This window comes from Saccopteryx leptura, chromosome 1 (genome assembly GCF_036850995.1).
Source record: "Saccopteryx leptura isolate mSacLep1 chromosome 1, mSacLep1_pri_phased_curated, whole genome shotgun sequence".
NCBI lineage: Eukaryota > Metazoa > Chordata > Mammalia > Chiroptera > Emballonuridae > Saccopteryx > Saccopteryx leptura.
The window spans coordinates 240923706-241462347 of NC_089503.1; the positions used below are offsets into that span (position 1 = coordinate 240923706).

At 41.0% G+C, this 538642-nt stretch overlaps 3 protein-coding genes and 2 pseudogenes across 16 annotated transcripts in view; 2 read left to right on the plus strand and 3 right to left on the minus strand.

Annotated features, from left to right (window-relative positions):
* Positions 1-1993: 1993 nt before the first annotated feature.
* On the minus strand, positions 1994-252716 carry HMBOX1 (homeobox containing 1). 10 transcript variants are annotated; one of them, XM_066388290.1, is made up of 12 exons: positions 252441-252716; positions 163550-163629; positions 150477-150590; positions 147311-147787; positions 135383-135468; positions 97830-97940; positions 77089-77242; positions 19984-20066; positions 17824-17919; positions 16890-16978; positions 16592-16663; positions 6160-15076 (listed from the first exon to the last, which is right to left on the minus strand). In XM_066388290.1, exons 3-12 carry the CDS (start codon positions 150506-150508, stop codon positions 14939-14941), a joined length of 1338 nt encoding a protein of 445 aa, XP_066244387.1. In that variant the 5' UTR covers positions 150509-150590; positions 163550-163629; positions 252441-252716; the 3' UTR covers positions 6160-14938. The 10 variants fall into 10 exon arrangements, with proteins under 10 accessions (XP_066244448.1, XP_066244387.1, XP_066244377.1 ...); XM_066388280.1 differs by having other exon boundaries at positions 16890-16981; XM_066388270.1 differs by having other exon boundaries at positions 16890-16984.
* A 252-nt stretch (positions 252717-252968) lies between these two features.
* On the plus strand, positions 252969-354555 carry INTS9 (integrator complex subunit 9). The gene is made up of 17 exons (XM_066388364.1): positions 252969-253242; positions 287782-287909; positions 295334-295394; positions 299839-299901; positions 304318-304457; positions 307099-307185; positions 323267-323387; positions 324079-324213; positions 331960-332071; positions 335184-335364; positions 337412-337472; positions 341145-341316; positions 343714-343838; positions 346126-346293; positions 349930-350028; positions 351073-351210; positions 353689-354555. The coding sequence occupies exons 1-17, from the start codon at positions 253234-253236 to the stop codon at positions 353863-353865; spliced, it is 1977 nt and encodes a 658-aa protein (XP_066244461.1). The 5' UTR covers positions 252969-253233; the 3' UTR covers positions 353866-354555.
* A 9430-nt stretch (positions 354556-363985) lies between these two features.
* Positions 363986-538642, minus strand: part of EXTL3 (exostosin like glycosyltransferase 3) — a 498145-nt gene continuing 323488 nt past the window's right edge. The window contains exons 1-6 of one of the 5 annotated variants that reach the window (XM_066388388.1): positions 449520-449660; positions 415305-417933; positions 391311-391438; positions 379321-379465; positions 373926-374054; positions 363986-367059 (exon numbers count right to left, since the gene is read on the minus strand). In XM_066388388.1, coding sequence (XP_066244485.1) covers positions 366850-367059; positions 373926-374054; positions 379321-379465; positions 391311-391438; positions 415305-417452 — 2760 coding nt within the window. In that variant the 5' untranslated portion in view covers positions 417453-417933; positions 449520-449660 and the 3' untranslated portion in view covers positions 363986-366849. Of the gene's footprint in view, positions 367060-373925; positions 374055-379320; positions 379466-391310; positions 391439-415304; positions 417934-425046; positions 425254-449451; positions 449661-538642 lie in introns of those variants that run through there. The other 4 variants (XM_066388377.1, XM_066388397.1, XM_066388406.1 and 1 more) reach the window with 4 other exon arrangements.
* Positions 382373-382546, minus strand: LOC136390082 (U2 spliceosomal RNA; annotated as a pseudogene).
* On the plus strand, positions 476795-478294 carry LOC136389176 (methylosome subunit pICln pseudogene; annotated as a pseudogene).

A 538642-nucleotide genomic window follows, 5' to 3' on the forward strand; every position in this document is an offset into this window, starting at 1 on the left:
CTGAGTGGGGGCGGGGAGGCTTTTCAAGATGGAGCCTACGACAGGGATTTTGGGGCAGCCACAGGTCCCTGGCCCACCTCCCCAGCCCCAGAGCTCTTTGCCATTTGGACTTAAGAACCAGGAAGGCCTAGTTGGTTCTATGAACAGTCTTATACCCCTAAGTTGAGATTTCTTACAGGAGCCAAGAACCAATATAGACTTTCTGGTGGCCTTAGACCCAAGGTAATTGGATCTTGTGGGCTAACTGGGGGTGGAGTGGTGGGGACAGGCCACTTCTTGGGAGTAGGAATGTCCCAGCTCTCAGGACACGGCTCCACCACCTGCCTTCTTTATAGAGACGGCCCCATGCCAGACTCTCCCACCCAGGGAGCAGAGATGACTTTTCATTGCTACGCAGGTGGGTTGACCCTGGAAGGTTCTGTCGTAGGGTGTTGGGGAAGAGGAAGATGTTGGCTGTGGCCGCCGTTGGACTGGGTCTCCTCCCGGCAGGCTGTGGAACCTGGTGTTAGGGGTTGGACCAACTTGCTCTTGAGTTCAACAGCCGTGAGTCACGGCACCTAGCCGTAGCCCAGCGCGGGTTCCCTCTGAGAGGGAAGGTGAGCAGGCCTCCTCGGAGATCACCTGCAGGGCCTACCTGTGGTCGCAGGCACGGCCCAGCACCAGCGAAGGACATGGTTGGCCTGTGCACTGCTTGCACAAGGGCATGACTCGCTGGTGGCCCTGCACAAAGCTGTCGCCTGTGTCAGTGACTCACTCGGCCTTTGTCTGATAGACAATGTGCTCGCAGACGTAGGGCTGCGGCCACTGGGTAGGCTGGCTGGAGGTAGGTGGCTGTCGGAGCTCATCTCTGCAGGACTTGTTTATATTCGTAAGTGTCCACGAGTTGTCCTCGGAGATAAGCACTGCCAAATAATGACAGTAATTTGGCCGCCTGGAGCTGCCCTGCTCTGACGCAGGAGTCTGGATGTAGAATTGATCTAGCTCCTAGGATAAATTTTATTTTTCAAGCGGTTACTTACTCTTTTGCAAGTCAATGAGCTTTTTGTCTGCATAAGGCTGTGGGGTTTTACGGCTGCTCAGATCCCTAAACGGGCTCCAGGGGATTGTCACGTTTGTATCGCTTACCCACCCCTCACTCAGTGGACACTGCATGCCTGCCCTGCACCTGGTCTGTGCACAGCAGGTGAATTAGTTCATCCTGTAGTGTGCAGTCGGGGAGGTGAGGGTACAGGGGTCAGCATGGGGGGAAGACTTCTGGGGGTGGGCATCAGGACAGAACCAGAACGAGCAGTTCTGACCCAGAGCATGGGGTGGGGTTGGTCCTCAGCACTGCCCCTCCCTTACCTCGCTTGGCAGTTTTGACAGGGTTTGGTGGCAGTTTAAAATTTTGCAGTCTCTTATTGTGTATAATGAGGGAGACAGCCTGTTTACTTCAGGTTTTCTCTGAGAAGGGGGAAAATAAATCGGTCTATAGGATGAGGGGAGTTTGGGCACTTTGCCCTTCAGTCCTGCTTTAAAATTTGATCTCAACAATTGAACACCTTTAAATAAAGGAAAATGACAAAGCTTCACCTCTGTTTCACTTCATTCTTTCCTGCTCAGGGGGAAGCTGGCTATAGGAAAAACGAGGTGCTCAGGCCCAGGCGGCAGTGGGCAGACGATGTGTGCCCTCACTGCTCAGCACAACCAGCGGACAGTGGAGAAGCCACTGGGACCCTGTAGTGGCCGAGCGTGGGCACTGGGCTCTGGGCCGGGCTGGAGGCAGAGGCAGATGGATTCAGGAGCTCTGAGCGCCTGCATTCCTTCAACAGGTCATGTTTGTCACCTTAGCCCTTTCACATGTCCTTGGGTCTTAGGGGGCACCAATCCTTTTTTAAAGCACAAGAGACTGATGTGCAAAACAGAAGCACCCCACCACCACCACCAACATTTTTACTGGGCACTTCCCAAGTGCTTGTTCTTCCCAAAGAAATCCCAGCCAGTCTTTGTTCAGTTATACGTTTTATTCTCTAATAGGTACAATACTAAAATAAACACAAATTAAAAAAAAGTTTTATTAAAACAAAACTGTACAAAAAAGCAGTATATACTACATTTTAATTACAGAACAGTCTACTGTCCAAAAGGCACTAATCCAGAATAGGAGATACAATGATACAGGACTCATTGGAACTATTTTAATCAATACAATAGGGCACTTGTTTCTTTGACCATTTACATCTAGAAACAAGGGCTTTTTGCTACAGCCATTACACACTGTTATAAATATGAGTCCCTCGGATGAAGATGCAGTATCGCTCTCCCTAGAGAAGGTTCACGTCAAGAGGAACGGTGGTGGAGCTGAGAGGTGGGTGGGCAGCAGGGGGTCGGGCCCAGGGCCGCTAGGCACACGGAGCTTGTCTTCCAGCCTGGCCCCTCAGCTGGCGGCTTCTGCCTGTCACCAGCAGCCACTGCACCCCCACCCCCCACCCCGTGTGTTAGCACCGGGAAGGCGGGTTCTGAGACACTCAGGGAACAGGCTGCTGGAGGGCTGGGTGGTGCAGCGCCAGCCACGCAGCCAAGCGGAGGCATTTTGGTTAACTTGTTCTGAAAAAGGCAGCAACTACTCAGGGACAGGGAGCCCCGGATGGCCGGTAAGTGGGCACTGCAGCCAGGCAGAGCCTCCTCTGCTTTCTGGGCAAACCTATGGCCCAGAGATAAAGAGGGCCGGGCCTCCGTTCAGGGAGGCCTTGCGTCCCCTCCCAGTGAGCCCGGTGGAGAGTCTCCGGCAGAGAAATCTGACAATCACTTGTTTTGGAAGCTGATTTCTATAAGCGGGATGTTGCTTCCCAGAGGCCTGCCCTCCTGGGTCCTGTCTCAGGACCTTGGGCGGCTCCTGGGCAGTGCAGGGCCGAGCTCTGTCCGCTCTCCGAGCCGGGTGGCCTGGATGACCCTCTAAACACCTGGTTTCGTTCTCTTATAGACTCTGGACCTAAGGAAGAGCGATACTGCAGCTTTCCAAACAGTGTTGTACACACAGAGACGAAGACAGGCATCTGATGTTAACAAAAATAAGTAACAAAGAAATAGGATTAAACCAAATCTCTTCTCACAGCTTCCTATACTACATCCTCCTTCTGCTTAGCAGAAAATTGTACGTACACAAAAATACAAATACACAATTTTGTAGAACAGTCTGATTTTAATATATTTATATATATTTATATTTATATGAGTGGCAGGTTAGTCATTATATAGAGCTTTTTGCACTTTTGGCTCATATGCAACAAGGCTTATAAATTCAGCTTTAGCTTTCATTCAGGTTTTATAGCTTTTGAACAATTGTTTTCACATTTAAAGCAGCATCCAATTTGCACTAGGAGTTTGTGGTGATCACAGGGAAGACGGGGTTGGGCGGTTCCGGACGGGAGGCAGGGCCGGGGCGCGTGTACATTCCAGTGTGTGTGGTGACGCTGGGAGGACTGCTAGGGGACAGAGGTGACCATGATGACCCCTTGAGGTAGACTGAACACCTTACAGCAGACTCAGACACAGGTGCAACTCCCCTCAGGGACACATGGTGCACAGGTGGGGACAAGCAGACACCAGAGAGAAACACGAAGACTAGGATACACGGCGGCCGGGGCCGGGGCGGGAGCGCTCGCCCCTCGGTACTCGGTATCTGGCGGATGCTACAGACTCTCGGGCGGCCCCAAGGCATCTGGTCCGTGGTGTCTGATCAGATTGCGACAGTCAAGCTCGCTGTCTGCTAACTTGCTGTGCCAGCTAGCTGCCCCTGCAGTGCCAGTAAGAGCTGCACACCGTCCGCAGTGGAAGCACTCCCCAGCACTGGGCTCGCGGAGAGTTCAAGTCCAGGTAAGAAAACAGAAACCGGGCCTCTCTCCCTGCCGCTACCTGCCCTGCCCGAGTTTCTGCAGCGCCGCACTCCCTGCATTCCTGCTCAGTGACAGCCTGGCAATCCACGAGCACTCGGTAGAACCTGTAGAAACAGCATCTGAACTGAGTGACAGTGACAGCTGAGTCCAGGTCGCTGACACTCCAGAAAAACCAACTTCCATGATCACCACGGCAACCTCCCTATCTGATCAGCCCGCCTCCCTGCTCTACCCCACTCTGAGACTTCCTCTGGCGAACGCCCCCCCCCCCCCCCCCCCCCCCGTGTTCAACATGAACACCCAGCGTTTGGGTTATTACATTGTCTGAACAAAAATGCTGGGTTATTAATGAAAATAAAGTGCTTGGCTATGGATTGTTCCTTTTCCAAAACCTTCTAACGCACCGAGCGATCTGAGCGTTGCCTGGTGCCGTGATGTGAACAGCGAGCAGTCATGAACCATCGTTAAGTGTGTCCACCACGGAATAAAGGCCCTGGGTTTAGGTCAGACTAAAATTACTTTAAAAATGAAGCAAACAATCTCACACTCATTTTCAAAGACGCACTTCTGATCTTGCTTCACCCCTGCTGGTGACGGCCTTTTGAGCCCTTGTGAGCAGACAGCCTACACCACAAACCCAGGGAGAGAGGAGACAGGGCGGTGACCAGGGCTCTGGGCGCTGACAGCGGCAAGCGCATCACTGTGTTCCAACTGCCGACACTGACTCTGCCCTGCGGGACCTGGGTGCGCTGGCAGCTGCTCCTCCTTCCTCACTCAGTAGCTAGGGACTCACTAAGCAGGCTTTTACACTCTGACCAAGACCACAACTCTATCAACAGAAACACCCCTAAAAGAGAAGCCCAGGGGAGAGCGACAGAGCCAGCCCTGCGGGGTAGTGACGCCGTGCCTGCCCTTGCTCTGCCTGCAGAACACTGGGACTGGCATGGGGGCGCCCCTGCCCTCCCCTGAGGGCTAAGTGCAGGGTGGGGAGGGGAAGGGGACAGGGCACCGCAACTCTGGCAGGTTCCAGAGGTCTGTAACTTGCTTAGGCACTTAACATAAATAGAAATTGACCCTTGGGAGGTACTGCACACCCAGGGGCATGGCCGTGGAAGCAGGGAGCCCGCGGGGGGTCAGAGAAGGCTGTGGGCTCTTCCAGGGGAGGCAGCTAGGATGCTCTTGGCGTGTTCTGGCAGAGACAGCGGCCCACCTTGTGGCCCGGGTGAGTCAGGACACGGGGGGGGGGGGGGGTCAGGGGAGGGAAGGCTGGCGCCTGCTCTAGACACACGGCCACAGGGCTGAGGGTGACATGCGGGCTGCACAGACTTGCTTTCTGTTCTCAGGATGAGAAAGATTACTAGGAAAAGAAGAGGCCTTCGAGAGGAGTGTTCTGACAAAACCAGCGATCAGTAGGGAAGCACTGGGAAGAGCAGCTCCCCTGCCGCCCCCAGCAACTTTGGCTTTGGTTTCGCAGTGCCCGTGACCAGAGCTGCATCGTCACGGGTTCACTGACACAAACGGACTGAGATGCGGTTTTCAAGGCCAACAACCAACACTCTCGAAAGGAGCCCACAGCTGAGCTCTCACCCTCGTTCAATCCGCTCTAATGTATGTGCTGCCCACCCCACCACGAATCTGGCATAAAAACAAGAGTTCAATGTAATATCACTAGAGTGGCTGCTGTTTACATTAATACAGCACTAATGTCGTTTTGTTTCCAGTTTAATAGCTTCAGTGAATGATGAAGTGGAAAAATGACCCTTGCAAGTTTATGCTGGGCTCTTAGTTCCAGTAAAGCGAACAGAATGGAGAGGGTTCTGTGCTCGCAGGAAGTCAGAAAATGAGACCAAGATTGAAACCTGACCTGGAAGTGACAGGAAGCTGAAAGAGCCCTCAGGGAAGCATGGTTTTGTGACCGTCCCTGGGTGTGTATTGGCTGGTGAGGGCCACGTGTCCCTTCTGAGGGACGGGTTAGTGTCTCCATCCCACACGCCACCAGGGGTGCCAAGTATGGACCAGTACTAAATGGGAGGCACAGATACCTTCTTCCCCTAAGAGTAATAACAGGGTAGGTTTTCCTGGTGAGGAAAGTTAAGTAGAAACCTGTTAGTTAGCAAATGAAACAAGATGCCTAATTATAGGGACTACCAGTACCAGTCAGCTGAGCTGGTAGGCCACTCACAGGGTCACTCCAAATGGGGCCTTGCTCCTGGGGTGGTACTCACTCTCTCGGGTTTCATGGATGCCCAGGGCAGAGCAGAACCACTCATTTTTGAGAGAGAGAGTGGGGTGACCATGAAATTTTAGTCAAGTCTCTGGTCTGCTTGGACTCCCATGTCCCTAAACAGTCACCGTGCCACCAAACGAACCCCTTTGCTGCATGTGGCTATTTTGAGCCCAAACCTGAATCTCTCCATGTACCTGCTGCTTCTGGCCACAGCGACTCCTGAGCAGCCCCAGGGAGCCCAGAGCAGGGCAGACTCAGAGACAAAATAGACATTCTAGGGCCTCCAGCCTCCACAAGTACTGGCCCAGCCACACTGCCTCTCCTGACTGTGACGGGAGGGACAGCAGAATGAGCTGGAATGGCTTTTGCCAAACATTGTGAAACTAGCAGGATGCCTGAAGGTGACAGGTACTGAGAACACGCTAGAGAGGCTGAACAGAAAGAAAACAGGAAGCAGATCCTGCAATGTTCTCTGCCTCAACTAACCAGAACCCACACCAGCGCCAGGGAATCCCACCCCCAGAGCTCAGACTGTGAAGCCTTTCTCCCCAGGAGAGTGCACGCCCTGCACGAGAGGCTCGCTGTGCTCCTGTGGCCCTCACTGAGGACAAAGGCCAGGGGAGGGGTGATCAGTGTTTAGATTGTCCTGGTGACACTGGTGTCAGAGGGAATCGAGCACAGAGGGTGACGGCAGTGTGCTGGTGGGGTGCATCCAGCACCATCCCACAAAGTGAAATGGGTAAAATGCGGTGGTTTCCCTCCGAGCAGCGCCGGGCAGACTGCAGTCTCCTCCGTTAACATCCTCCTGCTGGAAGAAACCATGAGGGCGGTGCGTCGGCTCAGGGCCTGTGCCTCTTCCAGAATCAGCGAGGCAGTAGCAGCTCCCTCACGGCGCACGGCGCCCACGACGTACGTGCTCAATGTCAGGCTGTACTGGGAGCTCAGATTTTCTGGGAGGTCTGCATGTTTGCCTTGTGTAGCATTATGATCTAACATGACAGCCTCTTTAGTTTCTTGTAAGAACAGTTTACTGTCTTTTCTCCTAAAAATACATATTTCCTGGGTAAGCACTACCTATATTTTCACTAATTTTGGTGAGATGGTTTCATTTATTTTTTTCTCTTTTAGTGAGGGATGCTGATGGTAAAGGACTCTGGGCAGGGCGCTCTGAATGACGGAAGTGGCCTGAGACATCTGGGAAGGGAAATGTCTTCCCAACTTGTTCTTCCTAAGTAGCACTCATTAGGCAGCACAGTTAGTACTCTGATCCCTAAAATAGATTGTGTTAAGAGGTTTTAACTGCAATGATAATTCTGTTTTCTCTGAATGTGAGCAGAGTGTCAGAACGTTCTGCTGCTGTCCGAGCATGTCTCAGCACTGCCGCCATCGGCTAGTCGTCTCAGAACTGCTCTTCAGATAGGTTTTCAGTTCTGATGGAGAGTTGTCTTTTAGCAGCTGGGCAACTGAGAAAATGGATGGGGTACTCTTTGGGGTCATAAATCCATACTCTTCCCAACTGTCAGAAGACGGATGGGAGCCCCCTGCAAAATTTTCATGACTTCGCATGTGCTGTGTGGGGCGGGGGGGCTGGCAGGTGCTTTCAGATCTCACAGGAAGAGAAGCAGTAACAACCTTTCATGGCATTACTGTTCCTGGTCTGACCGAACTGGACATTGGACTATAGTACTTCGAGGGGAACAGTTTTGAAAACTCCAAGGCAGAACCTTTTTCCAATTCTGTGTGTTTGGGGGTTGGGGGAGCAGCCTACCTCAGCATGTTCATACACTGGAGTTTAGCTAGCATCTGGGTTAGGGTTCCTTCCGGTATGTGCACAGCGGAGGAGCCGTATGAAGATGAGCAGGAAACTATGAACAAAAGCAGGAGCTGTATTTGCTTTGGTGCCTCCTAACCGGCCCCAGGGCGTCCAGGCCTCACCAGCTCGTGCATGCTTGTGCAGACACGCCTGACCACGCACCTGAGGGGAGAGCCCAAACGCAGCTGTTCCAGAGAAAGGCTAGAGGACAAGCCCCAGGGTGAGAACAGTGGGCCTACTGGGCGGGGGCCTGGGCGTGGCCGAGACCACACACAGTGCTGGACACTAGAGTGGAGGGAAGAGGAGGGAAGCAATTGGGAGGGAGACACAGGCCTGGGCCTGTGCTGGGCAGACAGGCCTGCTGACCACAGCGCCGCACTTGTCTGTGACAGGGTGTGAGAAGGCCGGGTGGGCCTTGCGCATCCTTCTCCGTAACATTCAGACATAAACGTCTGGGCTCTGTTTCCACCTCGCAGCGGTTTAGAGCTCACGTGTGCTTATGTATGTTTGTGTCCTATGATCCATGAGGAAAACCCTATTTAACTCACATGTGAGCACCTACTTGATAAATACTTTCAGATAGTGAAGGCAATGCAAATGTCACGTAACCAAGGAAACATGTAAACTTCTAAGGGACTTGTTAAGCAGCAAATGGCCTCAAGTCCAGCCAACGCAATACATAAGCTGGTTAGCAAGCTGGACAGAGGAACCAGGAGGTCTGTCCGTGGCTGACTCAGTTTGGGATTCTGACTATAATTTCTGCCAAATGTGAAGCGGTGTGTGAGAGAGGCTTCAAACACTTTAGAAGTCAAGTAGGGAGCCATAATCAAAGGCTTCCATTTTGGAGCTGAAATAACTCCAAATCCTCCTCTGCCACTTAGGAGAGGACACAGACACCATGCCATTATTTTGGTTTACTGAGCTGCTGTTCCCAATGTTCCTGGGAGCATTCGTGCTAAAAGGGAACAGGGAATGGGAGAGCTGCCATTTCTAGTCACATAAAGGACAGAAATCCTTTTAATTATGACCATGCCAATCTACATCTTGCTAAAACAGCTAATTACATGTCAGGAGGACACTCAGTCATTCAGAACAATTGTCATTAGATTTTTTATATACTTATTCTATGCCACCCCCTCAATTACCATGGTTACAATTTGAAAGGATTCAGGCAACCTTCACTTGATCACAGCACAGCAATGTGCATCCGAGAGTTAATTATGGCTGTATGGAGCCACTTTTATTTTAAAGAGAGAAGCTGAAAATGCAGCCAGCATCCTGGGATGCCTGAAGTGAGAGCCGGGTCGTGTGCACACGCCCTGCCCGGTCGGCGTGTGGTGGCCCTGCGAGGCTCAGACACCACCAACGGGGGGACAGCACTGGGGCAAACTGAACTGAAAACCTGCTGAGTAAAAGGGACATTGGGAGAGGAAGGCCAAGCCCCCGCAGAAGGAGCCAGCTCCCTGAGAGCACGGAAGGCTCACGAGGTGATGCTGTGACAGGTGTGGTGAGCTGTCAGGGCATAAAAATGCCAGTGAGCTTTCACCTGAATGGATCTAGTTCTGCTCACTGCCTGGTCCCAAGTGTCAGAGAATAATGACAAAAAAAGGAGTTCAGGGACATGCACGGCTATAATCCAAGGCCTCCTGACACCCTCGGGCTCCAGGGCTGGGAGGAGAAGGGAGATCCGCAGGGCGGCGAAACTCCGCCTCTCTTCCCGGCTGGTTCTTCTGTCTGGGTTACAACAGCACCCCAGTGCTGCAGAAACTGGGTTTCCCAGATCATTAGCTTTCTGTTTGCTGCTATTTCTCATCTCCACCAAGAAAGAAGGATGCTAAGAATGGAAACTTCTCAATTTATAAACTAGCTTTTCAATGTCCACAGACATGAACAAAGTTGTGCCTCAGAGATGAGTGAGTCCACCGTCGGCCCTCTAAGACAGCGAGAGCAGTGGCGTGTCCCTTTCAGGTGTCAAGGGTTAAAAACAGCTTCTCCGAACATAACGTGTCTGTGAGAGGAGTTTCTGTATTGGGCAAAGGACTCTGAGACGTGATGTAGTGACAGGCCCTCCTCACCACCTCAGTATGGCAGCTCAGAGCGGTGAGGACATCCCTCCTTTTTGGAGCAGCCGTCTCTTGAAAAGGAGACCACAGTACAGAAAAGAAAGGGTCTCTGCCTGTCAGCATGCCACCATCAGAGACCCCAAAAACCTTCTGTTCTCATTCTGGTGCAGTGCCTTTCAAATGGATAACTTAGCTATCACTAGGTCAAGAAAATTAGACATGGAAATTGAAGAAAACAGTAAGAGGGTTTTCAGGGCATGCAGCTCAGTTTGCCAAATTCACTATGGCTGACAAAAGATCCCCAAGTCCTGAGAACGCATCCTTGCTATTTAGAGAGCATACAAAAAGGAATGTATTATATGGTAATTCCCACCCCGCCTCAGTCCCAAAGCACCCCCACCCCCACTCCACAAAGATATCACCAGCAGGAGGTGGGCAATGTGCCCACCTTTCACTCGGGAAATCCTGACAAACAAATCCGGCTCAGTAAAGCTATCAACGGACTTGGCTGGTCTCAGTATAGCCCCAATGAATGCAGTAGTAAAACATCACTAATAATCACAACAAAATGACAAAACCCATCATCACGCTGACATAAGATTGAAATCACAGACAGAGATAACACAGAAAACCAACCCACAATGCTGAGGGTTAGGACTAGTTGCAGAGTGCTGCTGACCACAGGGTCATCAACAAGAAAAATTATTGCCTAACAATCTGTGGAGGCTCATTGGGGAAGAATACTCTGGTGGTTCTCTGAACAACAAAAAAAGGCGGAGTCATGAGTTAAAGGGGAAGACTGCTTCTAACCAAACCCTTCTTAAGACCAAAGAGAGTAAGGACGAAGTTCACATTTTGAGGACAGGTTAGGAGATCACTTATGAATAAGGGACTATTTCCACTGTTATGGGCAGAGAAAATGTAGCTAGCTGGTCAGTGGAATATGTAGGTGGTCAAAACATTGGGCTGCAAGACAGGAAGGTGTGTTTGTGTGCAGAGAGGGCCATGCTGTGGGAATAAACTGCAGCCAAGAAGCCAGCTCCAGACAAGGCCTTCGTGCCAGGGCCCAGAGGGAAACGGGGGAGCTGTTCACAGACGGAGAGGGTGGGGCCGAGGTTTCTGATGAAACAAGCAAGTCTCCCTACACTTGGTACCTGACAGTAGAATCCAGAAGGGAAGGTTACAGAGACAAAGGCCACACAGGGAGAAAGGAACAACTGTATTTGTGAACTCAACTAGTTCCTTCGAGGTAAAAATTATCTGGAAATCTGGCCCCACAGAGCTGCTGCTGACTGGACAGCCGCCGTCAGAACCCGGGAACTGGAGTAGGGGTCTGTGTTCAGTGTTTATGCGCTTCTTCCTCATTCATCTTTTTAGGTGGTACCTTCACTGAGCTGAAGTAACAGGTGCCCTGAAGGGGTCTTCCTGTTTGGAAATGTAGGGGCAGGGCTGTCCCGCCCAGTGACAGCGTGGGCAGTGTGCAGATTCCCCAAGGAGGTAGAAGGCAACCACACTGACCCACCCCCCTTAAAGGAGAGATTGTAAAGCAAATTGCCTTAGGGGCATGCCAGCACTCCGACTGCTGTAACAGCCAGCATGTCTGTCTGGCGCTCGCTGGCTGTGGAAGGGCTCGGGTAGAAGAGTGCTCTGGCCTCCATCGAGGGTTCGAGTCTTCGATAGGCAGACATTTTATTAGATGGTCCATCTTTAGAAGGTCCCTTTGTAAGGCTGTGTTTAAGAAGGGTAGGAAGGAAGAGTACCCATGTGACCCTATTAGTAATTTAATGAAGTCTTACAAAAAAAAAAAGCCAGTTACATGAACTGCTGGCAAGCCCCCCCCCCCCCCCCGTTAGTCTCCCTCACCCAGGAAGCAGCAACCCCGGAAGGAAGTTCATCACAAACTGAGAGAGAAGAGGCAGGAACAGCCGAAGAGCACAGCGTCGGGTTAAGAGCCCAGCTACTTCCCCTTCAGTAAGAGACTAGTTTAGAGTTTCTATTTTAATATCACCTCGCAAACCTAACAAAGCTTAAGAAAAAAAATTACTAACAAAGATACTACAAATTAGTGGCAACACCATATGCCTTTATAATAACTACAGTAACCTGGACGAGACAGTGGAACTGAACTTGGTAGCAAACAAAAAACCATGGCAGATTTAAGTGTAGGCCCCAAAGAACTAGATGTTTTACTCTTGGTGAAAAAGCAAAAGTTGTATGTAAGGCAGTGAGTCTTAAAATCAAGCCAGCAGTCTTCTTTAATGAAAGAATTCTGGGTGCAAGATCCCCTCCTCCTCTGGCTCCTGCTAACACCGATAGATGCTCTCCCTGCAGCAGACACACCCTGTCCCTTTCCCCAGACTGCCAGATAGGGTCTGGGACTGCCTTCACGGTCATTCACTCTTTATTCTCTGTCTCTCCCCTTGCTCCTTCCTTAAAGGTCTTAAAACAATTAAACCTTTTAGCTCTCCTCTGGCAATCAACTGTGGTTCTTTAGAAACTGCAGCTGTCTCAATAGTTTGAGTTCGTTTCTTTAAAAAGACCAGCAAGAACAAATGATACTAGCAATCCCATCATAAAGAAGCTATCAATTATAATGATCGCCTTACAATAATAAATCATGGATGTGGCTTGTCAGACAGTGTATTTTTCTCTCTCCTTCTCCTTCTGATTCAGCCTAGAATAAGCCCACAAAATTCCACTGAAATGGAAAGATACAATGTTATATTTCTTCTAAGTAATATAAAAGGACAGAAAGATAACACAATCTCCTAATTGAAATAAAGTCAAACACACCAGGAAAGAAAATGAGCAGGTGGATCATTCCTGAGAATAACAAATGCTACTCTTGAATTGGTTGGTTCAAGTAATACAGTAAAACAGAAAAGGTTACTCCGTTCTACTTCAATTCTTGGAAGATGAAAAACTATATACACCCCCCCCCCCCAACCCAGATCCATGGGTAACAGGAGGCCAGACCCTGCCGATAGCTCTTTAAAGTCACAGACCCAAACAAAGTGGCATTTTCATGTCCCTCAAAGGCTTCCTCACACCGACATGAGCAGGACTTAGCACATGAGCAGGGTTAGCAGACACAGAGCTGGTCTCATCAGCATGTGCCTTCAGTGGACTCAGACCAGCTAAGAACTGGTGGCTATGCAGTATCTCACTAACGAGAAAGAAAAAGGAAGGTCAGGAAGTCTCACTCTCAGTGGTTTTAAGTTGACTACATTTGATGGGGGAGGAGGTAAGGAAATGGCACCTTCTTTCTATCTTAGAAATCGTTTCCAGGTACGGACAAAAGACCAAAGCCCTGCTTAACAGCCAGCCCCCCGAGTCCCCTGTAAACAAGGTTTCGCTGTACACAGACAGGAGAGATGGGATGAGGCAGGCACACCCTGTGCTGACACACTGTGACAATGTGGCAGTAATCGGGATGCCGAGACTGTGTTCATACAAGGCCAGCTGATGTAATTTTCTTTGATGCATGAATACTTCATCATTTTGCTACCAGATGACAAGGTGATCACAGGGTGACTTTATAACGCAAGTTCACTGTTTGGTATTTTGAGTTCTCAAAATGAAAAAAAGATTTATCAAATATAAATATCTCTAAAAAGTAACAAAAGTGCTACATATGTGACCAAGGAAAAAAATTCCATTAGTTACTGCTGCTTAAAGTAGATTAAACTTTACAAACATTACCACATCCATTATCAATATGGCTTCCAATTATTAAATAAATTGCCTTAGCAACACAGCTTTTCACACCTCTACAAGGCTAAAGAGAACACCAAAGCAGTCCGTCTGGTCCCACCTCACAGACCCACCCCTCATGTGGCAGACGTCCCGTTTTCTCTGCACCCATTTAGAAAGTGTTTGCATTTGTGACAGCCAGTCAGCAAATCCCCCTACAAAGTTCTCTACCAACCTCTGACATTGGGGGGCTTCAGTTAATGGATACAAGACTGAAAGCTCATCCACTCACTTTTCACCTTAGCTTCATCCTTGAAAGACCTGTTTTGGCAGCAGGGAAAGGGAGCAGATAGGAGGCAAAGCACTTCCAGGATGACCTCCAGCGCTCCTCCAGGTAGGCGCACACTGGAGCTACTTCTAACGTACAGTGGTTCTGAGAACTGGACTCAGTGTCCATCATACATTCAGCTCATGATTTTTCCAATGCCTCTCAAGCTGGGTTATTTTTTTAATGACTTCTATTTTTGTCTTTTTTGTTTTGATCATGGTCCCAAAGGTGGAAGGCAGTATTTTATCTACTAAGTTACACAGCTGATGAGAGGAATGGATGTCTGTGTCAGGCATGTTAACATCAACCACAATCTGAGATCAAGTTTTCCCATTGACACTCTTAGCACAGCACCCAAAGAAGTAGAATCTAGCCACAGTGTGACTATTATGAGGCACGGCTTATTGCAGCTGGAAATCAATTCTCCCCTCTCCGAGGTGGGGGTTCCAGTGTCCCTTTTAGTCTGCGGACACTCCCCACGCAGTGTCTGTCAGTCCTGGCCGCACTACCTCAGCTTGCATCCTGTCAGTCTCGAGGAAAGAAGGGGTACAGACGAGTGTTAAGGAATCTAAAGGTGCCCAAGGTTTTACACAGAGCTAACATCTGAGAACTGAGGTCTATCTATCAATAAATACCTGGAAGCACTTTCTTGGAATGCTAAGACAGAGCAGCAAGGTTTTCAAGCCTCGGGGGCTGGGAGAGGGAGGTTTGGTTGGTTGGTTGCTTGCTTATTATTTACTGGGAGTTAATACTGAGAGAGTAAGTATATGCAAAGGCTGAGGGCACCATGCCATCTTCACAGAACAAGAAGACCCTAACGGCTAACTGACATACAAGAAACTGCAAGTTATACTGTAAGAACACGTGTTAAGGACCGAGGAAAGTCTGCTAAGGTGCTACGTCTAAACTAAGTTAACTTCTGTGTTCACCCCTCCCTGATCAGTCGTCATCCAGGGCCTCTGTCTTGATTTCGTTGGCTCCTTGTCGGGCCAATGCCAAGATAGTGTGGTTGACTGCTGCCATTTCCACAGCTAATGAGATGGGGTCTTGGTGGTCACTATGGCTAGTGCTGTCATCCTAGATGTGCAGAAATAAGAAACAAGTGTTATTAGTGGACTGGTAAAATTCTCTAGCTCATAGAAAGGCATGCTGGGGGCACAGGAGGCAGAACATCTGGGGGAGGGCACAGTGGGGGAGGGGCTTGTGGTAGCGTGGAGGTGAAATCTATTTATGTAGACACTGAATGGATATAGATTCAGAGACTTCCGGTTTACAGTTTTATGATTCAACAAATAAGCACAAAAATATTTTCTCTTGCTCAGGACTGTATTCCTTCTTTCAGGAAGTTGCTGGTGATGATCAACAAACCTGGCTCATTACAGTTTTGTGAAAAATAGATCGCTAGTCATTGAAGGCCAGACTATCGGACTCTGCACTGGGACTCTTACAAACACTGTAGGTTATTAGAATCCATGGTATCTCTCTCTACTGAACTGAGAAGACTAGACAAAAAGCTAAACAGACACCAACATCTTACAGAGAAAAACACATTTTTGTTTTAAAAAAATCTCAATTACAACAGGACAGGATGTAGAACAGGTGTAAGGCAGCTCCCCTGCGGTGAGGCTCTCCCCGACACAGCCGGAGGGTCACACTCAGAGCTGAGAGCACCGGGCGGTGCAGGCGGTGCACAGGCCCAGAGCAGTGTTACAGATAGGGGCAAGTCTCCCACCTGTCACATCTTCAGGGGAACTCTGAGTATCAAAAAGCTCTGGAGAAAGAGTAAGACCCTGGGGGGAGGGAGGATGTGGTGCCCTAGGGCATCTGGATAAAAAGATGGAAATGATGGGCCTACACTGGCAGGTTGAAAATAACAGCAACGTTTCCAGATGGACTTATAGAACATTCTCTTGAGTAAAATGTGGAGCTTCAACTTGGAGCCCTAAAGAGAAAAAGGGCACTTGGGGAAACAGGTCCACGGTCCATTCCCACTGTCCAGGACTGGCCGCAGGGCTTCAGAGAGGGTCGTGTGGAACCGCGTGCGCACACACACGGCCTGGCAAGCAGGCTGCAGTGTGGGAGGCAGAGGGAGAACACCGTGGGCCATATTCCAGGGCCAGCTGAGGAGCACGGCGAGGGAGTCTTACACAGCAGTTTCCTTTCTGGGTTCAGGAGAAGAGACCATATTCCAAATGGAAATGAATTTTAAATCCTATAAAATTTTTAATGAAATCTGTGAACAGATATGTGGGGGAAAATTTCCCTCATTCTTAGTTACTGAATTTTTCCATCCAGTGGCTACAGTTAAATATATTTCCCCCCGAACGATGAAGACTAAGTAGGGTGAGGCGAGAAGACATGCATTCATGAGAGAATGTGAGTGTCACTGTGCCAGACTCTGGAGAGAGCCACTCATCGCAGCACGAGGGCCGCGCTGTGGCAGGTGCGAGGGCGGGGCCTCCACTGTGCACTGCGTGTGAAGGCTTGGGTTTCGGCTACTCGGCAGCCCCTAGTGGCTCTCAAAGATCGAGTGTGTGTGTGGTGAATAGTGGAACTTGCTTGTTTGGGTCAGATCTTCCTCTCTTCTTCTACCTTCTCTGCTTCTCTGCCTCCCTCTGAACTTCTTCCCTCCTCCTCCTCCCCATTGCGTACTTGCCAAGTGTCCTGTTGTATGACAATAAATCCATGTGGGTGAATAGCGATAATTCAACAGGACAACTGAATCTTATCACATTCCTTTCTTATTACATGAAACTCTAGACATACGAGTACAGTGGAGGAACATTAGATCGTCTCCTCTCCCCCACCCCATTCCAAACGCACCCACAGAACTAAGTTGTCATATTGTCCCGCCCACTCTGCACCCGAGAACCTCGGCTCAGCCACTCACCTGCTCTGAGTAGTCATTTCCATCAACGTCATCACTGTTGGAGTGGCCTCCTGGACTCTGGACATCTATCCCATGACTCTCCAGGATTGCTGCTTCTTCGAAAAAAGCAAATAGATCCCTAAATTTTCTGTTATATCATCATAATGGTCTAAACGCTGAATTACTTTTTTGTGTTGAGGAATTCGAGTTCCCTATGTCTTGTTTCTTTTGAATTGCAGACAGGTGGGATCAGCTACGCAGGGCGAGGGAAGGGCCCTCTGCCATCCTGGGGTCCTGGGGCCCCTGCTGCCGCATGCTACGTGTGAATGGCTGACTTTTAGGTGCTTTCTACACTTACCAACTAATGAGACAGACCTCTTGTCTGGTGGTTCTATGAAGCGTTTGAGATTTCTAACGATGAAGATGAGTAAGTTTATAAATGAGATATAATTTTAAAAGCTCAAAACCAATCGCCCGCCTTGATTTCATCAATTCGCATCAATTTAAACTTTCTCTTTTATTTAAATCTCTGTCTTTTGCTATGTTCTCTAATAAGATTTCTTCATTCTAATTCTAATAATCAGATGTTTCTTAGTGTAGAAGTCATAGCCCAAGAATAACAAAGAAGCTTACGAATCGAATCGTACTCCCTCTCTCAAGAGCTTACAAGTACCTTTCATGTGCACCACAGGAGTAACTGAGACCGTGTCTAATTCTAGATCCCAGGACATTAAGAACAATGACTTTTAGGAAAAATAATATAACAAAGAGTTTAAATAATACTAACTTTGGGTTATTAAAAATACAAAGAAGAAAAACATAAGGGCAATTCTTAGTAGGTTTAGAATTTAGGGTAGGTAACTCAGCGCTGCAGTTCTAAACTGCAGTCACTCCCAACAAGCCCGCCGTCCGTCCGCCGCTGCGGTGAAGGAGAGCAGCCTCTAGGGTACATTACCGATGTTGGCTCGCCTCTTGATCTCCTTCCGCCTGTTGGCAAACCAATTATATACTTTCAGGGAGGTAACTCGTTCCAGGTCTGACAGTTTCTTGCCTGTAAATGCATGCAATGAAATTCATATAATCTGTATCCGAGACTAGTTTTAAGGACTAATACTTTCCTTTTTTAAAAGTTCTTTTTATTGCAGGAATAACAGATACAGGGAGTTTTTTCCTTTTTGCATCACCTAATAAAATGTTCACACACTGTATTAAAAAGGTATAAGATGCACCCTTTTTCGAAAACTTTGGGGTCTAAAAACTGGATGTCTTATACAGTAGTTACAGATTTTTTTACTTGCATTTTCTGTTTGTTTTTTGACAGTGATGAGCTGTATTAATTTTATGATGAATAGAACTTGAGCTGGATAACTTTATGTAATACATTTTTTTTCAAATTTCAGGCCCCCAAATTAAGGTGTGTCTTATACATGGGCACGTCTTACACATGGGGAAATACGGTAAATACAAAAATAGCAATGAGTAACATAAAATGCTTGTATTTAGAAAGCTACATAATATTAAAGTATTCCAATATTAAATACAATCTTAAAGACTTCCACAAAATCAGTCTGCTTGGGTTTAAAGTTCACATCATAGTACAGAGAGACTTCATTTAATTAGCATAATTCTAAATGAACATGCTATTCTTTAGCATGTTTCCAGGTAGCTGAAGTTTACTTACATCTTTAAGACCTTATGTTAACTAGTTTCCTGCTTTTTTAGGACAGAGGACATTGTTCCCATTTTCTTGGAGACTAAAGGTTGCTCTCACCGTTCTTACTGTAGCTCTGCTGGGGCCCAGCACTGTTAGGCTGCACTTGAGACTCACTGTCATTGCTGTCATTGTGACTTCTCCTAGATAGCACCATGCTGACCAGCAAGGACCCACCAGCACCTTCCCTTCCCTCCCTTCCCTCCACTGTCCTTTTCTGTTTCAGTTTTGAATCCACAGTGGGTGGAGACACCAGGAAACAGGTTGGAGCCTTGCTGATCTAGGGGTAACGTGTTCTCCAGAAAAAGTTTGAGTTCTTACAGTTCTAGGGCTGGGAATTTGCTTGAGTGAAATAAGGGTTTAGGTGCTACAGGAGCTGAATTTGTAGGCTCTGGACTGCTAGCAGTCTGGCTTCCAGCTGAGGAAGAATACATTACTATTTAATTATTATAAAGCATTTATATTTTCATTTATAGCTTTTAAGCCAATCAAATTAACCAGCCAAATGGAGCTCAGCTGGGTCATCTTAACTGAGAATAATTTCTGGTAACAAAAACTGTACAATGTGGAATATCTTAGCACATAGAAGAAAAGACGTGAGTGTTTAAGTGGCCCTGGTGACTTGCATGAGAATAGGACTTCAGGATGGAACTGTCCTACGTTCTCCTAAGCTAAGCAGAAACCATCCCAGTATGGGAAGGAGACAGAAGTCAACTCCGAAAAGAATTCTTTCTTCAGGTAGAAATAGAGAATTACATAATTTACAACAATTAAAAAAATATCTTGGCCCTGGCTGGTCGGCTCAGCGGTAGAGTGTCGACCTGGTGTGTGGATGTCCTGGGTTCGATTCCCAGTCAGGGCACACAGGAGGGGTGACCATCTGCTTCTCCACCTCACCTCCCACTCTTCCTTTCTTGCAGCCATGGCTCAATTGATTCGAGCATATCAGCCCCGAGTCCTGAGAATGGCTCTGTGGACCCTCTGCCTCAGGCACTAAAAATAACTCAGTTGTGAGTATGGCCCCAGACGGGGGTGGCCAGGTGGATCCCAGTCGGGTGCTTGTGGGAGTCTGTCTCTCTATCTCCCCTCCTTTCACTTAAAAAAAAAAAATCTACCTCAATCTTTTCATTAACAACCTTGCTTAAATATTTAAAATGATTTTGGAATTGATATTTTTAAGATAGATTTAAAGTGATAGTCTTTAAAAAATAGTTTTAAGATCTCAGGGACACTCCCTGGAAACTCCCACGTGGACACATCTGGTGTGGAGTATGGTCCTCCCATCCCTCAGTAGGGTTTGACCGGGTCAGGCATGACTCCACAGAGGAGCTGAGAGCTCCTTGCTGGACTTAGGGAGAGGAGACCTGGCGTCCTAAACACAGACCCAAGGCCGAGCTGCCTTACCTGGCTTCTGTATAACAGCATTGCAAGCGTTTGCGATTTCTTCTCTCTTTGCTTCATCTGGGTATTGGTTCTCATTGAAGTAACTACAGAGGCAACCAATTAAAACAGATTGTCACCTTTTAAAATGTGATCACATTACAACACTAGTGCACTGAAAAGTATTTTCTTTCTTAAAGCTGTGACATTAGAGCGTCTAACTCAGGCTGTGCAGTGCAGTCTCCTCTGCGGGTGGAGACGCCTGTCCTGTGCTGTCTCCTCTGCGGGTGGAGACGCCTGTCCTGTGCTGTCTCCTCTGCGGGTGGAGACGCCTGTCCTGTGCTGTCTCCTCTGCGGGTGGAGACGCCTGTCCTGCGCTGTCTCCTCTGCGGGTGGAGACGCCTGTCCTGTGCAGTCTCCTCTGCGGGTGGAGACGCCTGTCCTGCGCTGTCTCCTCTGCGGGTGGAGACGCCTGTCCTGTGCTGTCTCCTCTGCGGGTGGAGACGCCTGTCCTGTGCAGTCTCCTCTGCGGGTGGAGACGCCTGTCCTGTGCTGTCTCCTCTGCGGGTGGAGACGCCTGTCCTGTGCTGTCTCCTCTGCGGGTGGAGACGCCTGTCCTGTGCTGTCTCCTCTGCGGGTGGAGACGCCTGTCCTGTGCTGTCTCCTCTGCGGGTGGAGACGCCTGTCCTGTGCTGTCTCCTCTGCGGGTGGAGACGCCTGTCCTGTGCTGTCTCCTCTGCGGGTGGAGACGCCTGTCCTGTGCTGTCTCCTCTGCGGGTGGAGACACCTGTCCTGTGCTGTCTACGATGCAGCCACTGCTCTCACGTGGCCGCTGCACTCTTGAAGTGAGGCTGATATGACTGAGAAGTGAACTTTTGATTTAAGTTAGAAAATTTAAACAGCTACATACGACCAGTGGCTACTACACTGGACAGCACAGGCCTAGCCAATGGGATGCTTCATTTAAAAATGCCTTTGATATAAAATTTACCTGTGATGCGTGTGGCTGGCTAAAACCACAGAGTTCTGTTACTGAGGCACTGGTAATAATGGGACTTTTTTTGTGTCACATTGTTTGTAGTAGCCAAAACTGGAAATTACCAATTTTTCATCAATGGGAGAATGGCAGAACAAATTGTGGGACATCTATATTTATACACAGCTATTTAAAAATGTCTAGAAAAAAAATGAGAGCTCTATCCATTGACCTGGAGGGATGTTTATGACATATTCCTAAGTGAGAAAAACAGTCTGCAGAATAATGTGCATGCAAAAATACCATTATTGAATTTGAAAAATTCCTGTCTCAGTGCACATAAATTTGCATGGATAAAAGCTACAAGAGTACACATCAGGCTGTAAATATTGATTAGTTCATTGTGGGGGAAGGGGATTAGTGGGAGGATGCAAATGTCCCTTTCTTTTTGCCTTTCCTCTGTGTCAAACAGCACAGCCGTACTTCCTGCACCTTCTGTACAGTAGCACGTAAAAGAAATTGGGTTGACTGAAGCCATCCTTAGCATTATCAGACCTGTGAGACTATATGTGAGAACAGAATGCTTATTAGTGCTAGTTTTTCTGTCATTTGTGAGTTTAAAAAAAGAAAAAGCATTTTGGTACTTTGAATCTGGAAACTTAAGATCAGGAAGTGATCCTTTGTCAAATTATAGTGCCATTTCTTCAGGGGTTCCCCTCCCCCCACTCTCCTATCTGCATTGTTGGAAATGCCATTCTACTAGGAATAAACTCTGGAGGCCCCTACCCCTTCTTGTGAACCCCAAAGCTGACTTCTGACACCACCCCCTCTCCCCAGGGAGTTCCTCCCGAGTCCCCAGACAGCACTAACAGCACCACACCACCCCTCCTTTGCTAAAACCTCATGTCATAGAACTACATCATCCCAGTCTTTTCAACTACCCTCCTCACTATGGTTTCCTGCTTCATTCCATGATTTAAACATCTCTTCTCACATGACTTTGTGCTATTGTTTTTAGGACTCCAGTGTTCATATTGAGGCTTACTGAGGCTTTTTCAAGTCTCTGTCCCCATAACTGCTCCACTTCCACATTCCTACTGAACTTGACTACACTTAAAACATCGTTTACTTGGACAAAGGTACATGGGACGAGTCCATAAGCCAGCAGCACTGGCATCAGCTGGGGGCTTGTTAGAAAGGCAGACTCTCAGACTAACCCAGAAATCTGAATTTTGACATGACCTCTGGGTGACCTGAGTGCACACTAGCATTTGTGAAGCACCAGATTAATTCATTTATTTAAAATTCAACAGCAACAACAACAAAAGCAGATATTAGACACCTGTTATGTGCTTGCACTATACTACAGGTAAAGAAGATAATTAGATAGGTTCTGACTTCAAGGAGTTTACCGTCTACTGAACAGAGAGACATACAGATCAGCACACTTGTGGTAAAAGTCCACAGGTGGCCCGAAGGGAGCTCTGCGGGAATGAACATGAGGATGTGCTCAGTGTTCTGTGCAGGCGCCTGGAGAGACTTGGCAGAGGAAGTGCCACTGAGTTAGATCTTGAAGACAGGCAGGGGTTAGCAAGGCAGAGAAGAGGAGAAACAGCATTTCATGCAAGGGGAATAGCACATGTGAAGGCACAGTACAAAAGAGCCTTCAGGATACTGTGCACAGCTTTGATGAGCCTTGTCTGTTATTTAAGTAGTAAAGACTTCATACCCTGAAACAGAAGTTTTCAAGCCACATGAGAGATGTTCCTATATGTTTTGAAAGATAACGTGTTTTCCAGAATCAACCCTCAGAATTCTACCTCCACAATCTTAAATTCTGAAATCTCCCAATCATCTTTCTGTTTACCTTCTTCTCAATAATTTATTCTTCACCTTCTGTATAACTTTAAATCCCTAATCCCCACATGCCAATTTAAAAAAACATCTGTTCATAGACTACTGATCTCCTGGTCTCACCTCACATTTCTTAGCCTGCACTCCAGGGTGGGCCAGATCAACAGTATGCTGAAAGAGATTCTTCGCCTGTCCCATCCCTCCACCACTCCTATCCGCCGACCTCCAGCCCTGCAAAAGCGCCTTCCACTTGTTCTAGCCTTCTCTCAGGGTACCAGGTGTTCCTGGCCAGAGTCATTAAATAAAACTAATTGGTTTCCTTAAAAGTCCATACTTTCAACCTTAATTGGATTTCTCATTTCTGATAAGAAAACTTTTAGTCTTTTTAATTAAAAAAATTTTTTCAAGTACAGTGGCACACAATATTATATTAGTTTCAGGTGTACACCATAATGATTAAATGTCTATATAACTTACAAAGTGATCAGCCTAGTAAGTCTAGTCCTCAGCTGAAATCATATATGAGGATTCATTATTGATTATATTCCCTATGCTGTACTTTATAAACCCATAACTATTTTTATAACTGGAAATTTGTACTAATTCTTAATCCCTTCACCATTTCACTCATTCCCCCAACCTCTCTCTCATCTGACAACCATCAATTTGTTCTCTGTATGAGTTTGTTTATTCATTTATTTTGTTTTTAGATTCCATATGCAAAGTGAAATCATATAGTACTTGTCTTTGTCTTATTTCACTTAGGATCATACCTTCTAGTTCAACCATGTTGTCAGAATTGGCAAGAATTCATTCCTTTTTATGGCCAACTAATATTCCATTGTATGTATGTACCACATCTTTATCCATCTATCAAAGGACACTTAGGTTACTTCCATATCTTGGCTGTTACAAATAATGCCAGTGAACATACAGGTGCACATATGTTTCTGAACTAGTGTTTTGAATTTCTTTGGACAAATCTCCAGAAGTGGAATTGCTGGCTTATTTGGTAGTTCTATGTTTAATTTTTTTAGGAACTTCCAAACTGGCTGCACCAATTTACAATCCTACCAATGTGCACAAATTCTCTTTGCGTCCTCACCAATACTTGCTGTTTTTGATTTGTTAATAATAGCCATTCTCTACCAGGTCTGAGGTGATATCTCACTATGGTTTTAATATGAACTTCTCTGATAGTGATGTTGAGCAACTTTTCATAAGTCTATTGGCCATCTATATGTCCTCTTTGGAGAGATATCTATTCAGGTCCTCTGCCCATTTTATTTGCTTTTTTGGTGTTAATTTGTATGAGTTCCTTGTGTATTTTGGATATTAACCGCTTATAGGATGCATCTGGCAAATATCTTCTTCCATTCAGTAGACTTTTTGTTTTCTTGATGGTTTCCTTCATTGTGCAAAAATTCTTAAGTATGATGAGTCCCATTTGTTTATTTTTTGTTTCCCATGCACAGGAGACATATCCAAAAAAACAACACCGCTTAGAACAATTCAAAGAGTTTACTGTCTGCCTGACCAGTGGTGATGCAGTGGATCAAGTGTTGGCCTGGACGCTGAGTTCTCAGGTCCAAAACCTCAAGGTCACTGGCTTGAGCGCGGGGTCACCAGCTTCAGTGCGGGATCATCGACATGATCCCAAGATTGCTGGCCTGGCTTCACCATTCCCCCCGGTCAAGGCACATATGAGAAGCAATGAACAAACAAGTAACTAAACTGCTGCAACTATGAGTTGATGCTTCTCATCTTTCTCTATCCCCCCCCACCAAAAGTTTACTGCCTGTGTTTTCATCTAAGAGTTTTATGATTTCAGGTCTTACATTGAAGTCTTTAATCCATTTTAAATTTACTCTTGTATGTGCTGTAAGAAAGTAGTGTAGTTTCATTATTTTTTTTTTGTATGTACCTCCCAATTTTCCCCACTACCATGTATTGAAGAGACTGTTTTTACCCCATTGAATATTATTGCCTCCTTTGTCATAGATTAATTGACCATATAGGTATGGGTTTATTTCTGGGCTCTCTATTCATTTCCATTGATCTATGTGTCTGTTTTTATGCCAGTACTATTGTGTTGATTACTATGGCTTTGTAGTATAGTTTGATATCAGGTGGTGTGACACCTAAAACTTTGTCCTACTTTTTCAACATTGCTTTGGCTATACAGGGTGTTTTTTGTGGTTCCATATACAGTTTTGGATTATTCTAGTTCTGTGAAAAATGCCATTGTTATTGCCTGACCATGCGGTGGCGCACTGGGTGGAGCATCGGACTGGGATGCGGAGGACCCAGGTTCGAGACCCTGAGGTCACCAGCTTGAGTGCGGGCTCATCTGGTTTGAGCAAAGCTCACCAGCTTGGACCCAAGGTCACTGGCTTGAGCAAGGGGTTACTTGGTCTGCTGAAGGCCTACGGTCAAGGCACATATGAGAAAGCAATCAATGAACAACTAAGATGTCACAATGAAAAACTGATGATTGATGCTTCTCATCTCGCTCCGTTCCTGTCTGTCTGTCCCTATCTATCCCTCTCTCTGACTCTCTCTCTCTGTCTCTGAAAAAAAAAAAGATGAAAAAAAATGCCATTGTTATTTTGACAGGGATTACGTTGAATCTGTAGATTTCTTTGGGTAGTATGGACACTGTTAACAATGTTTATTCTTCCAATCCATGAGCATGGTATATCTTTCCATTTATTTGTATCATCTTCAATTTCTTTCTTCGGTGTCTTATACTTTTTCAAGTACAGGTCTTTTACCTCTTTGGTTAAATTTATTCCTAGGTATTTAATTATTATTTTATTTATTTATTTATTTATTTATTTATTTATTTTTTACAGAGACAGAGAGTAAGTCAGAGAGAGGGATAGATAAGGGCACACAGGAACAAAGAGAGATGAGAAGCATCAATCATTAGTTTTTCATTGCGCATTTCGACACCTTAGTTGTTTATTGATTGCTTTCTCATATGTGCCTTGACCGTGGGCCTTCAGCAGACCAAGTAACCCCTTGCTCGAGCCAGCGACCTTGCTGGTGGGCTTTTGCTCAAACCAGATGAGCCCACGCTCCAAGCTGGCGACCTCTGGGTCTCGAACCTGGGTCCTCTGCATCCCAGTCTGACGCTCTATCCACTGCATCACCGCCTGGTCAGGCTATTTAATTATTTTTGATGCACTTATAAATGGGACTGTTTTATTAATTTCTTTTTCATAATTCATTATTGGTGTATAAAAAGGCAACCAATTTCTGAATATTTTGTATCCTACTACTTTACTGAATCATTTATTAGTTCCAGTATTTTTTTAGTGGAATCTTCAAGGTTCTTTCTATATTGTATCATGTAATCTACAAGTAATAACAGTTTTACTTCCTTTCTAACTCGATGCCTTTTCTTTTTTTGTCTGATTGCTGTGGCTAGGACTTCCAATACTATGTTGAATAGAAATGTTGAAAGTGGACATCTTTGTCTTGTTACTGATGTTTAAGACAAAGCTCTCAGCTTTTCACTTTTGAGTATGACATTAGCTATAGTATGGGTTTATATATGTATGGCCTTTATTAAATTGAGGTATGTTCCCTCTATCCCCATTTTGCTGAGAGTTTTATCATAAATGGCTATTGGGTTTTGTCACATGCTTTTTCCGTATTTATTGCTATGATCATTAGAGTTTTACCTCTCAATTTGTTTGTGGTGTATCACTTTAATTTGTGAATATTGTACCAACCTTGCACCATGAGAATAAATTCCACTTCATCATGGTATATGATTTTTTTTTTAATGTATTGCTGGATCCAGTTTACTATTATTTTGTTGACAATTTTTGCATCTGTGTTCATCAGGGATATTGGCCTATAATTTTTTGTTGTGGTGCCTTGTCTGCTTATGATATTACTCGTTTTTTTTTTGTATTTTTCTGAAGTGAGAAGTGGAGAGGCAGAGAAACAGACTCCCTCAAGTGCCCCACTGGGATCCACTATGGGGCGATGCTCTGCCCATCTGGGGCATTGCTCCATTGCAACCAGAGCCATTCTAGCACCTGAGGTGGAGGCCATGGAGCCATTCTCAGCACCCGGGCCAACTTTGCTCCAATAGAACCTTGGTTGTGGAAGGGGAAGAGAGAAAGAGAAAGGAGAAGTGGAAGGGTGGAGAAGCAGATGGGCGTTTCTCCTGTGTGTCTGGGCTGGAAATCAAACCCGGGACTTCCACATGCTGGGCCGATGCTCTACCAATGAGCCAATCAGCCATGGCTTGATATCAGGATCTTTAAGTCCTTTCTAACCAGCTCTCTTTAGTTCTCTTTCATGCCCCACTTACCTACAACCTCTTCAGTTTTGTGTGTGTGTGTGTGTGACAGAGACAGAGAGACATGAAGGGAGAGAGATGAGAAGCATCAATTCTTCACTGTGGCTCCATAGTCTCCTTAGTTGTTCATTGATTGCTTTCTCATATGTGCCTTGACCACGGGGCTGCAGCAGAGCAAGTGACCCCTTGCTCACGCCAGTGACCTTGGGCTCAAGCCAGCAACCTTTGGGTTCAATCCAGCAACCATGGGGTCATGTCTATGATTCCACGCTCAAGCCAGCGACCCTACGCTCAAGCTGGATGAGCCCACACTCAAGCCAGATGAGCCTGTGCTCATGTTGGTGACCTTGGGGTTTTGAACCTGGGTCCTTCACGTCCCAGTCTGACTGACGTTCTATCCACTGCACCACTACCTGGTCAAGCGAAACCTCTTCACTCTTAAGTCCCAAGACCTCAAACCCCCTACTGTCCTTTTTTATGCAGCTGACCTTGGCTCCTCTCTTACCAAGATGGAGATTATTTAATATGAGTTTAATGTTTTTAGCTTCTCATCTTCTAAACTTCCGAGTCACTGCTCCTTCATTTCTTCATCCCACAGCAGAGGAAGATGTATTCTTCCCCTCTTTGAGGTCTACTTCTCTGCTTGTGTCTTTGTTCTCACACCTCCCCCTTTTCTCAACTCTCCCCTTACTTACATGTATATGCCATCCTTTCCTTACCCATGCAATTACTCTATTTCATTGAATTTATGATGTTCATTTCTTCATTATTATAATCTAAAATTAGGATATATCCTATGATTGGTGATATCTGAAAACTAGCAGTGTCACCCTGCCTCACTAGTATATAAGAGAACGATGTGTCTTATAATCAGTTTTCTTTTAGATTTGATGGCAGCTGCTAAGACCTACAGGTTCTATATTTCAGTAGCAGCTGTATGCTCACTATACCTCATTATGGTAACTCTTCTTCCAAATTACTGCGAAGTCTGTGACATACAATACCCCCTCTAATGTTTGATTAATATTCGTTATGCACATCTCTAGTCATGCCACTATTCTGTTAAAAACTTTCTAAAGACTTCTTATAGGGGTGCTCAGTGTTCTCTCCCAAACTACCTTCACATCTTTTTCTGCTGTACTCTCACATATGCATACTACAGTCTAGGAAAGTGAAATAACCCTGTAAATCACCTGCATCTCTGTGCCTTTCTCCTGCCAGTATATCTGCTTTTGCCTCCCCCCCAAACCCAAATCTCGTCTTTCAGGATACAGCTCCTATATATTTTTTCTTTTATTCTTTTTTTTTTTTAAATCATTTCTACTTATTAAGAAAGAGGAAAGAGAGAGAGAGAAAGGGAGGTAGGGAGGAACAGGAAGCATCAATTCGTAATAGTTGCTTCTCATATGTGCTTTGACAGGGCAAGCCCAGGGTTTTGAAACGGTGACCTCAGCATTCCAGGTTGACGCTTTACCCACTGCGCCACCTCAGGTCAGTCAGGATACAGCTCCAATATCACCTCTTATGTAATAATCAAAGGCAAATATTCTCCTCACCCCATGAATCCCACAGCACCTCATATGTTCCTCTCGCACATCTTCTTCATCTTATATTATAGTTAGCACTGTACAAATCTCTTTCCTACTACACTGAAAGCCACCTGCAGCCAGGATGCAAGTTTGTGCAAGTCTGACCCATCCTTATACAAACTCCTCACTGACGAAGAATTGACAAGTCAATAAAGATGAACAAAGTCACCACAAACTCAGTGCAGGGACCTCCAAAAACATGGCTACCACTGTAAATAAACGAATGACAATCAGTGGTGTAGAGTTAGTGAACCAGGGTCTTGGAGGCTACATGCTAAGCTGCTACAAATGCCAGGGGCAGGTGGAAGACAGGTGCAATTAGAACCAATTTTCACTTTCTGTTTTATATACTTTAAATTTCTAAAATGAACATATGCTATTATTATAATTTTTTTAAATAAAAGAACTTTGAAAAAATTAGAAATTAGTTTAATGATTAATGCAAGTCCATAAACAATTTGGGAAGTGTATATGGATCAGTATTTTTGGAAGCGAAATTAGTATTTGTAATTATTCATGGCATATACTATTTGAGTTAAAATGTTTTAAAAATCATTTATTTTTATTTTATTTTATTTTTTATTTTTTATAGTCAGAGAGAAGGTTAGACAGGGATGGACAGACAGGAACGGAGAGAGATGAGAAGCATCAATTATTAGTTTTTCGTTGTGACACCTTAGTTGTTCAATGATTGCTTTCTCATATGTGCTTTGACCGTGGGGCTACAGCAGACCGAGTAACCCCTTACTTGATACAGTGACCTTGGGTCCAATCTGGTGAGCTTTGCTGAAACCAGATGAGCCCACACTCAAGCTGGCGACCTTGGGGTCTCGAACCTGGGTCCTCCGCATCCCAGTCCGACGCTCTATCCACTGTGCCACCGCCTGGTCAGGCTTAAAAATCATTTTTAATCTGTATTTTTAGGATCTAACTACATGAAATGAAGATCAGAGTAAAAATAAATCAGTAATTTCTTCGACATCAAAGGCTCAAGAATATACGAATTCATTCACTGCAGTACTAAGTCTCTAGGCCTGGCAATTAATCCTTTCTTCTTTGCTAAAGACCTATTTTTTATAATTAACAATTGTAAACCTGTTGAAACATTAATTTTCATCCAAATGTGCTACTACATAGTAGGTATGTACACTGGATTATACATATAACTTTCACCTTGAAAGTAATGTTCAGTAATGTTTAAAATACTATTACACGATATAGACAGTATAATCTAAACCAGGGGTAGTCAACCTTTTTATACCTACAGCCCACTTTTGTATCTCTGTTGGTAGTAAAATTTTCTAACCGCCCACCAGTTCCACAGTAATGGTGATTTATAAAGTAGGGAAGTAACTTTACTTTATTAAATTTATAAAGCAGAGTTACAGCAAGTTAAAGCATATAATAATAATTACTTACCAAGTACTTTATGTCGGATTTTCGCTAAGTTTGGCAGAATAAATCTTTTTTTTTATTTTATTTACAGGGACAGAGAGAGAGAGTCAGAGAGAGGGATAGATAGGGACAGACAGACAGGAAAGGAGAGAGATGAGAAGCATCAATCATCAGTTTTTCGTTGCGACACCTTAGTTGTTCATTGATTGCTTTCTCATATGTGCCTTGACCACGGGCCTTCAGCAGACCAAGTAACCCCTTGCTTGAGCAAGTAACCTTGGGTCTAAGCTGGTGAGCATTTTTTATTTTGCTCAAGCCAGATGAGCCCGTGCTCAAGCTGGCGACCTCAGGGTCTCGAACCTGGGTCCTTGGCATCCCAGTCCAACGCTCTATTCACTGCACCACTGCCTGGTCAGGCCAGAATAAATCTTTATAAAACAACTTACTTTAAATCTTTTTATTTATACTTTGGTTGCTCTGCTACTGCATACCATGAAAGCTGGAACGCCCACTAGTGGGTGGTAGGGACCAGGTTGACTACCACTGGTCTAAACCAACAAAAATCATTATTTTACAATATCTCCTAGGACCCTGGTTGGCAAACTGCGGCTCGCAAGCCACATGCAGCACTTTGGGCCCTTGAATGTAGCTCTTCCACAAAATACCACGTGCAGGCGCTACCTCAATAAGGAATGTACCTATCTATATAGTTTAAGTTTAAAAACTTTGGCTCTCAAGATAAATTTCAATCGTTGTACTGTTGATATTTGGCTCTGCTGACTAATAAGTTTGCCAACCACTGTCCTAGAAAATATTTTAAGTAAAAATGTAATCAAAATTTGTCATTGCAAAGTTCTGAAAGCTTTTAAGGGGGTGGGGGGGAGACACATGATGTTGCTATAAAGTGGAAGAGTGTTTAGAAAAGACAAAGGTAGGCCAGGAGCCTGAATAGGTGGTGGCGCAGTGGATAGAGTGTTGGCCTGAGACACAGAGGACCCAGGTTTGAAACACCGAGGGGGCCAGCTTGGCTTGAGTGTGGGATCATAGATATGACCCTGTTGTCACTGGCTTGAGCAAGGAGTCACTGGCTCAGCTATTGCCCCCCACCCTACCCCAGTCAAGGCACATATGAGAAAGCAATCAATGAACAACTAAGGTCCCGCAACAAAGAATTGATGCTTTTCATCTCTCTCCCATCCTATCTGTCCCTCTCTCTCACTAAAAAAAAAAAAAAAAAAAAAAAAAAAAAAAGTGGTAGGCCAGGAAATACTCAACAAACAGATAAACAGATATGTGTTACATGAGTACAAACAAGACCCCGTACTAGAGGAGTAGGTGGAAATTCAAAATGAGACCTTGATCTAAAGATCATATGGCTCAGCTGAGGAGGAAGATATGAAAAAGTTAAACAACAGAAGGAGTCAAAACAGTAATATATATAATTATGACAAACCAGAATAAATCTAGTTGCTAATTAACTATATAAATATATATAGCCCTGGCCGGTTGGCTCAGCGGTAGAGCGTCGGCCTGGCGTGCGGGGGACCCGGGTTTGATTCCCGGCCAGGGCACACAGGAGAAGCGCCCATTTGCTTCTCCACCCCCCCCCCCCTCCTTCCTCTCTGTCTCTCTCTTCCCCTCCCGCAGCCAAGGCTCCATTGGAGCAAAGATGGCCCGGGCGCTGGGGATGGCTCCTTGGCCTCTGCCCCAGGCGCTGGAGTGGCTCTGGTCGCGGCAGAGCGACGCCCTGGAGGGGCAGAGCATCGCCCCCTGGTGGGCAGAGCGTCTGCCCCTGGTGGGCGTGCCGGGTGGATCCCAGTCGGGCGCATGTGGGAGTCTGTCTGACTGTCTCTCCCCGTTTCCAGCTTCAGAAAGATACAAAAATAAATAAATAAATAAATAAAAAATAAATATATAAATGATATGCTAAATAAACTCAGGGTAGAGAGCTATCTGTATGAACTAGGCTGACCAAGGAAAGCTTACTGAGTTGGGCGGCCTTCCGGGGGATGCACAGCCTCCAGGCATTGGAGAGAAAAGGGTTAACAACAGACACAGCTACAAAGGCAGAAAAACCTAGTAGGTGCTTGGAAAACAAAAGGCAACTAGTAATGCAATCTGATTGGACTACAGGTTATTGTAGGGTGGTGATACATCTTGATTTGCCTGATTTAGTGTTACTGTCCTGGATTATTAAAAAATTCCCTCTCACTCACCCAAACTGTCCCATTGTTGGACAGATAAAATATATTATGCTTACTTTGTTAAAGACGGCGCTGCCCATGTGGAGGCCGACGCCTAGGTGATATTAATGTGTGTTGGGGGTGGGCTGTGGGCAGGCAGGATCCTTGTAGCCTGGGGCTTGGTTTTAGGATTAAGCCTTTCCCACCCTTTTTTTTTTTTCCTGAAGCTAGAAACGGGAAGAGACAGTCAGACAGACTCCCGCATGCGCCCCACCGGGATCCACCCGGCACGCCCACCAGGGGGAGATGCTCTGCCCCTCCGGGGCATCGCTCTGTTGTGACCAGAGCCACTCTAGTGCCTGGGGCAGAGGCCAAGGAGCCATCCCCAGCGCCCGGGCCATCTTTGCTCCAATGGAGCCTCAGCTGCGGGAGGGGAAGAGAGAGACAGAGAGGAAGAAGAGGGGGAGGGGTGGAGAAGCAGATGGGCGCTTCTCCTGTGTGCCCTGGCCAGGAGTTGAACCCAGGACTCCTGCACGCCAGGCCGACGCTCTACCACTGAGCCAACCGGCCAGGGCCCCACCCTTTTTGATGTGGGGTGGTGCAATCCCATCATGCCTCAGAGAAGTGACTTTGTATTAGAGACTTCCCTATTTTGTATATTGGATTAAAGGTTATGAATCTACACTATAAAATGGGGGCAGAATGGGAGCTTGCTCTCTTAGTTCCTGAGATTATCATTAGAGGAGAGAGCAGAGAGGAGAGCAGAGAAAGGCCACATGGAGGAGGCCAGGAGAAGCAGCCAAGATGGCAGAGTGTTGAGTGAGAAGCCAGTTTGTGCAGAGTTTGTGCAGGGAGAAGGAAGGAGATGGGGAACAGAGGTGAATAAATCTGGTGAGCTAGAAACTTTTGATTCTAGGAAACTCGGATAAGTCAGTAGCTTTGTGAGCACTGAATGTGAGTGGGTTTTGGAGCCCAGTGTGTGTTTTTACTTGCCCGCCGGGTGCAAGCTAGGATTAAAGATGATGGCCCACCCGTTTTTGGCTCCGTTGTTTCTTTACCGACTGTCTGAATCCAATGCGAATCTGCATGGGCCAGGTGGCTGTGATAGTGGCCGCGGCCACTGGCTTTACACCATTTTAGACGATGAATGATATGGTCACCCTAGGACCCCATCACATTATTGACTTATCTGAATTTAATGTCAACAAAGGTAAAATAAAAAATTAAAAATTCCCCTAAGTCTTTTTCATATGTGCTCTGTGAAAGAGAATATGTTAATTACTCAGGAAAAAGGAAACAATAAAGACAACAATAATGACAGTTTCTATCTAGTTACTCACAAGAGGAGCTTTCTAAGCCCAAGGAATGCGCTTGGTTGTAACAGATATTCAATAAGTAACTATTTCATCAATAGATGTTTGAATAAATGAATACATGAAGGAATAAATGAATGAGAGAAGGAAACAAAGGTAAAAACAGTGGTTTCAGTTAAGGCTTTTGGTGAAACCAGTAATCTCTCTTTTAGGATATAGCCCGTTGGGATTTCACCGTATTGTACACTATCTTCTCTAGGTACATTCAGGGATTTTAGACTAAGATCAAGCTGAATAGATTAGTATGGTGCTTATTTTTTTTTTATTCATTTTTAGAGAAGAGAGAGAGAGGGAGAGAGAGAGAGACAGAGAGAGAGAGAAGGGGGGAGGAGCTGGAAGCATCAACTCTCATATGTGCCTTGACCAGGTAAGCCCAGGGTTTCAAACCGGCGACCTCAGCATTTCCAGGTCGACGCTTTATCCACTGCGTCACCACAGGTCAGGCTAGTGCTTATTTTTGAACAGTATATAACCAGTCACTATCAATGAAGTTGGGAAATAGGTTTAATGATTTTGAATTTGGACATAATCACTATTCTAGCCACCCCAAAACGTGGACTATGTCCTAGTTTATCCCTGGCAAGTGGCTAAGTGGTTGCAAAATAGAACCTGACACAGCTTCCCAGTGCAGTCACCAGGGGATGTATTTAAGTAACAAAACACATTGTAAAGTATTGTAAAGTGGACTATATTAGTGGTATGAGTATAATACACAGGAGCAGAGATGAATCGACATTTGTGCAGGGTCCTAAAGAAATAAAGGGAAATAGATGAGGCAGAGGAAGCAACCTGTATAAAAAAGGGGGGCATGAACGAGCTTAACATGTTCTGAGGTGGGAAGGAGTTTGGTGTGGCTGAACTATATTTTAGTACATGAAATCAAAATGAAGAAAATTACTGGGTCCAGATTTTAAAGGTTATGATAGAGCTCATCATTAACTGGGAGCAAAGGATTTTAAGCAGGGGTAGTATATGATCAAACTTATTTTTGTAGGGCAGTATCCCTGGCGACACTGGAGGCAGAAGCCAGGCAGTGGTGGCAGGAGCTGAGGAGAGGTCTGAGGTACGGTGAGGCATGGAAGTGGAGAGAGGTGACAGCCACTCCAGACAGCCTCAGGGCTTAGGCACCTGCCCGCCTGCAAAGATAGCCTTAGGAATAGTACTCACTAGTTATTATTCACCTTCAAGCACTTTAACTTTTATTTAAAGGAATAAATAGTTCTTCTGTTACCAGGTGAATAAACTGTAGAGCTTGGCTCCAAAACTACTGTTTCTGAACCAGAACTCTAGAGTTCAAAATATACATCTGGCCATATAAGAATGTCTATAGCCCTAAACATTTTCTAAGAAAAAAATGAAAAAATATAAAACAGAAACCTGCAGGTGACAATAAAAAGGTGATAAAATAAATCTACAGGGTGTACACTTTTTTAGACAAAGGACATTGTCAGCTGAATAATCAGTGAATATCTTCAGAGATAAACGAAATGATCGTTTTGCCAGACAATGACAGCAAAGAATTAAAATGAAAAGTGGCAAAATAATTTACATGAGATGAGAAACCATAAGCTGGTAACAAATGGAAATGTCCTTGAGGCACTTTCATTTCAATAACAGAGAAGTCTATAAAACTTGCAGCCAGAAAATTCCTCCTTTTGTGTCTTATGAGCATGTAGAAAAGATAGAGACTGGCTCTCTAAGCAAGGGGTAATGCCCTGTAATCCCTTTGCCTATCTATGCCTTTAGGTGAAGTCTCTCCTGAAGAGAAATTTTAACTTCATCATCCCAGTAATTCAAAGATTTCAGGGAGCAGCCCCACCCACTCTCTGCAATCAGAGTGCATTTCTTCACCACTTAGTAAAATTACTGGGCAGAAAAGAGAATAATAACATTAAACTAAAACACTTTGGAACCTAATTGCCCATCTCCTATTTGAGTTTCTATGTGTTAAATGATCTTCAGAAACAAACTAATTTAAAATGTTCTTCTCTCTCCTCTTTTTGTTTTTGAACAACAGTGTGAAGGCAGATATAAAAGGAATGAGAAAACTCTGAACCGAAGGTATTCCTTAGACCTGCATGGATTAATAAAAAACAGTTGCTGTACTTGAGTTTTCTCATTCCTTTTATTCCTTACAGACCAGGAGAGTGACATTCTATATTTTATCCAAAGATGTTCAAGTCCTTCTGATACTGGTCATGCCTTACAATACGCCACAGAAACAATCGGGCTGAAGAGAAGAGAGGTGGAGCTAGAAATAATCAGCTCTGCAACTGACTCTTCATCATTTAACATGGACTTCAGGACAATTAGGAATCTTGAAAGATTATTCACTGATAAATCTCTACTTTTGAGAAATAGAACAATGACAAGCTTCCCCAAAGTTATAGAGCTGGCTAGGATCAGAGCCAAGCCTTGTGAGTTCCAGGTTCATGCTTCCTCAACCACCACTTGCTAAGGAAGCTGCTGGGTGTCGTGGCTGAATAGTATCATTTAAGAATCGAGGTCCACCCAGAATTTCAGAAAGTGATCTTATTTGGAAATAGGATCTCTGCATATGTACTTATGGTAAGGCTAAGATGAAGTCACACTGGGCCCTAAAGCCTATGAGAGTGTCCATAATTACAAGAAAAAGAAAACACAAACACAGAAAAGACAGCTTCCACGTGAAAATGGAAGCAGGCGTTGGCGTGATGCATCTGCAAGTCAAGAATGCCAAGGAGTGATGGCAACTGCCAGCAGCCAGGAGAGGCATGCAGGGCTCCTGCAGAGCCTCCAGAAGGAATCGCCTTGCCAACGCCCTCCTCGCAGACTTTGGCCTCCAGAGCTGGAGAGAGCATGCTTCTGTTCTTTTCAGCCACCCGGTTTGTGGGAATTTATTAAGGCAGCGCTAGGAAGCTAATACACTGGGTAAACAGAGTCAGCACAAAAGGGACCGGGATGGTCTAGAGATAATGTCATCAATGTCATGCCATGTGGGCTCTGTTTCACTGTAGGCACACACCTGGCCAACAAACTGAAGTAAGCAGCTGTTTCTTAGAGTAAGTAGTCTGCTAGATGAATAAGGCAATTTCTTCTCTAGAAAGTCTGGTCAAATACTGAAAAATTCTAACTTGATTCTTTTTCCTTCTGTAAGCTAAGTTGGGCTGCTAGCCTTTTTAAAAAATGGTTAACACTGCCTGACCTGAGTGGTGCAGTGGATAAAGCATCAACCTGGAACGCTGAGGTTGCCACCAGTTCAAAACCCTGGGCTTGCCCAGCCAGGCACATATGGGGTTGATGCTTCCTGCTCCTCCCCTCTTCTCTCTCTCTCTCTCTCTCTCTCTCTCTCAAATGAATAAAATCTTATAATAAAAATGGTTAACACTGTCTTTTATTGAGCAGTGTTCATAATAACTTCCCATTTCAAAGCTTTCTGGAAATTTTTTAGAGTGGCTACTTTTTGGTAATAAATGGCTAAGAGACTGCGGTACTCATCTGTAGCTCCAGCAATTAGTGCAGTATTGATTTTTTAAAATCTTGGAACACTAAGTACAGATAAATATTTCTGGGATACAACACAAAGATTATTGATATTGGTATGAGTCAACAAAAAAACCTATTCAGAGATAATGTAATAAAGCAAGTGTAGCAGGGGCTTCTGGTCAGGATGGCTGTGTTCACGCCCTCCCATGACCATGTCCAAGTTATAGCTACAGACAAGCCATCACTGAGAACTAGTTGAGAACTACTTAAAGAACAGAAGTCCTATAACTAAGGACATAAAAAAGCCATGGCTGACCTGGAATGAGCAGGCCCCACACCCATGGGAGGCACTTAAGAACAAGGAGGGAGACCCCAGCTGCAGAGGTACCCCTGAGAAGCAACGGCTCCAGCCTGAAGCACCAGTGCTGGGAAAAGGGGGTCCCCACACCAGTTGGCTGTGAAAATCAACAGGGACTCAGTCTGGGTGAGACTGGCTACTTGTTGACCTAGGCGTCCTCTTAAAGAACCTGAGCACACAAGCACCTGCTCACAGACACTCGCTCTAACCTCCAGCAAAGAAACAGCAGCTCGAAAAGCGCCAGGGACACACAGGGAGGAACTAAAATGACTAGCAGCAGGGAAAGGCTGGAGGAGATGGAGTTGGGATCGTTCATTCTGGGGACTGAAGTGCTGGCTAGCATCACTGTTCCTTTGCTGACCCCTTCCACAACTCAGTCAGCCCAACGCAAGGTGCCAAATCTGAGCTCTCCATTAACCCGGCTAACTAACACTGCTCACCGCCCTGGTGGTTCTGTGATACCCACCCAGCTATCACAGGAAGAACCTATTCAGTGGTTCCTTCACACAAAGAGCCTGTCTCAGACTTTCCTAAAATCTCTCAAAGGTGCACAAACCCCAAACAAGCAGCAGCTGGACTTGGTGTGCCCTGTCCCTCTTGCTAAGCTACTCCAGGGCCTGGCAAAACCAGTGACCAGCCTCAACCTGCACAGTAACTCCCATCAGGTAGCCCCAAGCCTGGCATAAGCAATGACCAGTCTTGTCTTAGAGAGTAGCCTGAATTAAGTGGCCATAAATTAAGCACAAGTGGCAACTGGCCTCAGTTCACACTCTGGTGCCCAACAAAAGATGCCAAGCCCGACAGCAGTGGGAAGATCACTTTGAAAGTTATATAAATGTCTAATCCAGCGGTTCTCAACCTGTGTATACAATACATTTTTAAATAAAATATGTATTTTCCGATGGCTTTAGGTGACCCCTGTGTTTTGGTCGTTCGACCCCCGCCAGGGTCGCGACCCACAGGTTGAGAACCACTGGTCTAATCGCTATGTTGCACACCCGAAACTAATACATTACATAGCAATAGTAATTGAAAAATTAAACACAAGTATAGTAAAATATTAATTATAGAATCTAGGTAGAACTGTAAAAGTCTTTTAGCTTTGCTGTGTGTTTGAAAATTTCACAAAATATTGGGAAAAGAGTAACTGGTAATATTGATAATAAAATAATAAAATTCTAGCAGAATCCCTATTCAATCAGAAACAAGGCAAAAGAGCCTAGTATCTCCAATACAACTTTTTCTCTTGCTACACTTTAATATATTTCTGAAAGTGTTAGTACACTAAGACATGAAACAAGAAACAAATTGGAAAGGAGGGCCACAAAACCATCATTTGCATACTATACTATATATAAAAAAAGAGATAAATTAAAAATACCTCAGAAATAATCAGTGGTTGGGTACTATATGTATAAATATCAAAATTTCCCATGTATAACCAGTTTGACTATAGAAAAAAGGTATATATTCATGAGAGAGGGGAAAAAAATACCTAACAAGGAATATATATAAACTATGTAAAAACTAAAAAGATTTTTACTCACGTTGCTGATAGGTATAAAAACTACGTATATATATATAAGAAATGAAGAGGCACCTGACACATTCTTAGGTAAGAGTAAATAATATGACAATTTCATTTCTCACCAGATAAATTTTTAGGTTTAATGTACTTCATTTTTCTAGTGGGAGTGGATATGAGTCAATAATATAATTTTAAAGTTCATTTGGAAAACCAAATAAAAATGGATAAGAACATTTTGAAAATAAATAGTATTAATGGGCCCCATCTTGTCAAATACATCAAAATTTAAAAAAAAAAGTTATAATCATCAAAACTGTGGTTTAAGAACTGATAAGATCAATGGAACCAACAAATAAAATAACTACATACAAGAAAGAATCTTAAAGCTAAGGAGGAAGGGAAAATCGGCTATCTGAAAAATAAGACCAATTAGATTCTAACCTTACGAACCCAATATATCAGGGTTAAGTGTAAAAGTGAGATTATTAAACAAAGAAAACATTTGAATGAGGAAAGCATAAACGATGGAGGCTGTCATGAGAACAGAGCACTGGGTTAATCTACATTTAATTGAAAAATAAAAGTAAATTGCAAATAAATGCAAACGCATAGCAGAAAGAGTCAATGGCCTCATTCTATAAGAAGTTAATATATACATCAATAAGAAAATGTCAATATGAAAATACAATGAAAAAATGGTAAGGGAAAAAACCAAACACCAGAAGATAAAGTGTGAATGGTTAATAAATGTGTAAAAATGTTTAGCCTCACTTAGAATCAGAGAAGTTTATATGTGGACAAAAATAAAAGAGTGCCTTTGGCCTACACAAAGCTGATGTTCCCTCACTAAAAAAGATGATTGCAGTGGCCTGGAGGGCAGGATCTGGTGACAGGAGCAGTGTATGTGCAAGGCCACTGTAAGCAATGTGGATAAATTCAGCTCTTTTGGAGGGAAGTGGTAACCTGGCAAATGAATCATTATTCTTTTGTTTGTTTGTTTGTTTGTTTTTGTTTTTTTTTGTATTTTTCTGAAGCTGGAAACGGGGAGAGACAGTCAGACAGACTCCTGCATGAGCCCGACAGGATCCACCCGGCACGCCCACCAGGGGCTACGCTCTGCCCACCAGGGGGCGATGCTCTGCCCCTCCGGGGCATCGCTCTGCCACGACCAGAGCCACTCTAGCGCCTGGGGCAGAGGCCAAGGAGCCATCCCCAGCGCCTGGGCCATCTTTGCTCCAATGGAGCCTTGGCTGCGGGAGGGGAAGAGAGAGACAGAAAGGAAGGGGGGGGGGTGGAGAAGCAAATGGGCGCTTCTCCTATGTGCCCTGGCCGGGAATCGAACCCAGGTCCCCTGCACGCCAGGCCGACGCTCTACTGCTGAGCCAACCGGCCAGGGCCTTGTTTGTTTTTACAGAGAGTCAGAGAGAGGGATAGACAGGGACACAGACAGGAATGGAGAGATGAGAAGCATCAATCATTAGTTTTTCGTTGCGCATTGCAACCTTAGTTGTTCATTGATTGCTTTTTCATATGTGCCTTGACCATGGGCCTTCAGCAGACCGAGTAACCCCTTGCTTGAGCCAGCAGCCTTGGGTCCAAGCTGGTGAGCTTTGCTCAAGCCAGATGAGCCCGTGCTCAAGCTGACAACCTCAGAGTCTCGAACCTGGGTCCTCGGCATCCCAGTCCAACACCCTATCCACTGCGCCACCACCTGGTCAGGCTGAATCATTATTCTTAAGAAAACTGGTGGCGTTCAAGTCAGTTCTTAATAGGGCAAAATGGGACAAATTTAAATGTCTAATAAAAGCAATAATGGTCATTTGAAGAAAGGAGTCATTAAAAATCATCTTTTCAAAGAGCATCTAAAGACTTGAGAAAATCACGAGTTGTTCTAATTGTTTAAAATATATAAATGTATAGATGGTAACAACTTAAGTGTACCAACATATTTCAGTCGTTATTTATCAGTGGAAATATTTTCTTCTTTATAGACTACATTTTCTAAATAGTTTATAATGTGTTAACCATTAATTTTCTAATAAAATGTTACCCAAAATAAAACTAAATTGGGTTGTATAATATTACAAAAACCTACCTCTGATTAATTTTATAATGGCCTTTCGTAATACATTTCTCTCTTTCACTATCCCTGTATCTGTCTACAAACAGTCAACATAATGTTACGTAGTTCAGACCCGAAGTAAATCCAGTTGTCAATCTAAATGCCCAACTGCAGGGCACTGAGTAATTGACTACAGTTATATACTTAAAGTGGAGTTTGTCATTAAAAATCATGTTTTCAAAGAGCATAGAAATAATATTAAATACAAAACTACATACCTGGTATAACCTTCTTTTGTTTAAAAAGATATATGGATATGTACATTTACAAAAAAAAGATTGATTCCTGATGAATTTAGATGTTAAAATCCTCAACAAAATATTAGCAAACTGGATCCAGCAATATATGAAAAAAATCATACATCATGATCAAGTGAGATTTATTTTGGGGAGGCAAGGCTGGTACAATATTTGCAAATCAATCAATGTGATTCATCACGTAAACAAAAGGAAGGAGAAAAACCACATGATAATTTCAATAGATGCAGAAAAAGCACTTGATAAAATCCAGCACCCATTCATGATCAAAACTCTCAGCAAAGTGGGAATACAGGGAACATACCTCAACATGATAAAGGCCATCTATGACAAACCCACAGCCAACATCATACTCAATGGGCAAAAATTAAAAGCAATCCCCTTAAGATCAGGAACAAGGCAGGGTGCCCCCTTTCACCACTCTTATTAAACATAGTTCTGGAAGTCCTAGCCACAGCAATTAGACAAGAAGAAGAAATACAAGGCATCCAAATTGGAAAAGAAGAAGTGAAACTATCATTATTTGCAGATGATACAATACCGTATATAGAAAACCCTAAAGTCCCAGTCAAAAAACTACTGGACCTGCCTGACCTGTGGTGGCGCAGTGGATAAAGTGTAAACCTGGAGATGCTGAGGTCGCCGGTTCGAAACCCTGGGCTTACCTGGTCAAGGCATATATGGGAGTTGATGCTTCCAGCTCCTCCCCCCTTCTCTGTCTCTGTCTCTCTCCCGCTCCCTCTCTCTCTCTCCTCTCTAAAAATGAATAAAGAAAAAAAAAGATTAAAAAAAAACCCCAAAAAACTACTGGACCTGATAAATGACTTTAGCAAGGTGGCAGGATATAAAATTAATACTCAGAAATCAGAGGCATTTTTATATACCAACAGTGAACTTTCAGAAAGAAAAATTAAGGAAACAATCCCCTTCACTATTGCAACAAAAAAAATAAAGTACCTAGGAGTAAATTTAACCAAGGAGATTAAAGACTTGTACTCGGAAAATTATAAAATATTGATAAAAAAAATCAAGTGGAAGTATATACCGTGCTCATGGTTAGGAAGAATAAACATCATTAAAGTATCTATATTACCCAAAGCAATCTATAAATTCATAATGCAATACCAATTAAAATACCAATGACATACTTCAAAGATATAGCTCACATATTCCAAAAATTTATATGGAACCAAAAAAGAACACAAATAGCCTCAGCAATCTTAAAAAAGAAGAATAAAGTGGGAGGTATCACACTTCCGGATATCAAGTTATACTATAAGGCCATTATACTCAAAACAGCTTGGTACTGGCATAAGAACAGGCATATAGATCAATGGAACAGAGAACCCAGAAATAAACCCACACCTTTATGGACAACTGATATTTGACAAAGGAGGTAAGAGCCTACAATGGAGTAAAGACAGCCTCTTTAACAAATGGTGTTGGGAAAATTGGACATCTACAAGCAAAAAAATGAAACTAGACCACCAACTTAAACCATTCACAAAAATAAACTCAAAATGGATAAAAGACTTAAATGTAAGCCATGAAACCATAAGCATCTTAGAAGAAAATATAGGCAGTAAGCTCTCCAACATCTCTTGGAGCAATATATCATATTTGCCGATTTATCTTCAGGGGCAAGTAAAATAAAAGACAGGATAAACAAATGGGACTATATCAAACTAAAAAGCTTTTGCACAGCTAAAGAAAATAACAGAATAAAAAGACAAACTACACAATGGGAGAACATATAGGATTATATGTCTAATAAGGGGTTAATAACCAAAATTTATAAAGCACTTGTAAAACTCAACACAAGGAAGACAAACAATCCAATCAAAAAATGGGCAAAAGAAATGAATAGACACCTCTCCAAAGAGGACATACAGATGGCCAATAGGCATATGAAAAAATGCTCAACATTACTAATCATTAGAGAAATGCAAATTAAAACCACAATGAGATATCACCTCACACCAGTCAGAATGGCGATCAACAAAACAACACAGAATAAGTGCTGGCGAGGATGTGGAGAAAAGGGAACCCTCCTGCACTGCTGGTGGGAATGCAGACTGGTGCAGCCACTATGGAAAACAGTATGGAGATTCCTCAAAAAATTAAAAATCGAGCCTGACCAGGCAGTGGCGCAGTGGATAGAGCATCGGACTGGGATGCAGAGGAAACAGGTTCGAGACCCCAAGGTTGCCAGCTTGAGCGCGGGCTCATCTGGTTTGAGCAAAAAAAAGGTCACCAGCTTGGACCCAAGGTCGTTGGCTCAAGTAAGAGCAAGGGGTTACTCGGTTGGCTGAAGGCCCGATGGTCAAGGCACATATGAGAAAGCAATCAATGAACAACTAAGGTGTCTCAACGAAAAAAACTGATGATTGATGCTGCTCATCTCTCTCCGTTCCTGTCTGTCCCTATCTATCCCTCTCTCTGACTCTCTCTCTGTCCCTGTAAAAAAATAAAAATGAAAATCGAACTGCCTTTTGACCCAGCTATCCCACTTTTAGGAATATACCCCAAGAACACCATAGCACTGTTTCAAAAGAAGAAATGCACCCCCATGTTTATGGCAGCATTGTTCACAATAGTAAAGATCTGAAACAGCCCAAGTGTCCGTCAGTGGACGAGTGCATTAAAAAGCTTTGGTACATAAATACTATGGAATACTACTCAGCCATAAGAAATGATGACATCGGATCATTTACAATAACATGGATGAACCTTGATAACATTATACGGAGTGAAATAAGTAAATCAGAAAAAACTAAGAACTATATGATTCCATACATAGGTGGGACATAAAAATGAGACTCAGAGACATGGACAAGAGTGTGGTGGTTGGGGGGTGGGGGGGGTTGGGAGAGGGGAGGGGCACAAAGAAAACCAGTTAGAAGGTGACGGAAGACAATTGGACTTTGGGTGAGGGACTTTGATTTGCAGCATAATCAAATGTCAAAATAACCTGGAGATGTTTTCTCTGAACATATTTACCCTGATTTATCAATGTCACCACATTAAAATAAAATAAAATAAAAAGACTGAAATGAAATACACCAAAGGTGAATGATTATTTCTAAAGGATGGTGTAAAGGAGTATCTGAATTTTCTTCACTTTTTTTTTGTCTTTTGCCATATTTTACGTAAGTACCTGTTAACGTTGTAATTTAAAATAGCATTATTTGAAAATACCCTTTGCAGTCTCAAAGCGTGAGCAAAATAGAATTGCATAAAATTAAATTATTTTTTTAAAGATTTTATTCATTGATCCCAGAGAGAGAAGTGTGAGAGAGAGAAAGGCAGTAGAAGAGAAGTGGGAAATATCAACTCATAATCGTTACTTCTCTATGTGTCTTAACAGGCAAGCCCAGGGTTTCAAACCGGCAACTCAGCACTCCAGGTCAATGCTCTATCCACTGTGTCACCACAGGTCAGATGAATTTTCTTTTTTTTTTTTTTTTTACAGAGACAGAGAGAGAGTCAGAGAGAGGGATAGATAGGGACAGACAGGAATGGAGAGAGATGAGAAGCATCAATCATCAGTTTTTCATTGCGACACCTTAGTTGTTCATCGATTGCTTTCTCGTATGTGCCTTGACTGTGGGACTTCAGCAGACTGAGTAACCCCTTGCTCAAGCCAGCGACCTTGGGTCCAAGCTGGTGAGCTTTGCTCAAACCAGATGAGCCCGCGCTCAAGCTGGTGACCTCAGGGTCTCGAACCTGGGTCCTCCGCATCCCAGTCCGATGCTCTATCCACTGCGCCACCGCCTGGTCAGGCAATTTTCTTTTTTATCTTAACGCCTTTTGCCAACAAATTTATACTTTAAGAATTCATTTTTAATTCTATAGACAGAAATGATGGCTCTCTCCAAGTCAGCTTTTTGGAAGGGTCACATAACTATAAAAAAAAAGCCAAAATATAAATAAATGTGTTCTATTATAAAATTAAAAGCTGTAAGTTTTCATGGCTTTGCAGCTTCTTCAAAGTTTTAGAATAGAAAAACCAAGAGAAGACAGAGAGAGTCAGAGAGAGGGACAGATAGGGAAAGACAGGAAGGGAGAGAGATGAGAAACATCAATTCTTTTTTTTTTTTTTTTTTTTTTTGTATTTTTCTGAAGCTGGAAACGGAGAGAGACAGACAGACTCGCGCATGTGCCTGACCGGGATCCACCCGGCACGCCCACCAGGGGAGAAGCTCTGCCCACCAGGGGGCGATGCTCTGCCCCTCCGGGGCGTCACTCTGCCACAACCAGAGCCACTCTAGCGCCTGGGGCAGAGGCCAAGGAGCCATCCCCAGCGCCCGGGCCATCTTTGCTCCAATGGAGCCTTGGCTGCGGGAGGGGAAGAGAGAGACAGAGAGGAAGGAGGGGGGGGGGTGGAGAAGCGAATGGGCACTTCTCCTATGTGCCCTGGCCGGGAATCAAACCCGGGTCCCCTGCACGCCTGGCCGACGCTCTACTGCTGAGCCAACCGGCCAGGGCCAACATCAATTCTTTATTGCGGTTCCTTAGTTGTTCATTGATTGATTTCTCATATGTGCCTTGACTGGGGGGCTACAGCTGCCAGTGACCCCTTGCTTGAGCCAGCGACCTTGGGTTCAAGCTGGTGAGCCTTGCTCAAACCGGATGAGCCTGCACTCAAGCTGGCGACCTCAGGGTCTTGAACTTGAACCTGATTCCTATACATCCCAGTCAGATGCTCTATGTACTGTGCCACCGCCTGGTCGGAAGAGAAGACTTTTAAGTGGAAAATTAGTAATGGCCTATGCAGAGATAAAAGAATCAGATATGAGAAGCTGAATTTTGGAATTCTAAATCATAAATGCAATGGAATCCCGTAACATAGCTCATTACAAATGGATTTAGATAAACCAGAGTAGATCCTGACAAAGGATCAATGAACTTTAACTGGAAGGAAACATTACCAAGTCAGACTCTTCATTTTGCAGAGGAGGACATGAATGTTTCAGTCAAAGGGCCAGAGAGGAGATTTGCCTCGTTCAAGGTCACACCATGGAGAAGTCCGGTTTCCTGACTCGGTTCATTGGCTCAAAGGCCTCACAGGAACAGCCATTATTTTGCTAAGAACCGAAATTGTTGCAGACTTCCTTTAAGATACAAATCTCTGTAGCAATGAATTATTTAAATCAAACTCTGGTAAATTTCACAAAAGCTTCTGAAAACAAAGATGGGAGAGCATCAGTAGGAAACAGGTGACAGTCCCTGAACCACAGCTACATCTCTAGGGGCTTTTTCCTCCTGGGAAAGGAACCCTACTCTGGAGACAACCATACACTGACTGACACTTCTTCCCAGGGCACAAGAGAAGGAAAAAAACCCCAGGGCTTCTCCCTCCAAACACATCAGTGCAAGCCTAAAATAAAATCTATGGATACAGTGTAGTTAACCTATTGTACAAAAGTTAGTAGTGCTCCTCAGACACTAACACTGAAAAATAAAAAGGCTTCCAAATTCTTATCGGGATGGTAAGATGCCTGTCTTCATCCATTTAAAAAAAAAACCCACACATCAGAATTATGGATACCATGAATGAAATGTGCCCTAACATGAAATTTTTGTCTCCCAAGGTCGTTTTTTGTTTGTTTGTTTTTTTACAGAGACAGAAGGGAGTCAGAGAGAGTGATAGATAGGGACAGACAGATAGGAACAGAGAGAGATGAAAAGCATCAATCATCAGTTTTTCATTGCAACACCTTAGTTGTTCATTGATTGCTTTCTCATATGTGCCTTGACCGTGGGCCTTCAGCTTAAGCCAGTGACCCTGGGTCCAAGCTGGTGAGCTTTGCTCAAACCAGATGAGCCCGCGCTCAAGCTGGCGACCTCAGGGTCTCGAACCTGGGTCCTCCGCATCCCAGTCCGATGCTCTATCCACTGAGCCACCACCTGGTCAGGTCCAAGGTCCTTCATTGCAATGAATCTATGTTTAAATAATTTATTTACGTACAGCACTAGACCCTTCCAGCTATTTGCTCACCAAGTTTCAAGTAACACTGAGATTTTAAGCACACTTTAGAAAACAACACAGGCCTGACCTGAGGTGGTGCAGTGGATAGAGAGCATTGACCTGGAGTGCTGAGGTTGCCGGTTCAAAATCCTGGGCTCGCCGGGTCAAGGCACATACAAGAAGTAACTACTACGAGTTGATGATTCCCACTGCTCCTCCCCTTTCTCTCTCACCTCTCTCTAAAATCAATAAATAAAATCTTAAAAAAAAATAAAAGAAACAACATAGGCTTATTACCCCTTGTCCAGTAACAAGCAGCCCGAAATGAAGCCCAACCTTTAGTAGAGCTTTGGTGAGTTTTATTCCTACTTGACAACTGTAGGGCAAGTTTCCTTCTAATATGTATCCTACCTTTTAGTCTTAGTCTTTCTATGAAGACCTTGACAAGAATATAGACAATTTTCTGGAGTTGTCAGGCAAAAAAAAAAAAAAAAAAAAAAAAATTAAACTGACAAATTCTAAGCACCTCAAAGAAAAACAACTGAGAAACAGCATTTCTTTTGAAACATGTCTCTTGATTACATACCACCAAATTCATTAAATGTTTGTTCAACCTTTCACTTTATTTTATTAAGGAAGGAAAAGAACACACACAAGAGCGCAGTGTTTAGTTTTGCTGGTCCATGGACTTCCCATTTCCTACTGAAACCACCAAATGTGAGTGATGATTAAGTGAAGTTCATGCCAGTGGAAAGAAATGGTGGTACTTTGGAGAGTGAACTGTATCCCCCACCACGGCCCTGAAGCTGAGGTGTGCCCATTGCCGCACCTGCTTCACTTCTGGCTGGGAAGCAGCTATAGCTTCCTATTTTTGTCAGCCTCTGCTGGTAGCAAGTAGGTTTCTAAAAGATTTGTAAGGCGATCCAGAATTGTTAAGTTTCTTATACTTAGTGTAGAAGCTGTCCTGAGGCAGGGAGCCTATTTTTAAATAAAAAGTGCCAAATTATAGACTGGCCACTTACCAATCTGACACTACAGACCAAAAGTTTAATGTGAAAATCAACAGAACAGGTTTGATAAAAATCAACCTGTTATCTCCCATATGGTTTTTCTTAAGATCAATACTATACTTTTGAAAAATGAGTACATCTTGCTAAAAGGACATATAGTCTGTATCTAAAATGAGATAACTTAACTGACCTGGCCAGTTGGCTCAGTGGTAGTGTAGGCCTGGTGTGTGGATGTCCCGGGTTTGATTCCCAGCCAGGGCACACAGGAGAAGTGTCCATCTGCTTCTCAAACCCTACTCCTCTTGCTTCTCTCTCTCTCTCTTCTCCTCCTGCAGCCATGCCTGGACTGGAGCAAGTTGGCCGGGCACTGAGGATGGCTCCATGGCCTCCGCCTCAGGCGCTAGAATGGCTCCAGTTGCAACTGAGCAACGCCCCAGATGGGCAGAGCATCACCCCTTAGTGGGCATGCCTACAAGTTCACATTCTACTAAATAGAGATCTTCAAACATAAAACATATGCAAATCTCAGTAGATGCTGTGATTATTTAGTCCATTACTAATCGTCTCCTAATGCACTATTCTAAGAACCACATGTCTGTCAACTGTATCCTGCAGTAAGTGGTACAGAGTAGAAGCACACTACATATTCTGTGTGAGTTTAAAAAAGAAGAGCTTACTAATTTTCTGTGAAGGTTTTATAGCTAAGCCTATAATTGGTCTCCATCAGTATTAATGTTTATAATATGATGCTTATAATTCTGTTTCTGGGGTAAATCATGTCCTCATTGGTGAGTCATTACATACAAAACCAATACCAAACTGTACTTCATTTCTTGGTAAACTCTGGCCACAGAACAGTATGAGGAGCATGGGGTCTTCAGTCCTGTTTAACTGGCTTGGGACTATATGAATGAGGGGCCTGTTGTTTGTAAAAATGAAACTACTGACAGGTCCTCTATAAGAGAGGATGGGGAGAATTTTAAATCTTCCTCAAAAACAATGTGATAATTTCTCTTTTGGCTATTTCTGTTTGACCAAAAAGGAACCAGGAAGTATAATTTGCCAATTTAAAAATGCATTTAAGGACAGTTCATCTTCTTACTGGCTATGAGAAATGGATTAGGATAACTTTACCTGTCAATAAGTGGGAAAGTTTTGTTGTTTTATTCCTCAAATAGTCTAATGGACTGAAATGAGGTCATGTCCAGGCTCCTGCTGTCTTATATAAATGTTAAGAACTTCCTTCTATTTGCAGAGATATAAGAGGAGGGTTCATTATGTTCTACCCGAGACATTCCATAAGGAGTATGAAAGAAGATAAACTCTTTAAAATTCAACTTCCAGCGTCCATTAATTCCAAATTTTATAGTGTATTCTTTCAGCATTTTCTATCCTAAAACAGCAATGACATCATTAGAGAGGGAAGGAAGACCAGCTTGCCAGGGGCTACAGTGACAGCAAGACAACCTAAGGTAGGCAGGACACATATACTGTAGGTCATGGTTTGTTACAGACCAGGACAAACACCAACTTGACGCCCACAACGTGGTTTTTGTGGAAGGGAAATGGTACAATGTCCGGGCTAAGGAAAAATAACACCGAGGCATTTGAAAGTCATTTTTCTACTGTTATTGAGTCATTTTTACTGGATCATTTTAAATCACCAAATTATTTATCATTGAATTGAAGGCCTTACAAATTCAACAAAATTATAAAATACTGCATTACTCTATCCCCCAGCTGAAGTCTAATATGTCTGGGAAGATGAGGTATAGCATTTTCTAATGTTGTTAAAGTTGCAGTCTTCTTAAATATTCAGTTTGCTCCAGCGCAAGCAATACTCACTGATGTCAGACTTATGTATTGCACTGCACTAGCCTACAGGCCACCTGAGTATAACCAAACCTCCACCTGCAGGAGCATATAAATTACACCACTGAAATACCAGGTAAATTTACTGAACAGATGGTAAAATATTCCATTCTGGTAAAGATATGACTCAATCTTTCTTCCAACAATGCACCACTTAAAAGTCAGTAGAAAATTGGATTTTATAATAACCCACCTTTATAATACAAGACAGCAGGGAAAAAAATAGAAGATTTTTTTCTAATTGAAAGCAGTTGAAATTTCAACATATTTCCCTGAACACATAGAAAAGGTAATATAATATAGGCTTTTATCTTCAAAAAGAAAGACTGGAGCCCTGGATGGTTTGCTCAGTGGTAGAGCATTGGCCCAGCATGTGAATGTGCTGGGTTCAATTACCGGTCAGGGCACATAGGAGAAGTGACCATCTGTTTCTCTACCCCTCCCTCTTCCCCTGCTCGCTCACTCTTTCTCTCTCTTTCTTCTCCTCCCACAGCCATGGCTTGGTTGGAGCAAGTTGGCCCCGGGTGCTGAGGATGGCTCCATTGCCTCACCTCAGATGCTAAAATAGTTTGGTTGCTGAGCAACAGCCCCAAATGAGCAGAGCATCGCCCCATAGGGAGCTTGTTTGGTGGGTCTTGGTCTGGGCACATGCAGGAGTCTGTCTCTCTGCCTCCCCACTTCTCACCTAAGAAAAAAAAAGGCTGAGAAAATTTTCAAAAACTTTAAATTTTTTAATTCCTAGGAAGTCACACAAAATCCATCCTCAAAATAATTTGAGTCCCTGTCACAAAAGGGTTATTATTAATGAGTTATACATAGGAAGAAAGTGGCACAAACAACGGAAAAAGAGATTAAGAATTTTTTTTTCCAATTATTAGAACAACCATAGTCCGGCATGGATGGTTTGAACCATGAAAGGTTTGAGAAAGACAAATGTAATGGTAGCGATACAAGGGTTTTCTATAATCTGAGTATAACCTACTTCCCAGCCTCATTTCCTGCCTTACTGAGCATACACTCAAGTTATCTAATTTTTCATGCCTCTGTGCTTTCAATATACCACTTCCACTGCCAAGAACACCTTTCTTCTTCTTCCCAGCTCATCAAAATCATCCCTGTCTGCAGGACCAGCTCGAATGTCACCTCAGTGTTGCTGCCCTTCTTCACACTTTCCTCTGTGTCCTACTGCACAGGGCACCTCTGAGGAGTTTTCAACCGGACTCCTTGGACACACTGAGACCTAATGGGCAAAGCCCATACTTTAAATATGCTTCAGCACTGGTGATGAATGACTTTGTTTTGAGTTTAAAAAAACAAAACAAACAAACAAACAAAAACTAAGTAAACTAAGTGGACTTTTATTGGCAGAGGCTTAGGAATACAGAAAATAACTCTTCAGAAAATTCCATTTGAAGTAATCCAGCATTCTTTTTGAAAGTTCTTATTTAATATTTCTGTACTGACTGTAGTAGGAGGAATATATTTATTTATTAAATACCTACTATGTAGTATCTTTGCACGACTGTCATTTAGTATTAAATCATAGCACTTCTTTATAACAAAAACACAGCACATAATTTTCCTAAGGATATATAGCTTTTAAGAGAGTTGATACTGAAACCCCAGATCTTTTAACTCAAGTCTTTTGTTCTTAACAACTATATAAGAAAGAAACAAAAAGACATAAAGTAACATAAAAATGTACTAAGTATTAAACATTTATGGTGAATCATTTATTTATTTATTTATTATTATTATTTTTTACAGAGACAGAGAGAGGGACAGACAGGAACGGAGAGAGAAGAGAAGCATCAATCATTAGCCTTTCGCTGTGCATTGCACCACCTTAGTTGTTCACTGATTGCTCTCTCATATGTGCCTTGACCGCAGGTCTTCAGCAGACCGAGCAACCCCTTGCTCAAGCCAGTGACCTTGGGTCCAAGCTGGTGAGCTTTGCTCAAACCAGATGAGCCCGCACTCAAGCTGGGGACCTCAGGTGTCTCGAACCTGGGTCCTTGGCATCCCAGTCCGACGCTCCATCCACTGCGCCACCACCTGGTCAGGCTGAATCATTTATTTAAAAATTTTATTACCTCTCCCAATCTTTACCTTTGTATGTTTATGGCTTTTTATATTATTGTAATAATGCAATTTTTCTTCTATTGCTTAACACTATTTCATTCACATTTTTCTTCAACTTGACACAGGTCACATCTGTCATTTTACCATGACATTCCACTTAACAGAATCATCATCATTGACCTATCTCCTTGCTAAAAAGCTATCATGGTGAAATGTAAAGAAATCGGAAAAACATTCACTGTATTTCCTATCCAAACAAAATAACTATCCTGGTCAGCAGATACATGGTTCCTTTGACCTGAGAAAAAGATATTTTTTTCAGCTGCTCTACTCAATTCAGCAGCAACATAACAAAGAAGAGAATAAGATTTAAGTTTCTTTTCAACTGTAAAGTACTAGAGAAAGTTTTACTCTTAGAAATAAAATGAAAAATAAGAAAATTTCTTCTAAGCATTGAGTTTTTAGTTTTCCCATATTCTAAGGAAGAAGGAAATCATTCTCACTACATAAAGGTAGGTGGACAATGATTTCTTTGCATTTTCAGTATTTCATTATTATATATGTACATTAACATAGAAACTGAGGGATCAGAATACAAGCCAACTGCCAAACAAGGTACTGAGACAGATTATATGTATATACATACAGCCCTGGTTAACGGTAACTGGTATTCTCATAGAACTTAGTTAACATGGAGTTGATTTTGTTCTTTGAATGTACTCTATTCATGCTGTTATGCTAAGCACCAATTACTTTTGAAAGATTTAATTCTAGGGTGGGAAGGGAAGTATTTTTCTATCAAAAGTCTAAGGTAACAAAGGCTCCACACAAACAAGAACTATGAGTCATCAGAATCATAGCACAATACAATTTTGAGAACTTGAAAGACCCTTGGAAATTATGTAACATTTACTAATTCTTACAAATATTTATGTTAACCAATTTGCTTTTCAAATAAAATGGGAGCATAATACTTTATTCCTAAGAATAAGGAATACTAAAGAATATAATTCAGTTTACATTATGATCAACTAAACAGGAACTTAGAAGATCAGAGGTGGCAGAGCAGGAGGTGTGCTTAAAAGGAAAGTGTGAAGAGAAGATACAGAAAGGAGTTCAGGAGGGAAAGAGAAAGACCAAGAGGTTTGAAAAAAGTAAGAGATGAATAAGGAAACACAGGCAAGAAGAAATTCAGTTAAATACAATAAGGACTTCTGTCTTCATCTTTGAATCCCAGTTCTCAGCATACAGCCTAACACACAGCAGATGTCAATAAATGTTTACCAATAAAAATTAAAGAACATAAAGAGAAAGGGCTGAGAAGTTCAATGAATACACTTTCAAAAAAAATTATATTCTGTGGATCACATGGCCGTGGATTAAAAATAAGCAACTTAATCTTATTTCTTCAGTGAGTTTAGCCAAGTTAATTAACCTCCTGGGTATAGGCTCTCGGCCTAAAAAACAAACTGAACTGGATGATCTCTACGGTCGCTCTTATTCTCTGCAGAAATGGGATCCAAATATAAGTAAATGAAACCAAAGGGAGATTCTTAACTCAAATGCTAATTAACCTTGAATCAGTTGTCAGCAGATGCAATTTACGTATTTTTGTACAAGGAAGCAAATCAGTCCTTTTATTGTTCACGATACAAGCTGTCATTCAAAGAAACATCTGGATAGGTCTCAATCTCTCAAAGGAAAGCATTTATAAAGCATTTCTGCTCTAATTTTTTTTTTCTGGTTAGGGGTAACCTTACTGAAACGAGCAGGATCTTTTACTTCATAGAGTTCTGTTTACTATGAATGCCACCAAATGAATATTCGGACACTACACAAAACAATACACAAGAATACTGCTAAGAAAGAAAAAGGTGCTTATGTTTCCATTTTACAAAGTAACAGGATTCTCTTCAAGAGACAGTGTTTTTACTTAAACGGGGGGGGGGGGGGATCTTACTAGGAGAACAAGCAGTTATTTCTCCATTTTTATAGTAATTAAGAAAGTAAAGCAAAACATGAAGGAGAAATCATTAAAAGAAAATGTAACCTCACAAAATAGGAGCTGAAGTGGAGAAGACTTCTTGTGTAAAAATTTTTAAATTGCATTGTAATAATTAAAGGTAATAAAAGAATTATGGGAAGCAGCACTGTAAAAGTAGGGCAGGTTAATATCATTTGGAGATTACAGAAGAACACAAAAACAGATCTTGCAGAGCCACTTCAACTTTGAACTAGTTTTTTTAAAATCTACTTATATATTTTAGAGAAAGGAATGAGGGGGGAAGGAATATGTGTGTGTGTGTGTGTGTGTGTGTATATATATATATATATATATATAGAGAGAGAGAGAGAGAGAGAGAGATTGATTTGTTGTTCCTTATTTATGCATTCATTGGCTGATTCTTGTATATTCCCTGACAGAGGATCAAAACCGCAACCTTGCCCTGGCTGGTTGGCCAATGGTAGAGCATCAGCCTAGCGTGTGGAAGTAGTGGTTCAATTCCCGGTCAGGGCACACAGGAGAAGTGACAATCTGCTTCTTTACCCCTCCTCTTTCTTTCTCTCTCTCTCTCTCTTCCCATCCTGCAGCCATGGCTCCAATGGTTCAAGAAAACTGGCCCCAGGCACTGAGGTTGGCACCCTGGCCTCGCCTCAGGTGCTAAAATAGCTTGGCTGTGGAGCAGTGGAGCAAGGACCTCAGATGGGCAGAACATCGCCCTAGTAGGGTACTGTCTAGTAGATCCCGCTTGCGGGTGCATGTAGGTATCTGTCTCTCTGTCTCCCTGCCTCTTACTTAAAAACAACAACAACAACCCTGCAACCTTGGTGTATCAGGACGATACTCTAACCAACTGAACTACCCCAGCCTGGGCGAACCTATGCAACTCTTCTGTCTTTATTTATACCTATATATCTATATCTATATCTATATCTATCTATATATATATCTCCTATATCGTCGTATCATCATAATTCAGCATATTTGAGTCAGAAGACTAGGAAAAGAAATGTTCCCTGCAGGTCAGGGTTTTGATGACTGGCAAAACACTAGCAAGCTTGCAATGCAGTTGTCTGAACCACACCCAGTCTGCAGTTAAATATAGAATTTAGTTTCTGGAACTATTGGTTTTCTTAACCTTCACAGTCTAAGTATTCACTGAAAAAAATGAAAAGTAAAAAGGAGAAAGGAAAGAGACTGAAACCAAAATCCAAGTATTAATAAACTGTCCTGGGAAGAATTCCAAAATGCAGAAAATACCAAGAGAATTAAATTACAGAAACCTCAAGCAACATTCTAGAAACACACTCTACAGACTGATTTGTCTCTTCTGTGTTGATTCTCCCAGGATGTATAACACACTTACATAAAATGCATTTGTGCACTAGACCCATGTCTCTAATTCAGATTACATATTCAGACTGTATAACATGTCAGGTTAATGGCAGTGATACCAAACAGAGCTATGATTTAATTTTGGTTTGTTATAATATTGTGGTTGCGATGCTATTTTTCTTCACGAAGAGGCACTTTTATCCTAAGAGACTATTTTTAGATGCTTAAATTTTGAGGGGAAGAGACACTCTCAAGCTAAAATTTTTAATGCTGATTCTTTGCTGCAGGAGGTAAGAGGAGAATATTTTGGGTTAATTTTTAAAGTTATTTTGGAGATTGACTAAGGTTAAAAAAACAGAAACTGTTTTCCTTATAATTTCCTGGTGTTTGGGGCATTAGTAGTGATTTTGTTTTATATTGCTCACTGAAGATGAGCATGAAAAAAAAACCTAAGAGGAACAAAAATATATTACAGGTGTAACAGTCCATAAAAAAAAAATGCAATAGTTTTAATTATAAACACACACGAAGGTATTCATTTTGCCTTCATTTTCCTGATCACACCCAGATACAGACTCATCATTCAGTTACTTTGATGAAAAATAAGAACAATGAATTTCCTATACACACAAATCTGGCTCCGAAGCTGGTACTCTGACCCATTACACCCTGTTGCCCCTGCGTGTCACAGGTAGGCACTCTTACATTTTCTCCTGTATCTAGTGAAAGCTCTTTCCCAGTTGCTGCTTCTCTATCTTGCTTAACTGTAAGTGAAAACCTGTATAAAGAGATCTGAAGGGTTTTTTTTTTATCTTTCTGTTTTGAGACCAGAACAGATACAATAGCCAGATCTCAGTCTTTTGTGTCCCAGTCATATATCCAATACTCCAGAGACACACCAGTTTCCAAAGCCAAAGGCTCTCCAGCCCCAAATACTAAAGGGTTGAGAAGAAAAGAGCACACTGGAAGATGGACCTTGAGAATATTATGCTAAGCGAAATAAGTCAGTCAGAAAAAGCTAAGAACCATAGAATTTCACTTATACGTGGGACACAAAACGGAAACTTGCAGAGAGAGTGTGGTGGTTACCAGAGGGAAGAGGGTGAGGAATTAATAGGGTTAAATATATGATGACAGAATATGATTTGACTTTGGGTAGTGGGCACACAATGCAATATATTGATCATGTATCACAGAAATGTACACTTGAAGCCTATATAATCTTATTAATCAATGTCACCCCAATAAATTTAATAATAATAATAATAATAATAATAATAATAATAATAATGATAAAAGAAGCTTTGCTCTGAGGCCACAAAGCCTCCGTAACTTCTGACCATACACTCTAAAGACTTTCCAGGCCTCCGAGGCTCATCATCCCTCACTCCTTCCACTCTAAAGTACACACCCCCATCCCTAGCACATAGCCTCATACCTAGTAAGTGCATTGTTATATGAATGGATAAAGGGGCAGTTAGGTGTGCTGAATAAAATCACATTCAAGTCTTGCATTATTTGCACATGCATATATTTCACATATACAATATAGATGCTTTTTATCCTCCTGTGACTATGTAAACTACTTGATATAAGCTCAGTTCAGTGCTAGTACATAGCAGATGCTCTATAAAGAAATGACTGAATTAATATTAGTCAATTACTAAGTCTATTTTATTCATTAAAATCTAGTCAGGTCCTCTTTAAACAATGACAACAAAAACCTTTCTATGGGAAATTTCAAGCCTTCAAAGTACAGTAAACCCACGAGCCCCCATTAATTATTCAGCTTCAACAATTATGTTGTTTTGCTATTCATGTTTCACCTTTCCCCCATTACAATTTCCATATGTTCTTAAGCAGACAGAAGGCTGCAACATACGATAATCTAATGTTATCGGACTTCAGAGTTAACAAAGGCCAAGTACATATATTAAAAAACCCACCTAACCAGGCAGTGGTGCACTGATAAAGCATCAACCTGGGATGCTGAAATCTAGGTTTGAAACCCCAGGGTCTTCAGGTTGAGCGTGGGATCATAGATATGACCCCATGGTCGCTGGCTTGAGCAAGGGGTCAGTGGCTCAGCTGAAGCCTCCCAGTCAAGGCACATATGAGAAAGTAATCAAACAACTAAATGCTGCACCAACAAATTGATGCTTAACTCTTTCCCTTCCTGTTCCTCTGTATCTCTCACTAAAAAAATAAAAATAAAAAACAACCAGCATACACCTAAATAAAAAGAACACTGTGTGTGTGTGTGTGTGTGTGTGTGAGAGAGAGAGAGAGAGAGAGAGAGAGAGACAGGCCGATAGGGACAGACAGACCTTGGGCTCAAGCTGGTGAGCTTTGCTCAAACCAGATGAGCCCGTGCTCAAGCTGGTGACCTCAGGGTCTCGAACCCGGGTCCTCCATGTCCCAGTCCAGCGCTCTATCCACTGCGCCACCGCCTGGTCAGGCAAGAACACTCTTCTTAATTAATAAGCAGAACTCAAATCTATGGTTAGTAGTGTCTAAACATGTGGCTGGGCCACTTATTATCAGGTTTGCAGCACTGGAAATTTATACAGCCAAGAAAAGCCCTGATCGCTATTAGAAAAAAGAGAAACCAGACTGCAGTGAGGTTATAAGCGATGGATAAATACAGAGTAGGGCAAAAGTAGGTTTACAGTTGTGAGTACATGAAAGTTTATTCTTATTATTTATTATTGTATTATTTTCCATACACACAATTGCAAACTTACCTTGCCTCAACCTGTATATGTGATGCTCCTAACAGTGCACTGACTAAATGTTTCTTTTTAAAAACTTCAGTGAGATATAATTCACATACCAAAAAATTCACTGGTTTAAAGTGTACAAAAGCTTTTAGTATATTCACAGAGTTGTATATCACCACAATGAATTTTGGAAATTTTCATCCCCACAAAAAGAAACCTACATTCCTTGGCCTTTACCACCCACACATGAAGTCTCTATCCTCCAGCCCTAGGCGAACACATATCTACTTTCTGTCTCTGTGGATTTGCCTATTCTGGATACTTCAAATAAATGCAATCATATCATATTGTCCTTTGTGACAATAAATATTTCTACAACTAGATGTTTTAATTTTTCTTTTACTGACAGAGAGAGGGAGAGAGGGAGAGAGAAAGAGAAAGGAACAGATAGGACAGACAGGCAAGAAGGGAGAGAGATGAGAAGCATCAATTCTTTGTTGCGGCACCACAGTTGTTCACTGATTGCTTTCTCGTCATGTGCCTTGACGGGGGGGGGGGGCGGGAAGGGGAGAGCTGTAGCAGAGCGAGTGACCCCTTTCTCAAGCCAGCAAGCTTGGGTTCAAGCCAGCAACTTTGGGCTTCAAGCCAGTGACCATGGGGTCATGTCTATGATCCCATGCTCAAGCCAACAACCTCGAGGTTTTAAACTTGGGTTCTCTGCATCCCAGTCCTACACTCTATCCACTGCATCACCACCTGGTTAGGCTGCAACTAGATGTTTTAAAAGTCAAATATGTGGTATACATAATGCAATGAGGTCAGAGAAGTGAAAAAGGTCCAAAGGTGGGGGGGACATATATATATAATGGGTATCCACTGTAAGCCAGGCACTAAGATTTGTGGTGGGGCACTTTTTTCATGGTGGAGACTATCACCAAAGTGCTTGAGGGATGGTAAGAGGCAGGAACACAGAGTACGTGTGTGTTACATGCCAGCTAGAATTTTTCTCCCAGCGCTTCACTTTCCTCATTTAAACAGGAAGTAAAGTCATCATGAGAACAAATGTGGGATGGATGCAACAGAGCGACGCCCGAGAAGGGCAGAGCATCGCCCCCTGGTGGGCGTGCCGGGTGGATCCCGGTTGGGCACACGCGGGAGTCTGTCTGACTGCCTCCCCGTTTCCAACTTCGGAAAAATGAAAAAAAAAAAAAAAAAAAAAAAAAGAATACCGAGAGAACAAAATGTAAAATAATTGTTTAGGAGAGTGAGAAAGAATGAACCAGGACAGTAGAGTATGATTGTCTGGAAGAATTAAAGATCCACTTGAGGTTCATGGTCATGAATTTAAATGATACCAATCAACAGGGTTTTAAGTTTTTCCTTCAGCCATATTTAGCTGCAAAAATGCAGAAACAATATTAAAAAAACGCACTGGACTAAACAAGGGTTCATTCATAGTCATGACTTTAATTATTCCTAATATATTGATGACTCCTCAACCCATTTCTAGTGCCACTGAAATCTCCTAACACAGGAATCTTGAGGTAACTTCACAGTCCAAGTTCTTAAACAGAAGGAACTGAGATGGAAAAGAACATTGTTCAACACTGATGTTATGAGGAAGACATTCTACTATGTGCTTTACATGTATTATCTCGTATAAATCTGTCTTCTCATAATAACCATTTCCATTTATAGAAAATCAAAGTGCCTAAAGACTACCAAAAGGCAAAGCTGAGGCTAAATGGTAAGTCTGTGACTCTGAAGCCCATCTACTATTTACTATATCGTAATACTTAACTTCTTTTTATAAATATGGCAACTGGGGTTAAAAGATCTTGAATAGTTTGCACAAAGTCAAACTATTTTTTTTTTACAGGGACAGAGAGAGAGTCAGAGAGAGGGATAGATAGGGACAGACAGGAACAGAGAGAGATGAGAAGCATCAATCATCAGTTTTTCGTTGCGACACCTTAGTTGTTCATTGATTGCTTTCTCATATGTGCCTTGACCGTGGGCCTTCAGCAGACCGAGTAACCCCTTGCTCAAGCCAGCGACCTTGGGTCCAAGCTGGTGAGCTTTTGCTCAAACTAGGTGAACCCGCACTCAAGCTGGTGACCTCAGGGTCTCGAACCTGGGTCCTCTGCATCACAGTCCGACGCTCTATCCACTGCGCCACCACCTGGTCAGGCAAACTATTTCTTAATAGTACAGACATTGTTTCCTAGATGAAGTTCTTTGAGCATCATCGTTGTCAAGCTCTCCTTTCCTCTTCCTGCTCTGTCATCTCTATGTCCAATCTGTAACTGGCTTAAGTTCCTCTTTATCTTCAAATTTTTTCTGATATCTATTACCATCTATTCATTTCTATCCCTTTGCTTTGATAAGATAATGGGGGTTCTCATCACACACGCTTGCATTACTCTAACAGCAGTCTCCCAGCCTTGATCTATCCCTCCTCCAGATAGGCCAGTCACTTCCTTTCTCTGCAGTTCTTACAAATAAACTGTAATAAAACTGTAATTTTGAAAATTAAATAAGACCAATCAGCATATGAAATAATTACCAATAAGACCAATAACTATACACAAACTGTAAAATCTTATCCAAATGTAAGTTATTACTGCCTTAAGATAGGGAAGATCATACAACTTCTATTTATTTACATTTACCTCCTCTTCACTCTAGGCATCTGGTATATGCTCAAACGTACTTGATTGGCTGATTTCTTGCCCATCTTCCATACTCCCACTAATATTATCCAATAGTCCAATTTGATCAGGTATAAGCTCCTTAACGATGAAGTCTGAAAACCAAAGCTGTGGTAATTAAACATGGTACTTATTTAATTATAGTATGCAGAGTGTGACAAAGCCCTGAATAATCATAGTAGAGATGTTCCTAACGAAAAACCCTATGTTCTTCCACAAAGAACTTCCTGATAATCTCCTAACATTATCATTTCTCTGATTCTCTAACTGGTGAAGTCCTACCTGTCATCCATTAAAATGCAACAAAGATATCACTACTTTGGTAAAATCTTCTTGACTCTTTCTTCTGCCTGTATGCATCTCATGATCCCACAAACTTATTACCTATCTTCATAATAGCATTTATTGCTCAGCTCTATAACTGCTTATATCCTAGTGTCCCCCAAGTTTGTAAGGTAATATAGTTTCTAGGTAACTAAAGAGAAAAAGTTCTGTATAGAATTCTAGCTGATCAATGCAAAAAAGAAAAAAAGAACACAACCATTTTGCAACCCCTTATGAAGTAAATGACTAGGAAAAAAAATCATTAATAGATGACAAACCAGTGTCTTCCACTCCTGGCCGGACTCTAGAACCACTTGGGAACTTTTCAAATATACCTCTGCCTAGGCCTCACACCCAGAAATTAAGATTCAGTTGGTCAGAAGTAAATTCTCACTGGAACTTTTAAAAGCTCCCAGTGATCCTCATATGCAGCCAAGATTAAGAAATGTTGCTCTAAAATTATTTGGTAGATGGGGAACATTATAATAAGTGGATCAGGATGATAGCACTGATCTACTAATTAATTTTAGAGTTACTAAAAATGGGATACCCACACTTTATGTGCCTCCTTATATGATGTAATAGGAAGAACAAAGCACCAATTATGTGCCAAAAGAACTGAACCAGAATCTAATTAAGACTCTAGATCTAACACTTGTGTACAGATAATAAGAGGTCATGTTAAGAGACACTACAAGGATGTAACTGGCCTAATCTAAAATTTGGATATTTTTTATCTCTTCAACAAATTAAACGCATGAGAAAAACTCAGTGTGTGTGTGTGTGTGTGTGTGTGTGTGTGTGTGTGTGTGTGTGTGTGTGTAAGGAACTGTTACAAATTAAGACACTCAACATATCTACCAAATGCAGTTTATAAAAATACATGCTTGAGAAACAGTTGAATGAATGAATGAATTGAATGCTAGAGAGAAAAGATCAATTATGATAAATGATGAATTATTAAATCTTGTACTTTGAAAAGCAGAGCTAGATATGAAAAGAATGCAGAAGCCTACTCATTTTGATATGTGACTTAGTGAAATATCTGTTTCTGTCATGGTCACAGAAAATTTTCTAAAATATTTCAGTGGACTTAATGTTTGGTTTTAAATTTATATTTGGCCTGACCTGTGGTGGTGCAGTGGATAAAGCATCAACCTAGAACACTGAGGTTGCCGGTTCAAATCCCTGGGCTTGCCTGGTCAAGGTTCATACAGGATACAACTACTGTGAGTAGATGCTTCCTGCTTCTCTACCCTCTTTCTCTCGCTCCCTCTCTCCAAAAATTAATAAATAAATTCTAAAAAAAAGGAAAAAAATCATATTTACATTTCCCTTAAGATTTTGAATAAAGAGGAAAACAAATAAATTATTACAGGGCAAATATATCTTTATCTTCTTTCTGCTGGGGATAAGATATAGATGCTATGTTTCAGAGTTAGCCAATAAACTTTTCTGCGATGATAGAAATGTGCCATATCTGTGCTATCAGTAGCCAATATGACTTGAAATGTCCTACTGTGACTGAGAAACTGAATTATAAATTTTAATTTTAAAGAACTTAAATTTAAGTAGAGCACTTTGACTATAGCTCTTTCTACCTACAAAATTTTCTCCTTTACTTTCACCTAATTAACTCTCAGCAGATTCCCTATTATAAGATCTGCCAGCACCAAGGACCTTTCCTCTCATACAGTTGCAATGCTATCTTTATTTGGATGACATAGGATTGTCTGTCTATTTGATTGTAAACTCCAAGAGGGCAGGAACAATTTATGTTCACGCCTGTATTATTAGGACCTACTATAATGATACTCAAGTATTTAAGTAAATGTTATTATTTGATAACACTGTATAATTGAGTTTTTATAGGATAAAAAGTCTTTTCATTTCTCATAGTTCTATGTGATCTGAGCTAAAATTTAGATTCTCCGTTAACACACATATTATATACATAAATAAATAAAATAAACAGAGAGAAAAAGAGAGTGAACTGTACCATGAACCCCCAAGTAAACATCACCAAACTATAAAAATCATCAATTTACTGATCCTACTCTTGTTTTATCCACACCCTTGCCCGTCTTTCCACCTTGTTCTGCCTTGTTATTTATTTATTTATTTTTGTATTTTTCTGAAGTTGGAACCGGGGAGGCAGTCAGACAGACTCCCGCATGCACCTGACCGGGATCCACCCGGCATGCCCACCAGGGGGCGATGCTCTGCCCATCTGGGGTGTTGCTCTGTTGCAACCAGAGCCATTCTAGTGCCTGAGGCAGAAGCCACAGAGCCATCCTCAGCACCTGGGCCAACTTTGCTCCAATGCGGGAGGGGAAGAGAGAGACAGAGAGGAAGGAGAGGGGGAGGGGTGGAGAAGCAGATGGGTGCTTCTCTTGTGTGCCTTGGCCGGGAATCAAACCCGGGACTTCTGCACACTAGGCCGACGCTCTACCACTGAGCCAACTGGCCAGGGCTGCCTTGTTATTTTTAAGTAAATCCCAGATATCATAACATTTTATCATATCATTATATATTTCAGTACACAGTTCTAAAAGACAAGAACTCTTATTTTATAAACATAGCACCATTTACATATAAGCAGTCATTATCATAACTGACAGAAGAATTCTCATTTACTCAGCCATTGTTCAAAAGATTTCTTTCATTCTTAGGGTCTCTCATATCACTGATTTTGTTTATTTGAACCCCCTTAGTATTGTGTAACAGAATTTTGTTCCATATTTTGTATAACTTTGGAGCTAAGTCTAAAAGCTTGATTTGATTCAAATTTGTTGGAAAGAATATTCTATTGGGGTGTTGTATACATGCTCCAAGAGGTACATAATGCCTGTTTGACTAACTTTTGGGGATGTTAGCAGCTATTAATGATCACTGTCAGATCTATTAATTCATTAGGAGTTTAGGAGTTTGCAAAATAATAATATTCTAATTACTCCTTTTTTCATTTATTAGCTTTTTTCATTTATCCATCAAAGAAAAACTTTTTGGTTAATTGAAAATAAAGTTCATATCTGAAAGGCAGGTTAAATACTCGGTTCTTTACTTTTACCACTTTTATTTTTTAATTTTTTCATTGAATTGAGAAAAGATGAATGGGGAAAAGGAGAGAGAGAGAGAAAGAGAGAGAGGCATCAACTCGTTTCACTTAGTTGTTCCATTTAGTTGTGCACTAAATGATTACTTCTCATAAATGCCCTGACTGGGGATCAAACCTGTGACCTCGACATCCCAGGAAACTTTATTCACTGAGCCACCTGGCCAGACTACTTTTACCCCTTTTATTTATTTATTTATTTATTTATTTATTTATTTATTTATTTATTTATTTATTTTACAGAGACAGAGAGAGAGTCAAAGAGAGGGATAGCTAGGGACAGACAGACAGGAACGAAGAGAGATGAGAAGCTTCAATCATCAGGGTTTTTTTGTGACACTCTAGTTGTTCATTGATTGCTTTCTCATATGTGCCTTGACCCTGGGCCTTCAGCAGACTGAGTAACCCCTTCTCAAGCCAGTGATCTTGGGTCTGAGCTGGTGAGCTTTGCTCAAACTAGATGAGCCCATGCTCAAGCTGGCGACCTCGGGGTCTCGAACCTGAGTCCTCCGCATCCCAGTCCGATGCTCTATCCACTGCGCCACTGCCTGGTCAGGCTACTTTTACCCCTTTTAAATATTTAGTTGATTTTCTAACATCCTTTAGGTATAACCAATAATTTTTTAGTATCATTAAAATACATGAATTCTTAATAAGTTTGATGTGCTTCAATCTATTAGAATTGGTATCATTACTGGTATTCAAATTGTCCTCTTCTTTAGATACTGAGAGACTATTTAAGTTAGCACTGTAGTCCTTTTGATATCACTCATCTGTATTGGTCCTGCTGTAACCTATTCAGTATCATCATGCATACTTCCTGCCCTAGGCCCAGAATCAGACATTTCTTCAAGGAGTGCTAATGGTACTTAGGATCAAAATATGGGTGGTAGGCATGCTAATTTCTACTAGGTCGATCACTGTCTATAGGCCTTTTGAGTAGGAAGAGCTAAAAAGTTTCCATACCCCTTTCAAAAAAAATATAATCAAAATTATAGCTGGCTTTATAGCAGAAACTGACAAGCTGACCCTAAAACTCATATGAAAATGCCAAGGAAACCCAGAATAGCTAAAACAATCCTAAATAATGAAGGAAGTAAAGAATTCATACTTCTGGATTTCAAAATTTATTACAATCGACAATAATCATGACAGTGTAGGATGCTATAAAGATAGACATATAGATGCCTGACCAGGTAGTGATGCAGTGGATAGAGCATTGGCCTGGGATGCAGGGGACCCAAGTTCGAAACCTCAAGGTTGATGGCTTGAGCCCAAAGGTCGCTGCTGGCTTGAAGCCCAAGGTCATTGGCTCGACTGTAGCTCCCCAGTCAAGGCACGTATGAGAAAGCAATGAACAACTAAGGTGCTGCAACTATAAGTTGATGCTTCTCATCCCTCTCCCTTCCTGTCTGTATCTCTTGCTTAAAAAAAAAAAAAGACATACAGATCAACAGAAGAGCCAAGAAATGTAATCTCATAGTTATAGTCAATTGATTTTTGACAAGGATGCCAATACTAATCAATGTAAAAAGAATAGTTTTTCAACAGTGCCAGAACAGCTAGATATTCAAATGCAAAATAACAACATTGGGTTCAAAAATTAACTCAAAATGCATTAAAGACCTAAGTGGAAGAGTACAAAATTCTTGGAAAAAGAAAAAATCTTGATGACATTGATTTAGGCAAAGCCTTCTTAGATAAGACAATAAAGACACAAACAACAGATAAAAAAAAATGGACTTCATCAAAATTAAAAACTTGTGTGCTCCAAAGGTCATCATCAAGCATGTGAAAATAAATACCACCCACAGAAGGGGAGAAAATATTTGCAAACTGTGTATCTGATAAGGGACTTTTACCTAGAATACCTAAGAAAATCTTACAATTCAATATAAAAAGACAAGTAACCCAATTTTTAAAATGGTATAAAGGATCTGAACAGATATTTCTCCAAAGAAAAGATACAAAAAACCAATAAGCATATGAAAAAATGCTTAACATAATTAGGGAAATGCAAGTCAAATGAAATTCTACTTCACACATACTAGGAAAGTATAACCAATAAGACAGATAATAGCAAGTGTTGGTGAGAAACTAGAACCGATCATGCTGGGTGAAATATAAAATGGTGCATCTGTTTTGGAAAATAGCTGCTTCTGGCAGCCTCTTAAATGGTTGAACCCAGAGTTACTATATGACCAAGCACTTCCACTAGGACACAAATTCTGTTAATTGGCAGCATTACTCTTAATAGCTAAAAAGTGGAGCCTGATCTGTGGTGGTGCTGAGGATAAAGCGTCAACCTGCCATACTGAGGTTTCGGGTTGGAAACCCAGGGCTTGCCGAGTCAAGGCACAAATGAAAAGCAATTACTACAAGTTGATGCTTCCCACTCCTCCTCCACCACCTCTCTGTCTCTCTCTCTCTCAATTCAATAAATAAAATCTTAAAAAAGAAATAATAGCTAAAAAAGTAGAAACAACCCCAAACTCCATCAACTGATGAGTACATACATAAAATATAGCATATCCACATAATGGATTATCTGGCAGTAAAAAGGAGTGAAATACCACTATATGTTACAACATGGACAGAACTTGAAAACATTATGCTATATGAAAATGAATCACAAAAGGCCACATCTTACATGAGTCCATTCATATGCAACGTCCAAAACAGGCAAATCTATATATATAGAAAGTAGATTAAGGGTTACATAGGTTTGGAGAAGGACAGGGGAAAAAAGGAGTAACTACTACTGGGTACAAGGAAGTTTTGGGGGAGCGGTAAAGACAATTGTGGTAATAGTTATATAACTGTAAATATACTTAAAAGCACTGTATTGTACACTTTTAAATAGGTAAACTGTACTGCAATAAGCCTGTTATTAAAATAATAAATTTGAGATAAATGTCCATGTTTATGCAGACATGTACACAAGATTACAGTCTTTAATTCTTTTGATTTTATGTTTGTATCTCTTATATGGAAAATCTTGGTTCCTAATAACATTAATTGCTTGTTTTACCTGTATCTACATCTATGTCTACACAAATAAAAATAGTACCTGAGTAACAATATTTACAAAATTAGTGAAAACAGTATTTTTTTTTTGCAGTTCTTTTTATTCCTAAACTGGGAAGCATAGTCAAAATACCGTATTGTAAAGTTATTTGATACAATTTCTCAAAGTTTAAGTCAATAACTTATACACAATATTTTTCATCTTAGTTATTTTTTAGTTATCAACATACCCCTAATATTTCAATTTAATTTTGTTTTATAATTACATATAAAAATTACATGAATATGATGTCAAATCAGTGATAGAGAAGTCTAGCTTCTATCCTTGTCCCCCAATCTGTTTTTTTCTCCTTTGTTGGTAACCTCTTTCTTTTATAGTCTTTTCTTTCATTTTTTTTAAATTTTTTTATTATTTTTTTATTTTTATTTTATTTCTTCTTTACAAGGACAGAGAGAGGGATAGATAGGGACAGACAGACAGGAACGGAGAGAGATGAGAAGCACCAATCATCAGTTTTTCGTTGTGGCTCCTTAGTTCATTGATTGCTCTCATATGTGCCCTGACCGCGGGCCTTCAGCAGACCGAGTAACCCCCTGCTTGAGCCAGCAACCTTGGGTCCAAGCTGGTGAGCATTTTTTTTATTTTTTGCTCAAGCCAGATGAGCCTGCGCTCAAGCCGGCAATCTTGGGGTCTCGAACCTGGGTCCTCAGCATCCCAGTCCAACGCTCTACCACTGCGCCACCGCCTGGTCAGGCTCTTTTCTTTCATTTTAAAACAGATTATAAGTATATGCACAAATATATAAATGATAGCTTACTATATACAATTGACATTGTCTTTTAAAAAAGAACATTATATTATGGAGATCACTGTATATAGAGAATTATTCATCCCTAAAGTTGCAAAAATAAAAACAAAACCTTTCAAAATATTTAATACAGCAATAGTACAGAAGGTCACGGTATTATTTTCAGTTTATGAAAAGAACAATTCATTCCATTTTTTCAGTTGCACAGGACTCCATTATGTGAGCCTCGATGTCCAGCATATGAATGTACGATAGTTTATTCACCCAGTCCACTATCAAGAGACATATAGGTTGAATTCATTATTTTTATATTAATACAAACAGAGCTGTTGCCTTTTCATATTTTTGCCAGTGTATCTTTGGGATAATTTTCTAGATGTGAAATGCTGAGTCGAGGGCAAGCCCACGGGTAATACTCTGGTATTGTCACACTACTCTCCACGAAGTTGTGCCATTTTGCATTTTCACAAGCAGTGTATATGACAGTGCCCATTTCTCTGCAGCTGAACCAAAAGAAAATGTTGTGGGACTTCAGGGTTTTTACCAATGTGATAGGAAAAGAATGCCATCTCAATATAATTTTAATCTGAATTTCTCTTACCATGAGTTAGATTGAATATCCTTTCATATGTTTAAGGACCACTTGCATTTGTTTTCCTGCTATTATCTTTAGTCCATTTTTCCATTTTAAAAGGGAGAGTTTTAGGTCTTCTCTCCCTTTCTTAAAAATTTTTCTTCAGCTACTTTAAAAATCTTTCATATCACCCTCTCCAAATGGAAAACCAGAAAGCAATAGCCCAGTACCAAAATACACAACTGGAAGACATCAACTAGATCTGCAACGACCACACGTCTCCACATATTAGACGCATATTTCCCCGAAAGATCTGGGGTCTCAAAACTGGGCGCGCCTTATACAGTTGTAGATTTTTTTACTTGCAGTTCCTGCTTTTTCACGCTTGTTTTCATGCTCATTGTTGAAGACGGTGATTCATCATCGGACACAGATGAGGACAAGCTAATGAATGGAAGTTTAAAATTTTTTTTTTTTCATTTTTCCGAAGCTGGAAACGGGGAGGCAGTCAGACAGACTCCCACATGCACCCGACCAGGATCCACCCGGCACGCCCACCAGGGGGCGATGTTCTGCCCCTCTAGGGCGTCACTCTGTTGCATCCAGAGCCACTCTAGCACCTGAGGCAGAGGCCACAGAGCCATCCCCAGATCTTTGCTCCAATGGAGCCTTGGCTGCGGGAGGGGAAGAGAGAGACAGAGAGGAAGGAGGGGGGCGGTGGAGAAGCAGATGGGCGCTTCTCCTGTGTGCCCTGGCCGGGAATCGAACCCGGGACTCCTGCATGCCAGGCCGACGCTCTACCTCTGAGCCAACCGGCCAGGGCCGGATGGGAGTTTTGACAGTGATGAGGAGTTGTATGAATTTTATGATGAATAAAACTTGAGTTCAGTAACTTGATGTAATCCTTTTTTTTTTTATATAATTACAGGCCCCAAAATTAAGGTGAGTCTTACCATGGAAGCATCTTATACATGGGGAAATATGTTAAATCATGTCCAGTATTCTGAAAAATAAAAGCATATTAAGACAAAGAGCTAAACCAGGGATTTTATCACCTGGAAGAACTCTTCCAAACAACACAGGGCAGGCCACTGTGGAAAACTGGGCCAGTGAACCTGGAGTTGGGCTGTGCATATTCAGAAAAATTTCTATGATTAACATTACTCCTGATTAAAAAAAACCCATTATACTAATATAAATTTTCTCCCCCTTTTGAAAGTTTTTATATATCAGGGAAATTAAAAGTGGTAAATAGTTTTGCAATTTTTCTTATTTTAAAAATTTGCTCACGTTTCCCCCTAACCCCCACCAAAATTTTTCTTTGAATTTATACAATGAAACTTATCAACCGTTTCTCTTATTGCTTTTGTCTTTTTGAGTCATGGTTAGAAATACTTTCTCCATTTTCAGGATATGGAGGAATCACCAATGTTTTCTTCTTTTTATACGGATTCACTTTTTGATTCATTTGAAATTTATCTTGGTACACAGTGTGAACAATAATGTTTGACTTATACTAATATATATAAGGCTAGTACTTTGCTGGCTTTGCAGCCTGTGTGTATATTTTTATTCACCCATTCAATTTAGAAAAAATATCATGCATTGCTCTGAGGCTAAGGAATTTATGTTCCATGTTAGAAAAAAAAAGTTCCACTTTCAGTTAAAAATCATACTGTGACCTTCTCTACTATTGCTACTAAATACTTTGAGAGGCTTTTGCAATTTTACAACTTTTGGAATAAACCACATACTTTCCTGGCTGTGCTAAGATAAAATTAAACCAAAGATAACCAATTCTCAGATTAAATATATTTATTAAAATTAAGGTTAAAAAGTAAAAATCAAGATTAAATGAAAGCCTTACTCAGAGAAAGTACTTAATATCTCTTTAACTGAAATTTAATCACTGTGGTACTGTGGCTAGTTCTTGTTGCCTTAAAAAAATAAAGATAAAAACAACTGCAAAGCCTTCAACATTCAATTCTGAAAATGCATTAGAAATATCACAGATCATGATTAATGTTATCAAATTTTAAATTAATCCTTCCTCCTTACACTGACATTATGTGATAAATATATATTGGTATGTTCACAAAAAATTAAATAAATGAGTCAGTAGTACAATTACAACTTATTTACCAACTAGAAACTAATACAAAAGCTTCTTTTTTTACACAGAGAAAAATGTACAACAATACAAATCAGATATTATTTAAATTCACATCTGTTATGTGGTAAGTTCTGAAGAAAACAAAAGAATCTAGATTTCTTGAGAAAAATTAGATTGTGAATTTCAGGTATCTAGGACAATACTTCTCATTCTTTTTTTCTCTCTTTAAAGATTTTATTTACGGATTTATTTATTTATTTTGCGAAAGAGAGAGGGAGAGAGACAGGGAAGCAAGGGGAGAGATGAGAAGTATCAACTCATGGTTGTGGCACGTTAGTTGTTCACTGATTGCCTTCTCATATGTGCCTTGACTGGGGGGCTCCGGCTGAACCAGTGACCTTGGGCTCAAGCCAGTGACCTTTGGGCTCAAGCCAGTAACCATGGGGTCATGTCTATGATCCCACACTCAAGCCGAGGACCCCGTGCTCAAGCTGGTGACCTCGAGATTTCAAACCTGGGTCTTCAGTGTCCAAGGCCGACACTCTATCCACTGCACCACCACCTGGTCAGGCGATTTATTGACTTTTGAAGAGAGAAGAGAGAGAGAGAAAGGTGGGGGAGAGGAATGGGAATCAACTTATAGTTGCTTCTTGCACGACCTTGACAGGGCAAGCTGGGGTTTCAAACTGGCAAGCTCAGCATTCCAGGTCAACACTTTATATCTGTGCCACCACAGGTCAGGCTCATTCTTTCACTTTAATCCAGCATATAAGGGTTCATTTTATTCAATAAAAGGCTTCCAATCTTATCCATAATAAAAGGAGGAAAAAAACAGATGAAAGAAACATCAGTGATAGCCTATAGTCTCACTTTGGCTCCTGGATCCAACCTTTTCCTTAGGCAAACTTTCAATTTCAAATTGACCACAAAAACAGAAACACAGCCTAAACTCCAGCCATTAAAATCTCCCTCTCTTTCAGGTAGCAACGTTAATGAGCTGGAAAATAATCAGGAAACAGGAAGGAAGAAAGATGGTCAAATGACATATAATTTGCTATTGGCTACTGAAAAACTTCATTTTATAGATGAGAAAGCTACAGCTCAGAGTTTGTAACCTGCACAAAGTTACACAGCTGGGTTAACAGCAAAGCCAACCCAGATTTCAGGTCTTCTGAGTCAAATGCTCTTTCCTGCATGTCATTAGACTGGTCAGATTAGACCAGTGGGAAAGAACGAGTGAAACTGTATCAATGTAAATATGTATTCTGGCCCTGGCTTGTTGGCTCAGTGGAAGAACATTCGCCTGGGTTCGATTCCTGGTCAGGGCACACAGAAGGAGTGCCCATCTGCTTCTGCACCCCCTTCCCCTCCCCCTTTCTCTCTCTCTTCCCATTGTGGAGCCATGGTTCGATTGGGTCAAGCGTGGTCCCTGGTGCTGAAGATGGCTCTGTGGAGCCTCTGCCTCAGGCACTAAAAATAGCTCATTTGTGAGCATAGTCCAAGATGCACACAGCATCATCCCCAGACAGGGTTTGTCGGGTGGATCCCTGTCAGGGTGCATGTAGGGAGTCTATTGCCCCTCCTCTCAGTTGGGAAAAGAAGGAAAAATAAATATGTATGCTATATCAGCTTAGACATTAAACATAGCATTCAATTTCATTCTTTTTTTTATTACTGAAATTACTTAAAAAGCTCAATACAAAAATTCATTTGTTATTACCTCTGCTTAGTATTATTCTTCTCCTCTTCATTTAATCTTAGGAAGGAAATATTCTTCTAATGGAAAATCATTACCTTATTGCACATAAAAATTTCCATCAAAACAAAATCCCATAAATATTTACTTATAAAGTAGGAGACTAAAAGGATAATTCTACTACAGACCCACCCTAAATATATCAACCACTTTATAATTATTTAATTAATTTATTCCTTTTCATATGTGAAAATAAATCCAAGGTCAATCCAACTTTAAAAGTACTGAATAGCCCTGGCCGGTTGGCTCAGTGGTAGAGCGTCGGCCTGGCGTGCAAGGGGTCCCGGGTTCGGTTCCCGGCCAGGGCACACAGGAGAGGCGCCCATCTGCTTCTCCACCCCTCCCCCTCTCCTTCCTCTCTGTCTCTCTCTTCCCCTCCCGCAGCGAGGCTCCATTGGAGCAAAGATGGCCCGGGCGCTGGGGATGGCTCCTTGGTCTCTGCCCCAGGTGCTAGAGTGGCTCTGGTCGCAACAGAGCGACGCCTCAGAGGGGCAGAGCATCGCCCCCTGGAGGGCGTGCCGGGTGGATCCCGGTCGGGCGCATGCAGGAGTCTGTCTGACTGTCTCTCCCCGTTTCCAGCTTCGGAAAAAAAAAAAAAAAAAAAAAAAAAAAAAAGTACTGAATACCTACTATACATCAGGTCCTGGTTCTTTAGACAAAGGATTAATTACCAAGTCAAAGTAAAAAAAAAAAACAAAAAACAAGCACAGGGTCCTCAGGTTACAACAGTTTTGATATACGACATTTTGAGTTTACGACGCTCACTGCCATAAAAGTTTTTAAAAATTGAGACGTGTTTTGGCTTACTCATTTTTTGTCATTTTTCCTGTTACTACAGTACAATGCACAGGGCAGTATATTTATGTCCTTTTCCTCTTTCTGTGGCTTCGTTGTGTTTTTATGTTTTAGATTATGATTTTATAACTGTGTTAGGATCAGTAAGTGACTTACTTAGGCTAGGGTGTGTTTCAACTTACATCGAAATTTGGGTTACGTCACAGTTGTAGGAATGGAACTGTATAATAACCCGAGGACCTCCCTGTATTTCTAATCTTTGGGGCTAAGCACGTGTAGGCCATTCTCCTTATCAAAGAAAGTTAAATCTCAGTGGCTTCCCAGTATTACTCTGAGACTAAACCCAGACAAAGAAACTACAAAAAAATAAATTATAGGCCAATATCCTTAATGAGCATAGATGCAAAAATCTTCACAAAAATATTAGCACAATGAATACAGCAATACATTAAAAAGATCAAATACCATGATTAAGTAGGATTTATTCCTGGGATGCAAAGTTGGTTCTATATCCACAAATCAATTAATGTGACACACCACATAAACAAAATGAAAGATAAAGTCATATGTTATCAATAAATGCAGAAAAGCATTTGACAAAATCCAATATCCATTCATGATTAAAAACTCAGCAAAGTGGGGACAGAGAAAACATACCTCAACATAATAAAGGCCACATATGACAAACCTACAGCTAAAATACCTAATAATAAAAAGCTTCAAGTTTTTTTGTTTACATCAGGAAGAAGAAGACAAGGATGTATACTTTCAATACTTTTATTCAACATAGTATTAGAAGTTTTAGCCATAGCAATCAGAGCAAAATAAGAAAACTTTTAAATTGGAAAGGAAGAAGTCAAACTGTCCTTATTTGCAGATTATATGACACTGTATTTATAGGACCCTAAAGATTTTATCAAAATAATTTAGAACTGATAAATTCAGTAAAAAAAAATACTATATATGCAAAAAAATGAAACTGGGTCACTTTTTTATTATTAATTTTTGTTATATGTTAGCTTAGGTAGGTTTTGTCTTGAATATTGAATTCACTGGTTGCTGCTCTTTTGTTTATTTATTTATTTATTTATTTATTTATTTTTTACAGAGACAGAGAGTGAGTCAGAGAGAGGGACAGACAGACAGGAACGAAGAGAGATGAGAAGCATCGATCATTAGTTTTTCATTGTGCATTGCAACACCTTAGTTGTTCATTGATTGCTTTCTCATATATGCCTTGACCGCGGGCCTTCAGCAGACCGAGTAACCCCTTGCTGGAGCCAGTGACCTTGAGTCCAAGCTGGTGAGCTTTTGCTCAAACCAGATGAGCCCACGCTCAAGCTGGTGACTTCGGGGTCTCAAACCTAGGTCCTGGGCATCCCAGTCTGACGCTCTATCCACTGCGCCACCGCCTGGTCAGGCTGGGTCACTTTCTTAAACTCAAAAAGGATTTAAGACTTAAATGTAAGACCTGAAATCATAGAACTTCTAAAAAAAAAAAGGCAGTAAACTCTTTGATATTAAACAATGGGCTACATCAAACTCAAGAGTTTTTACACAATGAGGGATACCATCAACAAAACAAAAAGACAACTTACTGACAGGAAGAAGACACTCAACCAATGACACATCCAATACAGGGTTAATATCCAAAATTCATAAGAGACTCATACAACTTAATACCAAAAAACAAACAATGCAATTTTATTTATTTATAAAATATTTTATTTATTGATTTTACATAGAGGGGAGCTGAGGGGGAACGCAAAGTTATTGCTTCACTCTTAGCTGTTCATTGGTTGCTTGTGGTATATGCCTTGACTGGGCAAGCCCAGGGTTTCAAATCGGCGACCTCCACTTTCCAGGTCAACACTTTATCCACTGCGCTACCACAGGGCAAGCAAAACAAGTTTAAAAATGGGCATAAGACCTGAACAGACATTTCTCCAAGGAGGACATATAGATGTTCACCATCACTAATCATCACAGAAATGCAAATTAAAACCACAAAGATATACCATCTCACACCTGTCAGAATGGCTATCAACAATAAATCAATAAACAATAAGTGTTGTCAAGAAGTGTAGAAAATAAGGAACCCCTGTGCACTGTTGGTAGGAATGCAGATTGGTATAGCCACAGTGGAAAACAGTATGGAAGTTCCTCAAAAAATTAAAAACAGAACTAATAACACAGCAATTTCACTTTTAGGCATTTACCTAAAGAAAACCAAAATACTAATTCGAAAAGCTATACACACCCCTATATCCATGGCAGCATTATTTATAATAGCCAAAACAAAGAAGGAAACTAAGTGTCCATCAATATTTGAATGGAAAAAAGAGAAGTGGCCATATACAAAATGGAGTATTACCCAGCCATAAAACAGAATGAAATCTTGCCCTTTGTGACAATATGGATGGATCTAGAACAGGGGTCGGGAACCTTTTTGGCTGAGAGAGCCACAAATGCCACATATTTTAAAATGTAATTCCGTGAGAGTCATACGACGACCCATGTATGTTAAGCATTATCCAATAAAAATTTGGTGTTGTCCTGGAGGACAGCTGTGATTGGCTCCAGCCACCCACAACCATGAACATGAGCGGTAGGAAATGAATGGATTGTAATACATGAGAATGTTTTATATTTTTAACATTATTTTTTTTATTAAAGATTTGTCTGCGAGCCAGATGCAGCCATCAAAAGAGCCACATCTGGCTCACGAGTCATAGGTTCCCGACCCCTGATCTAGAAGGTATTATGCTTAGTGCAATAAGTAGACAGAGAAAGACAATTACCACATGATTTCATGTACCATAGGATCTTAAAAACAAAATAATCAAAGCAGAAACAAACCCACAGATTCAGAGAACAAACTGGTGGTTGCCAGAAGAGAAAGGGGTCAGGTAGATGAGTGAAAAAGGTGAAGGGATTAAGAAGTACAAATTGCAGTTATAAAATCAGTCACAGGGATGTAAACTACAGTACAGGGAATAATGTCAATAACACTGTAATAACTGCGGATGGTGTCAGGTATGAGTACTAGACTTACGCAGGAGATCACTATGTAAGTTATATAAATGTCTAATCAGTATATTATACACCTGAAACTAACATAATGTTGTTTGACAACTGTAATTGAAAATTTAATTAAAAACAATTCTCAGTGGCCTCCTATAACAATTATTTTGTTGAAAATAAGCCATCAGAATTTTCCCAAATATAAAGATCTAAATTTTAAAAAATTCTTCTACTAAAGTTTCTTAAATTACTTACATCACTATTAAATTATATTGATAGATGTTACCTCCAGTTTTATGAATTCTCAATGGTAAGAACATCTTATTTCAATAATACAGCATTTAAAATACCCCAAAATACTTTTAGAGGTGGAACCTAGATCCCAAATTACTTGTTTGAAAGGAAAGTTGTCCAAATCTATCCAAAGTGGCTTTGTTTGGAAGACTGCTTATAGGAAGAAGAGACAGGTACCTTTCCATGACAGCCAGGCACTCCTTTCTCCAGGTAAAGCGACTCCCTCGTCGTATTCGGAAGGTGCCTGAGGTAGCAGACACTGGGGGAGGTGTTTGTCTCCACTCGGGGTCTTCTATTGGAATGGGGGCCGGTCTCATACTTAGTGTAGCCCCTGAAATAAACAACGCAGTGTTAGCAAATATCTGTAATTTCTTAAAACCAATATGCTAAATATATCATGAAATCAACAAGAATAAACTTTTGCCCCTCTACTGACACTTGCAGGCCCAAGACTTTAGTATTTATATTAAAAAATAAAAAAATAAAAAGCCTGACCAGGCGGTGGTGCAGTGGATAGAGCATCGGACTAGGACGCAGAGAACCCAGGTTTGAAACTCCAAGGTCTCTAGCTTGAGCACAGGCTCACCAGCTTGAGCATGGGATCATAGACATGACTCCATGATCTCTGGCTGTAGCCCAAAGGTCGCTGGTTTGAAGCCCAAGGACACTGGTTTGAGCAAGGGATCACTTGGTCTGCTGTAATCCCCCCCCTCGTCAAGGCACATAGAGAAAGCAATCAATGAACAACTAAGATGCCACAACAAAGAACTGATGCTTCTCATTTCTCTCCCTTCGTATCTGTCTGTCCCTATCTGTCCCTCTCTCTGTCTGTCACACACAAACACACACACACACACACACACACACAAAGTACTTGACCAAAATAAAAATCCAAAGAACAAAAACTGTGCCTTAAAAAGTGATCATGGAGACCTAGAAACAACACAAGTGAAAACTGGAGGCAGACAACACCAAGCCTAGACTCAACCAGCTCTACAAAGAAAACACCCAAATACACAGACACAATGAGAAGACAAAGAAGTGCAATCCAAATGAAACCACAAGAGAAACCTTCAGGAGATGAACTGAGTGATATGGAAATAATCAAACTTCCAGATGCGGACTTTAAAATAATGATTGTAAGGATGCTTAAGGATCTTAGAACAACAATGGATGGTCATCACAAACACCTAAATAAAGAAATAGCAAGTATAAAAAAGGATATTGAAATATTAAAAAAGAATCAGTCAGAGATGACAAATACAATATCAGAAATGAAGACCACAATGGAGGGAATTAAAAACAGGATGGATAGAGCTGTGGATCGAATCAGCGAGTTGGAGGACAACTGGAATGAAGGCAAGAAAGCAGAGAAGAAAAAAGAAAAGAGACTCAAAAAGTCTGAGAAAACTCTTAGAGAGCTCTGTGACAACATGAAGAGAAATAACATCCGCATCATAGGGGTTCCTGAAGAAGAAGAGAAAGAACAAGGGATAGAGGCTTTGTTCAATCATATCATAGCTGAAAACTTCCCTAAATTAATGCAGGAGAAACTCTCACAAGTTCAAGAAGCACAGAGGACTCCATTAAAGAGAAACCCAAAGAAACCTACACCAAGAGACATCATAATTAAAATACCAAAGCTAAGTGATAAAGAGAAAATATTAAAAGCTGTTAGAGAAAAAAAGGCTATCACCTACAAAGGAGCCCCCCATAAGGATGACATCATACTTCTCAACAGAAACACTTGAAGCCAGAAGGGAATGGCAAGAAATATTCAAAGTAATGCAGAACAAGAACCTACAACCAAGACTACTTTATCCAGCAAGGCTATCATTTAAAATTGAAGGAGAAATAAAACTTTTCCAGACAAAAAAAAAACTCAAGGAATTCATTACAACCAAACCAATGCTGCAGGAAATGTTAAGGGGCCTGTTGTAAACAGATCAAAGTGGAAAAAGAATAAAGTAAAAGAGGAATACAGCTTTAAAGAATAAAATGGCAATGAACAACTACATATCAATAATAACCTTAAATGTAAATGGATTAAATGATCCAATCAAAAGACATAGGGTAGCTACATGGATAAGAAAACAGGACCCGTACATATGGTGTCTACAAGAGACACACCTTAAAACAAAAGATGCAATAGGTTGAAGGTAAAAGGTTGGAAAAAACATTTCATTCAAATGGAAATGAAAAAAAAGCTGGGTTATCAATACTTATATCAGAAAAAATGGACTTTAAAACAAAGAATATAGTAAGAGATAAAGAAGGCCACTACATAATGATAAAGGGAGTAATCCAACAGGAAGATATAACTACTATAAATATCTACGCACCTAATATAGAAGCACCTAAATATATAAAGCAGACTTTGATGGATTTAAAGAGCGAGATCAACAGCAACATTATAATAGTAGGGGATTTTAATACCCCACTAACATCACTAGATAGATCCTCAAAAAAGATAATTAACAAAGAAACAGCAGACTTAAAGGACACACTAGATCAACTCGATTTAATAGGTATCTTCAGAACCTTTCACCCTAAAGCAGCAGAATATACATTCTTTTCAAGTGCTCATGGTACATTCTCTAAGATAGACCACATGTTAGGGCACAAAAGTGGTCTCAACAAATTTAAGAAGATTTAAATCATATCAAGCACTTTCTCTGATCACAATGGCATGAAACTAGAAATCAACCACAACAGAAAAGCTCAAAAATTCTCAAACACATGGAAACTAAATAGCAGGTTTTTAAATAACGAATGGATTAAGAATGAGATCAAAGAAGAAATAAAAAAATTCCTAGAAACGAATGATAATGAGCATACAACAACTTAAAATTTATGGGACACAACAAAAGCACTATTGAGAGGGAAGTTCATAGCACTACAGGCACACTTTGAGAAGCTAGAAAAAGCTCAAATAAACAACTTAACCCTGCATCTAAAAGAACTAGAAAAAGAACAGCAAGTAAAGCCCAAATGTAGTAGAAGGAAGGAAATAATAAAGATCAGAGCAGAAATAAATGACATAGAGACTAAAGAAACAATACAGAGGATCAATGAAACTAGGAGCTGGTTTTTTGAAAAGGTAAACAAGATTGATGAACCTTTAATCAGTCTCACCAAGAAAAAAAGAGAGAGGACTCAAATAAATAAAATTAGAAATGAGAGTGAAGAAATAACAACTGACACAATAGAAATACAAAATATTGTAAGAAAATACTATGAAGACCTGTACTCCAAAAAACTAGACAACCTAGATGAAATGGACAAATTCCTTGAAACATATAATCTTCCAAAAATCAATCTGGAAGGATCAGAAAACCTAAACAGACCGATTACACCAAATGAGATCAAAACAGTTATCAAAAAACTCCCAAAAAAGAAAAGTCCTGGGCCAGATGGCTTCACAAGTGAATTCTACCAAATATTCAAAGAAGAACTAACTCCTATCCTCCTCAAGCTATTTCAAAAAATTCAAGAGGAAGGAAGACTTCCAAGCTCCTTTTATGAGGCGAGTATAATTCTGATTCCAAAACCAGGCAAGGACAACACAAAGAAAGGAAATTATAGGCCAATATCCCTGATAAATATAGATGCTAAAATTCTCAACAAAATATTAGCAAACCAGATCCAACAATATATGGAAAAAATCATACACCATGATCAAGTGGGATTTATTTTGGGGAGGCAAGGCTGGTACAATATTCTCAAATCTATCAATGTGATTCATCACATAAACAAAAGGAAGGAGAAAAACCACATGATAATTTCAATAGATGCAGAAAAAGCATTTGATAAAATCCAGCACCCATTCATGATCAAAACTCTCAACAAAGTGGGAATACAGGAAATATACCGCAACATGATAAAAGCCATCTATGACAAACCCACAGCCAACATCATACTCAATGGGCAAAAATTAAAAGAAATCCCCTTAAAATCAGGTACAAGGCAGGGGTGCCCCCTTTCACCACTCTTACTCAACATAGTCCTGGAAGTCCTAGCCACAGCAATGAGACAAGAAGAAATAAAAGGCATTCAAGTTGGAAAAGAAGAAGTAAAGCTATCATTATTTGCAGATGATATGATATTGTATATAGAAAATCCTAAAGTCTCAGTCAAAAAACTACTGGATCTGATAAATGAATTCAGCAAGGTGGCAGGATATAAAATTAATACTCAGAAATCAGAGGCATTTTTATACATCAACAATGAACTGTGAGAAAGAGAAATTAAGGAAACAATCCCCTTCACTATTACAACTAAAAAAATAAAGTACCTAGGAGTACATTTAACGAAGGAGACTAAGGACTTGTACTCGGAAAATTATAAAACATTGATAAAAGAAATCAAGGAAGATACAAACAAGTGGAAGCATATACCATGCTCATGGTTAGGAAGAATAAACATCATTAAAATGTCTATATTACCCAAAGCAATTTATAAATTCATAATGCAATACCAATTAAAATACCAATGACATACTTTAAAGATATAGATCACATATTCCAAAAATTTATATGGAACAAAAAAAGAACACAAATAGCCTCAGCAATCTTAAAAAAGAAGAATAAAGTGGGAGGTATCACACTTCCTGATATCAAGCTATACTACAAGGCCATTGTACTCAAACAGCTTGGTACTGGCATAAGAGCAGGCACATAGATCAATGGAACAGAACAGAGAATTCAGAAATAAACCCACAGCTCTATGGACAACTGATATTTGACAAAGGAGGTAAGGGCATACAATGGAGTAAAGACAGCCTCTTCAACAAATGGTGTTGGGAAAATTGGACAGCAACCTGCAAAAAAATGAAACTAGACCACCAACTTACACCATTCACAAAAATAAACTCAAATTGGATAAAAGACTTAAATGTAAGGTGTGAAACCATAAGCATCTTAGAAGAAAACATAGGCAGTAAGCTCTCCGACATCTCTTGCAGCGATATACTTACTGATTTATCTCACGGGCAAGGGAAATAAAAGACAGGATAAACAAATGGGACTATATCAAACTAAAAAGCTTTTGCAGAGCCAAAGACAATAAGAACAGAATAAAAAGACAAACTACACAATGGGAGAACATATTTGACAATACATCTGATAAGGGGTTAATAACCAAAATTTATAAAGAGCTTGTAAATCTCAACACCAGAAAGACAAACAATCCAATCAAAAAATGGGCAAAAGAGATGAATAGACACTTCTCCAAAGAGGACATACAGATGGCCAATAGGCATATGAAAAAATGCTCAGCATCACTAATCATTAGAGAAATGCAAATTAAAACCACAATGAGATATCACCTCACACTAGTCAGAATGGCGCTCATCAACAAAACACCACAGAATAAGTGCTGGCGAGGATATGGAGAAAAGGGAACCCTCCTACACTGCTAGTGGGAATGCAGACTGGTGCAGCCTCTGTGGAAAACAGTATGGAGATTCCTCAAAAACTTGAAAATCGAACCGCCTTTTGACCCAGCCATCCCACTTTTAGGTATATACCCTAAGAACACCATAGAATGGTTCCAGAAGGAGAAATGCACCCCCATGTTTATAGCAGCATTGTTCACAATAGCGAAGATCTGGAAACAGCCAAAGTGTCCGTCAGAGGACGACGAGTGGATTAAAAAGCTTTGGTACATATATACTATGGAATACTACTCAGCCATAAGAAATGATGACATCGGATCATTTACAATAACATGAATGGACCTTGATAACATTATACGGAGTGAAATAAGTAAATCAGAAAAAAACTAAGAACTATATGAACCCATGCATAGATAGGACATAAAAATGAGACTCAGAGACATGGACAAGAATGTGATGGTAACAGGGAGTGGGGTGGAGGGGTGGGAAGGGGGTGAGGAAGGAGAGGGAGGGGGTAGGGGGAGGGTAGGGGCACAAAGAAAACCAGATAGAAGGTGACAGAAGACAATTTGACTTTGGGTGAGGGGTATGCAGCATAATCAAATGTCAAAATAATCTAGAGATGTTTTCTCTGAACATATGTACCCTGATTTATCAATGTCACTGCATTAAAATTAATAAAAATAAGATTAAAAAAAAGGGATCATGCCTGACCAGGTGGTAGCGCAGTGGATAGAGTGTTGGACTGGGATGCGGAGGACCCAGGTTCAAGACCTCGAGGTCGCCAGCTTGAGCGTGGGCTCATCTGGTTTGAGCAAAGCTCACCAGCTCGGACCCAAGCTTTCTAGCTCAAGCAAGGGGTTACTTGGTCTGCTGGAGGCCCATGGTCAAGGCACATATGAGAAAGCAATCAATGAACAACTAAGGTGTCGCAACGAAAAACTGATGATTGATGCTTCTCATCTCCTTTCCTGTCTGTCCCTATCTATCCCTCTCTATCTCTGTAAGAAGAAAAAAAAAAGTGATCATTATTTTAAGATGGCTTCTTTTTTATTTATTTGTCTTTTATCTTTGTGTCATTTTTTTAAAACAAAGGTCAAAATCTATCTCTTTTGGGGAATAAGAAATATGATCTTTTCCCCAGTGGCAATCAGACTGTCTTCCTTTGGGGGGGAAAAATCTCTCTTGAAATTCCTATTTGATTTTTTAAACTTAAATTGAAGTTTTAAATTTTTCTAACAGTATTTCCTATCTACGTTCAAAAACTTTCTTTACCACTCAAAAATCTTGTTATTGAGAAAATGGAGCCCTTTTAAAGTACGTATGCAGTGAGGGGGTGAATTTAAAACAACCCTAATAATCATTGCCTGACCTGTGGTGGCGCAGTGGATAAAGCGTCAACCTGGAAACGCTGAAGTTGCCGGTTCAAAACCCTGGGCTTGCCTGGTCAAGGCACATATGGGAGTTGATGCTTCCTGCTCCTCCCCCCCCCCCCCTCTCTTCCCTCTCTATAATGAATAAATTTAAAAAAAAAATCTTAAAACTACCCTAATTGCTATAAACTCTTTTTAAAAAGTCACATATAACATCCAAGAAAGTAAGATGATATTTGATATGCTTTTAGTGTACTAACCCAATCAGATCTCCACAGGTCTACTACCTGTTAATGCTACATACCATTTTCTGTTACTTGTTACATAATAAAACAAATAAAACATTTATAATTGAGATATTGCACTAATTCAGACTAGCCTTTTCTCAAAAAACCTGAACTGGTGATGATGCATGTAATTATTCATTTACTATTTACCAAACCCTTTTTACATGGCTTGTTCTAGGCTAGAAGCTGAATAAAATAAAGAAAGCAACAGTGTCCCTGATCTCCACAGACTTCATTTAAAGATTTTAAATGTAGCTTGGTTGCTTCACTTTCAGAGTTCATTCCCTGGCTCTCCCACAGTTCTTTCTTTCATTCAAAAAAAAAAAAAAAAGACTTTTTTCAATTATAGTTCACATTAAGTATTATTCTATATTAATTTCAGGTGTGCAGCATTAATATGCTGTATTATATCACATATAACATACCAGTATATAACATACTGAGGATTATATATCTATTCTTATAAGTTTATATCTTACATCCTTTTTTCTTTTGAGTTATTAATCTTAGTGGTGTGTAGAAACCCTACCAATTGCTAGTCATACTGTATATTTTTTTCCAGTTTGTCATTCATCATTTATCTTTGTTAATGGGATGCTTTGTGGTCTTAATTTTTTTAGGTGAGAGGAGGGGAAATAGTGAGACAGACTCCCGCATGCAACCCAACTGGGATCCACCTGGCAACCTGTCTAGGGACCAATGCTTAAATCAACCGAGTCAGTTTTTACACCCGAGACTGACACGCTCATACCAACACCAAGCTATCCTCAGCACCCAGGTACACCGGTCGAACCAATCGAGCCACTGGCTGCAAGAGGGGGAGTGGGAGAGAAGGGGAAGAGAACAAATGGTCACTTCTCATGGGTGTCCTGACTGAGAATCAAACCTGGGACCAATCGAACGCCGGGCCAATTCTCTATCTACTGATACAACTGTTCAGGGCCTGATCTTAATTTTAATATAGTCAAACAATATTTTTACAGTTTTAATTTTTGTATAAACCCTGATATATGATGTTGTGTGTGATGCAAATATTTAATTTCTTCCTCAAATGGACAGTGTGTTATCATACAATGATTTAGAGATTCATGGCTTAAAATGTATGGCAAACTGAGCTGTGTTGCCATTGTTTAAATAAAGGTTTACTTGAACACAGCCATACTCATTCATGTACCTATTGTTTTTTTGTTTTTTGCACTACAGTGGCAGCTGAGTAACCGTGACAGAAACCACATAACCTTCAAAGCGTACAATATTTACTATCTGGTGTTTTACATGAAGAGTTTGCCTCTGACCCCTGGTTTAAAAAATTCCGGGCCTACATACTATGGAACTCTAAATTGAAACAGTTCAAGAAAATGTTCCATTCTACCAAGATAACTTGGCAATTAGGTTTGGGCCAGTTCAAAGTTAACAAAGTTTAGGCATAAGAAGGAACTATGGAGATGGAGGGTTTAAGAATCTTTGTTTTGGTACTTTTCTGAATGCAAACAGGAATTACAGTCTGATGAGGGCACTGGAATCTGGAATCTAAGTACTCTATAATTTTGTTCTACAATAACGATAAAAAGTCCAAATCAGAGCCAGGCTGCTATCATGGCTGATAAAGACAGCGGTAGAAGCAGAGTAGGTAAAGCAATGGGTCCTCTCATCCAAGTCCCAGCTCTGATAAACAAATAGAGATATGCCCGGCTTCAGTGGGTACAAGATGGAATATGGCAGTGAACTCCACATAGTGGGTCACATCTAAGTTTATGCTTTCTTAGTTAAGTAGAGTGATAAATGGATACAAATAAAACAAAGACTACACAGAATCTTAACTCAATCATGAAGTTGAAGGAAATAAGCCAACTGATAATAAATGTTCTTTCTTGGTATTGGGGTTTATTAGTAATATAACTATGCTTCTTTACAGTATGATGTCCCTGTTTTTTATTAAAAATATTTAGATGAAATAAAATTGGTCAGGAAGGAAATGAAAGGGGGAGATAAGCAAGGAGGGGGCAAAAAAGAAGAGGATGAAGTTTTGGCCTGGTAAAGAAATCAAGGCAATTTATGCACGGAAGGTGGAAATTCTGAATAATTTCAAACTTGTAAACATACTTCATTTGAAACATAATATCACTTTACTTTGGACTGAGGTTTTTTTTCTTGCTCCTTTTTCCTTTTTCTATGTAGCGGTATTTTAAAATAGCACCAGAAGCACTCTGGAAACACTCCAATAAACAGATTTGTTCCAAAAAACTTGGTTCATCTTGCTTTGGTCAAAATGTATAGAGCAATGAATAACTCAAGAATAAGTTCAAAATTATTAACTTTGACAGAAAAATACAAAGATCACAGAATGCAGGAACAATGTATATAAGCCTTTAAACCCCTCTGAAATAAAATATAGGAGTTCTGGGTTTTTTAAACAACCCACTTTTTTTCTCTTAGAGGAAATGTGTTACCTATTTTCTTTACAGAAACATTTTTTTCACATTATTTCTGGGCTCCAAGTAGGGCAAAATTTTATACATTTATCTAGCAAATCTAATCCTAAAAGTAAAAAGAAACCTCTTCCTAATTTGCTGATAGATTTTAAAATTTTGATAAATGTTTCCTTGGTAGATATAATTTTCTTTTTTTTTAATTTTTTTTTTTTTTTAGATTTTATTTATTCATTTTAGAGAGGAGAGAGGGGGGGGGGAGGAGCAGGAAGCATCAACTCCCACATGTGCCTTGACCAGGGAAACCAGGGTTTTGAACAGGCGACCTCAGAATTCCAGGTCGACGCTTTATCCACTGCGCCACTACAGGTCAGGCCATAATTTTCTTATCAGGGTTATTTCTAGGTGAGCCTTATCATTCTGGGTGAGCCTTCACCAATCAGCTAATAAAAAAATGACTACGGCTCTGGCCAGTTGGCTCAGTGGTAGAGCGTTGGCACCTCCCAGGTTCGATTCCCGGGGCACACAGGAGAAGCGTCCATCTGCTTCTCCACCCCTCCCCCTCTCCTTCCTCTCTGTCTCTCTCTTCCCCACCCGCAACCAAGGCTCCATTGGAGCAAGGTTTGCCCGGGCGCTGAGGATGGCTCTGTGGCCTCTGCCTCAGGCGCTAGAATGGCTCTAATTGCGGCAGAGCGACGCCTCAAGATGGGCAGAGCATCGCCCCCTGGTGGGCATGCCGGGTGGATCTCGATCGGGCACATGCCGGAGTCTGTCTGACTGCCTACCCGTTTCCAGCTTTGGAAAAATGCAAAAAAAATAAAAATAAAAAATAAATGACTACATGCATGTCAACATAGTCTGTACATAGAAACTAGCTTCTCCAAAAGTAATTTCTCATCTTCCTCATGTGACATACATGATTTCCTGAGGCTCTGACACTCTACTGCAGTGAAGGGAGGAAATATTACTACTCCTGTTCTCCAAATTTACTTCCATTGCTTACTGCATAAGCCTCTTGGCAAACTATTTAATTGTTCAGTTTAGAAATATGCAGAATCTGTGCCATGAGCCAAGAGGAACTCAGCAAATCCTGTCTGCTATTATGATGTTTAAATTAGACAAGGGAAAAGACTGTTGAGCTTAATCTGATTAAATAAAGGGGCTTCTGATGTCAACCATGCTGAATTTAGTACTCACTCATTTTAAAAAATAGGCATTTTCTTGTACATGTTTTCATGAGAAACAAGATAAAATGTTTTTGATCAGTTTCCATTACACTATTCTATTCATATGCCTTGGCAGGCTTTGGGGTTTGCTGGGAAATTCTGATGATGGTTCTGTTTATTGGAGAACTACACTTTATCTTTTTTTTTTTTTGGTGACAGAGACAGAGATAGACAGAGAGAGGGACAGCTAGGGACAGATAGGAAGGGCGAGACATGAGAAGCATCAATTCTTCCTTGCGGCACCTTTACATTATATCTTTATGTATTGGATTATCAATAAAAACAACCTAAATATCCATCCTATTACTTTTCTTGCTTAGTCCACTTAACAAGAGACCCCCTTCTACAAAGAAAACAAAAACAAACAAAAAACAAAACAAAAAAAAACAAAAACACCATGACCAAAAACAAAAAACCCTTATCTAAATGGGTCCAGAGTAGAGAGGTTGAAAAAGAGAAGTTCTGAGTCCAGGATTAAAGGATGCACAGTTTTTTGTTTGTGAAATGCTTAAATTTCTTTTTCTTTGGCGAAATGCTTAAATTTACATAAAAAAAACAAAGTACTTTTTTTCCATTTTGTAATTTTTCCTGAATTTTGAATTTTTTCTCAGATTTACATGCAAAGGGATGGTAACTGTTACATTTCTTTTGATGAGCTGTCTATCCTGAAAAGAGGAAAATCTATGAAATACAAAAACTACATACCAGTAAAAATCAGTGACATCTTACTTTTTTACCTAACAGCCTCTCAAAAGCAGGTCTGGGATATGTGAACCTAGGTTCTTGGTTTTTATATCTTGAAAGTTGGTAACAAGGCAAATTAATTTCTTTTCGCCTCCCTCCCTCTTTACCTTTCCTCCTCCTTCCTTTTCATTATACCTTATTTTAGTTTCTTTAAAAATTTTATTTAGAAAATTAAATTTAGCAGGGTGACATTGATCAAGAAGAGTACACAGGTTTCAGGTGAACATCTCTCTAGCATTTGAACTGTTCGTTATGTTGTGTACCCATTACACAAAGTCAAATCATTTTCTATCATCATATTATTTGTCCCTCTTTACTCCCCTCACCCATTATTTATTTTTTGAATATATAGTTCAAGTACATGATAAAAAATTTAGAAAGACACAAAAGGTTGTATAGTTAAGAGTCTCTCAGATTCCTTCCACAGAGTCATTCTTATCAATCCTAATAAGGCTGTCCAGAGATGTTCAGTGTTTAAGTATGTGCGCGCAAGTGCGTGTGCATATCCCCCGTATAAATAGCAACATGCTATACTGTTTTGTATCCTTATTCACTTATGAATTTAATATTATTACATATAAATCCAAGTCATATAAAGCCACCTTTTAAAAAAGTAGCTATACAGCCTCCACAGTGTTTCACTGTAAAGATATACCATAATTTATTTAGTTCTTGAGTAGGGACACTTAGGTGGATTCCATCATCTCTGCGATAACATGCAGAGAAGATTCTTTTTTAATTCAGTGAGAGGAGGGGAGGCAGACATAGACTCCCTCAGGTGCCCCAACAGGGATCCACCCGGCAAGCCCACTAGGGGAGGATGCTGTCCATCTGGGGCATTGCGCCATTGCTCAGCAACTGAGCTCTTCTTAGCGCCTGAGGTAGAGGTCATGGGAGACATCCTCAGCACCTGGGGCCAACTCACTCTAATCAAGCCATGGCTGCAGGAGAAGAAGAGAGAGAGAAAGAGAAAGAGAAGCGAGAGGGAGAGGAGTGGAGAAGCAGATGGGCACCTCTCCTGTGTGCCCTGACTGGGAATCAAATCCAGGACATCCATGTGCCAAGCCAACACTCTACCACTGAGCCAACTGGCCAGAGATGAAAAGATTCTAACGTATTATAAGCAACTATTAACTAGACTAAGGATAAGCTATTCTTAGATGCTAACATTACTTTAGTTCATCTTATCAAAGAAACTTGTCCCAAATGAAAGAACAGAACAAAACTACAGAAAAAGAACAAAACAGAGACAAGCAATCTACTAGATGCAAAGTGCAAATAGTGGTTATAAGGATGCTCAAGAAACTTAGGGGAAGACTATATAAACTTAGAGAAAACCTCAACAGCATAAAAAGAACATGGAAATCATAAAAGTGAACCAGTCAGAAATGAAGGATACACTAAATAAAATGAAGTATAATTTACAGGGAATAAATAGCAGAGTAGATGAAGATGAAAATCAAAACAGTGATTTAGAATATAAGGAAGCAAAAAAACATCCAATCAGAATAGCAAGAAGAAAAAAGAATAAAAAAATAAAAGAAATGAGGATACCGTAAAGGAGCCCCTGGAACAACTTCAAGCGTACCAACAATCACATCATGGGGGTGCCAGAAGGAGAAGATAGCAATAAATTGGAACCTATTTAAAAAAAATAATGATGGAAAAGTTCCCTAAGCTGATGAAGAAAAACAGACATTCAAGTCTGGGAATGCAGAGAGTTTCAAATAAGCTGAACCCAAACAAGCCCACATCATAACTAAAACTCCAAAGGTTAAATAAGAAAGAATCTTAAAAACAGCAAGAGAAGAGCAGTTAGTTACCTACAAGGGAGCTTCCATAAGACTGTCAGCTGATTTCTCAACTGAAACTTAGCAGGTCAGAAGAGACTGGCAAGAAATATTCAAAGCCTGACCAGTGTTGGTGCAGTGGACAGAGAGCTGACCTGGGATGCTGAGGACTCAGGATGAAAACCCCATGGTCACCAGCTTGAAGCCCAAAGTTGCTGGCTTGAGCAAGGGGTCACTGGCTTGGCTGGAGTCCCCCAGTCAAGGCACATATGAGAAGCAATCAATGAACAACTAAAGAGCCATAAGTACAAGTTGATGCTTCTCATCTCTCTCCCTTCCTGTCTCTTTCTTGCCAATAAAAAGAAAAAGAAATATTCAAAGTGATGAAAAGCAAGGACCTACAACAAGATTATTCTACCCAGCAAAACTATCATTTAGAATCAAAGGCCATATAAAGAGCTTCCCAGACAAGAAAAAGCTAAAGGAGCTCATCACCACCAAACCAGTATTACATGAAATGTTAAAGAAAATTTTGTAAAAAGAAAAAAAATAGTTTAAAAATATAAACAATAAAATAGTAATAAATACATATCTATCAACAATTGAATCTAAAAACCAAACAAACAAGCAGAACAGAAACAGATTTATACATACAGAGAACATTTTAAGGGTTGTCAGATGGGAGGGGGCAAGAGGGGTGAGTGAAAAAGATGAAGAGATTAAGAAGTATAAATTGGGCCTGACCAGACGGTGGCATAGTGGATAGAGAGTGGACTGGGATGCAGAGGACCCGGCCTCAGAACCCCAAGGTTGCCAGCTTGAGCGTGGGGTCACTGGCTTGAGCATGGGATCATAGATATGACCCCATGGTCACTGGCTTGAAGCCCAAGGTTGCTGGCTTGAACAAGGGGTCCGTCGCTCTGCTGTACCCCCCCCCCCGTCAAAGCACATATGATAAAGCAGTCAATGAACAAGAAATCAACAAACAACTAAGATGCCACAACAAAGAACTAATGCTTCTCATCTCTCTCCCTTCCTGTCTGTCTGTCTCTATCTGTTGCTCTCTATGACTGTCTCTGTCAAATTAAAAAAAAAAGTATAAATTGATTGTTATAGAATAGTCAAAAAGCGTAGGGAATATAGTAATAATATTATAATAACTATGCATGGTGTCAGATGGGTATGAGATATATTAGGCTGTTCACTTAGTAAGTATAATGTCTAGTCGAGGGGTCGGGAACCTTTTTGGCTGAGAGAGCCATGAACGCCACATATTTTAAAATGTATTCCATGAGAGCCATACAACAACCCGTGTATGTTACACATTATCCAATAAAAATTTGGTGTTGTCCCGGAGGACAGCTGTGATTGGATCCAGCCACCCGCAACCATGAACATGAGCGGTAGGAAATGAATGGATTGTAATACATGAGAATGTTTTATATTTCTAACATTATTATTTTTTTATTTTATTATTATTTTTTTATTTATTTCTTTATAGAGGGAAGAGAGTGAGAGAGAGAAAGAGAAAGAGAAAGGGGGGAGGAACAGAAAGCATCAACTCCCACATGTGCCTTGACTAGGCAAGCCCAAGGTTTTGAACCAGCGACCTCAGCATTCCAAGTTGATGCTTTATCCACTGCGCCACCACAGGTCAGGCTTGTTATTTTTTTATTAAAGATTTGTCTGCGAGCCAGATGCAGCCATCAAAAGAGCCACATCTGGCTCGCGAGCCATAGGTTCCCGACCCCTGGTCTAGTCATTAGGGTGTACACCTGAAACTAATAAAATATTGTATGTCAATTGTAAATGAAAAATAAAAAAATGTTTTAAAAGAGTTGAAGTCTACAAAATAAAACTGCACTTATCTAGAAAGAATTCTACATAGCTCTTAATAGTAAAGGTTGAAATGCAAAGAAAAGTTTTAAAAAGTCAAATTTCAATTGCTAACATCCAATTACTGTTGATGCAATGAAAACTAGCAACTGAATTATAAACTTATCCTTTAAATTATGTCTTACAGAAAACTTCACTGGAGAGAACTCAGATCCATATGGATTTAATTTTCAAATTAAAAAAATAAGGGGGGGTTGGTAATGCAACTTTTTTTCTTTTCTTTTTTTTAAAGATTTTATTTATTCATTTGAGAGAGGAGAGAAATAGAAAGAGAGAGAGAGAAGGGAGACACAAAGGGAGAGGAGCAGGAAGCATCAACTTTCATATGTGCCTTGACCAGGTAAGCCCAGGGTTTTGAACCAGCTATCTCAGCTTTCCAGGTCGACACTTTATCCTCTGTGCCACCACAGGTCAGACTGGTAAAGCAACTTTATTGAACAGCAAATTTGTAAGATAAGGGGAATTTATTTCTAAAAGGAGGCACTATCTCTATAAAGAAAACAGCTCCTAATCAACAGCTGGATGAATGAATGATATTAGTCCTTTCCCATTTTTCCTGTTTCAATGCCTTACTTTCACTTTTCTCCAATGATGATGGGTGGACTTAGCTCTGGTTCCAAGATAAATTGAAATAGGAAATAAGATTAAAAAGAAAACACAGGGCCTGACCAGCTGGTGGCGCAGTGGATAAAGCGTCGGACTGGGATGCAGAAGGACCCAGGTTCAAGACCCCGAGGTCGCCAGCTTGAGCGCGGGTTCATCTGGCTTGAGCAAAGAGCTCACCAGCTTAGACCCAAGGTCGCTGGCTCCAGCAGGGGGTTGCTCGGTCTGCTGAAGGCCCACAGTCAAGGCACATGTGAGAAAGCAATCAATGAACAACTAAGAAGTCGCAACGTGCAACGAGAAACTGATGATTGATGCTTTTCATCTCTCTCCGTTCCTGTCCGTCTGTCCCTGTCTATCTCTGCCTCTGTAAAAAAAAAAAAAAAAGAAAGAAAACACAGGTACAAAACTTATGAACCTTGGCTATAGAGAACATTTTATAAATTTGACCCTAAAGGCAAGGAAAGTAAAGGCAAGAATAAATGAATGGGACTATATTACATTAAAAAGCTTCTGCACAACAAAAGAAACCAACAACAAAACAAAAAGCCAACCAAATGGGTGATATTTACAAACAACAGCTCCAATAAGGGGTTAATATCCAGAATATATAAAGAACTCACAGGCCTGGGCTGGCTGGCTCAGTGGATAGTGCGCCAGCCTGGTGTATGGAACATCCCAAGTTCAATTCCTGGTCAGGGCATATAGAGAAACAAAAATTTGCTTCTCTCCCCCTCTTTTCCCCCTTTCTCTTTCTCTTCCCCTCCCACAGCCAGTGGCTTGACTGGTTCAAGCACTGGTCCTGGACGCTGATGATAGCTTAGTTGGTCCAAACACGTCAGCCTCAGGCACTAAAAATAGCTCAACTGATTCTAGCATCGGCCCCAGACGTGCATTGCCAGTTAGATCCCATTGGTATGCAAAGACACATGCACCCTCATGTTCACTGCAGCATTATTTATGGTGCCCAAGACATGGAAACAAGCAAAGTGTTCCTTAATAGAGGATTGGATAAAGAAGATGTGATACATATATATAATGGAATACTGCACAGCCATAAGAAATAATTACATATTGCGATTTATGACAACATGGATGGACCTTGAGAACATTGCACCAAGTAAAATCAGAAAAAACTAAGAAATACATGATTTCACATATAGGTGGGATATAAAACTGAGATACATGGATATAGTCAAAAGTGAAGTGGTTACCAAGGGGAGGGGTTGTGGGAGGGAATATATAGGAACAAATATACAGTGACAAAAAAATGATTTGACTTTGGGTGATGGGCACACAATGTAATCAACAGTCCAAAAGCTATAAAAATGTTTACCTGAAACTATGTATTCTTATTGATCAAAGTCACCCCATTATATTTAATTCCTAAATAAAAAGAAAAAACAGAAAATAGAATAGCTTAAAAAAAAAAAACTAAAACAACATTAAAAAAACAGCTTCAGAAGAACACAGTATCACCCCAGTGGTAACCGAATTCCAATTAGTATTCTGCAGTGGACAGTGCTATCAGATCAGCCACAAAAATGCAGCAACTTGGTCCCCCTTTCTGTTTCCAGTGAGTTCATTTTCCTGGTATTGGCATCCCTGCTTAGGACTGGAGCCCAGCCCTGAAATTACAGTGTGGGAATTTAGCCCCAACTGTGATAAGATTATATGTTAGACATTGTTCTAAGTGCCAAATACAAGTGACAAAAATCACATCTCTTATGGAGGCTGACTGCCTGGCACAGATGTCTAGTGTTTGCCTCCAAATTCTTCATTTTGGAACATCCTGACAATCTCTCTGGTGCTCTCCCGGTAACCCATTTTTGGAATGTGACCAGGCTCATGGAACCCCTAAGCACAGTTACTTATTTACCTAGCTGAACCCTTGCTATCAGCCAGCCTAAGCTGCTCCATTAAAAAAACAAGTGCCAAGTTTTTGTCTCTCCATGTTACTTGCTCTGCTCTGAATCACTGAGAAGTGATGTCTTTGAGAAGACTGCTTTGAGCTGAGTTTGAACCATTGCTTCAACTGTGATATATCTTAAGACTGTGCTGTCCTATATGGTAGACACTAGCCACATGTGACTAATCAATATTTGAAATGTGGCTGATTAGAATATGTACTTTAAGTGTAAAATACATATTGTATTTCAAAGAATCAGTACAGAGAAGATGAAATGTTTAATAATAATACTTGTTAAAATATATTAGTAAGTTTAGCTATTTCTTTTCACCTTTTAAAATGTGGTTACTAGGTAATTTAAAATTGAACATGCTAACTGTATTATATTTCTACTGAACTGTTTAATAGCATCAAGTCATTATTTTGAGGTTTGTACATCTAAATATCATTATGAAAATATTTAAAAATGAAACTCCTTTGCAAAAAATACTGCGAGCTAATACATGCTGAAGGATGTTAGGTTAGAAGAGCACCATTTTGCAATCTCCACAGGAACAACTGGTATAGAGGAGCATGGTCAATGAACGCTAAAACCACTGGTAAACGGTTAAAGAGGACATTCATCCAGAGGCAGAATTACACCCTGTAGATTATTTACAAACTGCAAAGCCAAGACCTGGTAGTCATTATTTTAACAAATGATCAAACTTAGCATATGACTAATACTACAACTTGTCATTATATGCCTCTTCATATGTGATAAATTGAAGTAAAGAGCCACAAAGCATTATGCCCCAATATTTTCTTGTGAAAATTTCAAACATATAGAATGAAAGAATTTATGGTAAAATTTGTATTCATACTAATATTTTACCATACAGTACTAACTTTCACACATCTTTCCATTTCCCTATCCATTTTACTTTGATACATTTCAAAGTAAATTGTAGCCATTTAGTGCATGCCCTCCCTAAATAATGTATGAAGTATTTTTTCCAAAAAATGTTTAACCTGAATCTAATCAAGCCTGTAATCCTACTTCCAGTTTACGGGAAATATAGGGCTATAAAAAAATTAAGAGGAAATAAAAAATCCACAATATTGAACATTCTGTAATATTAAATGGGTTAAAAAGTTTGTCATGACCTGACCAGGCAGTGGCACAGTGGACAGAATATCAGACTGGGACGCAGGGGATCCAGGTTTGAAACCCCAAGGACAACATCTTGAGCATAGGCTCACCAGCTTGAGCACAGGGTCGCTGGCTTGAGCCCAAAGGTTGTTGGCTTGAGCACAAGGTTACTGGTTTGAGCAAGGGGTCACTGGCTCAGCTGTAGCCCCCCCCTCCGTCAAGGCACATATGAGAAAGCAATCAATGAACTAAGGTGCCGCAATGAAGAATTGATGCTTCTCATCTCTCTCCCTTTCTGCCTGTCCCTATCTATCCCTCCTTCTCTCTCTCTCTGTGTGTGTGTGTGTGTATCTCTCTCGCTAAAAAAAAGTGTCATAAAAAAAGTATGGATGACTAGATTTAAGTCTTAAACGACCTAACAAATTCTAACTTGTCAACCTGAATCAGATACTACTCAATTTTTAAAAAGCTACAAGACATTCTTATAACAACTAGAACAATGTGAATATGGGCTGGATATTAGATGATATTAAGGAATTATCACTAATTTTCTTAGATGTGATAATAGGTACTGTGGTATATAGGCAGTTACCTGCTTTTGGGGATGAATGCTGAAGACAGTTGTGTGTTTACAAGTGCACAAATACATATATGTAAAGTTTTAATGTATTCATTTATTTTATAGAAATAAAGCATAATAGTAAAATGTTATCATCTTTAATAAGTAAACGGTGAAGATAATGTTCACTGTGTTGGTCTTTCAACTTTTCTGTACACAGAAACATTTCATACTACAAACTGGGGGTGGGGAGACAAAAAATTTATTGCAGAGGTTAATATGGTTTCTTCTGTTTCTGCCTGTCTGGGCTTTTCAGGTCAAGAATATGATCTTTGAAAAAATATCTTACCATAGACACACACAAAATTATGTGTCTAAAACATTCTTTATTTCTACCCAGAGCCAATGCTATTATTAGCTAAGAGCCTTCAATATGCAGTATTGCAATTGGCAATTTAGTCCGTAAGCAAAAGCTTTCATGCTGCAGTATTACAGAGCACACAGCTCAATCACAAGGTTAACCTGAGCTCAGTTCACTACCACCAGCCTGTGTTTCATGTAGACTGAGGCAGTCTGTCACACAGCCTCAGATTTTACTTTATATACCGCTTGTTAAAAAAGTATCCTGCAATAGAATTTGCCTACTCCTGGAAACCGCAGACACAAAGTTTTCTGTGATCTTTTTCCTTAAGATTTTATTTTACTTTCCACCTGACCAGGTGGTGGTGCAGTGGATAGAGCGTCGGACTGGGCTGTGGAGGAACCAGGTTCGAGACCCTGAGGTCGCCAGCTTGAGCGTGGGCTCATCTGGTTTGAGCAAAGCTCACTAGCTTGAACCCAAGGTCACTGGCTCGAGCAAGGGGTTACTCGGTCTGCTATACCCCCCCCCCCCAGGTCAAAGCAATCAATGAATAACAAAGGTGTTGCAACAAAAAACTAATGATTGATGCTTCTCATCTCTCTCTGTTTCTGTCTGTCTGTCCCTGTCTATCCCTCTCTCTGACTCTCTGTCTCTGTAAAAAAAAAAAAGAAAAGATTTTACTCTATACTTTCCAATCCATTGCCGCCCTTGAAGTCATTAGAACTGCTTCACCCCTAAGTCCAAAGACACACTTATCACCCAGTTAATTAGAATTAGAAACACAAAATCATTAGCAGAGATCATTGGATATGGTATAGCATGAACTAAATAAAAGTGTAAATTTATACTACTAACTAAAACAAGATTTAAAAAACACTAGAGAAAGAATCATATGTGGGTAACCATAGTTGAGGAAAAGAGAATCGCCCAGACAACCATGACCTTTCTTTTAAACTTTGGTTAGAAAGATAACATAACCTGGAAACAAAGAGGGGACTTGGAGGTAAGAGTGAGAAGACTAATAATATTACACATTAAAGTAAAAACTGATACAATTAGGGCTTAGGTTTTACAGTTAAGAGTGTTCTTTCGCCTAAAGGAACAGGAAAGTCTGAAACTACCTCTGTGAAGATGAGGCAGCACACGGATTCAATGAAGTAACTAATTATGTATGTCCTATTTCACATGCAATGAAAAAAGAAAATGATACTTACCGGGGTTTGTCTTCTCAAGCTGATACCATCGGTAAAATGCCCTTTTCTTCTGTTCGCTCAGATCTGATCCCTGTTGCAAGAGCCAGTGAGAGATCCGGCTCTGACTGATACCTATGTAGAAAGAGAAATTACAGGCATGTTAAGGAGGGTTCTGCTGGTTCTAGGTTACTAGGTTCTGTATTCTCTCCTCTATAAGGAAGCTGCAACTTAAACTCTTGCACATTGGGATTCTTTGTAAAGGCTGATTACACAAACTAGGATATATTCAGAATTATCTACTAGAGGTCACAGCATTTTATTAACCAAGATTCGAAAGTGGCTTCTAAGTCAATCTCTAACCCTGGTCCATAAATATTTGAGATACAGGAAGAGATTCCTAAGGGGTACCAGAAGTTGATTAGATTTGTGATCCTTCAACCACCACCACCTACACCCTAATCCAGGTTTAGAATATTAGAAATTTTACTAGACATCGAGAAGAATAAAAAAAAGAATCAAGCCAGCAAGAGTTGCTACTCATTACCGATACTGATAAAAACAGAGGCGAGGAAAGAACTCATTGGAAATACTCTTGGCCCTGGCCTGGTGGCTCAGTCGATAGAGCATCAGCCCAGCACACAGAGGTCACAATCAATGAGTGCACAACTAAGTGGAACAACTAAGTGGAACATGAATTGATGCTTCTCTCTCTCCTTCCCTCACTCTACTCTTCTTTCCTCTCGAATCAATGGGGAAAAAAAGAAGAAAAAAGAGAAAATAAGGTTTCTCTTCAATAAAGTTTCTGGCTTATTTGTTCATTCATTTCACCATTTGAGATTCATTACCATAAGTCAAGTTCTGCTGTAATGTGACCTCTTAAGAAATCTCAAGAGGTAAAGACAGTCTTCAAACACAGACTTAAAAAAAAATACAAAGCATTAGTTTTCAGCTATCACTAGAAGTTCTTGACAGCAATTAAATAGAAATTTGAAAATAAAAAAAGCATGTCTAAAACTTACTAGCATGAGAATCACATGCTGCTTCTGGTCAGTATAGCTACTCCGAAAAATAATTTAACATACAACTGGCAAAAGCAAAGAATAATAGAAAAAATGAAACTGTCTTATATATCCATAAGGCACTTTCTAAAGGACCAGTCAGCAATCAGAGTTAACAGTATCTAAACTCTCCAAAGGAATTACTTATGGTAACTGGATAGTGCTGAATACCACCTGTGCCAACACCTGTTTAAAGCTATAATGCACAACAGGAAGAGTGGTTATCATGAAGTAATCACACCCCCTAACATGTGAAGAAACAGGAGGCCTGGTGATCACATTTAACTCATTAAAAGCAAGCCCCTAGAAGTTCATACTTTTAAAAACCTATGTTAAAAATGAATTTGGAGAGGAAAGGAGAGAATTTTGTTAAAAGACAAGTTGGGCTGTGAACAAAGATAGGTTCTCTAATTGGAAACAGCTTCTACTTTCAACAGGTGAAATTCAGTCTTCCAAAACCTAAGTGATTACATTCTCAAATAATTCACACAGCGGTTTTCCAATGGATTAAAGATCATGTGATGCAGGTGCTGGCAGCTAGCACTGCATGCTTGTTCTAAGAGAATGCAAATTATTTAAAATTGGCTATGTTTTGCGATGCCTTCACCACAAGTCTAGATTCAGACACTACACTACTTTTATTTATTTATTTTTTTGTATTTTTCTGAAGTTGGAAACGGGGAGGCAGTCAGACAGACTCCCGCATGCGCCCGACCGGGATACACCCGGCATGCCCACCAAGGGGTGATGCTCTGTCCCTCTGGCGCATTGTTCTGTTGCCACCAGAGCCACTCTAGCGCCTGAGGCAGAGGCCATGGAGCCATCCTCAGCGACCGGGCTAACTTTGCTCCAATGGAGCCTTGGCTGTGGGAGGAGAAGAGAGAGACAGAGAGGAAGGAGAGGGGGAGGGGTGGAGAAGCAGATGGGCACTTCTCCTGTGTGCCCTGGCCGGGAATCGAACCCGGGACTCCTGCATGCCAGGCTGACGCTCTACCACTGAGCCAACCAGCCAGGGCCTACACTACTTTTAAACAAGAGTGAAGAAAACAACCACTTTCCACCATGAAATTAATGTTAGATTTTCATGTCAACAAAATAAAACATTTTATAAGCTCTGTTACTTCCAGTATTAATTCTTCCTCACACAGTCAGATCACACAGAACAAATACCGAGCCCAGTAAATATTAGCAACATCCAGGTTCTGGCTGTGCTTTAGTGGAGGTTTAGGGCAAGAGCCCATCAGAAGATCAGTTAAATCATGGTATGCTCACATAATAAAACACTGGGCAGACTTTTAAAAGTAATGTTCTAAATCAGCCACCAAGAACAAACAATAACCAAAAAAACAGAACCAATTTAACAAAAAGCCATCAATACCAAGTGTTGACAAGGACATGGAGTATACGGAACTCTCCTACAGCTGATGGAAGAGTGAATGTCAGGGCCACTTTGGGAAACAACTGGTCAGAATCTACTAAAGCTGAACATATGTACCACATGACCTAGCAGTTTCTTGCCTTAGTATGTAGCACATAGAAATGTGTATGTGCTCAATAGCAATGTGTTCAAAGACATGTACCAAAAGGCTTATATGAGCATTATCCATAATAGTCTTCTTAAAACAACTCAAACACCCATCAACAGGAGAATGCATAAATTGTGATACTTAGCATTCTACTATAGACTACTTCATCAAATGGAAAAAGAGCAAAGTACTGCTACATGCAACCACATGGATAAATCTCACAAAAACAATGTCGACCAAAAAAAGTCAGACACATAAAAAAGCCACACACAGCATATGAGTCAGTTTATACAAAACTAAGGAACAGATACAATTATCTATATGAATGGCAATCAGAACAGTGGTTCCCTCCCTATGGCTAGGAGGAAACAGGTGAATTATGGAGATGCAGTGTGAGGAAGGCTAACACAGTGATCAGCACCATTCTTGATTCTTGTCTGGACAGTGGCTATATGTATGTCTTCATTTTTGTAAAAGTCATTAAGCTAGACACTTTTCTCTGTATATTTTTTCAATTAAAAGAAAGTTTTCAAAATTCTATATAGTATTATAAAAAATAAAGTCCATGAATATGTATCAATATGGAAAGATGTCCATGATATAAATGAAAAAGTATATAGTTTTATAAACATTTGCATAATCCACATTCTGTTTTGTAGAGTAACAAAAACTTACATATTGCCAAAGATAGTAAAGTGGCAGACTTCCTTTACTGGATACCTCTATATTGTTTTCTTAATCATTCTACAAATATGTATTAATTTATTTTATATTTAGCCTTCCCTTATAAACACTACATACTTTACTGGCTGTTTTATAAACACTGCAATTAAGTTAAACAACAAAAGATGTACAAAAAAAAGAAGTTAATTTCAGCTTTCCCTCTGCAATACCACCCTGAGGTAAACATGTTGCCCCTCAATTTTCTCTATGTGTAATTATTAATGTAATAAAACAAAGGGAGAGAAGGTAATGAAGAATATCCTTCTGTCTAGTCTTTTGTGTAAGAGGAAATAAAAAAGAACTTCTTCTCTGTAAATTTAATCTGTTTTCATACAATAAATATAGAAAATGAAGTAATAAAGCAGGTAGTTTTCCCAGAAGCAGAACTATAAAAATTATACAATAATACATTTTTTTCAATGATTTTTCTCAGCAGCTTCCTGACGGGGGGAGTTCTTCAACTCATCCTTCTGGGATGCTCATGCCTTTGGGACTTGGGGTGAGCTTGTTGTCAAAAGGCCCTGCAGCTTCTCTTTTCTGTTCTTCTCCTTGGGAAAAAAATTTCTTCTCTTCTCTTCACACAGCTGGGGGAAAAAAAACTATTCTCCTCAAGTTCTAGCTCTTTGAAGCCTCTTTTCTACCTTTCACAGGGGGGGAAGAAAAGAAAAATTTACATATAACCTTCATACATTGAGAAACTAGAACTAAACCGATTAATTTCATTCCAATAAGAAAGGGATCACATTGTGTTTAAAGGACAAAAAAAAAGGCCTCTTTGCCAGCTTTGTTCACATTCTTTTCTGAGCTTCAGCTCTGTCAGGCTTCTTCCAGTTTCTCAGATGCCACGCTCCCTTCCACTAGAGGGCTCTCCACCACTACCCATTCTTGTCAGTCTCTAACAGTACACATTTAAATGTGTCCTCTTCCTTCCACTTCCTGTGGAATGTGAAGATGATCTGACCACTCAGATCACTTTCATCCCTGGAGTGTTGGAGACAGCTCTCCGATGCAACTTCAGGAATTGCTTTGCTAGCACCTTACGTGTTAGTGTCCCTAGGCTTACATCTTTAAGCATCTTCTCTTGCTCTATCCACTCTTCCTTGGTCATCTCAATTATCAACAATCATGATTTAAAATATCATCTAAATGCCAGAGCACCAGACTTGTTTTTTTTTTCAAACCATTGCTAGTTAACTTCATGAGAATTTCCCATAGGTCATTAAAACATTAAACTTAATTCATTATCCTCTTCCTTTTAATCTGCTCTTCTAGTGTCCTCCATTTCAATTTTACCTTCTACTATACTCTTTTCCCCAACCCTTGTATGCTTACTAAATCCAAACTTTCTCTTCCTAATATTCTCTTCATGTTCTTTCTAACCCTCATTTTTTCAGTTTGGAAGCTCAGCTTCCTTTGTCTGGATGACTGAAATAACTGATTAAAAGAACAAGCCATCTATGACCCCAAATTCTCATGATCAGATCCTTTTTAATTTGAAGATCACTTCACAGTTGAAAAAGTGAAACATCCTTCTTCAAGCAATTTTCTGCTTGAGAACTGCAGTCATCTCTACAATTCACTTTCCACAATTTTAAAGTAAAACACATGCATGCATTCTCCACAAAAATAACTCAAAACCATGTAGACAAGGAAGTTCTTCACCGTAACCCTTCTCTTATTCCCTATCCTAAAAGTACACTTGTTTTTTTAATGTGACTCCTTCCAAACACTTCCCTGTGTATTTAATACATAAACATGTACACACACACACACAAACGCACACACACAAATGCACACACACACCTACTTGTCTTTTTTAAATACACATTTGGAGTTATTCTATACATAATAAGTAACTTGCATTTCTTCAATCATGTGTTGGAATTTTCTCATGTAGTACATAATGAATCTTCATCATTCTAGTGGCTACAAGGTATTCTGTACAATAACTCATCTAAATATTATCGAACATTTCAGTTGTTGCTCATGTTTTACTAATATAAATGATGATGCAATGAACATTCTATGCATACCTACCTTTGTACATATAAATACTTTAGAGTCGACTCACAGGAATGAACATTTTAACTCATATCGTAAGTTTGTTACAGATACTACCAGACTATTCCCCAAAGGCTGTATACAATTTTATACTCTAACCAATAGTAGTAAGACAGTCTTACCATAACCATATTTTATAAAACTTATTTTGAAAATCTAACTTATCTTTAAACATAATATATGCTCATTATAAAAAGGAATTCTAAGCAAATCAAAGTAGAAAATTACAGAGTAAAGCTAATAAAAAAAATTCAAAATCTTAGTACTCAGAAAGAACTACACCCATTAGAAAATCATTCCAAGCATAAAGGTAAATAGAAGAGGGAGAAATAATTACTAAACTGAGATTATACTATAGACAGAACTTTAAAATTAAAAACAAATTTAGTTTGATCTGATTTTAACTCAAGAAAATATTTTTAAAATAAATGAGTGAAATGAAAAATCTACCTGAGTTTAGTAAATGCTTCTGTATGGGAAATGAGGTTATTAAAAAGAGCATACTAAAGCAAGGAAAAAGAATTATATAAAAGCATTAGGAGGTTGGAAGCGTTGTTTTATAACTTGTGAGCAGTATCTAAAGATTCTTGGCTAAAAGAAAAAAGGGAAATCAGCAGATTGTGGTAGCCAGCCTCCAAGATGACCCCTAATAACCTATTAGTCTTTCTACCTTTGTGCAAGCTTTAGGGTGGTCTCTACAACCAGTAGAATGTGGTAGAAATGATCGTCTCCGACTTCTGAGGCTGAGTCATGAAAAACATTTCAACTTCTGCCTTGCTCTCTCCAAGATAGTTAATTCTGAGGGAAGCTGGCTGCCATCCTGTGAGATCACCCAACCAAACCAATGGAGAAATCCATGTGGCAAAGAACCGAGGGATTCTAACAGCTATGCAGGTAGCCATCTTGGAAGTGAGTTCCCTAGCCTTAGTTAAGATGACTGCAACCTCCTGAGATACCCTGAATCACCTGTCTAGCAGTTCTGGATTCCTGACCCATAGAAACTGAGTGAGATAATAAAGATTTAGGTTTCAAGTTACTATGGTCTAATGTAAATGTTTATGTAGCAAAAGATAACTAATACATATACATAGACAATACTTTCCCCCTCCTTTCCCATCCTTCACACATAACTCCCCATTGTTAGAAGATATTTTTACATGATCAACATTTACTTTCTGTTCTGGATTCGTAATTCCCATAGTTGTTATTCAATTCTAGATTTAAATGAATTCAAGATTTACCATACAGTTTCATTTCCCATTCCTAAGTTCCGTATTTTTGTTTTTAACTGAGGACTATTTTACATATATTGAAATACACTACTCTTAAGTGTATCTAGTTTAACAAGTTTTGATGTATGTATACATATGTGTCTGTTGCTCAAGTAAAGATATAAATTATTTTCATGCTCCCTAAAGGTTCTTCTTGTCCCCTTTTTAGTTAACTCCTAAATTCTACATTTTTAATTTCTGATTAGTAGATTTATTCATCCAGCAGTTTTTATCAGTACGGCTATGTACCACATAATAATGTTTCAATGACAGGTTGCATAGACGACTGTGGTACACCATATAGTATAGATGTGTAGTAGACTATACCATGTAGTTTTGTGTAAGTACATTCTATGATGTTTGTACAATGATGAAATCACCTAATGATGTATTTCCCAACGCATTCCCATCATTAAGCGATGTATTACTGTACACGTTTATTGATGCTGTATTCCCCAGTTATTGTATGCTATGTTCGTCTTCCATATTTATACTCTAAGAACAACTCTAGAGGGGAAATATTTTTGGGTTAACACTTTCCTTCAAAATTTATTCAGTTGGAATAATGTCAGTGAAAACAGCAAAGTAAGGAGCTCTGAAAAAGACAGTCCTCCATAAAAGCAATGAGAACAACTGCTCTACCATAGAAGTGCAGGCAAAAATTATCATAATCAGCTTTTCTCTAACTCTGAAAATTGACCAAAGGCTTGTATCAATCCAAGGAGTGCTTTAAAAAAAAAAAAAAAAAAAAAAAAAAAGCTAAATTCTACTAAAAACAGCTTAATGACATTCTGAACTTGACCCTACACCCATTCCCATCATCCCAGTAGATATGAAAACCAACATTCCTGCAAACACACTGAAAAACAGGAGTGTCTTCATAGCTAATAGAGGGAGTATAACAGGTTTGGAGTTCCCCAAAACACCATTCTAAAAGAACTGTCATTATTTTACCTTTCTCGGGATTCCCTGAAAACTCCCATTTACAAGGTCTGCCCTTATTTGACCTGATCCAGACCTCATTCAGTGTAAATAGTATTTTCCCTGGGAAAAGGGAAGGAAGGGAGGTGATCTGTTAAAAACAATCAGTGGCAATTATTTAACACAGTAGGTGCCTGAGATGATGATAGCAATCACGGCAAATAAGGAGCTAACCAAAATAATTTAAAAGCCAATGAATGAGATTAGTCTATGAGAGTCTTCAAAAAGCTTTGACACATCGTTATTTCCCTATATATAAGATGCACCCTTTTTCAAAAAAAAAAATTGGGGTCGATGCTGAAGGAAGATGGCAGCAGAGTAGGCAGATGCACAGACTCCCAGCTCACACCACCAAACTGGATTACAAATTAATTTAGGAACAATCAGCATGAAAAACCAACTCTGGAGGACAAGAACAGCTCTCAAAAACCAAGGAGCAAAGAAGAAGCCACACTAAGCCTGGTGGGGAGTGCTGAGGAGCAGTGAGTCCCCCTGCTTATAGGAACAAAGGGGGTGTGAGGCTGAGAGCCCAAAACGGCTCTCATTCCAAGGAAAAGAGTAGTAAATATCGCTCACAGCCACTTGCCTGGGGACCTGGTAACAAGGTGTTTTGAAAGGGCTGGCTTGTCTTTGAAAAGGAAAGGGGGGAGAGAGAGACAGATGGTGACTGGCAGAGGAATGCATGGGAGGACCTGAGAAGCTGACTCATCCAGTGCTGGAGGTAACCATAGCTGGGGGAGGGGTTGATCCTTCCACATAACACAAGAATAAAGTGCTTCCGGATCATACATCTCCAGACATTTCTCCAGCTCCAATCAGCGCAACAAGACACAGCTGAAAACAAGAAGTGGGGAGGAGGGGTAGTAACTCAGGTCTCCATGGAGATCTAAGATACACCTCCCCCTACTGAAAAGGAGAAAGCACCTCGCCCCCAGAGAGAGTAACTGGCAGATCAGGCCTTCAGAGTCTAAGGTTACAACTATGTCATTCCTGGACACAGTTTCAAATAAACCCCCTGCTGAGATCAGTAAACAAGACTACAACTGAGAAGAAAACAAACAAATCAAGACTTCAAAGCAGCCCATATCCGAAAGTGGATTACAAATAACAGCTGATGCCAACCCAAGAAGACCTAGAAATAACACAACTAAAAATTGGAGGCAGGCCCTGGCTGGTTGGCTCAGTGGTAGAGCGTCGGCCTGGTGTGCAGGAGTCCCGGGTTCGATTCCCAGCCAGGGCACACAAGAGAAGCGCCCATCTGCTTCTCCACCCCTGCCCCTCTCCTTCCTCTCTGTCTCTCTCTTCCCCTCCCGCAGCCAAGGCTCCATTGGAGCAAAAGTTTGCCCAGGCGCTGAGGATGGCTCTGTGGCCTCTGCCTCAGGCACTAGAATGGCTCTGATTGTGGCAGAGCGACGCTCCGGAGGGGCAGAGCATCACCCCCTGGTGGTCATGCCGGGTGGATCCCTGTTGGGCGCATGCGGGAATCTGTCTGACTGCCTCCCTGTTTCAAACATGAGAAAAATACCCCCCCCCCAAAAAAAGAAAAAAAAATTGGAGGCAGACACCAAACCTAGACTCAACCAGCCCTACAAACAACACAACCAAACAGACATAATGAGAAGACAGAGAAGTGCAATCCAAATGAAACCACAAGAGAAATCTCCAGAAAAGGAACTGAGTGATATGAAAATAAACAAACTGTGAGATGTAGAGTCTAGAATAATGATTGTTAAGATGCTTAGGGATCTTAAAACAACAATGGATGGTCATTACAAACACCTAAATAAAGAGATAGCAAGTATAAAAATGGACATTAAAATATTAAAAAAGAATCAGTCGGAGGTGACAAATACAATATCAGAAATGAAGACCACAATGGAAGATACTAAAACCAGGATGGATGAAATTGAGGATCGAATCAGCGAGTTGGAGAACAAGATGAACAAAGGCACAAAAGCAGAGCAGAAAAAAGAAAAAGAGACTCAAAAACTCTGAGGAAACTCTGAGAGAGCTCTGTGACAACATGAAGAGAAATAACATCTGTACATAGGGGTTCCTGAAGAAGAAGAGAAAGAACAAGGGATAGAAACTTTATTCAATTAAATCATAGCTGAAAACTTCCCTAAATTGATGCAAGGAAGGGTCTTGCATCAAGAAGCACAAGAACTCCATTAAAGAGAAACCCAAAAATACCTACACCAAGACACACCATAATTAAAATACAAAAGCTAAGCAATAGAGAGAAAATATTAAAAGCTGCTAGAGAAAAGAAGGCTATCACCTACAAGGAGCCCCCATAAGAATGACATCCGACTTCTCAACAAAAACACTTGAGGCCAGTAGAGAATGGCAAGAAATATTCAAAGTAATGCATAACAAGAACCTACAACCAAGACTACTTTATCCAGCAAGGCTATCATTTAAAATTGAAGGAGAAATAAAAAGCTTCCCAGACAAAAAAAAAAAACAAACTCAAGGAATTCATTACAACCAAACCAATGCTGCAAGAAATGCTAAGGGGCCTGTTGTAAACAGAACAAAGGGGGAAAAGAATAAAGTAAAAGAGGAATACAGCTTTAAAGAATAAAATGGCAATAAACAACTACATAGCAATAATAACCTTAAATATAAATGAATTAAATGATTCAATCAAAAGACATAGGGTAGCTACTTGGATAAGAAAACAGGACCCATGCATATGCTGTCTACAAGAGACACACCTTAAAAAAAAGATGCACATAAACTGAAGGTAAAAAGATGGAAAAAAAATATTTCTTGCAAATGTAAATGAAAAAAAAGCTAGGGTAGCAATACTTATATCTGACAAAATGAACTTTAAAACAAAGAATATAGAAAGAGATAAAGAAGGTCACTACATAATGATAAAGGGAGCAATCCAATAGGAAGATATAACCATTATAAATATCTATGCACCTATTATAGGAGCCCCTGAATATATAAAGCAGACTTTGATGGATATAAAGGGTGAGATCAACAGCAATAATATAATAGTAGGAGATTTCAATATGCCACTAACATCACTAGATAGATCCTCAAGAAAGAAAATTAACAAAGAAATAGCAGACTTAAAAGACACACTAGATCAACTTGATTTAACAGATATCTTTAGAACTTTTCACCCTAAGGCAGCAGAATATACATTCTTTTCAAGTGTTTATGGTACACTCTCTAACATAGACCACATGTTAGGACACAAAAGCAGTCTCAACAAATTTAAGAAGATTTAAATCATATCAAGCATTTTCTCTGATCACAATGGCATGAAACTAGAAATCAACCACAACAGAAAAACTAAAAAACACTCAAACACTTGGAAACTAAATAGCATGTTATTAAATAACGAATGGGTTAACAATGAAATCAAAGAAGAAATAAAAAAATTCCTAGAAACAAATGATAATGAACGAACAACAACTCAAAATTTATGGAACACAGCCAAAGCAGTCCTGAGAGGGAAGTTCATAGCACTACAGGCATTCCTTAAGAAGCTTGAAAAAGTTCAAATAAACAACTTAACCCTTTATCTAAAAGAACTAGAAAAAGAACAGCAAGTAAGGCCCAGAGGTAGTAGAAGGAAGGAAATAATAAAAATCAGAGTGGAAATAAATGACATAGAGACTAAAGAAACAATACAGAGGATCAATGAAACCAAGAGATGATTCTATGAAAGGGTATAAACAAGATTGATGAACCTTTTACAAGACTCACCAAGAAAAGAAGAGAGAGGACTCAGATAAATAAAATTAAAAACGACAGTGCAGAAATAACAACCGACACAACAGAAATACAAAATATTGTAAGAAAATACTATGAAGACCTGTATGCCAAAAAATTAAACAACCTAGGTGAAACAGGCAAATTCCTTGAAACATATAATCTTCCAAAAATCAATCTGGAAGAATCAGAAAACCTAAACAGACTGATTACAACAAAAGAAATCAAAACAGTTATCAAAAAACTCCCAAAAAACAAAACTCCTGGGCCCAATGGCTTCACTGGTGAATTCTACCAAACATTCAAGGAAGAACTAACTCCTATCCTTCTCAAGCTATTTCAAAAAATTCAGGAGGAAGGAACACTTCCAAGTTCCTTTTCTGAGGTGAGTATAATTCTGATTCCAAAACCAGGCAGAGACAACACAAAGAAAGAAAATTATAAGCCAATATCCCTGATGAATTTAGATGCTAAAATCCTCAACAAAATATTAGCAAACCAGATCCAGCAATATATAAAAAAAATCATAGATCATGATCAAGTGGGATTTATTCTGGGGAGGCAAGGATGGTACAACATTTATAAATCAATTAATGTGATTCACCACATAAACAAAAGGAAGGAGAAAAACCACATGATAATTTCAATACATGCAGAAAAAGCATTTGATAAAATCCAGCACCCATTCATGATCAAAACTCTTAGCAAAGTGGAAATACAGGGAATATACCTCAACATGATAAAGGCCATCTATGACAAGCCCACAGCCAACATTATAATTAATGGACAAAAATTAAAAGCAATTCCCCTAAAATCAGGAACAAGGCAGGGGTGCCCCCTTTCACCACTCTTATTCAACACAGTACTGGAAGTCCTAGCTACAGCAATCAGACAAGAAGAAATAAAAGTCATCCAAACTGGAAAAAAAGAAGTAAAACTATCATTATTTGCAGATGATATGATACTGTGTATAGAAAACCCTAAAGTCTCAATCAAAAAATTACTGGACCTAATAAACAAATTCAGCAAGGTGGCAGGATATAAAATTAATACACAGAAATCAGAGGCATTTTTATACACGAACAATGAACTGTCAGAAAGAGAAATTAAGGAAACAATCCCCTTCACTATTGCAACAAAAAAAATAAAGCAGGAGTAAATTTAACCAAGGAGGTTAAAAACTTGTACTCAGAAAATTATAAAACATTGATAAAAGAAATCAAGGAAGATACAAACAAGTGGAAGCATATACCGTGCTCATGGTTAGGAAGAATAAACATCATTAAAATGTCTATATAGGCCTGACCTGTGGTGGCGCAGTGGATAAAGCGTCGACCTGGAAATGCTGAGGTCGCCGGTTCGAAACCCTGGGCTTGCCTGGTCAAGGCATATATGGGAGTTGATGCTTCCAGCTCCTCCCCCCTTCTCTCTCTCTGTCTCTTTCTCCTCTCTCTCCCTCTCTGTCTCTCTCTCCTCTCTAAAAATGAATAAATAAAATAAAAAATTTAAAAAATAAAAAATAAAATGTCTGTATTACCCAAAGCAATTTATAAATTCAATGCAATACCAATTAAAATACCAATGACATACTTCAAAGATATAGAACACATATTCCAAAAATTTATATGGAACCAAACAAAACCACAAATACCCTCAGCAATCTTGAAAAAGAAGAATAAAGTGGGAGGTGTCACACTTCTGAATATCAAGTTATACTACAAGGCCATTGTACTCAAAACAGCTTGGTACTGGCATAAGAACAGACATATAGATCAATGAAACAGAACAGAGAACCCAGAAATAAACCCACATCTTTATGGACAATTGATATTTGACAAAGGAGGTAAGAGCATACAGTGGAGTAAAGACAGTCTCTTTAACAGATGGTGTTGGGAAAACTGGACAGCTACCTGCAAAAAAATGAAACTAGATCACCAACTTACAGCATGCACAAAAATAAACTTAAAATGGATAAAGGACTTAAATGTAAATAGTGAAACCATAGTATCCTAGAAGAAAACTTAGGTAGTAAGCTCACCAACATTTATCGCAGTAATATCTTTGCTGAATTATCTGCACAGGCAAATGAAATTAAAGACATGATAAACAAATGGGGACTATATCAAACTAAAAAGCTTTTGCACAGCTAAAGACAATATGAACAGTATTAATAAAAAGACAAACCACACAATGGGAGAACATATTTGACAATACATCTGATAAGGGATTAATAACCAAATTTATAAAGAACTTGTAAAACTCAACACGAGGAAGACAAACAATCCAATCAAAAAATAGACACAAGAAATGAATAGACATTTCTCCAAAGAGGACATACATATGGCCAATAGACAAATGAAAAAATGTTCAACATCACTAATCATTAGAGAAATGCAAATTAAAACCACAATGAGATACCACCTCACACCAGTCAGAATGGCGCTCATTGACAGAACAACACATGATAGGTGCTGGCGAGGATGTGGAGAAAGGGGAACCCTCCTGCACTGCTGGTGGGAATGCAGACTGGTGCAACCACTGTGGAAAACAGTATGGAGATTCCTCAAAAAATTAGATATGGAACTGCCCTTTGACCCAGCCATCCCACTTATAGGAATATATCCCAAGGACATCATATCACTGACTGAAAAAAAGAAATGCATCCCCATGTTTATGGCAGCATTGTTCACAATAGCAAAGATCTGGAAACAGCCCAAGTGTCCGTCAGTGGACGAGTAGATTAAAAAGCTGTGGTACATATATACAATGGAATACTATGGGGCTATGAAAAAGAAGGAAATATTATCTTTTGCAACAATATGGAGGGACCTGGAAACTATTATGTTGAGTGAAATATGCCAGGCAGAGAAAGAAAAATATCATATGACCTCACTCATTTGAGGAATCCAAGGAATAATGAGAACTGAGGAACAGAATTGAGACAGAGGAAGGATCAAAGGGACCAGAGGAAAAGAGGACAGAGGGAAAGGGGATGATAGGATGGAATAAACCTGAAGGGAAGGGGGGAGGGCGTTGTAGGGAGAGGAGAAAGGGAGATGTTGAGGGGAATAGGGGGGAGGAGGGATGCATTTGGGGTGACCCTAGAATCTATGTAAACACAATTAATTAAATAAAAATTTTTTTTTTTAAATTGGGGTCTAAAAACTGAGTGCATCTTATACAGTGGTTGTGGGATTTCAAATGTCCTAGACCAGGGGTCCCCAAACTTTTTACACACGGCGCCAGTTCACTGTCCCTCAGACTGTTGGAGGGCCAGACTATAAAAAAAACTATGAACAAATCCCTATGCACACTGCACATATCTTATTTTAAAGTAAAAAAACAAAACGGGAACAAATACAATATTTAAAATAAACAAGTAAATTTAAATCAATAAACTGACCACTATTTCAATGGGAACTATGCACCTGCTTTTGGCTAATGAGATTGTCAATGTCCAGTTCCGTATTTGTCACTGCTAGCCGTAACAAGTGATAAGACGCGCTTCCAGAGCCGTGACGTGTGCGTCCCACATCACTGGAAGTAGTACTGCACTGACCACCAATGAAAGAGGTACCCCTTCCGGAAGTGCAGTGGGGCCAGATAAATGGCATCAGGGGGCCGCATGCGGCCCGTTGGTCATAGTTTGGGGACCCCTGCCCTAGGCGGAACTGAGGACGAGGCAATATATGAAGACAGTGATTCATCATCAGACACAGATGAAGACAAGCTAATGGATGGGAATTTCGACAGTGATGAAGAGTTGTATGAATTTTATGATAAAACTTGAATTCAATAACTTTATGTAATACCTTTTTATTTCAACTTCCAGGCCCCAAAATTAAGGTCTGTCTTATACATGGGAGCATCTTATACATGGGGATATATGGTATTTCTGAAACTCTAGGAGGTCAGGCCCATGAAAAGGCTGTGCACATGCCTAAGTCTATGTGCATGACTAGGGCAATGTGCAAGCACAAAAATACAACAACCTTGATCCAGAACGCCGAGGTCCCCAATTTAAAACCCAGAGATACAGGCTTGAGTGTGGGCTTGTCAGCTTGAGTGTGGGATTGCTGGGTTGAGTGCAGGATAACTGACATAATCCCAAGGTCAGGGGCTTGAGCACAAAGGTCTCTGGGGCTTGAGCAAGGGGGTCCCTGGCTCAACTTGAGCCCCCCAGGCAAGGCACATATGAGAAGCAATCAATAAACTAAAGTGAAGCAACTACAAGTTGATGCTTCTCATCTCTCTCCTCCCTCTCTCTCTCCTTTCCTGTCTCTCTCTAAAATCTATTTTTAAAAATTAAAGAAAAAGAAATGAAAATCTCTGTGTAATAATTAGAAGACTACTAAGCTAACAAGTAAGAGACAACAGAGCCACACACCACCAAGAATACTGACTTTACAGAATTAGTTCAGGAAAGTCACATATACATACACAAAAGAAACAGTAAATAGCAATAACAATAAATCCAGGTGTAGGAAGGAATGATTTCCAGAATTTCCCCATTATATTATTCAAACTGTCCAGGTTAAAAAACAAAACAAAAACAAAACCACAAAGGACACAAGAAAGTAAGACATATACACAGTAAAAGAAGCAATCAACAAGAAATGTCGTTGAAGAAACTCAGAAACTCAGATGTTGGATTTACTAAACCAGGATTTAAATTAGCTATTTTAAAAATATTCAAAGAAATTTTAAAAATGTCTAAAAAAACTAAAGGAAACTATGAGAAGATTATTGCCTCACCAAATAGAATATCAATAGACAGAAATTATAGGAAAGAATCATATAGAAATTCTGTGGTTGAAAAGTTCACTAAGGCCCTGGCCAGTTGGCTCAGTTGATAGAGCATTGGCCTGCCATGCGGACATCCCAGGTTTGATCTCTGGTTAGGGCAACACACGAGAAGTGACCATCTGCTTCTTTTCCTCCCACTCTCCCTTTTCTCTCTTCCCCTCTCACAGAGTGGCTCAACTGGTTTGAGTGGTGGCTCTGGGCACTGACGATAAGTTGGATGGTCCAAAGGTCAGCCTCAGTTGCTGATGATAGTTTGATTTGTTTGAGCATTGGCCCAAGACAGAGGTTGCCAGGTGGATCCTGGTCAGGGCGTGTGTAGGAGTGTGTCTCACTTTCTCCCCTCTTCTCATCCCCCCAAAAAAGTACAATAAGTTGAAGTGAAAAATTCATTTAAGAGGCTCAACATCAGTTGTGACCTGGCAGAAGAAATAACCAGTAAACTTGAAAACATGTCAAATTATAATGATTTATTATAAAAAAGAGAGAAAAAAATAGAACAGAGCCTCAAAAAGCTGTGTGACACTATCATGTATACCAATACACACAATGGGAGTTCCAGGAAGAAAAAAGAAAAGTGAAAAAAACATATTTGAAAAATAATGGTCAATTATCTAATTTAATGAAAAACATTAATCTACACATCCAAGGAGGTCAATAATCTTCATGTAGGGTAAATTCAGAGAAGTCCACACCAACATCAAAACAGTTGAAAACCAAAGACAAAGTTTGAAAGCAGTAAGAGAGAAGTAATTCATTATGTACAAGGAATGTTCAATAAGATTAATAGAGAATTTCTCATCAGAAACCAAATATAGGCCCTGGCCGGTTGGCTCAGTGGTAGAGCATTGGCCTGGCGTGCAGGAGTCCTGGGTTCGATTCCTGGCCAGAGCACACAGGAGAAGCGCCCATCTGCTTCTCTACCCCTCCCCCTCTCCTTCCTCTCTGTCTCTCTCTTCCCCTCCCTCAGCCAAGGCTCCATGGGAGCAAAGTTGGCCCAGATGCTAAGGATGGCTCCATGGCCTCTGCCTCAGGCGCTAGAAGGGCTCTGATTGCAACAGAGCAACAACCGGATAGGCAGAGCATCGCCCCCTGGTGGGCATGCTGGATGGATCCCGGTCAGGCGCATGTGGGAGTCTGTCTGACTGCCTCTCCATTTCCAACTTCAGAAAATACAAAAAAAAAAAAAACAAAACCAAATATAAAAAATAGTATAAATGTATTTTTTCTTATAATTCCTTTTATTTATATATAAAGAAAACTGGATAATGCAAATCTAAGTTGATGGACACACAATGAATAAGCATGTAATTTACATGACAATAAAGCACAAAGATGGGGGTAGGGAATTAAACCATAAAGAAGCAAAGTTTTCCTATACTATTGAAATTAAGTTTGAATTAATCCAAACTAGACTTAAAATTAAGGAAGTAATCAAGTAATAAGGAGACAAGACAGACACAAAACTGAAAAAAGAAATGACAAAATGGCAAATATAAATCCTCCCTCATCATAACTACATTGCATTTAAATAGATTAAACACTCCAATAAGAGAGACTGGCAGAATCAATAAAAAAAATACACAATCCAATTGTATGCTGTTTACAAGAGATACATTTTAGATCCAAAGACACAAATATATTGAAAAGAAAAGAATGGACAAAGATATGCCATATAAATGGTAACCAAATGAAAACTCCAGTGGCTACACTAATGTTAGACAAAATAGACTTAAAAACAAAATGTTAGGAGACAAAAGAACACTTAAAAATAATAAAAAGGTTAATTCATGAGGGAGACATAATTAAAAACATCTATGCACCAAACAACAGAGCCTCAAAATACTTGAGGCAAAAACTGACAGACTTGAAAGGAGAAAAAGACAGTTCAACAAAAATAGTAGGAGACTTCAATATTCCACTTTCAATAATAGATAATACAACAAGACAGAAGATCAGCAAGAAAATAGAAAACTTGGAACATTATAGACCACCTAAATCGAACAAACATCTACAGAACATTCTACTCAATAACAGCAGAACACATTCTCCTGTTTTACTGTTTGTTTTCTGTTTTGTTTTGTTTTTGTGACAGAGAAAGAGAGGGACAGATAGGGACAGAGACAGGATGAAAGAAAGATGAGAAGCATCAATTCTTTGTTGTGGTACCTTAGTTGTTCATTGATTGCTTTCTCATATGTGCCTTGACCGGGGACTATAGCAGACCGAGTGACCCCTTGCTTGAGCCAGCAACTGTGGGTGGTGAGCCTTGCTCAAACCAGATGAGCCCATGCTCAAGCCAGCGACGTTGGGGTTTCAAACCTGGGTCTTCTGCATCCCAGTCCGATGCTCTATCCACTGAGCCACCGCCTGGTCAGGTGCAGAACACATTCTCAAGTGTATGCAGAACATTCTCCAAGGTAGAAAAATGTTAGGCCATAAAACAAGTCTGAACGCACCTGAAAAAGCAGTGCATCTACCTGGAATGCTGGGGGCCCAGGTTTGAAACCCTGAGGTAACTGGCTTGAACATGGAATCACAGATATGATCCCATTGTCACTGGCTTGAGCCCGAGGTTGCTGGCTTGAGCAAGGGGTCCCTGGCTCAGCCTGAAAAATCCAATCAAGGCACGTATGAGAAGGCAATCAATGAACAACTAAAGTGCCGCAACTACTAGCTGATGTTTCTCATCTCTCTCCTTTCCTGTCTTGTCTCTCTGTCTCTCGCTAAAAAAAAAAGTCTTAATGATTTTTAAATCATACCAAGTTTGTATACCAAGCTTAAAGAAGCTCAATAAAATAAAATAGAAATCAATAACAGAAAAAAATGTAGAAATTCACAAAAATGTGAAAATTAACACCGCTCTAACTAGTATGTCAAAGAAGAAATCATGAGGAATATTAGAAAATACTTTGAAATGACCAAAAAACACAACATACAACATATAAAAATGCATGCAATAAAGCTAAGGAAGTGCTTAGAGGGGAATTTATTGTTGTAAATGCCTGTATTAAAAGATCAAAATAAATTCAAAGTGAGCAGAAGGAAACAATATAAAGTAGAAATGAATAAAATAAAGACATAATACAGAAAACAAATCAATAAAATAAGTTGGTTCTTTGAAAAAGTTAACAAAATTGAAAAACTATTGGGTAGACTGAGAAAGCAAAATGAGAGAAGATTCAAATTACCAAAATCAGGAATGACTTAAAAGACTTTGCTGAACATACAGAAATAAAAAGGATTATAAGGGAATTCTATGAAAGATTGTATGCTAACAAATTACATAACCAAGATGAAATGAACAAATTTCTAGAACAACGTACTAAATCTTGTCCAAAACAGAAAATCTGAATAAGTCTATAGCAAGTAAAGACATGAATTAGTAAAAATCTTTCCACACACACCAATCATTCACAAAATCTCAAAAAATAAAAAATAAAAACACTTCCCAATTCATTTGAGGCCTGTATTACCCTGATACCAAAATCAGACAAAGACAATACAAGAAAAAATTACAGATCAAATCCCTTATGACTACAGATGTAAAACTTCTCAAAAAAATACTTGCAAAACTGAACCAAACAACACATAAAAAGATTATACACCATGACAAGGGGGATTTGTTTCAGGAAAGCAAGGTTCATTCAACAGATAAAAACCAATCAACATAACACACCATGTTAATAAATGAAAAAATCTATGAAATTCTTTTAATAGATTCAGAAAAAGTATTTGCTAATCCAACATATTTCATAATATAGAATACTTAACAAACTAGAAATGGAAGCAAACCTTATCTTGATAGAGTGCATCCAAGAAAAACCCACAGTTGACATCATTTCTAGTGGTTTCTCACTAAGAGAGCTTTCTCACTAAGATCAGTAACAACACAAGAATGTTTACTTTCACTACTTCTATTCAACACCGGACTGGAAGTCCTAGGCAGGTCAATAAGGAAAGATAAATAAATAAAAGGCATCCAGATTGAAAAGAAAGAAGTTCAAGTACTTCTCTTTGCAGATGACATGAGCTTCTATGTAGAAAATCTGAAGTAATCCACATGAGCATGCACGCACATAAAAAATGAGAACTTAATAAACATATTTCTCAAGGTTGCAGGATATAAGATCAACAGACAAAATGACATTTTATTTCTACTCACTAGCAATGAACAATCCAAAATTTAAATTTCACTTACAATACCTTAAAAAAAAGAAATATTTAGGAATAAATCTAACAAAAGTAGTACAAAACTTGTATAACAAAAACTATAAAACATTGTTGAAAGAAAATGAAGAACACCTAAATAAATAGACATCTCTTATTCACAGATTGGGAGATTTAATATTGTTAAAATAACAACACTCTCCAAATTGACTTGCAGATTCAACATAATTTCTATTAAAATTCCATTTGGCTTTCTTGCAGAAATTGACAAAATGATCCTAAAATTTATATGGATAAGTAAGGGACACAGAATAGCCAAAACAATCTTTAAAAAGCAGAACAAAGTTGGAGAACTCACACTTCCTGATTTCAAAATTTACTGTCAAACTACAGTAATAAAGACTGTGTGGTACTGGAATAAGAACAAACATATAGATCAATGTAATAAAATAGAAAGTCAAGGACGCTTCGTCAAGTATGTAAGTGTCTACTATGATGTACACTGAAAGTAATACAAAATAATACTGAATGTAAACTGTAATAGAAAAATAAAATTTAAAAACACTAAAATAAAAAATCCCATATATACATTTATGGTCAATTAATTTTGGACAAGGGTGACAAAATTCAGTAAGGAAAGAACACTGGTTAGAGCACTGTCCTGAGGTGCAAAGGTTGCTGGTTTGATTTCTGGTCAGGGCACATACAGAAAAAGCTTGATGTTCCTGTCTCTCTCTCTCTCTCTCCTCTCTCTCCTCTCTGTCTCTCACCCCCCCTTCCTATCTCACTGAAATCAATAAAAAAATTAAAAAAATAAGAAGGCAATAGTCTTTCAGCAAATGGTGCTGAAACAACTAGATATCCACAAACAAAAAAAAAATGATAGTGGATTTCTACCTCCAATCATATACAAAAATGAACTCACCCTGGCCGGTTGGCTCAGTAGTAGAGCGTCGGCCTGGCGTGCAGGAGTCCCGGGTTCTATTCCCGGCCAGGGCACACAGGGGAAGCGCCCATCTGCTCCTCCACCCCTCCCTCTCTCCTTCCTCTCTGTCTCTCTCTTCCCCTCCCGCAGCCAAGGCTCCATTGGAGCAAAGTTTGTCCGGGCGTTGAGGATGGCTCTGTGGCCTCTGCCTCAGGCGCTAGAATGGCTCTGATTGAGGCAGAGTGAGGCCCCAGAGGGGCAGAGCATCGCCCCCTGGTGGGCATGCCTTGTGGATCCTGGTTGGGCGCATGCAGGAGTCTGTCTGACTGCCTCCCCGTTTCCAGCTTCAGAAAAATACAAAAAAAAAATGAACTCAAAATGGACTGGGTACCTAAATACAGGAAAAGTTTTTAGTTTTTCATATGGAAAATAATACAATAACTAATAAATAATACAAAAATAAACTGTATTTCACATACTCACAATTGTAAACCTAGTTTTGCCCACCCTATTTAAGAGATAAAGTTGCCACGAACCAGCACAACTAGTAATTACAGGTCCTGAGTGGGAACAGCATGGAATTAAGAAAACAGGCTTAAAGAAATAAAGGATGGGGTCGGGAGGGCTCTGCAATTGCTGCTGGCAAGAAGAGAGCGCCCTCCACGACCACTTCTTGCTTTATTTATAGGGCAAAGTGGGCCATTAGCAAATCAATGAGATCTCTGATCATATTTCCAAGGCAATCCAAGAATTTTACCAAGTGCAGAAAACTCCCACCATACATAACATCTTAACTTTACACAAAACAAAGGATAGAAGAAACTTTCCTCCAGTCTTTCCAAGGGACATGGGGTTAGGATGAGTATAAACAATCCACCACAGCTTAAGAGCCTTTAGCAACCTAATCAGGCAAGTGGGGTGGGGGGTTGGGCAGACTGTCAGCCTACAGCCAGTTCCCCACACCTCTGTCCCCCAAAAATCTAAACTGCAAAAACCCCATTGGCTTTTTGGTCCCCAACATAAAGTTATACAGCTCACAGAAGAAAACATAAACAGAAATCTACAACACATTATAAAATGCATCATTTTATATACCAATAAAAAAATAAAACTGGCATGTACACACATACACACAGTAAAAATAACTCTTTATGCACTGATGTGGGATATTTTCCAAGTTAGAAAAGTTTGGTGTGGAATAGTGTATAACCACCTATTGGGGAAAAAGGAGAAAAGAACTAAAGAAATATTTACTTGCATATATAAGTGAATAAAGTATCTCTGCAGAAACTGATAACATTAGTCTCTTCTGGAAAGGGGACTATGGCTGAGAGACAAAGACAGGAGAGAGATTTAGCACTGAATAACAGCCTTATGCACTGCTGAAGTTTGAACTACCTGAATATACTTTCTAATATAAAAAGTGAATGTGTACTTTATTTCATTTTTTATTTTTAGTTTAATTATAGGCTTTTATATCAGTAAAGACAATACATTGAAAATTTTAAAATTCAATTTCAGGGAATTAATTCTGTTCAGAAGTTATTTTAGAATATTTTGTGGATTTATTACTTCCTCTTTTAAAATACTGCTTTATTGAGCCTGACCAGGGGGTGGCGCAGTGGATAGAGCGTTGGACTGGGATGCCAAGGACCCAGGTTCAAGACCCCGAGGTCACCAACTTGAGTGCGGGTTCATCTGGTTTGAGCAAAAGCCCACCAGCTTGGACCCAAGGTCACTGGCTTGAGCAAGGGGTTACTTGGTCTGCTGAAGGCCCGCGGTCAAGGCACATATGAGAAAGCAATCAATGAACAACTAAGGTGTCTTAATGCGCAACAAAAAACTAATGATTGATCCTTCTCATCTCTCCATTCCTATCTGTCTGTCCCTGTCTATCCCTCTCTCTGACTCTGTCTCTGTAAAAAAAAAAAAAAAAAAAAAAAGATTAAAATACTGCTTTATTGAGATATAATCCACATACAATTTACCCACTTATAGTGTACAACTGAATGCTTTTTAGTACCTTCAAAAAGTTGTCCAATCATCACAACTGATTTCATTTTGAGAATAAAATGAGGACACTAGACAAAATCCTGGTAAGGTCAGCAAGTAGAGAGATTGTGGGGTAGAGAGAAGGAGAATCTTGCCACAAGGGAGCTGGAGTTTCTCCTCCCCACTTACAACTCTGCGGGATATTAGCTGTAATTATACAAATAACATTCTAAAGGTGATTTTGTGTATCTCAAACTGGAAGGATAGTCATAGTAAAGAAAGTTTCTTTTAGTTATATCAAAATAAAATTTAAAGTTATTATTTTAGATGAAAAAGGAAGGAGTATTTGAATAGCTTTTTCAATAATTGTAGCTATTCTCTGACCCTACACTAAAATTTGACAGGTAATATATTCTTAAAGGTGAGCTGTGACACTGAATCTGAAATCAACTCACTAAACTTTTTCATTCTGTTTCATTAAAATCCACTGATTTAACTTGAACTTTTCTATTGTGCTAGTTCTAGGTGTACAACATAAAAATTTGGTACACGTATATATTGTGAAATGATTACCAAGATAAGTCTGTTAATGTTCATCGCCACACAGTTATAATTTTTTGTGATGAGAACATTTAAGATCTACTCTCTTAAGCATCTTTCAAATATGTACAATCCAGTATTGTTAATTAGAATCACCATGCTGTACATTACATACCCAGGATTTACTCATCTTATAAATGGAAGTTGGTACCTTTTGGCCACATCCGTCCATTCTGCCCACCCCCCACCACCATCCACCCTCCCTTTCTTGCAACCACCAATCTGTTCTTTGTATCTATGAATTTGGGATTTTTTAGATTACATATAAAAGTGATACTACACAATATTTGACTTTCTCTGACTTATTTCATTTAACATAATGCCCTTAAGGTCCATCCAAGTTGTTGCAAATAACAGTATTTCCTTGTTCTTAATGCTGAGTAATAACATTCCATTATATACACATACATATACATACATATACAACACGCATGTCACATTTGCTTTATCCATTCATATATCATCAATGAATATTTTGGCTATTTTTACATTTTGGTTGTTGTAAATATGCTACTATGAACATAAGGGCGCTATATTTTTTAAACGTCCATTATTAAATTAAGTAATACAAGTTTAGAAATATTAAAACACTATGGTAATAACATATTTAGTCTCAGGAAGCTTAGCTTCAGAACAGTCAGTTTTTGGCAGAAGACAAAAAAGAAATGATTGCTGGCCAAACATTAAGCAGTAAATGGTAAATAATGATAATAAAAAACTTCTATGTTGGCCCTGGACAGTGGATCAGTGGATGGAGCATGGGTCTGGTGTATGGATGTCCTGGGTTTGATTCCTGGTCAAGGCACACAGAACAAGCCAACCATCTGCTTCTCTCCCCTTCCCTCTCCCCGACACTATCTCTCTTCCCCTTCCACAGCCAGTGGCTCGACTGGTTTGAGCATCAGCCCAGGGCGCTGAGAAGAGCTCTGTTGATTGGAGCATTGGCCACAGATGGGGCTGTCAAGTGGATCCCAGTCAGGGCTCATGTGGAAGTCTGTTTCACTTTCTCCCCTCCTCTAACTTAAAAACAAACAAACAAACAAACACAAATCTTCTAAGGCATTTATAGTATACCAGAAGCTTTACATAAACTAACTCATTTAATCTACTCAAGAACATCAGAAGTAGCTATTATTATTATTCTCATTTTCCAAAACAAGAAACTGAGGCTTAAAACGCTGTGACAGAAATCACATTTTGAATGCTCAAGTTAGTCTTGACCACTACATCATACTGTCTCTATATATTAAAATGCCATGTCAAGGGCAATGGCTTTTCAGCAAGACAACAATTAGCCATGTGGCTAAGGGTAAATGAGGGAATCTCATTTAGCCTCAGTTTTCTCAATTATAAATGAAGATCTTAACACCTGACTTTCAAGTATATAAAACAGTTAGCACAGCATCTAGCACTTGTAAGTGTTAAAATAAATTATAACTAAAAATAAAAACCCCTCTCAAAAGGGAGGTTTAGCAAGCAAGGTGCACAGTAGTGAAAAGCAGAGCCGCTGGTTATCTACAATTCATTTAGAGCAGGGATCAGGAACCTGTTTGGCTGAAAGAGTCACATATTTTAAAATGTAATTCCATGAGAGCCGTACAACAACCCATGTACATTTCACATTATCCAATAAAAATTTGGTGTTGTCCCGGAGGACAGCTGTGATTGGCTCCAGCCACCCGCAACATGAACATGAGCGGTAGGAAATGAATGGATTGTAATACATGAGAATGTTTTATATTTTTAACATTATTTTTTTAATTAAAGATCTGTCTGCGAGGCAGATGCAGCCATCAAAAGAGCCACATCTGGTTCGCGAGCCATAGGTTCCTGATCCTGATTTAGAGGGCTATAGGCTGTCCCAGTAGGTTTTTAGCACAATGAAAACTGAGCTAAAGACTAAAAGAAAGCATGAGCAAAAAATAGTTTAAGAGATACTGTTCTTAATAAATATTATTAGGCATGATAATAATGATTTTAAGGCCCTGGCCGGGTTGGCTCAGCGATAAGAGCGTTGGCCTGGCGTGCGGAGGACCCGGGTTCGATTCCCGGCCAGGGCACATAGGAGAAGCGCCCATTTGCTTCTCCACCCCCCGCTCCTTCCTCTCTGTCTCTCTCTTCCCCTCCCGCAGCCAGGGCTCCATTGGAGCAAAGATGGCTCGGGCACTGGGGATGGCTCCTTGGCCTCTGCCCCAGGCGCTAGAGTGGCTCTGGTCACGGCAGAGCGATGCCCCAGAGGGGCAGAGCATCGCCCCCTGGTGGGCGTGCCGGGTGGATCCTGGTCGGGCGCATGCGGGATTCTGTCTGACTGTCTCTCCCCGTTTCCAGCTTCAGAAAAATCAAAAAAAAAAAAAAAATGATTTTAATTTATTTCAAAGACACTTTTTATGCACTAAAAAAATGAAGACAAACTGGTAATAAATGTCCTTCAAAAAATATTTAGCAAGAGACAGGCTTGGGCAGAACCAACAACTTTCATGTTTAAAACAGTGAAAGCATAAAAAAAAGTTTATAAAAAAATAACATATTCTGGCTCTTAAAATGTCTCAAAACATTAAATAATGATCACATTAAGTATGTTTTTTGAAATCTTTTCCCTATGTTTCTAATCAGGAACAATGACAACAAGTATTATATTGGATATTCATATTAAAATCAATGTGTTCAAAACCAAGATGTCCACGGCTCTGCTGGGAACAGATTTAGAGATAGGTCACTCAATATCTTTAATTCTACAGGAGGAAAATCTCATAGTTTAGGTGAGTGAAAACTATTCTTAATTCAGCCATACTGAGGGCATAAGAGCAAGGCTATTGCTATATTGAAAGCAAATTTGATTTGGTTTGTGGCTTGTAATCCTGCTATTTTAGGCAATTGGCAAGAGAAGAATATTTCTGCCTAGGGTAAAAGCATGTAGAAAAGAGCTAGCAACCTTTCTGGTATTAAAGACCCAACTATCTTTTACCCTTCTATATTTTGTTCTGTTGACCTCAGCATAAGCTACAAGCTCTACAGGAGGTGATCTAGGTCATAAGTCAGAAGCAAGTGTAAGATAGTCATCATAATAAAAGAAGCATAAATAGCCTCAAAATAAAAGATATTTAAGGAAGAAATAATACCAATTCTTCTGGAAATATAAGAGAAGGGAATACTTTTGAACTTGTTTTGTAAGGCCACATTATCACAGTAACTAAACTAGACCAGGCAGCCCAGGGTTTCAAATCAGCGACCTCAGCATTCTAGGATGATACTTTATCCACTGCACCACCAAAGGTCAGACCAAGGCTAATTTAACATTTAAAAATCAATGTAATTCACCAAATTAACAAGACTAGAAAAGAAAATCTACATGGTTACTGAAATAAAGAATCTGACCAAATACAACATCCATTCATGATAAATACTGTCAGAAACTAGAAATAGAAGGAAACATCCCTTAAAAGTATCTTGGTATGGCCCTGGCCGGTTGGCTCAGTGGTAGAGCGTCGGCCTAGTGTGCGGGAGTCCAGGGTTCGATTCCCGGCCAGGGCACACAGGAGAGGCACCCATCTGCTTCTCCACCCCTCCCCCTCTCCTTCCTCTCTGTCTCTCTCTTCCCCTCCCGCAGCCGAGGCTCCATTGGAGCAAAGTTTGCCTGGGCGCTGAGGATGGCTCTGTGGTCTCTGCCTCAGGCGCTAGAATGGCTCTGATTGTGGCAGAGCGATGCCCCAGATGGGCAGAGCATCGCCCCCTGGTGGGCATGCCTGGTGGATCCCGGTTGGGCGCATGCGGGAGTCTGTCTGACTGCCTCCCTGTTTCCAACTTAAGAAAAAGAAAAAAAAAAAAGAATGTACTTTGTATTGAAATTTTATAGGAAAATAAAAAATCTCTGAATGTATGGACTTAAAAAAAAAGTATCTTGGTAAAGGGCATCTATGAATAATCTACAACTAAGCTATACTTAATGGTGAAAGATTAAATGTTTGCTCCCTAGGATTGGGAAAAAAGGATATCTGCTCTCATCATCATATTCACAGTGCTAGCCAGCACAATAAAGCAAGAAAAATAAAAGACATACATATAGAAAAGAAATATGGTTATCTCTAATATAAACAATATGATTGTCCAGGTAGAAAACCCTAAGAATTTACCAAAAAGCTACTAAAACAAATATACAAATTTAGCAAGGTTATAGAAAAGGTAAATACACTGAAATCAATTATTTTATGACACAAAGAACAACTAGAAATAGAAGTTAAAGATAGTATGAATGTAACAATACCAAAAACATAAAATATTTAATTTTTTTATATATTGATTTTTAGAGAGAGTAACATCAGTCTGTTTCTGCCTGTGTTCTGACTGGGGATCGAGCCAGCAACTTCTGTACATCAGAACAACACTCTAACCAACTGAGCTATTGGGCCAGGGCAAAAACATAAAATATTTAGAGATAAATTTAAGAAAATATAGGCAAGACCTGTACATTGAAAACTACTAACAGAGTTCAGAGAATATAAAAAAGACCTAAACAAATAGAGAGACAGACCATCTTTGTGGATGGGAATACTCATGATTCAGATGTCAATTACTAATGCTAAACTGACCTATACACTCAACATAATAATCTCAAAAATCTCACTACAAATAAGCTTTTTTGTGGAAACTGAGCAGCTGATTTTAAAATATGTATCTTAATGCAAAAGGTCTAGAATGTCAACAGTAATCTTAAAAAAGAAAAGCAAATTTGGGAGAAATTATAATTTCTAATTTTAAGACTAAATTACAAACTTACACTAATTTACAATTTGTATTGGTATACGAATAGACATAAAGACTAAGAGAACACAATAGAGAGCCCAGCATATAGTCACACATATATATTCAGTTGATTTCTGTAACAGTGCCAATGTAACTGAATGGAAAAAGACTAGTCTCTTTTCAACCACTGCTGACCATTTCAACAAATGGTGCTCCAATAATTGGACATCCATATGGAAAAATATACATCCTAACCTTTACCTCACACACACAAAAATTAATTTGAAATGATCTATATACCTAAATGTATGAGCTAAAACTAGAAAAGTTTCTAAAATAAAACATAAAAAAACTTTGAGACTTCATTAGGCAAATTTTCTCAGGACACAGAAAGCATGAACCTTAAAGGAAATATATGATAAATATAACTTCATCAAAATTAAAAACATTTGCTCTTTAAAAGACAATATTAAGAGAAGTGTTATATTGAGTGGGACACTCAACAATAAAAATTAAACCATGTCAACACAATAAATTAAAATTTTAAATTAAAAAAAGAAAATAAAATGCAAGCCTCAGACTAGGTTATCTGTATATTCACATATTTAAAGACTTATACCCAGAATATACATACAACTCTTGTAATCAATAAGGAAAAAAACCTGGTTAAAAAACAATGGGCAAAGGATCTGACTGGCATTTTACTTAAGAAGATACATGAATAGCGAATGAGCATCTGCAAAGATTTTCAACACAATTAGTCATTAGAAAATTGCAAAATAAAACTCGAGTGAGATGCCATTACATATGCACTAGAATGGATAAAGTTAAAGAAAAGCACAAACATTAAGTGCTGAAGAGAATGCAAAGCAACTGAAAACCTCATGTATGCTGGTGGGGATACAAAATGGTAAAGCCACTTAGGAAAACAGTTTGGCAGTTTCTTAAAAATATTAAATATGTACATACCAATAACCTTGCAATCCAACTCCTAGGTATGAGAAATGAAAAGGTATGTCTACATTATGAGGTGTAGACAAATGTTCATAGCAGCTTAATTCACAATAGCTAAAACTTGGAAACTGTAATGCCCTTCAACTGATTAATAGATAATTTTTAAATTTTTATTTATTTATTCATTTTAGAGAGGAGAGAAAGTTAGAATGAGAGAGAGAGAGAGAGAAAGGGGGGAGGAGCAAGAAGCATCAACTCCCATATATATGCCTTGACCAGGCAAACCCAGGGTTTTGACTGGTGACCTCAGTGTTCCAGATCAACGCTTTATCTACTGCGCCACCACAGGTCAGGCTAGATAAATTTTATTATATCCATTCAATGAACCAGTGTTCAGCATTTAAAAGTTACAAACTACTGATACATTGAATAATGCTAATGAATCGCAGAAATATGTTATTAAGTGAAAAAAGTTATACACACAAAGGTATAAGATTCCAGTCACATGACATTCTAGAAAATGTAAAACTATATTGACAGGATACAGATCAGCGGTTGCCAGAGACTTGAGGTGGAAAAAGGTATTTGACTGCAAAGAGGCATGAGAAACTTGTTGAAACACTGAAAATGTTCTATATCTTGATTTTGGTAATGGGTATACCACTATATAAATTTGATACAATTCAGAGAACTCTTATGAAAATTTTATCTCAATAAAGGTGATTAAAAACAAAGAAAAAGACACATTTCCCCTGTCTATCTGAAGTTAATGGAGAAGATCAAATGATACAGTCAAATTTATCTGAAGTTGACACATACTGATATTAAAAGCTTTATTAAAGGCCAAAGAATTTAAACAATTGCTTCAAAATTGTATAGGTCTCTCAGATATCTAGGCCCTTAAGCTTGGTTAGTTTGGTGAGTCCAAGGTTCCATTCCTTACCTAACTAAAGTTAGTTAACTGCATATTACTAAATCTAGTACATCTTCCTGATGAAACAAATTATTTATAGCAACTGATGTCAAATCCTTTGATATAAGATCTCTGAGAAAATTTCAAAAGTTAACAGGATTAATTCCGTAATGCATAAAAGAGCATATGTATAATTTATAAAAAATGGTATTTATTCCCTTGAAAGCCTTCTTCTGCAGGAAGTTATTTATAATATTGCCTGATGACTCACATGGACTACAGATGAACTTCAGGTTTTGCTATTTTATCAGACAAATATCTTCTTTTCTTACTAGGGTATTACTTCTTTCTGTCAGTTATCCCTGTCCCGTTATTTTCTTAATATAAGAAAATATTTCATAAACTGTGGAAGTAATACTAAACCTTAAGTTTAGTATAGACTTTTCTCTATAATCTTAGGAAACAACTGGGGAAACAAAAATAAAAATTATCAAAGGGGGTAAAGCACATCTGTGCCTACCCTTTAAAAGTCACTTTTGTCAAAGCTTATGGTAGAATAAAAAATTTTAAATTATAGTCTATCCTTTAAATACAGGTAAAAGAGAAATCTTGTTTTATACTTGAAAACCAGCTTCCTAACTTTTACACTAGAAATGTACAATCCTTTCCATTGCATTTGAGATGATGGAAACCCTGGTAAAACAATGAACTTCAAGAATCGTAGAAAAATTCTAACAAAAAGAATACACAAAAATTATTTTCACTTCTGTTTTTCACTGAGCCATGACCAAAGTCAGATTTAGAGGCCGGATGTTTTCCTATGGGAAAAAAGAACCTTATATGTAGTGTTTACAAGAAAATAAATGTTCCAACAAAATGCATAAGATAGAAAAAAAAATAAAATAAAAAATAAGGATTTTTGAACTGCATGACATTATCTGTTCTTATTTTCCAGAGACTGCAAAACAAAAGAAAATCTGAACATGTACTGTGCAAAAACATTTATATAACTGAAGTCCATTCAATGATTTGAAAAGAAGTTTTCTCCTAACAGAAATAAAAACTCTAAACCTTTTCAATCTGGAGACAAAAGTTTCAACTCACATGGTAAAATTTGCCTATTTTGTAGACAGATAAGCCTTCAAATTGGAGATCTACCAACAACTAGTAAAATTCATTAGGTCGGATATTAATAAAATCTTATTAAATGAGAATACATTTAGTTTTATTATAAAAAACCAATTCCAGTCTGTGATTTGTACCCTACAAACATTGCTTTTCTAATGTAGACATAAATTCTACTTGTTTATAGTAACTTTATTCATAATTGCCAAAACTTGGAAGCAACCGAGATGACCTTCAGTAAGTGAATGGATAAACTGTGGTATATCCAAACAATGAAATATTATTTAGCACTAAAAATAAATGAGCCACCAAGGCATGAAAAGATATTAAGGAACCTTAAATGCCTATTATTAAGTAAATAAACTTCTTATTTATATTATTAAAGCAACCCTTCAGTTCTATTAAAAGAAGCCAACCTGAAAAGACTACATACTCTGTAACATTATGGAAAAGGCAAAACTATGGAGACGGTAAAAAGATCTACGGCTGCCAGGAGTTAGGGAGAGGGAGGGACCAACAGGAAGAGCGCAAAAGATTTTTATGTAGTGAAACTATACTATCATCTTGTGATACTATGAATTATGGATAATTGTTATCTTACACTTTTCTAAACCCCCTGGAATGTAGAAAACCATTTCCACCTAATGTAAACTAAAGACTTGGGTGATAACAACGTGTCAGTGGAGGTTCCTAGATTATAACAAATGTAATCTGGTGCCATATGCTAACAATAGGGGAGCTGTGCATGTGCAGGGGACAGGAGGAACATAACTCTGTACTTTCACTCTCTTTACTGTGGACCTAAAACTGCTCTAAAAAAAAATTATGTATTTTTTAAAAGTCTGGTGACACTTTAGTTCAGTGGTAGTCAACCTGGTCCCTACCGCCCACTAATGGGCGTTCCAGCTTTCAAAGTATAAATAAAAAGATAGATTTAGCCTGACCAGGCGGCGGCACAGTGGATGGAGCATCGGACTGGGATGCAGAAGACCCAGGTTCAAGACCCCAAGGTCTCCAACTTGAGCGCAGGTTGGAGCAAAAGCTAACTGGCTTGAGCCCAGAGTCGCTGGCTTGAGCAAGGGGTTACTCGGTTTGCTGAAGGCCCGCGGTCAAGGCACATATGAGAAAGCAATCAATGAACAGCTAAGGTATTGCAACACGCAGTGAAAAACTAATGATTGATGCTTCTCATATCTCCATTCCTGTCTGTCTGTCCCTGTCTATCCCTCCCCCTGACTCTCTGTCTCTGTAAAAACAAACAAACAAACAAAAATATTTTAAAAAGATAGATTTAACTATAGTAAGTTGTTTTATAAAGATTCTGCCAAACTTAGCAAAAATCCGACTTAAAGTACTTGGTAAGTAATTATTATTATGTGCTTTAACTTGCTGTAACTCTGCTTTATAAATTTTATAAAGTAAAGTTACTTCCCTACTTTATAAATCACCATTACTGTGAAACCGGTGGGCGGTTAGAAAATTTTACTACTAACAGAGATACAAAAGTGGGTGGTAGGTATAAAAAGGTTGACTACCCCTGCTTTAGTTGTTTTTTTATAATTGGTCTGAAGCTGTCTGCTTAGGGAAAGAATCAATATACACTAATCTTTGTAAAGAAATTATTACAGTTAAATTGAGTATGTAGTGTTTTTATGCTTCATTTGAAAGATAAAAAAGGGAAGTGGCCTGAGTACAGTTGGAACACCTCGAAAACCAGTTGAAAGCTTCTGTTAACACAGATTTTTACATTTGTGAATGAGTCACTAGTTATTGGTATGATGTACAGTGTTAAATGTACTCAACAGTTTAAAAACAGAGTAGAATCTGACAAGTAGAAAAGATACTTAGAAAATATTTGATCAAAGCCCCTCATCTCACAAATAAGGAAACTGAGACACAGAGAAGCTACAGATCTGTCTAATGATAGGATTAGAACTTGGGCATTCTCAAGTTAATGGCTGCTTTCTCATTATATAACTATCATTCAAGAAAACAAAAATAATCAATTTCTTAAAATTCAGAGATGCTAATTTTTCTCTTCTTACATTTACTTATTTCTTTTAAAAGACATGAATCCAGTTAAGTGTTATTTCTTTGGCTGATAAGTACTCACTCAGGCCTGACCATTTACTCATTTATTCTGCCCACTTGGTTTTTCCTAGAGATCATTTAAAAAGAAAATTATGCTTTCAGAATTCCAATGGTCAAAGAATATGTTTTACCCTGAAAGTGAACAAAAACCACATATGTTTATTACTAAAGCAAAGGCTATGCTCCCCACCCCACCACTGTTAGTGAGAATTTAGACTCTTGTTCAACCTCTTACAGAAGTAAAAAATAATAATAAATCCACCCTTGGTGAGAACAGCTATGACTCTGTGAAAGAAGCTACAAATAACATGCTGGGAAATTCAGCAGGCACTGCTATTATATCCTGTTTATACTGTCACTTTTCCTATCAGTAGGATATTATTTATACAGACCCCACCCATGAACTTCTTGTTTATCTTATTATAGATATCCTCTGGATCTATAAAAAGAAGCCTCTGCATTTGTTTCTGGAACAAGCACATGTGTCATTATTTTGCACCTCACTACTATTTTTTATTTAGCATTTTCTTTTTTTATGTACCACTTTTTATCCTTTTGATCTCAGGTTGATTTATTTCATTATTTCACACATTACAGTCGAACTTTACTGACTTTAAGAAACTCCATTACAAGACTGATTCCAGACAATCACATCATTAATTTTATTTTGGGGTAGATTTCATTGGGAATTATTGTTCAAAGGTAGAGTTGACTGAGTTGTTTTAAGACATAAAATGTGCCTATGTACCCTACTGAGTGCCTGGATGCTAGAAGGCTGCCTCACTCGTGCCATTCTATTCCAGGTGGGCCACTTACAAGGGCCAAGCTTGACTTTACATTAGTTCTTACTAAAAAACTCTTTTCTGGAATAAAAAGCTCTGCCCCTGAGTTTAGCTTAATGACTGGTTGTGCTGGATGAATATGTAACACAATAATACAAGAGAAATACATGAATTCAGTAAGTTGACTAATAGGAAAGTTAACCAATCTGATTATAAACATCCTCATTCCCTGGCCTTATGTAAATAATTTAATTGAAGTAGATAAAAGAAAAATGTGAGTTCCTTAAGGGCAGAAATTCATGCACCAAAAAAAAATAAATATTTCAGGAAAGGGAACACCACTGGACAGTTATGCTGGATAAATTTTCACATGTAAAGCTGTGTAAACTTCACCAATACTTGCTTTACCCTACAAGGCAGCCAGGTAAACATGAAATCTTCAGAGAGCATGTACAATGCTAGATTCTTTGGGGATTGTAAGAAAGATCACTGCTTTAAAAGAACAGTACTCCAAAATGTATACCTGAAATGAGGTTTAAAACTTCAGAGTGGCAAACTAAGTCTGAAGGATTAAAAAAAAAAAAAAGAGTCCATAAGGGCTAAAGTGATCAAAGAAGGCAGAATGAGGATAGAAACTGAGGTCATCTTGATAAACAGGAATTGATAAGGCTAAGGTGAGAAGATGAAAAGTATCCTAGTCTCAACCAATGATCTGTGAGCATCGAAAATTCTGGAAATGGCAAGTAGTTGAATTCAATTATAGAGTACACAGACTAGAAAATGACAGTAAAAAGAAGGCTGGAGTCAAAATATAAGGAGTTTCATTTTTCAGTCAATAGAGAACCATGAAAGATATCTGATCAAGGAGAAATGATCCCAAGCTTTTGAAACTGGCAATGAAGAGGAGGAGGCTGAAATGGGGGAAGAAAATTTTAACAGTACAGTACCCAATCCTATCATTACAGTAGCAAAAGAAAAGTCCATGTGATATAACAGATAATAAGTGTGTAAAAATATTATCAACTCTTGCTTTCATAAACAGGGGAAGGCCTCATGATGACTAGTACTGAGTGGGGCAATGTTAAACCATGCCAATCAATGAAGTTAATGTCAGGAAAGCTTGCCACAGCTAGTCTCCTAGAATAGTACTTCTCAAACCCAGATCACCTGGGGATCTGGTTAAGATTAAATTCTGATTCAGGTGGAGGGTTGTTCTGTATCTTTACATTTCTAATAAACTCCCAATACTGCTGTCCCACAGACTGTATTTTGAGTAGCAAGATGCTAAAACGTCTTTCAGTTTCCCTTTCCAAAAAGGCAATATTTGATATCCCATGTTGAATGCATTATGGTTTATCTAATGCTTTTACATATGCCTAAGAAATTCCTTTTAAAGGTATTTTATTATAATTTGCATCAATGTTGGATCCATTTCAAAAGCTACTATTTTAAAAGTCCAGGATGATTCAAAATTCAGGGCATTCAAGATACTCAGAAATATTTCCACCTAGACAAAATACTTTATAATGCCGTTCTACAAATGCTGGCTAACTAGAAGATACTGTTGCTCCTAATCTTGGGGCTGAAGTAAAAGCCCTGAAAGACAGCACTCCCTCTTTTCATAGTATATAACAGTGGGTTCTGGGAAAACCCACATAACTTGCCCTTACTGTGTGTCCTTAGCACTGTATCTTAATCCTTGAAAAAAAAAGGTAACAATTTACTTTAAACATCCTCCTGAAAAACCCCTGATGATTACTAAAGTTAAATTCACACACCATCCTTCTGTTTAAGATTTCTATACAAAAGAATATGCCTTTAGAGTCTTGTACCATGAACAGTATCATTTATAAAATTATATTACTAGTTCATTACACATACATGTGCACACGAGCATATTAAGACTGGCTGACCTTAGATTCTTGGAACAAAATTTAAGACTTCTGAAATCTCAAGTTTCATTTTTTATTTTTATTTATTTATTTATTTTTTATTTATTTTAGAGGAGACAGAGAGAGAGAGAAGGGGGGAGGAGCAGGAAGCATCGACTCCCATATGTGCCTTGACCAGGCAAGCCCAGGGTTTTGAACCAGCAACCTCAGTGTTTCCAGGTTGACGCTTTATCCACTGCGCCACTACAGGTCAGGCAAGTTTCATTTTTAACCAAATTAATGGTCAACAACAACCTTTTAGGTAAATTGTCTTCAATATGCATCCATGTCTAGAAAACACACATAATATCCTAAAATTGTAAGGTACTGTTGAAGATCAGGTCCACTCTTTCATAAGAAACTGAGGCAACAGAGGCTAAAAAAGCCAACATCACATAGATGTTACTGGCATGTTTAAAAAAAGAAGGGGAAGGAACAAATTAATTTTCATATTTATCAATGTACAATGCACAGTAATGTATCAACTATAAAATGTAGTTGAAAGAGTTTCTGGTTTCTCTAACGATGACCACATAGTTGGCTTCGTAAATCACTGATAATCAAGAAAGGAACACTATATATCAACAAAGACATTAACCAAATGTAATAACTTCATAAAAAAATGCAATCTAAATAGAGAATGACACATACACCACATACTTGGGATGGGGCTGCATGGGGTGGGATGGGATATAAAAAACAGAGAAGACAATGGTAATAACTCTTATCTTCTCAGTAATGTTTTGAGAAAAGGTTTCACATACAGAAAAGTGGTTTAAAAAACAAAACTTCCTTTACCCTCATGAATCATTTTTTAATTGATAAAATGGAGGACTAGATTTGGAGGATGGCAAAGCTTTTAAATATATGAAATGTAGGTAGCAGTTGGATGTGCATGTGTCATGAGCTCTGTCACAATTACAAGAAAACCAGAGAACCCTTTTTTAGCCATAAAATGGGAAATTTTGTGCTTTTTACAAATGCTATCAAAATTTACTAGCACAAATTTTAAAAGAATCACTGGAGAAGTTCCATGATATTGGAGACAATAGGTTTTAAATCACCGGCATACATTATTATGCCAAGTTGACAGATCTGCACTGCAATGCAGAAATGCAAGCAATAATCCAACATCTGCACCAGAAGGCAGAGACTAGACAAGATTCCAGAATAAAGGGCTCTTCAGCTCTTACCTGTTACCTGTGCAACAACTGCTTGGGAAATCCTCCGATTGGCAAGAAAGGCTTTGATTTCCTCTTTTATCACACTGCTGTCCCTCCTAACAAAAACAGAAGACAAGACCAACAATGTATGTTGAAGGTAGAAATCCTCATCTTTGCTAAGAAAGGTGAAGCAGAGAGGTTGGGAGAATATAGAAAGAAAGGACACAAAATAAAGGTAAACAGACCAAGCTTGTGTGAAACATGAAATTAAATGAAACCAAGAAACACCAAGTGTTCATTCTAAAACACCACACCATCAGACAGACGCTTTAGTGAATGCCACAGTAGATGTAAGTTTCATACCAGAGGATGGCTAATAGCAAGCTGTGAATAATTCACATTAGGAACACGGCTGCCATATGGTATACGCTAAGTTTCATTACTGTGGAATGAATATATCTTAGACAGAAATCCTAGAAAAATAAAAATCAACAACAAAAGCAAAAATCAGTTGTGAGTAGATTGTGGGTTCGCATATTAAATGTGTAACTACATAAATAAGGTGCAGTTCATTTTAAAACCTTTGTTAAAGAACAAAAATCGTCATTCTCACAACTGCTAAAATATTAGTCATTTTAGGGAAGGCTTTGCCTTTTAATTTAGCTTCTTTACTGTATAAACCAAATAAAATCTAAGTGAGGTGGGTTGCATATAAAATTTTAATATAAAAAGTTATTTATTAATTTTTTATTACATGTATTATACAGAATACTTAATACAGTACTTAAATATACATTATTTTCTGCATCCTTGGGATTACATATTATAGACATAATTTTTCATCAACTCAGATGCTTTAACAAGTTTTATTTAAAAATTCAATAAATTCTCAAAAGACTAGACATTCTGTTTCTCTAAAACAGAACAAACAATAAGTAAATGAAAATTATACTTAAAATTGACTGATTTCTCTTTAAATGTTTTATGTACAAAAAGATTATATAAATAGAGCACTATTTTTTTATTGAAGCCCAAAAGTAACATAGAATAGCAGTAACTTATACTCTAACACAGGTCAGCAAACTATGGTCCATGGGCTAATCTTAGCCTCTCACCTTTTTTCATTCGACCTACGAGCTAAGAATGGTTTTCACAGATGAACATTTGCAATCAAGTTAATGACAGGAAACACTATCTCTAAATGTGAATTAAAGCAAAATATTATCCCCTCCCCAATTTATTTTTCTCAGTATAAGGCTTGTATTTTTTAAATTGTATTTTATTATTATTATTCTACATTGAATTTTCTCAATAAAAATTTGTGCCCGTTTTCTCTCTTGTATGTACCTGTATTGTATCTTTAATTTTACATCTTGTCTACAGTCTAAATGTTTAACTACACAGCCCTTTACAGAAAAAGTTTGCTGACTCTTGATTTGAGACAAAGGGACCATGAAATCTTTGCAAGTCATTTTGTGAATGAGCCACAAACACCTTACAGGAGCTCAAGTCTCTCTACAGATTATTTGGAGAAACGAAAGTACCCTTTCAAAAAAGAATCAGTTGTGACTTAATTTACAGCAGATATTTTGGCCCCTTGATGAGGAGGGGCTATACATTCTATTAATAAATTAATTCCACACTCCATTTCAGGAATTCTGGAAAAAAACAGAGAGCTGACAGTTGGGACAGTTTCCAATTGGAAGCTCTAAAGCAGTGGTCCCCAACCCCTGGGCCGCAGACTGGGTACTGGTCTGTGGGCCATTTGGTACCGGTCCACAGAGAAAGAATAAATAACTTAAATTATTTCCGTTTTATTTATATTTAAGTCTGAACGATGTTTTATTTTTTAAAAATGACCAGATTCCCTCTGTTACATCTGTCTAAGACTCACTCTTGACGCTTGTCTCGGTCACGTGATACATTTATCCGTCCCACCCTAAAGGCTAGTCCGTGAAAATATTTTCTGACATTAAACCGGTCCGTGGCCCAAAAAAGGTTAGGGACCACTGCTCTAAAGTATATTCCTCATCTACTGGTTGGAAATCCTAATAAAAAAGATTCCTAAAAGAAGAAAGTTCAGTCAACTAACTGCCCAATCCAATATCTAAAAAATCTCATACTGATCTAGCTTATAATCTAGATAATGACTGATTCATTCCAAAGTGCTTGTTTACATTTAAAATGTTTCCTTGAAAAATATGCATTCTCATTTTATTTTAAAATTGTGTATTTTATAGAAAAGGCATAAATAAATACATTTTAAAGTCAAACAAAATAACCAGCTGCTGAGTAAAATACAGGTAATGTAGACTAAAAAGCTCTCAAATACCCATCAATGATCAGCTGAGCAAGAGATAACTTCAGCAGTATCTATTTGAACCGGCTGGTGTACATAAAACAACCAAATAATTTGGTTTCTGCAAAATTAATGTGAAAATTTTTAAATAAAGCATTGCACTTCAATGTATAGAGTATCCTTCATGGAAAAAAAAGCCTGAGTTTAAGAAAATATTTATTAAGGTAAATTGTTAAAAACGTGCTCTGAGAGGAAAGTAAATACTATTTTCTTTTTTTTTTTTTTTTTTTTTGACAATTTTATTTATTTTTGGAGTGAGGGAGGGAGGAAGGTGGGGAGAGAGAGGGGGAGAGAGAGAGAGAAAGGGGGGAGGAGCAGGAAGCATCAACTCCCATATGTGCCTTGACCAAACAAGCCCAGGGTTTCGAACCGGCGACCTCAGAGATTCAAGTTAATGCTTTATCCACTGCGCCACCACAGGTGAGGCTAAATACTATTTTCTTGATCACTGATTTAAACTGGAGTTTATTTAAATTTTTTTTAATTTAAATCAATTTACTTTAAATAGTTAACCTATAGCAGAATTAAATCATATAAAAGAGATAATAATTATCCCAATAGGGAATATCCAGTCTATGAATTACTCAGTCTTGCAGTATGATACTTCCAAGAATGGCAGCAAGACAACAGCAATTCACCACTCTCATAGACTATACTTTCAGATACTTGGCAAGTTTCTAAGTACTCATAGTAAGTTATAAAAAAACCCACAAAACGACGACTCTTTCCCCTGGATGGATAGATCGGTTGGTTAAGAGTGTAGCCCCAAAGTACAAAGGTTGCCAGTTCGATCCCCGGACTGGTCAGGGCACATACGGGAACAGATCAATGTTCCCGTCTCCGTCTCTCTCTCTCTCTCTCTCTCTCCCCCTTCCTCTCTCTCTAAAAATCAATGAAAAAATTTAAAATCTCTTTACTTAACTGCTTTACCAGAGAAAATCTTTTTAGAGTAGAAGAAAAATTTAAGACCTGAAAGATAAAGGTGCTCTTGGGCATATCATTTAATAAAGCTGGGTCCTGGTTTTATCATCTGGTAAAATGAGAACATTAATACTGTCACACAAAGCTTTTAAATTTTTTCTCCAGGCACTGAAATTAAACTTAAATAAAATTTAATACTAAATGTGTATATAACATAAAATAAACATTTTTGAATATGCAAATATTTTTGAAATTGTAAAAGCACTACATAAATAAGGACTATTATGTTACAAAACCTCAGAAAGAATCCTAGGAAAAGAAGAAACAAATGATCTTCTATAACTGTATCAGATGGAATTAAACATCTGTATTGGGTACTTTAAGGTACCAATGGAAAGATTTCTAGAAAGTCATTTTAGACACAAGCAGTGATGTGGGCACTTCGTTGGTTTTACTAGGTACCTTCAAAATAGCAAGAACATTGAACTTTCTCTGTATACAATTCTCTTTTACGTATTTCAAAGACTTCCAACCACTGGGTTGCCTTTGTTTTTGTTTTTTTGGTGGGTTTTTTTTTTTTTTTCAGAGAGAGAGGGATAGACAGGGACAGACAGACAGGAACAGAGAGAGATGAGAAGCATCAATCATTAGTTTTTCATTGCGTGTTGCAACACCTTAGTTGTTCATTGATTGCTTTCTCATATGTGCCTTGACCGCGGGCCTTCAGCAGACCGAGTAACCCCTTGCTGGAGTCAGCAACCTTGGGTTCAAGCTGGTGGGCTTTTTGCTCAAACCAGATGAGCCCGTGCTCAATCTGGCGACCTCGGGGTCTTGAATCTGGGTCTTCCGCATCCCAGTCCAATGCTCTATTCACTACGCCACCGCCTGGTCAGGCCTGCCTTTGTTCTTGAAACTTTTACATATCCCCCCTCATTCAGCCTCTATAACAACCTGCCTCTCCTTTGGTATACATTGTATCCTATAAAATCACCAGTTTATCTTGGTGTAAAAATTCTTTCATTTACTCCAAATCTAATTCTTTCATTTTCTGTCTCCTTTCTTCCTTTCTTCATCTGAAATTTGACATCCTCTTTAAAAAGAATGAATCCGCCTGACCTGTGGTGGCGCAGTGGATAAAGCATCGACCTGGAAATGCTGAGGTCGCCAGTTCGAAACCCTGGGCTTGCCTGGGCAAGGCACATATGAGAGTTGATGCTTCCTGCTCCTCCCCCCTTCTCTCTCTCTCTCTCCTTTCTAAAATGAATAAAACAACAACAACAACAAAAAATAAAGAGAATGAATCCCTTTTCTTCGTCTTATAAAATCTCATGCCCCTTATGACTTGTAAAGTCAAATACATGCTGTTTTTTCTTTGATTCCACAGCTTACTTCCAAGAGGAGCTAGCACTCTATTAGCATCTAACCACTTTTAGTCCATGTCGTATCCTCTTACTGCCTTTTCCAAATACAGCCATGCTGGAGTCTATCTTCCTTTCCATTGTCCATTGCCATTATTACTATAACTTGCTATACTTTCCTTTGTTATCTACAGAGCGACCTTAATAGCTGAATGAATTAATCAGTAATGCCTCTGTGAAATCATTCCTTTTTAAGACACAATTTGATTGTCATCTATTCAGTGAAGTTTTCTCTGATCCTCAGCTATAAAAGATTTTTTCTTCCAACATCACATTAACACATGCTATTCTTTATTACAGTGGTTTCTGACCTGGTCTTATGTCTCTTACTAGCCCGTAAAGTCCTTTATCACAAAGATTGTCTCATTCAGGCTCTGGATGGTGGCTCAATGGACAAAGTGTCATCCCTGTGCTGAGGACGTAGGTTCAATCCCCATCAGGACACATACAAGAGGCAATCAATGAGGCTCTGGCTGGTTGGCTCAAGGGTAGAGCATCGGCCCAGCGTATGGAAATCCCGGGTTCAATTCACCTGCCAGAGCACATAGAAGAAGCACCCATCCTGCTTCTCCACCCTTTCCTCTTTCCTTTCTCTCTATCTCTCTTCCCTTCCTGCAGCCAAGGCTCCATTGGAGCAAAGTTGGCCCAGGAGCTGAGGATGGCTCCATGACCTCCACCTCAGGCACTAGAATGGCTCCAGTTGCAATGGAGCAACGCCCCAGATGGACAGATCATCGTCCCCTAGTGGGATTGCCAGGTGGATTCTGGTTGGGCACATGCAGGAGTCTATCTCTCTGCCTCCTCGCTTCTCATTTCAGAAAAATACAAACAAAACAAAACAAAACAAAACAAAAACAGAGGCAATCAATGAGTACACAATGAAAAGAAACAACTAAGTGGAACAAGGAGTTTATGCTTCTCTCTCTCTCTCTCTCTCTCTATCAATGGAAAAATTAAAAAAAAAAAAAAGATTGTCTTGGCCCTGGCCGGTTGGCTCAGTGGTAGAGCATCGGCCTGGCGTGCAGAAGTCCCAGGTTCGATTCCCGGCCAGGGCACACAGGAGAAGCGCCCATTTGCTTCTCCACCCCTCCCCCTCTCCTTCCTCTGTCTCTCTCTTCCCCTCCTGCAGCCGAGGCTCCATTGGAGCAAAGATGGCCCGGGCACTGGGGATGGCTCCTTGGCCTCTGCCCCAGGCGCTAGAGTGGCTCTGGTCACAACAGAGCGACACCCCGGAGGGGCAGAGCATCGCCCTCTGGTGGGCGTGCCGGGTGGATCCCGGTCGGGCGCATGAGGGAATCTCTCTGACTGTCTCTCCCCGTTTCCAGCTTCAGAAAAATACAAAAAGATTGTCTTATTCATCATGGGGTTTGCATAAAATAGAGCTTAATTTGTTCAATGAATAGATATATCTGTAGGTGGAGATAAAAGGTTGTAAAATGGAAAACCTGATCTAGATGATTTATAAAATAGCTCTAAATTCTTATTCTCAAATATGTTTCATCTTCCAAACCAGAATGAAAAAAGGTATTTATACCAGCTCTAAGTGGCAATATATTTTTTTTTCTGGAACAAAGAATATTATTGACTTCAATTTAAAAGTAGTATGTTTTCAGATCTTCCATAGTCTCTTGGTTATATACATTACACATTCTTTAGGATCCCACTTAAAGGCAGTCCTTTTTTCCCTTTTATTTAATTTATTGGGGTGATATCAGTTAATACTGAAGGTAGTCTTTTATCTCAAAGACATCCAGAGATGGAAGACAGACTACTATATTTCACAGGTGGAAAAATATAATTGCATACAAATTCTTTCACATCTGAAAAAAAACTGCTCTCTTTAATTTCCACCCATGGAGATCAAGCAGAATGTTTTAAAAATTAAAGATAACTTTGAAAGAAATGCTATTCTGTATACAGACACAACATGGTAACTGAACATTATGATCTATGAAACTACTGTAGGGTTATAAATCACCAACTCGGAAGAAAAGTCTTGGAATCTTGTATGAAATGCTAATATACATTATTATAACACTAACCTCATTTCAATTGTTCTTTTATAATATATAAACAACAGAACACTTTAATATACACGCACTATGTTATTAGCAGATACATGTACACCTACATGTATATATACTGAGTTGCATTTAAAAAATATTAGCATGTGAAATAGATCTTTGTTCTAAGGCTAAGAGCCTAAAAGTCCTTCCTTAAATGTTATATTCAACATTTTGTTGAGAATTCATATTCTAGTTTCCCTTTCATATTTTTTATCCTGATCAATTAAAAAACGGAAAAAGTGATTTTCTGTTTTCTTTCTTATTAACAAGTTGATCAGATGTAGTTATGACTTACTTTGTACAAAAAGTGCCTGTATCCACTGTGAAATTACTGAAAGTATGTGGATGCAATGCATTATGAAAATTGAAAAATGTCTCTTATGACGAGTGCTATGGAAGTTGAGAAATGTGAGTATGAAAGTGGTGAATTTAGAGGGTGGGGTAAATGTAGGTTTACAGTTGTTCATATGGAAAAATAATAAATAAAAATTAATAAACTCTGTGTTCCACATACCTACAACTGTAAACCTACTTTCGTCCCACACTACATATAACACACATAGAAATGGAGGCAGGATGGCATCCCGGTACTAGGTACCCATTCTCTTCAACTAGAGACCACCAAATTCCATCCATAGTGTAGTGTGAACAGCAAGGGCAGTATAGCCCTGTATGGGCACAGGACACTCAGAAAGATCCACTGCTCAAAAATGTCTGATATTCTACCAAATAAAAATTCATTTGGTTATTTAGTGATTGATTTGAAGGGGCAAATATCATGGGAGTTGGAAGGGGGAACTTAGCTAATTAAGGCATTCATAATTGGTCTTAAGTTGTATTAACCACTGTTCATAAAATCTTACAGACATCAAAAGTGTATTGGCCCTGTCCCATAGCTCAGTGGATAGAACATCAGCCCAGCATATGGACATCCTGGGTTCAATTCCCAGTCAGGGCACATGGGAGATGTGACCTTCTGCTTCCCTTCCCTTCTCTCTCCACCTTCTCTCCCTCTTCCCCTCCCGCAGGCAGTGAGTGGCTCAATTGGTTCGAGCGTGGCCCTGGGCACTGAGGATAGCTCCGTTGGAGTACATCAGCCTCAGCCACTAAAAATAGTCCTCGAGCACTGGACCATGACAGGGGTTGACAAGAGGAACTCGGTTGGGGTACATGCAGGAATCTGTCTCACTATCTCCCTTCCTCTCACTTAAAAAGTAAATTATTTACAGTGGCAACCTAACAGTGGCACACTAGTAATAAAGACGTGAATTATAATTCAGGCTCACCATTTAAAATTTTCTTGCCTGACCAGGCGGTGGTGCAGTGGATAGAGCGTCAGACTGGGACACAGAGGACCCAGGTTCAAAACCCCAAGGTCACTGGCTTGAGCACAGGCTCCTTCAGCTTGAGCATGGGGTCGCTGGCTTGAGTGTGGGATCATAGACATGACCCCATGGTCGCTGGCTTGGGCCCAAAGTCACTGGCTTGAGCAAGGGGTCTACTTGCTCTGCTGTAGCCCCCTGGTCAAGGCACGTATGAGAAAGCAATCACTGAACAACTAAGGAGCCACAACAAAGAATTGATGCTTCTCATCTCTCTCCCTTTCTGTCTGTCCCTCTTTCTAATTCTCTAATATACATTTTTCTTGAGCCAATTATTTAATTTTTGTGAATCTTGATTTCTCTGCTCCACCTCACGGCATGGTTATAATGATGAAAGTAAGAACAGTCATGCAATAAGCTTCTCCCTCCAACCTAAGGCTAATTATTATCTACAAACTTAAGAAAAAACCGACAGGTGGGTACAGATAAAGAATGTAGGTGTGGCTGAGGGTGTAATGGCAGAGAACCACAGAGGGCCAGAAGGTCCAATGGAACACCTATCGAGGTCCTAGATGATTAGAGGACACCAACGTAGTAGTTCTAAGAAACTAAAGCAGAGAAAAGGAAGAAGATCAAGTGTCCTAACTATGCAACAAGGTGGCAGTATGTAAATACTAATAACAATATATAAACATGTATGTATTTAATGATGAAACTGAATGTGTGTAACTCTGCAGGATTTAAAAACAACAACTACTACTACCCATTGCTAAATAGGTCTTCTCTTTACTTTCAGAACATAGCTGAATTACAGTATATATTAACCTAAGAGCTAACAGTCAAGTTTTAAACCCTGGTGAATCTTCCAGAGCCTTTTGTTAAAAAGAAAGTTTTCCTGGCCTGACCTGTGGTGGCGCAGTAGATAAAGCATTGACCTGGAAATGCTGAGGTCGCCGGTTCGAAACCCTGGGCTTGCCTGGTCAAGGCACATATGGGAGTTGATGCTTCCTGCTCCTCCCACCCTTCTCTTTCTCTACTCTCTCTCTCTCTCTCTCTCTCCTTTCTAAAATGAATAAATAAAATAAAATAAAATAAAATAAAATAAAAAAAGAAAGTTTTCTCAAACTTCTTGTTAGCCCAATACACATTTGAGAATGAACTGTTATGTTGTTAAAAGTTTATTAAAAACAACAGCAGCAGCAACAAAAAACAGGCTAGTGCCTGACTAGGTGGTGGCACAGTGGATAGTGTCGGACTGGGATGCCGAGAACCCAGGTTCGAGATCCCAAGGTCACCAGCTTGAACACGGGCTCATCTGGTTTGAGCAAAGCTCACCAGCTTGGACCCAAGGTCGCTGGCTCGAGCAAGGGGTTACTCGGTCTGCTGAAGGCCCGCGGTCAAGGCACATATGAGAAAGCAGTCAATGAACAACTAAGGTGTTGCAGCGAAAAACTGATGATTGATGCTTCTCATCTCTCTCCATTCCTGTCTGTCTGTCCCTGTCTATCCCTCTCTCTGAGTTTCTGTAAAAAAAAAAACCAAACAGGCTAGCATCCTAACAAATTTTATTGTTGATATCCTCTCTACTCAGAATAATTAAAAGCAACCTTCTTAAATTTCAATGACCAAAGTAATCTTTATTTGCCCAAATGATTCTCTTAATCTTGATGATGATATATATGTTAAATCTGAAAAGAACATCTAAACTTCGGCTTACTGCTTTAAAAAATGAAAATGAATTCAAAGTCAAATTGATATCATATATTTTTAAGTTTTAAAGTCCTTAATAATAGGATCCTGTGGCTGTTCTATGCAACTATTCATTACATGAATTACACTGGAATCTAGCTACAATCGTCCATTTAGCCCAGTGTTCCATACAGGCAGTTCCATCTTGAAAATAAATTCTGGACAGTTTGTTTAAAAGATACAAAACCGGCCTGACCTGTGGTGGCGCAGTGGATAAAGCGTCGACCTGGAAATGCTGAGGTCGCCGGTTCGAAACCCTGGGCTTGCCTGGTCAAGGCACATATGAGAGTTGATGCTTCCAGCTCCTCCCCCCTTCTCTCTCTCTCTCTGTCTCTCCCTCTCCTCTCTAAAATGAATAAATTAAAAAAAAAAATTAAAAAAAAAGATACAAAACCATTGTGGTACTAAAGGATAGATCTTCCATATCACAATATTAAGTCACCATTTTTCTATCTTTAAGTCTTAAACTCTGTAGGGGAAACCATAACTCATAATTACAGGTTTTAATTTTATTTCTGACCAATTCCTGTACAGCTTGGTTTACTATGTACTGTAGCTAATCTATCTGTAGCCTCTCCTGCCTATTACAGTACAGGCAGACTTCAGAAATATTGCAGGCTCAGTTCCAGAGCACCACAATCACACAAATATTGCAATAAAGTGAGCCACAGGAATGTTTTGGTTTCTCAGTACATATAAAAGTTACATTTAGCCTGATCTGTGGTGGTGCAGTGGATAAAGCACTGACTTGGAATGCTGAAGTCTCCAGTTTGAAACCCTAGGCTTGACCAGTCAAGGCACATATGAGAATCAACTACTACGAGCTGATGCTTCTCACTCCTCCTACCACCCCCAATTCTCTCTTTATTCACTCTCTAAAAATCAATATATAAAATCATTAAAAAAAACTTTTTTAAAGTTTTTTAAAGTTACATTTACACTATACTAAGTCTATTAATTGTATATACCTTAATTAAAAAATGCTTCTGCTAAAAAATGCTAACCATCATCTGAGCCTTCAGTGACTTAACCTTTTTGCTGGTGGGAGGTCCTGCATTGATGATTAAAACATAGTATCTGCGAAATGCAATAAAACGAGATATGCCTATCATGATAACCTATTGAAATCAATGCTTTTATCATCTCTGTTCCTACCAATCTATAAAAAATGTCTTAACTCCAACCAAATTAACCATATGCTATTTCCATGGAACTCAAATTTTCCAAAGCCTATACTGCCTCCAAATACACTATTCTTATTAGCATAGTCTAGCCCACCTGCTAGACTATGAAGACAAAACATGCCTCACCTTTTCTACTTTTTACTATTCCCTTAACTTTAAAGTTTCTATATTTCAAAAGAGAGGCCATCTTTTACGGTTTAGCTAAAATTCATCCATTCACTTAATAGATGACGCCCTTACCATGTACCGAGGACAGTCAGGTCCTAGAGACATAACAATCGAAAACATATGGTTGCTGTCCTCAGTGTGTCCCAGGTCCAGTGGAAGCCATTCCTAATTACCTCTGTAGAAAGTGAACTTATTTTCTCAGTGTGTAAAACCCTAAGGGCTTAAGCTTATCTTATAATAGAGAAACATACACCTGTGGCAGCTATTGCTAAAATTCAAACTTTAACTTCTTAGGAGTAGAAACCTTGTCTTTTTCTTCCTAAGAACACTACTTTTTATATAACAGGTGCTTAACATTATTTTTTTGATTGGTATGTTGGAGGGATAAAATAAGACTACAAATTCTGTGCCACAATAGAATCACCTTATCCCTCCGAAAAAGTACTTACAATGAATTTAAGAAACCGACTGTGTCTGTTAACAACGCTGAAAATTCAGATATTAGCAATTAGAGCCATAAAGGGACAGCTAACCTTTGCTTTGATAAACAGAGAGAATGGAAAAGGTTTATCAAACAGCAAAGTAAAAGCGCTGATGTTGAAAAGAGAATATCTGAATCAAAACCATAAAATCTGAAAATTGTCCTTCATCTCCAAAGTGGACAGGGGAAATCACAGTTCTTATAGTTAAGTAGCTGAAATACAGTTTATTATTCAAAACAATATACAAACACAGACATTTTGGGGACTCTGAATAACCAAAGGAACCAACCTCATTAATTCCTCCACTTTATCATCTACATCTAGGTCCTCTTCTGAGGCTTCAAAACTGTATGATCTCTGACCCATGCTGTTTGCATAGTAGCGAGTTGGTGACATCTTTCCATTGGATGTGGACAATCGCTCGTTATTCTCCCTTCCATTTTGATTGGTAGTGCAAGGCTGTGGGGAGGTATCGTAACTGTTGCTAGGTGATGGGGACATCCCCGAATGCTGGGTCTGTGTGGAAGCTGTAGCTGTAGAGGAAGATGCTGGAACATTGTTGGTACTATTCCCATATGAACTTCCTCCATAGCTGGACCTTCTTCCAAACTTGTCACTATGCTCTTGATCAAGACGATCCAAAGTTTCCAAGGCATGGAGAATTTCATGTTTAGTCATTCCAGTACGCCGAAGGCGCTGAAGCAGATCTATCTGTTCTATGGTAAATCTGGGTTCATCTGTATAGTGAGACATGGTTTCCAACAAACTAAAAAAAACAAAAAACAAAAAATAAAATAAAAAAGAGTCCATTTACAGTATCTACCAAACAGCATGTCATTATAAAAAATGCTCAGCAGAGGTGCAGAGATTCCTCACTGGAGATGGCTAAGACATAACTAAAAAAAATGACCCAAATTTCAGTTATGGCAGTAATACCAAAATAACAGAATAAGAAAATAACCTATCAAGCATAGTTTACTAATAAGTAAACTATGTAATTACTCACAGTCATTTTTTCCACCTCAAATATATTATTCTACATTAGAGTATGAATATAAAGTTCTGAAAAGAAAATGTTTGTATTTTCGTTTTACTAAATATCAGTAAAAGTGACCTAGGGACTCTATAACTTCATTTATTGTAAACAAACGATTTGATAAACTAAATCCAAGCAAATACTAATAACCAGCAAAAATATTTAAATACAAAAGTAAGAAAGGTACATAAAAAAAATTATTAAGTACCATCTCACCTACCCCTTAGCAATTTCACATTTCATCCCCGTAATGCATTCTGTTCATTGATATCCTGAGAAATGGACCTTCCATGGTTGTATTTAAACTGAACTATTCATCTTTCCTAGGAAATTGCTTCTATATTACGTTTCCTTCAACTAACACAAGATACTGTGGCACAACAGATGTTTCAGTTAATAACAATATAGTCATGTGCCACAATATTGGTCAACAATGGACCACATATAATAGTGATCCCCTATGATTATCACTAGTGACATCATAAGCCACTGTAACAGCTTTCGTAATGTCATGATGCGATGCATTACTCCTGTGATTGTGGTGATGCTGGTGCAAACAAACCTACTGCACTGCCAGTTGTATAAAAGTACACTACGTATAATGTACAGTACAATATTTCATAATGATAATAAACAATCATTTTACTGACATGTATTTACTATACTATACTTTTATCATTATCTTAGAGCATAGTCAAAAAAAATTTTTTGCTATAAAACTATGCGGTGTTACCACAGCAGCAGCCTCACATTTCATGTTTACATTGTCTCCTGATCACATCATCTTCTCTTGTGCTGTTTTGTACAATAACATGTTGTACAGGCTTACAGCCTAGGAGCAATAAGCTGTCCCATATATCCTAGGTGTGTAGTGGGCTGTACCATCTAAGTTTGTGTAAGTGCACTCTACAATGTTCACATAACAATGAAATTGACTAATGACACATTTCTCAGAATGTATGCCCATAGTTAAGTGGTATGTGACTGTATTAAGGGAGTTGTCAAACATAAAAGTCCTCACTACTTGATTTTTTTTACACAATAGAACTTTCCTACTTAACATCTTTTAAGTTGGTAATTTATTCTATTTTTATTTTTATAGTTTTAGTGCCAAATAGTATGCATGACATGAAGTACACTCTCAATTAAGAGTGCTGATGGAAGAAAATGTTAAGACATTTTCTCATCCTTTACAGGTAAATATATGCTCTGGGCCAGTTCCCCTCAGCTACTGGAGATATTTCTTCAACTCTCTATATTAAAACATTATTAAACTTTCACATCTAAGAAGGCATTAGGCAAGACTTTCATATAATGTAATCTCACCTAATCCTCACAACAATCTTCTATTGTAATTTATATTGACTATAGGATTACTGAGAAAACTAAGGCTCAGAGTGGTTTTGTCCTTAGAGTGGTTTTGTATCTTGTAAAAAAACTAATTAAGAAGCAGAAAAAAATTTAAACCTAGGTCTTCCTGACTCCAAAATCATACAACATTTTGCTTTCCAATGTAGGCAGGACTTATTGGAATTACATGACTTGGGATATAGGCTACTGTACTCTTCTAAGTCTCCAGTTCAAACCACTTAGATAAAACCATTCTACTAATAGACTAGGGGTTCTAGTAATAGTTTTTGATATTTAAAATCTTGGCTTCATCTAGAATTTATATTTACTTAATGAGTGTGAAAAAATTTGAGCTTTATTTTTTCCCAAAAGAATAGGTGGTTGTTCAATATGCTTTACTAAATAACATGTCTCTTTTCTTGTGATAGGAAATGCCAACTTTTTCATATACAGAATTTCCACACAAACTGTATCTAACCTTCGGATTCTCTATTCTACTCCATTGATTGTTTTCAAATACTTTTAAAAACAAGCAGTCAGAAATCTAAAATTTTAATGTGAAATCACTCTATTTTTAGAGACGGGCTCATTAAAAATAAAAATATACACATTTTGTGTATCCCAAAGAACAGGTTTCAGGGCATTTGGGCCCATGGGCCACAGTACCTGCCTTACACCTACACATTATCTTCTGCTTTCTTCCAACGCTCATTTGTGATCAACTATCTACCATAAAAGTCCTTATTTTCATAATTAGTACATTCTTTCTTGATGGTCTAGGTTTTATTCCTCCATTTTATAATAAAAAATTTTAAACATAGAGAAGTTGAAATATTTTACAGTGAACCTACATACTAACCACTTAGATTTTACCATTAACATCTTACTCTATCTATTCCCTTATACAATCCATCCCTCTATTCTTATTTTTTGATACATTTCAAAATCAGTCATAGACATTTGTATACTACTTCTACATGCATATCATTGACTAGAGCTCAGTATTTGTTTAGGTTTTTTTCTTCTTTTGGAGTCAACTTTAAAAGAAAACATACAAATCTATGCTTACCTTTCTATGAGTTTTGAGAAGCAGGCACACATGTGAGATTCAAATCCCTATGGTGATTCAGCATATTAGTATCACCTCAGGAAGTTCCCTCATGTCTGTCCCCCGTCCATGACTCTTTACCTCAGAGGCAACCACAACTCAGGTTATTTTTCCCCCACCACAAATTAGTTTTGTCTGTTCTAGAAAATTATATAAATGGAATTGCTATGTACTCTTTTGTGTAAGGTTTCTTTCACTGAATAGAAAAATTTTGAGATTCATGCATACTGTTGTGTACATCAACAGTTTGTCCCCTTTTACTGCTGAGTTTTGAGTACTTCATTGTAGGAATATACCACAGGTTGGTTTGTCCATTCTAGACACATGGACTGCTTCCAATTATTAGCTATTCTAATTGCTTTGGCTACTGCAATTGTACTCTACTAATTTTCTTGTTAACTTAATACATCTCCCTGTAATTTATCATTACCTACCCAGTTGGGTGAGAAAAGAAAACTTTCAACCAGAGTAACTCATTTACTTTATCAATTCAAAAGAACAGGACACCTTGCTTAACACAAATGATCTCTTATTAAAATGTTCTATGTTCTATGCTAGCTACATTACACAGGTGCACTTGCTATGAACATTCACCAAGCTGTACACTACTGATTTGTGTATTTTTCAGTAGATATGTTATAAAGTTTGTTGGCAAAAGTATATGAACGTTTTCCTAATGGCGTATAGGAGACACTTAACACTTTAGTTTCTGTTTTAACCCTTAGCCCTTTGTCCACTCTATCAAGTGCTTAGTAGTACAGCAGTCCCCCCTACCCACAGTTTTGCTTTCCATTCTTACCCATGGTCAATCCACGTCCCAAAATATTAAATGGAAAATACCAGAAATAAACAATTCATAAGTGTTAACCTGTGTGTCGTTCTGAGTAGCATGATAAAATCGCACACAGTCCAGTTCTATCCCGCCTAGGACATGAATCATCCCTTTGCCCAGAGTCTCCACACTTACTGGCTACCCATTCACTAGTCATTTAGTATGCATTTTAATTATCAGATGGACTGTCACGATATCACAGTGCCTGTGTTCAACTAACACATAATTTACTTACTAATGGCCCCAAAGTACAAGAGTAGTAATGCTGACAATTGGGAGATACCAAAGAGAAGCTGTACAGTGCTTCCTTGAAGTGAAAAACTCAGTTCATAACTTAAGAAAAATGAAATCATATGCTGAGGTTGCTAGCAGGGGTCCCCAAACTTTTTACACAGGGGGCCAGTTCACTGTCCCTCAGACCGTTGGAGGGCTGCCACATACAGTGCTCTTCTCACTGACCACCAATGAAAGAGGTGCCCCTTCCGGAAGTGCGGCAAGGGGCCGGATAAATGGCCTCAGGAGGCTGCGTGCGGCCCGCGGGCGGTAGTTTGGGGATGCCTGATAGGGCAACAATGAATCTTCTGTCTGTGAAATATAGACGGTAAAAGAAATTTGTGCTAATACACTGAAAGAGATTGCATTCAAATAACTTTTATAATATATTGTGATAACTTCTATTTTATAATTTGTTATTGTTGTAAATCTCCTACTGTGTTTAATATATAAACTTTTTCATAGGTATGTATATATAGAAAAAGCATAGTATATATGGGGTTATTATCCAAAGTTTCAAGCATCCATTGGAGATCTTGGAACACATCCCCTATGGATAAGGGGGCAAATATTGTTTATTAACCCTTAATCCTAGGAGGTTATTTTTTAAAGTGGCTGCTGAATCCTTTTAGTAATCCAAATAATTTACCCATTAAAATTCCTCACTGGTGGTGGTGCAGTACATAAAGTGCTGACCTGGGACACTGAGGTCCTGTGTTTTAAAACTCTGAGGTCACAGGCTTCAGTGTGGGCTCATTGGATTGAGCATGGGGTCACTGGGTTGAGCCCATGGTCGCTGACTTGAACAAGGGGTCACTGGTTCAGCTGGAATTCCTGGTCAAGGCACATATGAGAAGCAAGCAATCAACAACCGAAGTGCCGCAACTACTACTCTCTCTCTTCACCTCTCTCTCTCCCTCTCCTTCTCTATTTAAAAAATAACAAAAACATTAATTTATTAATTTGGTAAACTGAGGTTTTATACATTATTCTTTTTCCTTAAAAATGAAGGCTTATCCATTGCTAACTTTTCATGTTTTCAAAATATTCCATAAGCTGACCTGCCCTTACTTTAGCTATGAGACTCTGAGAGATGTTTTGCCATCCCAAAATATACCTTTTGAGATATTGGTTTTAAGCTGGTTATTAAGAAACAAAAACTGAGATGACGTCAGAGTAATGGCGGGGTAGGAAGCGATACCAATAAATCTCCCCCAAAACTCAACAAGATCTTCAACCAGAAATAGAAAAACCTATCCTTGGAGCCTCCAGATGTTTCACAATACACCCGAAGGTTTGGACGAGCGAAAAATTGGCTAAATATATAACCAAACCCTGAAGGAAATAGGGAGTAAGAAATGCTCCGCCTTCCTCACTAACCTAAACAGGGCGGCTTTCTCTGGGATCTGTGAATATAGAAACTGAGGCGGGCAAAGGGGGTGAATAGATCCAGGCCACGGCACAAACGGCCGAACCAGGCTGTGGCACGGAGATACAAGCCGAGGAAAAACTGTTCCTGTGGCAACCCGGGCAATACAAGCTAATACTCATGCCAAACCCAGACAAAGAAAGACAAGTAGAGCAGCCATTTTCCCCGATCCCCTGGTCGGCGCGCGCAGATAGTGGGCGAGAGATTCCTCCGAGTGCCTCGGCAGTGTGCGCCCGTGTTATCGCACAGAGGGGCAGAGTCAGGAGCCTTTGTGTGGGCCAAAGCGGAATCTCGGGCCGCCCCAGCACCTTGCAAAAGCCGCGCACGGGGACAGAGCGAGTGCCAATTCCAACGCTGGAACTTTTCCATGTGGTTGGGGATTTCACTCAGAGTGTGAAACTGCCGGTCTGATATCCTGGTCTGAGCGCGCAGATAGTGAGCGGGAGATTCCTCTAAGCGCCCCAGGAGTGGGCGCACGCATGAGTTACCAGACAGAGTGGCAGAGCCAGAGGTCTTTGAGTGGGCGGAAGCCCCGCCTGATTATGCTAGCAGCTCTGACTGACTGAGCCTTACCCAGAGCCCTGTGCTGAGTGGAAATAGAGTGGGGAGTTGCCAGCTCTTTGAGCCTCTTACTATCCAGGCAGAGGCAGCAGCAACCCCATAGCTGGATTATCAGGCTACAGTGATACCTCGGTTCTCGAACATAATTCGTTCCGGGAGAACGGTCGAGAACCAAATTGTTCGAGAACCAAAACAATGAAACCCATAGGAAATAATGGAAACTGGATTAATTTGTTCCAAGCCCCAAAAATATGCCTATTTACTGGTGCTTTCTCACAAATAATGACTTCATTGATGCTGTCACCTGCTAACTCTTTTTCTTTAATGAAAATAAGAAGCAGCTTCTCCATTTCCTCCATTATCTGAGGCCTTTGCTTTGTTAACAATGTAACACCTTTGGCAACATTGGCAGCCTTTATAACAGCTTTATTCTTAAGGAAAGTTGAGATAGTAGATCTTGGCATGCCATACTCAGCAGACAGATCTGAAACACGTGTGCCCTGTTCATATTTGGCAATGATTTCTTTTTTCAGCTCAATCGTTGTTCTCACAGCTTTCCGCTTACATTTGTCTGCATTACCACTTCTGGCTTTCTTTGGACCCATGTCTAAGGGTTAAATTCAGTGTACAAAGCGTGCACAAAGCGTGAGTCTCTCCACAAAGCGTGAGTCTCACCACAAAGCGTGACTCTCACCACAAAGCGTGACTCTCTCCACAAAAACGTGATTCTCTCTCTCCACAAAGCGTGACAAAGCGTGACTCACACTGATGACGCAGGCAAGGCGCGCTCGGCCGAATGACCGCCATTCGGCTCAACTCGGCTAATCTCGGACGTTCGAGTTCCAAATATTTGTTCGGATTCCAAGACAAAATTTTCTCGAATTTCCTGGTCGAATACCGATTTGGTCGAAAGTCAAGGCGTTCGAGAACCGAGGTATCACTGTACTAATTGAGGAAGGAAAGAATAAGACAGAGGCTCCAGGAACATGGACTCTCTCATTGTCGGAGCCTATAAGTGCTAATGAGCCTCGACTACCAACGAGACTAAAGCACAATACATGACATTGCCTTAGAGACTTATCAGCTGCAAACCTCTACCTGAGAGTGCCAAAGGGGCAGAACCCGGGGTACAGAGTCACCGACCAAGAAGAGGGAGAGAAAAGAAAAAGCAATAAGATAACCTCTCAAAATCAAGAATAATCTGCAGACTTTATAACCTATCCCATTTTATTATATTTGTTCGTTTGTTTCTCTTATCTTCATTCTTGATATTTTTTTTTTCCTCCTCCAATTTGGCCGATTAACTCTCTGCCGGTCTTACTCTCTCCTCTCCTTGAACTACACTACCCATAAGTGTTACATCTCCCATTATCTTTTCTTTCCTCTTCCTTTCTCTCTATGAGGGTTGCGCTCCAAAACCCTTAACTCTCTCTATCTCTCTCTCTCTCTCTCTCCTCTTTTTTCTTTTTTCTTCTTTTAGTGGTTCCCTCTTTTTTTTGTCTCTCTCTTTCTTTTCTCCCTCTATATTAGTTTCTTCCTTTCTCCTTTACATCTCCTCTCATTCAATCCTCAATAACAAACAAATTATCTTATCTGGGACTCAAACTTATGTTTGTGGCATTTTGGGGGGTTTTTACTTCACCTTTTTAACTCACTAGCAGTGCTCCCATCGCTGGCTCTCCGTTTTATCTAGTTCTTGTTCCACTAAATACAATAGTAATTTTTTAATTTGTCCCCCCATTTTTCTGTTTCCCTCTTATTCCTCTCATCATAAATCTTAGTCAACCAACACCTAAAAGCAAATCATTTTATTCTTGACCCAAATTTTTTCCTTATTTGCTTTTTGTGGGTCCATACCCCGTTCTTTTTTCTTTCTTTCTTTTTTTCCCCTTTATTACTTTTCCCCAATTCAGGCCCTCCATTACAGGCATTGTTTGTTATAATTCACAGTTCACCACAAGATTTTCTCAAGAAAGAGGGGAGAGGAGAGGAGAGGAAAAAAGGAGGGGGGGGAATAATTTCCTTTTTTTTAAAATTTTTATTTTATTTTCTTTTTCTCTATTTCATTATTAATTTTTTTTTAAAGAAAACAACTCTTTTCGATTTTTTATTTTTTTAACTTTTTATTCTTTATTAAATCTCATTAATACTATCAACAAAACCACCCTCAAATGCCATTAAGGAAGAGAAAATCGAATATCATGGATACAAAAGAAAGAGAGGTAACACAGCTAGATGAGGAAAAATCTATAGAGAAAAAATTTAATATATTGGAAACCTTGGAGCTAAATGACAAAGAATTCAAGATAGAAATCCTAAAAATCCTACAAGATATACAAGAAAACACAGAAAGGCAATTTAGGGAGCTCAGAAAACAACTCAATGAACACAAAGAATATATTTCCAAGGAAATTGAAACTATAAAAACAAATCAAACAGAGATGAAAAACTCAATTCACGAGTTGAAAAACGAAGTAACAAGCTTAGCTAATAGAACAGGTCAGAGAGAAGAGAGGATTAGTGAAATAGAAGACAAGCAACTTGAGGCACAACAGAGAGAAGAAGAAAGACTCAAAAATTAAAAAAAATGAGATAGCCCTACAAGAATTATCGGACTCCATCAAAAAGAATAACATAAGAATAATAGGTATATCAGAAGGAGAAGAGAGAGAAAATAGAATGGAGAATATACTCAAACAAATAATAGATGAGAACTTCCCAAGCCTGTGGAAAGAACTAAAGCCTCAAGTTCAAGAAGCAAACAGAACTCCGAGTTTTCTTAACCCCAACAAACCTACTCCAAGGCATATCATAATGAAATTGACACAAACCAACAGCAAAGAAAAAATTCTCAAGGCAGCCAGGGAAAAGAAGAATACAACATATAAAGGAAGGCCCATTAGATTATCATCAGATTTCTCAGCAGAAACTCTACAAGCTAGAAGAGAGTAGACCCCAATATTTAAAGTCCTGAAAGAGAGGAACTTTCAGCCACGAATACTATACCCATCAAAGCTATCCTTCAAATATGAAGGAGAAATAAAAACATTCACAGATACAGAAAAGATGAGGGAATTTATCATCAGAAAACCCCCATTCCAGGAATTACTAAAGGGGGTTCTCCAATCAGATACAAAGAACAACAACAACAAAAAAAACAGAGCCACAAGTAAAAGCTCCAAGAAGAACACAATAAAACCAAATTTAAACTGTGACAACAAAAAAAAAGGGTGGGGGAGAAGATGGAGATTAACAGTAGCAAAGGACGATGGAGTGCAAAAGTACTCACAAAATAGTTTGCTACAATGAACAGGGTAGGAACCCTTTTCATTACTTAATGGTAACCACCATTGAAAAAACCACCACACATGCACATGAGATAAAAAAGATAGCAACAGAGGAAAGATGTATGGAATACAACCAAATAAAAACAAAAGATAGAAAAACGAAAGAGAAGGATCAAACAAGACACAAAACAGAAAGCAATATATAAAATGGCAATAGGGAACTCACAAGTGTCAATAATTACACTAAATGTAAATGGATTAAACTCACCAATAAAAAGGCACAGAGTAGCAGAATGGATTAAAAAAGAAAATCCAACTGTATGCTGCCTACAGGAAACTCATCTAAGTAACAAGGATAAAAACAAATTCAAAGTGAAAGGCTGGAAAACAATACTCCAAGCAAATAACATCCAAAAAAAAGCAGGCGTAGCAATACTCATATCTGATAATGCTGACTACAAGACAGCAAAAGTACTCAGAGACAAAAATGGCCATTTCATAATGGCTAAGGGGACAATGAATCAAGAAGACATAACAATTCTTAATATATATGCACCAAACCAAGGACCACCAAAATATATAAGACAGCTACTTATTGACCTTAAAACAAAAACTGACAAAAATACAATCATACTTGGAGACCTCAATACACCGCTGACAGCTCTAGATCGGTCATCCAAACAGAGAATCAACAAAGACATAGTGACCTTAAACAAAACACTAGAGCACCTGGATATGATAGACATCTACAGGACATTTCATCCCAAAGTGACTGAGTATACATTTTTCTCCAGTGTACATGGATCATTCTCAAGAATTGACCATATGTTGGGCCACAAAAACAATATCAGCAAATTCAGAAAAATAGAAGTTGTACCAAGCATATTTTCTGATCATAGAGCCTTGAAACTAGAATTCAACTGCAAAAAAAGAGGAAAAAAATCCCACAAAAATGTGGAAACTAAACAACATACTTTTAAAAAATGAATGGGTCAAAGAAGAAATAAGTGCAGAGATCAAAAGATATATACAGATAAATGAAAATGACAATACGACATATCAGAATCTATGGGATGCAGCAAAAGCAGTGATAAGAGGGAAGTTCATATCACTTCAGGCATATATGAACAAACAAGAGAGAGCCCAAGTGAACCACTTAACTTCCCACCTTAAGGAACTAGAAAAAGAAGAACAAAGACAACCCAAAACCAGCCGAAGAAAGGAGATAATAAAAATCAGAGCAGAAATAAATGGAGAACAGAAAAACTATAGAAAAAATTAATAGAACAAGGAGCTGGTTCTTTGAAAAGATCAACAAAATTGACAAACCCTTGGCAAGACTTACCAAGGAAAAAAGAGAAAGAACTCATATAAACAAAATCCAAAAGGAAAGAGGAGAAATCACCACGGACACCATAGATATACAAAGAATTATTGTAGAATACTATGAAAAACTTTATGTCACTAAATTCAACAACCTAGAAGAAATGGATAAATTCCTAGAACAATACAACCTTCCTAGACTGAGTCAAGAAGAAGCAGAAAGCCTAAACAGACCTATTAGTAGAGAAGAAATAGACAAAACCATTAAAAATCTCCCCAAAAATAAAAGTCCAGGCCCTGACGGCTATACCAGCGAATTTTATCAAACATTCAAAGAAGACTTGGTTCCTATTCTACTCAAAGTCTTCCAAAAAATTGAAGAAGAAGCAATACTTCCAAACACATTTTATGAGGCCAACATAACCCTCATACCAAAACCAGGCAAGGATGGCACAAAAAAAGAAAACTACAGACCAATATCTCTAATGAATACAGATGCTAAAATACGAAACAAAATACGAAACCAGGAACTGCATTATTCCATACGTAGGTGGGACATAAAATTGAAACTAAGAGACATTGATAAGAGTGTGGTGGTTACGGGGGGGAAGGGGGAAAGGGAGAGGGAAAGGGGGAGGGGGAGGGGCACAAAGAAAACTAGATAGAAGGTGACAGAGGACAATCTGACTTTGGGTGATGGGTATGCAACATAATTGAACGACAAGATAACCTGGACTTGTTATCTTTGAATATATGTATCCTGATTTATTGATGTTGCCCCATTAAAAAAAATAAAATTTAAGAAGTTTAAAAAAAAAAAAATTTCTAACCGCCCACCAGTTCCACAGTAATGGTGATTTATAAAGTAGGGAAGTAACTTTACAAAATTTATAAAGCAGAGTTACAGCAAGTTAAAGCATATAATAATAATTAATTACCAAGTACTTTGTGTCGGATTTTCACTAAGTTTGGCAGAATAAATCTTTATAAAAAAAAAAAAAAAAAAAAGAAACAAAAACTCAGAAAGAACCTTTGACCCTCCATTTTCCTGCCTTAGGGAAATCAGAAAGTCTTGCTTCAGGAAGGGCATCTTAACATACTCAGTGTAGAATTTTCCCCTCTGCCTAATATGAAATAAGTATGGTAGACAGGAAAGATCCATGCAAAAAACCTGTTCTGCTGGAGTCTCCCCTCGCCCCGTTATATTTGGGTTGCCTACGAGGAAGCTGTTCATCACACGTTCCACTCTTCGAACTTTCAGTCCCATGTGCCCCTCTTCTCCTTTGTTCAAAATAACACATAAACATCAACTGCTGAATGCCTCTTTGGGTCTCATTCTGACACCCCAAACATACCACCAAATGTATATTTGTATAATAAAATTTGAACATTTTGTCTTGTTAATCTGTCTTTGTTAATTTGATTATTAGCCCAGCTAGAAGAATTTAGAAGGTATGAAGAAAATTATTTTTAAGCCCCTACAATTTTCGTATCTCATTTTTGTCAGAATAGATAGTAATCTGTATTAACTCTTCAAATCTCTCCCTCTGTATGGAGCAGCATTTTATATTAGCATGAAACTAAAATTATATGAATTTAACCTGCAACTAAAAAGAATCCATCCTAAAGCTGGTATTAGAACTAAGGATTCCATAGTATCTGAAACAATGTAATATTTTATGTCATTTTAGAGTCACTGATGATGGGACACATTTTTATTTCAAAAGTCATAAAAGGAAATAAAAAGGGCCTATTAATTTTGTCTGTCTACAATGTCTCATTGTTTCCAACCACGTGTTCTTGGGGCTGCCCCTCATAATACTCTACTTCCTGACCAGTGGGGCAGGCACATAGGAAGCCAAGCCTTGTTCTCTTCAAAATATTCAGGCTAGATTCAAAATATTCAGGGTAGGCCAGTGGACAGTCATTATAACTGTGTCCAATTACAGAATCATGTTAATCTGGTATATTCCTCCAAGCTGGTTTGCAGGAGAAAAAAGCAGACATACCAAGAAATGCAGAGCAAAGGAGGAAGCTTTGCAGTGTTCATATCCCTTCTTCTAGTAATTCCTAAGCCCCTACTACATTCCTGCTCTTCTTGCTGTATTATTATGTAAGAGAATAAATTTCCCTTTATGCATCACCTTATTTAAATTAGATGTTTGTGCCTTGTACCAAGAGAGGTCCCTAAGATGAAGCTAAGTAAAAAGATCTAAAACTGCTAGAATGGAATGTATGAGTTCAGTATTATCAAGTAGAATGATAATGGCATAACCAGCAAGATCAAATCATACATATGGCACTGGAGGTGCAATATTTTACTGAGAAAATGCCAAGATTAGAAGCTTTCTTGGATATTGAGAATATCACAGTGTGCATTATTATAAACAAAGGCACACATTCTGTAATTTCCAATTTCTATTTCTTGTAATTTACCTAGTTTCAGCACATAATCATTCAATTACAGCAGTAAATGACCTACAAAGGTCATGTAAGTCCATGATACTAGCAATTCTTTCATAACAGAAAAAGATAACTTATAAGAACTGAATTAATTTGTGCAAGAACTGTTCACAGGATGAGGAAAATCTTCCACTTTAAATTGCTAATCTGAATGCAGACTCAGACTAACAAAAATTAAAAATGTGTGAAAAGAATTTCAACGCTGCAATAACACACACAACACTTAAAGCATAAAAGAACAATTAAATTCAGGAATTATGGCTCAGTTCAAAAACGGATGCTCTAAAATACCATACTATCAGACCATAATAGTAAACATATTTTACAATAAATTCTATCTTTACTTGGATATGGACATAAACCCTTCTGGGATATGCATGAAGTCCAGAACACACTTTCTTAGACTAATCTACATATATGTAGAGCAAAACAGGTTCAAGTATTCACAAATGATTGATCTTGAAATGATTGGCATAAAAAATGACATTACTTCCTTACTTGCAAAGCATCAACACTTAATGAGATTTTATTAAATAACAGCCTTTCCTTTAGCTTGATTCTGCTCTTTATCTTTTTATCAGGAATGACTAGGCAAAAGATGGCTTAGTCATCAGTTAGTTTTGTTGTGATTACATGGTATTTATTGCATGATGATTTAACACATTCTAAAGTCAATTACAATATTCATCAACTAAAGATGTAGTCAGGCCCTTCTTACTATTTATGGCACATTACCCTCTTCACAATTAATATTACCATCAAAGGAGCAGCAGTCTTAAAGTAAAAAATGACAAGTGAGAATAAGTAAGAAATAAAGATTTACTAGGGAATGAGTTTAGACAATATGGTAAAATGATTCTGTAATTGAAACCAATAGGAGGCTATGACTGTTGATAACAATATAAAAATACTCTTTTCATAATAAAAAGACTTTGAGAAAAATAGAATTATATTCCAATGTGTCAATCTCACTTCAATAGTTATTTCTAAATCACCACTGATTAAGATTGAGATTTCTTTGTAACCATTTTATGCACATTTAGAAAAAAAATTTTCAAGTATATAGAGGGAGCTATAATTTGAATGTGGAATCAGAGAACTGTAGGCCAGTTAAACAAAAATCATTAATTCAACTAAGATATACTGAGTGCTTCGCATATATCAGACCATGTTTGAGGCACAAAGGATGCAACAAGGAACAAATCAGGCAAAATTTCCTGGCCTCATCTAATGCCTAGTGAGAATAGCTATTTAAAATAACTGCAAATAGCCTTGGCCTGGTAGGTAGCTCAGTTGGTCATCCCAATATGCCAGTTGCAGGTTTGATCCCCAGTCAACAAATCAGTGTTTCTCTCTTTCTCTCTCTCTCTTCCCTTCCTCTCTCTAAGAAATCAATAAATAAAAAATTTTAAATACAAAATAATTTTTTTTTATTTACTCATTTTTAGAGAGGAGAGAGAGACAGAGAGAGAGAAGGGGGGAGGAGCTGGAAGCATCAACTCCCATATGTGCCTTGACCAGGCAAGCCTAGGGTTTTGAACCAGTGACCTCAGCAAAAATAATTTTTTTAAAAGGATGGGAGGGGGGAACCAAAGCACAAAACCATGCAGTGCCTGCTCATCTCCCAAGGACACAGCTACTTAGCAAAAACTAAGGCTGCTCTTCACATCTTCTGAGTCTATTCCAGAGACTTCAATATATGATAGTCAATGAGAGGGGGAACACCTTTAATTAAAAACCTAAATAACAAGGAAAACTGATCTTAATGTTGACTTACTGGATTAAAGAACTGTAACCAAAACGGAAGGAATTTAATTGAAACAGAGACTGCACCAAATTTTAGAAAATACTTATGCTAAAGGCATGCTGCATTAGACTCTAAAGATGCACTTAATGAGCTAATAGATACTTTATCTTCTCTTAATATCTGAAATTCCCGGAATACTTTTATTCAGAGGCCTCTTTAATATGAACTAGTGGTTACAGTTCACATCCTAGCATAAAGAAAACTCTCAACATAATACCACTATTTCAATTTGTAATTTTTTTGTCTGACTCCAAAGAAAGGTTAGCAACCACATTAGCTAACAGGCTTAACTACATTATTATTCCCAGTTGGTGAAGGAAAATGGCTAAGGTGCTAGGAGTCTGCACACAGAAGGCAGCACTGAGGTAACACGCTCCCAATATTCTGATTGTAACAAGGAATCTAACACTAGCTCTCAATGACTAAATATCTCTTTCACAAGTTTCTAGGCTATTAAGTAGTTTAAAATAAGTAATTTTACGTTCAATTAAAAATCAATGTCAGACTTTAAAGTTTAAAAAAAATGGTAAAAAGAAAGTTGATCAATTTGAAAATTCATCAAGAAATTACCACATGATGCTCTCTCGGTTTCTGAGATTAGCATTAGAGGACAGAGCTGAGAGGAGAGCAGAGAAAGGCCACGTGGAGGAGGCCAGGATAGCTGCCAAGATGGCAGAGCGCTGAAGGAAAACCCAGTTTGTGTAGAGTTTGTGCAGGGAGAAGGAAGGAGATGGGAAACAGAGGTGAATAAGGCTGGTGAGCTAGAATCCTTTGATTCTAGGAAAACGCAGATAAGTCAGTTGCTTTGTGAGCACTGAATGAGTGGGTTTTAGAGCCCAGTGTGTGTTTTTACTTGCCCGCCAGGTGCAAGCTGGGATTAAAGATGATGGCCCACCAAAAAAAAAAAAAAAGAAGAAAGAAATTACCACATGATTATGAAAAAAATTCATTCAACTTTATAAATGGTTACTATCATTTTTGAGTCATAATCATAATGATTCTTAACTTTATAAAAAATAATTGAGAAGACTAAAATTAAGAAAAGAACTAGATACTTACACCACTGGGAAGGAACTGAGCATACTTTACATGAGGTGAATTGATATCTTTTCTAGAGATGATCAGCGTTATCTATCATTCTGTAGAATAAAGACAGGAAATTCAGAAATATTTGTTAACCAAGTATCGAATAAAAATTTTCATTAGGTAACATCAGCTAATCATGTCTTTAAAATTACTTTGTAATTCTGAAATGAAACACTTGTTTGAAGCAAAATTTTAAAAATAGAAAACTATTAGTTATAGCTTTCAAATTATTCACTTGGGAAAAGTAATGAAAATCAAACCTCTCAATGTTAATCTGTTATCAGACACCACCCAGAGGTACAGATTTAAATATTCAATGTCATGTGTAATGTATATACTATATATACACCATAGTGACATTCAAGATAACATTTTGATAATAACATCAGTGCGTTTATACAGAATCATATAAACAAAAAACATACCATAGCATGATTGCAACTAAAGGTCTTAACTATGTGGTAAATTCTGGGGTCTTGTTCCAAGTATATTACTTATTTTACTGCTAGCCAAATCTTGAGTGGCTTAATTTCTCTAAGTCTCAATTTTCCCATAAATCAAACAGGAGTAAGAGATAACTACTTTAATAAGCTAAAAGAAGTCAAAACATTTTTAAAATAGTGGTGATGAAGCACTTCACAAACTATCAAGTAGCAGGGGCTATTACTGCCAATTTTAAAAATGATATATGCCTATATTGTATTGTAGATTACTAAACAGAGTTTAAGTTAATAATGGAGGGACTGAGTCTAGTACTTTCATTTTCTGATTAGTATTCTAATGCTTTATTCACCACACAGACACTTTGACCCCTTTCAATTCAGGAAAAGATTTTAACAAAAAATGAAATCTACTATTCATGATTTTAGGAGCTAAAGATCATGTATTACTGACTGAACCTATTAGCAGTTTGAAAACACAATCTATGGAGGCAAATATTTCCATTAAATTCAAAGTTAAGATTATAAATTAAAGTTAAAATTGTTGATGTCAAAAACTCTCACATTAAAATACACATTCAGCACTGAATTATATTAAGCATGATCCAAGAGTCTGACAGTGACTAAAGATATATGCGAAATATACAGGGTAAAGTTAGAAACCTTTGACATTTGCGTATCTTAAATTGTAGCATTAATGAAGTTCCTGTTGTACTTAATTTTCTTGCTGACTTAAGAATCACCTGTCCTAAAAAAGAGGCTATGAAGTACCTACAAAGAAATCTACTGAAAATGTTACTGGTAGTTAAAATAGCAACACCAAGCCACAAAACTGATTACTGGTCAATACACATTTTTCACTATTACACAAATTCAGCTAAAATTTATACTAAGTAGCTATGTACCCTGGCATTGACACAAGGTCATAAGATGATTTCAGCAGTGTAGGAGTTTATTAAACTATGGAGAAGAGTCAAATAAAAAGTAGACACACACACACCTCTAATAAAAGACAATGTGAATAGACTAAAATAATAAAGTTAATTAGAGTAACAATTTGGAAATTAATTTAGGTTACAGAGAAATGGGAAAACAACTTAGAGTGAGATCTCGACTGTTACTTGAAGATCAGAATAAGACTTGCACCAAACCAAGGTGTGAAGAGAGGTGAAAATCATTGGATGAAAAATTCCAGAGAGAAAAAATAGTTAAAGGAGATTATGAGACATGCTTATGAAATAAAGTAGAAACATAAGTACTAAATTTAAAGATAATTAAAATCCTACTAGAGAAAAGACATCAAGACCAGCTGGGTTCTTGTCATATTCTTAATCTTAATAAATCAATTAAAAAATAATAATTCAAATAATATCAAATCACTGAAAAATACAGAAAATGTTCCAATTCATTTTCTGAAGTCAGAATAACTCAATAACAAATCTAGTACACAAAATATACCTGAAACCAATTTCACCTAAAAGTTAAATGTAGAAATTCTAAATAAAAAAATCAAATTAGACAACAAAGTCCAGCTGCATATCAAAAATAATATACTATTATAACTTATTGCAAAAATGAAAGAGTGGTTTCAACATAAGCCAATATATCAACAAATTAAGAAGAAAAAAAATTATATGATAATACCAGGCGCTAAAAAGGCATCTGGTAAAATTCAGCAACAATTTTTTTAATAAAAGCCCCATGAAAAACAATAGAAAAAAAAAACCTAAACATTTTTGGGAAAAGAGAATAGCAAGTATCCTAAACAGCAAAATACTCAAACTATTTCAACAAAGATTGTATGCACACACAATAAATAAATATATTGTAATATGTCTGTTATGTATACATATCTGTTAAGGACTTGCTGCTATATAGAAATTTAATGATCTATGGAAAAGATCCAACAAGAATGGTTATATTCAAAACAGGGTACAAAATGGACAGATGGGGTGGGGTAGGAAGGAGGATTCACAGGAAACATTTCTTTTTATTACTTTAACCATATAAATGTTATTATTCATTCAATAAATGAAATGAATAAAATTAGAAATTAGAGCAGGAAGCCGACTAAGCCCTTTATACTTCAACACTGACTTGAAGACAATAGCAAACAAACATTAGAATGAAAGAAAAAGATATCTTTTGCTAATTATCTGATGGAATACCTAAAAATCTCAAGCAATTCTAGTAAAAAAAAGTTGAAGTTAAAAAAATAAATTAAGGAGAGGTTTGATAAAATACATTTAAAATTAATAAAAATTGCCCTGGCCGGTTGGCTCAGTGGTAGAGCGTCGCCTGGCATGCGGAAGTCCCGGGTTCAATTCCCAGCCAGGGCACAAAGGAGAAGCGTCCATCTGCTTCTCCACCCCTCCCCCTCTCCTTCCTCTTTGTCTCTCTCTTCCCCTCCCGCAGCCAAGGCTCCACTGGAGCAAAGTTGGCTCGGGAGCTGGGGATGGATCTGTGGCCTCTGCCTCAGGCGCTAGAGTAGCTCTGGTCACGACAGAGCAACGCCCCAGATGGGCAGAGCATCGCCCCCTGGTGGGCGTGCCAGGTGGATCCCGGTCGGGTGCATGCGGGAGTCTGTCTGACTGCCTCCCCGTTTCCAGCTTTAGAAAAATACAAAAAAAAAAAAAAAGAAAGAAAGAAAAAAAAATTAATAAAATTTTCCCCTATTTCCCCTAGTTTAGCAGGAAACACCTAGAAAAATAATGAGAAAAGCCTAACCTGTGGTGGAACAGTGGATAGTACTGACCTGGGAATGATGAGGTCTCTGGTTTAAAAACCTAGGCTTGCCTGGTCAAGGCACATATGGGAATAAGAGTTGATGCTTCCCGCTCCTCCCAATGCCCCCTCCAAATCAATAAAAAAAAATCTTAAGAAAAAAAAAATAATGGAAAATATATTTCATTCACAGTAGTAACTTTTTCCCAATATATGAATAGCTGTATTGAGAAATAACCCCCCCCCCAAAATTTTAAAATTTAATTATAGGATCTTAAAGCTATAAAAGGGAAAGTCCAAGAACCACAAAAAAAACAAACAAAAAAACTGAAAAGGTGAAAACCAAAAGTGGACTTCACTGACCAGATACTGAAATATATTCAAAAGACATTAATAAAATCAATATGAAACTTGTACAGGAATAGACAGACACACAGATGAGTGGAACAGAATAAATAACTAACATATAGTCCATTTCAGCACACCTGCAATATTGTTCAAGTCAAAGGTCAAATTTTATTTTAGCATAAAGAAACTTTAAAATAAAAGAGATACAAAAAGTTTAAAACTGCCTGACCGGGTGGTGGCGCAGCGAATAGAGCGTCGGACTGGGATGCGGAAGACCCAGGTTCGAGACCCCAAGGTCTCCAGCTTGAGCGAGGGCTCATCTGGTTTGAGCAAAAGCTCACCAGCTTGAGACCAAGGTCGCTGGCTCAAGCAAGGGGTTACTCAGTCTGCTGAAGGCCCGCGGTCAAGGCACGTATGAGAAAGCAATCAATGAACAATTAAGGTGTTGCAATGCACAAAGAAAAACTAATGATTGATGCTTCTCATCTCTTCGTTCCTGTCTGTCTGTCCCTGTCTATCCCTCTCTCTGACTCTCTGTAAAAAAAAAAAAAAAAAAAAAGTTTAAAAGCTGCTCTGGGCCAGTTGGCTCAGTGGTAGAGCATTGGTCCAGTGGGTGGATGTCCTAGGTTCAATTCCCAATGAGGGCACACAGGAGATGCAACCATCTGCTTCTCCATCCCTCCCCCTCTCGTTTCTCTCTTTCTCTCTCTCTCTTTCTCTCCCCCTCCTACAGCCATGGCTCAATTAGAGCAAGTTGGCCCCAGGCACTGAGGATGGCTCCATGGCCTCAGGGCGCTAAGAGCTTGGTGGCTGAACAGAGCAACAACCCAGATGGGCACAGCATCATCCCCCTGAGGTTTGCAGAGTGAATCCCAGTTGGGGCACATGTGGGAGTCTGTCTCTCTGCCTCTCCTTCTCTCATTGAAAAAAAAAATTTAATTTCTTATTATGGAAAAAACTATAAACCAAATAAGCAATTAAATGAGGAACAATATTTGACATGTAGAGAAAAAGCAGAACCAAGTTGTCAAGTTTATAAAAAAATACTCAAACTTACTCGGAATCAGTAAAACAGCAATTAGTTAACAATGAGATATTACTTTAGCAAAAATTTAGAAGATTGATAATATCTCCTCAACAGAAGTACTATTATATTTCATTGATCTAAATTTTAATTATGACATCCTTTTGGAAAGCAAGCTGGCAACCTATATGAAAATTTGAAGTACTTATGCCTTTAACCTAGTAGTCCTACTCTTGGGAATCTATCACACAGAAATAAAAGTAATCCTACATTAATATGTACAAGGACATTTAGTGTCACTTATTTTCCAATTTCTTGTCTCTATAAACAGAGTTGTTTTGCCTGACCAGGCGGTGGCACAGTTGATAGAGCGTCAGACTGGTATGTTTGAGACCCTGAGGTCGCCAGCTTGAGCACGGGCTCATCTGGATTGAGCAAAGCTCACCAGCTTGGACCCAAGGTTGCTGGCTTGAGCAAGGGGTTATTCGGTCTGCTGAAGGCCCGCAGTCAAGGCACATATGAGAAAGTAATCAATGAACAACTAAGAAGTCACAATGAAAAACTGACGATTGATGCTTCTCATTTCTCTCTGTTCCTGTCTGACTGTCCCTGTCTATCCCTCTCTCTGACTCTCTCTCTGTCCCTGTAAAAAATAAAAAAAATAAACAAGAGTTGTTTTAATCAATATAGGAATAAACTAAATATATTTTTTACCAATTGACACAATTCAATTTTCAGAAAAAACAAATTAGAGTTTTACTAGGTGACTTGGTGAGATTAGCACATCGCAAATTAGTAAAAAAAAGCAAAATGCAATCACATGAGTATAATATGATAGATTTAAAAAAACTACAACCAAAAATTCCTTTGCATGTGTCTCATATCAGTGTATATCTAAATATGTTCACATGCATACACAGATACACATATATCTACCGTACTTTTCACTCCATAAGACACGCCTAGGGTTTTAAGGAGGAAAATAAGAAAAAAAAATACCGAACCAAATGGTGTATTAAAATATTTAATAAAATACCATATTTTTCGCACTATAAGACCGCAATGGCATTTTCCCCTCCACTTTTGGAGGGAGAAAAGTGTGTCTTATGGAGCAAAAAAATACAGTAAGTATGTGAGCATGGAAAGAAAACAGGTGGTCAGAAAGTAATGAAGCTGGGGTTAAGGATAGATATATGTAAGAAACATGGGTGAGGAAGAATAAATGCATCTCTGAAGTAGATAAATACATACATTTATGCAATAAAACTATCATCACCTTTAAGAAAAATGTAACTCAGAAAATTCATTGGGAATAAGAACCTGTAGATGCTGTGTTACTCACAGATGGTAAAAAGCCCCTTTTGCCCATTTCTCTCTTTAATATAAAAAGTAGGAACTGTATAAGGTAAAAGAAAAGCTGAATTTCAAAACACGTACAATGAAAGGTGTCTCTCTTTCGCTCCGTACTCTTCCTTTTCTCTTCCACCTAGACACCAGCCACAATTTCATCATACATCTTTGCACACATGTGAATATAACTTTGGGATAAATTCTCATCAAAGGAACTGTTATGACAAAGAGTATATTCTAAATTACAACAGATAGATTTTATCAAACTACCTCACAAAGAGGCATCACTTTACACTCCTACCTCTGGGAAATGCTTCATTGCGAATGTAGTATGTCAGTGGCAATGTACAATTGAACTGTTACTGTGCAGCTGGACACGTAGCTGTTTCACTCAATAATGGTAAACACAGAAAGGGCAAAATATTTAAATCAAATATATAAGAAACAAGGAATGTAAAGCCTTAGGAAAAAAGCAAAGCATGAGAGAGAATGAAGTGGTAGCTTAGCTACAGCACAAGCAGCAAGCAAGCTATCACTGTAAGCACCTATTAGTGAGGCCCTTAAGCCCAGATGTGGATAACCTTCACAGCTTTTTTAATGCCTCACACAGAACCAAGTGGTATCCATCTAAAATATTCATTTAAAATAAAACAAAAAATTTGTTAAAGTACAGAGGTACACAAACTTCATGATCCCTTAAGTTAGATACTATCAATACTTCCAATTCACAGATGAGGAACTGTACCTTCTTCTGGACAACACACACCTTAGAAACACGCACACAAATATATAAATAAACATAAAGGTAAAAAATTTTCATAAAACTTCACCATAACAGCCTGACCAGGCGGTGGCACAGTGGATAGAGCATCAGACTGGGATGCAGAGGACCCCGGATCGAAACTCCGAGGTCACCAGCTTGAGAGTGGGATCATAGACATGACCCCAAAGTCGCTGGCTTAAAGCTCAAGGTCACTAGCTTGAGCCCAAGGTCGCTGATCCCCGCCCCCCATCCCCATCAAGGCACATATGAGAAAGCAATCAATGAACAACTAAGGTGCCGCAACGAAGAATTGATGCTTCTCATCTCTCTCCCTTCCAACTGTCTGTCCCTACCTGTTCCTCTCTCTCTGTTACAAAAAACAAAAAATCTCCACCATAACAAATAAAAAGTGAACATCTCTATTCCTTACCTCTGAGTCCTATCCCAAGATAAATACTAGTAAGCTTCCTGTGAATCCTTACTAAGAAATATAGATAGATAGGTAGATAGATAGATAGATAGATACACAGATAAGATAGGGCTAACATACAATTTTAATGTGGTTCTTAAAAACTTTTTATTATAAAAATTTGCAAACATGTGCAAAGGCAGAAAGAACAGAGTAATAAATGCTATGTACCCATCATTCGGATTGAATAAGTAACAACTCTTCCCTGCTCCTGTGCTTCCCTGGATATTTTCAAGCAAATTCTAGACATCTTATCATTCTAAACATCCAATTATTAGAAACCATTAATAGCTGGTTTTCAAATCCAGGGTAGAGCAGACATAAACATTTAGAAAGTCGTCAGGAAAGGATTTACCTAAGGAAAGAAATAATAGCTGCCTGAAAAGAAAAGAAGAAATGAAAACCACTAATTTATTGTAAATACAGCGTGGAGCAAATGCAGGTTTACAGTTATGAGTATGTGAAAAACAATTTATTCTTGCATTATTTATTATTTTCCTTACAAACAACTGTAAACCTACTTTTTTCTCACTCTGTACATACACATAACAACACTGACACATCAAAAAGCATCATGTTTAGGATCTTTGTTCAAAAAGGCAGGGAAGCCTGACCAGGCGGTGGCGAGTGGGTAGAGCATCGGACTGGGATGTGGAGGACCCAGGTTCGAGATCCCGAGCTCGCCAGCTTGAGCGCAAGCTCATTTGGTTTGAGCAAGGCTCACCAGCTTGAGCCCAAGGTCGGTGGCTCAAGCAAGGGGTCACTTGGTCTGCTGTAGCCCCCAGTCAAGGCACATATGAGAAATCAATCAACGAACAACTAAGGAACCACAACAAAGAACTGATGTTTCTCATCCCTCTCCCTTCCTGTCTGTCTGTCCCTATCTGTCCCTCTCTCTGACTCTGTCTCTCCCACAAAAAAAAAAAAAAAAAAAAAAAGGCAGGGAAGTATAGGATACATTCCTTTCTTCTTTTTTTTAATTTTTTATTTATTGATTTCAGTGAGAGAGGAAAGGAGGAGAGGAAGAGGGAGAGTGAAGGAGGGAGAGGAAGAGAGAGGGAGGGAGAGACAGAAGGGGGAGAGAGGGAGGGAGATAGGGAGAGAGAGAGAGAGGAACACTGAGCTGTTCCTGTGTGTGCTCTCATCATGGACTGAACCAGCAATCTCTGCGTTTCTAGATGATGCTCTAACGGTTAGAGTTGGTTAGAGTCTATCTGGCAAGGACAATGATGAATTTGTTTTAAAAGTTGAAATAAATAGTCAAAAGAAAACTTTACATTTCAGTAAGTAATCAGAAGTTGTCACTCATGTAGAACATTTTTCCCCCTGAATAATTCCAGGTAAAGGAGGCCTTACCACATTTAGCTGTGATTTGAGAGGCACATGGAGAGTTTAAGGTGAAGAATTATTGGTGACATGTGAAGAAAACAGAAACACAGATATTAGGAATTAAAAACTCAGATTAAAATACAAATCTCTCAAATAATGCCCCAAGGTATCTTAAAACTGTAAATAAAAATCACTAACACTATTTAATGAACTCTTCCCTGGGCCAGACACTTGGTGGGTAAGTGCTTTAGACATACAAACTCATTTAATCTCACTATCCCCTGAGGTACGTAATTAAGACAAGACACTACTTGCCCAAGGTCATCAGCTAATGAACTTGCTTTTCTTATTAGAACTATAGTTGAAGTACTTAATGTTAGGCTTCATCTTTCTTCAATACAAAATTAGGCATACTATTTATTTTCATTCTCTGGAGCAAATGTTTAATTGTGATAGGCGCTATACAACAAAATGAGCAACAGATATATTTCTAAAATATCTGATGCATATTTTTAAATATGTAATGATGTATATATTAAGTTTTACTCATTTCGATTCATGATTAAAGGTAAGTATGTCACATACCATGGAGATTTCTATTCCAAAAGATTTATCATATATACTACTTGTTAAATTTCTAAAGCCCAATAAATACTTATATAGCTTTCCCTGTATTTCCAGCTACAGGAAAGTTTAATGGAAAGTTTTACTGATAAAGATCTTCCTTTTATGATTCTAAAATTGTTTCTTGTAACTTCAACCAACTCATCTGGCTGAATCAATAAAGACTAAATGTCTTCTTTTCCTTCCACAAGGCTGCCTTTTAATATTTATTTACAGGGATAGAGAGAGTCAGAGAGAGGGATAGATAGGGACAGACAGGCAGGAATGGAGAGAGATGAGAAGCATCAATCATCAGTTTTTCGTTGCGACTCTTTAGTTGTTCATTGATTGCTTTCTCACATGTGCCTTGACCACAGGCCTTCAGCAGACCTAGTAACCCCTTGCTTGACCAGCGACCTTGGGTCCAAGCTGGTGAGCTTTTTGCTCAAGCCAGATGAGCCTGCACTCAAGTTGGTGACCTCGGGGTCTCGAACCTGGGTCTTCCACATCCCAGTCTGATACTCTATCCACTGCACCACCGCCTGGTCAGTCCACAAGGCTGCCTTTTAAATAATAATCTTTGCAAAGAGTCTCCACACTAAATATTCCCAGTCATGATTCTAGTCTGACATGGTTTCATTTGTCATTATCCTTTCTTCACTGCAAAAGTGGCTCCTCAAATTCAACACGGGACTCTTCCAGAGCATCTACTCACAGCAGGATACAGGGAACTATTAGTTTTCCTGGCCTGGACCTAAAATTATATAACTTTCTCCCACAACCAAGTCATTTCTGTGTGTATTAAACTGGCAGACAGAAGTCTTTTGCACATTAAGAATCAATGATTAGCCTGACCAGGCGGTGGCAAAGTGGATAGAGCGTCCGACTGGGATGCCAAGGACCCAGGTTAGAAACCCCAAGGTCGCCAGCTTGAGCGCGGGCTCATCTGGTTTGAGCAAAAGCTCACCAGCTTGGACCCAAGGTCGCTGGTCAAGCAAGGGGTTACTCGGTCTGCTGAAGGCCTGCAGTCAAGGCACATATGAGAAAGCAATCAATGAACAACTAAGGTGTTGCAACGAAAAACTAATGATTGATGCTTCTCATTTCTTCATTCCTGTCTGTCTGTCCCTGTCTATCCCTCTCTCTGACTCTCTCTCTGTTTCTGTAAAAAAAAAAAAAAAAAAAAAAAAAAAAAAAAAAAAAAATTAATGATTAAAGATGTAATTGAAACAAGCTTTCCTTTCCTAGGTCCCACCCTTCCCTAAACACAGCTTAAAAAAAAGCCAACTAGTTTCATTTTTGCTTTTTCTTCTAAGCAAATATTAGTATTTGACATATTATATATTTATTTTGTGTCTATAATCTGTGTCATTATTGTCTATTCTCTGTACCAGCTCCTAAAGTTGTACCCAGAAGACAAAAGGCACTATTTTTGTTATATCTGAACAAACACATGAACAGATAGAAGAGTAGAATATTAATATCCTTTATGAGTTCTTGAAAGGGGTCTCTAAACTAGTATACTTCACTGCTAGATGATTGTGAAGCTTTATCAATAAGCACAATTAATCAGAAGAGCCACATGACTGACTGCCACATGCTCTGGACTTTATGATAGTCTAATACAGAAATTTGAGTTGGAGGTTTTTGGTTTTGATTTTTGCTTTAATATATTTTATTGGATCCCTTTTTGATAAAACCAAGCACTTGTTTAAGACAAAGATGTGAAAGCTAACTGATATTTAAGCACCTCCAAATTTCTAGGCAGTTTTTTCTCCCCAGTAAGTTGACTAATGCTCATTCTGGCTAATGCAGGAAGATATAAGTTCCTAGGATCGGCCTAAAACCAGATAGAGGGCATCCTCTGTGTCAGCAAAATCCATAGTAGCCAGAGAGAAGGACTGTGGCTTTTCCTGTCATAGCCTCAAGTTGCAGGAACCACCACTCAGGCATCCAGCCATCTCAAGAGCACTTCTCCAACAGGAGTAACCTTAGGCTTTCAGTCACCGGTTTAGTGGTGAATCTCTGTGACAGAAAACTGCCCCTGGCTGGACTTACAGGACTCACACTTTACTCAAGGATAACATACCTGTGGACATCGTAAACCCCTTAAGCTCCTATGTGGCACTGCAGACTCACCTGTGAGAAGCAGGGGCCTGCCCGCGGGCAGCTGTGCAAAGATGGCCTGGGCACCGGGGACCACCACCCCCGCTTTAGGGGCAGGCTGCATAGCAGCTGCCAGGTGCACTGCAGGACGTTCACACTTACCATCTCCTTGCACAAAGAGGAGTTGTAGGTTTTGATTACTTTAAGATATGCGGTGGTTTTTGATGTTACCCTCAGTATGTTCCCTACTTTTTTCCATTCTAAAATAATTATATAACCTGAAAATAAAAATAAACATTTTCCTATTAATAGTAGGCCAATGGTAAACTTTACTGAACTGTTGTGAAATGTTAGGGGAGACATACCCTCAGGACAAAGGCTGAGCCACTACCTCTTAGTTTAGACGCAATTTTCTTTGTGGCTTCATTATTTCTGAAAGAGTTGTATATATTCTGTGGCTTGATTTCAGATTTTTTACTCATTTAAGTTCAAAATACATCTATGGAGCAGCTGCTATTCATACAACAATATTTAGCATTCTCTACTATTAAAGTCTCAGGGTGTTCTATACCCTTAGGATTGTTGTTGTTAAATTACACATGACCCTACTCCATTCCTACTGAATTACGGCAAATATATCCTAGTAAGCAGCACCTTCCCTCCCTGTCGGCTTAGGGCAATTGTTCCCAAACTGTGCTGTGCATCAGAATCACATGTTTGTCTTTAAAAAGCACAGAATTCCTAGCCCACTCTGGACCTACTGAATCCAAATAACTGAAAGTACAGGTTCAACAATATTTTTAAACAGCTTCTGAGGCAATGCTACTTGGAAACTACTGGTTTAGAGGACAAGAAAGAACTCTAATAATGCAATGCCATTTCTCTTGTGTAAATACAATGTCTAGGCTTAGACAATTTTGAGAATAACATTACCCAAAATGACTCCTATTTTTTTCCTATACCAACATTCCAACTTAAACTTAGTTATTGTACTTGAAGTCAAATTTGACAGTACTTGAGATATGTCCACTTCAAAGAAATTCACGTAAGAGTTATTGGTCAAAGCTACCCACAAATATTCTCAAACTAGTCTCCCTAACCTCTACTCCTTGTCTTACATAGTAAGTTACTTGCCCCAGTCCAGGGCTTGCTTCTCTTAGCCCTTTAGAAATAAAATGCCTTCTTCCCCCTTTCTGTTCTACCAGCCTTGGTAACTCATATGAGTAAGATAGCAAACCTCCCTCCACAAACTCTCTGCTAGTACAATATCATAAATATAATATATTCACTATATTATAATGCATACACAAATCTGTCTTTCTCTCCTAGAATGTGAGCAACTTAAAAGGAGGGACTGTTTCTTATCAAGGGTAGCTCCAGCTCTTACCAATGCGCTAGCAACACTGTAAGCAGTAAATCTTTGTGCTTACTGAAGTAATAAAAGAAATTGCCTGTTTTCATGTCTCATTCAACTAAGATAATCTTTAGGATTCTGATCCTAAAAGTTAACACCAACAGATTCTATGTTATTAAATTTTAAAATAAAGCAATTGGAATATTTTTAAGACATCTAATAAGCATTTATTAAGTATCTGCTATAAGCTAAATGCCGGGCAAATGCTAAGGATACAGAAAGAAAAATAAACTGCTCCTGATAGTTGGGTATGTAGCATGAGTACTGCCGGGCCAAAAAGCTATCTGTCTTTTGTCTTTGGTTTACAATCTATATCACAGAGCCCTTAAAGCCAAACTTTATTAGGTTTTTTGATACCCCTCTTTCAGGTAGCTAAAATTACTAGTCTGACAATTCACAAGTTCAACAAACTCCATGCTGTTTAACCTATGACAGAGTTCACTACAACAGGAAAACTTAAAAACTTAACATTTGAATGACAGTCTTCTATTATGAATAATTTTAAAAGTCTGTGTGTTGGGTAAACAAATGTTTTTTTTTAATTTGTTCAGCTTGTACTGGAGCAGTGCTCTGTGTGTAGACTATGGAAGGCTGCAGGTGCTTGCCCTCAGGGTGGCAGATTGCAAATTGCAGATTGCCTGCCCCCATGGGGAGGGGCAATTGTTTGCTATAGTTTGTTGGAGAAGGGGTTTCTCCCCTGTTTTGCTGGAGAGAATCTAGAGAGAGCAGAGAAGGAGTCCCGAGGGTGAGTCTGGAGAATGAGTCTGGGTTGTGGAACGGAGACCAAGTTGAGGCTTGGGAGCTATGAGATTTTGGCCTGGCCTGTTTTACTAAGGAGTGCTGAGGCTTGTAGGGGCCTGTGAGTTCATGAGTCCAGAATGCTGAGGGGCTTAGGAGCCCTGCCTGTTTGCTCATTCGCTGTTAGGAGACTTTAATAACAGAATGGCCCACCATTTTCTGGCTCCACAGTTCACAGTTACAGTCTGCCCAAATCCAATGAGAACCAGCTTGGCCATGGCAGCAGCCACTGGCCCTACACAGTGTGACTGTCATTCAAAAACCAACTAAAAGAAACACAAACCAAAAAACTATTCCTACTGGCACATATCTAGAATATTTTTATGTTAAACTTGAAAAGTTAACTCACAGAACCAATCCAGACGCCCTGATCCACCGCTCCTTCGTGTGGCTTCTGAAGCCTCTACCTCTCTTCAGCAGGCAGAGTATATAATAATACACTGCCAAACTATTCCCAGAGCGAAACATGTGCTTCTGCATTTCTGGAATATCCAGTATCTTCCTCCTGATTCTGCATTTCTCCTATCCCAACAGTTTCCCAATGTGTAATAAATGAAATAATTATAGAATTAAGAGTAAGAAATTTCATTAAGCCAGACTAAAGTGAAGCATGAAATCTTAATACTAAGCTTCAATTGATGTTAACAGTGCTTTTCAATCACTTCAGCTTACAGATGAAAAAGAAATCTAATAGGAGCCAGAAACCCTGACTCCCAGGTCAGTGTTTATACTAATTTACCTATGAATAAAAGCAAAAATTCCAGTCATTCAGAAACGCAGAATCTATTAAAAGGATGTCATTTAAAGTTTTGTTAAAAGTTCAGAAAAGTTATAAATGTGTAAAACGAAGTAATCCATAGCTGAATCTAGGCAAAGTATTTCCACAGAGTGAGAAATAAAATGTAACATATTTTGAGAAATACCATCTTAAGGAGAACTATACAGTGAGACAATTGTTTGGTATCCACCTTCTCTACAGGCACTTACTTTTTTGCCTCAATCCTTCACGTTATTGCATTTACTCACTTATGCTTCCAACACACTAAGCATTTATGACATGGTAGGCACTAGCAAATACAGCAAGGAACAAAACAAAATCTCTGTTCACATAAAGCTTACATTCTTGTGATATTGGCAGGCGAAAAAACCAAAAATTTTTAAAGTCAAACATGCCCTGGCCAGATATCTCAGTTGGTTAGAGCAGGGGTCAGGAACATATGGCTCGCGAGCCAGATGTGGCGCTTTTGATGGCTGTATCTGGCTCACAGACAAATCTTTAATTAAAAAAAAATAACGTTAAAAATATAAAACATTCTCATGTGTTACAATCCATTCATTTCCTACTACTCATGTTCATGGTTGCAGGTGGCTGGAGCCAAACACAGCTGTCCTCCGGGACAACACCAAATTTTTATTGGATAATGCGTAACATACATGGGTCATTGTATGGCTCTCACGGAATTACATTTTAAAATATGTGGGATTCATGGCTCTCTCAGCCAAAAAGGTTCCCGACCCCTGGGTTAGAGCATTATCTGGAAGCTCAGAGGTTGCCGGTTTGATCACCAGTCAGGGCACATATAGGAACAAATTGATGTTCCTGTCTCTCTCTCTCTACAATCAATAAAATAAACATTTAAAAAAGTCAAACATACAGTATTCAGATCATAATATGTACAATAGGAAAAATAAAGCTGAGAAAGAGGGTGGTGGGGATTACAGTTTTAAATAGGGTTGTCAGAGAAAGCCTCAATGAGAGAGTTAAGAAAGAGTAAAGACTTGAATGAAATTAAGAAGCAAGTAGATACAGGGAAATGAGCATTCAAGGTCAAGACCTTGAAGCAAAAATAGTCTTATCATATTGAAAAAATAGCACCAAGAACAATGTGGCTAGTTTGATGAGCGAAGGGTAACAGAACATGAAACCAGAGAAGAGAGAACTACTGGAGGACCATATCAGAGAGAAAGCTGTAGTTGAAATTTTCTACTAAAAAATACTAAATATTATTTTAGCTAAATTGGGATTAAATCAACAGCTTTACTAGCAATGACCCAATTTGACAGGAAACTAAGCATGAACTGCTAATGGTAGAATTTATGATATCAACAGGTTAGCCGAGATGTTATTTTTGGACATTCCCAGAATCCATTAAGTTGTACTTCTGAAAGCATTATCAACCACTCTTAAAACTAACTTTGAAGTATCATCTTATCAATTTACTAGAAGGTGAGTGCTGGAACGAGGATAAGAAGGTAGAGGATGAGGGAATTCATATGCTCTCCATTGAAAGAGAAGTGAAGTGTTTTACCTCCCCATCTCAAGAGGATATGCTAATATATAATTCAAAATGTGAAGATAGCCAATTGGATAATGTTCTACAACTAAAAGTTGAAGTTAGAATTCCAGGCAGCCAACTTATGCTTTACCCCAATACTTGTAATACTGTAAACATCCCAAAACAACAATATTTCTCTTATTTTCTACATTCCCAAGCCTACTACAGTTATTTTTGGGCTTGGCATTTTGTACTGCCTGACTAGACGGACAAAAAAGTATCTCAAGTCATGAGAAAAGGCTCTCCCGAGCTCTCCCAACCTGAGTTGGGGAACACACAGCTTTCTCACACTTCTGTCTTTAAACCTGGGGCTGCAGATAACCATCACATTCTCTCTTTCTTTGTTCCTCTACATCTCCCATGACCTGCGCATTTCCAGCAGCATCATGCATTGTACTCCAGGATCATAATGGCTTACCTCAATTTTATCTGCTAAAGTCTCCATATATTTAAGATTCCTTTTTCTCAATTATTTTTGTCATATATCTCCCAACAAGCTCATGAGTTCTCAAACTGTAAGGATAATTATAAAGTATAATGTACCATACAAACACACAATATTAATATTTTAAGTTATTTATTGTATGCTACCAAATACAACTAGCTATCAAAAGCATCTTCTATAATATAGATTTATGTCTAATTATAGGTGGCAAGACTTCGTCAATCTTTAGAATAATTTCCAGACTCAAATCGGTATCAAATTTTTTTATATTGTCTCACCAGCATTAAAAAAAACAAAAACCTAAATCTGTATCCCGGGCTCCGTATTACTTCTTTATATGACTTAACATATAAGTAAAAGTAAAAATTTAAAAATACCTAGGAAGCTCATTCAGGTTAAAGATAATCCCTATCAAAGGCAGAGAATGATTCAGTCTTAAAATTCTAAGTTTATACTTTATGCCATATCCCCAAATATTAAGTGTTAGGTAACTTCAACATATAATTAAAAGGCAGTCATCTTAAACTGAAAGTTATTGCTGGAAAATAAACTCTTTATTTGTTGAACTAAAACAAAACACAAGTATATACTAAACCAAGTGGTGCTAATTACACCACTTGGCAGGTTCTCGTATGTGTGACTGTCTCTATCTTACTGAAGACCTTCTCTTCCTGCTGCTTGTGTTAAGCCATGGTTTCCCACTGCCTTCCCTACCTCCATTTTTATTCTCGTTATCTATAGTTAACCAAATAATCTTTCTAAAATGCAAAACTGGGAGTAGGATTTAATAACACAAATAAGAGACTTGAAGCAAAACCTAATTGTGTTTGAAAAATCAGGTTCTACCACTTGTTAGCAGTTTGATCCTATACAAATGTCTTAATCTTGCTAAGCCCTCCTCTGCTCCTCTGAATTGTGGATGGGGTCACCATGAGGAGTAAATAAGGAAAAAAGTCCCCTAAAGTACGCATCCAGAAATGTTTAAGCTCTCCTGCACTTTTTGTAAGTTTGAACCACCAAAAAGGTCATCACATCCCAGCAGAAAACTCATATAAGGAGAGTATCAGAAAACAATGTAATGGCTGGAATTGAGAATACTTGCTGTCTAGTAGGGGAGTTTATTTGGAAAACTATACTAAGATGAGAAAGAAGTTTTTGTAAGTATGCAGAAACCCAGAGTCAGACAGCTCTCAGCCAAGAACTGCTTGGGTCAAAGCTTGCTCCCAACTCCCCACCGCCAGTAACTGCAAGGATTCATTACCCTAAGTTTCTTTTCCAAAATTCAGGGTTTTTTTTATAGTGCCACTAACTAACCTTTTAATTACGCTAATTATAAAGAAATCACTGTGACTACATAAGAAAAAGCATCTAAGGTTTCTAACCATCTTGAATTATTTTCATCTCCCGAAAGCTGTGTGGATTGAGGCAGAGACAATGCAAGTATCTGACAAGAGTCATGGAAGAGGTGATCCTGACAACTGTATACACCTCTCCAGTGGGAAGTTCTGAAATAATGAAATAGAGAAATATGCAGTAGTACAAATCTACCAGGTAAGAGATTTTGATCCAGTGGAAATCGTAATGCAATCTTTTAAGACTTTGGCTCAAGCTATTAATTCATTTTCCAATACCTCATAGAACAAACCACATTCAAAGAGTGCTATGAATAAACTCAAACAGAAAAACCTTTCTTGCTAAGCTTTATATTAATACTTACAATATCTATGATTGTGTTCCTCCTGCCCCTTCAAATAATGACCAAAATCTAGAAAAAGTCCTGGTAGAGATCATATAGAGAACATAACAAATATCAATATTTTCAGTGGATGGCTGATAAAATTTTAACAGTTTACATTTCTAAAATAAAAAATGCTTATTGGAGGCACAGCATACAGTGACAAAATGGATAGAAATGTAGTATTAGAATCTCATTATTCTGCATGTTCTGACTGGAAAACATCAAGGTGAAGAAAATTCCAAATAAAGATTTAAGATGATGGACAATGATGGTATGCAGAAATGAGTATTTAAGAATCAGTGGAACATCAAGAGTCAGTATCCAGCTGATAGCAATGATGAAGAACCAGAATATGTGGGAGCCAAATCTAAAGTACTAAACCCAGAGGCTGCCTCTGTACATAAACTAGCAGAGAGCATAAACTCAAGGCTCAGGGAGCTGCATCAGTCCCATGGATGTATTTTGGTAGGTCTACAAGGTATTTAAAAGTTGGGAGACTAAATATCAATATGGAGGCTTTTGTTTTTATTTTTATTATTTTTAATGTTTTTTTTTTAATCTTTAAATTAATTTTTAGAGAGAGGAAAGGGGAAGGATGGAGGGGGAGAGAGTGGGAGAGAAATATTGACTTGTTATTCCACTTACTTATGCATTCATTGGTTGATTCTTGTATGTGCCCTGACTGGAGATCAAACCTGTAACCTTGGTGTGTCACGATGATGTTCTAACCAACTGAGCTACCAGGCCAGGGCTTTGATTTTAAAAATTACATCTCTGTCACTACTGAGTCACCACTGAGTTTGTAATCTCTCATGTGACAGCAATTGGCTTGAGGTGAACTTCCTCTTTTATATGAGGCACACGCTCCCCAGTTCACCAGTCCCTAAGACAGTTCACCATCTCTAGACACTAAGTAAAACTGCCTTATTACCAAGCTTATCCAGTGGTTTGGTTCCATGGTAGAAAAATAATTCTTCATACTTAGGTCTTTGTGAAAACAAAATCCATTTTTTTCCCTTATACCTGGCCCACTTATTTACGTTGCCGAGGCACTGCCTGAGCAATCGACAAATAAAACGAAGTAGTGATAAGGCTAGTTTATTTACTGAAAAGGAGGAGTCTAGAATATGAGGCTAGACATAAAAAACAAAACAAATAAACAGACAAAACTTCAACAGAATTCAGTACCCGAAAATGTAAGAGGTTCTCTACAGCAGCATTTGTAATAGAAAAAGATCAGAAAATCCTAAATGTCTACCATTAAGGGGACTAAACTGGGTGCATCCTATACAGTAGTTGTGGCATTTCAAATGCCCCAGACAGAACTGAGAACGAGGCAATATAAGAAGACAGTGATTCGTCATCAGACACAGATGAGGACAAGTTAATGGATGGGAGTTTTGACAGTGATGAGGAGTTATATGAATTTTATAATGAATAAACTTGAGTTTAATAACTTAATACTTTTTTTTTTCAAATTTCAGGCCCCAAAATTAAGGTGCGTCTTATACATGGGAGTGTCTTATACACGGGGAAATAGAGTAGATTCCTATGTGCTAATATGAAACAGACTCTGAGTGAAAAGAACAAGGAAGAGCAGAGCATATATATCTCTTGTGAAAGGGGAGGAGGAGGAGGAGTGTGGGGAAGAATACATAAGTAACTAAACATAGATTTATTTATACATGCACAGAATATTTCAGGAAGGATACAGAAGAAACTGGTAATAATGAGTCCCTCAGAATGGGGAACTTGATAACTGCAGGATGGAAGTGCTAGAAAATGTCATTGGAATTATTTTAATAACTTTTGAATTTTGTAGCAGGTAAATAGGTACACGTTCAAATATCATTTTTTTAAAATCTAACAGGTTGGCTGAGCTGATTCCAAGTATGATTAAGAATTCAGCAACTATCAGAACTCATGAGCCTGTGACCCCTCTGCACATATGCAGCATTGTGCCTTTTGTTTCACGGATGATGGAAATTGCAGCGGGAACCTAAAGGAAGTTGAGAGGAGACAGATGAAATAAGAACAAAGGAAAAAATGACATGGTGTCTTTTTCCACTAGCTCTCTGAACTGGTTTTGAGCCCAGAGGAGTAAAAGGGTAGATCTAAAAGATAAGAAACCTTTTCAAGAGACTGTGAAACTGTAAGCACAAACTCTGGGGCTTTGGGATTTGGAGACAAAGTATGGTACAGAGATGGAGGTGGGAGGGGGACTCTCTAACGCAGCCCTGCACCTCCTGGACACCCTGAAGACTGGCAGCTTTGAAAGCACTAAAGACAACATTCCTGGCATGACTTCTAGCCCTCACAGAGGACCCAGCAGCAGTGGCAAAGATAAAGCATCATGCTGGGGTGGCTTGAAGGGATGGACTTCCTGATACGGCTGTAGGAAAAGAATATTCACTTCTGTTCTTGAGTACCTGTTACATTCCACTCAAGGACTCCCAGAAATACTTAAGGGAACTCTGAGGAGGACTGGGGGGTTTGTGCGAGTAGGAGGGAACTAAAAATTATACTCCATCCTCCATCTCTGTATAGGTGATGAAGCCGAGAAAACAAGAACACTACAAAAACATAAAAGTATTACCTAGAGGAGTGCAAGAACAGAAAACAATACTCTGCCAAGAGGGCCAAAGGGAAAGTCTGACTGGATTTTTTTTTTTAAGTTAGGAGATTGCTCACTGAACAGGATGTAAAAAGAGAAAAAACATGAGGATGGCTGGAAAGAGGTTACTCAAGGCTCTGCTGGGAACCAACACACTTAGTTATGCAGTACCTACTTTCCAAAGTGAAATCTTTCAACTGCTTTAAAATGTTTCTTTTCTAAGCCACTGAAAGCAATGAGATCATGTTCTTGATTAAGTGCCAGGTTTTTTCCCTGCAACCCAGACTGTTGAAGTTAAAAAGAAGAAAAATTAGAGGAAAGAAAAGGATGAAGGTAGGAAGAATTGGGAACAGAAAATGAGAGGGTAAAACATAAATATAATTTAATAGGCTAGGGGCAGAAAGTTATGGAATGACCAAATATAGAGTTCGTTTTACAAGCTGATAATATCTTGCCCTGTTCCAAAAATACAACAAAGTATCAATTCAAGTTGTTAAGTTTCCTATTCCAATTTATCCAGAGTTAACATATACAATCCCTTTATGTCTCCCAGCACACAGTGTTAAGTAATTACAAATACACAGATAAGTTATTTGTGAAAGATGGGGCTTATACTAATACCACAGGACTTGCTGAACCATAAAGTGAAAGGAATTTGAAGTCTAGTCTTAAACAATTTTGGTTCCTATGTTTTCTTTTGTTTTTCATTTTCATTTATTGATTTTGTCAAAAGAGGTGGGGTAGTAGGGGAGGGGGAAGAGAGAGAGGAGGAGGGGAGGGGGAGGGGAAGAAGAGAGGAGAGGGGGAGAGAGGGAGAAAGGGAGAGAGACACAAGAACATAAAACCGCTCCTGCATGTGCCCTGACCAGGGATCTAACCAGCAACCTTCGAGCTTTGGGACCAACCTCTAACCCAGTGGTAGTCAAACTGGTCCCTACCGCCCACTGGTGGACATTCCAGCTTTCACAGTGGGCAGTAGTGGAGCAACCAAAGTATAAATAAAAAGATAGGTTTCACTATAGTAAGTTGTTTTATAAAGACTTATTCTGCCAAACTAACCGAAAATCTGACATAAAGTACTTGGTAAGTAATTATTATTATATGCTTTAACTTGCTATAACTCTGCTTTATAAATTTTATAAAGTAAAGATACTTCTCTACTTTATAAATCACTACTACTGTGGAACTGGTGGGCAGTTAGAAAATTTTACTACTAATAGAGATACAAAAGTGGGCGGTAGGTATAAAAAGGTTGACTACCCCTGCTCTAACCAATGGAGCTATCGGGCCTGGGCTGGTTCCTATGTTTTTCGCAAATGGAAATAAATGATATTCATTACCTTAAACAATGGATAGTGAGAGAGAAATTAGACTCCATCTCAAACTGTAACAGCTATGTTTGACAGAGTGAATAACAATAACATGGTCCCTGTTAATACAGCTGACTCTTGAAGAATACGGGTTTGAACTCTGCAGCTGCACTTGTACGTGCTTTCTTTCAATTAATACTATAATGTATTTTCTCTTTCATATGACTTTATTTTCTTTAGCTTACTTTATTGTAAGACTACAGTATATAACACATATACAAAATGTAGTAATCAACTGTTTATGTTATCGGTAAGGCTTCTGGTCAACATTAGGCAACTAGTAGTTACAGTAAGTTTTGGGGGAGTCAAAAATTATATCCAGATTTTCAACTGTGCAGGGGTCGGTGCCCTAGTCTGAGTTACTCAGTGTCAACAACTGTACTTTGTATACATGGCAGTCTCTTCCACTATATCACAGGCTTTTTAATGCACTTTTATATTGGAATAGTCCTTTAATACTTTTCAATGTATCTTCATATTTCTCACTTGGTATTCCCAACACCCTGTAAGGTAAGTAGGACAGGTTTCACTCAATTTTAGACATCAAAACATACACAGAAGGTTAAAAAAGAACGTACAGGTCAGTTGTAAGCCAAAGATCCAATGTAAGGGTCCAGAACTTCTGGTCCCATGTTTGCCAAAGTGATGTTTGTGGACTACTCTTCGTCTACTCACTCAATATTAAGATATAACCGTGTTCCAGGTACTATGAACAATAGGCATAGATATATAAGCAACAGGAATATAACAGAGACCAAGACATACATAGTTTCAATAGTCATTGAGCTTCATTTAATGAGAGTCGTTAAATTAATAATTATACAAAAATGGCAAAGCTTCACTTGTGCTAAGTGCTGTGATGGGGTACCCAGTGCTGTGAGAACATATACTGTGGGAGAGTTGAGCTAGAACAGGATTCACTAGGAATTAGAGAGAGGCTAGGAAATGATTCTCTTAGGAATTAATGATAAAGCTCAGAGCTACGGATAGCATCATATAGACAAAGAAAGAAAGGAAACACTAATTTTAGGTGAAGGCAACATCATGCAAAAGGCCCACTGTGGAAGGGGCCGTGTAAACTGCAAGAGACTCAAGGAAGCACAGTGTGGTTGAGGAAAGCCTGACCACCTTCCAAGGTGAGATCAGGATTCTCATGACCTTAGACAACATTAAGGTTTCAGTGACTACTCCCCTAGTCTAATGACTGTTTTATAGTATCTAGCTGTTTCACTCAGGAAGGGGCGGATTAAAAAGAATGCAAAAATACGGGAACTGCTCAGTCTATTAAAAAGTTGCCAAATAATCTGAATTCTAAGTAATTGTATCACTTTTAATTTAGGGCATAACAAAAGACTTTATGAAGGTGGTGACATCTGGCTCTAGGCTTTTAGAGATGGATTGAATTTCAACAGATAGAGAGGATAAAGAGGATACTACAGATAAAGAGACGAAGAGACTGAAAAGATACCCCTTGCTGCTTCACAGGAGTGTGAATACTTTATTTTAATGTAGCCTTTCCTAAGTGGTACTTTAGAAATTTCATCCCCATACTATCTTGAAGATGCAGAGGTCTTAGAGCTTACAGAGCTTTGTTTAATTTTATACTCACAACAAATTCTATTAGGTTCAAGGACACACATTAATTCTCTCGATTTTGCAGATAAAGAAAGCCAGCTGAATGAGGTTGACTTGTGCAAGGTCACATTTCAACACTGCTCTTTTCTTTTAACATTACAGATTCATGATCATCAGGATGTGGAACTCATATCAAAGTTTGTTATCTGAAATATAAGGGAACTGGGTAGGCTTGGGATACCAGACACATAAGAAATCTACTATGATAATTTCAGGCAGAAGCCAGTCATCCTGGCTTTATTTAAATGAAGGCAATGTAATAGGCAGGTGGTTTTCTCAGACAGTGAGATAGAGAAAGTGACAGAGGGACAGAGACTCCAATGAGGCAGGCATCCCTAATGAGACCTAGTAACTGAGGTATAAAAAACAACTGTGGATAAAGGGCTGAGAGGGGGGCTTGAGGTGGGGAGAGGCAAAACAAAACTAGGCAGCACAATATACCGTGGGCAAAACCGAACAGATATAGGAGATATATTTCACCTTCAAACAGCACTTTCTGATGTTTTAAAGTGATCTTGCAGCTTTCTCTCAGGTTGCCTTCAAAAAAACATCTCCATCACACTGAAAATCTATGCTGTTCTAACACATGGAGAACTCTACATGATGTTAATAACAGTCTTCCTTTTATAACAATTATTAAGCCTCTAGTTGGTGCAAAATATTATAGAAGATATAAAGACAAAGTCTCCGGCCTCAGAGGTTTATATTTTGGCAACACCGGAAGGTACAACTGCTAGTTTGTATTAAAAAAAACCTGTTGGGCTTTATTTATTCTCTTTTCATCAACAGAAAGGCCTCTTTTTTTCTATAGAAGAAAATTTCCAAGTCATGAATAAGCAGATTTTATGTCACATAGCGACTGGTCAAAAAAATGGGTGCTCCTGGCTTATGAATATGTATATATCCAGCAAATATGTACAATATATATGTATGTACTTTATAATGTGATAATGTCCATATAAGAAAAAATGTCCTTACAGTTAAAGGTAGTATAACTTTGGAAAGAACTAAGGTTAAAAATGATTAAGTGCTGCCTGACCTGTGGTGGCGCAGTGGATAAAGCATCGACCTGGAAATGCTGAGGTCGCTGGTTTGAAACCCTGGGCTTGCCTGGTCAAGGCACATATGGGAGTTGATGCTTCCAGCTCCTCCCCCCTTCTCCCTCTCTGTCTCTCTCTCTCTCTCTCCTCTCTAAAAATGAATAAATAAAATAATAAAAAAAATGATTAAGTGCTAATAAGAAAAACAATTTCAATGAGTATGGATAACATTACTACAAAGGATTTAGGATATCTGTAGAGAAATACAGATACCCACTTCAAAAACCCTCAGAACCTTTTAAAAATCTCCTTTGCCATCTCAGCTATACCCTACCCCCCTCTACCAATCTTACATCCTTCCTCTTGTCCATCTCTCTCACCTGGTCTGGGTGACTGAAAATATGGTGGGCCAACAACTGAAAAAAAGGGTTTTTTTTTTCTTTTGAGCTTTTTAATAGCCCTGTCACAAAAACCTATCTTATCTACCTTAATATAAAATGAGGAACAACATTGTACTTTAAAAGTAGGATGATGATAATGTTTTCTATTTTTCTGGCCCTCAAATCCCTTAATTGGCCTTTTTTGAAAGTGTGGCCTTGGTTGCTGTTATTTTTTAACCTCTGGTTTAGTGGTCCTTAATAGAAAAAAGGTTCTTAACCTCTGTAATACAGACAGTTTAAATTTGTAATGGCTGAGTCATGGATGCATCTCTACAATCTGATGTTCAGATGTTAAAAAACTAATTTTCTCTGCACCAAAGACAAGTGGATTTGTGAAGCAATAGTGTTTTTCTCATTTGACATGAAATCATTCTCTTTTTACCTCAAAGTGCCTAAAATGTTCTTGGGAACCACTTAACTTTCTTTCACTTCTCACAGTGGATTATATGTTTTAGAGTATAGCTAGCTAGCTAAATCTTACTCTACTAAAAAAAGTACATGGAGGAAGTTTCCAGGCAAAAGTACACCAATAACCAATGAGTTTTATTAGCATTATAGTTCATATATAACATCATATATCTTTATAGTGTTATGATCTCTATTCATATAATAATAAGTGATTATTATCTCTATACCTCTAAAGAATGTTTTATCAATTGCTTCTAAGAGTAATGCCGGTGAAAACAATTGGCTTGGCATAAAACTATAAGCATGGGCAGTTAATTGCCTTAAGAAAAAACAGGGAACCTAACCAATGGTAGTGCAGGCGATAGGTGTTGACTTGGACACTGAGGACCCAGGTTTAAAACCCCAAGGTCACCAGCTTGAGCACAGGCTCGCCAGCTTGAGTGTGAGTCTCTGGCTTAGGCAAGGGGTCAGTAGCTTAGCTTGAGCCTACCCCCCACCCCAATCACGGCACTCATGAGAAGCAATGAATAAACAACTAAAGTGATGCAACTAAGAGTTGATGCTTCTCATCTCTCTCCCTTTCTCTCTCTGAAGAAAAATTAAAATAAATTATAAAAGAAAAATGGGGGAAAATGAGTTGTCATTTTTTAAAATTTCTATAGTCAACAAGAATCAGAAGGATAAACTGGAGTTTATAGATCTGTTCATACATGCATAGAAACACTAAAAAATTTTAGTGTCTCAAGAGAAAATTATGTTCGGTTATGTGAAAAAGAAAAGTGTAAAGCCAGTAGCCACGGCAACCATTACAGCCGCCTGGCACATGCAGATTTGCATTTGATTCGGACAGACAGTAATGAAACAATGGAGCCAAGAACTGGTGGGCCACTACCTATAATCCTAGCTCGCACCCAGTGGGTGAGAAATACACAGTAGGAAAACATTTCCCTTTCCATTCAGGGCTCCCAAAGCCACTGACTCATCCAAGTATTCCTAGAATCAAAGGCTCCACCAGCCTTATTCACCTCTGTTCCTCATCCCCTTCTCTTTGCACAAACTCTGCACAAACTGGCTCCTCCTTCAGCACTCTGCTATCTTAGCTGCCTCTCCTCTGCAATGCTGATGGCAGGATCTGAGCAAGAGAGTCTCCGGTTTGCCTTATTTTATAGTGTAGAAATTAAAGTCTTTAAGTCAATATACACATATGGAAGTCTCTGATACAAAGCCACTCATCTGAGGCATAAATGGGATTCCTCATAAGAGTGCACCACCCCGCATCATGCAACAGTCAAGAGTGTGGGGAAAAGCTCAGTTTTGAGAAGATCTTAATATTAAAAGGGTTGGAAAGGCTTAGTCTTAAAACTAAGCCTTAGGCTACATGAACCTTGCCAGCCTACAGCCTGTCTTCCACACCCAATGCAAACTGTAAGTGAGCAAACATATATATCATATTTATAAACTTATTTGACTAACAAGAAGTCCTTCCATAGTTATTTTTCAAGGGGAAAAATTAAGGACCAACTACCTATAATAAAAAAAATGATGATGATGATATATAAGAATAGCAGTAACACTCTTTTTCCATACCTATTTTTTTTATAGTAATTCTATGTTTAACTTTTATTTTATTTTATTTTTTTATAGAGACAGAGAGAGAGTCAGAGAGAGGGATAGATAGGGACATAAAGGAACGGAGAGATGAGAAGCATCAATCATCAGTTTTTTGTTGTGACACCTTAGTTGTTCATTGATTGCTTTTTCATATGTGCCTTGACCGTGGGCCTTCAGCAGACCAAGTAACCCCTTGATTGAGCCAGCAACCGTGAGTCCAAGCTGGTGAGCTTTGCTCAAAGCAGATGAGCCTGCGCTCAAGCTGGCGACCTTGGGGTCTCAAACCTGGGTCCTCCGCATCCCAGTCGGACGCTCTATCCACTGTGCCACCGCCTGGTCAGGCCATACCTATTTTTTATTTGACCATCATTATAATCTTATAAGGTAGGTATAAGTATTATTATTCCACAAAAAAGAGAAAACAGGCTCAGGAAATGTAACAATGCACTACATAATTCAGTCAACAGTATCTTCAACAAGTGACAGAGTTAGGATTACATATGAGAAGTTCTTGACTGTAAAAACTTAGGACTCTCTTTTCTACACTATTCTGGAGTGATAGGTTGCAAAATAAGTCTACAAATTATACCCATCTCAGATTGCATGTGTTTATAATATGACCTTATTGCTCTGTTGCTCTTTGATCACATCTTTCAAAGAAAGTTTTTAATTTTGATGAGTTGAAATTTATCAATATCCATTTTCTCATCATTCATGCCTTTCAGGTTTTCTCGAAAAAACTTTTCCCTAAGTCACATTTTCTTCTATTTCTTCTAGAAGTTTTACAATACGTTTCAACTATTAGTTTAGGACTATAAACCATTCAAGTTGATTTCTGGATATGGTATGAGGTAAGGGTCAAAGTTTCCACCCCCTCCCCCACCCTGCCCTATAAGAATATTTAATTCCTTTAGCCCTATTTGCTTAATGAATTGCCTTGTCAAAAATCAATTACCATAAATAGGTAGGTCTTTCTAGAATATGTTGTGCTCAACAGAGTGACCTATCCTTATGCTAACACCACACAGTCCTGATTACTACACTTTATGGTATACCTTCAAATATGGTATAACTTCCCTCAAGTTTGGGTATTTTTTTAATCAGTTATTTTAGTAGGTCTTCTGAATTTCCATAAAAATTATAAACAGAGCTTATCAAATTCCACAAAAAAGTGTCCAAAGGTTCTGACTGAGACTGTGTAGTTCAATCTGGGAGAACTGAAAATTCTAAATTAATGAGTCTTCTAACCCATGAACATAGTATACATCTCCGTTTATTTAGCTCTTTAATTTACATCAGCAGTGTTTTGTGGGTTTCAGTATCAGGTCTTATACACATTTATTATTTATTCTTGAATATTTTCTTTTTTGATGTTATTGCATATGGTATTGTTATTAAACTTCCACTTTCCAGTGGGTTGTTCATTGCTAGTATGAAAAAGGGTATACAGAACTAAAAATGATTACTTTTTTAAAATCCTTTTTTAAAATTTCTTTTCATTGATTATTTTTAGAGAAAGGAAAGGAGAGAGAGAGAGAAACATCAGTTTGTTGTTCCACTTAGTCATGCATTCACTGGCTGATTCCTATATGTGCCCTCATCACGTATCAAACCTACAACCTTCGTGTATTGGAACGATGCTCCAACCAACTGAGCTACAAGGCCAGGGCCAGGGCTAAAACATGATTTCTGTATATTGACCATGTAGCCTGTGATTTTGCTAAATAAGGTGACTTAATAGTTTTAGGGCTTAAAAAAGAAAGACTCCTTTGGATTTTTAACAAACACAATCAGGTTACCTGTTTTGCTAAGTTTTTTCCAGTTCATATGCTTTTTTACTTATTTTCCTTCTTTACTAACACTATTTATAAGGAGCTCCAGGACATTCTTCAATAGAAGTGTTAAGAGCAGAAATTTCTTGCCTTGTTCCCAATTCATAACAAGAAAGCATTCAGTCTTTCACCATTAAGTATAATATTAATTTTAGCTTTCTGGTAGATAGCCTTTATCAGTTTAAGTGAGTTATTTTTTTATCCCTAGTTCTATGAGTTTTGTTTTTCTGCTTTTTAAATCAGGGTGTTTGTCTGCATCTATTGAAAAGGCTGTGGTTTTTCTTTCTATGTTTCAGTAAATGATTATAATTTCTTTCAATGCGATAGTGAATCATGAATTTAGTATGTTAAATTAAGCTTACATTTTTTTGACATTACATTCATTAGTCATGATATAGTAACATTTTATTATATTGCTGAAATCAATTTGCTACTTTGTTTATCATTTCCTAATATTTTTAAAAGAATTTCTATATATATTCCTGAGGGATACTGGTTTATAAGTTTCTTTTCCTGTAATGTCTTTGTCTTGGTATCAGAGTAATAATGGCTTCATAAAATGAATTGAAAAGTGTTCCTCTTCTCTTCTGTTTTCTAACTTAAATGGAATTGGCACTATTTCTTTGTGGGAAGGTTTTTTGTTTCCTTTTTAGCAAAAAAAAAAGAGAGGAGAGACAAAGACAGACAGGAAGGGAGAGAGATGAGAAGCATCAATTCTTTGTTGCAGCACCTTAGTTCATTGTTTGCTTTCTCATATGTGCCTTGATGTGGGGGGGGGGGGGGGCTGCAGCTGAGCCAGTGACTCCTTGCTCAAGCCAGTGACCTTGGGCTCAAGCCTGATAAGCCCACACTCAAGCCAGCAACCTAGAGGTTTTGAACCTAGGTCCTTAGCGTCCCAGGCCGACTATCTATCCAACGCGCACTGCCTGATCAGGTGTGTGAAGGTTTTTAACTACAAATCTAATTTCTTTAATAGAGAAGTTTTCAGGTTATCTATTTTTACTTGAATGAGCTTTGATAGTTTGTGTCCAACAAAGAATCTGACTATTTACCTAAGTTTCAAATGTATTGGCACAAAGTTATTCATAACATTCTCTTACTGTTTCAATGTTTGTAAGAGCTGTAATGATATTATTTTTATTCCAGATATTGGTAATATTTTCTTTCTCTCTTGATTATCTGTCAATTTTAAGGATCTTTTCAAAGAACTAGCTATTAGCTTCATTAACTTTCTTGCTTGTTTTCTGTTTCATTATCATTCTTGATTATTTCTTTCCTTCTGCTTACTTTGGGTTTAATTTGCTCATCTTTACATAGTTTCTTTTTTGTGTGTGTGAGGAAGGGAGATAGCAAGACAGACTTCTACATGCGCCTTGACCAGATCCATCTGGCAAACCCCATCCGGGGCCAATGCTCAATGCTCAAATCAACCAAGCTATCCTCAGCGTCTGAGGCCAATGCTTGGACCAACCAAGTTATCCGCAGTAGTTATCCGCAGTGCCCGGGGCTGATGTTCAAACCAATCAAGCCACTGGCTGTGAGAGGGGAAGAGAGAGAGAAGGGAGAGAGAGAGAGAGGTGGGGGAGAGAAGGTGGTCACTTCTTTTATGTGCCCTGATTGGGAGTCAAATCCAGGACGTTCATAGGCTGGGCCAATGCTCTATCTACTGAGCAAACTAGCCAGGGTCCTTTACCTAGTTTCTTGAGCTAGAAACTTAGATCACTGATTTGGTTCTTTTTAGTTCATAGCTCTCAGAATCAAGAGTTCCTGCACCAGAGAAACTGAACTTGAGGAGCATTATTCCCATCTAGACTTGATGCAGATCAAGAGAGATCCTGAACTTGGAGAGTAAGGCTGCATTCAGGCAAGACTTTTGGGAATTTGGGAAGATGAGTATATTTTCCATGTGAAAGGTACAAACTGTCATGGCCAGAGTGGACTGTGGTAATTATTTTCATAGATGGTCATAATAATTGCTCCTCTGTAAGGTGATTTTGTCCCAATTCCTATCAAGAGAGAGGACTGTAATCTGACTGGGCTTGGACTTACTTGCTTTTGCCAAAATAATATAAAGAAAATGAGGTTATACAACTTCCTGAAATTAAATCTCAAGTCTCTGGTACTTATGCTTTTTGTTTTCCTGAAGAGCTGCCCTGAGGTCATCATGTAAAGATGATCTAGTTTATGAAAATTGAGAGGCCACACAGAGGAGAACCAAGTCACGCCTACCATGGGTCAGATGTGTAGATAAGGCCATCTCAGACTTGCAGTCTAACCAAATCTTCACCTAAATGGAGGCAAACGAGTAAGCCCAGGCAAAACCAACAGAGGAACAGCCCAGCCAAACCTTAAAATCATGAAAAATGAGAAATAATAAATCCTTGTTTTCAGTTGCTAAGTTTTGAAGTGGCTAGTCTGTAATTAACTTGAACTGCTGAGTACTGACGAAAAATAAATGGAAAGGTTTGCTCTTTAGGAGTTGAGAATATGGGGAAAACATAAGAGGATTCAAGTCAACTGAAATACCTACTGCTAAATCTACTCATTAAAAACCACAAAAGTAAAAAAAAAAAAAGAGTATGAGGTAAAAAAACTTAAATAAGAGCTTTCCATAATGTATACATTAGTTTTACACTGGCTGTGTCTCTGTTCCCTTTAGAAAACAGACCTTACAACACATTCTCACTGGTAGTCAGAGTTATCTTTTAAAACTATAATTTAAATAATGTCACATTCTCTACTTAAAATCCTGCAGCAGTTTCCCAGTATTCACAGAATAAAATTTAAATTCCTTATTTTGATCTACACTGCCTTACAAGAGTTGGCCTCTGCCCTTCTCTCCCCATGCCCTAGGCACTAGACAGTTCCTTCTTTTTGATCTTTGAATATCCTATGCTTATTACTGTGTAGTCTTTACTGCACTCAGCCTAAAATATTATTTTCACAGGTGATTCCTTATTCAGGTGCTAATTCAAATGTCACCCTGGAGAGACCTTTCTTGACTGATCAATTTAAAATACTATTCATTATCATAACCTTGACTTATATTCTTCCAGAATATACTATCTAAAATTATTTGCTTGAATATTTATATTATCTGTTCTTCCAGATCTATCAAGGTAAGAATTATTTCAGGCTGGTTCATCACTGTATCTCCAGGACTTTAAAAGGTGTCTGGCACAGAGGAGGTACTTCAATACTTGTTTTCTTAATGAATGAATTACATAAAGATATGGTATTAGTTTGGGACTCTCAATCCACTCCGAAAGGTGTAAGCATGAGAAAGATCAAGCTCCTCATTAATGGAAAACTAAGTATTTTGAAAGTTACAAGAAAAGTATTAGATTTTAATAAGTTGTCACCTTTCACTATACAGAGTATGTGCCAGCACAGGCCCCATACTACATTACAAACCAGGGCTATGTGTGAGGACATAAAACTGAACTAGTGTTTCCTAATTAGCTCCTATGACCCAGTTTAGACTGTAACTTTCTTCATAGGAGAACCAGAAACACAATTCAAACCTGAAAGCCAAGTTGCAAGCTTTCTGGAGAAAACAAAGTAAGATACCCTTAGATGCCTCTAAGACTCCTAAAGGACTAAGATCTCATTTTTGTTGAAAACAAAGTCTGCTACAGTAACTCTCCTTTTCTTTTGGTGGCAGGCATGAGACACTTTTATATGCCCATCAGTCTAATAAATCCTTGAACACATTCTCTCTTTTGCTTATCTGATTTCTCCCACTGGAAATGTTATAAGCAGAATTTTTCACCTTTCAAAACCAATTCCAACTCTTTAAGTATCACCAGTATTGTTTTCAGGAGCAAGTAATAGGCAGCACCATTCAAAATGGCTTAAATTAAAAGGACATTTACTATTTTACATAACAAAAGTCTGGAAGATAAAGTGGCTTTGGAATAACTTCATTGAGAAGACCAATGGTCTTTATCAAAGAATCTAATTCTTACACACCTCCCCCTTACCATTCCCCAATGAGAAATAATAGCTTACTCTAGTGTTTTTAAACTATAGTAAGGGTGATATGTAGATACATCAACCTACACAATAAAAAAAATCAGAGTTCTGCCTGACCAGGTAGAGGCACAGTGGATAGAGCATCAGGCTGGGATGCAGAGGACCCAAGTTTGAGACCCCAAAGTTGCCAGCTTCAGCGCGGGCTCATCTGGTTTGAGCAAGGCTCACCAGTTTGAGCCCAAGGTCACTGGCTCGAGCAAGGGGTCACTCACTCTGCTGTAGCCCTCCAGTCAAGGTACATATGAGAAATCAATCAATGAACAACTAAAGAACCGCAATGAAGAATTGATGTTTCTCATCTCTCTCCCTTCCTGTCTGTCTGTCCCTATTTGTCCCTCTCTCTGACTCTCTGCCACACACACAAAAAAAATAAATAAATAAATCAGAGTTCTGAAAGGTGGGAAAGAGAGATTCACTGACTAGGCAACCAACAGTAAGTACTTACACAAAGGTCCAATCACAAATATTGATATTTCAGAGCCTTTTCTGAGAACTTCAGTCTTCACTGACATACTTATATATATAATTGCATGGCATTTTTTTTATTCATTTGTCTTGTTGTTGTTTTACTTGTTCCCCCCCCCCTTTTTTTTTTGTATTTTTCTGAGGTTGGAAACGGGGAGGCAGTCAGACAGACTCCTGTATGCGCCCGACCGGGATCCACCCGGCATGCCCACCAGGAGGCGATGCTCTGCCCATCTGGGGCGTCGCTCTGCTGTAACCAGAGCCATTCTAGCACCTGAGGCAGAGGCCACAGAGCCATCCTCAGCACCCGAGCCAACTTTGCTCCAATGGAGCCTCGGCTGCGGGAGGGGAAGAGAGAGCCAGAGAGGAAGGAGAGGGGAAGGGGTGGAGAAGCAGATGGGCGCTTCTCCTGTGTGCCCTGGCCAGGAATTGAACCCGGGACTCCCGCATACCAGGCCAACGCTCTACCACTGAGCCAACCGGTCAGGGCCTTTCCCCCTATTTTTTATTTTTTAAAATTTTTTTGGCATTTTAAATTATCCTTCTGACATAAGATTATCAATTACTTTCACTAAAATCTATACTGGAGGATATACCAAAGCATGTTTATATAATACATATATACATAACATACACATATTTGTGAAAGCAGTCATAGAGCAAATATTAAAATAAGATTACATATTTATATAAAAGACTTTCAAATTTGGTATATATCTATATCTATAAAGATATGTGCAAATTACTAAGCTGCAATAATGCTTAGAATAATAAAATACTGGAAATAACTCACATGTCCAACAATAGATGATTGATAAATACATGATGACAGTTACAGAATTTATTAATATATACTTTTTATTTTTTAGCAAGAGAGACAGATATGGAGAGACAGACAGGAAGGGAGAGAGATGAGAAGCATCAATTCTTCATTGCAGTTCCTTAGTTATTCATTGATTGCTTTCTCTTATGTGCCTTAACTGGGGGACTACAGCAAGAGCCAGTGACCTCTTGCTCAAGTCAGTGACCTTGGGCTTCAAGCCAGCGACCTTGGGCTCAAAGCAATGATCCCATGCTCAAGCCAGCAACACCACACTCAAGCTGGTGAGCCCGCACTCAAGCCAGCGACCTCAGGGTTTTGAACCTAGGTCCTTTGTGTCCCAGGCCAACCCTCTATCCACTGCACCATCACCTGATCAGGCATTAATATATAGCCTTAAGGAAAAATTTTAGTAATCAGTACCCAGTGACATGGAAAGTGTTCATAATATAATGTTAAATGAAAAGGAGACTACAAAACTGTATGGTGATTCTTTTTCTCTAGAAAATTTGAACAAAGCAACAGAATAATTATGTCACATTAGATAAAATTGTCCAACATTTTGGTATTTTAAAGCATACTAACTTATCTTGGCATAGAGAGGGCATCTACAAATGAAGGTCCAATAAAAGTGGGTGGTGCCCTGTTACTGTTAGTTGATTTAAAAATATCAGGATGTAGAAGAGATAGAGGGCTAGCTATTGTGGCTTTCTGGTTGGTTCCTGACTGACACCTACTACATTTCAGGGCTCTCTTTAAACTCTGATTGTTACTATGAGCCCAAATGCTGCAGGATTATTGAACAAGCAGATATAAGTAATAAGTAAAAGCTAAAAATTAGATTAGTTCTGGTCAGGTGCTAAGTTTTAAGAGTAAAAGTGTTAACTTTGTTAACAGACTGCTGCAAAAATGATATGTGACTGTTAGGAAACTAATCTACATATTACTCTTAAACTGATTTTTACACACATATATTTTGTAATTCTGAATGGTCCTTCTTATAATGGGTAAACTCACTTCACGTGAAAATGGCATTGCTGATAATAGGCTCATTAAAAAAAATCATTAAATCTGAATGTCTCAATAATATAAAAAATAGTGCAGACAGATCACAATAATTAAAGGACTCACAATTATATACCAGCATTCTTTTATTTGATAAGAACGATGTGCCTTCATTAGATGTCAACTAGCTTAGCTATCTTTTTTTCTTTTTAAGAGAGAGAGGAGAGAGAGACAAGGGCAGAGGAGCAGGAAGCTTCAACTCCCATATGTGCCTTGAGTGGGCAAGCCCCGGGTTCTGAACTGGCGACCTCGGCGTTCCAGTTCGACGCTTTATCCACTGCGCCACCACAGGTCAGGCAGCTATTTTTTAAAAAAACAAAAAATTTCCACAATTGCCAAGATATGGAAGCAACTTAGTTGACCATTGATTCTATCGATAGAAGAATGGATAAAGATGTGTGTGTGTAATGGAATACGACTCAGCAATAAAAAGAGAGTCAAGTCTTGTCATTTCTAACAACATGTATGGACCTAGGGTATTATGCTAAGTGAAATAAATCAGGCATAGAAAGACAAATCCCCTATGATTTCACTTACATATATAGAAGCAAATTAGTTAATTAATTTAAAAAACCGGACTCATAAAAATAGAGATTAAACTGATGGTTGCCAAGAGGTGGGGGCTGAGGAGGTGGGGGAAATATAGTCAATAATATTGTGATAATTTTGCATGGGGACATACGATTACTAAACTTAGTGTGGTGGTCACACTGTAAGGTATATGTCAAATCACTATACTGTATACTTGAAACTCATATAATATTGTATGCTAACTATACTTAAATTAAAAAAAAAAATTTCCTAGTACATTCTTTTGAAACCAGAGTCTAACTTACCAGTCATGTCTACGGCCATACCACCCTAAACACGCCCGATCTCGTCTAATTTACCAGTCACTGGGTCTCAAAAGCAAAACAATTTCAACTTTTAGGTCAGCTTAGAAGAAAGCTCCTAAGAATAGATCAAATCAAAGGGTCTCTAGGAAATCCACCTGATTGAAAAACACATTTTTGTTTATTTATTAAGATAAGAGTAGGTGGCATAATCCAAGGGCACTTTCTCCAAAAAAAGTCAATATTAGAAATTAGAACTAATTCTGTGGGAGCTCTCCAGCACCACTGGAAAGAAGACGCTCCACTCCAGTTCCTGGGTTAGGGAGCTTAAGTGACTTTGGTCCCTCAGGAAGGAGTTTCACTCTGCACAAAGGGAACACCAGGAACATCTTTATTATATTATGGAAGGAGAGACAGATGGATGGGCCCCATAATGAGAGATGTTCCATCCTCACAGGGATACAGTGAATGTGACAACAATTTGAGGTAGAAAATCACTGAACAATTTTGCTATAAAGATGGCTAATCAGAAGTTGTGCTACGTAACTTTTTTTTATTATTAATTTTAATGGGGTGACATTGATAAATCAGGTACATATGTTCAAAGAAAACATCTCTAGGTTATTTTGACATTTGATTATGCTGCATTCCCATCACCCAAAGTCCAATTGTCTTCCGTCACCTTCTAACTGGTTTTCTTTGTGCCCCTCTCCTCCCCCAACACCCTCCCCCCCCCCCCCATAACCACCACACTCTTGTCCATGTCTCTGAGTCTCATTTTTATGTCCCATCTATGTATGGGATCATATAGTTCTTAGTTTTTTCTGATTTACTTATTTCATTAGTATAATGTTATCAAGGTCCATCCATGTTGTTGTAAATGATCCGATGTCATCATTTCTTATGGCTGAGTAGTATTCCATAGTATATATGTACCAAAGCTTTTTAATCCATCATCCACTGACAGACACTTGGGCTGTTTCCAGATCTTCGCTATTGTGAACAATGCTGCCATAAACATGGGGGTGCATTTCTCCTTTTGAAACAGTGCTATGGTGTTCTTGGGGTATATTCCTAAAAGTGCATAGCTTGGTAACTTTTATAACACTATGTGCTATATGTAACATTTCCAGGTGGGGAGAAATTTCATGCAATGTAAAGTAGTTTTTGAGAATAGTGAGGGCTGTCTAGAATATGACATGAGCTCTCTGTCAGAATAGCAGCTGTGTATTTCTTTTCATATCTTACTACAGTACTAATCACAAAGTGGAAGTGAACATTATTTAAGGGACAAATAAATCCATGCATAAAACTTCACATAATTATATAGCTTTTGGTAGGTTAGTGGCTGGATGAAGAATAGAATCCAGGTTCACAGGCATTCAATAAATAAAACTTACTACTTTGAACATAAAAATATACTAATTACTACATGCAAATATATGAAATTACTTAAGTAAAGGGAGACTATGAGTAGCTAAGCCAAACACAATTACCCAGGATTCAATTCTCGATAAGAAAATTGTCTTTTTTTCTTTTTCTTTTTTTGACAGAGAGAAAGAGTCAGAGAGAGGAAGAAATAGGAACAGACAGACGGGAAGGGAGAGAAATGAGAAGCATCAATTCTTTGTTGCAGCTCCTTAGTTGTTAAGTGATTGCTTTCTCCTATGTGCCTTGGGGGGGGGGGCTACAGCAGAGCTAGTGACCCCTTATTCAAGCCAGTGACCTTGGGTCCAAGCTGGTGAGCTTTGCTCAAACCAGATGAGCCCTCGCTCAAGACGGCAACTTCCAGGTTTCAAACCTGGGCCCTCCACATCCCAGTCCAATGCTCTATCCACTGCACCACTGCCTAGTCAGGCAGAAAATTCAGTCTTAAGTTTATCATTTCAAGTCTCTCATGTGATCTTATCAACATTTACAGTACATTGCAATGGGTCCCCTTTGGAGAAGTGTCTAGTCATTTCTTTTGCCCATTTTTTGATTGGATTGTTTATTTTCCTGGTGTTGAGTTTTACAAGTTCTTTATAAATTTTGGTTATTAACCCCTTATCAGATGTATTGTCCAGTATGTTCTCCCATTGTATAGTTTGCCTTTTTATTTTGTTCATATTACCTTTAGCTGTGCAAAAGCTTTTTAGTTTGATATAGTCCCATTTGTTTATCCTGTCCTTTATTTCCCTTGCCCGTAGAGATAAATCAGCAAATATATTGCTGCGAGTGATATCGGAGAGCTTATTGCCTATGTTTTCCTCTAGGATGCTTATGGTTTCACAACTTACATTTAAGTCTTTTATCCATTCTGAGTTTATTTTTGTGAATGGTGTAAGTTGGTGGTCTAGTTTCATTTTTTTTGCAGGAGGATGTCCAATTTTCCCAACACCATTTGTTAAAGAGACTATCTTTACTCCATTGTATGCTCTTACCTCCTTTGTCAAATATCAATTGTCCATAAAGGTGTAGGTTTATTTCTGGGTCTCTGTTCTGTTCCATTGATCTATATGCTTGTTCTTATGCCAGTACCAAGCTGTTTTGAGTACAATGGCCTTGTAATATAACTTGATATCAGGAAGTGTGATACTATCCACTTTCTTCTTCTTTTTTAAGATTACTGAGGCTATACATGCTCTTTTATGGTTCCATATAATTTTTGGAATATTTATTCTATACCTTTGATGTCATTGGTATTTTAATAGGAATTGCACTGAATTTATAAATTGCTTTGGGTAATATAGACATTTTAATGATGTTTATTTTTCCTAACCATGAACATAGGATATGCTTCCACTTGTTGTATCTACCTAGATTTCTTTTATCAATGTTTTATAATTTTCCGAGTACAAATCTTTAACCTCCTTGGCTAAATTTACTCCTAGGTACTTTAATTTTTTTGTTGCAATGGTGAAGGGGGTTGTTTTCTTAATTTCTCTTTCAGATAGATCATTGTTGGTGTATAAAAATGCCACTGATTTCTGAATATTAATTTTATATCCTGCCACCTTGCTGAATTCATTTATCAGGTCCAGTAGTTTTTTGACTGCAACTTTAGGGTTTTCTATGTACAGTATCATATCAACAACAAATGATAGTTTTACTTCTTCTTTTCCAATTTGGACGCCTTTTATTTCTTCTTCTTGTCTGATTGCTGTGGCTAGGACTTCCAGAACTATGTTGAGTAAGAGTGGTGAAAGGGGGCACCCCTGCCTTGTTCCTGATCTTAAGGGGATTGCTTTTAACTTTTGTCCATTTAGTATGATGTTGGCTGTACAGATGGCCAATAGGCAGATGAAAAAAATGCTCAACATCACTAATCATTAGAGAAATGCAAATTAAAACCACAATGAGATATCACCTCACACCAGTCAGAATGGTGCTCATTAACCAAAAAAACACATAATAAGTGCTAGCGAGGATGTGGAGAAAAGGGAACCCTCCTGCATTGCTGGTGGGAATGCAGATTAGTGCAGCCACTGTGGAAAACAGTATAAAGATTCCTCAAAAATTAAAAATGGAAATGCCTTTTGACCCAGCCATCCTACTTTTAGGAATATATCCCCAAAACACATCAATGATTCAGAAGAAGAAATGCACCCTCATGTTTATGGCAGCTTTGTTTACAATAGCCAAGATCTGGAAACAGCCCAAGTGTCCATCAGTAGATGAGTGGATTAAAAAGCTATGGTACAAAAAAAAAAAGCTATGGTATATATACACAATGAAATACTATGGGGCCTTGAAAAAGAAGGAAATCTTACCTTTTGCGACAACATGGATGGACCTGGAAACTATCATGTTAAGTGAAATAAGCCAGGCAGAGAAAGAAAAAGATCATATGACCTCATTCATTTGAGGAATCCAATGAACAATAAATATGAACTGAGGAACGAAATAGAGACAGAGGCGGGATCAATGGGTCCAGAAGGAAAGCAGACAGAGAGAAAGGGGATGATAGGAAGGGATCAGAAAAGGGAAAGAGATTGGTGAAATCATACACACATAACACAACATTATAGAGAGCAGAAGATAAATCCTGGAAGGAAAGGGAGAGGGCATTGAGGGAGGGGAAGGGGGTTATTGTGTGGAACATGGGGGTGGGGGGATGCATTCGGGGGTTACTAGAATCTATGCAAACATAATAAATTAAAAATTTTTCATTAAAAATAAATAAATAAATAAATTGCAACGGGTCCCTACTAAACACTATGGTTACTTAAAAATTAAAATTAACTTCAGAGTAACAATATTCCATGGTAGCAATAGTGATCACTGACTATCAGTCTGAAGTATATCAATATACTTTCATAAGAATATTGTAATCTAGATCATTTAAAATTTTAGGTACTTGCTATTGTACACATTTTCAGAAACAAGCAATATATCAGTTCCTGGATACTCCCTTAAAAATTCTTTCTTAGTTTGCTTCCAGTTTCCCAATGACTCCTAGTTTGTCTGAATTTTCCTCTGTTTGCTGCTTTAGCCCACCCACAAATATTTCCTGTGTAAGTTATTGGGGTAATACTGGTTAACAAAATTATACAGGTTTCAGGTGCACAATTCTACAACACATTGTACACTTTATTGTATGTTTACCACACCAAGTCAAGTCTCTGTATATCACCATTTATTCCCACCATACTCTCTCCCACCTTCCCCCTTTTAATCTCCCCCCAGCAATCACCACATTGTTGTTCATGTCCATGAGTTTTCTTTCTTTTTGCTTACTCCCTCCACCACAAATATTTTGGTCACTTCACTGACCATCTCAGTTCTCACTCTCTGTTGCATCCTTTCTCCTTTCCTTTCTGGTTTCTCTTTTTTTTTGAAGTTCGCAGAAACTTGGTTTACACACCATTCACAGAGACCTACTTTAAATTCAAAATCTTCTCAGTTGGAGCACCCAATACACTACTAAAAACTTCTACTCTTCTCCACATCTTACACACTAGGACCTTGCCATTCAAAACAACACTGTTTATTAGAAGCTTTTAATTAATTGGGGCCCAGTTGTGGATTCTCTATACTTCTTGTTTTAGAGTTTCTCTTGACTAAACTCAAACCAATTTCCTGAAGCAATTCATGAAACAGTCTCCACTTAATAAGATAGACAAAACTTCTATGTTATTTTTCACTAAAGAGAAATTCATATTTTAGACACATCAGATTCAAAGATTTTTACTTCTAAAACATTATAATTTCTGAGAATAAACACTTCTACAGTGTTTGGCAGGCATTCAACAAACATGATTTTCCTTTATTGTTTGTTTGGGTTATTTTGGTGACAGAGAGAGAGAGAGAGACAAAGAGAGGGACAGATAAGGGCAGACAGACAGGGAGGGAAAGAGATGAAAAGCATCAATTCTTTGTTGTAGCTCCTTAGTTGTTCAGTGATTGCTTTCTCATGTGTCCTCACCAGGGGGCTACAGCAGACCGAGTGACCCCTTGCTCATGCCAGTGACCTTGGGCTCAAGCTGGTGAGCCTTGCTCAAACCAGATGAGCCCGTGCTCAAGCCAGCAACCTCGGGGTTTCAAACCTCGGTTCTCCGCGTCCCAATCCGACACTCTATCCACCGTGCCACTGCCTGGTCAGGCACACATGACTTTTCTTGAATTACATTCAAATCTGCTATGCTAAGTGCATAAAATAAAACACAAATTTGATATCATTGTTATTTCCTCTACTGAGATCACCTTGATTACAGCTCTTTTAAGTAATTGAAAGCACAATTATAGAAGAATAAGGCGCTATATTCATCCTAGCCAAATCTTAATGGAATGAACAATATGAGACTACTTTAAACAACGTGTAATACATCCACACAGTGCAGTATTCTGCAAATGTAGGAAAGAATGAAGAAGTGCTCTATGTGCAGATATGAAAATTTTCCACTACATAAATGTATAGAGAAATTCTGTAAGGATATACAATAATCATATTAGCATTAGATACAAAGGTATTGGAAGAAACTTGGTAGGTGAGGGGCCTTCTGTCACTATATAACTTCCTACATTTGTTCATTTTCAATTATCTGGGATATATCAGGTATTGAAAAATAAGCTAGTTAGCCATAAATCTCATCTAAAATAAGATGCATAAACTGAAATTAAGTTCAATACAAAAAAAATCACTTTTGGTTAAAATATCATGCTGAAATCAGTGTGCTAATAAAAACCAAACAAAAAAAGGGATTCAGGAGAAAGGGCTACTAAATATTTCCTAAAAGGATTTCTGGTGACTCTCTTAATATATATTATATCATAAATCATCTACTAATAACTTATATTCAGAATACCCAGGTAGGTACTTACATATTCCTTACCCTTAAAAGGTACAACCTAATTGTCAAGATAATTAAAATACAGTTAAAAACAAACAAACAGTAACTTAAGGCCAAATAACTTATTACCAAATGAATGGTACAAATAATATGTTTCCATTGATTCAAATAAGCAAATGATCACCAAAGACTAAAATAAACAAAGACTTCATAAAGGAGGCAGAAATTAGGTAAGTGGAACTAAAGAGAGAAGACCATTCCAGGGAAATGAAATTGCTGAAACAAAGACGCTAAGGGAGGGAAAAAATATAAATACACTCAAGGATACTGACTAGACCAGTTTAAAATGTAAAGGCTGGTTAAGGTAACAGCGAGGGAAAAGGATGAAGCCTAATAACTATAGTAATACTTGATATTTGTATAATTTCACTTAGATTATCTCATTTGATCACTAAAATAGCCATCTATGAAAGAGTAGATTATAGAGAGCCTTGAGCATCAGGTTATAAATATCTAGCCAGTAGTGTCTAAGATGGACTACTCCTTCATCAGAGGATAAAGAAACTAGAGACAAGAAGACTTGTTATAAAAGTTCAGGTATATGTTATTAAGGACCCAAATTAAGTGACTGCAGTGATAACTGAATTAGAAGGTAAAACTGTAGGGCTTATACCTCAGTTAGTAGATGATGGCATAATTGAGAGTAATAGCTAGATCCAGGTGGAAAGGAGCTGTTAGTAGTAATGAAGAGTCAAGTTTCAGAAATACATTGCTCACAAAAATTAGGGGATCAGGAAACTCAAGTAATTTCAGCCTTTTGTAGAGTGCACTTTCACCAATGCAATAGAAGTTTGTTTTGCATGTCATTTGCATAATCAAACTTTCTTTGATTTGTTGTTAGCTTTTCTGATGCTCCTGTTTAATAAAAAACAATCAAATGCTTTTTTTATTGCTTTATATTCATTTTGAAGTATCCCCTAATTTTTGTGAGCGGTGTATGTGAGTTTAGAGCAACAGCAGCACACCCAGTTTCTAGAGCCTCTATCACACATTCCAACAAGTATGTTCTTTTTTTTTTTTAATTTTTATTTATTTATTTTTTACAGAGACAGAGAGGGAGTCAGAGAGAGGGATAGACAGGGACAGACAGACAGGAACGGAGAGAGATGAGAAGCATCAATCATTAGTTTTTCATTGCGCATTGCAACACCTTAGTTGTTCATTGATTGCTTTCTCATGTGTGCCTTGACCGCGGGCCTTCAGCAGACCGAGCAACCCTCTGCTGGAGCCAGCGACCTTGGGTCCAAACTGGTGAGCCTCGCTCAAACCAGATGAGCCTGCACTCAAGCTGGCGACCTTGGGGTCTCGAACCTGGGTCCTTCCGCATCCCAGTCCGACGCTCTATCCACTGCGCCACCACCAGGTCAGGCCCAACAAGTATGTTCTAAGTCCACCATCTCCTAGGTAAGTGACACATATTTCTCTGCCAAAAGGCTCAGAGCACATCATCCTCAAACAGATTCCTGATATGGGAGGGAGGAATAGACAGTGACTGCTTACTTAATGAGTATGGGGTCTCCTTTGGGGATATGAGAAAGGATTTGGAACTAAATGCCACTAAACTGTACATTTTTAAATGGTTGGTTTATGTTAGGTGAATTTCAATTTAATTTTTTTTTAAGGCAACTTTACAGTGCCTTTCCTCACATTATTAAAGGTCTGTGCCCAAAATGGCCTATACATGCCTGATAATTTACTCTACCTATGCCTCTCCACCTTTCAAACCATTCCCATGTGCCTCCAACATTGTCTTTAAGCAACAGCCAGGAAATCTTATCTTCCAACTTTTCAGATTCTATCTCCTCACTTTTACACAAAGTTGGCTCTCCCCTGAGTACAATACTTCCTTGCAGCCTTTATTTATATGACTGCTTTTGTGTGTGTTTTCTTTTGACTGTTTTTTCCTCACATGGTAGTTACCTCAGGGCAACAAGCGGAAAATGGATTTCCTTGGTCCCAATGTAACCTACAGACACTATTCATCTCGCCCTCTACTCACTACTGTCATTTCCTAACCTCCTAGCCATTCTCTCCTCACTTGCCTAAGTCTCTGGCACCCAGCTTACAGTAGTCTCCTTGCACTAAGCCTTATCATCATCAATAACTTTCAGATCCAAGAGAACTACTTTCCCAACAGTATGTCCTCAGGTCATCTCCATTGAAATACTTTACGTCACTTTAGCCATCCACTGCCAAGGTAAAATCTTGGACCTTGATCATCATTCAAAATGCTTTTCCACCAAAATTAGTAACTCATATGTTCTATTATTACTTATTTTCTCCATACATGACTGCACCTACACAGTCAAGCAACTATTACAGAAAGTTCTCCAAAGGGCAAGTTGATTCCATTATTAACTCATCTTTATTGAGAAGCACTCTACAGAAGGGAATAATTCTACATTTCTCTGGTTAGTGGATCTTCCACACTTCACCATGGGTATTGCAACTCTCCTTGATCCTCTGACCAATACTACTCTCCCTTGCAGTGAAATAATGACCTTTTCTCCAACTTTAAAGAAAATAACCATCAGGCAAGAGCTCCAACAGCTTTCCACTAAATGAAAAAACAAACCTCTAACGGCACCTATCCTAGTCTTTCTTCCTATCTCAAGCTAACTTACTCCATTCGTTCGTTCGTTCGTTCGTTCATTCATTCATTCATTCATTCATTCAGTATTCAACAAATACTTGTCAAAGGCTTACTACCAGGTGCTGATCTCCACATGGGAGATGCAGAAAAAAATTCTTGGGCTCCTGTACCATACATGTTGGGACTGAGAGGAGGATATAAACAATATACAATAAAAATAGGCATACATGACACATGTGTGTATCATATGACCATATATTAGAAAATAAGTGCCATCAGGGAAATGAAGTTCTGCAGGAATATCACAAGAGTATGGGGCAGAGATGGCAGTGTTTCACAATAAAATGGAAAGTCAGACCTCACAAATTTCTTTCTCCATTTCAGATCCCTCCTCTGAACTCCAGGCATAAATATCCAACAGCTCACGAAACTCAAACAGGTCCAAAGGGAATGAATGAATGAGTGGTTCCCCCTCCCTAATCTCTCGATCCTAAACAAGACAAATAAAAACAACTGTCCTAGTTCAGTAAATGGTAGTACTCTCCATGAAGACTAGACAAGCCAGATTGTGAAGTTATCTTTGATACCCTACACTCTTTTATTCCCCCAAAGTCCTGTCAGATTTACCTCCTACATTTTCTGAAATCTGTCACTCATCTCCATCAATTGCCATCATCATCACCATAACTACCATCCAGGTGCCAGCTACCATCACTTCTATTTAATCAGTCTGTATTCTCTTCCCACAATCATTCTTCACATAACAACCAGAGTGAGATTTTCAAAACATACCCTTTGGCTTATTTAAAACACTTACTCTTAGGATAAAAACCAATTTCCTTTAGACATGTTACAAAAGGCCATGGTTAACCTGACCCCTTCCTACCCTTCCAGTCTCATTTTGCATCACATACATCAGACTTTTTTGTTTTTAACCATACTAGCTGATCCTTATTCTTGTCAGAGTCCAAGTTACAACATGGTTTCTGTTTTGAAGGATGTCGTCTCCTCTCATAGACTAACTTCTACTCATCCTTCAGATTTCAGCTCCAGGGAAGTCTTTGTTGACTCCCCAGACTAGGTCAAACTGCCACGAAGAGCACCAGGCTACTCTCCTTTATAGCAGTTGCAGTAGTAGTTTTTTGGGTTTTTTTTTTAACTTTTATTATTAACTTTTTTAAGAAAGAGAAAGAAAGGGAGGAGGGATAAGGAGGAAGAGACACAGGTACAGAAAAAGACAGAGAGGGAGGTAGGAAGGGAAGGAGGAAGGGAAGGAAGGAGATTGATTTGTTGTTCCAATTATCTATACATTCACTGGTTGATTCTTGTATGTGCCCTGATGGGATCAAACCTGCAACCTTGGCATGTCAGGACCACACTCTAACCAACTGAGCTACCGGGCCAGGTCAGTCTAGTTCTTTATAGTAGCTGTTTAAGTGGCAACTGTAGATTTCTTTTCGTATGGGTTATCTTATTAAAAACTAGCTTTGCCTCGCAAAAATTGCTATTGAAAAACTTAAAATAGAATGTTGAATTCATTGTAATAAAGCCTTAGCTTGACCAGTGGTAGCAAAGTGGATAGAGCATTGACCTGGGATCCTGAAGTACCAAGTTCAAAACTCCCAAGGTTACCAGCTTGAGTGCAGGCTTATCTGGCTCGAGCACAGGCTCACCACCTGAAGAGCACCACTGGCTTCAGCAAGGAATCACTGACTCAGCTGGAGCCCTCACCCTACTCCCCCAGCCCCATCAAAGTACACAGGAGAAAGCAATGAATGAACAACTAAAGTGCTGTAACTATGAATTGATGCTTCTCATCTCTTTCTAAAAAAATAAAAAAATAAAAAAAATTACCTCTCAAACTAGATCTGGAATAAGATAAATCATAAGATTGCTAGGAGCACTGTAATTTTATGACATGTATTCTCTCAAAAGCAAAGGTAAGAGGCCCTGGCTGGTTGGCTCAGTGGTAGAGCATTGGCCCCAGTATGTGAATGTTCCAATTTCGATTCCCGGTCAGGGCACACAGGAGACGCGCCCATCTGCTTCTCCACCCTTCCCCCTCTCCTTCCTCTCTCTCTATCTCTCTCTTCCCCTCCCACAGCCAAGGCTCCATTGGAGAAAAGTTGGTACCGGCGCTAAGGATGGCTCCATGGCTTCTGCCTCAGGTGCTAGAGTGGCTCCAGTTATAACCGAGCAACGCCCCAGATGGGCAGAGCATCGCCCCCTGGTGGGAATGCTGAGTGGATCTGGTTGGGTGCATACAGGAGTATGTCTCTCTGCCCCCCCACTTCTCACTTCAGAAAAATACAAAAAAAATTAAAAAAAAAAAAAGAAAAACAAAAGTAAAATTCAAACATTAGAAACTGGGTATATTTAATCCATCAACCTTTTCTTTCTTTTTTTTTAATTGTTTTCAGAGAGAGAGGAGAGAGTGAGAAGCATCAACTCACAGTTGTTTCACTTTAGTTGTTCCTTGACTGCTTGTTGTATGTGCCTTGATAGGGGGCTCAAACCAGTGACCTTTGGGCTCAAGCCAGACTTTGGGATCATGTTGATCCCACACTCATACCAGCCACCACACACTCAAGCTGTTGAGCCCGCATTCCAGCTGGTGACTCAGCATCTCATGTCAATGATGTATGCACTGTGCCACCACTGATCAGGCAATCCATCAACCTTTTAAATAAATGTGTGTATATATTTGAGGGGGTGAAGGTGAGCATGTGTGTATAATCACCAATAAAGTCACAAAATACTCTCATATTTAAATACAAATTCTTCAAGTGTGTTACCAAATTTTTTAGAAGGCAAGTAACAAACTGAGATTCATTTTATTATAAACAAAATGGTCAATCACAAAACACAAATTCTTATGCATCATTTGAACAAATAAACATCATTTTTACCATCTGCACACTAGGCACTCATTCCAACCTTTCATTTATCATAACTGTCTAAAAGGAGTTGATTCAAAGTCACCAAAAGTAACGGCTGAGAGAAAAACCTTTAGCTATAGGTCGTTTCTTTTTTATTTTTTATTATATTTATTTTTAATTTATTTTTAAAATTGTATTTATTTTTAAAATATTAAAAAATTGAGTTTAAAAGTATCAAATTAAAGGTTTTTAAAATAAAAGATGCCCTCATTGAAAAGACAAAGAAAAGCAACATAATGAGGAAAAAACAGTATATACAAAGACCTGTAAAATAATGAGATTTTCACAAATGATAAAGGTTTTTTACTTATTTAGTAGTTCTAGAATATGGAAGGTAAAAATAATCATTTTATTTTTATAATGTCCATATATGTTCTTTAAAATTAACTATTTAAAATTAACTATAGCATGTCTTATTATGTTATACCTTCTATTTCAATAAAGTATATATCTTAGAGTAATAAATAATAATAAATAATGAATAAAACATATCCAGTTATCAAAGTTGTCATTAAAACTATCACCTATCATGATGATTCATTTGATCAACCATATTTACTAATGCTTAATTGCACTGTTAGACATTCCATGAATGTCTATTTTATCTCAGGTATAAAAGTATTAAAATCTTTCTGGAACCTCTAAGGTTTATTTTACACACTATTCACTGTGTGACAAACTAAGAATGAAAGGTCGTAATTCATCATTTTGACATCAAATGATGACAAAGGAACTATGAAAATATATTTAAGTGTGTATGAAATATTCACTTTAAAGGGTTGTTTTTTTTTTACCATCACAATGTTATAAATTACACTAGAATCCATAGAGAGTTTAGTCCACTTTGTCAAAGACTAAGTTACTGTTGACTCACTATAGGAAGTGAAACAAATCTCCAATTAGGACAGCAATTTCATTTACTCTAGGTTGTCCACTACTAGTGTTTCATCTACTCATCATTATTTTGTAGAACTTGCTAGTCTTCCAAAAGAGAGACAGATGAAGCCTTTCTGAGACTCTTCTCTCAAAAATCAAAGCAGAATTAAAACGCTTTCCTTCTCTTTGCTTCTACCAACACCTTGGACATATTTCTACTATAGCAGTAATCACATCACTCACTTCACTTATACTCCTATCTCATCATACAGTAAACCTTATAAGGTCAAAGGGCTGTGTTTCAGTCATATTTTCTTTTCTAAAACCTAACCACAGTCTCTAGCATACCATGCACTCAATACATGTTTGTTCATTAATTTCTTTAAGGAAATATTTAGGTGTAAGATCATGAATATAAACTTACACAGAATCATTAAATGAGATAAAGCTCATAACAATTCAACCATACAATATCTTGTCTTAACAGATATGTCATCCTTCATTACGTCAGTACAAAATAGTGATGAAATAAATGCCAGGAAGTGTCAAAATAACTTAGTCCCCAACACATATTTCAAGTACAAAGATAGGGCATACTTAAACCATCCTTGCTCTCCAGAAAAGAGTCCAACTTAAAATTTCACTAGAATCAAGGTCACCTAATATCTAGGACAAAAAGGGTACATAAAGATTGTGTATGGAATACAATATACACATAAAAATATGATATTACTCCCAACACTTCTATTTTGTATCAATCCTTTATTGCTTTGGTTAGAAAGGAAATTCCTGATATAAACTATAAAAACAAGAGAATAAAAAGATTTTACAGAAAAAAAATCAGAGCAGACACTGCCAACTACTTGTTGAAAAGAAAGATTTTTTTTTGAGTCAACAGACACCCTTGAGAGTAGAGGTGGACATATAATATACAGTAGTTCCTGCGTATGAGATGGAAGTAGACTGAGCTTGTCAAGTCCGAATTGAAGAGAGAAGTTCAAACAAACATACTGTGACAGTTAACATAGGAAATAGCACAAAGATTTCACAGGCTGTTATTACAATTTTTTCAAATTAATAAACAACTTATTTTCTGACAAAATGTAAGTTTAGTTTACAGATAACACCAACAGAGCACACTAAATCTATGTGTTTTATACCAAGTTATTTATTTATTTATTTATTTTTGTGACAGAGGGACAGACAGGGAGAGAAATGAGAAGCATCAATTCTTCTTTGAGGCACCTTAGTTGTTCATTGATTGCTCTCTCATATGTGCCTTGACGGGGGGTGGGGGTCTACAGCAGACTGAGTGACCCCCTACTCAAGCCAGTGACCTTGAGCTCAAGCTGGTGAGCTGTGTTCAAACCAGATGAGCCCGCACTCAAGCTGGCGACCTTGGGTTTCTTTTTTTTTTTTTCTTTTTTTTTTCTTTTCATATTTCTGAAGCTAGAAAAGAGGAGGCAGTCAGACAGACTCCCGCATGCGCCCGACCGGGATCCACCCAGCATGCCCACCAGGGGGCGATGCTCTGCCCATCTGGGGCGTTGCTCTGCTGCAACCAGAGCCATTCTAGTGCCTGAGGCAGAGGCCACAGAGCCATCCCCAGTGCCCGGGCCATCTTTGCTCCAATGAAGTTGGCTGCGGGAGGGGAAGAGAGAGACAGAGAGGAAGGAGAGGGGGAGGGGTGGAGAAGCAGATGGGCGCCTCTCCTGTGTGCCCTGGCTGGGAATCGAACCCTGGACTCCTGCACGCCAGGCCAACGACCTTGGGTTTCAAATCAGGGTCCTCTGCATCCCAGTGTGACATTCTATCCACTGTGCCACCACCTGATCAGGCGCAAGTAACTCATTCAATCCAACTCTTATGTAGCAGGTGACAGTGTTAACTGTTAAAAGATCATATACAGCTTATAAGTGCATATCCACTATTCAAATTCAGATAATCTAACTCCAGAGTTTATACTGTTAACCACTTTGCTTATTATATTCCAAACATACATAGACAGGGGGTCCTCGGGTTACTAGTTTCGACATAGGACGTTTTGAGTTTATGACGCTCACTCTCATAAAAACTTTAAAAAATTGAGACATGAGCCTGACCAGGTAGTGGCGCAGTGGACAGAGTGTCAGGTTGGGACGCAGAGGACCCAGGTTGGAAACCCCGAGGTAGCCGGCTTAAGCACGGGCTCATTAGACCTGAGCGTGGGATCATAGACATGACCCTATGGTAGCTGGCTTGAGCCCAAAGGTTGTCGTTGGCTTGAAGCCCAAGGTCACTGGCTTCTCAGCTCTCTCCTCCCTGTCTGTCTGTTCCTCTCTTTCCCTCTCTCTGTCTCTGTCACAAAAATTTTAAAAATTGAGTCGTGTTTCAGCTTACGCCATTAGTAACGTACTTAAGGACTATGTGGGCGAATTAGTTTGGTTGCGTGTGGTGGAAGAATACAAGTAACACCATGTATGAGTGAGGGAGGTAGAAACCCCAGAACCCAAATTACCAAGGGTTTGGCAAAAGGTTTTTCTATGGTGGAGGATGGGTTGGCAAATTTTCAGGCTGAGGAGCCCAATGCTAACAGATTCAGTAAGGTCTATAGAGCTGTTATAGATGCCTTACAATGGTATAGCCAGATTTTGGAAGAGACATTATTAACATTCCAGACTAGCCTGGAACAATTCTTTAAGAAGGTAGAGAGAGGCCCTGGCCGGTTGGCTCAGTGGTAGAGCGTCGGCCTGGCGTGTAGAAGTCCCGGGTTCGATTCCCGGCCAGGGCACATAGGAGAAGCGCCCATCTGCTTCTCCATCCCTCCCCCTCTCCTTCCTCTCTGTCTCTCTCTTCCCCTCCCGCAGCTGAGGTTCCACTGGAGCAAAGATGGCCTGAGCGCTGGGGATGGCTCCTTGGCCTCTGCCCCAGGCGCTAGAGCGCTAGAGTGGCTCTGGTCGCGGCAGAGCGACGCCCCAGAGGGGCAGAGCATCGCCCCCTGGTGGGCAGAGCATTGCCCCCTGTGCCGGGTGGATCCCGGTCGGACGCATGCGGGAGTCTGTCTGACTGTCTCTCCCGGTTTCTAGCTTCAGAAAAATACAAAAAAAAAAAAGAAAAAAAAAGAAGGTAGAGAGGCCTGTACCCTCTACATCAGCTGCTTCACAAGATGACACCTCTGTAGTGCAGGTAGAATCATCTCCAGCGTCTCCTGCATGTTCCTCAGGCAATCCTGATTCACCTGACCCAGTATCTCCAGCACCTTCTGCAGGTTCTGCTGCCTCTCCAGCTTCCTCCTCCCAATAGGTCACTCTTTCCCACTTTGCAAGCCAACCACAGAAATAAAGCTAAGGAATTTCTTTTTTTTACTCATTTTTTGTTATTTTTTCTGTTACTACAGTACAGCATACAAAACAGTGTATTTATGTCCTTTTCTTTTTCCTGTGGCTCAGTTGTTTTTATGTTGTAGATTATGACTTTACAACTGTGTTAGGATAGGTAAGTGACTTAGGCTAGGGTGTGTCTCAACTTACACCAAAATCCAGGTTACATCACTGTCACAGGAGAGGAACTGTGTTGTAACCCGAGAACCTTCTATATATATCTGCATGTATGGGTGTGAATAAAAATATGGGTGTGAATAAATATGTCAGTGTAAATAAACATATGTATATCACTTATCAACTAATACTGAATTTGAACATAAAATTTTGCATAGTATTGAAACTGATAATTTATTCAAATTTTAATTAAATATTACCTAGGGTTTTAATTTACAAGTATATATAAAAGGCTTATCAGTTTGGTGTGAACAAGTCTGTCTTGTTCACAATGTATTTTCTAAGCCCCTACCATAGTGCTTTGTTCATAGTAAGAACTTCAGAGACTTTATGAATGACTGAATAAACAATATGAGTAAAAGGTTAACATAAAGATTGGAAACTAGAGCTGTTGTCAAGTTTACCTGGATAATCCTGGAAGAAATATTTTTTAAATGCTATATTTGTCACAATAAACATAACTGTTTATTCATAAGCCAATTTTGTATGCAATACATCTCTAGGCCTAGCTACTGAAAAAACACTGTGTTCTTTATAATATTTAACATTTGAAAGATCTTTTTAGTTGACTAGGCTTTCATTTTTAAATTAAGGTACTGTTAACTTTCACTTAAAAATTCATATTTATAGTTACTTTTGGATTTTAAAAAAGATAAATAAAATAAAGAGAAAAAAAGAACATAAAAAAAGATAAATACTCAAGTTTTCGAACAATGACCTGTAACTATTCATTTTATAAAATAATTTAAAACAGATTATTTTTTTTTAAATCTTTACCTGTCCTCCTTTAGGGCATTTGCAACAAAATTAGATATATATAAAAATTAAAATTACTTAACTATCTTTCAAGGATATGTTTTTTTGCCAGAGAAAGATGAACAGGTATGAATTTTACTTTGACATCTAAAAATATACACAGGTCATTCAGGTTGTGGCTATCCTACATCTTCCTTCTGCATATGTCTTCTATCAGAGTTAATCCTTCACTGTAAAAGTAAAGCTAGCTCATACAGAAACATTTAGCAACCAATATTCAGTCTGTTACTTACCTCTTTGTCAGTATTTTGACCAAGAAAAATAATTTTGTTTTTTAATTCCCTAAGTTTTCAATTTAGAATTGATAATAAAAGAAATGCTTTAGCCTGACCACATGGTGGCACAGTAGACAGAGCATTGACCTGAGACACTGAGGTCCCAGGTTTGAAATCCCAAGGTTGCTGGCTTGAGCATGGGACCATAGACATGACCCCATGGTCGCTGGCTTGAGCCCAAAGGTCGCTGGCTTGAGCAAGGGGTCACCGGCTCAACTGGAGACCTCTGGTCAAGGCACATATGAGAAGCAATCAATGAACAACTAAAGCGCTGCCACTATAAATTGATGCTTCTCATTTCTCTCTCCTTTCCTGTGTGTTTCTCTGTCTGTCTCTCTCACTCTTGCTAAGAAAAAAAAAGAAAAGAAAGAAAGAAATGCTGTAAAAGTTGCTACAATGTTTGGATAATGTCTTCAGAAACTCTTGTTGTTTAAAACTGGATTATGACTTTAGTAGTCTTCACTGAGTTCAGGTAGGTAAATGACTTTGATAAACATCAGAAACACCATCAGCAGACTGTTTTTTGGTTATTTATTCATTCACATCCCAGAAGATCACTAGTTTTGAATGACCTTGATTCTACTTCTTTTACACACTTATGCTAAGTGAAAGACTGAAAGCATTTAAATTTGGTGTGCTGGTGGTAAAATGATGTTTATACACTCAAATAAAGCACATTTAATCAGTTATGGGTTGTTGTTTTTTTTCTTTCAGGAACAGAGAGAGAATCAGAGAGAGGGATAGATAAGGACAGACAGGAATGGAGAGAGATGAGAAGCATCAATCATCAGTTTTTTGTTGCAACACCTTAGTTGTTCATTGATTGCTTTCTCATATGTGCCTTGACCGTGGGCCTTCAGCGGACTGAGTAACTCCTTGCTCGAGCCAGTGACCTTCGGTCTAAACTGGTGAGCTTTTTGCTTAAGCCAGATGAGCCCGTGCTCAAGCTGGTGACCTCGGGGTCTTGAACCTGGATCCTCCGCATCCCAGACCGATGCTCTAACCACTGCGCCACCACCTGGTCAGGCCAGTTATCGGTTTTAATAATGAAAGAATATCACTAGAGATCCCTCAGAGACTGAAAAAATCAAGTAAAAACAATTCTATGTCCATACCTTTGGCAACTCAGATGAAATAACTAACTCCTTGAAATACATAAACCATCAAAAGAAATAGAGTTCACATTTTAAAAATATCCCAACAGCCTGACCTGTGGTGGTGCAGTGGGTAGAGCATGGACCTGGAGTGCTGAGGTGCTGGTTTGAAATCCCAGGCTTGCCGGGTCAGGGCACATAGGAGAAGCAACTACTACAAGTTGGTCCTTCTTATTCCCTCTCCCCACTTCTCTCTCTCTCTCTCTCCCCTCTCTCTAAAATAAATAAATAAAAACTTAACAAAAAGAAATGGAACTTCTAAGGCCCTGGCCGGTTGGCTCAGCGGTAAAGTGTCGGCCTGGCATGCGGGGGACCCGGGTTCGATTCCCAGCCAGGGCACATGGGAGAAGCGCCCATTTGCTTCTCCACCCCCGCCCCCCCTCCTTTCTCTCTGTCTCTCTCTTCCCCTCCTGCAGCCAGAGCTCCATTGGAGCAAAGATGGCCCGGGCGCTGGGGATGGCTCCTTGGCCTCTGTCCCAGGCGCTAGAGTGGCTCTGGTCACAGTGGAGTGATGCCCCGGAGGGGCAGAGCATCGCCCCCTGGTGGGCAGAGCTTCGCCCCTGGTGGGCGTGCCGGGTGGATCCCAGTCGGGCGCATGCGGTAGTCTGTCTGACTGTCTCTCCCCGTTTCCAGCTTCAGAAAAATACAAAAAATAAAAATAAAAAAGAAATGGAACTTCTAAAACAAAATACCCCAACAAAGGAAACTCCAGGCCCGGATGGTTTCACTGACTGCAGGTAGCCAGCTTGAAGAAACAGGGAAAGGCAGCATTAAGGCAAAGTTGAGACTTTAAAACTGTTGTCTACTACAGTAGCTACCAGCCATATGTGGTTATTGAACCCTTGAAATGTGGTTAATCCCAACAGAAATATGCTGTAAATGTAGAATGCACAATGATTTTGAAGACTTACCATGAAAAAGAATGTAAAATATCTCAATAATTTTTATAATGATATATGTTGAAATGACAATATTTTGTATGTACTGAATTAAGTGAAAGATATCAAAATTGTCATCTCTTTCTATCTTCTGAAACAAAGTTACTTGAACATTTAAATTTACAAATGTGACTTGTATTTATTTCTATTGGACAGAGCTGCTCTAGGAAATTGAATGCAAAGTCAAACACAACATCAAAAAGATTATTGATGACATCTTAGAACCTCTGGATCAACTTTTGCGGTGGTAAAACAAGTACCCCAACCCATATACCAGGATATCTGGTTTTAAACAGTGACTCAATTTTGTACCATCCATCACTCAGCAAGCAAAGTCTAGGACGATAAAAGTACCTTCTGACATAGGGCTGAAGAACAGAGTAAAGGTACCCAGCCACTAGTCTCCTATTTCATTAGTCCTTGTGATTAAGATAAGAAATATTTTTAATAAAAACTGAAAGACTCCTACTTCAAAACACATCAGTAAAAGAAAGAAAATACAAGTCAAAGATTAGGAGAAAACCATAAAGCTGATAATGGCATATCTGATAAAAGATGTATATCTAAAATATGAAGATGCAAAGTTTAAAAATCCAATTTAATTATTTTCCAAATAATTCTAATCATATTTAAATTCTTTCTAGGGGTTCATTTTTATTGCACTTTACAAAAGCATCATTCAGGCCTGACCAGATGGTGGTGCAGTGGATAGTGTTGGACTGAGACGCGGAGGACCCAGTTTTGAAACCCCAAGGTCACCAGCTTGAGTGTGGGTTCATCCAGCTTGAGCAGGGCTCATCAGCTTGAGTGCTGGGTCACTGGCTTGAGCGTGGGATCATAGACATGACCCCAGGATCACTGGCTTGAGCAAGGGGTCACTCACTCTGCTGTAGCCCCCTCCAACCCCCATCAAGGCACATATGAGAAAGCAATCAATGAACAACTAAGGTGCAACAATGAAGAATTGATGCTTCTCATCTCTCTTCCTGTCTGTCTGTACCTATCTGTCCCTCTCTCTGACTCTGTCAAAAAAAAAAAAAAGCATCAGGTAATAATCAGAAGCTCAAAAATCAATGTCACAGTTTGAGAACACTGTTTACATGGCTGTGCCACTCCACTATCCTACAATTGGCTATCACACCTACCAGTATAGATCAAATTAAAATTTTTTAAACATGCTTTCAAATGTTCCAATTACTCTGGTGATATATTTATCAATGCCAAATTTTAAGGCAATCTGCATAACTCAGATTTCAATAGATGTCCATCTGTTATTTTGTTCTTATAAATAGATTTTAAAGTTTATAACTTAAAGACAAAAAGTCAAAATATATAAGATTTGAATTTAAATAAAAATGAATCTAGTCTTTGAACTCAGATAAATTATGGTCCTAGGAAAAAATTTTATAAATCAAAACAAGGCAAACTAAATTTTTACTTTAAAATAAAAGTATAAAGCAAACCACACACGTTCCTATGTTCATTTGGAAATTTTGCAAAACAATATATTTAAATCATTTTAAACCATTATCTACCCATAATACAATATGTCCCAAATGTGTGTCAATGAATAAAATCAGGCACTACAATGATCAACCATACATATATTATTTAACAGACCACTAGGAGAGGGGCTTCATAATCTAAGGGCCTGCAAATGCCTTCAAGACTCAGACTGAAGTAGAAGAGAAGTTGCCAAAGATTGCAGAGAGAGGTTAAGTAGCCTGCCGGCCTCCTAAAACACATGGTGCAGAGGCTTCTAACAATTGATTATCGTACAAATATTTTTATACCATCTAGATTAGACTGTTTAGATAATGTACAATAGAAGTCTATAATAAAGAGATAATGAAAACAAAACAGAGATAAACTGAATTGCTGTTAAAAATCAAGAGTTATCAATAAAAGCAACTTTCTTAAATCCTCTGAGTCCATCACATATTCGCAGAATTTGGCCTGGGCTGTTTGGCTCAGAAGTAGAGCGTTGGCCTGGGATGTGGATGTCTGGGTTTGATTCCTGGTCAGGGCACACACAAGAAGCAACCATCTGCTTCTCCACCCTTCTCCCTCTTCCTTCTCTCTCTCTCTCTCTCTTCTCCCACAGCCACAGCTGCTGAGGATGCTCCTTGTCCTTGCCTCAGGCACTAAAATAGCTCAGTTGCTGAACAATGAAACAACAGCCCCAGATGGGCAGAGCAACGGCCCATAGGGTACACGCAGGAATCTGTCTGCCTTCCCGCTTCTCGCTTTAGAAAAAAAAATTTGCAGAATTTAAGCACAATGAATTCTAATTCAGTAGCTTTCGGTAACTGGTAGTACAATGGTGACTATGAAGGAGAAGATAAGTAAACTGAGTTCTACTCTGGCAATAAGACTTTGGACAAAACTGTCTTTCTCCCTTCATTTCCTTATTGGATACAAGTGATAAATCATATTATTTCTGGTCCCTTTCTTTCAAGGATTCTACAGTATGGCTTGTTAATACAAGTACCAAAAATGTAAAACATCATCAGCACATATATGCAACAAACTGCTTTAAAATGTTTACTTTGCCACTACTAAATTGAACCCTCCACATATATAATTCATTTGGAATATAATCTTTCATTAAAAACAAATTAAAAGTTTCCCCCAAAAACCATGTAATTATTTTGCAAATAATTCTGATAACATTTAAATATATATTTGACTTAAAATTTACTATCTTGATCAGTATGGAATTACTCATTTGATAACTCATTCAAAATCATCATTTTCAAAATATTTTTCCTACAAATATCTAGTTATGCCAACATGCTTGAAAAGTGAGAGAAAAAGGAGATACAAAGTTAAAAACATTAAATTATTGCATATTTTATAAATTTTTTTATTATATAAATACACAATTTTTTTTTTTGGTGTGAAGAAGGGAAATAATGAATTATAGAAATGATCCCTAAAAGTATAGTCTTTTATGTATATGTTTATATTTTATTTATTCATTTTTCAGAGAGAGAAAGGAGAGAGAGGGAGAAAGAGAAAGGAGGACCAGGAAGCATCAGCTTCCATACATGCCTTCATCAGGCAAGCCCAGGGCTTTGAACCAGCAACCTCAGCATTCCAGGTCAACACTCCATCCACTGAGCCACCACAGGTCAGGCCACAAAATAATTTTTTATACAGTGAATTTGTCTTTATGTAAGCTTGAAGGGAAAAAATGGGTATTTTTAAAAATCTCATTAACTAAAAGTTAACCCAGTTGTGCTGCTCTAAGTAAAGTTATCTTTTTCTTACAGTTTCTCTAGATAAAGAAATCACTAACAAACCCTCTTTTTGGGTATCTACCCAAAAAATCTGAAAAAGTTATTTGTAAAGATCTATGTACCATGCCCTGGCCAAATATCTCAGGTGGTTAATGTATCAGCTCAAAGCACAGAAGTTGCCAGTTCGATCCCCAGTCAGGGCACATACAAGAACAGAGCGATCGATGTTCCCGTCTGTATCTCTCTCTGCCTCTCTCTCTGTGACACCCCCATCCCTCTCTAAAATCAATAAAATAAACATTAAAAAAAGACATATGTACCCCTATGTTTATTGCAGTATTATTCATGGTGGCCAAGAAAGGAAACAATCAAAGGATCCTTCAATAGATGATTGGCTAAAGATAACACGGTACATACACACAATGGAATGCTACGCAGCTGTAAGAAAAGATGAAATATTGCCATTTGTGACAACATGGATGAATCTTGAGACTATCATGCTAGGCGAAATAAGTCAGAGAAAGTCAAGAATAACATGACTTCACTCATATATGGGATATAAAACTGAAAACAACAAATGAACAAGAAACAAAAAAAAAACTGATAGACACAGACCAGTATGATGGTTACCAGAGGGGAAGGGGTATGGGGGCAGTAGTAAACTGTAAAGGGGTCAAACATTTGGTGATGAAAGATTTGACTCTGGGTGGTAAACACAATGTAATTATACAGATGATATATTATAAACATATATTATACTGTATGTTTGAAACCTATATACTTTTATTAAGTAATGTCACCCACAATAAATAAAACATTTTTAAAAAAAGGAAATCACCATCATTAACAACAGAAAGTGCAGGGGAAAAGAGCTAACCTTTTCCCCAACACTATAGAAATAGCAATTAGCAACTTTAACAACCCTATGCTTAATTCAGTTTAGATCCTCTAGCTTTGAGATTAACCATCTATTCAGGTTACCGCATATTCCCCATGGGTGTTGGTTACTAGATAATTCATCAAGATACCTAAAATGCCAGTTTTTTGGATTTCTCTGATTAATCTCTGATTAAGTTCTAAAAAACACCATTTTTATTAGGCAACGAGTCAACTTGCACAAATTCATGTATCCAAAATTATGTATATATTCTGAAAATTCATATAATCAAAGCTGAAAAAAAATGTGCTAGTAAAACAAAGAGTGCAAATGTGCTAGAATCAAGTCTAGTAAAAACTGAGAAGCTGAGTTTAAGTATTTTAAAAAAGTATAAGAAATGTTTTAGTAAAAGCCCACAGAAAGGTCTAGATGAAAAGGTAATCCAGAAATTACACAGGACAATCACAGAAGTTAGCCTGACTAAAATAGAGTTGTTAAATAGCATAAGGCTAGCTGGTAGCAGTCTTTGAAGCACACACACACATACACACAAAAATATGATTAAATATATTCATGAGAGAAACTGATCCAGCAAAAGAATTTAATAACTTCTAGATAGAAGAGGCTTCCTGATTATCCCAAATAATCAAAGGTCACTAAATATATAAAATCCTGTCACCAAAGTATGTAAATCAAGAGCGAATATTATTCTTTTTCTAAGACACTCATCTCATCACCTCTGTCCTTTCTCCTCCATGACGTCCTCACAAATCCTACCAATATGGGGCAAGACAAACTCAATTAGAATATAACATTTTCTTTTTTTAAAACATTTTTTAATTCTTTTTTTTAAGCATTTTAATTTTATTTATTTTGTGACAGAGACAGAGAGAGAGACGGGAAGGGAGAGAGATGAGAAGCATCAATTCTTCGTTGCAGCACCTTACTTGTTCGTTGATTGCTTTCTCATATGTGCCTTGACTGGGGAGGCTACAGCAGACTGAGTGACCTCCTGCTCGAGCCAGCAACCTGAGCCTTGCTAAAACCAAATGAACCTGCACTCAACCCGACGACCTTGGGGTCTCGAACCTGAGTCCTCCACATCCCAGTCCGACGCTCTATCCACTGTACCACCATCCAGTTAGGCTAGAATATAACATTTTCTTATGCTTGTAGGATTTTTGGTCTGGTTTTGTTTTTTGTGTATGTAGATTGTTTTTTCTTTATTGCTTGTTCATTTATTTAAGAAACAGTTTTCTGTGACCTTACTTTTAGAATTATTTTTAATAACAAAAACAACGCTTCTACCCCATACTGCTCATATTGAAGCTCTTAGCCAACCTCTACCTAACCAGCTATCACAATCAACCACAGCCTTCTAGATTCCCCTTCTAAAACAAAGTGACATGGGAGGTTAAGAGCTACTATTTCATATACTTCACTGTGTGCCAACTAAGAGTAGGTTGGTTTGTTTCTTCAATGTTTATAGCGATTCTTCTTTGCAATTATGGATTTGATTATATGTCATCTAAACCAACAAAGTATCAGAATGAAGAATTTTTTTTTAAATAAATTTTTATTTTAATGGGGTGACATCAATAAATCAGGGTACATACATTCAAAGAAAACATTTCCAGGTTATCTTGTCATTTAGTTCTGTTGCATACCCATCACCCAAAAAGAGATCGTCCTCCGCCACCCTCCATCCAGTTCTCTCTATACCCCTCCCCGTCCCCCTCCCCCTCCTTCCCTCCCCCCACCCCCCCGTAACCACCACACTCCTGTCCATGCCTCTTAGTCTTGCTTTTATGTCCCACCAATGTATGGAATCCTGCAGTTCCTGTTTTTTTCTGATTCGCTTATTTCACCCCGCACAATGCTACCAAGACTCCACCATTCCGCTGTAAGTGATCCGATGTCATCATTTCTCCTAGCTGAATAGTATACCATGGTGTATATGTGCCCCATCTTCTTAATCCAGCCCTTTTTTTTTTTACAGTGATTAAAAGCCTTTAAGCAAACTCTTGGCCAATACAGCAAGAATCCATAAAAGAGTAGTGTCCTTAACATGTTCACCAAGTCCAAGTTGGCCCCATCACCATGCCAAATCCCTGAAAAATGCAACCCAACCACAGTTCAGTCTGTTAGGAGCTGTCACAGGGAGCAGGAGTCCAGGAAAGTTCCCCACAGGAAAAGTCCGCATGGCACTGGAATTGTTGTCACCATTCTATACTTTGCAGCTCATGTCCAAGTCCCAATGACCGCTGCTTCTAGCTGGTAATGATTCAGGTAGACTGGAAAAAGCCATTTGCAGCATGTGTAGATATGGAGCTTCTGTTCTCCTCTGCTTGGAGAGTTGAGAGCAGGGTGCTTTTCCCTGGAGCTCTGTGACTGTGGCATGGTAAAGAGAACCTTGGGATACACTAAGCTGGGTGGCAAAGGTAAATTCATAATACAAGTTGGCAAAAGGAGGAAAGAGCTCTAAATTAGGAGTAGGTCCCAGCCTGAAATATGAGGGGGGCATTGAGGTAGGAGGGATAAAGGAAACACTATATATTAAGCAAAGCAGCAGAAAATAGGACTATCAACACCTACAACAGAGATCTTTGAGGTAAGAATAAAAAACCTGACTATTCAGGCAAAACATAGTTAAGTGGCCCTTGTGTAAATGAGATCAGTTTACCTGCTTCTTGGAAGAAATACCCTAGGCTCGTCCACAGTGTCGTAGATGGGGCCGACGGCCCTGGGCACCTTCAGCCTTCAGTGGCAAACCCCAGCTTTCAGGGCAAGGTTAGGTGATAGGTGGCTGGAGCAGGGATGGAAGAGACTGGACCCTCCCTTAGAGGAGCGAGGGGGAAGCTCACCTTCCAGTGTCCCTGTTTCCTCACAGCAGAGGCGTGTAAGTCTGGCAGGCTTTAGCTCAATGACCTTCCTTTCCACTATTGAAGCAGGACCCAGATGGCATCCTAGGAGACCCCTTTGGGGCGTTAGAGCCTTTAAGGGTGTATCCTAAAAGCTGGTAGTTCCCCTGATCTCTATTGGGCTCTTTCTGCCTCTTGGTATCTTAAAAGCCATGCTCAGAAGATCTCGCTGAGGGGTTTGAGGATCCCCATCCGCCTATATAAATCTTTTCCATATATCTGGGGCTATTTGGAAAAAACAGTGTTATTAGCTAGATCTAATAAAGAAGGTAGTAGTTTGCAGGCGAAAAAGATTTGGTGTCTCCTGTTCATCAGCATTCAAAAGAAATGTAAATTTTTTTTTTAAGTAAAAAGCATATATGGTAGACCCGTCGGAGTCATTGGCCTGGTGTGCAGGATTCCCGGGTTCGATTCCCGGCCAGAGCACACAGGAGAAGCACCCATCTACCTCTCCACCCCTCCCCCTCTCCCTCCTCTTTGTCTCTCTCCTCCCACCCGCAGCCAAGGCTCCACCGGAGCAAAGCCACCCTGGGCACTAAGGATGGCCCCATGGCCTCCGCCCCAGTCGCCAGAAAGGCTCTGGTTGCAACAGAGCAACACCCCAGATGGGCAGAGCACCCCCCCCCCCCCGTAGGCATGCCAGGTGGATCCCAGTCAGGCGCATGCAGGAGTCTGTCCGACTGCCTACCCATCTCCATCCTCAGAAAAATACAAAAAATAAATAAATAAAAGAAAAAATACTACCAAAAAAAAAAAAGGGGGGGGGGGGCATTACCTTGTGCTAAAGCTCCAGGGGGCATGGAGTGAGCTTGAGTATGTCCTATGAAACATGGAGCTCTATGTTGACATATAAGTCTTTGAAGAAGGAGGAACTGCTGAAATAGTTTATCAGCATTTGTCCCTAAGACAGCAGTCTTTATAGTGGAATAGTGGAAACACCATACGTAAATATTTGCTGTCTGTCTATAGATTAAGGGGGGAATATGGCAAATGCTGAAAAGCCATGATCTTTGTGCCCCTCCCCTCCCCCAACACCCTCCCTCTCCTCCCCCCACCCTGTAACCCCAACATGTTGTTCATGTCTCTGAGTCTCATCTTTATGTCCCACCTATGTATGGAATCATATAGTTCTTAGTTTTTTCTGATTTACTTCTTTCACTCAGTATAATGTTATCAAGGCCCATCCATATTGTAAAAGATCCTATGTCATCATTTCTTATGGCTGAGTAGTATTCCATAGTATATATATACCAAAGCTTTTTAATCCACTCGTCCTCTGATGGACCCTTGGGCTGTTTCCAAATCTTTGCTATTGTGAACAATGCTGCCATAAACATGGGGGTGCATTTCTTCTTTTCAAACAGTGTTATGGTGTTCTCGGGGTATATTCCTAACAGTGGTATAGCTGGGTTAAAAGGCAGTTCGATTTTTAATTTCTTGAGGAATCTCCATACTGTTTTCCATAGTGGCTGCACCAGTCTGCATTCCCACCAGCAGTGCAGGAGGGTTCCCTTTTCTCCACATCCTCGCCAGCACTTATTCTGTGTTGTTTTACTGATGAGCACCATTCTGACTAGTGTGAGGTGATATCTCATTGTGGTTTTAATTTGCATTTCTCTAATCATTAGTGATGTTGAACATTTTTTCATATGCCTGTTGGCCATCTGTGTGTCCTCTTTGGAGAAGTGTCTATTCATTTCTTTTGCCCATTTTTGGATTGGATTGTTTGTCTTCCTGGTATTAAGTTTTACAAGTTCTTTATAAATTTTGGTTATTAACCCCTTATCTGACAATATGTCAAATATATTCTCCCATTGTGTAGTTTGTCTTTTTATTCTGTTCTTATTGTCTTTAGCTGTGCAGAGGCTTTTTAGTTTGATAAAGTCCCATTTGTTTATCCTGTCTTTTATTTCACTTGCCTGTGGAGACAAATCAAATATATTGCTGCGAGAGATGTCAGAGAGCTTACTGCCTATGTTTTCTTCTAAGATGCTTATGGTTTCACGGCTTACATTCAAGTCTTTTATCCATTTTGAGTTTATTTTTGTGAGTGGTGTAAGTTGGTGGTCTAGTTTCATTTTTTTGCACGTAGCTGTCCAGTTTTCCCAACACCATTTGTTGAAGAGGCTGTCTTTACTCCATTGTATTGACTTACCTCCTTTGTCAAATATCAGTTGTCCACAGAGCTGTGGGTTTATTTCTGGGTTCTCTTTTCTGTTCCATTGATCTATGTGCCTGTTCTTATGCCAGTACCATGCTGTTTTGAGTACAATGGCCTTATAATATAACTTGATATCTGGTAGTGTGATACTTCCCGCTTTTTTCTTCCTTTTCAAGATTGCTGAGGCTATTCGTGTTCTCTTTTGGTTCCATATAAATTTTTGGAATATGTGTTCTATGTCTTTGAAGTAAGTCATTGGTATTTTAATCGGTATTGCATTGAATTTATAAATTGCTTTGGGTAATATAGACATTTTGATGATGTTTATTCTTCCTAACCATGAGCACGGTATGTGCCTCCACTTATTCGTATCTTCCCTGATTTCTTTTATCAATGTTTTATAATTTTCCGAGTACAAGTCTTTAATCTCCTTGGTTAGATTTATTCCTAGGTACTTTGTTTTTTTGGTTGCAATAGTAAAGGGGATTGATTCCTTGATTTCTCTTTCTGACAGTTCATTATTAGTGTATAAAAATGCCTCTGATTTCTGACTATTGATTTTATATCCTGTCACGTTGTCAAATTCATTTATCAGGTCTAGTAGTATTTTGACCGAGACTTTAGGGTTTTCTATATACAATAATATCATGTCATCTGCAAATAATGATAGTTTTACTTCTTCTTTTCCCATTCGGATGCCTTTTATTTCTTTTTCTTGTCTGATTGCTGTGGCTAGGACTTCCAGAACTATGTTGAATAAGAGTGGTGAAAGGGGGCACCTCTGCCTTGTTCCTGATCTTAAGGGGATTGCTTTTAATTCTTGCCCATTGAGTATGATGTTGGCTGTGGGTTTGTCATAGATGGCCTTTATCATATTGAGGTATGTTCCCTGTATTCCCACTTTGCTGAGAGTTTTGATCATGAATGGGTGCTAGACTTTATCAAATGCTTTTTCTGCATCTATTGAAATTATCATGTGGTTTTTCTCTTTTCTTTTGTTTATGTGATGAATCATATTGATTGATTTGCGAATATTGTACCAGCCTTGCCTCCCAAGAATAAATCCTACTTGATCATGGTGTATGATTTTTTTCCATATATTGCTGGATCTGGTTTGCTAATATTTTGTTGAGGATTTTTGCATCTAAGTTCATCAGGGATATTGGCCTATAAATTTCTTTTTTCAATTTGTCTTTGCCTGGTTTTGGAATCAGAATTATGCTCGCCTCATAAAAGGAGTTTGGAAGTCTTCCTTCCTCTTGAATTTTTTGAAATAGCTTGAGAAGGACAGGAGTTAGTTCTTCTTTGAATATTTGATAGAATTCACTTGTGAAGCCATCAGGCCCAGGACTTTTCTTTTTTGGGAGTTTTTTGATAGCTGTTTCAATCTCATTTGTTGTAATTGGTCTGTTTAGGTTTTCTGATTCTTCCAGATTAATTTTTGGAAGATTATATGTTTCAAGGAATTTGTCCATTTCATCTAGGTTGTCTAGTTTTTTGGAGTACAGTTTTTCATAGTATTTTCTTACAATATTTTGTATTTCTGTTGTGTCAGTTGTTATTTCTCCACTCTCGCTTCTAATTTTATTTATTTGAGTCCTCTCTCTTTTTTTCTTGGTGAGTCTCGTTAAAGGTTCATCGATCTTGTTTACCTTTTCAAAGAACCAGCTCCTGGTTTCATTGATCCTCTGTATTGTTTCTTTAGCCTCTATGTCATTTATTTCTGCTCTGATCTTTATTATTTCCTTCCTTCTACTAGCTCTGGGCTTTACTTGCTGTTCTTTTTCTAGTTCTTTTAGATGCAGGGTTAAGTTGTTTATTTGAGCTTTTTCTAGCCTCTTGAGGTATGCCTGTAATGCTATAAACTTCCCTCTCAGGACTGCTTTTGCTGTGTCCCATAAATTTTGAGTTGATGTATGCTCATTATCGTTTGTTTCTAGGAATTTTTTAATTTCTTCTTTCATCTCAATGTTAACCCATTCATTGTTTAATAACATGCTATTTAGTTTCCAAGTGTTTGAATGTTTTTCAATTTTTCTATTGTGGTTGATTTCTAGTTTAATGCCATTGTGATCAGAGAAAGTGCTCGATATGATTTCAATCTTCTTAAATTTGTTGAGCCCGCTTTTGTGCCCTAACATGTGGTCTATTCTAGAGAATGTACCATGAGCGCTTGAAAAGAATGTATATTCTGCTGTTTTAGGGTGAAAGGTTCTGAAGATATCTATTAAATCGAGTTGATCTAATATGTCCTTTAAGTCTGCTGTTTCTTTGTTAATTTTATTTCTTGAGGATCTATCTAATGATGTTAATGGGGTATTGAAATCCCCTACTATTATAGTATTGCTGTTGATCTCTCCCTTTAAGTCCATCAAAGTCTGCTTTATATATTTAGGTGCTCCTATATTAGGTGCATAGATATTTATAATGGTTATATCTTCCTTTTGGATTGCTCCCTTTATCATTATGTAGTGACCTTCTTTATCTCTAACTATGGTCTTTGTTTTAAAGTCCATTTTGTCTGATATAAGTATTGCTACCCCAGCTTTTTTTTCATTTCCATTTGCGTGAAATATTTTTTTTCCATCCTTTTATCTTCAGTCTGTGTGCATCTTTTGATTTAAGGTGTGTCTCTTGTAGACAGCATATGTATGGGTCCTGTTTTCTTATCCATGCAGCTACCCTATGTCTCTTGATCGGATCATTTAATCCATTAACATTTAAGGTTATTACTGATATGTAATTGTTTATTGCTATTTTTTTTTCTTTAAAACTGTATTTCTCTTTTGCTATATTCTTTTTTTCCTTTGATCTGTTTACAACAGGTCCCTTAGCATTTCTTGCAGCCTTGGTTTGGTTGCAGTCAAATCCTTGAGTTTTTTTTTGTCTGTAAAGCTTTTTATTTCTCCTTCAATTTTAAATGATAGCCTTGCTGGATAAATAGTCTTGGTTGTAGGTTCTTGTTCTGCATTACTTTGAATATTTCTTGCCATTCCCTTCTGGCCTCAAGTGTTTCTGTTGAGAAGTCAGAAGTCATCCTTATGGGGGCTCCTTTGTAAGTGATAGTTTTTTTTTCTCTAGCAGCTTTTAATATTTTCTCTTGGCCCTGGCCGGTTGGGTCAGCGGTAGAGCGTCGGCCTGGCGTGCGGGGGACCCGGGTTCGATTCCCGGCCAGGTCACATAGGAGAAGCGCCCATTTGCTTCTCCACCCCCCCTCCTTCCTCTCTGTCTCTCTCTTCCCCTCCCGCAGCCAAGGCTCCATTGGAGCAAAGATGGCCCAGGCGCTGGGGATGGCTCCTTGGCCTCTGCCCCAGGCGCTAGAGTGGCTCTGGTTGCGGCAGAGTGACGCCCCGGAGGGGCAGAGCATCGCCCCCTGGTGGGCAGAGCGTCGCCCCTGGTGGGCGTGCTGGGTGGATCCCGGTCGGGCGCATGCGTGAGTCTGTCTGACAGTCTCTCCCCGTTTCCAGCTTCAGAAAAATACAAAAAAAAATATATTTTCTCTTTATCATTTAGCTTTGGTATTTTAATTATGATGTGTCTTGGTGTTGGTTTCTTTGGGTTTCTCCTTAATGGAGTTCTCTGTGCTTCCTGAACATGTGAAATGTTTTCCTGCCTTAATTGGGGGAAGTTTTCCGCTATAATATGTTTGAACAAAGTCTCTATCCCTTGTTCTTTCTCTTCTTCTTCAGGAACCCCTATGATGCGGATGTTATTTCTATTCATGTTGTCACAGAGCTCTCTTAGAGTTTCCTCAGACTTTTTGAGTCTCTTTTCTTTTTTCTGCTCTGCCTCCGTGCCTTTATTTATTGTGTCCTCTAACTCACTGATTTGATTCTCTGCTTCATCCATCCTGCTTTTAATTCCTTCCATTGTATTCTTTATTTCAGATATTGTATTTGTCATTTCTGACTGATTCTTTTTTATTATTTCAATGTCCTTTTTTATATTTGTTATCTCTTTATTTAGGTTTTCGTAATGGCCATCTATGGTTGTTCTAATATCTTTGAGCATCCTAACAATCGTTATTTTAAACTCTGCATCTGGTAATTTGGTTATATCTGATTCACTTAGGTCCTTTTCTGGGGATTTCTCTTGGATTATTTGTGTTGTATTTCTCTGCCTCCGCATTTTCTCTTCATGGGAGTGGCTGTGATCACGTACGTGCTCGGGTGCACAAGGGTTGGTGGCCTTGGCCTTTGCCCCAACCCCATGTGTGACATTATGCTTGGTCCTGAGGGCACTGGCGAGCACCTTTGCTCAGCTGTGGGTCTCCGCCTGTTTCCGAGCTTTCACCCTGTCCTTGCAGGAGGATCCCACTCAAGGAACAGCTGCTAGCCTTGGCTCTACCGCCGGGCAAGGCTGCGTGCCCAAGCTCAGCTCAGTAGCGTAACTCCGCCTCTTCTGGGCTTTTGGCTCCACCCCCGCGGGAGGAGCCGGCTACCAAGTCAGACCGCAAGCCTGGGTTGCACAGGCGGGGCAGGGCTGTGCTCCTCTGCCCTTGCTCCAGGGCTGGTCTCCACCCTTTCCGGGGTTCCCGCCCTTCTCCCGAAGGCTGGATTATAGGCTGCCGGCAGCTGAGCTTGACCGCTTCTGCATGCCCCTTTCTCCCCAGCCAGGCAAGATTGAGCTCACACCTGAGCCCAGTGGTGGCCAGCCGGCTTCCGCCCCCTGCCAGCAGAACTGCGCTTTTGTCTCCTGCTGCCGCTCGCTCTCCGGCGCGCCCTCAGCCGCGTGGGTGGGGGCATTGCAGCTCGGACCCTAAGACTCACTACTGTAGACCCAAAAGCTCCCTCCTTCTATGCGACTCGGCTTTGAATGCCGCGGGGGAGCTTGTTTGGCTGCTCTCCTGCTACCCTTTGCTGGTATTGCTGTTTCTGGGGGAAATATTCACTTCAGCTTTGGGGAGTGACTTGTCCCAGGGGATAGGGTGGCTATCTCCCAAAATGTTTCTCCCTATGCCTCCTAGATTACACTCTCTTCCTGTTACTCTGGTCCTCTCCTCTCTCCCCCCGTCCCTAGGAGCCCCAGGTGATTGTTTTTGAGAGAGATGTTCTGCGTGGTCCCTTTAAGAAGGATCCTGGTTCTGAGAAATCAGACTCTCTCACAAACAGTTCCTGACTTGTTTCCAGCTAAATACTGTCCTTATGCCTCTTCTGGGCTCTGTGGCTGCAGGCTGGGGCTTTGTTCCTGGGGCTCAGGACCCTTTCCCCTCTGCTAAACTCACTTCCCGCCACGCGAGTCTCTCCCTGCTGCAGTTCGCTCCGAGGAGCTGGGCAGCCCTCTCCACGTTTCCGCTTTTCCTACCAGTCTCAGTGTGGCTTCTTCAGTGTTCCTTGGTTGAAGAGTCCTCTTAGTTTAGTCCAAAGTTGGTTTTTCCAGACGATAGTTCATAAAATTAGTTTGTAATCCACTTTGGTTCTGGGAGGTAGATGCTGGTACGTCCGCCTACTCCAGCGCCATCTTGTCTCAGTATGAAGAATTTTTTTCTATAAAAATTAAGTTAAAGCCCTGGCCGGTTGGCTCAGTGGTTGAGCATCGGCCTGGAGTCCTGGGTTCGATTCCCGCCAGGGCACACAGGAGAAGCACCCATCTGCTTCTCCACCCCTCCCCCTCTCCTTCCTCTCTATCTCTCTCTTCCCCTCCCACAGCCAAGGCTCCATTGGAGCAAAGTTGGCCCGGACGCTGAGGATGGCTCTATGGCCTCTGCCTCAGGCGCTAGAATGGCTATGGTCGCGACAGAGCGACGCCCCGGATGGGCAGAGCATTGCCCCCTGGTGGGCATGCCGGGTGGATCCCAGTTGGGTGCATGCAAGAGTCTGACTGCCTCCCCATTTCCAACTTCAGAAAAAAAAAAATTAAAAATTAAGTTAAAAAAATAGAATCTTTTGCCTGACCAGGTGGTGGCGCAGTGGATAGAGCGTCGGACTGGGATGCGGAAGACCCAGGTTCGAGACCCCGAGGTCGCCAGCTTGAGCGCGGGCTCATCTGGTTTGAGCAAAAGCTCACCAGCTTTAGCCCAAGGTCACTGGCTCGAGCAAGGGGTTACTCAGTCTGCTGAAAGCCCATGGTCAAGGCACATATGAGAAAGCAATCAATGAACAACTAAGGTGTTGCAATGCGCAATGAAAAACTAATGATTGATGCTTCTCATCTCTCCATTCCTGTCTGTCTATCCCTGTCTATTACTCTCTCTGACACTCTCTCTCTCTCTCTCTCTCTCTCTCTCTCTCTGTGTAAAAAAAAAAAGAAAAAAGAATCTTTTATTACGGAAGATTTACTTTAAAAAAGAAAATTCTAATTGAATTGGATGTGGAGATTACTGTAGAATACTTAGAGAAATTTTTTTAAAATATTAAGATCTGACCCACAAATTATATAATTAATGTCTTTAAATTCTCCCTCCATTTTAAAGAATTCAAAACTTGAAATCATAAATAATACATTATGGGTACAGTTGCATGAAAAGCTGATGTAAAATGCCAATCTGTAGATTCATACACCAAGAAAAGGCCTTGGCCCTAGATCATGGTTTCTTGACCCTAGCACTAAGAACATTTTTTGGACTGGAGAATTCTTTCTTGGGGGTGGGGTGAGGGTAGGAGCAATACTGTCTGGAGAATTAAAAGATGTTTTACAGTTTTTTCTGGCTTCTCTATTACCCACTAGAAGGGAACACAATCACCACTCCACTGTCACAATCAAAAATTGCCACAAGAATATTTCCTTTACACATACTCTTCTAGAACCATGACACTTTTCCTATCGAAAGGTAGAGTCTGTGTTCCTGCTCTTGAACATGGGTAGGCCAGAATGACTGACTCAATAAACAGAATGTAGAAATAACACTGTTGTTTCCAAGGCTAGGTCATAAAAAATGTCTTACTTTCTTTATCTTTATCTCCACCTTCTTTTGGAGCCCCAAAATACCATGTAATAAGTCCAGCTCTCCTTAAGCCATCATACAAGTGACCAAACAAAAATAGAGGTCCCTTAAGCTGCAGTTGACCCAGTCTGCAGGTGTTGTCCCAACTTGGGCAGCAGACACATGAGTGAGCTAGCCTTCAGATGAGAGATCTCAAGTAAGAACCACTTAATGAAGTCAACCTCCAGAACATGAGAAAGAATAAAATGATTGTTGTTTTAAGTTACTAACTTTGGGGGTAGTTTGCTATGAGCAACAGACAACAACAACACGGGCAGATCATGTCAGGAAGAGGAGGAGGCAGCTACACTTATTTTACATATACTTTTTATTGCTTGGGTTTTTTTCGCTGTAACAATTTTATAATTGCAATTTTTTTTTAAGATTTTATTTATTGATTTTTTTTTTTTTTTTTTTTTAGAGGGGGGGAGTGAGAGGGAAGGGGGAGAGGAGCAGGAAGCATCAGCTCGTAGTAGTTGCTTCTCATATGTGCCCTGACCGGGCAAGCCCAGGGTTTCGAATTGGCAACCTCTGCATTCCAGGTCGATGCCTTATCCACTGCACCACCACAGGTCAGGCTATAACTGCAGTTTTTAAAATCCCGAAATCACCTGCTGTCATAGTAAAGAGGGAAAAACTGAGCTCATCCTCAGAAGACGATGAAGCTAAAATTTCTACCTACCCTAACCATTACTTTTTTTAATTTAAGATTTTATTTACTAGGTACTAAACTCATGGATCTGGGTTTTAAAGAACATTTTATGAACTTGACTCCAATGGCAAGAGAAGTGAAGGCAAAGATAAATGAATGGGACTACATCAGAATTAAAAGTTTTTGCTCAGCAAGAGAAACTGATATCAAAATAAACAGACAGCCAACTAAATGGGAACTGATATTTTCTAACGACAGCTCAGATAAGGGCCTAATATCCAAAATTTACAAAGAACTCATAAAACTCAACAACAAACAAACAAACAATCCAATAAAAAAATGGGAAGAGGACATGAACAGACACTTCTCCCAGGAAGAAATACAAATGGCCAACAGATATATGAAAAGATGCTCAGCTTCATTAGTTATTAGAGAAATGCAAATCAAAACTACAATGAGATACCATCTCACCCCTGTTAGATTAGCTATTATCAACAAGTCGGGTAATAACAAATGTTGGAGAAGATGTGGAGAAAAAGGAACCCTCATACACTGTTGGTGGGAATGTAAAGTAGTACAACCACTATGGAGGAAAGTATGGTGGTTCCTCAAAAAACTGAAAATAGAACTACCTTATGACCCAGCAATCCCTCTACTGGGTATATACCCCAAAACCTCAGAATCATTGATACGTAAAGACACATGTAGCCCCATGTTCATAGCATCATTGTTCACAGTGGCCAAGACATGGAAACAACCAAAAAGCCCTTCAACAGAGGATTGGATAAAGAAGATGTGGCACATATACACTATGGAATACTACTCAGCCATAAGAAATGATGACATTAGATCATTTATAGCAAAATGGTGGGATCTTGATAACATTATACGGAGTGAAATAAGTAAATCAGAAAAAAACAAGAACTACATGATTCCATACATTGGTGGAACATAAAAACGAGACTAAGAGACATGGACAAGAGTGTGGTGGTTACCAGGGGTGGGGGGAGGGAGGACGCAGGAGGGAGGGAGGGAGAGATTTAGGGGGAGGGGGAGGGGCACAGAGAAAACTAGATAGAGGGTGACGGAGGACAATGTGACTCTGGGCGAGGGGTATGCAACATAATTTAATGACAAGATAACCTAGACATGTTTTTCTTTGAATATATGTACCCTGAATTATTAATGTCATCCCATTAACATTAATAAAAATTTATTAAAAAAAAGATTTTATTTACTGATTAGAGAGAGAGAGAGAATGGGGGAAGGTGCAGGAAGCATCAACTCATAGTAGTAGTTGCTTCTCATACGTGCCTTGACTGGGCAAGCCCAGGGTTTTGAACTGGCAACCTCAGCATTCCAGGTTGATGCTTGGATCCACTGTGCCACCACTGGTCAAGCTACCCTAATCATTCTTAACCATTGTCATTGGTACCAGCATTTTATGGCAAAATATATTTGTCCGGAACTTGGCATCTATCTAGTACTAAGTACTATTTTTTGATGGATCAGAGGAATTACCCAACCAAGAATAACTCAGATATAGTACTGAGATCTGTATCTCAGGGTTAATCCCTCTTTCTGATCCTATCAAAACCAAACTGAGCTTCTTAAAGTCTAGGCTGATGTCTTACTCATACACTATGTAATCAATATTGGTTAGATGAATGAGAATAAAAGAACTCTAAAAATTACATGGGGGGGGGGGGTAACAAATACAGCAGGGGACAGACCAAAAGGAGACTCAAGGACCTTACACTTAAACTAAGAATTCAATTCATACACATGAAAGGAAAACTAAAATATTTAAAATGTGGTACACCTTACAAGTAAATACACGTAACTGAGTATGTAAATGCAGCCTATATTTGGACTAAATGGTCCAAATGGGAACATATCTCTGAGGAGACATTGAATAAGTTTTACCAAGAAGGTTTTAACTGGCAAGATAAGGATATACAAGCATATCAAGTGGGAAAAGTAGTCAATACCAAAAAATAAAGACTGAAAATATACAACAGGAAGAAAAGTAATTTACTTGAATATAACAGAGAAAACACCTTTAAGAATAAGAAAGTAGGATGTTAGATAGGGAGGAAAGAAAATGTTAGAGAAACTGTAAAAAGCACAGGAATTAAAAATTGAGCCTGACCTGAGTGGTGCAGTGGATAAAGTGTCGACCTGGAATGCTGAGGTCGCTGGTTTGAAACCCTGGGCTTGCCAGGTCAAGGCACATATGGGAATTGATGCTTCCTGCTCTTATCCCTTTTTTTCTCTCTCTTTCTCTCTCCCTGTCTCCTCTCTAAAGTGAATAAGTAAAATATATTTGGAATATACCTGGCTGGTACAGTGGATAGAGCGTTGACATGGGAACCCATTTCAAAACCCCAAGGTTGCCAGCTTAAGCATAGGCTTGCCAACTTGAGTGTGGGATCATCGACATGATCCCATGGTCGCTGGCTTGAGCAAGGGGTCATTGACTTGGCTGGAGCTCTTCCCACCCCCATCAAGGCACATATGAGAAGCAATCAATGAACAACTAAAGTGCTGCAACTATGAATTAATGCTCACTTCCTATCTCTCTGCCTTCCTGTGTCTCTCTACAAAAAAAAAAAAAAAAAAAAAAAAAAAAAAAAAAAAAAGGTATGTAACACAACTCAAACTAAGATAAAGTAACGCTTAAAAGACTTGATGAAAACTATCCTAACAGCACTGCCCTGTGGAACAGAGGAAGGAAGAGGCACGAAGGCCAGTTTACTGCTGCCATCATCTCAGCAAGAAGTGACAAGATGGTAAGTATAGATGTAAACAGCAAGAGCAGTATCTAAGATGCGATACTGAAAGAATTAGCAGAACACTGCTGATGAATTAGATGAGGAAAAAAGTAAAAAAAGGAAAGTTCTAAAAGGGTAAGTTAAACATTTTAAATCTAGGAACTTCAAGGACACAGGCAATTCTTAGAAAGGAAAGGGATAATTAGTGGAAGGAAGAAGATCTGGATAGAAAAGAATTTTAACTAGGACAAAATAGATATTTGCATCAAATGCAACTAAGGTCTATTAGAGTAAAGCTAAAGAAAAATATCAACACACATAAAAATAAGTAGCTAAGGACTGCTTGAAATGTATACAAATTCTTTTTTCTTTTCTTTTTTTTTTTTTTGCAAGAGAGACAGGAAGGGAGAGAGATGAGAAGCATCAGCTCATACTTGCAGCACCTCAGTTATTGATTGCTTTCTCATATGTATCTTGACCTGGGAGCTCCAGCCGCGCCAGTGACCCCTTTGCTCAAGCCAGCAACCCCTCACTCAAGCTGGTGAGCCTGCCTTCAAGCCGGCAACCTCAGGGTTTTGAATCTGGGTCCTCAGCATCCCAAGCTGAAGCTCTATCCACTGCACCACTTGTCAGGAATTGTATACAAATTCTAATGATTCAGCAGGAGAGTAAATACCTTAGAAAGAGAAGTACTGACAGGCTAACTAATAACAAATAAAGAGGTGTGCCTTAATCTGTACTAACCCCTAGTTTAAGCACTTGACTAACACTGCTCATATTCTCACAACAATCCTATGATATGGGTACTATTATTTATCTCCAATATAGAGATGGAGAAAATAAGGCACAGCAAAGTTTACGCAAATTACATAGTTGTGGAGGTCAGATTTGCACCTAAACAGTCTGGCTCCAAATTCCATCTTCTCGCCAACTCAATATTCTAGGATTAACTAAGATCCTGAAAAGAATGATGACAGACCTTAAATAAAAATGAAAAATTAATTTGTGAGGGCAAAGATTCAAGAGATGGTTGAATACCAAAAGTGCATACAGTGAAAAAAAAGTCTTGCTCAACAGAGCCAGGAAACTAGAACTTCCTGACAAAGGGGAGGGAAAGACTGCTTAAGAGTTAGTATGTGAAAATATAAAAGCTTAAGAAAATGAACTGATGATAAACCATTATAGACTAGATGTTTGGGGCATAATACTATTAAGTATAAGATCTAGAAAAATAGCCATGCTTAACCAAAACATAGCCCACTGCACAATTCAGTAGCATAAGTAATTATACAATATGTTTAACATGAGGCAGGCATGCGTCACAGAGGAAACAGTCCAAGTTACAAATAGGTATTTAAGAGTGCCAAGCCCTCTACCACAGAAACAAGTCCATAGTAGGGGCTCAGTAGGTACTATGCTATGTCTGTGTATTTTCCAAATGTTCAGAGGACCACATCAATTTCCTAGTACCATTATGAAAGATGCATATTCCTTGGTCCATCTAAGATTTTTTTTTATTTTTTTTTTGGTATTTTTCCGAAGTTAGAAGTGGGGAGGCAGTCAGACAGACTCCCACATGTGCCCGACTGGGATCCACCCGGCATGCCCACCAGGGGGCAATGCTCTGCCCATCTGGGGCATTGCTCCGTTGCAGCCAGAGCCATTCTAGCGCCTGAGGCGGAGGCCATGGAGCCATCCTCAGCTCCTGGGCCAACTTTGCTCCAATAGAGAGGGAGAAGGGTGGAGAAACAGATGGGCGCTTCTCCTGTGTGCCCTGGCTGGGAATCGAACCTGGGACTTCCACACGCCAGGCCAACGCTCTACCACTGAGTCAACTGGCCAGGGCTGGTCCATCTAAGATTTTAAGAATCTGGTGGTGGAGCTCGGGAAACTAAAATTGTAGTATTTTTTCTCCAGACAATTCTTTCGCAGAAAAATTGAGATGCACAGGCTTCCTCTGTTGTAGCCTAGGTGTTAGAATTCTATGCCTCCCTGTTTATCTCATCTCCTGCGGCTTTGTAAACTGACTCAGGTCTTCCAGCTTCTTCAGTTGCTTATGCTTCATTTGTCATTATTTCTAAAATCTTAGTCCTGGTTTGGTTACATAATCAAAACTTGCCTTTGAGGTTTTTAGCCCCGAAATCCATATCAACTCCAATACTGACATAGGGAAATAAGTTCCAGTTTCTTTCCTTGACATCATGGGGCTTCTGTTAAATATAACATCTGGTGCTGACTGGACACTGGACCCACTCAGTATGTCAATTCTTATGCTGCCAGATCTGTGGAGAAGATGCTCATTGTTGCTCACCATCTAAATTTCTGTTTATTGCCTCTATAGTAAGAGGGCACACATGTCCTGTCATTATCTTGATTTACTGCAAAAGCTTGTCCAGAATGAAAGATATTTTCTAAGAAAATAGTTGTTGTCATCATAGACAGTGTCTATGAAAATGTTCCAGTTTCTGGACTACTGAAGGAGTTTTTCTAAGATGTCTCTTGACTTCAACAAAGAGACAAACAGTGTCCAAAAGGTCTTCTACTTCATATGAGGTAGAACAAAAGAGTCTTTTCATTCAACCAGGGATGCTCTGTGATAGCAACAACTAGAATCCTAACAGAATGGCTTCTGGGTTCTTTCATGGTTTAGCAGATCTGTGAGTCAACTGCAGAGACAGAATATCCATGTTTCTAGCGCTACCTCAGGTTCTCTTTTCCTTTTTTTGTAGTGAGAGACAGAGAGGGACAGTGACAGACAGGAAGGGAGAGAGATGAGAAGCATCAATTTTTCGTTGCAGCTCCTTAGTTTTTCAGTGATTGCTTTCTCATATGTGCCTTGACCAGGCGGGGGGTGGGGGATACAGCAGAGCGAGTGACCCCTTGCTCAAGCCAGCGACCTTGGGCTCAGGGCAGTGACCTTTGGGCTCAAGCCAGCAACCATGGAGCCAATGTCTATGATCCCATGCTCAAGCTAGCAACCCGGCACTCAAGCCAGTGAGCCTACACTCAAGCCGGCAACCTCAGGGTTTGGAACCTGGGTCCTCCATGTCCCAGTTCGATGTTCTATCCACTGCGCTACCACCCGGTCAGGCAGGTTATCTTTTCTTAATTCTGGCTAGTTCTTTGTCATCTTTCTTGTTTGCCTGAGATGACTAACATAATAACTAACAGTAAATTATTTTTTTAATTAATTTTTTAAATTCATTTTAGAGAGGAGAAAGAGAGAGAGAGAGAGAGAGAGAGAGGAAAGAGAGACAGAGAGAGAAGGTGGGGAGGAGCTGGAAGCATCAACTCCCATATGTGCCTTGACCAGGCAAGCCCAGGGTTTCGAACCGGCGACTTCAGCATTTCCAGGTCAATGCTTTATCCACTGCGCCACCACAGGTCAGGCACTAACAGTAAATTATACTGGGAGACTTTTGCCATTTGCAAATTCCTTCTAAGCCTTTATATCCCAGAGTACCTAAACATGCACTGCTAGACTTGACATGTTTACCTGAATGTGCCCTGTTCAACCCCTGCAAGAGAAACCTCCCATGGAGAGTACTCAAAAGCATTAGCTTTTATGAAAGATGACTTGCCCCATGCCTTACCTGCCAACGTCATGGAATAGAAATAGACAGTTAACTCACAGTCATGCCATGCATTCAGATTTCTTTCTGGCCAACTGAACTAAAGGGATCACACTGGTGCCACCAAGAGGTAAACTGTAGTTGAAAGAGCAGTTCTAATCCACCTACAAGTCAAAGTTAAGTAGAAACAGAAACTATAAATAACTAAAGCAGCAAGGCAAAGAGAAGTGGAAGGGAGAAAGGTAGATGAAGCAGACATAGAAATATAAGGCAAGACAAGAAACCATATACTGTATCCCTGATATGAGAGACAGAGAGCCTCACTTCTCAGATTTCTGACAGTTCTCCCACTTATACATGGTCTAGCTGTTCCTCGTCAAATCAGAACAGCTGGATCCCAACAACAACCTCTCCTCAAAGCTAAACAATTCCTGATTAAAGCTCTTTTTTAAAAGAATGTACACCAAGATAAATAAAAAAGCTGGCAACAGATAAATCCAAAGAGAAAAAACAAATTGTACTACAAAGACAGTAAAATCTCAGGTAGCTACAAAAAAGCTCTCTATATATGAATTCAACTTATCAAGAAGTACCACCAATATTTATATTTTTGTCAACAAATTAAAATATAATTGATCTAGATCAAAGTACATTATCAGGGTTGACAAATAAAAAGCTGTCTCACACCCAGAAGACAAAGCCATGATATATCTTTTCTGTTAATATATTTGAAAATATTTTGTTAGCTCTTTAAAGTAGACCTTTGCTGTTTGATGTCTGTAATAATCAGCAGTATGTTGGATTAATAGCTTCATCTTTGACAGGCTTTATAATTCATACAGCTTATAAAGACAAAGCAAAATATAACCAGTCCTGTAACTTGCCTTTAATTCAATGGTCCTTTCTTATATTTAGATTAACAACAGTCTCAAGATACCCTTTCGTTTTTCCCCTCTAATTATCCTTTCTCTGAAAATCTTTGAACAGACTTGAAAACAAGTTCTCTTACAACAAATCCAAAGAGATCTTAACAGGAGCTCACAATTAATTAATCTGACAATTTTGCTTCAACACTGCCAAAGACCAAACTAATGTCAGAATAACTATAATTCCAGTTATCTAATACAGATGCTCGCATACTTTCCCTCTGGAAAGAAATATATTATTTAAATCTTGAATTCATTTAAATCTTTCACGTTTTAGTTACAGAAATTTTAAAAACTTCTGTTAACTTATACTAAAAAAGCTTAATGATACTAATAAGTTGTCAAGTAAAGTTTACCCATTTTTTAATTATCAAAACAAGAAAGTCTGATAGGAATTTTCCATAAAACTTTGCATGATGTGTCAAAGGAATTTCTAATAATTGGTATTTTTCTCCTTAATTTTACTGCCAAAACAGAATTATGAATAAGAGGGGAATTAGTCAATCTCTATGGTCACAGAATAGTTCTGAATCTTGATAGCGGTGGTGGTTACAGAATCCACACGCGATAAGATGGCAGAGAACTATATACACATTGTACCAATGTCAATTTCCTGGTTTTAATATTGTACTAAAGTTATGTAAGATATAACCATTAGGGGAAACTGAATGAAATGTACAAAGCTCTCTATTATTTTTGCAATTTCCTGTAAATTTACAATTTCTTTAAAATTAAAAGCAATTAAGCAAACAATTTCTGAGTTCACTTAATGATACCAAAAATACCATATATAAAAAACAAATAACCTAAGTACCTCCCTGTTTAAAACTGAAACCTAGCCAGGTAACACACACAGACTTACATGGTCAATAACAGCATGAAGACACCTAACCAACATGCCATCAGTTAAACATTACATTTCAGAAAATGGAACTTAAAATTGAAAGTAACCAATAACCTGTGCTTATTAAATGATTCCTTGTTTTAGGTCAGTTGATGCCTATAATACATTGAAAAGCAAGCAATACACATATATATTTTTTAATTATTATACTTTAATTAAAGGAACTTTTTTGAGGAAAAAAAATACCTTGAAGAAATTTATATTTAACCTTAAACCAACCACCACTGGATGGAAATGGCATCTTTTTGACAAAGCATGACATAGTATTCTAAGTAAGATCATGCCGTCTGCCATCTTTACAGAGAAGTCTTCCTTAGAGAAGAATGTACTGTAACTATTCTTGTCTTGAGTGGTTCCAAATTGTTAGTATGTAAAACTAAACATAGCCTATCTTTGACTCCAAAACAATGCATTTTCAACCAAATAAAGATAATATTGAGAATAGTTACTTTCAAGTTCTCCACAATAAACAATTACGTTCCATTAAGGCAAATGCTGGCTAAATTAGTGGTTGCAAACCACAGTAATAATACAGCATCCTACAAAAATCACATTCTAACATCTGAACTTATACCTAAGCTATCATCCTGCTATCCCAATACAATAGTTTTGGGTAACATTTATCCTTGTATGGCTCAGTTTGATAAAAAAACAGAACACTCTCCGAGAAGAATGAGACACAGATATAAATCATCATATGTGTATCATCTACCACTTAGAAAAACCAACTGAAGCAGTACTGGAATAAACAACAAGTACAAACATCAGTTTGTAAATAAACAGATGTCTGTCTAACGTGGCTTCCAGATCATATAATACAACTATTCAATTGTCCCAATAGCAACTTACGGAAAACACATTACTTGAAATGGAGTGAGAATTCAAAATTGAAGGAAAAAAGTAAAAGAAACTATACAAAGTTAATACATCTTTAGTGAAGTTAGGTGAGAAGATATGAAAAGTTGAGAGTATCAACTTTTCATCAAGTTGGGAAATCTAGGTTAGAACGCTAGAAAAATATATTAACAGGGCTAGGAAAGTGATTTTTAAAATTATAGTCTGAATTAGCCAATAAGCTAACTAGTATTATTATTTTGGGAGAGAAAGAAAAGCCAGACAACAGAATATACTACCATCCTTCATATAGCAATATACTTTAAAGTTCACATTTAATTCTTTACTTTTGAAGAAACTGTTAACAAATACCAATCCTCACAGACTAATACCCAATCCTCTTTATCCATGCTACGGGGTATTTGGTCCACCAGTAATCTGGCATGGCTAAAAGTCTAGGATCAGTAATAAAATGTAAGGCAGGAACCAGAACATAAGATTATCTGGTATAACACAATAATTATAATAGTTAACATTTATGATATGTCAGAAGCATTCTAAGAACTTAACAATGCCTGACCTGTGGTGGCACAGTGGATAAAGCATCGACCTGGAATGCTGAGGTCACTGGTTCAAACCCTGGGCGTGCCTGGTAAAGGCACATATGGGAGCTTATGCTTCCTGTTCTTCCACCCTTCTCTCTCTCTTTTTCTCTCTCTCTCTCTCTAAAATGAAAAAAGAAAAAAAAAGGACTTAACAGCATTCTAAGGGCTCACAATAATCCTATGAAGGCCTGACCAGGCAGTGGCACAATAGAGAGAATGTTGACCTGGGACTCTGAGGCCCCAGGTTCAAAACCCCTAGGTTGTCAACTTAAGCACAGGGTCACTGGCTTGAGTGCGGACTCATCCACCTGATCCCATGGTTGCTGGTTTGAGCCCAAAGGTCATTGGCCTGAAGCTCAAGGTCACTAACTTGAAGCTCAAGTTGCTGGCTTGAGCAAGGGGTCACTAGCTCAACTTGAGCCCCCCTAGCCAAGGCATGTATGAAAGACAATCAATGAACAACTAAAGTGACACAAGAGTTGATACTTCTCATCTTTCTCCCTTTCCTGTCTCTCTCCTTCTCACAAAAAAAAAAACAAAAAAAAAAAAAACACACACACAAAAAAACCTTCCTTTGAAAGAATATTTATTCCCATTCTAATGATGAAGTAATTCAGACAGAGACAAATTTAAAAATCTGCCCAAGATCACACAGCCAGTAAGTAGCAGAGCCAGGATCTGGACACAGGTGGAGTGACTATTTGGACTTATCTAAAGGACTAGAGAACCAGAGAAGGATTACAGGCAAAGTATGGCTAAAAATCAAAATCACATTATTTTAGCAAGATCCCTAAGGTAGGGTTGAAGAATGACTAAGGAAAAACACTGAAAGCAGCAAGATTAGTTAAGAGACTGATGTGGCAAGCCAGGAATAATGAAGGCCTGAATTAAGGGAATGGCAATAGAATGAAAATTAAGTGAATAGATAAAACACAAAGGATGCAAAATCGACTTGACTTCATGATTGGATGAAAAGAGTAAAAATGATTCCACAGCTTGACTGACTAGGCCCAACCCAACAGCTTCACATTTCAAGCATATGATTACTTTATCAAAACTTAAAGATACGATCAATCTTAAGTCATCCTTACCTCAGCAATGGCCACAGCATTTGACTTCCTCTCTTTGAAAAAAATATGATTATATATATTAAAACTTCTGCCTGACCAGGCGGTGGTGCAGTGGATACAGTGTCGGACTGGGATGCGGAAGACCCAGGTTCGAAACCCCGAGGTTACCAGCTTGAGCACGGGCTCATCTGGTTTGAGCAAAGCTCACCAGCTTGGACCCAAGGTCGCTGGCTCCAGAAAGGGGTTACTCGGTCTGCTGAAGGCCCACGGTCAAGGCACAGATGAGAAAGCAATCAATGAACAACTAAGGTGTCGCAACGAAAAACTGATGATTGATGCTTCTCATTTCTCTCCGTTCCTGTCTGTCTGTCCCTATCTATCCCTCTCTCTGACTCTCTGTCTCTGTAATAAAAAGATAAAAAAATAAAAACTTCTGTACTTGGCAAATTCCACACTAATTATTTAATATGTATACAGTAAAGAGAGATATTAAATGTTTTCAATAAACCACATGCAGACCATTGACAAATCACTGAAAGTAAGATGGACAGAGAAGCTATAGAGAATACATCCAGTATGTGGAGTTTAGGAAACATTGTTCATACTCAGCACTCTAAGTGTAAGAAATAATCTAAATACCTTTGAATAAATTAGATTACAAATTGACCTCTTAAAGGAGGGGTCTATGACCATCTATTTTAGGATTTTTAAAAAGCAAAATAATGTAACTTCAAAGCTAAATCAACTATTGTTCTTTTTTCTCCTATTGTCTGGAAATGTAAAAAAAAAAATACTATTCTTATACCCCAAGTAAAAACTCTGTAAAAGATTTCATTAACATTATAATAACCATTAGAAAAACTTAGGTAACTTCATCCTTATTACCACTATGAGGGTAAAAAAAAAAACTATTCATGTGCTCACTTCCGAAGCACATACACTGAAAAACTATGATAATGCCAGGAACTTCCAGTAACTAAATGCTCTTGGAAAGTGTCCAAGACAATGTTATAGTAAATTTCCAACTTGTTTCATCTAAGATCAAGATAAACAAGTATCTAAAGCACTGGATTATGTTTAAATAGACTCTAACTAAAAGGTTTATGTCAAGTAATCATTCGGAAAAATCTTTATGTTGTATATATTATAGGCCCTAAGTCCAGTAAGGGTCAACTAGGGAGATAGCTGCACCTAGGAATCAAAGTCACATATTACTTAACCTTATTTTGAGAAAAATTTCAATACCAATGGTTTCCATTTTGAGAGAACTAGATTTTGGCAAAATCTGTTAAAGTAATGGTTTACAGTAATAGTGAAAATCTCCATAGCAGGGGTCCCCAAACTATGGCCCATGGGCAGATGCGGCCCCCTGTGGCCATTTACCGCCCCGCACTTCCGGAAGGGGCACCTCTTTCATTGGTCAGTGAGAGGAGCACATTGACCATCTCATTAGCCAAAAGCAGGCCCATAGTTCCCATTGAAATACTGGTCAGTTTGTTGATTTAAATTTACTTGTTCTTTATTTTAAACATTGTATTTGTTCCCATTTTGTTTTTTTATTTTAAAATAAGATATGTACAGTGTGCACAGGGATTTGTTCATAGTTTTTTTTATAGTCTGGCCCTCCAACGGTCTGAGGGACAGTGAACTGGCCCCCTGTGTAAAAGGTTTGGGGACCCTGCTCCATAGTTTCTATAATGTGGGCAGCATGTAGTGGTGGTTACACTTTCATTCCTAGCTTGAGCCACTCTTTAGTCTCCTGTTATTTGTGGTTCAGATTCCTTTTTTATGGCTTGCACATCTGATAGGTATATACCAATTTCATATATCATATAAGCAAACATAGAGGTGTTTTATATGTGTAAGTGCATATGTGAATGTACAGATATAACACTCTAGACAAGCTGGGATTTCTACTCATAACAACTGATTTTGAAATTAAAGTCCTACTAAATTGGGAAGAAAACGCCAGCAGTTGTAAGAAAAATCTACCCAAACAGTAAAGGGAGCTTTAAAATTAACTATAGAACCAAAAAATCTAAATAAAGCAGGTTCACAAAACGGACAAAGCCAACACATTTTCACTAAGTATCTTTATTTGTAAATGTTCACATTTTTAAAAAGTTAACCAGTACACCAATTTACATTTATGAAAAACGACATCATAAGATAATTTCCTAATTCCCAAAAGAAATCATTCAAGTTTAAAGATCTGCATATAAAAATAACAAAAGAGCTACAATGAAATGAACAGAAAAAGCAAACATGGTTTTACAGGAAACATTAAAAGTGGGAGAGACTAGCCTGACCAGGCGGTGGCGCAGTGGGTAGAGCATAGGACTGGGATGCGGAAGGACCCAGGTTCGAGACCCCGAGGTCGCCAGCTTGAGTGCAGGCTCATCTGACTTGAGCAAATAAAAAAAAAAGCTCACCAGCTTTGCTGGCTCAAGCAAGGGGTTACTCAGTCTGCTGAAGGCCCGCAATCAAGGCACATATGAGAAAGCAATCAATGAACAACCAAGGTGTCGCAACGAAAAACTGATGATTGATGCTTCTCATCTCTCCGTTCCTGTCTGTCTGTCCCTATCTATCCCTCTCTCTGACTCTCTCTGTCCTTGTAAAAAAAACAAAACAAAAACAAAACAAAAAAGTGGGAGAGACTAAATATAATACATAAAACATCCAAAATGAAGGAATTAGATTTAAATATTATCAATGTGTTCAGTATCTACTGAAACAAACAATGCCATTCCAATCAACCCTTTCCATAAAAGTTGCCCTAAATTAGTTATTTCTATATTTTAAATAATGAACTAAGGAGAGATTTGTGACAATACATTTTATAATTTACCAAATCTGTGCTATTAAATTTATATTAGTGACGCTTTACTCAAGGATTGTGCTAAGGACACTGAAATCTGTTAGTACAACAGTGAAAACGAAGCCCCACCAGACACTGAACATAAAGCCGACCCCTAAAGGATGCTTGATGCACGTTTGCAACCACAGTATTCAAGTGATCACTCAACTAGCAGCAGACTGGTTAAAAACAGTTAGGATTTTCAACTTTCATTATATAGGCAACATTTTCAAAAGCAATCATATTAAAAGAAATGTGTCTTTCACAATTTACGGGATGAAATCTTAAGGACAAGCACCAATGCCCTGATACCTACTTTTTTTGTAAACCATATGACTTCCACATGCTGAGAATGTTTTATGCTTTAACCTGCAGTAAAGGCTTTACATCATTTTAATGCTTGTGCTTAAAATGCAATGGAATCACTCCAATGAATGCAAGGAATATATCTGGTTTACTCTGTAATGATTTCAACCAGACTACTAGTCAGAGAAAGTTCAATAAAAGCTTTTCCAGTAACTTTGTGTTTTTATAGAAGAAAACAAAATCAGAAGAGTGGGTAGAAGAACAAATAGTCTTGTCTAACGGAGTATCTTTCAGCCAAAAAAACAAAACAAAACACTCTTATGTAGTTATTTAGGATTTTTTCTCCAGTTTTTACAAAATAATGTTTTAGGTAAACAGAAGGTTAAAACAAAAATATTCTGGAAATCCTACTCTATAACAAGGTAAGGGCTCATCCTTGTATCAACATATTCTATATTCTAAGTTGGAGATCTTGTTTCTATTCAGGTCAATCCAAATATATATGCTGCCTCATTCGTACAGTCAGCTTATCTGTGTGAATGACCAACTGCAGAAATTTCAAGTTGAAAAGGTTATAAAACATATTATAATATTACATGTTGTATCTATGCAAGTTTTTTACGGAATCTAAAGATCCTTTACTGATAGGTTCAAGAATTGATAAATTTGGAACCAAATATGTAAATACACTAAATTATTAACAGTCAAAAGAGAAATTATGCCAATTCCTTTAGTTATTTAAAAGCCTATTACACTAAATATCAGTCACATGAGAAAGGTTGATAAACATATTTCAGACCAAAGGAAGTACAAAATATATTATCTTAAATTCTTCTGGTGGGATGTTATTAAATATTAAAGACTGTGAGAAACAAGATGTTGCAATTCCCTTCCCTTTATAACTCTGAGAGAAAAAATCAGAATTCAAATTTTCCAAACTTGTATATGTAAATCAACTGGATCTAACAACTTAGTAGCAGTTTTAAAATAAGTTTAATACAAAGCACTGCAACTTTGATGGGGCAATTACCTGTGGCTAAATGCAAAATAGAAACAAATGCAGGTCCTTTTCGTCTAAAGAAGTACTTTACACAAAAACCCACAAAAAAGCACAACAGTATTAGTACAAACTAAATAAATAGGCACAGGAGGCATTATGTCCATCCATGAAGATAAATGTACCATGCATGCTAAGAAAGAAAAGGGAAAGGAAAGGGAAAGGGGAGAAAGGAGAGAAAGGAGAGAAAGGAGAGAAAGGGTAGGAAAGGAAAGGAAAGGAAAGGAAAGGAAAGGAAAGGAAAGGAGGGAGGGAGGGAAGGAGGGAGGGGGAAAGAAGGAAGGAAGGAAGGAAGGAAGGGAGGGGGAGAGAGAGAGAGGGAAAGAGAGATGGAATGGTGAAAGAGAGGGAAGGCAGAGTTCTGTATACCTGCAGGATCCCAAAGAAATCACTCCACCTACATGAAACATGAGGGTTTTTAAAGCTTCAGAGTAAATGTATAAAGCAATCACGTTATACCATTCAACTTTACACAGTATCTTTAATGCCAACTGCATTCTCCCCTTCACTCACCAAATGCCTCCTTAGTCTTCCGTACCAGCCTTCAGACAAATGCGAAGCAGAACAGGGTGGGGTAGAAGAAAAATACAAACAGCGCCTTTCAGCTACTCCCCCCTACCCCCGCCTCCAAATAATTTACAACAGTTCTTCCTTCCACGAAAATAAGTCGCCCTATCTCAAGATACCCAACAGTCATTTTGTGTCTCTAGTAGACAGCGATGCCTACACATGTCAGCACTCCCGACCCCGACCTCACGCCCCCGAATTTTAAGTAATGTTTAATGCATTTAACACCGCAGACACTGAGATCCCCCTACCTGCTGTTTCGGGGTGAGGGTGGGTGGAGGACTCCTTTCCAAGTAGCCCCAATAGTGTAACCAAGACAGGGTTCCGGAATAAAATATTAAGAACACTTTTCCTTTCCCACCTCATCTACCGGCTTAAGGGCGCAGAAAATCCCTCTGGCCACCACCTCCTCTCTACGGCTCTCTTGCCGGGAGTTTGGGGTGGAGATGTGCGCAGGGGTGGAGGTGGAGGTGGAGGTGGAGGCGGGGAGGACGAGCGCGACCGGGCAATGGGACGCAAACGAGTTGCTAACCCCAGCTGCCCCGCACCACGGCGCCAGCCCGAGGATCCAGGTCCCGGACCTCACGCACGCTTCTCTGCCCAGGCCCAGCTACAAGCGATGACTCCAGCTATCTAACTTCCTATCGCCAGACATTTATCCAAGACTAACACATCACACAAGTACACGTCACACAGTTTAAAACTGTTACAAGCCCCAAACCTACACATCTCCGATTCACCTTACAGTTTCCCAAACTCCTCACAGGAGACCCCACCTCCAGGATTCAAACCTTCTGCCCACAGTGGAGGAGACCAGGAGAAAAGAGTTGGGGAGCAGCCGACGCCTTTCAAATTACCGCCCCCCACAAACTGCCCCACCCCACACCCTGCGTACGGGTCACCCGCTCAGCAGCCCCGGGCTCCCTCCCTCCTCTCAATCCGGTCGTTTAAGAGACCCAGCCCCAGCCCACTCACTTTCTCCTCAAAACCTCGCCAAAAGAAAAAAGGAAAAAGAAAGAAAGAAAAAAAAAAAGAAAGTGAAAAGAAAGAAGTGAAGAAAGAGACTTGAGATAGTCCGGTTTGAAAACCGCTCGACTCACCTCGGAATCGTTGCAGAGTTCTCTCCGCGCGGCACAGCCCCCTCCCCAACGTCCCAGTACGAACCGCTGATGGGGAGGAGAGGAAAGCGGGAGGGGGAGGGGTGTCTTCCGCGTGGGGCGCCAGTCAGGAGGGGACTGGGGAGGGGTTGAGGTCCGCGCAGGAAGAGGAGAAGGGGGAGGGGAAGCCCCTATCTCCCAGTCTCTCCCTGAAATCCTCCCTTGTCTCAATCACATCAGACTGACTGTCTTTGTCTGGCTGACAACCGCCATATTGATGTCAACAGCCCCGCTCCCACCTGCTGCAGCGGGGCGGCCCTGGGAGTTGTAGTTCTTGCCTCCCTTGAGTAAAGGCGCGGAGCTTAGCGTCCAGAGACCCCAGAGAACTACAACTCCCGGCAAGAGCCGCGCCCATCGGCCTTCCCACAGGGAGGAGGGGAAAGGGGCGCCGGAGCCGTGGGGACTACAGATCCCAGAATACCATGGGGTCAGGCCCAGACTGGGGACATGATATCATGCTGGCGTGGAGAGGGAGGATTAATTAGCGGGGGATGAATTTCAGCTGACGGAAGGAGGTGTTTACTGAGAAAAGGGAGGAAAAGGAAAGATAACTACAGTTCCCATGATATATGAAGATATGACTACAGTTCCCATGATGCCCCGGAAAGGGGGCGCAGGGAAGAAAGACTGCAGGTCCCGCGATGCTCTCCTCTGGCGAGCGGTGGAGCTTGAACCGGAAGACTCTGTCAGGGTTTGAGGAGTCCAGTGACTGGTGTTGAACAACCAAAAGTCTGATATGAAACTGGTGAGTCTCCGCTTCTAGGTCAGAGGGGCAATGGTTATGCCATATCCGTCTCTAAAGGGGTGGCGATTAGAAACTAGTAAGTGAGGTGGACTAAGGAAAGCTGCTGTTGTTGAGGGTGTTAAAATCACAGCTCCCTTACCCCAATCTACACACAACTGCCAGGAGATCTTATTCATTCTTGGAGGGTCCCTTTGGTTCGATAAGAGGTTGACTGGAACGTTTCTTCACCGACGAACTAAGATTGGGCTCTATGGACTAGGTTTGACTTCTCAGCTGCCACGTGAGTGTTAAATAGGTTAACTTCTTTCCCCGCAGTTAGCGCTTGATTAGCGTTTCTTCCCACCCTTGTTGAGAAGGCTTTGGTTACTTCTTCTGAGCAGAGGGTAGAAGATAACTGAACAAAGAGTAATTATTAAATTTTCTGTTACAAAGTCCTAATTGCACTTGGAATTCAGGGAACGACGAGGTCAGGATGTGATCTGAGGACTTGAAACTTAAACCCTTTGTAGGATGTGGATGGGTTGAGAACAAGTGTCAAGGCATTACAGTTGGGAGCACCTTCTAGTTGCTGGATGGAGTGCTGCCCGTTTCATGGATTGCTTCGCAAAGCCAATTAGATCTTCAAATTAAAATATATATTACAGTCTAGGGCTGTAGGGACTTAATCAACCAAGGTTAGATGGAGCCTGCCAGTAATGTCTCGAGTCTTTGCATCACGAAACTCAAAACACCTGGCTTATAGGAACACTTCTCAGAACTTTATCTTGAGCCATTTTACTGTCATCATGCACACAGATCTAACTAGTTTATTCCATCTGTATGGAATTAGTTAATAACATAATTATGAGACTAGAAAAGTTTGTGTGAGATGTGGTGCCTTTTAAAATCATGTTCCTATAGGCAAATATTGTCAAGCTTTACATTCGGTCATTTTTATACAAAAACAAAAGATTTATTTTCTTTTTCCATTTATATAATTACTTGAGCATGTTTTTCCAAAGTACACACATCCCATTCATCCTCCCTTTAGTGACTATCATGCTACAGGTATGTATTTATTCAGGAAAGTGTCAGCTGTTTTCTGACTAGTCAAAGTATTCAATGTAGGTTCAACTCCAAAACTCTCTCCATTTAAAGCTGTTTATGTAAAGGAAAGGACGCAGATCAGTAAACCTTAAGATTCTCGATTTGCTTCTGGGTCATTGTGCTAGACTAGACACTTAAGAATGCAGGATTGGCCTGACCGGGCAGTGGTGCAATGGATAGAGCATCAGCCTGGGATGCTGAGGACCAAGGGTCAGAACCACAAGGTCGCTGGTTTGAGCACAGGCTCACCAGCTTCAGCATGGGGTTGCTGGCTTGAGCATGGGATCATAGATAGGATATGGTTGCTGGCTCGGCTAGAGCACCCCCCCCCCCACCTGTCAAGGCACATATGAGAAAGCAATCAGTGAACAACTAAGGTGCCACAACAAAGAATTGATGCTTCTCATCTCTTTCCCTTCCTGTCTCTTTCTTTCTCTTTTTTTCTTTTGTGCGCATGCATGCTAAAATAAAAACAAAACAATTGAACGTCACCACCCTAGCCCTAAAGAAGCATGCAATATAATAGAGAAAAGTAAGCCAAAATTATAATTCACTGCATTCTTGATAACTCAGAGGCATATTCAAAGCGTGGCAAATGGAGAGGATGATTGAGAGACAGCTTTCTTGACACATGACTCTTGAACTGATAAGAATAATGAGGAGCCTGACCTGTGGTGGCACAGTGGATAACGCGTCGACCTGGAAATGCTGAGGTCGCCGGTTCGAAACCCTGAGCTTGCCTGGTCAAGGCACATACGGGAGTTGATGCTTCCAGCTCCTCCCCCCTTCTCTCTCTCTGTCTCTCTCTCTCCCTCTCTCTCTCCTCTCTAAAAATGAATAAAGAAAAAAAGAAAAAAGAAAAGAATAATGAGGAGGCTACGGCCTTCCAGGAAGAAGGTTCAGTTTAGGAGCAAAAGAGCTTGCACCTAAATGGTTGGAGCACAGACCATGTGTCTTTAATAAAGGATACATTACATTTGGTGTGCTCTGGGAGAAGGCATGCAAGTGTGAAACAGTTTTTCCATAAAAACTGGTTTGCTGAGGTTATCAGAGAACCATGGTTTACACATGCAGGGGAAGGCAAAGTAGGTTTACAGTTGTGAGTTTATTCTTGTATTATTTATTAATCATAACCTACATGTCTTTTTCCATACAAACAACTGTAAACCTACTCTCGCCTACCCCTATACTATACATTGGTTTGCTCATACTATCCTGCTTAATTTAAAGATAGGAAAACATGGAAGAGAAAAAAATAAACTTATTTTTTTCCTTTAAGAACCAAAAGATGCCTTGGAGGAAGTAAGTGTTGTAAGTCACTTAGTAGTTAGGTGATCTGTGATGCAGAATTTCTGTCAGCATAGCAAACTGGTTTCAAAAACATTGACACTCAGTAAATTAGACTTCTTTTGTGTGGCATGCCTCTGGTCGAGTTGAAATAAATCCACCCATGGCCTAAAATGGTTAACTTTGTGTACTGCTTTAGGAATATGTAGTAAGCCATGTTTTACATTTCTATCATGAAACACAGAAATACATTTTATTGAGCACATTGTTTTTTTTGAGATTCTTATTATTTTTAAGTGAGAGGAGAGGAGATAGTGAGACAGACTCCACATCCCCTGGACTGGGATCCACCCAGCAACCCCTGTCTGGAGCAGATGCTTGAATCAACCTAGCTATTTTTAGGGCCTGAGAGGAGGCGTTCTGACCAACCAAGCTATCCTCAGTGCCCAGGGCCAACACTTGAACAAATTGAGCCACTGGCTATGGAAGGGCAAGAGAGAAAGAAAGGACAGCGGGAAGGGGAAAGAAGCAGATGGTTACTTCCCTTGTGTGCCCTGACCAGGAATCAAACCCAGGGTGTCCATATGCCACTGATGCTCTATCCACTGAGCAAACCAGCAAGGGTCATTTCTGAGATTATGACTTGCCAAAATCCTCTTCACACGCATATTTCTTTGACCAGATCTTTTTTTGTGTGTGTATTTTTCTGAAGTTGGAAACGGGGAGGCAGTCAGACAGACTCCCGCATGCGCCCGACCAGAATCCACCGGCATGCCCACCAGGGGGCGATGCTCTGCCCATCTGGGGGATTGCTCTGTTGCAACCAGAGCCATTTCAGCGCCTGAGGCAGAGGCCACAGAGCCATCCTCAGCGCCCGGGCCAACTTTGCTCCAATGGAGCCTTGGCTGCGGGAGGGGAAGAGAGAGACAGAGAGGAAGGAGAGGGGGAGGGGTGGAGAAGCAGATGGGCGCTTCTCCTGTGTGCCCTGGCTGAGAATTGAACCTGGGACTCCTGCACACCAGGCTGATGCTCTACCACTGAGCCAACCGGCCAGGGTTTGACCAGATCTTATTCATTCTACTTCTCTTCTTGAACAGGTCTGTTCCGCTCCAGTCCTGCTAATATTGCCCTTGTAGGGGCTCTTTTCACTCGACATTGGGAATTTCAGAGACCTTTTATGTGGTCTCCCTACATTCATTCTTACCCGTCTCCAACTCATTTTCTGTTCTGCAGCCTAGGACTTGTTTTAAATTGCAGCATTAACATAAAACACTTTGCCTTTAGGATAAAGTTGTATAAATCTCCACTTGACGTACTTGGTCCTGCCTACCTCTCCAGGCTGGTGTTTAGCCCTTATCTCCCTTGCTGTCATTATTCTACTTATATCGCACATCTTCCAGTTCCTTGAACTTTCCCGACACGCTTTTGCCTCTGGGACTTTACATATATTCCATTGCCTATGGCCTTTGTTTTCAACCTTTTTATACTTGGGGACTGGTGAAAATAGGAGATATTACCCTGAGCTTAAGTGCATTCTACTGAGATCATTGAGTCTATAATCTTCATACAACATCAGAGTGCTTAACTCTTTTGTGGACCTATGAACAAACAGTTGAAAAACACTGACCTACAGCACTTTTCTGCCTGCCTACTTTCTTTATACATTTCAGGTCTCTGTTTAAAAAGCACTCACTCAAGGTTTCCTTGAATTAGGGACCCCTTTAACATGCTTCCAGGGCACACTTCCTTTCATAACATTTACAACTACAGGGGTCCTCAGAGTATGACGCAGTTCCATTCCTACAACAGTGATTGTAACCCAAATTTTGGTGTAAGCCTGACACACACGGAACACTTGAGCTTTTAACAGTCCACAATGGCGTAGGTAAGCGTACTGGGGGACGCCAACTCCCTCACTCATATGCCACGTTACTGCATATTCTTCCGCCACGCTCAACCAAACTATATAGTTTGCCAACATAGTCTGTAAGTATGGCACTAACGGCGTAAGTCAAAACATGTCTCAATTTTTTTTTTAAGTTTTTACAGGAGTGAGCATTGTAAACTCGAAACGTTGTATGTCAAGACTGTCGTAACCTGAGGACTCCATGTATTGGTTTTAGTTCTACCCTTCCTCTTGTAAACTTTGTGTATTCTTAAAACCAGGCACAATGACACTACCGAATAGTAATTGAATAAATCCCCAGGGGCTTATCAAGGTCTGAATATCATTGAGAAAAGATTAAGAGGTGAAGCTGAAATATTACAATAAGCTATAATGTTGGAGTAAAAAAGAATTAAGTGCTACCCTTTATGGAGCACTAACATTGTGCCAGACACTGTGTGAGATACTTCCTATTTAGTGTCCCATTTAATCCTTTGATCTAGATGATAGTATTCCCATTTTATAAATAAAAATCTGAGCTTCAGGGAGGTGAATTGGCTCAAAGTTACACAGGGGGAAAAAGTAGTAGAGCCAAGATCTGAACCCCAGATTTCTTCCTCAAGAGTCTGTTGCTTGCCCTGGCCAGGTAGCTCAGTTGGTTAGAGAGTTGTCTAGATAAGCCAAAGTTGCAGGTTCAATACCCTGCTGAGGCACATACAAGAATCAACCAATGAATGCATAAATAAATAGAACGACAAATTGATCTCGCTCCCCCTCCTTCTCTGTCTCTTTCTCCCTCTCCTTCTCTCTCCTTTCTCTATCTCTCCCTGTCCCTCTCTCCCCACTTCTTTCTTTCTCCCTCTAAAATCAATAAATTAAAATTTTTTAAAGGGTCTGTTGCTTAATAAGGGCATGGACCCCCAGCGCCTGGCATGTGCTAAGTTCTTTTTTTTTTTTTTTTTTCTGACAGCAACAGTGGAGGGGACAGATAGAGACAGACATACAGGAAGGGGGAAAGAGATGAGACGCATTAATTCTTCATTGAGGCTCCTTAGTCTCTTTAGTTGTTCATAAGTTCTTTCTTAAAAAGAGGAAACCACTGTGCATACTGAAAGAGTTTATTTGGGGCTTTTTTTTTTTTAACTTGAGTATAGTTTGTTAAAATCCTGTTAAAACATAAGGGTCAAGGGGAAATAAAAATCAAAGAATCACTGTAGGAAAAAGCCTTTAGGTCTGGCACCTGGGAGAACTCTGGAGAGGTGGCGGTGTGAGGAACTTCACCTTCTTAAGGGAAGGAGTCTCCCCCCAACAACTCCCCTTCTCCCCTCTTACCTGCTATTACGGACTGTTTTTAAAATTAGCTTTAAATGGGAGTTTGGTTAAATGAAGTTTTTTAAAAAGATTAATGATAAAAAATTAAAATTTGAAACTTTCTTGATAATATAAAGGGCTCCATATAAGATCATACCAATTTAGTACCCAAGTGTTTATACTACCCAAATTAGCCTCTTATATCATTTATGGTTCTCTTTGGTGGCTTTTTACACTCCCAAGGGAAGATAATGGATGTCATTAGTATATAATCCTTTCATATCTCCTTAGCTACCAACTGAAAGGATTTTAATGACTGTCTATAATATTATGCAGTATTTAGGCAGCTTTATTTAACTGAAGAAGTTCACTAGTACTGTTAATTAAGCAGAATTAGGGTTTGGGGGGTTTTTTTTTGGTTTTCTTGTATTTTTCTGAAGTTGGAAACGGGAGGCAGGCAGACAGACACCCACATGCACCCGACCAGAATCCACCTGGCATGCCCACCAGGGGGCGATGCTCCGCCCATCTGGGGCGCTGCTCTGTTGCAACCAGAGCCATTCTAGCACCTGAGGCAGAGGCCATGGAGCCATCCTCAGCGCCCGGGCCAACTTTGCTCCAATGGAGTCATGGCTACGGGAGGGGAAGAGAGAGACAGAGAGGAAGGAGAGGGGGAGAGGTGGAGAAGCAGATGGGCACTTCTCCTGTGTGCCCTGGCCGGGAATCGAACCTGGGACTCCTGCACGCCAGGCCGACGCTCTACCACTGAGCCAACCGGCCAGGGCCGAATTGTTATTAAAAAGAACAGAAAATTCAGAAATGTGGTCTCTAAGAGTTGGGCAGATAAGTTAATTTATGTTCACCTCATTAAAGATGACCACTGCTCATGTGGGACAGCTAATTGCCCTACTTGCTTGGGAAGGGGCTTGGTTATGCTAATGTGTGTTGGGGGAGGGCTTTCACGCCAAAAGGTTTTAAAAGGAGGAGCTAAGAGGAAGTTTTGGGAGAGAGGAAGAGTCCATGGTGTAGCAAGGCCACGTGGAGGAGGCAGCCAAAAATGGCGGAATGGGGAAGGAGAAGGAGGAGATGGGGAACAGAGATGAATAAGACTGGTGAGGTTGAAGCCTTTGATTCTAGGAAAACTCGGATGAGTCACCTTTGTGAGTGCTGAATAAGTGGATTTTGGAGCCTAGTGTCTTTCTTACTTGCTTGCCGAGTGCGAGTCTAAAATAAAGGAAAATGGACCACCAGTTTTTGGCTCAATTGTTTCTCTACAATTGATCCCAGTCAAACCTGAACCTGCGTCAGCCAGGCAGCTAGGATGGTGCCCGCGGTTACTGGCTTTATACTAAGCACATTTAGCATCGTTCTGTTTTAGTATAGACTGAGCCTAATTGGGTGGTACACCATGATGGCTAATTTAGCTAAGGAGAGGAACTAGAAATCACCATGAAACTTAACAAAAAAAGACTGAATATATCGATAGAAACTGACTTTGCAACTTCATGACCAGGAATTTAGTCATTCTAATAGACGAAGAATAAAGATAGATGAAGAATAAAGTGAATAAAATAATTACAGTTTGAGAATGCAGCGTGTGTCATTATTTCTATAGTTTCAGAGATGAGATAATCTAGGTATTCAATCAACAAAAATGCAACCACTCGCATTTTTTTCTGTACCTTTGGTGTTCAGAGTTTTAATACCGCCCATTTTAACTATTATAATTGACCCCAAAGATTGATGATAAGGAATTACTTGTAATTTTGCTGAAGCACAAATCCTAATGTGACTTTTAAGATTAGTGATAATTCACCTGACCAGGCAGTGGCACAGTGGATAGAGCGTCGGACTGGGATGCAGAGGGCCCAGGTTCAAAACCCTGAGGTTGCCAGCTTGAGCACGGACTCATCTGGTTTAAGCAAAGCTCATCATCTTGAGCCCAAGGTCACTGGCTTGAGCAAGAGGTCACTTGGTCTGCTGTAGTCCCCCAGTGAAGGCACATATGAGAAAGTAATCAGTGAGCAACTAAAGTGCTGCAACGAAAAATTGATGCTTCTCATCTCTCTCCCTTCCTGTCTGTCTATCCCTCTCTCTCTGTCAAAAAAAAAAAAAGAAAAGAAAAAAGATTGATGATAATCCTTAGTGAATGATTGTCTCGGAATCCATGCCAGTGTGCACATGTCGTTGCTCTGTTATAGGTCTGAAAGAAAGGTCACTTAAATGCTTGGTATGCTATACATTTTAAATTTGATGGAGGAAATTATATGCTGTGGTTGTGTTTACAAACAAAAAGCCTCAAGAAAACCATGAGATATATTCTTTAATCGTCTATGCTCCTTTGTATAAAATGCTGGCTCATCACTACTGACTTTGGGGAAGGCTCAAACTTTTAACTTGCCATTTCAGCTAGGAAAAGAGAGGGAGTAAAGAAATGGATTCATGGATTACTCCTAGTAGAGTAAAACACCAAGTGATATTGTCGTTTGTATGGAAGATCGTTTAATTGAAAGGTGCAAATCCTGGTACAAGGTCAATTTAACAAATCATTAGAAGGGGTTGTGGTTAATCCTCACCTTGGATCTGAGAATGATGGATTCTTTCTCCAGTTTACAGAATTGAAGAATCCTTTTGGCTTTTTAGAATTTGAATTAAGAACAGAAAATCTCTTGCCGTAAATTACAAACATTCACAATTTTACCAGTGCTTATTCACCTCTTGCAGTAGCATTGTCAAAATATCAACTTGATTTTACTCTTTTCTGTTTCTCTTTGCTGGTTGATTAGAGTGCCCTCGTGTGTCTTTATGATGTAATATCATTTCAAGTTTTACAATAGTGTCAATGTAATGGGGTTTTTTTCTTCTCAAATGATTTCCTCTGTGGATGGAAAAAGGGACCACATACTGAACCTGACAAACTCCAGGGAGGGGAGCATGGTGGCCTTGCAAACTCAGAGACAAAAAGTAACCACACAGGATGGTCTGAAATTAAAACTTTCTAATTAAAAGCAGCTCGTGGTGGTAGTCATGTCCTAGGGAGGTATTTTTCTGTAACAAAGGTCAATGCTTACCTTAATTGAGCCTATTTTTTCATCTACAATAATGTACCTGATAACATGCCTTTAAAACTTAAGGGTAATCTTTTCCTGCCCTGCTCAGGGCAAATGTTCCACCAGAGCAGAGACCAACAAACTCCCTCATTGTTATTATTATCATCTTAATTAACTATCTTTTGCCTGTCTATATAAAAGAAGTTTCTGTATACACATTTTTACCTGTTACCCAATCCCAGAGGTTTCCCTGCTTTGCTTTCTCCTGCCTCCCTAATCTGTCAACAATCAATAGCATGTAACCCCCGTACATCTTCCCCTTTGATTCTAATGTATAAAATAAATGGCAAAACCACCATTTTCTGGGGCATTTTCTCAATTTGTTGAGACCTTGCTTCCCTGCAGTTGTTGACAGTTTGGCCCAAATAAACTCATAAAAATTCTTACAGGTTTGGAAGATTGATCTCTAAAAAGCTGTAGGTGACTTAAGGCCAAGTCACATACCTTGTTCAGTAGCGTTCTGAGATAAAAATGGACAATTTTGTCTTGAACATTAGTGGTTTCTCAGAAGATTAAGTCTTTTATGCATATTAAGGCAAAAAAAAGTATACTGATAATAGATTTTTAAATTGAGTATATACAAATATATATATATACATATATGACTTATCAAACAACCATGACAGTATTACTGTTACTTAGAACTGCAGAAGCACATTTGTTTTGTGACTGGTTTGCTCCAAGTACTCAAATTCCTGTGCTGTTTGCTCTGATGCTCAGCAAAATATACTTGATGGACATGGGCCAAGGATACTGCATAGCCATGGGACTCAGTAAAGCCTAGTATTCTGAATGGAAAATTCGCTCTTGGCTTGCTATACACCAAGACCGGTCCAGGCATAAACTGCCCCTCATATCTCCATCATCCATTTATTCATTCAACAAATCTTCCTGAACATCAGCTTCCTCTGCGCTAGCCATTGCTCAGGCACTAGATATAATGCAGTGAGCAAAACAGATTTATTCTTTCTGATGCCTTTAGAAACTCTAGCAGTCCTACTGTGCAATGCGAACTATTAACAGTGAACCTCCTAATGTAGAGAGATTGTTGAGGACTGGCTCAGGTTTTTTTAATGCAGTAGTCATTAAAAAAAAAAAATTGTGTCAAAAAAAAATGTATTTGTGTCCAAGAATATGCCTTCTTAAAATTTTAACGGGTGGCCAACTTGCCCACTCGTTTACCGCTGTACCTGTTGTGTATGAGAATACATTTCCCCATCCTTGCCAACAATTCCATCTGTCTCTTTACTCTTTTTTTTTTTCTTTTTTTTTTTGTGACAGAGACAGAGAGAGGGACAGATAGGGACAGACAGGAAGGGAGAGAGATGAAAGCATCAATTCTTTGTTGCAGCACCTTAGTTCATTGATTGCTTTCTCATATATGCCTTGACCAGGGGGCTACAGCAGAGTGAGTGACCCCTTGCTCAAACCATCAACCTTGCGCTCAAGCTGGTGAGCTATGCTCAAACCAGATGAGCCCACGCTCAAGCCTGCATGCGACCTTGACGTTTCGAACCTGGGTCCTCTGCATCCCAGTCTGACACTATCCACTGCGCCACTGCCTGGCCAGGCTGTCTCTTTACCCTTATGATTGTCTTACTAATACAGTAATGTAACCTTTTTCTTTCATCCGTCATACCCTCTTGTCTCTTAGACATATTTATTAAAACAGAAATGTCTCAGAAAGGGGAACAGATTTCTTCAGATTAAAAAAAAAAGGGAGGGTTTAAAAAGAATCTATTGTGTTGCTTTGAAAATGCATGGGTGTCATAATTAAGATAACAGTATTATGTTATCAAGCAAATTGGAGAGGCAGCTGGGCCAAGTGTGTGTAAATGTCAGAGGCGGTTCCCCAGACCCCAGTAAAGGGATGACCAGTGAGTTGAAGCTAGGAGTTGACTCATCAGGAAAACTAAGAAAGGTAGATGCAGGGATTTGCAGGGATCATGAGGAAAGACAAGAATGAAAAAGGTAAGGGCGAAAAGGGAACAGGACCGACTAGGAGAAAGAAGTCAACTTGAAAGCCCCAAGGCGCTTAGTGATCAAGACTAAGAACTATGGCCTGACCAGGCAGTGGTGCAGTGGATAGAGTGTCGGACTGGGACGCAGAGAACCCTGTTCAAAACCCCAAGGTATCCTGATTGAGCACAGGCTCATCCAGTTTGAGCACGAACTCACCAGCTTGAGCAAGGGATTGCTCGCTGGCTTGAGCATTGGATCATAGATGTGACCTATGGTCACTGGCTTGAGCCCAAGGTCGCTGGCTTGAGCAAGGGGTCACTCAGTCTGCAGTAGCCCCCTGGTCAAGGCACATATGAGAAAGCAATCACTGAACAACTAAGGAGGTTGCAACAAAGAGTTGATACTTCTCATCTCTCTCCCTTCCTGTCTGTCTGTCCCCATCTATCCCTCTCATTGACTCTCTGTCTCTGTCAAAAAAAAAAAAAAAAAAAAAAAGACTAAGAACTATGTGGTGGGAACTTGACTGTGAGAAAAACAGGAAGTTTAGATTGGCCCTAATTGACCATATAGCTGAAGGAGATACCTTTAAGGTCTAAAACCTTTAAACTTATTAAAAGCTCAACTGGAGGAACTTTTAACTTTCTCAAGATAGATAATCAGACAGATGATGTCTTAGGAAATGTAAAACAAAACACCCCTTTTGCCCTTAAGGTACAGTTTATTTTTCATCACTTATGTTTATGAAGGGATGAAGGGAGGTGAATAAAAAAATGTCTTGCATTAATAATCCATTTCTCAGATTTATGGCCTAAGCAGGAGTTCTCTTTTCCCAAATACAGTATTTCTGTATTTTCTATTCTAGTAAAATAGAGGAAGACATAATTGGATGTTCTAACTTAATAACTCTTTCTTCCCATAATTTTTTTCCAGCATGTAGAAATATGGGTAAACAAGCAGAAGTATTAATGTAAAGATACTATTATTGTAATTACATTTTTTTTTTTACTTAAAATTATTTTTTTAAGTTACTGATGTTAGAGAGATAGGGAGGTAGGAAGAGAGAGAGAGACAGGAACATCAATCACTCTGTTCCTGTATGTGCCCTGACTGAGGATCAAACTGGCAACTTCTGCGCTTCAGGACGATGCTCTAACCCAGTGGACCCCAACCTTTTTTGGGCCACGGACTGGTTTAATGTCAGAAAATATTTTCACGGACAGGCCTTTAGGGTGGGACGGATAAATGCACAAAATAAAATTATGCGACCGGCGTAAAAACTGTGGTATTTTTAAATATAATTGTCGAACTTACGAGACAAGCGTCAAGAGTGAGTGAGTCTTAGATGGATGTAACAGAGGGAATCTGGTCATTTTTTAAAAATAAAATATTGTTCAGAGTTAAATATAAATAAAACGGAAATAATGTAAGTTATTTATTCTTTCTCTGTGGACTGGTACCAAATGGCCCACGGACCAGTAGCGGTCGTGGCCCGGGGGTTGGGGACCACTGCTCTAACCAACTAAGCTATCTGGCCACAGCTTTTTTATTTTACATTTTTAAACAGCTTTATTGAGGTATAATTTACATCCCTCAAAATTCATGCATTCAAAGGGTACAATGCAGTAACTTAGAAGATTTGAAGAGTTGTGTAAAAATCACCACAATTCAGTTTTAGAATATTTCCACCACTCCAAAAGAGATCCCTTGTAATCATGGGCAGTTAGTCCTCATCACTACCTCCATTCTCAGGCAACTACTAATCTACTTACTTTCTGTCTGTAGCTTTGCCCTTTCTGGTCATTTTATATAAATTGGCTCATGCAATATGCAGTTTTTTGTGTCTGACCTCTTTCACTTAGCATAGTGTTTTTGAGATTCATCTGTGTTGCAGCATGTATTGTTCAATAATATTCCACTCTATGAATATACCACATTTTATTTTTCATGTACCAATTGATAGGCATTGGGATTGTTATACTTTGTGGCTACTTTTATTGTGTGTACATGTTTCTTTCTAATGTTTTTATTTTTTTCTTGCATAATTGCACTGGATAGACCTTCCAGTATAGTATTGAATAGAAGTGGAGAAAGCAGATGTCCTTTCCATTTTTTCCCCTTTTTCTATCTTAGGGGGAAAACCTTCAGTCTTTTACTGCTGAATGTGAAGTGAGCTATAGGTTTTTTGTAGATGCCCTTTATCAAGTTGGGGATGTTCAATTCCATTCCTAGTTTGTTCAGCATTTTTATCATGAGTGGATCTTGGGTTTTATCCAATGTTTTTCCTTTGAATATCAAAATGATCAATGGTTTTTGTCCTTTATTGTATTAATATGGTGTATTACTTTAATTGAATTTTGAATGTTAAATCAATCTTGCATTTCAGGGATAATTTCCACTTATGATGTATAATCTTTTTTTTTTTTTTTTTTGTATTTTTCTGAAGCTGGAAACGGGGAGAGACAGTCAGACAGACTCTCACATGTGCCCGACCGGGATCCACCCGGCATGCCCACCAGGGGGCAACGCTCTGCCCCTCCGGGGCATCTCTCTGTCGCGACCAGAGCCACTCTAGTGCGTGGGGCAGAGGCCAAGGAGCCATCCCCAGCGCCCAGGCCATCCTTGCTCCAATGGAGCCTCACTGCAGGAGGGGAAGAGAGAGACAGAGAGGAAGGAGAGGGGGAGGGGTGGAGAAGCAGATGGGCGCTTCTCCTGTGTGCCCTGGCCGGGAATTGAACCCGGGACTCCCGCACGCCAGGCCGATGCTCTACCGCTCAGCCAACCGGCCAGGGACAATAATGTATAATCTTTTCTATATGTTGCTGGATTTGGTTGCTAATATTTTGATGAGGACTTCTGCAGGTCCATTTATGACAGATATTATTCTGTAGTTTTCTTAGGATATCTTTGTTTGGCTTTAATATCAGAGAAATATTGTTTTCAAAGAATGAATTGGGAAATGTTTCCTCCCCAATTCCCCAATATATTCTGGAAGGTGTATGAAGAATTGATATTATTTCTTCTTTAAATATTTGATAGAATTCATCAATGAAACCATCTGGGTCTGGACTTTTCTTTGAGGAAGATTTTTTTTTTTTTTTACAGAGAGAGAGTCAGAGAGAGAGGGAGGGACAGATAGGGACAGCCAGGAATGGAGAGAGATGAGAAGCATCAATTAGTTTTTCGTTGCTATACTTTAGTTGTTCATTGATTGCTTTCTAATATGTGCCTTGACCGTGGGCCTTCAGCAGACTGAGTAACCCCTTAAGCCAGCCACCTTGGGTCCAAGTTAGTGAACTTTACTCAAACCAGATGAGCCCACACTCAAGCTGGCGACCTTGGGGTCTCGAAGCTGGGTCCTCTGCATCCCAGTCCGATGCTCTATCCACTGCACCACAGCCTGGTCAGGCGAGGAAGATTTTTAATTGACTAATTCAATTTCTTTACTTGCTATAGATCTCATCAGATTTTCTACTGTGCATTACTTTTTTTTTGATTGAAGTAAAATACATGAACATAAATTTTACTATTTTAACCATGTTTAATGTATAATTAAGTGACATTAAGTACTTTCACATTGTTGCGCAGTCATCACGACCATCCATCTCAAAACATCACTTAGCATATTTTCCAGGTTCATCCATATTGTAGCATGTGTTAGAATTCCTTTTTAAAGCTGAATAATATTACACTGTATGTAGCTGCCTCTTGGTTTGTCCATTCATCTGTCGATAGACACTTGCCTGGGCAGTTTCACCTTTTGACTATTGTAACTAAAGCTACTATAAAACATGGCTGAATGTACAAATATTTGTTCAAGTCTGCTTCTGTTCTTTCAAGTATACAGTAGTCCCCCGTTTTGCTTTGTTTAGTTTCAGTTATCCATGGTCAATCATGGTCCAAAAATCTTAAATAGAAAATTCCAGAAATACTTTCTAAGTTTAAATTGTGTGCCATTCTGAATAGAATGATGAAATCTTACACTGTCCCACTCCCACGGAGGATGTGAATCATCTCTTTGTCTAGTGACTCCGTGCTGTCTACTCTCCCTGCCTGGTAGTCACTTAGTAGCCATCATGGTTATCAGATTGATTATCATTGTATCACAGTACTTATGTTCAAGTAACTCTTATTTTACTTAATACCACATTCATATAACTTTCATTACAGCATACTGTTATAACTTTTATTTTCATTGTCATTAATCTCTTACTGTGTCTGATTTATAAATTAAACTTTATCATAGGTGTGTGTATATGGATGGATGGATGTACATACATATAGCAAAAACAGTATATGTGGAGTTCAGTACTATCCAGTTTCAGGCATCCACTGGCGGTCTTGGAATGTATCCCCTGCAGATAAGGGGGACTGTTGTGTACCCAGAAATAGAGTTGCTAGATTACATAGTAAGTCTCAGTTTACTTTACCTTTTTGAGGGACAAACATATTGTTTTCCACAACACCTGCACCATGTTACATTCTCATCATCAACGCACAGGGCTTCTCATTTCTCCACATCTCCACTGCTAGCCAGACTTGTCATTTTCTGTTTGTTTGTTTGTTTGTTTGTTTGTTATGATAACAGCCCTCCTAATGGGTGTGAAGCAGTATCTCACTGTGGTTTTGACTTACACTTCCCTAATGATTTATGGTGTTGAGCATTTTTTTGTATTTTTTAGATAGTTAATACATGTACATTGTTTAATTTGAGGGGCGGTTATACAACAGATTTTTTTTTTTTTTTTCTATTTTTCCGAAGCTGGAAACGGGGAGAGACAGTCAGACAGACTCCCGCATGCTCCCGACCGGGATCCACCCGGCACGCCCACCAGGGGGCGACGCTCTGCCCCTCGGGGGCTTCGCTCTGTTGTGACTGGAGCCACTCTAGCGCCTGGGGCAGAGGCCAAGGAGCCAACCCCAGCGCTCGGGCCATCTTTGCTCCAATGGAGCCTCGCTGCGGGAGGGGAAGAGAGAGACAGAGAGGAAGGAGAGGGGGAGGGGTGGAGAAGCAGATGGGCGCTTCTCCTGTGTGCCCTGGCCGGGAATCGAACCCGGGACCCCTGCACGCCAGGCCGACGCTCTACCACTGAGCCAACCGGCCAGGGCTTATACAACAGATTTTAAAACTGTGAAAAGATCCTTTCCTAACTTTATCTTCCTCTGCAGAACAGTCTCAATTATCAGTGTCTAGTGTATCCTTCCAAGACATTCTGTGGGCTTTTACACATTTCTGTAATTTCCAACCTTCTGTACGTATGTTTTATATAAATGATGAGATACTGCTCACTGGTTTTGCATATTCCTTTTTTCTTTTTTAAGTTAGAAATGCATCTCACAGATCATTTTATATTAACAACTGCTTTTCACTCGAAAGTGAAAAAATGGTTTCATTATACTTTATTTTTCTCTCATTATGTGTAAGATGTGGTACATGCTTTCATATGTGTATAAAAACATCCACATTTCACCTCACCAGGCGGTGGCGCAGTGGATAGAGCGTCAGACTGGGATGCGGATGACCCGGGTTCAAGACCCGGTGGTCGCCAGCTTGAGCGCAGGCTCATCTGGTTTGAGCAAAGCTCACCAGCTTGGACCCAAGGTCGCTGGCTCGAGCAAGGGGTTACTCGGTCTGCTGAAGGCCCGCAGTCAAGGCACATATGAGAAAGTAATCAATGAACAACTAAGGTGTCACAACGAAAAACTGATGATTGATGCTTCTCATTTCTCTCCGTTCCTGTCTGTCTGTCCCTATCTATCCCTCTCTCTGACTCTCTCTCTGTCCTTGTAAAAAAAAAAAAAATCTATATTTCCTTCCCAACTTTATTCTATTAATGTTCTAACTCTAAACTATTTTATCTTAGGTAGCTTTAGAGCAGGAGTCCCCAAACTTTTTACACAGGGGGCCAGTTCACTGTCCCTCAGACCGTTGGAGGGCCAGACTATAAAAAAAATATGAACAAATCCCTGTGCACATTGCACATATCTTATTTTAAAGTAAAAAAACAAAACGGGAACAAATACAATATTTAAAATAAAGAACGAGTAAATTTAAATCAACAAACTGACCAGTATTTCAATGGGAACTATGCTCCTCTCACTGACCACCAATGACAGAGGTGCCCCTTCCGGAAGTGCGGTGGGGGCCGGATAAATGGCCTCAGGGGGCCGCATGCGGCCCGCGGGCCGTAGTTTGGGGACCCCTGCTTTAGAGTATATTTTAGTATCTTGTAGTATTTGTTCCCAGTTATTGCTCTTCACTTCAGAATTTTCCACACTGTTCTGAAACATTTATTTTTCATATAAAATTTAGAATTATTAGTTCTCAGTAAAATTCTTTTTATATTTTTATTATAATCAAGTTAAATTTATAAAAATATAAGGAGAGAATTGAGTTATTTCTTTCAACGTATCATTGAATCTGAAAACAAGAAATGTCTTTTCTATAAACTTTTTTTGAAAAAAATTTTACCTGATCAGGCAATTACAGTGGATAGAACATTGGCCTGGGACACTGAGGACCCAGGTTCAAAACCACAAAATCACCAGCTTGCACACAGGCTCACCAGCTTGAGCACGGGGTCCCTGGCTTGCGCATGGGATCATAGATATGACCCATGGTCACTGGCTTGAGCCCAAAGGTTGCTGACTTGAGCCCAAGGTCACTGGCTTGAACAAGGGGTCACTGGCTCTGCTGTAACCCTCCAGTCAAGGCACATATAGAAAGCAATCAGTGAACAACTAAGGAGTCAACTATGAGTTGTTGCTTCTTATCTCTCTGTCTGTCTGTCTGTCCCTGTGTGTCTCTGTTTGTCTCCCTCTCCACCCCCCTCTCGTGCTTTAAAAAAAAAAATCTTTATCTTTTTTATTGGTACTGTATTGGGAATCTTTTCCTACACAGTTTACATATAGAAGGAGTATTTTTTTTTTTAATTATTACTCTCTGTACAGCCCCTTGTTGAGTTTTTCTATTTTAATTTTTAGTAGTTTTTCCAGTTAATTTCCTTGGGTTTTCCAGGTGTTTGACTTTGGAGATAATTTTTTAAACCTCATTTCTTTCCCCCTGTGGTGTGATTACATTGGCTTATACTTCCAGAATAGTTTGGACTAGGAGTAGTGGTGTTAGGCATCTCTGTTCTGTTTCTGATGTGAGGGGACATGCCTCTTGAACTCAACATGCCACTGTTATAGTGATTTGTGGCTTGAAATTTTTGTGTATTTTAATTTACTGTAGCTGCTTTTCTGCTGCAGAATTTTCCAGTCACTGATAAAGTGAGATTCTTTCACATAGCCCAACAGTAAGTTATTTTCTGAGGCGAAGATCTATTTATGTTGTATTGTTTATTCTAGGCAGTTAATTATATCTTGTAAGCTTTTTCCAGACTTTTGAGAAAACAATGGTTTTTATAACTTAAAGTCTTACGTGGTACATAGCAGACCCATAGAAGTAAAAGACTTTTGTGACCTTAAAAGAAAATTGTAAGGTTTCCTTGGAAAACAGAACAGCCAGAAATAGTTTCCCTCTCTGTACTTAAGAGACAGGCCTGATAAAGGCAAGAAATGTAAACAAATCAGTCTCTTAAAATAAACATGATTACCACACCAGAAAAAAATCTCTATAGGAACAAAGAGGGTTTTCGAACCCTGGACAAGTAGCTTATTTATTTTAAGCTGTATTTGATTCAAACTATGTAGATCCAATAGGAAGAAATTGTTGATGACGACTATGCTATAGTTAAAACTAACAGTTTTGAGAAAGAATAACACAAATCCAACAAACGTTATTAAATGCCTAACTTGTATAAAACCTCCTTGACACTGGGGCATACAAAAGAAATAACATACAGATCCTACCTATTAGTAACCTACTATTCTACAAAAAGTGGGGAGGGGGCTCCAGCTAAGCCAGTGACCCCTTGTTCAAGCCAGTACCTTGGTATTTCAAACCTGGGTCCTCAGCATCCTAAGCACACTCCAACCACTGTGTACCACTTGGTCAGGCCCACCTGAGCCTTTAAATTAATTCCTTTGGAAATTGGACAGAGGAGTTAGGAGAACTATATCTTACATACTCATGTGAATTCAAAATGTATAATTCATTTCAGTTATAGAAAATATTTTTAAAATGAAATTTCTTTTTTTAAATTATTTTTATTTATTTATTTATTTTTAGATTTTATTTATTCATTTTAGAGAGAGGAGACAGAGAGAGAGAGAGAGAGAGAGAGAAGGGAGGGAGGAGCAGAAAGCATCAACTCCCATATGTGCCTTGACCAGGGAAGCCCGGGGTTTTCGAAACAGCGACCTCAGTGTTCCAGGTTGATACTTTTACCCACTGCGCCACCACAGGTCAGGCTTTAAAATGAAATTTCAAAACAAGCATCAGCGAGCTTAGCAAATGCATCAAAGCAAATGCAAAGTCAGAATTACCTACTTAGGACAAAGTTTTTTTATTATTATTGATTTTAGGGAGAAAAAGCATCACTTTGTTGTTTCACTTATTTATGCATTCATGGTTTACCTTTTTTTTCCTGCAAGAGAGACAGAGATAAGAGACAGATGAGACGCATCAACTCATAGTTGCAACACATTAGTTGTTCATTGATTGCTTCTCATATGTGCCTTGACTGGGGGTTCCAGCTGAGCCAGTGACCCCTTGCTCAAGCCAGCAACCTTGGGCTCAATCCAGTGACCACGGAGTCATGTCTATGATCCCACGCTCAAGCCAGCAACCCCATGCTCAAGCTGGTGAGCCCGCACTCATGCTAGCGACTTTGGGGTTTCAAATGTGGGACCTCAGTTTCCCAGGTTGACATTCTTTCCACTGCATCACCACTGGTCAGTTTGACTCTTGTATGTGCCCTGATCAGACAGAGATTGAACCCACAACCTTGGTATAGCTGGATGAAACTCTAACCAACTGAGCTACCCAACCAGGGCAGTCTAGTTAATGTCTCAAAGAATAAATCAAGGGTACAGAGTATCAAAAGTAAAAAGTGAAGGTGCTAATATAATCAACCACCCTCTACCCAGCAGTAACCACTTTTACCAATTTGGTACATATGTGCTTCTGGTCAATTTAAAAAATATTTTTCATGATATATACATAGCTCTGTGAAAATTTTAAATAAACTATAATTACCATACTTTTTAACGTTTTTGAAGCTCTGTTGCCAGACAGCAAACAATGTTTATTCCCAAGTCAGCCCCTGCCTGTTTCCCTTTCTCATCCTTCAGATTTACTGGTAACATTCCCACCCTTTCTGAGCTTCTCTGTCTTGGGGTTGCGGGTGCTTTTTATGACCACTTGCTGCTGCTTTACTCATTTTTATGGAAAGCCAAGTCAGAGGACAGGATAAGTAGGAGGGAGCTGCCATAAGTGTCAGTTACCCAGCTGGATGTGATATTTAGCCACTCTCCAACCAGAAAGTGGCTTCTCTGTGTTCACTATGCATGCTACAGATTTTCTGCTCAAGTGGAAAAATTATCTCCTACTTTATACAGCTGTGTAGCCAGTTTGACAGTGAGTATGATTGGCACATTTAACAGCTCTTCTGCCAACTAGAATCAAGATATAAAGTGGAAGAAAGTGAAAGATTACCAAATAAAATTGAAGTATATTTATAGAAGTCTCTTGAGTTTTCAGGGACTGGCCCAAAATTCTTAGCAGGGTTAATAGTTCCCAATTAGGCAAATTTGGCTCAGTGGAAGCAGTTTAACTCAGCATGGTATGGTATAAAGCAGGGAGTCTCAGTAGTTTGTACTCCCCTCTTTCCCTGACACACTCAGAATCGTACACACCCTCTTAAGTTAGCATAGACTGTGTCTCCATGAGCCACACTTATTTTTTTTAGTAAGAGAGACAGACAGGCTGTCTCAAGTTCATTTAAACCTGATCCTTTTACTTTTTAAATTTAGCTACTAGAAAATTTTAAATTGTGTGTGGCATGCATTGTATTTTTGTTGAATAGTGCATTTTTTAAAAATTTATTTTGTGACAGAGAGAGGGACAGACAGACTGAAAGGGAGAGAGATGAGAAGCATCAATTCTTTGTTGCGGCACCTTAGTTGTTCATTGATTGCTTTCTCATATGTGCCTTGACCGGGAGGCTACAGCAGACCAAGTGACCCTTGCTCAAGCCAGCGACCTTGGGTTTAAGCTGGTGAGCCTTGCTCAAACCAGATGAGTCTGCGCTCAAACTGGGACTTCAGGGTTTCGAACCTTCGTCATCCTCCACGTCCCAGTCCGACGCTCTACCCACTGCACCACTGCCTAGTCAGGCGAATAGTGCATTTTTAATTCAAGCTCACTTTAACCCTAATATTTTATGATTTTTATGGAAGCAAAAGTATGGTGATCATAAGCTAGACTATAGGGGGGAAAAACAAATAAAATAAAATACCTGGTGGATTTTATCATCAAGAACTACCACATTTAAAAATGTTCAAATATGCTAGTGTGCAACTTCTCAGGGACATGGAAATGACTGTCAGTAGTCTGAATCAGCTAATCAAATGCTCTCTCTTATCAGTCTATTCCAAGCTGTCTGCCCTAGAAGTAATCCAGCAGGGGGTTGATAGTGGTACAATAGAGAAACTTTATTGAGGGAGCAGTTAGAAAAGATGTCTAGAAAAAGTATAGTCACTTTTATGTCTAAGATCTTTTGATTGTTCTTCCCTATCCAACTCTTTTATCCATATTAAATCTGTCACTCAGCATAGTGTACTAGTTTTTCTCATTCCTACTAATGAAATGATTTAAGAGAAAGCATTTAGAACTTGTGCTGATTTGAGTGCGAATTCAGTCTGTTATTAACTGTGTGATCTTGGGCCTTGACAGTCGCGTTGGTATTAATATTTACTCAGTTGTTGGGCAAGAGTTAATTAAATATTGGAGAATATTTACCAGTAGTTTTTGTTAGTGAAGGTGATTCATACAATAGACTTTCCGGATCCTATTCCTCTCTAACCTAAGGCCCACTTTTATTTTTAGAATTCCTTTTCAAGTATCAGCATTGATGGGTATTTTTATGAACATGTATATTTATAAATATAGCTACTATATTAATATGACATTTCTGGTAATTGGATAATTATCTATATCATTTGAAAATTTTATCATAAAATTATAAAGCCATTCTGGGTCTTATTAGAGAAGTGTTTTGCCAAACTTCATAGCACTAGAAAGCATCAGGAAGTTCATTAAGGGTACCAATTTAAAAATCTTGGAGTTACCTCTGTCTCTCTACCCCCACCCAAGGCTGTATCTTGTTGACTCATCCATCTCCTGAGGTGACATTTGTACTGCATTCCATTGCCATGCCAGCAGTTTTAAGTCTTGTTCACTTTGCATCAGGGTTAAGTGTGATATCAAAATGAAAATTGTGGACCATTGTCACCACTGAGCACAGTTTCCTTGAAAATTAACAAATATATCTAGCAAATGCTATACTAATGCTAAAACATTTTTTCCATTATGATCACTTAGATTTATTTTTGCACCATGAGACTTTTTTCATAAGGAAAATAGCACTACAAATTTTCACAATAGTAGGAAAGGTATAGTTACATAATTCTAATGCCTGCGGAAGTATCTGATGACAATACAGAAAAGACAACTTTGTATTCATTACTAATATTAGATAAATGTTGCTAGTTTGCCCTTTTGAGGGGGTGAGAAGGAGAATCAGCTCTCCTGCTTCCCCTGCCCCCTTTAAGGACAAGTTATATCTAAAGCTAAGATCAACAATCTTTGTTTTCCTCCCTCTCCAGAGGTTACTACTTTCCTCAAGTTGCTGTGTATTATACCCATGAATGTGTTTATTGGTATATGTTAAGGTTTGTATATTTTCAGCATTATTAGATGTTGCCAAATTGTTCTCCAGAGTTATACCACTTTATTCTCTAGTTTTATTACATGTTCTCCAAGTTAGTATTTCATCCTGTTTAATTGTAGCCAATCTAAGGTTTTCTCATTATTGTCCTATTTTGTATTTCCCTGATACTAGTGATATTAAGCATTTTTTCATATCTTCATTAATTGACCTCTCTTGTTTCTGCATTTCTGTTTCTCAAGTAATTTTCTTCAAATGGGTTACAAACTTTCCCAGCACCATATATTGGTAATGCTGCTTTTATCATATGTCAGACTCCTAGATACATGTGTTCATTGGTCTGTTAGCTATCCCAGTGCTATATCCTACTGTTAATTACATTACACTAAATTGTAATATCATAAAATTTAAATACTCTCTAATCATTATTCTTTAATTTTCTTACTAATCTTAGCTTCTGTCTTTTCTGTATGATTCTTAAGCTCTATAAAAACATAGATAGTGAAAACTGCTAATTTTTGTAATAGTTTATTTTTCTGTCTAGTTACCATTATCTTTAAGTAGAATTTTATAATTTTTTGGTAAAGATTTTATATTTCCTTTTTTTAACTTTTATTTTATGCTACATTTAATTTTTGCAATAGAAATGGTATTCTATTTTAATTCTTACTGCATTTACTAATTATTTATTGCTGGCATATAAGAAATCAGTTAGCCTGACCAGGCAGTGGTACAGTGGCACAGAGCATCAGACTGGGACATGGAGGACCAAGGTTCGAAATCCCAAGGTCACCAGCTTAAACACAGGCTCATCTGGTAAGAGCAAGGCTCACCAGCTTGAGCCCAAGGTCACTGGCTTAAGCAAGGGGTCACTTGGTCTGCTGTAGCCCCCTGGTCAAGGCACATATGAGAAAGCAATCAATGAATAACTAAGGTGCCGCAACGAAGAATTGAAGCTTCTCATCTCTCTCCATTCCTGTCTGTCTGTCCCTATCTGTCCCTCTATCTGTCTCTCTCTGTCTCTGTCACAAAAAAAACCCACCTCAGTTAATTTTGGTACATGGATTCTTGTGTCGAACAACCTTGATGAACTATCTTATTAATTGTAATACTGTGTTTTCACAATCTCTTATTATATCATCATTATTGTGAACAATGACAGTTTTTTCTCTATTTCTAATTACATCTTTTATTTTTCTTATCTTATCACATTGTACAGTATTTTCAGTATAGTCTTAAATTTAATTAGCCATAGTGGGTATTCTTGTTTTGTTCTTAACTTGAAAGAAACTGTTTCTCATGCTTCATTATTAACTATCATGTAAGATTTAGTCAGGAACCTTTTATCAGATTAAAGAAAATACCATTCCATTTATAGTTTGGTAAGAGTTTTTGCCATGAATCAGTGTGAATTTTTTCCAAATATATTCTCTGAATCTATTTAATTTGTTTTCCTCTATATTCATTTATGTTTAAATTATTCTGATAAGGCTTTCTGATGTTGTACCAGGAGACAAAACCATTACACAAAAATTTTTTCATGTTATATTTGTGTCAGAAACAACCAAAGTCACTTTTTTATTTTATTGCCAGGGAGAAAAGGCAACTGACCTTCATATCTCTGCTCACAGTTCTCCACAATAGATATATGAGTTGGTTTAGAGAGAGGAGAAAAGGGGGAGGGGAGATGGTGATGTCATTTACAACTTTATTAACACTATTGCCTATGAAAAAACAGCTCCTTTATGATGCTGTGCAATTCTTCCAAACAAGATTAAATAGCTTTTGGCATTACCTCAACCCAGAGGTTATAAGTTACATTACAGCTATTTAAAGGCACTTTTAGCAGTAAAACTACTTTATAATGAGAGACTCCTATCACCTTTTTTTTGAATGGAAGGAAAAACCCAGCAAAAGAAAATTATTGCTTGTGATGGATTGCGGACAAATTTAATAATTTAATCTGCTTGGGACCTTGCTTTACTTTAAGTTAGCATATAACTAATTTTCATTGTTCACATCTAGACTATAAATTCAGCCTGACCGGGCAGTGGCACAGTGGATAGAGCATCAGGCTGGGATGCAGAGGACCCAGGTTCGAGACCCTGAGGTTGCTAGCTTGAGCGCGGGCTCATCTGGGTTGAGCAAAGCTCACCAGCTTGGACCCAAGGTCGCTGGCTCGAGCAAGGGGTTACTAGGTCTGCTGAAGGCCCGTGGTCAAGGCACATATGAGAAAGCAATGAATGAACAACTAAAGTGCCACAACGAAAAACTGATGATTCATGCTTCTCATCTCTCTCCATTCCTGTCAGTCTGTCCCTATCTATCCCTCTCTCTGACTCTCTCTCTGTCTCTGTAAAAAAAAAAAAAAAAAATCAATAGACTATAAATTCAGTCTTCATTCTTAATCAGCTGAAGGTATGGCCTTTAAGTACATTATCTCTGCAAATTTTTTTGAATCTCTGACAGTTCCTTTCCCTGTGTAGTGTGGCATGTTGTGATAGTTAAGTGTACACTTTCTGGCCTGACCAGGTGGTGGTGCAGTGGATAGAGTATCGGACTGGGATGCAGAGGACCCAGGTTCAAAACCCCAAGGTCACCGGCTTGAGCTTGGGTTCATCTGGTTTGAGCACAGCTCACCAGCTTGAACCTAAGGTCGCTGGCTTAAGCCAGGGGTCACTCACTCTGCTGTAGCCCCCCAGTCAAGGCACATATGACAAAGCAATCTGTGAACAACTAAGGTGTCACAATGAAAAATTGATGCTTCTCATCTCTCTCCCTTTCTCTGTTACAAAAAAAAAAAAGATGTACACTTCTGGATCTCACTGTCCTGGATTTAGGTGCTGGCACATCCTTACAACTTTGGTAACACATGCAATTTCATAATCTCTGTGCCGTATTTTCTTCATCTCTAAGGTGGGAAAATTATTACTATCTCATTGCATTCTTGGGAGGATTAAATAGGAGCTAAATGTAAAGTTCTTGGAGAATGCCTGACACTTAAATAAACACCATATTATAATTATATATATAATTTTAACCAAGTCTAGGGAAAAGGATAACATCCAATGTTTTAGCCTATAGTTCTTTTTGCAAAAGACAGTCTTCTTCCCCAAAGCCAATTTACTGAAATTCAATTTGCCGTGTTTACCAAACTGCCAAATTCTTGTGTGTGTATTTTTAATGAAGTTTACAGTAATTCATGTTGCTTTTGAAAATTTATTTGAGATTAAATTGGCTGGTTGTCACTTTGTCTTCATGCAGCTTTTTAAAGTATTAGATTTCTGTGACCTGTGGTGGCACAGTGGATAAAGCATTGACCTGGAGCACTGAGATCACCAATTCAAAACCTAGGCTTGCCTGGTCAAGGCACATACAGAAAGCAACTATGAGTTGCTGCTTCCTGCTTCTCCCCCCTCTTTCTGTCCTCTCCTTCTCTCTTTCTTTCTCTCTCTCTCTCTCTTCCTCCCTCTCCCTCTCCCTTCCTCCCTCTCCCTCTCCCTTCCCCATCCCCTCTACCTCTCCTTCTCCCTCCCTCCTCTCTCCCTCTCTTTCTCCCTCCTTCCCTCCTCCCTCTAAAAATCAATAAAATTAATAAAAAGATTTGCTGAAAGCTGAGGTCATAGCATAAGTCTTCTTAGTAATAGATACAATATTCAGAAAAGCATATTTCAAAATCAGTAATGAGAAAACTCCCAAGGGCTATGTACCCCAATGAAAGTAGTAGAAAAATATCATACTCATTTGCTCATTGGGTCAGTATGGAAGATTGTGTCTGCAAGGAGCTTGGGTCAGTGCTTTGAGAGTGTTGAAAGTGAATTGTATGTTTTCCTATAGAGTGTAGCTATTCAAACTGAGAAATCAACACAAAAATGATTTCAAGATGGTGATATTTCTTGGGGACCTGCCCAATCCATTCTGTATAGAATTACCACAGATACACTATCACCAAAGATGGGTTTAAAATTCACAATTTTAAAACAATAGTAATGAAATTCATCATGAGTTAGAATAAGCAGACATTATAAAACTCCCAAGAACGTGAGACAGTTGTACAATCTATTGGAGAGTTAAAATTAATATTTTAAAATGGCTAAGATATATATGAAGATCTTAAGCCAATGAAAGAAACAAGATGCTAGTTTTCTGTTGTGTTTTTTTTTTAAAGAACTTCTAGGCCCTGACCGGCTAGCTCACTGGTAGAGCATCGACCTGGCGTGTGGAAGTCCTGGGTTCGATTCTGGGCCAGGGCACAAGGAGAAGCGCCTGTCTGCTTCTCCACCCCTCTCCCTCTACTTTTTATTTCTCTCCCTCCCCCCCACCCCCCCGCAGCCAGGGCTCCATTAGAGCAAAGTTGCCCCAGGTGCTGAGGAGGGCTCCATGGCCTCCACCTCAGGCGCTAGAATGGCTCTGATTGCAATGGAGCAACGCCCCAGATGGGCAGAACATTGCCCCCTAGCAGACATGCCAGGTAGATCCCAGTCAGGCGCATGCGGGAGTCTGTCTCTCTGCCTCCCTTCTTCTCACTTCAGAAAAATACAAAAAAAAAAGAGAGAGAACTTCTAGAAATGCAGTCATTGAAAATTTCAGTGTATGAGTTCAACAGCAGATTTGACCCACTGAAGAAAGGATTAGGGCCCTGGCCGGTTGGCTCAGTGGTAGAGCGTCGGCCTGGCGTGCAGGAGTCCCGGGTTCGATTTCCGGCCAGGGCACACAGGAGAAGTTCCCATCTGCTTCTTTACCTCTCCCCCTCTCCTTCCTCTCTGTCTCTCTCTTCCCCTCCCGCAGCCAAGGCTCCATTGGAGCAGGGTTGGCCCGGGTGCTGAGGATGGCTCCATGGCTTCTGCCTCAGGCGCTAGAATGGCCCTGGTTGCAACAGAGCAACGCCCCAGATGGGCAGAGCATCGCCCCCTGGTGAGCATGCCGGGTGGATCCCGGTCGGGCGCATGTGGGAGTCTGTCTGACTGCCTCCCTGTTTCCAACTTCAGAAAAAATACAAAAAAAATACAAAAAAAAAAACAAACCAGAAAGGATTAGTAAACTGTTAGAGCAGGAGGGGTCGGGAACCTATGGCTCGCAAGCCAGATGTGGCTCTTTTTTTCAAGTATTTCACTGAGTTCACTAAAGAAAAAAATCTGATGGATAAACTTATTTCGGTGTGTACTGATGGTGCTCTGTGCATGGTGGGGAAAAACAAAGGATTCATAGTGCTTCTTTGTGAACATGAAAAGAGACCCATCCTAAGTTTTCACTGCATCCTACATCAGGAGGCGCTTTGTGCTCAGGTGTGTGGCTAGCAGCTTGGTGAGGTGATGTCGCTGGTCATTCGGGTGGTCAACTTTATTGTTGCTCGAGCTTTAAATGATCGCTAGTTTAAAACACTGCTGGATGAAGTTGGGAATAATTATCCTGGTCTGCTTCTGCACAGCAATGTGCGTTGGTTGTCAAGAGGGAAGGTGCTCAGCTGTTTTGTGGCTTGTCTGAGCGAAATCCGGACTTTTCTTGAAATGAAAAACGTCAAGCATCCTGAGTTAGCTAACACTGAGTGGCCCCTGAAGTTCTACTATCTCATGACATGACTGAACATCTGAACCAGCTCAATGTGAAAATGCAAGGCTTTGGAAATACAGTCTTATCCCTTCAACAAGCAGTGTTTGCATTTGAAAACAAGCTGGAACTCTTCATCGCAGACATTGAAACAGGTCGTTTACTACACTTTGAAAAACTGGGAGAGTTTAAAGATGCATGCACAGCAAGTGACCGTGCTCAACATCTTGATCTTCTGCAGTCATTCAAAGCATGCTTTGGACAATTTCGTGAGTGCACTCGTCTTTTTTAAGTTCATCACCCATCCATACAAGTATGCAGTGGACAGCGCCTACCTGAGTTACATCCCCAGTATCTCCTTCAGAGATTTTAAGCTATGAGCTGCTGACCTTCTGAAGGCCTCAGACACGTGGGTGAATAAGTTCAAGTCACTGATGAAGATTTGGAAAGACTTGCACGACAGCAAGCAGAGTTGGCGAGCAAACACAAGTGGGGAGAAATGAAAAAACACGGACCAGCTGATTGTCAATACTTGGAACACGCTTCCCGTCACATACCACACACTGCAGCGTGTGAGTATTGCTATACTGACAATGTTTGGCTCTACGTATGCATGTGAGCAGTCTCTCACATCTAAAGAACGTTAAGACCAACCTACAATCACGTTTAACGAATGGAAGTTTCAACATCTGAATGAAGCTTAACCTCACCACGTATCAACCAGACTACAAAGCCATCAGCAAAACCATGCAGCACCAGAAGTCGCATTAATGATAAGAAGTACTTTATTCATCATTGGTTAGCAACAGCATAACAACGTTATTAAAAAGAATTCAGAGAGTTATTGTACTTTAAAAGTGTTGGTCTTACATAAAATGCACACATTTACTTGTATTTAGTGTTAAACATATTGTATGGCTCTCACGGAATTACATTTTAAAATATGTGGCGTTCATGGCTCTCTCAGCCAAAAAGGTTCCCGACCCCTGTGTTAGAGCTAAGGAAAGTATGCAGAATGTACTATACAGAACTAAAAAGCAAAATATGAGCGGATTATAGAGTCATGGAGATTGAGTGTAAAATGAAACATTAGAACATACACTGCTCACAAAAATTAGGAGATCAAGGAGTATGCAGATACTCCAGTACATTCAGCCTTTTGTATAGTGTATTTTCACCAATGGAATAAAATTTGGGTTTGCATCTCATTTGCATAATCAAACAACTTTGACTTGTCATTTGCTTTTCTCATTCTTTTGTTTAATAAAAAAAATTAAATGCTTTTTTTATTGCTTATTTATTTTGAAATATCCCCTAATTTTTATGAGCAGCATACATTATATAGACATTCCACTGATAGGAACTAGAAGAAGGCCCTGGCCAGTGGCACAGTGAATAAAGCATCAGCCTGGCGTATGGACATCTGGGTTTGTTTCCTGGTCAAGGCACATGGGAGAAACCACCATCTGCTTCTCTCCCCACCCTTTTCTCCTCTTCCCCAGTCCCACAGCCAGTGACTCAGTTGGTTTAAGCGTGGCCCCAGGCACTGAGGATAGCTCACTTGGTCTGAGTGTGTCAGCCTCAGGTGCTAAAAATGGCCCTGTACTGTGCATCGGCCCCAGACGAGGTTGCCAGGCGATCCTGGTCAGGGCACATGCTACCTCACTGTCTACCCTCCTCTCACCTAAAGAAAAAGAAAAGGAGGGAGAGAAGGAAGGAGGGAGACAATATTCAGATTGATAATGGCTGACATTTTTTCACAGTTGTGAAAGATGAGTCCTCATATATTAGATGTATTAACAAAACAAAACAAAAAGTTATCAGAACTTCATGGTGAAGAGAAGATTTTGATCATAACATGTAATGGAATAGCAGTTAGACTGGTAGCAGATTTCTCATCAGTGATGACAAATGACAGAAGACAGTTGGATTATTATCTTTAGTGTTCTGTGGTAGTTTGCTACCTTATAATTTCAACACCATCACTGTTAAGGAGTAGAGTCAAAATTAGGAAATTTCCAGAGAGATCCATTTTGAATACCATCACTACAGGTGGTATATATATTAAAGGAAGAAATGAGATACAAGAAGGTTTGGTGAGCAAAGAAGTTGGTTGAAATGTCAGTAAATAATTACTAACTACAAAAAAGTGTAGAATAATTCGCTGACCCTACAATTCTCTTAAAACATGTTTTTTATTTACATAGCACTGAGCGAAAAAACAACACTGAGAATTAAACCATGACCCAGAGCTTTAATGATTGTAGTGATCAGTATATTACAAAGTTAGATACACCAACTTCTCTTTAATTTGCAATTTCTTTTATCTAGTGTAAGGAATTTGGCAGTTGCCTTCACGTGCATTTATTTGAATGTGATAAATTCTTTTGAACATTCCTTGATTACAAAGCATAGCAAAAATGTCATCAAACTTTTGGATCTCTTCCATAGTAGAAAAGTCAATAAACACATAATAACTAAAACCCAAGAAATTAAGAAGTAACAGTATAACCATATTATTGAGAAATACAGAAGTAACTAGAAGAAAAAGCTAAGTAGTTGTCCCTTCAAGCAAAAGAAAAAAGAGGACAGAAACAGACAATAGTATGGTGATTATAGAGGGAGAAGATGATGGGAGAGAGGTAAAAGAGAATAAAGGAGTCAATAATGCTGTAAGGAGACTCGTGGTGATGAGTACATAGTCAATATACAGATGATGTATTGTAGAATTGTGCATCTGAAACCTATTTCATTTTATTAACCAATGTCACCCCAATAAATTTAATAAAAAATAATAAAAATTAATTTGCTCTCATTTACAAGATTTATTATATCTTATAAAACTGATTTATTTTAACTTTCTGTTAAATAGAAATAATATTAACATGAAAGCATTGCTATGTGCTTGTTATGCTAGAAAAAATTTCAAATTGTAAAACCTTATAGTGGCTAGAATATTCACTGTGTATTCAACAGTAATTTTATCTTCCTGCAGGGGCAACTACCAACAGACAGTATTTGTAAAATTGTTCATTTCTTTACCTGTGGGATAGTGAATACCATTTTCGAATAGAATTGCTTCTCTAAAATGCTATCAGTTATTCCTCCAAATTTAAGTGGACTCTTTGGCCCATTAATGATTCTATAACTATAGAAACTACTATACTAGTGAACATATATTCTGTGTCAGGGGCTATATCCCTTCATTTAGTGCTCACAACTTTAAGCAGGAGCTTCTGTTACTACATCTTACATATGAGGAAACTGTCTTTGTGAAGGTAAGTAACTCCCCACATCACATTTTAATAATGAGCACAACCAGGATTTGGGCACAGGCAATCTTACTTCAAATTCCTGCTTTCAATCATTTCTCCAAACTGCCTCTCACAATTAAAGCCATTTATCATGTAGTTGACTTTCCTGTTTAAGTCCGTTTAATTGCTTCTAGGCAATTACAGCTGCATTTTGGTGTAGATTCTAGATGGTTTTGACCATAATGCTGATAGGAGTAAGCAGTGAAACGGATCTTCTGGTGTATTACTGATGACATTGTAAATAGGTTCAGCCTTTTTTGGAAAGCATTTTGGCACATATTTCAAGAGCCATAAAATGCTCATATTTTTTGACCTAGTTAATGCCACTTCTGGGAATCCTCTAAAAAAATAGTCCAATATGGAAAAAAACCTTAAGTACTGAAGCGATCATCACAGCCATGTTTGTAATAGAACAAGTGGAAGCAACCCTAAATGTTCAACAGTAAAGGAATGATTAAACAAGCAACGATATATTTACTTAGGCAGCCAATAAAAGTGAAGTATGATACAGCATAGACAAAGAAAACATAGTTGTCATGTGTTTAAAAAACAGCACGTAGAGCAGTATATGCACTAAAATTACAGCTTTTACAAATATGAAAAATAACAAGGAATAGAAAAAAGATTGTGGATACATTTTTTATTTCTGCTGTTTTTCAAACTTTTTGTAATACAGATTTATTTCAAATTTTAAAATTAAAATCACATGACTGATGTTTTGTGTACTAGTCTCAAGTGATTGTAGGCAGCATTTAGAAACAACCAGCAAACTTTGGGAAACTGCAGGTGTCTCCCTTACTGGTTGTGTGAACCTGGGCCAGTCACTGTGTGTCTCAGGAGACTCAGTTGACCTACAAAGTGAGTGGTGCAATTTGGGAAACATGAGTGGGATCTTTAGTCAGGGGACCTTGCTGTGTGTCTTTGGCACTTCTCAGACAACCCACGCAGCCGTGTAAAGCTCGATTTCCTCATCCATAAAAATGGAACTAGTGAGATAAAGGTCTGGCATCCTAGTCAATGCTCTGAAAAGCTCCCGTTCGGTTATGGCCCTTATAAAATGTTCCTCACCTTTCTTTATCCTTGAGTGACAGGAGCAGATGGAGTCTTTCAGCTCAATTCTTTTACCTCAGATCTTTTGAGCAACAGCTTTTACATGTCAGCCTTTTGTCTTCTGGTGTACCTTGTTATCCATAATTTAGATGTAAAAATGAAGATAAGAAAAATTTTGTCATTCAGTGTGGCTGACTAGATCTCTAGTTTTGTTTTGTTTTGTTTTTTCTAACTACACAAATGCGGTAAGTGCTACTGTCAAATGTTTGGAAAATACAGAAAGTAGAAAGAAGAGAAATACACCATATTATTCCACCCAGAGATAATCATTATATTATATATATTTCATTCTATTTCTTTTTTTTTTTTTTTTTTTCTTTGAGAGAGATGGGAAGTGAGAGAGATGAGAAGCATCAACTTATAGTTGTGACACTTTAGCTGTTCATTGATTGCTTCTGATATGTTCTTTGACCTGGGGACTCCAGCCAGGCAAGTGACCTCTTGCTCAAGCCAGCAACCTTGGGCTAAAGCTAGCGACCTTTGGGCTCAAGCCCATGGGATCATGTCAATCAAAAGACATGATCCCACACTCAAGCCATTAACCCAGTGCTCAAGCTGGTGAGCCTGCACTCAAGCTGGTAACCTTGAGGTTTCAAACCTGGGCCATCAGTGTCCCAGGTTGATTCTCTATCCACTGCACCAATCATATGAGACAGTTTATCTTTAACAAAAAATTATTAGATAGGGATAAGATCAAGTTAGCAATGGGGAGCGAGTGGAAGTATAGGGTAGGGATTAAAAGGAAAATTTTTTCCTGTAATTTTGATACCTATCAGAATGAACTTATGCAAAAGTATAATTAGGCAAATCATGCTTCCTGGACCTTAAAAGGACAATTAAAATTTTAAGTAATTTGTACTGTTTTTATTTTAAGTAACCTTGAATCTTTCAGACCAAGAGTTGTGTATTTTCATTTGGAAAATATAATCATGATACGTAAACTTGGAATAAAGAAGCTTGGGAAATACCCACAATTTCTTGGATCTAGGCCTCATCCCTTTTAGGACATGCAGTTTTAAGAAATCATCAGCCTCTTTAATGTCCTCTGGAGAAAAAGGGACATTTATTCTGTGGCAGAAGCAATAGCAACAAGTACCTGGGAAGACTTAGCCTGAGCACCTGTGGCCATGTGGGGCCTGATATTGATGTCATGTTTTTCTGGCTTGTGCTGGACTTGTACTCAAATCAGAAAGGAGGAATGTACTGTCTAGGGATTAAGGACATTGGTCCCTCCGTTTTCCAGGCCTTGCTGTACGTAATGACTTTAGAAGTGGGGTAAAGGTCTGTTTCCTCTTCTTTCCTCTCTTCAGAGCAGCAGTCGAATTATAAAAGGCGACACGGGCTGCATCCCATATAAATAATTTCCAGTGTGGCGGATCTGTCATCCCGACTACACTGAGGAGGACATGATAGATATTTGCGGTCAGTGTGTTGTCTTGCCTCATCACTCTCCTGTGAATACTGCACTGTGGCTTATGCCCCTTTGACTTCTGAGGTCTGCTGCCCCCAACAAGAGACTGTCAACTGGCTGAGAGTAGGTATCCCTCTCTCCTGCTTAGTATCTGAACATCAGGGAAGTCTCTTGTCCTTTAGCCTCATTCTTCTGACGAGGTTGAGCCAGCACTCCTTACTGGAGCTTGTTTGTTAACCCTTCCCAGCCATTTTCTCTTTGAGGAAAATCCCTTATTTACAGGAGGAGAAAATCAAACCTATAGCACAGTTTAAGGAACTGCTTTAGAATATAATTGACTGCCACAGCGTTAGGCAGTACTTACATTTAGTGAGACAGTGGGAATTTGGAAGTGTCATGTGAAAGCAGAGCAGGTCACTGTAGCCTGGACATTTTCTATTTAGTGTAATTACAGCCCCTCCAAAACTGTGCTTGCTTCAGATATAACTTGGTGCCCTATGAAAAATAGGATATGATCTGAGACTTTTGAGTATTTTGAACTGCTGTAAAAGGGTGGAAGCCACATAGAAAGTTACCTGAGTTTACATACGATTCTTTTAAGAGAAGATCAGTTTAACTTAATTTACCATACTTTTTCAGCTTTTGGGTAACTGATTACTAATGAAAGTGATTTTTTTTTCTTCAGTATTGCCTGTCGGGGCACCCAACCTTACCATGCAATGTGCTCAAATTCAAGTCAACCACCATTATGCTGGACTGTGGACTGGACATGACTTCCACCCTCAATTTCCTTCCTTTGCCACTTGTTCAAAGGTATGTGCTGATACATCTGAGACAAAATGAGCTTCAGTTTGCCGAAAAATGGTACCCATTTATATTAAAGGTTACCAGTACCCTGTGTGTTGTCCTAAGTTTACTTTGTTCTCTTAAAAATGTTTTTCATCAAAATAATTTTCTTTGTCTGGGTTGATGGAAAGCATGGTATTGATTTATTGATTGACTTCTTTATTATAACTTCTGAGATTCTGTAAAATGTTCCTGCAACTGCTCAGTGCAAGTGAGGTCATGTATATTTCATCTTTCTTGCTAATTCATATAAGAGCTGATAAATGGTCAACTGATGAGCCCAAGAATTGAATTTTAGAATCATTTAACTGCCTTTGCAGGGACTTGACATCATAGAGCCTGACAGCTTTTTTTGATAGGTAGCTATGCATTATTTTTATACTAGTCAGCTGTAGATATCATAGAATCGTACGTGAAGCCAAAGTCCATGTTTTAAAGCAGATAGATTATCCCAGGCCTACAGTCAGTGCTTTTTACTCTTCTAAGACCTCATCTAGGAAGCTTGCTGTTATTTTAAGGCAGCAATTTACAAAAGAAGCAGTAACTTTCAGAAGCAGACATAGTCCCAGTAGCCAAATGTGATACCACATATAAGAGGGGAAACAGAAAACTATCTGAAGCAGATTAAGAGCACTGAAGCATATAGCAAGCTAAGTAAATCATCTAATGCATCTCATTCACTCCTGAAGACATCACTGTGTGCAATGATTATTCATAGCAATGACCCTATGAACCATCTAGAAAAAGTAAAAGTAAAAATCAGCCATTGATTTTTCCTCCCCTTGAGCTAAGGGCTGTAAATAAGGTGATGGGGACAAGGTCAGAGATAATTTCAGCTTACATGTTATGCAAAGCTCATAAAATTCAGTTATGATCACACCCAGCACTTAGAAATACATTTACCATCTACAGATATTATACAAAAGAGGAATGAGGGGGAAAAAAAAAAAAATATATATATATATATATATATATATATATATACACACACACACACAATTGGTTTAAGCACTGGATCACATATATCTCCCAACAAATATGAATGACAGGTTATTTCTTATTAAAGAAGACTGAAATTACTGTGTTGTCCCCCCCCCCCCAGTGCCCCAAATATTAAAATGTTCATTTATTTGTTGTTTACTGAGGATCTGCATTGTGTTGGACTAGGGGACATAGACATGAACAAGACAACTTTCCTTTCCTCATGGAGCTTATAGTCTGTAGGAAAAAAAGAATTACACGGTTGAAGATTTCATTATACTTGTGTTAAGAACACAACTATATGTATTGACAACTACTAAGAAAAATAAAATACAAGGTACTGTGAAGGACCTACAGTTTCTGTGGGGTCATGAATTATCTAGGTGTTCAAAACCTAAATTAGGCAGACAGTCCTAACTACATTTTCCCTTTCCTGTTTCTTTTTGTCTTTACCTAATTCTTGTATTCTCACGACCCTGTCTCAGCATTAGAATCCACTTCGTTGTCTACCCCTTGGCATTGGTTTTCTCTCAGAGGGAGGTTATAGCTAGTGGGATGATTGACAGCCCACATAGTTTCTTTCAAAAACTACTTCTGTTGCTCAATTCAGAAACCTTCATGATATACTTGGCTAAAATAGTATCCCCAGTTTCTCCCCATCCCCTCATCCTGCTTTATTTTTCTTCACAGTGCTTATCACTGCATAATATATACATACATGGATTCTATGTATGTATATATCTTCTTCTCCACTAGAAGGTTAGATTTATAAGGGCAGGGGTTTTATTTTTTTCTCCACATTATCCTCTGTGCCTAAAACAGTTCTTGATAATGTAGTAGCTTCTCAGTAAATATTTGTTGTGTAAATGAATCCCTTTTTTCTTCCCTGGATTCCAGCTCTTTCACTCTTCAGTCATCTCGCTATTAATTATAATTTTTCCTTTATCTTGAACCTTTCCATCTTCACTCAGTTTATCCCACTTAATTGTGCTCAGTCACTTTTTTGTTGTTTTATTTTATTTTAGTTTTTTAGAGAAAGAGGAAGGGAGGGGAAGCAGAGAGAAAAACATTAATTTGTTGTTCCACTCATTCCTGCTGTCATTGGTTGATTCTCATATGTACCCTGACCAGGGATCAAATTGCAACCTTGGCATGTCAGGAGGACGCGCTAACCAACCAAAGTACCTGGCCGGGGCATTCCGTCACTTATAACTTCCAATTTAAGAAAAAAATTCACCTTTTCTCAACTCTGCTTTTTCCTTCAGCATTCCTAACTCCTTTCTACTCTGTGCTTTTCCCACACCACCCACAAGAGCACCTCTCCTTGAAGGCACGAGTGGCCTCCATGTCGTTAGCTAGGATGCCCGTGTGTCAGTCTTCATCCTGCTTGGCCGTCACTCCGCAGCACTTTCCTCCATTATAATGCGTTCCTGGTTTCCTTTTTTAAAAGTTGCACATTCTCTTTTTTTTCCTTTCTTTAATGTTTTTTTTTATTGATTTTAGAGTGAAAGGAAAGGAGAGAGACAGAGACAACAGGAATATTGATCTGTTCCTGTATGTACCCTGACCAGGGATCGAACTGACAACCTCTGTACTTCAGCATAATGTTCTCGCCAACAGAGCTATCTGGTCAGGGCAATGTGTTCCTGGTTTTCCTCTGAGATCTCTGGCTCCTCCTCTTCTGTCTGCTTTGGAGAGTCATCTTTCTACAACTGGCCATCACATACCAGAATTCTTCAATATCCAGTGCTTGGCCATCAGAGTTTCCACCAAAGGACTTTTAATAAATGTGCAGGGATTCCATAACCACTCAAACAATAACTTATAAATGTGCATTTTTAGTTAATTTTCTTTTGAGCTCAAGATTCATATATCCAAAATATTCATATAACCAAAGTTATATCTTTGGCTGTGCCTTTGCCTTCAAAGCTCAACATGCCCAAAGTGGAATTTATCATTAGACTTGACTTGGCCCGAAGAGGAGCACAGGCACTTGCAGACCTGTTTTCCCTACAGTACGTTGTCTTACTGAATGGCATCCTGTTGTAAAAGCCAAAAAAGCCGGGAGTGAACTCTGGCCCCTATTCCACACTCCCCATGTCAAGCCTACATTTAGGCATTGTCATTTTTACTTTCTAAAGGGCTCTGGAATCCAGGCACTTCTCTTCAGTGCTGCTGCAGTTCTTGTCCTCTTTCACAGGCAGTACTGCCCCAGCCTCCTAACCACGGTCTTCGATTCTGATCATGCTCCTGCCTGAATCCAAAGTCATCTTTTTGTGTGACAAGGATGGGCCTTGAGAATACTATGCTAAGCAAAATAAGTCAGTCACAAAAAACTAAGAACCATATGATTTCACTCATATGTGAGCTGTAAAACTGAAACCCAGACATAGACAACAGTATGGTGGTTACCAGGAGGAAAGGGGTGGGGGGGTTTTAAGAGTAAAGGGGGCCAAATATATGGTGAAGGAAGATGATGTGACTTTGGGTGGTGGGTACACAATCATAGAAATGTACACTTGAAACCTACTTGATCCTATTAACCAATGTCACCCCAATAAATTTGAAAAAAAAAATCTGAAATAGGGGGATAAAACAATAGCACCAAAGATAGAGATCCACAGAAATGTGTCAGCAAATGCCAAAGAAATATTGACTACAGGGATGAAAATATTTGGTTACTGGTTCCAGTGAGTTAATAACTAAACTATCAAGAGTTACTAAACTTGAAAGAACAAAAGGGAAAGAACTTATTATTTTGTTCTTAATGATTACAAAATTTGACTATATAAAAATTTTAAACAAGAAAACAAAGGAGTCTTGCCACAGAAATCTATTTTAATAAAATATGGGAGGTGATATTAGAAAAATAATGATTATAGATGAACACTTCTTTGCGTCCACTATTTAACAAAATTTCTTAGGAAAAAAAGAATGCCATTAAAAATGTTATAGTCAAGAAAAGCATGTATATAAAATCTAAATTTTAGCCTGACCAGTGGTGGCACAGTGGGTAGAACTTTGACCTGGCCCAATGAGGTTTCCAGTTTGAAACACCGAGGTCACTGGCCTGAGTGTGGGGTTGCTGGCTTGAGAATGGGATCATCAACATGATTTTAAGGTTGCTGGCTTGAGCAAGAAGTCACTGGCTCGGCTAGAGCACCCACCCCACTCCCCACTGGTCAATGCATGTATGAGAAGCAATAAACAACTTAAGTGGCACAACTTCAAGTTCTCCTCACTTTCCCTCTCTCTCTTAAAAAATAATCTATTAAGCCTGACCTGTGGTGGCGCAGTGGATAAAGCGTCGACCGGGAAATGCTGAGGTCGCCGGTTCGAAACCCTGGGCTTGCCTGGTCAAGGCACATATGGGAGTTGATGCTTCCAGCTCTTCCCTCTTCTCTCTGTCTCTCCTCTCTCTCTCCCTCTCTCTCTCCTCTCTAAAAAAATAAAATAAAATAAAATAAATGAATAAATAAAAAATATAATCTATTAAAAAAGAAATTGGGTAAATAACCCAAGGCATTTAAAAGTAATCTATTATTTAAAATAGTGAAACAGTAAATATGGTATGCGATTAATTTTTTATACTTTTCATTTTTACAACTTCCTACTTTGAATTGCATTACTTTTATGCTCACAAAATAATGAAAGAGGCATGATGACATTCACTCAAAAATATTTGTAAAATTTACTCTGAACGTAGTGCAAGAATATGACAGTAAATAAAATAATCTTTGAATTAAGAGCTTAAGCTCTAGTTTAGGGAGACAGTAAACAGCAATTACAATAAAATAAAATAAAAGCTATGACAAGGTAAGCAGGTGTCATGGACTCACACAGAAAGGACTCACAATTCTGGCAGTGTGTAGTGGTATGGGAGAGTAGGGAATAGGAGTTACAAGGTAAAGATGGAGGAGGTCTTTGTAGAAAAAGGAAACAGGGAACAGCCTTATCATTTGCAGTGCTGTAGGAGAATGAGGTAGGTGCTGATCTTCACTTATTCATTAATGAATCTTTTTTTATGTGTCAAGCACTCAGGTGCTGGTGAGATGACCATTAGCAAGACATACCTGTCCTCCTGGAAGACAGACATATCAAGTCTCATACACGCTGTTAAAATGATGAAGCCATGTAGTACAAAGCAGGACAACATTCGCTAGTGATGGTCTAGGGCTAGGCAACAGCAAAAGACTTGCGTGTGTCTCTGACGACTGAGGTGAGATCTGGATAGAAGTAGTCAAGGAGAAACTGGGACAAGGGGCAGAGTTTGGAGGGAACAGAGAACGTAGGCAGCTGCAAGGTTTAGTACTCTCCTCTCCTCTGTCTTATCCGCTTTTGGCATGGACAACATACATAAAAGATTATTCAAGTAAAATAATACAATCCCTCCCCTCATCCAACTAGAATGCCATCTCCATGCCTTTTCTGTGTAGAAACTGGAGTCATGAAAGATTGGATAGATAAGCTCCTGCTAAATAGGCTAGAAGAGGGAGGGATGAAGGAGGGGGAGAAGAGCCTCATGGCTGAAGGAACAATTGTGTGACTGTCCCAGACAGGCGATAAGATTTCTTTGAAACTGAAAGGAAACAAAGAGCAAGAAACCAGAGGGACAGACATAAAGCTTAATATACCAAGATGTACTTGTTATTTATCCTAACAGCAATGAAAGACCATTGCTTTAAACAGGTGAGGCAAGATTAGGTTTGTAATTCTACAAGAAAGCTGACATCACGTGCCTTCTGATAACACATTTCATCATGTGTCCGGCATTCCTACCAAAAATAATCCCAATCTAATCATGAGGAAACACTGGACGAACCCAAATTCAAAGATGCTATATAGAATAATTGGCTTTGTACTCCTAAAAATGACAAGGTCATAACACAGACAGGCTGAGAAATCCTTTCAGATTAAAGGAGACTGAAGACATGACAACTAAACACACCATGTGATATGGATTGGATCCTGGACCTGTATTGCTATTTTCCTTTTTCTCTATAAAAGGCATTGTATAGATAGTAAAATATGAATTGGTATAACTTGGGAACTATGAATAAGGTATAAAGCTTACATACTAGTATAAAATTAATGTAAGTTTCCTGATTTAGATTATTGTAATAATTTTTTTTTTTTTTTGTATTTTTCCGAAGATGGAAACGGAGGCAGTCAGACAGACTCCCGCATGCGCCCGACCGGGATCCACCCGGCATGCCCACCAGAGGGCGATGCTCTGCCCATCTGGAGCATCACTCTGCCGCAATCAGAGCCATTCTAGCGCCTGAGGCAGAGGCCACAGAGCCATCCCCAGCGCCCAGGCCAACTTTGCTCCAATGAAGCCTTGGCTGCGGGAGGGGAAGAGAGAGACAGAGAGGAAGGAGAGGGGGAGGGGTGGAGAAGCAGATGGGCGCTTCTCCTGTGTGCCCTGGCTGGGAATCGAACCCCGGACCCCTGCACACCAGGCCGACGCTCTACCACTGAGCCAACCGGCCAGGGCTGATTTAGATTATTATATTGTATCTAGATAGAGAATGTCCTTATTAGAAAACAGGCACTCAAGCATTTAGGTGGTAAGGGTGTGTCATGCCTATAACTTTCAAATGGGTCAGAAAAAATTACATGAATACACATAAATAGAAAATGACATAAAGAGAAAATGACAAAGCAAATGTGGTAAAATGTTAATAGTTGATAAGGATAATTGGGAGTTGTCTGTTCAATTCTTGCAACTTTTCTGTAAATCTGAAGTAATTTCTAGGTAAAAGGTTAAACAAAAAGATGACTTTGGATTCAAGCAGAAGCATGATCAGAATCGAAGACAGTGGTTAGGAGGCTGGGGCAGTACTGCCTGTGAAAGAGGAAACTCAAGCCACAAGTGACAAGAGACACATCCACTTACAAGCAGTAAATCCAGAATGTAAATTTGACTGGAATTTGGGTATTTTCATTTGCAGTGAGTGCTGGCCGGTGGGGAGCTAAGTGTTCTTGCCAGAGCACCTGGCCTCTCTCCTGAGCCTTTCTCATCCACAGATTATGACCCCGTTTGGCCTTCCCCTCAGGCTGGTCGTCAGACACCAGTCAGGTGAAGTTGGGGACAGTGACTGGCAAACTATAAAATGCTCTAATGTCTCATCTTCCTTTTTTCTTTTTTTGTTCTACGTAGTGTTCTTTTAATTTTCCTAATTTTAGTGCTAAACTTTTTGGCTTTTTAATGATCTGTTGCCTCATAATTCTTAAGCTTGATGCTACGAGCTTCTTTTTTTATCTTTTTGATTAGTTTTTTGGATGAGCATTGCTGCCGATAATTTCAAGCTCTTTTTAATTTTATGGAGACAACACAGTCACCTTGAAATCACTAAAAATTATAATCTGTTTAGGATAATTTAATCTTTCTTTTCTTTCTTTTGCAGTCCCAGGCTGTCTAATCTTCCTGGCTGGTCCCTAAAGGATGGAAATGTTTTCTTGGACAAGGTAATGATTAACTGAAATGTATCTGCACCCAGGGGAAAACCCTCTTTTCATACCAGGGCCACACAATAGTAGTGTGAGTGATGGGCTGATTTTCCCTCGCACACATTCTCCCTGAAAGATCCCAGGATCCAGGTAGGGCCTTTCATACTTGGTGATTATTGTTTTTTGATTGTTTGTTTTTGTTTTGTTTTGTTTTAAATGTTTCTTTTATTTATTTATTTTTTCAGAAACAGAGTGAGAGAGAGAGGGACAGATAGGGACGGACAGGCAGGAACGGAGAGAGATAAGCCCATCAATCATCAGTTTTTTGTTGCGACATCTTAGTTGTTCACTGATTGCTTTCTCATATGTGCCTTGACCGTGGGCCTTCAGCAGACCAAGTAACCCCTTGCTCAAGCCAGAGACCTTGAGTCCAAGCTGGTGAGCTTTGCTCAAACCAGTTGAGCCTGCACTCAAACTGGCAACCTCGGGGTCTCGAACCTGGGTCTTCTGCATCCCAGTCCAACGCTCTATCCACTGTGCCACCACCTGGTCAGGCTGATTATTGGGGGTTTTTTTTTGTTTTTTTATTTTTTGTATTTTTCTGAAGCTGGAAACGGGGAGAGACTGTCAGACAGACTCACGCATGCGCCCGACCGGGATCCACCCGGCATGCCCACCAGGGGTGACGCTCTGCCCACCAGGGGGCGATGCTCTGCCCCCTCCGGGGCGTCGCTCTGCCGCGACCAGAGCCACTCCAGCACCTGGGGCAGAGGCCAAGGAGCCATCCCCAGCGCCGGGGCCATCTTTGCTCCAATGGAGCCTTGGCTGCGGGAGGTGAAGAGAGAGACAGAGAGGAAGGGGGGGGGGGCTGGAGAAGCAAATGGGCGCTTCTCCTATGTGCCCTGGCCGGGAATCGAACCTGGGTCCCCCGCACGCCAGGCCGACGCTCTACCGCTGAGCCAACTGGCCAGGGCCTTGTCACAGCCTTTTTTATGAAAAAAAGAACATAGTAGTCTAAGAATCTAAAATTTGGGGTCCTTTTGACTTTAACATCTGACTAACAAGACCCAAAGTAATGACTTAAATCATTTATTTTTTTTAGGCTATTAAGTTTTTTTTTTTGTTTGTTTGTTTTTTCAGAGACAGATAGAGAGAGGGATAGACAGGGACAGACAGACAGAAAAGGAGAGATGAGAAGCATCAATCATTAGTTTTTCGTTGTGCATTGCAACACCTTAGTTGTTCATTGATTGCTTTCTCATATGTGCCTTGTCTGCGGGCCTTCAGCAGACCTAGTAACCCCTTGCTCCAGCCAGCGACCTTGGGTCCACGCTGGTGAGCTTTGCTCAAACCAGATGAGCCCACGCTCAAGGTGGCGACCTTGGGGTCTCGAACCTAGGTCCTTCGCATTGCAGTTCGATGCTCTATCCACTGCGCCACCACCTGGTCAGGCTACCAGGGGTCTCAAACTTGCAGCCCGTGGGCCGTGAGTTTGAGACCCCTGGGCTAGGCTATTAAGTTTTTAACATTAAATTATCATCACAGTAATTTCTTTCTCAGGTCATTATTTAGGCAGTTAATTTATAAATGAGAGATCAGAGGTACAAAAAAAATGTTAAAACAAAATCTAGTCAAATTTTATTCTAAAAATAAAAATCAGAAGTAAAAGGTTAAAAACTTCAAAGCTCATTCATGCCATTCTTAGTCTTCTAAATCAGCCTTTGTTTCCCATGTCTCACAATTGAAAGACTGAATAAGTTTAAGGAATTTTTTTTAATTAAGTTTACAGAGAGAGTAGAGAGAGGGGCAGGGAACGAGAAGTACCAGCTCATAGTTGCTTCACTTTAGTTGTTCATTGACTGATTGCTCTTTGTGTGTGCCTTGACTGGGCAAGTCCAGGGTTCCAGACCAGTGACCTCAGCATTCCAGGTCAACACTGCAACCACTGTGCCACCACAGGCCAGGTGAAATAAGTTTAAAGATCCTTAAAGTGATTCATCTGAGTAAGGCATTTTCTTCTCGTAATAGATATTGTTAAATAAAGAGGTGCTTTTTTTCCAGAACTAATTCCTGTGAACTGCACCCTAACCTCAAGTGCAAGCCATGTATGTACTCTGAAATGAGATTTCCCTCACAGTCAGTCTGTAAAATTATGTGACATTCAGGAAAGAGCCTGTGCAGCTGATTTTGCTGGCTGTAAATCATTGTTCCTGAAAAAGCATCCCATTACCTGTGCATTGTGAGCAAAATGCCTTGCCTGTGGATGTGAGAGTATTTCATTAGAAGGGAGTGGCGCTTAAAATACAGTGACAGTGTAAGTGTGCAGAATGGTAAATGCATGTCCCCAGACGGGAGGGATGGAGTCTGCGCGGAGGCTTTGTCATGCGAGGTAGGCATGCCTTGATATGTAGCCGTATGGGGAAGAGGATGACATAGCCAATTGAAGACCAGGCAGAGCTCTGAAATTTCCCATGATTTGTCTGCAGTCATTTTTAACCTGCAGACAAATTTTTAACTCATCCTAAGGGAGTTGGGAGTCTTCTCCTATTAAACATAATTGCTTATTTGTTTTTAGCTGGCACATACCTTGTAATTAAGAACTGTTGGCAGCCTGACCAGGCGGTGGCACAGTGGATAGAGCGTTGGACTGGGATGCCGAGGACCCAGGTTCGAGACCCCGAGGTCACCAGCTTGAGCGCGGGCTCATCTGGCTTGAGCAAAATAAAAAATACTCACCAGCTTAGACCCAAGGTCGCTGGCTCAAGCAAGGGGTTACTCGGTCTGCTGAAGGCCCGCGGTCAAGGCACATATGAGAAAACAATTAATGAACAACTAAGGTGTCGCAACGAAAAACTGATGATTGATACTTCTCATCTCTCTCTGTTCCTGTCTGTCCCTATCTATCCCTCTCTCTGACTCTCTCTCTGTCCCTGTAAAGGAAAAAAAAAAAAAAGAACTGTTTGCAGTCTTTTTAGCTCAGCCTTTTACTGGTTAAATTAAATTTATGTAAGGAGAGGAGTCAGACTTTAATTGTGAAAGGCAAGGGGAGGAAATATTCTGTCAAGGTTCTGATATGAGACTTACAGAATTCAAAATGAAAACACCATATAGTTAATACTATCTCCCAGTAAGGATTGAAAGTAAAATCATTCAGACTCAAATATAAATATAGATACATATCTATGAATATATAAAAATATATGTTCAGTGACTAATGAAAACACAATAGAACAAAATTCTAACAGTATTGTTCTCTTTCTGGAAAGAGCGAACTATCAACAAAGCTATATATTTTTATAAAGTCATAAATAGCTTTAACCTTGATGGAACAAAAAATTCTCCATAGATTTCAGTTTCAAGTTGCAGAGAGGAAGGACAGCATCTAGTGGCCTTCTGGAGGCATAGTAGCCGACCCTGTTGGTGGCCCACTCCTGTGTCCTCAGCGTGCTCCGTCGTTCTCCAAGCTGCCAGTGCCTATATGGTTTCCTGGCAAGTTCTTCCTGAAGTTATAAAAGGCAGGGATGGCTATATGAATGCCACTGGGTAGGATAATTCCAAGGTGTATGGTTTGTACACCAGAGTGTACCCATGGATCAGGTCCAATGTACCCACAGTGGTGTGTAGCTCAGTAACACATCCATTATCCACCATCTTCCTTTCCCTTTATCAGTTGCCCATCGTCCTCCTGTTTTTCAGCACCATCCACATAAGCTTGTGCTTGCCCTTGTCTCAGGGTCCGTTTGTGAGGGAATCCAAATAAGACAGACCTACCAACTATGATAGGTCATGAGCAGAGTGGGCCGTTGAACTACAAGTATACTTTTTTTCTTTGGAATGATTACATTTGGTTTATAATCCTGAATCATATGCTCTGCAAGGACAAAGATGAAGGTGATGGAGAGGGATATAGTTTAATCCATACCCTCTATTCTTCATCCTCCTCCTTACCTTGCCCCTTGCCCCTTGAGGGGAGGAGGAAGAGGCTCTAGGGCCAGGACACCTTACCAGATTACAGAGCAAACTTACTGGAGGTGCTTGTTATAAATACACGTTCTATGACCTCATCCCCAGTTTCTGAACTCTTAGGCTTTAGATAGGCCCAGGAATCTTGGCTTCATCAGTTCCCCGAGTACTCTGATGTTGCTGGTATGGTATACAAAATGTTATTCAGGAAGCATTGGATCATGAATAATGGAAGCAACATGTGTCCACACATGGCTTCTCGAAGAGACATCAAGAAATATGCCTTCAGGTCCCGAGTCAGCCACTTACCAGCATGTATCCTGAAGGAGACCCCTCAGCTCCCTGAGCCTCACCTGGAACCAGTTGGCCTAAACGACCTAGTTTCCCTCCAGCTCTAGCAGGCTGTGATTCTCCAAGCAAAGTCGTTTGGGGATGAAGTTTCTTTGTTGCTATATCTATTGGATATTTCTTCCTAGAATTTTTTTTTCATTATTTTTAGGAGCTAAAGGAGTGCTCGGGTCATGTGTTTGTGGATTCTGTTCCTGAATTCTGCTTACCAGAGGTAAGATTAAAGCAAACCTCACTGTAGAAACAAGGTATATCTTGTCATCTCTCAAAATGAAGTCAAATAATTTGAAGGGGCTTGGCTTCCTGTTTTCAGGTTGAAATGAATCTGTTATTCCAGTCACTTTGTTATACAGCTAAAATGTCATTTAGGAGTTCTTTATATTGTCTGGGAATCGTTTATCACTCTCCCTGTTCTAGCTTTCTGTAATCCCCACTGACACCTGTGCTAGGGCATGGTTTTGAGTTTTGTAATTTTAATGCCTGTGACTTATTTTATTTATTTTTCCCATTCTTGCTTACGGTGGATAAATTGGGAATTACTGTTATTTAGCCAGTGCGGTAAACTGTAAAAATTCTTGCTGGCATGAAAGATCACATTGAACATTGCTTGAAATTCATGGATTCTGAACTGAGTTATAGATATCTGTCGTTTACATATTATTGTCACAGTGAGACTTGTTGTAAGAGTCCGGGACCAATTTCATCCTTTAAAGGAAGCAGAGATCAGTTTCTATTCGTTTTGAAGGAAACTAATCTCAGCTGACAGCCTGATCCCCAGAGTGACTAGATGGAGTTCTCCGCAGACAGATGAAGTGTAGGAAAGCCAGGAGCTAGTCCAGGGTTCCTGAGGAAATTGATGAGAGGCTGCCGTGCTGTTGTTTCCATGCCCCACTGGGTTACAGCGCCTAGAGAAGGTACTGTCACAGTTCAGTGCCAGAGAAAAAAGAAATTTAGAGTGCAGCTTCTCTTATTTTTGTCCTCTCTTCTCCCCTCTCTTCCCATTGCTGCACTTTCTTTGATATCCTGTAGATAAACATTTCTGTCTTTAAAGTCTGTGTGTGTACCCTTGGGGTACCAGAGTGAAAGGAAGGAAGGAAAACAAAGGATGTGATCATTGAAGGTGGCAGAAAGGAGGGAGTCTGAGGTTAAAGGAGTAAGAATAAAGGAGAAGGGAGACAGTTATCAACCCCCTGAGCTATCCCTACCTGCAGGTAGTCTTGTCATCTTCATTTGTCACTTGGGAATTGGTGAAGCCGTTCTCCATCTGCTCAAAGATTCCTGAGCCCAGGGGCCGTGTTTATCTCCATTACTGCTCGGGCCTGACTGCTGCAGCCCTCAGTGTGTGGACAGCGGTGGAGAACCAGCCTGCCGTTGGTGTTCTGGTAACTACTTGACTTGCTCCATAGAGTACTAAACTTTGAAATTAGGCAGTTACCATTTCACAATTCAACTTTTGGTGAGCTAAAGGAGAATTGATATGTTTAAGGTTCTAGAGCAGCGATTTTTAAATAGTGTGCCACAAGAATTTTTAAAACATGTAGTACATGAATATTTAGTCAGGGGCACTGACTATTTTTTCTTAGATTGTCAAACTAAAAAAATGACAACAGCCATCACAACAATAGCCATCCAGTGTGAATGAGTCAAAACTATTTTTTTTTGTCAGATCAGCAAAAAATATATTTTTTGGTGTGCCACAGAATTTTAGTAATTATATACTTTATGTGTGCCATGAGAAGAAAAGGGTTGAAAATTGCTGCTCAAAAGCCATATAAGTTATTTTCAACTTCTGTCATAACTTGTGGTTTATAACAAGTTAGCAATAATTACTGTTCTAAAGTAGAACCAGGGCATTGTATGGTCGGGAAGAAATAGGAGTTGAAGAAGCAGGAGAGAGTTACTTACCACAGTCCAGTCTTTGTTGACCAGTAGATGAGTCAGCCACACCTCCTACCAGTCCTCTTGGAATGTACCGTTTATAATCTCGTACAACTGCCATACACATCTTAATGTCCTCTAAAGTCTATACCGTGGATGATGGATAAGGTCCAGGATAGTACAGTAAGCAACCAATAAATGAGGGGAGTTTGACCCAGTTCATGATCTGTAGAACCCAAGTGTCCATATATAAGAAGTCTGAAATTAAAATCATCTTTACTGGATTTCATCAAGTGAAAATATGTAAGTAAATACGTAAATGTGAGTATGTAAACATAGTTTGGATATTACATTTATTCCTCAGAGATAACATGTTTGTGTAGGCGCTGTTGATATATGTACAGACACTATATATATATTTTTTTTCTTCTTCTTCTAGCTACCCTTCCTAAATTTCTTATCACTCTAGCCTCTAGAGCTGGTTCTTACATATTAAAGAGAAATGACCAACATTCTTACCCAGTTCTGCATGAGCAGGAACACAGACAAGCTTCTGCGCTTTGCTGTGGCTTCAGCTGTCCTTCCCTGTTGTCTTCTGGACCTGTCTCTCTGCTTCTCTGTCCTCGCTTCCTTGTTTGTTTAAAAATGGTGCTAGGGCCCTGGCTGGTTGGCTCAGTGGTAGAGCGTCAGCCTGGCGTGCAGGAGTCCCGGGTTCGATTCCCGGCCAGGGCACACAGGAGAAGCGCCCATCTGCTTCTCCACCCCCCCTCTCCTTCCTCTCTCTCTCTCTTCCCCTCCCGCAGCCGAGGCTCCATTGGAGCAAAGTTGGCCCTGGCTCTGAGGATGGCTCTATGGCCTCTGCCTCAGGCCTAGAATGGCTCTGGTTGCAACAGAGCAACACCCCAGATGGGCAGAGCATCGCCCCCCTGGTGGGCGTGCCGGGTGGATCCCGGTCGGGCGCATGCGGGAGTCTGTCTGACTGCCTCCCCATTTCCAACTTCAGAAAAATACAAAAAAAATAATAATAAAAATAAAAAAAATAAAAATGGTGCTAGGGAGGCCTGACCTGTGGTGGTGCAGTGGGTAAAGCGTAGACCTGGAACACTGAGGTCGCTGGTTCAAAACCCTGGGCTTGCCTGGTTGAGGCACATATGGGAGTTGATGTTTCCTGCTCCTCCCCCTTCTCTCTCTCTCTCTCTTTCTCTCGCGCATGCGCGCACGCACGCTCTTTCTCTCCCCCTTCTAAAATGAATAAATAAAATCTTTAAAAATAATAAAGAAAATAAAGAAAAAAAATGGTGCTAGGGAGGCAGTGGGGATAGGACAGCAGAATGCTACCACGTGGCCTTTCATGATGAGGACATGGTCTTGGAAGTGCAATGTCCAACCCGGAGTTAAGGGTGATGGAAATGAAATATTATTGTCATTAAGCCTTTTCTTCACACAGCATGCCATTGCCCTGAGCAGTAAGTAGCTTTTGACCTTGCATCTACACGCCATCCTCAGAAGCTGATTATGCCTCAGCAGCTTTGTTAGATTAACTTATTTCATATGCAAAGTCATTCAACCAGAAAATACCCACAGCAGAAAGGTACATTGTCTCTATTGTTTGCAAAGATGGCACAGACATCTTTGTTACCTTTTCTCTGTGGGGGACCTATTCACTCAGTGACCCATTCCTCTAACAGACCTCCTCGACCTCACGCAGTCCTCAGTGGGTTCTGTGAGGGGCACACTCAGTGCTGGGTGCTGTCTCTGAACCGCGGCGCCTCTCTTTTCCCCAAAGACAGTGCTGCTTCCAACCGCACTCCTCCAGCAGCGGTGCCCACGGCCTGTCGTGGGCCACCTACACCTGGGCGGGGACAGGATTCCTGACCTCAGAGACGTTTAGTATTTGAGGGACGAAGCACTACTTTCAGTTGCCATTGTACAGAATGAGAACCTCTGTAAGAGGGACCCGCACACAGGGCCTGGCTTATTCTGAGAGAGAAGTGTGGCATCATCTGGGCAGATAGGAAGGCCCAGTGGAGGGAGAGGGCTGAGCTTTAAGAGGTAGGACCTCCATTTATGGGGAAACCATTTCGTTCTAAGAGAGTTTTCACAAAATTTACTAAGCACGGTAGCATTTTCCCCTCACCTGCCAACCTGTCTTCTTTTTTCACATGACCTTAATGAGGGAAAGGGTGGATTTGGGGTTCAGACTAGGGTAGAAGAGGAGAACATAGTTTCCTTTCGTGTCTCTTCCACTACGTTTTTTTTCTGGCTCTATATCCAGCACTAGTGGTCAAAAGATACCTCAAAAAAAACCAACAATAAAAGTTGGTTCCCACATTTGACATTGAAGAGCTGGGTTCTGGGCGCTGCCCGCAGTTCCCGCAGTTGGCAGCAGTGGTGCGTTCAGGCCTGGTTCCCCTCACAGCGTGTGCTGTGCTCTCTGCTCTGTGTCCACTTGCCAGGCAGCAGCGGCTAAAGTGCTGTCATTTATCCTCGTACGTCTTACTCAGAACTCCTTTAGTAAAATCAGGGCGCTGCCGGTGGACTGGCCACATTCTCATTGTTAGCCATCCTGTCCTGTTACTTAATGTTAATATTAGGAAATGTCCTAAAATGAGAATGGGAGTGTTGCAGGAAAGTCATCATTATTCCATAGGACAAAACTACTCTGCGTTCTGACAGCCTCATTTTTCAGTCGCATCATGTTGATCTATGTGCTCTGAACAGATATGGATCACTCCCTGTCCTTTCTTTGCAGACTGAGCTAATAGATCTGTCTACGGTGGATGTGATCCTCATCTCTAACTATCACTGCATGATGGCCCTGCCGTATATCACTGAGCACACGGGTTTCACAGGCACGGTGTACGCCACAGAGCCCACCGTGCAGATCGGCAGGTGAGCCTTCATTCTGACCCCGTTAGCAGGTGGCTGGAGAACTGGTGACTGTCATAGAGTGTTGTGCCAAGAGTGCTTGTTATTTCCTTCTGAGCAGCGGACCCAGAGAATAGGCATGAATAGACAGTTCTCGACATAAAACAAATGTTCACTGTAATCTCCCAGAGACAGATGCTGCAGTAGTCTTCATTACCACTTTTTTTTTTGTACCAAAACTGGAAGAAGGAGTTCCCAGAGACAGCTCCTCTGTGCAGATGATACTAATTAGGGGAGGTGGCATTTAGCAAGATGCCATAAACATGTAGTGCAGAGAGCTTCAGGAGAAGGGAACATAGCACATATAAGAAAAGAGGAAATTTTGTTACTTTGCTTTCAAAATTTCTTCCATTTTATGGATCAGTACAGACTGTAAATTCAGACAGCTTGTTGAAAACAGGGTAAGGAATCAGCTGGGTAAGCTGTCTGGACTGTTATGAGAGTGAAACACAGAACGCCAAGGGATACAAACCTCAGCCCCGCCTTTGATGCAGGATGCTCTGCTGTCTCTTTCTCTGCCCCTCCCCCCAGCCTTCATGGTCGCTGCAAGTAACCATAGCATCATTTAGTGAGAAGAAGATTACCTCAGGATAAAGACGTGTGTTGAAGCAAACTAACAGGTGTGGTAAAGGTGCAACTGTCCAGACCGACAGTGTGGGTTCTAGTGTCTTGCAGAAGTCCTACAAGGTGAAAGTACCAGAAATAAAACAGTGTCCTTGTTTTTGTGTCACATCACATTACCTGCCGTGTGTACAGAGAAACGAAAGGGATCTGAGGAAGAGGCGTTACAGGAAAATATAACACTCAAGGTGATGCTGGGTCAGTTTCTGTGCAAGGTGAAGGTGAAAACCTTGGACTCTAGTCTGAAAAAGTTAGAGCGTGAGGAAGCTACAGCCCAAATGGTAGCGAGCCTGGCCTCTGATCAGAGAGTGCTGGAACTCCTGCTGCTCCTTCAAGATGAAAGGAGGGGATGCTTTTAGGGATAAATGAAAATGACAGAAAGTTGGTCAGCATTCAAATGCTAATAAATGTATGGCTGCCACGCCTATATGCTGATTGGGAGAGGATTGAAGCCAGTGTGGGTCATCTCCATGGATTATGAAAGGGGTCTCAAGGTCCTGAAACTGTGTTTCTAGTTTGGTCATCCTGTACTTACCCAGGGTTCCAACAGGTCCTAGACCAGGCGTGGCCAACAGTTTTTGCCGACGGGCCAGATTTGAAAGAAAACATTTTCATGGGCCGGACAAAATATTAAAATTTAAAAATGTTAAAAAAATGATTCATTTAAGTAAACAAAATTTTATTATGTAATTTGTTTATGAATAAATGTGAGTGAAAAAATTTTAATATACAATATTATTTTAATAAAAATATTTTAATAAAAATATAATTACATACCATATAAATATCCAAACTATCACAATCAATCGAAACAATATTTAATTAATAGAATGAGCTTGAAGGGGTTATATCGCAAATAAAACAATTATTTCATTTTACAAACAGCCTGGACACATTTTCAGTTATCAACTGCAGCTATTGTCTATGCTACAATGCCACTTGATTCAGCACACTTGACCACAAAAATAACAAATTGTTTGACCTTGGGTGCGCACTGGCAAACTCCGCGTAAAAGAATGTGGGTTTCACATCGCTGCTAAACATCAAACAGTTCATATCAGGTACAGACGAGTACAAAAGGTGTAAATCTTTATAATGGAATTTTTTTAAAAAATAAAGAAGTATCACAAATTCATTCGACCAATTATTGGAAGTTAACCCTAGATTAGTCACACACGGAATTCTTTTCCTCATATCACTCATCTTCTTAAATATCTTGATTTCCAATAATCAAAGACACTCCGCTTCTGAGTAGCTGAGATTTTAAAGTAGCAGAGAATATTAAAAATTTAATCGTGGGCCGCATAAACTCATTATGCAGGCCGGATTCGGCCCGCAAGCCGTATGTTGGCCATGCCTGTCCTAGACCATGTCCGTCAGAGCGTGTGGATCATTGATCCCATCGACGGAGGCATTTCTTACATTCCCTCAGTGGTCATTCTGTGCTAATTCACCTTGTGATCTGCACAGCCTGCCCTTTTTCAGGTCCTTAAGTTAGGTTTTTAGAATTAATTATTAGAGTATTCTTTCATGTGGAATTTTGTTAATCCCTAAAACACACATCAATAAAAACCTATTCTATGTGTTTAAATTGTCCATTTAATATCATTTTTAAAAAATCCTACCCCCATCTCTGTGACACCAACATCAGGTACTTCACAGTAATTTAACTTTTTCTCTTTTGTATTTTTAGTGACATGAAGGCAGTCATCTGAGAGTGAGAATTAAAGCATAGGCCTATACATCTCTGTGTTTAGAGACAAGAACATACGAGGCTTGGTTTAAAGGTAGATTAAATCATTTATGTTCTGAGTTTTTAACATGAAAATTCAATAGAAGTGTAAACTGGTGCCCATATTTGTATGCAGCAGAGATAGGTGATGGGGGTGAGGAAGACAAGCACATTTCTCTTGGCTACAGTGTTAGAGCGCAGTTTCTAATTTTTCTGAGTGTTCATCACTTTTTTATGTTTGTTTCAACTCAGGCTTCTCATGGAAGAGCTGGTGAATTTCATTGAAAGAGTGCCCAAGGCTCAGTCTGCCTCCTTGTGGAAGAACAAGGATATTCAGCGGTGAGCACAGGCCTGTTTGTTCCCCCCTACAGCAGAGCCTTAGGCTTTGCAAACCAGGCTCTTTGTTTTCTTATTTGATGTATATGTATACTGTTAGAACTAAAGGCTCTCTTTTCCCTACTTTATGAAAGGGTATGTTTGGTGCAACTAACATATTTTGAGAGGCAGTCACAGCGTGCACTGGGCCTGGGAGTTTTCAAATAGTAAAACAGTTGGCTCTATCTTGGAGATCCTCGGTTAACGGGAAATCAGTGCACAGGCAGATTGCAGCTTGGATGGTGTGTGTGAGAAGAAGTGCTTGATCCCAGTGCTGGAGGCACTCAGAAAATGAAAAGGGCTCTGCGTAGGGAGCCGAGGAGGACTGGTCTCAGGGGAGACTTTGTTCTTGGAGGAAGAAAAGGACTTTGCAGATGGAAAAGGTCAGGCGCAGCCCCCTAGGATATGGTGTATTCAGGGAACAGGGAGTTTGGGTGGATTGCAGTGGGTAGAATAGAGAAGATCAAGATGAAGCTAAAGAAGAACGTTGGAGCAGGCTAATGAAGGAACTATATGTGTAAAGTTGGAATATTATTGAGTGGGGAGGCCACTCAACTCTCTAAGGAGAAGAATGAGGTGATCACATACTTGTTTTGGGGAAAGTCACTCTGGAAGCAGCAGGGAGAGTGGGTGGAAGGAGAGGTGGGGGCAGGAAGACCCACAGGAAGACTATCCGAAACCCAGAGGAGACAACAGAGGCCTGAACTAAGGCAGCAGTAATGCACACAAAAAGTCTAATACAAAAGAAATATCTACGATAGAATTGAAAAGATTGCTAAGAATAGTGAAAGAGGCTGTCACCGTAATTAGGAAGGGAAGGGGTGCACTGAATGGAGGCCAGCTTGTCGGTGGTCTCGGATACTGCAGACCTATCATCATGTAAGACAAGGCCCCTGGCTATGGAAATCCCAGGGAGGGTCGTTTCAGTCCAGTCCTGGGATCACAAACCAGATGATAAGAGGTGAAGTAGAAATACTGTTCATAGCAGCTTGATTCCACTTCCGTGCTCTCATATTTAATGAGAGGACACCAGTTAACCTTAACATATTATACTGCAGTTTCTCTATCCCTGCCAACTGCTGCCCTCTTCTCCGGGCACCACAGTCACCCTGGCCTTCTGGACCCAGCCCCCCAAGGCAAGACCAAACTCATCTTGTGACTTCTTAAGCCACACATGTTCCGTACATCCTACCCAAGGCCTCTTCTTTCCATCTATCTTGTTACTGAGTTCTCTTTCCCTGGAGATCAGTGATTTGTTAGTCATCTGGTTGTCTAAACTTCAGAATGTCTTAGTTTTTGTGAATGTTCTTTCTACAGGAGTACATATATGTAGCTAGGAGAATAGGCTTTGTTTTTCTGTGGTATCTGTTTGAGCACGTGAGTCTCCTCTCTGCATTCTTTTGTATATGAGTTATTTTATTTAACTTATGTAGCACTATTCTCAATGTTTTCTTTAATAAATTTAATTTTTTCACATTAGCATTTTACAGAAGAAAAGACAGGCACGGAGAGGTTAAATAGCTTGCTCAAGGTCACTCAGCTGGTGAGCTACCGGAGGATTTGGATTCAAACCCAGACGGTCAGGCTCGTCTGGTTCCAGAGTCTATGCTCTTAACCACTGTGCTGGGCAGCCTCTTGTACGTACACACACTTCTTTTCACGTGTGTGTGACACCCATCTCGTGAAGAGGAAGAAGTGTGTTTAACTGTGCATGTCTCTCCTGTGTTTGATGGAACTGCTGTATGCCCCTGTTTTTCTGAGTTGGGGATATGGTGTCTGTCTGACTTCATGTTAGAAAATGTTTTCTGTACACGCACGTCTGAGTCTTTAAATGGCTTCTGGGATCGGCTCACCCACCTGCTTAGTGCAGGGGCCCCCTCCCCTCCTCATTTTGCATTTGTTTTTCTCAGCTCCCTTTCCTCTTGCCATTGCTATGCCTTCTTCCCTCTTCTTTCTCTCTCCCATGTGCTCCCTGGACCGCATCAGACCCAGTTCTCCACATCCCCCTTTTTAGAAACGTTAGGATTTTGTTTTCTTTCCCCATGGAACATGTATGCCTTGGCTTCCCTTGCTTCCTTCTTTTAAATTTATACCCTGAATATTCTGCCACAAATAATTTAGCACACCAGAAATGACATTCAGAGGTCACTGTTTCCTCATTCCGAAACCCTGGGCCAAGACTTAGGAAGTTCCAAGTCTTTATTTTGCCTTTTCTTCTGTGACCTTGGGCAGAGCGTTTGGCAGTTTTCCGCTGCCTCCCTTTCTTTATAAAATACAAGATAACTGGCTTACAAAAGAAGTGCCATTGTATATTAGGGAAAAGGGTGAATTGAACTCAAAGAAGCAGAAAGCTAGGGAAGGGCCCTGAAATTTCTTCCCTAAGAGTCTTATTTCTCCCTTTTTAAAAAAGTGGCTCAGTGAAACAAAATCCTGAATTTGCTATCTCGCCACCTGGTGGGCAAAAATTAGAGGCTTGAAACTCAACTTGGTATATGAGCAAAAATAACTTGTGCTGTTGGGGAAGACCACATTTCATTATTTCATCTGTCATGACCATGTTTCTGATCTGGTCAAGTACTTTGTTTTGGCTTTTGCGCATGAGATCACCTATAGTTATTGATAGCAAAAGAGAAGAGCCTAAGTATTGTAAAGATTACGTTGAGATGTTAGGCAAACCAGAAAAACTCTGTGTCTTCTTTTTTTCTCCTGGGTAAACTCAGTATACATGTTAGAAGTGGTGGAAGAATTTGAAGAGCTGTGTTGTAGTTGATCTCAGACAAAAGGAGTTCTTTTGAAATATTCACCTAGAATTTAACCTTGGGCAGGAATACTAAAAAGTGCTTCATTTGGACAACATTTATGCTAAACAATTTACATCACTGTAAAATTTCGCCATCACAAGCCAGTTGATCTTTAGTGCCCCAGAGAGCTATAACATACGATATTGAGAAACACTGGTTTTTGCTGTCTAGTACATTGACATTTTCCCCAAGTGATATGGGCTGTTCTTCTCTTTATGCTCTTGTTTCTTTTTTCTTTAATTCTGTACTCTCCTTATCTGATTCTTCTAAAGTAGGCATCACAAACTCGGATGCCTCCAGGGATGGGGAGCATAAGTACAGGAGTAAGGTGGCAGCCAAGAAGTGTGATCAGTGACCTGACCTCTCCAGTGGAGCAGTTGACATACCTTCAGCCGAGTGTGGCCTTGTGGGAATGGGAGCCTGTCACTGCCAAATCTCCCCTTTTCTTTCTCTCTTTTTTTTTTTTTTTTTAGGAAAAGCTCAAAATTTGATTGTTTTAAATGTCATTTTAAAAATTCTTTTCAAAATGATGGCTCACACATTAAAGTCCTGTATAATCCAAGTAAAAATACTTCTGTGAGTTGGATTTGAGGTTTGAGCCCCCAATTTTTTACTTATACTGAAACCTTATGCAGGCAATCTCTTGGTTAAGTGCCTAGAATTAATACATCTTGGTATCTTAAGTTACTAATAAGACCATCAACTAAAGAAAACAATAAATTAAAATCTTTCCAACTCATTGGTCAAAGGAGTTTGACAGATTCCCTTAAATTATTTCCCTTAAATTAGCACTTGAATTAGCATTTGATTTAGTATTAGTATGTATAGGGAAAAAAAAACCCCACCTATTACTTGCTTTTTGGCAGCTGTCAGACTCCCTGCCTCAGTTGACACTTCCGAGATTTATTTAGAAGTTAACCATCCTTCTTCCTCATTTTGACATTGCATTTTTTTACTGTTCTTGAAAAAAGAGATTTTGAAAGGTAGGAAAAGGAGAATCCTTCTTTACAATGTAATTTTTTGTGGGAAAATTCAAAGCAAAGTATTTCACTTAAGAAATTAACATAGCCTCTAGTATTTTTTATTTAAGGTTGACATTTTTTCTTTTTTCTTTTTTTTTTTTTGGTGTAAGACTAAAAATCTGCAGTTATAATTAAGGATACTGTCATAGTCCTCACAAGCAGTAAGGATTCATATATTCTTGACTAAAATGTTATGGCAGTTTTTGATACTTAGCTTAAAATATGAGCTCATACCTTATAGAAGATATGAAAGAAAATACAAGCATATTGTAGTTGAAATTCTTCTGAATGATATGATATGATACTGCCTGGGTATTACAGAGGAACTTATCAGGTTTAACTATCCAGTAAAAAGAAAATTAAATCTATGGGCTTGGAGGTCAAATAGACTCGGGTTTGAATTCCAGATCTGCTTCTTAGTGGCTACACCAGTTTGTTTCTTCTAGGCTCTGTTTTCTCATTTATGAACTAGGAATAATATTAGCAACTTTATAGGGTTCTTGGGAAGATTAAATGAGTAACATGACAAAAGTCCTTTTTGTGGTGCCAGGCACATAGTGGGTGCTCAGTGAACACCCATGTCCTTTTTCCCTTTAATGATGCCCTTGGTCACGTTGCCCCTGCTAGTTACCAGAACACACCTTCCTTCCCAGCCTCATTTATCCCTAGACTCTTCATGAAAGCAAGGTAAGAGAGTAGAAGGGAAACTTTTCTCTTTTTTTCTCTTTATTTTTTATATTTATTTATTTTTTATTGAAATTGGGATGACATTGGTTAATAAAATTACATAGTTTTCAAGTGTACAATTCTATGGTTCAATATCTCTATATATTGTGTGTTCACCATCCAAGTGAAGTCTCTTAAACCATTTTCTAATCCCTCTGTTGCCTCTGGTTACTCAGTACTGCAATTCAGATTCTGGGACTCAATCTTCCTTCCTGTTTAAAAAAAAAAAGAATTAAACTATCTCTAACTTCACTCATGTTATAGTTTTTAAAGGTGTCCATGGGAGAGGTCCCCAAGCAGATCCTCCTGGCTTGGCAGTACTTTGATGGCACCCTCGTAGCTTGGTCTTCAGCATTAAAATTCCAGAAACTTAATTATTCCATTTCACTCAGAGTTGATTAGCCTCTGAGGGACTGAGTCAGGCTAACCAACCTCAGGTTTATTGACTAACAAACAAAAATTCCACTTAATCACATTATACTGAGACATGGGCCCAGCTCCAGAATTAGAACGGTTCATCTCTGTAGGACACTGTGTTTTGGTCAGCAAGTCTACTGACAAGATCAAATTATAGGTAAAGAGGGGTTTTTTTTCATGAGCACAGAATTAAAGCAGAAGTAGTTGAGGTACTCTCAGGAATTGTTTCTATTACACTGTCAGAGCCTAAGCAATTTCCTTTGTCCTTTTTAGGGATAAATGGATCTAAAATAAAACTCAGGGATTGTAATCTAGTTTCAGGTTAATATTAAATGCACAATTTGGAAGCTCCCTCGATGTCACTCTACTAACATAGCACGTCTGCACTCTGCCCCACTCACATGAAGGTTAAGTACAGTTTGCTGAAAGAAGAAAGCAACTTTTTTTTTCTTTGTATTTTCCCTTATATTCATTTTGTTCATTCATTCATCAAATACTTAGAAGAAGTTCAACTAATGTTTTATTTACAAGCGTCGTGATCTCATTGGACTCTAAAGTCTTCCTTTTTCACAAAAACTCCTGAGCTGTGCCTTGTGCTGGTGGGGTGGAAGAGGAGAGAGCGGGGCTCTGGCCGGATGTCACGGCCCTGGGATGTGTTTACTAGGCACTCAGTGCGGTAAGGACAAAACAATGCAATCTTTTAGAAAGTACTTATGAAACATTTAGACTCTCAGAACTTGACTTTGATAAATTAGAAAGTCAGGAAAAAACGGAACTTGTTCCCTTTGTATTTCCTTATCCAACTTATCAGCCAGTAATCCTAATGGCTTTGAGTGGCTCTCCAAATCCTGCTCTATGATAGTATCGGAGGGAAAGCTAAGTTACAAGATGTGAGGCGATAGAGGGAAGTAATGAAAAGTGACTATCTCGCCTGACCGGTGGTGGTGCAGTGGGATGGGGCTTCAACCTGGAATGCTGAGGTCGCCTGTTCAATGCCCTGGGCTTGCCTGGTCAGGGCATATATGGGAGTTGATGCTTCCTGCTCCTCCCTTTCTCTCTTTCTCTCTCTCTCTCTCCTCTCTGAAAATTGAATAAATAAAATCTTTAAAAAAAAAAAGTGACTATCTCAAAAGAGTTGTTAGCAAAAGGGATTTGTGGTTATAAAGATGGAATTCAGAGAACTTCAAACTTATTTGTTGATTAACTACCAAGTGCCTAGCATTATAATAAGTTTGTAGAAAAAATGCCCAAGAAAGTTTAAGATAGTCCCTGTACTCAAGGAGCTTACCAAGTAAAGATTAGGTACTAAGTGCCAACCAGACTTAGGCTGGGCTTGGCAAGTTCAGTAGGGTTTGAATGATGACAGAGATTATTCTAAGAGAAGAGAGCATGATGGATAAAAACACAGTTCCTGGCTTGGTTAAAATCAGCCAGTGCACACCAAGAAGGAGAGAAAAAAATCAGAAGATCACATTATCTAAAGCAAGAATGAAACTTTGTACTTTTGAAAACATCAACAATATATTTGACTAATTACTAGTTTAAGCCTTTTGTCTAGCTGATAGAAAACTTACCCAAATCGTTTAATTATAAAACAATTATATGAAAAAGGAAACCTAGACATTTCCAGATAGAGAAATGGGAAATAGAAAGTCTTAGATCTGAAAGTTGTAGTCAGTATGTAAAGTATACAAAGAATGGACGAATAAGGGGGGGAGGGGGATTAATATGTACTGAATATCATATTTATTTACATATTGATGTATATTTTATTACTCATTTGTTGTAGTGCTAACAGTGGTTGTGAGGGAAGTATTTTACCCTCATTTTAGAAATATGGTCTGACTGTTGGTGGCACAGTGGATCAACTATCAACCTGAGATGCTGAGGTCCCAGGTTTGAAACTCTGACGTTGTCAGTTGATCACAGGCTCACCAGCTTGACAGCAGGGTCACCGACTTGAGCATGGGATTATAGACATGATCCCATGGTCACTGGCTTGAGTACAGAGGTCGCTGGCTTGAGTACAGAGGTTGCTGCTTGAGCAAGGGTCGCTAGCTCAGCTTGAGCTCCCCAGTCAAGCCGTGTAGGAGAAACAATCAGTCAACAACTGGTGACACCCCTTTGAGTTAGTGCTTCTCATCTCTTTTCCTTCCTCCCTCCTGCTCTCTCTCTAAAAAGTTTTTAAACAATAAAAGAAAAAAAATAACAGCCCTGGCCAGATAGCTCAGTTGGTTAGAGCATCATCCCAAAGCACAGAGGTTGCATGTTCAATCCCTGGTCAGGGCACATACAGGAATGGATTAATGTTCTTCTGTTTCTTGCTCTCTCTCAAAACATCAATAAAAAATTTTAAAAATAGAAATTTGGAGGTAAAAAAAGAGGTTAAGTAAATTGCTCAATGTTGCAACTAAAAGCAAAAATCAAAGTTAAATTGGATACGAACATCAGCCTTCTACAGAAGTTCTGTACAATCAGAGTTTGTAAAAATGTCATTGACAAGACCCGAGAAAAGCTCAAACTCAGTTAAGGTATTAAAACACTGCCTCTGTTCTAGAACAGGTCCGCAGAAGCTTTCTAACTTATAACTGGGTTATCTGGGTATGGGTCTCCCGCAGGCCACAGTTATCTCAAGCTGCATGGGGAAGGGCCCCTTCTTGGCTCAGTCACGGGGTTGTTGGCAGGATTCAGTTCCTCAGGGACACTGGTCTGAAGCCTCCCTCAGCTCCTGCCATGTGAACCTCACCACAGAGCATCTCACAACGTGGCAGCTGATTGAATCAGCTGATAAGCAAAGGGCCCGAGAGTGTAGGCAAGATGAAGGTCACAGTCTTTTGTCACCTACCCTTGGACGTGACATCCGGTGGCTTTTGTCACGTTTTCTGCACCAGACATAAGCCATCCAGGCCATACTCAGGTGGAAGGGATCAACACAAGGCGGTGAATACAGGAGGGATGGGATCCTTGGGAGCTGTGTCAGAAGCTGCCTGCCACAGAAGTCCAAACTGAGCAGGCCAGGTGACCCCAGAGTCATTAGGACCGGCTTAGCCTTCCTCTGCTGGCTCACCGGTCTGTTCCTCCTTGAGGCTGGCACACTTCTCATGGGGCTCACTTCTGCCCAAACTTTCTGGCACACTTCAGATAGGACTCACAGCTGACTCACTGCCTCTTACCTTTCCTGAGCTGTGACTGGAGAATATGTTGGGCACTGTGTTCAGTGCTGAGGATACAAAAGTGAAAAAGATACTATGTGCATAATATAATTAATAGGATAAAAGATATGTTATTGTTTTTGCTAATATAATGGCTCTTCTCCTTCCAACATTGATCTACCAAACTGGCTATCAAAACTCATCATGACTGTTTTCTGTATAAACAAATGCTTTTCTTCACTTTCTCTTCAATCATAGAATGTAAGTTTATGATTTCTATGTTGTTTATCCTGAAGGGAGAAAATGAGAAAAGATCCACGGTATTGTGAATGTATTTTCTCAATAACATCTTTTCTTCAGCTTACTTTGTGGTATGAATACGGTACATAATATGTACATATAACATACAAAATATGTTAATCAGCTGTTAATGTTCTCAGTAAGGCTTCTAGTCAACAGGTGGCCATTAGGAAAGTTTTGGAGGAACCACAAGTTATGCATGGATCTTCAACTGCGAGGGGATAGCAGCCCTGCCCTCATGCTGTTGTTTGAGGACCAGCTGTATATAGAATACGGACTGTGGCAGGACCTAGATGAAGAAGGGACTAACAGCCTGACCGGGCAGTGACACAGTGGATAGAGCATCGGACTGGGATGCAGAGGACCCAGGTTCAAGACCCCGAGGTTGACAGCTTGAGTGAGGGCTCATCTGGTTTGAGCAAAAGCTCACCAGCTTGAGCCCAAGGTCGCTGGCTTGAGCAAGGGGTTACTCGGTCTGCTGAAGGCCCACAGTCAAGGCATATATGAGAAGGCAATCAATGAACAATTAAGGTGTTGCAATGCACAACGAAAAACTAATGATTGATGCTTCTCATCTCTTCGTTTCTGTCTGTCTGTCCCTGTCTATCCCTCTCTCTGACTCTCTCTCTCTCTTTAAAAAAAAAAAAAAGGACTAACAGTCATTCGAAGAGCCCTGGATTTTATCCTGAGTGTAATGACAAGTCATTCAAGTGGAGGAGGATGTGTGTGTGTTAAGATTTGCATTATTGTTTTTTGTTTGTTGTTTTGTTTTTTGGGGTGGTTTTTTTAAGTGAGAGGATTGGAGATAGTGAGACAGACTCTCGTATGTGCCCCGGCCAGAAGCCACACGGCAACCCCTGTCTCAGGCCCGTGCTTGAGTCAACCCAGCTATCTTTAGCACCTGAGACTGATGCTTGGTACAACCGAGCCACTGACTGCAAGAGGAGAAGAGAGAGTAAAGGGGGGCAGGGAGGGAAAGAGAAGCAGCTGGTTGCTTCTCGTGTATCCCCTGACAGGGGATCGAACCCAGGACATCTGCATGCCATGCTGACGCTCTTTCCATTGAGCCAACCAGCCAGGGCTAAGATTTGTGTTTTTAACATTACTTAGGCCCTTCTATGTGGGAAGGCAAGGATACTCATGGCTTTTGACATCTCTTTTATTGCCTTGTATTGTTATGAAATTTTTCTTAGACTTAATCTTCTTGTGAGCAGAGGCCTTTCTGTTCTACCTGTTATATCCCTTACAGGGCTTAAATGCTATGGCCACAATCAGGGCTGAGTAAATATTTATTGAATAAATACGTAAAACTCAAAGCAATCAAATATATACAGGACAGATAAGTGGCATAAGAAAATCTTGTATTATGCTAAATGAAATAAACCAGTCAGAGAAAGACAAGTACCGTATGACCTCATTTATATGTGGAATCTAATGAGCAAAATAAACTAACAAACAAAATTGAAGCAGACTCATAGATACAGAGAACAGACAGACAGCTGGCAGATGGGAAAAGGGTTGGGGGCTGGGTGAAAAGGGTGAACCCATTAAAGAAAAAAACAGATACAATAATTTGGTGATTACTAGAGGAAAAGTGGGGTGGGAGAGACAGAGGGTAAAGGGGAGGAGGAGGGGTGGTAAACACAATGCAGTACAGCAGGGGTCCCCAAACTATGGGTGGGCCACATGCGGCCCCCTGAGGTCATTTATCCGCCCCCCCCCCCAGCTTCCCCCTGCACTCTTTCATTGGTGGTCAGTGAGAGGAGCATAGTTCCTATTGAAATACTGGTCAGTTTGTTGATTTAAATTTACTTGTTCTTTATTTTAAATATTGTATTTGTTCCCGTTTTATTTTTTTTACTTTAAAATAAGATATGTGCAGTGTGCATAGGGATTTATTCATAGTTTTTTTTATAGTCCAGCCCTTCAACGGTCTGAGGGACAGTGAACTGGCCCCCTGTGTAAAAAGTTTGGGGACCCCTGCAGTACAGTATACAGATGATGTATTATATGAGTGTATACCTGAAACCTGTATCATTCTAACCAATGTCATAAATTCCATTTTAAAAAGAGTGAAGAAAATAAAATCTTTTTATGTCTGTTTATGTAAAAGGTAAAAAGAATTCTTGATATTTTGTTGCTGGAGAAACAGAGGCAAAGGGAATTGGAAGAACATGATCTATATGCTATTTTGGCTAAATTTCTAGTGTTTACATTATTATTGACTGCGTAAATGCAATTCACAGACATAAAGGTAACATTATTAGGATAACATTTTTTCTTTCTGCACATCTTTCTGTTTCCCCTTGAGTTAGAAAACTAAGCAAATAAGCAAACAAGATAATTACTGTGTACTTATTGCTAATTTATTTCTAACTTCTCCCCAACTTGAAAAGGTCTCTCCTGTGTTCAAACTCAGCGTTCCTACAGTTTTTTTTCTTCTTAAGAAATCCTCTCTCAGAGCTTTCTCTGTCCCCTACTTCAGCTGCTCTTGATTGAGCCTGCTGCAGTTTTCAGTTTATCTTCATTAACTTGAAGATTTCAGCCCCTCTTTCTTCTGTAAGAAGTTCTGTTTCCTGGGCCCTTTTTCTTTCTTTTTCTGTCTTTTTTTTTTCTTATTTACGCTTTCATTTTTGCAGGGCACATCCTCCACTAACTTTGTGGCAAAGCATGCTTGGGAAGTAAATTGTCTGAGACGCTGCATGTCTGAAATGCCTTTGTTCTTCCCTCACGCTCTGATAAAAACGCAGATTAGATAAAAAAAGATTTTCTTAGAATTTTGAAAGCGTTTCTTCATTTTCTTCTTCTAGCTCCCAGAAAAGCTGTTGTCGAGTCCAATGCTATCGAGTCTAGATCTTTGATATGTAGTCTGTTGCTTCCTCCATAAAAACTTTCAGAATCTTCTCTTTGTTCTTTAAGTGTATGATGTCTTACTAAAAGACAGTGTTCATTCATGTGCTGAGTACTTAGTAGGCCCTTTCTGTATAGAACGGTGTGTGTGTGTTTGTGTGTGTGTGTGTGTGTGTGTGTGTGGCAGCTATGGCCACGCCCCTGTTTTGTCAGCCAAGCCTGGCCTGGCCCTGTTTTTATAGTTTTATTGGCATGGTTGCTCATTTACATATTGTCTGTGGCATTACATGGCCCAGTTGAATAATTTGACAGAGACTGTATGTGGTCTGCAAAACTTAAAATGCCTGTGGTCCTTCAGAGAAAATATTTGCTGAACCTCAGTCTAGGAAATCAAGAATTGATTTTTAAAAAATATTTTCCCTTATTTTTTGTTTCCGTCTTCATTTTTTTGTGTTCTTTCTGGAACTCTTGTTATTTAGATGTTGAACCTTCTGTACTAATACTCGAATTTTTTCTCCCTTCTTTCCCATCTCTGTTTTTGGTTGTTCTTTTGTCTGGGATATTCTTTTAATTTTATCCCCCAACCTTTGTATTAGTTTTTTATTTTGGCTATCATATTTTTTTATTTTGACATAATTTTTTCTACTTTTATGTTAACCTTTTTATTATAATATAAAACATGAACAAAAAACACTCAAAATTTATATATGTAGCTAGTAAATTATGATAAGGCAAGCCCTCTTATAAACACTACCCAGGTTAAGAAATAGAAAATTTCCAGTTAACTCAAAAGCCCCTCTCTATGCCCCCGTCTAATCACAGCACACTCTAAAATATGTATCATGGATTTCGGTTTATGGCAATATTGTCCAACAAGCTCAGATTGTCCCATCTTTGGACAGTGAAAGCATCTGCAGGTCATCCACTGTATCCTTTTATTGTGACCATTGTCGTCTTTATGTTTTTTGTTTTGTTTGTTTTTGCTTTCTCATGTAACAGGATGTTTAAGATACTTGTACATTTTCTGCCCTAAATCTGGCATCACCCATTTCTCTAAGAAACTCTGGATTCTTTGAGTGGGAAATAAAATTTTTAGCTCCTGTTCTGGTTGCTACCAATGCTCAACACTACTAAATTGGTCACTGTTTGTAGGCCTTTTTGGAGAATAGAGCATATATATTTTCCTTCCTTTTTTTTTTTAATAAATAAATTTTTATTAATTTTAATGGGGTGACATCAATAAATCAGGGTACATATATTCAAAGAAAACATGTCAAGGTTATCTTGTCATTCAATTATGTTGCATACCCATCACACAAAGTCAGATTGTCTTCCGTCACCTTCTATCTAGTTTTCTTTGTGCCCCTCCCCCTCCTCCCCTCCCCCTCTCTCTCCTTCCCTCTCCCCACCCCCCCGTAACCACCACACTCTTGTCCATGTCTCTTAGTCTCGTTTTTATGTCCCACCAATGTGTGGAATCCTGCAGTTTTTCTGATTTACTTATTTCACCCCATATAATGTTATCAAGATCCCACCATTTTGTTGTAAGTGATCCGATGTCATCATTTCTTATAGCTGAATAGTATACCATGGTGTATATGTGCCACATCTTCTTTATCCAGCCTTCTATTTTTTTTTTACAGTGATTAAAGCCTTTAAGCAAACTCATGGCCAATACAGCAAGAATCCATAAAAGAGTAGTGTCCTTAACATGTTCACCAAGTCCAAGTTGGCCTCAACACCATGCCAAATCCCTGATAAATGCAAACCAACCCCATTCCTTCCTTTTTTTTAATATATACTTTTATTATGTATGGTCAGAACATACAGCCATTACAGTATATCACATATCATTCTCAGTCCTTTTAACCTTCGTTTAGTCATCTACAAGTAACTGTGTATTTAATGCTCACTGCCATTGCATATATCAATATTTCTGTCATTTTGGTTGTCTGAAACTCATTCTTCAGAAGATATCTCAGGAAATGATTATATAAGAACAAAATACCCTGAGTTCTTGCGGGTTTATAATTATTTATCTATGCTCTCTGTGACCTTGAAAGTCAGTTTTGCAAGATGTGTAATTCTTGGCTTTCATTTTCTTCATTGAGCATCTTAGATATCTTACTCTGCTTTCTTCTAGTAAAAGTATTACTATTGAAAACTCATGGAATCTTAATTTTTTTTCTTGTAGGTCACTTGCTCTTTTTGCCTATACACCCAAAAGTTGGCTTGTCTGTTTACTATATAGCTAAATATTGTCCCAGAATCTATCTGGCGTTAGTCCTTCTGCATCAGCATTCTCAGGTATGCAGTGTATGCTCTCAGTCTGTAGTTTCGAGCCTCTCTGAGTTGACCAATTATGGTTTTGGTATTTGTTCTGTTCCCTCGCTGGGATTTCTATTAGGGACTCCTATTGTCTGTATGTTACATCTTGCCTGTCTTTTAGGTCTCATTGCCACTTTCAAATTCTTTTTCATAATTTTTTTGGTACTAATTTGAGAGAGAGAGAGAGAGTGAGAAGCATCAACTTGTAGTTGCTTCATTTTAGTTGTTCATTGATTGCTTCTCATATGTGCCTTGATGGGGGGCACTCAAATTGAGTCAGTGACCCCTTGCTCAAGTCAGTGACCTTAGAATCATGTCGATGATCCTGCACTCAAATCAGCATCCTCACGCTCAAGCTCGTGGCCTGCGCTCAAGCCGCTGACCTTGGGGTTTTGAACCGGGTACCTCAGCATCCCAGGTCAACGCTCTATCCACTGCACCACTACCAGTCAGGCTCTTTCAAATTCTGCATTTCTTTTCACTATTAATGTTTATTTACTCTTGTGTGTCTATTTAGTCTTCATTTCTGAGTTGTCACCTTAGTTTTAAACTTTTCTGATTTTTCATTTATGTAGGTCTCACATCTTGTATAATTTTTAATGTTTTCAACTTATTTTAAAATTTTGATATTTCCAAGAGCTCTTTTTATTCTCTTAATGCCTCCACTTATAAATAGAGGTAATTTCTCATTTCCTAGCTATCTTGTCTTATTTACCTCTCTTAGGATAGTAATGATGATAATAGTGTACTTGCCTAATTTATTTTCTCTTTTCCTTTCCTCCTCCTTCCTCCATTTGTATTGGCCTTTATTATTTTAGACACTTTCCTTAAATGTATGGTAATCCTTGGTTATTGGCACATGATTAAGAGTTAAATAATAAAAACCGATTCTATTGTGTCGTGAGAAGGTCTTGTTGAATTCTAGATTTTATCATGATATAATCTAGTTGGGAAATTTCATTGTGAAACCCTCAGTGTCAGAATATTTTAGTTGAATTTTTTCCTTGGGGATGATCAATTTTTCAGAGCAGTTTCTTCCAGTCCCCCTAACCTGGAGGTTGTAAGCCTGATTAAGGGTGTTCTGGGAGCCAGATGATGATAACATTTTTACTATCCGTATGTAAACTTTGCTCTAAGAAAGCTGCCTTGGTTATTGTGGTTTCTCCTTAGCTGGACTCTCATTCTTAGTCTCTGCAGAGAATAACCCCTGGGACCTGCCTGGGAGGGGAAGGGACAATTGCCGAGCTGTGTGGAACAGGGGAGGTGAACTGGAAGGTTCTATTTCTTAATCAGTTTTTTTTCAGCAAATCCTCTTGTTTTTAGAACCACTTCTCAACTTTATTTCCAGATGAACCAACTGTTTCCAACAGCTGAGCTCTCTGTGGGTTCTGCAGTATATTAAGTTACTAGGATTTAACTTTCCTGGGTCTGCTAAGTCAGTTAGCGTTTGTCCTTCAGTCTGCTTTCCAAAATGCTGCCACAATTATCGCTTCTCTTGTTCTCTTTGTCTTGAGGGTAAAGCCCTTTGCTATTAGTGTTCAGTGATATTTTGGGAGAGAGCAGAGCTAATAATGCACACATTCAGTTCACCAGAGTCCCTTCACCTATTGTACTGAGAATCTCAAGGAAGTCACTCAGGTCAGTTCTTCATTATGTTAGAGCAAATGATAAAATGTTTTTCTAATGACATTTCTTTGTTTATTTGTCTTAATGAATGCTCCTGATGCTGGTCTGAAAGGTCACACAGCCTATTTCTGTAGCTTTGCAGGCCCATGAGTGAAGTTTATTTCATTTATCTTTTGTGACCAGGGAGAGAATGTGAGATGTCACATAGAAATGCTGTATGCTAAGATGTATATGGTAAGCCCTGAAACAACCACTAAGGAAATGATTAAGAAATAAATTATAATAAAAAAAGTTTAGAGGCTACAACTGAAAATATTTACTTATTATAAAAAAGAATAGAAAAGGAAGACAAGAAGGAGAAAATGGCATGAGACATAAAACTTTTGGCAGACATAAGTCATCTATATCAGTACTAATATTAAATGTGAATGGCTTAAACAATTCAATCAAATAACCGATTATCAGACTGGATCAAAAATTAAAAGATCCAGAATATGCTTGATAAACAAAATAAAGTATAGAAAAACAGTAGAGATAATCAGTGAAACCAAAAATTAGTTCTTTGAAAAGATCAACAAAACTGACAGACCTTTAGCTAGATTGACCAAAAAAAAAAAAAGAGAGAGAGAGAGAGAGAGACTACTTATATCACTAGAACTAGAAACGGAAGAGAGGACAGCAAGACCAACAGAAATAATAACAATTACAATGGAATTCTGTGAACAGTTATGTGCCAGTAAGTTGGACAACTTAGATAAAATGGAGACATCACTTGAAAGGACTCTCTCTAACATAAAGAACTGACATTGTGATTCACTCACAGGCTGTTGCCATCTCCTCTCAAGGACGCGGTGGAGGTCTCCACCTGGAGAAAGTGCTATACAATGCAAGAGGTGAACTCCGCCCTCAGTAAAATCCAGCTGGTGGGATATTCTCAGAAAATTGTGAGTGTTGATATGATGTTAAGTGATTAATGAATGCTTTCAATTCATATTATTGTTTTTTGATAAGATCCCATAGTTTCATCTTATAAGCCATTTGATCACTAAGAATCATGAACTAGTCCACAATGAAAAGGCAGAACAGAGTGTCTGTCATTTTCCTCCATCCCTCCCAGGTTCTGATTGGCACTCTCTCCTAACCCTCACATTCCCCATCATTGGCTATCATTGATTAGCCAGCATGTAATAAGTTACGAGAAAGGCATTTCATTCTATTCACTTTAGAACAGTGGATGCTATTTTACAGACTTTAGACAAGTGAAATGGGAAACAGCATGAAAGAGATCGGGAAGCACATTGGCAAATAGAACTTTTGAGCTCTGATCTGATCATGATAAGTTCTCATTTCTATCAACTTGTGCTCAGAGCCACTCAGTGCGAACAGCCATGAGATGAACACCTAACCCGAAAAGAAAAAAAAACCACTGAAGTATTTGTCTCTTTGGTTTATTTGGTAATATATCTTCTCTGCCTTTTTAATGAGTGAGGGGTTTTTGTTTTACTTGAAACTTTCTGGTCTGCTTTGAAATAGTGTCTAAGTGGAGAAGGATAGTTCTGTTCTCTCCTACAGGCATACCTGGCGTGACCACATGGCTGCACGCTTGTCACGCATCTTACTGTGGTTCTTTTCCAGGAGCTCTTTGGCGCGGTCCAGGTGACTCCTCTGAGCTCTGGCTATGCCCTCGGAAGCTCCAACTGGATTATTCAGTCCCATTATGAGAAAGTGTCTTACGTCTCTGGATCCTCCTTGCTTACCACACACCCACAGGTAACTCTCAGTTCTCATCAAACAACTCAGCTTTTTGGTTATTTAACCCAAATTCAGAATATATCCAGAGCACCACCAGCTGTTTTTCACTCTTCCTAATTTTGGTTTCTATAGACACTTTATAAAAAAATTATGGTAAGAACATTTAACGTGAAATTGACCCTCTTAATAAATTTTTGACGATATGATACATTATTGTTGACTTAGGTGTGGTGTTGTCCTGCAGGTTTCTGGTGCTTACTCAGCTTGCTGGACCAAAACTGTATTCTGCAGCAGCAATTTCCAACCCTTTTCATTTCATGGCACACGTAAGCTAATGACTAAAATTCTGTGGCACACCAGAAAATATAAATTTTTTCAGCTCTGACCAAAAAATAGGTATAATTTTGATTCATTTACACCCGTGGTTATTATGCTTGCTGCTGTCAGTTTTTTTTATGTGACAATCTAAGAGAAAGGAGGTGTCACTGACTAGTCAGGTATTACATGTTTTAAACATTCTTATGGGGCCCTGGCTGGTTGGCTCAGTGGATAGAGTGTAGGCCCAGCATGCAGGCATCCCATGTTCGATCCCAGGTCAGGGCACACATGAGAGGCAACCACCTGCTTCTCTTCCCCTTCTCTCTCTTTCCTTCCCTGAGCCAGAGGCTCGATTGGTTCAAGCGTCGGCCCCAGGTACTGATGATAACTCGGTTGATTTGAGCATCAGCCCCGGAGAGCGGTTACCAGGTGGATCCCAGTCAAGGCATATGAGGAAGTCTGTCTCATTATCTTCTCTCCTCTCACTTAAAAAAAATAATAATAATAAAAATTCTTATGGCATACCTGTTGAAAATCGCTATTCTACAGTATACTCTATATCAAAGATCAATTACCTGTGTCCTGGCATTTCGAATCTCAAGTTCCTCTGTAAAATCCTGCTGCCTCTAGGGTTACCTCTAGGATTCCGAGATTTCCCAGCACTACTAATAATCATAACCTGATGTAGAAGAGAGATGGACACTTGTTTACTCAGCAGGTGTTAATTACTTAGTGTTTACTAAGGGCCCACTACATGTCAAGCACTCCTCTAGGTGTTATAACATACAGGGGTGACCCACAGGCAAAGTCCTTGCTTGTGAATCTAGGTTCAGTTGACGTATAGAGAGAGGACGATATCCAGAAAATAAATGTGCAGAATAATTTCCGATTGTGATATGAAGACTGAGAACAACCGGGTGGGGTGTGTACAGAGTGAAGGGGACTGGTTTAAATTATGTAGACAGAGAGCTTCAGGGGCGAGCTCTCTGGTGTACAGAGTGAAGGGGACTGGTTTAGATTGGGTAGACAGAGAGCTTCAGGGGGCGAGCTCTCTGGTGTACAGAGTGAAGGGGACTGGTTTAGATTGGGTAGACAGAGAGCTTCAGGGGCGAGCTCGTGGGAACGGAGACCTGAGCAGTGAGCCCTGTGGAGCTGTGAGGGCAGAGCGTTATGGACGTGGCGGGCAAAGGCCCTAAAGCAGGAGCAGCCAGGCACGTTGCAGAGCAGACCCTGTGACTGCAGCGTGCTGAGTGGAGTCAGAGATGTCCGGGAAGGTAGCCGAGACCAGGTCCTGTGGGACTTGATAGGCCATGGGGGAAACTTGGATTTTATTTTAATGTGCAGAGGGAAAATATTGGAAGATTTTAAGTTGGTCATTCATTAACATTTTGACAAAGCTAAGTACTTAAACATTGTATAAATGTGTCACTTATTCCAATTTAGGTATCTTAAAGAATTTATTACTTATTTTATACGTCCTAGTTCTTCCCGTGTTTGTAAAGGAGGGCAGGGGATATTATGAGATAGCAGGTGATGGGTGGGTGCCGGGATGGATGGGTACATAGGTAACTGAGGGAAGTCTATATCACATTTGAATGTGGGAACAAGAACAGCTGCTGTGAGTCTAGAACAGTAGATGATCCTGAGCTGCCACTCTGCATTGTTTTTTTATACCTTTTATAATCAGGTTTCATCTCAAGGTCTAGAGGGCACACGTTGTAATTTTTTCCTATAGCTAGTAGAATTCTGGGCCTTTCCCGCTTATTGAAATCAAAAGCCCATCAATGTCATCTTAATCTGCTTCATTGAACCAAATTTTTTTATTGGCAGCTTCTATCATTCCTGATATATTCCTCTATGAAAGACAGAAAGATTACTTGGCTGCCAACTCTTCCCATTTGTCCTGCTTACATCAAAACCTTTACAGTACTATTGCTGTAATTTCCAGTAAATTATTCTTACAAGGTTTGTAAATTTAAAGGGAAAATAAGGTTTTGAAAGTAGTGCGCAACATACTTTAGTAATTAATTTTAATTCTTAGCTGGCAACAGTATTGTATGTTAAAAAAGAAATTAGATTTTCTTTTACCTAAATGATTGGATTCTATATTGAATTAGCAGGGATAAGAAAAGTTTTGGTCTGAGAAAACTTGATAGTCTACTTCAGCAGTCAGCAAACTGTGGGCCAGGGGCCAAGTCTGACCCCTCCCCCTGCCCCGGCCCGTTTTTGTAAATAATGTTTTGTTGGAATAAAGCTACACCCTTATGTTTATGGATTGTTAACAGCTGCTTACACACCACTGTGGCAGTTATACTTTAAACTTGACAGAAAAAAGGCCAACCACTGGTCCACTTGCGTGGAACCCTTACTGGCTTAGAAGGCTGCTGTAATGATCTAATAAACACAGAGGAATGAGACTGGATTAAGGCTAAGATGGTAAGAATGGAGAAATCAGTTAAGAAAACATTGGCAGTTTAATTCAACAAACATATATTGAATGTTCACCATCTCTAGGGAAGGAAAAATACAAGTCAGAAGATCTCATGCCTGGATGACATTGAAAATGGTTATAACGACACTGATCCAGGTGACAAGGAGGAGTTGGTAGGGGTGGTTGGTTGTAGAAGGGGTGGGGGGAGTGATGAATGGGAATTTGAGGGAACATGGGACAGATGGAAATGCAGTGCTGGAACACAGATATGAAGGCAAGCCTGGAGACAAATTGAAGAGTTGTCAGATTTTTAAAGGCACATAAATAAAGAGCTAAGGGAGAAAGACTGGACTGTCGGGAACATTTACCAATAGATAGTGGAAGGAAGGGAAATAGTCCTGAATAAAAACGTTTGGAGAATTGGAGGAGAATTAAGGCCACAAATGTACAGCATCCCAGATGGAGGAAGAAGAGAACTAGCCTTTACTGAGCACAGGGTCTGGATGTTAAAATTTTTTAAATTGATCTGATGTTCAGTAATCATGCTGAATTCTCATGTTAATTCTAGTATTTACTTATTGATGATAACATCAGCAAAAAAGTAAAAATGTTGTCATTTCTCTTCCAATCCTTTGTCTTTTACTTCTTTTTCCATCTTCTAGCAAGGCTCTCTAGTCCCATGTTAAATAGAAGTGATGATAGTGACATCCTTGTCTTGCACCAGATTTTAAAAGAGTGCTTTCGTAGCTTCTTCAGTCAACATGATGCTTACTGTACATTTTTATTTATCAATTTAAGGAGTTTCTCCTCTATTCCTAATTTTCTGACTTTTTAAAATCAGATATAGATGTTGTACCTTAAATGGTTTTTCTGAAACTGAGATAATCATGTCATTTCTTTTCAGGATTAGACCATTAATGTAGTGAATTGCAAAGTCAGCTTTTCTCACATTTAACCATCCTTGAATTCTCTGGATAACTATTATATGATTGCAGTTCATGTTTTTTAAAATGCTCTCCTGGAATCAGTTGGTCAGTATTTTATTGAAGTTGATAATTTATACTCATAAGTAAACAATGCATCTATGCATATTTTTTTTGTACTATCTGTTTGGAAACCAGGTATATTAGTCTCATTAAAGGATTTGGGTCCCTTTCCCTCTTTTTCTAATTTCACAAATGTGCAATGTAAAAGTTACTTTTTCTTGAAAGTCAAATTTCCCATAAAACTGTCTAGTCTGGGATTACTATTTTAATATTCTTTTCATGGTTATTGAACTTTATTTTCTGGGTCAAAATTTTGCCAGTTTTGGCAGAAATTTATTTTTCCAAGGTTTTCAAAACATAAAGTTGTTTTAACACATGGAATTGTATATGTTACCCTTTTATTTGGTTAAATTTTTTTGTGTAATTCTAGTCTCATTTTAAATTTTGTTTATTGTCATCTCTTTTTCTTCCCCCCCTGGGTCAGACTTGCCAAAAGTTTGTCTGCATTACTATTTTTCTTCAAAGAAAAGGTTTTTGTTGTATTATATTTCATTCTCTGTTCTGCCCATTGTTATTTTTTTGTTTGGGTTTACTTTTTTTTAATACTTATCTGTGTTTGTCTTTCTTTGCTCTCTAGTCAGTATATTTAAAGCTGTCAATTTTTTCTCAGTATCATTTAAGTCTGCTAAGTTTTTAATATGAAGTGTTTTGTTGTTCTTCTTTAAGTATATCATCATTTCCTTCATAATATTCATGTTTTGAATAACCAGAGGTTATTTTATAGTGCTTACTGTCATCTTGTTTCTAGTCTATCCAGGGTAGTTAGATTTGGGGTCCAACAAAACTTCTATCAAGTCATACTCATGTTTCAGGATTCTAATTTTTCCCCCCAAAATGTTCTAAATATGTTGGAAAAGATTGCATTCACTTTTGAAAGAAAAATTTTCTCTATGAATTTATTCATTTGACTTAATTGTGTTTTTCAAGTCTTTCAGATCTTTGCTCAGCTACTGGTTTTTGAAAAGGTTGTGTTACTTGATTTATCTAATTCTCCCTATAGGTTCACCAATTATTGCTTTCTATGTTTTTAAGCTTTGTGATTGGGGATATAGGTGTTCATGATCATTGTATTTTATTGATAAATTATTCATTTTATCAGGATATTGTTTTCTTTTTTCTCTATAAAAATTGCATTCAAAGCCAAGTGACTTATCTCCCCCATCACAGTTGCTGTTATTTCCCATCCCTTTTTCCCATTCTTTCTGCGTTCTTTCCTAGTAAATGAATCTCTTATAGAAGACATAGGAAGAGATATTTTCTTTATTTATTTTTGTGACAGAGAGAGAGAGAGAGAGAGACAGGCAGACAGAAAGGGAGAAAGATGAGAAGCATCAATTCTTGGTTGTGGCACCTTAGCTGTCCATTGATTGCTTTCTCATATGTGCCTTGACCGTGGGGGCTACAGCAGACCGAGTGACCCCTTGCTCAAGCCAGCCACCTTAGGCTCAAGCTGATGAGCCTTGCTCAAACCAAATGAGCCTGTGTTCAAGCCAGCAACTTCGGGATTTCGAACCTGGGTCCTCCACATCCCAGCCCAACACTCTATCCACTGTGCCACCGCCTAGTCAGGTGTCCTTGTATTTCTTATTAGAATATTAATTTATATTTAGTGTAGTAATTTTGGAACATATAGAAATCCTAGAAAAAAATTTTTTTAATGTAATAATCTTTTAAAAAAGATAACTTTACAGCCTGCTTTTCTGCTCTTTCTGATTAACTATTTAATGAACTTTTCTGGCCCTAGCCAGTTTGCTCAGTGGTGTAGAGCATTGACCCAGTTGTGTGGATGTTCCAGGTTGATTCCTGGTCAGGACACACAGGAGATGCGCCCATCTGTTTCTCCTCCCCTTCTCCTTTCTCCTCTCTCCTTCCCCCTTCCCTCTTCTCCCTTCCCCCTCTCTTCCTCTCCCATAGCCATGGCTTGGTTGATTCCAGTGTGTTGGCCCTGGGCACTGAGGATGGCTCTATGGAGCCTCTTCCTTAGATGCTAAAAATAGCTTAGTTCCAAGTTTGTGCCCCAGATGGTGGGGGTTGCCGGGGAATCCCGGTAGGGGCACATGCAGGAATCTGTCTTATTATCTCCTCTCCTCTCACTTAAATTTAAATGAAAGAAAAGAAAAGAATTAGTATTCCACCATGGGTTGTTTGCTATCTGCCTAGTAGTCTATCATGGATGTATTTGTATTAAAGAAATGTTTTTGAGGTTATAAAGCAACTTATATAATAACAGTCATGTTATTTAAAAAATAATGAAGTCTATGTACCATGCTTATATAAAATTCTAAAGGAAACTGCATCAAAAGGCACATATACTAAGCGGTAGCAGTGCAGACGAGGGATCTTTGCTATAGTTTGGAACTTGATTTCTTTATTGGGAAATCAATAAGTAATTAAGTGTAGTGAATAAAACAACAGAAAAGATGTGTTACAAAATGAAAATATGAGCTCACCAGCATCTCAGTCATGGGCCTTCATTTTTGTTTCCAGTTTGAATCTTTATTTAGAAAAAAAGTAAAAAACTCAGATAGTGCCAGGTGTAAATAAAAAAATAACATCCTGCAGCTCAGTGTGCTGCAGGCGTTCATAGTTCACTTGAGGCTCTCAGAATCACTGAAGAGAGATGGGTCAAGAAATAGGCCCATTGTATGAGAAACCCAGCGCAGAGCCCTGTGTGAGGCCATGTGGCCAGTAATGGCATGGAAGGAAGCTTCGTGTTTCTGATTCCTGACTCAGTGTCCGTCCTCGTCCCTCTGCCACCGAGACTCCTGGAGTCCCGAGTTCCATGTCACCATAGCTCCTTTGCTCTTTAGAGTTGTTCTGAGACTCATCGTGCAGGGCTGTCATCATGCAGGTGTGATCCCCACATCTGCAGCAGGAGCATCTCCTGGGAGCTTGTTAGAAATGCAGGTTCTCTGGCCCACCTCAGACCTGGAGCTGAAGCTCTGGGGGGGGGGGGGGAGCCAGGAGCCAGCAGCCAGCCTGTATTTCACCAAACTCTCCAGAGGCTTCTGATGTACCCTCGTGTTTGAGACCCATCAGTGATAAATGTGAGATAATATTTTGAAAAGAGCAGAGCATTATAGAAATATGCTGTTTTTCATTGAAGGAAAATTTATATATGGTGAAACCCCATGATGTTAAATGAATTTTTTTTATTCAGTGAGAGAAGGGGAGGCAGAGGCAGACTCCCACATGCACCCCAACTAGGGTCCACCTGGCAGACCCACTAGGGGGCAATGCTCTGCCCATTTGGGGCATTGCTCCATTGCTCAGCAACTGAGCTCTTCTTAACACCTGAGGCAGATGCCATGGAGCCATCTTCAGTACCCAGGGCCAAATTGCTCAAATCATTCAAGCCCTGGCTACAGGAGGGGGAGAAAGAGAGAGAGAGAAGCGAGAGGGGGAGAGGTGGAGAAGGAGATTGGTGCTTCTCCTGTGTGCCCTGACTGGAAATCGAACCCAGGACATCCACATGCCGGGCTGATGCTCCACCACTGAGCCAACTGGCCAGGGCCAATATTTTGATATGTGCTCAGCACCACAGTCAAGACATATATTTTATCACCTATAAAGTTCCCTCATGCCTCCTCCCATCAGTCCCTACCCATCCCCCTTAGGCAACCACTGGTTTTTGTTATAGTTATTGTTGTTTTACTTGATTTAGAAAGGAAGAGGGAGAGGAAAACACTGATTTGTTGTTCCACTTAGTGTGATTGGTTAATTCTTGTATGTGCCCTGACTGGGGATCAAACCCGTAACCTTCTCATATTGGGATGACCCTCTAACCATCGGAGCCACCAGCCAGGGCAAGGGGCAACCACTGTTTCATGGCAGACTGCATTAGAGGAAGTAAGAGGACTAGATGATGAGTTGGACATAGGAAGAGCAAAGTCTATATTCTCTTTTTCCTTTACAACTTGTAGGTAACATCCCTTTTTAAATTACTAACTGTAGTTCTCTGTTTTTCAGCCCATGGACCAAGCTTCTCTCAAAAACAGTGATGTTCTCGTTCTGACGGGCCTCACCCAGATTCCCACTGCAAACCCGGATGGCATGGTGGGCGAGTTCTTCAGCAACCTGGGTACGTGCGCAGCTCCAGTCTTAACTTGGAGATTTCTTTTAAGTTTATTTTTCAGTACAAATATACTATAGGATATTTGCCCCTTCCCTTCATATTCATGCTCTGTGATGCCCCCTTTAAGGCCTTCTCCCCATGTATTTCCCCCCTTGTGCTCATTCTTCAAAACCTGTAGTCAACCAAAGCAACTCTTAAGCAATTTAAGTCTGAGAGTACCATAAAAATAGTTTACTATAATGGTAAATTTGAATTTTTGGCATGTTATACAACAGATACTCAACATTCTCTCACTTGTTTCTATAGAAAATTCTCGTAGTCTTGCTTTGGGGTGAGCTTTGCTGGTGGAGCAGGGTGCTTACAGGGTGGCAGTGGTCAAACAAGGGCATAATCACACCTTTGCTTTGCAAATAACAGCACGTCCTCCAATAAAGTCGTTTGTTCAGCACCGTTTCATTACAGGTTGTTGAGATGCCATAGGAACTTAACTCGTAAAACTGGTTTCATTATACATTGTTTTGCTTAAAGCCACTGAACCTATCAGCAACATTAAGTGAGTCTCACTGTGTACCTACTTGGAACTCACAACACTGATACCACTGAACAGGTGTAATTTTTCCCACTGATATTTTTGGTTGGTGTTACTTGAGGATGTGGGAGAAAACTAAATTGAGATGAGAGACTGGGGGTGTTTGCTACATGGAAGCAATTTATCATTCTGTGGATGAAATTGTCAATAAAATCTAGAAATCCTGCCTTTCTTCTAGAAAAGTATAGATTGGTTTCTGTCTCAGTCAGCTCAGGCTGCTGTAACAGAATACTAGACTGGGTGGCTTGAGCAGACCTTTATTTCTTCGTGTTTAGGAGGCCGGGAGTCTGAGAGGAGGTGCCAGCACAGTCAGGTCCTAGGGAGGCCTCCTGGCGAGAGGGCGCCCCCACTGTGTCCTCATACAGCAGGGAAGCAGCTCTGGTGTCTCCTCTTCCTCTCACAAGGAGGACACTGATCCCATCATGGGTGCTCTTAACCTCCTCTAAACCTAATGACATCCCAAAGCACCCCCCCTTACTACCGTCACATGGGGGGTAGGGCTTCAGTGCGTGAATTGGGGGAGGGGAGGACACAAACATTTTGTCCATAACAGTTACCAAAGAGAAGTTAATGAGCTCAGACCCTCCACCTGTAGCAGTTATAAGAGATATTACCTCTGCTCTGGGCAGAAAAGTATCATCTTATATTACAGGGAAGGCTTCATCCTTTCAAATCTCACTTGGCCAGGCCAATAAGCATAGTCTGATTTTGTTCTTTGCTGATAGCAAGTCAAAGGAGTTACTAGTCTCAAATAGAATCCTTGGTTTGTATGTTTATTTATCATCCAGAGCAGCGATTTTCAACCTTTTTCATCTTCAGACACTCATAAACTAATTGCTAAAATTCTGTAGCACATCGTCTGACCAGACAGTTGCACAATGGATAGAGCATCAGACTGGGACGTAGAAGACCCAGGTTCAAAACCCCAAGATCACCGGTTTGAGCACGAGCTCATCTTGAGTGTGGGTTCTCCAGCTTGATCGCAGGGTAGGCTGGCTTGAGCATGGGATTATAAACATAACCCCATGGTCGCTGGCTTGAACCCAAAGGTCACTGGCATGAAGCCCAAGGTCACTGGCTTGAGCCCACAGTCGCTGGCTTGAGCAAAGGGTCACTTGCTCTGCTGTAGTCCCCCATCAAGACACATATGAGAAGGCAGTCAATGAACTAAGATGCCACAACGAAGAATTGATGCTTCTCATTTCTCTCCCTTCCTGTCTGTTCCTATCTATCTCTCTGTCTCTGTCACACACACACAAAAAAAAATCTCAAAATTCTGTAGCACATCAAAATATATATTTTTTGCCAATCTGACCAAAAAAAACCACACAAAAACCATAGGTATAATTTTGATTCATTCACGCTGGATGGCTGCTGTTGGGTTGTTTTTATTGGACAACCTAAGGGAAAATAAGATCAGTCAGACACTGCACGTTTTAAAAATCCTTGCTGCATACCAGAGTGCCTGCCACAGCACACCGGTTGGAAATCCCTGATCTAGAATCCTAGACACAAAGAACATCAGGGCAAAAGGAAACTATAATCCACTGGCTCTCCCAATGGGGTCCAGTAACTGCTTGCCTCAAGGTCAACTTGTTAAAAATGCAAGTATGGGGGTCCTACTGGTAGCAGACCCAGTAAATCCAACTCTGGGGAAAGTAGGGGCCCAGAGGAAAAGTTGAATTTTTAACATGTTCCCCGGGTATTTTTATGCAAACTAAAGCTTGAAAACCACTGATTTAGTTCACTGCTCTTAACATGCTGATGAAACTGGTCCCTGGCGTGGCTGTCATGGCTTACTGAGTCCTGTAGCTATGGCAAAGGCAGGGCTAGAGACAGCCAGCCCTCTTGAGCCCTAACTGACCACTGGCCTTGGTTTTCCCACAGCACCATACTCTAGTGACAGTGTGTCAGCCAGCACTCAGGAGACTGCTGTTTGCTTATTTTTTTTGAAAACCCAACAGAAAACAAACTCGAGAGGATGCTTAGATATTTTTTAAGCCAGTTATAATTTCTAATATGATTATACCCATATTTGCAGTTCCTCATTTGATAATTTAAGTATTTAAAGTAGGACGCATTTTCTTACAAACATTCATGAAAGGAAATGCCAGTAAAATGAGTCCAAAGGAAACACTCAGCCCATTTTGTTATAGGTCATTCAGCAATGGGCAGAGGCCAAACAGAGACAAGTCCAGCAAAGTTTTGATCGGGAGCTAAAAAGAGGAGCTTGGAGGGTCTTCTGTCCTGAAGCCCGGCTGCCGTTGGTCACCTTGAAAACCCAAGCCCGTGACCGCACGGCCTGTGCCGGGGACTGACGTGTGGACGAAGCCCGGGGCCCTCACAGCCTCTGGGCGCTCCGTCTGGCGCTGTTCCCCTCAGAAGCAGACTGTTAGAGATGTGAAGCGCGTTGTCCTGGCAGAGGCAGGACAATGAAGGAAATGCAAATGTTACTGTAAAAGTTCCCTTCTGCTTTTATGCAGCTGTCTTCTGATACTACTGTTTTCCTTCTGGCTTCAACTTTTCTAGCGCTGACAGTGCGGAACGGAGGCAACGTATTGGTTCCCTGCTACCCTTCCGGGGTGATCTATGACCTCCTGGAATGCCTGTATCAGTACATCGACTCAGCCGGCCTCTCCAGCACCCCCTTCTACTTCATCTCCCCGGTGGCCAACAGCTCGCTGGAGTTCTCCCAGATCTTTGCCGAGTGGTATGTCCCCGCTCTGCTTTCTGAGCTCTCTTTGACTCAGTCCAATCAAGCAGTGAACAGAAGCTGTCCTGTGTTTTCCTCACATTACCATGGAACTTTTATTTTGTGCTTTTCCGTATCTGTGATAGTATGGGTGAAAGCCAATCTGTTATTTTGCCAACATTTAGAATTGTAAGTTATCAAGGGAGGAAGGATGAAAGGTAAAGACTTACTTTACTTTAACAAGCACTTTCCAGATTAGTAACAAAAATGTTACATTTATTTTCTCACGTGCTATCTTTTACCTGTTACAAAGTAAAATTAATGTTGTAAAAGCAAAACAGATTTTAAAGCCCAAGCTCATGTTGTCTAAATTTATACCCAATCTGAAAGAAAAACTTATATATATATTTTTTCATTTTAATAGAATGATATTTGACAAAACTGTTTTATTACTGCAGGAAGTTGTTTGATCAAATCCAGGGTGGGTAAATTATTGAAGAGGATGAAGTCAGTGAGCTTTTTTAGGATTACCTAGATTCCAATTTGTATCTAACTCACCTGGCCAAAAGGCAGCAGTCGTGGAGGAAATAGATTACTTTTGACAATAGACTCACTAGTGCCTTAGAATGGTGTTTCCATACCTGCAGCGCTGTGAAAACAGGTACATACGGTGAGTGTAACCCCTCTTAGTGGTCTGGTAGCCTAACGGACACAGAATTCCACTAAGTTTCTCATTAAAAAGTAATGTGTACACCGTTCTGTCATCGCATGTCTCATGCTGACCCCTCACTCGCATTTTTTGGCTCATAAATCTCTGGGGTTTTTTAATTTAATTTATTGTGTTGACATGGTTTCAAGCGTCCCGCTCTATATAATACCCTCTTACCCACTGCACCGTGTCCCCCATGCCCCATGCACAGTCTGTTTCCACCCCCGTTTCTCCCTCACCCGCTTTCCTAGACTTCCCTCCCCTTTTAGTTGTGCTCAGGATCTTTTTTTCTGTATTTACATTCAGAGAGGCTCCTCCATCCCACATGCACATTATCATGTCTGTCGCTAGGACCGTAAAACACACGCTGCCGGAAACTGAGTGTCTCCAGGTCAAGATACTCGACCACCCTGCAGCTTGAGTTACTGGCGCTATTCCGTGGGTGTGAGAAGCAGACTGTGTCACTGTCTCCTCAGTACTGATCTCCACTAATCCAATGTGGTACTTTGGATTGGATCCTGGAGCAAAAAGGGCATTGACGAACAACTGGTGAACTCCCAGTGAAGTCTGGACTTTGTTCATTATAATGTACTGATGTTTAGTTTTCCACTTTAACAAGTTTACCGTGGTTGTGTACGGTATTAACAGCAGGGGCTCCAGGTGAAGGGTACAAGCTCCGTACTGTCTTTGCAACTTCCCTGAAACTAAAATTATTCCAAAATAACTAGGTTACCCCTTAAGAAATAATCTATTGAGCCCTGGCCAGTTGGCTCAGTGGTAGAGCATCGGCCTGGCGTGCAGGAATCCCGGGTTCGATTCCGGCCAGGGCACACAGGAGAAGCACCCATCTGCTTCTCCACCCCTCCCCCTCTCCTTCCTCTCTGTCTCTCTCTTCCCCTCCCACAGCCAAGGCTCCATTGGAGCAAAGTTGGCCCGGGCGCTGAGGATGGCTCTGTGGCCTCTGCCTCAGGCGCTAGAATGGCTCTGGTTGCAACAGAGCAACGCCCCAGATGGGCAGAGCATCGCCCCCTGGTAGGCATGCCGGGTGGATCCCAGTTGGGCACATGCGGGAATCTGTCTGACTGCCTCCCTGTTTCCAACTTCAGAAAAATACAAAAAAAAAAAAGAAAGAAAGAATCTATTGAGGAATTTTAAAGGTAAAAAAAAAACACATGCTCAGAAGAGATTTCTGTCCCAAGGGCTCTGTAAACACAGGGTTTTATTGACAATGAGATTCACTGGCAGGGAATTTTTAAATCAACTTCAGAACTTACTGTAATATTTGCGCTGCTCTCACTAGGTGGCAACAAATGACCCTGTGCCACCTGACATGCTCATCTGTCTTTCCTTTTTAAGGCTTTGTCACAACAAACAGACGAAGGTGTATCTCCCAGAACCGCCTTTTCCTCATGCAGAGGTAAGAAAATGGTCTCATGGGACAAGAGCAAGAAAGAAATGGAGATTCATGGATGTGGATAGAGAGAGCGGGCCATTAGATTCTTTCTAAAAAATCCTTTCATAAACTCATATAGCCCTTTGTTTCCCAGATGAGAGGACAGTGGAGTCCTCTTTACTCCAGCTTCCTGACTGTCTTCCCGTCCTGTGAGCCGTGTGCTCACACACTTCATCGCCTGCCTCTCTCCTACTGACTGCAGGAGGAAGTCTCTTCTAATACCTACTACTGACTGTTTTCTGTAACAAATTTTTTATTGTAAAGTCTTATTTCCAGTTAGTTATATTAATCATAGGTGTAAGGCTTTAATAATGAAAATAATAACATTTCAGTTTAAAAAATAAGGGGTCACCTGACCAGGCGGTGGCGCAGTGGATAGAGCATCAGACTGGGATGCGGAGGACCAAGGTTCAAGACCCAAAGTCACCAGCTTGAGCGTGGGCTCATCTGGTTTGAGCAAAGCTCACCAGCTTGGACCCAAGGTCACTGGCTTGAGCAAGGGGTTGCTCGGTCTGCTGTAGCCCCACAGTCAAGGCACATATGAGAAAGTAATCAATGAACAACTAAGGTGTCGCAACGAAAAACTGATAATTGATGCTTCTCATTTCTCTTCGTACCTGTCTGTCCCTGTCTATCCCTCTCTCTGACTCTCTTTCTGTCTCTGTAAAAAATAAAATAAGGCCCTGGCCAGTTGGCTCAGTGGTAGAGCGTCAGCCTGGCGTGCAGTAATCCCGGGTTCGATTCCGGCCAGGGCACACAGGAGAAGCGCCCATCTGCTTCTCCACCCCTCCCCCTCTCCTTCCTCTCTGTCTCTCTCTTCCCCTCCTGCAGCCAAAGCTCCATTGGAGCAAAGTTGGCCCGGGCACTGGGGATGGCTCCATGGCCTTTGCCTCAGGCGCTAGAGTGGCTCTGGTCGCAGCAAGAGCGACGCCCGGATGGGCAGAGCATCACCCCCTGGTGGGCATGCCGGGTGGATCCCGGTCGGGCGCATGTGGGAGTCTGTCTGACTTCCTCCCCATTTCCAGCTTCAGAAAGATACAAAAATAATAATAAATAAATAAATAAATAAATAAAATAAATAAAAAATAAGGGGAAAAGATACAGACTTTCAGACAGACCTGTGGTGGCGCAGTGGATAAGGCCTCAACCTGGAATGCTGAGGTTGGCTGGTTCGAGACCCCAGGCTTGCTGGGTCAAGGCACATGTGAGAAGCAGCTGTGAGCTGGTGTTTCCCATTTCTCTCCCCCCTGCTTTTCTAAAATCAATAAATAAAATCTTTTAAAAAAAAAGTTACAAACTTCCAGTAACAAAAAAAAAAAAAATGAGTAACAGAGATATATGTACACAGCATGGTGACTAGAGTTAACACTGTATCATATATATTTTGCAATACATACAAATACCAAATCATGAACACCTGAAACTAACGTTAAATATCAACTATACCTCGGCCCTGGCCAGTTGGCTCAGTGGTAGAGCGTCAGCCTGGCGTGCAGGAGTCCTGGGTTCGATTCCTGGCCAGGGCACACAGGAGAAGCGCCCATCTGCTTCTCCACCCCTCCCCCTCTCCTTCCTCTCTGTCTCTCTCTTCCCCTCCCGCAGCCAAGGCTCCATTGGAGCAAAGTTGGCCCGTGCGCTGAGGATGGCTCTGTGGCCTCTGCCTCAGGCGCTGGAATGGCTCTGATTGCGGCAGAGCATCGCCCCCTGGTGGGCATGCCAGGTGGATCCTGGTCGGGCGCATGCGGGAGTCTATCTGACTGCCTCCCCGTTTCCAACTTTGGAGAGAAAAAAAATTTAAAAAAAAAATCAACTATACCTCAGTTTTTTTAAAAAAGGAAAATTCCCCTTTTCTCAGAGAACTGATAGGTGTTTATATATAGCTATGTGCCCAGTTTCGATTCCATTGTATTCTTCTCACTAAACATTGTATCCTGGGCATTTTTCTGTACCCCTTACGTCATGACTATCGCTTCCTAATATTCCAAAACACATCATATGAACATACTTTAACCATTTTGTTACTATCAGACAATAGAGTTACTCCCAATTTATATGTGTGTGTGTGTGTATGTATGTATATGTGTCTTATTTTATAATAAGTAAATATATATTATATATATGTGTTATATATATGTTATATACTCACAAAAATTAGGGGATATTTCAAAATGAATATGAAACTCTAAAATATCCCCTAATTATTGTGAGCAGTGTATATGTGACATATGTATAATATATACGTAAAAGCTGTTTAAATCGCTATAACCACTCAGGAAACTGGCAGTCTGCTGGAGCATGCGGCAGTTCTGTGCTCAGATGTCGTAAGTCAGCAGAAAAGGCTGGTCTGGTTGGCCAAAAAATAAAACAGATTTATCTTAGTTTCTATGCATTGATCAGGAGAACTGCTGGATCTGGAGGGGGGCCTGAAAAGGGACTTAAGTTACAGCAAAGACCTGCTGCTATTTTTAGAGGCCCATTCATCTCCCAGATGGTGCTGGGTACAATAAACTTATTAGTCTTCTCAACAGCCGCTCACCCACTTAACTGGGGCGAGTCATGATTTTGGCCAGCTAGGTTATAAAAATAATGCCAATTCTGTTTGCATGTCAATTGGAAGGAAGGTGGGGGTTCGATGACTGCTCTCCACTGTGCGTGTCCCATCCGAGCATGTGACACCCTAGGTAGCTCCCAGGCTGGGCATACCATCTTGCGAATAAATACAGTCTCTGAATTACATATTTAATCTTTAAATTGAAGAGAATTTGGCTTCCATTTGGGGACTTCCTATCCAGCCATATTCTTGCTATTGGGGTGACTTCAGTTGGCCTTGGAGTTGTTGATGGGCTCCCCTTCTCTGCATTAGGGGTTGCTTCATGGTTAAGCTGTGTCCTGGGTCATTTCATTACCCATTAAACAGCATCTGCAGACAATATTCCCCTTGGCTTAGCTTATATAGGGTCTGACTCTGGATTTTTTGTCATCTGGCTGCAGTAGGGAGGGTGGGGGCCGAGCTTCTGAGCAGTGACCTCAGATGCCGTCTGTGGTTGTAACTATGTGGTGTTGCCTTGGGTCCAGCCTGGCCCTGGGCAGGTGTTACTGAGTATTGGGCAGAAGGGAGACCTTTTTGGTTCCAAACGTAAATATATGAGACAGGGTTGAGGCTGTGCACCATCTGCTTCTTACCATGGCTCTCTGTGCCATGAGGATGTCATCTGGATTTCTGAAAGCCAGTGCGGTCTTTGTCTTTATGGGGTTGCCACAGTAACTTACAGCTGTAACTTCTCAAGAGGAGGTCCTGGTTGGTAAATGGTTGCTGTTGTATGAGATGTTTACTGGTGACAGAACTCGGTGATCCTCATGTTTTGGGAAGGTTACCTGTACTTCAAACAATAACTGATATTGGGGACTTCTTGGCCAGGGCTCGGTGTCAGGGAGCTGAGGGAGCTAGCTGTAAAGGAAGACTGGGCCCCATCAGGCCATAACAACCCGAAAAGTTTCTATTCAGAATGTTCACCTTACCAACAGCTCCCATCTGTTAAAAAGTTACATTGTAGGTAAAATTTTCAATCTTGGGCCTGTTGCCACTGAAGCAGGTTGACATTTCCTCCTGTGTTTTTTCCCACATATCTGTTCTAGCTCATTCAGACCAACAAGCTGAAGCACTACCCCAGCATCCACGGCGACTTCAGCAATGATTTCAAACAGCCGTGCGTGGTGTTCACGGGGCACCCTTCCCTCCGGTTTGGGGACGTAGTCCACTTCATGGAGCTCTGGGGGAAATCTAGTCTCAACACTGTCATCTTCACAGGTAAAGCAAAACCCTGCCTTTCCCCCTGGACATCACTGAGTGCACCTACAGGGTAGACACCCAGGGACAATTTTTAAAATAAGGCATAAACACATTCTTTTGTCTTTTTTATTATTATTATTTTTTTTTTATTTCTCCGAAGTTGGAAACGGGGAGGCAGTCAGACAGACTCCCGCATGCGCCCGACCGGGATTCACCCGGCATGCCAACCAGGGGGCAATGCTCTGCCCATCTTGGGGCGTCGCTCTGCCGCAATTAGAGCCATTCTAGCGCCTGAGGCAGAGGCCACAGAGCTATCCTCAGCACCCGGGCAAACGCCACTCTAATGGAGCCTTGGCTGCAGGAGGGGAAGAGAGAGACAGAGAGGAAGGAGAGGGGAAGGAGTGGAGAAGCAGATGGGCGCTTCTCCTGTGTGCCCTGGTCGGGAATCGAACCTGGGACTCGGCATACCAGGCCAACGCTCTACCACTGAGCCAACCGGCCAGGGCCCATTCTTTTGTCATAAATACCAAAGGATATAGAAACCACAAAGGAAAGAGATAAAGCGAATGTCTTGTTAATTAACTGTCCTAGACGAAGCTTTTGCCTCTTTTTGTAGTTTTCTTTCCTGAGACAGAGTTTACTGAACTGCTTTGGGTACTGAACTGTCTGCAGGGTGCTGTCAGGAAGCGGTGGTTCTGTGGCAGGACCCGTGGGGCCGGGGTAAGGACCGGTGGGCTTGTCTGCTGGTTCGGACAGCGTATGGTTCTGTTCAAGCACGATTACGGAGAGCTCTTGTTTTTGTCTTGCTCCATCGTGGCCACTGAGTGGCCTTATCTGGTGTCAGTGTTTGTGAAATTGTGTGTGTCCAACAGGAGAACACCATGGACAGCCGTGAGAGCCAGGCCAGTTCCTGCCAACACCAGGCCTTTCCAGAACTCAGGAGAGCAGGTGTCAGCGCTGTTAACCCTTTTCCCCAGGCCCCCTTTCAGCTAAAGGCAGAGGAGGTCAGCCACACAACACTGGTTCATGACACCCAGAACCTCACCAGGGTCTAGTTTTGTGCACGGAGGTCGTCAGGGAGCGTTACAGGAGGACAGGGTGCTCTCTCATTCTTTCTGAGGAGATGACTGATGTGACAGAGGGTGTCGCATCCACACAGGCACCGTAGGAAGTGTTGGCTGTGGTAGGAATTTCTTTCAGTCAGCTAGACGGGTTCAAGGCTCTGTAACTGTGACAACTCTGGGTAATGCATTTATATTTAAACTGGCTTGTCATTCACAATGTCTGCCAGTGTCAGAGGTAAGTTTTGGACCTGTTCTTCCAATTGTATTATGACGATGGTGGGAACTGCAGCTGCACAGTACACGTAAAAAGGGGGTCAGCGGCTCCCCCCCAGGCAGCCTGTGCTGGCCTTCTGGGGGGCAGTCTGGGCACTCTCTGTGGGGAAAAAGGATCCACTGGAGGGTGTTAATCTAAAAATGTGGACGTCCTGTCAGTGACCCTGACCACACCGGACGTGGGAGGTTGAGTGTAAGCTGAGGGCTGTACGAACCCATGGAGCACAGGCTGATAATTCTTCATACCAGGAACGAGCCAGTTCTTTGGCTGAAGGTGGGCAGTTTGTCAAGTGCAGTGAGTCCCTGCCAAGCAGACTGCATGGGTGGCTCTTGAGAGCACTGACTGGCCCTTATGACACGGGTCCTGGTTGTGAGGTGCTGGGCTTCACTGATAGCAGTGCATCAGTCTCAGCAGAGGCACTTTGCTGACCAGTCTCAGCAGAGGCACTTTGCTGACGTGGGCCAGGGTCCTTTTTATTTTCTAGGTGCACCTGACAAGCAGGTGGCCTGCGGCTGTCCTGTGCCTGGTGTTAACTTGGAGCCCACGGTCTCTGCCAGATCTCTTCACTGAGCTCACTGCACTGTATTTTGTCTGTTGTGGGACACTTGGAATTTATGTGTATATCCTGGTCTTCCCCAAATTTTCATTTAATTTTTTTAGCATCTATTGATGATTCTGGGCTGAATTATGTTATTACTAACATATAGTTGCCAAATGGTGATTTTTTTAATTTCACCATTTCTTTTACATTTATTAGTTGACATTTTGTTGCAGAGAAGAGCTTTTCCTTCCCAGCCCCGTATTTATCCCTCATTTATCTCTTCTGCCCCTTTGGGTCAGACACCTCGAGCCCACGCCCACACCTGCACCCCACCTCCATCCTGCAGCACCCATCTGCTCCCCTTTCCCTGTGGGTAAATGGCTCTTCTCTGGCGATGAGGAGTCTGGCTCCCATCCTCTCAGGCACTTCCCTTCTGGGCCCCTCCACCACGCGGCCCCGCGTGGCCTTTGACCACACCAGCCCCTGCTGACATGGCAGCTCCCGCCCCTCACACTCTCTTGTTTGTGCTCTCCTAGAACCTGACTTCTCCTACCTAGAAGCACTGGCTCCCTACCAGCCCTTGGCCATGAAATGCATTTACTGCCCCATTGATACGCGGCTGAATTTCATCCAGGTGTCCAAGCTGCTCAAAGAAGTGCAGGTAACCAAGGAAATGGCTAGTGTCTCCCCCACCTGTGTGTTCCCCGTACCTGTGTTCTCATTACCCCTGCATCCCTGGTGCCCCTGTGGGGTGTCCCTGTGCTGTGAGGGCTGGGGACCTACCTAGCTGCATTTTTTTTTTTCAGAGACGGGGGGTGGGGGGGGATAGACAGGGACAGACAGACAGGAACGGAGAGATGAGAAGCATCGATCATTAGTTTTTCATTGTGCGTTGCAACACCTTAGTTGTTCATTGATTGCTTTCTCATATGTGCCTTGACCGTGGGCCTTCAGCAGACCGAGTAACCCCTTGCTCAAGCCAGTGACCTTGGGTCCAAGCTGGTGGGCTTTTTGCTCAAACCAGATGAGCCCGCGCTCAAGCTGGCGACCTCGGGGTCTCAAACCTGGGTCCTCCACATCCCAGTCCGATGCTCTATCCACTGTGTCACCGCCTGGTCAGGCACTAGCTGCATTTCTTGTCTTCACTTCTCAATGTCGGCTGGGTGCTGGGTCATGTACTAGTTACCTGGCAAACCTCAAAGTAGTGAACTTTACACCCTGAAAGGAGTTTCTGTACTAAAGAAATCAGAATTGGAAGGAAAAGAAGGCATAAACAGCTACCCCATATTTGTGATGAGGACCCTCTGTGTCCAGTTAAAAGCCTAGTGTCCCCTTCCCCCCACTCCGAGAAAAAGGTCCTCCTGGTGGTGCTGAGGGACAAGTTCCCGAAGCCTGTAGGGGCCTGGTTGCACGTCTGGGCTAGGACCTCAGGCAGCCGTGTTTTGTTTTCCGCTAGAAGTTCGGTTTGGTTTTTGTTCTGCTTTGTTTTAGGTTTTTTTATTTTGCATTTCTGCCATGGAGGGAAGAGGTAGTTAGGGGACACGGGGTGGGGGGTGGAGGCAGTCAGACAGCAGGACTCAGAGGGAGAGCAGGGAGTGAGGCTCCAGCTAGGCTCGGGGCACGCACTGTGATGGCTGAGGGTGCGAGAGGCTGATTGGCATTGTCGGGAAAGGTAGTTTAGGACAGGCCAGAGGGGATTGAGAGTGCCAGGGTGCCCTGAGCCAGGACGGTGAGCCCTTCCGTGTCCTGCCCAGGTCAGAAGTCCACTTTTCTCCTCTCCACAGAACCTGTGACCCCAGGATGAGTGGTGCCCACACAAAACTCGAAGGAAGGGTCCCGAGCAGAGAAAGCCGAGGGCCCTCAGGAATGCAGGGATTGTGGGTTATGGTGACCACTAGCTTGCTGGCCCTCAAGGAAAGGAGGAGGGCTTCCTCTAGACGTGATGAGAGCTGCCAACCATGTTTTGGCCACATGGAGTGATCTAATAGCCCGCTGTGTACCTAGCCTGCTGGAGGGGGCAGTGAGAGCGTGTGGTTTCCGTTACTGGGTACTTCACACCGCAGTCCTCATGCCAGCAGTGTACTGGCCAAGCCCCTGGTGGCGTGCGGTACTGCAGACTGGAGCCCAGCTGGCCTCCAGTGTGAGCGGGACACGTGGGACACGTCCTCAGGCTGCGACTGTGGGGTCGATGGCTTTAAGACAGTTATAAATACCAGGGCAGGAAGGAAAGTGAGGAGTGTTAGCCCCGAGAGCTGTTTTACATGCAGCCGGTTCAGGCTGTTGGAAAGCCATTCTCTTCCAGGACCTGGGGCTTGAGCCAAACTCTTAAGCAAAAGCAGTGACAATACAGAGACTCCTCGGCTGCCAGTATCAGTTTGCAGTTGGGTAGTATTTGTCCAAAGTGAACACTGCTTTACTATTTTTTCTCTCAAAATAATAAAAAGAGACTTTCTGTACAAGAAAAAAGGAAGCAGTTTCCACCTGATTCAGCCTGTCAGGCAGTGGACCTGCAGATACCACAATAAAATGACAACACCAAACTAGCACAAAGTCACAGCTCTGGCCAGTCAGCCAAGAGCTGCACCAGTCATGACGATGGGACAGGCCTGTGCCCTGAAGGGGCTCTGAGACCAGTTTGGAGCAGAGGCATGGAAGTCGCCATCAAAGTGACTTAAATATAGTGAAAAAATGCATACAAACGGAGGCCGCAAACCCTCTGTTGGCTGCATGGCGGCAGCTCGGGGGCTTGTCCTGCTGTCTCTTCCTCCCCTCACTGTGCTCCCCTCTCCTATCACTGGTGACTTGGGTTTGAGAGGAAAGTTCAGAATGGCTGGAAGGGGCCGGGCTGAGCATCGGAGCGGATAGGGTGAGGTGAGGAGTGGGCCCTCCAGCCGCTCTGCCTCACGGCCTCCTGGTTCTCCCTCCCCCTCCCGTCCCGCGGCGCCTAGCCCCTGCACGTGGTGTGTCCGGAGCAGTACACGCAGCCGCCCCCAGCGCAGTCCCACAGGATGGACCTGATGATCGACTGCCAGCCGCCGCCCATGTCCTACCGGCGCGCCGAGGTCCTCGCCCTGCCCTTCAAGCGGCGGTACGAGAAGATCGAAATCATGCCGGAGGTGAGCTGCGCGCTTCTCAGGGTTGAACTCGGGCTGTCCCCGTGAGTCTCTGGAGGACCATGGCTTTCTTTTGGGTTTGAGTCAAATGTGGATGAAGCAAAGAACCCCTTTAGACCCATAAGTGGGCAGATGGAAGAGAGGTGGGGCTTTCATTTTTCAAGTAATGGACAGCTGTTCGCAGCCGGACTGCTGCTTTAACATTTTTGCATGTGATCAGGGAGGCCAGGGCCTCAGAGAACAGTAATGCTGATGCCCTCTCTGTCGTTAATCACATTAGGGTTGTGGATTATTTTCCTGCTTCTGGGACATCATTTATGAGAAAGGGTCCAATTTCACCAAATTCAGAGATAAATGGAGGAGATAAGAGTAACCAAAAAATAAGGGATATAAACTTAATTATTTGTACACATTCTAGTATAACGTGAAGATTTTGATCTATTGATGTGATCTACTAAAGTCTAAATATTTTAGTTATGTGGAATCTGAGCCTGTTTTACTAGGGAGAGAAGATAAAACGCATGTCGTCCGTGTGGGACGGTTGAGGAATGTTGCATGAGTGCTGGTCTGAAGGGATCAAGACGGAGGAATCAGGCAAGCTCAGTCCAGCCCAAATCAAATAACTTCAAAGCAATGAGTCCAGGGTTTTTTAAGCCTTATAAATTGGCTATAAAGAATTTGTTAAAAGGGGGTCACAAACACATAGCAGTACTGGTGGAAAGATGCGTACGGCTCCTCAAGTAGACTGTTTTGAGGGTCACTTGGATGTTTGCAGTCTGCTAATTCTTTTTAAATAACTTTTTATTAGCGGTTGTAAAGGCAGCAGCTCAAACCCTTGTCGCTGTCAGCGAAGAGCTGACTTGCACTTCTCTAAGTACAGTTCATTCCTGGGACGCGGCCGCGGCTGCCTCGCTCAGGAATGTCCCGCTGCTCTTAGTACTGTGGCCACATGCAGAGCGCCTCAGTAGGCTCTCTTGTGCTCCACATACCATCAAGACCCAAGAGAATAGAAGTTCTTCTAGCTCTGAATTCCCGGTTGTTCTGTCTCCATTTTTCAATAGCCCAGCCCTTTTGCCCCCCCGTTTAATTATAATGAACATAACCTGTTTATTGACCCTCCCAGTGGGAAAATACTAAGCACTCTCCATGGATTATCACCCAGCTCTGAGACAGGTAGTTACTCTATTTGACGTGGTCTCAGTGGGCAGGGATGGATCTTTTCCATCTCTGGGAAAACTTCAGATGATCACCAGTATGTTTGTTCCACAAAGGTCATTCCCAGTAGGTGTTACAGCTTTTGTCCTTTAACCTGAGGGAGAGCAGAGCCCCCAGATGGGTCCATGGTATTTCCTTCACGCAGCCTCCCTGTTGAGAGCAATGGCGGTGCTCAGAGCTACCCCTTTGCCAGCAGCAGCAGTAGCAGCAGCCTGCAGGGGGACTTGTTAGAAATGCAGGTCCCGAGCCACAGGCCAGGCTCAGCCGGCTGTCCAGGCGGGCTGTCGCAAGGCCTCCGGGCAGTCCTGAAGCACGCTAAGAATTTGAGCTCCACTGGTGGAAGAGACCATCCCATGTGTGCTGGTTTTCAGTACTAGAGGCAAAGGGAGGCCAGAATGTTGTTTTCAAGCCAAAAACAAAAATATTAAGACATCTACAGAGTACCCATCTTACTAATTAATTTCTGGCATTTCTCATTCCCAAGTTGATCCCTTTCCATGATTAAATAGTCCATGTTAGCTTGTCTGTTCCCTTTTTCTTTTTTTTTTTACAGGGACAGAGAGAGAGTCAGACAGAGGGACAGTCAGGGACAGACAGACAGGAACGGAGAGAGATGAGAAGCATCAATCATCAGTTGTTTCGTTGCGACACTGTAGTTGTTCATTGATTGCCTTCTCATATATGCCATGACCGCGGGCCTTCAACAGACTAAGTAACCCTCCGCTTGAGCCAGTGACCTTGGGTCCATGCCAGTGAGCTTTTTGCTCAAGCCAGATGAGCCCACGCTCAAGCTGGCAACCCCGAGGTCCCGAACCTGGGTCCTTCCGCATCCCAGTCTGACGCTCTATCCACTGCGCCACCGCCTGGTCAGGCATCTGTTCCCATTTTAAGTCACCAAAGAAAAGCATAAATCTGCCTGCTATTCTTCTGACACTGAGCCAGAGAATGGATTGGCTTTTTTGGGAAGGGTGTGTGCGCTGTGCACAGCACCCTGTTTTGTCCTTCACAAAGCCCCTCCATCAAACCCAGTAGGAGCGGACAAGCAGCACTGACCCTGAGAGCAGCCCTTGCCCACTGCTTGTCCTGGGTGACTTGCTCCACCGTCCTCAGGTCGCCGTTAGTGTGCGGGTGTCCTGCACCCTTCTGCTGGGGCGCTGGAACAACGGCTCCTGCTTAAGACTCCAGCTGCCCAGCGCGCTAGGCTCATACTGCCGGTTTTGTTTCAGTGATCTGACGTTGATAATGAACTTTTTTTTCCAATGGTGGAGAGGTGGAAGCAAGTTCCCCCTCCAGAAAGAGGCCAAGTTTTTGTTCTGTTGTTTGTACCCAAATGTGGAGCTAACTATCTGTACTTCTGGCTCTTACTGTTGTTTAATGTATATGATTTTGCTTGTCATTTCTTCTACATTTTGCTCCAAAGTGAGAGACACCAACCCAAGGTCTTTGGATCGCCTTTGTCTGGTGTTTACTTTCTAGCTTAGTTGTCATGCAGTGGAGTTGAGGGTTAGGTATAGATTTCAATAGGTGAAGCCAGCCATCCTCAAACTTTATGGTGTCAAGATTTATTAAAATTAGAACCCCAGAGAGCCTTTGTTTTTGCGGGTGATGTTTGATGTACAAATAGTTAAAACTAGGATATTTTAAAATATGTATTAACTCATTTTCAAATAATATAAACCCGTTAGCTGTTAACTGAAATATCTTGTGTGAAAAATGTTTCTTAAAAAAAAAGGGCACTGTTTTACATTTGCAAACCTCTGCAGTGTCGGCCTCTGGAGGCCCTTAAAGGATCCAAGACCTACTAGGAAAGAGGTGTTGCCAGGGCCCTGACAGATGGAGAGGAGGTTGTAGCAGGTCAGATGCTGAGCCCTTGGCAGGGTACTGGCCCGTGTTTGGGGTCAGCACCCGGCGCCCCAGCACACACGGCAGGTGCCTGTGTTGGGTACTTGGCAGGGCAGTCTCGAGAGGCCCCGGGAAAGCACCCGCGACTTTGTATCCAGGAACAATGGCTAGTTCCTGCCCTCTCCTCAGTCCATGCTTCTGCCGCCACCCCGTTCTCCTCTGTCTGCTCTTCCTTCCCCCTTCATTGCGGTCGGTAGACCGGTAGATAGATGATTTGTGTGATGTATTTTTTATTTAAAAATTTAATTTTTTAACCTTCTTTCTTCCTTAAAGTTGCTTGGCTATTTTAGATTGCAGTCATGTAAATAAAAATTCAAAAGAAAAGAAATGGTAATCTTTGAAGGCTCAGCTTTATGACACTTGACTGGCACCTTTCCCAGCAGGCTGGCAGGGGCCACACTGGCTGGCCCTTGGTGCCTCCTTCCGTCCCTGAGCCCTGCAGGGAGGGTGGTGTTGCAGCCCCACGACCCAGGACGAGTGAGAGTGAGTGAGCCTGGCTAAAACCCCTGTGTGTGCTTCCAGCTCGCGGATTCGCTGGTGCCCATGGAGATTAAGCCCGGCATTTCCTTGGCAACCGTTTCAGCCGTGCTGCACACTAAGGATAACAAGCACGTTCTCCAGGTACTGGAGGGGAGGTGGCTGGGCTTGAACCCATGAGGAACCTCTGTGGCTTGTGACGACCAGAGCCCCCTCCGCAAAATGGCCCTCGCATTCCAACCCACTCCCAGGACACTGCTCCCCAACCAGCCAACGTTAGAGACCAGGCTACTTGGTGGGTTGGATGTGAAACGGGCACTGCGTACAAACTCTTCACCACTTGTTCCTCCAGCCCGGGCCTCAGGGAGAGAGGGGAAACTTACCACAGAGATGGGGCCGCACATCAGCCGGAGTGCTGCTCGCGGCTCCGAAAGCCAAAGGGCGGCCTCACCCAGAGCCCCTGCGGCCACATCGGTAGACCAGGGCACTAGGTGGGCGCTGGGGGAGACTCACGAGCCAGCCGACACAGCGCCCTCGCGTGGGGCCCTGGAGATGCTTAGCACACCTGCATGAAGCGCTCAGGGCTGGGCACCCCGCTCGGACTCTGCACCTGGTGGACAGCGCTTCCTGGGACTGCGGGCCCCACTTTCAGTACGGTCACTGGCTGGGGCCACTCATCTTCACCCCGTGGGAAGCTCCTCGGGGTGCCGGCTGCGTCCCTCCCCAACCCCGCCCGGTGTGCGAGTGCTGTCCCGCTTAGTCCTGCCAGGGTTCTGCCGCCATCTTATAGGCGGCTCCTCCACCTTCCTTTTCATGACAGAGGGTCCAGGCATTCACCAGTGACTCAGCCCATGCTGTCGCTGTACCTGAAACTGCCAGCGGTTTATTAAGAGCTTACTCAGAAAATACTGCATTGAAGCAACTAAGAATTAAAAATGAGTCTTTATCAAAAGAAGACATCTTTGCCAAATAAGATGTTGATGCAGAGTAGATAGCTGGCATCAGCTTGTTTTTCTTGAGAACTCCAGGCAGAGCCCTGGCTGAGAGACCCTGAGTGCAAGTGTTTGAGGACTTTATACCACAGGTGACACCAGGTGGCCCAGCCCTGGGCCGGCAGGGAAGAGGTTCCCTCAGGGTAGAAGAGATCCTCTTGGGGAGTTCTGATGGGGTCCCCATTTCCTCCTGCAGCCCCCACCCAGGCCTGCCCAGCCCGCTAGTGGGAAGAAGAGAAAGCGGGCCAACGAGGATGTCCCCGACTGCAAGGTCCTGAAGCCCCTGCTGAGCGGCTCCATCCCGGTGGAGCAGTTCGTGCAGACCCTGGAGAAGGTGAGCTGCACAGCGGTCTCCGGCCTCAGGCATGCGCCGCCTTTTCCTTAGTCTGCACTGTCTGAGCTGCTGTCCCTGTAGCATCCGCTTGGTCCAGGGTCAGGCCGGGGAGTTACAGAAGAGTGTGCCCTCCTTCCCCGCACCCCCCAGCTGCTTCTCCCCATTGGGCACCAGGTGGCTAGGTACACCATGTCTGTGGGAGCAGACTGAGGAAGGGCCTGCCTTCAAACACCCAGCTGCAAGACGGGTCTGCCCCTCTAGAGCCTCACTTTCTACACGACCCCTGCTGCCAGAGAGCCAGCACGGCCTGTCGCAGTGGGTGAGTGGGTGCTGACTATCAGTATGGGGCAGTGTGGGCAGAGGGCGCCTGTGGCCGGGCCCCTGGGAGCTCAGGAAGCAGGGTCCAGCCCGTCCCAGGTGGGGTGAGAGGAGAGAGAAGTGGGCAGCCATCTTAGAGAAGATGGTTCTCTCCATCTCAGCAGTCGCCTCCACCCTTGCCCACGGTTGCTCCTCCCAGGGAATAATTTTCTTGACTATAATTAGGAAAAACAAAAAATGTAATCTTAAAGGTTTTTAGAATTTGCCTTCAGTCACAAAACTTCAGAGATCATTATTTTAGCATCCCTGAGAGTTACAGAACCCCTGATGGGAGGAATTGGCCAAACCCATTATTCACGCTGCTTCTTGCAAGGACTGCAACTAATTCTGATACAGAGTTCCAGGAAGAGATTTCCTTCTCAAACTAGAGTTAGTGCCTTTTGTCCACACAGAATATATTGATGGCTGAGTTCTTCCACGTCTCAAAGACTTTCTTTTTTATTTTTGACAAACAGTCAGAGAGGGACACATAGGGACAGGAAGGGAGAGAGATAAGAAGCATCAATTCTTCATTGTGGCTCCTTAGTTGTTCATTGATTGCTGTCTCATATGTGCCTTGCCCAGGTGGCAACAGCAGAGCGAGTGACCTTGCTCAAGTCAGCGACTTTGGGCTTCAAGCCAGCGACCTCTGGGCTCGAGCCAGCAACCATGGAGTCATGTCTATGATCCCACACTCTAATCAGCCACCCCACATTCAAGCTGGCAACCTTGGGGTTTTGAACCTGGGTGTGCCACGTCCCAGTCCAACACTCTACCCACTGCGCCACTGCCAAGTCAGGCAAGACTTTCTCTTTATTAGGGTTTTTCTTCACTGGTCATTTAATTTTCCCTGAAGGAAGGGCCTCAGCCAGGCTGTGCAGCTCCCCTGGCCCCTAGTTAGATGCTTGGTGGGGGTGACATGGGAATGTCCATGACTTTGCAGCACTCCTAGCCCTAATGACAGGACTCACCCTGGATTTGTGTTGCTTCCCCAGAGAGACCTTTACGTAGTTCCTCTGCCGGGCTCATCAGGAACAGAGCCCTAGAACCAACACTGTCCCCTCCACCAGCTCTGCCTCATTTCCTCCTGCAGGAGGAATATTGGTCCCGGCCCCAACTCCCTGTGTGCTTTCTAGAACCAGGTGTAGGAGAAACTCCCTGGGTCATGCTCTTTACCTGTTCTGTTTCCCTGTCAGGCAAATCAGTCTCCTTTCTACTTTTCTTCTGACCTCTTCACTGTGTAAGGAACCCTGTGATCCACCTGAGAGATCTAGGCTAGGGAGGTCCGTGCTGCACCGCCTCGCTGCCCTGAGAGGTGCGCCATGCCACACGGTCGTGGCATCTTGCTGTGAGGAAGGGCATTTTCCCGGGACTGGATGGAGCTTTCTTACCAGGGGCCATGGGCGTGGTACAGAGGCTGGTGACAGAGAGCCCAGCGTCTGGCCTCCTGAACCCAGGAGCCTGGCTGTGCTCCTCCATCACAAAAGCTTAAGCAGGTTACAGAAATTCTGTTATTTTGCATGAGATTTTGCATGTTTGGGGGCTTAAGTACAGTTGAGTCTTGAACTACATGGGCGTGAACTGTGCAGGTATGCTTCTACCTGGAGTTTTCTCAATAAATACACAGCCAGCTTTCCCTGGGTTTTGCATCTGCGGACTCAACCAGCTCAGATCAAAACAATATTTTCAGCCCACGGGTGCGGAGGGCTGACTCTGCATGTTTACCACACTAATTTATATACGGGATTGAGCATCTAGATTTTGGTATCTGAAGGGGGGCCCTGGAATCAATCCCTGGCCGATATCAAGAAACAACTGGGCCTAAGTTTTGGGAGAATCAGAAGTTACCAGCAGGTTTTCAACTACACTGGCAGTCAGCACTCTGTCCCTGCACGATTCAGGGTTCAGCTGTATCTGGAATGAGGATTCAAGTCTATCACTGTGGGAGGTCCCAGTCTGAATGGTTATACTGAGGAGCGTCAGAAATGCCCGTTTCTAGTTTCTGAGTGCAGCTGTCCAGGAAGGGCCGCTGTAGAATGCTCAGCTGCTGAGATTTCCTGCCATCTAGGCAGCCCCCTCTTTTCAGAGTCCCTGCCAACCTTTCTCTTTTTTCTGGAGCAGCATGGTTTCAGTGACATTAAAGTGGAAGACACAGCCAAGGGCCATATTGTCCTGCTCCAAGAAGCTGAGACACTCATCCAGATTGAGGAAGATTCAACCCATATCATTTGTGACAATGACGAGATGCTCAGGGTACGGCTGCGGGACCTTGTCCTCAAATTCCTACAGAAGTTCTAAACTGGACACCTGAGCCGTGTTACGTCCCCAAGGTCCTGGCCCATCCCTCGGGCTGCGCAGCACAAGCCCTGAGGAGCAGCACAGAGGGCTGCGGGCCTTGCTGTCGTCTGGCCTGAGGGGAGAGGCTCTCAAGGGACATTATCAGAGCGCTGACGGCATCGCCCAAGCTGCTTTCTGGCACATTTCAGGCAAGCACTCTTGCTTTAAAGTTAGACTCACTTTCTTCCCCCAAGTCTGGCTCTGTCGGATCACCAGGAGGGTGGACAGCGATCCGAGCAGCGTGAGAGTGATCGAGAGGCGAGTCGGGGAAGATGGAGGAAGATGGCGAACATGTTGTCCTAAGTGGCCTGTGCATGTTTTCTGTGCTCCCCGGGCCTCAGGCCAGGGAACTACTAACTGTCTTACCCGCTTGGCTACAGTGCTGCACCGAGTAAAACAGATGATCCAAAAAAATTAGTAAACGAACCCATTTATCTGTATTTTATATTGTGAGCCCATTTTGTTAATAAAACTTATTTTTATAGACATATCTATGCTCTGTTGAACCTATACTGTATACTGATACAGTATCTGATAAATATGAAGATGTGCAGCATAGTGTCAGCTTAGAAAATATAGCAAATTTTAGTTGGCTTTGGTGTGTTTAACCATATAAACTTTTTTTTTTAAATAAAACATCTTTTTCTTAAATTGTATGAGAAGGTGCTTAAATTGATCTGCGCTGTGTCTACAATGAGAAACGTCAGCCCTCACGCTCTGGGGAAGGGTCCTGCCGGTCACTGCCTGTCCCGCAGGCGCTCAGGGTTCTCCACGTGGAGCTGAGCATCAAACTCGTACACCACAGGCCCCCCGCTGACAACAGGAAGCTACTGCATTTCAAATGATACTGCTTCTGAATTGTTTCAGACAGACATTTACAAGATGACATCTAATTTAACATGCATCGTTTGTAACACACATGCCGATTTTGCAGGTGTTCAGATGTGGAGAGGACAAGTCTTACAGTTGGTTGGCTATGGTAGTAGGCCCAGCTCAGCCTGCTTTTTGTAACAATTTTGTGGACTGGTTGAAATCCAGCCAGAAGTTAGTCCTCCAACTTGGCTAGCAGCTCAGCATCATAAAGGGTTCTGGTGGCCCAAGAGCTATATAAAATCCTACAGCACTGCCTGCTTGGGTTTCATGGGGAGTGGACTCTCAGTCCTCTCTCTGAGCTAGACATATCAGCAGGAATGAGTTCTCTGTTAGAAGGAAAAAGACTTCACTTTTTGCCATTTCTAACTGTCAGATGACGACACAAGGATGCTGACCTGGGTCTGTTTTCTAAGGTACAGGTTGTTCCAATCAAAGGAGCCTTCACCAGTGAGAGGACTGGCATTATAAGAGGCTGCTGTGCCATAGCTGTGGACACTCAGTATTTGTAGAATTATCAGTAATGTAATGTAGGTACACTTCCTAATAAAACTTAGAATCAAGTTGAAGTTTTTTTTTTGTTTGGTTTTTTTTTTTGTATTTTTCTGAAGCTAGAAACGGGGAGAGACAGTCAGACTCCCACATGCGCCGACCGGGATTCACCCGGCATGCCCACCAGGGGGCGATGCTCTGCCCCTCCGGGGCGTCGCTCTGTTGCGACCAGAGCCACTCTAGCGCCTGGGGCAGAGGCCAAGGAGCCATCCCCAGCGCCCGGGCCATCTTTGCTCCAATGGAGCCTTGGCTGCGGGAGGGGAAGAGAGAGACAGAGAGGAAGGAGAGGGGGAGGGGTGGAGAAGCAGATGGGGGCTTCTCCTGTGTGCCCTGGCCGGGAATTGAACCCAGGCCGACGCTCTACCACTGAGCCAATCGGCCAGGGCCATCAGGTTGAAGTTTTTTTAAAATCATGAAAAGACAAAAACAGTACAAAATAGAGCTCAAAAGAAATAAGGCACTGGCCAGTTGGCTCAGTTGTAGAATGTTGGCCTGGTGTGTGGATGTCCCAGGTTCAGTTCCAGACAGGGCAACACAGAACAAGCGCCCATCTGCTTCTCCACCCCTCCTCCTCTCTGTCTCTCCCCTCTCCCCCTCCCGCAGCCAGGGCTCCATTGGAACAAAGTTGGCCCGGGCGCTGAGGATTGCAATGAGGCATCACCCCCTATTGGGCTTGCTGGGTGGATCCCGGTCAGGCACACACGGTAGTCTGTCTCTCTGCCTCCTTGCTTCTCACTTCAGAAAAATTCAAAAAGGAAAAAAAATCAAAATGGTTATTTTACTGAACTATCCTAATGCTACTTTCAGGAATGACTTGGATTTGTCCAAGTTTGATTCCTGTTAAGGTGCTCAATCAGCGAGCACAGGTATAATCCCTTGAAAGGTGATTACTAAAGAGACAAACAGTATGCAGATGTAAATTAGCCAACAAAGGAATGATCTAGAAATTATGAAGGTTTTAATCAAGTTATTCCCGCCTATTTAGTGGTGGAAGCCAGAGGGAGGAAGCAGCAAGAATCTTTGATTAGAGCAGAGAGGGAACAGAGAGCAGATACTAGGGGCTGCTGCAGGCAGGCTAGCGGAGGAAGACCCCGGGCCCGCAGAGGAAGACCCCGGGCCGGCAGAACCTGCCTTCCAGCGCTGTCAGGCCTGATGGGCGTACAGCCACTGACTTCGGAGACTGACACCTAGAAAAATTTCCCTCCAATCCAACAAAATTTTAATAATTAAAAAAACCATTAAAAATAGAAGCCTGATTTTCTTCTTTTAATCTTTCTAAGAAGTGGTATATCATTGTTATATAGCAAATTATCCCAAAACTTAGTGGCTTAAAAGTATCCCTCCCACGTTTCTGTGAGCAGCAGTCCGGTGGCTCGGCGGGGGCTCCCTGCTGGCTGCAGTCAGGGAGTGAGATGAGAAACGGAGGCACAAAGGTGAGGTAGCTTTCCCAGAAACACAGCCTGTTAAGTGGCTTGTGCCCTGTCATAATGTCATAGGTGAGTGTCAGGAAGGGAAGACATGCCTGTTAGTCCATTCCTTCTCAGACAACGGGAACACGGACTCCTCCCCACGGTCCCTGGGCCCTCTCAGCCGTCCTGTGGCGGCAGGAGCCGACTCCTCTGGGGGCGGGGCGGTCGGGACACGTTGATCCAAGGGTACACACCTGGGCTATGAGATGAATACGTTCTCAGGATGTTTGTACAGCGTGCTGACTGTAATTAACAATACTGTATTATATACTTGAAAATTGTTAAAAGATCTTAAAAGTTATCACCACAAAAAAATGGTAATTATGTGAAGGGATGATGTTGTAAACTAACCTAATTTCTCGATATATACGTGTCTCAAATCATCATGGTGGACAACTTAGCTATGTCAGTGTCTAAAGCTGGGGAAGAGACAGTTTACATGCAATAAACTTAAGCACGTGTTTTGTCATTAGGCGTGTGGAACAGCCCTTGTTTCCCTCAGGTTAGCGGAGGCCTCTGAGGAAGGCGGAGCTGCGCTCCTGCTTCACAGCTCTCGTGTCAGCAGGAGTTCCCTGACTTTTCTGCAGGCAGCCACAGTGCCGAGGCCAACCACATTCGAGTTGGCCTGATACAACTGTGAACTCGGTCACAAAAAGTAACTTTGATTCGTATAATATATAATAAATTTTTGGTGACTAACATGTTATCAACTAAATGCTAACATTTTTTTTATTATCTAACTTTTTAATCTAGTAACTACACTGTTCACAATACTTTGAAAATAATGAACTTTGATTTTATCAAGTCTTTCTCAGTCATCATCAGTAGGCCCTTCCAATCGTCGCTGAACATTTATTAAGCACTTACTGTATTCTATGCATTGTGCTGTCTCTGATGACTTTTGCTCCCCAGAATAACAGACCAAATACCTGTACAAGTTTCCCCAAACTTCTCACAAGCATAGGAGAAAATTTCCAGGACCATGAGTAAAAAATTACTTACAAAGTAAAGCCTAAGAAATTTACAAAAGTTATATAATAAGTGAAGTTAGCAAGATTTCAAATATATATAAATTATTTTCTATATTGGTAATAATAAAAAATTAGAAAATAAATTTTTTTAAAATAGTGATTTTTTCTCATAATACTGTGAGAAAAGTCCTTAGGAATAAACTTCTGAAAAGATGGGTAAGATCTCTTACATTAAAAGTCTCAAAATCTTGCTGACAGAAATTAAAGATCCCAACTTGGAGAGGTTCACCATGCTCATGGATTAGAAAATATTAATATTTCACTTCTACCCACTAAGCTACAGATTCAATAAAATACCATCAAAATCCCAAAATTTTTTTAAACTAGGAAAGGGACCGAATAGACATTTCTCTATTCAACAGTCTATTTGTAAATTCTCAAAGAATACATACAAATGATTAATAAGCACTTGAAGGGTACTGAATGTCATTAGTCATCAGGGAAACGCAAATCAAAAACTTACAATGAGGTACCACTTCACACCTACTAGAGTAGTTATCAGAAAACAAGCACTGGCAAGGAAGGGGGCAATTGGAACCTTCACATGTTGGTGGGAATATACAATGGTACAACTTCTGTGGAAAACCTTTTGGTGGTTCTTCAAAAAGTTAAACATTGAGTTACCGTATGATGCATCCCTTCTATCCACAGGTACAAAAAAATTGAAAGTAGGGACTCAGATATTTATACAATGTGCTCACAGCATTATTCGCAATGGCCAGAGGTAGAAGTAACCCAGATGTCCATTGACAGGTGAATGGATAAACAAAATACGCTCATTTATCCACTCACCTGTCGGGGTGTGTGTGTGTGTGTGTGTGTGTACAGTGAAACATCTGAGCCATAAAGGAATTGGATTCTGATACATGCTACAACATAGATGAATCTATGCTAAATAAAATAAGCTGGACACAAAAGACTCAATATTGTATGACTCCCGTTTGTATGTCCAGGATAGACAAATCGTAGAGACAGAATGAAGGTTGTCGGGAGCTGAGGGGAGGGGACAGTTTCTGTTGGGGAAGATGAAAAGGCTCTCACAATTCTCAGTGGTGACGGTTACACGTTGTGAATGCCATTGAATTGCACACTTAACAATGGCTAAAATAGTCATTTTGGGTTATGTATATTTTATGAGAATATAAATTTTTTAAATTCCAACAGGTTTTAAAAAAGAAATTGACAAACTAATTCTGAAATTCATATATAGAAATACAAAGTAACTATAAGACCAAAGCAATCTCTAGAAAGATGAACAAGTTGGAAGACATATTACTTTTTAAGATTTAACTAGAAGGCTACACTGATGCCCAGGGTAGGTACTGGCAACAAATCAGCTAACAAAAAGAGAGCTCAGAAATGACCACACTTACTCAGTCATTACCTTTTCAACCATGGCCCCAAAGCAGTTCAGTGGAGAAAGTAAAAACTAACAAGTGGTGTTGGAATGACTATTCATAAAATTAAAAAAATTAGAGCCTGACCAGGTGGTGGCACGGTGTATAGAGCATTCATTGGCCAGGGACGCAGAGGACCCAGATTTGAAATCCAAGGTCACCGGCTGGAGCATGGGCTCACCAGCTTGAATGTGGGGTCACTGGCTTAAGCATGGGATCATAGATATGACCCCAAGGTTGCTGGCTTGAGCCCAAGGTCACTGGCTTGAGCAATGGGTCACTTGCTCTGATGTTAACGCCCCCCCCCCCCGTCAAGGCACATACGAGAAAGCAATAAATGAGCAACTAAGGTGCAGCAACAAAAAATTGATGCTTCTCAAAAAATAAAATAAAATTGATGCTTCTCATCTCTCTCCCTATCTGTCCCTCTCACAAAAAAAGAATTAGAAGCTTGACCACTATCACATACCATTTACAAATACTGATTTGAGAGATCCTAGACCTAGGGAAAAGCTAAGACCATAAAGCTTTTTAATAGAAAACACAAGAATATCATCACGACCTGGGGGAGGCACAGGTTTCTTCACAGAAACAGCAACAAGAAGAAAGTTATAAATTAGACCTCATCAAAATTCAAAGTGTCTGCTTATCAGAAGATAACATAAAGAACCTGGATAGACAAGCCACAAACTGGGAAAAATATTTGGACTAGTGTCCAAGGTAAAGAATTCAACAATAAAACACAGTGGAATTAACTCAGCAATAAAAAAGGAATGAGCCATCAAATCACAAAAAGATGGAGGAACTTGAAATGCATGTTGCTAAGTGGAAACCCAATCTGAAAAGGCTGCATACTGTATGATTCCAAACTGTATATGATTTCTGGAAAAGGCAAAACTATGGAGATGATAAAAAGACCAGGGGGCCTGGCCTATGGTGGCGCAGTGGATAAACCTTTGGCCTGGAATGCCAAGGTTGCCGGTTTGAAACCCTGGGCTTCCCTGGTCAAGGCACATACAGCAAGCAAGCAATGAACAACTAACATGAAGCAACTAGGAGTTGTTACTTCCCATTCCATTTCTCTCCTGTCTCTGTAAAATCAATCAAGAATTTAAAAAAAAAAAAAAAGACCAGGGGGCAGAGCGGGAGGATGAAAAGGTGGAGCACAGAATTTTCAGGGAAGTCAGACTACTGTGCAGAACATCACTATAGTGGATACATGTCATTATACTTTTGTCCAAACCCAAAGGATATGCTACACAAAGAATGAACAGTAGTGTGAGCTATGACTTTGGTTAATAGGTCAATATTGGCTCCTCAGCTGTAATGGATTTGCTGCATTAATGCAGGATACTAACAGTGGGGAAGCAGGGGAGGAACTCTACTTTCCATTCAATTTTTTTGTAAACCTAAAACTGCTTTTAAAAAGTCTATTTATTATAAATGTATATTTTAGCCCTGGCAGGATAGCTCAATTGATTGGAGCATCATCTTGAGATGCAGAGGTTGCTGGTTTGATTTCTGGTCAGGGCACCTGCAGGAACAGATCAGTGTTCCTGTCTCTCTCTCCCTCTCCCCCTTCCTCTCTCTCTCTCTAAATCAATAAAACATTTATTTTTAAATGTATTTTCTAAAAAGACAAACCAAAAAAACTTTTTTAATAGGCAAAAGATTTATCCAGATACTTCATCGAGGAAATATATATAAGGACATAAGCACATGAAAAAAGTGCTTAACATCACTAGTCACCAGAGAAATGCAAGTTGAAACTATAAGATACCATTACTCACCCATCAGAATGGCAAGTTTAAAAGCCTGGCAACAGCACAGATGGGTGAGGCTGTGGAAGCACTGGAACGCTATCTGTGGGAGTACTAACTGGGTGCAGTCGCTTTGGGAAAAGGTCTTAAGTTTCTTAGAAACATGTGTCAGACTAACAGACAGAACAGACTGATGGTTGCCAGAGGGGTTAGGGGTGAAAGGTGAAGGGATTGAGAAGTACAGATTGGTAATTACAAAACAGTAACGGGGGTGTAAAGTACAGCATAAGGAATATAGTCAATCATACTGTAGTAACTAGGGATGGTGCCAGGCGGGTGCTGGAAGGATGGGGGGAGCACTTTGTGAAGTGTACAGTTATCTATCTACACACTACGCTGCACACCTGAAAGCAATACCAAATAATGTTGAATGAAATCTGTAACTGCAAGATTAAATTAAAAAAACAAAAAACTAAATATGTATATATCTACCTTATCATACAATTCCCACTCCTAGGTATTCACCTGAGGGGAAAACCCACAAAAAGACTTGCACATGAATCTTCCTAGCAATTTTACTTATAATGGCCAAAAACAGGAAAAACAAAAAAATTGCCCAAGTGCCTGTCTGCAGAAAAGGGATAGATTACCAATACAACACAGGCTGAACCTCAAAAACCTCACCCTGAGTTCCTACAAGCCTTGTTCCAAAGAGTAAAAGTTGTGCAATACCCTTTATATGAAATCCTAGAACAGAGAAAACTAAGCCAAGAGTTTTTTAAAAATCAGAATATTGGTTCTGGGAGGGGGAGGGTGGAGCCTGATTAGGAAGGAATATGAAGAAACATCAGGCTTGATAGTAAATGTTCTACTTCTTGATAGGGGTTTGGGCTATATAGCTGCATGTATGTCAAAATTTATAAGAATATACTTAAGGTGCATTTTAGTGTGTAAACTTAATAAAGTTCACATTAAACGTGGAAACTAATACCTCCAGTTTGTGATGTGTGTGCTTGTATTTAGAAGGAAATACAGTGATGTCAGTAGTTTACTTAGAAATGAACCAAAAATAGGGTGGATGAGAGTGATAGAGAGGTAGAGGTAGAGATAGCTATAAAGCAAGTACAGTAAAATGGTTAAGTATACAGGTTCATACTATAAAAATTAAACTTTCCGGTATATTTAAAAGGCTTCATAATGAAATATTGGGACCAATAGTTTAAATAAATAGAATCTAAATACCAGTTTATATTCTAACATGACAACCAACAATATAACCAGGATTTGTAGATAAAGGTAAAACAATTTGCCTAAGAAGCAAGTGAATTAAATGAATTAAATATCAAACCAAACCTGGCCCTAGGACAGTACTTCCCACCTTAATGATCTCTTCTGGAATCCATTCTGTCTGCAGTTTTTCTGTGTGCTCTTATCCCCCTTTGTCATGATAAAAATAATGACAGTGACTTCGCAGCCACACAGGCCAGGCGCCATGAACTATCTGGTTAATATAGCACATCGGCTGTACAGTATCCCCAAAACACTACAGTACAGATTACTGAAGTGGCTGTCAACTGATTTCTACGTGACCCTCTTTAGTTTGTCAAATCATTATTTGTCAAGAAACTATTCAGCATTTTTTGTATGCTGTTGTCTTGAGAGGTTTACCACCCAGCATGGGAAACAGCTTTAAACATTCCAGTGCACGCACAGTGAGGCAGACAGGTGGGGCAGCTCGAGCAGGAGAGGGTGGGCTTGGGGGGCTAAGCAGTGACTGAGGAGGGCAGTGCTTCCCGAGTCTTGAACAATGAATTGGCATTAAAACAAATGGTACACAGAAAAAAGACACTAGGGAGTTTATAGTATGTCACCCCAATAATGGTTCATTTCTATTGTGTGGCCAACAGACTCTTCACATTTGTGTTAACTTTCAACACGTCTTTAAGATGTAGCACAATATCTGCCATTTTACAGATGAGATTAAAGTTTAAAATAGGTAACTTACTCCCCACCCTAGTTTAATGGGCAATGTAGGATTGGAACCCATGTTAATCTACTCCAGATCCCATACCCTTAATTGCAACATCCTTTTCAACCACATTTTTGTAAATATTTTGGAGCCTTCGATTTCACTGACAATATTATCAACTGCTAGCACCAGCCACTTTTAGCTTACCTTAAGTCCAAGCAGGAACTGACATCATGCAACTTGATGTCTCTCTGGTCCCAGGACAAAATGGACAGTTGGAACAATAGGAACTTGGCAGTGAAAACGCCAGACCAGAGCAGGCCTTCCCACCCTATATGACATTATCTACCCACCTAACCTGCTGCAAACCTACCTGATCAACTGTTACCACTAATTATGGTAACAATGACTTTTGGGTCCCCCGCATTCTTGGGATTATCAGGGTGACCTAAACCCCCAGCTGCAGAGCCGAGGAGAGGAGCACCAACTCAGCTTTTCCCTGGCTTCCCATCCTCTTTCCCATTTCCATCCATCTCCAAAGTGGGTAACTCAGGGCTCTCTCCCTGGGGACGGCTGCCGCTGGCCCAGCCGCAGTCTAGGACCACAGACACCAAAGGACCAGGCTCTGACAGCTAAGCACCAGCTGGATGTAGGTTCTTTTCCTGACACCTTGTATCTCAACAGCCAGCTCCAGGCCAGCCCCCGGCCACCTGGGCCAGCCTCTCTGCCAGGAGCACAGCCCTCTGTAAATGACGGTGAAAAGACAAAGGTGGCGTATACGCCCCACGCCATCCCACATCACACTCGAGCCAGTTAAACGACACCTCAGTTCTAGACGGAATCAGATGACTAACACAGGAATGGACGCATGGCTGCGTGTCCCCAGCACCCCAAGGCTCGGCGCACAGGCCACTCTGGCCTCACACAGGCCTGCCCCGCGCTCGGAGCCCCCCCCCCCCCCCCGGAGTCGGACAGGTGCCTTTTCTCAGGTCACTCTTCTGTCCTTGCAGAGGAAAGGCACAAAAGACCTCCAATCTGTTCGAGTTAGTCTCCACGTATTTTATTTTTTTTACAAAAATCCAATGTCAGACCATTGTGCTCATGACTGGAAAAGGACAGGGTGGATGGACACGGTATGGAGAGCAAAGAGCTTCCCCTTCAAAATACCACTTCAGACCAGGAGCTCCCGAGCCACGGCCACAGCGAGGACCCCCTTCCTGCGGGCAGGGTCCTGCGCAGGCGCAGCTGCACCGAAGGAACCGCTGCCCAAGGGGCACACGTCCAGAGCAGAGCCCCACGAGCACGCGTAGGGGGACGCCCCTCCCGGGAAAGTGCACAGACCAGCCGGAGAGCAAGGATGACCTGGGCCTGGGAGCAAAGACGAGGCAACCGGGCATTACCTTCAGATAGCTGAGGACACCCATGTGGCTCTTCAGAGCGGTTCTCCTGTTCCAGGTGAGTCAGGCGATGACAGCGATATCGGTTTCCCAAGCTGACTGCTCGGCACCAGAGGCACTCTCAGCACGGAGCTGGACCTCTCCCTAGCGGCTCCCCAGGAGCACTAACCAAGCCACCTGAAACCTGACTGCCCTGTTTCTGCTACTGAAGAGGGAACACAGCTGTTTTCTTAAAGTGCCCACCAGAGCCTGCTGTTTGGGGTCTTTCATGTCAGGGTCCATTCAGATCCAAACAGTGCTACCCTTGTTTGGATCTCTGACGTCACAGCCATCCCTGCAGCACACTCTGACATCCTCCACAATCTCAGACCATCAGCTACTCCTGGGCCCAACAACAGCATTCAGGGACCTGACAATCCAGCTCAGCTAAAAGGGTCCTTTCTCACCAGGTCCCACTGACGGGCAGTTTATAAGTTCCTCACATTAAAATAAACAAGATAAAAATAGCAGCCACATACATAGCTCAAAACACCACACTCTTTGGCTTCCCAGAGGGAAGAAGGCTACTGCTAAAAGGAATCAAGTCAGAAGTCAAGGAAAGGGTGTTAGAGAGTTAAGAGTACGGGGTCTGGACCCCTTGGCTGGGTTGCTGAGAAGCGTAACTCATTGTCCTCAGCAGCTGCCTCCACAGGACAGCTATGTGGTACCAGTGAGCTCCTGGAGGACAACACAGGCCCTGGGAGCGGCCCTGGTCCTGTGTGCCCACAGAGAGACCCCTTGGGCAAGCTAGCCCTAGTGGGGCGGTATCTACAGAACAGAGCCTGGCTTCAAATCAGACACTTGATGAGAACCTACCGACAGGCAGGTCACAGGGGAATGTGCCCCCAAGAAACAGAAGCACTGATGTCAAGGTCTGGGGAAGACGAAACTGGTTTAAGGCATGTGCATGACCAGGACAGACCTGAGCGCTTGTTCAGCTGCAGAACACCAGCTACGCTCACTTGCACTGGAAGAACATGGGGTCCAGAAAACGGCAGCAGTCATGGGCTAACTCCCTGCCCCGCCACTAACACCCTCTTCAGTTCTCCTACTTGCCACCACCACCAAATGAAAAACTAGTTTATTTCCATTTCAGCCCAGGGAATAAAACATAAGTCCCAGAAGAAAGTGGTAATATGGGGGGTGGGGGGATATGCCTGTGAAATGTCAGGCTGGATCTGAGCTGAACGTAAGGGATCCTCTCCCACTGTTCTGGCACATACCACAAACCTCAGGGGTCCTGGAACCAACCAGGCATTAGGATCCAAAAATTATAGGTATCATGTGATGTAGGTCCAGACAGAGGAAGAGGGGAAGGTGAATTTCACCAAGGTATTAATGCCAAGGCAGGAGCCTTGTGTAAGGATTGCCGGCCAGCCGGGTGGGGAGCTGCAAGGGTCGCTCATTGTTCTGCATCGAGAGAGAAAGCCAACCTGCAAACCACGTCCGACCACTCCTGGAAGTACAGCCTGCCAGTTTTCTGTTCTCTTGTACAGGAGATAGCCTTCAGGAAAGCCTGAAGCCAAAGCACATGTTTTTAAAGGGGGGCTGGACAAAGGAGCCATTTGGGAGTGCTGCCTTTGGGTCTCCATGTGCCCCTTCTGGTTCCAACAAGGAAAAGACCAGGAGAACAGGGACAAGCCCTAGGGCAACATGACCTAATAGTGACTCCTCAACCACCACCACACCCAGCAAAGAACTTCAGGTGTTCCCAAAGATGCAGGTCCTCCCCAAGAACTCCCATGAGAGGAGACGTGAGTTCCAGATCGCTGGTTGGTAGCAGAAGAAACAGACTGACAGGCCTTAGCTCGTTCAGGCCCCATAAGAGGGCCAGCCCCACCCTGTTGTATCTGCACAAAGGTGCCCCTGGGGACAATGGAGATGACCTTTAAGGATGAGCCAGACACCATAAGGCCAGGATCCATCTCCACCAAAAGACTATCAGGAGCCTTGGTGGGTCCCTCACTTTGTGAGACAAGCAGAAATTGCAAATTCCCCCCAAATATATATATATATGTATGTATATGTGTGTGTGCGTGCATATATATACTCACATATATATGTATGTATATATATATACTCACACATATATAAATAAGCCTTGAATAGCAAATCTGAAACTTTTTAAATAATAATAATAGATGTTACTGAATTTAAAAACCACAAACCAGCTGTCCTGGGCTTATGAACTGTGTGAGTGACTCTCCAGAGTCCCCATGTCCTCAGTGTAAGCTATCAGTCAGTGCCCTATGTAGGAAACCCCAGTGCCCTCTGGCCAGGGTTCCAGGCCCAGTGTGACCAACTTCAAGAGAAAGGTAACTATTTCCTGTCCACTCCTCCTGCACTTCTTCCAGCAGAGGGTCTGGGCAACCACCCAGGGGATGTCCCTGGGTCCTTCAATGTCTCAGAACCTTAGGAACCACCCTCAGCCTGCTCATCTCTCTCCGAACGTGCCGTGCCCCTAGATGAACTTGAAACACTTGGTCTTGTCGTGGGGCAGGCGGGTCTTGAAGAGCACAGAGTCCACCCTGAACTGAGTATACAGTAGGGGCATGTAGCCATACACCTTGACAAAAAAGTTGATACATTTGTGCCGCTCATGAAAGTGGGAATCATCATGTGACAGCGCCTGAGGGCATCCTGGGCATCGGAAAGTCCACCGTGAGGTCACCTGGGGACAGGGAAGAAGGAGCACAGTTAGAACCACAGGTGCTGGCACTGGCGGACGCCCTGCAGCTTACCCAACCCGAGGCTTCTGACCGGGAAGGTGCAGCCCTTAGCCGGCCACAGCTGTGGTCCCGCACAGCGCTCACAGAGCGAGTCGGGCCAGGGCCGGCCGGCCTGCCCACCTGTCTATCTGCTGGGGATGTGTCTACGCCATCAGCAAAGGGCCCTTTCCAAACAGCCTATCCTTAACAGACAGCAGAAGCCTTGAAATGTTTAGGTCACTGTCTCAGTAACTCTCCTTCTGGGCTTCATCTTGGTTGCACAGCAAAATGTAGGTATAAAGTTGCTTGTTTCATCAATGTTTTTCATAGCAAAATACTAGAAAACTACCCATCAAAAGGGAACTAGTTAAATAATTGTAAAATACTACACATTCATTAAAAAATGTCTAAGAAAATTACATTTAAAGACATGGAAAGTGGTCACATTACAGTTTAATATTATGAAATTTCAAGCAATTAGAAAAGTATGAATAATAAACAGCTTCACTATCAACAATGTGGTAGACCAAATAACATAAAACTGCCCCCTCAGCACAGAATACCTGAAAAAAAAACAAGATAAAATATATAAACCATCTCTTGTAATAAAAACTACAATCCTAGAGGCCAAAATAATGGAAAGCCTGAGACAGTGAGAGAGCCAGGAGTGTGGGTCTCTGTCAGGTGTGGGAGGCAGGACCATGAAATCAGATTGGAGACTTTTGAAATACTGGGACCCCATGTACCCGCACACTGCACCAGATGGAGGCAGCCCTTCCAAGGAGCTGGGAAGGAAATGTTTCCTTTGCAGCCTCGGCTCTAAGTGCAGAAGGAAACAGCTCCTCTGAGAACTGATAACCACAGCTGGCTCTCAACATCAAGGCTAGCGTGTGTGTTGTTGTGTGTCCTGAAAAGCTCCCCACCCCATGCTAATTTAGCATAGATCTCAAGTAGGTAATGACCTCAGAAATATGGAAGAAACAACTGCAAATCCTCTCAGGTGTAAGTTCAGACCTCAAAGCAACACTGTAAATAATATCCAAGAAAAGATGAGTTCACAATCAAAAGTCACAGAAAAGGGAATGAGCCACGTGAGAAATCAGCAGAATCAGACCCCAAAATGTGACAAAATAGCAGGAGTACCAGAAAGTGACTGTAACCATCGATGTGTATAACATTACAATGCAATTTTAAGATTTCTCAGTTTAATGGAAGAAACAAGGGACTATCAAAAAAGTGATAGCAGGGCCCTGGCCGGTTGGCTCAGCAGTAGAGCGTCGGCCTGGCGTGCAGAAGTCCTGGGTTCAATTCCCAACTGGGGCACACAGGAGAAGCGCCCATCTGCTTCTCCACCCCTCCCCCTCTCCTTCCTCCCTGTCTCTCTCTTCCCCTCCCGCAGCCGAGGCTCCATTGGAGCAAAGATGGCCCGGGCGCTGGGGATGGCTCTGTGGCCTCTGCCTCAGGCGCTAGAATGGCTCTGGATGCAACAGAGCGACGCCCCGAGGGGCAGAACATCGCCCCTGGTGGGCGTGCTGGGTGGATCCCGGTCGGGCGCATGCGGGAGTCTGTCTGACTGCCTCCCCATTTCCAGCTTCGGAAAAATGGAAAAAAAAAAAAAAAGTGATAGCGGATATGAAAAAGAACCAAATAGAACAATAGAAAAGTATACTGAGTTCAATCAGACACTCAATGGATGTGTATAAAGAGAATGTTAGTGATGAAAGGTAAACTAAAATTATTACTCAAAATGGAAAATATTGACAAAAACCTTTAAAATATAGAAAGCACTACTCCAAGAGGCATGGAGTAGTGACATTGCATGATTCCATTTACATAAAATTCAAAACAGGCAAAAGCGATCTTGGAACAGAAAAAAAAACACTGACTTCCTGTCCTCCTCTCCCCGTTGAAATCCTCGCTGCTCTCAGCTCAGTGCCTTCTGCTCCTGGGAGCCCGAAGGCTCCCTGCCCTGCCTGGGTCCCGATGTGGAAGAACTCATGTCCTCAGGAGGACTGCCTGCTCACCCTGTCACAGAGCTCTCTGGCTCTGGCTGTCCCGCTTTGTGTGTGTCTGAGGCTGGGAAGTTTGGGTTTAGAAGTGAGAGCTCAGAGCCACCAGAGGGCAGACCCAGAAAGCTGGTAGGAACTGTACCAGTCGGACCAGGACAGCAGAACAGTACTTGCCACTGTGACCACAGCAGAACACACACATCTCCTCCTCCCACCTTCTGCACTGGTGCTAATTGGGGCTTTGGAATCTTTCACCTGTGATGACCAGTTCTGTCCAAGCTCACCTGTGGAACTTGTTTCGTATTTATCCCTGCTGGCCGACAACCAAGCAAGCTCCCATGTTGCTCCTCTAACCTCTCCAGTTAGTGGAGATGTGAATAGGGAGATGTAGGGAACAGATCAGTCTGGGGTTCTACGTGTCTGGCCGCAGACTCCCCGTGGTCCAGCGGTCCTGCCAGGTCCAGAGCTTCTCTCCAGGGCTTCATGGGGGCAGCAGGTATAGCCTGTCTGCCTCCCTTCATGTGCTGCCTGTGCCCTGGCGTGGGACAGGTCTGCAGCCGGCTCCTCGTGCTCCTGAGGGCCCCTCTGCCCCAGGGAATCATCAAATGTGGTCCAAGAATGTAGAACTAAGAGTTTAGGGCACAGTTTGCTCACATACTGCTCTGTGTTGTATTTTTATATTACTCTGCTATATGATCACTCTAGTTTAAAAAGAAAACTAAGCAAAAACTAAGGAAATACAAATATAGGGGGGCCTTTAGTAATACAGTGTGTCAACACTGGTTCATTAATCGGGACCAATGTCCCATACTGACAGAAGCTGCTCCTAACCGGAAACTGCCGTAGGTACATGGGGATTCTGTACTATCTGTACTCTTCTCACAACCTTTCTGTAAATCTAAATCTATTTTAATACATAAAGTTTATTTTAAAAGTAAGCCACAGTGTTTAAGGATGGATACGTAGGTGATAAAAGTTAAAAAAACAACCAACCAGGCCCTGGCCGGTTGGCTCAGTGGTAGAGCGTCGGCCTGGCGTGCAGGAGTCCCGGGTTCAATTCTCGGCCAGGGCACACAGGAGAAGCGCCCATCTGCTTCTCCACCCCTCCCTCTCTCCTTCCTCCCTGTCTCTCTCTTCCCCTCCCGCAGCCAAGGCTCCACTGGAGCAAGGTTGGCCCGGGCGCTGAGGATGGCTCTGTGGCCTCTGCCTCAGGCGCTAGAACAGCTCTGGTTGCAACAGAGCAACACCCCAGATGGGCAGAGCATCGCCCCCTGGTGGGCATGCTGGGTGGATCCCGGTCGGACGCATGCGGGAGTCTGTCTGACTGCCTCCCCGTTTCCAACTTCAGAAAAATACAAAAAAAAAAAACAAAACCCCCAATAATGTGAATACCACTAGAGGCCTGCTGTAACAAATTACCACAAACTTGGTGACTTAAACATTTATTCTCTCCCAGTTCTGCAGACTACAAGTCTGAAACCCAGGTGTCAGTAGGTGCACCTGCTCTCTGAAGGCGAAGGGAACAATTTGTTCCATGCCTCTCCTTAGTTCTGGTGTTGCCAGCGATCCTTGGCTTGTGATATGATTGCCAATGCAGCGATATTACAATATTATTGTCTGTATTCATTATACTGTGTACTAGAGTTCTGTGGCTTATTTACTACTAAAGTTTGTACCCTTAAACATCAATCACACCCCTCCAAGTCCTTATTCTGAATACAGCCTATTTACATTCCAGATCTTTATTCCTACTTGAAAGGATAATATTATTCAAAGCAACAATATAAAATTCACTCCCTGTTCTTTAGTCACTATTGTTAGGATATTAACATTATTGAAAGAATACTGTTAATCATAAAAACCAATCAACTTTTCCATTTTAACAAGAGAGAACAGTTCAACAGTGAAATGTTGAAGCATTTAAAGCAAAAAAAAATATTGTCCTGGCCAGGTAGTTCAGTTGGTTAGAGCATCACCCTGATACTCTAAGGTTGTGGGTTCAACCCCTGGTCAAGGCACATACAGGAATCAACCAATGAATGCATTAATTTAAGTAGAACAACAAATTGATGTCTTTTTCTCCCTCTCCCTTCCTCTCTCTAAAGTCAATAAATTTAAAAAATTTACTATTTTATAACACAAAATAGCATATATACCTGATATTATTAAAATTGGGTAAGTTAATAAAAATATATTTAGTTCAAACCAGTTCTACACTATAAAGTACATAAATAGTCTAGGAATTTGAACACATTATCTCAGAATTTGACGTCTTAATTTATTGAGCCTTTGATTTTATAAGGTCATACTAATCTTGCACTCCTCTTATATTCCCGTAAGACTGAGACAATTCACAGAGAATACTTATTTTTCACTTGTTAAGAAGCATGTACCATGTGCAGTTACCTCTGTCTCACTCTCTACACTGAAGAGATGGGTTTAGCTAATGAAACACCGGCCGAATAATATAGGAGACAAATACACTTCTGTGAAGGTGAAAAATGCATCATGTCTGTAGAAATTCAGGTGACTGTTATTATTAGGTACCTAATCACTCAGAGACTTGAAATTTTCATGGACATCTCTGCTCTACTAGGGAGGTATAAACAGAAGCATACACCTTGGCTGAAGTCCAGTTCCTGGCTACATAAGAAAGGATAAACAAATAACAGAAAATTTCACCAATCGTTAATTTCTTTCTAAGACCTTGCCTCCCAGCCTTAACATTTGCAAAGAAGTATGCTTTTCATTGTTTTATATCAGATCGCCACTGTACCTGGCAAACACACTATTTTCATTAAAACAATTATACTATTATCATTTACAGTTTAAAAAAACCCACACAATTGGGTGCATTATTTTGCTAATTATTCTTTTGTGAGGCTTTAGCAGAAGGCTCAGGGATAGAGGAAACTTTGGGTGACCAGGAATTAAGTTTTAACCCCGAGGCATACTTGGAAAAAGGTTTGCTAGGTAGAAATGAATGCAGAAGGCCTCCAATGCTTTCTTATCTCCCTTTGTTACCCTTTGTTGCATGGACCCAAGGTCCTCTGGTTACCAGAGTGCTTCCCACCATAGATATGATTTGATTATCGTTATTAGTACAGGCTGCTTGTTACTTACTCTAGAACTCACCTTCAAACTGTTAAGAATGAAATATGTACCCAATTATTACATACTCATTGCACTAATGATGTCCATAAAGGTAACACTGTATATAATATTAAATAATTTCCCTTTTAAATAATAAAAATAAGACCTTAATTAGTGTGATTCTAAGGACATCACGTGTGATTCTACGGCATAAATACTAGCAGCACAGTCATAAATAATACTTGTGCAGAAAACAGCCACATTAGGCTTGCTCGCAGGTTTACTGGCTGCAAGCCCTTTGTACAATTAGTGCGTGAGCACAGTGACAGCACTATTTGAAGGATATAAGTGCTTCCCCTCAGGGGCCAGTGGAGCATATCACACTCCCGCCACTGAGAGGTGCAGTTTCCTGATCCCTTACCCTCCACTGCAAGAAGCAGGTTTTCCTTTGTATTTTTTTTTTCCTTTCTTCTTTTGGCTTGCCTGTCTTTGCGAGCCTCCAATAAATTGGTATGGCTCAGTTTTCCGGCTCCATGGTTCCTTTACCACCTGCCCGAATTCAATGTGAATCCGCATGGCCGCAACCACCAGCCTTACACTACTAATTTGATTGACACACAGACTCTCTATTACTAATTGCTGCAAGGCCCTTACCAGGCCTATACACCCCAGCCCTCACCAGGAGAGCCTTCTCTCCTCTGACCCTGCAGTGACAGAAAGGGCGATAGAACTGGTCTTTCTGTGTGCTAAGTGACACTGGTATATTCTTGTGTTTGACAACTCAAAGACAAAAGCAAAACTCTAATTTCTAGAATTCTGAATCACTTTTGGTTTTTTTTGTTGTTGTTTTTAATTTTTATTTATTCATTTTAGAGAGGAGAGAGAGATAGAGAGAGAGAGAGAGAGAGAAGGGGGGAGGAGCAGGAAGCATCAACTCCCATATGTGCCTTGACCAGGCAAGCCCAGAGTTTCAAACTGGTGACCTCAGCGTTTCCAGGTAGACGCTTTATCTACTGCACTACCACAGGTCAGGCCACTTTTGTTTTTAAGTTAATACCTGACATAGTACTTATGTGCCAGGCACTATTCTTAGATCTTCACCTAAATTAACTCAGAAATTCTTAAACTCTTCTACCATGGACTCCCTCCACTCTGGGTTGCCATTCTGGTGAAGCCTGTAGACTCCACCTCAGAATTATCTTTACATGCATAAAATAAACTACATGAGCTTACAAAGCAAACAAGTTATAGTGAAATACAGTAATATATGTGCTCTTTTATAAATGCATTTAGTAACAAGATCTAAAAGTGAATACCCAAATTTCAAAGCAGTGAACACAAGTGATACTTTGAAGTGTGGCAGCAAACGTGCTATGAAAATGTGAGTTCCACTGATGACAAATCAGTTACTGCAAATGTGCTCATGAATTGTAGCCTGTTTCATAATGATGAAAATAAAATGCTAAATTCCACAAAGATGAGTAAAAATTAAAGATGCAACATTTTCCCCCACCAAGTTCCAAACTGAGTTCTATCCATTTTATGCGTTAGGTGTGAAAAGCCCCTATATTAACTCCTTTAACCTGAAGACAATCCTTGTTTGGTTGATAGTATCAGTATCCCCATTTCCCAGATGAGGACTGAGGCAGGGTTACAAGCTGTGCTACTGCAGACTGAGTGAATGAAGTATGCATGCACCCCAGACCCATGAGCGGTGGAACCCTCACCTTGATGGGGGGTTTCCGAGTGATGTGGGAGACAAGGAAGTTCATGGCAATGTCCTCACAGTTGATGTATTCGTCTACCATATCTCGGATGGCTTGGGGCATCACGTAAGAATACAGGTAGGCATAATACTGTCAGAGATAGAAAAAGAATCACACACCATTACAAGCCACACTGCTTTGGCCATCATGAAAAATATGCATGGATATAGGGGCTCTTAGTAAGCGGGGGGTGGGGGGTAGCAGTCATTGGCATTCAGGGAGCTGGGGCCAGGGATGCTCACCATCCTGCAAGGCAGATCTGCAATGAAAGATTACCCTTCCCAACTGCCATTATCACCCCCCATTGAGAATCATAATGTCATTGAACCTTCTTGGTACCTTAGTGATTTTACAACAATATAAAGTCTGTCAGATTAGGTAAGACACTGGTTCAGTTGAACATCAGCCTATCTCTGATAAGGGCAATATGGGATAAATAAGGGCAAGAGCCTGGTTATCTTCTCAGACTTCTCAGTAAGCCACTGGGCCATGAAATAGCCAACACCTCAGTGCCTCAGTTGCAGATCTACAATCTGGTCACTTCTCACCATTGCCCCTGGCCTCCCTGTACCAAGCCACCATCACCTCTTGCCTAGTTACTCATACTGTCTTAAAAGTGTCCCTGCTGCCATATTTTCTTCCCTACAGTCCATTCTCAGCATAGCAGAGTGATCACATTAAAACATAAGTCCAACTGAACACAGTTTACTCTAAACCAGCGATTTTCAACCAATGTGTGCAAGAATTTTTAAAGCATGCACTATTTGACTAATCAGGGGCACTGAGCTCTTTTCCCTTAGGGTGTCAAATAAAATGACAACAACCTGCAGAACAGACTACTGGTGTGAGAGAATCAAAATTATACCTGTTTTTCTGTCAGATCAACAAAACACATATTTTTTTAGTGTGTGGTAGAATTTCAGTAATTAGTTTATGTGTGCCATGAGATGAGAAAGGTTGAAAATCACTGCTCTATACCCCTCAATGGCTTTCCAGCGTAAAAGCCTGGGTTCTGAAATGTCCTGCAAGGCCCACAGCGTGGGGAGCAGGGGCTGGCTCACTCCTGCTCATGAATGCTGATGGCTAAATTTTCAGAAATTCTGTGAGACTATTTAGGAGTTTTGTGAGCTTGTTATGAAAAAGAGCCATTATTAAAATACAATTATACAAACTTCAATTTAAATAAGTTACACTGAAAAATAATAAAAACCTAGAGCTCACTACTTAATTTGTTATATTTTACTATTCTTGACTAAATTTTACTGTTATCTTGAGGTTATTTATGTATGTCTAGCATATTTATATGGCAAAAATACTATAAAGTGATGTGTAAATGTCTATCTCTTCCCAACTCTATGTTCAGTGACTCATGTCGGTAACTTGAAATCAGCCATGGTAAGAATTTTTACACCAGAGAAACGGGCAAATGCTATAAAACAGGGCACATGCTAACTGTGATATGCTGGAATATGGTGATGATAAATGAATAAGGTGCTCAATAAAACTGATTTATGTATTTTTTTTACCTTAGATATAGAACCTATATAGTGGAAAAAACTAATCATAAAGTTCTTGTAGCACACACTGGTTTGCTGGTTTGGTGATAAAATACTTATTTATACATTTTTCTTTTAGAAAAATATACTTAAAATATGTTGACTCTTTAAATGGTCAGTGGCTGTCATTAGTATACTAATGAGAAAATATCTATCAAAAACAATACCTATCTTCATCAAAATATATGTCCTTCATCAGAAAGGTGAAATAATAATAACAGTCTTGAAAAACAGAGAAAACATTATGAAAACAAAGGTTGAGAAGTATTTTCACTATTTCATTTTGATGCCAAAAATAATTTATGAAAAGTTACAAAAACTTTCATATCTATACATTTTAAAAACATAGAAAGACCTTCTGTAATCTGTTTTAAAATCTCCTAAATTAAAAGTTTCAATGAAGCTAGAACCTATTCTAAAATATTAAAATGTTAATATCTTCTCATTAGTTTGCTAAGAAAAACTGAATGGCATCACTGAAGATGGAAATTCTAGTCAATTTCAGCAAAATGCTACCAACTTGGTAGATGAGTAACATGCCTTAGTAATCCCAGCAGTAACATATGTCTCCCAGGGACAGTGATTAAAACCAAGTACCAAAAATATGCTTAATTTAAAAATAGATCCCTTACTTGCCATATAACACAGAGAGGCAAGCTTTTCAAAAACAATAAGGCATATTCAATCACATTGCTTTTACTACAATTTAATAATTTAGTGAGAATACTTTGAAACTTGATTTCATCTTTATATCTACCTTACAAAAATTTCTATAAGTACGATAGTACACATATATAAATATAATTCATAAGAAAATATACATATTTGTGAGGTACAAGTTCAAATTTCTTTAATGATAGGCACTTACAGTAAAAACACTTGATTGCTCCACTGGAGGGTATTATGCTAAGCAAAATAAGTCTAATAGAGACAGACATACACCTCATGATTTCATTTACATGTGGCCTCTAAAACACAAAACAAACGAACAAACAAAATGGAGAACATTTTGATGTCTACCAGACTGGGGGAGGTGCTGGGGCTGGGTGCAAAGGTGAAGGAATTAAGAAATTACAAAACAGTCATGAAGATGTAAAGTACAGCGAGGGAATATAGTCAGTAATACTGTAACAACTATGAATGTTGTCATGTGGGTACTAGCCTTATGGGGGTGACCACTTTGTAAATTATATAAATCTCTATGATGTTGTACACCTGAAACTAATATAATATTGAATGTCAACTGTGCAATTGAAGAAAAAAAAAACTATTCCAGATTAGGGAATAACCAACTTAATTGCTTTAAAGGTCAAACAAGTAAGGTACAAACAAATAAATGACACTTGAAAGAAATGGTGTAAGAAACATCCAGAGTCGTGGCCCCGACAAACTCACACAGGGGCCCGTGGACAGGGAGCAGGGGCTGTGGGGCCGCGCCCACCAGCGCTGGGCAGAAACAGTGCCCAGTACGAACCATCTTCATTTCCATTAAGGTCCAGATATTTTTGTAAAATCCTCTGGGTTTTAAAACTTGGCAGTATATGAGACAGCGCTGGGGGGCTAAATAAACATTTCTTGAAGCTATAGAATGCTGGGGGCTGCTAGTTTGTAACCTCTGCTCTAGATTTTCAAACAGAAAAATAAACCTATGTCTTATTAAGTAAATTATTTATTACTTTACTTAATAAGTAAATACTTGAACGTAAAGAGATCTGACTATTATATCTTTTAAAGAGAAATCACAGATAATTTGAGAAGGTAGACTTTTCAGAAGACAAATCCTCAAAGTATGAGTAGACACTGCTAAAATTGGTGGCTCTTTCTCAGACGACCAGTGTGAAAATAAATGACTCCCAGCCTGGTTTGGTTTTTGCAGCCAAATATTCTCTAATCTTACTTGCAATCCCCAACCCCACAAAGGCCCATCCAAGTTTAGAAAATAAACATGAGGGCAGGGTTAAAAAATGGAATGAGCGTATCAGCTTCACACATTACATTTTAAAAAGAAAAAAAAAAGCTGAAAGTTTAATGACTGTTTAGGCTGGTTCAAATGTCCCTAGTAAGATTACTCCCAAGGTTCTATTTGAGATGACTTGCAGGATGCCACCATCTGAGATATGAAATACATGAGGGACAAAGATCTGAGGGAATTCAAGTGGGGAGGTGTGAGATGATGAGCTTTTTGGGGAAAAATTTAATGTGAAGTACCAGAGGGACATACAGTAGGTGTTCTAAAAACAATTAAATATACGAGTTCAGATCTCAAGGAAGGGCCCAGGCTAGAATATAAAAATCATCAGCTTATAGGTGCTAAGAAAAGTCACAAGACCTTGAAGGTATACAAGAATGTCTAAGGAAAACACAGAGTAAGAAGAGCACCAGCTGAACGAGAACACTGAGACATTTCAACATTTATGGGGAGGAGAGTGTAGTGGGCGGGTCTCCCATAAGGGCAATGAGGTCACCCAGAATGGCGGACAGCATGGAGTGGGAATGAGGATGATGGGCCAGGTGCCAACATTCTTGATGACTGTGAGGGAATGACTACGAGATGGCAGATGGCAGCAATAAGACAGACGCCATAGCCTCAAATGGGATGTCATATGACAGTTGAGAAGTGTCTAGAAGTATCATTGGTAGGCAGTGAAAATAGTTCTCTGTGCCTTTCCTGCTGCACAGTACCAATCTGGGGAGATGAGCAGCCTCGATCTCTGTTCCTGGGAGAAATGCAGGAACTAGCCAAAGGAGACACACTGTCCTCAGAGAATGGTCAGGTCCCAATAAGGCCAAGGAGACGAGGAGGTGGTCGGGGGGGCAAAGATGGGGGTAGAGGGGGCAGATGACCCGGTTATCTCAGCAGAGGGACCCCTCAGAGCCACGAGGAGGGGATTGGGAGGGAAGGTACAAAGCAGCATTAGTCAACAGAAATATCATGTGAGTCACATATGGCATGTTAAATTTTCCAGGGCTCACATATTTAACAGCAAAAAGAAACAGTAAATCAGTAATATATTTTACTTCACCCAGTGAATCCAAAATAACTGCATTTTAGCATACAATCAATATAGGACATTACTGAGATGGTCTGCCTTCTTTCTCTCATGCTGAGTTCTCAAACTCCGGTGTGTACTTTACACTCACAAAACATCCAATACTGACCAGTCACATTTCCAGTGCTCAGCAGCCACATGTGGACAGTGGCTACTTTACAGAACAGATAAGAAATAAAGAGATGAGTCAGGAGCAAAAAAACCAAAAAAAACAAGACCAAAAACAGTTTAGCGATAACAGGAGAGGAGTAGCTACTGGAGGGGTGTGCCTTTTGGATATTCACTGAAAACCGGTGTGTGAGACACAGTGAAAGTTACAAGTGCTAAGGACTCAAACAGCATACAGAACCACAGTAGACACCAGCTTGTGGTGCAACCTGGGATAGCGGTGGTTAGACTGAGTCAGAGTGCCAGGCGCAGCCCCTTATTGGCCAGGCCACATCTGAAATGGCAGTGTTGACACTGGATGGCAGTTTAGCACAATCCTCTCAATTTTATAGAGAGCTGTAAGGCCCAGAAGGACCTTATTTCCCTAATGGCCTATGTGCAATTGTATAAGCAGCCTTCTCATTCTGACATTTTATTCCAGAGTTGCTCTAAGCCCTGTCTTTAGAAACAGACACGCCTTACTTGTAGTGCGGAAGGAACATATAAAAAGACTAGAAGAGCTGACGTCAGGGCAGCATTTCACTACCACATAGGCTCAACATTTCCATGTTCGTGCCATTCTCACACCAAGTTTTTTCTTACCTTGTGAAAGAAGGCAGCACCTGTCAGCACCATGGACAGCTCACAGGAGTAGTTGGAGTTGTAGAGCCAGGACTGATGAGGGATGTCCCACGCGTGGTAACGGCCAGGGAAACCCACAATGCGGTCTCGTGCTTCTCTCCACACCCTAAGAAAACACAAGTATACGCACACACTAAGTACAAAGCTCTGAGTTTATCAGAAATGTTTAAAATTACTGCCTATATCTTGCAGGCTCTCATGCTTAGGCTGTTACTTCTTTATTCCTTTTTCTTTTTCAATTATAGGATCAGTTACAGGCCAAACAGGATAAAAACAAATAAAGTGTCTCATGTAGCTTCCTTAACAAGCACCTGCTATTACTACTGCTCTTCTAACCCTGGCAGCCAGCACCTCTCCGCCCTTACAGAAAGAACAAGCTGGACAGCATGGAAATCAAGTCAGAGGTCTCCAGAGTGGGGAGTGTGCAGCAATCTGCTAAGAAGCAGGAAGAAGAGATCAGCTTCTACTTCTGTTTATTTTTAGTCTTAATTTCTAGAAACAGGTTTCGTTATTAATGAGAATGCTGTATTAGCACACTAGGACTGTTCATAACAAATATATACTGCATACTCTCCTTATACTGAGAGGGTACACCGTGAAAGAAGCTCAGAGACCACCAGTCTGACCACAGGAGACTGCTGCCTGGAGTAAGGTCCAACAGTTGTCATTCCTGACCTGAGCAGAGCTAAGGAAGAGACCTGCATCATAAAAGAAGTGGTCTCCAGGACCATGTAAGTGAAAGACTTCGTATGTGCAAGAAATAAATGAAAAATTCAGTATGTTTCCAGGACAAACTTTTATATCATCCCCAAATTTATAGGTTAGCTAGAATAAACAAAATCAGTTCCCCAGTTTCCCAGGCTAAAACTGCAAAGCTGAAAGCACTTCTGCTCCACAGAACCCTGCAGCCCCGCAGAGTGTTTCAGCCTCCCGTAAACAATGGGCCATCACCTCCTACGCCACCTTAATCCCAAACGGGCAGATAAACTGCCTGAGAAACTCCCTCATCACTTACATGGAACTTCAATTCCTAAAACACACACAATTTCACTTCAGGTGAATTCCTCTCCTGTCAAGTTCAAAAGCAACTAATCTAGTCCCATAGAAGAGATACTACATACACCTCTATCACAAGTCTTCTAGATGGGCTTTCTGCCACCTCCTACCTAAATCCCTACTTCTATCCTGATTTATCTCCTAAAACTGACTCCAAGTTACTAACCTAAAAAGCCATAAGTAGGCCCTGGGCGGTTTGCTCCATGGATTAAAGCGTCAGCCTGGCACATGGATGCCCTGGATTCGATCCCCGGTCAGAGCACACATGAGCAGCGACCTTCTGCTTCTTTTTCCCTCCCTTTCCCCCTTTTCTCTCTCTTCCCCTCTTGCAGCCAGTGGCTCAACTGGTTCGAGCATCAGTCCTGGGCGCTGAGGATAGCTCAGTTGATTCGAGCATCAGCCCCAGATGGGGGTTGCTAGGTAGATTCCGGATGGAGTACATGTGGGAGTCTATCTCTCCTCCTCTCATTTAAAAAAAAAAAAAAAAGCCATAAGCAGCTATGTAATATAATTTGACATATCCAGGACTTAAGGACTGCTAGTAAGTACCACTGGCATAACCAAATGTTATATCAATACTCCTAAAGATTCTGATCTCTTCAAATGCCTATTGCTCCTACTAGCCCTGAAGTATCATTAGATTAGAAGAATAGAAAAATGAATGTTTCAGTCATCTGATTTCGCTGATTTATGTCAATATAATGTAGAAGGTTCTTCTTTGTTTTGGGGTTTATTTTTTTTGACAATCCTAATAAAGCAAAATCAAAGGTAACATGCTTAATTTGTTAAAGGCTGTCAACCATGATATGTCTGACCAGGTGTGAATTTTCTATTAAAAAGAAAACAGTAATATGCAAGCACTGACATGCAATAAACTCAACTAAAAGGCTTAAATAAATTCCTGGGACGACGCAACAGGGTTCTAGATAATATGGTCTAAGTCAGGGGTCTAAGTGGATATTTGAAAGTCAAGCATCTAATATAAGCCTGGTCTGTGGTGGTGCAGTGGATAAAGCATTGACCTAGAACGCTAAGGTCACTGGTTCAAAAGCCTGGGCTTGCCCAGTCAAGGTACTTACAATGAGCAACCAACGAACTAAAGTGAGGCAAATATGAGTTGATACTTCTCACTCCCTATCCCTCCTCTCTCTGTAAAATCAATAAATAAAATACTTTTTTAAAAAGTCAAGCATTTAAATTATGTATATTGCTACCAAGTTACATTTAGTTTTTTCTTCTTTTCCAAGTTGAGAGGGGAGATAAGAAAGACAGACTCCCACATGCGCCCCAACTGGAATCCACCCAGCAACCTCTGTCTGGTGCCAATGCTCTGACCATCTGGGGCCATGCTCACAACCAAGCTATTTTTAGCACCTGAGGCAGAAGTTCCATGAGCCATTCTCTGCACCTGGGCCAATGCACTCAAACCAATCAAGCCATGGTCGTGGGCGGAAAAGGAAGAGAGAGAGAGAGAAGGGGTTGGGGGAAGAATGAAGAAGCAGATGGTCACTTCTCCTGAGTTCCCTGACTGGGAATCAAACCTGGGCCATCCATACGCCAGAACAATGCTCTACCACTGAGCCAACCAGCCAGGGCACCAATTTACATTTAAAAGTGCCACACATAATCAGTTCTGTAACATTATATTCAAATTTATGCTGCACTCAGTATTTTTAATCTACATGCAGTATCATAGATCACGCTTTGGCATATCCCCCCTTTAATGAATTATTCTCTAAGTGTATTAAAATAATAATAACTAACTATACAGTATGTTAGGAAAAAATTTTCAATGTGATTCCATAGTTCAGTGGTCAGCAAACTCATTAGTCAACAGAGCCAAATATCAACAGTACAACGATTGAAATTTATCTTGAGAGCCAAGTTTTTTAAACTTAAACTATATAAGTAGGTACATTCCTTATCGAGGTAGCGCCCACATGTGATGTTTTGTGGAAGAGCCACACTCAAGGGGCCAAAGAGCCGCATGTGGCTCGCGAGCCACAGTTTGCCAACCAGGGCTGTAGTTCAAACTAAAAACCAAGAAAATGCACTGGGTATAAACATAATTTCACCAAACTAAAGAGAAATTTTACTACACTTGATCTTAGCCAAAAGGCCGAGAAGCAATTAAAGAGAAATTTTAAAATAAATGAAACCTAGATGAAGAATCTGAATCATGACTAATCCTTCTATTAACATTTCAAATTTAAATACTACCAACCACCTTTGAAATAAGTACATGGCCTGACCAGGCGGTGGCGCAGTGGATCCAGTGTCGGCCTGAGATGCTACAATACCAGGTTCAAAACCCTGAGGTTGCCGGCTTGAGCATGGGCTCATCCAGTTGAGCACAGGCTCACCAGCTTGAGCACGGGCTCACCAGCTTAAGTGTGAAATCATAGACATGGCCTGACCAGACAGTGGCGCAGTGGATAGAGCATCGGCATCGGACTGGGATGCCGAGGACCCAGGTTCGAGACCCCAAGGTCGCCAGCTTGAGTGCAGGCTCATCTGGTTTGAGCAAAGCTCACCAGCTTGGACCCAAGGTCGCTGGCTCGAGCAAAGGGTTACTCAGTCTGCTGAAGGCCCACGGTCAAGGCACATATGAGAAAGCAATCAATAAACTAAGGTGTCGCAACAAAAAACTAATGACTGATGCTTCTCATCTCTCTCCGTTCCTGTCTGTCTGTCCCTATCTATCCCTCTCTCTGATTCTCTCAGTCTTTGTAGAAGAAAATGAAAAAAAAAAAAAAAAAGAAAAAGAAAAAGAAATCATAGACATGACCCCATGGTCACAGGCTTGAAGCCCAAGGTCACTGGCTTGAGCAAGGGGTCATGGCTCAGCTGCAGCTCTTCCCCCCACCTCCCCGCATCAAGGCACATATGAGAAGCAATCAGTGGACAACTAAGGTGTCGCAACGATGAGTAGATGGCTCTCATATCTGTCCCTGTCATTCTGCCCTCGCCTCTCTCTCTCCCACAAAAAAAAGGAAGGGAGGGAGGGAGGGAGGGAGGGAGGGAGGGAGGGAGGGAGGGAGGGAAGAAATAAGTGCATCAATCTTTTCATGATATGAACTTTGGCACATTATATAACACATCAGTTCTATATTAGTATAGACAGTTAAGTAAATAATATGTTCACTGACAACCCAAATACTAAATATTTTTGTTCAGGTCTGTGTGATTCAAAACTATTTTTTAATGAGTTAACTGAATGCAACCAAAGGTCATGTTACTATTAATGTTTAATTTAAAACTGATTCTCTGATTTTCAAAACTTAGGCAGAATGGTTGGGAATAAAGATCACTAAATATTTAAGATATTATTACAAGACACTAAAGAATACAGACCTTTTCATACAAAAAGACATTCTTATCTTTGTTGGTCATACTTCCAAGTTTTTCCCTCTGGTCCATTAATAACCAAATGATTTGAAATGCAGGCCACATGCAACTCTTTGGCCCCTTGAGTGTTTGGCAAAGGCCAGCTTAGGCGTACCCTAATTAAGTTAATAACAATGTACCTACCTATATAGTTTAAGTTTACAAAATCTGGCTCTCAAAAGAAATTTCAATCGTTGTACTGTTGATATTTGGCTCTGTTGACTAATGAGTTTGCTGAGTTTCCATCTCTTAAGCTTACTTACACTTACACTATCTCCTTTTTTTAAAAATAAAATTTGTTGAGCTATAAATCACATACCATTACATTCACTGATTTAAAAATGTACAACTCACTGGGTTTTAGTATACTCACAGAACTGTGCAACCATCACCACAATCTAATTTCAGAATATTTTCACTCCAAAAAGAAAGCTTATAACCATTAGTAGTCACTCCCAATCTCCCCAGCTCATGGCAACCACTAACTTATCTTCTGTCTCCGTGGATTTTCCTATTATAAACATTTCAGCCTGACCTGTGGTGGCGCAGTGGATAAAGTGTCGACCTGGAAATGCTGAGGTCGCCGGTTCGAAACCCTGGGCTTGCCTGGTCAAGGTACATATGGGAGTTGATGCTTCCAGCTCCTCCCCCCTTCTCCCTCTCTGTCTCTCTCTCTCCTCTCTAAAAATGAATAAATAAATAAAAAAAATTAAAAAAAACAAAACATTCATATAAATGGAATCATACACCATGTGGCCTTTCATGACTGACTTCTTTCACTTAGCCCATTTCAAGGTTCGCCCATTGCCAAATAAAACTCCACTGTGTGGATATATTACATTTTGGTTATCCAATCATCAGTTGATGAATATTTCAGTTGTTTACATATTTGTTTTTGGGTTTTTTTGACAACATATTTTGTGTGTGGCAAAAATATGTGACATACCGATAAAACTTACCATTTTAAGTACAGTATACAGTTGAGTGGCATAAGTACCTTCACACTGCTGTACAACTATCCCCACTCACCCAGCTCTAGAACTTGTCTTCTTCCCAACTGAAACTCTGTTCCCATTAAATACTCACTCCCCACTCCTGTCTTCCTCCAGCCCCTGGCAACCATTCTCCTTTCTGTCTCTGCGTCTGACTCCTCTACATGCCTCATGTAAGTAAAATCATATAATATTTCTCTTTTTGTATTGTTTACGCTTATTGGTTATTATAAATAATGCTAGTATGAACACTCATGTACTGTTTTTTGTATGGCCATATGTTTTCAATTCTCTTGGGTCTCCTTTGTTTTATCTGGTCCTTAAGAACATATTTGCCTCTTTCTTTGCTACATGAGCTGAAGTGAGCCAAGGCCCATACTACCTTTCCCCAGAGAGAGGAATTGTTATACCTGCCCTTCCCTTTTCAATCTAGGTCTGTTTCATTCCTATTCAGATGAAATAAAATAATTAGGGATATTATAAAAGACAGCTTTTAGAACAAAGAATGCCCAAACAAATGAGAAGAGTCAGGGTGATAAAAGGTTAGAATGCCCAGCCAAAGAAAATCTGCCAGTTCCATAACCAGGGGCTAAACCTCAAATATACAAATTTCCAATGATTGTTAAGAGACATAAAAGGCTTCTCAATAATTTCTCACCACTTGGAAATCTGTTGACAAATGGAAAATGTCAAAGGTACTCCTCCACCAAGAGCCACAGAAAATAGCTGATATTGTCAGCTATCTTAATAAGCTCCAAACTCATTAAAGCAAGACCTCTTACCTAAATCATTCTTGTCATCTGAAGGTGAGTGGCATTCTCTTGCTAACATCCCAGGACACTGTCACAGTTCCCAGTCCTTCAGCATGCTCTACAATGCATCATGCTCTATGAGAAATACTCTGCCTCCCCCTCCCTTACTATCACCATCAACAATGACAACTGTGAATTGTAATGGCAAGACCATTTCTGAAATCATCACATGGCTGGCTATTTATTATCAAGGTACAAAGAAAACACACTTCCAGTTCAGAGGAATTTTTATCACAGCAAACAACAGACTCTTGCCTCAATAATACTGTAAGAGTAAGTCAAAGGAAATATGAGAGTTGGGTGGGGGAGATAACAGATACAACAGATGTTCTAATTTCTCAGAAATATGCCAAATAATTGTTTACTGATGGACTTGAGACAAATACAGCAATAACACTGCTGCTCCTTTCATCTGAGCATCTGCTCTTATCCACTTGAACCAGAGGAAGCCTCAGAGTGAGTCAGGTCAGGTTGAGTGTAAAAACCTTCACAAAGAAGAATCGCCTCCTGGATCCACACGTAATCTGAATGAGATCTTCAAGGAAATCTCCTCCAGCGCTTCTCAAACTCTCTGTGCAGAAGTCATTTTCCCTCGATCCACTGTGGATGAACACTTTTGTAAAATACATGAGCTGAATGAAGTGAGCCAAGGCCCATACTACCTTTCCACAGAGGGAGGAATTGTTATACCTGCCCTTCCCTTTTCAACCTAGGTCTGTTTCATTCCTATTCAGCTGAAATAAAATAATTTGGGATTAACACTTTTGTAAAATACACGAGCTGAAGTGAGCCAAGGCCCATACTTGGCTCACTTGTATGGTTTATTAAATATGATACTAAAAGCATGAGCAACCAAAGAAAACAAATAAATTGGACTTCATCAAAGTGAAACTTTAGTGCCATCAAGAAAGTAAAAGATAACTCTCAAAAAAAATATTTATAAATCTCACCTTGGATAAGGAACTTATATCTAGAATATATAAAGAGCTCTTACAACTCAATAATAAAAAGACAAGCCAAATAACAATAGGCAAAAAGGATCTGAATAGATATTTCTCCAAAGAAGATATACAAATGGTCACTAAGCACATTAAAAACTGCTCAACATCATTATTTACTAGGGAATGCAAATCTAAACTATACTGAAATACACCTCACACTATAAATAAAAAATAGAAAACAGGTGTTGATAAGAATGTAAAGAACCGTTATATGCTACTGATGGCAATATAAAATGATGCAGCTACTTTAGAAAACAGTCTAGCAGTTCCTCAGAATGTTAAACAAAGAGTTACCATGAGATCCAGCAATTCTACTCCTAAGTATATGTCCAAGAGAAAGGAAGTGCTCACATAAAAGTTTGGACATGAATGTCACAGCAGCTTTACAATAGCCAAGAAGTAGAAATGACCCAAATGTCTGTGGGTGGAGTGCAGAGCGCATTCCTAGCAGCTGCGGCTGATGCAATGCTGTGAGAATACTCCAGCTCCCAGAAGCCTCCTGGGCATACCCAGGAAGGAAGCTCGCCCGCTATAAGGAAGTGACTTAGCACCAACCACACAGCTCCCTGATCTTTTCAGCCATTGGCTATGAAGGACATGCTGTAACATCCTATTGGCTGAACCTGTGTATATAAGCTAGTTTACTTCCTGTGTAAAGTGGATCTGCGTCACTGAACCTGGTCCCCGAAGTTGGGTCTTTGCGTCTCCATTGTCCTCACCCCCGGCTGAAGTTCTCACTTCTGTTGTCCAAGTCCCCAGCAAGACTTGTCCACAACTGGAGCCCAACATCAGGCAGGGACCTAACCGGCATCCAAGGGACGGATGAGTGACCCTCTGCAATGGGAAACCTTCTCCCCCACTCTCGAGCCCCGCAGGCTCGAGCCCCGCACGCCCTAATTGCAGAGTAGGCGAGTTGAAGTTTGTGAATAGGATCTCTGTACTTACTGGGAGATCCTCTCTGGTCTCAATCCCTGGATTGAGGACGCGCTGCTCTGGGACCGATTAGGCCCGAGCTCTCCAATGTGTTAGGCCGAGGTACATGAGGGACGGGCCTTCCCTCTCAGCCTCACTCCTGCCTTATTGGCAATACACGCCTGCTTGACCGGTGCTCTTACTGGGGACCCTCCGCCGGTCCCTAAGGTCCTACAGGCTACTCCTCTTTCAGAGGAACCCCTACCTCCCTATTTCCCCTATGCTTGCAATCCCTCAACAGCGCTCTTTACATGAATTACAAGAGCTATGTGGCCAAATAAACTGGATACATGGATACCTATCTATTTCTACTGCCAAATTAGACCCCTTATTCTCCCTCCTTGAGGGTGACATAGAGCCTACCAGCGTCCGCTAACTACAGCAGCAAAACAGGTTATAGCAAATATCAACACTGCTATTGGCTCTGTGTCGACAGCTAGATTAGAACCTGATCAGCCAATCTGAGCTATTGTCCTAGCCACAAAAGTCACTCCTACTGGTGTCCTGTTTCAAAACAAACCCCTTTATTGGGTACATTTAGCATATAGTCAGCTATCTAAAATCACCCCCAGCAAGACTGCAATCTGCATTCTTGGCCGGAAGCTGCGGCGAGCTTGTGTCACCTTGTATGGCCAAGAGCCTGATGTACTTATTCTGCCAATTCCTCTCAACCATATTCAATTTCTCTTAGCCAATGATTTAGAAATGCAGACACTGTTAGCTAACTATACTGGCCCCTATAGAGCAAGCCAGACAACTTCATGCCCGGTTTCATATGTCTGCCCATCCTCTCAAATCTCTCTTTCCCCATCTCACTCACGCAACCTGCAAACACCTTGTTCGCATATGTAAACAGTGCGGGCCCTTACTACCCTTAGGCCCCCACCACAGGGTGTCAACCCTCGAGGCTCACAACCTAATGCTGTGTGGCAAATAGATGCCACTCATGTCCCCCAATTTGGCAAACTCCGCTACGTATGCGTAGCAGTAGATACCTTCTCCAGAGCCATCTCGGCCACGGCCCTAGCAGGAGAAAAAACTACATATGCAATTCATGTACTTCGACAGGCCATGCTTTGTCTTGGTGTACCTTGGGAAATTAAAACTGACAAAGGGGCCTGTTATACCAGCAGGCAATTTAAAGCTTTTTGTTCCCAATGGCAAATCACACACCGCCTTGGCATTCCTTATAATCCCCAAGGACAAGCCGTTGTAGAACAGCGACACAGAAACATTAAGTTTCAAATTCAAAAAGAAAGGGGGGATATGCCCCAGGCCTCACCCAGTGAAGTGCTCCTCAGTGCTGTATTCACTCCCAATTATTTAACTTTTGATTCTGAAGGAGTAACTCCCGCTTATAAACATTGAAGAGGCCTTCATAGCCAACTGACCCCATTGCCGTTAGTACGCTGGAAGGATCCAGCCACAGCTCAGCGGCAGGGACTGCACCCCCTTCTAATACAAGGGAGAGGTTATGCCTGTGTTTTTCCAGAAAATAGCCCACATCCAATTTGGATCCCAGGAAGGAACGTACAGCCACTCCCAGTGTCCCAAGATGACCCCACCAACGACACCTCCAACACCCGCGAACCCTCCAGTTTCAGAAGCTGAGAGACGGAATGCAACCATATGCAGTACAAAGCCCGCGACAAGCCATCCATTCCGTGTTTGGACGATGGGACTTTTGTGGAAAGGGGGCGTGCATGGACCTACGTCCATTTTTTACAATCAAAATGGAACTGTGTTTAACAGCACCTAGAAGGTCTCTGTAACACAATGGGAAGGAAATGACATCCCGACCCCTAGGAGGAATCCCGTTTAAGACCTCTGTTCTATTTCCTAACTAGTCAAACATTACAGAAGCTTGCCTCATTGTTTAATCCAGCTAATCTATTAGCATATAGTATAATAGGTATTATAGTTTTACTAGTGTTCCATTGCATAATGCACAGCATTCAGAAGCTACAACAGCAAGCTGTCATTCATCAAGTCCAATTGGCCTTAATTAAAAGAGAAGGGGGAGATGTGGGTGGAGCACAGAGCGCATTCCTAGCAGCTGCGGCTGATGCAATGCTGTGAGAATACTCCAGCTCCCAGAAGCCTCCTGGGCATACCTAGGAAGGGAGCTCGCCCACTATAAGGAAGTGACTTAGCACCAACCAGGCAGCTCCCTGATCTTTTCAGCCATTGGCTATGAAGGACATGCTCTAACACCCTATAGGCTGAACCCATGTATATAAGCTAGCTTACTTCCTGGATAAAGTGGATCTGCATCACTGAACCTGGTCCCTGGAGTCGGGTCTTTGCGTCTCCGTCATTCTCACCCCCGTCAGGACTTGTCCACAAATGTCCATTGATGGATAAATGGTTAAACTGTATATATCCATAAAAAATAAGTACTGACACTACTACATGTGGAATGAACCTTGAAAACACTATGGTAAGTGAAAGAAACCAGTTGTAACAGGGCACATATGTTATGGTACCATTTACATGAAATGTCCACACTAGATTAATGGTTGCCTACGGCTTAGAGGGGTTGGAGGGAAGAGCTAATGGGTACAGGGTTTCTTCTGGTGGTAATAAAGATTTCTAAAATAGATTGTGGTGATGGTGGCACAGTTTTTTTTAAATGTACCAAAAACCATTGAATGATATATTTATATGTGAATTATACAATGTATGAATTATATGGAATGTTACCCAAAAGTGAAATGAAAGATAAATGATCAAACTCTTGGATGTCATGACAACTTTCAAATTGCTTTAAAGTTTTTAAATGATTACCCTCAATTTTAGAACTTAACTCACTATGGACAGGCAATCAACTGTCCATGGGCCAGCATACCAGTCCACAACAGACACTGAGTAGCCCTGACCTACTTTACTCTCTGTAATGTTTCTTCAAGTGGTTCATTTAAGCTCAAATGAGAACTACTAAATTTTATAAAATAGGTATAGTGCAGTGGCTGACTAGAAGCTCTGGGTCTGACCAGCCCGTTATCGAGTCCCAGCTCTGCCACTCACTTCCTGGCTGCACGGTTTTGTTCTCTTGGATCTCAATTCAGTCTGAGGTACGACAGAAATGACTACCACTTGCATCACCAAGTTTTAGACAAGTGAGATACACCAAAGTGCTCGGCTAGTCCCTGGCACACAGTACAGGTCAGCAAATGTCATTCATCATAACCACTTCTTCCTCCCCCTTTTCCTCCTGGATCTCTGAACCCCACTCCATCATTCCTCCAACCCCCAGGCCCAGGGTGCTGGCACTGTTCCATCACCCCAGTACACAGCAACCTGTTGTTTCTGCCTGCCTGGGAGTTAACCTCCTTCCTCTAAACACAAAACCCTCACATTTCCTTCAGGGACTCCCCTTGGCCTCCATTCTCAATCCACATGGTTTTCGGTTAGAGAGTGATCTACTCCAGGGGCAGGCAGGTCACCCTGGCCTGGCCAGTCACGGAAGTCCATCTCCCTGGCATCAGAGGAAGCGCTTATGCAACAGCAAAGGCAACACAGAGGAAAAGAGAACCTAGAGCTGAAGAGAAAGGGAGTTCTCTGACATCACCTAAGGCCCTGCATCCAGCCTGTCTGCCCTTACTACCTCCAAGGATTTCTCAGCCAGTCACATCAGCCGAGAAATTCACTTGGCTGCGTGATTTGGGTTTGACTTGGTCTTCTATCACTTGCAAATCAAAGTGTTTTTTGATTGAAAGTCAGCTCCTCACCGAAACCCAAACATGATTTCGTCATGGCGGAGGTGAGCATCATCATCAATAGACAGGATGGCCTCTGTCTCAATTTCATTCCAGGGCAAGAATCGGTTATTCAAACTGTTCTTCTCAGTACGGATGACCTGTTAAAAAAAAAAAGGAAAAACATCAACGGTCATTGCTGCATGACAGAACACAAAACCAAAACTGCTTTTTAAAGGTGACTGTGGCTAAATTTACAGAGAAATTTTGCCTGGTTACCTCCCACATGTAAAATCTAGCACATGACTTTCAGGAATACATAGTGTCTTACCATTCAGCGAGTGAGGGTTTCACAGGTTAAGCCCTATTCATTTGCTAACTAATTTTCCCATGAAACAAGCTAAAGCTGAACACTGTCTTATAAGTGCAATAAACAATGCAGGGCAATTTCAAACGACTTTCCCACGAGAACACAGGTGGCAGAGCAGAGCTGAGACTGTGCTTCCCTGCTCCGGAATCCCCCAGTTCACTCAGAAACTTTAAAACCAAACTCAGAAATCTCGAGTCTATGTTATTTCTAACCAATTTTCTAGCCTCTTTTTGGTATTAAAAAATAAGTAAATAAAAAGGATTGCCTCTCCTATTGAAGTTAATTACTTTGCACTTTCTATCTGCAGCACTGACTACATACACAAAAGCTTTTCCTTTCAAGATGTACCTAAATTCAGTAAAGCTGTTTCCGTGTCCACAGCAACTCTCCATTCAAAGAATCTCTATCCAAAGTGACCCATATGTACAAAGCAGTATTTTCTTCATAAAACAAAGATTAGTGCCCAAACAGAACTACATTATAACTTTTAAAAATTATATTTAAGCCATATTTCAGATAAGCACAATTTATTAATGTAGGTAACAGATCTGTTACTCACTTTGCCCTCAATACTCAAACAAGGATGACCCTTCTCAGTACTTTGATAGCTCATTTTATTTTTATGATATCTATATCTAATTAATCCAACTAATGAGACACCATCATATTATGCACAAAAACCAGAAACAAAGAGAACTTCTTGAGGAATGACCTTTTTAGAAAGTCAGGATGGGTCAACTTACTTTCGCCAGAATGTTTTACTTGTACTAAGGAAAACCTCTACCTAGCATGATGAATATAATTATATTTGGGGTCTAAAAGTTCGTGAATGACTTCAAAAGTATACACTTCCATGACCTGACAAATATTGTTTCTTCAGCTTAAATATTCCTTCTCCTATTTTTCTACCAAAAATTATTCTCTCCCTGGAGACCAAGCTCATGGCTTCCTGCCACCTCCTGCATACCCCTTGTCAAAATTAATCACTTCTATGTTATTAAAAGAGTCCTCATACTTCGATTAATTCATTCTAGCACACTCAGAATCCAGTTAGTTAAGAGGCAGAAGGACCTCAGAGAGCATCTGGTCCACCTCTCACTTTATACATGGACAACCAGCAAATGACAGAGCTAAACTCTAATTTCTACCTTCAAACTCCAAATCAGTCTTCTGCTAATCTTATACTATATTTATAAATCTCATTAAACAAAATGCATTATTAATTTGTGCAGCACCAAGAAAGAAAAACTCTGCTAAATAAGAAAGCTCATAAAATAGTTATCACTTACAAAGTTGACTTTATTAAAAAGCGTTTCAAGAGTTTGCCTCAGCCCCAGAGGAATTCCACCCAAGGCAAGACAAGGAAGGATCTGTAATATATTTGCTACTACATACAACAGATGTCAGAGCTAAGTAACAGCCACTGAAATCCATCTTGCCCTGCAGCCCGTCTGACCAGTGTAGGAATCCCTAAGCCTGCAGCCAAGGTCCCCCAGGCTCAGATACAGCGAGGGAGAACAAAGGCTCTGAGGCCTGGATCAGGGGAAGGAGGAGGGGAGGCAGCCAGGCACACACCACAGTGGCTGCTGGGCTCCGTTCTCCGGGCAGTGTGAAGGTGGCCAGAGTAGCAGAAGCCAAACACCAAACGTGGCAATGGTAAAACGCCATCCATCTTCAGATGCACCGATTTCAGAATGTTAAAATGTAAATAATGACCACCTTGGAATCAGTGGACTACGGTAGTTGTTCACTCAGATGCCCCCAACAAGCTACCCTCGGATCATCATTTTACTTTACTAGCGTGCCTAGCATTCACTTCATACAGAACTGCAACTCTGCAGGTCCAGGGGAACAACATTCCCCCTCAACTCTAGCAGTGAATACATACAGCTTAAAATCCAGTTGTGAAAACAAACATAGTTTAAAATAAAGAAAAAAATAACTGAAAAAGACAATTTTTGACTATTCTACTGTAGATTACCAATTTTGTGGGTTAATCACCAGGAGGATTAGCTCCAGCAAAATCAGTAACCCAGGAACACAGCACCAAGCTTCAGTACTCAGAGTGATTGAAAGATCAGCAGCAGGCATCACCTGGGACTGTGTTAAAATGAAGAGCTGCAGGCCCACCCACAACACTACCCCATCAGAAGCTAGTTTATGAGATCCCCTGGTGATTCTCATGCACATTAAACTTTGAGAGGCGCTGGGATGGAGGGTTTTTAAAGCCTGACTTTGGAGTCAGTCAGAAAAGCTTGAGTTCACCACCACTTACTAGATGTGTGTACGCCGAGGTAAGCAAGCTCTTGCTAAATCAACACAGCACCATGCTGTATGCAAAAACTGAAGCTGTTTGCCAGCCAAACCTGGCAATCCTATAAACGACCTAATTCTTAACCTAAAAACAATAAACAACGAAAACCCAAAATGGTGATGTGATACCTAGAATGTATCCAAAACTTTTTGTCCAATTTACAACATAAATCAAATCAAGAGGACTGCTTGTCCTTTGGAAGACTTAGACCAAAAGGTCTAATACCAAATGGGTTTTGGCCTAGATTTGAGCAAGCTTATTAAAGTCCATTAAGAACAGCTACTGTGGGTTCCAGGAATACAGTGTGCGTACTCCCTTGGCTTGTCCTGACACGACTCCTCTGGGCTGGATGACAGGGAGATTTTCAAGATTAGGGAAGTAAAGTAACAGCCTTCAGAACAAAAAGAAAGCTTTAAGGATTCACAGAAACACAACGTCAAGCACTGGGCAGCTTGCTTGTGGTTAGCTCACAAGTAACTGTGGTCAGGAAGTCTGCTCTAAGAATTCAGAGCAGCGGTTCTCAACTACAAGTGATTTTGCCTCCCCAGGAGATGTAACAGTATCTGTGGACATTTCTGGTTATCAAAACTGCTGCAAAGGGGAAGTGAACTACTTATATTTAGTGAGTTGAGGCCAGGGACGCTGCTAAATCCTATAAGCACTGGACAGCCCCCACAACAAAGAATTACCCAGCCCAAAGTGTCACTGGTGCTACTACTGAGACACCCTAATTTATAGTCAACCACCAGGAGACAGCAAAGCAAACTTCCAAGAACAAATGTGGCTCATTATATAAGGACAGTCACCGTTTCCCCCAAACTGAAAACAGATGTCTAGTCTTACAAATTCTGCAAATACAAACTAAAATTAAGGGGAGGGGGCTTCTAACAGTTTTACTTCAAAATTATAGTGCTTAAAGGCTAGAAAAGAATCAGCAAACCACCATTATCCACTCTGGCACAAAAATCAGGACAAAGGACTCAAATATTTGTAATGCAGACATGCAAATCAGCATTGGTGCCTAAGTGTTTGAGAATTTGCAGATCAGCACTGCATCAACCAGAGTAGTATGTCATGTTTAGGAAATATTCTCATGTTTGTTGATGTTGTTTTTTGTCTAATTAAACCAATACAGTACTACTCCTCCTCCCTTAACAATGGCTATTTCTCCATGCCTTATGATTACGCCTTAGTAACCTGTGAACATGAAGACTTACCTTCAAGTTATTGATATAACTACTGGTGTAACACTGACCAGAACATATAGAGCACAGTGCCTGGCATACACTCACACTCAACAAATGTTTAAGTAAGTGGATGGATGGATGGATGGACGGACGGACAGGCAGACTGATGAACAAACGAATGAACAAACAGGAAGCAGTATCTAATTTAGCCCTACTCACTCTATTTTCAGAATATGAAATAAAGACTTGAAAAGTTTACATATAAAAACTATAAACATTCAATATACTAACACATCTTAAAATTTAATCTATTTTTCCATTGCAAAAAAAAAAATCCATCAACCTACAACAATTAAGTCAGGAATAATGCTCACTAACATTCATTTTCCTTGTTTCACACACAATGCTTCCTGATAATGCATCACTAGTTCTTCTGTTTAACCATCATTCATAAAAGCCTGGACTTTCTCATGGTGCCTCTCTTCCATTCTCATCACAATGGACCAGTACCACAATCATGCCCAAGAATCCTGCCATATGAAACTATGTATAAGTGTATCTATGATCAAAAAATAGTAACTTCAGTTAATATTCAACTTGGTTCCTGAGAATTCTGGAGTTTATGAATAATAAATGAACCACAACTCTAGTATGTTAACAAGGCATTTGGCTTCTGAATCCAAGCAGAATCAGCAAATCCACATTAATTAGCAAAGTATCAATTCACATCATAAATTAATTATCATGATAAATCTGATTCCCAGTTGGTTAGCAAATATCTCTTAATATCTACAGAATGGAAATGTAAGTACTTACTGCTATTACCAAGGAACAAAGGAACATTTCAACAATTTAGAAAGTGATAGTTGTTCAAATGAAGGAGAATAATGAATCTGGATTCCAAAGGAGGAACTACCTAAATAAAGAATCTTTTATGGGCCCTGGCCGGTTGGCTCAGCGGTAGAGCGTCGGCCTGGCGTGCAGTTAATATTCAACTTGGTTCCTGAGGAATTCTGGAGTTTATGAATAATAAATGAACCACAACTCTAGTATGTTAACAAGTGCGGGGGACCCGGGTTCGATTCCCGGCCAGGGCGCATAAGGAGAAGCGCCCATTTGCTTCTCCACCCCCACCCCCCTCCTTCCTCTCTGTCTCTCTCTTCCCCTCCCGCAGCCAAGGCTCCACTGGAGCGAAGATGGCCCGGGCGCTGGGGATGGCTCCTTGGCCTCTGCCCCAGGCGCTAGAGTGGCTCTGGTCACAGCAGAGCGACCCCCCGGAGGGACAGAGCATCGCCCCCTGGTGGGCAGAGCATTGCCCCTGGTGGGCATTCCGGGTGGATCCCGGTCGGGCGCATGCGGGAGTCTGTCTGACTGTCTCTCCCCATTTCCAGCTTCAGAAAAATACAAAAACAACAACAACAAAAAAAAGAATCTTTTATGAAAGCAGCTCATGATTAGTCATAGCAGGTATAAGTCGTAGCAAGAAAAACAGAACATGAGAGAAAACAGAACATGAGAGATTAAGTGAATTAAGCCTAGTCATAAAGCAGAGGGAATACAGAGAACACAGTGTAGAATACACCTCAGAAGTAATAAAATTAGAAAATGTATGTGGAAAATACAAAACCATATAAACACATACTTGCCAAACATAAAGCAATTTAAATACACTTATAACGTCCTTTTTCTCTTTAAGGTCAACTTTACCCAGCCAAAACCAAAAGCCTCCAGTCTTCAACAGCACACACACACACACAATGGTAATGAGTCCACCTCTCCAAATGAACCTTATGTCAAGCCAGCACACAGGCAATAAAGGTGAACAGCTACTAGCTCTTATCTTCCATCTTACCCTTCCCTCTGACTTAAAGAAGTAACCTGCCATGGAGCTGGAGAATCGAGAAAATGAGGTGTAGGCAGGAGCACATCATCATATGTACCTACTGTGAGGTATGTGAAACAGAACTTGAGGTGATCCACAGAGAGAAGACAACTGAAAAGTGAGCATTAAAACTTCTTAATTTTTCAGGGACTCATTCATTCAATGAAGTGGTCGGGACAAAAAGGAAATGCAAAGGCAGAAGGAAAAGAAATAAGAAGGTAACACAGGCCTGGCCTGTGGTGGCGCAATGGGATAAAGCGTCGACCTGGAAATGCTGAGGTTGCCGGTCCGAAACCCTGGCTTGCCTGGTTAAGGCACATAGGGGAGTTGATGCTTCCAGCTCCTCCCCCCTCTTCTCTCTCTCTGTCTCTCCTCTCTCTCCCTCTCCTCTCTAAAATGAATAAATTTAAAAAAAAAAAAAAAAGAAGGTAACACAGTGAACTGGCTTTCCATTTATAACTTAGTTTAAATTTGGATCTAGCCCTTGACTGGCAGCTAGATGGTTAGAGCATCACCCCAATACACCACAATTGTGGGTTCAGTCCCTGGTCAGGGTATGTACAAGAATCAACCAATGAATGCATAAATAAGTGGAACAACAAATTGATGTTTCTCTCTCTCTCTCTCCCCCTCCCCCTTTTCTCCCTCTCTGAAATGAATCAATAATTTTTTTTTAATAAACAATTCTAGGTGTAATATAGTAAAACAAAGTATGTTTTAGGTTATAAGATAAGTCTGCTTAACCTATATGGGCAAAAGTTGCCAATGATCGCTATGAAACTGTAGGTAAAATAACACAGGTTAGAAGTTTACAATCAAATGAGAGAATTCATATAAAGAGCATGACACTGTGCCTACCCAACATGTAGAAAATGCTCAAAAATTGTGGTTATAACATGAGATTAGTACAACCTCTTCCTAATTTGTAAACATTTATGTGTGTCAGTATGTGTATATTTATATACATATGTATACATATATAAAAACACACACCAGCCCTGGCCGGTTGGCTCAGCGGTAGAGCGTCGGCCTAGCGTGCGGAGGACCCGGGTTCGATTCCCGGCCAGGGCACACAGGAGAAGCGCCCATTTGCTTCTCCACCCCTCCGCCGCGCTTTCCTCTCTGTCTCTCTCTTCCCCTCCCGCAGCCGAGGCTCCATTGGAGCAGGGATGGCCCGGGCGCTGGGGATGGCTCTGTGGCCTCTGCCCCAGGCGCTAGAGTGGCTCTGGTCGCAATATGGCGACGCCCAGGATGGGCAGAGCATCGCCCCCTGGTGGGCAGAGCGTCGCCCCTGGTGGGCGTGCCGGGTGGATCCCGGTCGGGCGCATGCGGGAGTCTGTCTGACTGTCTCTCCCTGTTTCCAGCTTCAGAAAAATGAAAAAAAAAAAAAAAAAAAAAAAAAAAAAACACACACCACACACACACACACACACGCACACACTCTGTGCCTTCCCAAGAAATTTAGATTTAGTAAAATAAGAAAAATATCCACTGAACTATGGTCAGAAGTCATAACACCTAAGTTCTAATTTAGGTATTAAATAAGTGATCTACAGCAATAAAATTCTGTCTCAGATTCCTAACTTTGAATTAGTAAAAAGAATACATAAAAACTAGGAGAGGGAGACATTACCTGAAGAACTGATTTGCTGCAATTATAAATTTATGCAATGTGATTTCAGCAATTCCTTCATACATCTAGAATTTCTGTTATTTCTAGTAACTTTCCTTTTTTAAAAAGTTAAGTCTTTTACTTAACTTGTTTTATTTGTTTGTTTGGGGTTTTTTTTTTTGGTATTTTTCTGAAGTTGGAAACGGGGAGGCAGTCAGACTCCCACATCGCTTGACCAGGATCCACCTGGCATGCCCACCAGGGGGCGATGCTCTGCCCATCTGGGCGTCGCTCTGTTGCAACCAGAGTCATTCTAGCGCCTGAGGCAGAGGCCACAGAGCCATACCCAGCGCCCGGGCAAACTTTGCTCCAATGGAGCCTTGGCTGCAGGAGGGGAAGAGAGAGACAGAGAGGAAAAAGAGGGGGGAGGGGTGGAGAAGCAGATGGGCGCTTCTCCTGTGTGCCCTGGCCGGGAATCAAACCCGGGACTCCTGCACGCCAGGCCGACGCTCTACCACTGAGACAACCGGCCAGGGCCAACTTGTTTTTTTTTAACTCTTTTATTTTTTAATTGATTTGAGAGAGAGAGAGAGGAAGAGAAGAAGGCAGAGATAGAGAAAGAGAGGAAGAAGGGGAAGGAGAGAGGAGGAAAGGGTGGGAGAGAGGGAGGAGGAATGGGTGGGAGACAGGAAGGAAGGGAAAGGTGGAAGTAGAAGGAGGGAGGAAGAGGAGGAGAGAGGAGGAGGGAGAAGGAGGGAGGAAGAGGAGGAGGGAGGGAGGGAGGGAGGGGAATAGGGAGAGGGCAGGAGAGGAAGGGAAGGATGGTGGGTATCCATTTGTTGTTCCACTTACTTGTGAACCCAGTGGTTGCCTCCTGTATGTGCCCTGATGCGGGATCAAACCCACAACACCTTAGTGTATTGGGACAACGCTCTTAACCAACTGCATCCCCAGCCAGGGCCTTCTACTAGCTTTCTTTTATATGCAGCCCATTCTCAAACAGAAAAAGGGCCACAGCATTAGCCACCAAGTTATTAAAATAATATATTGCCACAAAAAAAGCCCCACCCAGATACATCAATTTTAGTGAGGTCTACCAGACTTTGCACAATCGTGGAACCTAAGAAACTGGACAAGGCTTTTCCTCTTAACTTTGGTGAGAAATCAGTTTTAGGAAATTATCATCTGATCCATTCAAGTAATATTTCTAAAAGCAGAGTGGGTACAGATAAAAACAAAGCATATCAACTTTCTAAGGAATAACCATTCAGAACTCTCTGCTTTGGCCTGAGGTCTCGCCAGAAGTAAAGCCTTTAACAGCCAGGTTGGCAGAGACCCAAGCCTGAATATTAATTCACCAAGTTTACTACAGTTTCTCTCTCAGTCTTTCATTTCTCTTAGTAGACTACTAGGGAAACAGTATTAAAATCACTACCCTGGAGTGACATTAGTTCCCCAAGCTCTCCTTTTAAAATTCTAATATTAAGCCCTGGCCGATTGGCTCAGTGGTAGAGCGTTGGCCTGGCGTGCAGAAGTCCCGGGTTCAATTCCCGGCCAGCGCACACAGGAGAAGCGCCCATCTGCTTCTCCACCCCTCCCCCTCTCCTTCCTCTCTCTTCCCCTCCCACAGCGAGGCTCCATTGGAGCAAAGATGGCCCGGGCGCTGGGGATGGCTCCTTGGCCTCTGCCCCAGGCGCTAGAGTGGCTCTGGTTGCGACAGAGCTACACCCCGGAGGGGCAGAGCATCACCTCCTGGTGGGCATGCCGGGTGGATCCCGGTCGGGCGCATGCGAGAGTCTGTCTGACTGTCTATCCCCGTTTCCAGCTTCAGAAAAATACGAAAAATAAAAAATAAAAAATAAAATTCTAATATTAAGGGCTGAAAGGGAAAGAAAAGGGCAATGAAAAATAATCTTGTATCTCTATAGCTTGCATTTGGGAAAAAATGGTGCATGGAGGCCTTATCACTTCTACAGGGACCTTGGAGTCTACTAGAAGGTGTGATCTGTTTATCTCTGAACTCACCTCTCCACCACTACTGCCCTGGTCCAAGCCACCAACACCTCTCACCTAGGCTACTGCAATAGCCTTTGAACTGTTTCTGCTCTTCTCCCCAGAGCCCCACACATATCACATTACTCCCTACTCAAAAGCACCCTAACACACATGAAATAAAATCTAGACTCCTTACAGCGGCCTATATGGTCCTACATGTGCTGGTCTCTGCTTTCTCCAACCTACTTTCAAACTCTCCCCTCTATCGCTTTATCCTAGACACACAAGCTTCTTACACTTGCCATTGTCTGTACATCTCCAGAATCTACACAGCCTCTTCTCTTACTTCAAGCTCCTGCTCAAACGCCACCTCTTCAAAGAGGCTCTCCAGGCACCCTGCGTAAATCACCTGTACCCTTTGTGGAGAAAAGACAGAAAATTTAAGAATCAAGGGACTACCTGTCACAAAAATTAGAAATGAGTATATAGTGTAAAGACAAGCAATGTTCACTACACTGTTACCTGAAAGATGTCCCTTTCATAACATCCCATGTGTTAAAACTTCAAGGAGACAGATTTTGATGATCTCATTTCCACAGAAGGCTCTGACAAGGCCACCTGATTTATCGCTATTTACTGGAATATCAAACAGAATGTGGAAGATGTGGTAACTGGTCAGAATAAAGTAATAACTTGAACCAAAATTCTGGATGGGACTATGACTCAACAAGAGACACATGGAGGTTTCTGCTTCCAGGAATGCTGAATAAACTCCTACCATACCCAATCCTCCCACAGAAGGTAACTATATACTCTGGGGAAAAAATACCCAAAAACAATTATCTGAAGGTACTAACAGTGAACAGAGGTGGCAAATTATACTGTGGAGCTGAAATATAGGAAGAAATTAGCAACATGGCAAGATTCACTATTGCTTTTACTCTGAGAGTAGGCCAGAGCTATCACCATGCCAAACTTAAACTCACATGATACCCAAGTCTTCCAAACTGAAGAATAAGAGGAAAGAGTTTGGGGTAACCACAGGCCCTAGAAGAAAGTAGATTCCAGAAAGGACCAAGCCAGGCAGGAGGAGCTCCAACTGTGTATAAACTACCCAGTCTCTGGGCCACACCTAAAAAATGCATGCTTGGGGCTGTTCATAGCAGACCAGCTGAAGTCTAAATTAATTGCCAACTAAAACTAAAATATCAACACTTTCCAGATAAATCAAACAAAATCCAAAGTCTTCACAACATAACATTCACAATGTGTCTAGTTTAATATAAAGTTGTTCGATGAACCAAGAACCAGAAGTGTGACCTAGTACTCAAGAAAAAAAAATCAATTAAGAACAACCCCCCAGGGCCCTGGCCGGTTGGCTCAGTGGTACAGCATTGGCCTGGAGTGCAGGAGTCCCAGGTTCGATTCCCAGCCAGGGCACACAGGAGAAGCGCCCATCTGCTTCTCCACCCCTCCCCTCTCCTTCCTCTCTGTCTCTCTCTCTTCCCCTCCCACAACCGAGGCTTCATTAGAGCAAAAGTTGGCCCAGGCGCTGAGGATGGCTCCATGGTCTCGCCTCAGGCGCTAGAATGGCTCTGGTCGCAACAGAGCGATGCCCCAGATGGGCAGAGCATTGCCCCCTGGTGGGCATGCCGGGTGGGTCCCGGTCGGGCTTATGCGGGAGTCTGTCTGACTGCCTCTCCGCTTCCAACTTCAGAAAAATACAAATAAATAAATAAATAAATAAATAAGAACAAACCCCCAAATAACTGACATGCTAGAATTGGTAAAGTAGACAAAGATGTTCAAGTAGCTATCAGTAACTATGCTCAATGAAGTACACTCAGAATAGAAAAAAAGACAGGAACTCTCAGCAGAGAAACTACAACTATTTATATTATTTAAAACCATGAAAATTTGGGAACTGAAATTACAGCATCTGAAATTGAAAACTGACTGGACTAGCTTAACTGACTAGATTAACACTGGACACAAAAATCAGTGCCCGTGACGATGGATTAACAGAAAAATTATCAAAACTGAAAACGAGAAAAAAATATTTTAAAGAAACAAACAGAGCCACTAAGAACTGTGGGACATCATAAAAATGTCTAATATACATATAATGAAGCCCCCAAAGGAAAGGAGGGAAAGAATGGAGGAGATAAAAATATCTAAGTAAATAATAAATAAAAATTTCCTAAAATATAATGAGAAACATAAATTGACATATTCAAGAAGCTTAGCGAACCCCAATTATAATAAAATTCAGAGAGAACCATGCCACAACATACACTGCTAAAAATTACACATAAGGGAAAAAGTCTTGAAAGCAACCAGAGAAAAACAACACATCACATATAGGGAAACAAAAGTTAGAAAACCAACTGACATATGACAGAAACAATGGTGGCCTGGAAAGAGTGGAACATCTTCAAGATGCATGAAAGTGATGGTCTCCCAGCTATTAAGGGTTTCTTTTTTCAAATCTATCTTTCAAATCCCTTGGCACAACAGACTCTCCATTTGACTTCCATTAGATACTCTTTGTTGTTACACTCCAGGAGCTAATGAACCTGATTAAATTGTTTACTAAACAGACAAGAGACAGAAAAAGAGCAGTCACCCACCATTACCACCTCTGGTCAGAAGCCCACACCATTCAGATGAGAGATCTACTCCAACTGGTGACACTACTTCCATCTCTCTGAGTGGAATACTGTCACCTTGTCCCATCTAAACTGAAATTTTCTTTACATAAAGCAGTTGGGGCAGGAGTGTCCAGGAATGGTGGCAGTGAATATCACATTTACTCCAAGCCAGATCGAATGCAGTTTCCCCCTTTGTTATGTAAACAATAGTAAAGAATGAGGAATTTTAATATATAAATCCCAGTAGGTACCCCTAAGACAATCTCCCTCTACTCAAGACATCTATGGCTCAATAGATTTATAGCCAACAAATACCTAGCATTTATTCCTGTTGCTGAGATGGGAATCTGAGCATAAAAGGAACACAAATTGTCCAGCATTTTCTAAAATGGCATGTGTATTCCTCAGTTGATTCATTCAGCCAATATGCTCATTGCAAATCATTTTCCCTGAAGGACTGAAATCTGAGAGATTGCCTGGGAACCACCTGCTGCTAATATTATAAAGACCTGTTAACTATAATGTAATGGATAAGGTACCTCTGCATCCTAGGTGGAAAAACCACTTTGAGATGTCTCATAATAGCACCATTTTCCACAGGAGAAAGAGCTGCCAGAATCTCTTAGCCCTGATACCTGGGTAGCGTTGGCTCTATGCCCAAGAAGTCAGCAATTCAACTGCTGCTCAAAAACCTGCCTCTCTTTAATAGAAAGCATAGTCAAAATATTTAGAGAATGGAGTAAAATTTGCTAGTTCGAAACTGTTCCCTCTTTTTCAAAGAACTAGAAAGAACTTGTATTGCTAGTATGAACAAGTTATTCAGAATGGCCCCTGTTTGTAAAGTTTTTGGTATTTTCCCACTAGGCATTGTATTGTTGTAATGAGCTGCCCGGTAATCAAAGAGGACTACGTATTTCCCACCAGAGTTAAAAGAAAGGATCAGTTCTGGTAAGTTCCCTGACAAATTTCAGGCACTGTGAAGTGGGGGGGAGGGGCATCAGCTTCTCCACATCCCTATCAAATTCAAAGAAAACTCAGGAAAAATGGAAAACAAAGGCTGCTTTATTATTCTATGTGAGCAGCATATACCTTTCACAGAACAATTATTTTTTTATTTCAATGACATTGAAAAAGATGTAACTGAGAAAGAAAAAGTGAAATTTACTTGAGAAGAAGTCTATAAAAGAATCTCGCCATTTACAACACTTTCGTGACAGATTCTGTGGTCAAAAATTTTTAGAGCCTGACCAGGCGGTGGCGCAGTGGATAGAGCGTCGGACTGGGATGCGGAGGACCCAGGTTCAAGACCCCGAGGTCACCAGCTTGAGCGCGGGCTCATCTGGTTTGAGCAAAAGCCCACCAGCTTGGACCCAAGATCGCTGGCTCCAGCAAGGGGTTCCTTGGTCTGCTGAAGGCCCGTGGTCAAGGCACATATGAGAAAGCAATCAATGAACAACTAAGGTGTTGCAACGCGCAATGAAAAAAAAACTAATGATTGATGCTTCTCATCTCTCTCCGTTCCTGTCTGTCTGTCCCTGTCTATCCCTCTCTCTGACTCACTCTCTGTCTCTGTAAAAAATAATAAAAAAATAAAAAAATAAATTTTTAGAACCCTTTTCAGTCTTGAGTAGCCTCAAACTATAAATTCAATTACATAAAGATGAGCAGTAATAGTAAGCAAGTAGTAGCCATAGCAAAAAGGAAAATTTAAAACAAAGATTTGGCCTGACCAGGCAGTGGATAGAGCATCAGACTGGGATGTGGAAGGACCCAGGTTCGAGATCCCGAGGTCGCCAGCTTGAGAGCGGGCTCATCTGGTTTGGGCAAAGCTCACCAACTTGAACCCAACGTCCCTGGCTCAAGTAAGGGGTTACTCGGTCTGCTGAAGGCCCGCGGTCAAGGCACATATGAGAAAGCAATCAATGAACAACTAAGGTGTTACAACGAGAAACTAATAATTGATGCTTCTCATCTCTCTCCGTTCCTGTCTGTCTGCCCTATCTATCCCTCTCTGACTCTGTCTCTGTTAAAAGAAAACAAACAAACAAAAAAAACCACAAAGATTTGTACAGAAGAAAGGAGGCACTGACAGCTATGATTCAGAGGAAAATAATGAAGAGGACACAGAAGTGAGTGAAGTGAGTTCAAGCTGTCCATAATACAGGAAGAATGCCCACACTCCTCCAACATAAAGGAATAAGTAGGAATCAATAATTGGGCAACTTTCTAGATTCTGTACTGTATGGCCAGTAGTCACAGCAATCATGGCCATGCAGATGCAAGTCCTCACTGGATTTGGGCAGATAGCAAAGAAACAGTGAAGCCAAACTGGCGGGCCATTCCTTTATTCAAGACTCGCACCGGCCTGTAGTAAAGTAACCAAATCCACAAAAATTCCCAGGTGTTCGTAGAGGCACATAGTCCAAATGAGTTTTTAAAAGTTTTATTAAAGGAGGAAATTTATTAAATATGCCGGCCGCATATGGCTGACACAGGACAACAGGCCCAAATTGTGTCGACCCCAAAAATAGTTCAGGGGCTGTTTATATACTCCTAATTATACAGAAGAGGGGAGAAAACCTGACATCACAGTATAAGTTTATACCTTTTGTTTAGAGATACATACATTAACTACATGCTTTCAGGAGGGGAGGGGTAGTTTCCCTAGAGACAGATGCCTTTAAGTGGCTCATCAGCATAAGAAAAGATTTTAATTTAATCCTTTTTTCTTCCTGTACCTGGCTAGCTATTCACCCCTCCTCCCACAGGTATAGGGGAAGGTCAGGGAATCCAAGTCTCCTTCCTCTTCTGCATTTACAACACAATGCCATTGGCCATCTTAGTTTTGATGCTAATCACACAAGCACAGAAATCACACAAAATCTTTCTGCACGCCTAGCCCAAATTAATAAAATATTCTTTAAATTTCCTAAAATATTATATTAATATTAATTCTGTAGCTTTGGGCACTTTACAACATTCCCCACTGATTCTATTTCCCAAGTCAAATCTTTGACTTAATTTACTGATGAGCAGCCTATTAACTTATAACACATAACAGATATTTAACAGACAGCATTAATAGCAATACAGTTCACTAAAGAAACAAATGTTATTGACTAACTTCTTATAAACTGCACAAACCTTTTTGCAACTTACATAAAATTAACTGGCCTTTATAACAATTTACTTTTAGTCAGAACTCTTAATTTATAACCTTTAATTCTTAGTGACAATTAAGTTGCTTTTGTTTTACCCTAGTTTCCCTTTTTCCCTAAAGTCTGATTAAAAAGAGTCCTTAGTTTCTTCATATATTCGCCATATGTAGACCAACCAGTTTCCTGTTTGTGGTTGATGCCTTCTATTTTTGGCAGTAGCAGGAGTCGTCAGGATCACGGTGTGTGGCCCCATCTGCATGGGAGTCAGTCCTTGGGTGATGTACTGAATCTGCTGGAAGCACCTTTGGACAGTCTTTTGATCAGTTTGCTAAATAACCTGTAAATCCTGCAAGTACTTAGGAAAGAGTGGTTACGTTTCTTTTTACTATTTGATTCATGTAATTTACTTGCCCTGAACCTTTGGGTACCTGTGGGTACAATGTAATTTTTAATTAGCTTCTAATTAATATTGAGTTCCTTTTCTACTAGCTTTGAGATTGGGGACACAAATACAGGTCCAATACTAGAATGGGCAAGTTAAACCCGGAAAGAACCATACATACAGTGATTTCCTAACAATCAATTCATTAAAGTCTATTTCCAGATGTTTACCTGAGAAAATTCTTTTCTTCCCTGTTTTTAAATCTTTTATAATTGGTCTCGAATAAACCTTTGGCAATAAGGGTCCCAAAACCCCACTGATTCTGGGTGGCATCTATTCATTTGAATTACTATGTTCTGATTTTGAGGCAGACTGAAAGAATATATAATTAACAATAAAATTCAAATAGCTAATGTTAACAAATACTATAACAAGCATCTTAATACAATAAAGTGACTAAAGCCTACTAGATTATTAAACAAAAATAAAATTATAACTAATATAACAGGATTCAAAATAAAACTTTTAGTCACAAATGTTCTTAATATGTTAACGTAATTTCACTAAGTCTATGTTGACATTCTCATTGCTTTATATTATTTGCCAATGTAACTTAATTTCACTTTAGTCTGAGAAATGTCCTAAAGAACATACTTACATATATTCAGGAAAAGTCCACAATGCATTGGAGTTGTGGTCACATTCTACACTTTGTAGCTTGAGTTTAAGTTCTAATGATCATTGCTTTTAGTTGGAATTAGGAGCCAGTCCCAGCCTACAATAGGCATAGGGCATTGAGACAAGAGGAATAAAGACACTATTAAGCAACAAAATCAGACTGTCAATACCCACAGTAGAGATCTTCAAGGGATAAATAAAACTCAAATATTCAGGCAAGGCATAATAAATGGCCCTTGTTTTCACAAGAAATGAGATCAGTTTACCTGCTACTTGGAAGAAATACCTTAGACTCATTAATGATGTCGTGAGATGGGGCCAATGGCCAGCCTTGGGCACCTTTTAGCCTTCAGTGGCAATTCCCAGTATGCTGGGCAAGGTCAGGTCACAGGAAGCTGGAGCAGGGCTAGAAGAGACTGAACCCTCCCTCCATGGAGCAAGGAGGCAGCTTACCTTCTCGTGTCCCTTTTTCTACAGCAAAGACATTGTCCCCTGGTGGGGCCGGGAAGCCAGGCAGGTCTCAGTTCAATGACCTTTCTTTCTACTCTTGAAGTAGGGCTCTAATGGAATCCTACGAAGCCCTTTGGGGCACTGGAGCCTAAATTTAAAAATATATGCCAAAAGCTGGTATTTTCCTGATCTCTTTTGGGCCTTATTTGCCTTTTCTGTTTCTATTTTGGTCATTAAAGACCTTAAAAGTCGTGCTCAGAAGATCTTGCTGAGGGGCTTGAGAGCCCTTTTTGTCTATATAAACTCTTGGAAAAGGACAAAACAGCATTAGTAGCTAGATTAAATTAAGAAAAACAAGTTTTTGGTGCCTCCTTTAGAATTTCATAGTCTCTTTGCTGCTGAATAACTCAGTACATTAGTATTCAAAATAAATTTCAACAAAAGCATGATAAAACAGATTCGCAAGAGTTCCAGTATATGGCTTCTTTTTCTTATATTACCTAGTATAAAACAATATTGTTATAAAATGATAATAAACTAAGTATTACATAAAAAGACATTAAATTTCTAATATTTAAACTAAGATTCTAATATTATAGGGCTATAAAACAGCAAATAAAGAATTAACAAAAGGTCTTTAAAATAACACATACATTTTAACATGGAAAAATATTTTTTTTTACACAATAAAGGATTCTTGGTACAAACTACCAAGCTGGCAAAGAGATATTAACTTTCTTCTGACCTACAGTAATTTACACTATTGAATCAATCATAAGGGGTGGGATGGATGCCTGAGGGGGAAGCAGACTACAAGAAATGAAAGTAGAGTCTGCCGCTTTTACCTTTTTTTTTTCCCAGCAGTTTGTAGTCAAGCTCCTTAGCAAGATAATGGGACTTCTGCCTGACCTGTGGTGGCGCAGTGGGATAAAGCGTCGACCTGGAATACTGAGGTTGTCGGTTCGAAACCTTGGGCTTGCCAGGTCAAAGCACATATGGGAGTTGATGCTTCCTGCCCCTTCCCCTTCTCTCTCTCTCTTTCTCTCTCACTCCTCTCTCTTTAAAAATCAATCAATAAAATAAAAAAAATCTTTAAAAAAATATTAAAAAAAAAAAAGATAATGGGACTTCTCCTAAGCAGGACTTGAATCAATTTGCCACCTGTAAACTAACTGCCTTGCTTTGAGCAGCTAATTGAAATACAAATTTTACAAAATTACTTTCTCAATAATGAGTTGCTTTAGCCTATGAGGTTTCTAATTTTTCCTGTAATTCCCTAAAAAGTCCTTTTTACAATTTTTACTATTATGGCTAAAACAGTGGGTTTTCCCCACGAATCCCATGCCTCCCATATCAGATAACAACCATGCCACACAAAGGAACTGGGGAAGTGTAGGGGAAACTTAGAGGGGACCCTACACCCGCTTTGGTCCCGCAGGAGAGAGTCAAAACCCTTCTATAAATTCCTATACATCAGTGGAGGGCAACAAGCCACTATTCCAAAACCACTGAGGGCTTATTTCTAATAATTCTATTACTTATGTTTCTATTACTTCTTTTGGAGCTGCAATTTAATTTAAGAAGTTGCCAATTAACTAGCAAGGTTCACGATTTGTTAATTTCTAAATTCTCTTTCTCTCTTTTAAGATTTTTTAAGCCTGACCAGGCGGTGGCGCAGTGGATAGAGCATCGGACTGGGATGCAGAGAACCCAGGTTCGAGACCCCAAGGTCGCCAGCTTGAGTGTGGGCTCATCTGGTTTCAGCAAAGCTCACCAGATTGGACCCAAGGTCGCTGGCTTGAGCAAGGGGTTACTTGGTCTGCTGAAGGCCCACAGTCAAGGCACATATGAGAAAGCAATCAATGAACAACTAAGGTGTCACAATGAAAAACTAATGATTGATGCTCCTCATCTCTCTCCATTCCTGTCTGTCTGTTTTTGTCTGCCCCTTTCTCTGACTCTCTCTCTGTCTCTGTAAAAAAATAAAAAAGATTTTTTAAAAGCAAAGTTTTAATTTTTAATACTATTCCTACCCTGTATTTTCCAAATGGGCAAAATCTCCTTTGGTCCACAGGGGGACATTTGAAATCAATTTCTATTTTATATTTTATTAATAGTTATTTCATCCTTTCTCTATTGCTCTTTCTCCCCTGCCCACGCACAGCAAGCTGAACCCTATTCTAGGCATGCATCTAGAGGTGGCGGTGGGGCTCGCTTTTTGGTGCTTGGCCTTCTGCCTGATGTTTGCCCTCTGCTTGTGTGCGCTGTGGTGGCAAGGGCAGGAGTGCAGCTAAGGGGGGAGGAGGCATGTCCACATTGGCCTCTCCGTGGCCGCACCCCCACTCTATTATTCCACACACTCCGCGTCCCCACTCGGCTTTTCTCTCTTCTCTCACCTAAATCGCTCACTTGCCAGCCTTTTCTCCTAGAGGCTGGAGAAATACTTTCCCGGCCATATTCCCTATTGCAATAAGTATATTGATTTCTTCCTAGTTGAGTTCTATTTTTTTCTTTCGAATCTCTTTTTCTGTCTTAGATATAAGTCTGGCCGGACTAGGAAGATGTATCACCCTTTCTGTACTGAGCAAGCTTTCAGCCACTGTGGTGGATCTAATGTTAAATTTAGCCATTGATCAATGTATGGAAACTGATCAGGGTAGCCTGGATCCTCAGTTACAATATTCCAGACTTCCTCTATTAGCCGAGATTAAAAGTTCCAATTGCCGGCCATTCAACTCCAAACCTAGTTCATTCTGATTCACAGAGATAACGTAGCCTTTTCTTGGACCATTTAATTCCGTATTTACGGCCATCTCCATAAGCTTCTTGAAAGTTTTAAAAGACAGTCTAATGGGGTCTTCTGTGAACTGGCTCCTCCTCCCATATTTAATAGCTAAGGTTACTAATTACAAAATTAAAAATACTTCAAAAAAATCCAGAAATTAGTGCACCAATAAAACAAAAATATAAAACAGATAGTTAACTAGCACCCAGAATAAAAGTGTTTGATATTAATTATTACACAAGACAAGGGGAGAAGCCAACAGAAGAAAATAATTTCCTTCAGGGGAGAAACCTTAGCTTGCCCATTCTAGGGCGCCCCGAAGCTAGTATTTGAGAACAAAGTGAATAACAGTTTGCTACTTAAGATTGCTTTTTTAGTCAGAAGCTTCCAATTTTAACACAAAAGACTCAAACAGGCCTTAAAACAGACACGTCTAGACATTAAACAAAAGACACACAACCACACACGAGTGCTCTTTCATAGACGGGGAAGGGCTCCCCCTCCTGGCCTCTCAGGTATGCACAGGCCACATTCTGCTGGGACTTTAAACCCAGGAATTTTAGAATTTAAGAGTAAGGAGAACAAAGAAGAATAAGATCTTGATAAACACAGAGACATCTCTTGGAAGTCTTGGGTCGAGATTAATCAATCCAGGTTAGCTCAGCCTCCACTGATTCAGTGCGAAGCGAAACTGACTAATCCTGGATGGTCTTAACCTTCCTAGAGATACACACATTGTCCCCACTTATATTTCTTAGAACCTGATGTCTCTGAAGGCCCGAGGCAGAACTGGTGGATTTGGTCCACTCCGTTCCTAATAACGACCAAATGTGCAAACACAAAACCGTGATAGAGGGCGACGGACCTGGTCACTTTCAGCTCCTCCCAATTGTCCTTCCAGAGTACGAGCAGATATCCCCCAGAGTCCAAGGCAGGACCTAAAACTTTCCACCGACATCTCGGTCTTGGAAAGCCTGCGCGAACTTACAATCACATCTGATCTGTTTCACAGCAGATCAAAACATAAAGACTATAGACTAGTTACAGACAGCAAAATAGTCTCAAAAGCCCTACTTACTCCACCGGGGCTCCACATTCCCGGAGTCCCAAATCAGCAAATCCCCCAAATCTACTTTACCTACTTCTAGTCCCAAACAATTTTGACCAGTACCAGTCTCAGACAGAAAAGTGAAAGCAAGTATTCAGAGGAAAGCCACAAAAATTCAGCAAAGCAGAAAGAGTTGTTTCTCTTACCTCCTTTATTTTTCTGCCAAATAGTCCAAATTGTCAAATTTGGAACTGGGACTGTCTACCAGGGAACTGTGTCCGAACCCCACAGGTGTCTGAACCCCACAGGAAGACTGGGAGCCCTGTAAGTCTCAGGTGGCATGCCTCTCCTCGCTCTCAAGCGGGCCCGGGGCAGCTCCCCGTAGAGTCCGATTCAGGGTGCCTCTACCCGGTGACGGGAAACACTGTAGGCCCTGTGTGGGCACCAAATGTTGTAAAGTAACCAAATCCACAAATCTGCGGGTGTTCATAGAGGCATGTAGTCCAAATGAGTTTTTAAAAGTTTTATTAAAGGAGGAAATTTATTAAATGTGCCGGCTGCATATGGCTGACACAGGGCAACAGACCCAAATTGTGTTAACCCCAAAAACAGTTCAGGGGCTGTTTATACTCCTAATTATACAGGAGAGGGGAGAAAACCTGACATCACGGCAGAAGTTTATACCTTTTGTTTAGAGATACATACATTAACTACATGCTTTCAGGAGGGGAGGGGTAGTTTCCCTAGAGACAGATGCCTTTAAGTGGCTCATCAGCATAAGAAAAGATTTTAATTTAATCCTTTTTTCTTCCTGTACCTGGCTAGCTATTCACCCCTCCTCCCATAGGTATGGGGGAAGGTCAGGGAATCCAAGTCTCCTTCCTCTTCTGCATTTACAACACAATGCCATTGGCCATCTTAGTTTTGATGCTAATCACACAAGCACAGAAATCACACTTACAAAATCTTTCTGCATGCCTAGCCCAAATTAATAAAATGTTCTTTAAATTTCCTAAAATATTAATATTAATTCTGTAGCTTTTGGCACTTTACAACAGGTCGATGAGCAAACACACACAAGGCTCACAAAGCCACTGACACATTCTCCAGTTCCACAACCAGGAGAATCTTCTCCGCTTTTTCCTTGAATCAAAGGCCCCACCAGTCTCAGCAAAGCTTGCAAAAGCCCTCACCTCTCTTTCCCATCTCGTTCTCTCTGTGCAAATTCTCTTCTTCAGCACCCTGTATTCTCTCTCTGCAAAAATGACCTCCTTTCTTTCCCTGCCATCATGGCTCCTTCTTCTTCTCCTTCTCCCCTTTTAAAACTTTCCTGGAGTCACCTGACCTTTTGTGGCTCAGTGGATCAAGTGTTGACCTGGAATGCTGGGGTCACCAATTTGAAACCCTGGGCTTGCCTAGTCAAGACACATATGCTCCTCCCCTTCTCTCTCTCCCTCTCTCCTCTATAAAAATGAATAAAGTCTTTAAAAACAAACAAAAAGAAAAAACTTTTCTGGCACCAAAACCTCTTCTCCAGCACACATTAGCATAACAATGGTCCTTCCCAAGCAGGAAGGTAATTAGCAATTTCACAGATTACATACCTGGCGGCTCCCCAGTCTCTCTCTCTCTCTCTCTCTCTCTCTCTCTCACACACACACACACACTTTTTTTTTTTTTTACAGAGAGAGAGAGTCAGAGAGAGGGATAGACAGACAGGAACGGAGAGATGGGAAGCATCAATTATTAGTTTTCCGTTGCATGTTGCAACACCTTAGTTGTTCATTGATTGCTTTCTCACATGTGCCTTGACCGCGGGCCTTCAGCAGACCGAGTAACCCCTTGCTTGAGCCAGCGACCTTGGGTCCAAGCTGGTGAGCTTCTTGCTCAAGCCAGATGAACCCATGCTCAAGCTGGCGACCTCAGGGTCTCAAACCTGGGTCCTCTGCATCCCAGTCCGACGCTCTATCCACTGCACCACCGCCTGGTCAGGCTGCCCAGTCATTTTTAACAATAAAAGTGAACAAACTCAAATAACACGAATTTTACAAACTCATTTGCCCAACACATACTTACCTTAGATTCCTCTTTAATCTTGATGTCAGAGAAGTTAATTAATTTATCAAAGATCACAAAATTCTACTTAATCCCAGATCTATTGATACATAACACTTCAAAACTCATACCTTTCTATTATACCATGCTGCTGCTTAGAAATATTTCACATGAATTAGTTTCTCAGTGAAATAAATTTCCAAAAGCTAGTCTAGGCCAAACAATTCCCCTTCCAGATAAATTCTTCCTAAAAACTACACTTAATTTTCTTAAGCAAGTTTTAGCAACACATGACCCATCAGATCTTCTTCCCTTGTTTGCTACCTTTCTTCTAGGAAGTAGCTAAACTGCAGGGTATGCAGTTGGCAGTTCACTTAAGGCTTGCTCTAGGCTTCACATTTCAGAGAAATGGTTAACCTCTTAGACCCCTGGTCAGCAAACCATGGCTCACGAGCCACATGCAGCTCTTTGGCCCCTTGAGTGTGGCTCTTCCACAAAATACCAAGTGAGGCACTACCTCGATAAGGAATGTACCTACATATATAGTTTAAGTTTAAAAAACTGCTCTCAAAAGAAATTTTGATCATTGAACTGTTGATATTTGGTTCTCTTGACTAATAAGTTTGCCGACCACTGTCCTAGACTGTCAAGTTTACACCAGAAGGTGAATAAACAAAGTACTCAGAACAAAAGCCCTATCCTACATATTTGGCTATACTGTTCCTGTAAAATACAGTATCCTAACCACCATAAATAAAGAATGAGAAAGGACCTACAAGAAACTACAGGAAAGGCTCAGGATCTCCAACTCCCAAATATACTGCTCACAAAAATTAGGGGATATTTTACTCCTTCATATTCATTTTGGAATATCCCCTAATTTTTGTAAGCAGTATATAAAACCCTAACTCCAGTCTTCCAAGACTTTTATAACAGCCTGGTAAATGACACAAGTTTTCTCTGTAAATCCTTTGGGAAGTGATTAAAACTGCAGCTTCTGGAATCACACATACTAAAGCTCAGCTCCTCCATTACTAATCATGACTTTGAGCAAAATAATTAACCCTCTAAGCCTCAGCTTCCACAGATACAAAATGAAGAAATCACAATAGATAAGTTCTATAAATGCTAAATTACAGTGCCTAGATCATGCATCCTTCTTAAACATTAGCTTTTCATTATCAATCTCATCATCATCTTTGTTAGAAGAAATCTACGGGGTAACAAGGGGTTTCCTGAGGCCATGATCAGTTTTAGTTTTGAGAGTTACAAGATTTAGGGAGTAGCAGAGATGGAACTGACAAAGCCTGAAAAGACTGAAAAAGCAGCAAGCAGAAATTTCATGGGGAAAGAAGGTGTATAGGTTAAAAAGTACATACATATCTATATACATATAGGAAAGGGTTTAAGAGTGTAATACTGTCTCATGCAATAGAACAAACTGCTCAGTTTTCTATTACCATGATGGGGACACCGATGTCAGGCCACAGAAGGTCTTCCGATGGTAGCTTGGGAGAATTCCACACCACCACCACCTTGTTCAGGTAAGGGAGGCCATTCAATCTCTCCAAAGAGTTCATAAGCACTTCCTCCCGCTCATAAGTCAACATCACCACTGTGAACTGCTCCCGTGGAACATTGCCACCAAGCGCAGCCTGAAACTCCTTGCCAGAACCGCCAGCTCCACCACCAATGGGCCTAAATCCAGTCCCTGAGCCCAGGAATTTGGCCTCTGAGGGCAACACTGGGTCAAAGGGTGTGTGGGGGAAAAGGTGGAAGGGCCCCGGAGCAGAGTTCCAGCTGCGGTACAAGTCAGTGACAGTCAGAGTAAAGTTGCGGAGGTATTTGGGTGAGGCATAAGGCGGCTCAGTTTCTACTGGCCCCAGGTCCAGGTCCCCGTTGTCGGCCATGTTGGGGTCCGTCCCAGCTGCCTTGCCCGAACGATGGGGGATCTCCGCCGCAGCCTCCTCCCGGATGGGCGCAGCTGGGATCTGTATGCGAGTCCTGATCATAGCCAGCACGGTACTGAAAATACTGTCGGTGGTGGAGAAGTAGGTCTCCCAGAGGAAGCGGCCTTGCCGCCTCATAGCCAGTAGATCACTGTCTGAGAGACTTCGTAACAGGAAGTGAACCTCGGTGACCCGTGGCTTGGGCACCACCAGGGCTGCCTCATTCCACTGCAGCATGTCCTGGTAAGGAAGCTGGACTTGCTCCCCCAGCACAACTGGGACAGCACCGACTTCTAGGGCTTCGAAAAGCCGTGTGGCACACCCGGACGAAATTACCAAGCGAGGGTCCCCAGGAGTAATAATTAGGGCAAAGGTGGAAAGCTTCAGTAACTCCAAGCGGTCTTCCCGCTCCCCACACAGTGCCCACTCAGTTGGCAGACTGGGCTTAGGCTGGTTTTTGCAGGTAAATTCGACCAGGACCTGATCTAGCTTGCTGTCCTGTACAGCCTTCAGGGTGGCAATGATACGATCATCATAGTCAGCTGGGGGGTCACCCTCCATTTCTTCTTCAAAGGAGCGGGCCTCCTGAAGGCTGGATCTCAGTGATTCAATCTTCTCACCCTGGAAGGTGAAGAGATACTTCCGCTTAACTGGCACCTGTGGTGGGATTTCCATGAAATTGGGCTCTGACATGGCATGGACTAGTGGCGAGACTACCAGGTCGAAGCCAGGTCTGTACTGGGCAGCATAGAAAGTCGACTGGGCCACCATGGCACGGCCTGTGCTGACATTATACAGTAAGTTCTGTGTATCTGACTTCCGTGACAGATTGATGATGATGTGGTTGTGTCCATCTGTCCGCCAGTGTGGCAGAGAATACAACTGCTTCTCAAGTTCGGCAGGCCGCAGCACCACTGGCTCCTGCATCTCTCCCACTAATATCACATAGAGGCAGGCAATGTCCGCATTTTCCGTAACATAGACGTTGGCTCGTGCTGTGGCCTGAAAAGCCTGCTTTACCAAGGGATCCAGGTAGCTGCCAAAGGCAAACTGGTCACTGTCATACACATAGACTGGAAAACCAGAGGTGAGAGGGCAGCGAGAATAATCGAAACAATTGTGCAGCCGGCAGCCCCGTATGACCTTTGGGGGAGGGAGGCCAGCATCGTCCTTCTCTGGGAGCAATCGGATGGGCAGAGAAAGCTTGGGCTGATTTTGGGCCATCAACTCCTTGTAAGAATGCTCGGTCTGGCTAATGACGTTCTTAAGTTGAAGCAAGTCCTGTTTGGCGTTCTCAATACTCTTCTTACAGGCTTCGATCTTCAGGTTCAGCTTGGCAATTTCACTGTTCAGCTCTTGCCGTTTGGCTTCCAGCTGCAAGAGCTCTTCACTTACAGACTCACGGATTCGGCAAAGATCCAGCACGTGCTTTACCTCGCACAGCTCGTTACCAGCCCGCGGGCCAAAAATCCGCTTGCCGGCCTCATCAGCCTCATCCAGCGTGGTGAGATAATAGTGAGCAATGAGGGGGAAGAACACCAGAATAATGAAGAGCGTAAAACTGAGCCACGTCAGTCGGATTCGGTTGGACCACCGTAACATCCAGGTTTGACCTCCATTCCCCACTCCCCCATTCCGCAACATGGTATAGCCCGTCATGAGTTCCTGTGTGGCTCTTGCCCCCTCGGATCACGTTGGGTCACTCGCCATAACCATGAGTTTCTATTAGACAAAACTCAGTCTCTTTTTTACACACACATTTCCATAAGAGTTAGCGTGCTCCCTGTACAAGGCACCAAATAAAACGGAAATTTCATCTTCCTCAGCTGTAGTTGAAATGGTCTCTGACCCTACTCCAGCAGATTTTTAGTTCTGGTTGTTGATCAAAGAACATGTCCTTAATCTTTATCATATGGTAAAAGGTACCACATTGTTGATGAGATGAAGAGGAAGAGGTCCCTGATGATGAAACCCAGGAAAAATAACCTGGAATCAGACAGACTTTTTCAAAGGCCATAGCTCTTGTTCCTTGGTTTTGCTGACCAACAAATATGCATAGTTACTATTCACAGTTATAAAGTAGCTGGTTAGGACAGAGATAATGCCAGCCTATTATCGATGTCATTGCCAACAATCAGGCCTGCAAAAGAGAGAGAACCATGTCAGTCTTGATGAGAGTATGCTCAACCACCCTGCCCCCCCCCTAGTACATTTCTAGAAAATGCTTGACTCTTATAAGATGGAACACTGGTGTGTGTCTCACAGAACACTTTAAGTTCAATGTAGGTTTTGTTTAGTATGGATATTTTTACTTGTGGTAAGAAATGGATAAAGCCAAAATGAGCTTTCGTTTTTACACACACACACACTCTCTCTCTCTCTCTCTCTCTCTCTCTCTCTCTCTCCTTTCTTCCTATTTAACTGGACATAAGTAGTGTTACAGCCCTATAAAATAACAATCAACTAACTAAACTCAACAGAGGGCCCAGGTGCTTGTAACAATTTGTTATTCTGGAATTAGGCATCACCTTTAGCTGAGAAGAAACACCTTCCTATCCAGCCTTGCTAGCTATGTTCATTCTTTAAAAAAAAAAAAAAAAGTTTATCTATTCATTTTAGAGAGAGACAGAGGAGACAGAGAAGAGAGAGAAAAAGAGAGAAAGAGAGGAGGAGGGAAGAGCAGGAAGCATCAACTATGTGCCTTGACCAAGCAAGCCCAGGGTTTCGAACCGGCAACCTCTGAGTTCTGGGTCAACACTCTATCCACTGAGCCACCACAACTCAGGCGCTATGTTCATTCTTTAACATGAAAGTCTCCTTTTGAACTACTAACAAAAAACCCCCAAAACACTCTGTAAGAAGCTCAGCTTGTTATAGTCATAGATGAAAAGAGCTGAAGAGAACTCCCTTGAGCTTTACCAGTAGTAGATGCAGTAATCCAGAGAAAATGAATCTCCCAGGTTGCTTCTCATTTATCACCTGTTAGTAGACATTACGTGCTCCTTCTTAAAATATAAATAGTAACTTGGTCTTTTAGAAAAAAACATTATACTTAGAAATGAGGGACATTATTTCTTATCCTTCAGAGATGGATTTGTTACCAGACCGTATGCCTCAGTTTCCTAATATCACAAAATGGAGATAACAACAATATATTATGTTGCTAAGAAAATAAAGGACAGAGGCTGTGAGGCTACCTCAGGCTAATAAATCTTGAAACAACATTCCCAGTCCTGTTCTCTCACCAAACTTGACTATCACAGGCCACAAAAGCTTTTAACTTATTTTCACCTCAAACTGAATGGATCTGGAACTGAATTCATAATATTCTGTGCCAAAGAAGACTCTCAATTTCATTCACTGATTTCCTCCAAAAAGTATTTACCATGCCCTTAGCAAAGGCATGCTAAGTGTAATTGTGGGAGATTCTAAAATGTAAAATACTCCTTGATTTCATGGACTTCCTTTAGCCTAAGTGATAAGCTACAAAGAGCAAGGTCACCAGTACAAGGCAGAAGAAAATAAGTAGTGATACTCAACCTTTATCAAATGGTTTCTACCTTTGTTAAAGATACAGAAGTATTACAGGTTTGATAGTCGTCTCTCCCTTTAAATAAAAATTAAAATTAATGAGACTGCCTGATCAGGCAGTGGCGCAGTGGATAGAGCATCAGATTGGGACACAGAGGACCCAGGTTCAAAACACAGAGGTCGCCAGCTTGATCGCAGGCTCATCTAGTTTGAGCAAAAAGCTCATCAGCTTGAACCCAAGGTCGCTGGCTCAAGCAAGGGATTACTCGGTCTGCTGAAGGCCCACGGTCAAGGCACATATGGAGAAAGCAATCAATGAACGACTAAGGTGCCACAATGAAGAACTGATGCTTCTCATCTCTCTCTCTCTTCCTATCTGTCTGTCTCTATTTGTCCCTCTGTCTTTCTCTGTCTCTGTCACACACACAAGTGGATGAGACTATTACTAAAAGGCTTAAGTAAGTAAAGCAAGAGATAAGGATAACAAAAACCAAAAAATATCGATCATGAAAAAGCCAAATTTGGATGATCTAAACTTGGATAGTTAACAGCTGACCAAATATCCCAAAAATTGTAGGTTAATATTTCTGAAGCATTATCCTTTTAATTCAAATGTTAAAAATCTTTTTGTTTTCAAAAGAATACTCTCTGCATTTATGGTCAAATCATAAGAAAGAAAGGAGTGGCGGAAAAAAGGGAGGCATAATCAAGGCCGTGCAGCTGACTCATTCCCTCCTACTGTACGTTTCAGGAGCCTTCCTTTCTCTGACTCACGTTGCATTATATATATTTTAGCACATAATTTCTTGAAGTGGTGAACTCTGGGGCTTGCTGTCCTGACAGAAAATTAAAAAGTGACATGCTATTAGAAAAATATTCAATATTGAAGGTTCCATTAAAGAATTTATTTACCGTCCACTATGAAAAGGCTTCCCTTATATATATAACATGACCATAGAATTTAATGTTGCTCAGTGGCTAGAGCATCAGCCCGGCATATGGATGTCCCAGTTTCAATTGCCAGTCAGGGCACACAGGAGAAGCTACCATCTTCTTCTCTCCCCAACTCACTCCCCCTTCTCTCCTTCTTCCTTTCCAGCAGCCAGTGGCTCGGCTGGTTCAAGCTCACCCAGGTGCTAAGGATAGCTCAGTTGGCCTGAGTATCAGCCTCAGGTGAAATAGCTCAGGTGACAAGGGTTGCCAGGTGGATCCTGGTCGGGGCACATGCAGCATTCTGTCCCACTATCTCCTCTCCTCTCTTTTAAAAGTTTTTTAAAAAAGAATTTAATGTCCAAAGAAAGACACTCTTTTAAATGAAAAGGGCCACTAGTAATAAATACACTGGGACAACAGACATAAATTGGCACTCTGGAAGATAAATAACCAGATATATGGTTATCTATTTATGTGCTCTAAGAGGAAATAAATCAAAACACTAAAATACAGAAGTATACACTAAGACAGCGGTTCTCAACCTGTAGGTCGCGACCCCGGCGGGGGTCGAACGACCAAAACACAGGGGTCACCTAAAGCCATCGGTCCGATGACCCCTGTGTTTTGGTCGTTCGACCCCCGCCGGGGTCGTGACCCACAGGTTGAGAACCGCTGCACTAAGACATTTATAGCGGAAACGGTTTATCTGGAACTAGCTTTAAAATAAGTAGGCTGAGGGTGTGAGAAGTGCTTGGAGACAGATGAAATGAGCTCAGCTGTAAACTGGTGTGGGCACAGACGATGGGGATGCACGGCAATTTGTTATGTACTAGGCTCTCTACTTCTACACATATTTGAATCTTTTCTAACAAAAGCTCAAAAATGCATTATACAGGGTCTAAACAAAATGTTTGCAAAAAATCATTTGGAGACAGACTATATTTAATATAATATTGTTAGTGCTACCAACTTATATATAAACAGCTAGAAACAGAAACAGATGTCCTAATGGAAACCAGTATTTCAACACTAAATTCAAAAGAATTTCTCCCAATCAGGTTCCATCTCTTTTACTGAAATGAGGCAAAAGGGTCATTAATGTCCAATAGCATGAACTTTCTTTTCTAAACAACTAATTAAATTATGTCAAGCACAAAAGAACAAGCAAAGCCTCAGAATTTCTCCTGTCATTCTTAGGAAAACGACAATGAAGTAGAAATAAATGTCACTGAAGCAAAGATAAGAAGTGATCTTCAGAGATTTTTTACTCCAAATAGAATACACACATCTTTTTTTTTTTTTTCTTTTACAGACAGAGAGAGAGAGTCAGAGAGAGGGATAGACAGACAGGAACAGAAAGATGAGAAGCATCAATCATTAGTTTTTTGTTGCGCGTTGCAACACCTTAGTTGTTCATTGATTGCTTTCTCTCATATGTGCCTTGACCGCGGGCCTTCAGCAGACCGAGTAATCCCTTGCTTGAGCCAGCGACCTTGGGTTCAAGCTGATGAGCTTTTTGCTCAAACCAGATGAGCCCGCGCTCAAGCTGGCGACCTCGGGGTCTCGAACCTGGGTCTTACACATCCCAGTCCAACGCTTTACCCACTGCGCCACTGCCTAGTCAGGTGAATACACACATCTTATTCTGTCATCTGCCACAGCACTGAACGCCTAATTTGTCAGCCCACCCCCTAAAATGTATTCAACACACAGCAACCAGAATCACTTTCTTAAAACATGGATTAGATCATGCCTCTTCCCTCCTTAAATCTTTCAGTGGCTTCCCATTGTGCTGGCAGGCTCTTCATAACCAGCTTCTCATCACCTACTGATCTAATCTCATTTGCCATCACCATCACACTTGCTCACTCAACGTGAGCCACACAGGCCTCCTTTCAATTCCTCAACAATGCTGAGCTCTTCATTGGTCAGGACCTTTCTACTTGCTGTTCTTTTAGAGTCAAACGTTCTCCCCTAGATTTTTCTCCGGCTGACTCTAATCCTGCAGATCTTAACTTTCTTGACATTCCCCTGTAAAGTAGTCCTTCTTAGGTCTTGACACTAAGGAGAGACACTGTCCCATGACGAGACCACCATTTGTCAAGCAAGCTGGACCTGGTCCAGAATTGAGGTAGCTTTCCACAAACCCCCCTAGAGACTGTCTGATGGTAACTGCTATTCACTCTGACATAAGTCAGCACCCTCCCCTTGCCTCCTGCTACGTGCTGGTTCCTGGAATAGGGTGCTGTCCTGACCTGGTCAAGCATAAAAGGCAACTTGTAGCATTGTACACTAGTACCCACGACTATTTCCCCACTTTCCAAGCAGCACAGGGATCCACTGCATCTGGGTCTGCCCGAGACAGACCTCGTATGTAAGTTTCCCTTAATAAACTCTATTAATTACCAGACTGGAGTGGCCAGCCTCCTCCTTCGGTCTTTCCCTGCCCTCATTTACAGAGGTAGATTTTCAGTCTCAAGGCTTTTCCTGGGTCTGCTTGTACTAAAATACACTTTCTGGAGTTGATCTATTGATTTTTTTGATAGTATTTTTTCCACTTCTTTATTTATTACCTACCTTCCCCACCAAAACCTAATCCTTAGGGCAGGACCCTGTCTACTTAGATCACCATTTATCACCAGGACCCACAGTGTGAGGCACACTGTAAGTACTCTACAAATATCTGCTAAATAAGTGAATTGTATCACTGATCACTTTTTTTAAAATTGATTATAGTGAGAGAGGAAGGGAGAGAGAGTGGGACAGGACCATTGAGCTGCTCCTGTCTGTGCCCTGTCAGGGGATCAAACCAGCAACCTCTGTGCTTCGGACCAATACTCCAACAAACTGAGCTATTCAGCCAGGGCTACACTGATCACTTCTTCATCTACAAATTCAGCTTGTCCCTTGATTTCCCATGAAACCATACTTTCCAGTGTCATCTCTTCCCTTGACTCACTCTCCCACTGTGTTTTGCTGGTGCCCAGTCTTCCCCCTATTGCACATAAAATGTGCTCCCCAAGGCTTTCAGAATCACCTGGCAATGAATCCAAATACTTAAATGGCTTCAACTGCCAAAGCTAGTTTCTCCAATCCTAGCCTTTCTACTATGCACTAGTAGACCAGTATTGCCAACTCCCTAAAGGCAATCTCTCCAAGGATATATCATGGTTACATCATGATTGCAAATGCTTCCTCTTTTCAGTAACTTTCAGTGCTGCCCATGATACTACATTCTTCCAGTCTCACAACTAGAAATGAAGTGATACACAGGAAAGAGTACAGACCCAAGAGCTGGCCAGACCTGGATCAAATCCCAGTTTTGTAAGCTATTAGATGGTCAATTAACCACTCTGAGATGCAGTTATTTCATCAGGAAAAAGATAGCACTCACGTTCAGGATTGCTATAAAAAAAACAGTAAATAAAAAATGCCCTGCACAGCATCTAATACAGAGTAGGCTATTTATATATGGCAGTATATGAGCTGTCTCTAGACTTTTTTGTCATTGTTGGCTATTTTATCCCTACCTTGTGTTTATGCTCTTAATATTAGCCTTTACTTTTAGCAGAATTCATGCTTATTTAGAGTTACTCACATATTTATCAATTCCTTACTCAGAATTCCACTCCTTTTTGCATTTCATTCCTTCCCTCTGGTCATTTCATTTTCCCTGAAGTAGTTCCTTCAGTGAAGAGTCTGTTGGTGGTAAACTCTTTATTTTATCCCTAAATCTTCAATAATGGTCTAGCTAGATACGCAATTCTAGGTTAACAAGTCTTTTCTTTTCCACCAACACTGAAGACTCCTCTGAATTCCATCACTGCTGTTGAGAAATAAGATATCAACCTAATTATTGTACCTTGTGGGTAACCTAACTTTTCATTCTTACGGTTGAGATCTTTTCATCTTTGGAGTTCTTCTGCATGTGTCCACATGTGGAATGGCGGGAGGGGGGCTCAGCACTCACTGTACTTTGATTCTTAAGAAGTATTTTCTGATTCATGTCTTTCACTAATCTAGAAAATTCTCAGCCACTGTCTCTTTGAGCACTGCCTGTCCTTCACTCTCTTCTTGAATTCCTATTAGATGACTAGATGTCAGTCAGACCTCCTCCAGGTTTTTAAACCTCACATTTATACTTTGTCTTTGTCTTTTTTTTTTATAATTTTATTTTTTTAACGGGGTGACATCAATAAATCAGGATACATATATTCAAAGATAACATGTCCAGGTTATCTTGTCATTCAATTATGTTGCATACCCATCACCCAAAGTCAGATTGTCCTCTGTCACCTTCTATCTAGTTTTCTTTGTGCCCCTCCCTCTCCCCCAATTTTCTTTGTTTTTTATGCTATGCTACCTTCTGGAAATTTTCTCAGATCTATCCAGTTTAGGGGTCATGAAATTTTTCAGTAAATAGCCATAGTATTTTAGGTTCTGGGGGTCACATACAATATACCTAGAATATTTTCTTTTGCCTGCTTTCTTAAAAACAACCATTTAAAAATGTAAAACCATTCTTACCATACAAGCTATAAAAAAGCCACAACCCACTCACCCCACAAGCCACAGTTTGGCAACTCCTGACCTACTTTATTACTTCTTCTTCTGTGCCTAAACTGCTGTTAATCCTACACACTGGGTTTTAATTTCAGTAACTATTTTACATTTGCAGAAGTTCTATTGGCTCTTTTTTTTAATTTGCCTTGTTTTTATGACAGGACTTCTTCCTGTGTTTTCTATCCCTCCTCTTCATGTGTTTGATTTGTCAGATAGTCTTGCTCACCGAGGAAAGGTGGCTTGTCTCCTCACATGCTTTACAACTCAGTGTGAAGTCCATTGCTGGGAGTGCTTTCTTTCCTGGAAGTGTACGTAGTCTGGGGTGAGGATCCATCCCTCTAGAACAGTTTGTATTTTCCAGAGTCTTCTGTCGTATCAGCCTTAGACCACTTTGTAGGTCAGTTCTCAATCTGGAGAGTCTCCCTGCCCTACAGGAACTGTAAATTTGAATAATTTATATATTTAAATAAAACCTATATGAAGGGAAATTCATAGTCCTGAGTTCTCAGTGGATATTCCTTTCACCAATTAATCCAAGATCCATGCTAAGAACTACATCTCTGTATGCTCATGTGCAAATTTTTTTCTAGTCTATCCACCCCTTTAGTGAAGGTTCAGCCCTTTGAAAATCCATTCTCTCCCCTGGTGTCACAGTTCTAACACTCACAGGCTTTTGCTCCAAGGCTTTTGCTCTGGTCTCTGTGGAAACTAAAATACAAGTTACTAAGACTGGCAAACACCCTATGGGGCTGTCACATCAGACTGTTCTTCAGTTGCTTTTCCAATTCCCAACCTTCCCTGACCCCAACTCACTTTTTTAATAAGGATACACCTTTCTACCTTGAGAGCACAATATGCTTTCTGTAGCAGGGGATTTTTATATGTATTTATTTAGTCTGCTATTTTGCCAAATCCAAAGATCTCCTCCAGCCTTTTGTCTATGCATGAATATATATTACATGCTATACATTACATGCTTCCAAAAAGGGGGTATCTCATGTTCTTTTTTGTTATCTGATTTTTTTCACTTACATCAAGAACAGTCTAACATCCCACCCACATCATTATAGTCTACTACATGATCATTAATGACTGAGTATCATCCCACAGTACAGAAAGACCATAATTTATTTAACCAATCCCCTTTTGTTAGACATTTAAGTTTTTTTTTCCAATTTTTTAATTATAATCAATACTATAACAACTATTCTTGCAGCAATCTTGCAGACATCCATGGTTATTTGTTAGAAAGACGTTAACACAAAAATGCTGGGTCAGAGCAAGAACATCTTGCCATTTAAAAAATTACTGTGTACTAGAAAAGATGATCATTTATCCTCCCACCAGCAATACAGAGAGCACCCACTTACCAACAACTCACCAACAATGGTGTGACAGAAATGGTTATTACTCACCAAGTACTTATTTGTTCCCCTACATTTCTCTTTCTGCCTTAACGTTTGGTTGGAGCCTTAAGACTAGTTCTTGCCAAAGGGAATGTGAGTGGAAGTCAAGTGTCATTTCCAGTACAAGGCAGTTAAGAATAAGTATGAATCCTTTCTTCTTCCCACCACTAGAAACTGAAAACAAAACACTCTAAAACATGAAGTGGCACCCTGGCTGGATGGCTCAGCAGTAGAGCGTCGGCCTGGCGTGCGGGGGACCCGGGTTCGATTCCCGGCCAGGGCACATAGGAGAAGCGCCCATTTGCTTCTCCACCCCCCCCTCCTTCCTCTCTCTCTCTTCCCCTCCCGCAGCCAAGGCTCCATTGGAGCAAAGATGGCCCGGGTGCTGGGGATGGCTCCTTGGCCTCTGCCTCAGGCACTAGAGTGGCTCTGGTCGCGACAGAGCAACGCCCCAGAGGGGCAGAGCATCACCCCCTGGTGGGCAGAGCATCGCCCCTGGTGGACGTGCCGAGTGGATCCCGGTCGGGCGCATGCGGGAGTCTGTCTGACTGTCTCTCCCCGTTTCCAGCTTCAGAAAAATACAAAAAAAAAATCAAAACAAAACAAACAAAAAAAACATGAAGTGGCAAGATAGGAAGCGACCCCAATCCCTGAGTCACGGCTGGAGGACAGCCACCTGACCCACATCAAACTGTGACGTGTGATAGAAATAAACTTTTTTTGTTGTTGTTTTGTATTTTCTTTTTGTATTTTTCTGAAGTTGGAAACAGGGAGGCAGTCAGACAGACTCCCGCATGCGCCCAACCGGGATCCACCCGGCATGCCCACCAGGGGGCGACGCTCTGCCCATCTGGGGCGTCGCTCTGCTGCATCCAGAGCCATCCTAGCACCTGAGGCAGAGGCCACAGAGCCATCCTCAGCGCCCGGGCCAACTTTGCTCCAATGGAGCCTTGGCTGCAGAAGGGGAAGAGAGAGACAGAGAGGAAGGAGAGGGGGAGGGGTGGAGAAGCAGATGGGCACTTCTCCTGTGTGCCCTGGCCAGGAATCGAACCCGGAACTCCTGCATGCCAGGCCAACGCTCTATCACTGAGCCAACCGGCCAGGGCCAGAAATAAACTTTTATGTTCTGCTACTAAGATTTTTGAGTCTACTGGTAAGGTGAAGCATTAATTAACTTAATCTAATTCAATGTAATTTTTTTGACAGCTTAATAGATAAAATGTCATGCTGTTGTTTTAATTTACCCTTCTTTATTTCTGGAGGTCGAACAATTTGTTCACTGAGCATCTGTATTTCTCTTTTCATGCACTACCAGTTCACGGTTTCTCAATTTTTCTGTTTTTAAAACTGCTCTTTATCACATTAGTTCCCTGCTTAGATCACTCTTCTGCATTAACTTTCAAGACCCTCTATAATCAAGGTTTGTTCTACCCATCCACTCTGTTTACAGACGAGGCCACCTGCATTCCCATCATCCTTTCAGGCACTAGACCAGTGCGCAAAGGGAGCGAGTGCGAGCTCTGCTCTTGCTCCCATCTTCCTCATCTCACTTCCACAGCCCACTTACTGACAGCTTACTGACAGACGCTGGAATGCCATTCCTGCTCTTTTCCGCTTAATCTCAGGAGCCATTCAAGTCTTACCTCTTCATAAAGTCTCCTCCAACCACACTGGATTTATCAACTCTCCAAACTTCCAGTATCAGGAAATTCAGAATTTAACTGTTCATTAGTTTTTCTCCAGCTAGATTTAAAATTCCTCATAGAAAGATACTATTTTTCTCACTTTTAAAATCCCTCTAGAGCAGGGGTCTCAAACTCGCGGCCCGCCCACCAATTTTGTGCGGCCCGCAGACTAATCAAACTTCGTGGATTAGTCTGCGGGCCAGTCTGCGGGCCGCACAAAATTGGTGGGCGGGCCACATGCGGCCCGCGAGTTTGAGACCCCTGCTCTAGAGAATACCACAGAGTTCTGGGTAGAAGGTAACTGTGCAATAAATAATGGCAGCTGAAAGTCTAAGTTTACATTTTCATTCTCAATCAAGTTTAAAGTTCAGGAAAATGAACACTGTAAAATGAAAAGGGAGGCTTTCACATGTAAGAGGAAGCTTAAAGGCCACTGCACTTGCAGCTAGACTATCTGGTTCAGGATTCAGCTTTGAGAATTTAGCAATGTTACATAATTTCCTCCTTACAGTGATGCTGAAAATCCCTACCTACTTCCAGAGCTATTGTGGGGATTAAACAGGATATTATAGATAAAAGTTTGTGGGCTACAGCTAAAGCAGTGCTGACAGAAAAATCTACATATGAAATGCTTAGAATAGGAATATCCAGATGTCTCAAATCAACAATCCTAGTACTTTAGGGTTAAGGTAGTAGACATTCTACTTTATTCCTACTATAATAACCCTACGTTATGGTTACTGAGTATATACTTCCTACTTCAAGAACCTAGAAAAAGAACAAAGTAAGCAGAAGGAAAGAAACAAAAGCAGAAATCCACTCTGGCCAACCAGTTGGCTCAGGATAGAGCTTTGGACCAGTGTATGGACATCCCAGGTTCGATCCCCAGTCAGGGCACACAGGAGAAGCGACCATCTGCTTCTCACCCAGCCACCCTCCTCCTTCTCTCTCTCTTCCCTTCTCGCAGCCAGTGGCTTGACTGATTTGAGTGTTGGCCCCACATTGGACCCAGGCACTAAGGATGGCTCAGTTGATTCAAGCATGGGCCCCAGATGGGGGTTGCCACGTAGATCCCAGTCAGGGCCCGTGAGGCAGTCCATCTCTCTATTACCCCTCCTGTGACTTAAAAACAAACAAACAAACAAACAAAAAAACAGAAATCATTGAAATAAAAATCAGAAAAACAAGAGAAAAATCAATAAACTTGCTTTTGTTAAGAATGTTGACAAACCTGTAAGATGGACAAAGAAAAGGAAAAAGATACCAGCAACATCAAGAATGAAAAATGAACTTACCAACATCAGGAATGAAACCAGGGATATCACTACAGTCCCTGCAGATGTGGGAGTTCAGAACAAGTCACCCCAAGATGTACTTCTCCGGTATGCTGACTTTTTGCACTAAGGGCAATTTTAGCTTCAGGCTCAAGAGAAACTTCCTACCCTCCCTAACAACATACAAGAATTTGAATTAGGAGACTTGTCCATAATAAGAATTACCAGAGATAACCTCTTTCACCTATCTATAGGACATGACAAACTTCTATTTACTAAGCATCTGGGTTTTTTTTAATTATTTACATTATTCTACTCTATTTTTATTGAATTTATTGAGGTGACACTGGTTCACAAAATCATACTTTTCAAGTGTACAACTCAATAAAATATCATCTGCATACTGTATCATATACCCATCACCCCAAACATAGTCTCATTCCATCCCCATTTATCCCCCTCTGTGCCCACCTCCACCGAAACCCCTCACACCTTTCCCTCTGGCTATCACCACACTGTTGTCTGTGTCTATGTGCTTTATGTCTGTGTGTGTATGTTTTAGTAATCCCTTCACCTTCTTTCATCCAGCCCCCCAAGCCCTCTCCCGTCCAACAGCTGTCAGTCTTATCACCCTGCAGTGACCCTCTGAAGCCCCCAGGTACCTTACCTCACCCCAGCTCAGGATGTCTCAGATACCCATTTCGCCTTCCTATTTTTTAACCGCTCCTACATGTAGGGCTCTGACTCTCTCATGTAAGCGGGTTTCCCATATGTATTAAAGCTTGGTTATTTTCTGTACCTAATCTGTCTCAGGTCTACTTGATCATTAGACCAGCCAAAAAAACCTTGAGGGTACAGGAAAAGGAAAGTTTGTCCGTCCAAATACAGGCATCAAAAAGATAATAGGCCCTGGCCAGTTTGCTCAGTGGTAGAGCGTCGGCCTGGCGTGCGGAAGTCCAGGGTTCGATTCCCGGCCAGGGCACACAGGAGAAGCACCCATCTGCTTCTCCATCCCTCCCCCTCTCCTTCCTCTCTGTCTCTCTCTTCCCCTCCCACAGCCGAGGCTCCATTGGAGCAAAAGATGGCGCGGGCGCTGGGGATGGCTTCTTGGCCTCTGCCCCAGGCGCTAGAGTGGCTCTGGTCACGACAGAGCGACGCCCCGGATGGGCAGAGTGTCACCCCCTGGTGGGCGTGCCAGGTGTATCCCGGTCGGGTGCATGCAGGAGTCTGTCTGACTGCATCCCCGTTTCCAGCCTCAGAAAAATACAAAAAAAAAAAAAAAGATAATAACGGCCTAACCAGGTGGTGGCACAGTGGATAGAGCATCAGACTGGGATGCGGAGGACCCAGGTTCAAGACTCTGAGGTCGCCAGCTTGAGCACGGGCTCATCTGGCTTGAGCAAAAGCTCACCAGCTTGGACCCAAGGTCGCTGGCTCGAGCAAGGGGTTACTTGGTCAGCTGAAGGCACGCGGTCAAGACACATATGAGAAAGCAATCAATGAACAACTAAGGTGTCACAATGAAAAACTGATAACTGATGCTTCTCATCTCTCTCCATTCCTGTCTGTCTGTTCCTATCTATCCCTCTCTCTGACTCTCTCTCTGTCCCTGTAAAAAAAAATAAAATAAAATAACAGAAGACTATGAACAACTCCACACATAAATTTAACAACTTGGATGAAATGGACCAATTCCTTAAAAAACATAAACTATGACAACTCACCCAATATAAAATAGATAGGCCTATAATAAATAATTGACTCTGTTATTTTAAAACTTTCAGAAGAGAAATCTCCAGCTCCAGATGCTTTCACTGGAGAATTCTACTAAATGTTTAAAGAATAAACATCTATTTTACACAATCTCTTCCAGAGGAGGGAACACTTCCAGTTCATCTTATAAGCCTAGCAATACCCTGACACCAAAACCAGACTAAGAGAGCACCAAAAAAAAAAATAACTATAGACAAGCATTTCTCATGAATACTTGAAATACTTAAAATATTAGTGAACAGAATTCAATAACATACAAAGAGAATTAAATTACATTGCAGTTAAGAGAGAAGTGGTAATTTAAGTAGGGAAGTTTTATTTTAATACAGTTAATCTTATCCAAAAGCATGAAAATTCTATTTATTCACACCTTCCTATATTTCTCCTATCAGTGTTTTGTCACTCACGCCACCCCCACATTTCATATTAGGTTAATTTGTATTTTATATTTTTTACTCATTCATTCTCTTGGTTTTCCATTCCAACAACTCTTTCTCCAGTTCCTTTTACCACTCCTTACAGTTGTTCTTCAAGGGTTTGTTTGTCCTTTGCCCTTCTCTGCCTTCACTTACTAGAGCTGGCCAATAAGTTTCAGTTAGCCGCCCTAAATGGATAACCCTGAGATTTACCTCTCTAACCCTGACCTCCCTCTTGATATATCTTTACCAGTGGTGAGCAATACAGACATCCACACCCTAATGTTCCAACATCAGCAAAGGTACATCTCCTAGAAGGTTACAGTCGTGTCTTCTCCCAGCAAAGAGGAAAAGAAAATTTCAAAATACTTGTACATAGAGATTTATCATTCAGATAATAGTCAATGCCCTACTCTTTACCTAATCAAAAATGATGTTTGCTCATAAACAGAAAGTAGAATTCTGTATCTGCTAACGGCTCACTTAGGGGCTTAAAACAAGCTATGTTCCTGGAAAGCTAAAATGGTAAATAATTCAAAAGTCCAAGTGGTGAGCTGAGAAGTCAGCTGGGGTAGAGTTACAATTCAGAGTTCTGCATATGCTCCAGTCTCCCTTCATCTTCTCAGCATGCCGGTGCCCTCTGTTACCTCCTCCACTTTGCAGAGCCCTCTCCTCACCATTCCTTATCACAAAGGCAAACTGTCTATCACAGGAACATGAACCTGTTGTCAGCACCTTGCTTCAACAGTTTTTTGACATAACAACCATCCTACTGACTTCTCTTCAAATTAAAACACTCTGATACTGAAACTTCCTATCATGGATTTGGGATATCTCTGTTTATTTCAGTGCCAATGCCTTTGGATAAGCTGTATAGCCTTCTTCATACAAAAGCAAAACTGAACTGAACTGAACGAAAGTAAAACACTCCATGGAGGAGAGAAAGAAAGCAGAAGGGAAGAAATAAGGGAACTGCTGGTTCCATCTGGACGGCTGTTATGCATTAATTACATCTAAAAGATATGAAGGGAGAATGGGAGAAAAAAAGAGAAGCTAGACACTTTCCAGATGTTCCCAAATGAAACCAACTGACTTTAATGTTTTAAATAATTATAATAGGTAACATTTGTTGAATTTTTACGTGTGCCAGGTTATACCTTAACATAGTTAATGTTCACATCAATCCTATGATGTAGATACTAGGGTTATACCCATCTTACACATGAAGAAAACAAAACACAGAGCTTAGGTAATTTGCCCAAGGTCATCCATACTGAGTAAAACTTGGATTCAGATCAAAGCAGTTCTAGCTGTAAGGCCCACACATTCAATGTGTTAATCATTATGGTAAACTGCCTGTGACAGTTAAGGAACACAGTGCACACACATATCATGCATAAATTACTCTTAAATTATCCTTATTACTCTTCTCCAGTGCAACTATGGACAACGATTAGTTAAAATTAAGACGCATGGCAAAACTACTCCAAAACCTAAAGCCATCTCTATATTCATAAGTATTTATTTATGTGGACAAAGAAGGGACCACATACTGAACCTGACAAGCTCAGCAGAGACCCGTACAGTGGGTCTACCAAACTCAGAAACCAAACGTAACCACACAGAGTGGCCTGAACATAAAGATTCCTAACTAAAAGCAGGTAACAGTAGTCATGTCCTAGCCCTGTAGCTTTCTTGACAGAGGTCTTTACATTAAGTGAGCCTGTCTTTTTGCATTTAAGATAACATACTGTTAAATGTAAGCATACCATGACTTTGAAATGTAAGAGTAATCTTCATTTCCAGACCCCTCACGGCACCACTGCACCAGAACACAGGACAACAGAACCCCTCATTGTTATCTTGTTCCCCAAATACCATCTCTCTGTGCTGTAAATGTTAACTGTCCTGTACTCACCAATGTAAAAGAAGTGTGTTTCTCCATTTTGCCTTTTATCCAAGCCGAGATACCTGCTTTGCTTCTCCCACCCCCTTAATCTACCACCAATGGATTTCCTATAGCCCACCTTACAGCTAATCTTTTGAGTCTAATGTATAAAATAAGCTGCAGAATGGCCATTTTGCAGAGCATTTATTTCAATCAGTTGAGATTTTGCTTCCTAGCAGTTGTCAGTTTGGCTTAAATAACCTCATAAAAATTCTCTATTGGTTTGGATATTTCTTACATCAACATCTGCTAAACAAACAAGAAAACAATATACTCAGCAAAATATCTTTACCTGTGTACCTATGACCTACCTGTGTATCTGTGTATGTGTCATACTAATTTCTCTTTTTCATTTACAGTAAGTCAAAATTGGCCTATTGAATAGGCACAATTTCATTACAACCCACGTCAGGTTCTACACAGAACTGTATGCACATTGTTACTGTTATATCTATTGCCACAAGCCCTTCAAATTAGGTAAAGAGGCCCTGGCTGGTGACTCAGTGGATAGAGTATTGGCTCAGCATATGGACTTCTTGGGTTCAATTCCCAGTCAGGGTACACAGGAGAAGCAACCATCTGTATCTCTCCCCCTCCTTCTTCTCCTCTTCCTCTCCCCCTCCTGCAGCCAGTGGCTCAACTGGTTCGAGCGTTGGCCCTGGGCACTGCGGATAGCTCAGTTGATCCAAGCACGTCAGCCTAAGGCACTAAAAATAGCTCAGTACTTGAGCATCAGCCCAAGATGGGGGGGAGGGGTCGAGTAGATGCTGGTCAGGGTGCATGTGGAAGTCTGCCTCACTAATCTCCCCGCCTCTCACCAAAAAAAAAAAAAAAAAAAAAAAAAGGTAAAGACAATTCTGTACAGGAAATTATTTCCAAAAGGTTGTTAAAAGCCACATTTCAGGTATTTTGTTTTGTTTTAAATGCAAACATCCCAAAAGAACATCATTTCCTGATTTCCTACTAAGCATAAACATGACTAACAGCCTATTTTAGCAAAGTAGTACCTAGTTCAAAAATCAGGAAGCACTTGCCCTGGCCAGTTAGCTCAATTGGTTGGAGTATTGTCCTAAAGCACAGAGATTGCCAGTTCGACCCCCAGTCAGGGCACATACAAGAACAGATCGATGTTCCTATCTCTCTCTCTCTCTCTCTCTCTCTCTCTCTCTCTCTCCCCCTCTTCCTCTCTCACTAAGATCAATAAATAAACATTTAAAATAAAACTCTCTTCAGGCCCTGGCCGGTTGGCTCAGTGGTAGAGCGTCGGCCTGGCGTGCAGAAGTCCCGGGTTCGATTCCCGGCCAGGGCACACAGGAGAAGCGCCCATCTGCTTCTCCACCCCTCCCCCTCTCCTTCCTCTCTGTCTCTCTCTTCCCCTCCCGCAGCTGAGGCTCCATTGGAGCAAAGATGGCCCGGGCGCTGGGGATGGCTCCTTGGCCTCTGCCCCAGGCGCTAGAATGGCTCTGGTCGTGGCAATGACGCCCCGGAGGGGCAGAGCATCGCCTCCTGGTGGATGTGCCGGGTGGATCCCGGTCGGGCGCATGCAGGAGTCTGTCTGACTGTCTCTCCCCGTTTCCAGCTTCGGGGGAAAAAAAAACAACCCAAAAAACAAAACTCTCTTCAGATGATTTAGGACCCAAAGTATCACACACACACATGTAAAGCCAGTACCCTTGGCCTCCATCACAGCCACCTGGCCAATGCAGGTTTGCATTAGATTCTGACAGACGGTAATGAAACAACGGAGCCAAGAACTGGTGGGCCATCATCTTTAATCCTAGCTTGCACCCGGTGGGCAAGTAAAAGCACACTGGGCTCCAAAACCCACTCATTCAGTGCTCACAAAGCTACTGACTTATCCGAGTTTCCTAAAATCAAAGGTTTCTAGCTCACTAGCCTTATTCACCTCTGTTCCCCATCTCCTTCTCTCTGCACAAACTCTACACAAACTGGCTTCTCCTTCAGCATTCTGACATCTTGGCTGCTTCTCCTGGCCTCCTCCAAGCGGCCTTTATCTGCTCTTCTCTCTGCTCTCTCCTCTAATGCTAATAATCTCAGGAACCAAGAGAGCAAGCTCCCAGTCTGCCCCCGTTTTATAGTGTAGAAATCAAAACCTTTAATCCAATATACAAATAAGGAAGTTTCTGATACAAAGTCACTTATCTGAGGCATAATGGGATTCCTCATGAGAGCGCACCACCCCACATCATGCAACAGTCAAGGGTGTGGGGAAAAAGCTTAGTCTTGAAACTAAGCCTTAGGCCTGCTTACAGCCTGTCCCCCACACCCAATACAAACTATAAGCGAGCAAACATATATATCATATTTACAAACTTATTTGACCAACAACACACACACACACACATACACACTTACTTTTAGGACCCAAAGTATCTCTCCCTCTCTCTCTCTCACACTCTCTCTCTCTCTCTCTCTCTCTCTCTCACACACACACACACACACACACACACACACACACACACACACACAAATCAAAATCAGGTAAGCCCAGGCCAATACCTCAGTTGACTAAAGCAGTGATCCCCAACCTTTTTTGGGCCACGGACCGGTTTAATGTCAGAAAATACTATTTTCACAGACCGGCCTTTAGGGTGGGACGGATAAATGTATCACATGACCGAGACAAGCGTCAAGAGTGAGTCTTAGACCAGGGGTCCCCAAACTTTTTACACAGGGGGCCAGTTCACTGTCCCTCAAGACTGTTGGAGGGCCAGACTATAAAAAAAAACTATGAACAAATCCCTATGCACACTGCATATATCTTATTTTAAAGTAAAAAAACAAAACGGGACAAATACAATATTTAAAATAAAGAACAAGTAAATTTAAATCAACAAACTGACCAGTATTTCAATGGAAACTATGGGCCTGCTTTTGGCTAATGAGATGGTCAATGTCCGGTTCCATATTTGTCACTGCTAGCCGTAACAAGTGATATGACGTGCTTCCGGAGCCGGGACACGTGCATCCCGCGTCACCGGAAGTAGTACTGTACGTGAGCAACGCTGCTACATACAGTACTCTAGGAGCACAGGATATGGATGCTGACCACCAATGAAAGAGGTGCCCCTTCCAGAAGTGTGGCCGGGGCCGGATAAATGACCTCAGGGGGGCGCATGTGGCCCGCGGGCCGTAGTTTGGGGACCCCTGTCTTAGACAGATATAAGAGGGAATCTGGTCATTTTTTTAAAAATTAAAACATCGTTCAGACTTAAATATAAATAAAACGGAAATAATGTAAGTTATTTATTTTTTCTCTATAGACCGGCACCAAATGGCCCACAGACCGGTACCAGTCCGCGGCCCGGGGATTGGGGACCATTGGACTAGAGCATAGTCGGGAAGCACAGAGGTTGCTAGTTCAATCCCTGGTCAGGGCACATACAAGAACTATCAATACTCCTGTCTGTGTGTGTCTCTGTCTCCCTCATCTCTCTCTAAAATCAATAAAATAAACCTTTAAAAATTTTTTTAAAAAAAGGAAGCACTAAAACAAATTTCCCAATACTATTACTATTCTTAAGACTCTGACGTCTCTCTTCTATTGTTCAAAATAACAAAACGCATTTTCCAGGGAAGCTAACTGTAGATAAATAATGACTCATAAGAACTGCATTTAGGCATTCACCAGTTACAAGAGATCAAAGCCATGTGTTTTTCATGATACAACAACCACAGTAGTTCATTTACTGGATACACCTAACCAAGTCATAAAATAAGGGAAGTATAGGCATACTTCAGAGATACTGAGGGTTTGGCTCCACGTCACCGCAATAAAGCAAGTCAGAACCCTTTTGCTGGGGGAGGGTCTTGCCTATAATTTGTAAAAAAAAAAAATCTGTGAAATGCAAAAAATCAAAGCGCAATAAAACAAGGTACATCTATATAAAATTGTCAGCAATTAAAAACGAAAACCTGCCCTGGCCGGTTGGCTCAGTGGTAGAGCGTCAGCCTGGCGTGCAGGAGTCCCAGGTTCGATTCTCGGCCAGGGCACACAGGAGAAGCGCCCATCTGCTTCTCCATCCCTCCCCCTCTTCTTCCTCTCTGTCTCTCTCTTCCCCTCCTGCAGCCAAGGCTCCACTGGAGCAAAGTTGGCCCGGGCGCTGAGGATGGCTCTGTGGCCTCTGCCTCAGGCACTAGAATGGCTCTGGTTGCAACAGAGCATCGCCCCCTGGTGGGCGTGCCGGGTGGATCCCGGTCAGGCGCATGCGAGAGTCCATCTGCCTCTGCGTTTCCAACTTCAGAAAAATACAAATAACAACAACAACAAAAAAAAAAAACAAATAAGAGTTGAAAATAAAGATTATGATACAATCACAGAACCAGAGTTGAGCCACCAGTTACAGGGCTTTTAGAAAGAGAAAAACAAATATCCTTTGGACTCAACAACATATTTCTAAGTACAAAGATGTTCCACAAATTCCACTAGCAAACAAATCACAAAATACACAAAAGGATCTCATCAATAAGTTATAAGCATTCCTTCCACTGCTCAGGCGTATATAGGTAGTAACAAGTAAACTAAGACTATTGATTAACCTAGGTCATCTGTTTAGTCAGCAATAAACCTGAACCTGCAAGTCTTACCTCCCAGAATAGGTCCTCAATTTGAAAATTAGGCCACATCTGATGTCTTTCCCTTCCCACCAGTTTGATAACATCCCACAAATCAAAATCGTTATGTCTCACCAGTCAGTTTCTAACTAGAGTTACAATTCAGATTCACAAATCATCTAAGAATTTTTTCAGACAATAAATCCAGGCCTACGCAAAATCAACTGAATCAGAAATTCCAAGTGTGGGGCCCCGCTGCCTGTAGTTTGACAAAGCTCCCAGATGATTTTAACACAGGGCACACAACTCTGGCACGAAACCATTGGTCTAACAAAGAACTAATGGCAATCAGACAGATGACATCTGATTCAATGTAATTTTAGACAGCTAAGTAAGACAAACAGCAATATACCTTATTCATATAGGAAGTCAACAAACTACATCCTGCCCCTTTGGAAGATGTGGGGGGTAGGAGGAACTTTCCACTTGTTATAACTGTATTTATATTATAGTGTACACGAGGTAACACATTTTACATATGTCATCTCATTTAATTCTCACATCAACCATCTCAGGGTAGGCACTGTAATTTCAACAACAGATAAAGAAGTGAATCACTAACCTAGATGAAACTTGTGTGAGGCCATACAGCAAGCAAACTGAGGTGCCCAGATACAACTCCAGGTCTGTCTGACCTGACCTGCTACTCAGGCATTTACTACTTGTTTACTTCAAAGATTGATTTTTGTCTTCATTCATTCTACAACACGCATGCATTATTTTTGTAAATAAAAAAATATTATCTTGCTGCAATCACTTTAAGGCACACTATATTCCAGTGAACACATGAATAATCAGAAAGTAAAACAGCCTTATTGCTAATATGGACAGTTTTAGTGGTCTGGATAAAAGATCAAACTGGCTTTCTCACTGCTAAAGTGATGTCTTACAAATACAGAAATGAGGGAAGACTAAAATAATACCTGTAGTGTTCCATTAGAACCTGAAGTATCAGTGTGAATACATGACCTAAGAAGACTCCTTGAATAAGCAGCTGATTTCAGAACTAGACAAGCAAAGCAAAATAGAGCCTGGAAAATCTTCTTTTGCCAAAATAGAGATGTAGTCAAAGAAAGTAGGGCATATAAAAAAAAAAAGACACTAGATCCAGTTTGAAGGGATCCAGCTCCCACTGGATAAATCTGGGACACTGGCTATCTAAATAAATATCAACAAATTACCAATAAATGAGAAACCATGTATTCATAATCAAATAAATTAATAATTGATTATACAAAGAAGAAGGAAAAATTATTCATTTGGAGAATTCCACCAAATAAATTAACAGAAATGGCAGAATGATGGAGATTTTAAAATTGTCATTTAGTGAGCATCAAATTAATAACTATTTCAGGAAGGATTCAGAAATGGATGCTAAGATTCATTGGTAAAAGGTTGAGAAACAGGACATAAAAATTATATATTGTGGACCCTTAGAAAGAAGATACCTACTGAGAAGGGCTCCTGGTGGCTTAGTGATCTCAAAATTATTATAAAAGAGCCTAGCAGCTGTTTCTAAACAAGGGCCTCTCCTGCAAACCACATTTCAAGATTCAGAAGCCTTCACTGAACAGCCTACCTACACTGTGTTCCTGCCACCTGAACAAGCCCTTATAAAGGACTTCCTGGAATTGTACTTCAACCAATAGGCCTGAGATTATCCCTGTCCAACTGGAGCTGCACAGCTCTAGTCCTCCATTGGCATCTTCACCAACCAATCAGAGTGGCTTAATTCTGACCAATTAGGACAATACCTTTTGGACCAATCAAACTGTGAGGATTAGGAGTGATCATTCTCATGAGAACAGACCAATCAAAGGCCAGGGGCAAGGACTTCTATCTATATAAGCCAGGTCCCCTCTGGCTCAGAAAAGGGTTTTTTCCTTACCTCGAAGGACTGTGTTTTCCCTGCTTAAGTTGAAACACAGAAGATGAAATGCTGAAGACACCTTGCTGGAGCAGAACAGAAGAGCAGCCAGATTAAAGCAGAGGGGAGCAGAGCAGAGGGGAGCAGACCAGAACAGAGCTGCCTGGCCAGAGGGGGTTCTGGAAACTGTGCTGCTTCACAACTGAGCTGTAACATATTGAGAGCTTATAGCCCAGTCGTTTTACAACTGAGCTGTTTGCACTGAATAAAGTTTCCTTTCTTACCATGCCCCAAACTGGGGATTCCTGTTGGCTTTGAATTAGCACCAGAGAGAGGTAGCTAAAGCAAGAATGACAAAAGGTTAGAATTGGGAAATGTGGGCCCTGGCCAGACAGTTCAGTTGGTTAGTGTCATCCCAAAGCACAGAGGTTGCCAGTTTGATCCCCGGTCAAGGCACATACAGGAACTGATCAATGTTCCTGTCTCTCTCCCCTCTCCCCTTTCTCACTAAAATTTAAAATTTAAAAATTTTTAAAGTTGGGAAATATGGGTGAAGAGTATGTGGAAATTCCTCATTCTACTTTTACAACTGGACCATAAATTATGTAAAAATAAAGTTACAAAAATGGGGAAGGGAAGTATAGCACACTCGAGTTTTCAATAAATGAGGTGACAGCTCTTGGGGAAGAAAATCAAGTCGGGCTTCTGCATGTCAAACTAAATCCAAAGCTAAGTCCCAGATGGATTCAAGAGGTAACTAATAAATGAAACCATAAAAAGAGCAAAAGAAATACATACAAGTAACTTCATCTCAAGGTAAGTACAGCCACTTTTTTTTTTTACATTTTTTTTTATTACAGAGACAGACAGACAGGAACAGAGAGAAATGAGAAGCATCGATCATCAGTTTTTCGTTGCGACACCTTAGTTGTTCATTGATTGCTTTCTCATATGTGCCTTGACCGTGGGGCGACAGCAGACCGAGTAACCCCTTGCTGGAGCCAGCGACTTTGGGTCCAAGCTGGTGAGCTTTTTTTGCTCAAGCCAGATAAGCCCGCGCTCAAGCTGGCGACCTCGGGGTCTCAAACCTGGGTCCTCTACATCCCAGTCTGACGCTCTACCCACTGCGCCACCTCCTGGTCAGGCATTAATACAGTCACTTTTACAGCAATGCAAGCAAAAGCAGAATCTATTAAAAAAATAAAAAATTCAAAAGATTTGACTACATTAAGTATCAAAGGCTTCTATATATTAGATTCAATGAAAAGACTGAGGGAAGCATTTGCAACATGACATCACTTTAACAGAAGTAAATGCAATACAACTGTTGTAAACAGGAAATTAAACAAAAAGAAGGGGTCCAGTCCTAACCTGTGGTGGTGCAGTGGATAAAGCGTCGACCTGGAATGCTGAGGTCGCTGGTTCAAAACCCTGCACTTGTATGGTCAAGGCACATATAGGAGTTGATGCTTCCTGCTCCTCCCCCCCTTTCTCTTTCTCTCTCTCTCTTTCTCTCCCACTCTCTCTCCTCTCTAAAATGAATAAATAAAATTTTTTTTTAATTAAAAAATTTGAAAAAGGGGTCCAAATGATAAATATTTTTAAATGTTTAATCATCCTAGCAATCAAAGAAATGCACATTTAAAACCAGATACAGTGACATTTTCCATCCATAACTCAACAAAGAATTGTAAAATTATAACATATGGAGCTATCCAGGATCAAGGGTTACACTCCCACACTCGGCACCTGGGAGTGAAAATTGGCACACCTTTCTGGAAAACAATTTGGCAGTAAGTAATAAAAGCCCTGAAACTGTGTTTACCCTCTGACCCTACATCCCCATTTCCAGAAACTATTAAGAAAGAATCAAGAATGAGAAAAAAGACTTATTTGGCTTCGAGAATATTCACACTAGAAAATTACAAAGTACCGGTATACAACTTACTAAGGCACAGTACATCTCTATACTATGCAGGCAGCTGCAGTAACAAGTATTCTTATATTGTATTAGTAGGAAGATAAACTGAAAAGTTATTTGCCCCTTGTAACCAAGTCTTGAAAATGTAGCATATTTCCCCATGTATAAGATGCTCCCATGTATAACATCCACCTTAATTTTGGGGCCAGAAATTTGAAATTAAAAAAAGTATTACATAAAGTTATTGAACTCAAGTTTTATTCATCATAAAATTCATACAACTCCTCATCACTGTCAAAACTCCCATCCATTAGCTTGTCCTCATCTCTGTCTGATAACGAATCACTGTTTTCATATATTGCCTCATCCTCAGTTCCATCTATGGCATTAGAAATGCCACAATCACTGTATATGATGCACCCAGTTTTTAGACCCCAAATTTTTCAAAAAAAGATGTGTCTTATATATGGGGAAATATGGTATATATTTTCGACCCAGCAATTTCACTTTCTAAGAATATATTCTATGTGAACCAAGATATGTATTATAAAGATGTAATCACTACAATATTCTTTATAATAACCAAAAATATATATGTATATAAGTCAAATGTCCAAGAATTAGAAATGAGGCAAAATATAGTGTGACAAATCCATGACATTAATATAAACAACATGCTGTCAATAGCTTTTCAATCATTTTAAAGAAAATGGGGAAATGTTCACAATATAGTGTGTCCGTAAAGTCATGGTGCACTTTTGACCGGTCACAGGAAAGCAACAAAAGATGATAGAAATGTGAAATCTGCACCAAATAAAAGGAAAACCCTCCCAGTTTCTGTAGGATGATGTGGCAGGCAGCATGTGCGCATGTGCAGATAGATGATGACGTAACACCGTGTACACAGCAGAACAGCCCACAGCTATGCCAGTCGAGATGTGGACGGTACAGAGGAAAGTTCAGTGTGTTCTATGGCTCACTAAATTCAAATCCGTGACCAAAGTGCAACGTGAATATCGGCACGTTTATAACGAAGCGCCACCACATAAGAATAACATTACTCGGTGGGATAAGCAGTTGAAGGAAACAGGCTGTTTGGTGGAGAAACCCCGTTCTGGTAGGCCATCAATCAGTGATGGGTCTGTAGAGGCTATACGGGATAGCTTACCTAAGGAGCCCTTAAAAAATGTGTGCATGAGCCCACATCGAACTGCACTGACTAGGTATGAAACTGGGAGAGTTTTCCCTTTATTTGGTGAGATTTCACATTTCTATTGTCTTTTGTTGCTTTCCTGTGACCGGTCAAAAGTGCACCATGACTTTACGGACACACTGTATAATGTTAAGTAAAAAATACAGACTCAACTGTAAGGGAGAGGGGCAGGGTTGTTTTGTTTTGTTTTTTAAGTATGGACTTCAGATGGATTGTGCTGAAGTATGTTCCTGGAACAGTCAATTTGATGTGCAAGTGCCTGATTTCTCTAAGGTTCCTGTTTCTCAAGAAAACATCTTAATTTTATGCTATGGAGGCATATTATAATTGACATCATTTGTGCCCTTGGCCACCCACCCTAATTGAGCCAGAAAAATTAAGTAAAAGTTTTCTAAGCTATACATAAATACAGCTTTATGACTCAGGCATCCCACTTCAACCTTCATGAGTGAATTCAACCCGAGGCTTCAGTTTCTTGTTTTTTGTTTTTTAGCAAGAGGAGGGGAGATGGTATGAAAGACTGCATGTCCCCAGATCAGGATCCACCCAACAACCCTTTGGGGCCAATGCTCAAGTACCAAACTATTTTTAACACCTGAGGCTGACACACTCGGACCAATTGAGCCATCCTCAATGCCACAGGCCACACTTCAACCAATCAAGCCACTGACTGCAGGAGGGGGAAAAGGAGAGGAGGGAGAGACTGAGGGGGAGAGAAGCTGATGGTCACTTCTCCTGTGTGCCCTGACCAGGAATCAAACCCCAGGACATCCATACACCAGGCCAACACTCTAGCCACTGAACCACCGGCCAGAGACTAAGGCTTCAGTTTCTCCATCCCTTCATCATTACCATCTTTCTGATTCAGTAGATCCCATAACTTCACAATTCCTTGTCCTTCTTGACTCACGTGCTCCTTTTCCTTTTTTTTTTTTTAACCAAGTGATCAGCAATGAGTATTCTCCTCATTTCATCCTTTTCCTTTTTTTAACTCATAAAGGATTGGACTAGATGACCTCAAAAATCCTTTTAGATTCTAAGACCCTGCTGATTTACAACTGCCTTGCACATAGAAACCACATACAGATTTGTTTTATTGGGAAAAAAAAATATTACCAACATAGCAACGTGGGGCAACAAGGTTATTACCAACACCTCCTTTTGTTTCACCTCTAAGATTTCAAGCATGGTATAGTGTCTTCCTTGAAAGGCCCCCCCCTTAATTTTCCATTGACTCATTAATTATGGTTTGGGACCTCATCAACTATTTTCTCCATTCTAAGCCACAGTGTTTTTATACTGTATTCCACAGCTCTATTTCAGAAATATAGAAGTCATGCTAGGAAGAGTAAGGTGGAAAAAACCCAGGATCCAAAAATATTTTTGGAATCTGGGAAGTTAAACAGATAAAATTTCAGAGACAAAGTCAAGGTTCAGATTCAGATCCCCAAACTATGTACATATAAATGATTTAGTTTAACAACAGCATGCAAACACACACACATAGAGTTGTGATTTCAGATAACTAAAATTTCAATGAGTCAAGCATACATGACCACTTAGAAAAAATACTATCACCTTATTTAAAAAAACACACACACACAAAGTATAGTGCAAAAATGAAGGAGTTAAGATTACTGTCTACTCCAGACTCTTTTAGCCAACATTGCATATTGAATACGATAAGCTGTGCTGGGTGCCACACTTTAAGAGAGGCATTGGCAAAGTAAATGGAGGCCAGAGGACTAAGAAGTTGGTGAGGGGATTTGAAACTGTCAAACAAGAAACACCCAAAGGACACTGGAATGTTCAGCCTGAGGAATAGAAGCCCTAGAAAAGGAAGGCATGCTCAATGACACAAATGCCCTAAAGGTGAAGTAAATGAATAAAGCTGGCAGAGAGGAGCAAAACGTCGACTACTTACAAGTATAGTATTTAGGGAGGTTACTGCCATCAGAAATGTGAGCTCTGTATCACCAATAAAAGCCAGAAATAGAGATTTTCATGAAAAATTTCCCATTTCTAAAAGTTGGCTCCCGAATTCAGCTTTTGTGTAAGTTGGGCAGCTAAGTGATAGGCACACCGGCCTTACTTGATCCATGCACACCAGTTTGCAACTCACGCTTGAAGAAACATGACAGCTAACCTTCAACATCTAAAGAACTGTAATATAGACTAGGAACAGACTTTGCTAAGTGAAAATCATCGAGGCAAACTGCAGCTCAATAAGAAAAAGCCGGCCCTGGCCGGTTGGCTCAGTGGTAGAGCGTCGGCCTGGCGTGCAGGAGTCCCGGGTTCAATTCCTGGCCAGGGCACACAGGAGAAGCGCCCATCTGCTTCTCCACCCCTCCCCCTCTCCTTCCTCTCTGTCTCTCTCTTCCCCTCCTGCAGCCAAGGCTCCACTGGAGCAAAGTTTGCCCGGGCCCTGGGTAAGGCTCTGTGGCCTCAGCCTCAGGTGCTAGAATGGCTCTGGTTGCGGCAGAGCACCGCCCCCTGGTGGGCATCCGGGTGGATCCCAATCGGGTGCGTGCGGGAGTCTGTCTGACTGCTTCCCCGTTTCCAGCTTCGGAAAAATACCCCCCCCCAAAATAAATAAATAAATAAATAAATAAATAAATAAATAAATAAATAAATAAATAAATAAGGAAAAGCTTCCTAAAAACCAGTCTACAAATTCGAAAGGACTGTCCACAGAGGTCCACGTCATTATAAGTATTCAAATGATGACAGGTCAGCAAATATTATCGGTCAGTTTAAGAATTCAGCCACTTACTACCTCTCTCCTTGGTCAAATAATTATCCTCCCTAAGTTTGTTATCTTTCGTACCTTCTTTCCCTCAAAAAAGAAATATTGTAACATTTTGCCTCCTATCTCTCAGAGTTAAAGATCAAAATCTGCATGAAAAAAATTATATGAAAGTACTGAATAAGGGGGAAAAAACTACAGTAACTTAAGACATTGTAATCTATCATCATAATGTATTTAAGTCTTATCTCTCTTATTACACAGGCTAAGGGCATATTACCAACCTAATTTTTTTATTCCTCCAAGTGTCAAATATTTGTTGAAAAAAACGTTTTACAGGAAGTTGAAGAAGTGGATTAAAATGACAACAATATAAGAAGATAACAGAGAAAACAGTCACCAAAACTAACATCCAGGATATTAATCATCAATGGCACTGACCAGTCTAAAAGGTACTGGGGTCCAGTCAAAAGGAGGGATAAATTTAAGTAATGATATGTGTTTGGGAAGGTAAGACTCTAGGGCAGGGCAAACCATAGCCAGCTGCCTGTTTTGTAAATTAGTCATACTGGAACACAATCTTGTGCATTCAGTTATGGATTGTATGCATACATGTATTTAGTATATGCTGCTCTCCCTCTACACAGCAGAGCTGAAGTTGCAAAGCCTAAAACAGTTATTATTTGACCCTTTACAGAAAAAGTTTGTCTACTTTTTTTCAGGTTATAAACCACAGAGGTGTCTGAATGCTGAGACATCGTTCATCTTTCTATGTCTCTCTCCCTAGGAGTTTAATGGGTTATTTTGGTGCATGTGAACAAAATCCTACACTAAACATTATGGCCTAAGTGTAGGGGAGGTAAATACGTCACTAAATAGAGTCTCCATATTCTTCTTGTATACTCCAGATTACATAAATTTTAATCCACTTCTCTTCCACCTAGTAATACCACCAAACAGATCTGAAAAATTCTAACTATACAAGGAGTGTAGGACTGGTTCAGTCAAGAAAAGATTGTGCTTACAGGTGACCCTACCTCTGGCCCTCTTGAGTTCTCAAACTCACTCTGCCTGTGGTCCACCAATCCATGAAACCTACAAATACATGAAAAATCCTTCCTTTCCTATTACTTACTCTATCATTATAGGTTTTCAAAAGAAAGTTACCAAAAATTAAGAGTAAACAAAAATAGAATGGAAATATGTCCAGAGAATGTTTGAATTAATGTGAAGTTTTCTAAGCTAAACTTAATATCCAGCAGAAATCAGTGCAGTTTTAGGACTTCATGAAAGATTCATATTCTTTGCCTCACTCTGAAATAACTATATGCAAAGACGACCAAATCTCTGCCAACAACAGATGTGGAGGGATCTTCCTTTTTCTCCTAATACCTAATTCTACTACTGCTTCAGGCAGTGTTTCTAACCCTCCACCAGAGGCCTATTTACCAATCTCACCTCAGAGAGGGACCTCCCCCTACACACCATTGCCACCACCTCACTCCAGCACCACCCTTCAATGACTTTTCACTCAACAGCTAGCTTTCTGTCCTGAGGGAAAAGGCATGTCCTTATCTAATACCCATACATTCTTTTGATGGCTTCAAATCATCCTTTGCAATTTCCCCACTCTCTTAGAACTCCATTTCTCAGGGTTAACCTAACCCCTGATTCATTTCTCTCTACACTGTTTACTTAAAATCTTTTCAATCATAGGTTACAACTGGAGCCGAATCATTAAGAGATTCCAACACTTAATGCCAGTCGCTGCCCCTCTAGAAAAGTGAGGAGTGGGGGAATGAACACATGATGTCAATCTTCTGGGTAGTAAGTATGCCACCTGAGAGCACTGACCATATCTCCGGGTATTAAATAAATAATGTGGGTGTTTTGGGTAGGTTTTTTCTTTTTTGTGTCAGAGACAGAGAAAGTCAGAGAGAAGGACAGATAGGGACAGATAGGAAGGGAGATGAGAAGCATCAATTCTTCGTTGCAGCACCTTAGTTGTTCATTGATTGCTTTCTCATATGTGCCTTGATGGGGGAGGGGGGGCTACAGCAGACCAAGTGACCCCTTGCTCAAGTAAGCGACCTTGGATCAAGCTGGTGAGCCTTGCTCACACCAGATGAGCCCTACTCAAGCCAACGACCTCAGGGTCTTGAACCGGGGTCCTCTTCATCCTAGTCCGATGCTCTATCCACTGCGCAACTGCCTGGTCAGGCCTTTTTTTTCTTTTTTGGCAAGAATATCATTTATTGGGAAGACACAGGAAAAGAGAAGAGGGAAAATGTCAGGTGGAAAAGGGTAATAATGTTTCAACTATTCTGAAGATCCATGATTCTAATTCTCTTCCAGAAAGCATTTAAGCTAGTTTCCCACATACTTGTAAGTACTTATAAGGATTCCTCAGGCTCCCTACAGGATAAGATATTTTAACACAGCAAGTAAGAGTTTAAGAAGACTGCTTTTCTTTCATCATGAAATATTTAAAGGTCCCCTTGCTAAGTAAGTTGTTGAGAATGCTTAGCTTCATTCATAAAGATCAAGGCCCCACAGGTTACTATCCCAGGCACTCTGATCCAGTACAAGAGTAATTGTTGAGCAAAACAGGGAAAAATGCAGTTTGCCTGAACGTAACACGGAGACTTTTTTAAAACAAAAGAACACATGGAGAGCCCAGCCTTCAAAAGTGAAGCGACCTAAATTGGAATAGGACAAACTGAGAACAAATGCTAAAGACACCTAAGTAAATCACATATAGAAGAAAAAATGGATATGTGCTATTCTGTTTTCTCCTCCTCAGCAGTACAGTACAACTAGAGGACCTGACGAAGCCCTTTGAATTTTTGAATAGGCAAGAAGAAAAAGTCCAGGTTAGGTGGAGAAATCTACCAAATTCAAGTCCTTTAATCGCTGCAGATATCTAAAAAGGAGCTTGAACCACAGGCTCAGTGTGGAGAAGAGATTAATACCCTAGCTGCAGCCAGGAGCTGATCCAAAGGTCGGGATCTGCACTACCACCCACGGCAGCCCGGTCCCGTCTTCGGCTAAGATTTCAGCAGCGTAGACATGCACTCTGCAGCCCCTCTCCTGACCAAGCAGCGCTAGGCCCATCGCTACGGAACCTGGGCACTAGAGCCCCAGACGCACAAAACGGCAGCACCTGGACCCTTGGACAGGAAGTGGCTATTCTGACTGTGTGTTCATCATGAAAGGAGGTGAGCCTGGCAAAACCAGCCGGAGGAAGAGCAGCTGCTGGCGACTGTGTCTGAATGCAGCGCAAAGCAGATGTGGGAGTGCGTGCACAGGGGAAATGGGAGGGGGCAGCGAGAAAGCCCCTTCAGCCACAACAACAGATGCTCTCCACAAGCTGGACAAACACAGGAGAGCAGAGGATGGGTGGAGGGCCTGAAGGCGCAGAAGAGGCTGCACAGCTGAAGTCAAGCTTTCATAAAAGGAGTGGAAGTGGGTGCGAGACAACCAAATCGGGGCTATAAGGGGCGTGTGGGGGTGGGAGGTCGTGTTTAAAACCCCACGGAGACCCGTTAACCCTCCTCGCCGGTGGCTCAGGCCCTAGAGGTCCCCTCCCCAGGCCCCCAGATGTCTGGGAAGGCCTACTCCAAGGCTGCTCGCCCCTGCCGCGCTGGGCAGCAGCCTCCCGCGGGCTGCGGCGGCCCCAGCTCGGCCAGCCCCGGTCCGCCTGCCCGGCCGGTGCCCTGCGCTGGGGGCCAGCCCCGCGAGCCCTACCACGAGCCTCTTCCAGGCCGCCGCCTCCTGTTTCTCGGGGCTCCCGCCGCCGCCACCAGGAGTCTTACCGGCTTCCAGTTCAGCGACGAGCCGCTCCCGCTGCCGCCGCCGCCGCCGCCTGTGCGAAACTCGGCTTCCCAGCAGCCGCTCCCGCCGCCTGCCGCCCGCCTTCCAGGCCGCGCGGGATCCTCCGCTCCCCCTGCCGGCGGGCAGCCATTTCCGACAAGTGACTGCGGAACTTGCCGAAGTGCGCCGGGCCGGAAATGGCCGAAGCCGCCGCTCGGGACCGCGGCGGCAGTGGGGTTCGAGACTTTCCGGACAGTGCCGAAGGGCCGCTGCGGCCTCGGCTGGGACACGGGCCTGGCCTGGGCCCGGAGCGGCAGCAGCGCCAGGGATTGTGGGAAGCGCGGCGGGAGAGGGGGCGCTCGAGGAGAGCGGGCCAACCCGGGAAAAGCGGTGCGGGCAAGGCCCGCACACCTGCGTCCTCCCTGTGTCCCTCAACCTTTCAGAAAACCCTATCCAGTGGGCGCAGGGGGAATGCTCCCGACTGTTCTCAACCGTTCCCACAACGGAGCCCGGCGGCCGGGAGCCGACCCCGTGAAATTCAAGTTTAAAAATAACCCATCCCCTAGAAAAGCCCTTCCTGATTGAACTGACTGGTCCGCAGCAATGGTCTGGAGTTTTGAAACAAGTTGCATACTTCAACACACACACACACTACACATGCACGCAACTATGCGGCGTGAATACTTAGAAAAAAAATATCCAGGGCTTTGCAAAAATCAAGAGCTTCATCCAGTCAAATGGCAATAATCAACCAAAACTGGGAGGAAAAAGGAATAGCATTTGAAATGCTTAGAGCCAACCCCTGTGAATCAAAAAGTGCACATATTCTCCAGTCCTAAGAGACACGTGATAGTCTACTTCCACACTTGCAAAGCCAGGACAAGACGTTCTGGATAACTGAACCGATGGGAACAGGCGAAGGAACTCGACCAATCCTAAAAAACACACCTGATCATTATTGTTAACTCACGAATGAGTTAAAACCATTATTTAAAACCTATGACTGTAATAGAAACTAAGGTCAAATTTGCTTCAACATGTTTTTTACATGCTTATAATCCCCAAAGGCAGGGATTCTGTTCTCCCACGGTTTTGTAACCAGGGAACCCAAGACACTCCAGGACCCGGAGAAGCTGGGGAAGGCCAAGGCCAGAGGCTGGCTCCTATCCCAGCCTCTGTGCTTGGGTGGTCTGGAGCTGTAGAGGTACTGCCCCCGAGCCTGGCTGCACAGCTGCCATGTCCCATCCGCACAGCCTTCCTGGTGGAGCTCAGGCCCGTGCTCTAGCTAGGAGGCCGACAAAACACGGAAGATTGCTGAGTTTCCCTCAGGGGACAGTTTGGACTAAGGATTCCGTTTGGAAAACAAAACTTTTAAAAAACCTACCAACCTGTTATCCAGAGCACACTCTTTATCTCTCCATCCCTATCAGCCCCTCCTCTTTCTGCTCCTTTCTCTTCTCTCTTTCCTGACATCTCCTTACTCCATCCTCTATTTTTCTTTCCCCATCAAGCCTTGCTCTCTTCTCTCCTTTCCCCTTCATTCCTATGACCTAACTCTAAGTTCTACCACCATCCCATATACACTAAAACAACCCCTTTCTAACTTTAATCAATTTTATTGAGGAAAGTCAGAGCAAGGGAAGCAAATTTTTGAAAATCAAAAGCATTCCAAAAAATAAAAATGGGGAAAACTGTTGTCAATATCACAAATAGCCTAAATTTTCTCTCTCTCTCTCTCTCTCTCTCTCTCTCAGCTAATCTTGGTTAATCTTCTTGGCTTTCCTCCAAGGTCTGCAGCAGGCAGAAATCTGGCAGTGTGGGAGGAGACAATAGAAACCACAGTAAGAATTACCAGGTGTTGGTTCATCTCCACACTGTGCAAGAAAGGGCCTGCAGATAGCTGCTGCCTAGAGGACCCAGCCTAAAAATCTTCATGTACATCTCACTGAACACATTGCTGCCCCTTACGTCAGTTTATCTGATTCTAATGACAGTCAAGCTTTAGGAAGAAAAAACATACCCAATCAAAATTTGGTGTATGCTTAACTTCACTGGAGCCCTGGCTGCTGCTAACCATCCTCTTCCTCCTCTGCATCTTGTGAGCCTCTCCTCTCCTGCTTCGCCTTCACCAGCTCAAACAGTTCCTGTCTCTAACTAGACATGACTTGGGCTACCTTCTTTTCCCTCTCCACACGCCCTTCCTTGCCAGTTTTAGTCAGCTTCCTTACATCACCACCACCTCTAAGCAGACCCCTCACTGCCATGCTCTAGTCCCTCTTTTCCAATTGTACTCTAGACATCCCATCATCATCCTTTTAATACATACTTTATGAATACTTACTTGCCGGGCAATAAGCAAAACCCTTAATAGGCACTGTCTCATGTTAATCCTTACAGAGAGGTATCAGCTTATAGATGGGGAACTGAGACTTAAAGAAGCTAAATAAATGCGGTGCCCAGATCACAGTCTGATGTGCAAAGTACAGAAGGAACTCCAAGTCTTCCTAACTCTGAAGACAATATTCTTGACCAGAAAAATCCAGTCGTCACACCAGGACCTTAATATACCCCACACTGAACTCGTCTTTATCCCTTCTCCATCCGCTCTTCTCAAATGCCCTTATATATACAATAATTGTGTCACTACTGTCTTTCCTAACACAAAAATTCAAAACTCAGCATCATCTTTGATTTCTCTCTTTACCTCCACATTAAATCAGTTTTTAAGACTTAAAAAGCCTTTACCTGTAAGATCTCTACCATTGCCTTCTCCACAGTCCCCAAACTGCTTCCTAGTTCAAGTCCTCATTACTCCTCTCCTGAACTATTGCCTTAATACTGCAATTTCTGGCTCAGAAAATACAATCACACATGCAATAGCTCTCTTCAAGAAAGCAAGTCAAGGGCAACAGGATACACGATGAGGCTAGTCTTTACTGGTCTCTCCATATTGTGACCTTTTACAACACTTATGTCTCTACTTTGCATTTTGGAACTTAATCAAAATAATTTTGCACTGTTTTTTTTTAATAGTAATATATGTAGATATTTATCTGCTTCAGGAAGCAGAAAAGAACAGAAACCAACGTGCCTTTGGTACCAAACAGTAGGAGCCTATGCGGTCTTCTCTCTAGAACAAAGTTATAGGGACTTGATCTCTTTCTTTTGGTTACAAATTTTAAATTTCCCGAAAAAGATATGATTGTCCTAGCTTGGGTCCCCTGTCCATCCCTCAGACAATAAACTTGGGCTAAGCAGTAGGTCAACCTTCTCTAAACATGGCAATTGGAACCTCTCCTGTAAAAAGGGCTTGTTCCATCAACAAACAGTTGAGCACCTATCAAAATATACCAAGGTTCTCTCATATATGCAAAATGTTTTAAAAAAATATCCTACCCTCATATCATGAAAAGTCATAACATAAAATAAGAAATCACCAGATAAAAAGCCTAACAATATTCACCTAGAAGAGTCCAGAGACCATCGATTCAATTATATGTGATGAAAGGTAACTCACCACACCCTACATAAACCCCTAGTGGTAAAAATAATTAGTAGTAATGTGCACATGTTCAGCAAAACAAGTTCACGGCAGCACCATTAGGAATGGACAGAAACAGAAAACTACCCAATGTCCATCAACATAGAAGAAATCAAGAATAGTATATTCACACAATGTAATACAGCCATGAGAATGAATGCTCCACAAATACACTGCTCACAAAAATTAGGGGATCAGGGAACATACAGATACTCCAGTACTTTCAGCCTTTTGTATAGTGCATTTTCACCAATGAAATAAAAGTTGGTTTTACATCTCATTTGCATAATCAAACAACTTTCTTTGACTTGTTTTTCTGATGTTCTTGTTTAATAAAAAAAATCAAATGCTTTTTTTACTGCTTCATATTCATTTTGAAATATCCCCTAATTTTTGTGAGCAGTACAGTATATATGCAACACTACTGATGAATTTTACAAACAATGTTAAGCCAAAGAAGACAGACACAAAAAGGTATGTAGGGTATGATTCCATTAATATAACATAGAAAAACGGGCAAAAACAATCTACCCTTAAGGAGTAGTGGCTAGACAGGAGCAAAAGGAACTATGTGGATGCCCGTGATTCTGTTTCTTGAGCTTGGGGGTTGATTACACAGATGTGTTCAGTTTGTCAAAAGTCGTAAGCTGTACATTTTGCATATGTGTCCTTTACTATAGGTATATTATCCTTTAATAAAAGGTTTTTATATTTTTATTGACTTTAGAGAGAAAAAGAGGAAAGGAGAAAGAGAGAAATATTTATTTACTGTTCCACTTATTTATGCATTCATTGGTTGATTCTTCTATGTGCCCTGACCGGGGATTGAACCTATAACCTTAGCATATGAGGATGATACTCTAACCAACTGAGCTACCTGCCAAGGCTTAAATAGGTTTTTAAAAATAAGTAACTGATGGTCAAAGCAAGGAAGCTTTTAACTGTCCTGGAACATTGTCACCACGATAATCACAGAGTTGCCAATTATTGCCATCCCCGCTACCACCATTACAGCACCTCCTTAGAGACCCTAAGCTACCATCAGCCTTTGGAAAGATCCACCATTCTTACCACATGGCCTCATCCCCTCCACCCCAGCTGACTGGGTGGGCTTCCTCTCACCTGGAAACTTGGGAGCAAGACACTGGGAAGCTGAGTCAAGTAATGGAGAGTGGTTCATCAATAAGTCATATAGATTTGGGAGAAAGAATTTCTGGATATATGCACAACAATAAGCCAAGAAAGCTGGTCTGCAGAAAACAGAGCCAACACACAGAAGGAAATACACAAAGTTGTGGGAGAGAAGGAAGAAGCCTCAAAGACTGTTGACTTCCAGTCCTTGTACGCATGTGTTCCAGCTGTCACAGGTAATCCATGAGAGTGCTCATGCAGCCTTATCACTATAAACAAGTAAATAAACGACATTTTTTTTAAAACCTTACTTATATAAATTAGTGTGAATAGGTTTCTTTTTTTGGCATGTAATATTCCATGTAGTCCTTATAAGAATCCTACACAGTAGCCTGACCCGTGATGGTGCAGTGGATTAAAGCAAGGACCTGGAATGCAGAGGTCGCTGGTTTGAAACCCTGGGCTTGCTCAATCAAGGCACATATGGGAGCTGATGCTTCCTGCTCCTCCCCACTTCTCTCTCTCTCTTCTCCCTAAAATAAATAAATAAAACCTTTAAAAAATCTTAAAAAAAAAAAAGAATCCTACACAGTAATAATTCCCATTTCACAGATGAGAAAGCGGGAGCCAAGAACAGGAAGTAACTCTCCCAAATCACACACCTGTGATGGAGCCAGGATTTGGTCCCAAGCCGTCTGACTCCAAAGCCTGAGATTTTAACAACTATACTACACTGCAACGCTGAGTAAAAGAAATGCTGAAAATGGCAAAGGGGATTATATGTTGCATTCATGAGTTTAACTAAGGCATCTGATTTGGTTTTAAATGAATTCAAATGTAGAAAATATACAAAAGATTAACAGACTGGCTAAGTTGGTAAGCATTTCTTTCTTTCACAAGGGAATTATAGTTTGAGTTAGAGTTGCTAAAGAAATATAAAATGCATATAGTGTGACAAATTATATTAAAGGAGACTGTTCTTACTCCAGGAAATTGTTTATTTTACAGATTTAAGCAAAATACTCTCTTAGAGGGTCCCCACTGATTAGCTATTTTTCCCAGAATGACAATCCAAGAGAAAGGGTTTTACTCCTTTGGAAGAAGAAACTGATAATAAAAGTTAGTTCAGGCCCCTGGCCAGTTGGCTCAGTAAACAGAGCATTGGCCTGGTGTATGGATGTCCTGGGTTTGATTCCTGGTCAGGGCACACAAGAGAAGTGACTCTCTGCTTCTCTCCTCCTCCCTCTTCCCATTCTCTCCCTTTTCACCTCCCATAACCAGTGGCTCAATTGGTTCAAGCTTTGGCCCTGGGCACTGAGGATAACTCAGTTGGTCCAAGCGAGTTAGGCCTTAGGCACTGAGGATAGCTCAGTTGATTTGAGTAATGCTGGATAGGGGTTGCTGGGTGGATCCCAGTCAGGTCTCATGCAGGAGTCAATCTATCTTCCCTGCTCTCACTTAAGAAAAAGAAGTTAGTTCAAGTCCTAGAGAAGGAGGCGCCAGTGGTCATTTCCATGGTGATAGCTGTCAGACCCATAATCCACTCAGCAAGTCTTTCTAGATCAATCACAGCCAAGCCATTGGTGACCCCGAGCAACCTTCAAAAAGTATGATTCAGGAATTATCAGCGAGTTTAAGCCAGATAAGAACTTGTCTGTCTGTAATGCTTTGATTTTAAAAGCAAGTGCTGACAGCCACTATGCTAGATCTTTTCTATATATAAATGATTGAGCAATTTTGTGGCTTATAATTAGAACAATGCATGACAATTTCTAGATTAGAGTTCCAAGGTTACTCTTCTCTTAGGTCCATCAATACCAAAAAGACAAAGGGTCATGCTCCAAGGATAGCACTTATTAGCCTACAAAATGGATCATCCTGTAAGTCCTGGCTTTGATGTTACCTTTTAAAAGAGGCTGTTTTTTGGCCAGCAAAAGGAGAAACAGTTTGGGCGGGTTGCAAATAATTTGTAGTAAGAATACTGAGTTAACATCAGCTCCAAAGCAAAGCACATATCATTGTCCAAAACGGTTTGTTGCCCTCGCTGGTTAGAACATCATCCCCATACGCCAATGAGTTCAATTCCCGATCAGGGCACATACAAGAAGCAGCCAATGAATGCATAAATAAGTGGAACAACAAGTCAATGTCTGTCTATCTGTTTCTCTCTCTCTCAAAATCAATAAATAAAAAAATAAAAATTAAAAGCCGATTTGTTAACTCATCACCTCATGTCATAGTACTAACTACCTTCCATGTGGCTGGGAAAAATAAATGTTGTGTTAGTTTCACATCAAGCAGCTGAGCCTGTTACAAACCTGTTGTCTACATAAGACACCTAATATGTAATGACCAATTAAGATTTGAAAAACCAGCTGTTGTCCCTGAAATATAATGTATCCGTCTCTAAGGTCCTTTCTTCCTTTGAGAGCCCTCTCCCCTGTGAGTTTGTATTCTCTGCCCACCATGTCAGCACAGCTGTGCAGAGGCAGTCAAGTTTGACGATCAGTTGTTTAAATGTCACCATCAAAATTTCCTAAGCTTGCTACTGAAAGTTCCAAATAGAGATACAAATGTTCCTAAAGGCAAACATAGAGGCACCTAACGTTTACCCTACCTTATGCCAGTGAGTAGCTAAAACGTGTTCAATTAGACACAACATACCACAACATGGCAGGTCTGTTTGAAGAACCTAGTGTAATGAGAGCTATAACCAGAGAAAAGAAGAAAAATTATGCAGAGTGTTGATGGCTGAGTTCCAATGTCATATTTACATGCAGCTCTATGACTCCAGGGCTGTCCTTACACTAAGAAAGTTACCCATAGCTTCAAAACATCAACTGCTCACTATGTTTACTTAAAAATGTCCCGAGTAAACAAGGCATTCCAACTGAAAATTGGCAAAATGTCATAGAAGTACTTAAAGAACATCAATTAACTTCTGAGTTAACAAATCTGGCTGTAATATCAAAACAAAGTAATCATGATTCCAAAAGTAATCATGCTAAAATTTTTCAAAATATATATAACTTGTTAATTACATATGGAGTTGTGTTGGTTTTTTTTTAAAGGTTTTATTTATTGATTTTAGAGAGAGGAGAGAGAGAGAGAGAAAGGGGGAAGGGAGGAGTGGGAAGCATCAACTTGTAGTAAATACTTCTTGTATGTGCCTTGACTGGGGAAGCCCGGTTTCAAACCGGTGACCTCAGCATTCCAGGCTGACACTTTATCCACTGTGCCACCACAGGTCAGGCCATATAGAGTTTATATATTAAAAAAAAACAAGTAGTTTCTAACAATTAGATTTTCAAAAGAAAAATGTGTAGGTTTTAAAACAATCATGAAGGTTTGCAACACGATTTTATCAAGGAGAAAGATTTTCTCTATTTTCCTATATATTGCTCAAGATTATTTCTCAGCCTCCATGGTGACAGCATGATTCTAGTGGGACCCCTCAATCCCAGAACAAAATAGTAATCCCTTCAACCCAAGCTTTCAGTCTTGTAAATATTATGCCACAGGTCAAAAATGGAACCAAATGAAAATGTGACCAATTTCTACAAATCCATCAATGCTGGGGGCCAAAACTAACAACCCAAAACTCATCTCTCATGGATAGTATCAGACATTTCAAACACTTGTAAAAGGGGGCATACATTGTGTACATTTTCTATAAAGAAAAGCACATCTATAAAGCAGTGATTATGTAGAAAAAGAATGAGTATAATCCAAAAATACATTAACTATGTGAAATATACTAAATGTGTTTTCTCTATCTCCCCTATGCAACATTTTGCCCCTCCCACACCAATTATTTTTTATTTTAATAGTCCATTAAAGGCAAACATTGGTGAACTACCAGTCTTTGTGGCATTTTATTAACACTTTTTTTTTTTTTTTTTTTTTTACAGAGACAGAGACAGAGACAGAGTCAGAGAGAGGGATAGACAGGGACAGACAGACAGGAACGGAGAGATGAGAAGCATCAATCATTAGTTTTTCGTTGCACATCTTAGTTGTTCATTGATTGCTTTCTCATATGTGCCTTGACCGCGAGCCTTCAGCAGACCGAGTAACCCCTTGCTCGAGACAGCAACCTTGGGTCCAAGCTGGTGAGCTTTTTGCTCAAACCAGATGAGCCCGCGCTCAAGCTGGCTACCTCGGGATCTTGAACCTGGGTCCTCCACATCCCAGTCCGACACTCTATCCACTGCGCCACCGCATGGTCAGGCTAACATACATTATTGAAACAAGTGTTGCAACTTGAAAATGGACTCTTTAATATATAACAATATTATAGCAATAATAAATTTCCTGAATTTAAAAATTGCAGTGGGGGCAAAGGTGGGGGGGAATGGGGATGGAAAGAGACTTTGCATGGGGTATAGGGAGGCACAATGCAGGGTGGGGTGTTATAGTGAGTGGGACACTTGAAAACATGTCAACACAATAAACTGTTAAAAATTTCTCTGGAGTTATACATAAGAGAATGTCCTTGTTCTTTAAAAATATATAACCCAAGTTGGCTCAGTGGTAGAGTGCCGGCCTGGCGTGCAGAAGTCCCGGGTTCGATTCCCGGCCAGGGCACATAGGAGAAGCGCCCATTTGCTTCTCCACCCTCCCCCTCTCCTTCCTCTGTCTCTCTCTTCCCCTCCCGCAGCAGAGGCTCCACTGGAGCAAAGATGGCCCGAGCGCTGGGGATGGCTCCTTGGCCTCTGCCCCAGGCGCTAGAGTGGCTCTGGTCGCAACAGAGCGACGCCCCGGAGGGGCATAGCATCGCCCCCTGGTGGGTGTGCCGGGTGGATCCCGGTCGGGCGCATGCGGGAGTCTGTCTGACTGTCTCTCCCCGTTTCCAGCTTCAGAAAAAATACAAAAAAATATATATATTTTTTATATATATATAATATATATATTTTATATATATATTATATATATATTATATATATATTATATATATAAAACACCTAAGAAATTTAGGAGCAAAGGATTAAGATGTCTGCAACTTTAAAATGTTTCAGCAAAATTAACAACAATAACAATGTTGGGGTGGGGCTGGGGTGTGTATCTAGAGAGAGAGAACAAATACAACAAAATGTTAACTGCTGAATCCGAGTTAATTTACCATTCTTGTAATTTTTCTACAACTGAAATTTTTCCAAAATAAAAACTGTTTTTAAATCCATCACTTATACGAAACCTTCTCCTACCCTCTCAGAATTAATGCCATCCCCTCTAACCTGCTGTAAATGTTTTTTTTTTTATTTTTACCCTCAAATGCTCAGATTGGGTTGTAATTATTTAAGTATTAGTTTTATTCCATTAGATTGAAAGCTTCTTGAGGTAGGAACTTGAATTGTCTTTTGGGATTTAAGAATGGGAGGAGTCGTCTAACTCAGGGCAATGTAATGTACTTTGATGCTACAATTTGAGCTCATAGCCAAACATGGCTGGACATCTTGAAATGAGAACCAGAAGAGAAAATGGAGCACATTAAAGTGCTGGAATTAATTTAATTCACATTCTGCTCTGCTTCTTCACAGAATCTTCTGCAGGCAAAGTCGAAAGCCCATCATTGGTCCCAGGCAGAGATACACAAAGGTGCAACGTTTATAAGGGAGAGCTCTCATGAAAGTTAGAGCCAAGCTGTTCTTGATATCTGGAATATACCCCCTGATCTTTGTCTCATCACTTCCAACCCACATATCACAGGAAGGTCGCTTCATGCTTGGTTGGCCAGAGGTCTGACCAGGCAGCCCATGGGTTAAGAGCCAAATGGCGGCCCTGGCTGGTTTGCTCAGTGGTAGAGCGTTGGCCTGGCATGCAGAGGTCCCGGGTTCGATTCCCGGCCAGGGCACACAGGAGAGGTGCCCATCTGCCTCTCCACCCCTCCCCCTCCTTCCTCTCTGTCCCTCTCTTTCCCTCCCGCAGCGAGGCTCCATTGGAGCAAAGATGGCCTGGGCGCTCTGCCCCAGGCGCTGGAGTGGCTCTGGTCGTGGCAGAGCGACGCCCCGGAGGGGCAAAGCATCGCCCTCTGGTGGGCAGAGCATCGCCCCCTGGTGGGCGTGCCGGGTGGATCCCGGTCGGGGGCATGCGGGAGTCAGTCTGACTGTCTCTCCCAGTTTCCAGCTTCAGAAAAATACAAAAAAAAAAAAAAGGAGCCAAATGGTTGGACAATGTAGGAGAAGCCATGTTCTTCTTGTTTTGATGAAGAATATAGGTAACACTTTCTCCACAGCTTTTTTTTTTTTTTTTTTTTTTGTATTTTTCTGAAGTTGGAAATGGGGAGGCAGTCAGACAGACTCCCACATGAGCCCAACCGGGATCCACCCAGCACGCCCACCAGGGGCGATGCTCTGCCCATCTGGGGCATTGCTCTGTTGTGACCAGAGCCATTCTAGCGCCTGAGGCAGAGGCCATGGAGCCATCCTCAGTGCCAGGGCCAACTTTGCTCCAATGGAGCCTTGGCTGCGGGAGAGGAAGAGAGAGACAGAGAGAAAGGAGAGGGGGAGGGGTGGAGAAGCAGATGGGCGCTTCTCTTGTGTGCCCTGGCCGGGAATCGAACCCAGGACTCCTGCACGCCAGGCCAACACTCTATCACTGAGCCAACCGGCCAGGGCCTTTCTCTACAGTTTTGAATAGCTTCCACCCTTCTGTCTGCCTACTTCCTTTACTATCACCCCCTCAAAGAAGAATAAATGACTTACATAATCAATGACAGTAGGGACAGGGTCATTACACACTCACTGCCCAGGCTGCTTTTGAATTCTTCTTTCAGAGATGTCTGCCCCACTGGGCCCATGGTTTCTTCTTGGATAAAACAGTTTCCAGTGACTGTGCCTATGTCTAAGGGGAAAGTTTCATTCGTGCAGAAAGAAATGGGATGCCTATCTTGGCCTTGGGCCCAAGCTACATACTCCAGTCAGCTTTAAGCAGCAAGAAAGACAATATTTTAATCCTGGCCTGTTTCCCCTAACTGTATCATCTGGTCCATGACTCCGAAAAGAAAGCAACACAAAGGACCCCCTCAGAATCCCAACAGTATTTTCCTAAGCTTTGGATCACAGAGCCTCTTAGGGTACTTGTTCTATGACAGCTCCCAATAAATTTCTGTTGGCTTGAACTCGGACAGTGTGATCCACACAGACAGAGGCAGAGAGCTGCTTAGAGTAATCATTGGTGTGGTGGCTGGTTTTTTTGTTTTGTTTTTGTTGTTGTTGTTGTTTTTAATCGTACAAAGTGATTTTTGAAGCTTCTCTAGTTTGTCTGAGGGCTCTGAGGCTACAAGGAAGCAGGCTTTGGTGAACAGAGGAGAGAGCTGGGCCTTTGTCCCTCTCTGTGGCTGCAACACCAGGGGCAAGATCCCCGGGGAGCCGTCAGACAGCTTGACAGCAATTCCAGCAAGAAGGCAGCAGAAACACAATTTTAGCAATAATGATCAAACGTTTCTTTGAAATTTTCCTTTATCCTTGAAATGCTTTGTGTTGCTGAAAGCCTATTCATTACTGATCTTTCATCCGTAGCAAGTCCTCTCCTTCTGCGTCTGCACACGGAAGCGACAGCACTGGAGGATCCCGGCAGAGACAAAGCTCCTAGGCACAGCGGGGAGGGAAAGGTCAAGTAAACAGCAGCCTGAGGAGGCAGGAGATAAAGACACAGAACACAAGGAGAAGCTACAAGAAAACCATCTTCCTCAAAGGGGCTTTGGTTTTAAAAGTGGACACCACGGCCCTTTAATATTTGCACTGCATCCATCTCTGGTGCCTCCATCTTCCTTTTGTTCCTCTTATCTCATCCGTGCATTTCCTTCATTACTCATCCCTGTTCTCTCCAGGATGTCCAATATCTCCGTGTGTCTGCTACCTCCTGCGCCTCGACCTTTAAACATGCCCAAGGTCTTTATATCCCCAGAAATCCAAACTGCCCTCCAATGACCACTCTCTCGCCTATTCCAATGTCATCCAGAGTGTGGCCAAGAGCCAGCAGCTCAGCGTTGCAGGGGAGTGCATTTCAAATGCAATTCTCAGCCCACCCAGACCAACTGAATCAGAATCTCTGTGGGGTGCTGGCATGAGCTGTGCTTTAACACGCTCTCCAGGTGATTCTCTAAATTTGGGAAGTGCCGCTTCTGCTCCAGGTCTCTGCTTCCTACCATTCTCCAATGCCTTCCTCTGTCCCTTTAACGTTTGATTCCCCACGGCTCTCTCCAGGCCTCTTCTTTTCTGGAGCTACATCCTTTAAGTGGTCTCAGCCACCCAGAGATGGACTTGGTTATTTGTTTAAACATAGGTGTGCTCCTGGAATGCTGAGGTTGCTGGTTCAAAACCCTGCACTTGCCGGTCAAGGCACATATGAGAGTTGATGCTTCCTGCTCCTCCCCCCCTTCTCTCTCTTTCTCTTGTTCTCTCTCTCCCATCTCTAAAATGAATAAATAAAATCCTAAAAAGAAATAAAAATAGACATATGTGTTCTAAATTTGAGAATCACTCTATCCCTGGCCTCTTCTCTGAGGCCACAGAATGTCCAGTTGCTTTCTGGACCTTTCTGCCAAAATATTGCAGTTTTATAAACATGGCACTTCTGACGTGAACTCGCTATCTCCTCCTCCACCTACTCTGCATTTATTATAGAGATCTGGGCTATAGGGTCGCACTACCACCCACATGGTCACCTTCAACTCCTCAGTGTTCTGCTTCCTCTCACCCACTCGGGTCGGTCTCCAAGTACAGCCAGGTCTATGACCACCTCGGCCCTGGTGTGGGCCCTGGCAATTCTCATCTTCACTAATTAGTTCATCCTTCATGCTGCCACCTCATTTCTTCCTTGGTTAAATTCTTTAACGCATCCCCACTGTTTATACAATAATTTCTGAGCCCCTTAACCTGGCCTCAACTCCCAATATATTTCCCACCCTTTCTCCCCTCTGTAAACATGCAACTGATACAATTTCAGCAATACCAGGTACCTTCAGTTCCTGGAATGGCGTGTGCTGCTTTACAACGTTGTATCTTGGCACACACTGGTGCGTGACTCCAAAGTGCCCTTCCTTCTGCAGACCTTCCCACGTCAGCGTGTCTGCCTGGCCAACTTCGATGCGTCCATCATAATCTCACTGACATCAATTCCTCTATGACATTGTCCTTACACTATAGAGTACTGACTGTGTTTCCCTCTTCTGTAGGGCTATAATATCTTGCTGGACAGAAGCCTATCTTATTTGCTTTCAGATAGCCAGTACCAAGAATAGGCCCTGACAGTTGGAAAGGGTGAGGTTAAAAAATTTCACTAATTCAACAAAAATTTACTTAACACATATTATGTGAGAAGTATTGTGCATATAATAAGCAAGATCAAAAAAACAAACAAACAAAAAAAAAACCTCTGCGCTCCAAGAGTTGATCAGCTAATCAAAACCCTGGGCTTGCCTGATCAAGGCACATATGGGAGTTGATGCTTTCTGCTCCTCCCCCTTCTCTCTCTCTCTCTCTCTCTCTCCCCTCTCTATAATGAATAAATAAAATCTTTTTTAAAAAAAGAAACTTACAATTCTAAGAGAGCAGCTTAGGGAGTTGCATGGAGGGACGCGTAATTCAGTTTTGCATAATCCTATTGTGCCTTTGGTAATATATGCAGCCTTTAGATCTGCAAGGAAACACGGTCACAAGTATTTTTAAAGAATATCACAATATCCAATTGCTGTTCTTGCCCATTACAGGTATATCTGTCCTCCTGGAGTAAAGCTTCCTCCCTCTACTTAATTCAGAGAAGGGAAAATGTGAAAATAACTTTTTCCATGAAATTTCCTCGGAGGCAGCCTCTGTGCAGGTATGCAGGAGTCCCTTGAAGATTAAAAAAAAAAAAAACCAGAGCCGAGGAACAGTAAGTCTTTGGTTGCTGTTGATGAGAGTAAGTGTGCTCAAACACTGTTCACATTTCATGAGCTTTAACCTAATCTTCAGAAGCTCTGGCAGCTGACAGAGGTAAGAAAACGCTAAACGGCTCAACCACAACAGCAAGTTGACTTGCACGAGTCTCTTCTCCCTCCTCTGTGTCATGGCGTTTGGACCACAGAATGTATAACCTGTGTTTCAGTTAGTCCGCAATCTAGGTTTATCTGGCCTATCCTTGTCAAAGAAGAGTATTAGCTCTGACCTCTAATACACCACTAAAGGACATCAAAGATCTCTGAGATTATGGTTTGTTGCCTTTTTAGCTTTTTGCTCAATTTCAACATATGCATCAGTTAATCAAAACCCTGGTATCTTTTTTTTTTTTTTTTTTTACAGAGACAGAGAGAGAGTCAGAAAGAGGGATAGACAGGGACAGACAGGAACAGAGAGATGAGAAGTATCAATTATTAGTTTTTCGTTTCGCATTGCGACACCTTAGTTGTTCATTGATTGCTTTCTCATATGTGCCTTGACCGTGGGCCTTCAGCAGACCGAGCAACCCATTGCTCGAGCCAGCGACCTTGGGTCCAAGCTGGTGAGCTTTGTTCAAACCAGATGAGCCCGCGCTCAAGTTGGCGACCTCGGGGTCTCGAACCTGAGTCCTCTACATCCCGGTCCGACGCTCTATCCACTGCGCCACCGCCTGGTCAGGCACCACCAAGTATCTTAACTGCAAACAGACTAGATGAGTGGTTCTCAAGTTTTCAGAATGAATCTGAATCACCTAGAAAGCCTGTTATAATGCAGCTTTCTGGGTCCTACCCCTGGAGTTTCTGATTCACTAGATTTGGGGGGAACCAAGATTTTTCCAGTTCTAATGAATTCCGAGGTAATGCTCAGGAGCCTGGGTCAGGCACCACACTTTTAGAACCAGACAATATTCACTACTAGGAGGGCCTAATCCTATCTGCCTGAAGAAAATCATCTCTAAGGAAAGCAAATAATCAGTACAGTTACATACTTCAACAACCTCCGCCTCCACCAAGCTACCTAAGGGAGGAAAATGTCAGCTAAGGATGTAGACGCTATGTGTTAGAAAAGCAAGAGGGTCCTCACCAGTTGACTCAGTGGTAGAGCGTCGGCCCGGCGTGTGGAAGTTCTAGGTTCAATTCCCGGTCAGGACACATAGGAGAAGCACCCATCTGCTTCTTCACTCTTCCCCTCTCGCTTTTCTCTCTCTCTCTTCTCCTCTCCTCCTTACAGCCATGGCTCGATTAGAGCGAGTTGGCCCTGGCACTGAGGATGGCTCCAAGTCTTCGGCCTCAGGTGCTAAAAAAATGGTTCCAGTTGCAAGAGCAATGCCCCAGATGGGTAGAGCATCACCCCCTAGTGGGCTTGCTGGTTAGATCCCGGTTGGGGTACACAGGAGTCTGTCTCTCTGCCTCCCCTCCTCTCACTAAAAATTAAAAAAAAAAAAGAAATGCAAGAGGAATACAGGTTTTTAAAATGTTTCTTTTTAGATTTTATTTATTCATTTTTAGAAAGAGAGGAGAGAAAGAGAGAAAGAGTAAGGAGCAAGAAGCATCAACTCTGTAATGCTGGTGGCTGAGGCCAGACAGGGTCACATTGGATTCGGACAGACGGTACATAAACTGCCCAGCTGAGAAGTGTGGGGCCATACCCGTTTATTGGAGGCTGGCAAGGACAGGTGAGTGAATAAACAACAAAAGGGAAAGAGCTAATAAACAAAGAAAAACCTGCTATTGGCAGTAAGGGCAAGGGAGCACAGAAAACCGAACCTCATGGTGGCAGGAGAGCGATCTGGGAGAATTGCTGCCTGGGGGAAGCACCCATAGCCTTACAGAGGCTACACACACGTGTCTCTGCCACGTGCTCACGCACTAATCAAGCAAAGTGCTTGCAGCCAGTAAACCCATGAGCAAGCCTAACACAGCTGCCCCACAAACTCCCATATGTTCCTTGACCAGGCAAGTCCAGGGTTTTGAACCAGTGACCTCAGCGTTTCTGGTTGGTGCTTTCTCCATTGTGCCAACACGGGTCAGACAACATGGGTTCTAACACTCTAAATTCTGTCCTCTGAAAAATAACTGTGGCAAGGGAGGACTACACGTCTTCCCATAACTCCCATTCTCCTGGGGTTCCACTGGAAAGAAGAATTTTAGTAACTACTACCCTTATCCCAGTCCAGTGACTGATGTGTTAACATCAGGCAAGTTTGAGTAAAGAATCCAACCAATGGTTAAGCAGGAGCTGTGGTGCGGTCAGGAAAAGAATGAAGGATTTGCTCTCACACTATTCTCTCTGCCTTTACATTTCCGAAAGTGGAAGGGAATTAAATACCATTAAATACCGAAATAATACAGAGAACGTACTTGTGATGGTTAATTTTATGTGTCAATCTGACCAGGAAGAGATTGGGGCAGGGTGGACAGGATCCAGATAGTTGGTCAAACATAACTGTAGGTATGTCTGTGAGATTCTTTTTGGATGAGATTAACATTTGAATCAGTAAACTGAGTAAAGCAGATTGCCCTCCCCACACGGGTGGGCCTCATACATCAGTTGAAGGCCTGAATAGAACTCTTTCTGCCTGCCTGCCTGCCCTGAGCTGGCATATTGGTTTTTTTCCTGCCTTCAGCCTCAAATTGAAACCTTGGCTCTTTTCTGGCCTTAAGCCAAAAAAGACTCAGCACTCCTGAGTCTCTGGATGCAGATCTTGGGACTTCCCAACCTCCATAACTGCATAAGTCCATCTGTGGTAGGCAGTTAGACAGACATGAGCAGAGCAAGGATGGCAGGCCGGGCACAGAAGGTCACCATGGAGGAAAGCCCTAGGTGCCTAGCAAAGGGCAAAACTGGAAAAACAAGGACGTTGCCCCCAGAGTAACCCTTCCTCCACCAGCGTATCTCTGGTCCTGTGGTTTAGATGGCCTGACCTTTCATATCTCTAGGCATTAGATTTGGACCCTACCCTGACCTTTCATCCCCTGCCATGTTGCTAGTCATGTAGGCTAGACCCCCTTAGAGGAGGAATGAACAAGGGGCCAGAGAATAGCCCCTTAAGCTTTAAGCCCCCAGAACAATAAGGTTCTGACCCGCAGCAAATACAACTAAGCCTCAGTTGTGCTTCAGCTCCAGGCCCAGAAAAGCAGCAAAACCAGACAGGCCACAGCTGACCTCAGGACCAGCTGCGATGACTAATGACAGCCTACCCTGGCACCAAACAACCAGTGGAGACCACAATCAGGAAAGGACACACCTGAAAAGCTGATGAATATTCTATTGAGCTCCTCCCCTGGAACCTCCCCTAAAATCTCCTCCCTGAGAAGCCCTCAGGACTGAGAACCCGGTGCCTCCCCTTCTGGGAACATGCCCACAACTTTCCGCCCCCCTCTTCTCACCCCCAGGTGCACTGCCTTTCTTTACCTTTCTTTTTCCTAAGCTCCAAGGGCCCTTCTTTTACCTCTGTAACTTGTTTCCCGAATCACTTCTTTAATGGCTCATTTACTTCTTCTACCTCTGTGACTTTCTAAATAAATTTTTGCTTATAGTTTGAGTCTTGCCTCTGAATTCTTTCTTAGCCGGAATTCAAGTACTGAGGTTGCTTAACTGAGGTCTGGTCTTTTTTGCCACCAATGAATCCTTATAATAAATCTCTTTATATATGTATATACATATGTATATACAGATGCTCCTCAACCTATGTTGGAGTTACATCCCAATAAACTCACTGTAAGTTGAGAATATTGTAAGTCAAAACTGCATTTAATGAACCTAAATTGCCAAATATCATAGTTTAGCCTAGTCTACCATAAATGTGCTCAGAACACTTCCATTAGCCTGCAGTTGGGCAAAAGCATCTCTCTGCTGCTGCCCGGCACCATGAGAGACTATTGGTATTATACATATGGCTAACCATGGAAAGATCAAAACTCAAAGTATGGTTTCAAATAAATGCATATCACTTTCACACCATTGTAAAGTCAAAAACTAGTAAATCAAACCATCATTAGTTGGAGGCTGTCTGTATATCTATACACACATGTTTATGCATATGTCTATGTATACATCTCCTTCTGGTTCTGTTTCTCAGGAGAATCCTAATATAACACTGGGCAAAAATTTCTTTCTAAATCACCCGTTTCCTGTTTTTACTTCTACTTCACTAAATCAGCACTATTCCTAGCAATCTCTACAAAGTCCCTTTAAAGGATGTCTGTAACTTGACATTTCCACAGAGGTGATTCTGATTTGGTGACTCACTGACGACTTCAGCTCTATGGCGCTGTCAGCCCTGGCTGTGCAGTCCAGGCTGGGACTTGCTGGAAGAGAAACACCCACTGTACTGTCCTAGGTAGTGTTGATTGTTCTGTTATTATCTGAGAGTAGAGAACTTAGGGATAATAGCAAAAGCAGAAACATTTCTGTCACCATAATTTTCAAGGATCCTGTTCCATTTCTGTCTTTTGTCTTCAGTCTTCTATGTGTTCTACAACAAAAATGACTCTATTTCCCCCTAATTTTGTAATGCACACACTTATTCTCAAGTTTCTAAAGCTTTTAGGTGTCCTCTTGAAAGTAAAGAGGCTATATAGGACATATCAATTAATCTAGTATGAGTGACAGCATTTTGTAGCAGATGGTAACCTGAAGAGAAGCATTTGCTAGTCATGAGAAAGCAGACAAGCTGTACACACTAACATGGCACTTCAAGTCCTGATGCAGATAACTTACTTTAATAATTATTCCACAAGAACAGAATGTTCCAGTGGCCTCGATGTGCGACACTACTGGAATAAAGTTAGATGCTTTCCTTAGAGTCAGTGCAGTGCAAGTTTAAGGCACTCCAGAATACCATTCAGAGTAAGAGAGCTGCCAGAGGGCCTCAGGGATTCTGCCTTTACTGGAGCAAACAGGGCTACTCCTTAGGTTACTGGTACTTACTAAATATCTGCCAATCTGCCAGGCCCAGGTGAATTCATATACAGCATTAGTCATAATGCAGGGAGTCCTGCTGGGGCTGGCTTCAGAAGATCCAGATATGTGATAGGAATAGTGGCTTCCATTTATTGAGCAATTATAATTATATTAATAATTAACAGCTTTAGGAAGAAGATAGTTTTAAGTGATCGTTCCAAAGTCACACAGCTGATAAGTAACAGAGCCGACCCCAAGTGCTTCTGCTTCAAAAGCATGTACTCTTAACCACAATTCACTTCTGCCTTTGTAAGTGTTGGGAAGGATTAATCTTTAAGGAAGCATCAGCAATGAAGACCAGGTGAAATAAAGAGATATCGCATTATGCATGAGCTAACGGTCAAATTAGGATGGGAGCCACTTGGCCAGGAGGCCAAGAATCCCAGCCCTGAACAGAAATATTCACAGTATCTTTTATGTAGAATGAGATGACGAGAGCCCCTTCTCTGACCAAACTTGGTCCGGCTCCTCTGAGCTCTTCTTCATTAGGCTGTATCCTGGGCCTACCACCCTTGGCCTGCTAACGTCAAGTTCAACAAGAATCCTGCCAAACCAGTTTAGTAAGTATCCCCCAACCTTTGGTATCTAACCAAGTTCTTCTCAGTAATTTTCTATCCATTGATATACCTTATCCTGTCTTTAGACTACAAACCCGCAGCTACCCCTGTTGTAGTCAGTGTTGAGATCTGTCTCTCACCCCGATTGCAACAGTTTTGACCCTCATAGCATTAGTCTTAAACAAAATCTTCCTTGCCTATTTAACTTGTCCAATGCAATTTCTCTTTGATGGGCATAGGTGGACGCTAGAATAGCTCTGTTAGTACCGCCGTATTCTTACATCCTTGCAGTCTCAAAGTACCTGGTAATAATAAAGTCAACAAAACCACCAGCACAGAGAGCCCCAGGTCTTCAAGTGCAGTCTGCCAGGGAATTGTCCAGAATGCTTGATGGAGGAGAAAATACAGAATATGAGCCCTGGCCGGTTGGTTCAGCGGTAGAGCATTGGCCTGGCGTGTGGAAGTCCCAGGTTCGATTCCCGGCCAGGGCACACAGGAAAAATGTCCATCTGTTTCTCCACTCTTCCCTCTCTCCTTCCTGTCTCTCTCTTCCCCTCCCGCAGCTAAGGCTCCATTGGAGCAAAGTTGGCCCGGGCGCTGAGGATGGCTCCATGGCCTCCGTCTCAGGTGCTAGAATGGCGTGGCTGCAACAGAGCATCACCCCCTGGTGGGCGTGCCGGGTGGATCCTGGTCGGGCGCATGCGGGAGTCTGTCTCTCTGCCTCCCTGCTTCTCACTTCAGACAAATACAAAAAAAGAAAAAAAAATCCAGAATATGGAAGGGGCAAGGAGAGGAATGGGCGACAATTTTAAGCAATTTCTGGTTTAAACTGCTGAACTGAGTACAAGATCCCCCTCCTTTCCTATCCAAGGGCCAGATGAAATGCTAAAAAGGATATTTTGAGGAAGAATGAAATAATAACAGCAGGTCAAAGGGAGCCATCAGCAGACCAGAAATCTTGAGAACTCCTAGAACGTGAAAAGTGTGAGTACAGAATTGACAAAGAGAAAGCCACAGCCCAAACACTTCAGGGAAACGTAGTTCTTGAAAAGAAGTTCCATGGAGCTTCAAATTGGCTGGCAACAGACAGAAAATGCAGAAGTGAACCATAGGCAATCATTAGGATAATTTAACAGTCTTTTGAGCAGCCAGGAGCGTTGGGCCCCCAGGGTTTGCCACCTAAACAAGTTCAGCTTTTGCCACCTAGATAAACATGAAAAACCAATCTAATAGCCTGTCCTGTGGTGGCACAGTGGATAAAGCATTGACATGGAATGCTGAGGTCGCCAGTTTGAAACCCTGGGCTTGCCTGGTAAAGGCACATACGACAAGCAATGAACAACTAAAGTGAAGCAACTATGAATTGATCTTCCTGCACCCCTCCTGTAAAATCAGTAAATAAAACCTTTAAAAATAATAATTATTATTATAATAACTCCATCAGAAAAAAGTATTCAATAATCATAGGACTTAAGGTCACAGGATATAAAAATATTGTCAATTTATACATTTTTTTGTTGCAGTATAATAGGGTAACCAATAAAAAATTTTCAAGCATAAAAATATATATGGGAAAAGTCTGTGTGGGATGTGAAATGGAAATTCAAATTCAGGAAAAAAATGGAAATTCTGATAAAATTTCTGATGTTCATATGACTGATGTTTATAACCACTGCGCAAAGAGGGCGCTTGGTGTTTAAAGGAGAACTTGCTCCTATATTGTTTTAATGGATGATAGTGGGTAGCAAACACTATTAGATTCTCCTGTATACATTTAAAAGAATAATGTGACAGTTTTGAGTGTGTGTCATACACATACATATATGCACACATCTGGATCTATATATATTTCATGTTAAGGCTACATAGTTTAGCATCTATAGTTTATATAAATGTTTATATTTTATATTGTTATATACAATATATTTATATAACCCATTTATATAAAATATACATATGTATTTATATAATATATATAGTCTCAACAGAAATATATATAAGTGGATTGACATATATATTGCTATCTATATATCTATTCATATATGTCCTATACATATATATTCATATTAAGGCTATTTAGATGTGTATATTTTAATATACACACATGTACATATATATGTACATTTATATTTATGTCAAGGCTTTATGCCATATATAAATACATGTGCAAACTATGCATATAAATGCATACAGATATGCATATATATATATATACAATGATATATATTACAATTATATGCAATTATACACAATTACCAAAATTCATCAACTTGCATACTTTAAATTGACAAATTTTATTGTTTGTAAACAAAAAACAAAGAGAGGAAAACCCTCCCCATTAAAATAGGAATAAAAAAAAATAAGAATAAAAGAATTTTTTTTTCTTAAATAGAAGCGCTTTTTTTTTAAACTTTTTTTTAAGACTTTATTCATTTTAGAGAGGAAAGAGAAAGAGAGAGATAAGAGGGAGGAGCTGGAAGCATCAACTCCCATATGTGCCTAGACCAGGCAAGCCCAGGGTTTCGAACCGGCAGGATATTTCTTCAGTATGATTGGTAAACAAATATCTGTGAACATATAAAGCACACATATATACACACACATATGTGTACACAAATATTCAATTATTTTTATTTATTTATTTATTTATTTTATTTTATTTTTTTTTTCATTTTTCTGAAGCTGGAAACAGGGAGAGACAGTCAGACAGACTCCCGCATGCGCCCGACCGGGATCCACCCGGCACGCCCACCAGGGGCGACGCTCTGCCCTCCAGGGGCGATGCTCTGCCCATCCTGGGCGTCGCCATGTTGCGACCAGAGCCACTCTAGCGCCTGGGGCAGAGGCCACAGAGCCATCCCCAGCGCCTGGGCCATCTTTGCTCCAATGGAGCCTTGGCTGCGGGAGGGGAAGAGAGAGACAGAGAGGGAAAGCGCGGCGGAGGGGTGGAGAAGCAAATGGGCGCTTCTCCTGTGTGCCCTGGCCGGGAATCGAACCCGGGTCCTCCGCACGCTAGGCCGACGCTCTACCACTGAGCCAACCGGCCAGGGCTCAATTATTTTTAAAGTCAATATTGATCATATAATTTAAAATATATCCTTTACAACTATGTAAACTATAAAATATTTTCTACAGACTGCAAATGTGTGCGGGGCCATGTAATTTTACAAGCTTCCTCCGGAGGGTATGCAAGCCAAACAGTTGGAAGACCCCTGGGTGCCAGCACAGGATAATGCACATGGGTGAAGCCAATGCAGCAGAAACGGAGAGAACAAAGAAACAATTAGTACATTTTTTGCTACTAGGATACAGGCAAACTAAGTTACAGTGATGAATGGAATGTTGACATCCCAGGCAGACAAAAAACATTTAAAAGCAGCTCTTTGTTCTCCTGCTTGCTATGGGGCAGGTGCTGGCATATGTTGAGGAAAGTGACAGGACAGGCATGCGACTAGACTTGCTGATGCCCAGTCACAGGACTGGATCTGGATCCACACATCGGCATGAGAACCAGTGTAAGCCCAAGTCACAACATCTCACCTAGGCATTCATTCCACACTGCTTGAAACAAGGCCTCATAATAACTACTTCGGGAGAAAAACCAGTTCAGTTGAACGGTAACCAAGTAGAACATTTTAGCATTAAGATTTAATTGGCTTACTCTCTCAAATCACATTGGAAACAATATACTGTGTTCCTAGGGTGCCGTGTTATATTATATTATTTATAAATGCAGACAATTCAAAAGTAGCAAAATGCTTAGCCCTTGCACTCAATAAATTTGCCTTTTAATTGAGAAGGACAACTTCCAAACTAAAACAACATTCAAACAATTCAAAGCAACATGTAAGAAATGTGTAATAACCTCCCAAGAGAAACAAGTATTCTCATTCTTTTGGGGTAGAAGTATAAATTAACACAGCCCCTTGTGGAAAGAATTCCACAACAGAGTTCAAAATTAGAACTAAAGATCTCTTTTGACCCAGTAATTTAACTTCTGGGAATTTATCCTTCTGCCATACTTGAGAAATAACATAAACACAAAGTTACTCACTGCAGCATTATTCAAAATAACAAGAGATAGGTAGGAACTCAAATACCCTTGAATAGAGGACTGATTTAATAAATCATGCTACAACCATAAAATGGAGTATTCTGAAAGTATAAAAATGCATGGGGAAGCTTTCAATGCACAGATACATGTTTTAAAAGTCTCTAAGATAATATTAAGTGGGAAACAAAGAGACAAACAAACCAGCAAGGTGCAGAAAATCGTGTACACAATGCATTCTTTCGTTTCCAACAAGGGAAAAACAAGAACACAGAATATACTTGTATTTGCTTGAATATTCCTAAGTAAACGGTAGACGAATACACACAAAAACTAAAAGCTGATTATCTGCAGTGACTGGCTGGAGAGTGAAAACAGGGTAGGAAAGAAGGGGCAGGAAAGAGACCTCTGCTCTATAAAACACAAAGATATATTTGGAACCACCTGAATGTCTTCCTATTCAAAAAAATTAAGAAGAGAACCATTTTTAAAAAATAAAAACATGCCCCCTAGGAGGCCTAGGATAATGAGGGAGCTAGTTTCTGGGGGACTCCTCCTGGCCATCACCATGTGGAGCATGGGCACCAGCTCTGACCAGCTCTGTAAACAGCAGGGAAATGAAAGAGAGAGGAGAGCACAGTTTCCGCACAGGCACCACTGGCCAGTTTCCACCGGTGCCATCAAGTCCCAAGGTTTCAGAGCCACCACCTGGCTGAAATGGCTCCCTGCCAGGTGCCTCCCCTTCACCAGAGCCTTTCCTCCCCTGTCACCAGGATGCTCATAAGCCATCCGCACCAGTTACCAGAATCCTCAAGCAGCTGGCTTTAATTTTTACTGTGGGGGGGCAGAAGAGGGAGGGCAGGGTCGATTAAGTAAACTTCTATTAAGGGAGGAGTGAAGCACAGGAGGTCAAAGAGTCGGGACAGATGTCTGGCCGGCGGCCAAGTTAAGTTTAGAAAATACTCCCCAAAGATACCACACAGAAATCTGCCCAAATGTTGAATGCTTCTGGCTTCAAATTGTGTAAACCTGGGTGATTTTTTTTTTTTCTAATCTTTATGCTTTGATGTGCTGTCCAATAAAAAATTTTACTGAGTATAGATTACTCTTAAAAACCAAAAAAAACCGTGCATACAATGTGTGTGTCTATATATAACATATGTATTAAAAACCAAATCGAACACTACTCTTATGTAGTACAGAAACTGAAACGTAAAGGAAGCTCAGATAGGTAGCATAAGAATTTTACAAATGTAAAAAATAACAATAAGAATACAATACTTTTTTAAAATTTCTATAATGCTGAAGATATCCATAGGTGAGGGCGGTCCTCCTAATCAGGCCGGGCAGAGTGGAACTGCCCAGCTCCAGGAAAGTAAAGGGCAGTCATTAAAGAGATGCCTTCCCCTTCGTCAAGTTTGAAACTTGATATCTAGCACTGCAAATTACTTTCCTCCCTCCACTCTCTAAACCCCAGTGATGATGATGGTCCTATTCATCTCAGAAACTTAATAAGTACAATTTGAAACTTGGCTAATCTTTCCCTCAGCTCCTTAGTAATCGTGGGAAAAGTAAGCTACCATTCAAATTACTTAAGTAGGTTTGGGCATAGCTGAGGCTAACAGTTTTTCATCGTTCAACAAATGTTTTATTTTTAAAAAAATGTCAGTCAAGTTAGGCAAAATCCAGCCCCTTGATGCTTAAAAAACATACAGTGGACCTTGATACTTCCAAGGGATCTATCCTAAAGCCTTCCTGAATCCCAAATGTGGGAACAGCAGTATTGCACAAAACTTCCTCCTATGTTAGTCAGGACTCTTGATTTTAAGTGATAGAATCTCAAGTGACAAAAGGGGAGTGAACTGGAGGACAGGATTCAAGGAATGGTGAGACAGCCAAATTGAGGAAAAGATGGGTGCAGTAGGCTTCCAAGAAAACAGGGGACAGGGACACAAACACCACCAGAGCTCTGCCCATCAGCCTTTTTCATTGTCTTCCCCACCTGGCAGGAAATACAGCCATGTAGAGGCCAAGAATCACCACTGGCAAGGAGTTCCTCAAACATTTTCTGATTGTAAGCACAAAAACCCTGAGAGAGTCTTTGATTGGCCAGTAGAGGTCAGGTGTCCACTCTGGACCAATCAGCTGTAAGAACATACCCATCCCTTCTAGAATCACATGGTTCAAGGGAACCAGAAGCAGTTCCTCCAGAGCAAGAGGGTGCTGGAGGGACCAAAAGTAAGTAATGAAACAAAGGGCTACTCTACTATAGTACAATGAAAATAAAGAATATAAAACTGAAAAATCTAAATGACAGTTCAGACCTTCCTGGGAGTCATTTTTTTTTTTTAAGACAGAGAGAATCAGAGGGATAGATAAGGGACAGACAGACAAGAATGGAGAGAGATGAGAAGCATCAATTCTTAGTTTTTCATTGTGACACCTTAGTTGTTCATTGATTACTTTCTCATATGTGCCTTGACCATGGGGCTACAGCAGACCGGGTAACCCCTTGTTCGAGCCAGCGACCTTGGGTCCAAGCTGGTGAGCTCTGCTCAAACCAGATGAGCCTGTGCTCAAGCTGGAGACCTGGGGGGGGGGGTCCTCGAACCTGGGTCTTCCGCATCCCACTCTGACGCTCTATCCACTGCGCCGCCACCACCTGGACAGGTCTGGGAGTCATTTTTTATGGACACTCTAAGAAACCAGGCACTTCCTTCCTATACACCAGCCTTACAGCACACACAATTCAAGATCATTGCACCTTAGCAAAACCCAAACTGCTGTCATGGCCTTCACAGCTGGTACATAACCAGGGGCTAGAATGCCTCAGAGAAAAGCATTTTTAATGGCAGGTGTTTCTCTAAAATGAATAGATACATATAGAAAAAGGAAGAATGGTTCCCAATGAGCCAGCATCCTGACTCATCTTGACACCACCTGCTCCTTCCCACCCTTTCAATCACCAACAAACTCCTATTATTTTTACATCAATAGCAACTCTCCATGTAGTCACTTCCCTCTACCTCTCTATCAGCCTCTACCCTGGTTCAGTTCCCCATGATGACCAGGTGGAGTTATTCTGTAAATATTGTAGAAAGAGAACTAGGCAATGAGCTTCCTCAAAAGTTTCCCACCACCAGGGTCAGCTGAAGGTCTCTGGCAGCAGCAGCCAGATACCGAGGCTGTGCTGAACGGGAAGGGTCTCGGCACCAGCACTCTTTACATCACTGAGAGCCGCCTGTCTTGGTTAGATGGCTCTGGATTGGGATTCTCTCTGGAATACCCCACTATTAGTCTGCATGTGGTGTCCAGGGACCTAACTGCCTATCCACGAGAGCATTTGTGTGTTATGGTGAAGAAGAATCTTCTCCAAATTTGGAGAAGAATCAAAAGAATCTGATGCTGATGAAGAAGAGGAAGACAGTGATGATGATATTGAACCTATTGCTGAATTTAGATTTGTGCCTAGTGATAAATCAGCATTGGAGGCCATGTTCACTGCAATGTGTGAATGCCAGGCTTTGCATCCAGATCCTGAGGATGAAGATTCAGATTATGATGGAGAAGAATATGACGTGGAAGCACATGAACAAGGGCAGGGGGACATCCCTACATTTTACACCTATGAAGAAGGACTATCCCATTTAACAGCCGAAGGCCAGGCCACATTGGAGAGATTAGAAGGAATGCTTTCTCAGTCAGTGAGCAGCCAGTATAACATGGCTGGAGTCCGGACAGAAGATTCAGTAAGAGATTATGAAGATGGGATGGAGGTAGATACTACACCCACAGTTGCTGGTCAGTTTGAGGATGCAGATGTTGATCACTGAAAATTATTTTATGCTGTTTTGGGATTCAGTTCACAACTTTAGGAGAGAACCTGGTACCTCTTCCTCTGTGGAGTGGATGATGATAAAAGTATTTTTTCTTCTCCAAAACTTACCTGAACCGGTTCTTCCTTGAGACAGACTGTACTGAGACAACTTGTCACCAGCAGAAGAAACTATGACCTTTATTATTAACAAAGGTGAATTAACCAAGAGGGTATTTGTAGTTTATCATTTATCCCCAAACTCTCTGTGTCTAGATACCCTCTGAGTAGGCCTGTAATTCTTGCCTTCAGTGTATGCATCTTCAGGAACTTCGCAGGGCTATGTGGTGAAAATACATAAGCACTTGAAGATGTTAGTAGACTGGATGGGAGAGAGGCTGAATCAAGGATACAACTCTTTAGGGCCTAAGGATATCTTTACCCTTAGAAAAGAAAGACGAAGACCTCAGGAAGACTGGTCTCTGCTTATTCTTCACAGGGGTAAGGATCTTTTTACTAATTTAGGACCCAGACTAATTCATTCAGGCATCTCTAGAGAACCTCTTTGGAAACATCCCAGCCAGACATACTAACACAAGTGCTTCGGACTAGCTTTTGCTCCTTTTATCGTATTTTACCAGTCTGTTCTGTTATAACCACTTAGGTTATATCCTTTAATTTCCAGCCTCTTATTTCAGTTTCTGTAATAGAACACATGAAATTGGGTTCAAGTCCTCAGAGTAGTACAGATAATTATTTTGTCTTTGTAATAGCTTAACAAATAAATCTAGGTTTTCTATATTAAAAAAAAAATAGTAGAAAGAGAGATACAATGCATATGTCCTTGTTTGCCAGATACCTATTGAGGAATGAATGACTTTTAGTCCTGAAGTATAAGATTAATGAGGCCAAGACAAGAAGATGACAAGAGCATGGGTTTTGGAACCAAAATGCTGTGGTTTGAATGCAACCCTGTCACTTCCTCTCTGCATGACCACGGTAAACTGCTCAATCTCTCTGAGGCTTTTCTTTTCTTTCCGTTCTTTCTTTTTTTCTTTTTTCTTTTTAATTTTTACATTGATTGAAAGAGAAGAAAGGGGGAGGGGGAGAGAAAGAGAGAGAAAGAGAGTGAGAAGCATCAACTCATTGTTCCACTTAGTTGTTCGATTTAGTTGTGTACTCTTTGACTGCTTCTTGTTCGTGCCCTGACCAGGAGTCAACCGCGGGACAACACTTCATTCACTGAGTCACCTGGCCAGTACCTCTGGTGCTGATTTTGTTAAACAATAGGGCATAATATTTGTCTTGCAGATTCACTGTAGTGATTAAATTAGGTGACAATTTCTAAAGTGCCCAGAATATTAACAGAATATTCAATGTATGCTGCTCATATTAGAGGACTGGTGCTAACCTAAGGTCCATTAACAAACGTAGGTGGAGTGCTGATGAACGGAAGACTGAATCCGTCCCACTCCTCCCATCTTGCTTTGGCACCTCAACAAAGATCTGCCATATTCCTCTTATAAGCCTAAAAGGTTCGATCAAGTAATAGTTCTTGCTTCTCTTTGTTGAGCAATGTTTGGATCAGGAACCATTATCTGAAGGGAAAGTTTAGGAGTCCTTCTTTCTTAGGACTGGGTATATATAGCCTTAACCTTATACCATAAACAGAAATTAACTCAAAGTGAATCAAAGACCTAAATTAAGAGTTAACACTATAAATCTCTTACAAAAAAAAACACGGGCAATTTTGCAGGACTTTGGATTTGGCAATGGATTCTTAACCATGACGCCAAAAGCACAGGCAACATAAGAAAAAAAAGTAAAGTTGGACTTCATAAAAAATGAAAAACTTCTGCTCATAAAGAGAGTGAAAAGACAACCCACGGACCGGGGGAGAAATATTTGCAAATCATGTATACAATAAGGGTTTAATATCCAGAATACATAAAGAACTCCTAAAACTCAACAACATAAAAACAAAACCACCCAATTTCTTTTTTTTTTTTTTTTTTTTTTTTTTCATTTTTCTGAAGCTGGAAACAGGGAGAGACAGTCAGACAGACTCCCGCAGGCGCCCGACCGGGATCCACCCGGCACGCCCACCATGGGGCGACGCTCTGCCCACCAGGGGGCGATGCTCTGCCCATCCTGGGCGTCGCCATATTGCGACCAGAGCCACTCTAGCGCCTGGGGCAGAGGCCACAGAGCCATCCCCAGCGCCCGGGCCATCTTTGCTCCAATGGAGCCTTGGCTGCGGGAGGGGAAGAGAGAGACAGAGAGGAAAGTGCGGCGGAGGGGTGGAGAAGCAAATGGGCACTTCTCCTGTGTGCCCTGGCCGGGAATCGAACCCGGGTCCTAAAACCACCCAATTTCAAAAGGGGCATAAAGAGGGGTTGGAGGGGAGGGAGCGATGAGTAGCTGGAGTTCCGAGGATTTTTAGGGCAGTGATGCTATTTGATACGCTGCTATCGTGGCGGATGCATGCCATTATATGCTCCTCAAAATCCACAGAGTGCACACCAAGAGTAAACCCTAAGGTAAACTATGGACTTTGGGTGATAATAATGTGTCAATGTAGGTTCGATGATAACACATGTACCTCTCTGGTGTAGGTTACTGATTACGGGGAGTCTGTACATGTTGGGAGTATATGGGAATTCTCTGTACTTTCTACTCAATTTTACTGTGAACTTAAAAGAGCTCTAAAAAAAATAAAGTCAGGGGAGTGGGGAGGGCAAAGGACTTGAACAGACATTTCCCTAAAGAAGAGAAACAGATGGCCAATAAGCACAGGAAAAGATGGTCAATATCTTCAGTCATCAGGGAAATGCATATTGAAACCACAATGAGATACCACTTCATACCTACTAGGACGGCTATTTAAAAATTATGGAAAATAGCACATTGCAGATGACGTAGAGAAATTGGACCCCTCAGACTTTGTTGGCGGAATGCAAACCAGGTCAGCAGCTGTGGAAAACAGCGTGGCCATCCCTAAAGAAGTTAAACAGTTACCATATGACCCAGCAATTCTACTCCTAGGTAAATACCCAAAAGAACTGAAAACAGAGATTAAACAGATATTTGTACACCATGTTTATTGCAGCATTATTCACAATGGCCAAATGGGGGAAACAGCCCAAGTGTCCAACATGGAATAAATGAATAAACAAAATGTGGTAAATACATACAATGTAATATTATTCGTCCTTTAAAAGGAATGAAGTTCTCACACATGCTATGATATACATAAACCTTGAAGATGTCATGCTAAGTGAAAGAAGGCAGACACAAAGTGTATGATCACACAAATTCTACAATTCCACCTATAAGAAATATCTAAAAGAGGCAAATTCATAGACAGAAAGTAGATTGGTAGCTGCCAGGGGCTAGAGAGAGGGAGGAATGAGGAGTTATTGCTTAATAATTACAGTTTGGACATAGTAGCATCAGCTTGCAAAACATTATTGATTTTAGAGAGAGAAGAAGAGTGATAGGAACAGAGGGTGGGAGGAGAGAGAGAGAGAAACATCGATCTGTTCCTGTATGTGCCCTGACCAGGGATCGAGTTGGCAACCTCTGCGAATCTGGACGACACTATAACCACCCGAGCTATCTGGCCAGGGCCTGCACAACATTACAGATATATTTAATGCCACTGAGTTATTCACTTAAAATGGTTAAAATGGCCAATTTTATGTTATATAACTTTATCACAATTATTTTTATTTTATTTATTCATTTTTAGAGAGGAGAGAGACAGAGAGGGAGAGAGAGGAGAGAGAGACAGAGAGAGAGAAGGGGGGGAGGAGCTGGAAGCATCAACTCCCATATGTGCCTTGACCAGGCAAGCCCAGGGTTTCGAACCGGCAACCTCAGCATTTCCAGGTCAACGCTTTATCCACTGCGCCACCACAGGTCAGGCTTTATCACGATTATTTTTAAAAGAAAAAAGGAATTAGTTCTAACTAACCTGCAAACATAGGAACTAAAATCTGTTATGAAAATTTATGTAGGAAGAATAATGTTATAATGTCTACTGCAAACAGAAGCATGGCGGTCTGGATGAAGCCAAGATCAAGTACTTATTACTGCTTTTTTTTTTTTTTTTTTTTTTTTGTACTTTTCCGAAGCTGGAAACAGGGAGAGACAGTCAGACAGATTCCCGCATGCACCCGGACCGGGATCCGCCTGGCACACCCACCAGGGGGCGATGCTCTGCCCCTCCAGGGCATTGCTCTGTTGCAACCAGAGCCACTCTAGCACCTGGGGCAGAGGCCAAGGAGCCATCCCCAGCGCCCGGGCCATCTTTTGCTCCAATGGAGCCTTGCTGCGGGAGGGGAAGAGAGAGACAGAGAGGAAGGAGGGGGGGAGGGATGGAGAAGCAGATGGGCGCTTCTCCTGTGTGCCCTGGCCGCAAATCGAACCCGGGACTCCTTGCACGCCAGGCCAACACTCTACCACTGAGCCAAACGGCCAGGGCCTATTACTGCTTTTTTAAGGTACTAGATAAGCAGATTCTAAAATCCATATGGAAGAACAAAGAACTAAGAATAGCAAAATATAATTCTGAAAAAGAAAAACAAAGTGGGCCACCTCTCCCTATGACATGTCAAGATATATAAAAGTTGTAGTTTTGGATGGTATGATATTAGCCCAGAAACAAATAACTAGATCAGTCAACCCCTAACTAAATGGAAACATGGCATCAAAAAGACATAAACCAGTGGAGAAAGAACAGACTGTTCGATAAAGGTACTGGACCAACTGATTTTCTATATGGAAGAAAAAGCAAAATGAATCTTCACCTTCCATCAATCACAGAATAAATTTGTTTTGTTGGTTTTTTATTAATTTTAATGGGGTGACATTGATAAATCAGGGTACATATGTTCAGAGAGAACATCTCCAGGTTATTTTGACATTAGATTATGCTGCATCCCCATCACCCAAAGTCAAATTGTCTTCCGTCACCTTCTAACTGGTTTTCTTTGTGCCCCTCCCCTTCCCCAACCGCCTCTCTTTCCTCCCCCTCAACCCCGTAACCCCCACACTCTTGTCCATGTCTCTTAGTCTCATTTTTATGTCCCACCTATTTATGGAATCATATGGTTCTTAGTTTTTCCTGATTTACTTATTTCGTTCAGTATAGTGTTATCAAGGTCCATCCATGTTGTTGTAAATGATCCGATGTCATCATTTCTTATGGCTGAGTAGTATTCTATAGTATATATGTACCAAGGATTTTAATCCACTCATCCAATGATGGACACTTGGGCTGTTTCCAGATCTTCACTATTGTGCCTGACCTGTGGTGGCGCAATGGGATAAAGCGTCGACCTGGAACACTGAGGTTGCCGGTTTGAAACCCTGGGCTTGCCTGGTCAAGGCACATATGGGAATTGATGCTTCCTGCTCCTCCCCCTTCTCTCTCTCTCTCTCTCCTCTCTCTCTAAAAATCAATAAATAAAATAAAATTAAAAAGTAGTTACATTCCAGATCTTCGCTATTGTGAATAATGCTGCCATAAACATGGGGGTGCATTTCTTCTTTTCAAACAGTGCTATGATGTTCTTGGGGTATATTCCTAAAAGTGGGATAGCTGGGTCAAAAGGCAGTTCGATTTTTAATTTTTTGAGGAATCTCCATACTGTTTTCCACAGTGGCTGCACAGTCTGCATTACCACCATCAGTGCAGGAGGGTTCCCTTTTCTCCACATCCTCACCAGCACTTACTCTAATCACAGAATAAATTATAAATGAATTACCTGCTTAGTGTGAAAACCAAAACTTTAAAAACTTTTAGTAATAAAATATAGGAAGATAATTTACTTATGGTGTTTCCACTATAAAGACTGCTGTCTTAGAGACAAATGCTGATGAACTATTTCAGCAGTTACTCCTTCTTCAAAGACTTGTATGTCAACATAGAGCTCCATGTTTTATAGGACATACTCGAGCTCACTCCATGCTCCCTGGAGCTTTAGCACAAGGGAATGCCCTTGTTAATCAAGCTACCCAAAAGAAAATTATTTGGAGCAACCATGACAGATCGAGTAATTCAGTCTCATACTATTCATCACCAGAACGCTGCAGCCCTGTGTAAACAGTCTCAACTTTCTTGGGAAGCAGCACGGCAGATTGGGAAATCCTGTCCAAGGGATGGGATCCTATACTACAATCTGTTCCTTCATTTGGAGTTAACCCTCAAGGACCCCTACCAGGACAACTTTGGCAAATGGATGTTACTCATATACATTCATTTGGCAAACAGCCCCATGTCCACGTTACAGTGGATACCTATTCTGGATTTATAGTAACCTCTGTCAAAACAGGAGAGGCTGCTAAGCATGTTATAGCTCATTGTCTGTATGCATAGTTCTATTATTGAATTTCCTAAACTGGTTAAATTGACAATACTCCTGCATATGGAGCAAAAGCATTTACTGTATTTTGTCAAACCTTTCTAATTATGTGTATTTCTTACAATCTTTAAAGTCAAGGTATTATTAAAGTGTACCCAGTAAATATTTTAAGGTCAATTTAAAAAAATTTAAAAGGGGGGAGTCATATCCTGGAACTCCTACGGGTCTACCATATCATGCTTTTTACTTAAAAAAAATTTAATTTCTTTTGAATGCTGATGAACAGGAGACGCCAAATCTTTTTCTCCTGCAAACTTCTACCTTCTTTTATTTGATCCAGCTAATAACACTATTTTGTCTTTTTCCAAACAGCTCCAGATATATGGAAAAGGTTTATATAGGCAGATGGGGATCCTCAAACCCCTCAACGAGATCTTCTGAGCATGGCTTTTAAGATACCAAGAGGCAGAAAAAGCCCAATAGAGATCAGGTGAACTACCAGCTTTTAGGATACGCCCTTAAAGGCTCCAACACCCCAAAGGGGTCTCATAGGATGCCATCTGGCTCCTGCTTCAATAGTGAAAAGGAAGGTTATTGAGCTAAAGCCTGCCAGACTTACATGCCTCTGCTGTGAGGAAAAAGGGACACTGGGAGGTAGGCTTCCTACTTGCTCCTCTAAGGGAGGGTACAGCCTCTTCCAGCCCTGCTCCAGCCACCTATGACCTAACCTTGCCCAGAATGCTGGGGTTTGCCACTGAAGGCTGAAGGTGCCCAGGGCCGTCAGCCCCATCTACAATACTGTGGATGAGCCTAGGGTATTTCTTCCAAGAAGCAGGTAAACTGATCTCATTTGCACAAGGGCCACTTAACTATGTCTTGCCTGAATAGTCAGGTTTTTTATTCTTCCCTCGAAGATCTCTGTTGTGGGAGTTGATAGTCCTATTTTCTGCTGCTTTGTTTAATATATAGTGTTTCCTTTATTCCTCCTACCTCAATGCCCCACTCATATTTCAGGCTGGGACCTACTCCTAATTTAGAGCTCTCTTTCCCCCTTTTGCCAACTTCTATTATGAATCTATCTTTGCCACCCAGCTTAGTGTATCCCAAGGTTCTCTGTACCATGCCACAGTCGCAGAGCTCCAGGGAAAAACAACCTGGTCTCATCTCTCCAGGCAGAGGAGAACAGAAGCTCCATCTCCACACATGCTGCAGATGGCTTTTCCAATCTACGTGAATCATTACCAGCTAGAAGCAGCGGTCATTGGGACTTGGACGTGAGCTGCAAAGTATAGAATTGTGACAACAATCCTAGTGCCATGCGGACTTTTCCTGGATGTGGACTTTTCCTGGACTCCTGCTCCCTGTGACAGCTCCTAACGGATTGAACTGGGGTTAGGTTGCATTTGCAGGGATTTGGAATGGTGGTGGTGCCAATTTGGACTTGGTGAACATGTTAAGGACACTACTCTTTTATGGATTCCTGCTGTATTGGCCAAGAGTTTGCTTAAAGGCTTTAATCACTGTTAAAAAAAAATAGAAGACTGGATAAAGAAGATGTGGCACATATACACCATGGTATACTATTCAGCCATAAGAAATGATGACATTGGATCATTTACAACAAAATGGTGGGATCTTGATAACATTATATGGAGTGAAATAAGTAAATCAGGAAAAAAACAAGAACTGCAGGATTCCATACATTGGTGGGACATAAAAATGAGACTAAGAGACATGGACAAGAGTGTGGTGGTTACAGGGGGCGGGGGGAGGGAAAAAGGGAGAGGGGCAGAGGGAGAGGCACAAAGAAAACTAGATTGAAGGTGACGGAGGACAATCTTACTTTGGGAGATGGGTATGCAACATAATTGAATGACAAGATAACCTGGACATGTTTTATTTTAATATATGTACCCTGATTTATTGATGTCACCCCATTAAAATTAATAAAAATTTATTTATAAAAAAAATATATATATAGGAAAATATACATATGACTGTGGAGTGGGAGAAATTTTTTAAAAATAAGACTTGAAAGCACAAATAATAAAGATGGTGAAATACTTGACTATGTCAAAATTAAACTTGTCTATACATCAAAATACAACCTACACAAAATAAAAGACAAAAAGCCTGGCGCAGATCTCTGTGGCTGGTAAAGGAGTGGCAACCAGAATACACAATGAACTACTTCAACCATTAAGAAAAAAAGGACAACACAACAAAAAAGCAAAGAGCATGGACAGATAACTCAGCATAAGTGGAGCTACAAATAGCCAATAAACACATGAAAAGCAGCTCAACCTCATTAGTAAGTGGGAAAATATGAACATCTATGAGACATCATTTCACATGGACCAGATTTGCAAAAAAATTTTGAAGTCAGAGAACAGTAAGCATGGCTAAGGCAGTGGAGAAGCAGTCTCTGTCATATGCCCCATCAACTGGTACGACTGTTATGGAAAGAAATTCACCACATCAGTGTGCGTTCACTATGACCCACTAGTCGTTGCTCTAGATCAGAGGTAGTCAACCTGATTCCTACCACCCACTAGTGGGCGTTCCAGCTTTCATGGTGGGCGGTAGAGGAGCAACCAAAGTATAAATAAAAAGATAGATTTAACTATATAGTAAATTGTTTTATAAAGATTTATTCTGCCAAACAGCGAAAATCTGACATAAAGTACTTGGTAGGTAATTATTATTATATGCTTTAACTTGCTATAATTCTGCTTTATAAATTTTATAAAGTTACTTCCCTACTTTATAAATCACCATTACTGTGGAACAGGTGGGCGGTTAGAAAATTCTACTACTAACAGAGATACAAAAGTGGGCGGTAGGTATAAAAAGGTTGACTACCCCTGCTCTAGATCAACATGTGTACAAGGACACAGATACAAAGATGTGCCTTACAGCAGTGGTTTTTCAACCGTAAAAAAGTTAACCATCCTGATGTTGTATGAAGATTATAGAATCTATGGAGATTATAGACCCAATAGATTCGATAATCTTCATACAGTATCAGGGTGGTTAACCCTTTCATGGACTGGTACAAAATTTCTGTCAGACTGGCACTGGTCCATAGATTTGCGGTTGAAAAACACTGCCTTAAAACATGTATAAGTGTATTTATCCATGCATTTATATGTAGCAAGTGACAGGATGAAAGCATGCACAGTAATAATTCAGGACCTCGGTAATGATAATTCCAGTGGTGGCCTCTGGAAGGGAGAGAGAAAAATAAAACTAGGGAGAGGTACACAAGGGGTTTCCTCTACACCTATCTTTTTTAATCTATTTTTTATTGATTTTTAGAGGGGAGGAGAGAGAGAGAGAGAGAGAGAGAGAGAGAGAGAGAGAGAGAAAGGGGAGGAGCAGGAAGCATCAACTCCCCTATGTGCCTTGACCAGGCAAGCCCAAGGTTTCGAACCGGCAACCTCAGTGTTCCAGGTCGACGCTTTATCCCACTGCACCACCACAGGTCAGGCTCCTCTATACCTATTTTTAATTTTTTATAATATAGTTGACATACTAGTTTCAGCTGTAAAACATAGTGAGTCAACATGTGCATACTCTATAGAGTGATCCCCACAATAAGTCTGATAACCGTGTCACATTACAGTTATGATGTTACTGACTCTATCTCCTATGTGTACATTACATCTCTGTGACTTATTTTACAACTGAAAGGTTGTACTTCTTCATCCCCTCCTCCCTTTCCACCCCACTCCAACCTTCTGGCAACCACCAGTGTGTCCTCTGTATCTGAGTTTGTTTGTTTTGTTTGTTCCTGTTTAATTTTTTAGATTCCACAGCTAAGTGAAATCACATGGTAGTTGTCCTTCTCTGTGTAACTTACATCTATATTTTTTTTGTATTGATATTTTAAAGAAGGAACTGGAGCAAAACAGGCAAGATGTTAAGATTTGACAAACTAAGTTGTGAGTACATGATATTGTTTTGTACTCTTCTGAATATTTGAAAGATTTCATAATAATAATTTTTCACATTCTAGCATAATCTGTCCAGAATTACTTTGAGGACATGAACATTCCACAGAGTTGGGCAACTATAGATCTGCAAAGGACGAGGGATAGTTGGAGCTGGAGGAGCCATATCTTGCCTAACGACTCTGAGCTAAGAAATGAAGGTGCAACACCGTGAGATGTTTACAGGAAGAAATCAACTGTTTCCTTCACCTTGGCCTGGCAGGATAACCAGCACATGTCTCTCTGCCCCACCTATGTGCGTCTTTCAAGGCTGCATCCTGACCTCTCCCTCTAATTGTGACCTCTTTCCTACGCAAGGAGGAGAGTCAGCCAGGACTCCTAATTGATTCAAAGAAACACTCTAAGCAAATCTGTCATTTATTCTTTCTCTGATCGCTTCCTGCAGGAATAATTAAGTATTTTAAGTATCCTGCCTCATTGGGAAGTTTCTTTCCCTCACTATTCCTACTGCAGAGCAAAAAGTGTTGGCAAAAATGTCAAGAAAGCCCTGGCCATGTAGCTCAGTTGCTTAGAGCACCCTCTGATATACCAAGGTTGTGGGTTTGATCCCTGGTCAGGGCACATACAAGAAACAACCAATGAATACTCAACTAAGTGGAATGGCATATTGATGTTTCTCTCCGTCTCTCTCACACTCACTTCCTCTCTCTCAAATAAATCAATCAATAAAAGTTTTTTTTAATTTATTTTATTGATGAGAGAGACAGAAAGAAAGGAGAGAGATGAAAAGCATCAACTCATAGTTGCTTCACTTTAGTTCATTGATTGCTTCTCATTTGTGACTTGGGGGGGGGGGGCTCAAGCAGAGCCAGTGACACCTCGTTGAAGCCAGCAACCTTGGGCTCAAGCCAGCGACCTCTTGGCTCAAGCCAATGACCTTTGGGATCATGTTAATGATCTCGCACTCAAGCTGACAATCTTGGTGTTTCAAACCGGGGACCTCTTTTTTTTTTTTTTTAATTTTAGTGAGGATAGAGAGACAGAGAAAGAAGTGGGGGAAGAACAGGAAGCATCAACTCCCATGTGTACCCTGACTGGGCAAGCCCGGGGTTTTGAACTAGAAACTTCAGCATTCCAGGTCAACGCTTTATCCACTGAGTCACCACAGGTCAGGCAATAAATAAAATATTTTTTAAAGAGTCAAGAAAGAACCATAAGCAAAAATAAATAAATAGATACAAATAAACCCACCAATGACTCACCACGTGAAGGTAGGAAGGTGTAGTGGTGACATGAACTTTAGAATCAGACAAACTGAGTTTGCAAGACCAGCTCCTCCACTTATTTCTCGACTTACTTGACGTAACCTCTCTGATGCTCAGTTTCCAAACCATCAGACGACAACAATAACCCCTACCTCACACAGTTAATGAGAAAATAAGATTACATGCAAAAATCACTTACACAGTGGCTGGCATATAATACATTAATAGGCATAACAGTAATTCTTGTTATCAATAACCAGGGAATGAACTACATTGTATTTCATCTTCCCACCTGCTAGGATATAAGTTCCATGATAGCAGGGAAGTCTGTTTTGTTCACTGAGGTAACTCAGGACCTAAAACACTGTATGGCCCATACTAAGCACTCAATAAATGTTTGTTGACTGAATATGAACCTCAGTATTTGGCACATATTAGGCATCTAACACTTTCTACTTACTGTGTGCTGGGCATTATGCATTTTATATCTTGTTTAATCCTTGCAACAATGTATTTATTATACTATTCATTTCTGGGCATTATATATTTTGTATCTCATTTAATCCTTAGAAAACAATGTATTATACTATTCATTTTATAAATAAGAAAACTGAGGCCCAGAGAAATTAACTTACTTCCCCACCTCACAGAGTTAAATGAAGAGCCAGAATTTATCCAGTGTGTTGGTTTTCAGATATCTGTGGGATCAATTAATAAGTAAAGGCTCAGAATTAAATTGATAATTTAGTGAATACTCACATAGTGGAGTGATAAATAGTACTTATACATATCTATGTATCTATGGCTTTGTAGCAGAGATCAGGCATGTTCCAGTCCCAGAACCACTGATATTTTCAGTACTTCTGGGGTAATAATAAACAAGGAGTTCTCCACATTCTACAGAGAGAGTTACAGGACAGAAAGTTGTAAAGTAAATGTCCCAAGGTGACAATTAGTAAGTGAACTAGATATAAAACCCAGTCACCTGCTCTCTCTCTTCCTGAGACTCTAATTTTTTTTTTTTTTTTTTTGTATTTTTTCTGAAGCTAGAAACCGAGAGAGACAGTCAGACTCCCGCATGCGCCCGACCGGGATCCACCCAGCACGCCCACCAGGGGGCGACACTCTGCCCCTCCGGGTCGTCACTCGGCACCTGGGGCAGAGGCCAAGGAGCCATCCCCAGCGCCCGGGCCATCTTTGCTCCAGTGGAGCCTCGGCTGCCAGAGGGGAAGAGAGAGACAGAGAGGAAGGAGAGGGGGAGGGGTGGAGAAGCAAATGGGCACTTCTCCTGTGTGCCCTGGCCGGGAATCGAACCTGGGACTTCTACACGCCAGGCCGACGCTCTACCACTGAGCCAACCGGCCAGGGCCCCGAGACTCTAATTTAACATAGCCACAGATTTGGAACCACTGCACAGAGAAAAAAGTGGTACCAAAGCAAGAAAGTAAAAGCAGTAAGACCTTCTCATAAACCAGCGGTTCTCAACCTGTGGGTCACGACCCCGGTGGGGGTCGAACGACCAAAACACAGGGGTCACCTAAAGCCATCGGAAATACATATTTTATTTAGGCGACCCCTGTGTTTTGGTCGTTCGACCCCCACCGGGGTCGCGACCCACAGGTTGAGAACCACTGTCATAAACCTTAACTATTTGACATTCAAATACTTCTGTAGAAAAAAGTCATATAAAATAATGGCACTAATAGAAACCATTTTGTTTAGCATAGTCTTTAATTTAAAAATAACTTTATAGCCTGACCAGGCAGTGGCACAGTGGATAGAAAGTCAGACTGGGACGCTGAGGACCCAGGTTCAAAATCCCAAAGTCACCTGCTTGAGCGTGGGCTTATCCGGCTTGAGCACAGGCTCACCAGCTTGAGTGCAGGGTTGCTGGCTTGAGTGTGGGATCATAATCACGACCCCAGAGTTGCTGGCTTGAGTCCAAGGTGCTGCCTTGAGCAAGGGCTCACCTGCTCTGCTGGATCTGCCCCACCGCCCATCAAGGCACATATGAGAAAGCAATCAACGAACAACTAAGGAGCTGCAACGAAGAATTGAAGGTTCTCATCTGTTTCCCTTCCAGCCTGTCTGTCCCTCCCCTCCCCCATGAAAATAAATAAATAAATAAAAATAACTTTATATAAGTTTACTGTAGACAAGTTTTAAACACAAGTGAGAAAAAATTTTATTTCATTACCACCATATAATATATGTGTATATCTTCCTACTCATTTTTGTATATTTTTCTTTTACAAAAATGGGATAGCCTGGCTGGATAGCTTGGTTGGTTATAGCACTGATCTGATATGCAGAGGTTGTGAGTTCGATCCCTGGTCAGGGCATAGACAGGAGCAGATAGATGTTTCTCTCTCTCTCTCTAAAATCAACAAACATATTTTTAAAATTTTTTAAATATGGGATAAAACTGTATACCTTTTATAGCTTAACTTTTCCAATTAATAAACTGTAACTATCTGCCTATGTCAGTAAACACATTATCTTTAACTGAGAATTCCATTGTATTTATATATTCAACTCATTTCTAATTATTCCCCATTGTAAACAAGGCTGAGATGAACTTGTTAGAGCTAAATCTTTTTATCAGTGTTTAATTATTTCCATAGGATAGATTTTCAGAAGCAGGTTTGCTGGGTCAAAAGGCTGCAGTTGGAATTTTTTAATTTAAGCACAAACATCTGTTTTAAATATATTTTAAACTTATCTTTCACTTCATTTTTAGTGTGTGTGTGTGTGTGTGTGTGTGTGTGTGTGTGTGTGTAAATAACAAGAACTATGACAAATACATGGAAAGCTCCCAATAGAGATTGGTTGATTGAGCATCTCTTTGTATATTACTTGTCTCTCTCCTTTCAAAAAAAAAAATCCCCGAGTTAAGAAAGAAGGAAAAAAGATGAAAACAAAACAGTAATGTTGACCGTGAGTGAGAAAGCCTGGTGGGCCCCACTCACATCTAGGAAAATCAAAGTCCATCATCAGAGATGTACATAGAACAACATTGCATCAGGCACCATGATAAGATTTAGAAGAAATGAACTATGCATGGTCTAGTCCTAGCCCTAGAGAAGCTTAAAATTTAGTTCAAAAGCAAAATCACAACTATATGAAAAGACTCAGAAGCATATAACAAGGCCACATGCAAAAGGTAAAAAGGTAGGTAACTTGGTTAACAGAAACAATCTGTTTAAGTAAAGAATCATAATGAAAAGATACATTGAAATTTTTATTGTAAATTAATACTTGAGGAACATTTATGCACAGTCTCTGAATTCTCAAGAAATTTTCTTTTGGAATAAGTCCATTATTTAAAGTCTCATAATACTTTGGTCAACAGGTTCCATTTTGGGTTTCCTTAAAATATTTTCTTAATTTTTATTAAATTTTTAAATTTAAAAATAAGTTTTTTTAAAAATCAAATGAAAATTTTCCCCAATATTTGTTTTCTCACCCATATGCAATTCTATTTTAATTAGTGTTAGAAAGTCATTATTACCTGTTTTTTTCCCAAACATCAACATGGTTTTTATAGAGGCAATTCTCTTTCCGAGCTCCTAGTTCATAATGGACACTGTCTATAAGCCTTCCAGAAGGCACGGGAGCAGTTCATATAAAGAGTTAAACAAAGCTTGACCTGAAGTGGCGCAGTGGATAAAGCGTTGACCTAGTATGCTGTGGTTGCTGGTTTGAAACCCTGGCTTCCCTGGTCAAGGCACATATGGGAGTTGATACTTTCTGCTCCTCCCCCCTTTCTCTCTCTCCTCTCTAAAATGAATAAATAAAATCTTTAAAAAAAAGATATAAAAAAAGAGTTAATCAGAGAAGTCTATTACTTCTCTTACACAACATGAGAGTTCCTCAGATCAAATCCAGATGGCATCTCCTTAGTAATTACTCTTCTGAGGTGAAATGGTTTAACAATACATCAAAAGTATAACTTCCAGTTTTTTGTGATGGTATGTTAAAAAGCCAACGAGATACTCTCAACCGTACCTGTGAAGACAGGCTCTATGGAATACTTTAGGCATCTCTAGATCAGTACATAATTTTCATCGTAAAAAACCGAAAGAACCTATTGACACATACAGGATCTGGAAGTACATTTTTAAAAGTTAAATATGTGAGGCTATAGGCAATAAGATTCCTCTGAATTAATATAAAAATCATACTATACTACCTGGTAAAAGTGTTGATATCATAAGCCACTCTGGACTGAAGGTCATGAGCTCTGAGTTCTAGTCCAATTATGCAACTGTAAATAGTTCTGTGGTTTGTACAAGTTACTGAGCTCCTCTGAGCTCCCTCTTTCTAATCTGTCAAATGAAGTGAATTAGTTTTAGGTAATTACTAAGATCTTCTTCAATTCTAAAACTTGACTGTTCTTTAAGGAGGACCAATAATCATACAAAAAAAAGAGAAGAAAAGCAGTAGATACTGCATTTTTAGGTATTCCAATAACTAATCGAATCAATCCAGGTTCTAATATCAAGAAGAGAATGGGAAAATCAGTACATCACATCTCATTTTATTTGACAACTCAGTGAATATTCATTGAGTGTCTACTCTGTGATGCTGGGGATATCTTACCAAACAAGGGAAATATCTGCATTCACAGACCTTATTAAATTAACAAACAATCACAATAAAGTGTTAGCAGAACGTTCTAACAGGAAGAGTGTGTACACAATGCAGTATAAAAGGCTTTTCTCTAAGGCTGAGACCCGAAAGGGTATGTAGTGGTTATTTAGGAAGGGGGTCAGGAGAGAAGTGATCCAGGAAGAAGGAGCACTTTGTGACAAGGTGTGGAGCTAGGAGACAGTTTACTAATCTGTCACCTGTGGCTCAAGTGTCCCAGAACAAGGGATGGAGTGAGGAGTGAAAAGAGAAGCAAGCAGTAGCCATATCAGGATAGCAAAGCCTTACATAAGAACATAGCAAGGAGTTTTGCTTTTAGCTGCCTTTGAAAGGTTTGTGTAGGCAAGTGATGGAATCAGAGAAACATTTCCAAAGATTGCCCTGGCTGTGATGTGAAGAATAGATTCTGGGGCAGCAAGACCCAAAGCAGAAAAGTCTGTGAGGATACTGTAGGAATCTACACAAAAGATGGTGACCTGAACTTGAATATGAACAGCAGGAGTAGAAAGATACTTGAAAGTTGATATCAGACTTGGTATTAAGCGGATGTGGGGGATGAGGAGTCAAAAATAATTCCTAGACTTCCAGCTTAAGAAATTGGGTAGAGGCCCAGCCGGTTAGCTCGGCTGGAGAGTTGTCCAAATGAGCCACGGTTGCGGGTTTGATCCTGAATCAGGGCACATACAGAGGTCTAATGAATGCACAATTGGGTGGAAAAATGAATTGGTCTCTCTCTCTCTCTCTCTCTCTCTCTCTCTCTCTCTAATCAATAATAAAAAAGAAATAGGATAGAAAATTCTCCACTGTGTTTGCTAAGAGGACTGGATATAAGCCTGCAGTAGCTGGCAGGCGTTTTGCCATCATTTGGAAAGAGGCCACCTGAGAATGTAGCCAACACACGGAAAAACAAAGCTATGAGACAGACAGGGAGGCTGTTGTGACATCCTTATGTCACATCCCATCTCGGGACCAGCTGTCCCAGATCTACCCCTGGACTTGTCAGGCACATGAATCATGCATTCCCTTTGTTGTGGTTTTTGGTGGTGGTGGCTTGGTGGGTTGGTTGTTTAGCAATTTAAGTTGGGGTTCTGCCACTTGGAACCAAGTTATTGGAAGAACAGGGAAAGTGAGTGCAGAGAGCCCAGGTTAGAACTGAAGAAGTGACAGGGAGATGAGCCCAAGGAGAAAGTAGAGCAGGATCCGGGAGAGTGCAGTGCCAACAGAGGAGAATGTTCAAAGTGAAGCGTGTGGTTGGCATAGTCAAACGCTACTGAGATAAGTAAGGCAATTACTAAGACATATGCAATGCCTTTAGCAACAGGCAGGAGTTGGTGGTCTTTGTGAGGATGGTTTCAATAGAGGGATGGGAGTAGAAACCAGACTGAAGGGTCCTGAAGAGTTAAGGTAAGGAAGGTCAGTGAATAGAAACAATTCTAAATCAAAAAGTTGTGTGGGGGCCATGACTGGTGGCTCATTGGATAGAGCATCATCCCAGCGTATGGAGGTCCTGGGTTCGATTCCCCTTCAGGGCATACAGGAGAAGCCACCATCTGCTTGTCTCCCTCCTTCCTTTTCTCTCCCCCTTCCCCTCCCACTGCCGGTGGCTTGAATGATTTGAGGATGGCCCCAGGCACTGTGAGGATACCTCTGTTGGAGTGCACCAGCCTGAGGTGCTAAAATTAGCTCGATACAGGAACATGGGCCCAGATGGGGTTGCCAGGTGGATCCCAGTTGGGGCACATGTGGGAGTCTGCCTCACTATAACCCCTCCTCTCACTCCCCCCCCCCAAAAAAAAGAAGTTGTGTGTGAACAGAAGGTTATCAGAAGATGTTTTCAGATGGATGAGATAGAAGAATGTATAAAGGCTACTGAGAAGGATGGGGAGAGGGAATAATTGAGAGAGGTCCCCAAGAAGGGAGGGGGGGAAACGGTCAAGAGCACCAAAGCATAAATTTCTTTTAATTAAAATTTTTTTTTATTGATTTTAGAGAGCAAAGCAGCAGGGAGGAAGAGAGAGAAACACTGATCTGTTATTCTACCCATTCACGCATTCACTGCCTGATTCTTGCAAATTGCCCTGATGGGATTGAACCCGCAACCTTGGTGTATGGAGATGATGTTCTAACCAACTGAGTCAGCTGACCAGAGTAAGGACTGGCCAGGGCAAGGCACAGATTTAAAGACTGGCCCTAACTCAAGGGGGAGGATACCTCTTCAGGTGGGACAGAATAGAAAAATAGATGGGAGCATGCAGAATTAACTAGATTTCTTTTGTTTTTTATAAGAGAGAGAGAACGGGAAGGGAGAGAGATGAGAAGCATCAACTGTAGTTGCGGCACTTTAGCTGTTCATTGATTTCTTCTCATACATGCTTTGACGGGGGGAGGAGAGGGGCTCTACCTGAGCCAGTGACCCTTTGCTCAAGCTAGCAACCTTGGGCTTCAAGCAAGCAACCATGGGACCATGTCGATGATCCCACACTCAAGCCGGTGACCCCACACTCAAGCTGGTGAGCCTGCACTCACCAGGTGACCTTGGGGTTTTGAACCTGGGACCTCAGCATCCCAGGTCAATGCTCTATCCACTGCACCACCACTGGTCAGGCTTGAATTACTAGACTTCTTAGCATAGCAGCTTGAAGGTTCTGTCTGACAGCCTTTACCTTCTCCATAAAGTAGTAGGCAGGGTCATTTGCCCAGAGGGAGGAGAACCTGAGGGTGGAAGTTTTACGAGAATAAAGTTAATTTGAAAAACTGCTATGAAGCCTGATCTGTGGTGGCGCAGTGGATAAAGCGTCGACCTGGAATGCTGAGGTCGCTGGTTCAAAACCCTGCACTTGCCTGGTCAAGGCACATATGGGAGTTGATGCTTCCTGCTCCTCCCCCTCTTTCTCTCTCTCTCTCTCTCTCTCTCTCTCCTTTCTAAAATGAATAAATAAGAAAAAAAAAAGTTTAAAAAAAAACTGCTGTGGAGAATAGGAGAGACTAGGAAAGAAGAATTGGCTGGACGCCCACTTGATGGCAGAAACCATTCTATAGTTTTACCAAAATCTTGGAAGTCAAAGAAAGGATAGATTCTGAAAGTAAATGTTTGACTATAGTAAAACAACAGATATATAAAAGGTCACTTTTATAAATGAGAAATGTTAGTACTGGGACACTTTTCACTGCTGATCAAAAAGGGGAACTTTGAGGTTTGCTGACATGACTCTTGAGCTTTTCCGTGCAGTCAGCTGCCAACCTGGTGGAGACAAACCATATGGGAGAGCTCACAAATGGTGGGACAGAGCCCAGAGTGGCCACTAGGACGCAGCAGGCTAGAGGGTGTTATGTGGAGTTGTACACTTGAAACCTGTATGGTTTGGTGAACCATGTCAACCCAATAAATTAGAAAAAAAGAAAAAGATTCAGCCAGGCTAGAATATGATATGAATCTGGGATTAAAAACAAACAAACAAGACTCACGCTGTGCTTGTAAAATAAAGGTTTTGAGATATCAGCAGTCACCCAGTTAAGAGAAGTTACAAGCAACAAATCCTTAAGGGCAGATATAGCCCTTGGGTTGTGCAAACACCAAATACCAAGAGGCTGCTAGATAAGGTCCTTCTTAGTGTCAAGACTCTTAAGTTTCAGTTGAGAGGTGATAAGAGTTTGCATGAGACATCTGTACTTGAAAGATTTCATCTACTGGCCACATTAGCCATCCACAGAGGGTGGGGCAAAAGTAGGTTTATAGCTGTAAGAAGGAAAAATACCAGAGTTAATTAACAAATAATAATACAAGAATAAACTCTGTTTCGTGTACTCACAACTGTAAACCTAATTTTTCTCCACCCTGTATTTTCAAGTTCTATCCTTATATTTAGTTTCATCAACAAAGGTTTTGGACCATACTGTCTCAAACCCTTCCTGAAAGTCTTCTCTGAATTGCAATGTAGTCTGTGATACTCATCTTCCAAGAGGTATGATAGGAATTACTCTGAAAAGTATTGCCTTTTTGGGAGACAAATAGAGAGACAGATAAACAGGGAGAGAGATAAGTCTCAACTCATAGTCGGCACTTTAGTTGTTCACTCATTGCTTCTCATACATGCCTTGGGGGTGGGGTGGGGGGGGCTCCAGCCAAGCCAGTGACCCTTTGCTCAAGTCAGAGGTCTTGGGCTTCAGGCCAGCGGCCTTTGGGCTCAAGCCAGCGACACCACACTCAAGCCTACGACTTCAGGGTTTCAAACTTGGGTGCTTAGCGTCTCAGGTTGACAATCTCCAGGGGTCCCTAAACTTTTTACACAGGGGGCCAGTTCACTGTCCCTCAGACCGTTGGAGGGCCGCCACATACAGTGCTCCTCTCACTGACCACCAGTGAAAGAGGTGCCCCTTCTGGAAGTGCGGCGGAGGGGGGGGGGTGGATAAATGGCCTCAGGGGGCCATAGTTTGGGGACGCCTGCCTGCGCCACCACCTGGTCAGGCTAGTGTTATCTTTTAGAGTAGAGGGTATCTCCTACTGAATTATTCAATATTCCTCGTAAGGGAAAAAAAAACAAAAACAAAAACCCAGCCCTGGCCGATTGGCTCAGCGGTAGAGCGTCGGCCTGGCGTGCAGGAGTCCCAGGTTCGATTCCTGGCCAGGGCACACAGGAGAGGTGCCCATTTGCTTCTCCACCCCTCCCTCTCTCCTTCCTCTCTGTTTCTCTTCCTCTCTCGCAGAGAGACTCCATTGGAGCAAAGATGGCCCGGGCGCTGGGGATGGCTCTGTGGCCTCTGCCCCAGGCGCTAGAATGGCTCTGGACGCAACAGAGCGACACCCCAGAGGGGCAAAGCATCGCCCCCTGGTGGGCATGCCGGGTGGATCCCGGTCGGGCACATGCAGGAGTCTATCTGACTGCCTCCCCGTTTCCAGCTTCGGAAAAATGAGAAAAAAAAACAAAAAAGAAAAAAACAAAACAAAACAAAACAAAAACCCAGGCAGGAACTTTGCCACCCTAAGCTTCCTGTCTGGGTATTTGTTTACCTGCCTCATTTCCTACCTATCATTTCCAGGTTCTTGAGTTGAAAATGTCATCTCCCCTGGCCCTTTAGGGTACTCTGGTTTTCCTCCTCAGCCTTTACACATTTAGGTTACTATGTCCCAGAAGCAAAGGGATGTGCTAAGATTACATCATCCCTATCCTTGGAGGAGTCAACAATGGATGCCAATAGACTGACAGGGGCTGTGATAGCAGGTAGAAGGGCAAAGAAGCAAACATGATCATCTCTTCCAGGGGAGGTAGAAAGAGTCAGGAAAGCCTCACTGAGGAGGTAACTTGTCAGCCGTCTTGAAGAGTGAGGATTTCTCCAGGCAGGGAAAATGTGTGAAGCTGGAAAGCAGAGGAAACAGCAGAGTATAAAAAACATGAGATGTGGAACACACTCGCTTCCAGGGTGTGTAAGCTATAAGCATGAGTGTAGCACAGGGTGTCTAGGGAGTGGTCGGAAGAGGAGCCTAGACAAGTGAGAAGGGACCAGACCAGACACTCTATGGTTTAAGAACAGTTAAAAAGTTTGGACTTGCCTGACCTGTGGTGGCGCAGTGGATAAAGCGTCGACCTGGAAATGCTGAGGTCGCCGGTTCAAAACCCTGGGCTTGCCTGGTCAGGGCACATATGGGAGTTGATGCTTCCAGCTCCTCCCCCCTTCTCTCTCTCTGTCTCTCCCTCTCCTCTGTAAAAAAAAAAAAAAAAAAAAAAAAAGTTTGGACTTTATCCTGGTCCAGGTGTGACTCAATCATTTTTTCCCCTGGCTAGCTTAGATAAGATTAGAATATTTGAAAGGGAATTTTTGCTAAAACACAAAGGGAAAAGTAAACAAACACAAAACAAAAAGCAAACATACAAAAGCATAAAAATGAACAGCTCACAAGCCTCCTTCTAGAAGAAAACGGGCACTGTTGTTCACAGTGTCCAGAAATTGTTAATGTGGCTACGCTGAGAAGCACAGTGGTGACAGTGAGACCTGTAACATTAAAAAAAAGAACAGCAGCTCACAGACCCCAGACTTCTAAGCCTGCTTCTTCACTAAGTTCTAGTCCCAGAGAGCTAGTAGATAATGGTCTAGCCCAAGCCATCTTCCTCTCTTCAGTCTACCTGTGTTGGCCCAAAAACAGCCTGCCACACCTTCTGGGCCCCAAACTGAGGCCAATGAGAGTTCTGCTCCTTCTGGATTTCATCTCTAAATACTTACCCCTGGCCAGTCTTGCTCACACTGAGGTTGGCTTAGTTTCTGCCGCTGCCCTGACCCCTGGAGGCCTATTCTATTGATAGATTGGGGATCAGAAAACACTTTCTGCAAAGGGCCCCGTGGTCAATATTTTAGGATGAGCAGGCATATTTGTGTCACAGCTACTCAGCTCTGCTGTTGCAGCACGAAAGCAGCCTCTGCCAATATGGGAACAAAAGGATATGGCTGTGCTCCAATAAAACTTTATTTATAGACTCATGTTTGAATTTTATATCATTTTCATGAATTTTATATCATATGTCATGAAATATTATTCTTCAATTTTTTTCAACCATTTAAATAGGTAAAAGCATTCTTAGCTCACTCGCTGGACAAAAACAAAGGGCCAGATGTGGCCAGTGGCCAAGAGTTTGCTGACTCTGTTCAGGGTACTAACACCCAGGGCAAAGATGGCCTCTTTCACTTTTTCCTGATTGATTTATTATTATAACTGATACTAGTAATACTATATATACCAATTAGGTCCCAGGTGGTATGTACCACAGAGAGCTACTTTGAAGAATAAATGAAATAATGCATGTAATAAAGCACTTAACATAAGGCTTCATCTCAGTTAAGCATCAGTAATTGTCAGCTACTATTATGTATTAGTGTTTATATATCTTATCTCTGATCAGTGAAATAATTCATACAAGGTCTTTTTTCTTTTCTTTTTTTTTTTTTCTTTTGAAAGAGAGGCAGGGAGAGAAAGAGACAGGAACATTGAGCTGCTCCTGTATGTGCCCTGACCAAGGAATCAAACTGGTAACCTCTATGCTCCGGGACAATGTGCCAACCAACTAAGCTATCTGGCTAGGGCTTAATTTTTATTGCTTTTTAGACAGACAGAGAGAGGAAGAAAGAGAGAGGGGAGGAGAAGGGAAGCATTCATTTGTTGTTCCACTCAGTCATGCATTCTTTGGTTGCCCTGAGCGCCCTGACCGGGGATTGAACCTGCAACCTTGTTGTTTCAGGACGATGTTCTTAACCGACTGAGCTAGCTGGCCAAGGCCAAGGTAGATATTAATATCCCACTGAGGACCAAAAAAAATTGAGTCATTTGTGAAATCACATTATCTATTAAGTGGAAGAACTAGGAGCTGAACCAGATTTATCTGACTTCAAAGCCCATGGCCTTCCCACTACATCATAACCTCCTGTTACTCTGAAGTAACAGGCTGGAGATTAACTGCTGGTCTCCCCATCACCAGCGGGCATTTGTGTCCCTAGAGATTGCCATCTTGTGTCAAGAGTAGCACAGCCTGACCTGTGGTGGCGCAGTGGATAAAGCGTCGACCTGGAAACGCTGAGGTCGCTGGTTCAAAACCCTGGGCTTGCCTGGTCAAGGCACATATGGGAGTTGATGCTTTCTGCTCCTCCCTCCCCCTTCTCTCTCTCTCTCTCTCTCTCTCATTCTCACTCTCTCCTCTCTAAAAAAAAATTAATAAAAAAAATTTTAAATTAAGAGTAGCACAGGGCTTATTATATTCTTGCTTCAAAACTTAAATGCCTATTGGACCACTTAGCTCTTTTTTCCTGCCAAGGGATCCTCTACCCCACAAAAACAGTAAATAAAAATGATGGAACTCAATAGAAAATTAAACCTTTTCCGGCTCAGCTATCTAATCTGCCCACTTCTGCAAGTTCTTCTGATGACTCATCCCCAGGTAACTTCCTGACAGTGACACTCCCAGAATCCTACCAGGGCAGCATTCTAACAGAAGAATATTTTACACGTTCAGTGGTAACTCTAGATACCCGCCAAAGATAAAGAGTAGAGTGTTGTTACATAAAAACCATTCATCTGCATGGAGTTTTCAGAGTTGTCCATAAATGTTATTGAAGATATTTTACATGGCCTCAAAATTATATTTAAGGGAGCCCATGTGATAAATCCTTCCTTAAAATTAGTTCCAGGGAAAAAAAAATCTTTGCTATAATTGAATCTGTATATTTTATCTTGCCAGGATAAGAAAATGATGTAACCCAACCTGTTTCCTTTTATATCATGGCTTCCAAGAAATTTTAAGGCAGATTCCATGCCAAAATGTCTCATCTCAGGTGCCTCCTAGGATCTATTTCTGCTTCACTGCTACAACCACCTTTACGTTTTATAATTTTAAAAATAGCTAGAACCACCTGACCTGTGGTGGCGCAGTGGATAAAGCGTCGACCTGGAAATGCTGAGGTTGCCTGTTTGAAACCCTGGGCTTGCCTGGTCAAGGCACATATGGGAGTTGATGCTTCCTGCTCCTCCCCCTTCTCTCTCTCTGTCTCTCTGTCTCTCTTTGTCTCTCCCTCTCCTCTCTAAAATGAATAAATAAAAATTAAAAAAAAAAAAAGCTAGAACATACTGTGTGTGTCTCCTAAATGCCAGGCATGGTTCCTTTCCTGCTTGCCTCTCCTTGTTAAGTGGTTTCAAATATGGTGCTTGTTTAATTAAACTACTCTTGTGCCTTATTCTGTAGGTCATGTTTTACCTTGTATCCTATTCCTCAGGTCCCCTGGAAGCAGGCCGGTCAAGCTACTGGATTTTTTTTTAAAAGGGGCTCTATTCACCCTCATGCACACAAGACGGAAAGAGCCAACCTGGCTTTTTCTCTACAGGCCACAAGATGGGGATGTCATTCCATGAAAATCAGGTTGTTTTCAGAATTGCACTGTCTTGGGCTAAGTCCTTTTACCTCCTCTGTGCCTCAGTTTTCTATCTGTAAAATGGGAGCATACATAATAATAATCATATCCCTTCCTCATCGGGTTATTGGCTAATTAAACATGATAAGGCATGTGGACTTAGGGCAGAGTGGCAAACAGTACTCAGTTATCATTCGTATTAGTAATGAACCTCAGCCATTGGCTTTTCGTGGGGCACATGGACCTGTCTGTGTCTTGTTTTAGGCTTAGGGAGGAAGATGCATACGTTTGGGCCCCGTGTGAATTTTTGAAGAATGTAAATTAGCTCATTAATAATTTGTTACGTTGATCATTAGTTGAAACTCTATTTTTCGTATGTTGAGTTCAACAAAATGCATTATTAAAACAAATCGTACCTGCTTCTTTTTACTTTGCAGAGTGTGGCTACTAGAGAATCTGAAATTGCCTAAGGGGCTCCCATTGCATCTCTAGTGGAGAGTCCTGGGCTGGATGTGTCTCTCTGCTTGGTGGAGAGAGGTGTGTTCCGTAAAGACAGGTACTAGTTTGTCATGAGTGTATATGTGTACCACACACCAGGCTACTTTTATTTACTAATATGAGTAATGAGATTACATTGAGAGGTAATTACTAAGTTCTAACCCAGGGCTTCTCTACCTCATGTTCTTGATGTTAAGGCCAGATAACTCTATCTTGGTCTGGTCCTGTGCTTTGTGACTATTGAGGAGCACCTCAGCCTCCACCCACTAGATGGCAGTCTCCTCTAGTGACAACCAGAAATAGTCTGCCTTATCTAGTTGAACTCTTGACTTCTGTGGTAGGAATTATCTCTACCTTGCAGATGAGAAACCAAGTCCCAGATTGGTCTAGTGACTTGCCCAAAGTCACACAACAGGATTAAAACCTGGGCCTTCCTGTTCCTGGTCCACTGCCCTACATGCTGTACGCCACTGGACTTTGGCCACAGCAGCTCTCCAGAGGAAGTGCCACATGCCAAGTTTGGCTCTGAGCTCCCAGCCTGGCCCTTCGAGGCTCCAGCACTCCGCTGGCCATGTGCCCATGAGCTCTGAGCCCTAGCTTCCTTATGTGCCAAATGAGCCTGCACCAGGCACTGCCTTCCTTGCCTTTCCTTAGGTGTGATGAGAATCTAGTTGTGTTCCCAGGAATAAGGACAGGAAGGGCAGGGATCATGGTTCCTCATTTATTCTTGCTTGTATTTATTAAAGCACACTCACAGAGCTGGACTACTGTATCTCAGGCAGTAGCTCCTCTGTGCAGCAGTTTCCATTGGCAGATGAGAAGACAGAGGCTCAGAAGTTGAGTAACTTGTCCAAGGTCACACAGCCAGCATGGTGCAAAGTGAGGATTTGAACTTTGGCATCGGGTTCCAGAACCATACATACTCTTAACCACTGTGCTTACTCAGGGCTGATGAGGCTGGTGTGTATAGCAAATACATCAGAATTTGGGGAGAGAGACCCGAACCTTGGAAGCCCATTCTCCCTCAGCCTGACCCTAGCATCCTTGCTTAGTTGGACCCACACCAGCATTTATTTCACAAGGAGTTGAGCAGGGTCAGCCCCATCCCCCATCCTCCTGGGTATTTCCCTTGGTTTTATGGGAGGAGACAATGGAGTCACAATTTAAGGACAATGGGACAGCTCAGTTACTAATGCCACTTCTGGGCAGGGTTCCTGCATTCCCCAAGAGGGAAAGGGCTATAGCTTCCAGTGTTGCAAGGAGTTGGCGGACCCAGGAGCCAAAACTTCTGCTCAGATCTTCTGGTCTCTTTATCTGGCGTGGCTAAAAAAGTCATCCATGTTAAGGGGCACCTGTTACCGTGCCCCAGCTGCTGCATTAGAAAAGAGGAGCCTAGTGGGGCAATTTCTACCCAAAGACATCAAGTGCCTCCTCTTGGGGGCCTTCTTTGATTTCCCTCCTACCCACTGCCTCCCAGATCTCTCCTTCCAAACGTTTCTTACCAAAGCCATCAGGGGATTTTTCTAGAATCCCAACTTCACCCTGGTATTACTCCATTTCAAACACCTCAGTGTCTGTCCAGGGCCTTCAGAACAAAATGAAGTTCCTTCTTCTGGCAGGGCCCTTCCTGATCAGACTCCAGGTGGGATTCTACAAAGCCCAGCTGTCCAAAACTCCACAATCAGATCCTGGGGCCCATTCCAGCCTTGACCCTCCCTGGCTGTGTGAGATGAGGCAAGCCGTTTCACCTCCTTGGGCCTCAGCTTGTCTCTTCTGAAAAAGGGGGATGCCTCTGGCTACTCCAAGTGCAGTTCTTGGACCATGGCATTACCCAGGAGCTTGTCAAACATGCAGATTCTGAGTTCCAGTGATTCACGTGCACATAAAATTGGAGAAGCGCTGATCTGCACCACAGGGCTGGCAAGGGTTGATGGAGGAACATCCCATGAAAGTCTTTGCCTTGAGCCTGGCACACAGCCGACACTTGGTAAATACAGGCAGACCTCAGAGATACACAGGGTCCATTTCAGGCCACCATAATAAAGTGAATATTGCGATAGAGTAGGTTGTAATCTTCTTGCTGGTGGAAGGTCTTGCCTTCATGTTATAAAAAGCACAATGCCCTTGAAATGCAATAAAATGAGGTCACCGGCCCTGGCCGGTTGGCTCAGTGGTAGAGCGTCGGCCTGGTGTGCAGAAGTCCCAGGTTCGATTCCCGGCCAGGGCACACAGGAGAGGCGCCCATCTGCCTCTCCTCGCCCCCCCTCCTTCCTCTCTGTCTCTCTCTTCCCCTCCCGCAGCGAGGCTCCATTGGAGCAAAGATGGCCCGGGCGCTGGGGATGGCTCCTTGGCCTCTGCCCCAGGCGCAAGAGTAGCTCTGGTCGAGGCAGAGCAACTCCCTGGAGGGGCAGAGCATCGCCTGCCCCCTGGTGGGCGTGCCGGGTGGATCCTGGTCGGGCGCATGCGGGAGTCTGTCTGACTGTCTCTCCCCGTTTCCAGCTTCAAAAAAAAAAAATGAGGTCGCCTGTGATTGTTAGTGCCTTGCTTATGCTTCTCTATCCACTTAGTAACACTAGACTAAGACTGACCCTCAGACAACGTGGTTTGGACTGCGTGAGTTCACTCATACGTGGATTTTTTTCAATAAATACATACAGTACTGTAAATATAGTTTCTCTTTCTTATGATTTTCTTATTAATGTTTCCATTTCTCCAGCTTACTTTATTGTAAGAATGCACCATATAATACATATAACATACAAAATACATGTTAATCGACTGTTTGGGTTATTAGGTAAGTTTCAGTCCATAGTATGCTCTTAGTAGTTAAGTTTGGGGGAGTCAAAAGTTATACATGGATTTTTGGATGTGGGGGGTTAGCACCCTAAACCTGTCATTGTTCAAGGGTCTACTGTAGCCACATTTTAAAACTCATATTTCTGAATTATTCATCTCAATATTTAACAACTAATTCTCCAGAGTGCTTGTTATTAGCAGCATGAATAATTCTAAAAGTTTTACAAAGAATGGCATTGCAGTTCTAGGAAGTATTATGGTTATCCCCATTTTATTGGTGAGGAAACTGAGATTTTAAAAGGTCGAGCTGCCTGAGATCACACAGGACTCTCATACCCTGCTGCTCTGTTCCTACAGGAAGGTAGTGGCACAGGACGATGACAAAGTGCGTGAAGTGCATGTCTGCAGCACACAATGAACCTGCTTCCAAACTGGCTGTGTGACTTTGGCAACTTAACCAACCTCTTTGTTCTTAAAACTGGTCCTTCATTGTATAGATTTGGGAAGTGCTGGATTTTACAAGTTTATTGATTTGTGATTTTTTTTTAATTAAAGTACAGTCGACATATATTATTACATTAGTTTCAGGTATACAACATAGTGATTTGACATTTATATTCATTATGATGTGATCGCGACAATTAGTTTGGTAACCATCTGTCACAGTACAAACTTATTGTAATAATACTATTTTCCTTATGCTGTCTGTTACATCCACATGACTTAATGCTTTTTTTAATAACCAGAGGTTTAGATCTCTTATTTCCTTTTACTCTTTTCACCAATCCACCCCATCCCCTAGAAGATGTGGTACATATATACAATGAAATACTACTCAGCCATAGAAAAGAATGAAATCTTGCCATTTGCAACAACATGGATGGACCTAGGGGGTATTGTGCTAAACAATATGAGTCAGACAGCGAAAGACAAATACCATCTGATCTCAGTTATATTTGGAAATGAAGGAAATGTTTAACTCAGGTTCTTTTCTTCAACTAACTTCCCAACCCCCTGCTTTCAGATTCCTCTGACCAGGGAATAGAATGAGCAATAGCTAACTTGTTTACCAACCCACCCAGCCTCTTCATCCAGTCATCCAGCCATTTCTCAACCCCCTTACCTAGTTAATGATATCCCTCTCTCTCCCTTCCACCTTGGTGTGACCATTTAAAATAGCTGGTAGGGAAAAAATAAGATTGTATAGTCAATACTCCAGGCAGTGGAGCAAGACCCAGCATCCTAGGGCCTGCGTTAGGGATAAAAACAGAATTTGCCCTCTGCCCTTGCGCTTGCTGGCTGGCTTTGAAGAGCGGCCGCACGCCCTTCTGCGGAAGCCATTAAAGTTGCCTTGTCGAGGTGTTTTGTCTCCATGAGTCTTGCTTAATTTCATTTCTAACAGAAACAAAACAAAATAAAAACAGAAACAAACAAAATATAAAACAGAAATAAACTCACAGACACAGACACAAGCTGATGGCTGCCAGACAGAAGTTTAGCTTTTTTTTTTTTTTTTTTTTGGAAATTTAGTTTTTAATGTACATTTTAAGACACTAATAGGAGGCCATGGGATATCACAAAGGTATCTCACCCTCTTTCTCTCCTCTGAGAAAGCGTTTCTCAGGACTCAGAGCCTGGGCAGAGCTGACTTGTTCTTTAGGCCTAGAAGGTACTGTGCCCAGGCCCATGAAACTTTTAGAGGCTCCCCAAAACTGTTTTCATCTCTTTTGAAATCAGAAGGGAAAAAATTAATCTACTCCACCATGAATTATATTTACCTTTATACCAAAGCTGATGTAAAACATAATTTTAAAAATGTAACAGAGTAGAGGACTCAAAAAAGGCGAAAGTGCTTGTGGCCCAGAGAAGTCATGATGTGGCCCTGGTTCTGGGAGCACACCAGGTAAACGCCGTGGTGGTGGCCTTCCCTAACACCTGTGGCTGAGCCGGGCAGGCTACTCCCCACACCCACCGGTCCCTGTCTTCCTGGGAACCAACACAGGCTGAACCAAGGGCCCAAGGAGCCAATCAGAGCCTGGAAACAGGCACGGGGGGGGGGGGGCCCTTCCCTTCCCCACCTGGCCTCAGAGGGATTAGGCTGCCTGGGCACATTTGATACCTGCCAGATCTCAACCACTTGGCTGCCAGGACCTGGGGAAGGGGTGCTGGACATGGCCGTGGGCTCAGCTGGGGAAGGGCAAGCAGTGGCACTCACATCTCCCTGATGCCTTGAATGGCCAGTACACGGCAGGGCACCTCCAGAAGCTGGCAGCGGCTCCTGGTGCTGCTGGCACCGACATACCTGCTGCTCACAGGTAAGGGCTCTCTGCTGGTCCTGGCTCACTGTGGAGGAGGGGATGCAGGTGCGCAAGGCTCGGACTCACTCTAGCATGGCCCGAAGTGTCAGCTGCACTGAGTCTCCCTTTGTATCTTGGTTTCCTCTTCCATGTTTCCAGACATGTCACCAAAAGAGGCTGCCTCCTTCCCTTTCTCCCCCACCCTCTGTGTCTCCACCTGACATTACTTTTCACTGTTATTCATTAAGTTGTGTGTCTATCTCCCTCCAGCCTGTGAGTCCCATGATGGTAGGGACACAGTTTTGTTCTCTACTGTGTTCCCAGTACCTGGAATAATGCGGAGCACACAGTAGGCCCTCTGTAAATTTTCCTCTTGTAACCTAGGACTAATCTGGCTGGGGTTAGGAAGTACAGCAGCTGAAGGCTCAGACTTCAAGGTTGAATCCCCCCTTCAACCCTCATTGGATGTGACTCCTGAGACCACTGGAATCATCTTTCTAAGACTCAGTTCTTCCCATCTGCAAAATGGACAATAAGAACAACACTTAGATTGCAGGCCATCACGGGGATAATGCATGGCATGAAAGGTCAATGATCAATGACTGTCACTGTCAGGACACGGGAAGGTCACATACTTGGGGGAGGAGGGTCAGCAACAGAAATTGATCTCTCAGTTCTGGAAGCCAGACGTCTGCAGTCAGGTGTTGGCAGGGTTGGTTCCTTCTGAGACCATGAGAAATCTGTCTCTAGCCTGTCTCCCAGCTTCGGGTGGTTTGGTGGCAGTCTCCAGTGTCCTCTGGCTTCTGGCAGCCTCATTCCAGTCTCCGCCTCATGTCCACATTGTATGCTGTGTGTGCACATCTGTGTCCAAATTTCTTCTCTTTATAAGGCGCAGTGATGTTGGACTAGAGGCACATCCTACTCTAGTATGACCTCATCATAACTTAACTAATTATATCTGCATCAGCTCTGTTTCTAAATAAGGTTGCATTCTAAGGTGTAGCAGGAGGATAGGACTTCAACGTATACATTTAGGTGGGGGAGACAATTCAACTCAGAATAGAGGTGTTGGGAGAGTAAAGACGGGGGTGTGGGGTCAGAGGAACCTTTTTCAAGAAGGTAGGGTTACAGGTGAACCCTGAAGGGGGCCCCACTGTCAGAGAGGGTCTTGTACTGGCCCGGCTTGAGGCAGCGGGTGAGAGTCTGCACGCCAGGGGCTGAGGTTTAAGTCCAGGGACACCGGAATGAAGTTGGAGTGGGCTCTCCCACCACCTGCCGCACATTTTTGCAGAGGGATGAGAAGTGAGAGAAAGAAGGGACCTTTGTCCTGTGGTTCTCATACCTGAGGGCACGTTTGCCTCCCTAGAGGACTCACTAAAAGTTTCTGGCACAGTAAGTCTGGAAAGGGCCCAGGAGTCTGCGTTTATAACAAGTCACCATATGGTCCTGCAATTCCACTTCAGGGTATATACCCCAAAGAATTAAAAACAGGGTCCTGAACAGACTTTGTACATCCATGTTCATAGCAGCATTATTCCTAATAGCCAAAAGGTGGAAGCAACCCAAGTGTCCATCAACAGTTGAGAGAAATAGGCCCTGGCCGGTTGGCTCAGTGGTACAGCATCAGCCTAGCTTGCAGGAGTCCCAGGTTCGATTCCCGGCCAGGGCACACAGGAGAAGTGCCCATCTGCTTCTCCACCCCTGCCCCTCTCCTTCCTCTCTGTCTCTCTCTTCCCCTCCCGCAGCCGAGGCTCCATTGGAGCAAAGTTGGCCTGGGCACTGAGGATGGCTCTATGGCCTCTGCCTCAGGCACTAGAATGGCTCTGGTTGCAACAGAGTGATGCCCCAGAGGGGCAGAGCATTGCCCCCTGGTGGGCATGCTGGGTGGATCCTGGTCGGGCGCATGAGGGAGTCTGTCTGACTGTCTCCCTGTTTCCAACCTCAGAAAAATACAAAAACAAAAACAGTTGAGAGAAATAGATGTATGTAAAAAGTATACAAACATAGAATGTAATATTATTCAACCTTAAAAAGAAATAAAATTCTGACATAGGCTACAAGATGAATGAACTTTCTGAGGATTTGCTGAGTGAAATAAGCCAGACACAAAAGGACAGGCACTGATGATTCCACTCATAGTTCAACCCAAGAGGAGTCAGAGTCGTAGAGACGGGAGGCAGATGGTGGGAGCCAGGGGCTGGGGGAGGGGAGTGGGGAGTCAGTTTAATGGGGACACAGTTTTAGTTTGGAAAGATGGAAAGTTCTGGAGATGATTGGTGAGGATGATTGCACAACAGTGTGAATGTGATTAATGCCACTGAGCTGTACACTTAAAAAATGATGGTTAAGATAGCAAATTTTATATTAGTGTAGCATATGTTAGTGTGTTTTATCACAATTTAAAAAGGAATTAGCCCAATGCCTGCCACCATATCACAACTAATTGTGAGCTTTTATTGGGAATGTAGAGATCATTTCATTGTTATTAAATGTTGGGGTCTGACATAATGCTAACCTAGTGAGCGTGAGTGATTCTAAAAGCATGCTTGTTATTATTAACTAAGATCGTTTGCTCTCTTCTGGGATTTGTGCTCAGCCCCTCACCCCTTTATTTCAGCCATGACTCTCTGAAATAAGTGCAGTCACACATAACCCTAATTTACTAAAGGGGAACTTGAGCACAGAGGTTGAATAACTTATCTAGAACCACACAGGATTTTTTTTCCTTTTTTTTTTTTTAAGTTAGATGTGAGGAGGCAGAGAGACAGACTCCCACATGCGCCCCAACTAGGATCCATCAGGCAAGCCCACAACAGGGCCCCCATCTGGAACCACTGCTCAGTTGCTCAGCAACCATTAATATATATATAATTCAGTGATATCCACAGTTTTCAGGCATCTTCTGAGGGTCTTGGAATATATCCTCCATGGATGAGGGGGGACTACTATACCTACATGTTTTCAAAATAAATGATAATAAATCTTCAAGTCAAAGGACTTGACAACACTGTGTGTCACACATAGGTTATCCACAATTTGCCCTGCTTATGGCAGTGACCATCTGTGTTAGCTAATGGGCTTGTCCACAGGGAAACCAAACTTCTCATAGCTTCATGACAGGAGGTGGTTTTGCAATTTGGAGCATGACACTCACTGAAGTTAGGCTACTACCTTCCCACAGCAACAGGGAGATCTAAGCCACTTGTTTATAATTTGTATTTGTCCTGACACAGATAAGTCCAAGATATAAAGGCAAAGGGAAGTCTATTCGGGAGCAGAGAGAGGAGGACTGGAGGTGGTTTGCCTTGCTTTTGTCATTTGGGGAACTGCAAAGAATTCACAGGTATTGTGTCTTATGGGAACAAGAGTGTTAAGAGTCTAGGGTGAGAACAACTGGAGCATGGATGGAGACCAAGGATGCTTATAACTGCCTCCAACTACCCTGCTTGTGCTCCCAGGAGCCCACCTTAGCTCCTATGAGGCCTAAAACTGCTGTATTCTGCTCTCCAGCCTCTTGGCTCTTTTCCCAGCTACACTGACCTCTGTTGTTTCTGGAGAGGTTTAGGCCACAGGGCCTTTACACTTGCTATTTGCTTGCCTGAGTGTTCTCTTCGTAGCTCGCCCTAACCCTCTCAAGAAAATAATACAGGAAATACCATTTTAGAATCTTCAAACTATTTCAATATCTGAACTCAACCCGTTTGTTTAATGATTATATTTCCCCACTAGACTGTTCAGTGAGGGGGATGAGGTGCAAGGTGGTGACGAGCACTGGTGTGGGCCAGACAGCCCAGGTGCTGACTCCAGCCAGACCGTGTGACCCGGGGTCTCTCTGAGACTCTACATCTTCTACAAGGAGGTAGAAATAGGAGGGTTTCAAGAAAGATTAACTAACAACTTCTAGTACATGAAGGGGATACAGATTAGGCAATCTAGTAGTGTTTGCTATTTTTCTTATTTTAATAATAATAATAAAATCCTTAGCTTCTAGCATAGAATATAGCCTATTATTAGACACTCAAAATATATTTTTTGACTGAGTGAACAGATGAATAGATTTTAAGCAGAGAAGGGCAATACCAAGCTGGTTCTGAGCTCAGGGCATGGCTTGTATAAAAATCAAGAGAGCTTGGAGGACAGGGGCCAGAGGGTTGTTCTGTCCCGGGTTTCCCAATGTACACACTCCCAGCCTCCAGGCCCCGCTTCAGAGCTCAGATGCCAGATAAAACAAACAGGAGAGGACTGATGTAAGTAAATGTCATCCTGTCTGTCTTTGAGGAGTTGGAATCTTGAAAACCGAGTTTCGTTTTAAAGCAGACTGGCTCCCAGCAGCCCCGTGAAAGCACAACCCTTGACACAAAGCCAGAAAATAACCGTCTTAAAGCTTCTATTTGTTCCAACACACATTTTTCTTCCCCTCCAACGTTTAAAGGGAACAAAAAGCTCCCTGCAGGCAACCTCCCCCTTCCCATTCCCACCTCTGTCAGCACAGTTTCCCTGTCCTCCCTCAGGACTGTTCCTCTGGTCTGCAGCCGGACATTATCTGGAGGCTTCCTCCAGCCCTGCAGCCTCCCAACCAGTCCTGTTTGGTGAGGATTAAGGAGTGTCAGAACTGCTCAGCTCCAGACTTCACAGGGCCTGCAAAAGTCGTTTAGATACGTCAGGCCCCTGGGCACTTCAGGGCTCTGATTTTAGTGACAAAGAAGAGAGGAAAGGTGGAAGTAAATAACAGCGTGGCCTTTCTTCTCCTGTCTCCATACTCTTTAGGGTGACAGGGGTGAGGAGTAAAACATTTAAGAAGAGAGATAGAGAGAGACAAAAAGAGAGAGAGGAGCATGACCAGGCACTGGCCTGGGACGCTGAGGACCCAGGTTCAAGGCCCCGAGGTTGCTGGCTTGAGAGCAGACTCACCAGCTAGAGCATGGAATCGTAAATATGACCCCATGGTTGGCAGCTTGAGTTCAAAGGTCACTGGCTTGAGCCCAAAGGTCATTGACTTAAAGCCAAAGGTTGCTGGCTTGAGCCCAAGGTCGCTGGCTTGAGCAAGGGGTCACCGGCTGGGCTGGAGCCCCTCCAGTCAAGGCACATATGAGAAAGCAATCAATGAACAACTAAGGTGCTGCAACTATGAGTTGCTTCACATCTCTTTCATCTCTCTCCCTCTCTGTCTGCTCCTGTCTGTTCCTCCCTCTCTTCTCTATCTCACTAAAAAATGAGAGAGAGAGAGAGAGAGAGAGAGAGAGAAGAGAGAGAGAGAGAGGAGGAGGAGAGAGGAAGGGTAATGAGAGGTGAAAAAGAAGAAGTCAGAAAGAGCAGATGGGAGAAGAAAGAAGGAAAAGAGGGAGAGAGAAAGAGAAAACAGGGAGGGGAGATGGACAAAAGAAAACAGGGGAGAAGAAAAGAGGGAGATGGAGAGGAGATAAAGGGAAGTGACTAGGCCCTGGCCAGTTGGCTCAGTGGTAGAGCATCGGCCTGGCGTGCGGAAGTCCCAGGTTCGATTCCCGGCCAGGGCACACAGAAGAAGCACCCATCTGCTTCTCCACCCCTCCCTCTCTCCTTCCTCTCTGTCTCTCTCTTCCCCTCCCGCAGCCAAGGCTCCATTGGAGCAAAGTTGGCCCGGGCGCTGAGGATGGCTCCATGGCCTCTGCCTCAGGTGCTAGAGTGGCTCTGGTCGCAACAGAGCGACGCCCCGAATGGGCAGCGCATCGCCCCCTGGTGGGCATGCCGGGTGGACCCTGGTCGGGCACATGCGGGAGTCTGTCTGACTGCCTCCCCGTTTCCAGCTACAGAAAAATACAAAAAAAAAAAAAAAAAGGGAAGTGACTACTTGCCTGCATTTCTATCCCATTGATCAAGTGCCCACTTCGTGCCCATCACAAAATATGGCACATGAACCTGCAAGAAAAGTTTATTGGATGAAGGGTCCAAGGTATATAAATCAGCAGCTCTTGAACAGAAACAGAGCAGCAGCTGCTCCTTTAGAGGGAGCCAGAAAGTTCTTCAGTTTGCCTGTCTCCCCGCCTTCCTATCACCTCCTGCATGCTGAGTCAGAGCAGCCCGCCTCCCTCTTCTTCACAGTTATGCTACATATCTGAATGCTCTGCAAGCTTTGAAAGCCATTCTATGCCAGTGCTCCACATAAAATTGGTAGTTTTCTTTTTTAAAAAAAAAATAAATAAAGCTTCTGCAGATTTTAATGCACAGCCAGGATTGAGAACCATTGATTTAAATAAAAAGTTTTCAAAGAATGGCTTCAGGCTTGATTCAGGCCTAGGGATGTGTTTGTTTTGCTGCATAACATCTTAAAATATTTACATTCCATGTTAATATTTTAAACTTATAGTTCATAAAGTTTCCAATTTCTTTTAAAAAGTTTGAAGTTTCAGCCACCCTTGGTGCAGCTCTTGAGCAGAAACAGAGCAGAGGCTGTCCCTTTAGAGGGAACCAGAAAGTTCTTCAATTTGCCACAGTCCTCACCATTCCCTATTGCCTCCTGGTTGCTGAGTCAGAGCACCCAATTCCTCTGCTGTTTCTTCTTGCAATAACGTTTAGAGGAAGGTGAAATATTAACCTAGAGTTAGCAACTTCAAGTCAAGTGGGAAATGGGAGCCTCATAGTCCCAGGAACACAGAAAGAAGTATTCTTTTATGTTCATCAAGGTAATACCTCTGCATTTGTTATGCCAGGAATGCCTTTCTTCCAGCCAGCCTGTTCAATCAGACATTATATGTCAGGAGGTAACAATTGGTGTTTGAAAGGAAGGCCCCGAAGCTGTGCTTCTCAACACTGTAGCCTCTAGTCACATTGTTTATCTAAATTTATATTAATAAGAGTTAGATAAAAACAAAATTAAGTTCCTCAGCCATAGTAGCCACATTATGAGAGTCCAATAGCTGTGCAGGACTAGTTGTTACCATATTGGATGGTACAAAACCTGTCTATTGCTGCAGAACTGTTCTATGGTCCCTTAGATAGTGATGCTGTAGAGTGAGATTTCCAGGCTTCAAAACCTGGCTTTGCCATTCTCTACTTGCACTACTGACTCTACCTCTCCTCACCTCAGTTTCCCCATCTGTAAATGGGTTTATTTGAAACCAGTGTTGACATTAAAGGGTTGTTGTGAGAATTCTATGACTTAATATATGTAGAGCTTTGGAAATGGTACCTTGGCACATAGTATATTTATATTATACTATCCATAGCATTAAAAATTTATAACATAATATGTTGTAAAATTTATATCTAATTTAAATTATATATAATAATATATGATATATTCTTAATACTATTATATATTATATTATAATACTATTATGTACTACTTATAATACAATATAGTATATTATGTACTAATAACATACTATAATACTAATATATAATGCTATTATGCACTATATTTTATTATTATATTATCATATAAAGTTTTATTTTTTAATATTTTTACATTTAATTTTATAATATATAATATATAAGTGTAAAATATATTTTATATAACAGATAATATATAATAATATAATATATTATAGTTATATTATGCATTATTATATAATAATATAGTATAGTATATCATTGTAGTTTATAATTCTATGATATAATTATATATATAATATTTAACTAAATATATAATAAATATGTATATATGTAGTACATATATAACATGACATTATACAAATATTGATCGACTTATGACCTATGCAATTTACGAGCATTCAACTTTACGACCACAATCGTTAGCCACGACTGCTCCATGTCTGACAGCGCAAGCGTTGCCCAGCTGGGCGTATGACAGTGCGGACCAACTTCCGGCAGCACTACCATCTCTGCGTGCACCATTTCAACTGTTATCCCAGACTTGGTACAGCAATTTGTGTTTTGTGTCTTGGATATTTTTCATCAAACCCCTCCCAAGCTGTCTACCAAGAGGAAATTGTCTTTGCAAATATTAAACCAGTTGTACTGGTAATGCAGTGTTTTACTTAAACCTGATGAATGTAAAAATAAGAAACAAAATGGTGTAGAGATGATACAAATGGCATAAAATGAACAGAGAAAATTATGATATATAACAATGAAAGAAAATTATGATAAAATATGACTTAAATATTTTTATAACATCATTTCACAGTACTGTACATATAGCCTACTTAACTTACGACCATATCATGTTACGACTGGTCTGTCGGAACCAATCACGGTCATAACTCGAGCACTAGCTATATACCTACAATTATTGCTATTTTATAAATATTGTTATATTTACATTTTATGTAATTATATAATCATTACAAATTATAATATGTAATTATATAATACTTATAAATTATATAATAAAATACAATGCATAGTTTCATTAACATCTATTATTAAAATAATGATTTATTTAACTATAACTATTATATTTTTAATATATTATATATAAATATAACCATTAATTGATATCTATTATTAGCATTTAAATTATTAATTTCCCATAATAATAATAATAATAATAATTACTATACCTCCTTGGCCCAGATGAGTCTCCCATCCACTTTTGCCCACATTCATTATCTATAAGATACCCATTATTTACTCCTTACTGCACATGGAGAAACTGAAGCCCCGAGAGGTTTGTCATTTGCTAAAGGACAATAGCATTCAAGAAGTGAATCTGGGATAGGGCCCAAGATTGTTAGTCTGGTGCCCATGCCTGCCCCCTCCACCATGAGCGGTCTCAAGGTGGAAGCATCAGCAAAGGTTGTGGGGCAGATATCACCAGGTGTATGTGACCTGTGAGGCATCCGCTAGTTTTGCTGGAATGAAAACTATGTGGAAGGGAGGGTTGCGGAAGGGAGGGTTGAAAAATAAAGCTAGGTGGGTGGGTGGGGTCCAGCCAAAGGATCTGGGGTCTCATTTAGGGAGGACCTCAGAAAAGTATCTGATCTGAGACAGGCTGCCCCTAAGCTCATGCCAGTGAAAAGAGCAGCCCAAGTGCACTGAACACAAATTATTTGCTGAGACCATCGCCCGAGGTCTTTCTTAGGGAGTCCTTACAAAAACCTTTTGAGTAGGTGGCTAAGGATAAGGTGATCAACTTTTTTACAATGAAAAGGAGGACAAAAATAAGTTGAAGAAAACATTGTAAATAAAAGAAACATTTTATTCCTTGCAACATGTTGGTCAAATAAATTTGTAAATATGATATATATGTTTGCTCACTTATAGTTTGCTTTTGGTGTGGGAGACAGGCTGTAAGTTGGCAAAGTCATTATAGCCTAAGGCTTAGTTTTAAAACTAAGCTTTTCTCCACATCCTTGACTGTTGCATGATGTGTGGGGTGGTGCACTCTCATGAGGAATCCCATTATGCCTCAGATAAGTGACTTTGTATCAGAGACGTCCTTGTTTGTATATTGGATTAAAGGTTTTGATTTCTACACTATAAAATGGGGCAGACTGGGAGCTTGTTCTCTCTTGGTTCCTGAGGTTAGCATTAGAGAGGAGAACAGAGAAAGACCACATGGAGGAAAGGAGAAGCAGCCAAGATGGCGGAGTGTTGAAGGAGAAGCCAGTTTGTGCAGAGAGAAGGAGATGGGAAACAGAGGTGAATAAGGCTGGTGAGCTAGAAACCTTTGATTCTAGGAAACTCAGATAAGTCAGTAGCTTTGTGAGCACTGAATGAGTGGGTTTTGGAGCCCAGTGTGTGTTTATACTTGCCCACTGGGTGCAAGCTAGGATTAAAGCTAATGGCCCACCAGTTTTTGGCTCCATTGTTTCATTACTGTCTATCTGAATCCAATGCGAACCTGCATGGGCCAGGCGGCTGTGATGGTGGCTGTGGCTACTGGCTTTACACAACAATAATACACTATAATATAATAAATGCATAGTAAAAACATTTGTAATATTTTATGTTGTAATTATGCTTACATGCCTATTAATTTTTAATAATAATTGTAAGAAAAAAGTACTCATTTAGTAAAACTAAATATCAAACAAAACCACTAATTTGAAGTGATATTCGGGTATATTTATCATTTTCTAATTTAAAAAAATCTGTTTTATGCAACTATTTAATCAAAATGCGTTATTAATAGATATGGTTTGAGGTTAGATTTTTCACTTTAAAACTCGAATTTTGGGAAGATACTTGTAAATAAAATTATACGTATTTAGAAATTATTAAATAGATAATAAATTAATATAACGTGGATTGTGCTTACCTGTCTATGATTGAATATTCACTGAGAAAGAAATAATCGTGAGTCTACAATGTCGTATGCGCCATGTCATGTTTCAGTACGAAGTACACAAAGCCATTTGCACACTCGGTATATCACGCGCTCTCTCAAGGTCTCCCGTGTGGAGCGCTTGCGTCTCATAATTGCATCTTGTGGCACTGTATTGATCCTTGACAAATCATCATGTCAAATAGAAATACGTCACATCACATGCAATGGATCGACTCTGCATAGATCAAATACAGACATTTACAGAAGAGTCTTCCAATATCAAAAAGGAGGACAGGTAGGAGACTTTTCGAGGGAGGACAGAACTTATAAAAGAAGGACTGTCCTCTCTAAAGGAGGACAATTCGTCACCTTACTAAGGATGCACCTCAAAGCCTCATTGCCTGGCTGCTGCAGCCCAGCTGGGCCAGGGAACTGCTTAATCTGTTATTTTAGAAAGATAGCCACCTGGTGGGTGGCAATCTCTGGTGCTGACAACACGGATTTTTCTCTAGAAAATTTGCCTAACAAGGACATTGAGCTGTCTTTAGCCTCAGAGAGCTTCCAAAAGTGTGTGATCTCCACAAAGTCAGACTAGGTTCCTAGGTGGAGTGGCCCCTCATCCCAGGGAAAGTGCCTGCTGTTTCTCCTTCTTCTTCTCCTGCTCCTCCTCCTCCTCTTCCTCCTGCTTCTCCTGAACATTTACTTAGAGAAATCAAACAGGGCTTTTTGAAGATTATCTGTGTTACTAAATGTAGAAGTGCTTAGAATTAGAGCTGTCACATAGTATGTGCTCATTAAAACTGCTTGTTGATAATAATGATGGCATTGTGATTATTATTACCACTGCTCTCACAGAGGTAACAAGCTCAGCCTCAATTTAAGGACACTAGGTGAGGAAAGGGTAGTAGGTAGATTATGCTGTGACAGAAAACTTTTGAGGGACATATGAACCCTTGTGCCTAAGAAATTCTAGTGACACCTGAGAAAATAGAAACAACTTTCCATGTTGCTGGGCAAATGAGTTTGTAAAATTTGTATTTTTTGAGTTTGCTCACTTTTACTATTAGAATATGACACTGGGAAGCCATGTGTGTGCTTGCCTTCAGAGCAGGGCAGTTGATTGCAAATTGCGGATTGTATTCCTGCTTGGGAAAGGCTATTGTTTTGCCAATGTTTGCTGGAGGAGGGGTCTTGGTGGCCCTAGCCAGTTTTTTGCAGGGAGAGCAAAGAAAATGCAGAGTGTTAAGAAGACATGTTTGCAGAGTGAGAGGAGAGAGAATGCAGAGTGCTGAGGAAAAAGCAAGTTTTTTGCAGAGAGTGAGAAGGTGTGCAGATGGGGAACCAGAGCTCAGGGGCTTTGGGAGCCCTAATGAAACTGGTGGAGCCTTTGATTCCAAAAGGAACTAAAGAAGATTCTCCTGGTTGTGGAACCAGAGAATGTGTCAGGGCTTTGGGAGAAACTGAAGGAAAGGGAAGAGGTCTTCCCTGCCTATTTGCTCATCGGCCAGTGCGAGACTTTAATAAAGGAATGGCCCACCATTTTTTGGCTCCACTGTTTCTTTACCGTCTATCCGAATTCAATGAGAACCTGCATGTGAATGGCCACAATGACAGTGGCCTCTGGCCATACACATATCCAAACCTGTAAGAATTTTTGAGTTTATTTGAGCCAAACTGTTGACAACGGCCTGGAAGCAAAGTCTCAACAGATTGAGAAAGTGCACCAGAAAATGGTGGTTTCACCACTTATTTTATACATTAGAATCAAAGGGAAGCCATTAGGAGGTTGCATTAAATTGATTGGTGATAGATTAGAATGTGAGAGAAAGCAAAGGGTGGGAGGAATCTCTGGGATTGGATAAAAAGTTAAAATGTTCATACTGAAACTTCTTTTACATTGGCAGGCATAACATAGCAGTTAATTAACATGATCAAAATAACAATGAGGGGGTTTGTTGGTTTCCCTCTGGTGGGATGCCTGCCCTGAGGAGGGCAGGAAAGATTACCCATACATTTCAAAGGCATGTTATCAAAGTATAGTATCGTAGATGCAAAAGATGACAGGCTTGATTAAGGTAAGCATTGACCTTCCTTAGAGAAAAATACTTCCCAAGGACATGACTTCCCACCATGAACTGCCTTTACTTAGAAAGTTTTAATTTCAAACCATCCTGTGTGGTTACTGTAGGTCTCTGAGTCTGCAAGGCCACCATGTAAGCTTCCCTTGAGCCTGTCAGGTGTAGCATGTGGCCCCTTTCCTGTCCACAATGGAAAAACCATATGGCAAAGGGTTGCAAGTGGAGGAATTATGAAAGGAAACTTAACTCTTCTGAATTGTGTGTAATGTCATGTGTATGCCATTTTCTCATGGAAAGAGATCGTTTTAATAGTTCTCTCAAGAATCCATGACTTTCCCACAAAAGTTCAACATTCATTCATTCATTCATTCATTCACTGCCTACTGATTATCTGTAATGTGGTAAGGAGTGACCCTGAAGTCAATATAAGTGGTAATGTAACTATTAATAATGATTATGTAAAACATTATGATCACTAGTCATGTTTAAATAAGAATTATTGCAATAGCTCGTTGTTGGTCAAATAAGTTTATAAATATGATATATATGTTTGCTCATTTATAGTTTGTATTGGGTGTGGGGGACAGGCTGTAAGCAGGCCTGGTCGTTATAGCCTAAGGCTTAGTTTTAAGAATAAGCTTTTCCCCACTCCCTTGACTGATTGCATGATGTGGGGTGGTGCATTCTCATGAGGAATCCCATTATGCCTCAGATAAGTGACTTTGTATCAGAGACTTCTTTGTTTGTATATTGAATTAAAGGTTTTGATTTCTACACTATTAAATGGGGCAGACTGTAAGCTTGCTCTCTCTGGGTTCCTGAGATTAGCATTAGAGAAGAGAGCAAAGAAAGGCCACGTGGAGGAGAGGAGAAGCAGCCAAGATGGAGGAGTGCTGAAGGAGAAGCCAGTTTGTGCAGAGTTTGTGAAGAGAGAAGGAGACGGGGACCAGAGGTGAATTAGGCTGGTGAGGTAGAGAGCTTTGATTCTAAGAAACACGGGTAAGTCAGTGGCTTTGGGAGCCCTGAATGGAAAGGGAAGTGTTTTCCCACTGTTGTTTGTATTTCTTGCCTGCTGGGTGCAAGCTAGGATTAAAGCTAATGGCCCCCCAATTCTTGGCTCCATTGTTTAATTACCATCTGTCCAAATCCAATGCGAACCTGCCTGGGCCAGGTGGCTGTGATGGTGGCCATGGCTACTGTCTTTATACTCGTTCACCATTTTATTGATATTTACCCTGTGACAGTCACTGTGCTGAGAACTTTAGATTAATAATTAATCCCACTTAATCCTCTCAAAAGTCATGTGAGATCAGAATTTCCATTTGTGTATGTTTTATAGTTGAGGAAACTGAGGCTCAGAAGGATTAAACAACTTGCCCTAGGAAACATGACCAGTAGGTGACAGAGGTTGGGTTTGAGGATTTAGGTCCAAGGAGTCCATTCACCTCTTCAGAAGAAAGATAGGGATTTTTCAGAGCACAGAAAAAGGAGTAGGGAGAACATTTGAGGGTGGTTAAAGGGAGGGGAGAGAGAAGACAAGAGAGAAGGATTTGAGCAGAAGCCCTTCTTCATCATTTGTTCATCCTACAAGCATTTTTTGAGCACCTAGTGTGTGTGAGGTACTGGGTATGCAGCGGTGAGTGAAATGGACAGAGCCTTTGCCTCCCCAGAGCTGACGTTTCAGGGGAGGAGACAGGGCCAGCATATAAATAAATTATGTCTGCTGGTAATAAGTGCTGTGGGAAAAACAGGAGCCACAGTGGGTGACAGAGCTGGGGTGGGCTAGGGGTGGTCCTGGGAGAGGCGACATCTGAGTGAAGAACTGACAGGTGAGAATGAAAGCATGTATATATGTAGCAAAAGGATGTTCCAAGTGGTGGGAACAGAGAGTACAAGAGCCTCGAGGCAGCGTGAGTTTGAGAAATAGCAGAGAGATCAGAGGGACTGAGGCAGAGTGAACAAGAGGGAGAGAAGGAATGAGGGGAGCGGTCACAAGGTAAGGCCTGGGGTGGGGAGTAGCATAAATCAACAGGTTGTCCTAGGTCATGGTAAGGAATTTGGCTTTTACTCTGATGAAAATGTAGGGCCATAAAGCTCTGGCTGAAGGTGCTCTGGTTCTTACTTATAACAACCTTTCTGGCTGCTGCTTAGAGAACAGATCTGTAGGGGAAGAGGGCAGAGAGGCTATTAGGAGGCCAGGTGATCATCCAGGAGAAAGACGTGATGGCAGGACCACGGGGGTGGTGAGAAGTGGTCAACTTGTAAATAGGCTGTAAAGACCTTGAAGGATTTGGGAACGGGTTGGTGCACATGTTGCAGGGGCAGCAGATGGTTGAGAAGGGAAATCAGTGGTGCCCACATTGCATTTTTGGAAGGCTTGCATGTAAATTCTCACAGTAGAGAAAAGGAACAAGCAGATGTTTTCTGTCACTTTCATGGAAGCAGAGAAGGGAGGCTTTGATATGGAGTGAAGGGAAGTGTCCTGCATCTGGGTCAAGTGGTCCAAGAGGAAGCTCTGGGGCGAGGTGCGTGTGGTGAGTGACAAGCTGGGGAGTTCTGGACCCCTCTGGGATGTACGAGGTCGGAGAGGGGGGAAGAGAGAGAAGCTGAGCTGCCTTCTACTGATTGCTGATTATGGTGGGGCCGTGCACAGAGCTGCCAGCTGAAGTGAATGGTTGGCACACAGGTTTCTGAAAGGGCGCTCATTCCCTCATTCATTCACTCTGCTAGTGTTAAAGAAAAAATTACTTGATGACACTTTTTAAAGCACGGTAAGAAAGACTTTATTTAAGGGAGAGCTATCGAGACAGGTCTAAGGATCACTTCGATGGAATTTTTGGTGGGAAGTGGGAATTTATGGCCAACGGACAGGGTGGGTATTAATGGATGAAAAATTACTAAAAAGGAACATTCGGGGTCTGGAGGTTCTGCCTAAACCAACTAGATATTATATTATATTATATTATATTATATTATATTATATTATTACATTATATTATATTCTATATAAGTGTTATCAGGGTGGAAGGTTCATGCTAAACTGACTTAGGAGGGTTCTTGCTAAAATCATATTTTACCAGGAAATACAGAGATGGAGTAGGAGAATGTTCTAGAGCTTGAGTTAAATTTGGTCAGGCAAAGAATTTTTATTATCAGTCAGACAGCCTTCTTTGATATTGTGATTTATAATTAGAAATATGTATTTGATCTTCATTTTCTTTCTAGCACAGAGCTCCTAAAACACTTGGAATTTCCTAAGAGAACAATAAAGGTGTGTGTGTGTGTGTGTGTGTGTGTGTGTGTGTGTGTTTGTGTGTGCATATGTAGGTGCGTAGACAGAGAGAGAGAGAGATGATTGGCTCACTCAGTTATTGAAGCTCACCAGTCCCAAGATCTGCAGGGTGGGTCAGCAAGCTGGCGACTTGGAGAGCAGTGGTGTACAAAAGTCAGAATGCACCCTGGCCAGTTGGCTCAGTGGTAGAGCGTCGGTTGGCACATTGGCCCCAGACAGGGGTTACCAGGTGGATCCCAGTCAGGGCACATGTGGGAGGGTGTCTGTCTATCTCCCCTTCTCTCACTTGGAAAAGAAAAAAAAAATTCAGAAGGCTTGAAACCCAGGAAGAACCAGTGGTTCATTTTGAGTATTAAGGCAGAAAAAAACTGACTTATGAGTCAAAAAGTAGTTAGGCAGGAGGAGGACTGCTTCATTAGTTGAGAAAGGTTCAGCCTTTTTACTTCATTGGGTCTTTCAACTGATTGGATAAGGCACACCCATGTTAGCGAGGGCAAACTGTTTTACTCAGTCTACCATTTCAAATGTTAATCTTATCCAAAAATACCCTCACAGAAACACCCAGAGTAGTGTTTGACCAAATTCTCCAGTCAAATCAACACATGAACTTAACCCTCACAGCTCCCATTGATGATTCCTGCTGAATCAGTTTCTCAGAGCAGGATTTGGTATTTCTACTGTTCCTTCTACATTTGGCATTCTATTGTAAGGAAAGCTTTCTCTTCTCCCTCATTTAGTTATAGATTCATTATTTATATCAGCATAAACACATTTATTTTATTTTATTTTTTTACAGAAACAGAGAGAGTCAGAGAGAGGGATAGATAGGGACAGACAGACAGGAACGAAGAGAGGTGAGAAGCATCAATTCTTTGTTGTGGCACCTTAGTTTTTCATTGATTGCTTTCTCATATGTGCCTTGATAAAGGGGCTACTGCAGAACCAGTAACCCCTTGCTCAAGCCAGCGACCTTGGGTCCAAGCTGGTGAGCTTTGCTCAAACCAGATGAGCCCGTGCTCAAGCTGGTGACCTCGGTGTCTTGAACCTGGGTCCTCTGTATCCCAGTCCGACGCTCTATCCACTGCGCCACTGCCTGGTCAGGCTAAACTCAATTTTTATTGAAGCTAATGGAGTATCACTGATAACTATCACTATGACAGTAAGCATTTGATTTCTGTTGGTCAGATGAATGAGTAAATGGTCTCTGGCTAGGGCCTGAGAGACATCAGAACACTCCCTGCTCGTCTGTCTACACCCTTGGCTTTACATATATTTGTTTCCTCATTAAGGTCTAGGTCAGTGGTTTTCAACCAGCGTGCCACAAGAATTTTTAAAACATGCAATACTTGACTATTTAGTCAGGGGCACTGACCTCTTTTCCCTTAGATTGTCAAATAAAAAAATGATGACCACCAACATAACAATAGCTGTCTGGGGTAAATAAATCAAAATTATACCTATTTCTTTTGTCAAATCACCTAAAATATATTTTTGGTGTGCCGCAGAATTTTAGTAATTAGTTTATGTGTGTCACGGCATAAAAAAGGTTGAAACTCGCTGGTCTGCATAGGTCTGTGGGTAGCTCAGGATGTGCATGGACATGTCCCCGCTTGATGTGTGTCAATATACACAATGCTGTGTGTCTCTTCGGGCAGGTCAGTCGGTGGGTGGTGCTGCAGAGTGCCCCTGGGGTTTTCAGTATCGGGAGTCAGTTCCTGGGGTTGCATGTTTGTGGGTCTATGTTCAGGGAGCTGCAAGGACCTGTGTAGAGGACCTGTTGGGAAAGTGTTCAGGGGACTGAATGTCTGTGAATACATCTGAGAGTAAGAACTTGTTTCTTTTAAAATTTTTAAAAATTGAGATATAATTGACATTTGAGTTTCAGGTGTACGACATAATGACTTGCTATTTAAATATATTGCAAAATTATCACCTCAATGTCTACTTAACTCCCAGAACCACACATAGTTATAAATTTTAGTGTTTTTTCTTGTGATAAGACCTTTTAAGTTCAGTCTCTTAGCAACTTTCAAGTATACAAAATAGTATTAACTACACATCCCCAGGACTTATTTACTTTATAACTGGAAGTTTGTATCTTTTGATCCCCTTCACCCATTTTTTCCCACTTCCCTCCCTCCGGCTCTGGGAAGCACCAATCTGTTTTCTGTGCTTATGAATTTGTTTTTTAAGATTCCACATAGGTGAGATCATACAGTATTAGCCCTTCTCTGTCTGAATTATTTCACTTAACATGATATCCTCAAGTCCATCCATGTTGTCCCAAATGGCAGGATTTTCTCCTTTTTATGGCTGAATAATATTTTTTCTATATATAGATATATCTCACCTATTTTTTATTTATTTATTTATTTTTTACAGAGACAGAGAGTGAGTCAGAGAGAGGAATAGACAGGGACAGACAGACAGGAACAGAGAGAGATGAGAAGCATCAATCATTAGTTTCTCGTTGTGCATTGCAACACTTTAGTTGTTCATTGATTGCTCTCTCATACGTGCCTTGACCGTGGGCCTTCAGCAGACCAACTAATCCCTTACTGGAGCCAGCAACCTTGGGTTCAAGCTGGTGGGCTTTTGCTCAAACCAGATGAGCCTGTGCTCAAGCTGGCGACCTCGGGCTCTCGAACCCGGGTCCTCTGCATCCCAGTCCGACACTCTATCCACTGTGCCACCACCTGGTCAGGCTATCTCACCTATTTTTTAAAAAAAAATTTAATTTTTCAATTATGGTTGATATCCAATATTATTTTATACTAATTTCAGGTGTGCAGCATATCAATTAGACATTTATATAATTTATGAAGTGATTACCCTGATAAGTCGAGTACCATACATAGTTATTAAAATATTATTGACTATATTCCTTTTATATCCCCATAAGTATTTGCACTACCAATTGGTACTTCTTAATCCCTTCACCTTTTTTACCCATCCCCCACTCAAGCCCCCTCCCATCTGGCAATTATTAGTTTGTTCTCTGGATCTATGAGTCTGTTTCTATTTGTTTGTTCATTTATTTTGTTGTTTAGATTCCACATATAAGTGAAATCCTATGGTATTTTTCTTTCTTTGCCTGACTTACTTCATTTAACATAATACCCTCTAGGTCCATCTATGTTGTCACAAATGGTAAGGTTTTTTGTTCTTTCTTTTATAGCCGAGTAATATTCTATAGCATATATATATTACAGCTTCTTTATCCAATCCTTTATTGATGAGCACTTAGGTTACTTCCATATCTTGGCTATTGTAAATATTGATGCAATGAACATGCGATGCATATATCTTTTCAAATTAGTGTTTTTGATTTCTTCAGATCAATACCCAGAAGTGAAATGCTCATAACGTAGTTCTATTTTGAATTTTTTTGAGAACTCCCCACACTGTTTTTCACATTGACTGCACCCATTTACAATCTCACCAACAGTACACGAGGGTTCTCTGCTCCACACCCTCGCCAATACTTATTTGTTGATTTATTGATGATAGCCGATCTAACAGGGATGAGGTAGTATCTCATTGTGGTTTCAACTCACATTTTCTGATGATTAGTGATGTTGAGCATCTTTTCATATGTATACTGGCCATCTTATACCACATCGTCTTTACACATTCATCCATTAAAGGACACTTACTCTGTTCACATGTGTTGGCTATTGTGAATAATGTTGCAATAAATAGGGAGGTGCAGATATCTCCTCCAGATAGTGATATCATGTCCTTCATATAAATACTCAAAAGTGGAATTGCAGGGTCATATGGTAGTTCTATTTATAATTTTTGAGGAACCTCCATACTGTTTTCATATAGTGACCATACCAATTGATATTCCACCAATAGTGCCCAAATGAGCATTATTTATTTTCACTTGTTAACATTATTACTGTTATCTATTGCTATGTGAAACAAAACAAAACAAAATGTAGTAGCTTAAAGTAGTGGTTCTCAAATTTCTTAAAGTCGAGGTGCACTTAAAATCCTACAAATAATTATATACAAATTTCTGAGAAATATGTTATAATAACTAAGTCAAATATTAAAGCAAAAAATAGAAAGTCCACACATGCTTTTATGGTAATTAAATGAAATAAATATGATAAAATTAAATTTATTCTGACATTAAAAAACATTTTTATGTTACATTTTTTGAGTTATGCATTTTAGAATTTGTAAAAAAGAAGGGTCAAAAAATAAAAAATGACAAAAAAGTTATCATTTTATATATATAGATACATTCTTAGTAATATTTAGTAAACTTGGCAGGTCCCAGCGTGAATGTGTTAAATTTTTTCATTCTTGTATTTATGAGAAACATGAGCCTGATGTATCCTAGTGATTTCTTCAATGTTTGGGCACATATCTGAAAGGCAGACTCTCATTTCCTCATCAATACATTGAAGAATTCCTCTCTTTTTACTCTTAATTGTGTTGAGTGCAGAAAACCCCCACCATACATATCATCTTAACTTTACACCAAACAAAGGATAGAAGAAACTTGCCTCCAGTCTTTCCAGGGAACATGGGGGGTAGTACAAACAATCCAGTACCACAGCTTAACAGCCTTTTGCAATCTATTCAGGCAAGTGAGGTGGGGGGTTGGGCAGACTGTCAGCTTCCAACCAATTCCCCACACCTCTGTCCCCCCAAAATCTAAACTCCAAAACCCTGTTGGTTTTTTGGTCTCCAACAGGCACATATTTCCCTGGAATACTTTAGGGCACACCTGGAAATCTTCTAGGGTGCACCAGTGCACCCTGGCACACACTTTGAGAACCATTGGCTTAAAGAAACCATCTGACATCTCCTGGATCCATGGTTTGGCTAGACTGAGGCTGTGGTCACGTGAAGGCTTGACTGGACTGGGCCTTCGAGATGTTTCACTCCTCAAGGTGGAACTGGTGCTGGCTGTTGGTTGGAGCTGTTGACAGGAACATCTTGACTTTCCTCTACTGGGTTTGGCTTCTCCCAGCATGGTGATGGATTCCCAGGAGGAGCTTTTAGCCCACAAAAATGGAAACTGCATGCATGTTAAGGCTCAGCTTCAGGAGTCACACAGTCACTTGTGCCCTATTCTAAATTGGTCAGACAGGTCACATGACTGAGCCCAGATTCAACTTCAACTCTCAATGACAGGAAGGATCTGTGGCCATCTTGAGACTATTGTAGCTCTTGCCACCATCATACATCACAAAATTAATGATGCTTATTTATTATTATCTAACATTCAGTCTGTGTTGAAATACTCTCATCATCTCTGTCTTTTTATGATTGTTTTTTTTAATACAAGAACCCAACATTCACACATGTGGTGCTTTTTTTCTTTTTCATTTCTATAGAAGTCTTTTTTTTTTTTTTACAGAGACAGAGAGAGAGTCAGAGAGAGGGATAGACAGGAACAGAGAGAGATGAGAAGCATCAATCATTAGTTTTTTGTTGTTCATTGTGACACCTTAGCTGTTCATTGATTGCTTTCTCATATGTGCCTTGACCATGGGCCTTCAGCAGACCGAGTAACCCCTTGCTCGAGCCAGCGACCTTGGGTCCAAGCTGGTGAGCTTTTGCTCAAACCGGATAAGCCTGCGCTCAAGCTGGTGACCTTGGGGTCTCGAACTTGGGTCCTCAGCATCCCAGTCCGATGCTCTATCCATTGTGCCACCACCTGGTGGTCAGGCTCTATAGAAGTCTTTTTATCTGTGAATATATAGAGCAAAATTTACATGGGAATTTTCAGCAGCAATTAATGATCTGTGGCAATGAGATTATGGGGGGGTGTCTCTAAATATGTATGTGTTATATTTCTGAAATAGCTGAATCCATTTTTAAATTATAGTCAACATGCAATATTATGTTAGTTTCAAGTGTTCAATGTAATGCTTCTACATTTATATACCTTATGATATGATCACCACAATAATCTAGTAACCATCTGCTACCATACAAAATGATGAAGATATTATTGACTATACTCCCTGTGCTCTGCTTTACATCCCTGTGGCTTCTTTATTTTATAACTAAAAGCTGATACCTTTTCTTCTTCTTCACCTTTTTCACCCATCCTGCACTCTGTAACAAATGTGCAGTGACTCATGATTGGTGGGGTTGGTTTCACAATTGCAGAGGAGGCCTGCAGGTCTGTTTCTAGTTGTGGATTTTCTTTAAAAGGATATACTTGGTGAGACAATTACAGTGGTGGTATGCTTCTAAGTGGGTAGGCATGAGCCGCGGGTGTTTGTGAAGATCCTGTAGATGCATGTTTCTGAGTCTGTCCCTGAAGGAACATACCAGCAGGCGGTGTGGACTGGTGAGTGCTGCATCTGGGTGTGTAAGACAGGCATGAGGTGAATAAGCCTGGATGTGACTATTTCTGACCGAATATCAATTTGGCTTTTGTGACAGGTGGGTGTGGCTTTAATTAGAAAATCTCCAGAGGCAAAAAAAAAAAGAATTGACATTCCTCATCTCTATTTTTCCAAAGAGGCTGGGCCCTTGAAGTCCCAGGAAAGGTCTTGAATTCCAGAGACTTTAAACTTTCAGAGCTCAGGACCCTTCTATATGGGACAGGAGTCCCTGGAAGCTGGGTGGTAGGTAGCCTTGGCTCTGTCCCTAGGATGAGTGAAAGGAGAGAGGTTTTTTTACTTTAAATCCAACCATCCAGAAACACAATTGTGTTTTGTTCCACACCTCACTTTTTCTTCACCTCGATGCTTGCAAATATTTCCTTCCCTCTTGCTGTGTGATGGGCTCCATGGAGGAAGCCTGAGATCCGTCCTGGGTGGGAGTCTGTGGGGGAGGAACAGCCGTGTTGCTACCTCCTGGCCTTCTCTGCCCGGTACCCACAATCTTGGTGCAAGAGCCCCTTCCTGGGGTATGGGTAGGGGTTGCTGATCTTCAGTCTTCCCCCCTCACAGACATCCCCCACTAACTTGTAAGGCGTGTTGGGGTCATGACAGTAGCTGAGTGCACTGGCTTTGGAGCCACATGTTCTGAATTCAAATTCCATCTCTGCTACTCACCAGCTCTGTTACACTGGGCTTCTTACCTAACTTCTCTGTACCTCAACTTGCTCCTCTTTAAAATTCAGGTAATTGCAGTACCCCACTGCCCAATAGAAATATAATTTGATCCTCAGATGTGACTTTAATTTTTTCTAATAGCCATATATTTTTTAAATAAAAATAAACAGGTGCTATGGTCATTGGCAGGATTCAAGTAATTTAACAACTGGTTCTCTGCCCATTTTAAGTATAAAAAATGATATACCAAAGGTACTTTATTATTTCATGTACTTAATACTTAAATAAGAACAATAAAAGAGGTACACAAAGCTAAATTATGTTATTAGAAAGAGTTTTAAAATATTAATGAAAACATATTAAATAATACCTGACAAAAAACAATAAAATTGTTGTTTAAGATATTTCCACATTGCTTCTTGACTGACATTCTCACTTGCAATTTTTTTTCACCTTTGGATGGAATGACCATTACTACAGGTGCTTAGAATGCACTGTTGTGCAGATGAACATTAAAAAAGAGTAAGGAATGTAAAGTTGTGATTTCCACATTGGGCGACTGCCCAGGCACTCACCTTAGAGAGAACTCTGATTACAAGTGCCATTTTAACAACTAGTTCACCAAATTCAACAACAAATTAGCTATCAGTTCTGCTGAACTGGTGCAAACTGGTTGAATCCTACTGCTGGCTATGGTCTAAATGTCCAAGCCCCTAAATTCTTAGTTGAAATCCTAATGTGGGACGTTTGGGAGGTGATTAAGGTCATCAGGGCTCAGCCCTTGTGAGATTAGTGCCCTTATAAAAGAGACCTCAGATAGATCCCTAGCTCCCTCCACCACACTAAGATACAAGAACTCTGTGAGCCAGAAGAGGACCCTCACACTCCAGCCTCCCAAACAATGAGAAAAAAATTTTGTTATTTAAAAGTCATCCAGACCCTGGCCAGTTGGCTCAGTAGTAGAGCATAGGCCTAGCTGTGGAAGTCCCAGGTTTGATTTCTGGCCAGGGCACACAGGAGAAGCAAGCTATCTGCTTCTCCACTATTCCCCCTCTCTTTCCTCTCTCTCTCTCTCTTCCCCTCCCGCAGCCAAGGTTTCATTGGAGCAAAGTTGGCCTGGGTGCTGAGGACGGTTCCATGACTTCTATCTCAGGCACTAGAATGGCTCCAATTGCAACGAAGCAATGCCCCAGATGGGCAGAACATCGCCCCCTGGTGGGCATGCCAGGTGGATCCCAGTTGGGCACATGAGGGAGTCTGACTGCCTCCAGGCTTCTAACTTTGGAAAAATACAAAAAAAAAAAGTCATCTATCTGTGATATCTTGCTATAACAGCCTGAACATACTATGAAATCAACTAACAATATATTTTATTTAACTCAATTTATCTAAAATATTATATTTCAACTTGTAAATATTATTTTGATATTGATATCAAATATTATATTGATATTGTGATTAATATTGTCATTTCAACTTGATAAAAGGTCATTAATAATGAGGTTAATGAAGGACTTTACATTATTTTTTCTGTATTAAGTCTTCAAAATGAGGTATGTGTTTTATACTTATAGTACATCACATCGCAATTTGAACTAGTCACACTTTTGTTGGAAATATTTGATCTGACCCTGGCCAGTTGGCTCAGTAGTAAGTAGCACATCAGTCTGGCCTGTAGATGTCCTGGGTTCAATTCCCAGTCAGGGCAAAGAGAAGCACCCATCTGCTTCTCCACTCCTCCTCCTCTCACTTCTCTCTCTCTCTGTCTCTCTCTCTATCTCTTTCTCTCTCTCTTGCAGCCATGGCTTGATTGGAACGAGTTGACCCCGAGCACTGAGGATGGCTCCATGGCTGAGCAATGGAGCAATGCTCCAGATGGACAGAGCATCGCCCTCTAGTGGGCTTGCTGAGTGGATCCTGGTCAGGGTGCATGCAGGAGTCTGTCTCTGTCTCCCCTCCTCTCACTGAATAAAAAATACAAAAAAAAAAAGAAAAAGAAAAAGAAAAAGAAAAGAAAATACTTGATCTTACAGTTAAAAGAATAGATTACATATTCAAGTTGTTCTAAACAATCTTATAATAACTGAATTGAAGAACAGTTTTTACATTTAAATGTGTTACCTTATGGTCTTTGGAGCCTATTTAATGCCAATAGGAGTCCTTAATTTGGGGTGTGCAGAGGAGGGGGAGACTTTATCCAGTGAAAACAGCTCAATTGTGACACAGCAGGGCTGTGGAACAGCACAGCTATGAGGTGGTCCTGGGATGAGGTGACCTCAGTGTTGCCTCTCAGCCCTTCTACTGTGAGACTCCTTTGCTGTGCTCTGCTCTGCTCCTGCTGCTCCACGTTGGCCTGTGGAGACAGCTGCAGTCTGGTGTTGCAACATGGCTTTGGTGGTCCAGCTCCAGTTGGGTATATACAGTCTTCAGTGGAAACTGAAAGTGTACTCCCAGAGCCAGACAGGAGCGGACTCATATTGACAGGATTTCCTGCTCCTGGTCTCTGATTGGTCTGTTCTTATGCAAATAAGGACTGCAATTCTCACAATGTGATTGGTTCAAAAAGCACTCTTTCGATTATTCAGAATGGAGACATTTTGATTGGTTGGTGAAGATGCTGAGGATATAGCTTCACAGGTTGGTTGTGATAGAGAAAATCTCAGTCCTACTGGTTGAAAGAGGATCCAGGAACTCCTCTATAAGGGCAGGCTGTGCCGACAGGTAGAGTGCAGATGTCAAACAGTTTAGAGTAAACTTCTCCCTGAAGCACAGATTGTGTGAGAGACCCCTGTTTAGCAATGGCTACTAGGCTCTGTTCATAAATTTGAGCCCAGTTGGCCAAAAGGAGCCTTTCTTAACAGCTATTATCTTTCTCAGGGTAGAGAAATAAATTTACAATAAATAAAATTAAAATTTCAGGGTTTTGTTGTTGTGGTGGTGGTGGTGGTTGCACTGGTCATCTTTCTCACATCTGCATGGGGCCATTGACTGCCACTGGATGGCATTTGGTGCCTACTTTATGGAATTACATCTCAGTTGTTAAGTAAGTTTGTATTTTTAAAGTACTTAATGTAATGCCTGGTGAGTGTTATATAAGTATATCTCCATAGTGCATATACGCAATTAATATAAACTGAGCAACTACTTTGTGCCCAAGTACTGTGTGGGGTGTTGGGCTCAGATAGGGAGTAAGGCAGAGCCAGCTTGGCTTCCTTGGAGCTTAGATTCTGGAGCAAAGTTTGTGTGTGGTTAGGCATTGTGATGAGACGTACAGAGAAGAAAGGATCAGTACTAGAACGTGTTCTCAATGGTGGATTACCTGAGTCCTGCCATGCCCAGGCCAAATCTGAAGATACAAAGGCAGGAAGAATTCTCCAAATGAGGGGATGCCTGTGCAAAGCCCTGTGATCAGTGGTAGGAGGTGGAACACTGCAAGAGAACTGGAGAAGTGGTCAGTGTGACTGAAGTGGAGAGAGCCAGAAGAGAAGGACATGATGTAGAACTGGAGGCAACCCTCACAGGGCCTTAGAAGCTGGAAAAAGCATGTGGTCTAAGTTGCAGGGGATCACAGGTTCAAATCCTGGTTATGGCTTTGCAACTTTGGGCAAGTCACTGAACCTCTGCGAGCCTCAGAAAAAAGAACCTGGGGTGTCAGAGGTGTTCCAAAGTGCTAGCTGCGATCACTGCAGAAAGGATGGTCCAGCTCCCTTACACAATTCTGCAGGGCCTTCTAGGGTCTGCTAATTATCCTCAAGACTCTCTCTTCTCAACATATTCCTCCCTGGCTCCCCACATGTCCTCCAAGTCTGAAGCCAAGGCTCAGAGAGGTAAACTTGACCAAGCCCCAGAGTTTGTGGGTCACAGAGCCCCAGTGAGGGAGAATTCAGCTCAGTGAACGCCAATGGAAGCAGCTTTCATTTCTCTGCAGTGTGAATTCAGGTATCCTCTAACCCAGTCACTTGAGCCACAAGCTGCCCCAGCACCGAGAGGGGAATCATCTTATCACCTTAGGTTTTCTTGCTTATCTGTCCAGCCTGCACCAATCAGCGGCAGACTGAGCCTCCTCCAGCTTCTCCAGGGTTATTCCATAGAGGTTTTAAAAATTAACTTGTTTTAAAAAACATGGATGACTTTTCCCATACTATTCCACTCCCCAAGAAACCAAGGCACACAAATTTCAGGGCTCTGGGAACAGTTCTAGGACAAGACTGCTCCCAGGCTTTGAGACTGTGGGGAAGTTGCTGAATAGAGTACGAACATGGAAGCATGGAACACTCACTATACACCGACTCTTCCACCTGAGAGCTCACTGGATTGCAACCTGCTCAATTTCTGACTTATCATCTCCTGGTGTCTACTGCAGAAAAACAGCAGGTGTTCAATAAAGGCTTATGGGTAGATTGAAGGTACAGATGAACAGATTTAAGCCTGGAACATTAGTAGGCACTGGGGACTCAAAGGTTAAAAAATAAAAGACCCAATCCTTTTTTTATTTTTTACAAAGTTCAAGTCTGAGGAGGGACTTGGTGGGTCTTTGAGAGGAATGAGCAGATGTTAGCATCATTAAGCAAGAGGAAGGAAGGGTAGTACTGGGGCACAAGGGGGTGATCAGTTCTGCTACCCTCATGTAGAACATGATGTCTCAATAAAGATGGCTGCATATTTGGTTCTGGACCTCAGGAAAAAGAAAGAGGTGGGCTGCCATCAGAGGTTTGGGGACTCTGGGTGTGAGAGGCTGAAGTCATGCCATGACCAAGGAAAGTGGTGTCACATGATCAGAAGGGATATGATGCATATTCTTGCTTTGTTTGCACCATTTCACAGGAGACAGTTGTGAAATTTTCAGGAACTCTGTGCACGGATTGTTAAACATAGCCATGATTAAAAATGATGTAAATTTATAATTAAGTTATATTAAAAATTAAAGAAATAAATACTCAAAAACTTATCACTTTTTAATTATTGTATAACGTTTTCAAATTTTTTTAAGTCACACAGTTTTGGAGAGCCAAGCATCTCAGATGAGGGGCTTTTTCTACTCCTTGTGAGTGGTCCTAGCTCAGAAGAAGAAGAAAAAGTTTTCTGGCTCAATTACACAGGCTCATTTTTTAAAATTACTTTTTATGATGTTAATATACACATAACATCAAATTTACCATTATAGCCATTTAAAGGGAATGAAAATGAAGAACAATCCAGTGTCATTAAGTACATGCACAATGTTCGGCAATCATCTCCACTCTCTAATTCCAGATCATTTTGAGCATCTCATACCCATGAAGCAGTCACTCCCCCGTACACTCCTTACAGGCTCATTTTGACTATTTTTTCTTTACCCATGGGATAGAGATCTCAATTCAAATCTATAAAGTTAAATGCATCTCCCTTGTTCACTCAGCAAACAGGTACTGAGTAGCAGAATGACACCAGGCATTGAGAAATCACTGGGGTCCCCTTGCCTTCAAGGAGTATATGAAACTACAACCCCCACCGCAAAAAAAAAAAGCAGAGAAGAAGGGGGAGGAAGAGACAGAGAAATCGTGACCACACCATCCAAAGGCATTCAACTGCTGTGATCTTTTCAGATTGATTTTTTGGTTGGCATTTACATCTTGTGTCTATTTCTGATAGTCTTATTTTTTACATACTTTGGAACTTTTTTTTAGAAAGTTTTTACATAGCTTATTTGCATTATCTTTCAGTTGTGACATAACAATTTAAATTTCTGATCAGAGATGTAAAGGACTTCTTTCAAATTAAAAAACAACACTGACCTTTTCCCCTGCTCCCACAAAGTGTGTGAGGGTTAGCCTTTTATTACTCTGATGGCTCATCAGCTCCTTTCTCCTGAATGAAGGCTAATTTCATTCCTCATGATCTGGAAGTGATATCCACAGTTTAAAATAAAAATACTCATCCTGGTCGGTTGGATCAGCGGTAGAACATCGGCCCAGTGTGTGGATGTCCTGGGTTTGATTCCCGGTCAGAGCACATGTGAGAGTCTGTCTCTCTGCCTCCCTGCTTTTCAGTTAAGAAAAAAATAAAATAAATATATATATTCATTTTATTTCTTTTGACTCTGTACCCAAAAGTGGGATTGCTGGTCATATGGTGGTTCTATTTTAAATTTTTTTAGGAAACTCTATACTGTTTTTCTCAGTGGCTGCACCAATTTGCATTTCTATCAACAGTGCTCATTCCCTTTTCTCCACCTCACCAACATTTGTTATCAAGTCTTTTTGGTAACAGCCATTCTGACAGGTGTGAAGTCGTATCTTGTTGTGGTTTTGATTTGCATTTCCCTGATGATTAGCCATGTTGAACACCTTTTTATGGACCTGCTGTCCGTATGTCTTCTTTGGAATAATGTCTATTCAGCTCCTTTGCCTATTTTTTTAAATTGGGTTGTTTTTGTTTTTGCTATTGAGTTGTGGAATAAAAAAAAAAAGTTGAGCACATGGTAACAAAGTGAAATGGTGGTTACCAGGCACTGGGGTGTGGGGAAAAGGGAGATTTAAAAAATAGTAACATAGTAGGTGCCGAGGCCGGAGGGAGAGGGTCATGGGGAGATTGTGTCTCATGGGGACAGAGTTTCAGTTCGACCAAGTGAAAAGAGTTCTGGAGATGGATGGTGGGGATGGTTGCACAGCGACATGAGGTACTTAATGCCACTGAAATGTACATTTTAGAAAGACTAAGGTAGCAAATTGTATGTTACAGGCATTTTATCACAATAAAAAATTGGGTTAAAATTAATAAAATAATGATGCGCTATATTGTGTGCTGCCTAACCCCAAGCTAACCTCGCTGTGTGAATGGCCTTTCTGGATTTTGAAAGCCACCGCAGGCAATAAGCATTAAGTGGAATCGCATGAAATTGACAACATCAGTCTGTGACCACAAAAATGGCAATTGAATATGGTTTGACCTGTTGTTATTCCCATTTTAAAGATGAAAAAACTGAGGCTTAGAGACATTAGGTGACTTGCCAAAATTTGTGGAATTTAAGCAAGGGGCAAGACCAGGTTTTCACCTCAAATTTGACCAATTTTAAAGCCCCAATTTGTTCTCTCTTCGCCTTCTGCCAAAAGATGCTAGGAGGAAAGAGGCAGATGCAAAGGACCCAGAAGTAACTAGAAGGGTTTCACTGTCACATGTACCCCAGCCTGGCCCTTGCTGGCTAATGGAGAAAGGCTTGGGCGATGCCAGGATGTTCATTGCTTTGCATTTCTTGCTTCTCAGTTCACTCTAGAGACAATACCTGCCCATGAGTTTCCCATTTCTCAGCTGCAGGCTTGAGGTCTTTTTGCCACCCAGCTTTACTGAGATAGAGTTGACATAACATTGTGTTGTGAGTTCGGTCGGCAATGGGGGAAGGTCACGTGAGGAACCAGGCCCTGGAACTTTGGCTAGAACTGCCCACACCCATGAGCACCAAAAGAAACTTCCCAGGAGTCCTTTGGAAAACAGCGACCGTCTGTCAGCCAATGAAATTTCGCCACATCATATTAGCTCACCTGCCCTAATGACCCTTTAAATTTCCTCCACGCAGTTTCTTCCATGCGACTTCTCTGGCCCCTGTCCTCTGGACCAGAGAACATCGTCTGGGAAGCTCTGTACTAAATAAAGCTTTTGCTATTTCACACTTCATGGCTATGCCCTTCCTTCTTCCTCCGTGGGGAAAATACCTTACATGTGTAAGTTTAGCCTGACCAGGCAGTGGCACAGTGGTAGAGTGTAAGACTGGGACCCAGAGGACCAGGTTTGAAACTGCGAGGTTGCTGGCTTAAGCAAGGGGTCACTTGATCTGCTGTAACCC

Coding starts and splice junctions, on each gene's coding strand:
- HMBOX1 (XM_066388270.1), bottom strand. CDS start 150,508: ATGTGTGCCTGCTTCTCAAAACTCATAGAAAG. Junction 16,985..17,823: donor CAAGAGGCGAGCCAACATCG/GTAATGTACCCT, acceptor CTTTTTTCGAAG/AAGCAGCAATCCTGGAGAGT. Junction 16,664..16,889: donor GAAATGACTACTCAGAGCAG/GTGAGTGGCTGA, acceptor GTCATACAACAG/GACACTTGGCAAGTACGCAA.
- INTS9 (XM_066388364.1), top strand. Junction 307,186..323,266: donor AAGAACAAGGATATTCAGCG/GTGAGCACAGGC, acceptor ATTCACTCACAG/GCTGTTGCCATCTCCTCTCA. Junction 332,072..335,183: donor CGAGTTCTTCAGCAACCTGG/GTACGTGCGCAG, acceptor CAACTTTTCTAG/CGCTGACAGTGCGGAACGGA.